General features: G+C 36.3%; 20 protein-coding genes and 1 long non-coding RNA gene across 23 annotated transcripts; 12 read left to right on the forward strand and 9 right to left on the reverse strand.

Annotated features, from left to right (window-relative positions):
* Positions 1-54,240: 54,240 nt before the first annotated feature.
* Positions 54,241-54,970, forward strand: LOC133848415 (uncharacterized). The gene is made up of 3 exons (XM_062283971.1): positions 54,241-54,433; positions 54,502-54,585; positions 54,638-54,970. Exons 1-3 carry the CDS (start codon positions 54,417-54,419, stop codon positions 54,858-54,860), a joined length of 324 nt encoding a protein of 107 aa, XP_062139955.1. The 5' UTR covers positions 54,241-54,416; the 3' UTR covers positions 54,861-54,970.
* A 15,257-nt stretch (positions 54,971-70,227) lies between these two features.
* LOC133849276 (uncharacterized) lies at positions 70,228-71,482 on the reverse strand. The gene has a single exon (XM_062285225.1). It carries the CDS (start codon positions 71,414-71,416, stop codon positions 70,325-70,327), a length of 1,092 nt encoding a protein of 363 aa, XP_062141209.1. The 5' UTR covers positions 71,417-71,482; the 3' UTR covers positions 70,228-70,324.
* A 9,113-nt stretch (positions 71,483-80,595) lies between these two features.
* On the reverse strand, positions 80,596-81,852 carry LOC133848457 (putative mediator of RNA polymerase II transcription subunit 26). The gene is made up of 2 exons (XM_062284021.1): positions 81,754-81,852; positions 80,596-81,664 (listed from the first exon to the last, which is right to left on the reverse strand). Exons 1-2 carry the CDS (start codon positions 81,815-81,817, stop codon positions 80,709-80,711), a joined length of 1,020 nt encoding a protein of 339 aa, XP_062140005.1. The 5' UTR covers positions 81,818-81,852; the 3' UTR covers positions 80,596-80,708.
* A 2,463-nt stretch (positions 81,853-84,315) lies between these two features.
* On the reverse strand, positions 84,316-85,160 carry LOC133848719 (uncharacterized). The gene has a single exon (XM_062284376.1). It carries the CDS (start codon positions 85,109-85,111, stop codon positions 84,431-84,433), a length of 681 nt encoding a protein of 226 aa, XP_062140360.1. The 5' UTR covers positions 85,112-85,160; the 3' UTR covers positions 84,316-84,430.
* Positions 85,161-99,458: 14,298 nt separating this feature from the next.
* Positions 99,459-100,505, forward strand: LOC133848849 (E3 ubiquitin-protein ligase KCMF1). Its single transcript, XM_062284549.1, has 2 exons — positions 99,459-99,610; positions 99,672-100,505. The coding sequence occupies exon 2, from the start codon at positions 99,676-99,678 to the stop codon at positions 100,411-100,413; it is 738 nt and encodes a 245-aa protein (XP_062140533.1). The 5' UTR covers positions 99,459-99,610; positions 99,672-99,675; the 3' UTR covers positions 100,414-100,505.
* Positions 100,506-153,044: 52,539 nt separating this feature from the next.
* On the forward strand, positions 153,045-157,116 carry LOC133847505 (uncharacterized transmembrane protein DDB_G0289901). Its single transcript, XM_062282608.1, has 2 exons — positions 153,045-153,402; positions 155,179-157,116. The coding sequence occupies exons 1-2, from the start codon at positions 153,339-153,341 to the stop codon at positions 157,002-157,004; spliced, it is 1,890 nt and encodes a 629-aa protein (XP_062138592.1). The 5' UTR covers positions 153,045-153,338; the 3' UTR covers positions 157,005-157,116.
* Positions 157,117-161,467: 4,351 nt separating this feature from the next.
* LOC133849157 (uncharacterized) lies at positions 161,468-162,491 on the reverse strand. Its single transcript, XM_062285063.1, is given in 3 exon segments — positions 161,468-162,166; positions 162,168-162,310; positions 162,371-162,491. Coding segments are annotated over 3 exon segments (810 nt in total). The 5' UTR covers positions 162,426-162,491; the 3' UTR covers positions 161,468-161,554.
* Positions 162,492-168,173: 5,682 nt separating this feature from the next.
* Positions 168,174-171,142, forward strand: LOC133848172 (uncharacterized). The gene is made up of 2 exons (XM_062283616.1): positions 168,174-168,565; positions 168,752-171,142. Exons 1-2 carry the CDS (start codon positions 168,343-168,345, stop codon positions 171,019-171,021), a joined length of 2,493 nt encoding a protein of 830 aa, XP_062139600.1. The 5' UTR covers positions 168,174-168,342; the 3' UTR covers positions 171,022-171,142.
* Positions 171,143-177,600: 6,458 nt separating this feature from the next.
* On the forward strand, positions 177,601-178,888 carry LOC133848629 (uncharacterized). Its single transcript, XM_062284265.1, has 2 exons — positions 177,601-177,825; positions 177,890-178,888. The coding sequence occupies exons 1-2, from the start codon at positions 177,762-177,764 to the stop codon at positions 178,801-178,803; spliced, it is 978 nt and encodes a 325-aa protein (XP_062140249.1). The 5' UTR covers positions 177,601-177,761; the 3' UTR covers positions 178,804-178,888.
* A 4,119-nt stretch (positions 178,889-183,007) lies between these two features.
* Positions 183,008-184,277, forward strand: LOC133849422 (ensconsin). The gene is made up of 2 exons (XM_062285500.1): positions 183,008-183,191; positions 183,263-184,277. The coding sequence occupies exons 1-2, from the start codon at positions 183,122-183,124 to the stop codon at positions 184,192-184,194; spliced, it is 1,002 nt and encodes a 333-aa protein (XP_062141484.1). The 5' UTR covers positions 183,008-183,121; the 3' UTR covers positions 184,195-184,277.
* A 1,316-nt stretch (positions 184,278-185,593) lies between these two features.
* LOC133849449 (probable serine/threonine-protein kinase irlA) lies at positions 185,594-186,471 on the forward strand. Its single transcript, XM_062285549.1, has 2 exons — positions 185,594-185,734; positions 185,803-186,471. Exons 1-2 carry the CDS (start codon positions 185,671-185,673, stop codon positions 186,456-186,458), a joined length of 720 nt encoding a protein of 239 aa, XP_062141533.1. The 5' UTR covers positions 185,594-185,670; the 3' UTR covers positions 186,459-186,471.
* A 1,809-nt stretch (positions 186,472-188,280) lies between these two features.
* LOC133849184 (translation initiation factor IF-2) lies at positions 188,281-189,286 on the forward strand. The gene is made up of 2 exons (XM_062285091.1): positions 188,281-188,446; positions 188,515-189,286. The coding sequence occupies exons 1-2, from the start codon at positions 188,386-188,388 to the stop codon at positions 189,231-189,233; spliced, it is 780 nt and encodes a 259-aa protein (XP_062141075.1). The 5' UTR covers positions 188,281-188,385; the 3' UTR covers positions 189,234-189,286.
* A 1,745-nt stretch (positions 189,287-191,031) lies between these two features.
* On the forward strand, positions 191,032-192,323 carry LOC133848492 (uncharacterized). Its single transcript, XM_062284088.1, has one exon. It carries the CDS (start codon positions 191,127-191,129, stop codon positions 192,153-192,155), a length of 1,029 nt encoding a protein of 342 aa, XP_062140072.1. The 5' UTR covers positions 191,032-191,126; the 3' UTR covers positions 192,156-192,323.
* Positions 192,324-192,493: 170 nt separating this feature from the next.
* LOC133847803 (uncharacterized) lies at positions 192,494-192,952 on the forward strand. The gene has a single exon (XM_062283034.1). The coding sequence runs from the start codon at positions 192,494-192,496 to the stop codon at positions 192,950-192,952; it is 459 nt and encodes a 152-aa protein (XP_062139018.1).
* A 1,916-nt stretch (positions 192,953-194,868) lies between these two features.
* Positions 194,869-195,894, forward strand: LOC133848493 (estradiol 17-beta-dehydrogenase 8). Its single transcript, XM_062284089.1, has 2 exons — positions 194,869-195,030; positions 195,098-195,894. The coding sequence occupies exons 1-2, from the start codon at positions 194,988-194,990 to the stop codon at positions 195,805-195,807; spliced, it is 753 nt and encodes a 250-aa protein (XP_062140073.1). The 5' UTR covers positions 194,869-194,987; the 3' UTR covers positions 195,808-195,894.
* A 4,993-nt stretch (positions 195,895-200,887) lies between these two features.
* On the reverse strand, positions 200,888-461,866 carry LOC133847504 (irregular chiasm C-roughest protein). 3 transcript variants are annotated; one of them, XM_062282606.1, is made up of 7 exons: positions 217,542-217,631; positions 206,106-206,708; positions 205,552-205,752; positions 204,788-205,060; positions 204,335-204,437; positions 203,726-204,274; positions 200,888-203,632 (listed from the first exon to the last, which is right to left on the reverse strand). In XM_062282606.1, exons 2-7 carry the CDS (start codon positions 206,685-206,687, stop codon positions 202,896-202,898), a joined length of 2,445 nt encoding a protein of 814 aa, XP_062138590.1. In that variant the 5' UTR covers positions 206,688-206,708; positions 217,542-217,631; the 3' UTR covers positions 200,888-202,895. The 3 variants fall into 3 exon arrangements, 1 of the variants encoding a protein (XP_062138590.1); XR_009895168.1 differs by lacking the exons at positions 200,888-203,632; positions 203,726-204,274; positions 204,335-204,437; ... (1 more) ...; positions 205,552-205,752; positions 217,542-217,631 and adding exons at positions 238,033-238,203; positions 265,370-265,411; positions 459,485-461,866 and having other exon boundaries at positions 206,647-206,708; XR_009895169.1 differs by lacking the exons at positions 200,888-203,632; positions 203,726-204,274; positions 204,335-204,437; ... (2 more) ...; positions 206,106-206,708; positions 217,542-217,631 and adding exons at positions 458,082-458,264; positions 459,485-461,866.
* On the forward strand, positions 340,033-340,938 carry LOC133849196 (serine protease SP24D-like). The gene is made up of 2 exons (XM_062285104.1): positions 340,033-340,307; positions 340,375-340,938. Exons 1-2 carry the CDS (start codon positions 340,066-340,068, stop codon positions 340,898-340,900), a joined length of 768 nt encoding a protein of 255 aa, XP_062141088.1. The 5' UTR covers positions 340,033-340,065; the 3' UTR covers positions 340,901-340,938.
* On the reverse strand, positions 347,796-348,585 carry LOC133849218 (uncharacterized). The gene is made up of 3 exons (XR_009895344.1): positions 348,465-348,585; positions 348,141-348,400; positions 347,796-348,057 (listed from the first exon to the last, which is right to left on the reverse strand). It is a non-coding gene; the product is annotated as an uncharacterized LOC133849218 (long non-coding RNA).
* LOC133849158 (uncharacterized) lies at positions 418,151-419,026 on the reverse strand. Its single transcript, XM_062285064.1, has one exon. It carries the CDS (start codon positions 418,902-418,904, stop codon positions 418,203-418,205), a length of 702 nt encoding a protein of 233 aa, XP_062141048.1. The 5' UTR covers positions 418,905-419,026; the 3' UTR covers positions 418,151-418,202.
* Positions 421,397-422,297, reverse strand: LOC133848144 (serine protease SP24D-like). The gene is made up of 2 exons (XM_062283569.1): positions 422,008-422,297; positions 421,397-421,940 (listed from the first exon to the last, which is right to left on the reverse strand). Exons 1-2 carry the CDS (start codon positions 422,247-422,249, stop codon positions 421,415-421,417), a joined length of 768 nt encoding a protein of 255 aa, XP_062139553.1. The 5' UTR covers positions 422,250-422,297; the 3' UTR covers positions 421,397-421,414.
* LOC133847804 (serine protease SP24D-like) lies at positions 421,415-440,695 on the reverse strand. Its single transcript, XM_062283035.1, has 3 exons — positions 440,623-440,695; positions 422,008-422,287; positions 421,415-421,940 (listed from the first exon to the last, which is right to left on the reverse strand). The coding sequence occupies exons 1-3, from the start codon at positions 440,693-440,695 to the stop codon at positions 421,415-421,417; spliced, it is 879 nt and encodes a 292-aa protein (XP_062139019.1).
* Positions 461,867-470,291: the final 8,425 nt, after the last annotated feature.

Genomic DNA, 470,291 nt, shown 5'->3' on the forward strand with positions numbered 1-470,291 from the left:
GGTATTTTTTCTTAGAAATTTTTTAAATTATGTTATTTTAAAATTAATATCGCAATGTTTTGCTGGGTTTCTTACTAATTTTCTCAAACCTAACATATACATTATATACATACATATGTGCAACAAAAATTGTGTAAACTGCCGCAGAAGAAAAGAATATTTGATGTAATAAATACAAAATATTTGACAGCACATCAAATAATCGCTGTTTATTAAGCTTTGCCAAGTCCCCGTGTTGCTAATTATATGAATTAAGTATAATATCAAGTGTTTCCTTGCCTTGCCTTTTGCCCCACATAAGTATAATAAATAGTTGTTTGCTGAGCAACAGTTTGGTTATTTACTGGCTTAAAGTATAACATTTGCTTTCCGCCTGCCCCGTTCACACACAATTTGAATTCAAATGCAAAGTGCTCAATTTGCTGGACTTTGTTGCATGTGGCATGAATGATGTCTGCAGAGCAGGAGAACAGCAACAAAATGCTGCTTAAGATTTTTATGTTGTGAATTCTTTGTTCATTTCCATTTTGCAGTTTTGTTGCCTGTTTTTGCTGCTTTGCTGCTTTGCTGCGATTTTCTGGCATTTTACACTAAAAGTTAATTATTTTTATGATCGGAAGTTTCGTTGACTTCAATTAGAACAAGTGGCCCTCGCTCCAAACTCGGACTCCGACTCCGACTCCAACTCCGACTCCAGCTCTGACTTCGACTCTGTGCCGTAAATGTTGCCTGCTTGGTGTCCGTCATTAGGCGTTGGAGTTGGAGGCGTCCAATGCTGAGCCAGGTGAGCTCTCGGGCTCCTTGGGTCTGGGTTGGCCATTATGGCCAACCTTCATATTTGTTTTGCTTGCCACATTGTTGTTGCTGTTGCTACTGCTAAAGTTGTTGCTTTGGCTGTTGGTCAAAGGCTTTTTATTAGTTTTTCGTTTATTCGCCAGCTGCTTTAACTTTTCCGGTGTGTGGCAGGCACTTTGCCACTTCACAACCCCTGCCCTCCCCTCCCCTTCCCTCTCCGCTCATCCACCCGAACTTGGCTTGTGTAATTTCTTTATATTTGTGGCTTTTATTACAGTCAACCCAACGTCCTGCCGCCTTGTTGCTGCCATGTTGTTTGCTTAGTTGTGTTGTTGGTTTTGCTAATTTTTATTTATGTTCTTAAATGTTCCCTGCCGTGCCAACGGGCCACGCATTTTTATTAATTTTATTTCAGTGTGATTATTGTGATTAGTTCGTTGGTCACCGCCCAGGCGACGCCTTCTCCTCAACTCAACTCAACTCAACTCAGCTCAACTCAGCTCGACTCACTCCCATTTTCCATCTCCATTTTCTTCTGGCTGAACACCTTCTTTTTGTAACTGTAACTGTTTCTGCTTTTCCGCTTTTCTGCCTTTCTGCTTTTCTGGCTTTCTGCCTTTCATTCATTCTCACTCGCTTTCTCTCTCTCTCTCTCTCTCTCTCCCTTTCCCTCTCCCTCTCTGCGCTCCCTCTTGCTCACTTGTTGGTTTATTTATTCGGGCGACGACTTCACCAAAGTCATTTTCATAAATTTCGGCACAAGTTTTCCTCTTTTTTTCTACTGCTGTTGCTTTCGTTTCTTTTTTTCGCTGCTTTGTTCTAAGGAAATTGGCGTCCATAAAACAGACGACGCTTAATTAAGAGAAATTTGTTGAAAAGCAGTCAATGGTCAACCCAATGTCCAAGCCGATATGCGATATACTCTAACTTTGCCATAAAAAGGGTTTAACTTCCTTCCTTAACTCATTTACAATTTTAATATAAATATTCTTAATTTTGTGCTTCATTACATATGTTTTATACTTTCGCTTTTCGATTTATTCTGCCATAAGTCTTTTAATATTTTTACAATTTCTCCTTGATTATCTTGCCCAATGATTTGAAATATTCTTCAACTTGTATTTTGTTTAATTTCAGTTTTCGATTTCTTCAATCTTAATTTTTTTGTTAATATTTTTAAAAACTCTTCCTGGACTTTTTTACCTATAATTAAATATTAATATATTTTTAATTTTTTTTTAACAACAAATATTTTAATTTTTCTGACATTTTGTTTAATTTCAGATTTTTTTTTTTATTTTTGGTTCAGATTTTTGTAATTATTTAAACAAAGTGTGTTTTTTCAAATAATTTTGTGCGATATATTCTTAATTTTTCTGCAAATTTCTCTGACATTTCTTTTATTTTCAGTTTTTCGAAATTTTTCATTGTTTTTTTTTTAATAATTTTATAATTTTTCATTGACTCTTTCGCCTATGATTTTTATTAATATACTCTATGGTAAAAAATATATTAATAAATATCATATCTTTCACATTTTCTTCAAATTTACATTTTCATTTTTTTTGCTTTAGTTTTCTGTTATTATTTTTACAACTATTCTTTTTCAAATCATCGTGATTAATATGTTCTTCATTTTACACATCTTTCACATATCTCTGACATTTCTTTTAATTTCAGTCTTTCGATTTTTTTCTGTCGCCACTCTTTATTGTACCTTTCGTAAGCTTCACACTCTGCTCTACATAGGCAGCACCTGTTGCGGTGGCAAAATGCTGCAAATTGCTACGAGAAATAGCTTAATAAATAAATAATGACAGAAAACCCTTCGCTGCCATTGGGATTTGGTGTCGGCATTTTCGGTCTACACTAGGACTTGTTAATTTGAACAACTTCGCAGCCGAAGAAGTCGAGACAGTTCGTCAGACATTCAGGCACTTAATCACAGTCAGTCAGTCAATCAGTGAGTCAGTCAGCTATGCAGTTTGTTAAGCAGTTGAGCAATCAGTCAGCGATTCAATTAGTTAGTTATTCACTCACTTATTTGTCACTTTCTCTGTTCAGTTTGCTACGCATTCATTAGTTCTTCGAAATTTTAAAGTTGCAATACAACTTTTAGGCGCTTCTTATGGGCCACGCGCTTCTGCGTTAAGTGACACATACGGCCTGAAGAAGAAATTTTGTTTTAAATATTTTTATTAAAATTACTACTAAGTCTTGGAATTGAAGAAATATACGTTGAAACTCAGCTCAAAACATGTAGCATACTTTTCAGCAATGAAAAAAGAAGCCTTATTTGATATCTCTAAGCGTATTCAAACTCTTTAAAAAAAGAATTGGGAAAATGAAATTAACTAATTGAAAATCAGAAAAAGTAATTTAGTTTCAATATTTTATTAAACTTGTAACTCAATCTAGATCCAAAGGATTATGCATATGTTGAAATAGCAATGACAAAATATCATTAGATATCCTTGCGCAATTCTTTTCTGTTTGAAATAGACACATCTGAAATTAACTAATTGAATACCAGAAAAAGCATTTTTGTTTGACATATTTTCCTTATTTTGCAAGTCAATTGAGAAGCGGAAGAAATAGATGTTGAAATTCAGTGCAAAAATGTGTAGCATACTTTTCAGCGTTACCAGAAAGATTCTCATTTAAGCTCAGCTTAAATGTTCGATTTGTGTATGCCCATCTCTTTCTCTCTCTTTCTCTCTCTCTCTCTCTCTCTCTCTCTCTCTCTCTCTCTCTCTCTATACATATCTCTCGCTCTCTCTGTCTTTCTCTCTCTCACTCATCCTCTGTTCAGTTACTTACACATTCATTAGTTCTTCAAAATTTTAAAGTTGCAATACAACTTTTAGTCGCTTCTTCTGCAATCTCACACACACACACACACGACGACGAGTAAGCTATGAAGCCCATTTTGAAAAGTAAATCGCCTCAATTTCCACCTATCAACATGTCTGCCATCTGGCAGACCCTTGCCCCTTGCCCCTTACTCCCCAACTACTTCGTTGCCTTCTGCCTGTCCAGAATTGCGTGCACGCGTGTGTGTGTGTGTTTGTGTGTGTGTGGGCTGCTCTGAGTGGGCTCTTCAGCCGCACAACACTTCCGGTTGCCACTTGTGAGCGAAAAGCCTTTCAGCCTTTGAGTGTTTGTTGTGGCAATACCTTGGCAGGCGCATTCGGCGCAGTCAGAACACTCGGGACAGCAGGACATCAAAACTCATCTAGCATATTAAGTTTGCTCTGAGAAGCAAGACTAATGCATACCCTAAGCTCTGGGAATAAACAAATGAGTGCGTTAAGTGGTAAATAATTTAAACTTATTTCAACTGTATGTCTTACGTTTATTTTCCAACACACTCCAAGTCGAACATGCCTGCTTTGTGATCATAATGAGTCCAGGGTAGAAGAGTAACACAAAAAATAACATGACGCTTGCAACATGTTTCTGTCTTCCGCTCTAATCGCATGCTCGTGGCTCCGACTAATGCTAACCACATAGTGCAACCAAGCACTAACAACAATAAACTAGAAAGACACACACACATACACACTCACACCCCGCTCGCACAATGCCCCACATGGTTGCAAGTGCATACAGAGAGATTGCACTGTTTGCTTTGACGTCTGTTGCTGCAACAAATTCAACACTGAACTGAACTGAAACTGGACTTGCCAGAGGGTAAGGGAAATATGCTTGCTTTGGCCATTGGGCCATTTACTTGGCTATTTACCACTTGGTTTAACTGTTTAGAATGCATCTCAGCTGCCGTTGCTGCCGTTGCTGCTGAGAGAGATCAACTCTCGGAACTCTACCGCGATTCACCCAGCAAACTCCCGGAGTTCTTCAAAACCCGAGTTCAAATATCAAAAATAATCCTCGACCTCCTTCTCGTTCAGCACTTCACACCCTGCTCTATCCATTATGTGTGTGTGAGTGTGTGTGTGGTCTCAAGTCGAAACATAAGTTTGTGAAGTAAAGATGCACAGATTTGTGTCCATATGGCTGAATCTGCTTTTCGGGCTGCCGCTTAAGTAATTTCCACAGTGCAAGGCTTAATCGCCGAAAGCCTTAAGCTCTTGGTCCCATGGTCTATGTCCCCTACTCTCCCGCTCTCTCTCTCCTCTCCCTCTCTGGTGTCCCCATTGCAAAAGTGCCCTTGTGTCCACAATTTGTGTGGCCCAGTGACCGCCGGTCTTCGTGGTGCCAAAGCCAGACGACATCCAATGCCAGTTACTGAGACGATTTGGCAAACAGTTTTCGAAACGGATTTCCTGGCCCTAGACCATATTCATTATGTGCTGACATTAGGCACGCACTCTCAATGTTCTCCTCCTCCTTCTCTAGCACACACCACACTACATACACTCTCTCTCTCTCTCTCTCTCTCTTTCTCTTCCCATAACCATTACCGTCAGCATCCGCATCCGCACACTAGCTCAATCTGAGGCGAAAGGCGAAGCTCAGTTCTCTTCAGCATAGCACAAATGATGTGCTCTTAGGATTTGACATAATCGATTGCATTGAATACTCCTCCACCTTCGCCCCCACTTCTGCCTCCTTCTTATCTTTCTCCTCTTGTTGCTGTCTTTCGATCAAGCACCTTTCGTGTCAGCCTAACCAAAATCCCATACCGTTTTCCCACTCATTTTGACGCCATTGACAATGCTCTAACATGAATGCAGTCACATTTATTTAGAGTAGAAATTCAATAAATCCAAATTTACGTTATTTTTTGCTTATCTAAAATATATTATCTAACAAGTTATACAGACTTTATAAATATGTTAGCTACTCATTAAGCTTTAATGATTATTAAATTAAAGATAAATTTTCATAATAACTTCAGCGCAGGTTTTTTTTATAGCTTATGCAATACTTAAAAAATTATTATACATAATTTTATTTTTCAACTTGAATTCTCTTCTTTTCTTTTAATTTGGCAGAGCATTGAAATCTCGTTTCATCTCGCAACTGATTTTCTATCGCATTCTGTATCTTCTGCTTCATCTTAGTCTTATTTTTTTGGCGCCCTTTTTTGCCTATCGTTCATTTTGTTTGCTGTGCGCTTCGTTTTTATTGTGGGCTTAAGCGTTTTTATGGCCAATTTGACGAATGACCCCCTTAAATGGGTTAAGCGGGAATAAGCCCGAGGCGACCAGCTAAACAACCGAATAACCTAACGCACGTTTCAACTCTCTCTTCTCTTGCTTTCTTCTTGTCTTTCACCACGTATGCATGTGTGTCCTTTCTTTCTGCGTATGTGTTCGTGTGTGTGTGTGTTGGAGCATTAGACGACCGATAAGCGTCGTGTGGACCGCCTGCCTGCCTGCCTGCCTGTGCCTAATTTATTCGCTTGTATCGCTCATAAATAAACCAAAATTGGGCGAGCGACAGAAACTTGAACTTGACTTATTGAATTTGCAAGGCAGAGACTTCTTCAATTGCGTTGAGGGTCCTGTTGCCATTCCTATTCCTATTTATCCCACTTCTCTGTCTGGCAATGTTCCCCCTTTCACAACAAATCAATTTGCTGGTAACGCACAAATACCGTGGCAACTTTTTCAATGCGCTACACAAATAATTACTGAAGTTAGCTGACGATTTTGTACTACAGAAATGGAAAACTTTTTTTTTAAATAAATAGAAATAAAAACTGAAGTTAACTTGTTGAATAAGCAACGAAGAATTTGTTGTTTATTAAGCTAGTTGAATTGCCAAATATATTCAATTCAGATGTGAAGACAATAAAGTTCAATTAATAAAATATAGCATACTTTTCAGCACTTATACATACATCTGACACTCTTTTTAAAATAAGTAGTTAAAAACGAAATTAACATATTGAATACTAGAAAAAGTATTTCTGTTTTAAATATTTGATTCAACTTGTACGTCAATCTAAAACCTATGAAATAAAAGTTGAAATTCAGTGCAAAAAAAAAAACATCATTTGATATCTTTGCACAATTTAATTCTCTTTGCACTCTTTGTAATATAAATAAACACTTCTGAAGTTAACTAATTAAATACTAGGTAAAGTTTTGTTTGTTTAAAATATTTTATTAAACTTGCAACTCAATCTAGGAACTGAAAAATTAGTTAAAATTCAGGCAAAAAATGTGTAGCATACTTTTCAGCGCTGCCAGAAAGATCTTTTTCATCTTAGCTTAAATGTTCGATCTGGGTATACCCGCCGTTGACAGCTTTGATTGCAGGGTATGTGTACACCCAAAGCTGCATAATCATTGCGCCCATGGCCAGTGGGCGGGGCTGCTAGCGTTGAGGGGCCGCCTCTAATGCGCGTCTAATGGCGCAAATAAATTTCAACTAAGGAATTTTTATAGAGAGAGTCATAAAACCAAATGGCTGCCAATGGTTGACTCTGCTTCCCCTCGCTCTCCCTTCCACTCTTCCTCTTTCTCTCTCTCTCTCTCTGTCTCTTTTCGCAGTGTTCTTGTGTCGCACTGTTGCAAGTCTGTCGCTGCCCATCTATGAGTCTGTCCTTCTGTCTCTCTGTCCGTTTGTCTGTGCGCCAATGTATGTACGTGTGTGTCTATGTGTGTGTGTGTGTCCTTGTAACGTTAATAGCCTTAATTGAGCGTCTGTTTTTACGCCTGCCACGCCCATTTATTTGTTTATTAGCGCCCGTCAACCGTCTGCCTTTTGGCACACAGCATAAAAAACGTCACCGTGGAATTTTCATTTGGCTTTTGGGATAATAAAAACCCAAAACGTGAATCGTGAGAACCTCAATTACACACAGGTGTGCTAAATGTGGGCGTGGCTCACGTGATGCTGCCCTCTCGCTCTCCCCTCCTAATTTTTCCTCACAGCTTCGCTGTGTTTTCTATTTTTTTAATGCCCCATTGAGATGCCATGATGCAACTGACAATTTTCCGGGCACCTCGAAGTCACATTTAGTTTTTCCACCGTCGCGACGATAAATTCCATTTTCAGCGCTTTTAACGATCATTTCCCAACCATTTCGACCTTAAGCTTAATGAGTTGTCGCCAAAGGTATGTGAAGAGAGAGAGAGAAACAGAATGAGAGAGTTGCTGCCAATGTCCCTAATGATGCAAACCTAAGAACACGCTTTCCCCTTGCCTGGAAAGAGGGGAGCGGGTATCTTATGACACTTCTAATTGCTGTCAAGTGCTAAGAGAACTCACAATTGAGAGAAAGTTTTTTTAAACTCCAGCGAATTACAAAGCAGTCAAAATAGCGAAATACTTCCCATAAAACGAAATTAACTCTAGTATATTATATATGAAATTATTCATGTCGTACTATAAAAACAAGAAATATTTGAAATTATTAAGTACAAATTTTAATTGCCTCTTCTCAAATAATTTAAAAATTAAAATTAGCAAATAGAAGCATAATTTGCAATGCAAGAAGTAAGAGAGCTACACTCAAGTGTACTCCACTATGAGAAACCCATTGTGAATAAAAGCAAAACTGTGTGGTATTAATTTTAAAATACACCAAATTAATATACCACAAAATACTACAAAAATACCATACGTATAATGATTAACTGCTACACTCAAAATATAATAAACTGTACAAAATATACCAGATTGGCGTTTTACTCATCCAAAATTTGTTCTTCAATGACTTCGACATTCGAATTTTCAGGAATCATAAAAACAATAATTATATTATGGGACGGGTAAAAAAAACCAACTATTACTAACTAACTATTAATCTTTATATGCCATAAATCACACTTTATTTAAGGCCAAATATTATATCTTAAAGCAATAAAAGTAACTAAATATTTGCAAACAATTTTGTTAATACTGAAAACAGAAAAATTTCACCTTTAATATAATTTTGCATACACAATTTGTAATTTTAAATACTATAAAAAATTTAAGCACGAAATGTTAGTTTTTATAAATTCAGTTATTACACATTTTAATTGTTGCTAGCTTAAATAATATAAATAAATACATTTGTGAATATATTTGTTATTTTAATAATATAATATAAATATTAAACCTAAAACAAATATAGAACAATCATTGAGAACTGTTTACTTGCCACTTAAAGCATAATGTAGCATAAAAAATGAGGCAAAAAGCTTTCGAATCTGACAATTTTAAATATCATGGATTATAATTTAATTGAATTTAATTTTATTTATTCAAAATTAACACATATGACATTAGGTTTAGAATATATAATTCTGTCGAAGTAAATTAAAATTATTATTAAATTTGAAATCGTGTTTAAAGTATATACATTAAATTTAATTATTAATAAATAAATAGTGTGAAATTTATTAGAAGTTGACTTTACTCTTTGTAATTAGTTCAACAGTTTTTCTCTCTTCTGTCTGTCTTTCTTCATTTTCAAATAGATCGCAAATACTTTAAAATATTCAATTAGTTGACCTATTTAACTACAAGATAGTAAACGAAATACGAACGGAATTCGATTGAAGTGAAATGCTGTTAAAAGTTAAAAGACGCAATTGACAATAAATGTGCAAAATGAAAATAATGAAATTAGGCAAATGAATGAATGAATGAACTGTGAGAGGCAGCAAACGCTGTACTACGCCCTGAAGGTTGCCAAACTTAATTGAAATTTACAAATAAATGAAATAACGAGATAGCATCGGAAAATGTAATTAAATTTTTGAGAAATGGCCAAAAAGTTGAGAAGCGAAATCAATCTTCTCGCTGCAGTTTAAAGTTGCAATTTTCCTCTGCTTGTGTGCGTGTGTGTATATATATATATATATATATATATGTGTGTGTGTGTGTGGCGTGTTGAAGAAACAGTGGCAAAGTGTTTGGTAAATCCATTAAAATTTTTAAATGCAACGTTGGCACTTTTTTCTACTAATTTCGCAACGTGCTGTTCACACGCCACCAAATGCAAGTGTGTGCGAAAGTGTGTGTGTGTGAGTGGATGTGTGTGTGCTGGCAGTCAGGTATGACGACGACGACGCCGCTGGAGTCCGGCGCAGCAGCAATTTGCTAGTGAGTCAAATGGATTTGACCTTAGCCACAAAGACGACAAGCGGTGGGAGGGAGAGAGAGAGAGAGAGAGGAGGAAGAGATGTAGACAAAGCACATGAACTGGCCAGGAACCAGCAGCCAAGCTGCACTAATGCTTAAGCTGATTTTAGCAGACACACACTGGCAGAGCGAGAGAGGGAGAGAGAGGTGGAGAAAGAGACAGAGACAGAGACAGAGCGAACAGACTTCATTTGCAGGCATAAGCAAGAAGAAAGGTTTGGAGTAATCGAGGAGGAGGACGAAGAGGAAGAGAGTGAGCAGCAGGTGACACTGGGCAAGTGTCACGTAATGCAGCGCGGCAAGCGCATTAACACATTTACACACACACTGACTGAGATAGAGATAGAGAGCTAGAGAGAGAGAGAGGGAAAAACAATAACAACAAATATGTATGGGGGCAACAAAATCTTTGCAACTTTCTTTTACGCCAAAAGCAGCAAATTTCATTTAACACCCAAAGCTCCAGACAACGAGAAAAAGCAGCAGCGTAAAACAGAAAGATAGAGAGGGGGAGGGAATGGAAGAGAGAGAAGGGGACAGCTATGTACAGTGAGTGCGAAAAGTGCATGGCCGCGAAATTAAAAAGGTCATTTGGTTGCACTTTGGGCATACCTCTTTTTAGCTATGTGTGCAACTTGGTCAATGGGCAGAGCACAAAAGCGAAAGAGACAGCAACAGACAGAGGCAGAGAGGCAGAAAGAGAGAGAGAGAGAGAGAGAGAGAGAGAAGGTGTTAGGAATGAGGTGCAAATAAAATAAGTCTGCAGCTGGCAACGCGGCATTTGGCGCCGCTCCAAATGAGCAGCAATCCAACGGCGCGTGCCGAGCGCGAACAACTTTCGATGCGACGGTGCGAAGGGGGGGAGTAAAGGGAGTGGTGAGAGTGGAATTGAAGAGAAGCTTGGCAGAGAACTGTGTAACACTGGCCAAAGATGTGCCTGACATTGTTGCCGCACAACAAAAGGCAACTAAAGTCAGCTGCCTGAAAGTATGCACCGAAATTTGTAACACATCGAACAACTAATTCACAGACGCATTATATAACTTTGAAGACGTTTTATATTGTGCAAAATCTTCACTTAATAAATAAACAAAAAATATAAAAAGATTGGATTAAAGTTGGGTCTGCACGTGTTTTCTGTTGTATGGAGACAACAAGTCGGGTGAATTCTATTAAAGAATTGACGATTATTTCTTAAAATTCTAGGTCGTAACAATAATTGCTTATTTCTGATTTTTCTTCTATCTTTCGAATTATTTTCTATTTTGTTATTTAATGTGAGATGCATTTTATAATCTTATATTTGAGTGGATTTCATTATCATTATCTATAAATAACCCCTTATTAAACTATGTATTTGTAGCCTTGTTGACTTAAACATCTATAATATGTATGTTGTTTCTACTATACTCGTATATTGCTTGTGCTGCTTCTTAATTGCTTTATGAATCGTAATCTTTTCTTATTTCTTAATGAAAGATTCATACAAACAAATAATATTAACAAAGCATCGACAGAACAGCCTCCCAGACTTATTAAATGAATTCCCATTTAGTTTCATATTTGTAAATATTATTTTACTTAAAGTTACTGTTGGCTTATTTGAAATATACAAATTTCATTATATACCTATAAGTAAAAAATGTAAGTTAAGTAAGAAGCAATCTGTATGACTAATTTCTATTGCAATTTATTACATTTATTGTATTATATTCGCATTAAATTGAATAAAACGATTGCGGAATTGAGAATACGCCACACAGCTAGCTAATAACGTAATTAATTTCTGTACTTGTGTTTTTTCCTCAGTGCATAGGAAAAGCTAAAAAAAAGGGTCTAAAGTAGCTTATCGGCCTGCTGGCTGGAAGAAGTCGGGACTGCGCAACTCTTGGAGACCGATAAGAGAATCGCAATGTTATTAAACTAATTGAAAGACGATAGGCAGTCCCAGCTGTGGCTTTTCTTCCCCATTGCCTGGCTGGGTCCTTGGCTGGCGCCTGGCTAAATGCTGGCTTATCCTTATCGCTGCTACGACAGCGAACAGTCCGAGCACCAACAACAACAACAACAGGGATAAGTGGAGAAGGAACAACAAATGGTAGACATGCAAATTGCGAAGCTTGTGGCACATTTGCATTCAGCGGCAATGCGTTGACTTTTGCCGGACAAAGGCAAATGAAAAGCAAACAATTTTCCAGATGGTAAACAAAAATTAGCGAAAAAACCAGCGACAATTGTTAAGCTGATGGGCTCAGCAATATCTTCCCTCTGCTGCTCTTTAAGGACGAAAAGGGTTTCGCAAAAGGGATCGAAGCAAATTACGTTAAACAAATTCGACAAATAAAAAAAAAAGGAAAAACAAGTTAAACTCAAGATCCACTCGTATTAGTTGAATTTAATGAATAGATCATAGCTAAAGTTAACATTGCTAACATCCGTGTTCTTAGCTGCACTTTCGCTGCAATTTCGTCCGTGTTTGGTTTTCAGCTACTTGAGTTTGTTTTCCTTTTTTTGTAAGGGTAAAACACACTTAGTTAGTTCGCACTAAATTGAATTGCTACTCAAGGTAAAGTCAATGGCTTCCGCTTTCACACACTTTATAGTTCATTTTCTTATTTTTATTTCCTTTTTTCTATATATATGTATCTTGCTCTCTTTTTTGCGCCTTACTTCTAGCCCAAGTGTTGCTTTTGCCGCTCGTTGACTTTCTTTACACACACACACCCAAACACACACACACACACGCACAAATATCATAATTTATTTGCGTATGTGTGAGCTAAGCAAAAGTGTTAAGTTGGCAACACGAAAAATTGTGCGCGCCGCAAGATTTTGGTTTTCCACATTTCGCTTCCCTTTCGCTTGCACCCAGTTGCCACCACCTCCCTTCCACTCCACATACTTACACACACACCAACAAAAAATGAAGCAAAATGCCACAAACAGGACAGAAGGCGGGGTCGTCGAAGGATGTGTGTAGTGTAGTGCGTGGCCAAGACGCACAGTGAGGCGACAACATTTTAAAATGTAAACAGCCCAGACAAATATGTAAAGTTAAGCTAAACCAAAATATGAAATCGAAGCAAGCACGAACGGGAAGTGGACGGTAGATGAAGTGCAGACTACAAAGAATTTCCAGCAATGGAACTGGAAGCGGAGCTGTGGAAAAAGGACTGCATATAATAAAAAATTGAAAAGAGACTGAAAAGAACTGGAGTGGGAGTTTTTAAAATAGAATTCGTGTAATGTAAATGAAAAGAAATTATGATTTGAATTTGGTTTGAATAGCAAAATTAGAAATGCAAAAAGATCTAAGAAGTTAATTGAATATAAAGGTGACTCTGAATAAACAACTGAAAATAAATCATAAATACAATCAGCTCGAGATCGTGTTGGAATACTCACTGGAAAGGAAAGTGCAAAAGGAATACGATTTGTAATTATATAGGTAATTGCAATGGAACTAAGTTTGGAAAGACAATTGAAAGCTGAGTTAGAAATTAAACAAGATGCAACCTTTTCTATTCGTTTCTTCAAACGATGAAATTGGAATAGAAAGACTTGAAAAAAAATGGAAGTACATTAAAATATGTAATAGGAAATGTAAGTGACATTGAAAAGCCATTGGAAGCAAAAGTGCAATTTAAATAATAAATGGAAAAAATTGAGACAACTAAAATGGAATGGTAACTAAAAAAAGAATTCAATTTATATCTGCTAGTGGAAATGAAAGAAGATCTAAAGAAGTAATTGCAAATGAAAGTTAACGCGTGAATGTGTGAAATATTAAATTTTCAAAAAGGTTAGAAATGCAGCAACACATAGAAATATTTCATGAGATAAGCAAGTGAAATAGCAACTGAAAAGTCTTTGATTGAATTACAATTACAATATTTACAAGCTAGAAACAGTAATGAACTAATGCTCGTAATGCTGAATGACTTTTAAAAATGGAAATCTGTTTGATGCGGATCTTAATGAACTAAGTTGAGTGTGTAATTCATTAGCATTCGCTTGACAAATGGAACTGAGGCCAGTGTGCGAAGGAGAAGGCGTTGGGGGGTTGGGGCTTGGATTGCGGCATAAGTGGATTACCGTATTAAGTTTTTATTATTAGTCTAACTGGCGATGGCGTCGTTGACTTTGGGCAACTCTCGACAAGGACGAGGACGTCAAAGCTCTTGACAGTTAACAAGTGTACTATGAGCGTCTGTCTGAGTGAGAGTGTGCGAGTGTGTGAGTATGTGTGTATGTGTGTGTGTGTGTGTGTGTGGAAACTTAAGCTTCTTACAGCTGCAAATTAAGTGAAAATAAGAAAATTAGCTTAAAATATTTGCTGCGGCCCCTTCAATTTCATTTGCCAGCTGAGCCTTTCGACCGAACCCCGGAATCGGATTACGCTTGTTGTGCACGAGTGTGTGTGTGTATGTTGTCGTGTGGTGTGGTTATAGTGAGTGCCAGTTAATAATTAGATATGACAGGCTGTGTAGTCAACGACATTGAGATCGCAATGCCAATCTGCAAATACTCAACTGGAGAGCCATTAAAATTTTTGGTTGGCGACGCTGAGCGCAAAATTCTCAAGACGTTCATTTGGTGGCAGGACGCCAGGCATAACTTTCATTTATGAGGCCGCCCCAGTTCGCATATTATGCGATGTACTCTCTCTCTCTCTCTTCCTTTCCGCTCTCTCTCTCTTTCTCTCTTTCTCTCTCTTTCTCTCTCGTCTTGTCGCGCTGCATGTGCATAAAGTTTATGAGGCACTGGCGATTGCAAAACTTTTCAACAATGGCGACAAAAGTTTCGCTTCCTGCGCAGCTGCCCCCCTTTCCCCACCCGCTGGAGATGCTGCTTGTCGCCATCATCATCGTGGGGAGGAGGGCAACAACAGTGCGTTTAACTAATGACAAATTGCAATCAAAGTTGAGTGCGAGTAATGTCAAGTGCAGTCCAACTTCAGGAACATCGATTCGCCGTATAATTCCCAAGCACTTCTAGCCAGCTGTGACAAGTCTCTCTCTCTCCCTCTCTCCCTCTCACTTTTCGTAGCTGCTTTTGTGGCCAGCTACTGTCATATGTCTTAGCTCAATTTCTATATATATAATATATGTATGTATGTATTATATGTGTGCTGTGTGTGGCGCTTCAAAGGACAACAGCAATGCAGAGCAAAGTTAAGTGGCATGCAGACATTGAGGCAGCAGCAGCAGCAGCCGCATTCTAGAGCTCGAGTTTTTGTCACTGACCATAAGCAAACACGCACACACAATCAAACACATCAAGGGCAAGGGAGACGTAGGCTTAAAGTTGTCAACTAAGCTGCTAAGTTGTCGACCAAGTGGCCTTCATGCCTCTCCATGCCTCCCCTTCCCTCGACTCGCCTCGTCTCGTTTGCGACATTGTCATTTGTTTGCAGCTACTCTATTAGCCACATTTTAATTCAGTTACTTAAGTTTAGTGTGAACACAACAATTTCATACTTGACGAGACCCACACACACACACACATACACACACATACAGTGACTAACTGGACAGAGACAGAGACAACTCGAGGCACATGCGGCGTATGCGCAATGCCCCAAAAACTGCTGCTGCAATTTGAAAATTTGCTTCTCTTTGTCTCTGCGTCTGTGTCTGTGTCTGTCTGTCAGTCAGTTGCCGCATTGACCTCACATTGTCACAGCTAAAGGACCACGCCCAGTCGGCAACCGCCCCCATCTTACCTCCTACTGTTGCTACAGCTGCTGCGGTCAAAGGTAAAAAGTTTTGTCAAATTGAAAATGTTTACTGCTTCGTACTTTGCAGCAACTTGCTGGCCAGAGGATGAGTTCAAAAGCTGGCAGTCACTCGTTCGAGCGGCAAAAACATCTTAAATTAGATACATTTTATCGCTACACATGAGCTGCTCACACAGCTGGAGAAGCTGTGCAAAGTTTTGGAGAGATATTTATTACAGGACACTTCATGTGCAGCAGCAGCAACAACAACAGCATCCACCAGCAAAAGGGCATTTATTGTCAAGGCCTCACTCCCTTTCTGTGTGTGCGTTTGTGTGTGTGTGTGTGTGTGTGGCATGTCAACAGGCATTTAATTTGATTTTAAATCTCACTCCATCGCAGACGGCTTTCTTACCAATTCTCGCCAATTTCTCGCCCTTTTTTTCAGCTACTTATACAACAAGTAAAGAAGCTACAGTCGAGCACACTCGAAGATACCCGATATCAAATTTGAATAAAAATGCGTTTTTTTCTTATTATTTCAAATTAAAAGAGTATATTTGGTATATCGATATAGATTTACATTCAAAATATACCATACAGCATAAACACAAAAATATACCGTATATTGATATACTATTACATTCAAAATATACCACTGGGTATAAAATATGCCACATTATCTTCTAAATCAAATATCACTCAATTGAATAAAATACACAAAAAAAAATATACCAAAAATTATATTTGGTATATTGATATACTATTATATTCAAAATATAGCATAGAGCATAAAATATACAAAACTTTGCGCGCCATTCTATATATATAGCAATATCTCTCAAAGTCTCTGAGATTTCATACTTGACGTTGTTTAAGAATATATTATATAATATATACTTTTCGGGATCGAAAATAACTCATTCTTCCTGTTACTTATGTAACATTACATTACCCACAGGCACAAAATTATAATACCCTTCTTCCCTATGAGTATTGGGTATGAAAAGCAGTTCATATTATATCATCAGCCGCCATTTTGTTTCCTTTTGTTGATCAGTCAATCAATACTTGTTACATTTCCTCATCACAAGTCACATGTCTGTCCATCCATCCAACTGAAGGCGTCATTATGCGACCTCAAGCATGCATGCGTCAAGTCCACGTTTATTGTCACATCTTCGTTGGTCACAAACACCGCAAGGACTCTAAGGACAAATTTACAAAATATATGGAGGGTACTTTCATACACTAGCTTATAAAGCTATTTACAGATATTTTATTTCATGTCGTACTTATTTACCGTTTGCTTTCTATAAAAAAAAGAGTAATATAAATTACACAATTTATGTAAGTTATTTATTTGTTTTGTTAGTTACACAATTTACTTTTTTTTTTAATTGGTGTAATAATTATTGAAATTTCTAGTTATGTTGAAGACATTTTAAATATTTATTTGATACTTTGTTTTTGTATTTTTACACAATTAAGTGTGCTTATTTTACAGATATTGCTCATTACTTTAGGAGCATTTTCTTTAATCTAGTCTATTATATTCTACTTATCAAAGTTATATGAAATAGCTTCAATGATTTAATTTCTAATAGTTAAATTGTTTCAACATTCCTAATACTTTATTACTGCCATAAATCCATTTCGTATTTTTATTAAGCTTTGAGGTGATCTGTTGCTTTATTTAATGATAATACATTATTTATCTATTTAATTATTAATATATATATATTTAACGTATTTTCATGATTATTTTAACGATTTAATTTCTAATACATACTTAGCTTACACTGATTAAATTATTGGACCTTATCTGTAACTTGCACTTAAATAAAGTTTGCATCTTTTAATTAGGATAATTCAAAGCTAACTTTACTTATCTAAATTCCAATGTTTCTCTACCATTATTTGATTTCACTGATTCTTATTATTTTCCCGGAGTTATGTAGGATATCGACTCGTTGCGTTTGTTTGCATTGCAGCAACAGCAAATCGTTGTTGTGAATCACGTTGCTGCTGCTTTTCAGCATCAGCATTAAAAGGCCCTGGCCTCGAGCTATTTAAATGGCATTTTCAGTGAGCAGCGTAAAGAGAGCGAGAGAAGGAATGGAGGAAGGGGAGAGGAGAGAGAAGAGAGAGACCACATATGTGCACACATGTATCACATCAACGTCAACTGGCAAAACCAAAATCAGCAACATAAGTTCCAAGCGCTGTCGTCAGCGTCCTCGTTCTCCTTCTCGTCCTTATCGTCCTCGTCGTCGTTGTCCTGTTCAGCATCATGGGCGTCAATCAAATGCAGAAGTTTAACTGCAATTGCCAATGCTATTGAAAATTGAACATAAGTATATGTAGCATATATAGCTAGTGTGTGAAGTGTGCGTGTGTTGGACTAAGAAAGTAAGGTAAAGAAATTGGCGCTCGGCGCAGCATCCAAATGAATAGCAAGGACGCAAATGAATCTCTCATTCAGCATGGATATGCAAATTGAAGTGTGCAGCGCCAAGCCAAGCAAAAATGAAATCAAGCGACGTCTGCGTCTAACTGTTGCGAAATTTCGCGCGTTTCGATGCGGCGCTGCTGCCACACCTGACAGACAGACAGACGGACAGACAGACGGACAGAGACTGACGGCACTTAAGCGGAACTTTTCAAGTGGCAAGCTGCATGTCGCTTGCTGCTTGCTGCTTGTTGCCTGAAACAAAACAACGCGCGCGCATTGTCAGCAGAAAACTTCATCGACACGTGTGTACAATGAGTGCTGCTGCTGCTGCTGAGCCAGAGGTGCACTATAAAAATGGAAAAATTATATAGCGTGCTTCTAGGCGCACAGCTGTGGGGCATGCAACGCCACAAACTCATCAGCAGCAACGACAGCAGCAGCAGCAGCAACGAAACAACAATCTCAAAAACGTCGCCTGCACGTACTCTTAAGTCATATATTATCATAGTCGAGGAACGAACAAGCTGAAGAGATCATGGACAGAGGGCGGGGGAATGCGGTCGGTTTGCTTGATTGAGGCAAGTGGCAAGTTGAAAAGATTATGCTGAAAGGTAAATGAAACTGCTGCTGCCACAGCACAAATAATAATCCGAGGCTGATGATGAAACTCACATGCCCTCGCTATCTATCAAAATACGACTTTCATTTTAGCCATCACATTTTTTCTTCTTCTCTCCTATCTGAGGGAAACTTGAGATGCAGTCTCTCAAAATAATATTTCATTGGGGATATTTGTAAATGAGTTGCTTCTGAATGAAATTGGTATTTTGTACAACAAACAAATTTTAATAAACAATATCAAAAGTACGCTTCAAGTTGTGAAAAAAAAAAAATAGCAAAGATTGCTAAAGAGACATAAATAAATAATCAATTCAAAAAATAATTCATAGTTAGGACAAAAAAAAAAAACAATATAAAAATATAAATAAATACTCTGACATTGATGTATGATAAATAAAATAAAATTATAAAAATTATATGTATAAAAAGAAGTCGTAAAAATTGAATTTATGTTATAATAAATATAATAGTAATATTAATTTCAAGTCTCTTGTATTACTATAAGAAATGACACAAAACTATTTCTGCAAAAAATTACAATCAAAATTATTATTTTTATTATTATTATTTTGAATTTAATGTTAAATATCTTTTACAAAAGTTAATTAATGTTTTCTCCATTTATTTAATAAATGTGTAAGCAAAATATTTGCCATAAATTTGCCAATAAAAAACAACATTTCAATATTTTTGTCTTCTGTAGATTTTATTTTATGTTTATTTATATTTATTTTATGTCTCATAATTACTTTCTGAAGTGTAATAAAATAAGGAAATATTAACGCTTTCGATTTACTCAATTAATTAATAAGATAAAATAACCATAATAATAGATTTTAAAATAAATGTAAACCATCTTATACTAAAATAAGTTTCCCACCCCATACTTTTAGTTATAAATGGTAAGTATCTAAAACTAAAATAAATCCTGTTCCGAACAAAGTAATTTAAATGAATTTTTATTTAACATAATTGCTATTTAATAATTTTAGAAAATAATGTTAAGTATTCAACAATAATATAAAATTACAAAGAAATATGTTACTTCAAAAATAATTCCTGACTTAATTTCTATAAATAATTATCAAAGCTTTGATGTTGTCTTTCATAATACAAAATACTTTAGTATATGCATAATTTTGTTTTGCGAAATGAAACCCATTAAGATTCTATTTATAATAGGCGCTGTCTTCCACAGCTTAGCTGTTGAGCTCAGCTCAGCTCAGCTGAGTTTAGTTGAGTTCAGTTCAGTTCAGCTTTTTGTATGGACTCGATGAGTCGACGTCGTCGTCGTCGTCGTGAGTGCTTCGAGCAAGCGAGCAAGAGACTGTTTTGTGTTGTGTGAAAGTTGTAAGCCAGGCTAATGTATTCACACTTAATGTTGTGACAAGGCGCTGTGACCTCGCTTCTGCACCCACACAATAAAAACTGCACACACCTGAAGAGCACACACACACACACACACATACACAGATGCAGACGGCGCGGTTGGCGCGAAAGAGAAAGTTAAATTAAAAATGTCAAATTGCATACATTTAGGAGCTAATGAAATAAGTTAAGCGACAACAACAACAACGAGCAGCGCGTTAAGCACACTACACAACACTGCACACACACACACACACACACACACACACACACACACACACACACACACACACATACACACACATGCACTCACACACTAGCTCTCTTTCTCCCTCTCTGTCTTTCGCTCTTTGGTTGGCTGGCTGCGAGTTTCGTTTGCATTGCAATTTGAATTAATTTGACTTTTTTATGAACTTTAAGTGTGCCAACGTCAGCAGCATTTGCCAGATGTTCTCATTGTTGTTGTTGTTGTTACTAGTTGTTGTTAGTTGGCTGTTGGTTCTGTTGGGTGGCTGTGTCATGCTGTGTGTTATTCATTTAGTTGGTATTCAGCTTGTGGCAAGTAATACGCCAACTGCCAACTATGCATGTGAATGAGCTTGTTGAGTAATGTTAATCAAAAGGCCCGAAGGCACTAGAGAAAGAGTGAGAGAGAGGGAGAGAGAGACAGAGATGGGGAGCAAGGGAAAGGGAAGGGGAAAGAGAAGATGCTGTCAGATCGACGGGAATTATGCTTAGCACAAAACTTATGCAAGAAGCAGCTTATTGAACTAGAGCCACGCTTCACAATAGACGATAAACGTGCCTATCACGTCATCTCATAATGTTCTCACGCTCTCTCTCCCCCACATTCTATCTGTCTCTTTCGCTAAGCAGCAACATCAACATTGATAACATTCAGCCATCCAACGCTCAACTATCTATCCAACTATGTCTATCTATCTAAGTATAACAATCTGTCTATCAATCTTTCCATCTATGTATCTAGATGATGACGTTGTGTGGTCAACAAAATATCTGCTATGCTGCATGCATGCACCTCACATACAATATAAGTATATAACATCAAATCATATATATATATATGTACACATATATTCGTCTTGAGACATGGTTTTGGTTTTCTTGCAAGCTGTCATTGATGACATTCGCCTTCGATTGGCGTTGATTGTTGTTGACTTTGATTTTTGCAATCTGCTTTCGATTTATTTCTTATACTATACACACATATGTATATATATCATATATATACTAGATATATATGCAGTTGTTTCTTCCAGGTCACTGACACTTCTTCGACCACTGGCGAAAGTGTCGCTCTGCCCACACATTTGCCACACGTTGCTCGCAAATTCTAATTTAGTTCATTGCCTCAGATCTGCTCTGTGTCTGTCTCTGTGTGCTCCTTCTGCTGTTGTTGTTGTGGTTGGTGTTGCTGTTGCATGAAATTTGAGTAAATATCACCAAATATATTGACACATGCGGGTTGCCCCTCTATATGCCCTATATACGTATATACTTGTATGTCTGTCTGATGTGGCAGGCGACAGGCGTCACTGAGCGTTGCCGATTGCACATTTAGCATTTTGTCAGCACCCGCATTTCGTCAATGCCTCAACGTTCGCGTTCGAATGTTTCTCATTATTTTCATACCCTACAAAATATGGTGCACTCAGCGAGTCCATCGGATGTGGAGCAAACTTGAGTGCAATACAATTTCTGAATTAAAGTTAAGTTCGTTTGAAAATACAAATTTTCTTTGAATTGAATTGAAATCATAATTTTGGCATTTAATTGTTCGTCGGACATTTTGAATTTCTTAAATAAACATACTAGAAAAATACATAAATTCCAAAAATAAAACTACTTTATTTAACTTTATTTTCATAATACTTTTACCTCTTTTTATTTACCAAGTTGAAATTAATTTACAAAAAGAATGATGATGATTTATGAATTATTTGATTGCCCGAAAATCACATCTTGATATGGAATTTCTTAAATAAATTGGAAATAATTTAATAAGTTATTGAACTGAATAAGTCTTATACTATACAACATAATTTCGATTATTCACAACAAGTTCTTTGATGTGATTTTTAGGAATACATTTTATACGAGAAAAGGCTTTTCATTTAAATCATAATTTTAATATTCTATTTTCGGTTGAACATAAAATAAGCAAATTTAAGTTCCTTTAAAAAGCTCACAGCTCAATTAGTTTTCCACAACTTCATTTTTATAATTTAAAATACTTTGTTTTATGTGTTTTCTGAATAAAGTTTCACCTTTATTCACTTATATTTTGTGCACTTAACTTTTTTTTATATAATAAGCAGCTTATTATTTTAATGATAAGTTTTAATATGTCTCTCTTCTCTCCTGTAAAATAAATTAATTAATTAAATTAATTTTAGGCTTTTTCAATAAGCTCTAATTTATTTTAGCTTTAATTTTGATTTTATTTATTTCATAATTTTATTTCATAAAATAAATGTAAATGTAAATAAATGAAATTTATTTTTTATGTAACGAACACGAATAAATGAAATTACAATTATTATTTATTATTTCCTTTATTTGTTCTCTTTTATTATGTTCATAGAGTTTAGGTTGTAATTCTTCTATAGTTTAATTCACTTTCTCTTTATATTTATTTTTTTTTCTACTTTTCTTATATTTGTTACCAATTCAATTAAGCTTAAATGCATTCTTTTAGCTACAATCTGATCTTCTATGCTTCATGCGCAATGTTAAATTAAAGCTTCTTCTTATCGAGTATAAAGTTATGGATACTTTAAAGTCTACACATTTCATTAAGTCTGTTTCTTTTATTGTTTTCAATTACTTCTACACCTTAATGTGCTTTTGAAATTTATGAATGAGATATGAATTCACTTCTTTATTGGAAATTTCTTCTTTCTCTCGCACTTTCATTTTTCGTATTTCTTTACCTATTTTTTCTGCTTAGCTTAGTTTTCTCTTTTCTTGTTAAGGTTTATCTTGCTGTAATTAAGTTTCTTTTTAGCTTTGATGGCTAGAGAGTATCATAGGGTCGTGCAATATTTTGCATCTCTCTGTTTTCGAGTTTTTCATGACAGCTTTTCATAAATCTTGCCACATGGAAACGTTTACAATATGCAAACGATGCGAGCCTTTGCCAAATGTTGTTGTTATTCTAGCCATCGATGTTGTTGTTGTTGTTGTTAACGTTGTTGTTGTTGACATTGTTGTTGTTGGCTTCCAGCATAAGCAGGTCAAGAGCTTTTGGCTGCCGGCGCTTGGTAAAATTTAGCATTGAGATGTCAATCATCTGACAAATGCTAAACCAAATTTGAATTCGGTCTAGAGTAGGAGAACAGTGGGATAGGAAGGGAAGGGAAGGGAAGGGAAGGGAAGGGGGCCAGAAAGACTGGCAGCTAAATCTGGACATGGGTGTGCGTGTGTGTGTATGGCCAGTGTTAATATAAAACGCAATCAAAATCAAATCAAATGAAAATTATTTTGAGTTGTTTTGTGTGCTGACAACTTCATTATGTTTGCATTGCTTTGGCCGTATTCACAGTGTTTGTCCAGCAATATGACCAATACTCACACACACACGGACACGGACACGCACACCACACACACACACACATACACAGAGAGGGAGAGAGAGAAATGACCAAAGCAACCAGCTGGCCGCACATTAAAAGCTACCAGACCAGCCGCAAATAGAACTAATTTGATGTGTGAACAACAGCTATGAAAAGAGACGAGTTCCCACCTCCTCCCATGATTGAGAGGGGGTGGAGAGGGGAAGGGACTGCGTTGTGGTAGAGAGGAAAGGCAGGAAGGCAAAGCTCTCTGCTCCTTTAACATCAACAAGACGCAAAGCGCAACTACAATTTGATTGGCAGGCGGGGAGCGAATCGACGAATGATAAGCCAAACTTGAGTATGTGTGCAAGTGTGTATGTGTGTGTGTTATGATTTTGTGATATATGCCGCATTAATTCAATTTGATAAGAGCAGGCAGAGACAGCTTGATGCCAGCAGAATTTCATTGGAATTTCGATAAACTCGAAAATCTGTTGTCCTCCGCCTCCGATGATAGCCCAGAGAACCCAGAGAGAGAGACGGAGAGAGAGAGAGAGAGAGAGAGAGAGCGAGAGACAATATGGCCAATTCGCAGGCAATAACAAACAGCAACAACAACAATTGCACAATGCTGGCTGACTGTGTAGTGATTAAAGAACTCAAATGTAATTGAGTAAGTCTCCATTCACACAATGAATTCAATATTAAATGTGCGAGAGACAAAATGAATGACACTGAATGTGTGCGAGTGTGTGATAAATTGAATTGAACAGAACGGAGCAGAACAAAAAGAATATACATACATACATACATATATCTGGCAAATGGCAAATGAAGTGAACAAAAGGGCGCATAAATGTTGCTCTGTTTCTAAGCAAATGAACTGCACTGTTTGTGTTTCTTCCGAGATATATGCGTGTATTGTATATAGATTGTTGTATTGTGGAATTTTGGCAATGTCTCGGTTTGTTTCGCCAGTAAACAAGGCATCTGAATGAGTTATCCTTACGCTCATTACATTTGGATTAACATGTTAATAATCTGACTGGACGTATGTGTGTCTCTTCTGTATCACCACAAAATGGCCGCACACACACACACACACATACATATACACAAACATCACTGTCAGATCGATGAGGGCAGATAGCAAGGCGAGTGTTATAATTGTATGTTTGACAATCTTCATAACTGTCAATTAAATTGGCATTGGCATGCCGAAGTCGAATGCTCGCCTCAGCCTAATGTAATTGTTTAACGCACTGCTGCGCATTATTATAAACAAATGGGCAGCACACACTTACAGACACACACACACACACACATACACAGTCAAGCATATGTCCAGCTGGACATGCAACATGATTGCCCCGATTTTATTGACTGCATTGTGATTATGGACGTGTCTCTGCCTCTTCCTCTCTCTCTCTCGCTCTCTCTCTATCTCTCTCTCTCTCTCTGTCTCTCTCACTCATGCTCAGACAATTTGCATATGTGCGAGCGAAGAGCTGCCGTTTTGATTTATAGACCATTGCTCATAGAACCGGCGAGCCAAATCAATTTGTAGGACATTCGAGCGGAACTACTACGACTACGAATATGTTACGTATACGAATCGTATGACACTGTCTAAGCACGATAGATAGATGGAAGGTATCCTGAAGCCTGACTGCCTCCCCGCCTGCCAGCCTGCATTTGTAATACTCGCAAATCTCGCAAACTAAAATGTGAAATGTTAAATCTGAAATTCAAATGGTCTTAGAAGAGAGTCGCCTCAACTCACATAGGTATTTACAATACACTCTGTGACAGCTGACAGCTGATGGGTGATGGGTGATGGGTGAAGGCGAATTTGCTGAGCAGACAGACATTTAAATCTATTAGACACCCGCAAACCCAAAGGAGCTCAAGTAGTTATCGTTATGTTATGTTGTGTTATGTTATGTGTGCCAAGCGAATGCATAAATAAACCTAAAACAATCTTTGAGAATTCATATCCAGATATGCAACATTAATAAGGCAACGTATATCGCATATCGATTGCTAGCATAAATAATTATTGCATTTATTAATGAGATTGACATTTGACTTTGGTTAATTCTCAATTCGATTCTTACTATATTCAGTTGCGTAATGCAAAATAACAACACTCTTTGGATAACAAATATTTTACAAAAAAGGAGTTTAAAATTTAAATTAAAATTAGGAGATAACTATTTTATAGATAAAGAATTAGGACAACTTTCCTTATACAATATGTCAAATTAATGTTCAAAAAAATACTATAATAAACCGAAGGCAATATTTGTATTTGTGTTCATAATACAAACAAAGAGGTATGGTATTCTCTAAATATACCAAATTAATGTACCTAAATATACCGAAATATACTGAAATATGTATTATTATATTTATAATAAATTGTTCTTTAAATATACCAAAAAATATTCAAATATAGCGAATACAATATGTGGTATATAAATATACTATTACATTCATTAATTCCTTAGTATTAAAATAATGTTTACAATATTTATCACAAGAACAATTAGTTCGACCATCAAACAAAAAAGTAAACATACAAATTTGTGACTTTTTTAATTTGGTTTTAGTTTTACAAAACTATCGAAAGTTTGTGCAATTGCAATGCAGCGACGTTCGTCGTTTATCAATGTCTTAGATGCGAGGGAAGGACAGCAGGAAGGCAGCTTGAGGAGATGCCCAAAAGGTGACAGTGCAACATTTGGCAAGCAATCTGGGTAGAAATGAAGGCGCCACTGTCACCGACAAAGATAGAGAGAGGCAGAGAGGGAGATAGAGATAGAGAGAGGCGTAGACAGGAAGTACTGCCTAACGGCTAAATGGCATTTCATTTTGGGCAAATGCAATCCACAAATGAATGTTGGGCATTGAGCGAAAGCAGGCAAAACAAAAACGAAAAAATAAAGGAGCAGGATTAAAGGGAAAAGTAAAGCAAAGGCGAAAGCATAATGCATAATTACAACAATACGCAGGACGCTGCCCAAGGACGATGAGCACCGAAATGAAGCGTGCCCAACTGGCTGACTAGCTAGCCGCAGTAGCAGCAGAATGTCAGAGAAAGATAGCGAAAGGCAAGGAGGGAAAATAAAGAACAGGAGCAAGAGCAAGAGCAAGAGGAGAAGGAGGAGGAGGTGGAGGTGGGGGAGTGGCCATGGTGACCGTCACCAGGGTCTGGCAACTTTATCAGGACATCCGCTTTCAGCGATTTTTAATTGCTATTGTTACAGTTTATTGTTTTATTATGGAGGCCAAGTGAATGAATGGCCAGAAACCCAGACTGCGACAGAGACAAAGACAGCTATAGAGAAAGAGAGGGAGGGTAGAGGAAGAGGAAGAGAGATAGAGCCAGCAAAGCATGTTGGAAAAATTTCATTTATTTTCTTTTGGCCTTACCGAGTTTTTGTTTAAAATAAATAAGCAAACAATTAGCGCATTTAAATCTAGTTGGAATCCTGCCAGCTGCTTCTACACACACACATACACATATATTCCAGCATAATTCAACTTAAATATGCAGCTGTGTGTGTGTGTGTGTGTGTGTGTGTGTGTGTGTGTGTTATATCATTTCCATTACTTCAAAGCCCATTGAGTGGGGCTTAGTCCTTTGTTCAAGCAAAGGACTCTTAGGCATCCCGTCACAAATGACAGCAACAAATTGATATGCACTTCTGCTGCCGCCCCTCGTCTATTATTTGCAAGTGTGTGTGTGATGGTGTGCGTAAGTGTGTGTGTGTGTATGTGTGTGTATTGTGAGTGTGAAGTGGCTTGTTAGTACCAACTAGTTACATGTGTAGTCTGTGGTCAACACTGTCGCCGTTCATACATATATCCAGTCAAGAGTCCCCAAAAAAAAAAAAAAAAACGCGTAAGAGTTTTACTATGAACATTAGAAGAACTTGCAAATATCCTAACCGATTGAAGCTCAACACATATGTTATGCTAACAATTCGCAGCTATAATTAGTATAGAAATTTAGGCTAATATATTTTATTATAGTAATCAAAGAAAAGGCACCTAAAAAATAATTTATAGATTTATAGAAATCCAAGTATATAACTAAAAAAAAAATAATAATATAAAAACATAAATAAATATAAAGTAATATATAAAGATGAAAAGTAGTATAAGAATAGAATTCAATTAAAAAATATAATATAAGAAATTTTTAAACAATTAACATGAGTGAATATATTTTGTGCACTTGCATTTTATGAAATATATAAATAAATAAATACATTTGGCAATTAATATGAGAAAATAGTCAATTGCTTAAAATAAGACATTTGAACTACGGAAATTAAAAGCTATTTTATAAAAAAATAACTTCTTGATTGTTTAAATAATTGAAACAAATATTGATAAATTTGTAATTAAAATATTTATAAAATGCATTCAATGTAAATAAGGAAAAGAAAAAAATGAAGTCTGTATTATGAATATTTAAGTTTATATGTACTATATATCAAAAGTTATTTTATTATTTGATTGATTTGATCCGGAAAAGTAATGTAATAAAAATATTTAATAAATTTCCACAAAACCCCTAAAAAGATGCTGCTACTTCTATGTAGATCTTCTAGATATTTATGTGTAGTAAATAAAGTAAACTTAAAGATATAACTTACAAAATTAAGAATAGCATCACTTTTTTTATATTTTTTGTTTATTCGATAACTTTTGGTTAAGGTGGATAATGTTTCTTTTGAAAATACTTTGGTTAATTATATATCAATACTGAAATTGGATTTTTATCTAATTTTTTTTTTCATAATTATTTCTAAGCGGGAAATTTGGGGAAAATGTTTAATTTTATAGTTGTTTCTATACACCTATATAAGAGAAAGAAAAAGTATATAAAGTATTCCTTTAAAGATATATGTAAGTTTACAAGAAAAATGAATTTGTGTACTGTTAATATCTCATATATATATTTAATAAATAGAGTAAGCTATAATAAAATAATTTTCGAATTAGGTGAATACGTAAACAAATTATTTGTAGGTTGTAGACATTTTGAGAGGCGTTACAGACATCAGTAGTTATGCAAATATGCTGCAAGGATAGAGTATCGTAGACGCAGTCATATATTCGGAGTTGTGATGTGCACTGTATGTGTGTGTGTGTGTGTTCGTAAATATACATACATATATATAAATAAAAATATGCTTAACAAATATAGTGAAATGAAACAGCAAAGTGCACTTCAAAGGCTGTGGTAACAACGGGCGAGAGCCATAAGAGCCGAAAACATAAGCATAAGTGCCTGCTACAACAGAGGAGGGGAGAGACAGAGACAGAGACACACAGAGAGATAGAGAGAGAGAGAGAGAGAGAGGGGCGGGTGAGTGAGAGAGGATGATGCCAAGTGTGGCACTACAATAATCATAAAAGCGCAAAACAACAACAGACAACATCAGCACCTCGAACAACAACAATAACAGAGGAGCAAATGGCAACAAATGCCTGAGCAGAGGATTTGGAGTTGTCGCAGTCCAAGTACGCTATCTCTCTCACACTCGCACAGACATGCACACACACACACGTGTGCGCCATTTTGTGGCTTCACCTGGTACAGCATCTCATGTTCCCCCTCGGCTTCGCTTACTTACTGCTCGGGCGGCTGCAATGCAAAAGCGGAAATAATGTATTAATCCTGTTGAGGCCATATTTTTATTGCCATTGCGCCTCGCTGTACTTAGCCAAGACACCAACACCAACAGCAACAGCAACACCCAACTCCGACTCCGACTCCAACTCCGAGTCCCATTCCTACTCCGGCTTCAGCTTTGGATCTGCGGGCAATAAACCATCTTGACAAATGTGTGTGAATCAGCTTCGCGTGTGAGAGCATTAACAGTTATTCTATCTAGATGATAAAACAAATTCTTATTACTTTTTTATACCACCAGCATCCGCCTGGGAATAAGCTACCAGCTACCAGCAACGAGTCTCCCATTCGCAGCGTGTACAATTTTCACTCAAATAAAATATTTAAAATAACAAAATATGTATATGAACTAGAGACACTTTAGCTAATCAACGTAATGCATTCGAACAGCTTATAAACGACTTAAATTTAATATAGTTTTATATATATAATTACGAAATAGAACACTCTCACTTAATTAACAACACAAGAAAGAACGTAATTTAATATATTTTAAGAGAATATAGTTACCTGAAAATCCCGAAAAGAATCACTCCATTATAATTAACAACAAAATAAAGATAAGTTAAAATATAATTCGTTTGTGAATTATTTTTTTTTTTTTTTTTGGTATTTTCCTCAAATGTGTTATTGCGTTTACATTACATTTAATATTATATAATATTATCATTAAATAGAATAACACTTTCAAAACTAAATTAGTTTGTCACATTGTTATGATTTAAATTGAAATTTTCTATTTTTTTTTTCTTATCAATAAGAAATTTAAATAAAGCAAAAAGAATTCACTCTTATGTTCCTCTCCGGTACTTGAAAATATGCAAAGAAAAAAATCAAGAAAAATTCTTTTTTGCCTCACTTAATCGTTCTTTATTTTATGAAGCAGTTAAAGACGCTAAGCTAAGACAAAAGTGTAAATAAAGCTGTTTGTGGAGCTATCAATAAAGCTTTATAGTAAGTAAAGATCCAATTTATTACACGCTACTAATAAATTAAAATGCTTACAAGCATTTCTTTGTAATATCTCAGTTTTGCAGCACACAAACACTTTTTCACACATAACACATAATTATGTTGCCTCTCCGCACAAAGAGTATTAAATTCAACATCACAGGCGAAGGGAAACTCTTCATCATTTCCCTTCTGTTTTTTTCCAAGTTGTTTTCTTCTTTTTTTTTGGTTGCCTTAATGCAGTTCAGTGGCATAACGTATGCGGGTTAGTAAATATCAGAGTGGATTTCAAAAGCATAAGTATATATGCATATACATATGTGTGTGCCAAGGATCAGTACCTACAAAACGCCCTAAAGCAAATGGCAACTGCGATGGCAACAGCTTAAGCCCCATGCAATAAAACTTAATATGTTTTGTATTTAAATTTATGAAAAAGCAGCAAAAGGAACAATGGCTGCTTAAGCCGGCAACATGCGCATAATTGTCGCCAGCGTTGACAGACTCTCACTGCTCTGTTGTTGCCCTCAGTCTGTGTCTCTTTCTCTCTTTCTCTCTTTTTCTCTCTGTTTCACCTTCTCTGTCTGGACTGTCTGTGTGCTGGTCAGTAAAGGCAGCGCAATGAACAGTGGGTTAAAAACAACATTTACACTAATTATAAAAAATAATACTTACATAGGAAAAGTAATAAAAGACAAATGATATAAATAGATAAAATATATCTTGTAAACCATTCATTTTGAGTAGCAAACACTCGCTTCTATCACTCAATTGAAACCACTGTGCAGTGACAGCAATTGCAACCAACAGGGCGTATACGCAATAATAATTACGCGTTGTGTCGTATTTTGCTTGCTCTCGAAGCAGCGATATATTTATGAGGGCGCCTTAAAGGCTTTAAAGTCTCAGAGGATAACCGAGAGAAAATTTAGTATATGGAAAGCAGCATGAAATGATTGTAAATAATTATATGAGTAGAGTTCAAAGTAAATTCTTATTTCTTTCACTTTCTAAATATTCCCATTCCCCTTTAATAAGCATTCATCGTTCTCCTTTTGACCATTGACCTTGCTCAAGTGCGCACTTTCGGAACACTGTTGGAGAGCAGCAGCACCAGCAGCCTTTGACAAAACGTTGATAATACCTTTGGCTTCTATTACTCGGCAACACAGCTTGTGTTGTAAAAATTGCAAATGCAATGTGCGACAGGTCAGGACATGTCAGGATATGCAGACTCGTAAGCGGATGCATTCAATGAAATTCGATATGGCAATGCAATTGTATAGAGCGAGAGGCAGAGAAAGAGAGAGAGAGAGAGAGAGAGAGAGAGGGAGAGAGAGAGTGAGTGAGAGCGGAGATACTTGTATATAGAATTTGAGCTAACTGCTGTCAGCGATTTCATTTTTTGCTTGGCTCGGCAAAGGCAACCAACAACACGATACTCAAAGTAATAAATTTAAATTGAATGAGACCCGCAGAAATGCCTTTGAGTATGCAGAAAAAAATAAATAAACAAAATACACACGACAACCACTTAAGCTCTAAATCTTTTCACTTTAAAATTGGCTTTGGCTAACACCAAGTCAAAGTCTAATATGTCAACAAATGTTATAGTGTTATTAAATGATCCAATTACTGATAGACTTTAAATCTACATAACTTTAATTTCTCATCTTCTATGAGTCAAATGATGCCTAAGTTCTAGACAGCATGAGGAATTTCGGAACCTACTTCGACCATTGATATTGGGCAGAATTGTGAACATAAAATGTTTAGATTGGGGAACGATTTTTATCCTACAAAATGTTGATAAACTTTTTTGGATAAAAACCATTTTATTTTGTCATCTCTTTGCACTCAAATTATTCTTAAGTTCAGTTACCTTAGATGCCTTATGTTCTATAACAGCAAGTGGAATTGTTGACCCCTCTGAAGTTATTGATATTCGACAGAATTGTGAACATAAAATCTATAAATTGGGGAACCGATTTCTATATACATAAAAGAAACGAAAGAGTGAAATGTTGTTGGTTTGGTCCACTTCCTGTGAATTATGTGCTGCAGTTTTTGCTTTAACTTTTAATGCAATGCCATTTGGCTGTGTCAGTCGTGAGATTTTATTTTGAAACAAATCAATTTAGTTAATGGGATACGAACAAAAGTCCAGTCAATCAATGACAGACATCGCGACAAGCGACAAAGCTAAACAAAATGGTTGGCATCATATTTATATATGCGAACTTTTCCAGCCAAGCTCTCAATATATAGTACAATATACCGGAGAATACTCATATTTGGAGATATAGCAATGCAATTCAATGCAACTCGCGCTGTCGTTGTCTCTGCTTTTGCTGTTTATACCCGGTACTCGTAGGGTAGAAGGTGATTATAGATGTGCGCCTACAGTACCGTATGAACTGGTAGATCTCAGAGACTCTAAGAGAAAGAGCCCTAAAAAATCGGTATATTTTGAATGTAGTAGTATGTTGATATACCAAATATACCATTCGGTATATATCAATATCTAAGATATATTTTGAAAATAATAGTATATCCTTATAGCAAATACACTCGTTGGTATATTTTCGTATTTATTTTTTTGGGATATTAATATGGGTTTGTTTAACAATAATACCGCACTGTTTTTCTTTTATTGAATATATAAAACCTTCGGCATATTTAGTATTTTGTTGGTATATTATTCAATTGTGTTCTAGTTGCTTTGGGAAAGGATCTGACATATTTTACATATTGTGGTATATTTTGAATGTGATTGTATATCCTCATACGAAATATATTTTTTGTATATTTTTGGTTTTTCGGTATATTCTAGTAATGTGGTATTGATATAATCTCTGGTATGTTTCTAATGTAATAATATATTCATATACCAAATATACTTTTCGATATGGTTTAGTATTTTTTCTATATATTAATTTTGTAACTTTTAATAATACAAATAAACTGCTTTGAGACTTCGGTATATTTTTGTTTTTATATTGAAAAATATACCAATTTTTATAATAATACCGCACTGTTTTGCTTTTATTAAAAATATGTAGCCGGTATCTGACAGTCGAGCACACTCAACTGTACTTTTCTTACTTGTTTTGTTTTTGTCACGGTCTCTATCAGCAGAACATATAGATAAATAAATGGATATGGCATATGGTTGATACAGACACCCGTTTAGTGGGCTGCGGGTGGCGGTTGAACATTTATTTGCTTGCATTCGACGAGAACTTGTATTGAAAAACTATCTGTGTATATGTGTATGTGTGTGTGTGTGTGTGTGTATGGACTCTAATGCTGCCACACTTGGCGCTCAATATTTATGTTTGGCAATATTTATTCCCTTTCGACTGCGTGTTCTTGACTGTTTACAGCTGGAAAAATCACAAAATTAGAACAAAACTTTAAAGCATAAATCAAATGTGTGTCTTTTCGCAAAGTTAATTAACATCCTGTGAATCCTTTATGGTGTCATTTAAAAAAAAAAAAAAAAACAAAAATAGAATGCAAATCCTTCTTTTACTCGCATATGAGTGAATTATACCCAAATTATACCCAAGTATTATCTTGCATCTACTATTTACAGCTCTCACTCAACTCACAGTCTCAACGTTTCTTTCTACTTGTCACATTTCATTAATTAGCTTCACACACACATGTCCATTTCCTTTCACACAGTTTGCTTGTAAACACTGAGCTATAAAAGTTCATTTCCGTTTGGCAAAAAAAAGAACCGAAGACTAAGGCACAAGAGTAAAAAAAAAGAGCGAACACAAAAGATGGCAGACCAACATATGTGTGTGTGAGAGAGTATATTAATATGTGTGTGTGTGTGTGTGTGTGTGTGTGTGTGAGGATGTGAGGGTGTGTGTGTGTAGATGCTGCACTGCTCTGTGCTTAGTTAGTTAGCTGCCCTCTTGACCGCACAGGAATAGAGATGCCATATAACTGCAGTTGCAAGAACTGCCTTGAATTGTGGACACCGAAGAAGCGGAGGTAAAAAGAGGGGTTGGTGGAATGCAGAGGGAGGGGAGGGGAAGGGATGTGGTTGCAACTGGCTGTCTGGTCATTTGGTTGTTGGTCGTGGGCAGCGCTCGGTTCGTTGCTTGTGCAAAATATTTAAAAATTCTTTTGTTCTAGTTCGCATTCAGAGTTATTTTTCTCTCTTGCTCTGTCTCTTGATCTTGTTCTTGGCGCATTTTCATTTAGTTTGCATTATGTTTTAAATTGCCGCACTTGGAGCAGGTCACCCACACACACACACGCACACAAACGCAAAGAGATATAGAAAAAGCCAAGCAGACAGGCAAACGTAATGAGCTTCAGCAGAACGTGTTGCGCTTTGTCCTTATCATTTTTTGCCTCCTCCGTTGATATTGTTTTCTATTCCTCCTCTTTTTTGGCGTGCGGTTAAGAGGGAGACAAAGTGGCATGCCACGCATGACCAGCCACCTACGACACATGGAGACAGACAGCGTGGAGCACTTTCATTTGCTTGCCAAGGATTTTAAAGTGTTGTGTCTGTCGGTCGGTCGGTGTCCGTCCTTTTGCCCGTCCTCACTTACACATATACATAAGTCGCCAGAATCCTCTCAGAGAGCAGCCAGCTTATGTCAACATGCGTGTAAACGTACTGGCAAGCATATCATCAAATAAACAAACAATAACTTGAACGGAAAATCCCAGAGTGGATTAAGGGAGCGAAATAAATTTCTATACAAGTGCATGAACTTAGAAAAGCTGACTCGGCAAGGGGCGCAAAAGCAAGGGCTGCCTAAACCAAACAGAAACTCGAAACTAACAGAGGTACGAGACACAGCTTCAAGCCGTTCGAATTGAGAGGGAGCGACACTGAGACAGAGACGGAGACGGAGGCAGAGGCAGAGACGTAGATAGAGAGGGAAAACTTTATGCGAGCAACATCAATTTGAGTTCAACAAATGTGTCTTGCATGTCATATATGTAATTAAAGATGCGTTTGTCATTGGACAAAAAAAGGAAAGAAATGCAAAAGGAAGTCATAATTAAGATTGCAAAGATAAGCACAATACGAGACGCAAAGAATGCAAAGTTTGAGTTATATTACTTTGCATATATTACGCATACGCTATGAAATTATGATATCGACTCAGTAATTAAGCCAGCATAATTTATTATATTATCTTATTTTGCTCATACACCAGCAATTTTATTAAACACTTCTAATTCTATTATTTTGAATGTGTTTAGCTTTTGATTTTATAAATTTAAATTTATGTATTAATTAAATCTTCGCTCAATAATGTTTTTTAGAAATTGTCATTTTTATATTATTCATATTTCATATTATGCAGAACAATTTTAAGTCAGTGTCAATTTAATTAATGCTTACTTGTGCCGATATTACGTATACGTAACATATAAGCAAGAAATACTTGCCTAGTTTGGATAGTTGATGCTTTAACAATTTAATTCAGAAATTGTATTTGTTCTAAATAAACTATATTTTTCGTTATTGATTTAGAATAAGTACAATTGTTTTACCAGCACTACGTATACATAACGCAAGAAATACTTGCCAAGTTAAATATAGTTAATACAATAAATTTAAATTTTTTTCTAAATTAACAATATTTTAATGATTTAAATTAGTTACAAAAACTCTAACCAAAACGTTGCCAATATGATGTATACGTAACGTATACCTAAGATATACTCGACTAGCTTGTGTGGTTGCGACTTACAAATTTTAATACGGAAGCTAAACTCTTATTTTTATACAATAAGTACAAAAACTCTAACTGCAATTTTATTAATCCATTTGCCGATATTACGTATACATAACGTATACGCAAAACAATTTTTGGATAGCTTGGTGTTGGTTAATACTTAAATATTTCAAATCATGAAGTCTACTTTTTTCTTCATAAACTATATTTTATTGATTTAGAATGAGTACAGAATAATATTGTCAAAACATATATTTACTTACATATATTGAGTATACGTAACACACTTAAATACTTAAAAACATTAATACGGAAATGTGACTTTTTTCTTACTTAACTATATTTTATGTATTTAGAATATTAAAAAAAAATATACCTAATATTTTCTTAATATATTTGCCTATGTTACGTATACGTAATGTATACTCAAGAAATTCTTACACAGCTTTTGGGGTTGATGGCTAAATACTTAATACAATAAATTTAGATTTATTCTAAGTAAAGAAACGTTAAAAACAATTTTGTCAATATTACGTATACGTAAATTATACGATAGAAATTCTTGCCTACATACAAAAATTGCACTTTTTTAGAGAAACTTTTAATGTACAAGCAAATACAGAAACTCTATTTACGATTTTGTTAATCTATTAATATCCGATACTTCTAATGTATAAAATGTAGATTTGATTTAGATTTTTGTTGGTCATATCTATACACAAATTGTTTATCTATGCCTATGCCCACACATTTCAATAGATGGCGAACAAAGAAGTGCGATTGAAATTGTAAAAGAACTTTCGTATAAATCTCAAGGCATTATTGATAGTAGAGAAGTCTTTGCTCAGCTTGACTCGGCTTTACTCAGCTGCGCTTTCCCACACACAAACAATATACGTGTATGTGTGTTAGTACTCTATATAGTCTTCACACACACACACATACACATTTAACGTAGCGGAAGTCATAAACAATTTTTATGTTTTCACATTTCAAGTGAAATTCATTTCGCGTTTTTGTTATGGCTGCTGCGCTTTATGGATTTCATCTTTAGCTACTGCTGCTGTTGCTGTTGCTGCTGTGTTGCTGCTGCTTTTTCTTACATGACCACAATATATGGCCATCCATGGGCCATATAACTGCTTCTGAGTATCTGGCAGAGAAGAGATGTGCGTGTCTCAGTGTGTGTCGTGTGTCGTGTGTGTGTGTGTGAGTGTTGTGTTCGTTGTAGCTGCAACAAAGTATGAACATGCCGCTGAGCGCAGCTCTGGTCGACTTCAAAATTGAATTTAATTGAGAGTCGAGTTGAGGCGAGTCGAGTCGAGTCGAGTTTGCCAAGGCGTGGCAAGCCGCCTTGAGTGGCTGTCACTGGCAAAAGCGACTCCTGACTTCCGTATTCCCCATGGCGAGCGAGACTTTTTGTCTGCCAAGATGTCTGACTGAGTGAAGGCGAGCTATAAATTAAAATCGCTTTTGCATTATTGATCAGCCAACTCCTCCCCTCGCCCCGTGTCACCTTTCGCTTTGTGTCTGCTGCTGGCAGGTGTCGTTGGTCAGCTGCCACACAAGGGGGGAAGGGAAAAAGTGGCTGATGAGCAAATTGCATTTAAGCCAAATGAAAAAGTGCTTAGCGCTCGTTGCGTCAACTTTTGCCTTGTGGCAAGTTGTTGTTGCCACGCTCCTCGCCTCACTCACTTGCAAGTAGCTTAAAATTAACAATTTACCACTTTTTTGCGCTCCCAAGCAGATTTGCTGCTGCTGCTCTTGCTGTTGCTGCTGTTGCTGTTGCTGCCACACACACTTTCTGCCACTCTGCCACAGTGCCACACTGCCGCAGCACCAATTCGCGCTGCAAGTGGCAACCACTTAAGGTTAGAGCATAATTTTTGCGTCCCAAATTGATGGCCGTAATGAGCTTAAATGGCTCATGACACATATTCGCCGTTGCGATGGCGTTGCACGAACCCAACCAACCAGCCAGCGACCCCAGCCAACCCGACTTCTCCCCTACCTCCCTCCCTCCCTTCTACCCTTACTGCCGCTCTTCCTTTTCCGACTCTCCACCTTTACCCAGACCATTTGCCTACAGTTTTTTTTCGTATTTTTTTCGGAGATTGGCTGCTGATACTTATTGTTGTTGTTGCTGCTGCTGTTGCTTCTCTTTTTTTTCCTTGCTGCCCCTTGTAGTCCGTTTAATACGTAACACCAACTGCCACCTGCCACCTGCCGCCCAAACCGCTTTACACCTTCAGCATTTGCCATTTAAAGCTCACATTTTTTATCGCCTTCTTTTTGCTGGCTCAGCATTTGAGCGGCATTAATTTGAATACTCTACAGCTGGTAGAGCACCACGAAATTGTCGCCTTGTTTAGTTCTTTGCGATTTATTTCGAATAAATATATTTACGTCAAATATCATTTTAGTTGTTCGATGAATTCCTTTCACATTTTTTAGTTTCGAATAAATATATTTATTACCTTAAATATAAATTAGCTTTCAGTGAAATTCTTTCACATTTTTGAGCTAAATTCATAAAAATTTATTTATAAAATATCTATATATGTATATTTATTGCCGATGAATTCATTTTACATTTTTCTATTTAAGCTTAATAACTTTCTTAATTTAATTTGATTGTCATTCATTTATTTATGTTCTGAAATATATATTATTTATTTAAAGAAAATATAAGTTAATTACTTAAAACTAAATCGACGTTGTGATGGATTTTTGGAAAACGGATATTGGCAATCAAATAATTATAATACATTTATTTATTTGCTATAACAAAAGTTTGATTATTTCAATGAAAGTTATACCATTTATTTTTAGTTGAAATTCATTCAAACAAATTTTGTTTGTCATAAATATATAATAATAAATAAAATTTTGTTGCCACAAAAGTAATTTCAATTTTATTGAATTCATTTAAACTTAAAGACTTAAAAATTTTCTTGCACCAACAATTTTGTTAATTTACCTAAACTAATTTAAAATTAATTTGAACTTAATTTGTAGTAATTTTATTTGCTAAATACAATTTTGAAGTTGAATTAACATCAACTTGATTTGTATTTATTTTATCAAATCATTTAATGTAACTTTAATATAATTATGATAAATATTCGAAATATATCTTAATATGTGTTATGCAATCTAATGCATTTGATTTAACTTTAAATAACATTTTTATTTATTTATTATTACTTGTTTATTTTATAAATTATTTATTTTTTTTTATTTTATATTCTGTGTATTTATTATAATTGTAGCTTAGAATTGAATTCTGCATAAATTTGTTAAGATTTTTGTTGTTAATCTATATTTTAAATTAAGTATTCAAATCGATTCAATTGCATTGCGTTAAATGAATTTGTGAAATTCAATTTATAATTGTATATCATGAAACATGATTATAAAGATTTCTTTTAAGTTATTCCGCTGAAAGTAACACAGAATATAACGATACTTTTCCAGTGTTGCAAAGCGTCGCACACATTCAGCATGCTTTCCACAATTTACAGCTTCAATTCAGTTTTGTTGCTTTGCGCTGCGCTGCGTTGCGTCGGTTGCGTTGGCTACGATAAGATGCCGCCGTTGCTTTCCTGCTGCTGCCTGCCTTAATTTTCTTTCGGTTCCGTTTCACGCTGAACACACAGATAGAGACAATTGCTGGCACACTCACACACATACACATACATAGATATTTGCGTCTAATTGGTTTTGGTTGCGTTCGATTTGAAATTCGATTAAAAGCCGCGCGTCACGATTACCAAGTCCTGTTCCTATTCCCCGAGCCAATTACATTGCCAGTGTGTTGCGATAGACGTCGACAGACGGACAGACAGAGAGAGGGAAGGACAATGCGTCTTATGGAGCGCCGAAATGAGAAACAAGTCAAGCCAGGATTGTGGAAAATTGCGGATAGAACAACACACGAGACTCGACGAAGCATCCTTGCTGCTGCGTATCATCATCTTCTGACACAACAAGCTGCATTTTAAGGTTAATTGTCGTGCAGGATGCAGAAGCCAGCCGCGCATCTTTTGGGGCTAGCCGGCTATTAAGAGGACTTTGGGTGCCATCGTCAACGCCATCGCCATCGTCGTTGCCGGCAGCTCAATACCTGGCGCATTATTTCGATTTTATTGCAAGGACTACGGCCACTTGCGGTCATCCACGGCCGCATCGTTGCCGTAATCAATTGCGTGCGGCTATTTTGGGCACGCCATGGTCAGCAAACAGCAGCAACATCGAGAGCGAGGGCAACGAAAAGGTGGGAAAAGAGGAAGAGAGCGAACGAAGGACATTGTAATGACGATGACATCGTCGCAGCTTTGCAACAGCCAGGTGCCACCACCCGCTGCTGCGGCCTTTAATGAAACATTCAGCGATGCAAATTGCAATAAGCTGCCACAAAACAGCGACAACAGCGGACAACAAGAGCGGAACACAAGAAGAAACCAGAAACGAGACAGGAGAAAGGAGAAAGGAGAAAGGAGAAAGAAGACCGAGGAGCAACAGCTACAACAACATGAACGCAGTTAAGTGAAGTGAAATACACGAATACAGGTTTCCACAGGCTTCAAGGATAATGCGAAACAGCGTCAAGAACACTTGCGCCATGTCTGTGCAATTAAAGGAAATGCACATAAATATTGAGCACAAATATTGATAGGTAAATCAGGTTTATTCCATTAGTATTTATGGCATTTCGAGCAATGTTCTCTTGATCCCACTGATAACGCTTAAGAAGACTTCAACTTTTATTGCTTATACGATATCAATAATTTCAAGCAATTTTCCGGATTTTTTCTGTTAATACAAAATACTGAAATGCATAAAAAATAAGCATTAAATTTTAAAAAAGAATCTACGTTTGCAAAAACTAAGTTCAAAACAATCAAGTAACGTTAAAAATCAAGTAACTTTAACATTATAAGTTTTATTTAATATAGAAAACAATAATTTTGTACAACAAATTTTCAACTAATGGAAAAGATGTCGAAAATTTGCTGGCAGTCTTAATTGCTTAGGGTAATACTAATCTAATATAAATATATCAAATGTGTACGTAATATATTTTTAGTATTTTTGTGGTATATAATAATGAAGTATATTTTATAATTAATACCGCACTCGACATACATGCTTTAATTTATTGTAGTACTATATCAATATACCAAATATAGCTTTTCGTATATTTTTAATATTAGTAAATTATATTTGTATATTTTATAATTAATACCGCACTGCTTTGCTTTTATTCACAATAAGTAGCGGGTTTCCCACAGTCGAGCACACTCGACTATAGTTTTCCTCCTTGTTAACACAAACAAAGTACAACAACAACAAAGTATTCAGTAATTTGCATATGGATTATTATTATCTGATTAGTGTTTAATATAATAAGATTAAAATGTAAACTTGCATAAAAAAAAATATTAAACTGTTTTGCTAAGTATTATTATATTAAAATCCTTTATAGTTACACGTTAAAAGAAACATTTCAGTGCTGCAAATTTGCATTGAATTGATTGAAATGTATTTTATGGCAATAGTGAAGGAATGCTTTTGGATTTAATGATATGCCTTCATTTGGCAAGAGAATTCCCTTCTAATTAGTGTCGTAGAACTGCAATCAAAGTGAAACGCAGGTGAATGCATTCACGAATAGGAATATGAATGCTAGCAACTGCTAAACGACGCGTCGTCGTTCTCCTTGTGACAGACGTTTTAATTAAATTTATAAAAAGACAACATATGTGAAGCACACACAGATACTCCTTCTCTATCCCTCTCTCTCTCTCTCTCTGCCTTCCTCTCTCTCTCTCACACACATACACTTTTAGAGTGAGGTTGATGACAATGCAACGAGGTGACGGCGATTAAGCGGTAATAAATCAGCCAATGGCAATAGGTTGACGGCAACATGAAGGTGAAGTGTGAGCTCCTGCTGCTGCTGAACAAGATGACAGCGACGCGGAACGCTTTGGAATGGAACTCAGCGTAACGAAACGAAACGAAACGGAAACGATGCGATGCGTTGCGTTGCGTTGTTGCCGATGGCAAAAGTTGCACTCGCATAAATTAATCAATGGCGTTGCCGTTGCCCTTGTTGTTGCTGTTGCCGTTGCCGCTGCTCGTAATCGTAACAAATTGTTATTAATTTTCTTGCCATTTTTGCTCATAATTAAAATGGCATACATGTGTGTGTGTGTGTGTGCGTGTGTAAGTGTCGCTTAAACGATTGCAATTCAAAGCAATCAATGCGTAAGCAACGCCATAAACTGCGCAAGGGGAGCAAGCTCACAGCGCGTCGATGGCAACTTAATGCCGGAAATGTGTGTGCCACACACACACAGGTACACTCACACACACGTAAACTCACACACACACACGTTGTGGCATGTAATTAAGATCGATTATATGCCTCCCTGGGCTGCAGTCAAACTTGCTTAAATCATTTAGAGAGTGAGCTCTAAAAATAATAATAAACCCAAGGACAATCACAGATTTTTATTAACTGACTTCCTGTGATACACATCCAGACAGAGAGAAAGAGACAGCAAGGATATGTGAATGTATTTATAGCTATGTTATATAGTAGCAAGCTCTATGACAATGACAAGCGACAGCCTGAATGCCCTTGTTCTACTCGGCCGATCACAATTAATTATTTACAATTTATATACAATTTTAGTTACAGTTGAACTGGTTAAAGTTAGTTCACTTTTAAAATAGATATTTCATTAATAATGTACTTTTTATTTTAAATTGAAATTATTAAAGTTTTTTCAATTTAAAATTTGTATTTTATTACTTACATATTATTTACAATTTAAATAACTGTTGAACTGGTTACAGTTATTTTAATTGTAAATAGATATTTTATTAGGAATTTACATTTTATTAATCATTTTTCATACAAGTTTAGCTTGCCAGCTAAACTGCTTAAAGTTATTTATATTTCAACATGAATATTTCAATGAATAAGGTGGATTGGTTGCTTTTTGATTTATATTATGATGTTTTAGTTTTAACTTCCGCAACATTCAGAAATCAAGAACAAGAAAATAACAATGTGACTAGACTTTATTTTGTTGGTTAATCAAGTGGTGTTATTTAAAAGCAAAATAATATAAAAATATGATCAGACTTTGATTCCTTAAAAATGCTTATTTGATATTGTATAATAGAACTATTTGTAAATGTGACCAGATTTGCTTTATTTTCGTTAATCAAATGGTGCTCTACAAAGGCAAAAGCTGCTGTGAAACTCACACGGATTGGTTGTTTTATGATTTAAACTTTGATGTTTTCATGTTTTCTTCAGCAATACTTTGCCATAATCAGAAATCAAGAACCAAAGAGAGGGATTATAAAAATGTAACAATAAACCTGGTCTAAAAAGGTTAGCTATATTTAAAGTTAATGCTAACACTATTCCTAAAGCAATGAAAATTGTGTAGATATAAAAATGTCACCTGACTTCGATTCATTAAAAAATGTTTATTTTGTAAGTGTGAGAAAAACTTCAATTAATTATGTTTGTTAATCAAAATGTGTTATTTAAAAGCAGCGACAAAGTTAATGGCAAAACAATGAGCTCTTTTGCTTTGTTGTGGGTTAGAGTATAAACAATTGCTAGTTCTATGCGGCAGTTGCCACATGAGACTTGCCAGCTGCGCGTCTTTCTCTCACACACACACACACACACTATGTGATGTGTGTATTGGTGATTGTGGGGTGTGTGTGTGTGTGTGTGTGTGGCGGTTGCAAACGTAACGACCATCATTTGTTGCAAAATGATGTATAATTTAATACCCGCAAAGCCAACTCCCAAATGGCAGTTGGTTCGCTTTGTACGTACGTACGAATGTGTGTGTTTGTGTGTGTGTGTCGGTGTTGACCTCCAAAACAAGCCAAAGCCAAGCAAAGTCAACGCTGCTGCTGCTCCCACACTTATCCACACAGCAAACACACACACACACACAGAGAGAGAGAGAGAGAGAGAGCATACACTCCACAGCCACAAGCCCGCATCCGGCATCTCTGAGCCTGCTTCTTCTGATTTCTGCCTTCCGCCTTCGACTCGCATCTCCATCTCCTTCTCCATCTCCATGTGCTGCTCCAACTGTCGCCCTCGACTGCGCGCCATGGACCCGGCCACGGACCACTAACGCGTCCCCAATGGCCAGCCAACAAAAACGGAGCCATGTGAGCGCGAACAGCGAAGAGTGAACAGAGCAGAGCAGAGCAGTGCAGAGAGTGAGTGTATAAAAAAGCGTCGTAACATGAACAACAACAAAAAGCTAAAAAAAACAAAAAAAAACAACGAAAGAAAGAACTTGGAGTACTCGTGCATTTAGTAGGAAGCCGTCGACGTTGTCGCTCTTTGTTTGTCTGCCGCTGCCGCTGTCGCTGCCACTGCCACTGCCACACTGCGGGGTTTTAGCTGTAAGCGAGATAGAGAAAGAGAGAGTGAGAGTGAGTGAGAGAAAGAGAGAGCTAGGGCTTGTTGAGGGGGCACAAGCCCGGCGGTTGTTTAACTCGAGTGCTGCACATAATTCATGTGTCCACTTGCAATTTTTCGTAGCCTCTTGTTGTTGTTGCTGTTGCTGTTGTTGCTGCTGCTGTGGGGCGACATTGTTATGCTGGCCATGTTGTAAAAACGCCAAAAACAAAAGCGTTGCCCAAAAGCAAACGCAAAGCTCGTGCCTCAACATCCTCGACACCTCGCAGCTCACAACTCGCACCTTGCCGAGCGGCGGCGGCGGCGGCGTCGCGTCGAGAAACGTGGCACAAAACGTGCGAGTTTATATGCCACTATTAATGCGAGTGTGTGCGTGTGTTGTGTGCGTGTGTGTGTGTGTGTGCGAATGTCACACAAAATAGATTACTCAGTGTCGCGGCACTCTATCACATTTTGAAGCAGTGTCCGTAGTTGCTGCTGCTTCTTGCTCCACTTGCAAGGTGGATGGACAAAGGCAAAGCGAGACGCACGCATTGCGCCCCAAGATGCCGCACGTTGCATGCAACAAGACCAGCAACAGCAGCAGCAAATGATTCTCGTATTAGCGAAGTCGTGCATCGAAGATGCACTGACCAAAACAGAACAGAACAGAACAGACGAGCCAAGCTGTTGCCTCTGCATGCTGTGTGTGGCAGCCACGTGAGTCAGCGTTGCACCAATCCATGTGGCATGTGTCATGTGACGCTACACACGAATATCTCTCTCGTTTTTTCTTTCTTTTTTCACTTTAGTTAACTCTCAGCACAGCAATGCAACAATGCAAATAAAAGCTAAACTCGGTTCGAATTTTATTTAAAGTTGAAACTCAAAACCGAACGAAATCCGAAACGCAGCTTATGTAATTCCATTGAAGTTTTATACCCGCTACCCATAGGGTAGAAGGGTATTATAACTTTGTGCCGGCAGGAAATGTATGTAACAGGTTGAAGGAGGCATCTCCGACCCTATAAAGTATATATATTCTTGATCAGCGTCAACAGCCGAGACGATATAGCCATGTCCGTCTGTCCGTCTGTGTGTCTGTCCGTCCGTCCGTATGAAACACTGGATCTCAGAGACTATAAGAGATAGAGCTATAATTTTTTTTCGACAGCATTTGTTATGTTTGCACGCAGATCAAGTTTGTTTCAAATTTTTGCCACGCCCACTTCCGCCCCCGCAAATCAAAAAAATCAAATAACAAGCGTAATTGTAAAGCTAGAGTTACGAATTTTGGTATATACAATAACTACTATAGTAGTTATGATTCCTGAACATTTGGTTGCGATCAGATAAAAATTGTCGAAGTTATTAAAGAAATTCTTTTGTATGGGCAAAACCGCCTACTTATAGTACTGGGGGTCTTAGTTACTTTGTCTGACAATCTGGTATATTGTGCCGTCTATGGTATATTTTGAATGCGGTACTATATCGATATACCACATATACCATTTGGTATATTTTTTAGTATTTTTGTAGTATATTTGGTATATTTTGAGAAATATACCGCAAAATATATTGCTTTTATTCAAAATGGGTAGCGGGTATCTCACAGTCGAGTACACTCGACTGTAGCTTTATTACTTGTTTTTTATAAAAATGAGTTACTTAAATATTTCGATTCGAGAAATCAATATTTAGTTAACAAACATTACTTATTGTTGAAATTTTGAAGGAAATTTAAAAGATAAATTTTATAGCTATTGCATTATAAGTTATATAAGAACTTTATAATAATGTCATATTTAAATAAGTTATAAACGTTTTTTAATGGTAAAAAACATTTAAATAATCTATTTTGTAGTCGATCAAATCCGAAATAATAATAAAAGTTAAACGTATTTTCAAATCAATATAGGAAATTGTTGTTCTTCTACTTCTACTCGGAAAATTAAAACGAATCACAAAAGAAAAGCTACAAAAGAAATTCTTGATTAATAAAAAACTATCGTGTTGTAGTCAATAAGAAATCGCATGTGTGAAATTCGGTACTTTGGGTTTTATCTATCTTAAAGCCCGTGTATTAAAGCACGTCCTAAGTATTGCCAATATAATAATAAAAGGAGGATACTACAATTCTAGAACTGAAGCGCGTGATTTAAAGGATCGTCAAAGTGCCGACTTGAAGTCAGCCAATCAGCAATATACATATGTACAATGGATCACATCTTATTTCAAATAGCACAAACCGACAACATTAAATCATTATACTGGGCAAACTAAGAGATATAAATATGCTTGCATTAATCCGATTTAGGAAATTGGAAAGTTGCAATGCAGGCACCTGAAGTCGAGAATCCAATCCAATTCCAAATACAATTAATATTATAAAACAATAATCAATTGTTTATTTATTTTTTTGGTTTTTCTATTTCATCAGTTAATTAAGTACAATAAATTTGTTTCATCCGCTATATATATCGCTAATGAATGTTATTATGCAGACAATAAAATTGTGTAATTATAGTACAAGCGTATAGCTTAAACTTAAAGAATAGAAGAGTACAAATAAATATTTACTTTGTTTCTTATTATACGTTTAAAATTAGTAGTAAATTGAAATTTAGACGCTTTTATTAAAAGTATGCAAAAAGAGATGCTGTGGCTAGAGCTTTAAAACAATCGATGGTACTATCGATTCTATGAATGTTTCTTAAATTTGCTACCACTATCGATAGTTTTTATTATATCTGTGCATTGAGAACAACGTGTAAGTAAAATTGGTTTTGTGTGGCATTATTTTAATTTTATTAAATTTTTGATCACATGTAGGGAAGTTTACATTACCTTGTATTGGTATTTGAAAACATCGATGTTTACTTTCAAAAACATCAATGGTCCCAAACGTCGATTGTTTTCCAGTTCTAGCTGCGAAAATATCAAAGTCTGTTCACTGTATTATTTAGCTGAAAGTTTGTTTTTAATTATATTTCAAAATGATCGCGTTTATTAAAAAGATTTGAATTAACATACAAGTGCTCACATCACATTCGATGGTTACCCAACACTGGCACTAATCACGTGACACGTACTCAAACTATCAGTGCAACCCTGCGTCGGATTTAACGCAAACAAACAAACAACATGCATATTTACATGCAAGTGCATGTGTGGGTTGGTAAGGGGGACGGAATGAAAGAAAAAAAAGAGTAGAGTAAGATGATGGAATAGCTTAAATAAAACATAAGAGTTAACATATTTCCCCCAATGCGAATAATTTTCCAGCTGCTGGCAATTCGGTAATCTTTTGTCGTACTCATCGCTATGCAGCAGAGTTGCCCATCTACATAATTTAAGAGCTTCCTTTGCAATTGCTGCGCGACCCAACGACGTCCATGGGGCCGTAGTCGTGCTTGTATTTGTAGATGTAGTTGTAGTTGTAGTTCGTATTCGTTGTTGTCCAGTTGCCCGGAGTAGTCGGTGCCTGACAAACCGCCAAATGGACAAACGCGAACATAAATAAATTTCATTGCGAATGGCAACGCGTGTGTGTGTGTGTGTGTGGGTGGAGGAGGAGAAGGATGAAGATGAGAGGAAGGAGGAACTACCATCAAGGTTGGGACTTGCGACTCTGATTATACTCGCTTTCCCTTCGGCCAGGCACTATCGACTGTCAGCAGCGCGACGACCAAAACAGTTGAGTGACAGTAAAGTGCATTTTCACACATGTCACACAAGCGTACACAGCCCCACACTCCCCATCCCCCTTCCCCTTTAGACCATACACCACCAACACCATCACTTTGGCTCTGTGGGAAGCATAATTTATGGCTTGGCGTTTATGGCTTTATAGCATGCGTTTGTCCATCCTCGTGCACAGCCATCGTCTCGCTGTCTACTAATAGGCGTCTCCATTTGCAGCCAACAACACTTTCTCTCTACTCTTCAGCTACCATGTTAGCACCTCTTTCAACACCGCACCGCAACGCAACGAAAGGCAACGCACCGCAGCGCCAGGCCAATCAATAATATTTTTATATAGTGTCGCGCTTTGTCTAAAACTCTTGCTATAATATTTTCGACTGCTGACTTTTAAGCCATTATTCTTCTCTTCTCTCATCGCTTTTTTGTTTTTGTTGTTTTTTCTGCTCTTTTCTTTACTTCTTTTTTTTAGGACAATTTATGGCTCTCAACTCTGTGTGTGTGTGTGTGTGTGTGTGTGTGTGTGTGTGTGTGTGTGTGTTGTCCGTGACGTATGCACTTGCAAACCGGGATGAGTTCCACATGAGAAATTAAGCTGAGCTGAGCTTCGCTTCGCTTCGCTGAAAGATCTGCGCTGAAGGCAACGAGAGCTTATTACCTTTCAGCTAGCCTTTAACATAGATTCGTTCAAGTTATTATTTAAAGATTAGTTATAATTAAAATTAATACTAACTATTGGTAAAGCAATGGCAGCGAAGGCCTTCAGCTCGTTCAAGTTAATTCAATAGATTAATATTTACTTTATCAGCTTTGGAATCATATTTTGAAATTGAAATCAATCTTAGTTCAAATTTATTGACTATGAGTAATTACAGTTTATTTCTTGAATAATAATACATCAGCTCTTTCAATACCTAAATTGAATTAAGCTAATTATTTGAATAATATTCTATTAAGCGATAAAAACAGTTGCTATTTAATAAGATTCAAATATTTAAAAGTGAAATGTGAGTCGAAGGCCTCAGCAGTCAGCACTCATTTTTATTTTCTTTTAATACTTGATTTAATATAATGAATAAATAAAAGTAGAATGTGTCAATCCTTTGAGTGTGTGTAACTACAATTAGGCAGTGTCAAATACACTTTTGTAATATAATATATAGCCCCTTTTTATTCTTAATCCCTTATACTTTTGTGAAACGAAATCAGATGCTATTCTATAACAGTCCACTATAGATATACAAATTAGACTTGGTGTAAGTGTAACTACAATTAAACAATGTCATTTCTGGTTTATATATTTATTTACAATTTAAAAAAGGCATCCTTGATACGTATTTTAGTTCTTAAACATGATCAACATGATATACTTTTGTGAATTAGAAAGAGTTGCTGTTTGAATTTTATGTAACTAAATCTTTTCAGTGTCGATTACTTTTATTTATTTAGAATTAAGAATGACCTCTTTACAATTAATAATAATCTTTTTTAATCCTTAATTCATAGATCAAGATAAATTAATATACATTTGCGAAATTAAATCGGATGCTATTAAATAACAGTCAAATTTTACAATCGAAATGAGACTTTGCGTAAAAATGTTGTTTTAGTGTAACTAAAATTTTGGGTCATTGTCATTTCATATTTACAAATTTATTTATTAACAATGTCAATTAAGTCTTTCTTATATACAGATTTATTTATCAACAACAATACAAAAAACCAAAAAAAAATACATCGTTTTCTTACTACTGCCTTTTGGTCAAGATTTCCTTAAATCAAAATAAGTCTTGACAGTGTAAGTCAATCTTTTCTTGTTTATCAATGTACATATTTACAATTAACAATAAAACAAAATAACACATCAACATACTCAAAACTTATTATCAATAGTCACTTAAGTAAAGAATTTAGAAATTGAAAAATATCCAAGCCTTGAAAATTGCCAATTGAAGTGTAATTTCAAATAATACATCTTTTAGTTAACATATAAACGATAAGTGTCATTATTAAGTGCAAATTACAATGACAAATTAACAGATACTGAATGCTCTAATGATCGATAAATGAATAATAAATCAGCAATAAATACAAATTTGTGAATTTGTCGAACGTTGTGCTAAACAAATGAAAAGGAAGCGACAAAACGACTTGCTCACATGTGAGCCAAACACTTCGTATAACATGAATGATTGTGTGAAAAGTAGAGTTGGAAAATAAAAAAAAAAATGGAAAATCCTAAAAGAAAAAAAATCGTCAACAAACTGCCTTTGAAATTATACGAACAGTCAATTATCTAGTCAATCAGATGATAAATGGAACTTGCACACAGTTGACCTCTGCAGCCCCGCCGTTTAAATCCATTCAACAGAACAGAGAGAGAGGACAGAATCATCGGCAGCAAAGGGACAAAATGGAGACGAAAGTCTCGTCACATTAGGCGTTCGCCTTTCAATGCTGTTTGAGAACGGTTCAGCGCAGGGATTTTGCGATATGGGTTTCGATATATGCATGGCATGGATTTAGATTTGTATTTGTATTTTTATGTGGGGGTTCAAGTTTTTCATCTTCTTTTTGTGGTACGATGCTCGTTTACCCTTTTTAAGTGCCAAATTACCTTTGTGCCTGGGACGCAGCTCTCAAACTCCGGTGGAGTGTGTGGATGGAGGGGGGAGAGTTTGTCGGGAGGGAGCCACTGTTGCATCATTTGCTTGATTAATTGCTGAGCCGATGGCTGCTCTGGTCACGTGTCATGTGTCAGACTAATGCTAATGGCGACACACACACACACATATGAACTGTTTCTCCTCCTCCTCTTCCTACTTTGTATAGATCCTTTACAGACATGTGCATAGATTTTTGCGCTAAATTAATGTTGACATTTATAATAAATTTACAAATTGAAAATGAACATTTGCATTAAATGCGACTCGTTGGCGTCGCCTGTCAAACCTATGCAAAATTGAAAACTGTCAACCGGTGACACTTCCTCTCCCCTTCCGCTTTCACCCCAACAAACAGTTCCCTCTCCAAGCGAGCGACGGTGCCAAAAACATGGACCATAAAGGCTCATCGAACTGGAAAATTATTTGGTCATTATGTCAGTTTAGTGGGAGAGAGCGAATGAAGTGAACCAATCCAAAAACTGCCAGCACGCATTGTAAAATTAATTAAATTTCCAAATTGTTTCATCTGCTGTTGCTGTTACTCATTGCTGGTTGCTGGTTGGTGTCGGTGGCGTTGGCGTTGGCTGCTGATTCGCCACTGTCATTAAACATTTATGCATATTGCATTTTCAATTGCAATTTTGAACAATTCACAAGTGAAAATATATACAATCGAAATGAGATACGAACTAAGCTCTTTAAATCGATCATTTTCCACCAAATAAAATGTTGCCAAACAATTTCCTATTATATACATTTAGTATACATACATATATATAATATGTATTTATATTTATATATGTGTTTGTATGTTGGCAAGAGCTCGACAGTGTCCACGCTCGATTGGCCGGCGGCCAATGGCAACTTCCGCTTCCGTTCACAAATTTTCACAGCATTGACGACAATTGGCATGCAGCCGAGCCGACGACGACGACCGGCCACATCTGCCGCGCTCCTCCTCCTCCTCCTCCAGCTGCTGCTGCTGCTGTTGCTGATGAACTGAGCATGGAAATCTGCCATCTACAGTGGATCACAGCTTATTTTAACCAGCTCCAACCGACAACTTTAAGTCATTATACTGACCCAACTAAGGGCGATTTAATATAATAATGTGATTTAATATAAAACATATTATTTCATCAAGCGACTCACTTTTAATCCACATTGAAAAGCTGTCACCAAGAACTCTGGCCAAAGGTTGTAGAAATTCCGCTGGCTGGCAACGAAGGAAGTAAAATGTCTCCCAGAGCTAAGACACGTACTTACATAGATGCACATTACTTAGCCCCAAAATAGCTATACGGTTTTTATATTTGGGGATTGCATCCAGGTACTGCAAAATCCGTTGCCACGGCGAATAACGCGAATACGTGAGAGAATCCACATTATATCGTGATCTAAAGCTGCACTCTGTAGAAAAGCAGATTGGCAGACACTTGACAAGTTGATAAACCATCAAAGTAGACTAGAGAATAATCGATAGCACTATCGATGGTTGGGCACTGTCGAGGCACAATCGATAGCAGCCCAACTCAGCAATTAAGAAACAAACAAATGGATATGGATCGCTTTTTTTTTTAATTGTTATGTTTACATAAGTATTTTGATCTATAATGAATGTACGTAACACATAGTGCGTCAAGTACAGACAAGCTGGAGTGCGATTGCACCAGCACAGACTTTGAAAAAGATTCTGTACCAGAGTTCAACACTACTTTACATGGTCAGTTGATAAATGCCTTGATTGCGACCAAGAGTAGAAGATAAGCGGCAATACGCCAAAAATTTGAAAGTCAGCTGATATTATCGGCGACAATCGATGGCACTGTTATCGAATATCGATGGCGACCACTATCGATAGTTTACCGCCAGTTCAATACATCTCCAGTATAATGATTTAAAGTTGTCGATTAATGCTGATTGGAATAAACTGTGATCCACTGTACATTTGTATAGTATGCACACATGAAAAGTATCTCGAGGTTAGCCTCAAGCCGCTGCCGTTCGGCTTTTAGAGCGATCGCTTTGCGAGTGGGAGGGAGGCGTTGCGTGTCAATGCTTTCAGTGCATTACCAACGGCGGCGAGCAACACATTTCAATTTTCCACATGGGAAATGCTGCTCGCCGAACCAATTTATGATATCCGCTAAAGTGGCAAAAAACCAGGAGAAGAGCAGCAGACAAAAATTAGCGTTTCGCACAGCCCAGTTGGTCCGAACGGTGTGGGCGTGGCAGCCAAACGTTGACAGAGCATAATAAACCAACAAAAAACAACGGAATTAAACAGCAAGAGAAAGAACAACAGAAAAAGTATATGAAATTGGAAAATTGGCACTACGGATATCGGAAGTATATCAAAACATCGATGTATCGATATTTTTAAACAGCAAATATTATCAATTATATATTTTTTCAAAATCCAACAACCTTAATTGGCACTGGACGAAAACACAAAGGCTTGAATTAGGAATGAGCAAAAATAAGTAAACAGAACAGTATGCAACCCTGTTGGTTAATGCAGCCCTGCTCTACTGAAACGATATTGTTATTAGAATGATATTTAAATGCATTTCTAGCATTTATTCTCTCGCCTGTCAACCTGCATCGCATTTCGTAAGTGTAAAAAAATGTGGAATAATATTTATATCGCATGTCGGCATCCATTATGTTCGGCTCGTGTCGATGTGGCCACCTTTTCACATTCCTCCCTCTGACCAATCAGTGTTGGGTAAAAAAAAATCGAAAAAAAATTGGCATAAATAAGTTGCAAATAAAGCGGGGGGCGTATTGGTAATAATTTTAAAATTTATGTTTATTTACAATTACAGTTTATTTGCCTGCACACACACACACACACACATGCACGCACACTCGCACAGTCGGGCAAATAAACAAACAAACAAACAAACAGACAGACAGACAGACAGACAAACACAAACATATACAAGTGCCACGCCTTAGCTCTGCCCAAAAGGGCATTATTTTTTTATATTTTTTCTTCATTAACTTGATTACTCAAAGAAATTGCATTTAATTGAATTTCAGCATTTTTCAACACTACTTGCAAGCTATCGATACATTTTAAACGTAACTTTATTATCGATTAAGTTATAGATTATGCTAGTTTAATAACTCACTTTTTTAATGGTTTCTATTAATCAAATAGTCTTTAAGATACATAACAGCATAAAATAAATAACAGCATCCGATTGATTGACAGTGTTGTAAAGTACACAAGGTCGAAGCTTGCTTATTGACAGTTTTCTTCAGTATAGATTAATGCATACATTAAAAATGTAGCTTTATTATCTATTTAGTTATAGATTAAATAAAATTGGCTTGTTGAATGGCTCTTTTTCTAAATTCAACAGTTTTCAAACTGCAGCTGATCACTAAAAACTGGATACGATTGTTTGGCAGTGTTGTAAAGTGCACAAAGCTTTCAAGTTGTTTCCTCTCTAATTGTTTGACAATTCTCGTTGGTAAAGTTTTCATCTGATGAACACGTGAATTGAGCGACGCAAATTTAATCTTATTTAATTTTATTTAATTTGTTTGTGTTACTTTGCCGTGATTTTTAGGCTTCCTCTCACAAATAGTTTCTACTTTGCGAATTGAATTGAACAAAATGGATAATTTTTGCGGGTCAGTCACAATAAAATATAAAAATTATCAAAGAAAAAAAATATTTAAAATGACTTTTCAACACACAGATTTTGCGGCTTGCAATTGGATCCAGTGTCGATGCTTTGCAACTCATGTGATATTTATGACGATTTGAATAATTATCTTATAGAGTAAGTTATGTACTAAAAATTATTCTATTGGTATTTAATGCTCGTTGATTAGCTCGTCTATGGACAACTACTCTGACGTCGAAGACTCTTCTGATACGCTGACCGAAGTTGCCTTAGAATCTCTGGCTAACGGTGGATTTGTACCGTCCGACGATGATTTGGAAGTTGATGAAGACAATACTCAATTTAATATTCTCTTCAATATGTGCGTATTGGAAGCTCTTATGGTTATATTCGACCAGGAGGTATCAAATGATGATAACATGAACAATTAAACTTGAATGCGAAAATTTTTGATCATTTTCTCTTCTGTTTGCTGTCTTCTTGTGTGTGCGTGTCCTGGTTATACAAATGTTTATTAATTATATTTATAAACAAGCGGCAATTGCGCACCATTTGTGCGCTTTTATTTATTTATGCTATTAAACATTTCACGCGCTTGCACGCTGCAGAGGAGGACAACATTAATTCAGCTTTGCATTTAACAATTTTATTATTGAATTTTAATTAATTCAACAAATAACGAGCAAAAAAATGTCAAAAACAAATTCAACACTCACGCACACACATGCACATAAATATTACCAACACACACACACAAATTGTTCGCTGCACTTGACTACAAACATTTTTTTGGCAGACAACGAACTCGAACTCACACAACATAAATATGTAATGCACTATAAACAAAGCCGCTCATTGACAATTGGCCAATTGGCAGCTTTGGAGGGATGCATAACGTAAGCTTTTTGGCCGTTGTCAGTTTAACATATTTCCAGAATTTATCAAAATCAAATACATATAATACATATGCGAATCAATAGTTGTTATTAATGATGCAAAACAAAGCCTTAAAACAATATGTTTAGCTTTGATTGCAATTTTGCAATTACTAAATTTAAAACAAAAAAGAAATGGAGTTTAATTGTTGGTAAATACTTGAGTATTTATTTTGTTCATATTAATATTTATAATTGCACATTGCCATAGCATTTGTTTATTCAATCCTACAAATAATATTCTCAGGAATTTAATTGCTTGTAAATACTTAAACATATTATTTATTCATTATTTTTCTTCTTTAGTTAATTGACTAGCGAAAATATTGTGATTATCTCTACTTATTGTAAATACGTATAAATAGATATTTATTTATTATTTATTTATTTCATTTAATCTTGCGATTATCTTTAAACTTTTCTTTTTTTAAATATTCTCTGGAATTTAATTGCTTACTTTTTTGATTGATTGGATTATAATGTTGTGATTATCTTTACTCATATTTTGAAATTGTATTCTCTGGAATTTAATTGTAAATATGTAATTATACATATTGTTATTTATTTATTTTACATTGCAGTACTTTTTGAAATATACATTTTAAAAATTTTCCTGTAATTTAAATATACATTTTTATATATTTCGCTTATTCTCTAGTTGTCAAATATTTCGGTAATCGAAGTATTATAAGCCGCTTAAATTTGATTTTTTTCGGTTTATTGATTTAAAGCGTGTTTATGTTTTTTTTTCTTTGCAATAATTTAAGCAATTTGCAATGTGATTAATGAAGAATCATACGCATAAATTGTTGCTGCAGCCGAGCTATGAATATGCTTCACAAAGTGCTTTTTGTGGGCGGCCAAGCGGCTCGATACAATTGATATGCTTGCTGCTGGATGGGCTTTGCCACGCCCATAAATTGCCATTATTCTGTGTGGGCTGTGCTGTGCTGTGGAATTATAAAAAACAAAGACAAAAATCATAAAAAAAAATGAATGAACGTAAAGTGAGCGACGGCAGATGATGCAATATGTGTGTGAGTATGAGTGCGAATGCGAATGCGAGTGTGTGTGTGTGTGTGGGGAATGAAGAGCTGTAATTGATATTTGCTTTATGTGCGCACACAACGAAATTGAAACTGTAAACATATTTTAACATATGCTCAGATATTCGCAAATGTGTGTAAGTACATATTTACGTGTCTCTCTGGATGTGCATATATCTACATATACATACATACATATGTATATGTATGTATTTACTTTTATGACTGCTGTCCAACTGGAGCGCCTGCTGCGACTCAAGTATTTCGGAATCAATATATTAATTAGTGCAAAAGTGAAATAATGCGTTTTAAAAATAAAACAGGCAACAACAGCGTGCAAGCATTTTTGATTTCGAAATGCAATCGACGTGTTCAAAAGTGAAAAATGAAAAGTTTGTTAACACAAAAGCACAGCAAACAGCAAATGCAAAAAACAAAAGTAACAATGCTATAGTTGCGTGTGATCGACTGTGAGATACCCGTTACCCATTTGGAACAGTGCGGTATTCATTTTTATTATATACTGCAAAAAATACTGGAATATACCAAAGCTAATATTTGGTATATCGATAAAGTAGTGCAGTACTATGTTGAAAATATGTTAAAAAATATACCACAATAATACTAAAATATACTAAGGGCAATATTTGGTATATCGATGAAGTAGTGTGATATTAATCTTAAAGTATACTTAATTAATTTACCACAAAATACTTAAATATAGCATAAGAGATATTTGGTATATCGATCATTATTAAAATATATCGAATATTTCACCGCATAAAATACTAAATATACCAAAGGTCATATTTGATGTATCGATTAAGTAGTGCGGTATTATTCTTAAAATATATCATATAAAATACCGCTTACACTAAAATATACCAAATACCACATTTGGTATATCAATAAAGTAGTACATTTAAAATATACCGTTGAGTAGCTGGCTATAAAATACAGCGCTTGTCAAAGAAGCTGGAGGAGGTGGTCGGACATGCCGGAGTGCGCTCTGATTTATTTGGATGTGTTCTGCATTTCAATATCGCTACAAAAATATTCAGTGCAATTAATTTGCGTTTAATTTTGAAGCGTGGCAAATTTTTAAAACTGTCCATGGGACGACATCGCAGGCATTTTTGAGGTCAGCTGAAAAGTATGCTGCACTTTTTTTTAATTGCAGACCGTCAAAGCTGGGCACTGCGCGCAATGCTTTGTTGCGCCTTGCGGGAGGGGAAGGGAAATGAGATGAAGGTTGGTGGGGGGAGCTAGAGGGGAGCAGTTAACAAGGTGGCCATGCTCAGATGCTGCCGCTGCTGCAGATGCCCGCAGCAATGCGCACAGCTGCTGATTTTGCCTTGAAACGTGAATAATGTTGAAATTTAATTATACATAATTCAAGCACAATTCCAAACGGTAAATCTGCACAGCAGAGCTGCAAGCGCACGACTGAATGAGCCAGCCAACCAGCCAGGCAGCCACACAGAATTAGCGCTGCGAACAACAACGCCACCACCAACAACAACAACAACAACAACAGCAGCAAGAACAACAGCAACATAAGCACCAGTTGCAATAGCAACAGCAGCAGCAACTCGCCCGTCATTTTGCTCACACGCTCTAATTAGTTAAGCGAAGCGTGGGCAGCGAACGGCTTTTGGTGGGCGTGGACGTGGGCGTGGGCGGTGTGTGTGTGAGGGTGTGCAATGTGGCAGCGCGGTTGCATCTTTTGTTAGAGCAGCGCACTCCAGTCCAATGCAACGTGTTGTCGGGGCAACAAACGCGATGAGCGCGGTAAAAATTTTTATGCTATTTTCCTTTTATTTGCACAATAAACGTGACAACAGCAACAACAACAGCAACAGCAAATTACCTTGGGCGATTGCTCGACAAACAGATATGCTGTAGGCTAATGGTACACACAGTCACATTTCTAGTTGGCATCGCATTCGCCATCAGGTATTTGCTCAATGCTTGCACCATTCTTTTGTACGCGCACACAGTTTGCTGATATACCCCGTTCGACTTGAGGGTATTAAATAGCAGAACATAGCACTCGATTTCCCAACGACTGTCCAGCTCAGTTATATTTCAAAACTATGGCAATGCCGGGGCTGTTGGCGATGCCGAGCTTGGTGCTTGCAGCTCCTGATTCTGCCTGATATTCTCCTTTATTATTGTTGTTGTTGCTGTTGCTGCTTGTGTTGGTGTTGGTGTCGAGTCCGAGGGTGTTGGGGTGTGCGCAATGGACATCTGCGTATCTGTGAAAATGTATCTGCATCTTTGCAACGGTAATTAAATTGCAGCTGCCTTTGTTGCTGCTGCTGCCGCTGCGCATGAATCAAGCGCCCTGCCTAAAAGTAGGCAACGCATTTTTTCCCTCTCTGCCTACTGCCTGCAGCTGTAACACTCCGTATCTCTCTCTGTCTCTGTGTGTGTGTGTGTGAATGCCAGACGAAGCTGCAGTTTTTGACAATGTAAATCGAATTTGTAGTGGCCAATTTCACACAGAGTTGAGAGACAAGCGATAGAGCGAGATATGAAAAGAGACAGAGACAGACAGAGAGAGACTGCGAAAGTGAATGGATTAAATGGCTTTAGTAGCTGGCAGCTTAACGCTAGAGTGCGTATGCATTTCTGAAAACTCATAACATTAAGAAAGCATGAATGAAAGCAAAAAACAAAAACAAGAAATGCTGAATGCATTTGCTTAATTTTTGATTGATTTCACATTTGTAGCTTTTTGGTTATGTTTCAAATTAGCATTCTACCATCAGCATATCAGTTTATTAAGAAAAATATATAATATTGAAAAGATAACACAGTTAATAGAGGTTTTTTAATAATGAGATAAATCTATATTTTGCTTATGTTCGTTGACCCAATTTGTTCTCGGAATTTTAGCAAAATGTGTCCTTAACATCAGCGACAGGATATAAAAGAAATATTGATATTGCCGGTAACTAATTTGGGGGTAAAAAAATGGCATTAGGATCTTAGCCGCAAAAGATCTGTCAAGGACTGGAAAACCTACATACGTTTACTGTTATTATTGTAAACTAACTGGAATTAAATGTATTTTATATGCAATGCAACTTAATTTAAAAACATATTATTGAATATTGACATTTATTTACTAGCATCGTTTCGTAAGATTAATTGAATGATTTCCAAGCGATCTGCATATAATTACAAACCTATTTAAAACATGGCGAACAAGAACATTTTTATGACATCGTTGCCATAAATGCTTCAGAACATATCTTAATGTGATGTGAATTTAACATATCAATTAGTTCGGTAGTTTTTTTTTTTCTTCTATCCATAAAGTCGGAGCCACCGCGAATGAATGAAAAGCGCTAAGTCGGCAAATGAAATACCAGGCGAGCATAAATCAGCAGCAAGCTGAAGTCAAGTCTAAAAGTATGCAATACAAATTTGACGTAAGAAAAAGGTATAATATGTACATCTCATGTAGTATACTTTTAGGATCAATTTATCAATTGTATTGAGGCGGACTTTCTGCAATTATGTTTGCTTCCAATTTATGTTCGCCTGGTATTTTGCCAGTGTACTTCGAACTTTTTAAGCGTTGATTGAGGCCATTAATAATAGCAACCGAAATCGAGTGGAGTAACTAATTATCTGGCGATTCCACTGGCTGCTCATTTATGATCGCCTGGTATTTGGATTACTTTTGATTCGCGATTTAATTACTTCGCATGTCTGCTTTACCTTCCAAACTGAAATAAGTCAATCGTATTTAAACCTTAGATGATCCCATGTGTCTTAGATCTTGATCAATAAATTTGTTAGTTACGATATGTATCTTATAATCTCCAAGAATCTAGCAGAAATTAATAAATTTCGGCAAGCGACAGCGATAGCGTAGTACTATCGATTGGAATTCAGAGACTTTAAAGCATTCCTATAAAATCCGTTTTTGCATTTACCAAAAAAGAAGTCATGTGCATTTGCTTAAGCGTCAATTTCCCAATGCCCGCAAAAGTATGCTATGCAAAATGCTTTGTGAGTGTGTGAAATACTGTTGAAAACCGATTTGTAAAATTCCTTACTGCATTTAGTGCGAGCATATGAAAATTGTTGCCGAACATTTCTAGTGTTTATCTTTGGCGAATTGCCCTTGAGATTTACACTAATGGACCGTCCACTTTCCTCTCCATCTCCCTCTCCCTCTCCACCACTCTTCCAGTCTCTCTCGCAATGATTTCCTCAGATATTCTCTGTTCCGTTGGACAGCTGCCAAATCAGTCAGCTCAATTGCCTAAGCTAGCAAAAGTGCAGCATAATTTGAATATGCATTGGAAGCATTGGATAATTATCATCATTAGGATGCAGAGCTTGGAATGTGGCAAAGTTTCAATGATGCCAAGCGATATTATTGAAAACATGTACTACATTGCTTTGAAAGCAATCACAAGCAGAGACTGAGCCGAACAGAAATGAATAAAATTATTTGAACAAGCTGGCAAAGCTGGCGAGCGACCCCCCGACTGCGACTGCGATTGCGACTGCGACTGCGATTGCAGTGGGTCACAAAAAGGAATAACAATGTGAGAGCAACAACAACTGGCAAACAATGTAATTGCGAGGGAGGAGAGAAGAAGAACAAGCGAAGAGGGGGCTGTGTGACCAGAGAAGATGATTTTGTGGGTCAGGCTGGTAGCCACAGCTACTTAGAATCGCCGCAAGCTGTTGACAGCAGTTGGCCAAACGGCAAAACCAGCAGCTGACTGCAGTCTGTGGCAGTGTGGCCCAAGCTGTGGCTGTGGCTGTGAATGTGAATGTGGCTGTGGCAGAAGAGACTGTGGCAGCGGAGGCTGTGACAAGGACAGTCTTTTGCTAGACTTGCAACTTTGGCTCTGGCTGACTTGATCGGGTTGTAAACCAACGAGTGTTAAGCATTTTAATTGCTGGCATTAATTTAGACATGGATGAAACACTTGATGATGCCGTTGCTCGTTCGTTTCTCTTGTTACTGCCGTTGCTGTTTGTTGTTACAGTTGTTGTTCGACTTTGTCCATTGTTGTTATTGCTCTTTGTCAATTCACCTGCAAGCAATTTGGCATCGAAATACAGAAAGTGAGAACGAGAAAGGCGTAATCAAAAGTGCCTGGGCATAATAAATAATTGCTTTATGCATTTATAAAGCTGCCGGCTTAATGCTGGACACACACGCACACACAGACAAAGCTACTCTCGGACAGCTCGACAAATGCCAAAGCGGACAGCCAGACTAGGCTCTGGCAGACAGATGACTACCTCGACAGCTGCAGCTCTACAGCTCGACAGCTTTCGACTGAAAGTCTGTTAGTTGCAACAGCATTTGTCTCATTTTGTTGGCATTTAATTAAAACACATGCAATTTATATATGAAAACACAACAGACACAGCCGAGCGTATACTTTTCGCCGTCACTGTGGCAAATTGCAAAGCCCGTTGCAGAAATAAGAGAGAAAGGACATCGAGGCGTCGACTTTCGTCACTCGACACTCGATATACTCAGTGTCCGCATGAGTAACTGCTGCCGTCATCATATTAGAACGCAATTATGCAATTGCTTTTGTATTGTCAGCACAACAACAACAACAAGAACAACGGCTCACAGCTCATTTCAGGGCCGGTTGCATTTCTCCTGCATAATTTATAATACCTACTTATGTGCGAATACCGAGTATATGTAATAAAACATCTACTATGTACATACGATAATTTACATGCACATTGTCAAAATGTGTTCTGCCACGCCCACGCCTACGCCCACTAGGCCAATGCCATTTATTACGCATACGACCTGTTGTCTGTGCATTTCAGTTTTATTTCGCATTAAATGCTAATTTCCTTGCCACCAAAACATGCAATAGATGGCGCCAGACGCAAATGCGCAGCCTAAAAGCAGGCAACACTTTTGGCCCAACACAATGCACTTTTACCCCCAAAGCAAAAAAAAAACATATAGTAAAAAGCAAAACTCAAGTTGCACGGAGTTAGGAACTTCGGCCAGTCTTAGCGCATAAATGTTGAGTTGTGCTTTTGCAGTTGTTGTTGCCCGCCCCTCTGCAAGTGACGTTCGTCGCTTCACGTCGCTCTTCAACTCTTACCTCGACGCCCCAAAATGCTTTTACAAAAACTTAGAATCGGCAGGTTCTGTCGTCCTTGTGCTGCTCCCCCCAGTTTATTCCCCTCCGCTCTTGTTCATGTCCTCTTAGTCGTCGTCGTCGTCGTCGTCGTCTTTGTGCAACTTGACAAACTAAAAATGAAAAAAGTTTCCTATGCCGTCGTGTTGCAAGCGGCGCCTTTTTCAATATCCTTTTGCCAGTTTTACCGCAGCCCAAACGAAGCAGGAAGCCAAACCGACGGCGTTGGCGATGGCTCGACATATTGATTTTGTTTGGTCGCTCTCTATATGAGGGTGTGTGTATATGAGTGTGTGTGTGTGTGAGTGAGTGTGCCTTAGAGAAAGAGAGACACTAAAATTTAAGCCAGCCCAGGAAATGTCGATGCCGATGCCGATGCTGGCTGGCTGGCTGCCTGGCTGGCAGTTAAGTCAAGTCAAGGTGAGTCTGCGATTCAATGGCGCACTCACAGAAGATTAAGCTGTAGGGGCCAAACAAACTAAAAACCATCGACCAAGAGACCAAGAGATGCAGATGTAGCAACGCCGCCACAGCTCAAAGCAGAAAGCAAAAAGCAAACATTCATTGAGCCACCAAAAAGGTGGCTGAATAGAAAACGGGGCCAATATTCAATGGGTTGAACGGATGGAAATTCATGCAATTTAAATGCAACTCTTATTTTAACATAATTTATTTATTTCACTTTCATAATTTATGCACAGCTCTAGAGAAATTGGTGTAAATGAATTTATCATTATTTATCTTTGCGCTTTATTTATGTTGAAAGTCACTTTTTTTGCGATGTTTATGCTATCAGCTGAACAAAAAAACATGTTATTAAACTTCTTGAGTTTATTGGCCCATTCATCAGCTCGAAGAATTCTGTCTTCACAGAATTGTGTACATTGATAGCAGATCTTTCAAATGTTTTTGATCATTTCGTCTGTGATTGCTCAATAGAAATCCAAATCCAGAAAAAAGAAAGAAATTCGCTGTTGTGTTGACTTTTTGACCTCTGCGTTTCTTATGCGTATGTTTTTCGGGGTCATGCTGTGGGCAGTGGCATGAAACCGGTTTCTGGCAACGCTTTATTGCTTCGTCGCGACGCTGATCAGTTCTGGCAAAAGCATTAATTTTGTCTCATGACAGGGCCCAAGACAAGACGCAACGAGAACGATAGAGGAGCGGGTTTAATTCTCCCCCTCTGGAGCTGTTTTGTTTGCCGTCTCGCCATGCCCATTTATGCGTAATTTGCCAATTTACACAAATTCTTTTGGCCTTATTGAATAAGCGAGCCGAACCAAAACGCAACCTTTTGCGTGTCTTAGCCAGTCCTGTTTTTTTTTTTTTGTTGTTGTTCGTTTTTCTTCGCTTTTTTGGGGCGTCAACCGCTGCGTTTACGTTTACATTTTACGTATACGTTTAAGTTTCGGTTTACGGCAACGGGGGCAACGAGAGAACGGGAAATGGGGAATGGGAACGGCTACGGTTACGGGTTCATGAGCGCGCCAGACATCCTTGAACTTGTGTTGGCCAGGATATCATGTTCGCATATTTTGTCTGCGTTTTATTTATATAAATTTTGTACGCCAAGTCGTTCGTTGACTTGACTTGCCCAGTGCCTCAACTTCCTCGCCATCGTCATCGCCTTCGTCTTCACCTTCATCTGTAATTCGCGCGCCAAGATAGCGATATCCTTGCCCCGACACCATCGACGGCATGAGAGTTATCAATTGTTTTCGGAGACACCGTCAAAGGATTTGCTAAGGCGTATCCCTCGACCTCGAGTCTCGAGTTAAGTTCGCGAATTAAAACCGAATTTAAGTGAGCTTCTTTCTTGAATGTTGTGTGGGTTACAGTCAGCTCACAGTTTCTTGTGCAAAGGCTGCTTTAAAGACCTTTGAAATTCTAGAGCACATACAGTGAATGCTCGCTAAAAAGCTAAATAACTGCGCATTTCAAACAGAAAAACAAGCATATCAAGTAATCCAATTAGGCGTGTTGGAAATGTTTTATTATATTTCAAGTATTGTGTATATATTTTTATGATTAATTTTCTATAATTCTTAAAGAACTTTTTTGTTGCATTATTATTGTAAATTTCTTACACATATTGTACAGTTTTTATAGCACTTTTCTGCAGCTAAAAATATATTTATTTATGCTTAAATATTTCCTTATAATAGTGTCATTTATAGTTGTTTTGTTTACATATTTAGTTAAGGCAAGTCAAAGTGGCTCTAAAAATGTTTTATAATATTTTAAGAATTAAACAATATTTGCTGCATTATATTCTACAACTTTTTTGTTTAATTTTCTATGATTTTCAAAGAATCTTGTTGCATAATTATTTAACATTTTTATATATTTTCTATATAATTTGTTTACTTTTCTATGTTCGCCATATAATTCTGCATCATTTATTTATGCTAATGCCTAAACTATTGTTCTTTCCAATTTGTATATAGAAATTCAACATTTTTGTTGCATTTTTGAGCATTTATTTACTTGTATGCATTTTATTTAGTTATTTGTTTTATTTCACAGTTCTTTAATTTTCATATATTATATATACATATATATGTTTTGTATTTCCGTAATGTAGACTTTATTTAATATCTCAATTTTGTTGTTTTCTTTATTGTGATTTTGCATTTGTTTACTCTTTAGATATTCTTTATATTATTCTTTTAGGCCACCATCAAAAAAAAAAAAATACACTAAAAAAAAATAAAGTAAAATAAATAATGATGTTTGTCATCGTGTGCTGTGATTAGTATCTCGAATGGCGTCGCCGCCAGATATTTGGCATCGACCGTTCATGCCGCATGTCCAACACGCTCTGCTGTTCGAGCAGCGTCGCAGCAGCCTCCGCTTCAGTCTCAGCTAAAGCTAAAGCTTCAGCCATGGCTTCGGCCTCCGCTTCAGCTTCTGCTTCAGCTTCAGCTTCAGCTTCGATTCTCGCAATTGGTTCTTCTTCGGCTAGTTCAAATAGTTGTTGCTGTTGCTGCCACATTTCACGCTGCTGTCGCTTGTTCACGTGTCGATGACGCGTCTTCTTTTTATTCCTCGGCTGCTGCCCTCCCGCTCCCCGCACTTGAATGTTGCCCCCCGCATTGCGGTTTCTGTTGCGATTTCTGTTTCTCGGCCGCTGACGACGTCGTCGTTGTCGCTGTACGCCTCCATCAATGCCATCGCTGAGCATTAGACTCGTCGGCATTGTGGGCACCGGCTGCTCCTCAATGCTCCGCCACCTGCCCCTGGTCCCCAATCCCCTGGTGGTGTTCGTTGTGGTTGTTGTTGTCGTCGTCGTCGTTGGAAAGTAGTTGGTGGGCGGTGAGATGACAATGATGTTGTCCTGCGGCGGTTGTTGTGGCTGTTGGAACAAGTTGCGCCACAGCATGAATTTCTTAAACAGATCACGACCGCTGCCCACATCAGCGTCCGCGCTGCGTCCCATCGCAGACGGCAGGCGATAGCCTGAAAAACGGAGAGAGCGGGAGAAAAGAGTTAATTGAAGTAATTGAGCTGCAGATTGAATGAGTTGCCTGCTCACCAGCACCAACAGTTCGACGCGCCGAGACGTGCAACAGGGGCAGCAACAGGAGGAGCAGCCGCAGCAGCAGCAGCAGCAGCTGCCGGCCAGCCATGTTTGTTGACATCTTCTGGGTGTATGTTGAGTCTTGGCTGCGCTGGCTTTTATAGTCAAAAGCGTTGCAATTAAAAAGTTTCACCCCGCCATAAACTAATTGCGGGCTTGCGTGCGTGGGGCATCATTAAAAGAAGAAGAAGAGGGAGAAGAAGAAGCTTCTAGCTGCAACGCATGCTGCGGGGCACGTAAATCAAACACACAGAGTATCTACGAGATACTCTCTCGCTCTATCGGATACTTTTGGCGCAAGTGAAAGTTGTGTGTAGGCACAGTAAATCAAATCTAATAAACTCGACAATAAACATGCGCACATAAATCTCGGCAGGCGGCACGAACGAAAAACTGGCAAATCAAGTTGCAGGCCAACACAATAACAACAAAACCAACTACATACGTCTGTGCGTATCTGTGAGATACAATACTTATGGCTGGCTAAAGCAACAGCTCGAGCGTGTTGTATAAATAAATAAACGAATTTATGTTTTCAGAGTCCAGCTTCTGTTCTCGCTCCGGCTCCTGCTCCTGTTCCGTCTGCTTCCAGTTTGAGTTTCAGTTTCGGTTTCGGTTTCAGTGTCTATCTTTGAGGTTGGCCGAGTACTTATACGCATATACCATGAATCTAGATACATTTATTCAGTGTGTGTGTGTGTGGCATATTTTTTTATGCACATATTTATATTACATGACCAGTTTTGCGGCCACATCCTTCACATCCTTCGCATCCTTGGCATCCTTAGCATCCTTGGCACATATCCATATGCGGTCGAGATAGTGTCAGTGCGTGAGTCGCCCAGGCAAATAACTTTAACATAATTCACTTAAATCTTTTTGGTTTAATCTTGAAAAGTGTTTCACACACACACACACACACACGCATACACATTAAGTGCTTCATTCGCACTGTCAGACAGACAAAAGGAGAGGAGAGGGGAAGAAGTGACAGTCAAGCACAATGTGAAGCAAACATTCCACAGCACTTACTTACTTACTTACTTACTTACGCACATGCACTGTCCTCTAAATGTATCTGTATCTGTATCTCTGACTGTATCTGTATCTCTGCAGCTGTACATTCGGCTCCTTCTTCTTCTGCCCCTTCTTCGCTCTCTCCCTCTGCTGTATGCGCAAATGTTGCTTCAACTTTGGCGCCCAAGTCAAAATGTTTTCTTGTAATTTCCCAAAGTGTTGTGTCAATAGTCTCCAATACTTCATATTCCCCAACTTAACTGACTTCGCTTCTGTCTTCTGTCTTCTATCTCTCCTAAACCAACCAAACACACAAGCAGATTACTTAAACAAAACAAATGTTAGCTAAATTATAGAAGCCATCACATAATGGATTTTCCAATTCGAAGTTTTTATGAAGCAACTTGAAGCAAATTTACTTTCGCTTATACATATATCAAATGTATTTAATAAACGAAATATGAGCATCCATTACAGTTTAAACAATCGATAACAATGAAAATTTAAGTTTTGTTTAAGAAAAAAACATGATTAAAAAGAATATAAATTGAGGTGAATAATGTGACTTGACAAAGAGAAAAAGTACAATTTTCATTCTACAAATTAAATTTCCATAAATAAAAACTAAATATAAATAAAAATGTATTTAATAGAGAAAATATGTGCATCAAGGTGGAAAGTAAAAGTTTGATTACTAATAAATTGACATAAATATAATTATAAATAAAATTTTTAAAAAATATTCATTCAAATATACAAATTTTCATAGCAAGAAACTAATAAGAAACTAATCAATTTAATCCATAGCAAAGAAATACTTAAAGTTAATAATTCAACTTGACAGAGTTAAAAATAAATGAAGTCGCCATAAATATAAAGTAAATTAAAATATAATTATATTTATAAAGAAAACACACAGGCGCATCATTTATTTATTTAGATTTATATAGCAAGAAAATTAATGCATAAATAATGCAATCGATAACAAAGAAATTAAACTTATGCTAATACAAATAAATAAAAAAGAAATTAAAGTAATTACTTTGACTTGTGAAAAGGTGAAAAGTAAAAGTTGCTTCCTTCAAATTAAATTGCCATAAACTATGCTATGCATATAGAAAGGAATATAAATTATGTCTGTATTTATGTTCGGCCATGTGGAAAGCGTCTTTTATAATTTAATTGTGAACTTTACATTGCCTATCGAAGATGTTGTTGTTGTTGTTGTTGTTGTTATTAGTGGTTGTTATTGTTGTTGTTGTTGTTATTGTTGCGGCTGTTGGGCTAAAATCCAATTATAAAATTTCTTATTAACTGAAAAGCTTCTTATATTTATTTAATTTGTTATTGCGTGCGGCTCCATTCGCCGCTGTTCTTTATGCTCAGCTTGATGTTGTGAGTAGTTTTCCTGTTAAATGCGATGCCAATTATAAATGCTGTTTTTGTTGACACACACACTCACTGAGAAAGGTTCTTTGAGTACTCGAGTTGTATCTTCTAAAAGGTTACAGGTTTGGGTACACCAATAGTTATTTGACTAACTGACTCGATTCCATTCGATCTAATATAATTTCAACTTAATTTGCAATCGCATTCTTATTAGGATTATGCACTCTGTTCTATTCTCTATTCTTTGTTCTCTAACTGAATTGAATTGTTTGCCAAGCACATTCACATATATGTATGTGGGGAGCAAAAATCATTATTGCATTATTAGTTCTTTGATTGATGGACACTGGCTAACCGGACGTATGCTTAATATTTGCTACGATTCATTTACATGCATCTGCAATTGCAGCTAATAATTTCTCAATTATAAACTCAAGTTTGCCTTGGCATTTAGCATATGCCAATGGGCAAAATTTACTGCATTAAACTGTGGTTTCCTGAATATCCTTCTGTTAAGTTGATGCTGTAATTCTCTTTATTTATGGCAGGGTATCTGCTGATCGATATGATTTGTAAACTTATTTATAATCGAACTACAATTTAAGTGAAGGCTGCTCACTCGAGTTCGCTCATTTCGTGTGCATGAAATGAATGAAAACCCAACTTCGAATATCTATTTTACTGCCAATAATTTTGCAGAGGAATTGCGTTAACAAATTGAAGACTAACATATTTCATTGAATTGATTTATCTATTTTTTAACACAAAGTTTAAATTCCAAAAGAATTTCAGATAACTAAAATTATGTCTGTTTTTATATTAACTGTATTTAGATTTAAGCAACAGCAACTTAAAACTTTTACAAATAATACTAAGCAAGTAAGAAAGCTTAAGTCGAGTGTGCTCGACTGTGAGATACTCGTTACCCATTTTGTCAAAGATCAGAACAATGCGGTATTATTCTGCTAAGATTATTATCTGATTGCAAATCTAGTTTTAAAATTACGCATGTTATTAAATTTTTATCGATTAGAGGGGGCGGAGGAGGGCGTGGTAAACTTTTGAAACAAACTTAATAGAGATATACTTTTCATTAAAAAAATTTAGAATTTGAAGCTTAATAAATATTTAAATTCAGTTCCATTCATAAATTTTATTCAAAATTAGCTGCAATAAATTGCTGGAATAAAAGTAAGGTGAAAAGACGTTTGCGTACTTGTTTTGTGAATTTAATTTGCATTAATTAACTGAATAATATTTCATCCATACTCAAAAAATGATTTGTTTAATATATTTTCTAATGATTTCATGAACTTCCTTTGTTTAATTTAATAAAGAATGAGCTGCATTAAATTGCTGGCATAAAAGTAAATAGTAAAAAAAAGAATATTCCATAGATGTTTTGTGAATTTTAAAGTTACTTAGAAGTATTTGTATATATGATAAAAATATTTTTATTTAAAAAGCTCAACTAATTTTTGTATTAACTTCCTTTTATAATTATATAATGTAATATAAGAAAATGATCTGTAAATTTGATGAAATTAAAGTAAAACGAAAAGAACGATTGCATGTTTGTTTTGTGAATTTAAAATTGAATATATTTTTGCAAATAAGTTAGAATAAATAAAAAAAAAAAATGTTGATCATAAATTGCGGAATTAAATTAATTACATTATGACATTAGCATCTAAAGGGTTTTGGATTACGTATCCAGCTAGAGGGTCAATCGTGGTCAGCTCAGTTTGCAGTTTGCAGTTTCGTAGCTTCTTCTTAAACCACTTGGACGCGGCGCAAGTTCTTGGCGAAGGTCAGGACGGGCAACTGACGCAAGTTCTGGCCAAAGAGCTGCAGGCGATTGGGGAACGTGGCCTTCTCGTTGGCAACAGCAGCAGCGGCAGCTGGAGCAGCGGACTCTTCGGCAGCATCGTCAGCGAGCTCGGCATCGTTGTCCACCACAGATTCCAGAGGATTGACGGCAGCAGCAGCGGCTTCTTCGCTCTCGCGAATGGGCAAAGTGGAGAAGGTGGAGGAGAAGGTGAAGGGGCTGGACAATGAGCCGACGGAGGTGAAACCAACAGTGGGTTCAGCAACATTGTTGGCGTTGCCATCGATCAGCTGACGGAACATGCGCAGATTCATGGGCACATAGCCGACGGCATTGTTGCCCAGACTGATGGGCACCAAAGGCACCTGATTGCCGGCATAGCCCAGGCTGCTGGGATCGATCAGGCCATAGGAGAGGCCACCGAAGGGCGACACCTGACGATTCTGATAGTACGACAGAGGCAACAGCTGAGGAGCCAAACGGGTTGTGGTTGTCGTCGATGGCGTCGTTGTCGTTGAGGCGGGCGTCACAGTGACGGTGTTATTGATCACGTTGGTGATCGCAGTCCCGTTACCATTTCCAGGTGCCTGAGGGCGCAGGCCGAAGAAGACGCGTGCCTCATTCTGGGGCACTTGCAAACGCAATTGCTGTGCGGGTTCCGCCTGGGCGTTCAGCTGCAGCAGATGCCTCACCTGTCCGACGCTCAGTTCACCGCCCGACAACAGATCGAACACCTTGTACTCGGGCTCCGAAGCCACCTGAACGGGCACGGGCACGGGGAGAGCCACAGGCAAGGGCTCCGGGTGAGGTTTGACCAGGGACTTCGAGGAGGTCTCGTAGAATTCGTCGTTGGTCTCGTAGGTGGCATGACGCAGTGGCAAGCCAAGGCGAGCCAGTTCACCGGCGATGCCTGCGCTGCTTGTGGCAGTGGCTGTTGTCTGCACTCGACGCTGACGCTCCACATTGGCTGCGAATGCAGTTTGGCCGCAGATCAGCAACAGGACTGCCATCGTTGTCATCGCCTGCATCTTGAACATCTTTGCTTTTGGGGAAGTTTCTGAACTGAAAGTGTTTGCTGAATTGTAGTCGAATGACTAGTTGAAGCGTTGTGCTCTGTATGCTCTACTTGGGCTGCAGACTGTGCTTATATACCCGCCAAAAAATCGAAGTGTTGCTCCGACTTCGCTAATGAGTCTCATTTATTCGCGACGCTCTTATCGCTACCGCTTATCAGAAGTTTTGAGAGTTCGCGAGTTTGGGGCAAGAAGAACAACGGTTTTCATCGCGATAGCAGCGCCATTTGAGCTCATTAATCTCCGCGCTGGCTTCTTTTCTTTTATGCTTTGTTTTTTTTTTTTTTTTTTTGGCCAACTTGATCTTAAGTTCACTCCCCAATAAAAAAAAGAGAATAAGGGAATGACTGCTAATTACCCAAAGCTATACATTTTACCGCTGATGTCCTGCTGCAACTCACCTGCCAAATTATTGCCAGCTTATTGGTTAAATGACTTATTAATCAGCAGTTCATGGAATTCTCATCTGTCACTCTAACTCGCTCTTTCTCTTCCCCTCTCTTACTTTCCTTGTCACTGTTTTGTCAGTTTGGCCTGAATCGCCAGCGAATTTGTGTTTGTTGTTTTGCTACATTTTCATTTTGCCAAGACAAATATAAGTACGTCTATTTTGTTGCACTACAGCGCAAGCAAATACGATTTCCAGAGTGATCAGCATATATACATACTACCTCCCTCTCTTTCTGTATCTTTCTCTGTCTCTTTTCAAGTCTGACCGACAATTTTGTTATGCCATTTTCATGCAAGAGCTAACGGATTGAGGTCTTGTGCGGTTAGTTTTCCTCTATCCATAGCAATCCAACTCTCTCTTTCTCCTCCCGCCTCCCGCCTCCACCCTTTTGCCCCCCGTCCCTATCCACCCCTCCACCATCTGTCTGTTTGTCTTGGCCCAATGTGTCAAAGTCAACTTGGTAAAAAGTTTGCTTTTTATTATTTCGTTGCCTTCATCGTCGGCATCGTTGGCACTTTTTGAACTTGCCACTTGCCGCTGCTCTACTCCTTCACTCCTTCGCCTGCTCCTTCTCCGTCTCCTACCAGGGCTGCAGTGCGGCAGGGCGGCAGCATAAGCGAAAATATTATAACATAGCATACTTTCGGGCGCCGCGAAAAAATATGTACGAAAACAGTGCTCACTGAAAATTGGGCAACGACTATACCAAAAAAAAAAGAACAAAATCCAAGATGCCAAAAAGAAGCGTGCATTTTATGGGGTATGTATGACTTTCAGATACCGCGTTAAAGTTTTCTTAAACCAAATGAACAAAAGCGTGGATAGCAAAATAACATATAAATTCTTATTCACTTTATGTGCATCTGCAGGGTAGTTTCAACTTTGATATACCCTATAATTTGCAACTGCTCATGTGGCAGCAGAAACGCGCGAGAGCGGGAAAAGGGGAGCGAAAAAAATGCTTTGCCATAATGCGATTTTACCATCGTTGTCGACTGCACTTACAAACCGCTGCCCCGCGACCATGCCCACTACTTCTCCTTACCTCCCTCCCCCTCCCCCTCCCCACCCCCTCTCTTCCTCGACAAGCAAGAACATTGCCAACTGCATTGCACTTTGCGCGCGCGTTTCTTTTCACTTGCCAAACAGTTTTTTGTCGCAATAAAAATTTAAGTCGATTTTATGGGCACAAAAAGCAAGTTGAGAGCCGAAGTCTTCGAGTCCTCGCAGTCCTGAAGTTCTCACTCCCTCTGTATGTGTGTGTGTGTCTGTGTGTAGTCCTGGTGCCTTTTGGAGTCTTTCTTGAGTCGCAGCGTCAACTCTGAAATGCAAAGTGAAGGCAAAGAATTACAATTCTTTGGCAAAAAAGTTTCATTTCTCTGGCGATTTTGTTGTCTCAACTTGGCATTCATATGGCGGCGGTAGACGGGGACCGGGGGGAAAGCGAGGGGGAGGACTGTAAGTAGATCGGGAGACGGGGTCGTCAAAAATTGAGAAGGTTTATTTAAATTTCAACTTGTTTCGAAAACGTTTAAAAAGTTTCCGTTACTAACTGACTGCTGATAACACAAAGTATCGCCCATGCTCATACCAAATCCCCCGTCGCCCCCGCCCCCGCCTCCGCTGTCTCCACTCCCTCGCCCTTCGAACGCTTAACGCTTCCGGCCAAGTTGAAAGAACTGGCAAAAGTTGACTCGCCTTGGCCCCAGCGACGCGTCGCCTGCTATAAACTCAACAAAATAAAATAAAATACAAAAAATAAAATACACAAAAAATAAAGGGGGCGGCATGAATCGAGTTGGAGTTGGGGGCGTGACAAAATTAGCACAAAATATTTTATACATTTTATTTTTATATATTTTTATTTTAATTTTATTTGATTGGAGTGTGAGGCAGCAGGCAGAAGGCAGTTGGGCTCGTTAAGAGCCACGTCAAAACAGGAACCCGCCTCAAACTCTGCTTCGTCCTGGGCTTGGGATTGGACTAAAATAAGACTTTGCCTCTGCTCAAAATAGACACGATATGTCAGACGGCAGCTTGACACATGTGTGTGTGTGTGCGTGTGTGGATGTGTGTGTGTGTGTGTGTGTGGTGGCAACTCGAGTCAATCCAGAGACCAGAACTTCGGCATCGGCTTCGAATTCAGATTGGGATTCGAATTGTGACTGTGACGTCGCCACCTTGGCGGTGGAGACAAACAGAGAGGGAAGGAGAGGGAGAACTGAGTGCGACAGACAGACAGTTGGTAGTCTGTCTCGTACTCTGGAAATTGTGAATGAACCGGATTCCTGACAATATTGATTTGTGCATTTTTAACGAGTTGCTGTCAGAATTCTTGTATTTTTATTTTTAATTTGATGTTACACGAGGAAATGTCGTGTGTTTTTTTTTTTTTGACTCTGCAATTGTCACAACTAACTGCGAGAAATGAAGAACAGCTTGAGCATCGAAAGTTTACAGGGTATAAGACTTGATGGGAAAAGAAAAATGGTTTGGGAACCATTTTTTTTTTTAATTTTACAAAATTTGAGGTTTCCATTAATGTTTATTCTTTCTTCTAACTATTCAAATAAGATAATCGAACACCGAAGTCTTACATAGATTTGAAATTGTCTATAGAACTATGGATTACCATTATTCTGTGTTTTTTTTTATTTTTTTTTATATTAAGTAACTATGTATTTTATCGATAGTAAAAAAGACAATTTTAAATAAAAGCAAAATAGTGTGGTATTAATTTTAAAATATACCAAATTAATGTTTCGCAAAAATACTAAACAAAAATACACATATACTAAAGACTATATTTGGTATATTTTGATATAGTGCTTCATTCAAAATATACCATTGCAAGATATATCATATTTTTAGTGTGCTTTTTTCCCCAGACCTTATAACACTTACTATTTTCATCTTAACGTAGCCCGAGAATCATAAAGACTGGCAATATCGTCTCGGCTCTGATCCAGAGTATACATATATACTTTATAGGGTCGGATATGCCACCTTCTGCCCTATTTTGTATAGAATACATACTCTTCTGTATATTAAATTTTAGTTCCCATTTGAATTTTTAAACAGACAAAATCATTTATGCGTTTCCAAATATAAAAACACCTGACAAAATCAAGTAAAAACATTCGACAGATAAATATTGCAATAAAAGAGAATTAATATAATTTGTATAATTATAATATATATTTTATATTATATTTGCAAAATATAAATTGCAAACAAAACTAATATGCAACTAAATTACTTTAAATCAATCCGTTAATTTCTACACAATACACAACACTAAAAGTTATCTGTGCTGTGCTACTCAGCACTTTAATAAAGCAAACATCACATTCTACTCAGCACTGAAAATTAGTAATTATGACACACTACACAGCACTTAAAACAAAGAAGTATCGATAACAGAATGAATAAGAAAGCGTCGCTCGTGTGTGATCGAAGCTGCGGAAACGTGATGAAATGAGAGTGAATGAATGAAGTTGTAAAAATATAAAATAACCAGAGAAAATTCACCTTCTACGCTAGAAATAAATCTGTAGCAGTGAAATGTGATTATGTTATCAATCGAGAGATACAACAAGTCAAAGTGACGAGGATCATTTGAACCCAACTATTGCTGTCCAAAATCCATTTGGAATGTTTGTAACTACGCAAAACTAAAAAGTTATTTATAGAGAGTTCTGATAGTATTTGAATTTCAGTGACAACAACGTGCGCAATGCAGCTGTGTGTTAAGTTCTCTTTGGGTTTTGACCTGCCAGATGGATGTCTAATATGATGCTGGGTCAACTGAAGATGGATCAGGAGATGGCGATGGATGGGATGGATGGAGAGAAGTGGGTCCTTCTAAGCAAGGAGGTGCCTCGTCATTACCCTGACCATGTGCCGCTCATTAGCAGCCACTTTGGGCTTGACACATTCACAGACGGGGCCACGATGTTGGACGATGATGAGAGGATGAAAGAACTGCAAATGGAAATGACAAAGACGAGGCTAAAGACGACGACGACGACGACGAGATGACGATGACAAAGACAAAGAAGACGACCAGCTAGATGAGGACGAAGATGTGGCCTGTCGTCGACGTCCGGCGAAGTGAGTTGCAACTAATTTCAGTTTAATTTGTGTCAGTTTTTGTCTTAGCGCCGCTTTTCTTTTCACACTTTTGCCGGGCATCGCATCGCGAGCGTCGCGTCGTCGTCGTCGTCGTCGTCGTTGTTACTTATTATCCTTTGGCTTCAACGTGCGACGTGTAAATGCTGCTAATGACGTCGTCGCCAGGACACAAAAGGCTCTCTCTCAGTGCTCTCGGTGCATGGAGGAGGCCTCAGTCGTAGCAGCAGCAACAGCAAGAGCGCGGCCTTTAATGACTTCCTTCTTTAATTTAGCGAATTTATTATTTTAATTTGCGCGCTTTTCGTTTTTCGCGGCAAATTCGCTGGGGCGAAATATTTGGTTTCGATTTCGATTTCATAATTAGGGCCCACGTTGAAGTCATTTCTCTGTTGCCAAGGGGCAAGGACAAGCCCTTAAACCATCCTCCATCCAGTTTCTCCATCCCCAACTTTGTCTCCATTTACATAGCGCTCGCTCTCTTTCTCTCTCTGTCACTCGTGTTTCGCATTTTGCATCTCATTCATCAGGCACATAAACCGCTGGCATCCCATGATGTTAATGCGCTTATTTTCATGTTAATTACCAACAGACAAGGCGGCTTCATCAAGCGCAAAGGCGCAAGCAAACATAGTTTCAACTGGCAGCAAGGACACTCCCAACTCTTGGACCACCCGCTGCTGTCCACAGCGGACTGGACTGACTATCCATTTCCACTTGAGTCGAGTTGAGTCGAGTCGCCTGCGGGCTTAGCGACCTGGGTTTGCCTCAGATTTTTGGCAGGCGATTTAAATAATTGACAGATTTTCGCGTTTTCAGCAAACGCCGTCGGGCGCCTTTTGTTTATATTGTTGCGCGTTGCTCCATCTTGTTCCCCCCTTTTAGGAGGGGTCAATGGGGTCGTTTTCTAGCTTCGACTTCAATTTCAACTTCATCGTCATCGTCATCGACATCGTCATCTTCATCTCCATTTTCATCTTCGTCTTTTGCGTTTTCTACTTTAGGCATTTGCTTTGTTCGGCTGCGACATTAAACTGTTTTATCTTTATGCGATTATGTCTGCTATCTCTCTCTCTCTATCTCTCTCTCTGTCACTCTGTCTCTCTCTTTCGCTTGCCCTAATATGTGTGCGATGCCAACGAACTCTTTGCCCAAAGGATTTGTGTTTGACAAAGCTAAATGCTGGGCGCGCTCTCAGTCACGTATTCTACTCTACTCCACTACACAACTTCCTCCCCCACCACCTGCTCTTCATTCCCTCCCTCACTCTCTCTCTCTCGCTCGCTCTGGGTGACCCCCATTCAATATTGGTTTATTGGCCAGTTGAGCTTTTCACAGCAATTTCAGTCGTTTAGCCCCAAAAGCATTTAACGGTTACAGTTATTGATACACCTGCTGCATCGTCGAGCGTCGTCCGTCGCTCGCTTCACAACTTCAGTCACAGCCATAATCACGCTTCTCTCCTCAATTCGCATTGCATACTTTTAGGATCATTCAGTAAAACTCACATACACTGTACTACAATTAGAATATGTTCTTTGTTTTGGAGTACTGAAAAAACTTTGCTGACTGCTTATGATAGAGATTTGTGTTTTCTTAATTGTTCACTGGTCTGCTGCTTCGCTTATTTTATAAAATTTAATTCCTATTGTTTTGTATTTTTTCTTTTGTTTATAATGTAAAAAATCCGTACAAATAAATATGTAATACTTATTTCTATTATGATTCTTAAAATTGAAATTTGTTCTACACTTTTTGTGCTCTGCACATTATTTAATTTGGCATATATACAACAATTACCATATAACTACATACTTTATATGTTTCGTTAGTATTTTAATACCTAAACATTACACATTTATATCTTTTTATATATTACATTTATAAATTATTTTGCTTTCTCATTGTTTAGTAGTAGATTAATAACACATGGTTAGACGAACTTTGACACCCAGTCTGAAGATTTGTGATAGTAGTGTTATCAATTAAATTTTTAATAAAATCTGTATTTTGACTTCATTAATTTGTACTGAACTTTTTTCGATGAAATGTACGTACCTATTTCTATACAGAAACTTACAACATTACTTAAATATTAGTTGATTAATGTTGAAATCTTATAATATTAGTGTGCTTAGTTTTTTCACATAATAATATATTCATTCAAACCAATTATAATAGTAGTTTTCAAGCTTAAACTTGCAGGTCGTAAGCACTGCTTTTTTAAATAACACATCTGTATACAGAGTAGAGCAATTTATTTTAAACTGATAAAACACACTATATATGTATTTAACATACTTAAATATTTATATATTATAATTTACCATATTATAATTAACAAGAAAAAACTGTAATACTTTATATGCACTGAAGAATATAATCTTTTATGCATACTAAAGTTAATTGTGCACTAAATTGTCATGTTAATATAAGCATTGATGTATTGTGGTAGTACGTTGGTTACTTTGATATTTGTTGCTGTAAAGCAAGTGTCGCACATTGCTTTAACAATTCACTTTTAACATATGCAGTTTATCCCAGGGCCGCACTCAATCAGAGTTTTATTGCCATGGCAGCTAAATCAGAGGGAAGTGAAGTCTTTTGATTGGCCGATGGATGCATCGCGATTCGCGATGGTGGCATCTAGGGCAGTTACTTAGCCATAGATGGCCAAGTCCGACTTGCATTCGAATTTGCATATGTGCATTTTATGGCGAAGCAAGTAAGCAACAACAGCAGCAACAACGACTCGTCACTCGTAACTTCAGCTTCAGCTTGAGCTTGAGGTCGTCGTCAGTGGCACATTCGAGTGGCTGCAGCTGCAGGTGGCGACTGCGTCTGCTGCTGTTGGTGTTGGTGTTGATATTGGTGTTGGTGTTGCTGCAGTCAGCGATAAAAGTCGCGCAAACAACAACAGCAAATGACACACTCGGCGAGGCAAGCAACGAGAGAGATAGACAGAAAGAAATACAGCGAGAGAGAGAGAAAGAGAGACAGAAGAGAACAGAGGCGACGACAATGAGCTCTAGCCTCGACGTGCAAAAACAATGAGGTGATAAACTTGCAGGCTCAACGCACAGCAACAACTGCAGCGACAACAACAATGTGAACAACAACAGCAACAACAATCATGAGCACAACAGCAACAAGAACAACAGCAACGACGTCAACGTGGCGCACATTTTGATGGTTCCTTGGAGAGGCGAAGTCGCAACGAAGACAGAAGTGCAGCAGCAGTTTTCTGCCCAGAATCAGGGCAAGCAGCAGCAGCAGGCTGCGGAGGAGGAATAGGGGCGGAGAGGTGAGCGGGGTGGTGTGCTCTGTGTGGGTATTCGTGTGCATGCAAACAACAAAGGAAAATCAGCAGGCGACTTGCACTTGTTGTTCTTGTTGTTGTTCTTCTCCCCGTTTTTGTTGTTGCTGCTTTACAAGTTTCCATGTTGCCCCCTGACGCAACGCATACTGTACAAGTGTGTGTGTGTGTGTGTGTGTGTGCGTGTATAAGTATTTCTTTTTTCTGCTCTTTAACGTGTTTCAAAAGAAGAAAGTTGGTTGACTTTTGAATGACTTTCTTGTGCGCTTCTCTCGCTGCTGGGGCTCACTCTGCCTGCCTTCTCCTCTCCCTTCTCCTACTTCTTGTTGTTGCTGTCCATGCTGCTGCTGCTGTTGTATTTTGTATTTGTTTTATGTGTTAAGTGCGCTGGGCCCAAGCGCGCAAATTTCTCAGCTTCCTCTTGTTCTTACGTGTAACTGACGCTGAAGCTGATGCTGACATCGCAGCCCAAATGCCATAACCCGCAACCCGCACATAACTTCCCCATCCCCATTTCCTCCCTGTCCCTAGAGCGAGCTTCCCTCGCAAATTTGTTGAACAAAAAGTCGAGTCAACTAGAGTTGAGTCGAGTCGAAAATCTAGTTACAATTAATGTGACAAACTGAGTCAAAAAAGGACTCTCAAGTCGTGACATCCAGTTGCACAAGGGAGTACGCAACAAAGGAGGAAGATATATCGAGATGTAGATATATAGGATACAGCTAGAGATATATATGGATACATAGAACATAGATATATAGATAGATATAGATATAGATATAGATATAGATTTAGATTCAGATTTAGATTTAGATATAGATATAGATACATAGACATAAATATATGCAGATGCAGATATAGATAAAGTGATAAAGATGAAAAATTGCTTTCGAGTTGCATACAGTTGACCAACTTACATTAAATTTTATATACATATACATGTATATGTAATAATATACTTCAATATATTATTTTCTAGAAGATCTTTCTTATAAAGTAATCTTTCATCAATAACTTAATTTCTTATATAATCGTATGCCATTCAAAAATGTTGCATACAATATATTAAAAACATTTGTTTAATCTTGTTTTATGATATTCCTAATCGTTTCTTCATTATTTTAATTACTTCAGCTTCTGTGAATGATGAATTCCCTGATTCCCCCGGACAAAGTGTATACTCAATTCCAGTTGCAGTTGCAATTGGAGATGGAAATGAAGATGAGATTCGAAGTGTTTTTTGGTAAACATTTTATTGAATTCGTTTGTCTTTGAGGCTGCTTAAGTGAAAGGAGGGTCAGACGTGGAGCAACTTAGGGTTAAGTGGCAACTCTGACTTCTAAGACTCTGACTGCAATTTAGACATCTTCATCCTCGCGAATGCGACGCTTCTGTGGCTGCTGCTGTGGCTGCTGGAGACGACGACGCTGTGGCTGTTGGCGACGACGACGTTGTTGCTGCTGCTGTTGGCGGCGACGTTGCTGCTGACGGCGACGCTGCTGCTGTTGCCTGTTGGCCGGACGACGCTGTCCATTGCCACGACGCTGGGCGTTGGGACGACGACGCACCACACGACGATTCCCATTGCCGTTGCCATTGCGAACAGCATTTCCGTTGCCGCTGCCATTGCGGATGCGGATGCGACGACGCACGCCATTGCGGTTGCCATTGACGCGACGACGCTGCTGCTGGGCATTGGCTGGACGACGACGACGACGACGCTGCTGCTGATTGCCCTGCTGACGTGGCGTGTTGCCCGTTGTGTTGTTGCTCACCTCCTGCTGCTGCTGCTGCTGTTGCTGCTCATCGCTGGCTTGTTGCATCTCGTTGGCTGGCTGCTCGACAGCAGCAGCTGGTTGCTGCTCCTCGATGGGTTTCTTCAGGGACTGCACCTCACCGATCTGCACGTTGGTCACCTCATCGCAGGGCACATCGCTGTAGATGACAACGTTGCCGTAGTTGCAAACGATCTGCTGCTCGGCGGGCTGATCCGCTTGACGTGGCTCAATGTGTCCGATGCCGCGCTTGTCTTCGATCTCATAGATGTTGCCCGACTTGGTGATGAAACCCGTCACCTGCAACGGCTTCGCATCCTTCACCTGCACCGATGACTTCAGCTGCTGCTGCTGCTGTTGTGCTGCCTCGACTTGTGGCTGCGCCTCAACGGCAACGGGCACCAAATGCTTCTGCTTCATTGGCGGCGCATTGATGATCATCAGCGGCTTCGTTGGCTTCGTGTCGAACTTTGGTGCGCTCGTTGGCTTCACCGTCGAGCTGATCAATGGCGCCGCAGTTGGACGCAGTTCATCGCGTGCTGCAGAGTAAAAGGGAGTAAAAGAGTTGTGGAATGCGATTTAGTTGACTTCCGTTTCGAGGGGTGGAAGGAGGATCAAAAAAATTTACCGCTCACCAGTGAGAGGCCACCGACCGAAAGGGCCAGGACCAGCAGCAAAGACGATAACTTCATTGTGTTGCTGATGTGTGTTGTGTTCTCAAACTGAGTCGGGAATCTGGCCGGCCTGCCACTTATATTAACTTGCTCGACTCACATCGATTTCAGCGTATAAATCATTAGCTTCTAACGGCATACATTTTTTTTTTCTCACTCATTTTTTTTGCTGATTCTTGAGGCTTGTGCATAATTAGCCACAGTTCGGGCCGCAGCTTCAAAGTTCAAAGCACGTCTCTAATGCCGGGTCTCGACCCATTTACAGACGACGGACAACGGACATCTTCCTGAGCCGCGCAAAAAGAAAAAGAAAAGAGAACAGCAAGAAGAACTGCAAATAAGCATACAAAACTCTGTTTTTTTTGTTGTTGGCTTTCTATGAGTTCAATGCCTGAACTCTGGCTTCATTATCATTTTTGCTTATTAACAAATTTCTTCCCCTCTATTTTGGTTTCGCATATGCAAATGATTTTTTTTTTTTGTTTCTCTCTTGAACGATCAACCAACAATCGACGCTCAACTCTCTATGCTTGTGGCCAAAACGTGGACCGTGAAATGTTTATGCGTCGCATACCAAATTGAATTGACCTGGCCCAGACACTTGGGCTACAACAACAACAGCATAACACGAAAAAATTAATTCAAACATTCAACTAATTTCGTTGATCTATGTACATAGACATTTGGATCTGTTTTAAAGCCGCCAATCATTAATATTTACCAAAGACTTAAGCATCGAAATAAATAAACAAAATAAAGACGTGAGTTCTGAGTAAAACGTTTTCATCCATTATGATTGTTTGTGAAACCTGTTTTTGGAAATATTCCAATTGCACAATTAACAAATTATTATAGAATTTATCATGAATTCATGATCGAAACTAATAACACAGTGTGTGTGTGTGTGTGTGTGTGTATTTGTATGTGTTATTAGACAGGTCAATTTGTTCGTTTTTTTTTGTTATTATACATTACTAACAAATTATTTCAAATTATTTGTACATTTTTTTTCTATATAGAATAATAACTCATGTGGCTGGCTCACAGTGTGTCAGAGAATACTGCGCACAGCTTGATTGTGGGCTTGGCACTCCATTAAGTTTCGACTAACAAAACCTGTTTATGTTTTACAGCAAAAGAAAACGAATTAATTCCAATGAACATTGACTATGATTTTATCTACGTGTTGTTTTTTTTTCGAGTTTTTGTGTAGCTTATCATTTTAACATAGTAAGTTCTTCAGCTTTTTCAGATTTTTCTTTTGAATTAAAAGCATTTTCTAACCAAATTCAAATCTTGTTTAACAGTTAAGTAAAAGTAAAGGCTGCATTTCAAGTTTGTCCATTTATATTTTCTTTTCGACTAATTTGAAATCAAATTTATTAGTGCTTTAAATGGAACGGAATACAAATTAATGTTTATAGTAAATGATTTTTATTTTAGTAGTTTACAAAAGACAACTGTTAGATTTCTTAGAGAAATAAATACATATTTTCATATATATATATACTTTTGTAATTAGACACATTTTGTTATGTTTTTATATATTTTAGATATGGGTAATTCTCTGACAGAGTTTGTCACGTGTGACGTTATTTACAGTAAAAAAAATACAAAGTGAAACAATTTTCAGAATAAGTCTATAGATCTGGGTCATCAATATTTTTAGAGATATTGAAGAGCTATCAGATTCATTTTTAATCAAAATAAAAATAGGGTTTTGTTTAAATTTTTCCCATATATACTTGTAGTACGGAGTGGAAAAATATCTATAAACACAAATACGATTGCAGCTTAATGTGAATTCGTAAGTAACAGCAAATAAATAAAATGTATTTTAGTTTGAGGAATATTCATAAGTGTGGAGGCAAATAAGCGTGAAAATATATTATTCACAGCATTTGCTTATATTTAAAAAGATATAAATATATTTACAATAAAATATATAAAAAAAAAAATATGTAAGCTCGTTAAGAGTAAGTAAGAACGATAATATGTATATTTTTCACATTATTTGTTTGTTAATATTATTAAGATATATTTATGCCACTACAATATAATAAATAAGTTTTAAAAACGAAAACACATTTGTTCAACTTGTTAATGTATTTTATATTTATAATGTTCCTAGAGAAAGTAAGCGAAATATTATATTATATATTCCCATCATTGGTTTGCTTGCCTATTTATTTACAAAACATTTATAAATGTGATTTCTTCTAATACTTATTTTTTCGTAAATTATTTACATATATCTTTCTTCCTAGATTATTTATTGAATCTGCAGTTGTTGATTCAGATGCATATCCATTAATCCAACCAGAGAACCGAATATAGAAATTGTTTATTTACCGCGCAAATAACAAATTTGTAGAGAAATTACAAATTGACGACTGATTTGCGCTTTCAATTATTGCGGGAGTATAAATTCAGTGTTGATGTTTGACTTATGAATTAGCAAAGCGATCAACATTCGCTCGCTCGCTTAGCACTCAATTGGGTCAGCGACCAATTTGTGATACTTCAATTTTGCTACTCTGTATTGTTGTTTATTCATAATTTAATAATAAAAAAAATGGTTTACACAAGGAAAAAAAAAAGAAAAGAAAATAGAACTGAGTTTAGTTTGGCTTAATTTTTCTTTTGGCTCTCGCTCTGACGCGCATTGTAAGCACGGAAGCTGTCGGCCAACTCCTTGAGGTCCTGATCTCCCTTGCGCTCCTGTTGCTGCTTCTTCAGGCGCTTGCACATCTTCTTCAGCTTCTTGCGCTCCTTCTTCTGCGACTTGTGCTCCGAGCTGTCGTCATCCTCCTCCGACGATGAGCTGTCCCGCTTCTTGCGGTGACGCAGCTGCTCGCACTTCTGCAGCAACTGTTGCAGCTCGGCATCAGACGAAGACGAAGTCGAAGCGGAAGCCGGTGTAGTGCTCGATGCTTGGCTCTCTTTGCTCGCCGCTGTGGTGGAAGCTGGAGTAGTGCTGGGAGTAGTGCTGGGGGTAGTAGCGGGAGTAGTATTCGGAGTAGTGCTGGGGGTAGTGCTCGGAGTAGTGCTGCTTTCAGCGGTGTCAGGTGCAGCTGTAGTTGTTGTGCTGCTTGTTGTCGAGTCAGCTGCTTGGGTGCTTGGTGCAACTGTCGTTGTTGTTGTCGTTGTTGTTGTTGAGCTGCTGCTGCTGCTGCTGCTGTCCTCAGTCTTCTGCTCGGGACTAGCTGTGGTGGATGTGGTTGTTGTGGCATCTGCACTCTGTGGATATGCCTGGCCCATCCAGCAGCAGCTGGCGAGCATTAAACAGACGATGAGAGTTGCCTTACGCATTGCGCTGCTGTTGTTAACGATGCTTCAATCAGCACTGAGCCTCGACTCGTGTCTATTGCATTTATTTATAGAGACACCTAGAGGCCGGCACCGGCAGCGACAACTCCCCCTTCCCCTTCTCACGCACACACACACACACACACACAACTAACTACTATCGGCTAACCAGTTTTACATAAATTCAAAGTTCGGGGATTTTTTTCTCAGCATGTTTGTGCGCTACGCAGTAAATGATGGCGTATCAAATGCGTAGAACATTGTGCCTATATTTGTAACTCATTTAATTATTTGAAAATAACAAAAAATATAAAAAGAAAAAATAAGTTAAACAAATTAAATAATAAATCAAAAGATGTATAAATGAAACAAAATAAATATTAAATAAAAAAATGAATAAATAAAACAAAATAAATAATAATTCTTAAACTTGTATACCACTATTCAAATTCGTAGAAACTGATACAGAAAACAAGAAAAATCTTTGATAATAATTTAAATTCGCAAATTAAAAAAAATACAATTTCAAAAGAATTAAAAAATTTAAATACTAAACTGACATTCAAATCAAAGCATAATAATATTAGAGTTTGATTATGAATTGATTTTTCATTAATTTATGTAGGTAAGTTTTCAATTCGATACAACAAAAGTTAATAATAGTAAAGTTAAGTAAGAAATAAAAAAATATTTTTGTTGTTTTTTTAATCCGGAACTTCATAACAATCAACTTTATTGATATATTTATCAGATGTATCTCATTTATTTCTATTTATAAGAGAGAAGTTGGCTAGAGAATTGAAATAAATAACAAAAAAAAATATATATATATATGTATATGTATATATTAATATAATAAAATGTAAGTATTCTATTCATTGAAATTTCGTTGAGAAAAATTGGCTTAAATAAAAACTTATTCAAATTATATTATATAATTCAACACATAGAAAAATGACTTTGATAATAATGAAAAATAGCATATCATTGACGATTTTTTAATGTATTTTTTTATTTAATAAAGAAAGTTTAGCTGCTATATTTAACGACATAATTAAAAGTCTATTGAAAGTTGTAAAACTTTACATTAGTATAAAAAATATAGCTAGTGGACAAAAGTAAATAATAAAAAATATATTAAAAAATATTCATAGCCATAAAACATAAAAAAAATACATTTCTAATACAATTAAAGCATAAACACTAGAGAAAAAATAACTGATGTATTTTAATAAAGAAATAAAACGACCATTCGAAGAATTCAAAATGAATAATACATTAAAAAAAAAAAAATGCACGGGTTTTAAGATTTCTTGATGCATTTTATTTATATAAAGTTAGAAGGAAAAATATCTGATATATTTAAATAAATAATTAAGTATATTGGCCATTAAAAAATTGCATTTAAATTAAAAAAAGGTGAAAATTCTATTTTTATTTTTTAAAATTCAAAAAGTCACTTTTCTATATTTTGAATTAAAGACTTAATCAGCTACTTAACATTTTGTAGATACATTTTTAAGATGCAAAATGAAAATAAATCAAGAATAAACTGTATCTCTGTATAACATTGTTTATTATTGCATTCGATTGAGCAAACTCGAAGCACTGGAGTCGAGAATCTTGTTGTTACATTGCCACTTGTCGCACATGCCGCACTTTTGTAGCTGAGAGAGTCGCAGTGATTTGTTTTGTGACGACGACAACAACGACGACGAGAGTAAGCTCTCCTCTAGTATTTACATTGATATTTTCAACGCCGTGTTATTTGTATCGTTCAACGTGTTTGTTTGTTTTTTGTTTGTGCTCGTTATTAACGCTTCGACCATGCGCTAGACTTTTACTCCATTGATTTGTTGTTGGCCTCCAGAGTTGGATGAGTTGTGTGGTTCGGTTTGGTTTGGAAACTAAATGACGACAGCACGTTTCATGCTTTTCCAATTTATATTTGCCAAACATTTAAATACTCGCATTACTCGAAGCATCTTTTTTTCCCCTTGATCTAGTCGAAGGCGAAAAACGTATTCCGATTCCGATTTCGATTCCGGTGTCTGTATTCGAGATACCCTACTTTGATTGAGTGTTTCTGTATGGGGTATACGCGATTTCGTGTTCAATCACAATCAATGCTTTTTGCTGTGTTATTGTCTTTGGCATTTTGCGGCTCATTTTCATTGGCGCTAATTGTTTATCAATTACAATTGTTAATTGTTTAATGCGGCATTGCAAAGTGATGCGGCATTAATGTGAATTGCAACATTTTTACCATTCTCCCTCCGCCTTCCCCTCCTCATAATAACCAATTGGATTGTCATCCGCCTATCTCGAAATCCCATAGATAATTATTCGTTTTAAAACTTCTCTCGCTCTTTCAGTGTGTACAAGTAATTGAATAAAAAGCGAAAACACACAAATAATTAAAAAACAAAAAAAAAGAGCGTGGAGTGAAAGAAAATTAAAATAAGTGAAATACAGCAAAAAATAGTGAGTAGCGTACGTGTAGAAAGGCGAACTGCAAAAAGCACATCAGACTACTCGGAATCCTGATCCAGTTGGATAGGATTGTGTTTGTTTCTCTCTGTGTGTGTGTGTGCGAGAGGAGGGTGGAAGGGTGAAGAAGTGGAAGGTGGGAGTAGCCCTTAGCCATTCGGTGAGTGCAACAATTTTAATGAAACAGAGAGAATATGTTAATTGCGTGTGAAACCGCTGCGTCGAGTTGCCACTCGTCGAGAGCGAGTCGCCTTTATTTATTATTATAACTCCACCTGCCCCTCGCATTAAGAGCGTTGTACTCACTCCATATACATACATATATATGTTTGTATGTTCTGGCATCCCTTCTTATTTTTTTTTTTGTGTTTTTTGCTTATTTATTTTATGCATTTACCCAGCACAAATAATGCAGCAAAAGGTACGCAAGCTGTGAGCTGCTTTGACTGCGATCCAAGAGAGAGATGCGAGCGCATAGCTTTCAGTTGGATGCGAAAATAAATGTAAATCTTTGGTTTCCTCAGCTGTGAGTACTTAAATTATGCTAATTAGATAAATGAAATGTGCGAACATCATCCCATTCACAATGACGCACTACTGACTGCTGACTAACTCCACACACACACACACAATTTTTCTTCCTTTGCCTTACATAAATATATTAAGTATACGCCACCGTTGAAATAACTTATCAAAGAGTGAGTTGGTCAGTGATTGATTTAATTTCACAACGCACAAAAATATGAATCACATAATAATATTGTTGCTAAAGAAGTGGCAGAAAATTTATAAAGTTCACTTTTTATACTATTTGGTATATTTTAAGAATAACGGATAGCGGGTATCTCACAGTCGCTCACACTTCATTGTAGCTTTCTTACTTGTTGATACTCGTATTGTAAAATAAAACAATTGTTTTTCATTTCTTTGCTTGACAATGCAAACACAAACGTTACAGATTTATATGAAACATTATTGCGCATATGTTTAAATATGTATATGTATATGAAATATTGAGACTCAACTTGCTCGCTTGCAATTGCTTAATTTTGCATTATCTAGCGTAATTCAAAAAAAAATTTGTCCAACAAAATTGCACATATTAGTGAATCAATTTCTTATCTTATTACGTTTATATTGCCAATTAAAAAAGCAATAAAATTCAGTTACTTTTGGAATGAAAATACTTTTGTCAAGCAATGCAAAAAAAAACACATATAAATATATGATTATGCAGATTAAGTATACGCCACCAATTAAATATTAAGGCTTAACTTCTGGGCTTGAGATTGATTAATTTTATTAGTTCCAAAAATATAAATCAAAATATTCCTAATCCCCATTCCATTGCAAAAATAAAACATATTTAGTTACTTATCGAATTCCTGTGTTTGTCAATGCAAAGCCAAATATTTTATAGTGCAAATAAATAAGCAAAACATTTTAAGCCGCACAAATGTATAAATATATAAGAAATATTAAGACAAGCCTTGTTGACATGCAAATGATTAATTTTGTATTACTTACCATCTATTATAATCCTAAGAATTATAGAAAAATATTCAATTTTAATTTTAATGGCAAAATTAAATTATAATCGGTTACTTTTGAAATTTTGGTGTTTTGCAACGCAAAAGAAAACTTTCGATATTGCACATATAAATATATGAAGTAAAACACTTACTATAGGTAGATTAAGTATACGCCACCAGTGAAATATTAAGCTTCGACTTGATGGCTTGGAATTGATTTAATTTTCTACCAACAGCTGCTAACATTATGCAAAATATATAAATCAAAATAGTTTCACAAATTATTGCAAAATATTCCTTATCTTTTCCCCTTTTTTGGATACTCATATTCAATTATGTACTTTAAAAATGTCTGTATTAACAATGCAAAAGAAAACATTTGCAATTGATTAATTTTGCATTATCTATCATCTTTTATACTCCCAAAAAATATAAATCAAAATATATGAAGAAAAACACATATTAAAAGTAGATTAAGTATACGCCACCAGTGAAATATGAAGCTTCGACTTATTGGCTTGCAATTGATTAATTTTGCATTAAGTAGTAGTAGAAATAATTACAAAATATTCCTTATAATTTCCACATTTTTAAAGACTTCAATTGGCAAACTAAAATCGTGTTCGGTTACTTTTGGAATTTTGTGTGTTTGACAATGGAAAAGAAAACATTTGATATTGTGTTTTGAGATTATTAAAAGCAATTACGCAGATATTTGCATGTTGTAGCATGAGCTTATTTGTTATGAGAATGAAACAATCATAATGAAAGCAAAACAATGAAAAAATGATGATCCAGAGTTTTCTTCAATACGAAGTCTAATAACGAAAGAGTCGAGTAACATATATAAACATTTTGTAGTTGTCAATAATTGGCAGCAAGCAAACTGAAACTTGATCCAATATGTTGTATTGTATTTATTTAGCATTTTTGCTAAGTTTTCTGTTTCTGTTTTTTTTTTTTTGTATTTGAAGAGGCTTCTTTGCGTTTGCGATTGGAAGAGGATTTATGTTAAGCGAAATGCAAAACGCTTCCGGGCAAGTTCATCTCTTGGCTTAATCCAAATTATCATCATAAGCGCTACACTAATGAGCACGAACTCAACAGAAACAGCGAACTGCTGACAACTGACAAACTGACAGACTGACAGACTGATGACTGTTGGTAGTTGGTTCTTCGCTCTGGGTTTATGCTTTTGTTGCCGCTGTGGTCGATGTTGGTTGACATCGCAAGACAAAGTTGGCCGCCATTTGAAGTGGCCTCTAGAATTTGCTGGCAAGTGCATTTTCATCGGCATCATTATAATCATTATAATCCCAGCCATAAACTACGACAATTTTCGGTCTCGCAAATGCTTGATGTTGCGCATACGACGCGTGTGACGTCCACAGTCAAAGGCAGCGAGCAGCTGAATGTCCTGATTATGCCTGGCCATGATCTAAAAACGGTGAACAAGAGCTGAGCCGAAGCCTGAGTTTAGCACTGAATGTAAAGCGCAGACGCCGAGCAGCGAACAGAGCAGAGCAGCAGGCAGCAAGAAGCGGGCAGCGCAGTCGACGACGACGTCGAATGTCTGCAATGGCAAAGACAGCGTCTGAGAACAGTTTAACAGCGACGCAACAGTGACGCCAGAGCCAAGTGGGAACAGTTCTAACAGGCAGCGAGAGAGACAGCGAGGAAGTGAGAGAGTCGACTTCTTTTTGGGTTTTTTTTTTTTTTGCTATTTTGACTCGTTGTTATGTTTTCGTTTTTGGTTTATTTAGCACTCGTGCCTTGCGCTGCTCGAGCTTTTTATGCCGCATGTATTTTTGTTGTTGTTGTTGTTGGTATTTGCAGCATTTTCGCTTTGATGCGTGTGGCATGTTTAACGGCACTTGATGATGCCAGCAACAACTACAGGAACAACAAGAACAAGAACACCAGCAAACGATTGCTGCTTAACAACAAGAACAACAACAACAATTCCCGCTGTGATTTGTGCGTCGCGTTCAACGTCTTCGACTGCATCGTCTTCGTCTTCGTCTTCATTCGATTTCTCTTCCTCCATTTCAGGTGCCGCATCTAAATGCACTTGCACCACGCATTTCAATTGCACAACGTTCGTTGCACTTCATTAAACTCAACATCGACATCGGCTGCCAGCGCTCTTAGCGCTGACTACCTGCCAACAATCCAACCATCCAGCCATCCAGCCAACCAACCTTCTTGTCGACGCGTCGAAGTGCGCCACGTGACCTTCACACACACACTGACACACACACACATACTATACACCCACACATGAAGTGTGGGCGAGAGTTTGGAGCCATCACGTAGCCGTCACGTAGGCAGCGGAATTAAAGAAAATCAAACGAATGAATTTGCTGCCATCGCCCCAAGATCGAATTAAATTATTAGAACCATAATGAGCAGCACTTTAAACTGCAATAAATACTATGCATACATATATTAAGAGAAATTAAATGAAATTAATGAAAATTTAATATTTAATTCATAACAAATTCTACATTAGAAATTTTTAGTAGCCCAAATTAAAAAACTGAATTTATGCTAATGTTTAAAGCAATAAACATTTTACAAGTAAATTCGAAATTTATATAATTTTATACAACCTATAGAGAAATGTTTATAACAATAAACAGTTTTCTGTAGTCAAAATTTGTAAACTAAACAGAACGAAATAAAATTGATATTTCCTTTTTACAAATAAAAGAAAAATGTATGCAATAATGTTTATAAGCGAAAATTTAGAAAACTTCAAAATTGTATTTATATTACTATTAAGAGAAATAAAAAGTTTGAAGTTGCTTAAAAACTTAAATGAAAAAAAAATGAAAGTGGTTTTTTATATTTTACAATTTATAGAGAAATATTTATAATACAAAAACAAGTAAGAAAGATACAGTCAAATCTGCTCGACTGTGTTCAGTGTTGTTCAAAAACTAACAAAAAGTGAATACAAATTAAATAGAAATGTTTACAATACTGAAATTACAAGAAGTTTTCATTAGTCAAAAATTCACAAATTCAAATTTACTTTTACAAATATTGAGACAAATAAACACTTTAAAGTTGCACATTTTGTTGAAGTCAAAACTAAAAATGAAATAATGAAAAAATTGTGCTTAAAAGTGTAAGAAATTTTAAGTTTCGGAAAAATGAAATTGTTAAGTTTTAACTTGAATTAAAAAAGAAATTGAGAAGCATGCGGTTGAATCGCAGTAAAAAAAACACAAGCAGTAAAAACAAAAAGAATAAAGAAAGCTAGAAGAAGAAAATGATTAGGTAATGTAATTTCGCAACCCGTTGGATCTGAACTCTTCTCTGTATGTGTTTGTGTGTGTGTGTGTGTGTGTGTGTGTGTTTGTGGTTGTGATTCAGGTCTTGGTTTTGGTTTTTCTGCGCTGCAGCGTCGCTGGCAGCTCTCCCCGCTCTTTGCTGGCCATCAAAAGCAAATGTCCATTTCAGCTGTCCATTGTTTTGTCACTTAAAAACACTTCACCTGGCAGCGTCTGCCACAGAGAATCTGAATCAAAATAGGAAAAAAAAGTGCTGTGAAAAAATAGAAGCACACGTATAAACAAAACACAATAATGAGAGAGAAAACAAAGAGAGAGAGAGAGGAAAAAAAATGTACCCATGCCAACGGCTGTCTAATACATGCTGAACAACTCTCATGCTATACTCCGAGAGATGTGTTGGCATTTTCCAGTTATTTGCCCCAGCATACTTATAGGCAGTTGACAAAAGCAACTCGACTGTGTTCAGCAGCAATCTGTGACTTTAAGCACTGAGAGAGCTGTCACTTATTTTTGGGGCTAGAGCTAAACAGCTAAAAATGGAGGTGAATTGAATTGAGCTGAGCTCGAGCTCAAGCTTGAGAGTTTAGTTTGAAAAGTAATCGAATGTTATAATTTCCATTAAACTGATTTCCCACGAGAAATGCAAGGCAAACACACACAGCCAAACTGAAACCAGACCAAACTGAACTGAACTGAACTGAACTGAACTGAAGTGTGGACCAACAAACGTTGCAATCTTGATGAGTGTGTGAGTGTGCCGCCTGAAGCTGTTGCTGTTGCTGTTGCTATAGCTGTGGCTGTGGCTGTGGCTACAAGAGGTAGGGCCCCATGTCACACACTAATGTACTGCGAGCCAGCTCAAAGGAATCGCATTGGCTAGCCAAACAGCCAGCCATTCGATGGTTCAGCCAGGCATTTCAGTTAATGGCGACATGCATAAAAAAAGAAAACCCCGCTGCCCGAGAGCAACAAACAGCGAAATTTCTCCATGGACATATGGATCTGAGTCTCAACTCAACTCGACTCGACTCGACTCCACTCACATTGGGCACCCTCTTTGGGTTCGTCTCTCTCTCTTGCAAATGAAATATAAATTAAATTAAATTCCAAAAGAGCAAGACGTTTGCCCAGCACATACATAAATCAACAGCTCAAAGTGCAGGCCAAATGTCAGGCATTGCATCGATATTGCCACAGCCAATTCCAATTGCTTCTTGCTTGTTGCTCTTCATGTTGCTGCACACACCCCTCTCACATACTTGCCACACACATTACATTGCATACTTTTGTGGCAGAGTCAGCAGCTGCGATCAGCTGCGGTCACAGAATGCTGCTCCCCACGGAGCTGTCTTCAGTCACTCGACTCGCAGCGCTTTAAGAAAGCTCTCAAAAAAGAACTAGCTCAAGTAATGGAAGTGGTTTTCTATTAAGCTGCATTTGAAATTAATGTATATTGCAATTATATTCACCTACACAGAGACAAAAATATCTAAATTGAATAATAGAAGAAGTTGTTATTACTTCAACTTCTTCTACTTAAATCTACTCAACTCTTAATTTAAGATTTTTTCTTCAAATAATCTTGGTTCTATTTTCACATGATATAATCTTGACTGACGTTCATCTTAATTTAAGCACGATTTTTCTATTTTTTTTTTTGTATTCGTATTTATTTATCATTTCTGCAACTATTTTGTTTTATTTGTTCGGATTCTTGACAATCTTGGTGAAATAATAATAAAAATATTCTAAGAGCTTTACTTTGTGGAGCTAGGAAACAAAGAAACAATTAAATACTTTAAATATTATAATAATGTATCACTTTTAGTTTGAAGAGCTAGGAAACAAATAAATAAATAAATGTCAAATATTTTGTTGTATACATTCATTAATTAAATGCCAAAAAATAATATTGCGATTTGTGATATTTATTTCAAAATGTTAAATATAATTAAAATTAACACTAAGATTTCGATTTATTACTTCATTTCTTTTACAATACAATCGATTATTAATTATCAACCTTTATTTTAATTTAAATAAAATCAATTTTAAGCGTAGTAAAAATTAATTGAATATGAATTGAATGTAATAATAATACATTTACATTTACATTTAATAATACATTTTGTAAGTAATTATTTTATTGATTTTAGTAATATTTTGAAACTTTTTCGTGTGTTAAAACGTTGTGTGTATTTTTGAGTTTTTTTTTGTAAATACTTGATTCTTTAAAAATTGCATATTCTGTTTTCCTTGCATTTTTATTAATAAAATCTGATTTTCTTTTCTTCAAACTCATAAACTTTTACAATTTTCTCATATCATTGTAATAAGGAATATTATTATTAAAAATAATAATAATTTTTTTATAAGGTATTTTAATTATTAATGAAACATAGAAAATAATAATTAATAAAGTGCTGTGAATTAGCAATAATAATGGATTTACTTTTTATATGTTTTATATCATATGTATATTCAAATTGATGTACAATCAAACGAAGTTAAATTTGTAAACTTTTTATTCGAGTATCGATACAATCGCCAGAGAATGTGTAAAAAAAAAATACTAGAAAGCTTTGTAGAGAGAATCGCTGCCATTGAGTCTGTGTTTCAGTTCCGTCAGTCGATCGCTATCGAGTATTTTCGCAAATAATAGAGAGAAGCGAGCTGCAAAGTAAGTGCAACGAACAGCCGCGATTCGAGTTACTCTATTTGTTGTTTCGGAATATGAGGAATAGAGTCGGTAGATGGAGTTTTTATTTCGGCAGCCATTAAGTCGCAGGTTGCAAGTTGCAAGTAGAAGCATTTCGAGAGCTCAGCTTAATGCTGACCACCAGTTGGAGGTAAAGTGCGCTCTAAGCTGCTTTCGACGTGCATGAATGAGATTGAGTGCGGAGAGTGAAGAGAGTGAAGAGCGGAGCATTGCATAGAAGGCAGCTGCTGGGTAAATTGTCACCTGTGTCTTATGCAAATCAAAGCAAGCCAACTAATAGTAACAGGTAGCAGCAGCAGGCAAAACAACAAGCTACCAAGTCCAACCAGTCGCCAGCCAGCCAACTAATACAAACAGCAGCGAAAACGACAACGACAACGACAACGAACAAACAACTGGCAATAATTTCCACATTTCCGTTACAAATAAAAACCTATTCACTTTGCTAATATGGCCGCAGCGATTCATCCGGTGCTGGCTGCGTTTTGGCTGCAGGTGCTTCAAAACTTTCCGCACGCAATGCAATAATTTGCCCAGCACTTTTGGTAAACTCAACGGTCAACAATGCCCTACACTCTGGGGTATATCGACTAGTCAGAGAAGTTTGAGCAGCTTTCAGAAGGGAAGAGGATAGAATTTAACAACATATACTATATTAATTGAATTCAGATCTTGAGCTTTATATATGAATTTAAGTAATCAGTAAATACAACAAAAACATATAATAATAATAATAATCAAAATGATTACCAAATTAACCAAATATGTCAAGAAATTAGAAATTTAATCATGGCAAAATAAATATTTATATAAATAATATACAGAAATTAAAAATTTGATAAAAACTTAACTTAATATAAGTTTGCATAATCAGTAAATACAAAAAATAAAGAAATAATTAATAAATTAACTGTTAAATATTGAAAGAAATTCGAAAGTTATTCAATTTTCAAATTTGAAAAATGCTGTAAAACTGTAATATATAAATATTGCTCCAGACAAAATAAATATTAATCGAAAATAGGAAAAAATAGAAACTTTACATTACATGAATATTAACAATTGGTGAATGAAATATAACTCAATTTCCAATTTAATAATTGCATCCAAATATTTCAATATAAAGGAATGTTTTAAAAAGAGTAAAAGTAATGAATGTCATAAAATAATAAATCATATTTAAAACAATCTCATAAATAAATAACATATTTATTCTTTTGAAATTTTGATGAACACTAACAAGCTTTTTACATTTTGCTGATGCTTAATAAAAAGTATAAAAACTAATACTTTACTAGGCAAATTAATTAACAAACTATTTCCAAAAATATGTTATTGAGAAATCACTTACTTAAATTTATGACTTTCTAAAAACTATTCCAATTGCTGCTATTAACTATTTAACACATTCAAAAGACTTAAATCACAATTATTATAAATTTTATTTAATAAAGCATATCAAGTAATCTATCCAATTTTTAGCTAACTGCTCAATATAAAATGTGAAGAGAGCTTTTTCCTAAATTGTAATCAAGTTAAATATAACTGAGATAGATAATATATTTTTATTGAAAGGGAATTTTTTGAATAAGTTGCTTAGAGCAACTTTGATTAATTTATTTATATTTCTAGGTTTCACTTTTTTTGTTTATAAATTTATGGCTATTGATTATTTACATTTTTATGCAATTATTTACAATTTGATATCAGTTGCTGCTGCTGTGGATCAAATTGCAAATGGGAATTGTAGTGCATGCGACTTGGCGACTTGTGGGCCAATTGGAAAATTGTTTCCTTTCGGCTTGCCCCCTATCTATGCCATTTGTTTATATGTCAGTTAGTCAGTCAGTCAGTTGAAACAGTTGGACAGCTGAATAGTTGGACAGAGGGGTTGGGGGGTTGATGTTGGTTGGCTGCATTTGCAAGTCGTTAAATGCTTTTGTTCGTCATTGTCGTAGCACACTCACTTGCAACTGCAACACACTTTTGTTGCAACAGCAATGTTGCTGGTTGCTGGTTGCTGTTGTTGTTGCTGTTTGTTTCGTGTCGCTGGCATTGTCAATGCTTCGACTTCCTTCCGCTTTGACTAACAAATTTGCGTCGTGCATGCAGGCCAGGCAAACATAATCATCATTATTGCTGCAATCAGCATATTTGGCAGGCTTAAAGCACTACTCTCCTCTCCCTATCCCCTAGCTCTGGCTCTGACTCTGGCTGTTTGCGTCCTGCAGCTATACTTATATTCTGTTCATGCTGCGAACGGGCCCCGAACAATAATAGTAAAAGAAAAGCCGAGCAAAAAATCAAAATAAAGCACGGAAGTATTGTAAATTTTATGCCTCTCTCGCTGCCGTTGGCTACACTTACAACGACGACGACGACGACGAAGAATGAGCTCTGAGCTCTGGAAGCTCTAGTGGCTTGCCATGGCTGTGGTTATGCTTAATATCCGTCATTAAAATTGTTGTGTTTGTGCTGCAACGTGTGCACTGTGGTCGGCACTTTTCTGTGCTGCACACAGTACGTTGCACGATGCAGTGGCAAGTGGCAAGTGGCAAGTGGCACAGTGCGTGGGTGCAACATCGACTACACACAGCTTAGGCGCATCCTGGTTGAGCCAACTTGAACCTTCGTCTCTTTCTCTCGCTCTCGCTCACTCTCTCTCTCTCTCTCTCTTTCTCGCTCTCTACACTTCAATTGACTCCCAGACACACTCACTGTGTTGTCGTATGCAAATATATTACTTTGGCTTAGGCCAGCAAGGCAGCCAGCAAGTCGGTGCATTGCACGATAAGAATCCATTGCACAAAAATTAATTAGTCAATTTGCATGAAATTTATGTACAAAGCGCGAACAAACGAAACGAATTTTGATGTATTATGCACACATAAGGGAGACATGCCGATATACCTCTCTTTCCCTCTCTCTCTCAAGTCCCTCTTTGTGGCAGCCAATAAAGATTTCAGTCAACTTTCCAAAGGCGACAAGCATTTGCAGCAAGTTTAAAGATGCAGGATAATAGAAATATTTCAAGCGAAGCTATTCATCAAATATTTACAGAGAATTTTAAATCAATGCATAACTTTATTATAAATCCAAAAAGATGCCATCACAAATAGAATTTTTAAATTATAATTACTCTTTAAATATGAAAGTAATAAATTAATTCGCTCTTATTGAATTAAGTGTTGGATAGTGTTAGATATGCATCTGGCAAGCTTACAAATGTTCATCTGCCAACACTGTCAATACGTATCGATAGTTCGATATACTTGAATAGAAAATTTCAAATCAAAAATATATTGCACTTAAGAAAATTAGCTTAGAATATGACGACAATATTCTTGGAATAGGATTTGAGTACATCTCTTTCTATAAATAATTTGTCTGGTGATTGTTTTAGTCGTGTGGCCATGAATTTTATGTTTTCATTAAAAACTTTTTTAACCGTTCCGTGCCCACAAAGTTTTCTAAAAATGGTCACACTTAAATTGATGGAGCTTGCGAAATATATAATTATGTATGTTGTTTCGCACTCCATTTCATTCATCTGGGATCAGAGTTTCAGTCTTTATATTAAAACAAAGGTAAACACTAAATAAAATTATTAAAGGAATTATTCAGCACTAGAACGCTTTAAAGCGAAAAGAGAGTCGAGCTTACTGTCTCTCTCTCACTCTCAACAAACATGCAGATTTTGCATTGCTGACATTGATCTTTGAAAGAGAGCAAAAGACAAAGAGAGAAAGAGAGGGCGCGCATCTTTCGTTTGCTTAAATTCAATTAATTGCATTAAGAAAAACTGTTGATTAATATGCAAATTTTTAATTATTGTGACCATACATATTTGGTTTTTTTTTACCATTTCCGTGACAAATTTAGGTACAATTAGGTTGTCAAGGCGGTCACTCTAAAATTTTTAGAGTCGAGCTCTCTCTCTTTCACACCAAATACGCAGTTTTTCTTGTTGACATGGATGTATGAAAGAGATCAAAAAGCAACTCTCAGCTAAGAAGGCAATAGTTAAATAGAGAAAGTGTGATCGTGAATTAAATTTAAAAAAAACTGCTGCTAAGTATTAAATAACATTTTTGTATATAAAATAGAAATATAAAAGCGAACAAAAGCGAAAAAAAAAGTGTGCACCCTGTGACTCCTGCCAGTGTTGAACAACAGCATTTGGTATTAAGTGCATTTAGTATTTCTTGTAATTTCATGTAGAGTTGCATTCAGCCATGATACAATTATATATATATTATACATATATACATATATATATATCTATAATTGTATCATGCATTTGACAGCATTGATTCAAGTTGAGGTTAAACAGCATTCAGAAGAGTTCACATTGCTTTTGCTGACAATTCTAACAAAAAGAAGTTCAGACTAGAACTGCAACGACAAAAAATATTACATTTCAGAAAGGAATAAAACAAATCACAACGAAAAACACAAGGTGAGTAAAAAAGAAAAAAGTGAATTAATAGTGAATTGACTTTTGCACATTGCACACACAGCAAAATGACAACGTCGTGGAATGTGACATGCGATGGCTGCGAATTGATCAACATGATTCACCATCGCTACAAGTGCTTGCGCTGCGACAACTATGATCTGTGTAGCCTGTGCTTCGAGAACAAGGTGGAGACCGATGCCCACCGCAACACACATCCATTCCAATGTCTGTTGGATCGCGAGGCGCGTGAAATGTACTTTGATGGCGAACGCATGCCCGAGATGAGCGCCGATAGCTTCACGTGCCCCTTTTGCGGCAAGATGGGACACTCGGCCCGGGAGCTGGTGAAGCATGTGCAGTCACAGCATCGCGGCGATAGCACTCTTGTCATCTGTCCGCTGTGCGCCGCGATGCCATCGCCGCAAACGATGCGCATGAGCAATCTGGTCAATCACGTTTCACTCATGCATGGCACAATCAGAGTCCCTGGCAGTAGCATTGGCATCGGCGGTGGCGTTGGCGGTGGCGGTGGCTTTGGCAGTGGCGGTGTCGCTGCCTGGGCTGCAGGCAGAACTGTTGGCAGCCCGGCGTCAACCGGCAGCTTTTCGTTCTCCCCCATGGCTCAACATCAACATCATCATCACCATCATCAGTCACATTCACATTCACATACGCATTCACGTGGCCATTCCCGTCAGCATGTCTATGCTCGAGCTCAAGCTTCGGCTTACCCACGCTACTATGAGCGTGTTCCTTCTGAGATAGAAATCGTGGATTTGGATGAATTATTATCCGAAACATAAATGAAATGGCGAAGCATCTGAAACATCATATCATATCTTTGATCTTTGTTACTATTCGTTAACGGCTAAATAAAAATACGAAATTAACCCGACTTGGAAGATGTTTCTTTGGTTATTAAAAGTTTTCGGATCTTTATTGCAGTCTATTTCAGTTCAATTTAAATTAATTTTTTATTTATATTTGAAATGTAAATTCAAATTTACACTTTTTTTTAGGTAATTTAGAGCTTTTGGATCTTTATTGCAGTCTATTTCAGTATGTAAGTTGAAATTTACAGTCTTTAATGGTAATTAAAAGTTTTCGGATCCTATTTCAGTTCAATTTAAATTAATTATTTATATTTGAAATGTAAGTCTTCTTTTTAACAGACTTTGAAGCAGCGTCATTATTTATTTTATTTCTTTTATTGTTTATTATACCCGCTACCCATAGTGTAGAAGGGTATTATAACTGTGGACCAGCAGGAAATGTATGAAACAGGCGGAAGGAGGAATCTCATAGCATCTTCTAGCATTTGTCATACGGAAACAGTTGGTATTTATAGTTGAGGTTAGTTGTTTTTTACAATGGGGTTTTCAACAACATTAGCAGTTGCTCTTTTTATGCCGATAATCGATAAGGATGTAAGCATAGTAGGGGCAACGATCTTTTCCTTTCACTTTTTCTATGCTCCACTGCAAACTAATTACAAAAGTAAGCGTCGCATTCGGCAAAACTTTGAAATGCGCTTTCGTTGCCTCTCGCTCGCACTCGCACTCGCACAGATGGTGGCCAGCAACTCAGTTGCCCGTTCACTCTCAAAATCGTTTGCTGTCGCTCTGTCCGTCCCTGTCGCACTTGTGGGCCTCGCCTAAAAGTATGCTGTGTTCCATGTTCCCAGTTCCATGGGAGTGAAGTGTCTCCGTTGCTGTAATCGGCTTAGAGGTGAAACCTTTTGTCATTATAAAAGGATTTCAAGCTTGACAAAATTTCCATTTGTTGCGATTTGGCCCCAACACACACACACACACACACACATACAGTAAGGGTGAGGGAATGTGCGTGTGTGTGTGTGTGTGTGTGCTGCTGCTTAGTTAACTTTTAGCTGGCAGCGTCACCGGGTCTTTGATTTTGTTCAAAGAAATTAAGATTCAAAAACCGATAGCATGTTTTGTTGCCAGCCAGGCCCAATTATAAAGCGGGTCCTGTTCCTAGCCCCCTCTCCTCCTCCCCCTCAGTCTTGGCAGGTAAACTGAACTGCGTCTGTCAGTGGGTTGAAACATTTGAGATAAATTGCCAATCGAACTAGATAAAATCAGCTGTGTAAATAGTGGAAAGGCGCAGATAGGCCACGTCTCCTGCCTGTTGTTTCTGCGAAGCTAAAGCCTAAACCTGAACCACATCATCTCGAATCAAATCAAATCAAATCACAACGAAACAAAACACGAAAAAACAAAACAAAACCAAACAATAGAGAAGCAGAAGCAAAACAAAGGCATGCCGGGACACAACCTGCCCCACGCTTTGATCTGTGCGCTGCATGGCTGCGTGGCTGGCTGTCTGGCTGGCTGCCTCATGCCTCATGCCTCATGCCACTTGCCACATGCCGCACGACTGTTTGGCTGATGGGTTACCGAGATATTCCTGCTCCTGTTCGTACTCTGCTCCATCCAGACATTCCTGGCCATGGACATGAACATTGGACATCTACATGAGTTGGAACGTTGGAGATGCGGCTGCCTGGGACGCAGCTGCCTGCAGGTCGTTATGGCTAATGAGTATTACGAGCCATCGAGACGGCCAAGTACTCGCTCGCTACTCACACACACACACAACACACACACACATATACAACACACTAAAGGGGTTGATCCTTGAGCTGGATGCGTGCGCAAACTGCAAATCGCTTCCATTTTAAATAAAAATGGAGTGTCGTGACACGAGTTCGTTTTGTCAGCTATGAACCCACACTTTGTATGAACTGCACCAGCTTGTGCGCCACGTGAGTGGCGTGACACGAAAGTCGTGAGTGAAACCAAAGTTACCTCGTTTTACGATTCTTACTTACTTTACTTTACTTTTACTTTTACTTTACTTTTACTTTTTACTTTTACTTTACTTTACTTTACTTTACTTTTTACTTTTACTTTTTTTTGCGTTGAACTTTATTTGTAATTTCTTATGCATTAATATATATATATGTATATGTTATTTATTTATTTATGTATTGTATATTAATGTAGCCTATTGGTGAAATTTCATTCGCATTACTTTCAAGGATATTTAGTTTTTATTTTATTTCGCAGTTATATTTTATTTATTAATTTTTATATACTTTGCATCTAGCACTCCCTTCTTTTAGTTATTATATTATCTGGCATAATAATTAACATGGAAATAATTATAATATTTTCTTATAATTTACTTTACTTTTAATTTTATTATTACATATTTTTTTAATATATGTATATATTCTTACTCATTTTCGTATTTATATTTTATATGTATTCTCTATTTATTTATAATATCATTGATTTTTAATTTTATGATATTCATAATTATATATTTTTTAAATTTATATATGTATTTTTTATTTTTATGTATTTTATTTATTTTTATTTTTTTGCATTTACATAATTATATATTTAAAGATTTTTATTGTACCTCTTTTTAAACTTATTTACTTAGCTTTATTTTATATTTAGGGGTTTATTTGATTGTATTTTTGTTTTAATATTTATGAGTTTAGGTTGTTATTTAAGACGTATTTATTATTATTATTGGTTTTATTCATTTTATTTGTATTTAATTATTCTATAAATAAATTTACACACATTTATTTATTTTTGTGTATGTCTCTTTTATTTATTAAATTAATAATTGGTTTTGTGATGTGCTATTTGTTTATTTTTATTTTGTTGCTATATTTGTTATTCTTTTAATTTATGTTTGTCTTCGTTTATTACAATTGTAGCTTGAAATACAAGCAAATTTAGTCTATCGCTTATTTGACTATTTCCCAATTTGTAATTTAGCGATTAAAATTGAATTAGTCGAGACAACTCGATGCAATTGAAGCTGCAATATCTTTAATCCTCATTCCACGTCGTGACTCACGATTTTGAAGTCACGCGCCCATCCCTAATGAAGCCTTTGCGCTCCTTGCTCACGCCGTTGCCATTTTGCAACGCTACGCATTGATATGACAATAAAAACGAACGACTTTGGTTTTTGGATTTTGCGACTTTGCCTTTCTATCTAGCCACTCTTCAGTCGTGTATCTCACTCTCCCATCCCCTCACCACTTTCCTCTCCACCCCTTCTCTGCTCCTGCTTGGAGTTAGGTTCGTCCCGGTCTCGTTTTTTTTTTTTTTTTTTTGTTTTTGGGCTGCCCACAAGCCGGGGAACGCTTGCACAATTTTTAATCATGGCGAGGCGAGGACTTGACTGCCAGCTGCTGATCCCTGCTGCTTCCTCGACATTGGACAGGGACATTGTTTGCGCCAGCGACACGTAAACATGCATGGTTCCTCATCCTCCTCCTTCTGCTCCTCTTTGCAGTCTGCTGCTGTGGCTCCAAGTCTCGGCTTAGGCGATAGGCATTCGAGAGTGGAGTGGAGAGGAGTGGAGCGGAGAGAAAGAGCAGCCTGACCGGTTTATATTGTTGCCGTTTCTCTATGGCTTTTAGTCCTTTATCTTGTTTCTAACTCATTGGATCGCAAAAACGGTCTCGTGTTCACCTTAATTGGGGTAAACATAAGTTCTGATTGCCCGCCAGGGCGGCCGCTTTTGTATCGCCACGACTCCAACTTCAGCTTCAGCTTCAGCTTGAGCCTTTTGGACGCATACCAAAGAGTTTTTCACTGCGACCTCCGACGACACTTTTCTCCCCACTGCTCTCTCGTTCATTCTTTTTGCACTCGCTTGATGTTTTTTTTTTTGTTTTCTCATCCAGTCTTTGTGTCTTTTTAGTTGTACTTTGCTTGGGCGGCGGACAGAGAAGCCCAATGGCTAAAATAGCAATCCCAAAAGTCGAAAGTCGAAGACGACAACGCTGCTAACATATCCAATTAGATGACAGTCAAGTCCAAAAAAAAGGGTAGAGAGGCAAATCGCCCCGCTCTCCGTTCCGCCTCCCGTCACCCTCAAGTCGAAGTAGTGAGAAGCGCATATAGAGGCGCCATTGTTGGCGGCGCACACAGATCACAAAAGCGAGATAAAAATTGTTGAACGTGTAATTTTTATTTATTGCATACAATTTTTAGAACAAATGACAGACAAAAGGTTTCCACAGCGCCCCAAAAACTGGGCGACGCTCAAAAGGGGGGCAACAAAAGGCGAGAGAGGGAGCGGAAGCGACAAAAGGGATTGCAAAGCGGAAATTTCATTGCCTACATTTGAGCGCGCTCGCGCCACGTAATGTATGCATTTGCCTCTCTCTCTCTCTCTCTCTCGCTCTCGCTGTTTCATTCTCTTGCCAGCTCTTTTTGGTGTCTGCGAGTGTCTGTATGAAAATTAAATTTTCTACTTCAAAAGCTAAGCGACGCATGGACGGATAGACAGGCAGACGGACAGACAGACGGACGGACAGACAGACAGACGGACGGACAGGCGGAAACAGCAGCCACAGACCGCATGACCCAAACTCAACAAAAAAAGTCTGCCAGACCAAACTCCGTTCAGCAACCGAATTGAAAAAGCGTTTAGGCTATTGTGTTAGTGTGTGTGCAAGTGTGTGTGTGTGTGTGTTAGAAGGGGGGACAACTAAATGATGGGGAAACTATAAAAATTTACATAACAATAATAAAAGCAAAGGCAAAAACGACGCAAAGCCAAAGAAACGAAAGACATTTATTCATTTCTGTTTTGAAATTAGCATAAAAGTAAAACTCACAAGCATACACACACACACACACACACACACACATACACACACACAAGCACATACAGGGTTTTTGTGTATTGAAATCCGTGAGGAAAAAAGAGAAAGAGATTTGGCTACGCACAATCAAAGCCTCAAAGCTTTGGCGTTGCCTCGTTTGATAAGCGTGAAAAACGTGCAAATTTTAATAAAAGCAAATGAGCCGCAAAATCATACAAAGCAACAACAACAACAATAACAAGAAGATGAAGAAGAAGAAGCAGCAACAGCCGGAGCATAAGCAACAACAACAACAACAATGACAAGGAGGAAGAGACAAATCAGAGAATATGGATGCCACAGTTTTTGTCTCTTAATGTCTTAACTTTGTCACGATGATTGCACGCACACACAAACACCCACACACCCACATACACACATACACACACACTCCTACACAATTTTCCGCACATACTACGAGACAATGCGGTTTGGCGTTGTACATTTTTTGAGTAGCTTAACTTACCCTCAATCAGCAGCAAAAGTTAACAGAATAACAACAAGTAGTAAAGGTTTATATATTTATATGTGTGTGTGTGTGTTTATGTGTAGGTGTGTGTCATAATGCCAGTTGTCATATCATTAACTAATTATCTTTAACTATTTATCTAAATCGACTTCTATATGCGCACAGTTAACGATCCGCATTTATGCACAATTTAAACTAAAGTCAAAATTCGGTAAGCTCAGCTAAGTTTATAGTCAAGTTTGCGCGACTGTAAGATACCGGCTACACCTTTGTTAATAAAACCATATTTTACAAATCCTCCAAAAATAAACAACTAGAAAAATATATTACTAGAATATACCTACGGCTATATTTTGTATATTGAGCAAAAGAGTGATGCATTAATTTTAAAATATAACTAATTAATATTCCTCAAAAATACTTAAAATACAATATAAGAAAAGGCTTCATTTGATATATTGGTATAGTGAAAAATATACCATAGAGTGTAAAATATACCATATTCTCAGCCAAAGCAATGAAGACCCCTTTTTACCCAACCAAAAATATAATATTTCATAAATAACTTCTACAGTTTTTATCTAATCGTAACCTAAGGAATTGGGAATTAGTTTCAAATTTATGCTTGCTATTCGATTTTTGTCGATTTGCGTTGCAAAAATTTTAAACAAACTTGATCAGTAAGCTATCGAAAGTGAATTATATCTCTGTCTTATATAATCTCTGAGATCAAGGTTATTATACGGACAGACAGACTGACAAACGGACATGGATATATCATCTCATTAGTTCACGTTGATCAAAAATATATATACTTTAAGGGGTCGGAGATGCCTCCTTCTACCCTTTACACTCATTTCATGAAGGCACAATATAATACCCTTCTACCCTATGAGTAGCGGGTGTAAAAAACATTTTTGTTGATAAATGTTTGATTGACCGTCAATAGGTTAAATGTTCATATCCATAAGTTCAGCACACACAAACAAATAGCTTTGAAATGCATTTGAATTCGATTTGATTTCATCAAAATAATTTTTGTTTTTATAGTTTCAAATAGAATTTGTTTGGCCATGGAATAAAAATGAAATACATATGTTAATAAAAAGTAACTGAATATATAAAACAATTATGCTTTATAAATATTCAATTGGAGATTTAGGTTATCGAATAGTTTTTAAGAACAAATAATCTTTTTTTTAGAGTCAACAATTTACTTTTATATACTGCCACTCAATAAATAAGAAGCACGTGAACTTTTACTTTTAAATTTTGCTAAACAAAATTTTAGCAGTGCGCGTGATGATTTTGATCGTAAGTGTTTTACATAATTCCTGATTTGATTTCATATAGAGGCACAGAAAAGAAACATGGGGTTTTTTCGTTTACTAAAATTTACAAAATATATATAAATATTAAATGAAACCAACAAATATATGTAAATGTAAAATAATATAAAATACATTTTTTAAACGGGTCCCAACAAAATAAATACATTTTATGTATAATATTTTAGTATTTTATATCTAAGAGATATATATTTACATTGCTCTAATCAATACTTAAATATTTTAAACTGCTTAAACTCTTAAATGAAATTACAAGAAATTTGGACTGTATAGTTTTAAAATAAATAATTGTTATATATATTGAAATAGTACTTTAGTAAATAAATATCATCTCGTTAATTTCTCCAATTGAATCTTAACATAACATAATCTTATCTATATTTGGTATATATATTTTTTGTACTTTAAAAGCATTTTTGCCACAGAAATACCCATATATAAAATAAATATAAAATGCTTCGAAGTGAAAATGATATTAGTAAATATGGAAATAGTTGTGAATTGTTTTAAATTGTAATTATGTATAATAAATAAGTTGTAAAAATAATAATTAGAACATAAATAAATTTGGACTATGTAGCTTAAATTAAATTAACAAATACTGAAAGTGATAAGTGAATAAAACCCATTCAGAGCATATAGTTGTATTACAGCTTTTGAATGTTTACAGTTACATTTCAGACAATAAAAAATAAATATTAAAATTGTCTTTATAAATATATAATATAGTTCTGAAAAATGTAGAATTGTGAATATAATAAAAAATATTAAAATTGTAATCAGAAACAGATTCGCAGTTTAGTACGTTGTGAAGATGAAATGTAAAGTCGGTCTATTCCTTGCATTGTCTAGATCCCCTTTTTCCCCTCTTCCCCCATTGTGTACCTTATTCCCCTGCTCAGCCTTTAGACCTTTGCAATTTGCATGCCTTGCGGCCGCTGCCCCAAGCTTCTCTCTCTCTCTCCCTCTCTGGCTGTATCTCTGTCTTGGTCTCTGGTTGCGCCTGCTGTCTCTCTTCCCTCAGTTGTCCAATAAATTGTCATGGTCTGTGTTTGTTGTTCTTGTTGTTGTCGCTTCGTTTGCCCTTAAACAGCTCTCCCGGCAGCTGTCGCGCTTAGTGTCCTGTTTGAAAATATGTTGCATGTGTTTTTATTTTTCATTTTCATTTTCATTTTGTTGCTGTTGCCGCTGTTGTTGTTGCTGCTGCTGTTGCCTTTTCCAGCTGCTGCCGCTGGCCACGATGTCAAGGGCATGAACTAACCCGAAATAAGGCGAGGCCCAGGGCAACTTTCGGTGGACACACACGCACCTTTTTTTTGTTGCTCTTCGCTGCTCCTCTTCTTGTCGTTGTTGTTGTTGTTGTTGTTGTTAACCCGCATGTTGAAGTGGAAATTCTGGGGTCGCAGTCTTTGCCTCCGCGCGTCTGTGTGTGTATGTGTGTGTGTGTGAGTGCTTTGCGGCAAGTTGTTAAATGGCACTGACACTAGCCTCTGCTTTGCTCCCCCCCCTTTGCCATTTATAAATATTTATATGTGCTATGCTGTATGTGTGCGTGCGTGTGTGTGTGTGTGTGCGTGCGTGTGTGTGTGTGTGTGTGTGTTAGTACACAGTTTTTTATGCCAGCTGTCCTTCAGCTCATAATCCTTTTTTATTGCAAATGACCACGCTAACTCGATGCTCCACACACCGGTTAAGGTGAGTTAGTTCAACGCGTTGTTAGAGAGAGAGAGAGAGGGCGGAAGGCTGAAGGCTAAGGGTTAGGGTGTGCCACCTGTTAGGATAGAGAGAGAGGGAGAGCGCGAGAGAGAGGGAAGCGGGTCAGCCGCTCGTCCGTCAGCTCATAAGGCTCATCAACAAGTTCATTTTACGGTCAATTCATTAAAAAAGTTTTTCACTTTTTTCGACCATTTTTATTACAATATTTAGTTTGTCACATCAACGACATGTGCGTGTGTGTTAGTGTGTGTATGTGTGCGGGTGTGTGCGGGTGTGTATGACCCTCATTTGCTGACATTTAGTGGCAGTTTTCAACAACAATGTCAACGTCCATGCGTCATGCTAAACACTTTTGTTTGCCTCAAAAATATTATTTTTTCTCTCACTCGCTCTCTCTCTCTCTTTTGCTCTCTCGATTGTTGCCGCTCCTAGCCTCGTTTCGTTTCGTTTCATTTTTTTTTTTTTTTTGTATTTTTGTATTTTTTCCTTTTATTTATTTATTTAATTTACGCTTGTCCTCTTATTTTTCTTTCTTGTTGTTGTTGTTATATTTTATTTTATTTGTTTTGTTTGCTGTGTTGGCTTTAATTTTATGATTATTGTTCTTTTTTCTCTTTCACTAACCTCCTCCTCCCCCCCAACCGCCTCTAATAATACTTCTCAACCCAACCCTAACCGCGGTCCGTTCATTTGTATTTGGTGTGTTATTTTTTTTCGACTCTGGTTTTTGGGCTCTTTTGTTCATTTCTTAAGTGGCGCTTTATAATGTTGACAGTTTTATTGGGGCGCAAAATGTTGGTCATTTCGGGGACACTGAATGTGCCCCAAACAGGGCATGGCTCCCTTGGCATTGGCATTGGCATTGCCATTGGAATTGGAATTGCCATTCGAATTGGCATTGGATGGTTAAAGCCCTGTTGTTGTTGTTGTTGTTGTACAAATAATAAGGTTAATCAACTTGCAAGTACTCACATTATCACATAATTGGTTTCACTTTAAATGCTAACGATTCACTTCAAATATATTCAATTTGCTTATTAAAATATTAATAGTATATGTTCGTTTAATTTATTTTGTATCTGTTTGTTTTCTTTTTCCAATTACTTTCATTATTTTGTATCAATAAAGATTACATTTAAAGTTTTTGCTGCCAAATACTTTACGTTACTTTAAAAACTGGCGATTGACTTCAAACATATTTAATTTGGTTGTGAAAATATTAATGTAGTACGCTTTACGATCTCTCGGCTATTCTACCAAGTCTCTCTCTAGCTTTCTTAATTGACTGACTTGTCCTTTTAATTAATTTACTATTAACTAACAATAAAGGTTATATTTATTTTTATTAAAGTTAAACTATTGTATGACAAAGAGGAAAATATATTTAATTTCCTGATTAACATTAATATATTTTACCCATGTGACTTTTTGTTTCTTCTCTTTGATTAGTTTACTCTTACATAACAGGAAAGCATATATTTATTTGGTGCGTCAAAGAAATGTTACAATAAAAATGAAAAGAATTTTAGCACTTTTATGATCAATAATCACATTTAATAGTTAATAATTTTTAATACAATTTCCGATTGACCAAATTAATGATTTTACTGCCAAATAGTTTACTTGACTTTAATATCTGTTGAATTACTTTGGCTTTTTAAATTCTTTAGGTATGAAAGTTTATATTTATTTTGGTTTTAATAAAAATGAGTCATTAGAAATAATAATTAGAAGAAGACACTCATTTTGATACCCATTTAATTTCGAGACACATTAAACATATTTAATTCAATTTGTGATTGTGATTGCTTAATTCAATTTGTGATTGACCAATAAAAAGATCTTGCTGCTCATTAATTTCCTTTTTTAAAACCCTTATTAATACATTAATTTATTATCGATTAATCTTTTTTTTGTGATCTTTTCAATTAGATTAATTTGCTATTAATAAAAATGCTTTATTAAAAATGCAAATCAGATGAAGGCATTTTTATGACCAACAAGTCTGCAGGCATAAATCTTTTTACAATTTGCAATAAAAATACAATTATGTGATTAACCAATTAAATGCGATGTCTTCACGACTGACAATAAACCAAATCAATCGCAAAGCATTTCATGCTTGCTTGCGCAGAAAAGTATGCTATAAAAAGTTGGTGTCGCGATGCCTTGCAAATGAATTTACGGATAAACATGTGCACTAATTGTATGTTATCCAATATTTACGGAAATTAGAGCCCCAAAATGCATAATGTAAATACAAATATGAAGAGAGAAAATTGCTCGTTTTGTGCATATTTCATAAACTTGCTTTGCTCTGCAGTTAAGTTATTAGAAATATGAGGCACAGATTCGCATCGAAATCAATAAATGGTGAATGGCATCTTAAGGGTAAGCAAGAGACAGACTGAAGCATTATCCGGTCTCATTGCAGTTAAAAGATAAATGCCTGGACAGAGCTCTGCAGTTGCTTAAAACTTTACACACAGATCGGGTAGCAAAAAGGCACAGCATGAGGTCCAACCATCGCGACGGTACAACTTCATTCATGCAACACTTGCACCTGCACGAAGCAAAGCACAACTTTAACAAGCAACTAATGTGCAGTATAGTGGGGGCGGAAGGCGTGTCAACTATCATATGTACAAGATATATATATACGATATACATGTACACTGCAAAAAAAAGGACAGTTTCATTAAAATTTTTGTGTTTTTTAATTTTATCGATATACCAAATATGGCCTTCGGTATATTTTAGAATTTTTGTGCTACATTATTTTGCAATTTGTGGTATATTTTGAATGAATGAATATTTTGAAAACTATGTCAATATTTCAAATATAGCATTTGGTATAATTTTAGTATTTTGCGGTTCATTATTTGGTATATTTTTAGAATAATACCGAATTGCTGTGCTTCATTTTACTTTGAACAGTGTGGTATATACTTAAAATAGAATATCTGTATACTAAAAATAGCCGTGAGTATATTTTAGTATTTTTTGCAGTAAAACAATATTATACTCTGTGGTATATTCTGAATGCGATACTTTATCAATATTTCAAATATAGCGTTTGGTATAATTTTAGTATTTTTTGCGGTACATTCGGTATTTGGTATCTTATTGGCAAGCACATTCATTTGTGGCCTTCTTACTTATAGTATTTTCTCTTATTTATATTAACTTGGTCTTATATCAAATGTTCTTGAAATCAAGTTGTGTTTTCTAACTTCACAAATTTCATGTTCTTGATGCAGTATTTTGTAGAAAATGCTTAGCACTGAAACCGAAATCTTCATCTTAAAATAATTTTGTTCAGTGTATTTGTTAGTATATGCGCAAATAGCCAAACTTGCAGTCAGAGTAGTTATTGCTGCTGTTGCTGCTGCTGCTGCTGTTGTTTCTGGTCGTGCGTGCAAGCGCATTTTCGGTCTGTGCAATAACTTTTTGCCATACATCACCGCAGCGTTGTAAAATGTTGTTGAATATTTTTCTATTATTGAGGCAGAGCACTATGCATGACTTTGCTTTGCTGCCTTTGCTGCCTTTACTGGCTTGCCTTGCGCCTTGTGGCACAATCAAACATCGTAGCTGGCTTCATTTTTGTTTTTTTTATTTTGATTTGCAGTCGACTCGCACAATTTTCTTTTTAATTTTACAAAATGCCTGCTGCCTGACTGCCGACGTCAACGTCGCTGTCGCTGTCGACGCCTGCCGGATGTTTAGTGCAACTGGCTTTTCCCTCCCCCCGCGCCCCCTTCAATAAAACTTTCGCATGGAACTTGGTCGTGCTTGCCGCTTCTTTCCCTTTTTCCCTCGCCCTTCACAAGCGCAGCTTCGTCGTTCAACTTCAACTTGAACTTTTTGTCGGAGTTGTCGTGTATTATTATTATTTTTATTTATTTTTTTTTTCGCCGCTGTTGCTGCGCAAATTTGTTGTTCCCAACAAAGTGGCGGGAAGATGGCAGTTCATGTTTTTTTTTATAGACTTTAAGATATCCATTAGAAGTCAAGTCTAGAAAAATGCTTAATACACCAAGTTGAATAATATTGCATATTTATTTAAAGATCATAAAAACAACACACACAAAAAACAACGTTTTAAATTACAAATATTTTTCATAAAGTTCGGAATGAAAATAGTGAACAAAACATTAAAAAAATTATATTTTTACCTTATTCTTATGTTGAAGTACAGAAATTATAAATATTAAATATCCAAACTATTTTATTTACTTGTCCAAGCATTAACATGAAGACGTCACAGTTAGCTTAAAAACATATCTTAAAGTTATTTATAGATTATTAAATCTACTGAAATATAAAATCACAAAATGCATTTCATGCACAAAATATAAACCATAAATATTGTTCAATAAATATTCTACAAAATAGTAAAGTTAATCACATAGATAAGCAAATATTGTTACCTATAAAAAATAAACGTCAGTTCAATAAAAGAATTCACACGAGTCGCTGTAACCTTGTATAACTTTTTATTCTGTTACCGTGTTGAAAAATAGATTTTTTAGATTTTATTTAGAGAAATTTTTCAAAACTAATTACACATTAAATACTTTTTTTTTCTCAAATATGAATATATACATATATACATCATTTATTGATTATTATTTATTTTTGTAATTTAAATGTTACACAAATCTAAAATAGTATATTATAAATAGGTAAATATGTAAATAATGTAAGCCAGTTTTAATTTTAATACTCTGTTTTATGTTAGTGTATTGTAAATTGCTTTTAAAATACATTTCAAATAAAATTAATATACCAAAAATTTATTTTTAATAAAAAAACTAAAAATAAAACTATTATTGTATATATTTTTTTATTAAAAACAATTGTAATTACACATAAAAATTACAACGAAATTATTAATTTTGTTCTAAAACGATTTTCACAAATAATTAATTAATTCATTAAATACCACATTTTTTGTGTTGAACATATATAAATTTTTATTTAAATATATAAGAAAACTACAATCGAGTGCTCGACTGTGTACAGTATTATTCTTATAATATACCGACTAAGTATTAAAATACTAAAATATACCGAAGACTATATTTGGTATATAATTGTAGCAGTACTTTTTAAATATACCAAATAAATCATATACCAAAATATAAAAATCAAGATACCCATTAATTGATTTAACGAAACTTTTACAACTCTGAGCAGAATGTATTTTTGAATTATTCCTTGCAAGCGGATAACGTTGGGAATTGAGTCGCTAGCAACAAAATAAGCACAATGCATTTTATGACTTTGCCGTGTTGCAACACATATTTTATTAGTTCAATTTTTATGAGGAGAAAGTTGCAGTCAAGAGTCCGGTTAATAAGCCGAAATTTGCGAGCAAATCAGTTAAGATTGAAGCACTTGAGAGAAAGAGCTGACCAAATGATTGAGTGCGAATCCTTTGCTGCCGGACAGCTGAAAGGAAAGATTTCTCGTAGTAACTTTTGCTAGCGACTAATCATCGACATGTGCCCAAAGCAAGTAGGAATGAAAGAAAGAAAAGTTTGCGTTACTTTGCACAAAAATTCACTTTGCTTTCGGCGTGCCACCTGCGTGCCACACGCAACTGGAGGCGAACAGAAATATTATGCCTGTCATTAATTTTGTGCAGTTTTGCAGCGAGGATAACTTTGTAAGTCTCGCGCTTTCTCTCTCTCTCTGTCTGAGTTCGCTTAGCGTAATAATTACGAAAAAAAACCTGAAGACATCAGAGCTCAGAGCACAGGAATCAGCACTCAATCCTCTCTCCTCAGTCTTTTCTCCTCTGCTTCCTTCCTTTACTTTGGCTTTGCCTCCAACGACGTCTGTGAACTGTCACTTGAGTGGGCTCATTGCTGTCGCCAACTTTGTGGCATTGCACGACGAGTGATAAGAGGGAGAGAGTGAGAGAGAGGGTGGAGGGAAGAGAGATGCCAAAATCAAACATGGATGGTAATTATAAGCAGGACGCCTGATGCCTGTCGCCATCAATGTTCAGGATGCTGGCCAACAGAGAATCTCATTTGTTTACCGATGCCTTTGATGACGTTTCTCTCGTTCTCACTAGGAGGCGACTTACCAACTGATTGACTGACTGACTGCTTGACTGACTGACTGACTGATGCCTTGACTGACGACTCTGTAGTTGATTAATGAGTAACGCGTCGACCGGCTATCGATTCATTTGTTTTGCGGTTTGACGTAATGTGATAAAAGCGAGTGACAAACCCAAAAAAAGAGAAAAAAAAACAAAGACAACAAACTGAATATAAAAACAGAGACAACGATAACGACAATGACAACAGAAAGCAGACGACGAACCATCAAGGCAGATACAAAAAACCAGACGTATAAACACTTATTGCTCCCACTGTGTGTGTGTGTGTGTGTGTATATCACAAGAATATATCGCTACTTCGCCCCAAACACACACATATTTATTGCCCTCCCTCCCTCTCTCCTTCTCCTCCTCATCTTCATCCGATGACGACAATTATCGGCTTGCTATCTGTCTTGCAGTCTCAGGGGAACACTTGAGAAACACCAAAGCCAAATTCGCGTAAAATAATATTAAGCTCCAATGGGTCAGCGCACTTTGAATATCTTTAATGCTAAGTATGAAGAAATAAGTAATAAGAAATATTATACTATACTATATAAATATTATAGTACACAAATATGTCAAAGAACCAGCGTCATCCACAAGAAAGTCGACTCCGGCAGTCGCTTGCTCCTTGTTCAGTATTCAGATTCTTTGCAGCTTTCATAATTATCACTTCTCTTTTATTGAGCACGCCACACTTCAATCGAGAGAGAGCGATAAGAGAAGAGTGACCAGACCTAGCAATGCTTACGAAGCCACAGTTTTCAACTGCTTTAGTGATACAGTTCCAATGATGTAAGGTGCTTACACCAAAACTGCATCACACGAACAGCTGATTGGAAGTGAAAGAGTAAACAAACTGAGGCAGGAAAAAAATCAACCAAAAATTAGCACTGAGGGCATTCAAAAAGTATAAGTAAATATAAATTTTGTTTATTATTACTTCTTTCTGTTAACTACAACCTTCCACCGCATCCTATGTGTAAGAGAGGGACATTGATCATGCGACAACGATTCGAAAAACGTGGCCGTATTTCGATTAATATTATATATTGGTAAACTTATCGAAAAAAGTGCGATAACTATGGAAATCAGCTGATTGTTCCACTTGCAAATTTTGTCGCCTTCAAATTAGCTCCAAATGCTTTTCAATTCTTAAAAACAAAAAGCCAAAGTAAAAAAAATGAAAGTTTAAGATCAAAAAGGAAAGAGGATGTCCTAATTTGTATAGAACTTGTATTAAATTTATTGATTGTTTAAACAGAGATATTCAAAGCCAGAACCCATGCAAAGTTGAAAATGAAATCGCAAAGATTAAAACAAAAAGCAATTGCGGCCAAGTTGGGGCGCATTCATCAGGAGAAGGAGGAGGGAAGCGAAAAGATCAAGTCTGTGTAGTTTGTTAGCATGACTTCAAGATGAGAGCACTCATTGCACTCAACTAAGTTTAAGTGTATCCAGTGAACGAGTTGTTGTTGTTGTTGTTGTTGTTGCTGTGACTGTATCTGATAGCTGCAACTGTCTGAAATCCAGTATCAAGAGGCAAAGGCAATGTGTAATGTCCTTGCTTGTAGTCGTTGTTTACCACCTGCCGAGCTCTGTTGTTGTTCTGTTTTGCTGTTCTTATGGCGTTCTCATCGTCGTCGCATTTCAACGTTCAACGTTTTGCCGCAGGCCAAAGTAGTATGTGTATTTGCCTTGGCAACTTCACGCTGAGGTTTCGTTTTAATAAGTTTAACAAGTTTCTTGGCATAATTTGCGGCCAGGACTTGACGGCAAAGAGCCGCGCGCGTGAAACGAAAACAAAACGAAATAAAACCAAAAACCCAAACCCCAAAGCAAACGCAACGCGCAACGAAACCAAGCAAAATGTGTTGCATAGGCCAAGACACAAGGACCAACAGCAGGACCAAGCCAAGAGGCAAAACCAAACTAACTGCAACAGCAGCAACAACAGCAGAGTGCAAACAGTTGCCTCATCTCTGCCTCTTGTTGGCCAAAGCAACATCTTCGGCAACAGGTTCTCCTCGGTCTTGGCTAAGAACATTCACATGGCAAGCTCACGTTGCCACAAACGTTGTCGTTGTCGCTGCTGCTGCTGCTTCTGGTGTTGATGCTGCTGCTGCCGCTGCTTCTGCCATTGTTGCTACTGCTGGTTGCCCCCGCCTTGCCTTGCCTCGCCTCGTGCCACACTCTTTGATATACGATACGAATGCTGGCAGAGACGCACAGTGGGACTGAAAAAGCAGTCAACAAGGTTGCATTCAATTTTCAGAGTTCCTTTGGTGGCAACTTAAATAAAAGAACTTCAAATTCTAGCCTTACTTAGGCATGGTATAAAATATATAATTAAAAACTTTATAATATTGTATTCCAAAAAATAATTTGATTTCTCCAAGTTGTGTTTATTTGGACCAGTTCAAATTGGTCTGTGGTCTTATATTATCAAATTAATTAACGTTCACTAGTGACATATTCATATTGAAATCACAAAATAACATAAAATTTACTTTTTAAAAACTATTTTTCAATGTTGTAAAATCAATTTAATTCGATGGTTAAGCCGTTTGTTTAAGTGGATTTTTTTTAGCTGAATAATTGATGTTGTGTTGCTATTTATTATTTGCTGATGTATAATTTAAATGCATTAACTATTTTAAAGGATATTTTAGAATAAATTGCAACTAATTAATTCGTTAAGTGCAGTGCATTATAAAAGTATTGTACAAGAACTAAATCTATTTTAAACCTAAAAGGAAAATATTGCAAATGATGTAGATTAATTCTTAATATTAAATAAGTATTTTTGTAGGCTTAATTTAAATTATTTAATAGCTCATTATTTACTCTCTGATGTACAAAGAGCATCGTAATAACTTAACTTTACACATGAAATCGTAAAATAACCAGAACAAAAATTATTTTTCACTATTCTTTTTTGTGTAAGAAAATTTAGATTTTTTGTTGTGTTCACATAGCCGATTGTTTTAGTAGAATTTTCAAATGATTTAAAATTAAAAATTACTTAGATTTGCAAATATTTTGTACAATTTTTTTAAAGAGTCTCAAATACTATAAATTTAAATGTATTCCTTATTATTTGATACTCTGTCACCAAATTAAAGATTTTTAAACAAATGTATACTACAAATACAATTTCAGAGTTTAACGTAGAATTTGATTGAGAGCAACACAAAAATAACAATAAGTGTTTCACAATTAAAATGTACACATTTTTAGAGATTTTAAAATAAATGTTCATTGCAAATTACGTTGGAGAGCTTAACAAGTTATACATTAGAATGGAACACAATAAGAACAATGAGAATTTAACAAAATTTCTAAATCGTATAACAATAAAACAAGAAATTACAATTTAATTTTTAAAACATATTTTCACCTTAGGAAATCATGCGAATTACAGCTTTTGAATAATCTCATTGCAATCAACTATCGATTTAAATTATCGTTTAAATTGTCAGCCACATAATACAAATAATAAAACTTTAACAATTACAATTTACAGATGGAAGAACAAGATAAAAGGAGCATAGAATATAATACTTAAAATATTTTTTACACTCTCTTCATATTTATCAAATAATCGAAATTCCATTACCTATTGATTTTACAGTCGATTTAAAGATTTCGAATCTTGGATTTAATATTAGTTATTAGTCAACGCTTTGTCCACTGTGGCAAACGTTGCTGTTTTCTAATTTCAGAGCACGGAACTGCTGAGAAAATTCCACGCAGCAACATACTTTTGTTCTTATCAGCCCAGCAGCTCTTTGAAGTTGCCCCGCCCATCTAATGCGCCTCCCCTTCTCCTTCCCGCTCCGAATACAAACCACTGTCGCTGCCTCCGCTGCCGCTGCCGTCGCGCCATAATTCAATTAAATTGGCAGAGCGCAGAGCAGCCCAGAGAACATTGGCAGAAGACTTTAATACTTTAAGAGGCGCGCCGAATTTGCCACAAAAGTTGTGTCAGCCCAGGGCCGAAAATACAGATTGCCAAGTTTTTGTCTGTAGAACACACAGAGAGAGAGAGAGAGAGAGAGAGAGAAATGAGAATGTCAGGTGGCAGATACGAGTTACCAGTTACCGGTAACCGGCGACGGTAACAGCAACAGTTGCTGTGGAGGAGCGAGGAGCTGCTCAAATTTACATGCAAACAATGACATGCATAAACAAGTAACGAACGTTGATAACGACGACGCCAGTGTGAAGCAGACGATAGAGGGATGTAGAGGGGAGGAGAGGGGAGAGACGGGAATCGTTCATTGTCCAGACATAGATAGAGAGATAGACGAACGGGAAGGACGGGGAGCAGACGGTCATCACGTTTATGCTTATGGCCATAGATCTGCTTGGACACATCAACAACATTGCGCTTATCGGACGTCGGGCTGCCTTCTCCCTCCTCCTTCTGTTGCTCCTTCTCCTGCTCCCTTTCGGCCTGTAATGTTGCGACGCTTTTGGGCGCACAGATTAGTTGGGATGACTGATGGCAATGCCAACAGTAACAGTCACAGTCACAGTCACCCTCAGAGATGATGCCAGCCAGACAGCAATGCAGCATGTGCAACACACGCGATACGATGCGTTGCATTGACTGCTTCTAGTCCAGCTGAGCACAACAACAATACGAACAACAACAACAAAGCAGACCAGCAGACTATGAGATAATGGCGCAGTTAATCGCCATGTGAGTAAGCCCAGAAATTGCAATGGGAATCTATGAGAACGCAGCACAACGAAGCGAATATCGTTTAACCAAAAAAATGTCACTAGACGGAGCTGCCACCTAGCTGTTACTTTGGAGCTTTCTGGCAACGCTGCAATACTTCTTGAACTGCCAACTTGGTAATTGTGAGCTGACAACGTGAAATAAGAATAAGTAATAATAAACACCGAAAATAAGTCAATAAACGAAAGATTTAAACAAAATAGTAAATATTTAAATTCAAGTAAGAAATAAATAAAAGGAGTGAATATTTAAATTGGGCTTCTCAAAAATACGTAATAATACAAATACAATTAATATATCTAATGCTAAATTGCTTATGGCTTAATTTGCAAATAAAAAGAATAAACTAAAAACAAAATTACAATAAGCAAAATTAATCATCTTACCTGAAAGCTCTGTACTGATGTTGGATTGAAATAAATTGTGTTTATTTAATTTTTAATCGATTACATGAATTAATTATGTATTACTTTGATAATTTAGATAGTTTCTTGCTTTTAAATAAAAAAAATAAATATGATAACTCATATAAATTGTCGTAAACTAAGTTCTGCTGAAGCTTAAATGAAAATTTGAAATATAGAAATTCTTGTCACTGCATAAAGATTGAAACATGTAATGTTAAGGTAATCTCTCGGTTGAGCCCCTAAATGTAATCTTGGTTATACAATAGCTTTTGATTATTTAATTAGTTTGATTAAGCTTATATGAAACTGCTTTCTGCTGAAGGCTGATTTCGTTAGGACTGACGACTTTTACTTTACTAATGATTTACTTCACACGAAGGTTGTTAAATTTCTTGCAACTACTACTGAAAATTGATGATACCGATAGTTTCGTGCCTATCGACTTGCTAATGATACCGATAAGCTTTCACCGCGGTTACATACTTTAATTTGAAAAATGCAATCTAAAAATTGTTGCTGGTGATAATTTGTGTAATGCTTAAATTAATTTCATAAATTTAAGTTAAGGATAAAGTATTCTTTTTATATGCTATTTTCACATTAATTCGTCTAGTAATGAAGCATTGAAACTTTCTGGCAACGCTGGTTTGTTTAGCACTGCCAGCTACAATATATAATGAAAATATAAATATGAGCAATTAAAATAAATAAAAGTATACAAATATGTACTTGTAACTGTAAAAAGATAAACGTAAATAAAAATAAAAATATAAATTGAAATGAATAATAAACTAATATCTGACGATCAAATGTTGAGTTATGAACTTTTGAATTAAGAAATTCTTGTTTTCTTCTGGCATTTTTTAAACGGATTACTTGAAGTTATTATGAGGAGATAAATCGATACAAGTTTTGCTATCTAGAGATTGATCTTTGATTAAAAACTTATATCTACAAAGGCAAAAGAGTGAAGGTTGGAGTTTGAGTCAGAGTCAAATGTCTGACAGCTGACAATCGAAAATGCAATCAGAAATGCTCAAAGCGCTGCATGACTTGCCGAAAATAGTAGACGACGCGTTTTACCAGTGTTGGGCAACGACAAAGTGTGTGATGGAAAACCACAATGTGCTGTGAAAATTTAAATATGCGAATTGCATACTTTTAGGCGAATATGCAAACAATGTGTGTGTGTGTGTGTGTGTGTGTGTGTGTGTGTGTGTGTTTTTTTTATTTCGACTTTGCTCTACTATTACTAATGTTAATATGATAACGAGATACATGATATAACTAAATTATGATGGGTAAAGGGCAGTGCGATCTCCTGTGGTACGGCCGTAAAGCATTGCTTCACAAGAGACATAGCGCCACCTATTCCATCGACTCTCTCCTGGCTCTCTCCATGCTTCTTTGGGTCTGCATCACAGTTGACACAAACTCACAAATCGCAACCCAGTTGTCCACTGATTGCAGCATAAGCGGGACCAAATTTCCCACCGCAATCGATACGCCCAGTGCCCTTTCCAAGTCGTTGCGTAGTGATCCATATAGCTTGCAGGCGAAGATAGTATGCTCAGCATCCTCCAGTGTTCCACACTCAGAGCAGTTGCCAGAAGCTTCATGACCAAATCGGTGCAGATAGCTTCTGAAGCATCCATGGCCACTTAGAACCTGAGTCAAGTGGAAGTTGACTTGGCCGTGCTTCCTGCTGGTCCATTCCCCGATGTTCGGGATAAGCCGATGCGTCCAACGGCCTTTTGGAGACATATCCCAACGTCGCTGCCACCTCTCTAGGCATTCTTGCCGTCCTGCTGTCCGAACGGTTCGCGTTTCGGCGTTGCTGTGGTGCCGGGATCGCAGCTGCCGATAGGTAGCAGCTCGCTCTCTGGCCATTTCCACAAACGGAGGTACACCAGCGATGACGAACGCTGCGTCCTCAGAGATTGTGCGGAATCCACTAATGATGCGGATGGCACTCTTCCTGAACGCTGCCTCCAGCCCTTGGCAGTAGCTTCTGGTGTCCAATGCTCGAACCCATACTGGTGCCGCGAACAGTGCGATGGATCGCATGGCACCCGCGATTAGCGATCGTCGCAATTGTTTTGGGCCTCCAACATTCGCCATGAGCCTTGACAGTAGCCGGTTCATGCCTGCAGCTTTATTGCTCGTCGCTTCCAGGTGCTCTCGAAAGCTGAGCCTTGTATCGATCCAAACTCCCAGATACTTGATCGCTCTTTTGGACGAAATAGTTGTACAGCCAACCGAAATTTGCGCTACCTCTACATGTTTTCTGCTGCTTATCAGCACGGCTTCAGTTTTATGCGGCGCAAGTGCCAGCCCAACTGAGCCAAGCCACTGCTGGATGGTCGCAATTGCTTGGTTGCACACACTCTCGGCCTGCATCAGCTCCTTCCTCACGACAAGGACAGCGATGTCGTCTGCGAAGCCAACCATGTGCGTGCCCGGGGGGAGGGTTAGTCTCAGGATGCCATCATACATGGCATTCCACAGAAGAGGGCCCAAGACCGAGCCTTGTGGGACACCTGCCGTCACGACGTACTCCTCTGTACCAGCGCTTGTCTCGTACAATAGCCGCCTGCAGGATAGGTAGCTACGCACGATTTCCAGAAGATATCTCGGCACTTGGAACGCTGCCAGAGCCTTGAGAATGCAGTCCCAACGAGCCGAGTTAAAGGCATTCTTGATGTCCAGCGTGACCATCAAGCAATACTCCTTGGCTCCTCCCTTCCATCTGCTGCCCGCTATGGCGTGTGAGGCGATCTCCACAACTCTAGTCGCTGCGTCGACTGTCGATCTGGCCTTGCGAAAGCCAAATTGATTTGGCGATAGGTCCCTCCTGCGGCAATAGCGCGCTCCAGCCGGGTGCATACGATTTTCTCCAGCATTTTTCCCGCATTGTCAATGAGGCAGATTGGCCGATATGCAGCAGGTTCGCCCGGATTCTTGCCTGGTTTAGGAGCAGAACCAGTCTCTGCGATTTCCAGATATCTGGAAAGACAGCCTCCTGTAGACACCTGTTGAACATATCAACGAAGATTTCCGGCCTCAGAGCACAGGCGAGCCGAAGAGCTCTCAGTGGAATGCCATCCGGCCCAGGCGCCTTTCCCAGCTTCATGCTTCCAGCGATAGTACTTATCTCGGCACTGGTAACCAACTCAATTGCCGCGCTGTTATTGGATGTGGCGACATCAAGATTTCGCACCGTCTCACCAGCTGTAGTCGGAAACAGCTCACGGACAACGCAGTGCATCACATCATCCGGTGGCATAGACGCTTTGTGTGCCGAGATCTTTTTAGTGACCAGTTGGTACGCCTTCCCCCATGGGTCGCTCTCCAAAGTCTCACAAAGCTCGATGAAGCATTTGCGTTTGCTCGCCTTGATGGCATGTTTCAGAGCTTTCCGCCTCTCTTTGTATTCGCGCTGCCATGATGTGTAGGACGGTCTGCCTCGCGATCGCTGATAGCATCTTCTCACGCGGTTGCATTCCCGCCTGGCGGTGGCGATATCCTCATTCCACCAGTACACTGGCAGATGGTGGTGGGTGGAAGATCTTCTGGGGGGCATCGAGTCTTTGCATGCTTGCGCTAACGCATGCAATGCTATCGTAGCCATCTGCTCGGCGCTTCCTGCCGCTTCCATACACTGGATGCGAGCGCTGAAGCGCAGCACGTCCATCTTATCCGCGTTGAAGTTAACCCATCTTGATGGGTCACCTGTATTGCTGGGGCGCCGCCCGCCAACTTCGCACAGAATAGCACGGTGGTCGCTAGCTGTGTAGCCATCGCTCAAGCGCCAACGTGCCGAAGGCGACAGCGCGCTGCACACATAAGTCAGGTCGACTATGGACCCCACGCCAGCTCTACAGAAAGTCTGTTGCGTGCCCTCGTTCAAGAGGATTAGATCCAGCATTTGGAACGTTTCCGTCACAATCGAGCCTCTCGCATTTGTGCAGGGACTACCCCATTCCATTGCCCATGCATTGAAGTCGCCGCCGACAATTAATGGGGAGCGGCCTATAGCATCTGCTGCGAGTTCATCCAGAATGCGCCCGTACTCCTCCAGAGACAGACTGGGGCCAGATACACGCTATAGACCCATGTACCGCCGATTTTTGCTCGCACAAATCCACGTGCAGCATGCTCGTGTCCGAACTGCAACGGTGATTTGCCGCACACCCAGATTGCTGCCTTACCCGTAGTATCCGCTGCCCAGACTGAGCCTGTTACCGCTCTGTACGGTTCGCTTAGGATAGCTACGTCAGCGCTATCATCTCGCACTGCTTGCTGAAGAAGGTCATGCGCAGCTGCACAGTGATTTAGGTTGAGCTGGACTAATTGCATGAGTGTGCTTTCGTTGCGCTCTTTGCTGCCAATGGACAATTGCGACTACCAGCCTGGTGGTTTAGCTGTTTGCCTCCATTTGCGCTGCAAATGTAGCAATTCGCTGCGTTGGTGCACGATGCCACTTTGTGACCAGGTACTCCACATCTTATACAGCAGTTACTCCTGTCAATGAGATTCTTGCATCTGCTGGCTATGTGCCCGATCTCAAGGCATTTGTAGCACCTCGTCCTCTGCTCTTGCTCCACAATTCTGCAGCGAGACCACCCAACCTTGAGTTTGCCCAACTCAAGGATTTTGGAGCCCATAGTGGTGGCACCTGAAGAATTGCTACCTGCGTGCCTGCGTATCCCGCTCTCAGGCTCTTCAGCTGGCACACATCGATAGGGACGCCCGCTTGCGCATGCACTGCTGCCAACACTTCCTCCTGTCGCGTGAGTTCGTCCAAGTCACGAATAGCAATTGTAGTTCGCTGGGTAATGCTGCGCACCTCTGCGCAATCCCTAGCACGTTCTCGATTGCGTCCTTCAGTTTGGAAGTACTGTCCAGCCCAGAGCCGCCGAGCTCCAACAGAAGATCTCCCTTGGCAGTTCTTCGAGCTGTGATCACGCTATCAGCGACATTTTGCAGCTTCCCATCCTGCCGTCTGGTAACCATAGAAAGCACGTCACTATAGCTCATCTCTCCTTTTGCACTGACCACCAGTGCGTCAGGCCGTGGCTTGGTAGTGGTCCTCTTCCTCCCCGTGCTTTTCGACTCCACAGTAGTCCACTCGGCGTGAGTTACTGTTTTATTTCGCTTGGGTGGAGTCTTCCTCGGCTCCGCCTCGGTATCCCTCTGCCTCTTGGGTGTTGCCGACGGCTTGATGCCGATTGCCGCTGACACGACTGCTCTTGGGGCCGCTTTATCCAATGCTCCTTCAGTGGCTGTGTCTGTGGTGACTGTGACGCTTGCCTCTTTACACAGCTCTGTTGCGGCTCGATGCAATTTCTGCATTCTTGCCAACTTGCTCCTCATCTTTTCGTTGATGTGCCTCTGCGAGGCAAACTGCTCAGAAAGGCCGTCCAGCTCCGTGCCCAAGCGCTCCAACAGGTCTTTAAGCGACCTCTTCTCGCTGGCTGGGCCAGCAACAGGCACAATACGTGTGGCCGCCATATCGGGATCCGGCAACACAACGACCGCCGCCGACGAGCTGCTTGCTGGTTCCTCGCTCCTGCTCCTGTTGTCACCCGTTTGGTTATGACATGCATTTTCTTCTATGCTGCTGCCACACGGGAACTTAGGTCTCCTGTTAACTGCTGCTGCTGCTGGTGGTGGTGGTGGTGTGCGCTGCATCGCCGACCCACTCTTTTTCGGCCAGACCACTTAATAAATTAAGTGTTGGACTTTTCCGATCTTGGTGGATTCGAACCGTGGATCGCTGAAGAGTCCGCGCCTCTATGCACTGCACCACTGCAGCTGCACTCTTTCAGCGGAGCTTATTGCGTATGTTAATTAGCAGCTCCTGAAAGTATGCAGCTATTTTTTGCACTTTTTGAGCTTTGCGCTGTGCTTTTTAAGCTTTGCGCTGGGCTTCTAGTTGGCCTACTGGCAACGCCAGAACGCCCAGTCTGGCTGAGCAGCTGATGATAGCGCAGCCCTCGTCGTCAGCTGATCGTGGGCGTACGATTGTTATTGTATACCAGTAGTTGTGGTCAATTGTACTGGAACCAACAACAATTTCCCTCGCTGCCGTCAATTCTGCCAATGCGTCTCCTGGTGACACGGCTGCCTCCGACGTCCAGCAGCAGGTGCCCCGACCGACCGTGAGTACACAAGGATTGAGCACAGCTCGAACTCACTCGTAGTCACTTTTTTTTTGATTTTTCTACTTATTTTAGCGAATTCCAGAGCGATCAAAAGGAGCGACTTCAAAACGCGACCGGCTTGTGGAAAATTCGCACACTGTGTGTCTGTGTGTGTGTGTGTGTGTGTGTGTGTGTGTGTGTGTGTGTGTGTGTGTGTGTGTGTGTGTGTGCGGTTGTTGTTGGTGCGGTGGTGCAACGTTGTTGCTGGGCATAACGCAATGTTTTTCACATTAGACGTGCCTCTCTGCTAGTTCTTGTTGTTGTTTTCAAATCAATTGGCAAACAGAACAACAAAAGCGCAAACACAAACAGCCCACTTTCGCTGTCTCCCTCACACACTCCACATCCGTCTCTCTCACTCTGTGTGTGTGTGGAAGAGTTGTAGTGCTTTGGCGGCATTTACTTGGTGCAGTAACATAAATTACCACAGCGGCGACCGCAAGCGGCGACCAGCAACTGCAACTGCAACAACAACGATTGGGGCAACATAATAAACGGGCGCTGCACGTTCTGCCAGGTTTTGTGCTGTGTGCTGTGCTGTGCTGTGCTGTGCTGTGCTGTGCTGTGCCCAGAGTACTGCCGTGGGGCCATGGACAAACGGGAACCGCAGACGATGCCCGGCCGCGACCATTGCAACGTTTGTGGCTTACAAATTATTTACTTAATTGCCAACGAAATGTGTCTAATGAGCCAAATTGCAATGCCAATGAACGCTGGCGGTGCAAAGCGGCCAACAGCATGGCAATCTCATCTCGCAGCACGTGAATGGGAACGTGAATCTGAATGCGAACGCTTCCTCTTCCTCTTCATCTTTTTTTTTAAGGGTCAGCTAAACGTGACTTTAAGAGCAGCCAATGCGTCGCGACATTTGCTCAACTTGGGTCAACACAAGCAACACAAAACAGGGTCAAAAAGGAGGAGTTGGCCTATTTTGTTGTTCAGCTTGATCAAAATGAATGACTGAACAGGCAGATGGCGCTAGTTACAGCTTAAGCTGTCGAGCCAATCTCAACTCAAGCAGCACTTAAACGTTAGATGGTGCATGTCAAACTGATAAAAATGAAAGGCTGAAGCCATTGGCACCACTAACCATTTAAATTTTATATACAAAATTAAATGCATGTGAAGAATTTGCTCAAAATTAAAGACAGCGACAGCAATTGGAAATGTAGTCAGTAGCTTAACGCTAGATGGCGCTAGCTGCAGTTTGATCAAAATAAAAACTTAAACTGTAAACGCCGCGTCCGCTTGACAATAGATGGCGCCAGCAATATTTTGAGAATCAAAACATTTCCTATAAACTAAATACTAAATATGAAAATGAATGATTTTCTATATTTTTGAACTACATCATATAAATATAATAAGCAGAATTAAAAATTAAAGACTGAAGCGCTTAGCGCTGCAGCAATTTTGAATGAAGCCGGTTACTTAACACTAGATGGCGCTAGGTCCTGTTACCATATTTGACCCATTAAAAATAATCCTTTTAAAGTTAATATTAAATATTATGACGGATTTTGGGCATCTTAAATTTAATTTAGAAGCTAATATTCTCCATTAATATACATATTAATATATTATATTATTATATCATCAGTTGCTTCTAAAATAATATCTTTATTTAATATATTTATTCTAAAGAACAAAACGTACGAACGTACTCTACAAACATTTTAATCAAATTTCGCTTACAATTTAAATATTCAATATTTAAATATATGGTTATGTTAATATGCTCTAAAATTTAATTTCAAGCTGTATATAAAAAAAGTAAATATTTAAATGATTGTTTCGCAATAACTAAGATTTAAGTCTTATTATTAACAATGCTCTCAATGTTGCCATTCACTGCTTGAATTATTAACTTATGATTAATATTATTTGTTATGAATTGGAGTATATAAAAGTTGAATAAATTATAAAAAAATTAACCTTAAAAATGCAGCAATTCATTTTAAACCCTTGCAAACTCTGCTTAACGATGGCAGCTAGACATGAGAGTGAATGAAATATGTGGAAGTAGAGTGGGAGCGGGACAGGGAGTGGAAGAGAGAGAGAGAAGGACATAGAGAGAGAGTATTTGAAGTGCGTTGTAAACAGAATGTTGGCAAAGGTTTTCTTGTTGTTTGTGCCCAGCTGGAAATAATTTCCGGTAGACAATGGAATGGAATTGGATGACGGAGGATGACGTTGAAATTGGCGTGTTTGCATATGTCGCAAATGGGTTGAGCGCGAAGTGAGGGGCGGCGTTGTGGGTGCAGTGGGCGTGGCAATAGTGAACATTAGCTAAAACTCAAGTGAGCCGCAACGAATTGAAACGAAACGAATCGACTCGAATCGAATCGAATTCAATGGAATCGAATTTCCAGCCAAGCGAACACCTCTCATACATGTGTGTGTGTGTGTGTGAGTGCATGTGTGTATTAGTGTGTGTGTCTATGATGGGGGCGCAGCATTTTGCGGCGTGTTTGTGCAGTGACAGCAACAGCGACAAAGTTGATTTATCAGTTTGCTGGCCATTAATCATCACAGCGACAAGTTGGACAGCCAACGGACCAGCTGGGGTCAACAATGTTGTTGCTCTTCTCGTTCTCGTTGGTATTGGTATTGGTGTTGGTGTTGTTGTTGGTAACACGCTCTGGGCACGGGACAGACGACGACGATGGCCCAGGCTATACATTGGATATATGTACATATACATACTATATAGAGAAAGAGAGAGAGGGAGAGAGTGGATAACGCGACATTGCAGGACTGTGGGCCAGAAATGTCGCTTACGCTTCAGCGCGCCAGGCAATTTCTTTATTGTTGTTTTGGCCCAGATAAAACTGTGAGAGAAGGGCCAACGCTTAGCCCTCCCCCCGCTTCCTCCCACCATCCGCCTAATAACCCACAAGGACGACAATGTGCGAGGAGAATGTGTCTAGTGGCAAGTGGCTTTACGTCAGGGCTGATACCTTGCGATCCCAGCAGCCCATTCACTGGACGCCACCTGGATTCGATTTGTTTTGCATTAGGAACGATTACACCACCTTTCACTCCCCCTCCCCCTCCCCTTCGTCACCACCCACCATGCAACCAAAAAAGAAAAAAAAAAGAAGAAGGAAAATGAAAATGAAAAGAATTCTTGGCTGCATTTCAATTCACAGCACATAAACCGACAAATCGCCGTTGGTGAAAGTTTTTGCGGAGTTTCGCCCCTCCGCCATCTCTTCTCTAGTCTCGGCACTAGTCACGCTCCTTCGGTGTTCAGCGATTTATCTGGGCAGCGCAGGTGACACGCAGTGCAAAATGTGCAAAATTGCCGGCCATATATATTGGCCCAGTCATTAGAGCAACGGCAACGGCAACGGCAACGGCAGTTGGGGCGATAAATGTTAAACGGCCAAATCGATGGCAACACATGCGATGTCGACGTGGCAGCCACGCCAGCCAGCCAGCCAAGCAGCAGCAGCAGCAGCAACGGGACTAGAACTGAAACTAGTAGATGTAGGAAGTAGAAACAGAGCAGCTGAAGCAGGTGGAAGGTAAAAGTGGCAGCTCAACCAGCAGCAGGAGTCACAGACATGGCTACCAAACACCACGGAGAATTGTGTCTTTAAAGGCTTCGGAGTTGTCCAAAAGTTTGTTAAGGGATTTCTATGAACTGCACTTTGCAATCATTTCATATGTTTAATGGATCCGCTTATGGATTGAATTATATGAATAGATGTAAATTTACATTCGATCAATCGTCTTTCGTCAAACCGAATCTTCTTTTGCCATAGTAAGTTATCAAATTATTTATTAAATACAAGAAATTAATATTAATATTAATATTAATATATTAATTAATATTTGTTAACAACTCTTCACTTAAATCTTCATACATACATATGTATATAATAATACCTGCTATCCATAGGGTAGAAGGGTATTATATCTTTGTGTAACAGGCAGTCTCTATAAAGTATATATGTAAGTATATTTTTGATCAGCGTCAACAAACGATCAAGCCATGCCCGTCTGTATAAACACCTAGATCTCAGAGACTATAGGAGATAGAGACATAATTTGAATTCAACACCATATCTTATGTTTTTACGCAAATTAAGTTTGTTGTTGTTTAATTGATAAATATAGAATAGCAATGATGGTAGTTAGATGGTAGCTATAAGTTAGCTTGATGCTAGCTAAATGTTAGCTGGAAGTTAGCTAGATGTTAGCTAAAAGTTAGCTAGATGTTAGCTAGATGCTAGCTAGATTTTAGCTAGATGGTAGCTAGATTTTAGTTAGATGGTATCTAGATTTTAGCTAGATATTATCCAGATGTTAGCTAGATGTTAGCTAGATTTTAGCTAGATGGTAGCTAGATTTTAGTTAGATGGTATCTAGATTTTAGCTAGATGTTAGCTAGATATTAGCTAGATGTTAGCTAGATTTTAGCTAGATGGTAGCTATAAGTTAGTTAGATGTTAACCAAATGTTAGCTAATTGTTAGCTAGATTTTAGTTAGATGGTATCTAGATTTTAGCTAGAAGTTAGCTAGATTTTAACCAGATGTCAGCTAGATGTTAGCTAGATGTTAGCTAGATGGTAGCTAGATATTAGCTAGATGTTAGATAGATTTTAGCTAGATGGTAGCTAGATTTTAGTTAGATGGTATCTAGATTTTAGCTAGATATTATCCAGATGTTAGCTAGATGTTAGCTAGATGTTAGCCAGAAGTTAGCTAGATGGTAGTTATATGTTAGGTAGATATTAGCTAGATGTTAGCCAGAAGTTAGCTAGATGCTAGGTAAATGTTAGCAAGACGTTAGTTAACATAGATGTTCGCTAGATGTTGGCTAGATTTTAGCTATATGGTAGCTAGATTTTAGCTAGATGGTAGCTAGAAGTTAGTTAGATGTTAACCAAATGTTAGCTAATTGTTAGCTAGATTTTAGTTAGGTGTTAGCTAGATATTAGCTAGATGTTAGCTAGATATTAGCCAGATGTTAGCTAGATTTTAGCTGGATGGTAGCTAGATTTTAGTTAGATGGTAGCTGGATGTTGGCTTGATTTTATCTAGATGTTAGCTAGATGGTAGTTATATGTTAGGTAGATATTAGCTAAATGTTAGCCAGAAGTTAGCTAGATGCTAGCTAAATGTTAGCAAGATGCTAGTTAACATAGATGTTCGCTAGATTTTAGCTATATGGTATCTAGATTTTAGCTAGATGGTAGCTAGATGATGGCTTGATTTTACCTAGATGTTAGCTAAATGGTAGCTAAAAGTTAGCTAGATATTAGCTAGATGTTAGCCAGAAGTTATCTAGATGCTAGCTAAATGTTAGCAAGATGCCAGTTAACATAGATGTTCGCTAGATGTTGGCCATATTTTAGCTAGATTTTAGCTAGATGGTAGCTAGAAGTTAGTTAGATGTTAGCTAGAAGGTGATTGTCTAGATTAAAACAAGTAAGATAGCTATGAAGAGCTTTTCCAGAATGTCAGGGTATAATAAGTAGTATTCACCAATTTTGGGGAACAGTGCGTATACTTTATATGCCGCCTAGACAAAATTACATAGCAGTACACTTTTGTTCAATCGAAGCTATTTGAAGTGTGATTAATCAATGTTTCGGCACTCTTGAGGTTTCGATTAATAGCATTGGGTCTGGTGTTTGTGTTGTGTCTGGCCATATAAATAGAACATATGGCATTTGTTTATCGCCATCTATTTGGTCAGGTATGAGACTGTTTGTCGCGACTTCGTCGACTGACGAACACAAGCTGAAGAGAGAGGATGAAGTGAGAATATAAGCAGATATAGAAACAAATATATCAACAGATATGTGTAGGAGAAGGATTGGCAGGAATTTCAGCTAATGGTCTAATCAATATACTTAGCTCAATTTGTGCGCTTTATGTTCTTCACTTCAATTTCAGGGGTTTCGGCACAAGTCGAAGGGTTTAAAGCTGATCAGCTGATCCGCTTCAGCGAGCTCTTAATTTACGCAGATCCTTGTCAAATCTTTGCTAACAATTTTCGAGCCCACAGCAGATTGTTGTTGTTGTTGTTCTATTTTCTATTCGCAAGTCCCTTTTTGACCCTACTTTTATTTTGTATTTGTTTTGTTTCTGTTGTTGTTGTTGTTTTTTTGATGATGCCGGAAGCTTTGGTCAAGCTAAGCCGCTTAAATTTGCTGGCCGCGTCAAATTGCTGCCATCAACGCAGCTTTGGCGCCCAGCTCCCCGCCCCTCCACCGTCTGAGCTCTCGCTCTCGCTCTCGCTCTCGTCCTGGACTTAGATGTCAATTGAGGCGCCCAAGCCTTGGCACTCTAGTTGACAGCACTCCTTCTTCCCTCCTTCACATCCCCTGCTTCCCACCGAATGTGATCACACAAAAACCCAATTAAAAAGTTTGCATTTTTATGCTCCGTCCAATGGACGACACTAAAAATTGCTACAAAATAACGAGATTTTCACAGGCAGATTGGCAGCAGCAGCGCACAAACGAGATAGAGAAAGAGAGAGAAAGAGAGAGAAAAAGAGGGGGGGGGAGCATAAGAAAATGATAGCGTAGAAGTGAAAAGCGTGCGGAAAACTGTTTGTCAAATAATTTTTCACAGCATTTGCCGAGACAGGAAAAACGCCGGCCGAAGAAATGCTGCAGGAAAATGCTGATACGGCAAGTCAAAGGCCGCACAAAAGTGGGCGGAGTTGGGGGGGGGGGCGTGTGTCGGTGGTCGAACAAAAATATAAATACGGTACGGAGACGCAAAAATGCGACGCGTAAATGGAAATGTGACATTTACGCGTTTTGCGAGCTTAGATCGAGTTAATACCACGGCACGTAGTGACTGCTTTTCCTTGTTTTTTTTTTCGTTGCTGGGGCGGAATTGAGGGCAAATTGTGAGGGAGTTATGAGTGATGAAGTAAGGTGGGTGGACGGGGAAGAGCAATTAGATAGACTGCGTAACACCGAGGCAGACAGAGAGAGAGAACTCACTCAAAACAGAGTCCAGAGAGGCGAAGTCGAGAGTTGGCAGCTGTCGCATCAGTAGCGAAAACATTTTGCAAGTTACTTTTCGAATTTTAATTATTTCTTCATTCCTCATCCCCCCCCCCCCTTGTCCTTGTCGGTGCGTGTGTCTCTCTCGCTCTCTGTATTTTATTTTACATTTTAATTAAAACGCAATTTGCACTTACTTAGAAAATCATTTCGTTTCGCTGCGTATTTATCTTTTGGCTTTTGGTTTTAGCTTTGAGCTTATTTCTGCTTCTCCTTCTGCTTCTCAAACACTTCTCTGTTCCTCTTCCTCTCTCTGTCCGTCTGTCCATCCGTCTGCTGACCAGTTATCAACGCCAGTTGCCTGTTGCCAGATGTCAGCCAGCAGTCTATCATTACCACAAAAACGAGACTCAACTAGATGAAATATCAAAGTCTAAACAAGCAAAAACACATCGCTAGCAGCTTCTCAACTGCAAAGTACTCTGCATATCAAATTTTCCTTTTCTTTCTATCTCTCGCTCTTCAAATAATCTGTCTGCCAAGTGCCAAGTTCATTTTCCCCCTTATTTAAATTATGCTGCAAAAAAAAGTTCACTTTACAACTCAAAACTCTTTTTAGGAGTATTGTTTTTTACATTACTTTAACTATGTAAAATAAGTTCGAATTATTATTACATCTCTTTCACTACATTATTATTTCATTATTATATATCATTATAAAAATCAACATTATTAAATTATATTATTTGTTCTAAAAAATAAATGCAAATTCAAAATATGAAATCAAATATAATACTATATATGAATCTGATTTTCCTCAATGGATTAAATGTAATATAAACTAGAAAGATTAGCATTAAAATAAATTTAAAACGACTGAGATCTAAATACCGCATTATTATAAAACATTTTACAGTTTCATTTAATATATTCCATACATTTCTCGAATATCCTTAGTTTTAATTTATACAATCTTTATTTACTTTGTATTTATTATGTGCTGCTGACATAATTAATTTTCTGTTTATTATTTCTGATTTGTTTAAGTTGCCCAGTTAGGTAACAGTGCACCTATCTTTGTTATCATTTCGTTATTATTTTAATAAAAAAAAATGTAATATAATATATTAGATAAAATATAATACGAAAACTTAAAAACTAATTTGTTTATTTATAATTTATTATATAATTTTATAATTACGATATCGTATTGAATTACTCAGCAAAAAAAATATATATATAGTGCCAAAAGTAAAATCGAGACTTAATATTTTACGTTTGATCAAAATCTATTTACCAAATTAGCTCCAATTATTATCATTATATTTGTAGATTTTAAAACACATTATTTTATTAAGAAGTAAGAAGTATAAATGTAATGTGATTATGTTAATGGAATTCAATAATTTGCAGTTCATTTCAAATTACAATTTATTGCCAAACTAATCGAATATGAAGACAAGAAATTGTTAAACACTTATGTATATAAAAAATACAAAATAGATCTGAGTAGAATAAATTATATTATTTTGTATTTCTTTTAAATAAAATAATAGTCATTATTATTATTATTATTATTATTATTATTATTATTATTATTATTATTATTATTATTATTATTATTATTATTATTATTATTATTATTATTATTATTATTATTATTATTATTATTATTATTATTATTATTATTATTTGTGTTCCTCTACATGGCAGTGCTTGAAATGTTTCCAGAGTATTCAGGAAGGGAGCAAAATTGAAATTAGTTTGTGGACGGGGCTGCAGGCAACTGGCATTAGTCACAAAATAATCACAAAAGCCAACAAATTTAATCGACACAACTTTGCAGCTATTCGAAAACTCAATATACATATACTCGCATTCCCTTTGCGTTCGCGCTTCCCCCTTCCCTCTTTCCCCTTTCCCTTCCTCTTTGCGCGCTCTTCGACTCAGCCAGGCAACTCTATCAATACGACCCTTGCCTGTAGGCCAGACCTAATTGTTCGTTTGCCAAAAATTATGACAATGGCCAAATGGCCAAATAGCCAAAATGGCAATGTGCGACGTGCGACGTGCAACGGGGCGTATGGTGAATGGCGAATGGCGAATGGCGAATGGCGAACGCTTGTTGCCCATTGCTGAATAATTAATATTGAGCAAGTGGCGGCGGGAAAAGCATCAACAATATACTGTCGAGCCTGGGGATTGACTGAAGAGAGAACCAAAGAGAGAGAGAGACAGAGATAGGGAGACAAAGAGAGGGCGAAGGGGGTGTTTGTCTGGGTTGTTTAGTTGTTTTGGCTGTTTGGCTGTTTAGTTGTCCGGTTGTTTGGTTGTTTGGTTGTTCCAATGTCGCACTGAGCATAATAAAATATATTTTATCATTGATCTCCTCTCACTCTCCACGCAGCGAGCGAAACGAGCACAGTGCAAACATAAACACAGGCTAAAGGCAAACACGGCCAAACGTACAAAATGCCCAAATTATTAGCAGTGAAAGCGTGAAAGGAGAGCGCGATGGAGATGACGGGCAGGGAATGAAAGGACAGCAAGAAAGAAAGAGAGAGAGAGAGAGAGAGAGAGAGAGAGAGAGAAAGAGAGGGAAATTAGGAAAGTAGAAAATATAATATCAAAGACTAGACTAGACCGAACTAATAAGTGCCTCATTGCTAACAAATTAACACTTAAGGTATAAGAAAAGCTTTTGATTAAGATGAAATATCAATTTATAATTTTAATAATAATAATTTATAATCAAGTGGTAATAGTAATACAAAAAATACATTTTATTCATAATTAGCTCATAGTTGTGTTGAGGCATGGTTTATTTTTTATATTGTTAAGGTACTTTAAATATGCTCTACAAATGATTAATAAAAACATTAAAAACAACAGAAACAACTAGTATTAAAAATAAACAAATGTATTTAATTTGTCAATAAAAGCACAAATAATAGAACAGAACAAAAATCATAAAGATATGTGTACGTGATTTAATAAAAATTATTCTTTATTGACAGTGTTTATATCGCATATTGAAGCAATGTTATATTCATATATGATATCTTTATAAAAATTTGTATTGTTCTTATTTTTTGTATAAAGTATTCCAAATATTGTAAAATAAGTGAATCAATTTTATTGATTGAAACACTTTAAATATGTAAATTTCATTTATTTATTAAGTGTACTAAATATAGCTAAAGGATTGAATGTTTTTTTTATAGAGTAATAATTTACATATGTAGATATATAAGTGTATAAATATTATATTATTTTCTAAATATATAAATTTTGTACTTTTTGTACTTTACTATACATTTTGTAGTTAATATTTATAATTATAAAAGCTGACTTTAATGTTACTTTATTTTAAATGAATTTTGAATTTCTGCAGCTTAACAACTTTAATTTTAAAGAGGTAAATAAAGAGCGAGAAACAAATAGAATAAAACTGTTATGATCCTTTAAAATCGTGGCAAATAATTGGAATATTTTTCACACCTTTCGGTTACCCCAAAAGCCGCATGATTTTGGGATCAGTTTTTCTTTGCGCCACCCGCTGGGTAGCGAGGGCGGTAGGGGGGGAAGGGAAGAGGAGTAGTCAAACAATTTAATTAAAATATGCATGTCTGTGCCCCACGTGGATTGAGTGGTTGAGGTAGATACTTGGTGGTAGCTTTGCTGCTCACTGCACAACAACAACAACAACAACGACAACAATAACTAGCGACAACAACAACTACCAGCAACAGCAGCAGCAGCGACAGCAACAATAACAAACAACAACAATTGTCGTCGTCAGCAGTTGACAAAAGTGGGCAAAGATGCCAAATTGAAACATTTGCACTGACAGTTGCCCACAGCCCATAACAACGGCAGCCCCTGCAGTCCCCCTTTCCCCCTTTCCGACCATCTTCCTCACTCTCTCTCTCCCTCTCTCTCTTCCTCATTCTCTGCTCGTCCCTTTCGCCATCACCTTCCCGCCAGCCACTGTCACCGCTGTGAGCGTCAGAGGCGATGTTGATGTTGTCATTGCCATAAAACTTCTTGCCACTTGCTCTACATTCTGAGTTGTTTCTCTCTGCTCCTCTCCTCCTCCTCTCTCTCCCTCTAGCACTCTCGCTTATCACCCCTCTCCACTCATTCGCCGTCCCCCGCGCTTGCCCCCCAATCACTCATTCTTTTTCGCTATCTCTCGCCGGTTTGTTTTTGCGTTTTTAATTTCGCTTTGTGACAATTTTTTGCAATTGTCAACTGTCTCGCGCCCCCCTTTTGTCATACTCTACCGCACTCGCTCTCTCGCTCACACTGCTTACGCTGTCCTTCGCCCCTTTCGCGGCATCCTCGCGCCTTTTCTGCATTTCTTTTTCGCGCTGCCATTTGATAAGTTTGACAGCGGCTACTCTACATCTTTGTCTGCCTGTCTCCTCCACTTGTCGCTTCTGTACTCTTCTCTTCACCATCACAACACATTATATATCTCTGTCGCACTCGCACTCGCTATCGTTTTTGCTGTCTCAATTTCGGCGTCTTTGTCGTTGTTGTTTTTGTTGTTTTTTTTCGTTTTCTGTGTGCAAATAAGCAGCGTCAGGGCGTCAAACTGAAAATAAATGAGCCAAAACGTGCAGAGTGAAGCTGCGGGTTGCAGAACAGTGAAGAACTGGAGTGGGAGCTAAGAGAATGAAGAAACGTTGTTTTTGGGGTAGAGGATGGGGCGGAGGGCGGAATAACAAGCAATAGATGGCTGGACAGCTGGTTGAACGGTGAGTTGGTGGTCGGGTGGGGAGGGGAGGAATGAAAGGGGAGAGTGGGATATTGTTGCTGAAGTGAAAACAAATTAACTATCTCACGCTGAGTTTTTATGCTGCAGTTGTCCTCGCTGTCACCGAGAGACAAACAAAGCAGAACGTCGACGTCGACGTCAACAGCGCGCGGCGGCAGCAAAAATACCGTTTCTAGGCACAGGCACAAACACTTCAAGGCAACATTGTTGTTGTTGTCGTTGTTTTTATTGTTACTTCGCCAATACTCTCACCGTAAGCTGAGCTCTTTCCATATGCTGACCACACTCAGCATTCTTGCCCTCTCTCTCTCTCTCTCTCTCTCTCTCACTCTCTTGTGTTGCAACAGCTGCTCTGCTCGATTTTATTTATGTGCTGCATAAATTCCAAGCAATTTGGCTCACAAGTCGTCATCACCTGTAACTGAAGCATTCATTTGATTTTTATGGCATATTTTTCAGCGTAATGTGATTTAAGGTTTGCTCGAGAAAATTACCATTTTGTTTTTACTTCAACTAATTATTATGATTTATATTCGATTACAGCAAGCGAGGCCAGCAATTTTCATCATAATTGCAAAATTATCTTCACCTAAAAAAAAATAATTATAAATCATTGCGTAGGGAAATTTAATAGAATTTCATTTAATAGAAATCAAATTGATATCAGGCATCAAATCATATTATTGTGACTATTTTTAATTTCGATTAATATTTTATGTTACATCTAAGTTAATAAAATTTGAAATAAGAAAAAAATAAATTTAAAACATAAATATACGTTTTTTATATTATATAATATTTAAAAAAAAATGATCTAAATAAGTAACAATTTATATTAAAGTGGTTTTCATTTCGATAAGGAATAATCTATATTTTTTTTTATTTACTGCACACATATTTTCAAAGTTTAGTTTCTTTTGCTTAAGAGAATTTAAACGTATTATTGAGGCTATTAAAGACTTGTTATTATAATGTCTATTTTAAGTATATATTTGTAATACTTGATATATTTAAGTTAATAAAATCAAATTTAGTAAAAGCTTTAGATCTTTACCCTGTGATAAACGAAAGTTTTGCATTTGGCTAAAACTGTCAAATATTAATATTTAAAATAAATAAAACACAACTTAATATTCTTAATATAATATATTATAATTTTTTAGTACAAACAATTAAAATATAGATTCTTTCAAACAATTGTATTCCAAATTTAAACAAAATATATTTTTTTCAACGCTTTTTTAAATTTCTCGTTTTTATTATTATTATTATTTTTTTTTTTTGGTTTGAATGTAATCTGTTTTAGTATACTCATTATATTTGATTTACTTAATTAAGTTGCCATGTGAAAATCTCTATATAAAGTGTTCAAATATGATAATATAACTCAATAAAGCATACAAAAGTGCAACAATTGCAGTAAATTATGAATATACGCATTACGATTATATTTTTCGCATAGAGTATTTAAAATTCGTCATACTGCATCCGTGGTCCATATTCACTTTCATTTTGTTGTCTTTGGCAATTCGCTTCATTCGCTGCTGCTGCTGCTGCTGTTGTCGTCGATTGTTGTCATCTTCTTTGGCTTTTATTTGTGTAACAATTTCGCTTTATGGGACACATTGTCTATGTGTCTGTGTGTCGGTGTCAGTGTCGGTGTCGGTGTCTGTGTCTTGGTGTTGACGTTGGTCAACAACTTGCGTCTTGGTGCTTGAGCTGCAGTTACAGCTACAGCTACAACTACAGTTGCACCTGTTGATGAGAAGAGCAGCAGAGTTAAAAAAAGACATTTTGATGTACGCATTTGAATGTTAATTCCATCAAAGCCACACTCTGAGTTGACAATAATAAAATATTAAGTATCGAATCCAACTTCGAAATACAACAACTAAACATCTGTACATTCTTGCTCCTTATTCTGCTGCCCACACTCATCCGCTTTCGCATTCCTTCTCTTCCCCATTCCCCATTCACATTTCTATTCGCAGTCTCGACGTTGACTCGCTAAGCCAGTTGGCAGCAGTAACCATAACTTAGAAACGCAAACAAGCTGAATTTGCTGACGAGCCAAGCTGTTAGCAGGGGATGTTGATGAAGCAGGCAACTACGGAGGGGCGAGAAGAGAGGAGAGAGGAGAGAAGAGAGAAGAACCTCCTCGTTTGCTTGCTTGCTTCCTTGCTGGCTGCTCCTTTGGCTTGCACTATGCTTGGGCTGTTACATTTCAATTGAAAGGATTTACATTTTGTTGTTATGTTTCAGCATTTTTGTTTTACAGTTAGGGTCGCACCCCCAACAACAACAACGAGAACAACTTGAACAGTGACATGATGAACCCAAGAGCAGCGAAGCGTTGCTATATAGCGAATATATTATAATGCCACGCACGAATCAGACGCAGACCGAGAGACACGTCATAATTGTGTGTTACAACTTGCGAGTGTATTCACTCTCACACTCACTTCTATTTTTTGTTGCCGTTGCAGTGATTGTGGATGTCACATTGTGAATAATGCGAATAACACATTCACATTCACTCGCCCTCTCTTGGCAGCTGCATATGTTTTGGTGATTGGTGACAGCATTCATGAGTGTTTACGCTTTGCATACATCATTCAATTGCTTCGTCACGATTTACGAGTTAATCGATGTTCAAAATCTAAACATTTATGAGTGCAATCATGAATACAATCACGCCAAGCAATGAATTCCCTTTAATTTGCAGCTATCAAAAAGTGATAACTATTTTATTAGTCATGTTTTATTTTTGAATAATGTTGCTTAATTAGTTTTTATGGCAATTCTTGCGAATGGATATGAATGTATTCATGAGTCCACTAATCCAAGTTAATTAATTGAGCATAATACTTTTGATTCTCATTTCTATATATTCAAAAGTCGCAAACACACAAATAATTACCTAAAGCTGAAATAAAAATTAGGTATAATAATTAATTAGCATTGCATCAAAATGATAATAATAGGAAAACATCGTAAGCAATGTTCTAACAACGTCTTCTGCCTTATTCATGATTATTTTTAAAGCAATTTTTTCTGCTAGATGCAATCAACTAGCAGCCTCTTTTGATAGACGCTTCTGTGTCTCTCTCTCTCTCTCTCTCGCCTTCTTCTTACATTCTTAGCTTGCTTAGTAGCAACGCCTTTTGTTGAACACAATCAAAAATTGAATTCCTTTCTGTTATACGCCTATTCAAGCAATGTCTTCTTTTATACTAAACAACTAGTAGCAACTTCTTCCGTTAGATAAAGTCAAAGCTAGCATTCCCTTTTGTTACATTTTTGTTTCTATTTGCATACGAACAGTCTTCTGTTATACTTTGCAACCGAAACGAACTTACTATTCTCAGCATTCTATTACGTTTATGTGAGCAACTTCTGCTACTTTACTTTTGAATACTTCTGCTTAGCACCGCTTTCAGTTATACTCAACCTGAACTAACAACCTCTTCTGTTATACATTTGCAACTCCTTTCGAGCAACGTTTTCTGTTATACGTTGGATCAACTAGCAACTGCAGCCGCTGTACTACATAGTAGCAACGTCTTCTGTTATACTTTCGGCATTCGCTTGCAATTGCTTCAGCTTAATAGCAGCCTCTTCTATTTCACTTAGCACTCGCTGTACTGGCATCCCTTTCTGTCATGCGTTTGTTTGCTGTTCTTTTATATACCTCTGCTTAGTAGCAACTTCTTCCGCTAGACGAACTAGAATCCTCTTCTGCTAGACCTTTGCTTCGCTTTGTTTTCTGCTTTGCTTTTAGCATTATATGTAGCAACTCCTTCCACTTGACTTGGAGTACATCCATCTGCTTTACTCGATCATTTGCATTGGCATCCCTTTCTGTCATGCGTTTGTTTGCTGTTCTTTTATATACCTCTGCTTAGTAGCAACTTCTTCCGCTAGACAAACTAGCATCCTTTTCCGCTAGACCTTTGCTTCGCATTGTTTTCAGCTTTGCTTTTAGCATTACCATATGTAGCAACTCCTTCCACTTGACTTGGAGTACATCCATCTGCTTTACTCGATCATTCGCATTGGCATCCCTTTCTATCATGCGTTTGTTTGGGTAACGCCTGTTGCTGTTCTTTTATATACATCTGCTTAGTAGCAACTTCTTCCGCTAGACAAACTAGCATCCTTTTCCGCTAGACCTTTGCTTCGCTTTGTTTGTAGTAAATTCATCTGCTTTACTCGATCATTTGCATTTGTAGTGTTTGTTCAGCTTAACTTACAACTTTTTGTGCTTTAAGTAATTAATTGAAGCTCTCATATATTCTTGGGCAGTATTAGAATGATATAATAAAATATATTATATTATAATAAATATATTAAAATGCAATATACATTCTTTATTACAATAACATAGAGTAAATTCTTGACATAATTTAATTAATAATAATAATTTGTGTATTTGTTTTTATTTTGGAGTATACTTTAAATAAATTCAATTATTTAAAGGAAAAATCCGTGAAATTTATAAATAATACCTTAAAATTATAATTAATTTTTTTTACTTGATTTTCGTTGATTTGGAAGGATAATAAAATTATAGTATAGCGTAAGTTAATATTTCTAATAGCGAGTCAAGTTCAATTTGTTATATTTTAAATATACAAAAAATATATTAGATTATTATTATTAAATGTACATATCACTATTCGAATTAGAAGTTTTAAAAATAAATATAAATAAATATTTTTAAGGTGAAAAAAGTAAGAACAAATGCTTTTGAAATTAATTGAATTGTAACTCAATTTTTTACTATGTTTAATGAAATTTTGTAATTAAAATAAACCGAAATTATTAAAAAGTACTTTTAACAGGAGAAAGATTCTGTACACTAAAAAACACCTGTTTTTAAATAAAGAACATTCTTCTTAAGAAAACACTTCAGGAACAAATTCTTAAAATTAAGAAAATTATTCTACAAAACCTCAAATTTTCAAAATAAAATCACAAAATTCTAGATTTAGGTTACAAAATTCTGTAATTCATTAAAATTACTATAATGTTTTTTTTATCGAGTTGTCGCGAATCATTCTTAATTTGAGTCTAAGAGAAGAGATCTTGGGTTCAAATACTGAGCGAATGGATGATAAATATTTTATAAGTAAAAAAGCAAAGACTTCAAAACATACTATTGAATAATTAAATAAGCGCCAAATGAATCATTAAATTGCAAAATATAATAAATAAATAAAAGTAGTAAAACAAAATAAAATAATAAAATCGAGTATAACTTTTTTTTGATTTTATGATAAGATTTTTGATCTTGAAACTATAAGATTTGTTCTTCATGTTAATGAGAACTTTATGGAACTTAATACAAGACTTATGATGTTCTTTAAATCAAGATGTGTTTTTTTTTCTATCATTATGACGTACTTTGGAGACCAAAGTTCTTAATAACTAAGACTAAAATCTGAATTATGGAACCTTTTTTTCTGTATAAATAAAATGATAAACAATAATAGAGAATAATTAATAGTAATAATATACGAAATACAATTTGAATGAATTTTCATGTTAAACAAATTTACAGAACAAGAAAGTGCGCTTGATTCACACAGTATTCAAACAGTATTCACACACTGTGCAATTTGTTTCACGAGTGTGTATATAGCTTTAATTCATATTTATTCATTCTGAGCGTGAATTATGATGCCCCGCATATATCACGTAGAGTTTAACTGCAAACAATCTACACTTCTGCACCGCAGAGTGTGAGTGTGTGAGTGTACTCACTCCCTATTCACTTGGGTATTCAAACGACCGTCGTGCTTAACGACCTTTTAATTGTCTTGTGTCTTGTGTGGGCGCCGTTCTCTCTATGTTGTTGTTGTTGTTGTTCTACCTGGGTTGCATTCAGTTAACTGCTGGCGCCACCTAGCGTTCGTTGGCGCCCAACAACAACACAACACAAGAAAAAAGAGTTGACAAAATTGTCGAATATTCACCACAAGTTGCGGACGCATTTTCGGGTGCTGCGGGTTGCGGAAGGGGGCGAGAGGGGTGGGGAATTTGAAGTCGTCTTTTTAGCCAGAAATAAACTCATTTTAAATACTTTTGCCAACAATTTGTCATAATTTGGCTCATTTCGTTGGCAACACACGACGAGGCGGCTTTTGTCACTGTTGCCACTGAGCTGAGCTCAGCTCAATGGTCGGATGGGGAAGGGAAAGGGGAAGGGGATGGTTAAGAGAGAGGGGGAGGATTGTGGCAAAAGTTTTGCATGGCATCGCATGTGGTGGGGGGCGTGGCAATGGCAAGTTTTTGTTGTTGCTGCATTTTTGCATTGTGTGTGTGTTAAGTTCTTAAGCGCTGCCAAAAAACTTGAATTGAGGCAGGCAAAACGCTTAAAAAGTGCCGCCTATGCAGTTATACCTTCAACGGGGTGTCGAAGGGTGAAAAGTGGTGGGGGAGTGTTGTTGCTACTTTATTACGTGCACAAACATGAAACATGAAGGCAGTCGACTTGCAACTCCAACTCCAACTTTAATGCCACAGCTTTTTTGTTTGCATAATTTTCTATGGCGAAGCAACAAATGAGAGAGAGAGATGGGGAGGGGGAGAGGGAGAGGGAGGGAGGGATTCGAGATAGAGCTAGCTAGTTGGGCTTTTGTTGCAACGTATTGAACCGTTGTGGAGTCCGCTGCAGACACAATTGCATAAGACTCCAACTCCAACTCCGACTATGACTCCAGCGATGAGATGCCTTTGGTGCTGAACAAAAGGCTGCAGCACAATGTGCCACAAGGAGCAGGTGGCATGTGGCACATATGTGTGTGCGAGGAAAGAGGAGTGCCACACAGAGAGACAGAGAGAGAGAGAGAGAGACAACAATGGCTGCCTGACAAGCGACTCATGTCTGCCCAAAAATTACATTTAAGTTGCTAAAATTACAATACAAAATTGAAATATCTTATTTCAACATGCAGTTGAAGCAATTTTTCATGCGTATTAAACTGAGTGAAGACGTGCAGCAAGGGGCGAAAGTGGAGAAAGGAGCGGGGCACGGGGCTAGACGTGCAGTGTGCAGGGAGTTGCAATTACAGGGAACCAGAGGCAGACACAGAAGAAGAACCCCAAAGGCAGCGACAGACAGACAGATAGCGAAGCCACAAAAAGGCAAGAGTGTGTGTGTGTGTGTGTGTGTGATAGTGTGTGAGGCAAGTTATAAGGGGTGAAGAGGAGGAGAGGGGAGGCAGAGCGACAGGCAGCTAACGAGCCGCATGCCAGGCAACGAGGCAGCAGACAAAACTTTACAAAATTTATCAACGAGTTGAGTTCTTCGAGTGTGTTTGTATGTGTGTGTGTGTGCTAGTGTGTGTGCGTTTGCATTTATGAAAATGTAATAATAACAAAAGACGCAATGCAGACGCGGCAAGCAAGCAAGCAGCAGCAGCAAACTCAAAACAAACACATGCAGCAACGAGACGGAGCCAAGCCGAAAAACTATTGTCTTTGCGGTATGTTGGTGGGGCAAGAAAAAGCGTCGACGGAGATGTGCAACATAAGTATTTGCAGATTGCCAAGCATATGGCTGACTGCATGTCGAATGTAGCTACATGCAACTGCAACGCCAACTCCAACTCCAACTGCAAAGTGCAAGTTGCAAGTTGCAACAGCAAATTTACGAGTTAAAAAATTTGTCAAAACAAATTATCATCAAATGCTCATCACGAAAATGGCAAACAATACAAAAGTATCTCACAGATACACACACACACAGACAGTTACAAGATACATTTGCAGATGCAGATACCGAATTGACAGACGCCAATGAAGTGCCAAAGCAAACAAAAAGCAACAAAACGCGAATTGTTTCACTTAACTTAATAGCATGTGGGGAAAGGCAAACGATCTATTGTCTGGGGCAAAACAATAAACAATAAACAATGCAACATGCAACATGCAACACGACGAAAAAGTGGCAACAACAATGGCAAACAGTTGTCTGCAGCCACAACAAAGCTGAATTCCAAATAAAAATTGATGCTCTTAGCAGATGATTCAGCGAGATGAAATCTTTGTCTAACAGCATTAATTAGCATTTCTATAAAGGGAGAAAAAATACAATTTATAAACTAGAATCTTAAGTTGAGCAACTTTTCTTGATCGAGCAATTATTAAAAACTTAACTTGAATTGTATATTTTCTTTTGTAGATTAATAAGAATTTTTTAATGCGCAAATCTGTTTTTTATCTAAGAAATACCAGATTTAATGTGTTTATTAAACACATTTTTATTATATTATGACCTTTTTAGCTTTATACGTAAACATTTAAAAGAAACAGAATTTAATTGCAGTTATTCATAACGCGAAGAAAATTTCGTTCTAAAAACTGGAATCTTAAGTTGAGGAACTTTTCTTGAAGCAAGAATTTCAAATTGAAAAATTATTTGAAACAAGATTTAAATCGTAAATTTTTCTTTTAGATTAATATCGATATTCACGAAACGTTTAATCTAGAAATCTATATAAATGCTCGAATTTAATATGTTTATTTGGGGAAATAACTTCTGACCTTAAACGTAGCTAAGACTGTGGAACTGACAATTTTACACGTAGTGAAAAACAATGAACTTAGGAACTTTTCGACCTTTATAAAGCCTTCTTTAAGCAGGAATTTCAAATGAAAAATTACTTGAAAAAAAACTTTTATTGTCATTTAAAGAAAATTACTTTGGGATGAAACTACTTCAAAAATTGTAAATCTTAAAAAAAAAAATCTCAAATTTCACTTACAAATATATATAAATGTCTTTATTAATTAACTTTGAAAATATTTTTACTTTAATTGTAACAACTGGAAATTCATATCTTAGAAGTAATATGTATACTAAGTTTATTGACTTTACTATTTGTATTATTTGAGAATTAATATAAAGCGTTGAATTATTTTATGAATTTAGACAAACATTTTACATCGTGATTATGTGTAAAAATCACTATGTTTATTGCTATATTGATGTGAGATCAGACAACTAATGACAACTATTTACAATTATTGAAAATATTGTCAACATTTTTTGCTATTTCATTTCCAGTTAATTACAGCGAAAGTCTATAAAAAATAAAAAACAACAACTTGACCAAAAATATAAAATGTGACATTTAAATTCTTGCTTGTCATTGACAGATTTCAGATTATTTTTAATGTAGGTCAGAGCTTTGCTTCGCATTTAAATATAAATAGTTAACATTTAAGCAGATAGCTTAGAATAGAATTCGATTATCGATTATCTGTAAAACACACATATTATTTTGCAACAGCATTTTGTTTTGTTTCTTTGCTTTCTTTTCATGCCATTTTATTTGACAGCAAATTCGAAACATACAAAATAAAAAATATTGAAATAATTATTAATTGATTAGACTTGGCAATTCAATTTTGCGCTGACCCTGAGAGAAGACAGTAGAGAAACCGAAAGCAAAATAAGTAAACAAGTGAAAAATGATTGACTGTGAAATACTTGTTAAACACTTTAGGAGAATTCTCAAATAATGCGTTGTAATAAAGACATAAATTAACGATAATAAATAGAATAAAAAAAATTATAAAACAAAAAATTAAGAAAACAAATGAAATCTATTTAATAAATATGAAAACGAGCAAACATAAAATAAGAAAAATAAGTTAGATAAACTTAGATAAACTTATTTAAATTAAATAAGATGAATAAAACTACGAAAATAATTAAATCCATAAAATAGGGAAAATAAATAACACAAAATAAATAAAATTATACATCAAAATAATAAAACAAAAATGTAAATAAAATAAAGAAAATAAATGAGATATGACATAAAATAAATAAAGTAGGAAAAAAAATATATAAGATAAATAAAAAAAATTAAATAAAATACACAAAAAAATAAAAGAAATAAAATAAATAAAAAAAGTAAAATTAAAATTAGAAAAAATACTCCAAAATTAAATAAATAACTAGAGTTAAACAAAATATTAATGAAAGAAATAATGGAAAAATTAAATAATAAAATATATGTAAGTAAAGCAAGTAAAGTATGAAAATATTAAAAAAATATTAATATCAAAATAAAATGAAATATTTTTAGTCTTTTAGCTAAATTTTCCTTATTTGCCTTCCAATCGGTTGGCAACAAGTTTTAATATATTTTAAGCATCAGGTATACAATATGAATATTATGATGAACATTTTTTCTACTTGATAGTATTCTAAAATGTCTTTGGGTATTAAATTAATGTATACAGGCTTAAAACATGTGTTAAGATGACCAAAAAAAATCCCGATTAAATTCTCTTCGCCAAACATGAATATTTAAATGCCCAAAGCAGCGAAGCAGCATCGTGGGGGCGTGACAAAAAAGACTGTCATAAAAAAATATGAATTTATGATGAAGCTGAAATCATATGTAAATAGAAACGAGAAGATCGCCACACACAAAAAAAAAAGAAAGAAAACAAATAAAATCCAAATCGATAATTCTATTGTTTGGCGACTCAAGTTGCCAATCGAGTTGTCAAAAAGTGTTTTGGGAATCACCTGGCCGCAGTCGCAGTCGCAGTCGCTGTCTCTGCTGACGTCGCTGCCGCAGTCAACGTCGCTTCCGCCAAACGCTTGTGGCGAGTCGCCAAAGCGAATAAAACTTCAATTAGCAGCGCAAATCAAAGTCTGAGCCGTGTTAATGCTGCCAGACAACGGGCAACAAAATAAAACCAAAAACTCGAAACTGAAACCGAAACAGAATCAAAAAAAAAAACGAAAAAGAAAACAAGTACGAAAGCTACAGTCGAGTGTGCTCGACTGCGAGATACCCGATACACATTTTGAATAAATTTATAATATATATCTAAATATATATTTTGAATATAAGGCTATATTTTTTGGTATATTTTACGAATAATACCGCAAAACAGTGCGGTCTACCAGATATTGCCTTTGGCTTATGTCAGTATTTTTGGTATGTTCTACAATAACACCTCTAAACAATGTAGAATACTGTTAGCCTTTTAGTATATTATGTTGATATATTTTTAGAATAATACCATAAAACAATACAGTATATTTCAGTATTTTTGCGTTATAATATTTTGGTATATTTTTTGAATAATACCGCAAAACAGTGCGGTATACCAGATATTGCCTTTGGCCTTTATTAGTATTCTTGGTATATTTATTTGGTATATTTTTAGAATAACACCGATAAACAGTGAAGAATATTGTTAGTATTTTGGTATATTTTGTTGATATATTTTAAGAATAATACCATAAAACAATATGGTATATTTCATTGATTTTGCGTTATATTATTTTGGTATATTTGATAAATAATAACGTAAATCAGTCTAACACATTTCAGCATTCTGTGTTATATTAATTTGGTATATTTTAAGAAGAATATAAACGGCGTGATATATTTTTGCATTTTGTGGTATATTTATTTGGTATATTTTAAGATTAATACCACAAAACTGAGTTGTATTATATTGAAAATATACCAAAATAATATACCACAAAGATATTAATATATACCAAAGGCTATATTTGGTATATTGATATAACACTACATTCAAAATGTACCAAAAATTACTAAACTTTCCAGATTATTCAAAGCAGTTTTTTGATATTTTTGTGCTTTTTACACACATTTTCAGTGGACACAAAGTCGTAATACCCTTCTTCTTCTTCTAAGCAACGGGTATAAACAGAAACAGCAACAGAACCAGAATCAAAATCAGAAACCAAAAACCAAAAACCGAGCAGCAGTTCAAGTGGCGTCTCCTCCGCCTTCGCCCCCGCCCCCAATACCAAGCCAATGCCTTGCTTAACTTGTCCCGAATAGAAAAACAACAATAACAACAACAACATGGAACATAGAAAAACACAAAGTTGGAGGAAACAAATACAAAAAAAAAAAGTTAAAGCCGCGTGTCCAGCGACGTTGCGGGCATTAAATTGATAGAAGAGAAGCGAGAAGCGAGCGATGGCAACATAAACAACAACAGCAAAATTGTTGCTACTAGCTAATGGTTGATTGCTGCTGGCTGGAGAGAGAGGGAGGGGGAACACAAGAGGTGGAGAGGGGGAAGCGGGGGCTGCTGCTGTTGGCTGCACATTGCTGCGATTTTTTGCCTTTGATAGAAAAACAATTTTTCTACTCCATTTCACGCGTTCAAGGCAGCCAGCCAAAATTTGGGCGCCAGCGTGGAGGGGCGCGGCAGGGCTTAGCATAGCACTGAGCTGTCTCTGAGGTGAGGAGGGGAGGAAGAGAGGGCGGGGGCGGGAAGCAGTCTCGAAGCGCTCGTCAGCGTAAAGATGCCGCTAGAGCGATAAACGTTAGAAATGAAATAACAATAAAAAACAATTTTTTATATATCGAACTCCGCTCCGCTTCGCTCTCTGTCTCTCCCACTCACTCCTCTCTATCTCCGTCTCGCTCTCGCACTTCGATTGGCGAAAGTTTAGCGTTGTATGTGACCCAAATTTATTGTTGTTGTTGTTGTTGTTGCTGTTCACGTTCAGTGACTTTTCCTTTTGCAATGGAGTTTTTAGTAGTTTTCTAGTTGCGATTTGCAAATTGCGCACAAAACCCAAAAAAAAATCTAGAAATATTGATAGATCATAATCTCTCTCTCTCTCTCTCTCTCCATCTCTAGTTCAAAACAGTCTTCAGCATTGTTCGCAAACAATTTCGAGTATCGCTAACAACTTTGGTCAACAAGACGAGTTTGACAATTTAATGACTAACTCGAATAATGAATATTATATATTCAAGTTTTTCATTTGCTTAAAGCGCGGCTTCGACTGACCTACAGTGAGTACATTGACGTCAAGCTGAGGAGGGGCAAACCAAATCGAAAGACCCTGAATCTCTCTCGAAAACAACAAACCAGACAACTACCTGGTTGGCGGTTCGTTCTAAGGTCAAGATTCTCCATGATTTTCAATTTGCAATAGACGATGAGCAACTGGAAACATTTAATGGAACTTCTCGATATTTTATTTTCATATTTTACTAACATGATAATGAGTAATTTGCTGAAGGAAATATTTATGGGGGGAATTTTGTATTTGTCCCTTATGAACTACAGTTAATGGGAAAATAAATATTTAGTGTTGTTTCGGGGCTGGAGAAATCCCAGATTTTCATAAAGTAGTTGCAAAATTATTATTACAGTTATTACTATATTTATTAATGTTGATTTCCATGAATACAAACCTTTTATACCCGATACCCATAGGTGAGAAGGGTATTATACTTTCGTGCCTGCTGAAAGTGAATGTAACAGGCAGCAGCAGGAATCTTCGACGAATATAATCTTGAAAAATTATTTATTATTTATTTACATGTTAATTATTATACAGAATAATATAATAACTAAAAGAGAGGGAGTGCTAGCAACTAAGGCCATCGACTCGTAATCTTGAAAAAAAATAATGATAAAACGCCCAAAGCTATCTGGTCTTAGTTGATTTGGGTGATCTGATATGTTTAGTACTGTTTGGTATATTTAAAATATAGTACTATTTTAATATACTATATATTCGTATATTAATTTGGTATACTTTGAGACTCTTCTGACTCTTCTCATTTATGAAATATATTGTTTTGTCTAATATTTATATTTTTATTATGAAATATTATTATTAAATTAAATAAGATTTATGTATATTTGAGCGAAAAAGACGGAACTATTTTAAGAAAGCAATTTTCTGTTTACTTAAAAATATAAATTATTTTCGATTACATTAAATATATGATTATTATTATAACACTTATGTATATGAGCAAAATAGAGAAATGAACATTTTAATAACACTTTTGTAAAATACAAAACTTAGTATATTACTTTACTTTTAATATTAAATTTGTTGTAGAAAGAAATTTTCTTAAAATTCAGAAATTTAGCAACTTAAACATAATATTTACGTATTCCATTTACACAATAAAAGAAAAGTTAGTTCATTTTATGAATTTGCTTTATTTCTTAGCATTATGTTTTAATTTGTTATAATTTAATCTAATTTTTTGTGCGAGAAATGAATGTCATAATCATAGAATTGTTTGCAGCCTCTTTTTATAAGTTTTTACCAAAAACTCTTTAAAGTTATCATAAGATTAACATATGTTTGTATAGCAAAACGGTTATTTCCTTTCACAAAACTATATGAAATTAAATAAAACTAAAGTCATTTAATTCAAAATCAATTGAATAGAATATTTTAGTTTGTTATATTAGAAATTTTGTAAATAGAATATTATTATTTACATAAATATTGTGAATTTCATGTTCATTAAATAAGCATAAAGTTTTTTTTCTGCTATTACAAACTGATCTCGTTCTTTTGTCAGCGATCGAGCGGAATAATAAAATTAGCATTGGACATTAAAACTAAATTGATTTGCTTTCTTCAGTTATTTTTGAAAGGCAATTTGAATTCAATTTCGCTTTGAAATCAGTGATTTAAATGTATTCCCTTTCTCTGGATTTTTGTCTAGCTGCCTGTTGGCAGTTGTGAATTCTGTTTCGATATCTGGTTTTAACATCAAACAAACCAATGACAACAAAAATAACAAACGAAAAAAATTCCCCGTTGGAAGCCTGAGCCTAACAAAGAAGTTATATGATCATCAAATTGATAATGTCGCCGATTTTTTTATGGAAACGTAGACGTTGTTATTGTTATTTCGTTAATGTTAGAAAACAAGTTAGACGAGAATTCGCAGGCCGCAAACGAAGAAACAAACAAAACCTGTACGAAATTCAATTTCTTCTTCTCGAAATAAATAAACAAAAAGAACTGAATAAAATACTTAATAATTATCGACGTCGACGTCGCTGCTGCAGTCGGCGTCGCCGTCGCTTCAACTCAGAAGCTAATCAATAAAGCGGCGTTAATTATTGTTTGGTTTAAAGCTTGATTACAACAGCAGCGAGGGCTTTAGAACGCCACCGAGCGCTTAACGCAAAGCACACGCGCGTGTTCAACGCAAAAAAAAACCAAAAAAGAAGAGCAAAAACAAAAAGTGGACAACACCAAAAACGGGAAAAAAAAGAGAAGACGAGCCAACAAAACAGCGGACGATAAAAGTCGCCAGCGGCCAAAAACGCGCTCATTGCGTGCGCTGTTTTCGCAACGTTAACGGTAGCGGTAACGGTAAAATATCAGCGATACTGAGATACAACGGATATTGTAGATACACAGATACGCAGATACAAAGATACACAGGATGAGGATGCGACACGCATTTGCTGGATTAATTGTGTGCTGGCTGGCAGTTTGTCAACCACAAGGTAAATATTTTTATATGCCCCAACAATAGCAACACACAGACACACACACACACGCACACTGGCTAGATAGGATAATGAGACACACACAAACACACACACACACACACATCGCGCACTTTTAGGCCTTTGATATTACAGCAATAATTGTAAAATTATCGCTGGATTTTGCGCCTACGTGCAACGCATATTGACAAAATTCCAAAATGGACAACTGCAGTGACAACAAAAAGCGCAGCAGCCGTGCAAAAAGGATAATGATGCCACAGCCGCAAGGACACACAAAGCTCTTTCTCTCTTTCTCAGTCACAATCGCACATTTAACCGTCGCTCAAAAGAGTCAAGTGTTATTACACGCACATCATTTGTTTCCGTTTCCGTTTCCGGTCGAACATTGTGAATGCGCTGTGCATCAACTGCAAAAATAGCTTCAGCTGAAGTCCTTTTCAAAATGTATCACAATTTATGCTGAACATTTTAATGCCGTTTCTCAGACTTAATCACAAAAAGTCTTATTTGCAATTCAGTTTTATTTCTTTACTTTTTTTCTGGTATTTCAAATTCTAAAAATTCTAATGCAAATATTTCAATTTTTATTTATTTTAAACTTCAAAAGCGCTCGTTGAGAAATCGTTTCAAATATTTTATCATTTTTTATTTCAAAGTCCAAAAATGTTGCTCAAAAATGGTTTCAAATTATTTTAATTTTTTTTCATATTAAAAATTAAAAAAAAATTGATGTTAAATTCTGCAACTCTTCTTCAAGTTATTGTTAAAAATATTGGTTGCTAATATTTTATTTTATTTAAAATTAAATAACACTTTCGTTATTGATGATTGAAGGAATTATTCTTTTTATGATTTCTAAAATCTCTTTGAAATTTATGTTAAAAATCCAATAATTCTTATTTAAGTTGATGGATTTTAACAACAAACAGTCGCAATTATTTAATTTTTGTTTATTTAAAATGAAAAAACTTTTCCTAAAATTAATATTAAAAAGTGCCTGCCATTATTTTGATTGTGTTTTAAGTACAAAATCTTTCAACAAAGTTGATGTTTCTTTTAATCAAAAACAACTTTCCTTAAAGTTGATGTCAAAAAGTGACTGCAATTAATTTATGTTGTGCATTTTATAAATTATTTTATATAGATATTACAAACAGTTGATCTTACATAAATATTTATTTTTGTGTATTTTATAAATTTAAATGTATTTTGTTGTTTTTTTTTTTAATGTGCTTAATTTTGTGAGAGTGTTCAAAAAAAGCGTATTTCAGTTCATTTTTAAATACGTTTTCTATTTGTCTCACGGCAGCAGCTAAAAAGTTTAGTAAAAAAACGCAAAAAATGATAATAATGAAAATGTGAAAAAGACGCGGCAAAACTTAAGGCAGCAAAATAATATTACAAAAATAATAATAATGCTAAAGAGCAGAGCGCACAATTTAATGATATTCAAATTAGAAACAGTCGAAAAAAAACACAGAGAACAAAAAAAAAATAAATAAAGAAACAAATAAGGAAAAGAAGCGAGTGATGCGACATGGAACAAGTTTGAGGAGTTCCACAAGCCAGTTGCTGTTGCTGTTGTTGCTGTTGCTGTTGCTGCTGTGGGGAGATTATAAATGCATGAAGCTCTCTGATATGTTTACCTTTAATATCGCGCAACAAACAACAAAGTTTCCAGCCAGCTGGGCGAAAACTTTTCCATTTACCTTTCGTTCTCTCTGTCTAACGTTCTCCCTCTCTCTCCCCTGTCTCTCTTTCGCCGACTAGTTGAGGCACAATTCTTTGGCAATCCGTACTATGGACCACAACAGGGCTTCGGACCACAACAACAGGGCTTCGGACAGCGTGGACCACGTCAGGGTTCCGTCTCGAAGGCCAACACCAACTCGTATGAACGTCAGGTGGACTTTGGCAACAACGTTGAGTATACGCAGGGTGTCTCCAACTCCCGTGCCGTAACCCGTCAGAACGGACAGCGTGTGGTTGCCGACAGTCAGGCGGCGACCCGCGACTTCGATCTCGGCGGCCTTCAGCTGGGCAACACGCTAACACGCACACGCACCAATGCGAATGGCGCCGTCTCCGGGGGCATTGCGGATCAGTTCCGCATCGGCAACTTGGGTCTGGGCGCATCGCTCTCCCCCGATAATCTGCGTCAGGGCTTTGGGCTGCAGCGTGGCGCCGATGGCGATGTGCGTCTGGGTCTCGGACTCTTGAGCCTTGATCTCGACAACAATGTACAGAACAGCAACTCGCTGGGACAGGCGCAGGTCAATGCTCAGGGACGAGGTTCGCGCGTCGGCTCGAACAGCAACTCAAACACGAACACGCAACAGTTTGGAGGCGTGCGTGTTAGCGACACGGTGTCCAACTCGAATGCCTATGGACGCACACGCAACGGTCAGACATCGGCGAATGCCGGCGGCTTCGGTGGCAATGCAGCGACTCAAGGTTCAACCTTTGGCGGCTTTGGCGGCTTTGGCGGCTTCCGTCGTCGTCGTACTCCACAACCTCAGCCTCAGCAGCAGCGTGTTGTCTATCAACGTCAGCGTCTGTCGCGCCCCAAGCGTCGTGCGCAATTCGTGCCCTTCGGCTATCCTCAACAGAACTTCGGAGGCTTCGGCGGCGGCGGCTTTGGCGGCTTTGGCGGTCAGTACACGGAGCGTCCACGTCGTCAGTTTGAACGACCTGGCGGCTTTGGCGGTTTCGGCGGCGGCGGCGGTGGTTTCGGTGGCGAGTTTGGTGGCGGTGGCGGCGGCTTTGGCGGTGGTGGCTTTGGCGGCTTCGAAGGTGGCTACGAGCAGCCCAATTTCAACCAGCAGAAGGGACACAAGAAGCAGCAACATGGACACGTGCAGTCGACGGGCAATGCCAACGCCCAGGGCGGACCCGGTTTCAATCAGCAGGCGGCGAGCAACAATTTCGCCAATCAGAATGCGGATGGCTCACAGAATTCGGGCAGCAGCAGCATTGGCTCCAATCTGGCTCAGGATGGCAGCAGCGGTCAGGTGAGCTCGGCGAACACCAATCAACAGAATGGCCCCAATTCGCAGACGAATGGCGCTCAGTCGCAAGCGCTGAACTTCCGCCCCGGAGAGCAACAGGCGAGCAGCTCGAATGCCAACACACAGCACACAATCGTCGGCAATCGCGAAACAATTGGCTCGAACAGCGGCTCGACGGCAACCAACAACAATGCCGATGGCAGCTCCACGAACACCGCCAACACCGATACACAGGTGGTGCGCGATGGCAACCAACAGTCGATCACCTCGGGGGCAAACAGTCAGTCCATCTTCCAGGGCAACCAGGGACAGGGCAATTCAGCCGCCAACACCGCAGCGAACATTAGTTCACAACGCGGTCCCAACGGCTCCGTGACGAACTCCGCTAGCAGCAGTGCCACCGCAACGGCCACGAATGGTCAGTCGGCGAATGCCGATGCCAATGCCAATGCCGGCGGACAGGGCAATGGAGCTGGTGCCAATGCGGGCGCCAATGGCGGACAGTTCGGTGGACAGTTCGGTGGTGGCGCCAATTCCAATTCCAATGTCTTTGGCGGATTCGGTGGGTTCGGTGGCTGGGGCCGATAAATTCACTGTTCACTGTTCGTTCTCCACTGTTAACTGTTCAGTGTTAACGGACAACTGTTAACGGCACACTGTTAGCAGACAACTGTTAACTACTCTCAACTGTACTGTTAAGACTACACTGTTAATGTTGTAATGTTAACACTCCACTGTAAACTGTTAACTATTTGATCCGAACAGCATTCTTAAGAAAGTCAATGTTAACTGCTCACTGTTAACTACTCTCAAATGTTAACTGTTTGCTGTTCACTGTTAACGGATTTCTGTTAACAATGTGCTGTTAGCCCTTCACTGTTAATACTCTACTGTTAACCGCACTAAAATGCACTCAAGCTATTTTTTTTTATACTCGTCACCCGAACTCTACTTTAATTATTTTATTTTTTTTTTTTAACGACAACGAATCACTTTAAGCACATGAATAAAATGCATTTGTTAATTTTAATTTTGATGTTGCACTGTTTTTATTTAATGTTTGTGTTTTTTTGTTTCGAAATATTTTGGATATTCACAATGTTACACTTTACATGCATTTGATCTTTTTCCATATGAAACACACCTTCTGTTGAAGTATTTAGAAAAGAATAAGTTGCTGCCAAATTTAGGTTTATATTAATTGAATATTTTTAGATTTTTTATAGAAAAATTGTTAAATATTAGCTTTAGACAGAAGTCGTACGTTACTTTACAGATATTTTCTCACATCACTTATTAACTTAAGCAAATTTTATAAAGGGTTCGAATTTTAAATTTAATTTGCAGAAAACACTAATTCAGCTCAGTTATTGCGTGTAGTAATTGTTAAGTATTAGTTATTTAATTGCTCAACCCTTAAGTTAAGCCACTATGAATTGAATAGCTGAATTAAATAGTTAGTTATTAGCTGTCTAATTTATTTATTCTGCCCATAAATCTATGACTAGTTATCTAATTTATCTTTTCAATCCTCTGACAACTGTGCTTTTATCTAGATGAACTAATCTATCATCAAATGGAACCAGTTCGAACATGATCTGATCTTTTGGCTTATGATATATAACCTTCCAGCAGTCGAAATAAGATGTTAACTAATTGTTTCAGATAGTATTTTTAAAGAATTAATACTAATGCATCAATTTATCAAATAGATGTTTTCGTAAATAGCATCATTTATTTTTCAGGCGAATTCACTTATTATTATTCACTTATTTATTGACGTAGTTAAAAGCAATTACAATTTCAAGATATTTTAATTTAAATTTTTTAGTTGTCATCACTTTATCAGAAGAATAAATCAGTGCTGGAAACAAAATACTGTCATGTTACCAACAAAAAAAGGTGTTGTTAGCTTAATATTGATTTTATAAGGTCTAGACGGTCCAATGTTTTTATCGTATAAATCTTAATTCGTGGAAGAGCCAAAATTTTTGTAGAACAAGATAACAAGATAAGGCAACAAGAATATGGGCACTAGAGGGTTAAGTAGTATTTAGATTTCTACAAAAATGTACGTAGACAATTAGCACATTATTAAAGAACGCATTCATCGATCTTCCACTCTCTTCACAAAAGTTGTTAAGCACAATTCAAGTCACAGCAAAATGTAGCCCTGGCAGCACAAAAACTGTTGCATACTTTCAGGCAGCAGCATTGAAACTGCGCTGATTCTCTCTCTCTATCTCTCTCTCTTTCGCTCTCCTTTGGTTCAATCTTTTCCACAGTGCGCTATCGAATGCAGCAACAGGTGCATCTGCAGCGCTGGCGTCCCAGATCGTCGAACCTCAGCGCCGACTTGGAGGAGCTGCACTTCAATCGAACGTCGCGATTGGAGGACTTGCAACCGCGTGTGAACACATCAATCGAGTCATTCGGTGAATTTGATGCCGGACAGCGACAGGGAAGAACGATTAGCCTGATCACCGACTGGATAAGCAGCCTGTTTAGCTCCTGCGTCTCGCCGTGCACACTCGAAGCGTATCAGGACAATAAATGCTGTGAAACCTTCGTGGTTGGACCTCCGCCCAACGCCTGCTGTGGCGGTGTTGGAGTTGGTGTTGGTGTTGCTGTTGGTCCACCCGGTCCGCCTGGTCCACCCGGACCACCTGGACCAGCACCGCTCCCTCCTCCCCCTCCACCACCACCTCCGCCACCGCCACCGCCAGCTCGCTATCCGCCACCATATCCGCTGCCGGGTCCAATGCTACCCCCCAAAAATACCCCGATTATGATGATGGCGGTGCCCATTAACTGCTGCACCGTCTGCACCTACACCTACTATGGCCCGCCACCCTGTGGTCGCTTCAACACCAACAACAATAGCAACAACAACAGCAACAACAACAAGCGGGTCACCGTCTACATTCCGCCACCTTACTACGGCCGTTAACTTTTCCCCTCTTTCACCGCTTCCACCTAGCATTAAGACAGCACATAGATCATAGGCAACTACATATGCTTCTCCTCTTCACCCTCCTCTTCACTCTGTCTCACTCTCTCTCTCTCTCTGTCTCTTTCCCTTGCTGTTTGTTTGCATAATCTCTGAGCGCGCATTGTGTCTGTTTCTGGGTCTCGTGCTGTCAAAAAATGCGCCAAACAAGACAACAACAGACAGACAGACACACAGTCAGCGGGGTGTAAAGTCCAGGCTCAGTGCTTTCTTCCTTCGCCCTTGGCAGCCACACACACACACACACACGCACACATATGGACAGCTTCGGCTTTGGTTGCGGCAATGAAGTTATTGTGCCTCTACAAAGTGCTAGCGCCTAGACAATGTGCTCTACTCGTATAGAGTATCCCTTAGGAATTATTCCCCACAAAATGCTTCTGCATGGATTAATATCAAATCTCCTTTTTCCACAACCATCTCTTACAGTTTTATATAGATTAGTAACATTAGAAATCGTAAATCGTTTTTTTTTTTTTTTTTTTTTATGTTCTAAAATATTACGTATACGTATTTTGGATTGTAAATTTCAGCTCAAGTAAATAAAAAATGTATACATATAAAAAAATACGTATTATATAAATATTATTGTAAATATTATATATAAAGAATATAAGAATATTAATATTTACAACTTTTTAAACTAAATGGAAAGAAAATAATTTAAATTTTATAATCTTTGCTTTTATTAAATGGAGATTTTAGCAACTTTCTCTGTTTATGATAGAATATATAAATTCGTTAATATTTTGTTTTTCGAACTAATTTGTTCGCTTTTACAATAAAATCTTGAAACAGAAAAATAGTTTCAAAATCATTCTTAGTTCTAATTAAAGTGTGTCTATTAAAAGTGAACAATAAATTTATGATTTTCGAAAAATTAAATAATACTTTAAATTAGAGACATTTATTTAATGCTTTTTTTCCTTCCTATAGCTAAGCAACTTTTCTAATTTCGAATTTCTAAATTTAGTAGTACAAATCCTTAGTTTTAAAAATTTGTATTTAACAGAAATACTCTAAATATTTTATTATTATTTTTTTTCATTAGTTTTATATGTCTTTATTCTCTTGCTATAGTTATGCAGCTTTTCTAATTTATGATTGCTAAATTTGATTGTGCAAACCTTTGGTTTTTATAAGAAATATTCTTATTCTTTAAATTTCACAACGATTCTATTTCAATTCAGCTGCGTGCAACTGTTTAAATTTGTTTGACTTTTTCCGCAAAGTATGCAACATTTTCTTGAAGCAACATTTGATAAAAGGCCGACAACGAAATAGATTTAGTTAACATTGATGCATTTTTCTGTTGTTGTTGTTGTTGCGGTTGGGGGATAGAGAAATCGCAGATCGTTGTGAATGCTTTTTGCTGAGCTGCTTTTGTTGTTTGCCATTTTAGCGATATTCGCTGCTTTGTTGTGCTTTTTTGTTAAGCACACAAAATGCGACCAGTCGCCGCCTTTGTGCAAGCATGTGAGTGTATGATGTGTGTGTGTGTGTGTGTGATGTATGTGTGTATGTAGCTGTCCGCTTTGTGTGCACGTAAGGACAGTGAAAATTTATAACAAGCGGGTCCCAAGCACACACAGGTCTCTGACAGAGTCGCTAGATGTCTGGCCGCCAACGACGACGACGACAACACAACACGGCACAACAGAGAACAGAGGAAAGAACACGACAGCGCAGCACAGCACAGCATAGCACAGCACAGAATGGGAACAGGAAGGGAGCATGGGAGGGGAGAGAAAGAAGGGCACAGGATACGTCACGTCAGCGGCACAACAAAGCTGATAACTGCAGGCACTGCGCCAACGCCGTCGACGTAGTCGTCAGATTGTGATAAGCGCGGCTTGAATACAACAGAGCGAAAGTGGAGGAAGAGTGAACGAAGTGGAGGAAATAAGTATGTGTGTGTGTGTGTGTGTGGAGCCAACCCCCCCCAAGAGAGACGGAAGCAGCGCCCAACACATCGCGCGCCTTTGTCATTTCTCATAATGTTAATTTATATTCAGTTCAGTCTAAGCAAATAGCACACAAAAAAAAATAAAAAGTAAGAACACAGATTGAAGCAGCAGTAGAGTATGTGTGTGTGTGTGTGTGTGTCAAAGTTCGTCATAGCCTTGGCTTAGTGGTAGAATTGCTGAAGGTGGCGACGACGCGCTGGCGTGGCAGCCACAAAGCGACGCTCACCAAACACCTCTTGGCCTGGGGCAGCGTCATCTGTGGCCGAGTAGAGCAGAAGGGGAATCTCCTCAACGCTCGTCTGCTGCAGCTGCGCAGAGTTGCGGACACCGGAACGGACCAGCTCGCCAGCGGAGAGACGACGCGTGGAGGCAGCAATTGGAGCTGGAGCTGGAGCTGCGCCACCTTCTAGCAGCTGAGTGTCATCGTTCTCGTTCTGCTGCAGTGGCTCATCCTCGAGCTGGGGCACAACAATCGCATTGCCAACGCTGGCCGCATTCTCATCACCCTCGACGCCATCGCCGCCGCTGATCGAGCTGGCCTGCAGCAGTGCCTCGATGTTCTCAATGTTCGAGAGTCCATTGATCTGCAGCTGATCGTGCAGTTCGCTGGGAATGGCGATCGCCTGGACATCCTTGTGGCCAGAGATGCCGTTGGGTGTGGGAATGAATTGCACGTTCTCGGGTATCTGATCTGTGGGATAGACGGGCACCAATTCAGCTTCGTTGTCGTTCTTCGACTTGAGCAGAATCAGCGAGATCGGCACGATCTTTTTTGAACTTCAGCAGCACCAGTTTCTTGATGGCCACAGCACCGGGAAAGACGCGACTCTGTTGCACATGTGGCTTAGCCACAAGAGCACGCTGTTGCTGTTGCTGGTAGCGATGACTCCTGGAACGATGGCCGGACACATGACGAGCTAAGCGGAGCACAAGTTAACAAAAGAATACTGGAGAAAGTGATAAGAAGGGAGACTCACCATCGATGAGGGCGAACAGCGCGAGGGCGACAAACAGCAGAGTGAACAATTTCATTTTTGCAGCTCTAATTTGAATTCGTTGGCAAACTCCTCGCTTATTGTGTTATTTGTTGTGTCGCTGGGCGAGAGCGTCTATTAAATGGTTCAGCATTTGCCCTGGCAAACACATTTTATACGGCATAGAACGCCAGACAGCCATGGCTGAAAAGAAATAAGAAAAAAAAAGAACTTGAGAGATACATTTGTATCTTTCACTCGACGGAAATCATAAAATGACAAAAGCGAACAAAAAATTAAGCACACAAAATTAGCGCCAAGAACTAAATGCAGAAACGTGGAGTCTGTCTCCCCTCTCTCTCTCTGTCTGTTCGTATCTTTCACCCATTTTAGAGTTCTGTCTGACTATTAAACTATGCAAATGAAAAGCCAAATCTCCTCGCCTCTGATTTATGCTGTGACTTCATATGATCGAACTGGATTACTTCGTGTGTGTTACCCTGCAATCCCTGCGAGTCGTTGACCGGCTGCTGCATTGCCTTAGCCTCAAAAATCAACTTCAGAACTTACAAAAAATTGTCACTTGATAGCGAAGTCGAAGGCGTTCAATTTGCATTTGAGGTCGTCGCCATCGGAAAGTTACCAATTTGTTAGCGTTCTTCGGTTTTGGGTCAAAAGTGAGATTCCCGCACATCTTTTTTCTCGTTTCGCGTAGTATTTATCATTGTCCGCCGTCTGGACGATCCACCGATCCACCGATCCCAATCTCCATGTCAAAGTTCAGCCCACATAGTTGATATATTTTATTATTCTTTTGCTCTTTTTTGGCATATTCGTTGGGAATCACAAACCACATTCAGCTATTATGATGTGTCGAGTTTGTGCCTAAGATCTTGTTTCATCACATTTTCAGTTAGTCAGTAAAGTTAATGCTCTTATATTTCCATTCCTAAAAAGAATCCATTTCTTGTTTGCATTTGTTCTTTAATTTCTATTCTGCCAAAGCTAACTTAAGCAGATTAGCAGTTGTTATTCCAAAATACTGAAGAAATCTTAAGAATGCGAATGCTCTACGTATGAAATTAAAATGATTTATTGACTTAAAAAAAGCTGAAGATAAATGATCCAAAAATAAATTTAAAGAATAGAAAAGTGTTTTGATAATAAATTATACGAAAAGTAGAAAAACGATCAATACTTATTAACAATACATTGTTTACATAGTATTATAAATATTTTTAATTTGCATATCCTTTCAATGCATGAACAATTTTTGAATAGATTTTTCTCTTATTGTTCTATTATTTTTATTTATTTTTTTTTTATTAAAGTTCGATAAATTATTTTATCAAATTTATTTATTTTTTTTCATGTATATACTCTATATATATATATACTCTATATATGTATATATAAATTTATTTTATTTTTTGTTTAGAAATGTAAACAATATTTATAAAAAAAAACTTAATAGAATAACAATAATGAAATAAATCAAAATATAATTAATTTTGATATAAATAATGCATTTTATTTTAATTTTTAGTTAATAGTAGAAATTTGCATCAACTTTGACAGATTAAGTTATTTATATTTACGCATGATCAAAGCATTTTTTAAAAGTTTTTATTTATATATATATAATATAATACTAAATAATAAAAGTATAATTAACGTAGTCAATTTAATTTTATTTAAATTAATAATTCATATAACAAATACTTGAATTTGCATTTTTGTAATTTTGTGTAAAAATCCATTTATATTTTAATTTGAATTATAATTGAATAGAATATAAATAATTTATGATTACAGCATAGTTATACAATAAGAAAAAAAATGTTGCTTTAAATGTTAAATTTAATTTAAATTTATAATTATTATTATAAATACTATTAGTTGTAAAAAATATATATTCTTATTCATTTTAAAACACACTGATTACTTATTACTATCTGCTATTTAAAAAAAAAAATAAATAAGAAAATTAATAATAAATCAAATACTTAGAAATAAAAAAGAAGCAATTAGTAGAATAATTAGAAATTATAAATTATGCTATCAAATATTATAACTTATATATAAGAATCTATTTATATTTATGAGTGATTTTTTAATATGAATTATTATTTTAATTTTCTCCTGCTATTTATGAATAAATGTATCGCAAATTGAATAGGCAAATAAATATGAAATAAAACAAGAAAAATAAATAATAAATGAATGAATAATTAAATAAATTAAAAAGAATCAATTTCGCTATATATATGCGATGTTATTTAAATGAATGTTTTTGCATGTTTTGTGAGCACAGTTTAGCTAACGTTACTCCAAACTATGTCGCTCTTGGAATGTCTTTCTATAACGTCTCGCGACATAAATAAACAGATATTTATAAACATCGGCGGCAGTTATGAATAGTATCTGCATGGAACAATGGCAAGAAAAGTCTATTGATGCGCCATTGAATTGAATTCATAGTCCGCTAAGAAATGAATAGTTACTAGTCATTAATTATCTGATTGATCCGAAGTGATCTACGATCTACCATCCACGATGGGGCAAGCTAAGCTGCCACCCAGTTGCCCGTGTGGAACAGATCGTTTCGTCTGGCGGCTGCTCCTGCTTTCACCTTCCAGGCTTCCACATGGGGGCAACTTCGCTTGTTCGCTTGCTACCAGCTGCGATTTATTTGTGTTTATGTGCTAATCTATTTTGTTTTGGCCTCTGTTATTAGGGGCCGCTGCTGCTTTCAAAGAGCCACGTCAATAATTAACGTTACGTTTTTTTTTATACCCGCTACCCATAGGGTAGAAGGGTATTATAACTTTGTGCATGCAGGAAATGTGCGTAACAGGAAAAAGTAGGCATCTCTGACCGAATAATGTATATATTCTGACAGCGACAACAATCGAGACGATACAGCCAAGTCCGTCTTTCTCTCTGTCCATCCATATAAAGACTTAGATTTCAGGAACTATAAGAGTGAAGATATAATTATTTTTCGACATTACTAGTTATGTTGTCCACAGATCAAGTTTGTTTACACATTTTGCCATCCGCCCCCGAAAATCTGGAAAAATCGAATAACAAACGTAATTTTAAAGTTAGAGACGAATTTTTGTATAGACAATAATAACATATATTAGTATTTATGGTTCCTTAATATTTGATTGCAATTGAATGAAAATTATTAAAGTTGAAATAATTTTGTATGGCAATAGCGCTGACTGCAATATTTGCATAGCTGCTTTGACTGTGAATCTGGTATATTTTGATCTCTTTAGTATATTTCGCTAAAATATACCGAAAGACATATTTTGTATATTACTTCATCGATGTACCAAATATGGCATATGGTATATTTTAATATTTTGCGGTATATTGTCTGGTATATTTTAAAAATAATACTGCACTGCAATCTAATCTAATGTACTTTTGCTGAAAATCTGGCATATTTTGATTTCTGTAACATTTCAACGATATTCCATATATGGCCTTCGGTATATCTTTAGTATTTTTCGTATATTATTTCGGTGTACTTTGAAATTAATACCTCACTGTTTTACTTTTATTCAATATGGATGCCGGGTATCTCACAGTCGAGCACACTGGACTACAGCTTTCTTACTTGTTTTTTTTTTGTTTTTGGCTTGGCTACCGTTCGACGTTGTTTTGGGGAGTGAGAATCTTCACATCTGCATTCAAAATACTTGTGGCCTATTATGAGCGACATAAACCAATTTTTTAATAACCAAATTATGCAAAAGAAAACTGTGAACTGTGAGCAGCAGCAGCAACAACGAGGCAATGGACGCAATATGTTCATTAACTGAGTTGGGCTAAGCCCAAGTCTTGGGTTTGGTCTTGTGTCTTGTGTCTTGGACCTGGCATTGCAAAAAGTGCCTGCCTTATGCTAATGGAAATCCATAAAAAGAACACATAAATACTCATTAGTAACTTGCCAATGTGTGTGTGTGTGTGTGTATGTGTATTTGTCTCGTACCGAACTCTTGAAGAAAGTTGCTGCCCGGATTGTCGCCAGCCAGGTCAACAACGTGACGGGGTCAAAGTGTTAGAAAGTTATTGGAAAGTTTTGTATTTTATTTTGGTTCTTTGCTATTTCATATTCTTCGAATTTGGCGTTACCTAAAACAAAGCAAAATCTGGAACAAACGATTATCATCATGATCATCATCTCATCACCCCATTTCCATTTCCATTTGAAATGCCTTTGCGATGAAATAATAAACTTGTTCCCATTGCGAAGATTGCCAAGATTTTCAATTAGTCAACCAATTTCTAATGCTTGCGGGCTTTACTAGAAAATAAAAAAAACAGTTTTATTAAACGATGGACATTTGCATTTAATTATTTTTTAATCGAATGAAAAGAATTATCAAATTTAAAACAATATTAATTAACACCAAATTGGAAATGGTTCAAAAAGTGAAACTTTTGTTTTACTTCATTCAGCAGAATTGTGTTGGAAATCTTTCTGATCTTGAGTAAATTTTTTGAGTCAATGAAAAACGTTAATAGTATAAATTTATATATAAGTCAAATATACAAAGAAATAATAATAAAAAAGAAGCATAATTTCATCAAGAAATGTGCGAAGTTTTCTTAGGTAATTGAATAAATAATATTGAACATTTATTTTTATACATTTTGGTATACTTTAAATTTTAATGTAACTATGCAAAAAAATGTATTTATTAATTAAATGTAGTACAGTGTTCTTCACTAAAAATTTATAATATACCAAAAATTATAATTACTTAATACTAAAATAATGAAATATTAAATTCGTTATTCAATTACTTAAGAAAACTAATGTTCAACCCAAATACAATAAAAAAAAAACAAAAATGTTAATTAAATATATATTCTTTTTAACCCAGGTATATTTTAATATATTTGTGCTTTATAATTCATTATAATAGATCAATGGAAAGAAAACAATTTGTTTCATATTAAGTACAGTCTTTAGAAATATAACAATTGAACAATAAAAAACTATAAAAATATGCTAATAAACATATATAATATTTGTCTTGGAAAATTGGACTTTTATTATTAAACATATCAGGCTAAAGTCAATAAAATACAAATAGTGCTTAAACTATATGTTTCTATCATTAATATATTTAAAATTAAATAGACTATTCAATCTTTGATTATTTTCTATTATTAATTTTTTGAAATTACTTGTAATCCATATTTATTATAGTTCATTTATATATTTTGTGTAAGGTGTTTGCATATTGAACCAGCTCAATTTGCATAAGAACGATTTCTATAAAATCGAAATTCTGATTAGAAGTCAAGCGAATTCTGTTGAACTGAACTGGTTTTGTTGAGCATTAGATCGAAGGGATAAGCTGCAGCTTCTGGCAAAAGTAATTCCTAGAAGATGTCTCAGCATATCTCCGAACTAGTTCCAGTTCAGCGGAGGTCACAAGCTGACCCGCGACCTCTCGACACACGCCACAGTGATTTAATTGAGCAAGCAGATCGCCGGCAGCAGAGATGAGCAGCATCAGCAGCAGCAGCAGCAGCAGTGATCAAAGCATCAAAGCAGCAACAGCAACCGTAAGCGATGTTTAGATGTTGCTCTCGCTCTCTCGCGTTTATGCTTCGTTGATTTGCCGGCCGGCAAAACGTGTTGTGTGCTCACTGTTGCTCTCGCTCTCTCGCATTCGCTCTCCGCTGCTGTCGCGCGTCGCGGCTCTCTTCGCCAAATTGTAGCTGGTACATAAAAAGCTCGGGTCGCCGCGCACGCTCAAACAGTTGGCCAAACGAGACGTCTGTCTGTGGACGAGCGAAGCGAACGGAGACGCAAAGTGCAAACAACAATAACAACAACAACAACAAAAACGAGAACTTTTCCGAGTGTGTGTGTGTGTGAGTGAGCAAAAGAGTGTGATTGTGTGTGTGTGTGTGTGTGTGAGTGTTAATTCCATTACACAGACATGGCCAAATCAATGGCACTATGCCTGACCCTGGCTCTCGTCCTGGCTGCAACGCTTGTTAACGCCGAGGTCAAGGCCGCCGTCGCCGTCAAGGTCGCAGCCCCCGCAGCCGCAGCCGCCGCAGCTCCCGCTGTCGTCGCCCCCGTTGTGGCCAAGGAGCTGCCACAAGTGGCTGCCATGGAACAGTCAACGGAATCACCCATTGCCGACATGGCGCTGATTGGTAGGCAATCTTCAGCAACACGTCCCAAAACCGAGACTAAAGTCTAATGTGTGTTTTTTTTCGCTCTTCCCAAACCTTCCCCTTCCCCACGTTTTTTTTCATGTGCTCTTTTTTTTTGCTGTGCGATCCGTTACTGTGTGTGTCTGTGCTAACGTGTGTGTTTACGTGTACTCGGCTGGCTTGCAGAGGATGCCCCCATGGTGCCCAAGACGCCCACCGAGAAGCCACCGCTAGTGGCAGCGGCCGCCAAGGCAGCCAGCCCAGAGCCCAGCTCGGAGCCGCAGGCTGATGAGAAATCCGCTCAACCGCATACAGTTGCCGACTTCATCATCCATCCGCTGATCGCGTTCAAGCCCCGTCAGGCGGCACTCGATGAGCTCCAGGCTCAGGGCAAACAGGCAACGCCAGCCGGCTCGGGTAGCACCACTTCCACATCGCCCGGCACTTGGCTGTTTGGCATGAATCCTGGCCAGGGTTTGGGTTCGTCTTTCTCAACGCTGGCTGGCTCTGTGTCCGGCTGGTTCAACGATCGCATCGCTGGCGCTGCTCAACAGCTGCCCAGTCTTCCCAGCTTGCAGAGTTTGACGGAAGTCCCGGTCCGTGAGACGACCACCACAACTACCACCACCGTCCGTCCCGACATCGTGGTGCGTGTCCAGCAGCGTCCCAACAGAAGGCGTGGCAATGGAAATGGCAACGGCAATGGCAGCTTGAATGGCAATGGCAATGGCAACGGTAATCGCAATGGCAACCGCAACGGCAACGGCAACCGCAATGGCAACCGCATTGGCAATGGCAACGGAAATCGTGGCCAACGTCCAAATCGCTTCAACAATCGCCTCGATTCCCTGGAGTCGGATGAGTACGACGATGATTACTACAATGGCAATCGTTTCGACGAGGAGTTCGATGATGATGAACAGGACGAGGAGGAGATTGTGCCCAACAACGATGAGGATCAATCGCTCGAGCAGGCTGACGATGAGGAGGACGAGCAACTGTCCGTTGAACAGCAGCCATTGAAGCGTCGTCGCGTTACCCAAGCTCAGACAGTACTGCGCCGCAGACCACAATCTCAATCCCAATTGCAATCGCACTCGCAGCGTCGTCAGCACCCACAGCAGACACGACGTGGACCCCAGCCGTTGGCTGTGCTGCAGCAGGCCGAGGAGGAGGACGACGAAGAGGAGGCCGATGATGCCGAACAGCAGCCGGAACAGGAGGTCGACGATGACGAGGAAGAGGCAGAGGAAAGTGATGAGAACTTCACGCCCGTCATCTACTCGCAATCCTCCCGCAAGTCCCAGGGACAAGCGGGTTTCATTCAGAACAGCCAACAGAACCTGATCAATCAGCTGCGTCGCTTCACCTTCGGTCAGACACCCGGCGAACTGGGCAACAAGTTGCGCAAGTCCTCCAGCCAGTCGCAGAGCAATCAGAGTCCGACGCGCAACGGCGGCCGTCGTCCCCAGCAGGCAACGCTGCTGGTGAACCGCAACGGTCAGACCGTGTATGTGGCACCCGAGCTGCTCGAGCTGACACCCGGCTATCCCTATGGCTATGCGCCCGCTCCCGTTAAGAAGCAACAATCGCAGCGTGTGCCCGCCAGTCCCTATCCTCAGCCACCTTTGACGGTGCCCGTGCGTCGCAAGGGACGTCCCACCCAATACATTACCATACCCTGGAGCCAGCTGGGTCTGACGCCACCTGATCGCCAGACTGTCGTCTCACTCACCGAGGGCATTCAATCTCAACCGCTTATTCTCAACATTCCCGAGAGCGCCATCACCACGCTGCCCGTGCGTGGTGCCGCCGCCGGCTCCAATGCCCAGAAGAAAAAGAAGCGTCCCACACTGACTGCCTCGGCTGTGCCTCTGCTAGCCGATGCCTCGCTCATGGACATCTTCCAGCCACCCCAGATCCCACCATCGCGCACCGGCGCCAGCTCAAGCTCCAGTTCTACATCCAGCGGAGCTGTGACTAAGCCCAAGCCTAAGCCAGTGTTGATTGCCGCCAAGCCCGTGCAAGCTGGCGGTCTGCTGCCCACACGCATTCGCCCCGGCACCATTGTGGAGAAAGCTCCCGCCGTGGAAAGCACCGAGAAGCAGCCACAAGCGGCAGCTACACAAACCGAACAGCAACCCATGAAGGAGACAAGCGAGGCCATGGAAACGGCTGCTGTGGCTCCAGCTGCCGCCAATGTGGAGCAGCCAATGGAGACGCCAGCGTCTGGTCAGACACAGCCCGAGCAGGAGTACATCATTGTCGGTGAGGACAATGAGCCGGGACTGTCGCGTCATGTGCAGCCCGTCTATGGCGATGCTCGCTATGTATCGTATGGCGATTTTCATCCCTACTTCGATCTGATCCATCAGAATCGTCGCTTTGCCCTGCGCAAGGTGGGACGCGCCCTCCAAGAGGATGGCGAAGCGTCCGCGCCCATTGTCGCAGTCTAGTTGTAAAAATGCGAGAGCTTAAACTGAGAATTGAGTAAACATGAAACAAAGAAAACCGAAACATATACAAAAAAATAACCCAAAAATGATTTTCAATCCAAAAATAGTGCGAAACACAAAACCCACGAAAAGAATAAACTTTTTTTTACATTTTTTTTCTGTTGTTGTTGTGTGTGTGTGTGTGTGTGTGCGTATCGAGATACGACCCCAAGACCGAAAAAAACCCAGTAAAAAAGCTGTTAACCCCTTGTGAACTCGAAAGAAGAGAGAAGAAAGACAACAGCATCTTTCGACGGTATATTAATAATACCGAAAAAAAACATATTTTCTTTTTTTGTGTGCCGTTTTTTTTTAATGTGTTATTCATGAATATTATTCATAATTAATGCCGACTAGCGTCGATCGTCGAGCACATTGACCCGAGACCGAACAAAAAAGACTCTTGCATATTAATGAGGCTCGTGCGCTTTGACCGATTTTAGCGTTGGCCAAAACAATTCAGAAGAAAGTCACAGTTCGGGTCATGTTTATTAATGTAGATTGGCCAGAAAGATGCGAAGATAGAGAATCTCAATATAATTCTGACTCGGCATAATTCGTGGAACTAGTTCTTTGAATCACTTAACGGTAGTTTTCACACATGAATGCCAACATGAATGAACTGATTATAGCTGTCAGCTTGCGGCTCACAGGAGCTGTACTTATTTCCATAGCAGGCAGCTTTTAAGCTACAGGATCACAGTCGCATAGCAAGCAGCTGTCTGATGTAGAACGCAATCGTAATGTATCAATTAGCTTTTGCAAGAGATAAACGAGCGGAAATTGAAAATCGTTTTGCGCCTATTAACAAAGATATCATATTCAACCCAAAAAAACAAAATTGAAAATAAAATAAAAAATAAAAGGCACAGTTTTAGGGGCCGGCGAATCACTTTCCACTTAGAGTCGCGTCTCAGGTTCAACCTAAGCACATACACACACACACACGCACACGTACAACAACAATAATTTAGCACCTGGAGGCAACACCACCAGAGAAGCATTCAATCACATTGGGGCACCCACTCGTCGTCGCATGCCGCACAATAATAGCTAAAACTGGAACGAGATGCTGCTGCTGCTGCTGCTGCCAACCGCCACTCGACTTGGAGCTTGAAGCTTGGACTTCTCTTGACTTTGGAAATGGGGCCTCGGGGCAGACATCTGCCTTGTCGCTCTGTGTGATGAGAATTTTGCATAATCATTGCGAAGTGCGGCAAAATGGTTAGAGCAATCAATGGGACAGTATTGGGCCGAGATGCGAGCGCACTTCACATTGGCACATTCGAACAGAAGACGCCCGTTGACAACATCATTCGTCACGGACACAGTTCAAGTTTTCGATGGATATGGTATATGGTAGATGAATGCTGCTTGGATAGTTCAAATTGTTGGATGTGGATATGCATGATAGCCTGGCTTTAGTTTGCTTTAGCATTTGCGTTTGAGTTCGGACCGATGACAACTATGCCCTCCGGCCACATTCTTCCACGACAATTAATTATGCGCCAATGTGCGAGCGATGAGGTGAATGATCAGTTAAGTGGCAGCAAGTGGCAAGTCAGGCAGTCGATATCTGCTCAAAAGAGGCCCATTCGATTAACTGTAAATATTATAGAAATTCATAATTCAAATTAATTTGCTTTATTTTGCATCTGCTTAAAGTTCAACTCTTGGCCTCACATCACAAGTCGAATTTGCCGCACAACCTGCTAAGCCAAAATTAGTTGCCTGGCTCCATAGCTAATTTCCATTATATACAGCAACCAACAACACATCAACAACAATAACAACAGATGGAACATAAATGTGAAAGAAAAAGAAAGAACTCCAGAGCTCAGAGCTCAGCACAAAAACCAACAATAACAGTAACAACAATAGCAACAACAAGAAAAACTAAAAACTTGGCCCATTGTTTGGGCCCATTTCGTTTTGTTTGTTTGGTGCGTTGAACTTTCAACTTGGCCAAAGCCTCTCAACATCAAGTCCACGCCGACATCGAAGTTTAAGTCTTTATTCCGATTTCTCTGTCGAGTTGAATCAATTTATTAGACTCGACTGCTCTCTGTCCATACATAGATGGACATGGGGATTGTGATGATTCTGGGGCTTGGCTTAGACTCTGCTTCTGCTTGTTTCAGCTTTCAAAATTGGCCTTTTGCTTGCCCATTTCCATACATTCTTATTACCATTCACGGCATGTGTTTTGCAGTTCGTTTTGACATTTGACACCGTTGAACTTTTGCCCGCCAGACAACTGAGTGGGGAGCCGCAGCTGCGGCAAATTTTTATGCTAATTTCTTTTAGAAATTTTTCGCAGTTTTCTTCAACATTTTTTTTTTGCTGTGTGGTTTTGTTCTTCTACTTAAACATCGCTGTTGTTATGCGGATTTCGTTACTGTCAACCGAAAAACCGACTTAAATGATATCTGGCCCTCATTTTGGTTGGAGGTAATGCAGAAATCGTGATTTCTTAAATGATTCCACATAATAAATATATGCACATATTTTTACCATACTTTTTGCTTTATTCACATTCTTTCGAGGCTCTCAGGAATTTACTTTTTCAATAAATTTTGCAGTACATCTCAAAGGAATATTTGCGAAGCAGACAAAAGGAGTTCAAGTTGCTCAAGTGCCAAATTATTTATACATGAAATATGTTCAATTATTTTTTGTGATGCTAAGAAAACAAAATTGATTTATGTTGGTTTTTTCTTAATGTAAGGAATGACAACAAATAAATTTCAAATTAAAACTAATTGCATAAATGTTCGACATGAGTTAGAAAGATTTTTCGAGTTTGATTAAAATTATCTATAAGCAAATTGGTTTAATCTCAGCTGCTACTACTGAAAAAGAATAAAGATTTGCGCTAACAATCTTCAATCTTAACAAATCGTTTTTTCTCAGCTTTTTCTGTTGTGCTTCACAAATTAAAAACGACACTTTCAGAAATAGCTTTATCTTAACTGTAGTTTAATCTCTTAAAATATTTACAAGAGCTCTATAACAAATATTAAATATCTAGTAATTTATGACGATGGTTGAGCTAAAGGAATATGTTGATTTTGTTGTCACTGTAAATGGAATCGATGTTAATATTAATTCTATTTAAGATGTATAGAATAAATGGAATTGATATTGATATTAAATCTATCCATTTTCTATTTCATCACAATAATTTGTTAGTAAATTAAATTTATGCAACAAATCTATAGACACGTATAAATTCAAAGATATGGAATTCAGTCTGCTTTGTAACGATGACATGACAAATCTAGTCATAGATATCATTTAATAAAAAGGTGCCAAGCTTTGTGAAACTTTATTGTTGAAATGTGTGAAAGAATCATAAAATATGTCAACTAATAAATATATATTTTTAACAATTTCACACTTTGCATTCCTTTTCTAGAGATTAAAGGCATAAGTATTTAATTTAATTTTTCAGGAATCATAAAATACAATAGTTATTGTTGTATTTAGCTTCAAAATTACGCTTGTTACGGCAATGAACAACTTTGAACTAGAGGCACAGAGTGATAATACCTTTCTTCCCTATGTGTAGCTGGTATAATAAATCAAAGGACAAAACTTGCTTACAATTAACTTAGGCTTATCAGCAATTCATGTTGCTATACGAATGAAGCAGTTAACTTGAAAGAATTTCCTAGTATTTTTACAGCTAAAGCACAAATTTGGACTGCTCAACGGTTTCTTATCGATGTCAGGAACTTCAACAATATCTGTATGTTGCTGCAGAATTTAAACGTGAAGCGGGCCATGATGAAGCAACAACTATATTAACTTTATAGACTTGTTATTAACTATCCAAGAAGTGTTATAAAATAAACTACCAAGAACTATTACCTTTTATTGCAAGAATTGTAATATAATTAAACTTATATGATTAAAATTTCGAAGACATTGTCAAATTAATGCAAATAATGCAAAATAAAATAAAATTTAAAGTAGTCGAAAAGATGACAATAAATATTAGATGCGTAATGTATAAATTGAGATACTTTTCTTAGTAGAGTATACTTAAGAGTAGTGTAAAATATGTAACTTAATGATAATATTTGAGAATAAAACGAAATCACAACAATAATACTATACAAAATGTTTGAATTTGATATTGCGATGGTCAAAATTAAAAAAATTGTAAGCCATTTTAAACTTTCAGTAAACAATATTAAAGTCATAAAATATATTTATTTTTTTGTATTTATTTCTTTCGAGTCCTAGAAAGTTTTCTCAAGAATGTGTTATCCACTTAACCGATGATTTATAAGATTTTGAAACTCGTGGAATACCATTTTAATTAATAATAATCTGAGCTCAACTATTGTGCGAATTTCTTACTCAATTTTAAGCTTCTATTTCTGTACGCTCCCACAATAAATTATAATAATAGTAATTTATGATGTGCAGGTACACAGAGAGAATAGACGTTGTGAAAATCATTCATAAAATGACTGATGAAGGTTAACCAAGAATTTGAATACCAATATGAAGACCAACAAGATAGAAATATTCTATATTGATCATTCTTGAAATAAGATAGTTTTAAGATCATGCAAAGATATAAAATATTGTGAATTTAAGAAAATATAATAAAAAAGAAATTTGAATTGAGAACTTCAACATTTTTTGAAGATAATTTTCTCTCTGTGTGCGCAATTTATTTTTTGGTTTGCGCCTCTTCAGCTATCGAATTAAATGTGGAGCCGCATTTTGATGTCTTTGCGAGGAGCGAAGACTCGTTACAATGTTGTGATTATGAAGTGCTCTTCACATGGCATACTTTCTCAGAGCGAATTGCTTTAACCCCAGACGGCTGTGGTTTCGATCTTTCCAACCAGCTTCAGCATTATTTATCAGCCCGAATACGCCCCAGCATAAGCGTCTAGCATGGACGACATAAATCTTTTAACATTGGTAAAGTTCTGTTTCTATACCCTGTATTTATTGAACTGAGGATTGATTCACTGCAGATTTTTCTTAAGTCATTTGCTCTCAGATAAGTAAAGAAAATGTATTAGACAATAAATATATAAAAAGTTGATTTATTCGTTAAGAATTTTACAATTTGTTTATTAACTTTGATAAAAAATAATGAACGCATTTTTAAATTTCTTTAAACTTTAAAAATATTTTATATTTTTACTTGATTATAGTTTCCTTAGCTAACAAAATAATGAGTTAAGATTTTGTTTCTTATTCAAAGAATAAATAATAATCTTCGATCGTTTTACCGAGCATCTGCCAGATAATCAATAAAGAGTGTTGTTCCAGTGAAGTGCACAAAAAATTATACAACAAAAATATGGATAGTAAGTAATTAATGATTTTCATTTTTATTCATTATTTTATCGTAATTTTATTTATTACTTTCTTAAAATTTATTCACAATATTAATACTTAATATGAATTTAATCATGAACATATTTACTACTTAAAAAGGATACTTACATAAAATATGATTAAATATTTTTGACCCTAACAAAATCTTTTCTATCATTGCTTAAATTTGTTTAGCTAACAAAATATTGAGTTTAATTTTTGTTTCCTATTCAAATCATAAACAATGAACTTCAATCGTTTACAGAGCATCTATGAGCCCATCAGTAAAGAGTCTCGTTTGCCATAGGCTTATGTGTGTACGATATGTAGATGAAGAGATGAATTTGCTCTTCAGTGAGTTCGAAAGTCACGAGCAGCAGCGTGCGAAAGAAACACTTTGCAAATGGGCACAAATCGTGGCCATCATGGTCCAGTAGTAGTAGCAGATCAGAACAGATCAGACGAGATCAGAACAGAGCTGAGCTGAGCTGAGCTGAGATGGGGCCACACACTTGAGTGGCGAGTATATGACCAAGCGATCGGACCGTGGCCCAAACAGTTGCCATGCGTCGCTGGGCCAGTTTGGCACTAAGCAATAGGCACTCGGGACTTTTAGGTCTTAGAACTTTGGCGAACTTGGGCAATTTTTTGTGGTTGTGGTTGTGGTTGTGTGATTGTGGTCCAAGTTCATCGTTTTGATTGTTTTGTCATTAGCATGACGAGGTTGCCCGTGGGTTCGTCGATTGAATCTCTCTTTGGCTTTTCTTCGGCTGCTCAATTTCAACTTGTTTGTTTCGTTAGACGCTTTTGTTCCTGACGCGCACGCGGTCAGTGACCTGCCTCGTTGACCATTTGTCCATCTTTTTTTTCGGCACTTGAATTTATGCCGACTCGCGAGATTGGAAATGGATGCCGTTCAGAACGTTTCTCTGTTTGCTGTTTGCTGATTGCTGTTTGCCATGTTGCCAGCATTCTATTGGGCGTAATTATGTCAATCTCTAGAGCTAACGCTTGTGTTGTGTGTCTCTCTCTCTCGTGTCGATCGTTAGAATGATTCTTTAGTCGACTTCTTATTTTCTTTTCTATTATTATTATTTTTTTTGTTCTCCATAATTTTTTTTGTGCGTTGTTTGTTTTGTCTTCGGACTGAGGCGATCGGCGAGTGGCGAGTCGAGAACTTTTTGCATAAAAACGTAGCAGCAGCAGATGAATCTGTACAGTTCTGTTGGACTTTGCTTACAATTAAGTAGAAGCAAATAGGCAGACAGAGGCACTCCCAAACACACACACAAAAAAACAAAATAAATACGATAACAAATCACTCCCAAATCAAAACAGGATCAGCTATCAGAATGTCCAAGCTCAGCGCTTTATTCGTGCTCAGCTGCCTGCTGGCCTTTGCCTTGGCTGTGCCGGGTAAGTTTCACATTTGCCTCGCACTCGCTTCAGATTTGCAATTGCAATTGCTTTTTGATTACAGAGCCACGCCAGCTGCGTCAACAGCAGCAACAGCTGCGTCAGCAATTGCAGCACTTGCAACATCCGTATCTCTTCTTGAGCGTGCCACGTGGACGCGCCAATGCTGGCGCCGTGGTTCAAGGCTTTGAGATTGTCGAAGAGCCCGAAGATGACATCGACCATCTTGGCAACGATGATGATGATGATGAAGACGATGACGCTGCTGTGCAGCATGACGATGACGATGAAGAAGACGATGATGAGGACGAACACGAAGCGCACTTGCAACGTGGCTTGAGCTTGGCACGCAATGGTCAGCTGGTGCTGCTTAAGAACGATGCCGAACAGGACGATGACGACGATGACGAACAGGACGATGACGAACAGGACAACGCTGCCCCACAGCTGCCTTTGGTCCTAGCCAAACCAGGTCTGGCTCGCAAGTCCGTCGCTGGCGCTGCCAAGGCTCAGCCGCTGCTGAAGAACGCCAAGCCCACGCAAATGATGGTGGCCAGAGATCAGGCCGGTGCCATCATGGTGCCCGATGGCATCGTCGAGATCGAGGGTCAGAGCATTGTCGATGAGAAGACGGGCAAGGCAGCGTTGCTCGTGCCACGTGCCGCACTCGATGCCATTCCCGATGGCGCCGTTGTGGCGCTCATGGAGCGCAGCAGCGCCACCGATGCCTTGGCCGCCGTCGGCGAGGAGCGCGCCAATCGTGTGATTGTGCGTCGCCGCAAGAACGCCGGCCGTCGCAACGTTGTGCGTCGTCGTCGCGGCGGTCGCCGTCCGGTGCAGCGTCGTCGCCGTGGCGGACAGCGTCGTCGTGGTGGCAACAACAGGCGTCGCAATGTCCGTGTCGTGCGTCCCAATGGCAATCGCAGACGCGGCAACGTCCAGCGTCGTCGCGGTGGTCAGGTCATGTTCCAGGGTTAAGCAGCAATCAGCAAGCAGAAAATCGCCGGGAGCAAACCATACTTCTAGTATTATAGTTAAGCGATACAACAGACACAAAATGTGACAATTGAAACGGAATCGAAAATAAATATGAATGTGATACGAAAATATTAAAACTGCAGCTTTTACTTTTTTATTTCTAGTTCTTGGTAATATTATTCTATATTCTGTACTCTATTCGTTGCTATATTTTCTTATTTTGTTTATTTGGATTTATTGCCTATTTTTATTTTTATGTATTTACTTATATTATTATTTCTTATATTTTCTTTTTTATACATATTTTTTTAACATTGTTCTTTGTTATATTTTCTTCTTTTATTAATTTTAATTAGAAAATATAACATTTCTCTTTATTATATATTTTTTAATAATGTTTTCTTTTCATAATTAATAATGTTATTAGTTTTCATTGATAAATCCTTATATTTATAGTTCGTTTGCTTTCTTTATGTATTATTCTATATATTTTTACTTACATTTAGCAACATTTTTTTTACATATTTAAGTTAATTTCATTTTCAATTATTTTATTTAAATCTCTACATTTATAGTCTTTAACTTACATTTTCTTACTTCACATTTGATATTACTTAAAATGTTTTTATGCCTTTTCTTTCCTTTATCCTTTGTTTGTTGCTTTTATTCCTTATTTTTAAATTCATTTTATTTTAAAGCATTTCATTGATTAATCCCCATATGAATACCTTCATATTCTATATTCTTTTTATACCTCTTATATTACATACAATATTCTCTTGCCTTATCTTTGCATTAGCTAACATTTTGTGCCATTCAGCAAATTATTTCTTTTTTTTTTGTGTAATTAATGTCTCTAGATTATTAAAAACTTTGCTAAGCATTTCATTGACTCAGCAGCTTAATATAACCGATCTTATTTATATTCTAGTCATAACGGACATTCCTTTCATCTGTTATGAAACGATGTTCATTAGTTTTTTTCTTCTATTTTAATTTGATCTCATCTTTGCTTTGACTTGCTATACAAATCTGTTCTTGTCGAAGCTTCCTTTTGCAGTTCTTTCGACAAAATGATCTTAACTGGTTTCTGTTTTATCAGTTTCTTTTTTTCTTAGCAGACTAACAACTGTGTTGATCAGCTTGACCCAAATCTTGAACCGGCAGACAGCACACGCTGCGTATGCGCAATATGCTTGAGCATCGAAAATAGAAAAATTACTTTAGCTTTTTTTTTTGATTTTGTTTTTTTGGCTTTTGTTCTCGTAACCAAGTGAATGAATGGCAATCACTTTGATTTAATGGGCTACTCGCATCACGACTAATGCGTGCAAATCAATAACTGCCCGGCAAAATGTAAAAGGAAACCTTTATGTGAAACTTGAATTTCTTTTCGAATGTCTGATTTGATATCGAAAATATTTTGCATGTGATTTTCCATCCATTCATATCATTAGCGTTACTATTATTATTTAAATGACTGAAAAAATACTGAATTAACATTATTCTTAAAACAATAGAAATATTTACAAATGAAATCATTTACATAGATACTAATTAATATCATTTAAGTAATACCAAACAATAAACAGAAATTATATTATGGTACTTTCATTTAGTAATCAGCAAAATATTCATTTTATTTATAATGTCTGAATTGATATCGAAAATATTTCGCATTTATATGCCAGATGTCAATTACTGTAAATAAAATTCTTTTATATTATTAGCGTAACTATTATTATTTAAATGACCAGAAAAATGCAGAATCATCATTACTCTTAAATCTATAGAAATATTTAGAAATTCAATCCAACGAAAAAAAGAATAAAAAAGCAAAAGCAACAGAAATACTTAGAAATTTATTCAATAAAATATATTATTTTACTATTAATTTTATTTGTTATAGAATCAATTCTATGACAAAGTGAAGATGAATTTTAAGTGGGACTTTAGCTTCCAATTTCTTTTTAATGTCCGATATATCATTAAATGCATTTTATTTATGGAAGAAATAAAATATTTACGAACTTATTCAAAATAATTAATAAAAATTAAAAATGTAAAAAAACCATACATTGCAAAATTTAAATTTGGTACTTTTATTTAGTAATCTGTAAAATATGAATTTTATTTCTGATTTCTGATTTGATATGCGTAATTAAAATCATTTGAAAATGAGATTTTAGAAGTTAACAACATTTTTAACATAAATAAAGCTCTAATTAATACGATTAATTGCTTAAGATATATAAATAAAATAAAAGAAATTCTTTATTTCTTCAATTCGTCATTAATTTAATATTATTTTTTAAGTTTTTATTGGTATCTAATTTCAAATTTATAAAACAATGTTTAAAAACCATTAAATTAATTATATTTTTTAGTTAGTTTAGTTACATCATTAACATGTACGAGAAAAACGCAAATGAATATAATATAAAATGTATTTCTGTTAATAATGAAAACACAATATAAGCTTTTTGAGCTTACTACATTATTTTGAAATAAATTCAAGCAATAATAATTGATTTAAACTTGCAGAATCGAATGAAATTGCGATAATTTAGAAACTTTTAGAGAACATTCTCAGAGAAGTATCAAAAGTAATGAAATACTAATACTATACGACACTTTGGCAAGTTGACTAAACTAAAGAAAAATTTGAACTAAGAAAAACAGAAATAAAAGATATCTAACAATGAAATTGAATCTCGGTTATTTGCTTTAAGAAAATGGTGGTCAAGACATGTACGGCAAGGAAAATAGTCGATCTCTTAAAAAATCTTATGTGTGGTAGAAAGAACTTGAATTTTTAATAAATAAAGAGCTATAAATTTACTGCAGCAGTTTCACTTGACAGTGGACAAACTTTAATTTCCTTAAGAGCACAATAATTTGAAGAATTTTGTATTACCGCTACCCAAACGGTAGAAAGTTTTTATAGCTTAGAGACTACAGGAAATTTGTGTAACAATTCCTTATATCCTTATATCCTTATAAAATTAATACATTTTTAATGTAATAGTAAATCATCAATATACTAAAATTGTTGTATGTATATTTTAGTATTTTTCGGTATATTTTTAAAGTAATAATATATCGATATACCCAAATTTTAGTATTTGTATAATTTGTGTATATATTCAGTATATTTGTAGCATAATACCGCACTATTTGGATTTTACTGAAAATGTAGCTGCTGCTTGCTTACTTATCATTTATTTATATTTTGAATATAATAGCATATCCATATATGTACAAATTATATTGTTCGGTATATTTTACTATATTTATAATTATGCATATTTGAAGAAAAAGACTGCTCTGTTTTGCTTTTACTTAAATTGGGTAGCGAGCACATTCGACTTTATCTTTATTACCAATTTTTACATTAGTATGCATTCCTAATATTATTATTGTAGTTTTTTGCAAGATTAGTTAAAATTGTTGTCTGGAGTGCATTAAGCACTTGCAGATTAGTTAAGATACCCGATGTGAATGTAGTAGCTGTTTAACTGATTTGGATGCCAATTAACTACAAAACTGTGAAACAGTCTTGGTCTGGAGAAAAGGCCTATGGAGTAAAAGAAACTGTAGATTGTGTGGTAAAAAAATAAAAATAAATCGACTAGAAAACTCTCTAAATTGCTTCCCACCTGGGGGCGAGTGTTGTTCTTGTTCTTGTCGCTGTTGTTGTTGCTTCATGGTTCAATCGCAGGTTCAGTTTGGCGTCTTTTTGGCACAGTTGCGAGCCGAGTTCAAGAACTAATGCCGATAATCAATCATTAGAGGCAATATGGTGAGTGAATGAATGAGTAAGAGAGACAGTGAGAGAGTACTAAAGAAGTAGCGACTATAGAACTATAGTTTGTAGCGTGTTCTGTAATTTTTGGCATTAGCATAATATTTAAGACGAATGCCAAAAATTCTACTAGCTCTTCACTTTGACCTGCCCGCGGCGTTGATGAGATTAATCACACTATCGAGCGAAATGTATTGTGTGTGTGTATATGGCCAAGAAAGCTGTTCGAGAAGGGTCAGAGAGGAGTGGCGAGGGGAGGAGGGGGATTTTAGTGTGGGGTCAAGCGAGTGTGACAGTAATCCATCAACCATCCTGAGCAGAAGCTGCCGCCGCTGAGCGATGTTGAAGTTGATGGGTATATAATCTGCGGGCTCCCAACTGTTGTCAGTCAGTGGCGAGTGCAAGCTCAGAGCCAACAAGTGCCCATCAAGTGTCTTTGATCGCTCATTCAGCACCCCCCAAAAAAGGAGTCAGTGTTAGTTCATCTTCCCTTCATCATCCTCCACCTCAACCATGCAGTGCCTGCCACAATTGATATTGGCGCTGGCGCTTTGCGCTGTGCTCGCTCCATCCGATACCCAAGGTAAGCAGAGTTAAGCAAAAGCATCAGGAAACATATTAGCAACTAACTTAACCCAAAACATCACTTGACAGCCAATGGCAAAGCCCATGGATCATCCGGCTATCGCTTGGGCCTGCGACCCGTTGGTCGTGGCGAGAATGTCTATCCCGAGGGTCGATTCACCTCGTCGATCGTGAACAAGTTCAGCTCGCTGAAGGGCACCACGACAACGACGACAGTGGCAACCGACACCACATCGCCCACGACAACCACGGGCACATCGACAACCACTGATACACCGACATCGGACACCACATCGCCCACGACAAGCTCGCCATCGTCATCGACCACAACGGGCAGAAGTTTCGGACCTGGCGGCGAACTTGCCGCCGACGATGATGCCGATGATGAGGAACAGCATTCGCTGTACAATGCTCGTGCCTACGACGATGATGACGATGATGATGATGATGATGAGCCCATCCAAGATGATGGCGACAACGATGTCGACAGCGACGATGATGATGATGACGACGAAGAGGGCTTCTACATGGTCGCTGGCAATGCTGCTGCTGGCACAGCTGCCCAACCGGCTGCCGCCGCCGTTGCCGTCAGTGATTCGCATCCCAGCCTGGTGCGTCGGCCCACCGAACAGCAGTGGCGTCAATTCCAGCTGGAGCAGCGCAATCGTCGCCGCATGAATCGCCTCCAGCGTGAGCACAATCAGCGCATTCGTGAGCTGCTGCGTCGCCAGCGCGTCTCGCAGCGTCGCAACACGCAGCGCCTGCAACGCGTCCAGCAGAACAATCGCCGCAACAGCCGCCGTCGCAATCGCCGCAACAAGACTCGCTCCAAGAACCAGCGTCTCCGTCGTCGCCGCAACAACCGTGAGCGTCGTCGTCGCCAAAAGTCGCAGCGTCAGCGTCGCCGCCAACGCCTCAACCAGCGTCGTCGCCTCCGCCAGCTGCTGCGTCGCCGTCGTCGTGGACGTGGCCGCAGCCTGCGCCGTGTGCTCGTTGCCTAAATGATGCCGACCACTTTAGTGATTGATCCCGATTCTCGATTCTATTCCGCATGTATTCAGCAAAAATGCAACGGCTGCCAAGAGCCACAAAAATAAATTCTTTTTTTTTCCCAATTGAAACTTTTTTTTTTTTTCTTCGTTGTTAATGCGATTGAAGAAGAGGAATCTATATTCCATACTATGGTTAGTTATTAGGACTTCAACTTTGCTGAGTTTTAAGAGAACTTCTTAAGCTTCCAACGCTTTTTGGGCATATTTTCCTAAGGAGATCCTTATTAATTTTAAGGAAATACCTTACATTACTGCTCATTTAAAAAAAGTTTATTTTTAATATTTGTTTTAGTCCTTACACTTTCTCTTTAGACTTCAACTTTAGTTGCATTAGCTACTTTCTTTTTATACTACTTCTTTATACTCCAAAATAGTATTTATGAATAATATTGCAATCTTGGAGAACTTCCTTAAAAGAAAGCATGTGTCGCTTTTTCAGTCAAAGGAAATTGTTTTCTATTCATTATTAGACTCTATCAAAAAGAATTCAACACTACTAAGTCTGATTTTTGTGTTGATCTGCAAAGTTGAATATTTCTGTCTCAAACTATTTTTATTTTCTTACAGGATACAAGTATGTCGTATTACTTGCTTTGCAGAATGAATGAGGAAATCATCTAAAACTCTCTCAATGATTTATGCACTCTCAAAGTTAACTCTTCGTATTATAAATTCCTTTACTTTAGCTTTCATTTATTTAACCTTTTCAACTTCCACTTTACAGCAATTGAATGAAATCTCTGCAATTGTTAGATCAATTTTTTTGGGCATCCAAAATGCCTTTGTGGTTCATTGACATGGCATACACTTTCGCCCTTTGGATGCTAGTTTGGGGAACTCTAGCGACTTGAACTTGTGGCTAGAACAAATGCCAAGCTGGCGAGATATGAATATGCTAATGCTCATCATCATCGATTGATAGCAACACAGAGATATAGCATATTGCCCAGTATGCAAATGCCTACTGTCTAAGCCAGAAACACGCCAGCGAAGAGAGTTTTGTGATCAAGTATATATATGTATATATTTATATTGTGTCTTCTTTTTTGGGGAGAGGTTACGCAGGTTGTTGTGCCCGGGTCAACGTTGATTATTTATGGGATTATGCTAAATGGTTTACAACGCGAGTTGCGAGAGAAGACTGCGAATTTCTTTTGATGTTGTCAAGTTCTCGGGTTTGCTCTGCTTCACTAAAAATGTCGCTCTTTCGCGTTGTTGTTGTTGTTGTTGATAGTGGCTTGTAACCCTTTTGTAAGCTTGTAGGCCTACGAACTAACTAACTAACGAAATGCCTTGTAGGCATATAAATATGCCAGCCATTGGCGTTGTAAGTCAGTCAAGCAGCGATCCGCATCCAATAGAGATTCGCACATAAAAGCAAAGCAGAGTTCAAGCACTTTCCTCATAACAATCCAAATCAAGGACATGCATATGCTCAAGAGTTTACTCATCGTTGCCTGCCTGGCAGCCGTTGCACTGCAGGTGAATGGTAAGTAACCCAAAGCCAAAGCCAATCAAATCTGCTCCTCAATTACAATTTTCGCATTTGCAAAACAGCCAAGCCACAGCAGGGCAAGCGATCGGGCCAGTATCAGGTGCTGAAACGTTATCAGCAGGAGGATGTTGAGCTGCCCGCCGAGGGACGCATTAGTCCCACCAAGTTGGCTGCTATCATCAGCGCCTTGAGTGGCAACAGCAGCGGCTCCGGCTCCGGCAACACCTCGCCAACAACAACAACTTCCACCGTCTCCCCTACAACGCCAAGCACCTCGACTGGTACTTCCACAACGACCACAACACCATCGGCAACCTCGCCAACTACTACAACGCCAACTGGTCGCAATGTCAACGATGTCGATGACAATGAGAACGACGATGATGATCAGGAATATGATCTGCAGTACAATGATAACAACGATTACCACGGTTATGCCGCCGCCGGTGCCGCCAGCAAGCGTAGCCAGGAAGATGCTCTCATTCGCCAGCGTCGCCAGTTCAGACGCCAACAGAAGGTTCAGCGTCAACGTCAGCGCAAGAATGCCCAGCGTCGTCGTCGCCAGCGCAAGCAGCAGCAGCAGCGTCGCCGTCAGCGCAAGCAGCAGCAGCAGCGCCGTCGCAACCGCATCCAGAACATCCGTCGCATCAACCGCTTCCGCAAGAACGCCAACAGGAACAGGTCTCCCAACCGTCGCGTCAACCGCATTATGGTCTAAGTGACAGACAGCTTGAGGCAATCCCACAAAATATGGTTGTAATTGGTTTCGACATCGAATAAAATGATTCACAATATAAACTCTTTGATTTTTTATTTTCGATCGATTAGCCAGCAAAAAAATACTTAGCTGAAGCTACCAAAAATAATTTTCAATGAATAGCTGAATATCTTTATTTTCCAGAATACAAATATTAATATTGATAAATGGTAAAAAAGTAAAAAAGTCTTCCTAGAAGTATTTTATCACATCATTTCGCTTTTCCTAAATGAGTATTTCATTTTATTTCTTTACATATCTTTGGTTACATTTTTTATCACACATTTCTTATCGAAATATTTTTCTTGTTGCATTATTTCCTAAAAGAAAAGTATTTTTTTTTTTTATTTGATCACAAATTGCTGATCGAAAATTGATATCGAAAATTTTAATGTGTAGTCTTTGTAATTGCTAACTTCTTTTGTCATGTTTAATACAACATTGAAGCTCAACTAATTTAACATTGAAAAATGCTACTTAACAACAATAACATTTAAATAAATAACATATAAGAAAGATATTTCGGAAGAAAGGGCTCCAGTGTGAGATACCTATTACCAGTTTTCAGTAAGCAAATACTAAATATTTTTAAAAAAATACTAACGAATATTACAGCATATATCTGGTATATCGAGATGCTATTACATTCAAAATAATCTAAAGCGTACACAATATATATTGTAAATACCCAACCGGAATTATTATAAAAATATACCAAATATTTCGAGAGAAAAACACTAAAGTATGGCAAAATACACAATATACATATATAACTTTGCGGCGTTATACTAAAAATATACCGAACACATATAGAATATATTTCGCAAAATACTAAATTGTTATTTTCTGTATTTGGTATATACTATTTCATTAAAAATATATTAAAAAGTACAAAATATACCGAAGGCTATATTTGGTATATCGATATGCTATTACATTCAAAAAACTCTAGAGAGTACACAATATGTTCTTTTTTAGACACGTAGAGTTGATAGGCATGCAACCTAATGTGAACTTAAGTTACAGAGATGAATCACAATATTTTTGTGGATTAATTATCGAAAGAAAGGAGAATGCTGTTGAAAAGATGATAACTCCGTCTTTCCAAAGAAAAATACTTTTTGTGAATTAAAGAATATTAATAAAATAAATGTTCAATGCAATGATTTCATTGGCAATTAAACTTTCATCGACATAAAGAAATCTTTACAATTACATCCAATTAAAATAACTAGAAATTGTGCAAAGAAAATGTACTATTAAATAAACAAACCCCAGCTTTTATTGCTTATTAAGTATAAATAAAATAAAAATTAAAAAAAAAGGAAAGCTTTCAATCAAAGAGGAAGTAATCTAGACAGTTTCACCTTCGACATGACATAAAAATAAAGTCTAATATTGGTTGGGATTTTTAAAGGAGAGAATCGAATTGATCAATGATATATGGCCGAGGTGGTGCTGTGCTGTGCTGAATAGCGAGTGCGAGATGTGAGTGTGTGATCTCAGCTGCGAACTTTGTCGCTGGGTCAATCTAGTTCATTCGCAAAAAGCCGCAAAGCGCTTTGTGGCTAAAACGTTGTCGCCAAAAACTACACAAAATGAAACAAGAACAAATTCGTAGCAATTTATGCGAAAATGTGCAAATCTTTTTTTGTTCCTATGATTTTTGCGAAAAAATGATAATGAGAATTATTAGCAACGGGACTGGACTAGTTGTTGTTGATATGGAGCGGGTATATAACCCTCGGCAGGTCGCTGACAAAGGCACAGTCAACCAGCGATATTCCCTAAGGCAAGCAGCAGCAGTAGCAGCAGCAGAGGCCCTCCAACAAACCAAAATAAAAAAGGATACTAAAGAGTTTGCGAAGTTTTCAATTTAGATATTACCATGAGATTCTTGGCTTGTGCAGTGCTGTTGCTTTCAGCAGCAGTTTTGGCTAATGCAGCAGGTGAGTTTATGAATTCCTCCTGCCGATGACGATCCTCCAATGATCCTCCATCAATTGATTAATTGCAGTTGGACGCAACGAAGAGCAAGAGGCTGGAGCTCAGCAAAGGTACCGAGTGTTCAAGAAGAACGAAGTGGCAAACGGCAATGTTGAGGGTCGATCCCTCACAAATCTGTTGTCCCTCAAGGGCTGCTCAAGTCAATCATCATCGCCCACCACCACCACGACAACAATTACGGGAACACCGACCACAACAACGGGAACTTCGGTCACAACAACAACACCATCAGTAACTACTTCTCCCACTACGACATCATCATCAAACCGCTCATCGGCTCGTGATCTGAATAACATCGATGACGACGAGTCCGATGACGATGAGGAGAACGATGATGAGCTCGATGGCCTCTATCAGAATGACAACCAGCACGATATCGTTATCTACGATGCCGCCAGCTTCGGTGCCAGCCATCGTGGCTACAATCGCCCCAACAGCAACCGCAACAGCAACAACAACAACGCCGCCGATAACACCAGACAGGTAGACTACGAGCTGCTGCGTCGCCAGGAGGAACAGAACAAACTGTTGCGTCAACGCATCACATATCTGCGCCGCCAGAACGTCCAGAACCGTCGTCGTGCCCAGCGCAATCGTCGTGCCCAACGTCGTCGCCAGCAGCAGAAACGTCGCCAATTGATCCGCAAGAATCGCAGCAACAACCGTCGTCGCATCAGTCGCCGCAATCGCCGCAACAACCGTCGTCGCAACAACCGTCGCCGCAACTAGATCCTAGTGCGAAATATCGATCACAATTCAATGTATGACATCTTGCAAATAAATCGAATCTAATCAACAATTATGTTTTTTTATGTCTACTTACTTACTGCTGCTTTACAAGTTCATCCTAGTAAAAAACAGTCCTTATCTTTTTCTATTTCTTCAGCATTCTCTTAACTTTAAACTTTGCTCTTTGAGTCGTCTCATTGTGCATAGAATTATTCACTAATTTGAAATACACTAATTCCATGAATATTCAACAGCTGCGCTGAAGTCTTTCGCTCTTTCATTTCTTTCATTTCATCTTAAAACATAATGTGGAAAAATTCCACAAAATATGTGCCAGCTTTAAGAATGTTACCTTTCGCTCTAAGCATCCTGACCATAAATATTAAGTGTAAATATTTAAATATTATTACATTTCCTTTAAGTCCTTTTCCTTATGAAATTATCTTAGCAAATTATTATGATCAAAGAAACTTCTCTGATTTGGTTTGCTTAATTTTTCAATATGTAACTATAATTCGTAAGATTGTTAAATACATACAAAACTCCATCTTAAGGCTTGATTTGTTTTGTATCTGTTTATTAATTATTTTGTTATTTGCTTGCATCCCAAATACTTTTTAATGATTGAGATTGGAATAAAAATCATTAGTTGTTATGATAAATCGAGAATGTTCTGTAGTTTTTACTTTAAAGTAAGAAATCTTAAATATTTAGAACGAAGTTTTCAATATTTTCTTCTCTCTTTGTAATATCTCCTAATTTATGTTTTTATTTCTCTGTGCAACTCAAGATGTTACAGCAAATGGTCGTGAAAATTGTTTCGAAACTCGTGCCATTATTCATAGAAGTTTCAGTTTCCCTTTTAAAATCTTCACTTAAATATAACTAGTATCGAAAAAATAAGACAAAAACAGTTGGAGTCCAATCACGAGTTTAGGAATGGGTTGAGTTGTCAAATTGGATTAGGCCTACTTGAATATCGCGTCAATTGGGTCACCTTTGACCCGCTTGTTTAATTGCGAGTAGAAACTCAATATCAATGGCCTGGCAACTGAATGGGTTTTCACTTTTTTACCAACTAGCATCCCAGAGGCGATGGCTATGCTGAATGCTGTATGCTGTATGCGTGGACTTGGATTTGCACTCGACAATGAGTGAGAGCCGTGATGACAAACGTGAATAGTTGAATGCTGCCAAGGACAAGGGAAGAGCGGAGGGGGGAAATGGAGGGAAGAAGCTGGTTAATGGTATCCAAAAGGGGAGGGAGATATCAGGCAGGTATCATGGCCAAGTGCGCGAAACACGGCGTGCGTAGAAAGCACAGCGAAAAGCAGCCAGCGACAGCGGCTCAATATTTGAACGATTGAGCGATTGAATGAACGCTTGAACGCTTGACTGGACTGAAGAGGAGAGGGGAGGGAAGGGGCATGGAATGGCAGAGGAGAGAAGATGATAAGCAGAACGAGCGAGGCGAGGCGGACCACGATGACGGTGAAGAACGTTTTCGCCTCGAAGCGTTTTTACATTTTTTTGTTAAAGGTCTAAAAATTGAATTGAATTGAATTGAATTCAATTGTGAATTGTAAATCGGTAGGCATGATGCGAGTGTGTGTGAGTATGCCTTGTGTACATATCGTCACACTCTCAGTCCCTAGGCCATTTACAGTTAGAATTGGAATTTAGGTACTGTGAAGTGACCAGTTGACCATTTTGCATATGGGTCTTGAGCGCAAGTGCTGTTGCGGGTATAAAAGGCTCACAATTTCGACGATAATGTATCAAACATTGATTACCAATCAGTGTGAGCACACCACAACATCTGGGACTATCCAATTGCCATTATCGAGGAAAAGTTCTCCGCATCGCGAGTAGTTTCATTCAAAGCAATTCAGGATGAAGTCTCCACTATCCTTCGCTCATCTGCTGCTCGTCGGCAGCCTGCTTGTCAGCCTAACGCTCGCCGAACGGCCATCGCATGTGCTCAAGGTCCGCCGCAGTGGCTACATCAATGAGCCCTCTGCTGCCCTGGCACGCTCCAATGATGCTGCTGCCGCTGCCGCCTTCGAGTTGGCCGGAGATCAGGATAAACTGAGCGTAGTGCCAGCTGGTGCTTCGGCCGCTGTTGCTGCAGGTGCAGCTGGTTCAGTGGGCGCTGCCAACGGTGGCAACAATAAGAAAGATGCATCCAGTGGCCGTCTCTTTCTGAAGAAGTTCCTCATGTTCAAGAACATGTTCGGCAGCAGCAGTCAACCGGTGATCCCCATCATTATCACAAATCCTGGCACAACATCCACAGCGCCCACATCACCCACTGTCACAGTGACCTCAACTGGCACGATACCTTCGGCAACGGGCACAGTGACAGCAACACCCTCATCCCCGACGAGCACTTCACCCACCAGTCCCACCTCCACATCGACCGCTCGTCAGTATGGCGCTGATGATCAGGACGATGAGCTGGCCAACGATGATGGCGCTGACGATGGCAGCGACGGCGCCGCTGCTGGTGGCATTGCGATGGCTGCCAACGCTGAGCTCCTCGATGAGCAGGCCATGCAGGCGGCTTTGGCGGCCGGTGCCCAGGAGTACGAGGTGTTCACCAACGGCGATCAGGCGGACGAGAGCAAGGCCAGCCAGAGCAATCGCATCAATTTGCGTCGCAAGGGCGGACGTCGCGGTCAGGGACAGATGCTCAGTGTGCGCATTCCGCCACGCTATCGTCGCTACTTCAAGAACGGCCAGAAGGTGATGCTCAACACAAAGAGCCGACCCAACAAGCGTCGTGTGGTGAGGAAGCGTGTCCAGAACAAGAACAAGCGCATCAACAATCGTCGTCGCGGTGGCAAGAACAAGAACAAGAAGGGCAAGGGCAAGGGCAAGAACAAGAACAAGAACAAGCGTACACGCATTCCAGTTGCCTAAGCGTTGCGTTGGCAAAATTTCGCCACCCACTTGAACGATCAACGATCGCTGAGATCACACAACAGCAAACACACAAACAACAACAACCACAACAACATTTTTTTTTTCTAATTTATTGTAGCTAATCTTATTGAATTGAAGCCACACTCTTTTTTTTTGGGCAAAACAAGCAGATGAATAAATGAAATCTTTCGAATAGTACTTGACCCATATTATTTATTTTTGACTGCTGATCACTTCAAAACGTGATCATGATGCGGCGCAAAAAAGCGCCTCGGGTGCCATCTTCACTATTTAAGCGAGCCATTTTCAGTTATTGTCGATCACATGAGTACACAATGAGCTGTTCTACACTTTACTGCCTGTCTGTGGCCATATTCTTGCTGCTGGATTTGAATCCAAGCTTGGCCGCCTGTGGCGATCGCCCGCTGAAGCAGTTGCGTCTTCGCAGCAGTACATCGAATGGCGAGGAATCCGAATCCGATCAGCAGCTGCCACCGATTGATCTCAGTCATCTGAGTGAACAGCAGCTGCAGCAGCTCATGCAACAGCTGAATGTTGCCGATCAATTCGATGAGGATAATCGTGGCAGCAGTCGGCCATGGAAGAAGGTTCAACGCATCATCCGGCGACAGCTAGTTCGTGTTCCCAAGCGATATCTCAAGAAGTTGCTGCGACAATTTGGACTTGCCCGCAGCGTCAGCGTTCGCAGTGGAGTGATTCAGCTGCTGCCACAGCCAGAGGTGCCTGATGTGGAGCCACAGCCACAACTCTACTATTTAATACCATTGGAGTGAAAATGATATCAATAATAAACGTGTTCTATAAAACTAAACTGAAATATTGTGAATTTTCTAAACATGTTGCTAGGATGGAAAATGCTTAATGTCCGAAAACTTAGTACAGAATGCAAAAATCTTCAATTTCAAGAATAGATACAGAAGTGCAAGTAATGTTCTTTGACAGGATACTTTTTCTATGCAAAGAGTTGTTGTGAGTAGACATAATTGTAATTGCTATTATTGATATTGTCATTAAAGTAGATATAGGTTTTGTTGTTGTACGCCAGTTGAAGCTGCCAAAAATGGCTAAAAGTCGCACTTATGCTGATAAGTGATCAGCAAAAAAAGGAACAACAGCCCACAGGATGCGCGTTACACTTAAATTGGACCGAATTTGCTTATTTATCGCTTTCTTCTTAAATTTGCTCCAAATTGACGCCACTCCAAAAATTTGAAATTTGTATAGCATACTTATAAATTTGCGAATCAGATTAATTTTGAATTGAATTTCTTTATTCCGCTTGCTACTGACTTATGATCACCTGGTATTTCAAATCCTGACTTGACAATTTTTATCCTCTTGCGGTTGCTTCAAGTGGCTGCTACTCAAAATATCTACGAATGACTACAAAGTGCCAAATCATAAGGCAAAGTACCAGGCGAACATAAATCAGTAGCAAGCGGAAATAAACAAATTCATTTAACAATTAACCAGTGATTAGTAAGAGTTGAATTATTCAACACATCCTAAAAGTATGCTACATAAGCGAAACCTGTTAAAACCCACATTAAATGTGTGACCCTAAAAGTATGCCATAAAAGTTTTCTCAATAAAATGGTTAGCAATTTAATTATTTCATGACCCTGAAAGTATGCAACACAAGTTAAATATGCCAAAAACGTCATTCAATGAAGGGAATAGTTTTATTTCGGCGCTCCTAAAAGTATGCAACATGAAAATTTAAAATGCATTTAAAGTGCATTTGCTTACTACTGATTTATGTTCGCCTGGTATTTTGGTTGCTGACTTGGCACATTTTTATCGTTCATGGCAACTTAGAGTGGGCAGCAACAACAATAACTAAGATCACCTGAAGTGCTTTTCACTTATGTTGGCCTACTACATTGGCACTTTTTAAACGTCATAGATAAAAAAAGGGCATATAGTATATGATTTAGGAAATTATCCGTTAGGTTATGGCTGAGGTATAAGTTAATTTGCTTAAATAGATTTCTTGCTTACTCAATTTAATAAATCGAATGTTAGATGAATTTAATAAAAGTTATGTATATTTAAAATCTGGTGATTTCAGGTAAAATTGTACAAAGATGATAGGGGACAAGTTCCGGAGGATCAAGGAAAAATCAAGAATTACAAAGAATGTCCACGATCGGACAGCAAGATCTTTAATATAGTTTTTGTGGACATTGACTGCTATTGTCGTAAAAGTATATCGAGTTATCGACGTTCAAATGCCAAGAACGGCTAAAAGTTCTAAATTAAAAAACGGCCAAATCGTAATCATATCATATCATATCATATCATATAAAATTGTATGTTACATTAGTGCAATGTAAAAACCCCACATTACAATTCAATACGTAACCCTGAAAGTATGCAATGAACGTTTTTCCAATAAAAATTCATTACTTTGCAATATTTAAAATATTCTATTTCTGCATACTTTTAGAGAGCGCTGGAAAGCTTTCAATAATCAAACATTTCAGATATTTATTTGCAGATGTTGAATTTAGTAGATACCTCACAATTCTAAATCAAAACAAAATTAAAGAGAGTCAGTTTTACTAATTTTGCTTTCAATACAAATAAAGCGATTGATAAATCTGCTCCTCACATATGATATATAAAATATTAATTATTTTGCGCATTTTCGCGGCTTCCACCTTTGGTCACACTGCTCAAAAGCTGCGCAGCTGGTGGCGTGTTGTTTATGTTGTTTTCTTTTGGCAATCATCATCGTTGCTGGTTCGTCGCCGCTTGCGCTGATTAGATTTTAGATCCCCACTCACACACAGATAGAGAGCTATAATGGCAAGTGGATTACTCGCTGGCAAGGTGGCATTTGTAACAGGTGCGTGTTTGTGGTTTGATTTTATCACTCCGTAACCTTTGACCCTCCCTCTAATTTGATGTTACAGGTGCCGGCTCGGGCATTGGTCGTGCCACCTGTCGGATTCTGGCACGTGATGGCGCTCAGGTGATTGCTGCCGATCGCAATCTGCAGGCAGCACAAGAGACAGCCTCGCAGTTGGGCGGCGCTGATCGTGCGGCTGCCCTTGAAGTGGACGTCTCATCGCTGACAAGTGTGAAGAATGCGGTGACCGCAGCGTTGACGAAATTCAAGCAGGCGCCGAGCATTGTGATCAATTCGGCGGGCATCACCCGCGATGGGTATTTGCTGAAGATGCCGGAGCACGACTACGACGATGTGTACAGTGTGAATCTGAAGGGAACGTTTATGGTGACGCAACAGTTTGCCAAGGCAATGATCGATCAACAGCTGAAAGACTGCAGCATTGTGAACATGTCCAGCATTGTGGCACGCATGAACAACATTGGGCAGGCGAACTATGCGGCCACCAAGGCGGGCGTCATCTCCTTCACCGAGGTGGCCTCCAAGGAGTTTGGCAAATTTGGCATTCGTGTCAATTGCATCCTCCCCGGCTACATTGACACGCCCATGGTTGCCGTGGTGCCCGACAGCATTAAGCAACAGGTGGTACAACGCTGTCCGCTTGGCCGCTTGGGTCAGCCCGAGGAGATCGCCGAGGTGATCGCTTTCCTTGCCTCCCAGAAGTCGGCCTATGTCAATGGCGCGGCCATCGAAGTCACCGGCGGCCTCAAATAGTTGTTTGCTTGGCCAAAGCTTCCCCCCCTCAAAGTGCTTCTTATCGCCATACAGTTGTGCATTTATTTGTTGTAGTTCTATAATTAAAGAATTTATGTTTTTTTGGTTTTGTGTAATCAAAATGATAACTTGAATGTTGCTAGCGTCGTTCGATCGTCGATTACCAGTGTGCGTGCGCCATCTATGGGTTGGCTGCGTAACTAATGCGAGCTTTGCAAAGCACTTGAATATTTTTTGTCGTTCTTTTTATCACTTTGTTAAGCTAATGAATGTGATAGACAAATTTTGGATTTTTGGTCTTCTAATTTTTACGCCACGCTAACAAACGCTAATAATTTGTATTATATTTCGATCATTTTCAAATACGTATACTTAATTTTTTTTGCGTTTCGCTAAGCAATTGATGAGATCGTATACTTAATTTGATGCAAACCTAATATTTGTTTTGAATAGCAATTCAAGTCTACACTTGCAATGTATTTATTAAATAATTATTATTGATTATAGCTGATCCAGAAAATTTCTGTTGAATGAAAATCATGAAATTGTTCTCCTAGATTTTTTATTCTAAAAGTATGTTTGTTAATTTTTTTAATCCGTATCATTAACATGTTACTGAATTATGTGCGATATTCATATAAAAATGTATCCAAAGAATATGTTTGAAATTAAATCGTATTATGCTGAAATCTTGTCATTAGAAATAGATAATCAAAATAAGACTAGAGAAATTATATTATAAAACATATATATATAAAATGATAAAAACTTATTTGTATAAATAGAAAACAACAATTAAAATTTCGATGGCTTAAAAGTTGTTTGCTTCAGAATAATTGGGTAAAATTAGAAAACTTTTGCCATTGCATTGTTTATTTTACAATAAACTTAACCCTCTAATGCCACTTTTCACAATAACGCAATGTATGTAAATGAGTGCCTCAAGGCACTCTTGGGGCTTAGAGGGTTAAAGCTATTGAGGTGTATTAAAACCTTACAACCTTTGCCAGAATATTTTCATATCTTGTAGGTTAAATATTTAATATTTTTTATTGCAATATATATCCATATTCGCTAAAATATTTAACTACATGTTGTAAAAAGGCTTCACAATTAAATAAAAACTACTCGTATGTATTTTATCATACTACCCAAAATGAAAGAAATAGTTGTGTAATTTAAAAACTACTGTCCGAAGCTGTTGTAACTAAATTTTTGATTCGAAATAGTGTTTACAATAGTATTTTTCAATCGTAAACGTTCATATATAAAATTGGAATATTTAATAGAATTCAATTGAAATTGCAGTAAATGCTTAATAAGGGGAGTTTTTTTTATTGTTTTTGTTATGCTGTAGAATACTCACTTGATTGGCTTAACGTGACTATCGATAACAATTGCAGCTGGAACTGAAGATGGGCCCACGCTTGTGGCCATTCCGGCTGACAATGTTGTCCCAATGCGGCCACAAAGGGCCACAACCGAGGGGGAAGGGAAGGGGAATGGGAAGTATGGCTATTTGGTGGTTTGGGTGGTGCGGTGGGGTTACTACCAAAGTGTACAATATTAATATATTTCACAATTCCCCAGCTGCTAATTAACTTGGCCGCACCAAACAGCGCAAAGAGGGTGAGAGAGAGGGAGGAGGGAGAAGGGGAGAGAGAGGGGACAAAAGCGAGCGAGCGACTGACGACAAACGACCAGCACATATGTATGAGACACACACGCACACACACACTCAGCTGGCGGGTTTTTGTTTGGGCAACACATTTGGGTGGGTTACGCTTGTGGTCGTGCGTGCAATTTAAATAATGAAGACATTTTATTAATTCAAGAAATTCAACTCGCCTCTGCCTCGAATATGAGCAGCACTCACCCACACACACACACACACTCGCACATACACACACACAGTAGCAATTACACAGCAACGGGTCGCCAGGACATTAAGCAACATCACCCCGAGCCCAAAGTTTCGGTTATGGCTCCCCTCTCTCACTCTCTCTCTCTCTCTCTAACTCGCTCTCTCTTTCTGCCTCTCCCCCTTGCCAACCCCTGCCCACCACTGTGTATGTGTGCTACGTTTTGCCCATTTCGTTTTTAGTGCATAGTGAAAAACAAAACATTTCCTAATCATATGGCCAAAGTCACAACCCTCCTCGAACACGGCCAATGGGATGGGGGACCTGCTGCTGCTGCTACTGCCCCCACCCCTCACTATAGCGTTAACAATTAACAACGCAACGCACTGCGACACTGAGGGTGGCGGAAGAGGAGGGGGAAGGGGGAAGGGTCGGAGGGAGAACTACAATGAGAGTGAGCCACTTGAGTCATAAAACAGAGAGCAATGCGACCCACTGACGACCCCAATCAACTCACACCACAATGCATTGGCATTCCACACACACTCACACACACACACACACACACATGCACACTCGACAGTCGACACTCACTCAACCCATTTTGAAGGCCCAGGCACTCGCCATATCTCATGTTAATGAAATCGTAACTCTTCGTGCGACTTGTGTCCGTTTTTTGCGTCTGTCTGTTTTCTTTCTGCGCTGCGTTCTGTTGCCAATGACGTGCGTCAGGCGTCTCCCTACAGCTACAACTCCAATGTGTGTAGGAGCTATACTATACTACGAGATCCGCACTGCAGCCGCCAATTGTTCATAAACAACAAAAAAACACAGAAAACAGAATGGGGAAGGGGAAAAGGGGAACGGGTGGCAGTGGGTGGCAGTTTAACGAAGCACTGCTCTAAAGAAATTTGCTCAGCACGTGAGCAAACCTACGAAATGAAGCAACAAAATTGCACTGCACTCGGGCATGCTCGACTTCGAGATGCCCTGTGTTCAACAGAGCACACAAAAGTGTTCGGTCTACTTACTGATAAGCGACTATTTCACTAAATGTTTGATTGACTCAATGATTGATTGACAAACAAATTTGCAAAGTAAAATACGCTTTACCTAATCAGCTGACGGCTTGATTAGTAATCTATTTATAATAAAAAAAGGAGCATGCAGTCGTTGTTAAGTAAAGATCAATTGATTAATAACCAATTGATGGATACTTTAAATTTAACTGATTGATCAACTTCAGCATTCATTAACTTGTTGATTGAGTGGCTAGGGAACTTAATGTTTGATTGACTAACTTAGAAGTTGATTGACAAACTAATTGGTTATTTAAAATAACTTTTATTGCCTGATTGATAGACTGATTGAAAAATATAAATAGTATTATTTATTTAGGAAAAATAAATGATTGACAGATGATTTACTGACAATAGATTTAATAACCAATTTATTGAAAAGTGTTATGATTCAAATTGTACTTCAAAATCTACTTGACTAAGTAACTCGCTGATTGACCTCTGATTTCATATTAGATTGAGTGATTTAAGAGTTGATTGAGTTGATAACTGACTAACTAAATCAAATATATTGGGCTGGCAGATTGATCAAATGATTTACTTTTGATTGAGCGTCTAATGAACTAAATATATGATTGACTAACTTCATGATTGATTCATAACTAACTACATTGCTGCCAATTAAACTAATTACTTGATTGAGTGTTTGACTGGCTGACTTACTGATTGAGTGACTGATTGACTATTGATTGAGTAGTTGAAGGATGTTTCATAACTGATACATAAAAGATACTATAATTTCGTATAGATAATACGTTGATAGTTTATAGTTTTCGTATAGTTATTACTTGATCGATTTCTAAGATTCACAAGCTACCCCTTTGCCTGTACTTCGCTTAATGCAGGGTATGAAGTAGCAAAAGTAAATTCAATGTATGCTGGAATTGCTGGCAGTTGTCAGCAAAACTGCAGCTTATCGTAGTACAGCGAAGGCGAAGCGCCAAGTGCCGTGTGGCAAGTGGCAAAAGGGAAGTGGGAAGCATGTGCTAGGTTGTAGGCTCTGTGGATATTGCCACGGCTGATCCGTTAGCGACGCAGGCTGGGAGTGCGGGGTGGCAAGTGGTAACCTGCAACTTACGATAGTTTCGTTGCCACAACAATGTCATGCCAATTAACACAGTAAACCGCAATTGCAACTTCCGACGACTAAGTGCACGTAGTGTAGTTATAACCAACCCCACTTGCCACTTGCCACTTGCTGCTTGCGTGTATGCGTGTGTTTGGTGACAGGTTGCGAGCCAGAGAGAGAGAGAGAGAGAGCTGCTGACGGGTCTGCCTGCTCGAGGGTCGTTTGTGACAAAGGCAACTAATTTAGTTTAATGTGCGTCGTGCGCGACGCCGCAACATTTTCTTCTTGCGGATCATGCGGCAGCCAGAATCAGAGCTCCAGCTCCAGCACAGCTCTATATGTGCATATGTGTGTGTGTGTTTGTGTGTGTGTGTGTGTGTGTGTGTGTGTGTGTGTGTGTGTGTGTGTGTGTGTGTGTGTGTGTGTGTGTGTGTGTGTGTGACCCTTACGCACTCATTAAGCATTTTTAGTCGAGCTTAGCGAGCCGTTTGTTTGCATTGTCAACTCGCCTCAATCCTCAATCCTTCCTCGCTTCCAGTTTGCCCCTGTCAACGGCCTTTATTTCATTTCATTCCGTACACTGCTTACCATAAATTTACTCACCCACACACACACACACACACACACACAGACACATATATGCCTGCTTTTTGGGTGGCACTTTTTAATTCCCGTGCCTGTGTCTGTGTTTGTTTGATTTTTAGCTTTTACAGCTGACAGTTCTCTGACGTGATGTGACACCACACACACACACACACGCACACACCATCTAACCCCCCATATAGGAACCCCCAACCCTCCCTTTAGCAACCCTCCGCCACAATCACAAATGTTACACCGCTTTATTTGACTTTCGAGGCCAGCTGCGTTGCCAGCTAATGATGAGCCAGCTGCACTTTGAAGTTGCTACACACAAAAAAAAAAAGAAAGAAAAACAAAAATAAATACAAAAAATAAAACTCCACGTTTTTTTTTTGCAATACATTTTTATTCGTTTTTTTTTTTGTTGTTCTTCGTTTTTATTTTATATGTATATATAAGTAATTGTTTATTTGCTGTAATTTGCCTGCTTGTTTCTTTTTGTTTTCGTTTTTTTTTTTGTATACATAAAACATTTGTTCATTTCGCTTAATTACTGACAAAAAATATCGACAGCTAAAAATGTAGCAATTTTAATGCAATTCACGTCGCTTAATTGCTAAATAGGCGCACAGACAAAAATGCACAATGAAAATTGAAACAATAAACATTAAAATGAAGTGATGTGTTTTTTTTTTCTTCCGTTTTTTTCTTTTTTTTTTTCTGTTTTTGTTATGAAATGCGCTTGATTCATATATCAAAATATATATAGCTAACGACGAAGGGATTCTATATTATCAGTTAGACGACAAAAAAAAATTACTATTCTAATTGTATATATATATAATATGTATATATAACTATAGACTATATACTCTATGTATGTTAATGGCGTACTACAGCTAGGATAAATGTATATTAATTATCGTTATACACTTAGAAGTACACTTAGCACAATTGAACTTATGAGTTGTTGTATTTATTTAATGCATTCTCAATCGATAATTTCGATGTAAACTTTTTCATTTTTCTCTTTGTTTTGCTGAGCTTTAAATGTGGGCGTGTCATAAGTTAAGGCGACTGTTAAAAAGGAGTTTTAAGTATTTTTTAGCTACGACAATCGAGTATTGAAATACGCTTCCATTTTGTCTACACTCTAGAGAACAAAAAAAAACCACTTAAGCTACGACGATGATGAAAAAAATTATATATATGTATTGAAGAAGAACATTCTTCGGCTTAAATACTATCAGGTACTTTGGCATAATTTTCTTAAGCAATGCACATACAATATGCACATACGTTTTGTTTTTTTTTTTTTGCAAGCACATTTAATAAATATCTTGATTTTTTTCAATATTTTTAAATCTATAAATAATTTTTTTTTTTTGTATTTTTTGCTTTTTGCGCACCTTTTGCTGCTTCATTGTGAGAGAGAGGGAGCTAGAGTTAGATGATAATCTGTTTCATTTTGTTTAGGGGGAGAGATATGTTTAATCTAGTTGTAAACGCTTTAAGATATGCTCTCAACAGTTGAAAGTTAAGTTGATAATGTATTTTTGTGTGCACAAAGCGAACAATCAGGCTACGCAAAAGTTTCATTTTCTTTTTTTCCATTGTATATTTTTATTTAATTGTAATTAACTTGTCTATCAATTGGTGTTTGTATTTTTTTATGTCGGTTTTCGTAATAAATAATCTTTGTAAGGCTTTTCTTTTTTTGTTTTTGTTTTGTTGTTTTCTTTTGTTTTCTTAACATGCAGCAAGTTTCTAAGGACTTGTAAATGCGCAACATCCTAGCTTAATAGTCTATTAACCTTACGTGCTAGCGAAAAAAATTGAATTTGTCACGCTAAAGCTAAAGCAGTCGCAGCAACTTGCGCAACTGACGATGAAACACCACAAAAAAAAAAAAAAAAAAAAAAATCCAATTAAAATACGTAATATTATAATGTGAAATACTAAGTATATGTATGTATGTATGTAATGTATGTGTGTAGTCAGTGTAGCTATCTGTACTACAATTAGTGGTTAGCCTAGTTAACGTGTATGTGCTGCCTAATCAGACCTGGCATGAGCTCTCTTCTTCTTCTTCCTATTCCTTTTCCTCTTCCTCTTCCTCTTCCACTTCCACTTTTCGGTTTTCACTTCTCCGTTCTAAGCTAATGCGAATTTTTGGTTGCTAAAAAAATCATCGTTTGCTAGGTTTTGCCTTGCCTCAGCACTTACCGCCTGCTCTTCCTCTTCCTTCTTGCTCGCCTCACCATGCAACGGTACTTTTGGCGCCCAACGACTGTGGCTGTGGCGCCCACTTGAATATGCTTTATTTATTTAGTTGTATTTTCTCTTATTTTTGTTTGTTGTTGTTGTTGTTGCCTTTGAGATCAGTCTTACGAGTGTGCTGGCTGGAGAGTTTGGCTTTTTAAGGGAAGTTGCAGTTGCAGTTGCAGTTGCGTCTGCAGCGACGACCTAACAAACGTCATACCATCTCACCTCCACTTAAACCGCCGTTGGCGGTGGCAGCAGCGATGAGTTCGATGTGCGCAAGTAAGGATTGCCATAGATGGCGCTGTAACGCGGATCCACACTCAAGGCCATCGAGCTGGGCACAACCACATGGGTGGTTGTTGCCGTGCTCTGATTGCTGCAGCTGCCATTTGGCGACGAACTCACCACCGATGCCGTTGTCGACTGCAGACTGGGCAGTCCGTTCTCCTGTCGTATCTCCCTTGCCCCGATAATGCTGCCGGTCAAACTTCCTCCGCTGCTGTTGGTCAGAAAAGTCATCGGCACACTCTGCACTGTCGACTGTTGTTGCTGCTGCTGCTGTTGTTGCTGCTGCTGCTGCTGTTGCTGGTGATGTTGTTGCTGCTGTTGCAATTGCAGCTGATTCTGATGATTGTTCTGCAGTATGGTGGAGCTGCCATTGGATTTGGTCGAGCAAGAGGTCAAGTACTGTGGCGGTGGACTGTAGTGTGTACTGTAGTCGCCATAGGGCACATAACCCCCCGAGATGTCCACCTTGAGATCACTGTAGTTGGAGGTGCGATCGCCCGCCTCGAGTTTGCAACTGACGCCGCCGTTCTTGGTGATCTGATGCTCGCTAATGACATCGGCTGGCGGCAGCTTGGTGCGTTTCTTGCACTTGAAATAGATCAGTATGATGATGGTCAACACCATGAGAATGGCCACCGCCGAAATACCGCCCACAATGGTCATCAACAGCGAAACGCTCTCTGTTAACACCGAGGGTGAAAAGTAAGCAAAGTAAAGATGCAAAGATTAGCATAGGGAAGACAACTCAACAAACGCCTTACTCTTCTACTTACTCTTTGCCTGCAGTTGTATCTCGGCCACATCGTTGCCATAGTCATTGACCACGGTGCAATTGTATTTGCCATAGTGATACGCCTGACTGTCGCGTATGATCAGGGTGCTCTTCACACCGCCCGGCACCGCATCCACCAGTATCGAATAGTCATGTCCCGACTCCGAGCTAATCTCCTGGCCATTGAACGTCCACGAGACATGGCGGGCACGCGGCACACTGCTGGCAATGCAATCGATACGCGCCGTATCCCCAATCAAACCGTATTGTGTACGCTGTGAACTGATGCTCGGTGAACCCTTGAGGTAGACATAGGCATCCGCTGAGATCTCGGCATAGCCGGGCACATTGGCCTTGCAGTAATAACGTCCGGCTGTCTCGTTGCTCACGCTGAAGGTCAGATTGGAGCTGGTGCCGACCACTCGATCGCTGGGATGTTGTATCCACACAATCTCCGGCTGGGGATTGCTGTCCACCTCACAGTTCAAGGAGACAACGCTGCCCACATCGGCCTCCATGGATTGCGGACGCTGCTTGAAACTGGGCGCATCTGGATGCGGAGTTTGGGGTTAGCTCTGAAAGTTGCTTCAGAAGTTGATTCAATACTTACAGCTAATGTCCAGTGTTTCGCTATCCTCGCTCTTGCCCACTGAATTCTGCACTTCGCATTTGACAATTGCATCATGGAATTTGCGCGTTACATTGCGTATGACCTGAGAGCGAAAGAGATAGAGGGGAAAACTTAAAAGATTGGCGCAAATTGTGGGAACGTTAGCGCTTTCCGGCCAACTGGCGCAACTGGTTCTGTGAGAGATCGAGTCTAGTGTGGCTAGAGTTGTAATTGGCATGACAAAATCGCTGTGGCCAGCATTATTATACAACACAGCAAAGCACAACACAAGCAAGTTGTGCTCTAATTATGCCCCGCTCGCTGATGGAATGTGGACGTGGCCAGTGCAGTGCAGCAATCATGTTCCACCAACCACAATTGCATAACATCATCGAGTCGAAGAGAAATGGTCGAGATAGTGATAGAGAGAGGAGGAGGGGGAGGAACACTTACCATCTCAGTTTTTTGACCGTTTATAATTGGCTCGTCGTTGATGTACCAACGATAACGAACATCGCTCGGATTGGCATCGGCCCGGCACTCAAGTCGCACCTGTGCATGCTCCACAATACGCTGAACGACGCCAGTTCCCAACGGGTGAGTGAGTCCATTCCCATTCCCATTCCCATTCCCATTGCCAACGCCATTGCCATTGGCATTGCCATGACCGCTTCCGCTTGCCGTTGTCCCAATGACATTCACCTTGACTTTGGGCGCATATTTAACCTGTTGTCGAATGCAAAAGATTAAGAAATCAGTTTACTAATTACAACATTTGAGTGCCACACGCAGCTGAGACATCATCACAACCAGGCCCAGGCCCATTGACAGGGCTTAACACTGGAGACTGACAGGCTGAACAGCCTGTCGCTGTAAGTCCCCGGCTTCTTTCACTTAACTCTCGGACATTGCCTTATGCTTCATGTTTCGCTATGAATTAGCCCATCACTGTCAAGAGCTATCCCCACAAAACAAAAAAAGAAAGAAACACCCCTGACCTACGCAATCGTGCTGAATTTGTGGGAAATGGAATGGGGATGAACATCCCCCAGGAATATTGATAGTGCAGCTCAAGCGTTGACTGTGACGCGTCAGCGCATAGATAGCTAAAGCCGAACGATGCTAAAATTGCAATGGTGACCAGCACTCTCGAAAGTTGGCTGAAGAGGGGAAAGGTGGACGGTGGACGGTGGACGGATGATTTTATTGTCTCTTACCTCGACACGTATTTTGGCAGAGCGATAGGTGCGGTCGGCCGTGTTCTGTGCCTGGCACGTAAAGTTCGTGTTGTGGTGCTCCTTTTTGGGCGTGAGCCGCAGCAGCGATTTGGCCGTATAGCGTCGCAGATCGGGCAGCGGTATGACTGTGTACTCAATGTTATCCGTTAGAACGTTGCCTAGGCCATCAATCCATGTAATCTGCAGAGACATGGGCGAGAGAGAGAGAGAGAGATGTTGAGGAATGGCATGGAATTTTTGGTGGGCTAACTCAATTGGGGAGCAAAACCAAGTTAGGTAGTTAGTCCCACAGTCAGTTAGTCAGTTAGTCGCAGTCAGTCAGGTGGTCAGTTAGTCATCGTCTGGCTGACATCCATTGTTTGTTTGATTAGTTTCGAGCGCAGCTCGTGTGAAAGTGCTGCTCTCTCCATACACACACACAGGCTGCGGTTTGATTGTTAGCCAGGTTCCCCCTCGAAATGGGTTTCGTTTCGGGATACTCGTGTCTGTCGGTTTAAAATTGTCTACATTGGCTTTTGGGCTTGCACACTCACCTCGGCTGCGGGTTTGCCGCCAATCGAAACGCACTCAATCTCCACCTTGCGATCCTCGGTGGCATATATGACATCGCCCTGTGTGATTTTCGGTGCCTCTGGCGGCACCAGAACTGTGAGCCCAGCGAATGTGGAGCGTATGGCCGGTTGGCCTTCCGGGCCAGGACTAACCTGGCATTGATATTTCGCATCATCGTCGAGCATCACCGGATAAATGTCCAACGAATAGTCGCCTTCCTCATCGCTGCCGACCATCGCATAGCGTTCGAAACCACTCAGATCCCGGGATGTGCCGAGCCCAAAGTCATCCTTGGTCCATTGCAGAGTGCCCTGTTTGTTGATGACGCGACAGGGGAGTGTCACACGGGCACCGACCACAGCAGTCTGGTCTTGTGGCTCCATTGCAAATCTCTGGTTTTGATAGCTCGTGTACAGCGACGAGGGCGAGCAGCTGGCCGTGTCCACAGACCATGTCAACAATACCAGCAGCGCCTTCATCATCAGTGTCATCGTCATCGTCATCGTCATCGTCATCGTTGTCGTTGTCGCCATCGTTGTTGTCTCTTTTCGCTTCGTTGTCATGCTGTGTGTTGTTATTGTGGGCTGCAAAGAAGCACATGAGATGGAAAGAGATGGAGACATTAGTCAAGTGTTGGAGGAATTTCAATGCACGCCCTAAAAGTATGCAACGCTTAATTTGTTTGCCCTGAGTTTCGTTCAATTACAGTTACTCAACGAAGCCCGACGACACCGAAGCGTAGTTCAAATCGCAAAACGGAATATTTTTTCATGATTTGCTTTTTGCATTTTGCATTTTGTTGTACAAATTCGTGAACAACTGCCTCAGGGTCTTTTAAAGTATTATTATTACGTTTATTGTTTATTGTTGTTTATTGTTTATGTTCGCCGTATTGCTGCTTGGGCCGGGTCCATGTTTTTATTTTGTTTTATTTATGTTGTTTCTATGCTTTCGGCGCGCTTGAAAGTGCAGACAGTCTCGTACGTGCGCGAAAAACAACAACAACAATATCAACAACAAGAAAAACAAAAGGGAATTACATTCAAATTAGCCAGTCCCCAAAAAAAAAAAAAAATAAATAAAAAAAAAATAACAGCGACAACGAAAAAAGTGTCTGCGGAGTCTTAAGTGCGAGGCGGCCTAGAGCTTTACGACAACCGAAATATGTTTGTGTATTTATGCATGTACACACACAAGTAACACACTCATACACACACACACACACATATGGACATGTGGAAACACGTGTATGTAGCCATAAAGCGGAATGTGTAAGAATGTAGCCAGCAATTCGTAAAATGTGAAAAATGTGCGCGTCGCGTCATAAGTAAAAAAAACCTAAAAAAAATGAAGCGAAATATGATATGTTGCCCCATAAAAAAAAAACTGGGAAAAGGGTTGCCAGACACTGCTTAGGCAGGGAGGGAGGGAAGGCAACCCTGTAAGTATTACTTTTATTAAAGAGAAACAAAACTTGCTCCATTTAGTAAATAGAATTATTATCGAATAGCGCGACGTTTGCTCAACAAATTAATTACCACTATGTTATATTGTGGAAATGAAAAACTCTATCGCTAATTTGAATATCGATTAACGAGACAACCCTGCTGTCAATTATTGGCCGCATTATTAAACAGTTCAGTTTGGTTTGGCTCGACAAGGTCAACTCAATATTTTTGTGTAATTTATTGATGGATTAAACACCAAAACTTTTTGATTGTCATATCGTTTACGCGAGCAATTAGCAGTCTACTGCTGCTACTGTTGGCAACCCTAGCGTAATTAAACGGCTATTGACCTAGACTTGCAAGTTTTCCGTGCTGCTACTCTGCAAAATTATTGATTTTCTGCATACATATATCGATTAAGTTGCGAGCAGCACAGCCAACAACAAAGCATTGAACTCAAAGGAATATTATAATAGAAGATAACTATTGTAACGTTGTGTGGGCGCAGGTTTTAGGAACTTATAAGGAAAAGCAGGTGGCTACACAGAGAGAAATCTAGGTTAAATACTCTGCATAAATCTTGATAATTTCTTGATATCGAAATTCTTTAATTTGGAGTTACAATTTTATAAAATTCTTATTTATTTTACTGCGTATTTATTTTAAGAATCCAAGCCGAAAATATTTGAATTTATTAAGTACAATTTTTCCCCCCATGTAATTCCCAACTCTAGACGGCTTGGCTAGTTCCCACACACATCTATCATATGTTCGTTCAAGGACATTGAGAGTACAAAGGATTCGCTGAAGTATTCGCGTAACCAAGGCACTAATGATTTTGCAAGTCGCCTTCATTTATTTTATACCTGCAGTGATATCTATCGATTAGTAAACTGAGTTATGACTGTGTGTGTGTGTGTGTGTGTATAGCTATCTATTAGCACAATCTGACCAATCAGCCGCAGGGCTGCATATTCCCACCGTGCCCCTCCCTCGCACCCATCAACTTCTGTTGGCTCCAATTCCGATAGTTCTTCTCCTCTTCCCCTCTTCGCACCTGTCAGCGGTTGGTTGGCTTGTCGTCAGCTGCGCCCTCTGCATGGATTTTCTCACGCATTTTTGTTCACATATTCATATGCTCCACACACACACACACACACACACTTGCACACACACACTTGCACACACACAGACATACATGTGTAGTAAGTAGTTCGCTTCCGCCACTTGGCGTCTATTGCTTTTCAACTAATTTTGTTTTCTTGTAGTTCGCGGCTGTTATTTGTTTTTATTGCATTTATACGGAAATTGGCGCTCCCCGAAACACACAGTTGGGAGCGGGGGGGAAAATTATAGCAAAGCATAAAAAAAAGGTGAAAAGAAGCAGAGAAATCCATAAAACCGAACAGAACTCCAAAACGCACTACTCCAAAAAACGAAATAAACGACGACGAAGACAAATAAAATACGACAAAGACGCAGACGTAGACGAAATAAAGATTACCGCGTTTGCTTCCGTTAGACTTCACCAAAAGAAAAGAGAAACAGAGATAGCTGAAGAGCGAGAGAACGCATGCAGCTCTGCTGAAGACCCGAAGACCTGGAAATTACAAAAAATTAGAGCCATGCCATGCCATGCCATGCATTGGGGAACTTTTTTGGGTTGCGAGACCATCGCGATCATCGCTAATTAAAAGTGATTATAGACACGCTCGTTTATCGCCCCATCCACACCACACGTACACAACTATTTCATCTCCTCTCCTCTACTCTCCTCTCCTCTCCGTCTCGTATCTTTTCGTTGTAACTTTTATCTTAATGCTGGTAATTGTCGGACAGCAAAAGATTTCACTTTCAACTCGATTTGATAAACAATGCGTTGTCATTTGATATAAAAATTGTAGAGCTTGCGATTGAACTTAAAAACGTGAGATCATTTGTGGCAATATTTAGACAGCAACTCAGTCGAAATTGTCCTTTTTTTTGGAATAAACCGATATTTACTTTGCTGATGAAGAAATTAGCTTAACGTTGACTTCCCCAGTTAATAAAAGATTACAAAAATTAACTTCTACATTTATACTTTTTTTTCGTATTTTGTTAATGAAGAAATTGGCTTCTAAGAATATCAAGAATTATGTGATTTGCCTAAAAATATGATTGAAGTGTAGTTAGTTATTTGATTTGCAAGTTTTCTTCAAATAAATAACTAAATCAACTCTAAAATCAATTATACTTTTTCATATTCTGCTGATGAAGAAATTATTTTAAAAACCAAAAATTCAAATCTCACTTTTTGTGCAATTTTTCGTCAAATAAATATCTAAATGATATTTGTCTACTGCTGATAAAGAAATCAGCTTCCCTATTTAGCTAATATTTACAATTGTAATTTATAAATGTAAAAGTAAATAAATTCTACTCATTCATGCTCATATCATTCCCAACTTAATGAAATATCTAGCTTAAGAAGCTTGTTTTTTTATGAATTAATTTGATATGCAATTTATAAATAAGAAACTAAATAATTTATAGACGATCTTTTTTGTTGTTTCCACTTAGCATAGAAAGCTGTTTGTAGCTTTGAAAATGGTTTCACATCAATCTTGAGCAAATGTTGCGAAAGTTCTTTAATCGAATTGTAATGATATTTTCAACGCTCTCACGAATCAATATGCAGTCGATATGTATTCAAAGATTTTCGAATCAAGCTGTTTGATTTACCAATCTCTGTCTCTATCTATTTGTTGATCTATTTGTGGTGCTGTCTCGCTCTTTTGCTGTTTGACGGATTTGCAAAGCATGGGACTTGGGCAGTTTAGCTTGATACCAAAATGCCAATCACTTGGCAAAACAAAAACATTTCCGTTCGAAACGTTTTCCGCTCTAGTTTTCAATTTTCGCTGCCGCATGTTGCTGCCGCTTGCCGTTGCAAGTTGCCAGAGAGTTGCCCCAACTGGCAGCAAAAGATACAGTAATTATTTTCAGGCGACGCTTATCACACATAAATCTTTAGCTGGTCTCTGGTCAACCAATCGATACAGCAACAGCAGCATCGATGAGGGCAGCAAGGAAGATGACGAAGCAGTGGCGAGGAAAGTGAGGGGAGGAAAGTGTGGGGAGCAAACAGCCAAAGCAGCAGCAGTTGAGAAGGAAGGCAGCTTGTTTTGTCAGCGTCACTTCCCTGCCAATGGGCTTCCTTTACAGGCAGCTGCTGCTGCTGTTGCTGTTGCTGCTGTTGCAAGTGTTGCTGCTGGGGCTGGAGCGAGTGGCCAGTGGTCGCAAGATGTTGCAGCTGCAGCAGGCGGCATGCAGCAGGCAGCATGCGTGTGCAGCATCCTTTACGCAGCATGCCAAGCATCTTTGCGATATTTATAGTCGGGCAATGTGCTGCAAACTGCAAACTGCAAACTGGGGAACAGGTGCTGCGGCAACGCCCGACTTGCAACTGCTGCAACTTGCAACTTGCAACAACAACAACAACAACAACAACAACAACATAACCGACCGCACATACAACAACCAAAGTCCAGCGCCAAGCCAAGAGTCTGCAATGAAGTTATTTTTGTGATGAATGTGAGCTTGGTGGACTCATCGCCCATCGCCCATTTGTGCCCCATGCTAATTATTTTGCTTTGCTGCCCCGGTCGAACCAGTTTCTTGAGCCAAACCCCAACTTGAGTCCCCAAACAACAAACTAAAAGCGACTGAAGCGAATGCTGCTCTCAGAGACTGGCATTATTATCATCTTTTAGTTATTAGATGCAAGCTGCTGCAGCGGATGTTCAGCTTCCTTTAGCTCACAACACACACACACACACACATACACAACTGGCAACGCTCTGCGAGAGTTTTGTCATTTACAGTTCGGCTTTGAGTTTTGGCCTCATTGGGGAGCTGCCATGTAGCAGACGAGGCAAATGACCAAACTAAACGAGCCGACCATCCAACTGACTGCTTGCGACCAGCCTCTCTCATAAATCAATAAAAAGCCCACCTGGTTCAAATAACTTTTGAAAAATTTATATTGAACCGCAGCCGCTTTTGCAGCCGCTTGCCTTTGGCTTCGACTTTGCTTCTTGACTTGAGTTGGGCCACTTTCTACGTCAAAGATTTAATGGCCCACATTGCAGCTGCAAAAAAAGCAAACACCAGCAGCTGATACAAGAAGTGCACAACTCCCACAAAATATCAGCAGAAGACAGCTTAAAGTTATGGGTGATGTAGCAGTTAGCAATTGTAAGTGATGCCCGTAATCAAAGCTGATTGTCGCGCATATCCTGCAGCTTAGGTCAGGCTTCGTAGTCAATTGATATTAATAGAAGCGAAAGTAGAAGGGAAAGAGGAGACAGAGAGAGAGAGAGGGAGACGGAGAGTGCATAGTAAAAGAAAGAGAAAGAGAAAGAGAGAGAGAGAAGCTCTATTGAAAGGTTGTATTTTACTCTGTTTATTTAATGCAAGTAATTTTGAATAGCTTTAAGAAAATGTTTGAAAAACATAATATATATATAATATAGTATGATTAAATACCAAATGTTTTTGCATATTAACTTTATTTCAGTCATCAATACAACAATAAATAACCTAAAACCAAGAGTTTATAAGCAGAAGACAGACAGTGATGTAGCAGCCAGCAATTGCAAGTGATGGCCGTAATAATAGCTGCAGCTTTTGTCAGGCTTAACAGACAAGTGAGGTTAATTGAAGTGAAAGTGGGAGAGAGACAGAGTGTGTGTGTGTGTGTGAGGGAGAGAGAGAGAGAGAGAGAGAACGAGATGCAGATAACAAAAGAGAACGATGGCAAAATCAAGACAAATCAGGCTCAATCTTAAATGGGACATTAACTAGCAGTTAAAGTGTCAACTGTACCTAAAGTCAATGTCGATGGCTTCCTCACACACACACACACGCACGCACACACATACACGCACAGAGTTGGAGACACGCACACATGCACTGAGGCACAGCAATGGCCCTCGGGGACCGGTTAACCCTTTGCAAAAAGGGGCTACTTAAAGGACTTTTGCTGACAAAATGAAAATGGCAACTGCAAAAAGAGAAAGCCAAAGCAGCAAGAAGAAGACACAACACAACAAGAAAACGAAGAAGAAGAAGAAACAGCATAAAGAGAGAGGAAGCAATAGCAACAGCTATGGCAGCAAATAAAGGTAAAGGATATTGGCCAGCTTGAAGTTAGGCAGAGATTAGGACAATTAAAAAAAAAAGGGAATGCTTAACAATTAAAATCAATTTGTGTGTCCCATATGCATGTGTGTGTGTGTGTGTGTGTGTGTGTGTGTGTGTGTGTGTGTGTGTGTGTGTGTGTGTGTGTGTGAAAGCTGCACTTTGTTGTCAATTTGTTTGCCTGAGCAAATCAAGTAAAAGGCTGCTGGGACCAAGTGCCAAAGTCAAAGAAAAACCAACAAATCCTGTTGCCAGACATATTCACAAGAGAATAAGACATAAAGAGAGGGAGAAAGAAAGAGGGCAGGGAGGTGGAGAGATTGCCACACAACAGTCCAGTGTCAATAAAAAGTCGAGGCAAACTGGCAAAAAATAAACTTAAATCGCCTATTAATGGCCACGCAGACCTCAGCAACTACCCCAACCCCCCAAAAGAGTTTTCCCTCTCACACACAGACACGAAAAGAGAGAGATAGGGAGAGATCCTTTCAAGTTTTGTGTGGACTATCTACAAAGTCAGCAAAAGTTAAGTTGCGTCCTGCGCGCAGGAAATTCGAGATAAAAAGGGCTACTCACTTGTTTATGTATATGCCATGTTGTATGGAGGGACAGGAGTCGGGAAGGGAAGGAGGAGGGACAAGTGAGTGAAGTGAAGTGAAGTGAGTGAAGTGAGGTCCTGCCGCCTGGCATTTGCCAGCTTATCGTTTTGACATTTAATCAGTTCACTTTGCAGTTCTTTTTCTGCTGCTCGCTCGGAAATTGAGGCAAAGTTTTTCGGCGCTGTTAAGCGAGTGAGGAGCACGCGAACCGGGGGACGAAGCGGAAGGTCGCTAAACTTGTGTTTGACCGCGCATAATTAAAGCATCTTGACAGTTCGACGGGCACATGGGAGGGGGAGAGATAGACCCCTCAGGCTCATTAGCATAATTCTAACATAATTCCCTCGACATGCTACACAACAACAAGAGCAACAACAACAACAAAAAATTATGAAACAAAATCATGTGTATATGTGGCCCCCTTTGCTACGATGATCTGCGCATCTTCATCTCCCTCTCTGCCTCAGTCCCTCTCTCCATCTTCATTCCCTTCGCTTAACAAGCAGAAAATCAGAAGAAGTCCAAGACGAACAAAAAAAAAACAGAATGAAAAAAAACAAGCAACTTGACAGCGACAGACGAGAAAACTGGACGACGAGCGAACGAAAGTTGCTCGGCCACATCGAAACAGAATTTCAATCAGTAAATTGAACACCTGAACTTAACTGATTTCGTGCTGTGGGTCTCACTCACTCGCTATATAGCCATGGGTCTCAATCTGGGTTTGGCCAAAAAAAAAACAACCGAGGGAGAAGCAGCGTGCGAAGGCGAAATTGAGAAAAGAAGATGTTGCCGCCGCAACGACGACGACGACGACGACCAAGAAGAAGAAGATGAAGAGCAACAACAGTAGCAACAGGCAACACAGGCAACAAGGGGCGCAGCAGGAAATTAAGACAGGTAAAGAAGCAGGGACTCTGTGGAGAGAAGGGGGAAAGCAGAGCGGAATGAAGCTGAGCTGATATCCCTGCCCAAAAGTGACACGCAAACCAGCTTGAAGTCATCATGCCAACTGTCGACCACAGCAACGGCAACAGCAACAGCAACCGCATCAACTTCGATTTCGATTTCGTAGCTCCAACTGCAAAATGCTGTCAAAAATCTTTGAAAGAAAATGCATGTTTATGGTTTTGTATTACAACAGCGAGCCGATCTCAAGACGCTTGATTTTTTTTTGTATAACTTTAAGCCTTATTAACATATTTTATGCTGCCTTCCCCTCCCTCTCTACAATCCCCTTCTCCTTCATTCTCTATTCCATTCAAGCTCGCCCACACACAACCGACACACGACACACAACAAATAAAAATATATAGTGAAGAGAAAAAAAAAGCAACAGCAACGGGGTTTTTAAGCCACACTTTTGCCATAAGACACAAGACATTGGGGACGTGGAAAGGCCGTGTGGGCTGGCCCAAAAGATCGATCCGTACCAACAACAACAACACCAACAACAACAGCAACAACAGCAACAACAGCAACAAAGAGCCATTGAGTCTATGTTGAAATTTGTTGTTGTGAAATGACCACAAAACCCATGTAAAAAATAAACATGAAACTGGATTCTATGCAGAGTTGCTTCTGCTAAAAAAAATATCTACAAATTCTGGCAGAAATTTGACGAAATCTGAATACACTTTATAAATGAGCCTTTAATTATTATACCCCTGAATACACTTTATAAATGAGCCTTTAATTATGATACCCGCTACTTTTAGGGAATAGAAGGGTATTATAAATTTGTGTCAGCAGAAGAAGGCAAAAATCGAATAAGAAACGTAATTTGGAAGCTAGAGAGAGAGAGAGAGAATTTTGGTACTGCTTTAACGATATACCAAATATGGATTTCGGTATATTTTAGTACTTTTTTCGGTATATTATTTTGTACTCTATGGTATATTTTCAATGCAGTACTATATCAATACATATAACAAATATAGCACTTGGCAAAATGTTACTATTTTTGCGGTATATTCTAATACCGCATTGTTTTGCTTTTACTCAAAATGGGTAGCGGGTATCCCACAGTTGAGCACATTTGACTGTAGGTTTCTCATTTCTTTTATTTACATTTTATTTTTCTAATATTTTGTATGTTTATTTTCCAAACTTGTCAAAATATGCACAAATTTCGATTTTTTTGTAAGCTTAAATAAAATTTATCGGTTCTAATCTCTAAAAAAAAGGATCAAGATATGCAGCAGTTGTTGTAAGCAACTTGTGGTAAATTTGTCAAATTTGTCAGATCAAACATATTTCCTCTTACTCTCTTCAGCGCTTAATAACGCATTGCTGCAGATGAATTAAACTAACTAACTATCGATTCAACTGAAAGCATTTTTATTTGTAAGATTAAAATGTTTCATTTGATGACATTAAATTCTTAAATTTTAATTTGAAATCGTTTCATTTCGATGACACTAAATTCTTAAATTTTAATTTGAAATCGTTTCATTTCGATGACACTAAATTCTATTAAGACCCTTTTGAGAGTTTTGTCATTTAAGTTGAAATTGAAATAGCATTAAATTGCACTTAAAGTCGAAGAGTTTTATTTTAAGGCGATTCTCTTTGTGCAGCCACAACTTGCAACAATTAAGCGGCAAGTTCTGTTCTCCACACACACACACACACACACACTCACACACGAACAAATATATATATATAATTTATATATAGTTTGTTGAAGTAACCTACTTTTGTGCTGACAACAAGTTTTTTGGTAATAAGAAGAAGTTCGACAACAGCAGCTTCTGGACTTTTTGACCAGGCCAGCTGATGACATTGTTGAATGCCGCCTCTTCTCTCGTCGTCTTCGTCGAGGCAAGTCGAGTCATCTCTTTTTATTATTTGTCGATGGTGCCACAGTTGTGTGCAGCTAATTGAGTTATATATGCGAGAGCTATACAATATACAATATACAATATATATCGAAAGTCGTCGTCGCCACATGACACAGCGTAAAGTGCAACCAAATGGTGCACAGGTGAACGTGGAAAAAACTATTAAAAAACAAAATCGAGAAAGAGAAATACAAATACAAATCAATTCAATAAATTTAGATTGAGAGTCTTTTCTATACAGGTTTCGGGCTTGGGTTTTTCGGTTTTTTTTTTCGATTTTTGGTTTTGGTTTTGGTTTTCGGTCGCGTTGTGGGGCCTTTGCTTCAGCTTCAACTCCAGCTCTCCAACACCAACTCCAACTCCAACTGGCTGGCTGGCTTAGTTAGTGCAGCGAGTTTTGAGCTAACGAATCGAATCAAAACGTGTTGGAAAAGAGCATAATAATGAACTGCCAGACGACATAGACAAAGAGTTTGCGACCCACTCACAGAGCAGCGTTCGAGTTTTTCTTTATGGTTTTCCATTTCGTTTGTGGTCGGTCCAGTTGCAGCTCAAGTGAAGCCATGTCTGTCTCTCTAAGTGTGTGTGTGTGTGTGTGTGTGCTGAGTGTGGGCGTGTGTTTGCCAGCGCCATAGCATACGACACCTTCAACATCGCCATCGACATCGCCATCGACATCGACATCGTGGTCCGACTAAATCCGATTATAACTAATTATTATGAACGCCAAACTGGAGGCAAGTTTTGCCAGAGTTGTCAGCATGTTCAACGCTTTAGTTGCTCTGTCTCTCTCTCTCTCTCTGTCTCTCTCCCACTCTGTCTATCTCTGTTTCTCACTTGCCCAAGCAACTTGCAGCTTCAGTTCGAAACGTTTTCAAATGCTGCCAAGGGCTTGGCGTGGGCAGTTGTCATTGTTGTTGTTGTCGTTGTTGCCTCAGTTCAGTTGCAAATGTCAAAGAAAACTTGGCTGCTACATAATGCATGTGGCATGGCAGCAACCACAGCAGCAGCAGCAGCAGCAGCAGCAGCCTTGATTAACTATTTTTAAATCAAACATTTTTTATAGTTGATTTCGATTTCAATTTAGTGCTTTTAAAGCGACAATTTTGAAAGTTGGCAAGTGAAAAGTTGCGCGTTAACTTAATCTGGCAAACGCCACATTTATGCTAGACAAACGCAGTTGGTTGTTTTGTGTGCACACGCTGCGTATACGTAATATGCACAGTTTATTACACATTTAGCGATGCTTAATTTTTGGCCTTTTGTGCAATAATCATGAAAGCGAGTTTATATATATTATTTATGTGTGTACTTGCACAAGTATTTTTGTCAAATAGACTTACCGTTGCCCCCTCCTCAAGGCTCTGTGTTGCTGTTGTTGTTGTTGCTGCTGTTGTTGTTGGCAGTGGACTTTGCTCTGTGGCTTTGACGCAACTTCAAGCAGGAAGGAAAATAAAAAAACACACGCTGCAAGAAAAATATGTATATAAAAGTCAGCTTATTAATTTAAGGTTCTCTTGTGTACATATTAATTGTTGTTATTGTGCGATATTGTTGTTGTTCTTGTTGTTGTTGTTGTTGTGTTGTTGTTCTTGCTGCTGCTTGGCCATAAACACGCACGAGTCGTGTTAGGTCGCGCCGGCTTCCGCATTTGGCCAGCAAGGTCTTTGGCTCTCTCACTCTCTCTCTCTCTCTCTCTTCCAACAGGATTGTGAGGCATTGTATATCACAAAAATGTTTATTAGACTTAGGCGGAATGGTTCTGCTATATATGTATACTATATAGAGTATATAGCGCCGGTAGAGCACGCGTTTTTCGCATAAAATCGACATTTTTATGCAGTTCTCATAATTACGAGAGCGTGGAATGAGGAACGGGGGACGGAGACGGGAACGGGAAAGGAGAATGGGCAAAACTCTTGTCTAGCTGCTTGTAACTGTTTTTGTTTATTATGGCCCATAATTGTTGCAATTTTTATATGCTTGTATATCGAAAATTGATTATGGACCGGGGGTAAACAATTTGATTACAACTCTCTCTCTCTCTCTCTCTCTCTCTCTCTCTAATTAAATCACATTTAATTTATAAGTTGCTTCGCTCTTTAGTTTGACGCAGCTGGCCAAGAAAATTCTTCAAAGCCAAACTGTGTGTTGTTGTCGGTCAAAGTCTCGGAGTTTTTGCTCAAATTCCATACATATGAAATAGTTTTTCCAGCTCAGAAAATTCTTGTTTTATGCTGCTAATGCAAGTTTTTAATTGAATTACGCAAGTCGTAGACAAAATGGAGACAATATGCAGCCCAAGCATGAGACACAGACAAACAATAAGGCACAGAGGAAGAGAGAGAGAGAGAATGGGAGAGACAGAGAGAGGTAGAGTTGGAGTCATTGTCACAGACACAGACAGATGAACAGACCGAGAGACAGAGAGACATACAGACAGACAGACAGACAGATAGACAGACAGATAGATAGATGGATGGATGGAGAGACGTTCTGTGAGGAGGACAAACAATTGAAATATTTGTAAAATTTCTGCATGCCATTTTATGGCATTGTTCTATTGTTATTGTTGCCATTGTTGTGTGTAGCTTTTTAGATGCTCATCAATGCCATTTAGTAGGCTCTGACAGACTTTGCAGTCAGTTGGGAATGTATAGACCTTTAAATTCAGAAGATATACTCAATTTTGAAAGTAGAGAACTTACATATATTTAAACTCTATTAAATAAAGCATATGAAATGTTGTAAACTATGCACATTTAAGCTAAGCTGTCATTTTAATAGAATTTTGCAAATCAATTACAATAGAAAATATGTAAGGAACATTTTGAAGTAATTCAGATAAAAAAAAGAAATTAAAGCTTCGTAATTGCTTAATATTATAAAGAATAGGCATTAACTGACAGCGTATTAGTATACAAAAAAATGAAATTTGTATTGCACACTAAAGTTTAATTTCATAACAAGAAGATATGTTGACGATATTCATGATATAATAATAAACTTGCTTGCAGTACTAAATCGCTCTGACTCAACTCATTGCAATAAGAAATTGTCTTCGTTATTTCAATAAAATAATTAAAGTAATATTAAATTACTAGACAATACTATAAATAGAAATAAACAAATCCCCATTTTTGAGTTCGTATTAGATAAAGAATATATGTAAACAGCAAGCTTAAATTTAGTGCAGAAATGATTTTCAACAATGGAAGTTCAAAAGTATATTATTATTATTATTATTATTATATAACATATGTGTATATACACTAATAATTTTCATTAAGGCATCATTATTATCATCATTATATGTGATGTTTACAAAAATGCACTAATAGTTTCTAATTCGTAGCATATCTTGCTGCTTATCTGCCAGATTACAGGGTATTTTTGGAACGTTCATAGCGTTTGCATTGCTGTGTCTTGTTTGCCAGGCATACACGATACAAATTGAAAAATTGACATATTTGTGGGAGGCGATGGCAGAGGAGGGGGAGGAGGAGGAGGAGAGAGCCTGCCTATAAGTAACCACAGATAGGGTTGTGCTCTACCAAACCCGCTTCCTGTCCACCTGCCCCCCCTTCCCCTCTCTCCCACCACCTGGCCTGTCCTGGCTCGTGTCCTGGGCTGCCCTGACTTGACTTGGGCTGCCGGGGCGCACTCGTTTAACCGATTGCATTTGATAAACAGCAGGCCATGATTCATGAGCCAGGGCTCTATTATCCTTTTGCATGCGCCCAGCCTAACGAAAATGCATGTGGCAAGCGAGTGAGAGTGTGTGTGTTTGTGTGTGTGTGTGTGTGTGTGTGTGTGCAGATGGTGGCATAAAAGTGAAATATATGCGACGTATTCATAAGAAAACATGCGATGCAATAAAAGAAAAAAAAACATAACATAACAACAACAACAACGAGAACAAGAACAGGAGCAGTGGAAAATAATATAAAAAAAGAAAAATGAAAATAAAAATAAAAAATACTATATACAAGGTACAAAACGTGTGGCACGAAACCGAAGCAAACCAAATGGAACCCAAACGTTGCTGAATGAATCAGTCGCGTTGAGTCGAGTTCCTGTCTCTCTGTCTGTCTGTGAGTGGGGGCGGGGCGGAGGGGTTGGAGGAGTGAAAAACGCACTCCAGGACATGGCCACGAGACAACAGACAACAGAGACAAACAGACAGCTACAAAATGGATGAACGTGGCAACAAGCGTTAAGTGGTTGCCTGTTGTCCTCGTTGTACTTTGAAATGTTTTACAAATTCAACAGAAAATTGTATTAAAAAAAAAAAACAAGAAGCAAAAACAGCGATAAAGGAATAACTGAAAGCAGGCCAAAGGAAGAAAAACGAGCATCGAAATAGCCGAAACTGATTGAGAGAATCGAATGATATATGTATATAGTATATTTTTTTGGAGGGTGAACTTTCTCTGTCAGTTGTGTTCTTGTGTGTGTGTGTATGTACAACCCTCTCTGATCGTCGCTCTAGTTTTGCGAGACTCTCTCTCTCTCTGTCTTTCGGTCTCCGCGGGGGTGTTAAGAGGGCCACAAAAGTTGCCCCCGGTCAGCTGGGCAATGCGCTAATTTACCACGCAGCGGGGCGGACAATTTTCCCAAAAATGAAATCAAACAGAACCCAACAACAGAAACGAAACAAAACAATAACAAACAACATAAAATAGGCATAGCAAATGAGACAAAAGCCGCGAGCAGAACAGAGAGTGCATGAGTCATTCGTAGTCGGAATTCTAATTCTAAGCAGTAGACGAGGGTCGATTGTCGATTGCGTGGGCTTTTGCAGCTTGCCACAGGGTTGTGCTTGCCTCCTCCTTCTTTTCCTTTTTGTTTTCTGCTGGGGGGGTTGTGCAACTCACCCATTGTAGTGGAATGAAAGGCGGCAAAGATAAAGAACAGCTGGAACTGTATGGCGAGTTGGTGGCATCCCAGCCAAGTCTCTGGAGCAATGAGTCATGCATCAAACAGATGTGACAGCCAACACACTACTGTCGCTCTTCTTTTTCTTCTTCCTCTTCTTCTGCTGCGGACACCCCCTTTTTTAGCTCCTTCCATAATTGCTATGAAAGCGCTTTTTATTTGCAACTACAATAAACTCATCGAGTAGATACTCGAAGCTCAGAGCGAGATTAGCTAGAGTCAACTAGAAATCAAGTTTAGGGTTTAGCTTTGACTTTCTTAGCGACTTTCAGCTAGTGTCATTTTATTATAAAGATTTCATATTTATTTATTTTTTCTTCCTTTTTTGCTATTACAATAAACTAATCGAGTAGACACTTGAAGCTTAGAGCAACAAGAAATCAAGTTTAGGGTTTAGCTTCGACTTTCTTAGCTACTTTCAGCTAGTGTCATTTTATTACAAATTCACTTTTCTATTTATTTAGTGCTTTAATTGCAACTATGATTCAATAATCTGATGCTTGAAATTAACTTTATTATTCAGCTTTAGCTTTGTCCTCTTTAGCCACTTTCAGCTGGTATCATTTTATTAGAAATATTTGATTATTTATTTACTGCTTTTTATTTAAAATTACAATGAACTCATCGAGTTGACTCTTGAAGCTTAGAAGCTAGAGTAGCTGAAGTCAGCTAGAAATCATGTTCAAAGTTTAACTTTGACTTCTTTAGCCATTTTAAGCTAGTGTCATTTTATTTTAAATACTAGGTATATAAGTTACAATCAAAATATATAAATAATTAATCCAATAAATTATTTATGTATTATAAGTGTTGCTTAGCATTGAATGCCAACTTATAAACTTAATATTTTTATTTTATTTCAAGTAATTGAACTTGCAGCTAGTGTCATTTTATTATAAATACTTCCTAACTTAGATATTTGTGCAAGTTTTTAGGTACTTAGAGATTCTATTCTAAAATAATAAAAGCTTGTTTACTCTTTCGTATTTTATTTTATTGAATTAAGTGCCGCTTTCTCTCTCTAAACTTTATTTGTTAAATTTTGAGTTGAATTTTTATCGATTCATTATTTTATTTAATTTCTCAAAGCAGCTGCCGCTTTTAGCTAGTTTTATGTGCAATTACTCTTTCAACTTGCAGCTAGTGTCATTGATTGTCAGCTTAATTAGTCGACTTTAAAAGCACATTCATCAGAAGCTGCTTTTTCCATTGCTCTCATGGCTCGGCTTTTAAGCCTTTCGAGTCAGCTTTGGGAGTCGCACTTTTCAGAAGACTTCAATTGCCGCCGCACTCTCAGGCTTAAGAGCCACTTTCAGCTAGTGGCATTGAGAGACTTAAGTAAGCAGAGCTTTCATTTGAAATGGGGATACTAAAGCAAAGCAAAGTTTAGTTGCGCCACACACACAATCAGTGGCAAATCATAATTGATAAGTATTTTGGCGCAGCGAGTTATCTAAATTGTATTTTCCCCTTTTATGAAAGTCCAGCAAGAGGCAGAGATAGTCGACGATAGATATAGAGAGAGAGAGAGAGAGAGAGAGAGAGAGAGAGAGAGAGGGGGCGCTTGCAATTATCTGCTGTGGGAAATATTCTTTTGGCATAGAAGTTGTGTGCGGCGGCAATTTGCCGCAAATATTTGCCAGTGTCTTCGCATATCTTGTGGCTCTCTCTCTGTGTGTGTGTGTGTATTACCCGGCTCAAAGTTGAGGCTTATCTAAATGCCATTTGGTATTTGGTTAGAGGGTACAGTTGATACAGCTGGCTGCAGTCTAGAATCTAGATGTGTGTGTGTGGCAACATTCTTTGCGGTCAGTTGCAAGTCGCGACTAGTTGAGTTTCAGTTCAAGTTAAGTTGAGTTGATAAAAACGAAGGAGCTGCAAATCCACTTGGGCCAAATGTAAATATTAAATTTGCGCATAAAAATAATGTGGCAAAAAAAAAAAAGAAAAACACAGATAGATACAAAGAAATGCTAAATGGAAATGGAAATGGAGCTCCACCGACTTCAAGCTGAGCAAAAGTATATATTGAAATATTGAAAGCCACAAGACAAGACAGGACAAGACAAGACTCAAAGTAGGAAGCGAGCCAAACCAATCGTGGGCTACACAACTAGAAGATGAAGAGTGAGTTTTTTTCGGCCATAAAAAGCTTTGGGCTTGGGCATGGACTATGAAGTGCTAGTCAAAGGTCCTGGCGCAATTGACGCGCCGGCAACGGCAACGGCAACAGCAAAAAAAGGAAAAAAAGAGAAGGAAAAAATGAAAATGGAAGACGACTCCATAATAATTTTATGCGCTTCCAAAAAACTTCCGCTCAGTCATAGCGTTGTGTTTCCGGCAAGGAGCGCCACAGCAAGACATGCCACACACACACACACACACATAGAAAGAGACATACACACACACACACACACACACACACACATGGCAGCAAATTGCCATAGAATTTTTGCTTTACTTGGCCCGTCAAGCTTTTCCTTTATGTGCGCCTTCGTCGCTAGCTTGATTTTTGCCTGCGTCTTGGGGAGTTGAGGGAGCATATTATATGGAGAGCGGAAAGCGGAGAGAGGAGAGTGGAGGAGAATGGAGAGTCGAGTGGAGTGCAGAAGAAGAAGGAAGGCCAAGGGTAAGCCAAGGGGTAGAAGCAACTGGCAACTGGGAACACAGAGGGCATGGCTTGACTGCCTGACTGCCTGACTGACTGACTGACTGAATGGTTGGGTGAATGAGCGAATGAATGAATGAATGTTCAACTGTCACTTCCGTTTGCCAAGCCACCCACACACCACACCACACCACACCACACCACACCACACGCATTCAAGAGAACGACATATCAGCATACATACTTGCTGACGAGCTGAAGCAGCAGCAGCCGAAGGACGAGGCGTCAACATTGTAGTTGTAGCTGGCTGCTCTTGTTATTGTTGCGCGTGCGGACAGCAAGAGTGAGAGAGGAGAGGGGAGAGTGGGGGACAACGAGTAATGACATATTCAAACGCAGCGCGAAGTTGTCGACGGGCAAAGGCAAAGGCAAAGGCGTCAACCTACCGCCGCCCACTAAACGTCTGTGTAAGCAAAAGAAATAAAGACCCCAAGCAGCAAGAGGAGTAGAAAAAAGAAGGAGAGAACGCAAGAGAGACGGGGGAGAAGACGTAGGGAAGCGTTGCCAGACATTTTGACAAAGCTGGCGACAAGGACGTACACTTGTAATAACATAAAAAGGATATTGTAAAACATTTTCATAAGTTCTGTCGCAGACATTGCGCGAGCAGCGACAACAACTTTGGGAGATGGGTAATGGCAACTACTACCTAAACACTCACTCACACACATGTGTGTGTGTGTGTGGGTGTGCGAGTGTGCGTGTGTGTTTACATGCTAGCATAATAGTTGTGTGTACGCGCACATTGATCACTTGAGCCACCTGACAGGAAGTTCCTAATATCCTGTCAAATTTTACAAGGTACTCTCAACAAACTTTGCTCTCTCTCTCTCTCTCCATTTATTTCTTACTCTAATATGCATAATAGGTAATAAATGAAATAAAACAAATGTACAAGAGGTATAGAAAACGATCAATAGATTTCAATTTTGGAGACCATAGAGAACTCAATTCATATTGGTTATTAAAATAAAATGAATTAAATCAAATGATGAGTTATATTAGAGCCAAGCTAAATGAAGGTATGGAAAATTATCAATATTAATGATGTAAAGATCTTGTTGTAGTTCACTTTAGGTTATATTGAAAAACAAAATTGAGATTGATTGTTGGAGAACAATAAATTAAGAAGAGTTTTAGAATTTTAGCAAGAATAGGAAAATTCAAAGCAAGAAAAAATTGATCAAACACACAGAAGTCAAAAGATGTTGAGATAAATGAATACATATGAAAATATGTTCAATAAAATAAAAGGTATAAACTTTATAAGAAAGAGAACAGGAATACAATACAATATTTTGAAATTCTTGTGGTATAATAAAAGCATTAGTAAAAAACATTATTAAAGTAAATTTTCGTAACCATCAAAGGTGAAAAAAGTTTGATACTAAATATATTTAATTTGAATTCTCTATTGAATATGAATAAAACTAAGCAGATATCAGTAGACATATTGTTAAATACATTTTATATTTTTTTGACAAATATAAAAATATTCCATGTCTGATTAAATTGCATATTTATTGTCATTAAAAAAAGACAAACACAAAAAAAAGATCTTTAACAATTAAGATTTATAAAAAACACTGAAAAATAAAAATTTGAAAAAATACTTCGAAACATAAAAGCTTTACAACATAAGCAACCCATAACTCAAAATGATTTGCACAACTTTAACTATAACTAAAGAGACTATTTCAAGTGAATAGTAAAGTTGTTGCTTGTTGTTGGACTCAAATTGCAAATGAAACTGAAACTGAAAGGAATATTCAATTAAGCGAAAAAAGGGAGTGCATAAATTATGAGAAAAGCTGATAAACAAACTGAGGGTTGCTAGCAGAACAGAACAGAACAGAACAGAAAAAGTGAACAATAAGTGCAATAAGTTTGGCAAAAAACCAGAAGAAACCAAAGTCAGAATGACGTAAACTAAAGTAAAGGAAAGTGGGGGAAGAGTAATGTAGTGAACTTCCTTTGGCACACTTTGAAGTGAAAGTCAAATTCAATCGAATTCAATTACTAGTTTCACTTTGCCGCCAGAGTTGCCACCATTTGCGCACATGCACACATTGGTTGCTGCCCCAAAATCCCGGCAACCAATAAGCCAAATTTTATGAGCCACATTTGGCTTTCCATTTGCCATTTTTGGACTAATTTGACAGCAGCGTCGTCGTCGCCTGGGTTTCTATTTTTTTTTTTTTCGTGGGTGTGCAATTCATTCATGTGCCAACCCTCAACTGAATGCGAGAGACTACCCTAAAGAGCACACACACACATGTAAATTCATATAGAGCTGCCAGCTGGCAACCCTCAAGATAGTCAAAAAAAACCGGGGCACACTTCAACTTGAATGTGCTCTGGTTCAACTTTTCCATCAATGACTATTAATTGGGGTTCTGTTTGCTGCAACGAATTGCTGAGCGAAGCTGAGGGGAGGGGAGGCGGGGGCGGGGACGGACGTTTCAGTTGCATTAAGGCGGCGCCATTAAAGCTCATCAGAAATGCAGTCCAGAGACCCCCTCCTCCTCCTCCTCACATGGCTGGCGGGCAAAAGCCCCCCACAAAAAAAAAATAGATGAAGAAAAAAACGAAAACAAAAATATTGCTGCAGCACTTTAAAAGTGCCGCTCATAGAGTCTCATTCTCATTTTCATTTTCGTTTGCCTTGTTGTCCATTTTCATTTCCATTTCCAAAGTGTTTCCCTCCCCACTCCCCCACTCCCCTCCTCTCTGACTGGGGGTCGTCTAATGATGATAGCTTGACAAATATTTATTGCTTAAGCATTTGAGTGCAAATATTTTAATTAGTCTGGCGACAAGAGCTCAGCTCAGCTCAACACGCTCGTAAAAGAATATATATATATCTATATCTATCTATCTATATATACCATATACATTCTGCTGTGTGGCAAGATGCTGTACTGTGCCCCACGCTCTCTGAATTGAGACTTAATGAACTGCAAAGCGGCTTTCAATTGCCTCCAATTAACCAAATTAACAATGGACATCGTCTCTGTCGTTGTGCCTACTTAAAGATATACTTATATACGACGAGTAGCTTATTGAAGCAGCTGCATAAATCTGAGAGAAAGACAGAGAGAGAGAGAGAGAGAGAGAAACCTGCAGCAGTTGTCAGAAAAATGCTGCAAGACACCGACACTGACAGGCGCACAGTGCAACATAATTTGTGGCATGCAAAGAGCTAACAAAGCGACAGGATGGCTCATAAAAGCAGTTAAAAAAACAAAAAACAAAAAACAACAAGCAGCAAGAAACTTTCGACATGCTGACGACGAGGACGCGTCAAAACGATCGAACGAATGTTGCCACAGCGTATCGAAGGTTCCGCCGCCTGCCACTGCAACTGCCACTGCTACACAGAAAGAAAAAAGGATTGAAAATCAAGATTTTGGTCGAGAAAGAAAGTGTCAAGAATATGCAAAATCTTAATGTTGAAAAATACTTCTTCACAAAAGTTCTTATTTATAAAAGGAAAGCAACTCATAGATCAAAAAAAACTTATTGCAATACAAGGTCAACAAGATCTTATTATAAGATCGAAAAATTATTAATTATATTTTAGAGTTTTTTTTTGGACTATTAATTTATTATATAAGGCACAAGTTCTTATTTGTAAGAGGAAATAATCTTATAGTTTAAGACCAAAAACATGTTATACAACAAAAATCGTATTATAAGATCAACACAATCTTATAAGATCAAAAATGTACTCATTATATATCTTATTGTTTTGTTTTCATGCTTATTTATGTATGATTTTTTGTATTATTTAATTAGATCATTGGATTTAGTTTGTTCTCAACCGAGAAATATGGTTAAGTTTAACTCTACTTACTAAATACCTATCATAGATTGGCACAGCATTTGAGCCCAGGACCTTCTTTCTTATAGAGCAATGAATAATGGATCACGAGAACTCTACTAACTGAGCTGTGAACTTGAGCTAACATATATTACAACTTTATAGGAATTTCGATGGATTACTGAATCTTATAACTTAAATTTAGTATTTTTGATCTCATTTTGAGAATGTGACATTTTCAAGACAGATATTCTTGCTTTTAAGAATTTGTTCTTAAAGTGATCTTATTTAAAGAATACACTTTTGAAGACGCATGTTCATGATTTTAGAAATCGTGTCGTTTTTTTTTGCAGTGTAGTGCCACATAAAACCAGTAGTTGTATGTTGTTGTTGTGTGGCACAATCAATACACAAGAAGCAAGTACAGCTGCTCACAATAAACACAGTAAGAGAGTAACTTGAGCATGTTGCACTTCCGCCGGCTGTCGTTGCCAGACATTTTAGCAATTTGCAACGCCAGCCAAATTGGGCCAAATTATGAGGAGCAACAAAACTTTGCTGCTCTGCAGGTGTGGCAACAAGCAACGCGGCGGCGAGCGAGGCAACGTTCAAGGGGGCAACAAGCAACACCGTGGGGCAATGCCAGCAGCCATTCTACAACAACAACAACAACTATGGAAAAAAAAATAACACAGATTCATTTGCCATTGCCAAGAATTAATCGATCCAACAACAACCACAACGAATGCTTAAACAATGATAATCGTTTTATTTCTATTTCTGTTTCTATTTCTATTTCTCTTTTTTATTTATGTTTTTGTTTTTTTTTTTTTTGGTTTTCTTAGTCATAAATCATTTGAAGAGCGCAAGGGGGAAGACTACATAAGAAAAAAACAGAGAACATTAAATAAAATGGAAAAAAGAACAAAAAACTAATAAGATTTAGTCACTTGTGTGACAGTCGAGAAATACAATTGAAACTGACAGAATTTAGTCTTTGCATCTTTCATCTTATGTGATTGAAGCATTCAATCAAATAATCTATCTCAATGATCTGATTGCTGAGATCTTTATGGCTATTTTATGGCAATGTTTGATTAGCTTTTTTTTTTTGCTTTTCGCTTACGCATCGAAAACTTGGCAAATCTATTGTAAAATCAGCAGTTTAGCTGTTTATTTTGTTTAAGATTTATAGAGCTCCAAATTCTTTAGAATTTATTGTGTGTGTTTTGTAATGCTAAAAATGAAGATCGTTTTGTTTTCTGAATAAACTGTGCTGGCGATGAGCTGATAATTTATTTGCTCCGTGCTTCAAGATAACTAAAAGAAGTTCTAACAGTACGTGTGAGATTTATTGAAAAGTTGAAGAAGTTTTTTTTAGCTTTAAATAAAGGCAGAATTTTTCATGATTGTTTTGTGATTTTCGCTGATGTATTATGAAAGCAAACAAAATGTAGTTGAATTGAAGTAAAGATAACTGAAAACAGTTCTAACAGTAGAAAGAAGATTAAGATTTTAAAATTTAAATAAATAGTCCGAAAATCAGTTGAAAAATAAGTAACAAAATTACTAACATAACCATTTTGGAGTACATTTGTAATTGGGTTTTGAATATAGTATATTTGGCAGAATATAATATATAATATTATCATTTTACTTGTATATGTAGCATATATAATATATTTCCACTATATACAAATTTATGAATTTAGTGCATAGCTCATATATAGTATATTACCATTAAATAGAATATTGCCACTATATAGTATATTGTCAGTATATTTTATTACCAATACACATAGTTCATAGTTAGTATATATAGTTTTTAACTAGTTTATAGAAAATTGAGACTATACAGTATATTTCTAGTATATGGTATATTATTAATATATAGTATATTGTCATTTTTCGGTATGTTGTCAGTATATTTAGTATATTTTCAGTAATATTTATTATATAATTGGCAATATACCGAATAATGACAATAGAAAATTGAGACTATACAGTATATTTCTATTATATGGTATATTATTAATATATAGTATATTGCCAGTATATTTAGTATATTTTCAGTAATATTTATTATATAATTGGCAATATACCCTAGCCAATATATAGTAGATTGTCAGCATATAGTATATTATCAGTATATATTGAATATTGCCAGCAGAAGTTGTTAATTAATTTAGCCAAACACATTTAATTTACTTTTATGTTCTGTGGCCTACTTCACATCAAATGGCCCTGGACTCCCTCCCAGCCACAGAATCGCAAAGTATCTGGGCAAAAGGTGCAAAGGCGTTTGCTAGTTTCCATCGAAATGTCAGCGACAACTTGAGGGCATAAAGCGCCCACTCGCTGCCTGACTGACTGACTGACTGAGTGACTGAGTAACTGACTGAGTGACTGACTGACTGAGTGACGAATTGGCAAAGTGACAAAGCTGGTCAAATGCAAAAGCAACTTTTTGGCAGCAACTGTTTTTTTGTTTCCTTTCGTTTCGTGGGTAAACAAAAGCGCCTAGCATAAAAGGTCAAAGTGTAACACCTCGGGGCGAGTGTTACAATTTTTAGATGGGAGGAGGCGCATATAAATCGGGCTTAACGTACATAAATCGCAGATTGGAAATGCAAGCACCCCCACCATTTGTCCCACTTGCCTCTTGTAATATTCACGCACTTGTTAAGCAACATTATTCAGTTTTTTTTTTTTGGTTTTTTTGGTTTTGTTTTGGTTTTGCGAGCGAAGCCAACGAAAAAATATGCGCGAAAAAAATGACAATAAACAGTGGCCAGTGCATTTTTCGAGGATAGAAAAGTGTGTGGCAGTGGCAGTTGCAATGCAGGGGGCAAGGGAAAGTAAAAGTGGCAAATGCTGTGGCTGGGCCGTGGACAGGCCAAAAGCGGTTTATGGTTTTTGCTGTACTCACATTTTCAGCTGCTGCTGTTGCTGCTTCTTTTGTTGTTGCTGTTGTTGTCGCTTCTTGTTGTTGCTACTGCTGCTGCTGCTGTCGCTTGTTGCAAGCTCAAATGTCACGCAAAAAAAATAAATAAACAGCAACGAGAATTTCACTGGCGTTTTTCTTTCGACTGCCGCTGTTGGTTGCTATTTTCTATTTGGATTTTCAATATTATTATTTTCCTTCTTTTTTTTTGTTGTTGTTGTTGTCGTTTTGTGTTTTGGCACTTTCAATGTTGCACGTTGCAACTGCGGTTGCTGCGGCGCCAACGATTGCACTTCATAATAGTAATAATAATAACTCCCAAGATATCCGCAATCATCACACACAGATATCACACTGGTAATCCAAACCGCAGTTGGCTTTTCAATTTCGTTTTTCTTTTTTCTTTTCTTTTAATATTTCTTCTTATTAATTTATTTTTTTTTGTTACTTTTTCAACACTCGAAAAAAAATCAAAAATTTACGCATACCAAAAAAAAAAACAGTATTAGAACATTTTTAAACGCACGCTGTTGTTGTGTTTTGACTTGGTAATGTTTTCATTTGGTTTTTTACGAGTTTTTCGACTGAAGACTTCGACTTCGAGTTGGATTTCGGGTTTCGGGCACAAAAAAATCCGCCGACACGAAACGCACGCCACGAGCTAACGAAACGCAATGCGAGCAGCAGGTGAGGGTGCAGATAGAGCTACAGTTCGAGCTGAAGCTGAAGCCGAACGAACATGCTCATCGAACTCGAACATGTTCGAACGTGTTGCGCGCTGCTGCTGCTGTTGCTGCTATCGCTGTTAATGTTGTGAGCCGCTGTTAAGAGAGCGTGTATGCGACGTTCTGTCAATGGGATGGGATGAATGAATGGATGGGGACATTATTTATTGCGGAGCCGAATCATTTGCTCGATTAACAGTGCTTATAAAAAGTACTTTCAACCTATATCCATCGATTAGCAGTCTGCAAGGAAAACAAAATTGATTGTGCTATGAATTAATCGTAATGCATTCTCGAATATTAAAGTTGATGAAATCGATTCAGCTATTGGATGGGGGTTAATTAGCAGAAATTAGCTAATATGTGTGGCATTTATATAATCGATATCTATCGTGCAATGTCATCATATCAATAGCGTCATCGATGGATAGCAAAAAAAATGTGATTATAATCGTTTTAACAAAATTGCAATACTAATTGTTAAAGACACTTATAGAGCAGTTGTCCGTATATATAAATGATATTATTACTAAGAAGTATTGTGCATATTAAATAATATAATTACAAATCTCTAAAATTATATACAAACTCGATCTATAATAAAAGTTGATGGTAGAGTATACATTGAGTACAAAAATATTACATATTACTCGACAAAATGAAAATAAATTTCATTAAAATTAAATTTTGAGCTTAATTTGTTTCAAATTAAATTTAAATTGTTATATTTTTGCTTAATAAAATTCATTAGATGTAAAAAATAAGATTCTTTATGTATTTTATTTTAGGGACTTCAATTTAACTCAGAAATAAATCTGTATCATATTTAATATTCTCGACTTTATGAAAATGCCATTCAAATATTTAATTATTTTCTGTGTTAGAAATAATTTTCAAAGTTGCTTTAAAGATGAATTGTATTAAAGTTAAATGAATGTAAAACTAATTATTATTTTTATTTTTTAATTTTAATACGAATTATCGATGATAGTAAATTTTTCATATTAACACACTTGTTTTGTATTCAAATTTTTAATTTTGTTTCATTTGCTTGGTTCACTTTAAATGTATTTTATTGTATTTTTTCTATTTATAAAGATATATATTTATTTTATTTTTATTTTGCTTGCAAATTCTAATTAAACTTTTGGCACACTTTCATTGCTTAATCAATTCTTTAATGAACTTTTAAAGCTCCAAAGCTCTACAACTTATTTGCTCAAAAAGCATTTAATAAACTTGAATTTTCAACAGTATTTTTGCTTCATACTTTATTTTTTGCTCAACTTTCCGCTTGTCGCACTGTTTTTATGTGGCTTTGACATTTTCGGGGTCATCCAAGCTGACTGTAATGATGCAAACTCGCTTTGAGTGTGCTTCAAATTTGCCCAGACTGCACCCAAGAGCTCTACCCCCCTTCCCCTCCCACCAACCTCCCCCCTTTCTACTATATGTATACAAAATAGAGTTGAGCTGCATTATCGGGTAAATCGCTTGTCTGGCAGCTTGACCGGCTTAACCTGGCTGTGAAACGCATATGCTTAGCTATCATAAGCTGGCTCAAGAGACGAACTCATTAGCGGGAAATGCTGTTGCCAGTTGTGAGTTTATCATTAAAATGATTGCATCGAGAGATACAATTTGCTTTGCTTTGCTTTGACTGCAAACTTAATTGTGGAGTGCAACTGTTGCCCCCCAAAAACAAAAACAAAAACAAAAACAAAAGAGAGCAGTAAAATAGCCAAAGAATTCGCATGCGCCTGAGGTCAATGCTGTCATGACACTCAGCCGGAATCGGAATTGAAGACCTTCCTCTTGGTGATTTTTTTTTGTTTTGCAGCAATCACAAAGTCACAGCTGTTGCACCCACAACTTGAACAAGAAGAAGAAGAAGATGAAGGCGATGGATAGAAAATTTGGACATGGCAATCAGTGCTGGCAACATCTTGCTTGAGCGGCTCGACCCGACCTGAACGCCAGCCTCTTAAGCATATGGTGTGATCGTGTCTGGCACAGGTTTTGCCAAAAAAACCAAACTCAGATGGTAGAGAGGGGAAAAGAGAGGAGACTGAGAAAGCATTGAGCACTGTGGGAGCCGCTTTTGCCTCGTCTTCATCGTCGTCGTCGTCGTCGTCGTGTTGCAAGCACAACGTGTTAATCAGTTGTCTGCATGATGCGCCGATTCTGAGATCAACAATAATTGAATCGATACACAACACAGCACAGCAGAGTACAGCACACAATAATAAAGGGAAAGGGGCAAAGACATTTTCCGAAATCAACAGAGAACGAACAAGAAGTAGAAGAATGTTTATTTTAACTTTTTTTTTTCTTTTTCTTCTGTGTGTGTGTTGAAAATTTATGGCACGACGCATTGAGCGCAATTTAAACTACGCGTGTGAGTGCGAGGTGTGAGCGGGAGAGCGACAGAGTGGGAGAGGGAGAGGAAGAGGGAGTGTAGAGCTAGCGGGTGGGGTGCACCCAAAAAAATCGGTACTTGCAACCCCGCCGTATTGGTTGCCACAGCATCTCTCTGCATCTCTCTGACGCTGGAGCCAAAGTGATGAAGTGTCCGCCACATAGCGTTCTTTCCAATTTTCTTTTCTACTATTTTCGTTTTATTTTCGAGGTTTCTTCTGCCGCTGCTGTTGCTGTGGCTGTGGCTGCTGCTGGGTAATTGTCGTGTAATTTATGGTCCACGCATGGGAATATCAATGTTTTCTGGTCTAAATTTACGCAGACATAGTTAGATAGTCAGCGCGTTGATAAAACCGACAAACAGAAAGAGAGAGAGACGGAGCAAGGCAAATAGAGAGGGAAAGAGAACAGAGAGAGGGAGATAGGGAGAAAAGAAGGACAGCGTGGAGGCGGCGATAGCAGCACCAGTTTTTGATACTTTCTTGTTATGATTATCACAATTGTTTATAAACAATAATGCTCACTCTTTGCTAGCTGTCGGTTTAGCCCGCTTTGTCGTAGGGTAGGTCACAATTGCAGTTCACAATAGCACATCATAAATATGTGTGCATTGATAGCAGCATTTCTCCAGCTAACGAGCTCCACGATACAGCTAAGAGTTATGAAGATCAAAGTTCCATTACAGATAGAGATAGACCAAAAATCATAGATCATCATTTTAATGGTATTTGTTACAATATTTTAATAGAATTTTAAAAACATTAAAAAAATAAAACACTAAAATTTAATGCATTTTTTTGTAATTTCAATACGGTGGAATTGGAAATAATAAATAATTGAGATTTGGTGTTAAAATAATACTAAAATATGGTATATTTTAGTATTTTAAAGAAAGGAATAGAATGTTGAAAACATAAAAAAATAAGGCACCTCAATTAAATGTATTTTTTTTTTGTAATTTCAATACGGTGGAAATGGATAAATAAATACTAACATAAAATGTTAAAAGCATATTATATTAAAAGTTGAATTTTATTAAAAATTGCAATGTTAAAATTAACTAATCTTAAAATTCCTTGAGTTATTCTAGAACAACAAATAATTGAGAGTCAGTGATAAAATAATACTATAATATGGTATAGGAGAAGTATAGGGATTTTATTTATTTAGTATTTAATACAATATTTAATAGAAAAGAGAAAACTGGCTGCTGGACTTCGACTTCGACTTGAATTATAAGGATTTTAAATTCTTTAGATTCCTTGAAATATTATTAAAAATGCAAAAAATTTCTGAGCTAATTAAAGTTCTTTTTTATTTTATGAAGTAAACAAGGCAACAAAATTCAAGTATTAGTCAAATTATTAAATATATAAATTACAAATTTCTTTGTTTCACTGAATTTTTGTAAAGTTCTATTGCCAGGAAATTTGTTTTTTTGTTATTATATATCCTTTAATTTTATTATATTTCATTTTTAGCTAATTCCTTTGATCTGTTTCTTTTCAAGCTCATCACTATTCCAAGCATTAAGTTAATTCTATTTCATTTTCAGCTAATTCCTTTCATTTACTTCTTTTTGAGCTCATCACTTTTCCATGTATTCCCCCCTTTGAGTTGACTTTAATTCCTTGGCCTTTTATCTGAGTGTTTTTCTGCGCGCAATTTCTTTCATATTCGTACTTCTGCGAATTTCACATAATCTTTGGTTTCCGTTATTGCGACTAATTTAGATACACGATGAAACGACAGTTTCAAGACACTCCACTCCGGCCTCCGTCTATTGGGGTGTTTCGTTTCGTTTCTAAGTTTAAACCGAAACTCTCGATGCTCTCTTGAGTCTCTTGACTCCCTTTGGCAATAAGACATTCCTTTCTTTCGACTTTGTACCGCGAGTTGAGTGCAAACTATTTTTAAATATCGTCTGTGTATATTTATTTGATATGCGCCTCTTTTTCTTATTGTCGCTTTTTTCCCCCTCATCGCGTGTGTGGTTCACGTGGGGCGCTTTAATGAATGCAATGTCATCAAATCAAATCAAATGAAATCAAATGTAATCCTTGCATTCGCCCACGTCCATGTCCACTTTCACGTCCACGTCCAATTTTTGTTGACAAGTTTTTTGGGATAACAAGAGTCAATGTCAAAGGCGCAACTTTAGTCTCCCAGGCGGATGCAACGTTTGCTAAAAATATCAGAGACACATTTTGTTTTTTCTTTTTTTTTGTGGGGTGGCGCAACGCACACCCAATTTTACTCAGTCTCCGACACATTCGCGTTCCCATTTCGTATTTCCATTTCGCATTTCGCATTTCGCATTTTCAAGTTGCAGTTTGCAATTGCCGGACAGCTGTATTTCATTCAGAGACGGCAGCGGTTGGCATTTGGCACGCTTCATCCTCAGCACCAGCAGCAACAACAACAACAACAGCAACAACAGACGACGACGTCAAATGAGTTGTGGCAAATTCAAGGGCGTGCGGCCCATTTCATGCCACAAAAGAAGGCAAGACGCCGCCGCCGCCGCCTATCTAAAACCATTGCAATTCCCTTGCACTATTTTCTCTGACTACGTCCGGCGTATCTCGTTACGTTACCCTGTAAAGTCAGAAAAGGGAACTTTACTTCAACTAAGAATTGCCTCTTCGGTAGCCTATACACTAAAAAAAAAAGGTTTTAAAATTAAGATGTTGGTCTTAGAAATGCGTCATGAACATGACAACCTTCAAGTTAGAAAAACCATCTTGATTAACATGCAATATAAGAGGAAAAGTATCTTATAGTTTGAAGACCAAAAACCATATTATAAAATCAACAAAATTTTACATAATATTTTATTATTTTCTTATAACATTTATTTATTTAATTGGCTCAGTTTTATGCTAATCTCTCTACTTATGCAAAACTTATCACACAACATTTGAACCCAAAATCTCCTCTGCAAACAAAGAATGTGTTGAGCTATGAACGAAAATGAAAAACCGAAAAGCTACATAAAAACTTTATAGAAAATTCGGTGGATTACTGAATTTCAGTTTTGAATTTTCGAATTCTAAAATTTTTGGTCTTCTTTTGAGAATTTTGAATTTTAAAGTTTAAGATTCTTAGTTTTAAGCATTTATTCTTAAGTTGGTCTTATATTAAAAACACAATTTGTATTAGAAATTAGTCTTTTTTTCAGTGTAAGAATTGCTTTTGATTTACAGGGTATCTGTGGCAGCATGCAGTTCATTATTGGTGGCCGTCAGTCAGTCATTCAGCCGCCCTGACGCGATGAAGAAAAATCATCATCAAGAGCGTCGCTTTTTATGTGTGTTTACTGTGAAATTTATTTTTAATTTAAACGACGCGCAGTTGCCGCTGTTGCTGTGGCAGACCCGGAGACAGGGAGACATGGAGAAGCAGAGAAGGAGAGAAGCTGAAGGAAAACATTTAAACAGGATGCAGGCAGCCAGCAGCCAACAGCCAACAGCCGGCAATCCGACCCGATCCGTTTCGATCCCCAGTACCCATGACAAACACACACACAGAGAGAGAGAGAGCATCCCCCTTCAGTGTGTGTGTGTGTGTCGCTGTTGCTGCTGCTGCTGCCCCACAGAGTTGCATCCCCTGTTTGGCGACCAAGTCGAGCCAAGTCATGCAGTCGAGCTGAAATTGCTTAAAAATTGCCAGACAGTGCAAATATGTTCCGGGGGACGCAATGGCCCCGGGGCTAACGTAGCTGGAATTGCAATTGGAGTTGGAGGTTGGCTGCTGGATACTGGATGTTGGCTGCTAGCTGCTGGCTGCTGGCTGCTGCATGTTAAAGTTGGCGGCACATTTTGGGGGCTGCCACTGCTGTGTGGCTGTGGCAGCAATGTCGAGGCTGCCGCTGGTTGCCATCCCATTTCGTTGTCGTTGTTGCCTGTGACAGCAGCGGCAGCAACAAATAGTTTGCAGCACGACGACGACGACGAAAAAAACAACACAAGTATCGCACAAAGATCAACTTGCCTCTTTGCCGCATGCCCCAATGCTGCTGCTGCTGGCTGGCTGGATGGGACGACGACATGGGGCCAGCTGTCAGTCGGGGCGCATTAAAATGCAAAAGCATTTCATTTGCCGCCGCCTCGCAGACAAAATTCAAAATCAGCAAATTACGTGCCAGCAGAATGGCGGCCATGTAACTAACACTTGCAACAACATTTGCAACACTTGCAACTGCAACAGCAACAGCAACAACAACTGCAACAACAACAACAATGAAACCACGTTGCAGAGTCCTTTTCATTGCCATTGGCAATGACAACCTGCCTCTCTCGCCTCCCTTCTCACTCACCATCTCTCTTTTATCCTGCTTGCTCTTCTTGTTGCTGGAGCCGCTTAAGACGACATGTAATTATCGTTTGGCAAAAAGGGAATTTGCAGCGTGAATGTCGCCAACGTTGCCAACGATGAGCCACTGAAAATATTGTGATTACATCACTCGTCGCCAAGTCACAGTGAACAGCTGGAAGGAAATAACGGTGAAGAGTTAGGAAGTGAATAAAAAACTATAGTATAGAAAGATACTTGAACAAACTAAGAAAATTTATATTAGAAAAATCTTAAGATTTCATAATTTGTTATTATTTAATACTAAAACGTAAACATTTACAATTTGCCTTTTATTTTTATGCTAATTATTTCGGAAGCAAATTTTTCTTTGGTTGCTCAATTATCGACATCACAAATGCGCTTTGCGCAAAAATCATTTAACACTTCTCTGAATGAGCCATGTGAGATGTCATAAGATGCTTCAGCAGTATTGTTCTTTAGATGATTACAAAACTTTATAAATAGTTTTAGGACATTACGATTGACTTTAAAAAAGTTATCGCAATAAAAGTTATTATGTTGTATGAATATTTTTGTTGTATGGTTGAATTTTTATTAAATTTGGTACATACAGGAAATTTGTTTGCGATCTGATAAAAATTGTAAAAGCTCTTTTAATACAACTTTTGAGTCGAGTCTTAATTGATTTGTGTGACAATCTGGTATGTTTTGCACTCTATGGTATATTTTTAATGTATTACTGTACCAATATACCGAAAATAGTAATGGTATATTCTAATATTTTGTGGTATATTGTCGGTATTTTCGTCATATTTTGCTATTTCTGTGGAATATGACTTTTTTATGGATAACTGTAGCTTTCTTACTTGTACTGTTTATGTTTAACTAAAATCAAAAATTTTTGTTATAATTTTTATGGCATTTTACTTAATTATTTTATTCTCACATTTTGACCATCTTATCGGTTATAATGCTATAGCCAGGCCATATGAGGTTGCAGTTTTAAAGGGCTCACATTGTTCGGAATAATGGAGGAAGTTCTTTTAATCGACATTAACAATTTTTGCAGTCATCTCCAGAGGAAATTCTTGCAGCTTTTTTGTTAATGTGTGAAAATCCAGGATGAATTTCTTCGCAATTTTAGTATAAACTGTGACTTCCTTTCACTGTGAATAGAGTTAGAGCAGTGCTCAGCGCTGTGGCTCCTTGGCTGTGCACATCCAAGACCCATTTCCATTTCCAGTTACAGTTAGAGCTCCACTTCCACATCCACATCCACTTGGACGTTGAGCTTGAGCTTGAGTTTGACTTCCACTTCCCCTTTCCAGTGAGTTTGGCATTGGCGCTGCCCAATTGGCAATCGGCAGCAGTTAATGAAGTCAGCTCCATTCCTAGTGCTTCCCCCACAGCCATGTGGCAAGTAAGGTGAGTGTGGAACGTGTTGATGGCTTCGATGGAGTCAGATGGAGGCAGAGTTTTGGGTGGATGTTTTTTGTCGCTGTCGATGGTGAGTGCGAGTACGTGTTGGTATTTTGCACTCACTGAAGTTTATTTAAATTTTGTGAAGCCGCCTTGCCAAGCTGTCCCGCTGTTCTTCTAGCATGTCTCTCACACACACACACACACACATAGTCTTTGTCCGTCTCCATTGTCTCTGCTGTCCGTTCATTCACCATTCGCCATCCGATTACTTTCGCTGTCTAAATAATTTCGCAAAACGGTTTCGGGTTATTTGAGCTGCGCTTTGGGGCTGCCTCAAGGTGAATGGCAAATGGCAATGGCAGGCGAACGGTAATTACTTAAAAAGCAGCCAATGCCTCCACCTCTGCCTCTGTATCTGTCTCTGCCTCTGCCCCTGCTCCCGTCTCTGCCACTGCCACTGCCACATGCCCCCCACGGCCCCTTGTCACGCGTCACAATCTAACTCAAACCTTTAGACTTCGACTCGGACTCTGCCTCCGTTCCCGTCTCCGTCTCCGTCTCTGCCTTTGCCTCTGACTCGTGACTTGTGAGCTGTAACGGGTAACTGTGACTGTGACTGCGACTGCGACTCCTTGCGTGTGCGTGTGACTCCGGTTTATAGCACGTTTGGGAGTTTAGTCCAAGTTTCTGTCTGTGGAGTGCAGAGGGGGTGTTGATGCACAGTGAGGCAAGTAATTAGGTAATACGATTTTCTAAATTTAAATTGAATATGCCCAAGTTATCTAATTATAAAAGGAACACAAAAATGAAATTAGCGTTTGTTTAGAAACAAAATATACGCATTTTTGGCAACTTTTTTAATATTCCAGTAAAATATTAAAAGGAAAACGAAAGTGACTTCATTTTTAAGTAAATGGAGTTTTACAAATTTAAGTATTAAGCATTTTCAATAAAAACCATTTTCTAAAACATGTCAAAATTATACCGTGAAAATACTTAAATATACCAAAGCATACCGAAAAATATACCACAAATAAAAGTATTCTAAAGGATATAGAAACGAACCAAAAATATACCACAAAATGCTTAAAAATATACCAAACGCTATTTAGTTATGCTATATTCAAAATATACCACAAAGTATACCAAATTGGCAGCCAAAGCAACTAAGATTTGATTTCAATTGACGTTTCTTGCCATAAAAAAGTATTTCTTAAAAAAATACTATAATTTTTATCAAATTTTACATGCAGTTTGCATGCAAGAAAGCAACAGTCGACTGTGTAACACCTGCTATCTATTTTCAATAAAACCACGCTCTAAAATATGGTAAATTTATTATTATATGGTTTCAAAAATACTATAATATACCAAAGGCTATAGTTGGTATATCGATGTAGTACATTAAAAATTTTAAATAAAACATAATTAAGTTAACTTAATATAGTTTTAGTAAATCTCGATATTTCTATAGATAGCTTAAAAAAGTAATTTCGATATTCATATTCAATGGCAAATCGCGTGAAAATGCAAATGATGCTTGGCCCCACTGTGCGTTGGGTCTGTGCACTTGCGCGGCTGCCGCCCATTTGAACAAAAGTGAAATGTAAGTAATTAAAATTGCCAACATTCAACATTTCGTCTCGTAATTTGAAACTTGCAACTGGAAACTCGTAAAACTCTCTCATATATGCCCAGACATAGAGACAATCCGACAATTGTGGGCGATAGTTAAACAACTGAAACTGGACTGAGTGATGGAGTTAAGTGTGTATGAAACAGGAGTGAGAAGACACTAAGAGTGTGTGTGTGCGTGTGTGAGTGTGTGTGTGCTTGTGTGATTATTGATTAGGCCCAACAACATGCATTGGCAGCTGTTTTCATTAACGCATTTCCTTACCTCTCTCTCTCTCTCTCTCGCTCACTGTCAACAATTTCTCGATGCTTGTTACGAGGTTCGCACGCCTCTAAAAAAAAACGAAAAACGAAAGAAAAAAAAAAACAGATTTCAAACCCGAAGCAGCATCTCATTCATTTCATTGTTTGGTTCAGCTACGAATCTGACTCCCAACTCCAACTCCAATTCGAAGTCTATAGCTATAGCTATAGCCCATCTCTATATTATGTGTATTATTTTTGGCTGTTTGTTTTTTCTGGCAAACGGGCAGAGGAGAGGCTGCAAAAACGCCGAAAAGGCACGTAGCTCATTGCCGTAGACGATGGCAAACGGAGCCGTGGCCATGGCACTTTACCACGTTGCCTGCCACTTTGCTTTCATTTCATTTCATTTCGTTTCATTTCGTTTCGTTTCGATTTTCCATTTCTTTATGGAAAATTGCTGATAATCACACAGAGCAGCAGCAGCAGCAGCAGCAGCAGACCCTGTCATGCCCCAAGTGCGAAGCACTTGCCACAGATCACTCGATTTATACTTATTTTTGAAGGCACCCAGAGTGGGAGATGATTGTAGCTGGCTGGAGTGAGGGGACGGGAGGGAGCTGCGTCTGTTTTCTTCTCTTCTTCGAAGCTATGAGAGAAGAAGGAGACGACACAACTCAGGCTAAGTGGATTCAAAAAAGGGAGGCCAGGCAGCAGCTAACGAAAGTGATTTGAAAGTGGCAATGGATGGCAGCGAGTGTGAAGATTACAATTGCAGCAGCAGAAGCAGCAGCAGCAGCAACAGCAACAGCAGCAACCAGCAACCCAGAGCACAGCTGCAACCAAAATCTCGAAACTGAAATCGAACACAGCAAGATGCAAATTTCAAATGAATTGAGCAAGCACAAAGTTCGTCAAGGAAATGCAAGCGGAATGAATGAATTTGAATGTGGATGTGAATTTGAGTAGCACACGAATCGATTACAAGTGAGTTAAAGCAATTAATTTTGCCAGCAGCCAACAAATATGATGGCAGCAACAATGTGCGTTAATTTAAATAAATATGACTATTTTAATTGCATATTTCATTAATCAATGCAAGTAAATTAAATGACGAATTATAAAGGGAGGAGTGGAAATAATATTTATTACAATTACTAACAAATCTTTGACTTGAGCAGAAATGAAAGGAAAATGTGGACATAACATTGCTACAATTATTGAAATTGCAATTAAAATACTAAACAAAGATTTGACTTGGGGATATTAACTGAAATTGAAGCGAGGCATTTCCAATTGTTGACTTGAGAATATTAATCGAATTTAAGGGAAAAGTGGATTATTACAACTAATATTAATATATTTATGTATATTATAAACAAATATTTGACTTGAGGATATCAACCGAAATTAAAGCGAAGCATTTTTATACCCTGGTATATTTTGTAATCTATGGTATATTTTGAATGTACGTACCACATCAATATACCAAATAAAGTCTTTGGTATATTTTGCGGTATATTTGTAGAATATGGTTTCATTGAAAATAAAACGAAATTAAAGAGAAATGTGGATTATTTTTACTAATACTAATGTGGTATATTTTTTAATCTATGGCATATTTCGAATGCAATACTATAGAAATATACCAAGTATATATTTTTATATACTTTAGTATTATTGTGGTATATTTTTGGTATATTTGTATTTTTTTTTTTTTTTGCAAATCTTCCAGTCGAGCAGACTTGACTTCTGTATAATAATAATACAATTATTAAAATTGCAATCAAAATAATGATAGGAATTAAAGCGAAGCATCCCTAATCAATAAAGAAAAACAAATTGATAGTCAGATCATTATTATGATGCCGACATTAACGACATGTTAACAGAAGTACTAAGCATAAAAATCAAAATTTAATTGAATACAAAGCAATTTGGCAGCACTCACTTAAGTGCAGAGTTTCTCTCTCATTTGTGAGCACTCAAAAATAGTGTCTTCACTTTTGGCTCTTGGACAGTTAGTTTTGCCGAGATGCAGCAGAAGCAGCAGCAGGAATATTAAATGAAATGCGATGCAAGTTCGCTCTCTGAAATGCATTTGGCAGTGCTTTGTGTTGAGCAGTAGTAAAGTGCTTTCAATCAGTGGGATAATCTTGGGAGTTGCACTAAATGAACACAGCGAAAGAGAAAGCGAGAGAGAGAGAGAGAGAGAGAGGGAGAGAGAGTAAACAATTGTCAAGCAAGTGAGTTGACTCTAAGAAATGCATTTGGATTCGTGTTTGTTTAACCAAAAATGAATCCTGACTGCAGTCAAAAGCATGTTAAATAAATGAAACTGTCATTGCCGATGGGCTGGGCATCAAAGAGGAGGACCTGGAGTAGGGGGAAGGGGAAGGGGAAGGGGGAAGGGAAGTGGGGAGTACTCAAGTTGAGATGACACAACGATGACTTCGACGCCAGAGTTGATGATGATGATGATGATGTTGCTCTTACTCTCGCTGATGACTTTGAATGAGTCAACTCAAGATGTTCGTTGTCTTGAGACAGAGAGCGAGAGATGGCGTCTATATATATACATACATACATATATATTGAGAATACATCGAGCTGAAAAATCAGTTGTGTCCTCCCTTGTCCCTACTTCAACTCTTGGAATTGTGAGTTTGCCGCTTTATCATTGACGCTCTGTAAGTGTAATTATCACAAGCTGCCAGCCAAGGCATTATCATTATGACTATGACTGACTGATAAAAATAATGTATGAGCAGCAGTTCATTTCTTCTCCCCCTTCCCCTCTCCCTCTCTGTGTATCGTCTGTTACTCTCCTGCTGACAAACGCTTTGGGGGAGCCTTGCGACAAAAGCGCTTTATGTTGTCCCCATCTTAACTTAAGCTCCAATCGCTTCATCGTCGTCTTTCGTCTGTCGTCTGTCGCCATCAACCTCGTCAACGTCTTGCCAAGCAGCATCGCATCAACTGCAGTTCCCTAGTCCAACCCGAAACTCTATCTTCATTCAGACATTATATTCATTGAATTGCTTCATGCTCGAAAATTTATTGTTATTATTAGGCGAGGGAACTGCGGGAGGGTTTCCACCACTCTCCATGCACTCTCTTCAAGCTATTTTCATTTGGCTGCTGTTTTTTTTTCTTTTCTTCTTCTTTCAGTTCGTTTTTTTGTGATTTTATATTCGTATTGGAGTTCGGGTTCGAGTTCGGGTTGAGTTGAAATTTATGTGAAAATTCATAATTGGATTATGGCATTTTCAGCTCTTGTCGCGGTCGTTGGCGTCGCCTTAACCCATACTTTGAGGGGGTCTCTGTCTCTCTTTCTCTCGCTGTTCCTCTCTCTCGCTCTCTCTCCCTCTATCTGACAGTTTTGGTGACAATGAACTTGAAAAGAAAAAAAAAATGTATATGGAAAAAGAAACCAAAGCAAAAGTCTTGGCTACTTGGCGGTTTTTAAGTTTTTGCTTATTTTATTCTTGCTTTTTTGTTCTCTGCTTGGCATCATCAATTAAACTCTCAAGTCCTTGAATTGTTGGCCAGTGTCAAGGACAAGCACAGAGCCACAGTATTTTCATAAATTTGACAAAGTTTTGTGCATTGAAGCTCATTGCCAAGCCGAAACTTAAGATGCAATCTTGAAGCGTAAATAGTAAGAAATTCAAAAGTATTTCAAATTAAAACAAAAGTTTTGTACAATATATGAAAAATGATTGCAAATAATAGACATTTTATTTCAAACATGATTCTTTCCTGATAATAGTCAATAAAAATAGAAAACATTAAATATATACCTTAAAAATCAATTGCTTTGAATTTGTAGAATAATATGTGAAAATTTGGATTACAAAAACAAGAAACATTAACCATAAATTCAATTGTAAAAGTGGAGTATTTGGAAATTATGTAATAAAATGTATGAACGCAATATAAAAAATATTTAAAATTATGAAACATTGATAACCCTTAAGAAAATTGTCAATTAGTAAACGAATCTTGAAGCTAAAAATGTTTTAAAGAATACTAAAAAAAAACACCAAAATGTTGAATATATTAAAACATATTTTCAAAGGTTAGAATTCAAAGAATAAAATGTATTTCAGTAAATTTGACATTTCCAAATAATACATATAAAATATTCCTTTGAAATGTGGCAAATGTTTAACCAAATTTTGAGAAACACCAAATTCTATCTGAAATCAGGAAAGAACGGAATTGTATTCGTTATTTCAATAAAATAATAATATTAATTAATGTGCAATCACAGAAGGAAAGACAATAAATAGTTGGGCCAATAAATAGTCTTTGATTTGAGGTGATGAAGGTTATCAGTTGGCCAAAAGCAAACACAAACACAAACAAACGAACGGGACAAAAAAGTGCTTTAATAATCCGCAATCTTGTCGCATTGCATTCGACTAAGTGAAGCGAACTCGATTCGCTGGGAAAATCGTTCAGTTTTATAGATGAAATATGCATGTATTTAAATGCGTTACAATAAATTTTTGATTTATTTGCGACGCCATTGACTGAATTTTAAATTACGGCGATTTATTTCAGATTTTTATATTGTATACAGTATATACTGAATGTATGTATATAGATAGATAGATAGATGGATAGATAAAGTATATATACATATATAGATAGATAGATAGTATATAGAGAACAGAAAAGAACAGGCAAACAACTTTAGCATTGGTAACATAAACAACGCGAACGACAACAACAAATCAGCTGGCATGCAAATTGAGTGCGGGATATGGATGTGAATCTGAATCTGAATGTGATTGTGAATCTAAATCTGAATGTGAATGTGAATGTCGATGTGGCTCTTAGGATAGCTTTTTTTGGGGTTTTTGTACGAATACATCTAGAAATAACAAACTCGGCTTTTTACGGCACAATTTTTGCACCTTTTGTTTGCATGCGGTTGACGGCTGACTATAGATTATATAGTATATTTTATATACTATATATGTATAGAAATATGCTATATATGTGATTGGGTGTGTGGGTGTGTTTTATGATTGCCGCTTTGCAGTTATTTTAGATGTCCTTTTACGTTTGCCGTTGTCATTGCTGTTGCTGTTGTGGCTTTGTTTTCCTGCAAAATTGCCAAATGAAAAATTGGAAAGCATTTTTCACAGCTTCGTCGCACTTTTGTTTTCATTTGATTTAATTCGTTGCAATTCAATTTATTTGTTGTTGTTGTTGCGAGGCAACTAACTAAAACACTCGCAACAAAAATGTGTTTAATGAAAGCCCACTTCAAAAATTGGCGCCTGCACAATGTGGCATAACTTGACAAACTAAAAAGCAAAAAAAAAACAAAAAATACACTTTTTATACCAATTTATAATACTGCTCTTCTGCTCCCCTCCCCCTCTCGCCTATGGCAAACCATGAAATTGCTAAAGTTGCGGCTGGCTGGTAACTTAATTAAGTCGACTCATGTTAGCCTAAGCGCAGCTTTTACTTTGGCCTGGGAAATTGCGCTCTGCGGTGTCTTTAACAAAAATGAAAAGCGAACCTCTGCAGAGAGCCCCTCTGAACTCGAGCCAAGCGACAAAGCCAAAACAAGTATAAACGCCAACAAATTATCAAAAAGCAAAAACAACGCGAGGCGATAGGAAAAAAAGTATTAAATAGTAAAAAACACTGAGCAAGAGGGAAGAAAAGTCTTGCAACTAAAAATAGTGGAGGCTGGTAATTATGCCGTTTGTTGTGCATACTTAGTTACTGGGCTCGCTTCGCTTTGTTGTTGCTGTTCACATGACTTTCAAGTGCTCTGGAGGTGGCTTTGACTCGACACTCGCCAATCCAATCCAGTACTATGTTATATATATTTTTAATCGTATATCTACTTATCGATTTAACTATCTGCATAATTAAATGGCGGTATATCCAATCTAACTGCAGCGAATTTTTCATCCAGTTTTATACCCTCAAATATACGTAGGTAACAAGCAGAAGGAGGCATCTTCGAACTTATTAAGTATATATATTTTCGATCAGCGTTAACAGCCGAGACAATATTGAAATGTCCGTCTCTCTGTCTGTCCATCTGTTTATATAAACACCAAGATCACATAAGAGATTGAGCTAGAATTTTGTTTCGACAACACAACTCAAGTTTGTTTCAAATCATCGCCACGCCCACTTCCGTTTCCACAAATAATAATACCCTTCTACCCTATAGGTAGCGGGTATAAAAATAGTTGTATTAAATTACTGCAGGTGGATTTGCCTGCCGAACTTGTAAATCAACTAGAGAATTGCCTCCGACTATTGTAAAAATTTGTCCGAAATATGTGCAGCATATTTAACTGATGCATTTATATTTGCAGTATTGTCTTACAACCACTTATATCAAACAAATATCTTTGTGTATTCATTATATAAATTAATTATTTCATTATTAATCACCATCATTCATCACAGATCACATATTGTCTTAAAATAAATGCTCAATCAGTTGGCCATTTCATTTTGTCGCCAGTTATGTGTTCATCGATTGAATTAACTTTTTATAAGTATTGCTTTATTTGTTGTTAATCTTATAAACTAAACTAATGCATAGCCTTCTTCTATCGCTTAATAAATAAATCATATTTATTTCGTTTATCTAACTATATTTAAATAAATCAAGAATTGATTATATGCTAGTATAATCTAAGCACTTTCTACTTAAATCTGTATATATCTTTGAAGCAAAAATCATAATGTGTGGCGTTTATGATTTCCATATTTTTCCAACTAAAATCACTTAGCCAGAACTCAGAACTCAGAACTCAACTAGTCGCTCTTCTTTCATCGCCTCGCCGCATTTCTTGGCTCCTTCCGGTATGACAATTTCTGTCTAAATATAGGACCCTCCCCTGGCAACTTTGTAAGCGGAGCTTGTGTCTCATAAATCATCACCGAATCTGAGAGTTACTTCGACGAGCATCTCAAGTGAGAAGAACTATATTCCAAAAATAGCACAGCAAATAGTTGAAAATTTCAGAAAATCCCCGAAAAAAATGAAAATGAAAATCTGTGTCTGTTGAGTAATTCAAACGAAATGTCGCCTGGGAATTGGTTTTTGACGAACATTAAAGATCATCTAATGAGCATCATTAGTATGTGGAAATCCAGCACACAGATGGAAGAATACATACATATGTATATGTAGAATACACATGTATGTAGCTGTTCTTGTTGTTGTTCTCTCATCAACCACAAGCACGACCTGTGGCTGAGATAAGATTTGGAGTTAGAAGTTAGGAGGAGTGTTCTTCTTCCAGCTGTGCTTGTGTCGTAGGTAGTCTGTGATCTGTGTGTGTGTGTGTGTTTCTGCTAATGAAGTGGAAAGGTTGTGCGTGATCGTGCGAGCTAAAAAGGACAACAATCTTTTCCCTGCCTGCTGTCTGTCTGTCCGTCTGTCTGTCCGTCCGTCTGTCCGTCTGTCTGTCTGTCCGTCAGTTCGACAAATTTTGTTCGTTTTTCGGTAATTTTTACGATCTTGTCTGTCTGTTTTTGGGGACTCACAACCAGCTGGCAAGTATCCCAGACGCCAGTCGCGAGACCCCAAAGCCAGTTCCCAACTCACAGACCTTTGCTGACTTTGATCGAAAGTGTTGCCTTTTCGAAAAAGAGAAGAAAAAAAAACTGGGGGGAATATGTCAATTTGGAAGTCCGATTTTGAATGATGATCAATGCCGTGTGGTTTAATCTGTGCGAGAATCAAATATTTTTGTTTTATTTTTTTATTTTTGAATGTGGGGGCGGGTTTACTGAACTCCAAATGAGCATTTCATGTCGAACTCTTCCTCCTTTTCTCTCTCTCTCTCTCTCTCTCTGTCTCTCTCTCTGTCTCTCTTTGAGTTGCCGCTGTTTCAGTTTTGAGTTTTTATGTGCGCCCATTTCTGTTCTGTTTAGTTTATTGTTTCCCTGTCATTGGGTCACTTTCGGGTTTAGTTCCCAATTCTATCCTGACATTTTCATTTGTCCCATGGTTTACCTAACACACTTTTTCTGTGTGTTGTCGTAATTAAATAAAATTTATAATAATTTCTTATGCACAGTCTTCTGCCCCTTTATACCATATATATATATGTATATAGTTTTTTGTTTTTATTTGTTTTTTCTTTTCTGCCGGAGTGAAAGAGAGATTTTTTTCTCACACAGCGTCGCGTCTCGGGGGGGCTATTAAATAGCATGTCCAGTGCCCCGTTTGTAGTTCTTATATTATTATTATTATTATTATTATTATTGCTGTTGTTGTTACAACACACACTCACACACACAGAGTTATTCATTCTGGTTTTTTTTTTGTGTCATTTTCGTATTGCGTGCGTTAACTGAAACAACAACAACAACAACTAAACGCACAATAAACACCTCAGTCTTAGCCATCGTCGTCTTTTTGTCTCTGTCGCATTCTTCGTCTCTTTATTTTCATCTCTCTCTCTCTCCCTCTCTGCCTCGCTCTCTGCTGTGGCAGCTTCCGCCTCAGTTAAAAATAATGACAATTGAAACTTGGACACTCACGTAGTATTCATGAAAGGAAATCCAAAAGATTACATGCACTCATTATGCCAACCATTATCTATAACTTGAATTGTACGTTACAACCTCGTCTCTCGTCTCTCGACTCTTTGACACGAACGCAGACTGCAAATACCGCTAGGCATACAAATATATTTTGTAGACAAATAGTTGGCAGAAATCTGTATGAGAATTTCTTTAAAATATTTGAATTTAATTTAACTTTTCGAATTTATTTATTTATATTGCAATTTAATTTTTGAATACTATTTATTTTCTTTGAATAAAACCAAGTAAGAGAGGTATCCGCAAAAAAGCAAAACAGTGCGGTATTATTCTTAAAATATTCCAAATTAATGTAGTACTGAAATATACCAAAGTTTATAATTGGTTTATTGATTTAGTACTACTACTGTAGTGCAGAATATACCAGAATGTCAGTCAAAGCAACTATACAAAAGTAATAACTTTAACTTCATCAGTTTGTATCTGATCGCAACCGAACTTTCAATCATAAAAACTATGGATATTTTTGTATGTACCCAAAAATTTGTGCTATTAGCTTCAAAACTACGCTTGGAATTGTTTTTTATTGATTTCTTTCTTTTAAAGTCTTTGAGATCTAGGTGTTCATGCAGATAGACGGACAGACAGACAGACGGACATGCCTAGATCTTCTTGGTTGTTGACGCTGATCAAGAATATATATACTTTATAGGGTCGGAGATTTCTCCATAAATTTCCTGGAGGCACAAAGTTATAATACTCTTCTACTTTTTGGGTAGCGAGTATAAAAATATCAATCAAAAATGTTGAATGTAGATTAATGCCTGCTATTGGCTTATAGTGTACACTGTATCATACAATCTTTTTCAATTTCATGTTTCAAAACAAACAGAAACGGAGAAATTATCTATAAAGAAATTACAGCGTTTAATTAGTTGATATAAATATTTGCGTTAATAGTGCTTAAAAATTACTTCCAATGCATTGGAATGCAAAGATTTTATATAAATATTAACTATATTCGCATTTGCTTTCATTATATACAAAATATTTTAAGGAATTTGAGCTTGAGTTGTATAGTTTTAATTTGAACTTATTTCCTTATAAATTGTACTAATTTGTATTTGGTTTGCTGAGAAATGACATAATGATATACGAATTTATGCGTCTATATTCAGTTCAGCGCTAATTCAGTTGCAACTAGAACAATACGTAAATAGATCAACTGAAAGTGGAAAGTTAATTGAGTAGATGATTCAGCAGAAGTGCTCTAAATAAATTGTATTCAAATTCTAGACATAAACTTCACGTATTTATGCGCAAGTTCTGCCGCTGACTTTTTCTTTTTTTTTTTTTTTTTAGTTATGTTTTACTATATTCTCTTTGTGTGTGGCAGCTGCCGCTGGCTGCTGCAGTTGTGTGTGTGTGTGTGTGTGTGTGTTGTTGGGGCCCTTTGGGGGGCAACAGGTAAATCGCTGGGGCCGCTCACAATGGGGTTTCTCAGTCAATTGGCAACCTTGTGCCGCTTGAGAATTGTTACAATCTTTGCCGCCTGGGGTGAGTATGCCAGAGAAGAGAGTGGAGAAAGGGGGAAATGAGGAAGCGGCTGCAAAAATTTGTGCATAATTTGTAGGCCAGGAAAAGTAGCGCAGAGCCAAAAGAGAGAAAGAGAGAGAGAGAGAGAGGTGACTGAGTTGGCGATTTAAATGCAGTAAAGTGATAATAACCTTGGCCAGAGTTGCAGTTGCGGGAAAAGATGTCAGTGGCATGTGGGAAAATGCTGAAAGCAGCGACATCAACTCTCTCTCTCTCTCTCTCTCTCTCTGTCTTTGTCTCTGTCTCTTTCTCTGTCTCTTCGATGCGGCTAATTGCAGGCGCGGATTTTACCATCGCTGTGGTGTCAATTAAATGCACTTAGTAGGTGCAACAACGACGACGCAACAACGAGACTTTGTGCCACATGTGCGTCGCAGCTGCCACACATCATTGTGTGTTGTCTTCTCTGTTCTCTGTTTTTTGTCTGCTGTCTGTTGTCTGCTTTGGCTTTGCCTCTCAAAGGTCAGTCAGCGAACAAGTGCAACAGCAACAGCAGCAGCAGCAGCAGGAGGCATGCCGCACATTTCAGTTTTGCCACATTATGTTGTCTCTAGCGACAATTTGTAATGCGATTAATCCGCCTGATTAACTTTGGCTTTATCTAAGCTGCGGCCGCATTGCAACCAAGGCCAGTTCAACGTTGCAAGCGGCACATTGTGAAGTGTTTCTATCTTTAAGTTTGCTCGCATTTAAAACGTTTTTCAGCTGTGTTTGCACCACTGTGCCGTGTCGTAACTAGTTCAAAAGGCTGGACAGCTGCTGTTGTTGCTGCTGTTGCTGAGAGTTGCAGCGCTTGCAGCAGCACGCACTCCCCTTTCCCTTCCCCTTCCCCATTCCCATTCCCTTTCTCACTGTCTGTGTCTGTGAAATGTGCTGCATTTCCGGTGGCTGAGAGACTGAGTTACGCAGCCAGCAGCCAGCAGGGATTTTCTCGACAACCAAACAATATAAAGGCTGTGCGTGTTCTATGCGTATGCGTGTGCGGTTCATTCATCTCCAGAGAGAATGCAGAGAGAGAAAAGGAGAAGACTGAGACGGAGACTGCGACTGAGATGAGCCGGTGCCCAGTTGGACGTGTCTTTTGGCTTGCAATTGATTTCTTTGAATTTTTCGCTCGTTTGTTTTGTGCACATTTTATTTATCTAGTTTTGTGTGAAGTCATTTTGTACCTGCTTCTGCTTCTGCGTTCGCTCCTCGCTCCTCGCTCCCCCGTGGCTTTAAAATATTTTTGTATCACTTGTCTTCTCTCTGCCGCTGACTTCAACTCTGTCTCTGTCTCAGTCGCTGCCTCTGCCTCGGACTTCCTGTGAAGCAACGTTGGCTGACGACGATGATGATGCCGCCGTCGTCGTCGTCGTCGCCGCTGTCAGATCCTGTGAAAATTACACACACTAAAGTGTAATTAACAAACAGAAATGAGGCTGCCGTTCGGGGATTAGACGTGCCAGCATCTTTAGCATCTCTGGCGTACTTGTATCTGTATCTCTAGCTTTGTATTTGTATCTGTATCTCAGCTATGTGGCTGTGGCATGTCATTCGCTCTTTCCCACACGACGGCAACAATCATAATTTGTTAGTTCTATAATTTGTGTACGAGCCGAGCCCAGTCAAGTCCTTAAGGGGGGCGTGGCACATATGCGTGCGACCTTGACACGGCAATTAACGCGTCACACACACACACACACAAACACACACACACATTAGTTCTCAATCTCAGACCTAGTTTATTAACGAGTCGCCAGTTGCCAGTTTCTAGTTCCCGACTCTCTACCTGGCTTCACAGGCTCTCATTATAACAACACACGTCGGTCTCTACACAAATATAATAATAATAATAATGACCATCATAATAATAATACATAATAACTGCAGTGGCAAATCAAAGCACTTCAAGCCGACAAAACCAACTCGTTAATTGTTCAAATGAACCCGCAGATTTTGCCATCTATTAAAACTATCTGTAAAGTAAAATTGAAAAAAACTATTCAATATGTAAACAAATTCTTGAATCTTAAAATTTATTTCGAAAGATTTCCATTAAAAAACAAGTGATTCATCAAACAGAAAAAGTATTTGACTATGTAAAATTTTGCGTTCAATTAAAACTATCTCGAAACATATTTAGAATTGTTAAGATTCAATACCTAATATTACTATGTAACTTCGTATGCAAACAAAAAAAGAATATACAAATAAAATAGGATATATTAACTATGAAAACTAATTCTGCAAATGAAGATGCAAATTTTGCCATCTATTAAAACTATCTGAAAACATATTTAGAAATGCTAATAACTGTATAGTAAAATAGAAAAGAACTGTGTAACTATGAAATCTTAAAATTTATTTCGAAAGAAAGTGAATCATCAAACAGAAGAAACAGTTAATATTTCACTATGTAAGAGAGTTCTACAAAAATTATGCAAATTTTGCGTTCAATTAAAACTATCTCGAAACATATTTAGAAATTTTAAGATTCAATGCCTGAATAGTAAAAAAGAAAATAACTATGAAAACAAATTCTTTAAATCTTAAAGTTTATTCGAAAGAGTAGCATTCAAAAAGAGAATATTCAAATAAAATACGATTTATTAACTATGAAAACGAATTCTGCAAATGAAGATACAAATTTTGCCATCTGGAAACATATTTAGAAATGCTAATAACTGTATAGTAAAATAGAAGGAACTGTGTAACTATGTAAACAAATTCTTAAAATCTTAAAATTCATTCAGAAATTTGTACATTGAAGTAAAGAAAGAAACATTAAACCATGAAAACGAATTACGCAAATTAAGATGCAAATTTCAAAAAAAAAGATTAGTATTCTGGTGGTACTTCAACAATATTAATGTACATTACAGAAAAATCTCAATTAGATTAGAAACCTTTTTCAATAAAGAAAATAAATGAAATAAAAGAGCAAATATTAATTTGAAAGTAACCTTTAAATATTTATTCAATATTCAATCACTTCAGTTTGGTGTTAATATTTTTTTCATTCACAAACAGTATTGAATTTGCAGTTAAAACAGTCAGCATAGGTCTGAGAAGGAGATCAAAGATTCAACCACATTTTGCAGCCATAATCATATGCATTGCTCTGGCTGCAGATTAAATAGATTTATGTGGCAACAATTTTCGAACAAGTTCCAGAATATATCAATTACAATAGTCGCATTCGTTTTTTGAATTCCAAAATGAATTTTGACCCCATATTTCGATTTGCATAAAGCAAAATACATTGAACCATTATATTGCTGGTGATATCAATAGAACTTTTGCACACGGCATTAGAGTCAACTCATAAATTTACCCATATAAACAGAGAGAGAGAGAGAGAGAGAGAAAGGGGGAAAGGGAGATAAATAAGAGAGGGAGAGAGAGAGAGAGAGCTGCATTCGCCTCTAATGGACACCGCATAAATATGCACAATAAATTACATTTTTCGCTGCAATATTTGGTACTTCACATGGTAATCAAATATTTCACTGGATAATTAAACGCCCATGCGTTCTGGTCAATTGATAATTACGGTGACCAAATAGCTGACCAAAAGTTGGCTACGCTTTAGTTACAGATGCATAACCATATTTTTCACTTTTTAATTAATGCCAACTTTTGATAACATTTTGTAGTTTAAATTATTTTGTAATATGCATTTTTGTTGTAATATTTTTTTGTGCTGTAGTATTAGAGAGCATCTAAAACCCGTTTTTCTTTATTTATTTATTTTAAGAGCACAATATTCTTATATCAACTGAGCAGAAAGTATGCACACTTTTCACATGATCAAGGTCAATATTATCCTATTACCTGAGCAGAAAATATCAAGTCCATGAATGCCTTTCTTTACAACTTTCACTTCTCACATGCCACACATCTAAGGCTCAATAAAAGTAGGGGAATTTTTAATAAATTGATACCTAATATGAGACGTGGTGGAATATGTTATTAACATAATGAAATTGATTAAAAAATATTGAAAATTGTATCGAACATATACTTTATTCTAATCTATTCTGAGTTTTTGAAACAAGTCTCGTTTAAGAATTTTGTTTTATCTATCGATTCCATTCATTTTGGTGCACTCAATAATGCATTAAGGCAGCCCAGGGTGTTGTGCAGTCGAGCAGACTCGTCTCGTGTCTATTGGAGCGATCATTTTTCGTAGCAACATTCAATCAGTTTCGCATTACTCCGACGACGATTCGGTTACCTGTCGCCGTCGCCGTCGCCATCGTCGGCGTCACGTGCGCTGCAATTAGTTGGCGGTTGGACGGACAAAGTTAAGGACACGGCGTTGGCGACAGGTCAACCAGGGAGTGAGAGAGTGAGCAAGTGATAGAGGGAGAAAGAGAAGGAGGGAGTGAGAGAGCGCGAGTGCGCGACAGACAACCATTTGCAATGCTTCAATGGGCAGCCCGACAAGTGCAAAGGGTCGCCGTCGTTGTCGCCGTCGCTGTTCACGTTATTGCTGTTGTTGTTTTGCATAATTTGTGCTTATCACACCAGATACACACTCGTACACACACACACACACACACACACATAGATATAGTGGGACGCCTACGAAAAAAAAAAAAAAGAAATTAGTAAGAAAGCTACACAACAGTTATGACTGCAATAGACCCTTTTAGTATTTATTGAAGCGTATGAGTTAAATACATTTATGCAATTCAAATACTTTCTTTATTAACAATACTAAATTTGTTAGAGCATTATTTATTAAAAAAAAAAACAAAAATGGTTAGCTTTAGTATTAACTGTAAGAGACCCTTTAATTTTTATATATGCACTGAGTTGGTGCATTGAAATGGAGCATTGAATTCACATAATAATAATATTGAGTTATAATGCAATGTTGCAGTTATTTAAAAATTTGTTATGTAATTACGAAATTAATTAGCAAAAGTTTTGGCTGAAGTAAACTGTCCACTTTTTATTAAAGTGTAGCATTAAATATATGAATGTACATACATATTTACGTATTTATATTAATTACTTAATTTTCTTAAATTTTTTTTTTTTATTAAATTTTAAAATTTTGTATATCATTCATTACTAGTAACTAAGTTAAAACTGACATTTTATATAAAAAGTATACTGAAAATCAAAAATTGAAGCAACATTGTTAGCGATATGCCTTAAGGACCCTTTTTTTTGAAAAGTAAAGGGTCTAGGGGAAGGAAAAAAAAAGTAAAAATGTTCGAACTTTGAAGTGATTTCAGCGACAACTTTCGCTTAACGCTGACTCAGTGTCTCCAGTTGTGACTACGATATCCGTTTATATATGTATATTTTTGTGGATATTCGTGATTTCGTTGCTCGGTATTTTTGGCATTTGGCATTTGGTGTTTTACTCCCTCTCTCAGCCAGCTCGATAGTATTTGGTATTCGGGGTGCATAGTCGGTTTAGTCGCGTGCCCCGTCGCGTTTTCTTTTTGTATTTTTTGTTCATGTTTTGTTTTGCCTCGCAGGTGCACTGATTACGCGCGCCCGGCTGACTCATATACACATCGACATCGAGTAGTGTATATTCCAACCCCGATTCCTGAGCATTCCTTGGCCAGGTGCCCTTCCAGACCATCAACAGACCCGGTTACGGTCCGGAGCATTTGTCAACGTCATGTCGCGGTGTGGGCGGCTCTCAACTCTCAACTCTCGACTCTCAACGCTCGACACTCGACTCGGTCGTCTCTGCGTTTCTAAGGATTTCTTTTCTTTCTTTTCGATTCTATTTTGTTGCTGCCCCCCAAACGCTGAGAGTGTGTGTGTGTGTTTGTGTTTGTTTTGTGTTGCGCTTGCTGCCTTTTTCTGCATCATTCGCTTCCGGTGGCCGACGACGACAACGGTGACGGCGACGTCAACGTGACTCACTTATGACCCAGCCAACGACGACGACGACGACGACGACGTCGACGGCTTCAGCTTCAAATGGGGGAAACCCTTTTACGGTTCTTTTCTTTTCTCTACTTTTGACTATTTTTAGTTGAGCATGTTTGAGGCGTTTGGACGGGGTTGCTGCTCTATAATGCCAAATGCTAATTGGCCACGCCCACACTGTGAAGCGACGACGACGATGTCGCCCCTCTTCTTGCATCCTACATCCTACATCCTTCATCCTACATCCTACTACTTTCCCATTTCCCTTCTATTACCTGTAAGCAAGAAACGGTGCTCAGCAGCAGAGTCTGGGCCGTCAGGCACTTGAAAGTTCGAGCACATGTCACATGGGTTGTTGCACCCCATCCACAAGCGACAAACCCAAACGCAAATGACACTGCGCTGCCCAAGTGGAGTCAAGAAGCTTGTAGATTAGACAAACGAGATTAGCCATTCCACATGAATTCCAACTCTTGCCTGAACTCTTTACTACAAATAACTAACCTATTGCATACAGAAGTCAATCATTTTTTTTTGTTTAAGCAATTTTTGTTTAAATACAAAAAAAAAAAGAATTTTATTACTGCAAGTGCATTTCAATTATCTAAAATAACATATTTCTTATCATATATAAAATGCGTCTTTAATTTGAAATGACATTTAGGTTGTTTAGTAATTATAGTATATCATAATAATTTAAATTTTCATTATGTAACATAAATATAACTTGAAATGTTGGAAATAATATTAATTAACTCTTATTAAAGAAATTCAAATTGTTTTTAATAAATTCTATACAATGTGGTTCATAAGTAAATAAAAATTCGTATTCTATACATAATTTTAAGCTCATTTTACTCAGTTCTAAAAACTTAATTTAAATTGTTTAATGATCAAACGAATTTTACGGGACAAAAATTTTAAATGTTTGTGCAAAAGCAAATTAAAGTTCTTATTATAAAAATATAATAATTAAAACTAAAAAGAAATGGAATCAATTTTATGCTAAATTTACGAATGAAAACATAACAGCAAAAAAATGCTTTAAATATAGCTTTATTCACTTTCGCTAAAGAAATTCCTATAATACACGTTTCTAATCATAGTAACGAGAGATTACAGTAAAATGTAAAAAACAACTGCATTTCATCCGAAGTTAATAAAAGAAAAAAATGAAAGAAGTTTAAGTTAAAGATTTAATTAAACAAAAAGAAGTTAATGCATTTCGTTCAAAATTAATAAAAGAACAGATTTCTTCAATCTAAGTTATGTAAAGGCTAAAGTGATTTTAGATACTAATAATAATTTATAGTATTTATTTTAGTTGCTAAATTATGATCCATTCAGCTATGAATTGATTAAGTTTCTCTCGATCAATCTTCTTTAAAATTTTGATTTGAAATAAAAAGTTCACTAAACAATGTAATATTTATCAATACTTGATTAGCTGCAAAGCATAATTAGATGGCAAAAATTTGGTGTGTGTGTGTGCGTGTGTGTGTGTGTGTTGACTGTAGGAGAGTGTAATCAGAGAAGCTTGAGGAAAAGAAAAGTCAGGGGAGGTCAGGGCAGAACAGGGCAGGGCAGGGCATGGCTGTGGGGCAGGTTTGTTAGCCGTGAGTCGTGGAGGATGTTGCAAGGATGTGGCTGCCACAGTCACTGTGCTGTGCTAGCTCCGCTTTGGAGCTGAACACTCTCAGAAAAATGCAAAGCACGCTTGATTTAGCGTCATTAAAGGGGTCGCTTGCAGTGGGCGTGTAGGCGGGGCGGAGGAGGCGAAGCGAATTGCTCTAGACAGGCTGTTAGCTGTCGGCTTGTCGGCGGTGGAGGCTCTGTGTGTGTGTGTGTGTGTGTGTGTGTGTGTGTGTGTGTGTGTGTGTGTGTGTGTGTGTGTGGCGGTGGCACGCCTTCACAATCTATACATACACAAACAGACACATATTTGCCTGGCGGTGGCATTTTAATTGGCAGCCAGAATGATGACAACAGCAGCAACAACAACCGCAACGACAACGCCATCAGCCTCAACGTCAGCTTCGGTTTCAGAGCTAAAGCATCAGCATCAGCATCAGCGACAGCGACAGCTTCAGCGGCGTCAGCATTCTATTTGGGCCAAAGACGGAAGCATATCCTTGTCGCATGTCTGCTCATAATAGGCGCATACCGTTGCATGCATCCTGGCTGCAGACTCCTTGCAACTCCTTCTCCTTCTCCGTCTCCTTCTGCTCCTGCTGCTGTAGCTGTAGTACGGGCCGTAGTATTTACCGCAGGCTCCCGGCGCAATGAATGAAATGTGAGTTCATTCATAAAGTAAATCAGAGTTGAGGCAAGAAGCCAGTTGCAAGAGAGATAAGTTCTCAATGAAATGGATTAGTCAGCACAAGGGGTGCAACAGCCACAGCAACAGCAACAGCAACAGCAACTGGAACACAAAAGCCCAGCCAAGCAGGAAGTTGTTGTTGGGCATCAAGCAGGACTCAGAATTCAGGACTTGGCACGCATTACTTGTAAGAGTTGAGCTGGGAGGAGCGGAAGATCTTTCTCTCTCTCTCTCTCTCTCTCTATCTCTGAATTCAGGACTCATTAGCGTTGGCTGGCCAAGGTGCTAGACGAAGTTGTCACTTACTCTGGGGTACTGAGGGTGTTGTGTGCTTGTCGCTTTGTTTGTCTGCTTCATCTACGACAACAGCAGCAACAGCAACAGCAGCCAGCAACAACATTAAATTCATTCTATTTGCCAGCAGCATTTGTATGCAGAGTTGTGAAAGAAATGAAGAGGAGAGTAGAGGAGAGGAGAGCAGTGAAAAAAAAATATATAAAAATGTTGTACACTCTATTGACAGTTCACTGCACGACACTTGACTGTTTGAGTTGGCATTCAAAACAACACCAACACGCACACACACACACATACACACGCACACTCACACACAGAGTCACAGCTACAGCTGCTGAGAGCAACACTTTTAAGCAAACAAAAAAACACAAACACAAACGCAAACACAAACATTGGCTCCAACGGACACAGCGCATACTTTCTTCAGCCGCAGTCAACGTGCGGAGCGGAGCGACTGCAAGAGGCTTGAGTTGCAGTTGCAGTTACTGTTGCAAGTTGCAAGCAACCAGCAGCCAGCAGCCAACAACAGCAGCAGCAGCAGCAGCCAGCGACAACACGTCGCTTTTAACAATGCAAGTTAATTAAAGCGCAATTAAACAGAGTCCACGTCAAAGCAATGAGCTCAGCTGTACTCGTAAATTCATGCACTGAGCGAAAAGTCGAGGCACAACACGAAAACAACAATTCGTAATTAATAAGTAATAAATAAACGTGGTATGGTAAGTATGGTAAATAAAAATTGCGACCAACTAAAAATGATGAAAATGATGAGTTAGCTATTAGTGAACACTATTTTAAACTGATCACAAATGACTCAAAATTAATTAAAGAAGTGGAAAAATTATTCTAAATTACTACAAAAAAAAAAAAAATTATAATAAATATTTAATAAACAAAATAAATAAAAACTGGCACACTTTTTAATATTATCAAATGGACATTGAGAATGAGATTGGCATTTTACCAAATTTTAGAAATTAAAAGATCGTTTAAGAAAACTAATCGAGATTTTGTAGAATTAGATGTCAGTATGATTTGCGGTCTGAATGTAGCCTTTATTATTTCTACGCATATGATCGTTTATAGAACGGTCATAACCAAAGATTTCAAAGGAAAACAATGCTTTAAAATACATAAGGCTATATTTGGTATATTGCTAACTATAAATTTTCATATATACCAAAGAGTACAAAAGAGTTGCGGTATTATTCTTAAAATATATCTAAAAAAAAATATACCAAAAATATTCAAATATTTCGAAGGCTATATATGGTATATTAATATGCTAGCACTATACAAATGTTTCATAGAATACAATATATGCCAAGATTGTCAATCAAATCAGCTGTGTTCCAATTGAATTAACCGAGTTTTGCAATATAAAATAATTTTTTAAAAATCTAAAATTTGTATCAAATTTGTAACAATTAAAATTTGAATCATAAAGATTGTAGTATTTATGATAGTAAATAATAATGATATACAAATAAGGGACAGACTAACATGCTGTGATTTCAAAGCTTTCAAAGATTTCAAGGCTTCATATCTATTGGAGTAATTAATATAAATACTTTATAGTACTATCAAGATTAATAGTATTGTTATAACACTTGCATTAATAGGGGAAATGGTATATTAGTTAAGAACACAATGTAAATCAATTACAGTTCTATATTGTTATATGCATATTCCTTTTTATAATGCTACGACACAAATTAATCTACGAACAACGCAGTAATAAAATGGGTAAATCAGATTCTATTCAATAGTCAACAACAAATCATTAACTGAATACTTAAAATAATACTCAAACACATATTAATATAATAACAGTAATAAATGAATAAATACACATTAATAAAGTGCTTTTAATACTTAGCTCTGTTCACAAACACAGTAAATCACTTTCAATTCTTAAGTCATAATACAGACTATTAATAATAGACTCAATGCAAATCTTATAACAATAAAAACGCCAATGGTTATGACACGCTTAACGTCAATATGAAAGCTCATTTTATTCTACATAGATGCTAATGCTAATCCAATTGCAAATAAAAAAGAATCAATGCCAGAGCACTTGCAATGATCTTGAAATGGTAACGATACAATAATGGTATTCATTGACTTCTCTCTCTCTCTCTCTCTGGGGGCGATTAGTCTTGATCACTTTTAGCACCTGGCTCCAAGAAAAGGAATTTATGAGTCGCGCACTCGCAGCTGATCGAGTTGCGCGTTGCAAGTTGTGCGTTGCAAGTGGCGAATGAGATTAGCATATTAGGCATACAAACCAGCGAATAGTGCAACTCTCCACAGTCTGTGATTGCAAACTGGGCATCTGGAGTCAAACATTAGCAGCAATTTATCAAATGGCGGCCAACTGACTCTACGATGAGGCTGCGATGGCTTCGCTGGCGTGCCGCAGATTGTTGGCCACGTTTTCCAGCTGGCAGCCAAAGACAAGTTGAAGCTGCCGATGCTGCTGCTGCTGCTGCTGGTGCTGTTGACCACAGCATTTGACCAGTGAGAGAGAGCAAGAAGCGGGAGATTTCTGGCTCAAGTTTTCTGCATAGTCGGGCAATAGTTTGCATGCAAAAAACTTTTTCAGCTGCTTGTAATTATTTATAGCACCTCGAAGAGGAAGCCTCTCCCTCTGCCTCCCTCTGCATTCTATAATTGTTAAGAGTTGCTTTGATTTTGTTGCCAACACAACAAAACAAAAAAATTGCTTGCATATAAATGTGGCAAGACCAATGTTGTGCATTCTGTGGCAGGGCTCGAGAGGAGGCAGCTTGGTCGGTCAGCCAACAACAAACAAAAGTTTTTCGACAAAAACTTTGCACAACAGAATGCGAAACAAACACAACATAAAAATAAAAGCAAAGAGCAAAGAATACCAAAAAAAAAGAACACAAAAAAAAACGCAGCCGGAAATAAATTCTAATCTTTTCGGAAGACGCTTTTCTTTCTACTTTTGCTGCCTATAAAAAGGGGGGGAGGTGGTTGTTGCAGGAGGCAGGACAGGTGCATGCGTCATCCGTTGAAAGGTTAAAGTATGCGCCACAAAGTTGTAAATAATTTCGGGTTTGGCTTTTGGCTCAACTAAAACTTGCCCAGCAACCTGAGCAAATATCAAACGTGCATCGAAGATGTGGACACAACAAAAAAAAACTCAGCTTTTTTTGGGGAGTGGAAGCAGCCATGCCACATGCCACGCCTCCAGCCTCCCCCCCCGCAGCCACTGTGGCAATTAGTGGCTTTGACTTGTATCTGACTCTCAGCCTCAGACTCTCAGTCTCTCAGTCTCGCGTCTCCCATTTGGCTCTGCCTCTTGCATCTGCATGTTGTAACTGTAGCTAGAACACTGTTTGCTGTATTTAGAGCTCGAACTCAAAGCTGGAAGCTGGATTTTAGCTGCATGCGGCTTTTAGCTGTAGCTGTAGCTGTAGCTGGTGTGCCTTGACAGGAGGCGCACAAAAATTAGTGGGCCAATCTGCTGTTGCCGCTGTTGCTGCTGCTGCTGTTGCAAAGCCGAAATGCAAGCGAAGCCTCAGAGACCGCAGAACAGAAATTGAGGTTGGGTTGGTCGCTCGTTCGTTCGTTCGTTCGCTCGCTTGGACGTGGCGCCGCAACGTGCCACACTGTGCCGCGCACCGTGGCAGTTGCAACTCTGCCAGAGCCGTAAACCAGTTTTGGCGCCAAAAGCCGACAAACTTTCAATTTCGAAACGCCGCAGCCAACGAGCAAAAAGGTTAAATGTGACTCTAGCAGGCGACCAGCAACAGCAACAGCAGCAACAACCACAACAAGAACAAGGCAGAAAGCGACAGTGAAGTGTGCTCGACTGTGAGATACCTGCTATCCAATCTCTAATATTCTAAAATATACCTAAAAATATATGGAGAAAATACTTAAATATACCAAAGGGTATATTTAGTATATTAATATACTATTGCATTCAAAAGATACTATAGAGAACAACATAATTGCGGTATTATTCCTAAAATATACCAAAAGAATATACCGAAATTATTTGGTATATTAATATACTATCACATTTAATAGATACAACAGAGTACAAAATGATTGAGATATTATTCCAAAAATATACAAAACATATACTAAAATATACTGAAGGCTTTATATGGTATATTAATATACTACAACATTCAAAAAGGTACCAGAGAATGATACATAATTGCAGTATTATTCTTAAAATATACCAATTTAATATACAAAAATACTAACATATACCGAAAGCTATATTTGGTATATAAATATACAATTGTAATCAAAATATAACATAATGTACAACATAATTGTGGTCATGTTCTAAAAATATACCAAGTTAACACACCAAAAAATCTGGCATATACCGAAGGCTACATTTGGTATATCAATATACTGTTACAATCAAAAAATAACAAGTATAAGAATATGTGCCAAGTTGTCAGATAAAGTAGGACGGACAAACCTAAATCATTTCAGCTGCTTGCGCTGATCAAGAATATATACATTCGAATGTAGATATATATGTATATCGAATGCATTCTATGGGTCGAAGATGCATCCCTCTCTGCCTATTACATACATTTCCTGCAGTCACAAAGTTATAATACCCGCTTACCTTATGGGCAGAGGGTATAACAATAGCAGCAGCAGCAGCCACAACAACTACAAACTGCATCAGCAGCAGCAACAGCAGCAGCAGCTACAGTTACAGACTCGTTCAACTGCAGCTTGAGACAATGGGGCAAGGCATTTGCCAAGCTAATGCTAGGCAGGCCAAGAGGGGGGAGTAAAGAGGGGAGGCAACTCAGTTGGTTGGGGTTTGGCAGGCCTGACAAGCCACTGATAAGCCCGCGTGTGCGAAAATTCGAAATAGGTTTTTGGGTTCGGCTTCTCTTTTTTTTTTTGTTTTTTTTTTGTGGCTGCGTTTTCGGTTTCAACTGCCCCTCCTATACTTCTGTTTCTTCTTCTTCTACTACTTCTCGCTGTCGCTTTCTGTTTGCGGTCGGTCTTCTGATAAAAATTTTCATTTTTTTCCATGTATTTTTTTTTCTTTCTGTTTTTGGTTTTCTCATTTTTGCATAAGCATAACAAATGATGTAAGCGTAAAGCACAAGACAGGCAGCGCCCGCCATGAGATAAGACTCTGGTTTTGTGCAGCAGCAGCAACAGCAGGAGCGTCAAGGTGGAAGACAAATTGTCTGCACAACCAATTGATGTGGCAGATACCATAAAGGCAGTCAACAGTCAGTAGTCTATAGCCAACCCACAACAACTCAAAAAAAAAAAAAAAAACTAAATGAAATGTATAATTCACATTTGCAAAAATCAAGCAAAACAAATCCTTCAAAAAATTTCGGCCGCTTTCATAATCATAACTTACAATTCTGTGCGATGAAGATTGTTCAAGTTACGGTGCTGAAATCTGTAAATAAATAAAGTAATTTTTATAAGTTTTTTAATAAAAATATCAATAATAATATAATAGTAATTACGATTCAATACATTAATAAAGGGCTCAAGTGTTTAATGCATGAAAATAAAGGAAATAATTAAAATGTTTAAGTATTTAAAACTCTAATATTAAAAGAATAATGAAAGTTTTCTTATATTGAAATACTAAAATAAAGAGTTCAAGTATTTCAAACAATCAACAATTTCAAAAGAACTTATATTTAAACATTGAATGTTTACAACTAGAAATTTAATAGAATAATTATACTGTTTCTTTACTTAAATATTTTTAAAAAGAGTTCAAAAGCTAAAAGCATTAACAGTTAAATTGTTCTAATATTTACGATAAGTCTTAATTCTTTAAATACTTTAATAAAGAGCTTCAGTATTTTAAATTAGAGACAATAAAAACAAATTAAGTTCAAGTATAACTATAAATTCGGTAAGTAAAAAGAGTTCAAGTATTTAAATTCAGGAATTGAAAGAACAATTTACTTGTTTTTTATTTAAATACTTAAATTAGATGCTCAAGAATAATATAAACAAATAACAATTTCACTGTACTTATATTGATAAATAAAGAGGACAAGTAATGAAAAGTAGAAAGAAATTAAGTTCTTCCCTTTTTTAAAATTTTACTCAAGAGTGCAAGTTCAAACTAGAATTGTTCCTTCACTTAAATACTTTAAGAAAATACTAAGGGAACTGAAGCATTAAAGTATAATTTAATTTAAATTAAGAGTTCATGTTTGAAAAATTATGGATTAAAATAACAATTTACCTTTTCCTTTAAAATCAAGTACGAAAAATTCTTTAATTGTTAAGCTTAGAGATTTGATGAAGTCCAATGAATTAAATTATATATTTGAAATTATTTAATAAACTCAAATTAAGTCGAATGAATGCATTAGAAGATGTTTAAGATAAAAACAATAAAATTGTCTAAATATTTGCTCAAAGATTTGATTAAGTAAAATTAATTGATTTCGATTTAAAGTTATTTAATAAATACAAATAAAGTTGTATGCATTATTCAATTTAAGAATGTTAAAAGATGTTTAAAAACAAAATAAACAATAAAAATGGCAAAAGTATAAAACCAAATAAAGTAAATGAAAATCGTTTTGCTTTTGGAGACGCTTAAAATCGCGCGATTTGCTCAATGACTTAACTAAGTAAAATTAATTGATTTCTAAATAAAATCATTCAAACAAATACAAATAAAATTCAAGGTATGCACTAAGCGATGTTTAAAATACCTACAATAAAATGGACAAAACTTAAAAGCCGAATAAAGCAAAATGAAAATCGTCATTCGATTTGGAAGCGTTTAAAATCGCGCGAGAAACGCGCGCGTGCGCATCCGGCAAAAAAAAAACTGAGCGACAATTTGTTATGTTACCAATTGTTGGGGCAGATGGCGACAAAAGCAAAATAGAAATAAAAAAAAAATAGGAAAACAAAGACGAACAGTTGAAATTAGTCAACGTTCGAATTTGGCAAACAGATCGTAAATCATTTGCAATACACTCGGCACATTTTCAGTATTTTTTTTTTTGGTGGATGGGATGCAAATGGTCTGTGATTTGTGCCCCTCCACAATAACCCAAAAAGAAACCCCAAAATCTGAGATTTGAAATCCAAGTTAGAGAGAGGGAGTGAAGAGGTGTTAAAGCATCATCATCATCATCATTTTGGTTGCTTGCCTTCTTCATCTTTTTGGTTTTTCTCGTGTGATAATCAAAAAGAAGACACATATTTTATGGCCACGCCAAGCGATGATAATTTCGTAGTTGCTGTTGTTGTTGTTGTTGTGGCTGCTGTGAAATATTTAAAGCTCATATTTAACACATATTTTATATGGCACTTTAAGATGACTTTAAGATATATTTTAGTGTACCATTTAAAGTAGCACAGCAATTTGTTACAGACCAACTCGCACGTCACATGGCTCTAGAGTGTTTGTGTGTGTCTGTGTGTGTGTTTATTTACAATATGTGGGAATCTTCTGGCATGCCAAGGTGTTACACACGCAGACACGCAGACAGACAGCCAGACAGACAGACAGACATTGCATTTCATTGTTTGGCATCGAATTTAATCAGGATAGATTGAAACTTTTGACTTTAAGCAACACTAAATAAATGCAATTTTAATTCAATGCCATCTCAACAGCAAGTGCTCAGATACAATTGTATCTGAAGCACACACATACTATAAGATTATCATCAAAAGTATTTATTCAAGCATTGTATTTGCAACTGCAAATCTGTGCCTCGTGTTTGATGATTTAATAGTCGAGTGTATTCTTGATTTTGCATTAAAGTCGCAGGGGTATCGCTAGTTGTGTGTGTGTGTTTGTATCTCAAGGTGTGAATCGATAGTTGATATGTAGTTGAGTGCATCTCAAAAAGATAGTTTACACTTGTTTCGTCGCTTCACTTTTGATCTCACATAGAGCCACATTTCTTTAGCTGATTACTGATCACACTCAAGTATCTTCTCAGCCTTTGATTGGCCTCAACTTATGCGGCGAATGTCGCGTAGCGTTTTCTAATTTGTGCGCGCTGCTTTAATTACATCAGAGTTCTTTTAAGTATTTACTTTGCTTTAGCTGCTAAACTGTGCGAACATTTCTCCATCTCTCTCTCTCTCTCTCTCTGTTCAACAATTGAATAACTTGAACTCGTTTTGCAGTATTTGACTTTAGAGTTCTGTTCGCATTGGCCGCACCTTTTGGCCAGCCATCAACTTTATAAGCTTCGCCTAGACAAAGAGACCGAAAGGGGGAGAGAAAGAGATGCCATGGACCTTGGGAAGCTGGAGTTTTTTGTTTGAGTGGCAGTCGCAGTTCGCAAAGGAAGTGCACAATTAATCTGGAGCTTAATTAGAATGCAAGTGAAGTGTCTGCGCGGACTTGTCTTTGGCTTCAAAAAAAACTTTTGATGTGGCCAACGCAACAAAAAAACGAAACGAAACGAACGCGAAAAGTTTTCCTTTGTCTAAGCTGCAATTGTCGCTTGTCCTGTGTGTCATGTCCTTTGCAACGCAATTGACAGCAAATGAGTGCAAGTGGTGACAAGTGTCGTACAACGTTTTGTTGCACAACATTTCGACAAAACGCAAATCAACAAGAAGAAGTGCTTTGCTGCAACTGCTGCAGCAACGTTTCGATGGCAAACCAAATATTGAGTTTCATAAATGTGTGCAATACCCTTCCAATTTCAATTTCTACCAAAGGGGTATGCTAAATACCTGTATATATACTTTTAAGCAGGGTATTTTGCAGTTGTTAAAAATCTTTTTCATTGTAATACAAGATCACAGCAGCTGCTCTGATGCGTGTCTGCCAAATGAAGTTGCGAATGCAAATTGTGCGATTATGTGAACAACTAGCAACAACAATAACAAAACAGACAGAGAGGGAGAGAGAGGGAGAGTGACTACAAACAACAACAATAATCATGCTGAAAGTGGTGGAAATAAAAACAAAATTAAGATTCACATAGTTATTTCTATTACACTGCTGCTTGTCTAAGTTTAGTTCGGTTTAGTTTTCAGTTTATTTAGCTGTGTGTGGAAAGTCGAACAACAACAGCAACTACAACAATAAAGCAGCCAAGTGCTGCTGCTGCTGCTGCTGCACTGTGGGCGGATTTGCTGTGCTTCGCTGTGTGAGAAAGTGAAAGTGCAACAGGGCGAATGAGCAATGCGTACACACACAGAGTGAAGTAACGAGGCAGCAAAGCACAGTTCCGCAAACAATGCGCAAGCATAGAACTCTGCGGCAAAGAAAAGCAAACGGAGCAAGCCAAGTGCACAGCCAAAAAGTGAGAAGGTGCTAAGCAAGTCAAGGAGCCAAGTGGGGTTGGGTTGGGTTAGGTTGCCTCTAACAAAGCTAATCAACTGCATTTTACGAGCACATTTTCAGATGCAAAAGTGATGCAAGTTTTGAATAATAATGATACAAATTAATCAAATTAAACTATTCAAACATTGAGTTAAATAAAAGACTCATGTTCATCTCAATTCCAAGAAGAATAATACCAACTTAATTCTGTAAAATTATCACACTAAATAAAGACTTCCATTTCTATACCAACATACTATCCATTGAAACATTCAAGCCCATAAGTTTAAACGAAACCAGAGATCTATGCAATCAGAGTTGAGTTAGAAATTTTACATTATTTATATTATTAGTCAACTGTAATTCATAATATAATACTAAAGCTGAATTCTAATAATACTGAAATATATCTCTCAATACTAATAATATTAAATGTATTTAATAATACTACATCTTAATGCTAACTCTATTTAATAATACTAAATCTTAATACTAATAAAACTGAAATGTAATTCATAATGCTAAAGCTTAATTCTAATAATACTTATTTCATAAAACCAAAGCCTTTCCTAACCTTGATTACTTATATATTTATTAAAATTTTAGCAAATGAGCAACCTTTTGAAATATATTACAAAACTAATAATATCATGAAAATCAAATTTAAAAAAAAATATATGTATGTATATTCTTTAATGATAAAAAGCGCAAATTGGAAATTATTAATAAGATGTAGAAGTAAGGCAATGATTACAATTATGAAGCTTTGGTTTATAATAATGATGTTAATTAAATAACTTCAAATATTTTAAAGATTAGCAAACACTTTCTTTGATGTCACTTTGTTTAGTTGCATGTCTATTGAGTCATGTTGATTAACATGTAACATGATTATAAATAATAATTAAAATATAAATTCTTTAATGAAATTTAACAAAAGTGTGAGTTAGAAAGTTTAAATAAATTTATTATAATGATAAAAATTCATTATTTTATTTTTATTTGTATTAAATCTAGTATTAAATATTAAATTTAATTACACAGTCAAGAAAGTGCTGTCCGCTGGTGTTTTTTTTAATAATGTTTACAAATGAGAAATAGTTTGAATAACTTTATTTAATAACAAACACTTTTATTTAACAATAAGAAAAAAACGCAATTACGAATTAGAAATTTAATTAGATCATATATGTTCTTAATGTTATCCATTTTATTTCTATTTATTTTTGTGTAAAACATTACGTTAAACCCACATTTGAACAAAGGCATTTTTATTTCGGCATTGACAACCATATATAGAGTCGGCTGGCAATATGCTAGACATAAATCAGCGAGAGTGCGAAAATCTTGTGTGATTAAAAAATACGAGTACAACACACATTCATGATGCGAACGTATTTTCGGTTTGAGGGCGCAAACAAATCACAAATAACAAATCAGAAATCACAAACACAAATCAGAGAGTGAGAGAGAGAGACGCTGCGAAAAAATGCGATTCGATTTATAATGAATTAATTGATTTTCTTTATCAAATTGCTTGAAGATTATTTATGACGGTATTCAATTCGAAAAGCCCAGCATCAACATAAAGCAAACTCAATGACATACATTTGACCAAAAACGGCAGCAAAATGCGAAGCAACATTTCGGGGGCGCCTACAACTCCAACCGAAAACCGAAAACCAATATCCAAAACAAAACCACAAAAAAAAAAAGAAGAAAAAAATCGAAAATAAAATTGAAACAACAAATAAAAGTGCAGTTGAATTTCTGTTTCTGTTTTGTTTGCCATAAAAATCAGGTAGTAAATAAGCAGAATAACAAACCCGACAGCAGCAGCAACAAATTTAAATTATATGCGCAAAAGAATATATAAAAATCATATTAAAAAATACGAAGACAAAAAAAAAAAAACAACCATACCGAAGAAACTTCGAAAAAAAACACACACAAAAATTAAATAAATTTGAAGAAAACAACCAAAATAAAGACAGAGATATGAAAACGGCAGACGTAGACTTGATTAAAGTTGAAGCTGGCGACACAATAAAATGTGCTTATAATTTTGTATTCATATTAAGCATTTTGAACAGCTTGAACATTGAAAAGACCAACAACAACAACAACAACAACAACGAGAACGATAACCACAACGAACAACCGCAAATAGTGGACACGAGGTTTCAAAAAGTTGGTCAACATCAAGCAGAATAAACGGACTGAAGTTGAAAGAGACACAGAGTTGCGTATACTCTTTAAGAAGTAAGTTAATTCAGGTAAATTATAAGAGAAATTAATTATATATTATTTTATTTTTGTAGGAATTAAAAAATATTTTTATTTTTATTTTAGAAATATCTTTCCAAACAGAGCTGCCAACTTGCTATTTTGATATTTCAAATTATCTCGAAATTCACAGTACAACTTCGGAAAAAGTTAAGGGAAAGATAAGACACACAGACGAAAAAGGGCACTTTAACTATTAAATTATATTCATAACACTAGATAACACCTTAACTTACAGATGAGAAAGTATTAACTTTTTAAAATATTGCTGTTCCAGCCTTCGAAATAGAGCTGCCAACTTGCTATTTAGGCGCTACCAATCTTCAACCAAAATCACCCTAAAATTCGCATCTTAAATTATATAAATATAAATTAATTGCAAGATGAAACCTTAGCAAGCCATTATTTTATAAATATTGCTGTTCTACCTTTTCAAAAAGTGCTGCCAACTTGCTATTTAAGTATATTTAGGCTCAAATCACCTCAAAATTCACAGCTTACCTTAGGTTAAGTTAAAGTTAAGTGCAACATAAAATCTTAGCATGCAGATGAGAAAGTACACCTTAATCGCATTTCTCCCTTTTTTTTTTGTTTTTGTTTCAAGCTAGCGATAAAAATTTGTCTGTGCCAATTTGTAGAGGCGAACAGCAGAAGCAGAAGCGTCAGCAGCAACAGCATATGGGGCACACGAACTGAATGATATTGTTATTGGATTCATCTGTGATTTGTATAGGGCATTATTATATATAGAGAGAAACTCGTTTCGAATCGAATTTTAGCTGTGCGTTTGCTCGTTTTATGCTTTTGTTATTGTTATTAGCATTTTTCTCTGTCATTTGCTGTTGTTTGTGTTTTTTTTTTCCTTCGTTGCTGTTGCTGCTACTTGTTGTTGTTCTTGTTGTTGTCGTTGTTGTTGTTATTATTGCAATAAAATAAAAACAAATCCAAAGTTATAGCCAAGAGTTGTGGGGCAGGTTTTTATCTCGTCGCCGTCGCCGTCGCCGTTGAAGACGCAACGCCCACGCGACCAACATTTTTTCATGTCTCGCGCATTTTGTTGGCTGCTGTCGTTGCGCATACGCCGCGTGGTCCATGGCACCGACACCGACACAGCACAGCGTCGCCTTTTGATTTGGCTGCCCGATTTCAAATCATAAAGACGCACAAAACCCGTTGCTCGCACACACACACACACACACACACACACACACACACACACACACACACACACACACACACACACACACACACACAATATAATATAATACAAAGTGAAAAAAACAAATACAAAAAGAAAAAAAATTCAAAGTGTTACATGACAATTCGTGCAGGTGTCATTGAGACTTGCGAATGATTTGGCGCCAGTTTATGGCATTAAATGACTGTCAAACAGCACGCACAACAACAACAACAACAACAACAACAATAACAAGAACTTGAACAACAACAACAACAACCGCAACAACTACAATAGCTTAAGCAGTCTAACAATTTTGTATCTTACTTGGAATTATGTTAAAGCAAATCTTGACAATTTACGATTACTAATAAATAAAATAAAAAAACAGGCGAATAGAAAATGAAGATATCTAAAAGTATTTTCGAAGAAATAGTTTCAAAATATTTCTGAGACTTTGTTTGCGTTTTTTCATGACATTCGGAATGTTTGCTTAAAAGTATTTTTCATAAATCATTTTCTAATTATTTATTTGTTAAAGGTTTTTTTATTTGCCGTTCAATTTCAATCCTTTTTTAATTTTTATATATAATATTAAATTATATATTAATTAGTTTGGTTAAGTTGATAGATTTGTTGATTAATTTTGTATCTTGAATTTGTTTTGTATGTCATGAATTGACTGAAAGTAAAATATGTGAATTAGAAATGGTTTGAAATTACTTCATCATACATAATTTTCTTAATATATATACACATCTTAATATAATACGCAGCTATTTGCTCAAGTTTGTTAATCCGGTGTTTAGTATTGTAATTTTTACCTTTTTATAAATGTATATCTAATTGATTGAACATTGCAGTTTCAGTTGAAGTTAGTTCAAGGCTTAACAAAAAACATAGAACTTAGATTTGAAAATATTTAAAAACGTTTTGTTATATAAATTAATTTATTTTTCTCTTGTTTATAACTGTTTGTATCTCACAGTCGAGCACACTCGTCCATAGATTTCTTACTTGTTGAAAATATAAAAGTATATGTCATAAATCATTTTCATTATTGTTATTATTCTATGCAGTTATTTGCTCTAGTTTGTTAATCCGTTAAATGTGTTCCAAATTTATTGTTTAATTTTGTATCTTCACCTTTTATACATATTCAATTGATAGACAGTTGAAGTTTGAGTTCAAGTTTAGACTTGCCAAGAAACGAAAACGCAAAAAAAAAAACAGAAGAAACAATGTTGAAAATTCAGTTTCGCGATAGTCTTTGAGTCTCGCAGTTTGCTCATCATCAAATGCTTTGAGCCTTGAGATGTATTCAATTTTATGTTGTAGGGCAATTTGTTTGTTCTTTTTCGTTGGCTTTGCGCTTTCAGGTCAAAACTTTGGCACATCGTAAATTATATTCAGTGGAAGTAACAGCAACGGCGAAACCCAAAAACAACTGCAGTGAAACTTGGCGCCTCAAACAAAAACTCGTAAATTTTCATAATTGCATTTGGGGCGGGGGCGGGGTAGGAGGGGCAACACACGTGAGCGAGAGCGAGAGCGAGAAGGGGACATGGAGAGATGGACTGACGCGATGCGCACATCTCTCGCTCGCAATGGATATCGCTTTAAGGGTCGCCGCCGGATTACACTAAACACATTTCCGCCGCAGTCGAAGCCGCAGCAGTCGGGACAGGGGCAGGGACAGGGACCGAGACTGGGGCCAACGTGTCGTATGAGTAATGTCTCAGTGCAAAACTTGCGCCGGATGTGTAATCATTTTATCATATTACCCGTACCCGAGTCGTCGTCGTCGTCGGGGTCGAGAGACCCTCTACACTACTCTCTGGCCATTACCACTACACACACACACACACATATATAGACTGGGCCAAGCTCGCCTCTCGGCCAGTTGGGGGGAGGAGCGGAGGCGAGGTTGGGGCAGAGGCGCTGCTGAGGGACAGTTGGGGGCCAGCGGGCCACGTTTCGCTCGTTAAGTTCGTCATCATCGTCAGTGTCGACAGCGTCGTCGACGTCGTCGCAAATTCAATTAAATTAAATACATGGCAACGGCAACAAGAGAGTGTATAAAGTCTGTCTGTGTCTGTCTGTGTCTGTCTGTGTGTGTGTGTGTGTGTTAGCAAAGGGTATGCGGGAGCGCAGGGGAGAAGGTGGGAGGTGGGTAAGGGGCAACGACTATGTGAAAATTTTCGCACAGCAAACTAACAACCAAGCGAGAGCCCACTTGTCTTGGGTCTTGCATTTAAATTTCCGCTGAATTGCCGCTGCCTGCTGCCTGCCGAGCTGCTCTGCCTTGCCTGCTTATAAATCTTAATTAATTAAAGTACACACAACAATGAGCAAAATAAAACAACAACAACAACAGGCAGCCGAAGTTGACACACTCTAAAAAAAATTAAAGGTTAACAATATATTTGAATAAATATTGTACTAAAGAGCAGCTCAAAAATTTAAAATGAAATAAAATATAAAAATTCGAACTATTTACTAGAATAAATATTGTGTAAAAAGTACAAAAAGTAGCTCAAAAAGTGGAGAACGTATAATAAAATATAAAAGTGTTAACAATATATTTGAATAAATATTAAAAGCAGCTCAAAAATTGAAAATTAAAGTAAAATAAAATATAAACAATAAATGGTAATTGAATCTAATGGCATAGCGAACAGACTCGGTTTGGTATGAAAACAGAAAGAACATGGAAGAAAACTGCAGTCGAGTGTGTTCGACTCCAAGATACTTGGTATCCATTTCGAAAAAAGTCAAAACAGTGCGGTATTAATTCTAAAATATACCAATTTAATATGTCTGAAAATATATTAAATGCTATATTAATATAATACTACATTCAAAATATACCACAGGGTGCAAAATATACCAGATTGTCAGCCAACTGATTCTAATGGGGCGTTTTTCCCCTCACTAAAGTATGTCTTAAAGAACTTATAAAATTTTTATCTGATCGCTAAAAAATGTTCAGATATCACAAAGACTATAGTTATTATTGTATATACAAAAATTCCAGCTTTAAAATAACGCTTGTTACTCGAGTTTTGTCTATTTGCGGGGGCAGAAGTGGGCGTGGTAAAATGTTAAAACAAACTTGAGCTGCGTGCAAAAATAACAAGTGCTGTCGAAGAAAATTATAGTTTTATCTCTTATAGTTTCTGAGATAAAGGTGTTCATACGGACAGACGGACAGACGGACAGACAGACATGGCTATATCGTCTCGGCTGTTGACGCTGATCAGGAATATTTGTATATTATAGGGTTGGCCTCCTTATGCCTGAGAATGTGTGTTACATTTCCCGCCAGCACAAAGATATGATACCCTTCTACCCTATGAGTAGCGGGTATAAAAACAATGCTGGACCTGACTCGAATTCCCGTTCTCTCTGGAGTTCTTCTCACTGTCTGTTTCTGTCAACACAACAACAGCAAGAACATCAGCAATGCGTGAGTCGCAGCATTGTCATCTTCATCATCTCCATCACCATCACCATCATCATCATCATCGTTTCGCAGCTTCTGCGACACAGCTTCTTTTTATTGTTTAGCCCATCGGCTGATCATCAAACGGCTGAAGAACAGTTAGCAGCAGCATTTCTTTCTGCCGGCCTTTCTGGACTTTCAGCTAAGCCGCGTCCATCTAATCGAAATGATTTTGCTTAATTCATCTTAATTAGAAGCGCTCAAACGGATGGGGCAAAGTTTGCTGACCGTTTCAGCTTCTGCTTCTGCTTTCTGCTCTCAGCTTCTGCCCACTTTGCCGCTTGCTGCTGCCGTTCAAAAGAGTAAATATAAATAAAAAATGAAATTATTTAAGAGCGTATCATTCGCCTGGCTATTTATTTTAATTTTAATTTGCGCTTTTTGCGCTTTTCATAATACACAGCAGCAAAGTGCCGTTAGTTTTTGTTAGTCTTCCCAACTTTGTCTTCCCTCTTCTCCCCGCTCCGCATCGGCGCAAAAACTCTCAAGAAAGATGAAAGATGAAGCAACAGCTAAGCTTCCCTCTCACGTCCCCAATCTAAACGCACTTAAACAAACCGGAAAATAACTTTAATTTCTTGCTTAATCTAATCTAATAAACGAGCTTGATTGAGACGTTCCAATTTAGAAGTTTTTTTTTTGCCTGGCCTGCGAAGCCATGTTGAATATTCTAATTATGAATAAGCTTCACGTTATTTCAATGATTTTTAGTGGGATTTTAATTAACTTTTATTACTATTATGTAAATATGTAGAGGAAAAAATGCTAACGATTTGCTATGGCTGCGAATTATTGGTCGACTCATCAAGAGAAGCCATAAATTTAGAATTCAGTCAGTGTAAAAAAATTCTTTACATACGAGAAATGTTTGTGGTTTAATTTGAATTGCCTAGCAGTAAATGCTTTCAATGTAAAATCGAAATTATGTTAACAACAAATATTTTTAACAATTACAAATTTCTTATTTCATTCTAATGTTTTGATATGTCAAATAGAATTTTTTAAAAATTGGCATCTAATTTATTTCTATAATATTTATTTAAAAAATTCTATTATATGCTTACTAACTGAAATTATTTCTTACAATTGGAGGACATTTGATAAATTCTTTGGTGAAAAATGTCATTGAAACATTTTTAAAAATAAGTGAAGTATATTTTTGTAAGTATAGTTAACTATACTTACTTTCCATCCAATGTTATGTTCCTATTATATAGGTTACACTTTCAATTATGGTTCTTCAACTTTACTAAGTTTCTGGCTAAGCTAGTGAATTTTCAAAAAACAACTAGTTAATGGGATAAATAGTTTCAATTATATTCTGACTAACGTTAATTATCTAAAATAATTGAGTTTTTATTTACAAATTTTAAGCGTTATAAGTAAACTGTGAATGGAACAAAATATTATACAAATAAATAATGGATTTTATTAAATTAATGTTCAAATACTTTCCGCTTAAATAATTAAGTATATCGATTTTATATTTTTCAAATTTAGAATTTAAAATCATAGATTGGGTGAAATGCTTCTCTAATTTCTTAATCAGATGAAGTTTTAATCAAATCGTATGTATTTGCTGTTGAAGGAATGTTACTCTCACGTGAAGTTAATTAAATTATAATAAATAATGTCTGCACAGTCGATTTAACCACTTCATTTAGTTCAGTATAGTCCCTGTTTTGTATATTCAAAATTTACAAATAAAACAACATTAGCCTCAAGGCAAAAAATAATATTCGAAAATCACAAATAAAACAACATTAGCCTTCGGGCTATAAGGAATAAAATAATATGCTAAATCGCGAATATTATTTAAATGATATTCAAACACTTGCCACCTGCGGGTGAAATGGTGTATGTTTAGCTGTCGAAGTAATTTCATCGAAGTCTAATATCAATTGGCATTGGTTTGGTTTGCTTTGAGCTTGAGTGTGCTAAAAATATGTAGTTGAAAGATTAAACGGAAATTTATTCAATTGGCAAATCGACGCGAGCATTTTGTCCTGCGGTCTTTTCGAGCAGAGAAATATATAATTTTGCAGAGCTCCCCGATTTTCGCCACTCGCAACTTGCTGCTAAAAAGCAAATGCAACAGCGATGATTAAGATGATGATGATGGGAATGCCAACAGTGATGGGAGGGGAAAGGGGGAGAAAGGGGTTCGCCACTGCTGACGTTAACGTTGTCAGCGGCAACAAGTGTTGCACTTAATTTGCATGCAACATGCGACAGCTTACCGCTCTCACTACGCATTCGGCGACACCCTCGATTGTATGTGTGTGTGTGTGTGTGTGTGTGTGTGTGTCTGTGTGTGTGTGTTGTTGCCCCTCTTCAGCTGTCATCTACTTCTTGGGCACCTTGGCAGCAGCAGCACTGAGAAGTAAACTCCCCCTAGCAAGAAAAGATTTGCATACAATCAAAGTGAAACGAAATTGATTTGCCACTTTGCTGTTGCTGTTGCTGTTGCCGTCGCTGTTGCCGGTTTCAATTTAGCAAATGGCATCGCTCGGCTGCTCAATTATTAATTTTTGTCGCGTGCCGCCAACGCCACGGCAACTGATGTCGAAGCTGGCAAAAGACTTGCGAGAGAAGAAAAAGAAAAGGAAAAAGAGCCGCCGCTGTGTTGAACTTGAAAAATGATTGCGCATAATTGAAATCGAAATGAAGCGCAGCTTTTTTGTTAATGTCAGACGTCAGTGGAAGCCGACGCTTCAAACCATAGTCGAAGACACACACAGCAGACACACACACACACAAGAGTCTAAACGGCTGAATCGGCCACAGTTCACAATCCTGCCCAGCAACCCAGCAACAAGAGCCGCATTTGCAACACCAACACCAACACCAACAGCGGCAGCGGCAGCAGCAGCTGCTGCCACGCCAATTTGACTCGTTAGATACCCAGTGCGCAATGTGGCAAACAAGTTGTTTGCTTAGGGCGAAATAAATCAGAGAGTTGACTTTAATAAGGCGAATGAAAGGCATAACTCGCTTAGCGGTCATTTCATTTGCACTTAGTGACCACACTTTGAAGCACTTTTTTTACTTAACAAACAATTCCAAAAATAATATTTAATAATGCGAAATAAACGCATAACTCGCTTAGCGGCCACTTAATGTACACTTAGTGGCCACACTAGGTAACACTTTCTTTACTCAATGAACAATCGTAAGAAAATAGTATACAATACTTTAATAATTAAAAGCAATGTATACTGATTAGACGTCACTTAGCTAATTTGCACTTAACTGCATACATTTGTCGCTTCCCGCACTTTGCTCTATTTCATTTATACAGAGCGGACCCTTGTAATGGTCACACAAAATAATAAACAGAGTTAAGTTTGTTTCACATAACATATTTGCACTTAACTACGTAATATTGTTTTAGCTATACTTTGGTGTACATAAATTGCACTTAGCGGTCACTTTTTTTTCGCTTAATAGGTACTCTCAAAAAATAAATACATGAAAACAAGTGCTGAATATACAGATGTTAGCTTTTTCTGCGCTTAAGAAATTTGCAGTTAACTGCTCATTTCTTGGAGTGTTAAGTTTAGGCTGTTAAGTGAGAAACGGTGCGGCAATTTTTAAAGAAGAATATGAACTGAATATGTTGATTATTTCTTGCACTTAGCTGCCTATTTTTTGAGGACGTAACTTGAGGACGTTAAGCGAGATAAATAATGAATATAAACTTTGTCTCTTGATTATTGCTTGCTCTTCATTATCAAATTTGCGCTTAACTGCCTATTTTTTTGGAGACGTAAGCGGAGGCCGTTATGTGAGAAGCGCTGCGGCAATTGAAATTTCAAGCTGTCAATCAATTACAGGGTAACTGACCTGCCATGCCTGAGACTTTAGGCAAGTTTCTACTCATTTTTATGATAAATGTGGGCGTTCAAGTTGCGACTTTTGGCAGCAGCACCTGTGCGTGTGGGCGTATAGCTCGCTAGGTGGCGCCACCTGCTCGCGCGTTTAGGATATGTTTGGTGAGAGCGGAGTGGAGGGGAGTGAGAGAGCAGGTGGTTGTCATGTTAGCAACCTCTAGTTAAGTATGTCAACTTTGTTGCCCCACTCAATTTGTTAGATTTGTTAGACACGACGAGGGCCAAAAATAACGCGCACGCATTATTATCGATTGCCTAAGGATTTCGACTATATCTGTCCGTCTGTCTGTCTGTCCCTATGCCTGTCTGTCTGCTGCCTGCCACAACGAATGATAGTCGAAATAGACGATATATCTATGAATAGTCACAGCAGAAACAACAACAACAATAACAACAACAAACCAGAAGGCCCCATAATTATAATAAATATTTCAAAACACCAAAATAAAAAAAAGCACAGAAGAAAACCCAAAACGCCAAAGAAAAAGCACCAACAAATTTTTGTTGCTGGACAAGCGTGAGAATTTTACGTTTGGGTTTCTCAAACGCTTTGCAATTATATAATTAATTATTTAATTCAAAAGAAAATTGTCTGTGGCATGCAACCGATAGACAGGCAACGACCAGTCAGCTCCGGATGGTGGCTCAACACGCGGCCGGACAGACAGACAGACGGTCGAGAGCGATCGAGAGAGAAAGAGATAGAGAGAGACAGAGAGGCGAAGAGACATATCGGGCAAAGGGTGTCCTGGGTTAAGTCCAGCAGACTGTGTCGTGTCTGTCGATTTCGGTGCGGAAAATGGCATTAGGCGATTCGATTGTCAGCGCTAAGAGAAAATTAACAAAAGGAATTTCCAATAGAATTCGCTGTGAGCTTAAGGAAATTGTTGCATAACTTTAAAGGCAAACGATGGCCAAACAATTGAATTCAAAGCGAAACTCAAAAGCAACAATCAAAAGTGCGCGAAAAGAATTTCGTTTCCTTTAAAGATAAAAATGCTGATTAAATGGAAGCAAATTTATAAATATTATTTTTATACTTGTTGAATATGCATCTGTCAACCCAACTAGATCTGGGCATAATAGCAATAAGTATCGATACCATCCTTTTGAAGTTAGAATCTGTTTTAATTTAAGTTTTTCAGTAAATAAAGTTATTGATCTATGAAAGAAGCTTATTTGAAAGAATATAAGTTGCTGCATACAATTCATATTTATATTTTATTGTTTTCAAAAATAAATTTATTATTCTTTTCATTAATTTCTGAAGAATGAAGAAGTAAAGGTTTCAAAAAGCGACTAAAGAATTACTTCAAGTTTTTTTTGTCATTTAATTCATGCTATATTAAAACATAAAACTGCAGAGTGAAATTTTCTCTTCAGCTAAGAAATACACTTTATATATATTTTCTTATAATTAAATATGTATTCGACTAAGTAAGTTGTCTTTTATATGAAAGAATGCAAACTAACTTAATACTTTAAAATACTGCACTGCATATTATTATCCACTATTATTATTTACATTAGTAAATAAATTAAATTTAAAATTTGTACGTAATAATAATGAATAAACATTTTTTTGTTTGAAATTTTGAGGCAGTGTAGAATATGAAAGTATTTATTGTCAATTTGTTATTTCTTTTGAATTTAAATAATGCGCTACAAGTTATAAGTCTTAAGATACTTTAACATAGTAAAATATAAAATACATTTTTCTTTTTCCTGATTTAAGTATACAAAACGTAAACTTCAACTATCTGAAGGCCTCTTTACCTATTATTATTGATTACCATGTAATTTCAACTATTATAATAAGCTTATCAATAACGAAGTATAACTTAAGCACTTCTTAGGAATGCTTATCGGAATTTCGCAAAATGTAAGCAGCATTTTCAACTAGATTTATGCAAAAGTGGATTTGCAATATTTGCAAAAGAAGCTGTTAATAAAATTAAATGAATAAAAAGGAAATCGAACGGACAAAGCATAAACAAAATGATCAATGAGCCAAGTTGTATACAAGTTATTATGGCCATTATGCTGAATGCTCTGCTGTGCATATTTATGGAAATAATGGAAGCTAGAGTGGAAAGAGGAAGCATGTACTATAGTCTCTGGTTAGTTAGTCAGCGGGTGGCGGTTGAGGGGATGGTGGTGGTGGTGTTGGCTTGGGTTCCGTTTGGTCGTGGTCATGGTGGGCAGCTGACCACGATGGGTAATGCATTTGCAAAAGCCACACGAAATAACCGCATGAAATCACATAAATTAAAATAACTCTATTAACCTGAACAAATTTATATATTTTGACCAGAAGCATTTTTTTTGCTCGTTTTTTTTTTTTTTTGCACAGCAACAAAAGTTGGACACACACTATAACACACACACAACGGGACAGGTCATACACAACACTCTGGCTGTGACAATAACGACAAAGCGAAAGAGAAATACAGAGAGACAGTAAGTAGAGAGAGAAAGCGAGACAGAACGCTAGAGAGGGGGAGAGATTTGCTTTGTATTTTTGGTAAAGCAAGCGAAAATTTATTATCCTTGACTCCCGCTGCTGTTTGCTACTGCTGCTGCCATTGCTTTGACCCCCAACCCCCCGCTGCTCGCCAATTGTTCAGCAGTTCGTTGTTGTTCCGGTGCCCCGTTAACTATGCGCCATTTAAGCACCTGCTGTGCAGGCCCCAAAGCTCTCACATCCGCTTCGTCCTTCTCTCTCTCTCGCTCTCGCTCTTACACTCTTCTGCCCATCAAATCAGCCACCATACCATATATATATATGTGTCCATACATCATTGCGCCGCAAAATGTTTATGGGTAAAACTCTCTGGACTAGTCGACTAGTCCTCTTCCTTCTGCCCGCCTTTTAGCTATTCGTATGTACCACACATATCCATACACACACACCCATACACACACACACACATAAACGTTGCACGTTCGAAGCTCGCAACGAGCTTTTAATAGTTCTGTGCGCCAGTCGTCGTTGTAATGCTTTATTTATTTTTAATCATAGAACAAATACGAGATGCCACCCGGCAAAATATGGCCCGTCATTTGTTCGACGATATGTGCAAACAATTGGCGCATTAAAGCCACAAAAAAATCGCGCACACAAAAGCAAAAATATGTTAAGTTTAACCCAAATTTTATAGATTGGCAGCGTATTAAATTGAAATTGAAATTGAAATTAAATATGCTATGCCAATAACTTAACTACAGCTGTGAAATTTTAAAGTAAAAGCAGCACTAAAAAAATTGCACTAAAAAAACAGCTTAATCATATCGCTATCGTTAAAATATACTGAAACAAGAAAAAAACACCTAGACATAAAAAATTCATTATACCAAAAATTAATACATAATACCTAATGATATATTTTGTATACCGTAATTTATATGGTTGGCATTCTACATTTTGAATGTAGTATATTAATATACAAAAATATGCATATTGGTGTATTTCAGTATTTTTTGGCATAACTTTTTAGTAAATAATGACAATAATACCGCACTCTTTTTCATGGCGTGCTTTATTTTGTATTATATTATATTTTAGTATATTTTCGGTAAAACTATTTAGTATATTATGACAATAAAACCGCACGCTTTTTCACGGCTTGATATATTTTGAATGTAGTATATCATCATACCAAATATGCATTTCGGCATATTTCTAGTATATTTTCGGTATATTATTTTCTTATATTTTAACAAAAATATCACACGCTTTCTCATGGCTTGATATATTTTGAATGCTGTATATCGTTATACCAAATATGTATTTCGGCATATTTATAGTATATTTTCGGTATATTAATTGATTATATTTCAACAAAAATGTCACACACTTTTCCACGAAGTTCACACTCCACTTCTTAGTTTTTTTGTAGAAAATCGCAGCCGTATGCAAAAGTCAAATTAATTACTGCACTGATTTGACAGCATTCGATGCAGTTGCTTGACATTAACTCATTTCGATTATACAGAGCTACAGCCATTGGCTATGTAAAGTTGAAAATAGATGAAAAAAGCTGCTGCTAGGCTTTCCACTCCTTTCATTTCCGCCTCTAATATTACGACGACGAGTGGTAGCTGATTTTCTGGTAGTAATATTAGACCAATGAGCTTAAAATTGAGCCGCGGGCTCTGCTGTCGTCTATTCAACTGGTTGACGGCTTCACTTCTTGATGGAATGGAATAGAATGGAATGACTAACTGGCTAACTGGCCCGTTTGATTGAGGGGCATTTGGTACTGGTTCTCTTCAACTTTGTTTGCCATACGGATTGGGCGATTGGGGATTGAGTTTGAGTTAGTTAAGGGCCGCAAGCGTTTGACTCTCGCTTAGAATTGTCGTTGCTGTTGTTGATGTTGTTGATGTTGTTGTTCTTGTTTTTGGTTGTTCTTATGTCATGTAATCATTATTAGTCTGTTTGTTGTTGGTGTTGTATTTAAATAGCCATTTGATAGCAGCTACAGCAGCAACAGCAGACAGAGCAACTGCTCATCACCATAGTAATCATCAGAGACTCGAGACAACTCGCAACTCGACGTCGGACTCGTTCATTATTTCAAGTCAATTAATCAATCATTTTCGTAAATGCTTGAAATGCTCTTTAACATTTATTTTTTGACCACAATTCGTTGTTGGCTGCTTGGCAAGGGGGGAGGAGGAGGAGGCATGAAAGGCCGCAGCCCTGCAGCGAAAATTATGTCAAGTTTTTGGCTCTGCTGCTGTTAAATAGGGAAATGAAAATGAAAATCAACCAAGCAGCCAAGCAGTGATGACAAGGCTAACGAAAAACACAGGCAAGCAGCCAGCAGCCAGAAGCAAGCAGCAAACGGCAAATGGCAAAACGGCAATTGGCAAAGTCGTCGGCAAAGAGTTGAAAAAGCTGAGGAAAAGTTATTGAAATTAAATGAAAAACAGTCGTTAAACTAAGTCAAATATATACTAAATTATTTAACTGACGGAATGAATAATTATGTGAATCAGCCAAAGAAACCGAAGCAAAACCAAAAGGAAATAAATTGCGCAACAAAACAAAAACCAAAACCAAAATGAAAATGAAATAAAAACGAACCCAAAATAAGAAAAGATGAAAATTATGCTGAGATTCAAATACGATAAAATTCTAAATTGAGTGTGAAATTGACAAAATTTGATATGCTAAATTGAAAGAAGGTGAAAATCATCTCAACAACAAACCACAAAATCAAGCTTTTATTGAAGCTCAAATGGCATATTAAATTTGAAAATAAATAAATAATTAGGGTAAAAGTAAAAAATTTGCCTAAGACGGCATTTAATACAAACAACAAAATTAATGCATTGCATAGTGTAATAATAAATTATGGAAAGTAAATGAATTGCAAAACATAAAATGCCATGCAAAAATTTCACCTATATTAATAAATAGCAAATAGCGTAGCGAAACGATAAGAAAATGCATGTTGTTGACTTAAATAAATCGAGTGTTGAATACTTAATGCTCAAGACAAATTTGTAGATTTATTAGTTGACTTTTAAATTGAGAACAAACTAATTAAAATTGTGACTCGCTTACGGGAGCTGAAATTATTTTTATGCATATTAAAAATCAAGAAAATGCATGCATAAATAAATCTAAATTTATTAGCTCAAATATAGCTATAATGATTTGTTTACACACAAAATGTTAAAGACGTGTAAATTGCAGTGTTGCTTTTCTATGCCAGCAAAAACGAAAGAAAGCAAGTGTGCTCGACTCTAAGATACCCGCTATATATTTTCAATAACACCAAATTTTACGAATATAGCAAAAATATACAGTAGAAAAATACTTAAATATAATTGGTATACTAATATATTATAGTTATAAATTTAAAATATACAATGAAGTGCCTAATATTCTAGCAGATTAGTATACCAAAGGCTACATTTGATTTGTAGTACTAAATAAAAACTATATATACTATAGTGCAAAATATACCAGCAAAACAGGTCGGTATTATTTTAAAATATACCGAAAAATAATAAAATATACTGAGGACTATAATATTAATCAATATATACCTCTATTATATATACCTATATTTATTGATATATTATTAATATTGCCAAATATAGTCCTCGGTACGGTTTAAAATACACCACAGAGTACAAAATATACCACATTGTAAGGTAACTGGCAACTAAGACCCGTAGTAAATAAGCCTTTTTCCCATAAAAAAGTATTTCTTAAATAACTTCGACCATTTTTATTTTGATTGCAAATAAATACTATAAATAAAGACGGACATGACATCACCTTGCCTGTTATCACTGATCAAGAATATATATACTAGAGACTATATATCCGACTCTATAGTCTCTAGTATATATATTCTTGCCTTCATCTGCCTGTTAAATATATTTATAAATAGCACAAAGTTAAAATACACTTCTACCCTATGTGCAGCAGGTATAAAAAAAAGAGCAAGAAGAACCTTTGCATGAGGCATACCTCTAATCAGACTAGAGCACTTTTTTACACTTGCTGCTCGGCAGCCATTTTTGCACCTTAATGTTGCTTCCGTATCCGCTTCGCCTTCGCCATCTGCAGCTGAGACTGACGCTTGCGACTTGCGAATGCGCTGCAAGTAATTGGACGCTTTCTAATTAAGCGAATGTGCAATCTTTTGCCACGCCTACAACGCCCTCAGCGTATGTGGAAAACGTTAATGGCATTTGCGGGCCAATTTTTGGGAAAGTTGGCGGCGGCGGCAACTCGCTAATCATTTCAAAATTGCTCGCTGTTAGTTTCAAGTGTTTGCCAACAGAAGAGTTGAAGTTGGAGATGAAATACATATGCATGTACATATATATATATATGTATATATATACAGATCTGTGTATAATGCCATGCGTATATCAAAGCTAAGAAACACAGACAACAACATTTAATCACAACTTCCTGTGAGCAGTTATATTTCGTTTCTTCTTTTGGCTTTTATAAGCATATTTGTTTTCAGCGTTGTCTTTTCAACTTTTTGATTTGCTGGCCAAGCTGGGCGTGGGAAAAAGCTTAAGGCGTTTGGGTGTGCTTCACTGTGTGCGAGTATGTGTGTGTGTGTGTATATTAACTACTACTACGACTAGCCACAACGTCACCAAGGGGAACAGATTATGTACGAGCACACACAAAGCATACACAAAAAAGATGAAAAAAGAGACAAAAGCCAAAGCCAAACAAAACTAGCGCCAAATGAGCCAAAGATCCGCACAGTTTTATGGGCCAAGGCAAGGCTCTGACTAAGCTTAATTTTTATACCCGCTACCCAAAGGCTAGAAGGGTGTTATAACTTTGTGCCCCCGTCAAATGTATGTAACAGACAGAAGGAGGTATCTACGATTCTATAAAGTAAATATATTCTTCTTGATCAAGGCGAGACGATATGGTCCTCTCCGTCTGTCCGTCCGTCTGTATGAACACCTAGATCTTATAGATATAGAGCTATAATTTATATAATTCGAATGCAATTGTTATGTTTGGATTTCCGCCCTTTAAAAAAGAAGCCAGATTTTTAGTATATTCAAGAATAATTATAGTTTCTATTATTCTTGAAAATCTAGTATTTTTTCTACTCTTGGTATATTTTAAATATGACACTATAACACTATACCAAATATAACAGTATTTATTTTTTTTAGTATTTTTGTGGTATATTTATTTGGTATAATTTAAAATGAGTACTGCATTGTTTAGCACAATGGGTAACGGGTATTTCACAGCCGAGCACACTCGACTGTAGCTTTCTTACTTGTATTTTTTCAGTTGGAATTTCCGTCATTGAATATTCATTCTGTGCAAAAAACTATGGGTTTTCTTTTGATTATAACGATTCTATCATATGAGAGACGTTGGGTGTGAGAATCACTTCGATTGATTCTCATGCCATTCGCTCATTCAATAAATTCAATTCGATTCGAGTCTTCGACTCTGACTTCGACTTCGATTTCGAATTGGAGTCTCACACGTGGCCATGGCCATAAATTATGATTTAAATATTATCATGCTTGTAGTTTGCTTATCTTTTAATGAGAAATTTCACAAAAAGACAATCGAAATGGAGCTACACCATATACTACTAACATATATGTTATGTATATATATATCTCAAGCGTATCGGTGGCATTTAAATAGATTTCATTTACATATTTGCCCGGCATTTGTAATCTGAGTGCCCCACATAAATCGCTGTCGACGCAAAGCCGATAACCAAGCAGCGAGAGACTGAAGACTGAAGACTTAAGACTGAATGTTCAAGGCTCTATTTAGATCTGAGAAAACTGTGGGGGAAGGGGTAAAATCGTACGTAGATAATGCCATTTTATTAAAGGCTGATTGATGATACACTTAAACCTAATCGCGAATGGAGTTTATCATCATTGTAATTGCCACTGAGTAACTTGGGGGGAGGGAGACTCAACAAATTGACAGCAAATTAATGCGAAATTGTCAAATTGTCGACATGGCAACATGGTAAGTGAAGATCAGGTCTCCGCTCTGTTATTGTTTATGCAGATATATACCACATACAAGTATGTGAGATACACCTACTGAACAAACTGAAACACACTCAATCGACACACGAACTTGTTCTGCGCACGCGTTTAACACGCGCGCTAATTTTTCGCGTTAATTATGCGACGACGAGTTAAGCGGGGCCCCCGAAAACAATATCGAAATCATATCAATATTCAAATTAGTTCCCCGCGGCGCTAAACCAACCAACGAACCAACGAACCATCGAACCAACCACAATCCTCGTCTCAAGTCCAACTCAATAGCCAAGTGGTTGGCCGTTTTTGGCCATGCGTTTTGTTTTGATTGCTCGGCCTTTTTGTATACCAAATTTATGGGCTTTGTGAGCTCTTTAGTTTTGTATTCCGACACAACACACACAACACACACAAAACATCAGCAACTACAATAAGCTTGCTTATGCTTCTTAGCGTATTTGGGAGCATCGAATCCCATAGTCACTGCGATTATAAGACTGCAGATCAGATGATGAGTTGTTGTTTGCAACACCGACTTTTAGATACCCAGATACCCATAAAAATACTCGATAATAAATAGAAATTTAATAAATTTAACATTCTGATTTAATGAGAATGAAAGTATTAATGTTTAAATCGAAAATCGAAGATTGTTGAGCGATCTTTCCGCGATTGTCCCCCGATTGTCCTACGATCATTCCGTTATTGTTGGGCGATCATTCCGTGATTGTCCAGCGATTGTTACGCGATTGTTCTGCGATTTTTCTGTGATTGTCCCTAGATCATTCCGGGTTCATCGGTCGATTATTGGGCCATGTTCTGTGTGCGATTTTTCCGCGATTATTGCAAGATCCTTTCGAGATTGCTACGCGATGGTTAAACGTTAATTGTGCGATTGTTATGCGATTATTTTGCGATTATCTGGCGACTCTTGTCTAATGCGATTGTTGAGCGATTGTCGATCTTCTTTCACGATCATTTCGCAATTCTTGCGCTACTGCCGCGATTATTGCTAAGTCCTTTCGCGATTGTTGCGCGACAATACATGAAAATGTTTCAAATATTCCAAATTATTATTATACTACTTTTCTTACAAAAAAAAAAACTAAAACCAAAAAATAAAAACAGCAAATTCTTCTCATCACTAGATTTTTATGTAATTTCTCAAAAATTATAATCATTTAAGCACAATAAAATGTTCACACTTTTGTTCGAGTTCTGACAACTTCAATTGAGAGTCTCGGTTGTCCATCAAGTTTGCTGTCTGCTGTTAATCAACAAATAATCTCGATTTGTTCGCCTGCAGCTGTTGTTGTTGGTGTTGTTGTTATTCATTATTCGATTCAATTTTGACTTGTTGGCTTTAAGTGAGCTTTGCAGCTAATAGCCACAATAAGCAGCAGCTTTTCCAGCTCTTATCTCAGCAACCATTCACAGTGCCTCATCGTAGTATGAGAATATATCTCTGCTTTCCATATAAAACTTGAATATTTTTGCCAAACATATTTCATATTTCCGCATTCAATTGCTCTGCATTGTGCACATTTTTATTTACGATATTCGCACACAAACACACACTACCTAATCTGTGCTTAAGCTTAGGCCAGCGATTTAAATTGGTGTGAGTTGAATGGATAGACAGAGAGGGAGAGAGAGAGAGAGAGACGGAGGGGCAGCTCTTCTTGGGGGGTTTGAGCGGATTTTGTGCATGTCGCTTGTCGGCTTTAAACGTCAACTGAACTCTTCTAAGAGGGTGGCTACTGTATTTGTAGTTGTAGTTGTAGCTGTTGTTGTTGTTGTTGTTGTTTGCTGCTGTTATTGTGTTGGCCAAAAAGTGTTGGTTAATAAATTGTTGGCTAAGCGGCGATTCTATTTTTGCCGCTTTTCAAATTTTATTTATTTGTTTGTTTTTCAACAACAATTTTGCTTGTTGTGTTCTGTTCTGTTGTGTTGTGTTGTATTCTGCTGTGCGATTGTTGTCGCTGTTTAATGTTCATTAAACACTTCCGCCTTTGATGGCCATGATGTTGTTGACGTTGTCGTAATGATGAGCATAATCATCAAGTTGATGCTGCTCAGGCTGAACATTGATGAGAGAGCACAAATACATCAAAGCCACTGACAAATTTATCACAAAGCTCGCAAGCAAACCCGTAAACAAAAAATCAACATTATACGAAGAAATTTACCATACAAATGCAGCTTAAACGATTTCGGTAATACTCTAACTCGAAAAGCTGATTTATCGCATAAGAATGGGATAACAATATTTTGTTTGTGAAATCAAATATTACTTAAAAAATCGAACTTTAAATAACAAATAACTATGGCAAGTTTTATGTTTAAAAAAACATTTTATTCGATAACGAATTTTGAAATACGGTTACAGATTTTATTTTAATCATTTAGGTGTATGTTTAACAAGAAATGTTAGTTATATTGTTAATTCAAATGAACTTACAGAAGTATATTAACGTTCTTCGTAGTATTCTATGATCTTTGGCAAAAAGTTTTTACTTTTTTTTTTTAGAAGTATATCTATGTTCTTTGTAGTATTTTATCCTATTTTTAACAAGTTTGTTTTCCTTTTTGAAAAAATGTTTAAACTTGTTTTAACAATGTTAAGTTTTTATTTTGAACATTTACAGACAATATTAACAACTTCATAAACATAAACATATGCTATGTATGATTGATTATATTGTACATACTTGAAAACAGTCTTTCAAATAACATAACTCAAAATAACAACTGCAAGCTCAACATGTTAAAAACATTAAAAATGAAACTTCCTATCTGATATTTTGAACAATTTATCATTATAGCCACAGTTTTTATTATGTTATATATGCATAAGTTTTACCAAATACCTAAATATATTGTGGTAAGAAAATCGAATTGTATTGCAAACAAAAATCGTGTATCTAAAATTTATATCGGAATAAAACTTACTATATGATAACTTAAACTGACTTGCAGAAATTGCCAGAAAATACTAAACATTTGAACACTTTTTTGAATACTCTTGCAGTCAATAAAATTATGTTGTTATTACTACAATCTCTTTTATTTTCTTCTTTAACATATTGTTACTAATAAGAAACGCATAAAATACAAGTTCTATAATTGAACTACATAAAGAAGTTCAAATGGCCAAGCTTCATTACATTGTCAACAGACTCGCCGCAGCTTGTGGCAAACAAATGTAGTACGTAGATGTGCTGACAGACAACAGACAACACAGACAAACAGCAAAAGCCAATGCCAAAAGCTGAAGGAACGCGAAATGAGCGGGGTTAATACAGGGCGTGGCAGGGTGGGAGGGGAGGCATGTAGTAAAGAGAGAGGGAGAGAGAGAGCTAATGGAGCCAACGGACTGGCAATTGGGCATAAATTTCTGGCACAATTACAACGCAATCAACTTAATTACATTGAATAATTAGAGATGAAGCTGTTGCTGCTGCTGCTGGTTGCTGTGCAACGCGTGGGGAGGGGGCGCAGACAAGTGGACAGAGTCAAAGGAAAGACGTCGCTGTGGCGCCACATAAAAATGTTCAGCTGTTGCATGTGGTGTCGATCTCCAAAAGGATCAAGCGAAGCAAAGAATGTGAGCATTTGTGCCAAAAACAGAGACGTGTGGGAGGAAAGCTATGCAAAAAGGGGAGAGGAGAAGGGCAACAGTCAAATCACACAAAAGCTGGCAGACAAAGAAAGATCAATGAAAGGCAATGAGCTGATGAATGAATTTAGCCAGGGACAGCAAGCGAGAGTGAAAGAGTTGGCAATTGTGTGTGTGTGTGTGTGGGTGCGCTTCAAAATTGAAATGAGGGAAATCTCATTGTTGCTGGAGTTGAATGAATAAGCATGCAAATTAAAAGGCAACCTCGAGCACAATGCGAAAACACACAACAATAGTGTAAACAAGTCATTTAACTAATAACGAGGTACCCCAAAAATACAGAGAAAAAAAAAAGAAAGAAAGAAGCGTCTCCTCGCTTCCTGTGCGCCTTTTGAAATCGGAATTACTGATTAAAATTATGCTCGTCTAAGGGGTAAATTGAACACAAGCAACACACACACACAACTGAAGGAACAATCAACAGCATTGCCACTCACTTAAACTAATTAATGTTGAACAAAATCCCCTTATTTGTGCACAGTTCGATTCGAAACTAATGTGGCATTTAACCAATATTTAATTTCATTTTAAACACACTGTATACTATGATATATAGTATATTCTCTCCTTTTGTTTATCGGCCTTTGAAATGTCGACCATTTAATGCGCACATAATTCGAATATCAATTTAAATTAATAGCTGCAAAATGTAAACATAAATTAATTCCAACGAATGCAAGTTGCCACTAATATATATAATATGCATGTTTAGAGACTGATTGCACATTAGTTGAAGCTTTATGCTAACACTGGATATTATTTCATTCATTTATTTGTATTACCAATAGGCTTCCATCTAATAGCTGCAAAGCAATCACCAAATATGAAACAGAAATTACCAAGTTAATAGCTTAACTAAAGTCGTATACTTAATTCATTCAATTTATTAGATATTTCATTTAAATCCTTATGGACTGCAGTCTGAGTTCTTTGAAGATACAAAAATGACGATGAGTATAAAATGATAATGCATTTCCCATCATTTTGTAACTGACTTTCAAAAGCTATACACAACCTGGTATACTTCGAATGAAGTACTATATTCATATTAGAGGTGGGGAGGGCCTGTATTTTAAGGCCCGGGCCCGCACGAAAACAAACTCTTTTTTGAGAGGCCCGGCCCGGCCGAACACGAAACTTTTTCACTAAGGCCCGGCCCGGCCCGGCACGAAACTTATTTACACATATAAGGAAATTCAAAAGACATGTAATTTATATATACATATATATATTTATTAAGGTGAATATTGTTATGTATTTAATGAAAAACAAATTAATTCATATTTTTATTTAAAAATAAAATTTTTTTCTACATTTTTGCTTTTTAGCCTAGTGCGTTTTTCATTTAAACCATGGCCCACAGATTTGGTAATTTCACAATAGGCCGCCAATTTTTAATAAGTGGTGTGCAAACAAGTAAAATATTGTATAACCAAATCGATAGTAGCATCGATAAGCAATTAAAATGCGATAAATGGCGGTTCTTATTCGATCAAATCAAAATTGTTTTCACTACTACTTCGGGCTTTTACGGGCCTATTTCGGGTTTTTACGGGCCGGGCCTTTTTTCTAAGGCCCGGGCCCGCACGAAGCCCGTACGAATCTTAATTATAAGGCCCGGGCCCGCCCGAACCCGCTCCGGGCCTGTGTAAGCCCGCGGGCCACGAAAAAAAAGCCCGGCCCGTGCCCACCTCTAATTCATATACAAAATATAGCATTTGGTATATTAAAATGTTAAACAAAACAAGCAAAATAAATATAGCACTTGGTATTAAATAAAACAATTCAAATTTACTGCTTTCTCCATTTTGAATATTAATATACCAAATGTTGTATATGATATATTAATATACCAAATGTAGAAACCCAAATATATCAATTGGTATATTTAAATCCCAAATAACGCAAATCAAGTATGTTAATATGTATGTTAATATACCATATATAACATTTGGTATTATATATTTATACACCAAATAAATCATTTAATATATTTTTATTTATATATGTAGTAGATTACATTGTCATGACTCTTGACAGAAGCATTCTTAATACTAATTTTATATTGTTCAAAATATATAATTCTATACATATTTTAGGAATGTAAATTTAAATACGGATTACATATTAAAATTTTCTGTTCAATGAAGTTTTGGAAATACTATAACGGAATAAAATTTCTTTCAATAATTCGTATAAGCTATGTAACTAAAGTTTTCCATTTAATTCATTCAATTTATGAGATATCTCATTCCAATCCCCATTCGAATGTTGACCGAGTTCTTTCATAAGATACAGGAATAAAGTTATGAAAAGAATTCCAACTCCTCTGATCCAATGAGGTGCGTAATCCGTGCCAGAAACACGGCGCGTGGGCAATCCATAGATGACTTCATAGAAGCCCATCTCAGAACTCAGAACTTTAAGATGAACAAAGAGAAGAACCTTATAGTTTTTCTTTTTATATTTTTTCTATTCGGGTTTTTTAGTGGATCATTTGTCAAATGCATTCCATTTGTGGATTATTTGACAGTTTTTATGCAGCACTGTGTGGCGGACTCTGAGGCAGTCATAAATTGGCCGTAAAACTCAGCGCGACAACTCTATTCATATTTCTATGACAGTTTAAGATGTCTGTGGACGGGCGCGTATTATAAAACATTTGGAGGTCCAAGCAGGTGCCATAAAACGGGCCCCAGAGACGGATGTGCTCTGCTGTGGTGTGCTGTGTTGAGCTGAGCTGAGCTGAGCTGAGCAATGCCAACGTCTTTTTATTTTATAGTATTTTGGGGCTAACCTGGAAATGTTAACGGATTTCAAAATGGGCGGCAATGGGTCGTAAAGTCTTTTGGGCATAAAGTTATTAAATAGCATCTTGAAGACAGACAGATAGAGATTTAGATAGATAGAGGGATAGAGATAGAGATAAAAAAAACTAAGTTAAGATACATCATTTGATGCACACAGATTCGACAATTTGCAGCTAGATGAATAAATGAAAAGCCGTCTCAAAAATATTTCCGTTTTAATTGGACAGCCTTTGTGTGTGCCATAAAGTTTACGAGAACCGAGACAGCGAACCGGTTCAGCGTGCGCACCAAATTGGGCAACGGCAACGGCAACAGTCGAGGCGCCACCAACTGTTGTTGTTGTTGTTGTTCAACTGGTCAACTACTCAACTCAACTCTGGCTGCTTAACTATTCAGGCCAAAGTTTTGTCTGTTTTTTTGCAGTGGCAACAATGTTCTCTGGCCGGTTCTTGGTTCTCATGACAGCAGACCAAAGTTGGTAGCCAGAGATTAGCTGTAACCAGAGACGCGCCAACATGCGACTAATAGAACTATTACACATTATCGAAGTGCAGTCAGCTGAAGGAGGCAGAGGAGAAGGAGGAGATGTCTCTCTGTCTCTATCTCTCTCTGTCTCTTTTGAGCGTAGGCCGTTTAACGTTCCCATGGTGCCACTCCTGCCCCGCTTCATTCCATCTCTCATCAGCTCTCAGGTGTGGCTCAGAGAGTCTTTGTAGCCTGCGCGTGTTGAAAATTGTTAAGCACTCAACTGGAAAGTTGTCTACAGATTTATGGCCAGAGCAATGGAGCTGCTGCTGCTGCTGCTGCTGTTGTTGTTGTTGTGTTTTGTTGCAAGTCTCCTCATATTTGGCCACTTGTCTGCAACTAACTGGGCCGTGCACAGGTGTCTTTGTGGCAAAAGCAAAAACGATAAAAAAAAACAACAGCAACAAAACAAAAACACATAGGAAAACATAGAAAAATGGAGAAAAACATCACATCTAGCGGCCGCTACAAATTATTGTGAGAAATTTCAGAGCTGTATGGGAGTTTTTGGCTCTGTCAGCGAATCTGTTGCGAGACCTGATTGATTGGCGGCTTTTTTTACAACAGCAGCAGCAGCAGCAGCGAGGTGCTTTAACAATTGGCAATCGATTCAGAGACTATCTAATAATGCTTGTACATACCGGGAAATATTTAATTATGCAGTATCATTTTAACTGGTTTCGTCTAAAAGGTAGTGTTTTTAGCAAAGACTTATGAAGTATGACGTACTTCGTAATTATTTAAGGCAGCTGTGCGATTTATTAAGTAATTCAACTTATTTTTACTTTAATTCGAATTTAATTTAATTTTAATCATTAAAAAAGTATTAAGTAAGAATAAAAGTGCGAATTGTAAAATGTTACTTTGAAATATACAATTTTATGTTTTTATTTTTATATAATTCTTCATAATAAAATTCAAATTGAAATTTACAATTTTGCCATTCACTTTTACTTACACAAATTAAATATACATTTTAATTCAATTCCAAAAACAAATCGTTATCTGAAAATAATTTTCATTGAAAAATTGTTGAAGCACTAAATTCGGAAAAAAAACACAGAGATTTAGATTTTTTGACTTGAATTCTCGATTTGAATACGTATGTATGTAATAATTTGTTGCTAGCAATTTTTATGCATTACATAGAAAAAAATATGTTATTTAGATTTACTTTTGGGATAAGAAAATCGTAACTTAAAATTTGGCAAATATATCTGTGAAAAGTGAAATGATTGAATCCTATAATTAAATAGAATAATATCTTATATTAATCTTTTCAAATTATAGAATACAAATTGTAAATTATAAATTATAAAGTAATGAAACTCTATAATAATATTCTATACTATGTAACCAATTTAAATTATAGACTGCAAATTATAAATTACGAAGTAAAACAACTTTGAAATTTTCATTTAAACTAATAAATTTTAATTTATAGAATACAATTTTTAAACTGTAAAAAAATGAAACTTTTAAATAATATCTTAAAGTAACCAATTTAAATCCTTCGTTATAAAATACTATGATGAGGTTTACTCAATACCTTTGGATTATGGTTAAATGTTAAATTGTACAAAAGTGATTTAAACTTATATAATATTAAAACTGGTTGTAAATCCAGTTGGCATCGCATATCCCTGCGCAAATATTACCTGTGCCTATTTATAGGGCTCGCATGTGGTAGCATTTAAGCTATCGAATAACAGATATCGATAACGCCGCGGTTGATAATACTGGCTGTGCTTACCACATGCAATATGCCACTTCCAGTGCCACTTACTAGCTTCTTCTTCTTCGATTTCTGCTGCTGCTGTTGCTGCTGCTGCTGTCATCATTCTTATGCTCTTCTTGGAAAGGAATGAATCTACTGTCTACTGTCGCCCCCCTCTCCACGTCTCTGCAAACGTGGGGCAACTCATTGAGTGTCTTTCGGTTTGGCATTTTTAGGGCTACATGCGAGAGAGAGACATGCCGCAAAAACCGCAAGAAATCAATTCCAAGAAATTGTTTGTCTTCCGCTGCCGCGACGCTACGCGAGGAAGCTTGTTGCATAGTCTCCCGATTTCGACATAAGTATGGTAGTTATAATAAGCATATTGAAAATGAATCGTCGCATTTGATACGCTTCAGTTTCTGTCTTGGTCATTTTTTTAAAGTCTGTCTTTGATTCCGATGCCAATTCCGCTGACGATTTCGCTGTCTAGTTGTGTGAGTTGTGTGTTGTGTGTGCGTCCGCTATCGAGAGGCGGCATCATTATTGATGGTTTATTAACACGGCATGAGGTGTTGACTGCTGTCCCATTTAGGGCATCGCTACCCCACACTCTCCTCTTGCCACTTGCCACTTACCACTTGCCACTCGAATGCGACTAAAGGCGTGTTGCGAGTTCGCTGCAATTTTGCGCGCTTGTTTTTTAGTTTTTTATTTGGGTTAATTTATCGGCTATATACAGCAGAGGAAAATAATAAAAAGCTACGCTCGAGTGTGCTCGACTGCGAGACACCCGCGCTACCTACTTTTATGAAAAGCACCAAATTAATATACCAAAAATACTAAAATATACCAAAGGTTATATTTGTTAAATTGGTAGATTGATATAAACTATGTTATATTCATATTCTATATTTGGTATATCAATATTTGGTATGTTGATATATAATATATTTTGAATAGCGGTATATATCAGTATATAATACATCAAAACAGGTAAGAAAGCTACAGTTGAGTGCACTCAACCCATTTTAAATGAAAGTAAAACAGTGCGGTATTATTCTCAAAAAATACTGAAATTAAATACCAAAAATCGAAGGATATATTTGGTATATCGATATACTGTATTTGGTATATCGATGCTATATATGTGATATGTCGATATTTACTATTATTCTTAAAATAGACCAAATAATATACTAAAAGTAATAAAATATACCGAAGGTTATTGATATGCTATATAGATGAATACTATATTTTTAAATATACAATATTTGGTATATCAATATACTGTATTTGGTTGTCAATATATACTATTCTGAAAAAAATTATATCTTTTTGAGATCAAGGTGTTGATACGGATTATGGCTATGACGCTTATGCTTTGACGATGATCAAGATTAAATATACTCCTTCAGCATATATCATATATTTGCTAGTGGCACAAAGTTATAATACTCTTTTACCCGCTATGAGTAGCGGGTATGAAAAGTATGATAATAAAACAAAAATTAAGTGGCGAAAGGAAGTGAAAAGCGATGCTGGACAAGCGAACTCATCATGACGCTGTCTTTCCCTCCTCTCTCTCTCGCTCTCACTCGTTTTTTGAAGTTATCACTATCTTTTACCGTCTAACGGTCTGTCGAGAAATGAAACCAAAAACGAAGACATTTGTAAGGTGCGGAAACACGAGGCGTGACATCAGCCATTGATGACCTGATGACCATCAACCATCAACCATCAACTGTTTGTTGACACGACGATAATGATGACGGCGAATCTCATCAGTTGCTTCATGTGCTGCATTTGATTGCTTCGGTATACTTAGTAGAACTTGTACTATGTAAGTTTCGTTTTTGGCAAATTTATGCACTAAATTATGCTAATCATTTAACAAATTGCAAACATATTTGCTTAGTCACTTGCGGTTTTCAATTAAAATGGTTCAACTAGAGACACACACACACACACACACACACACACACACACACACCAACACACACAGGATGCCTGAGCAGCTTCTGGCTACTGCCAAGCGCAAACTAATTAAAAACAAGCGCTTGGCCACTTGAGCAGCATGTAAAATAATTTCCAGGCCATTTTCACATACACACACACACACACACACACACGTACATGTGCATATACACTCTGACACACCTTCCATACGGAGGTAGGCTATGGCACAAGTGACTGCGGTCCCAGGAAGCTATTTATAATTACCGTATGCGGATTCAGTTGCCCCAAAACTTTTACTCAGCGCCTGAAATCTAATTTGCAAAACCAGTCACATTACCCTTTCACTTGCCTGCCCCTCCCCCTCCCATTCACCTGCTTATCACCCACCTATCCACTGTAAATTCTCGTCCACACTTGCATCGAATAGGTCCCAAAAATGTAAGCTATAGACACATTGCTCATACGTCAGGTGAACCGCATTTAGTTTTCAAAATATCTAATTAAATGCCTCTACACATTGGATGTGGAAATTATTTTGAGTTGACTACTGTCTAAAGCTGCGACTAACTATTTGTTAGTTCCCAAATTATCAGAATAGTTAAGCACACTAATTGCACATTATACTTGATCACACAACATAAAACTTTTATATGAAAATCAATATAATAGTTTTGCTATAAATATTTCTTAGTGTTATCCAATAATTACTGCATTATTCAGAAAGTGAATAAATCAGATAATCAAAAAAATTATTTCAGAATTAAAAATTGTTTTTACGATTGACATTCAATTCTTGAACCATTATTTTTTGGCGTTTTATAATTGTATACAAATTTTTCGTTTTAATTATGAAAATATAACATATCTTCAAGATCTTAATCTTTAAGATATTAGACATTTTTCGTTTTAATTATGAAAATATGTTTTCAATACATTAATCTTTTTTTATCTTATGGTGTAAAAATATATATTATTATTAAGTTAATATTTGTTAACAATTTGAATACTTTCCTCAAACAATTTTGTTTACAATAGAAATTTTATTTAATTGGTAACGATTTAAATAATCAAATTATCTTTAAGAATTATTTCAATAGGGATTGAAAAGATAACAAATCTCCAAAATTTAAATTCAAAGAAGAAATGTTTATTTTGCAAATGAAAATTTAGTAAAGTAATTAGAATAAAATCAAATGAAACAAAATAAAAAAAATAAAATACAATAAAATAGAATAAATAAAATAATTATAATAAATAAAATAAATAAAAGAAAATAAAAAGAAGTAACACAAATAAAATTAAATAAAATTTAATTTAATAAATTAAATAAAAAATGAATATTAAAGTAATAACAAATAAAATAAATTAAAGAAAGAAAATAAAATAAAACAAATGGAATTCTTATATACAGAAATTACCCCGCCTTTTTTTCTCTCAGTGCATTTTTGCCTAAAATGTTTGCGGATTGTGATATGCGAGTAATTTGAATAAATGATTATTGCTGGAGTTGCTGACGAATGTTGAGCTGCCAAAAGTCAAGACGTCATTGCATCACCCCATCAACTGTTCAGCTGTTGAACTGCTTAGCTGGTCAACTGGTTGTCAGTCCAGACCAGGAAGCGAGCAGAAGAGTAGAGAGAAGAGAGCGGAGAGAAGAGAGAAGAGAGCAGAGAGTTGCAGCCCTGCAGCGTATTTGTGGTCTGTCTGGTCGACTAGCTAAATACTGCATTTATTTTTATGAATAAACCCCAAGCAACAACAAGAAGAGCGACTTGTATCCGCAGTTGAACTCGACTCGGAGCTAAGTCAAATCTAGATGAGTCTCAGAGGCTGCAAGGTGTGAGGTTCGTACGAGGCTAGGACAATGGCAATAGACGTGGCCCACCCACTCGACACACAGCTTGAAGTGTTGGCAGCGACGATGACTTCCTGTTTATCTCTCCCTCTCTCTATCTTTCTCAGTGTTGTCTGGACTGCCTGCATTCTCCCCTCCCCTTCCCTCTTAGATGGCAAGTGGCGTCCGTGCATGCTGAAGCATCCACTTTGGTGCCATTCACATGGTGCCCAGGAGTAGGTAAAGTAGAGAGGCTGAAGGCAGAAGCAGCATTCTCTCTCTCATTGCTAACGTCGCTGTGGTTAGCCGTGTTATATTCCAAGCCTCAAGATGCAGCTGCACCGCAGACTCAACAACCAGAACAACCTAAGCTTGAACCCTTGGTTGAAATACCTTAGCACCACACACACACACAAACACACACACACACACTCGCACACACTCGCACACACTTGGCATTTAATGGGCTGCTTTATTTATTTTTAATAAATTTTAATGCTGAAATTGAAGAAGAACTTGGTTGCTGTCGCTATTGTGTTTTGTGGGGTTTCTTCGCCGCAAAATTATAATTTTTATGCCACATACTCAAAGATAAGATTACAAATAATTCATAATTGGGTTCATACTAAACACACACAAGCAGCAAACAGAAGCATAGTCTGAAGTAGAAACAGAGTCGCTGTTGCTGTTGTTGGAGGCAGCTTCTATGGCAAAAACCCAACACCAAACGGCAATCTGGCAGCCGGAAGCACTATCCATTGTTGTTATTGTTGCTGTTGTTGTTGTTGTTCATGGCTTTAGAAAGTGCGCCATGGGATCTGGCAAGTCAAAGACTCAATTATTAATTTGAGCAGCAGCAGCAGCAGCAACAACAACAACATCAACAACAAAAGCTTTAAAAACTCTGCGTGATTTCATAAAAAAAAATACATATAAAAGTTATGAAAAAAATACTTAGTAGAGAAATGCAGCAACTTTGCGGTCTTTTATTTATATTGCCTAGCACATTTATGCTTATGCATAATATATTGTTGTTTGTTGCCACTTAAATACAACAAAATTGTTGACACACCATTGAGATAAGTCAAGAGACGTAATTGGAGTGGACTCTTAAGCCAAATTTTATATTTCAGCTGCAGCTTGGGAAACATTTCACTCAACATACCTTCAAATTTTTGATGCCAACATTACACGCAATAATTATAACGTTTGTTGCGAATTCTATAAAAAAAAGGAAAAGTAAATTATACATATTGTATATGATTGCATAAATATCAACGTTAACGAAATTATTGTTAAATTTGAGTAATTAAAATATTGCAAAAACAAGAAGAGATGATACAGTCGAGTGAACTTGATTATGAGATACCCATTATTTTATATAAAAGGTAAATTGTGCGGTATTATGCTGCACATATACAAAATTAATATAAATAAAATGCTTTATTTGGTATATGGATATACTATTTTTTTTTTGTATATTAGATTGCTATTATTGTACCAAAAATAATATTCCTAAAATACTAAAATATATCATTATTTTATACTGTACATATAACAAAATATACTATTATTTGGTATATTCGATGGATATTATTCTTTATATATACCAAATATAAATAAATATATAATATAAATATTTAGTATATTTATATACCATATTTTTAGTGTATTCGTTTGATATTAATTTTCAGATATATCAAATTAGTATACGGAAAAATACTAAAATATATCGGTATAAAATATATTTGGTATATTGATATACTATAACGTTTAAAATATACCATGAATACAAAATATACCAGATATACATTTCATTTCTTAAATAATTTATAGTTTATAATTTATTTATCATATCGCAACATATTTTAATTTCGTATATTCCGAAAAGAAACCATCTCTAACTTATTATTGCTATGTTTAAATAAATATTAAACTGGATATAATTAAAATACTAACAAAAATATACTAAATTTTTGGCCAATAAGTTAAAATGATAAAAATCCACAATAATGTTTAGCCTTACAATAAATCAATATTACTTTTGATAAAACTTTTATAAATAAAATAAAAGGAAACATTTTTAAAATTGATATATAAAATAAAATGTAATTAAATATGAAACAAATAAGTGTGGATAATTAAGCATTTTTCGAATACTAAAAGTGTGGAATACAATCCAACTTTTGACAATAATTAAAATGTTAAAAAACAATTCAAATCGTTTGCTCTTATTGCAATTGCTTTAAGCACGCGTTTGTCGAAATGAAAAATTCTATTAAAAAAATGGATACGTTTCTGTGCTTATATGATCTATATGTGTATATAACATTTATAGTATATTTGTTTGTACATGCGTAATTATTGTTATTGGCGTTCAGCCTAATTGGGGTGACCATATGCGTCCATCAAAGCAGTCTCTGTGTGTGTGTGCGTGTATGTGTTTTTGTGGTGTTTATGTACTTGACTCTGAGTCAATATGCATATGAGCGAGTAAATTTTAAAGTCCGAAATAATAAAGATACACACACACACACTCAAAGCACACACACACACTCACATACATACACACACACACACTCACACATTCTGTGGCAGCTGCGCCGAGAAGTGTGCTAGTAAAATTGTTGCTTCTTTTGCATAAATATGAATAAATTAAAATCAGAATCAACATTTTTGATATGCGCGCACACACAGTTTGCTGGACAAGAGGACAACGGGCAGTGGGCAGCGAAGAGCGGAGAGCGGGGAGCGGGCAGCTGTTGGTTGGGGGGATTCATTTCGTTGGCGTTTCAGCTGCCGGACACGGGCTTGAATCCGGACATGGAGTTGTAGCCGAAGCTGAAGCTGAAGCTGCAGCTGGGTCACTGGCAAAAGCGGATCGACTGATGAAGGGGTCAGTGAATGGCCACGAAGAGTGAGAAGAAGGGGGTGTGAAGAGGGGAACGCAGCACTTTTTGTGGCCAGCAATTAAAAATTGCGCGCTGTTGCACATTTAATTATTGGGAATCGGCTTTCAGGTAATCATTGTTAATGGCAACAACGCTGCATTTAATCTTAACGGTAATGTTGTTGCTGTTGCTCTTGCTGTTATTATTATTATAATACTTTTTTCGCGCTGCTGCCAAGCAAAGCCAGCGAGCGCATCGCCTTAAAGTTGGCAAAAACAAAAAGGACGAACAGAATTTCGCATATAGTTGAACCGGCGTTAAGCCTGCAAGGCTGCAAATTTCGCACCAGCATAAATACAAATTATCCAGCAGAACTGCTTTTTTCGATTAAATGCAATGCCATTAAGCATAAAAATTAAACAAATTCGAAATTCTTAACGCCACAGAAGCAAAAGCAAAGCCAAGTTGAGAGAGAGTGAAGAGCGTTTAACATGTTGCTTTCAAAAAGGGCATTTTAAAATATTTATGCTTTAAAATTGCATAAACCAAACGAGAGAGAGAGAGAAAGGGAGAGCAACAGCAGCGAGTGTGCAACGCTGGCGTTTACGTGGCGTATGCGTAATATGATGAAAAATTGAGTAATGCATGCAAAAAATATAAAAAAAAAAATGAGTCAGCTACACAAGTTTTATGGAATTTTCATTTAACTTCAATAAAAATAAATATGCATGAAAATGAAATTACGTTAGTCAGCAAAGCGAAAACACAAACAACTAAAGGAGAGAGAGAGAGAGAGAGACATAAGATATTAAATGACATTATTGCTTGGGATTTTCATTAGCTATCCGTTTCGGTTGAGCCACATATTTCAACTAATGCTAATTGAAACGGGGTTGGGACTTGTCATAAATTTTAATTGATTTTCTAATGAGAGAAAGGCAAATCTAGAGAGAAAGAGAGAGAGAGAGTTACTTGAAAGCATCAATATCAAAGGCGACAGAGCGGCAAATGCCAATAAGCAGGCAATTATAGGTCATTCAGCATGATTGCCTGCATAATTGAAACCGAATCGAAGCCGAACCCCAAAAAGCCCAAACCCACAGTCGATGACCTCTCAACTACAGAGTATTTGGCACACAACTCATAGAATATGACTGACAGTCTTCACCCCTCTTCTCTCTATCTTCATCTCTCTCGATTGATTAAAATGCCAAATATTTGTCAAAGCCGCAAAACTAAAGTGGCAAATGAGCTTTGGACATTGACGTAGTCATCAAATAAGGATTCTTTTTCGGCCAGGCATATTTTTCATTACATTTTTTTTTTTTTTGTATCTGTTAGCATCATTAATGTGGATGGATGGAGAGGCAAGTCTTTTAAGGGTGCATTCAATACTTTTTTTGCCATCAGCATAAGCAGCAAAAAGCCTTTCGACAACCAACCACAACAACATCAACAATAAAGAACAAAAAAAAAAATGAGAGAAGAATATAAATTCATAATAATAATAAAAATGAAAACCTTAAAAACTGCACACGATGCATAACAACAACAACAACAACGAGAAGTATAAGAATAAGGCATCGCTATGGCAACCTCGATAAAAGTAAGCAAAGGAAGCAGAGAGAGAGAGAGAGAGAGAGAGAGAGAGTGAGAGAAGGAAGACAAAGCTGCAAAGACGCCTTTTGCTTGGTTGGATTAAAGTATCAGGCTGGATATTTAAAACCTCTTGAGCCACAGCAAGCAACAAAATGGGGGCAGAGGCGGAGGCAGAGGCCGAGGCAGAGGAAAGAGCCTGACTCGAGGAGGCACAAAAAACCAAACTGAAACCAACTGAAAAATTAAACAACAACCAAGAAAACGACAACAACAACAACAACAACGACGTCGACGACGACGACGACGATGAAGCGGTCTTCAAAAAGAACAAGGCGAAAGTATAATGTTGCACTGCCTGCTGCAAGTAGCAGAGGGGAGCGCGGAGTGTGGGGAATAGGGTTGCTTAAAGCTGTGGCAGAAGGGCGAAAGGAAGAAAGGGCAAGGGGAAGGGGAAGGGGAAGGAGCGGTCGTGGCATCAATGTGACGTTGAGGTTGTGGTCTCTGTCTCTCTTCCTCCCTCATCGGCTGCACTCGACCGCTATCTTCGCCCTCGCTCTGGCTCTGGCTCTGGCTCTTGCCCCACCCCACCCCCCTCTGCATGCCACCGTGTGGCAGGTAAATGCCAGTGGCTGGAACGACCCTGACCAGTTTTCCATCAGCGCAGCGCAGCGGCGGCTGCAAAAATATTTTTAATAACGGGTTGGCGCATGAATAACTGCGAAATATGAGAGTCCTGCCATGTCCTTGGTCATGTCTCCCCCTCCACAGTCTCAACAGCAGCAGCAGCAACAGCAGCAGCAACCTCAGCAACATTCGCGTCAACATCAGCGTCTTTGACCATTAAGATATTGCATTGGCCATTCGACTCTCCATTGCAATCATAGCAAAGCTCGAAAGATTCGCAAAAAAAATCAAAAACCATTTACATAATGCGAGCCTGCAAAACCGGTTCGTTGGCTGCTGCTCCACGTGTGCTCCAACCCTTCGCGACAAGGGTGCAATCGGGCAATAAGCAAATCTTAACTTGAAAATCATTTCACATACTCTCAACTGCGTTGTTTGTCAGCTGCAAGAAAAGCTTTGCCATCGATTGAATTCTTAAGAAGAGTTAAAAGATTTTGTTAGAAATAATTTATTACATTTTCTTTTAGATTTTAGATTTATTTAAAAGATGAACCAATAAAGCAAACAAGTTGCATATAAACATATTCTAGGGAAAACTCATTCACATCCAACGTCATACTTATATCAAAAGGACGTAAATCTTTTAAACAGAAATGCTTATTAACTGAATTTGGGCTTAACTTATTTAGCAATTAATTTATTATTTTCAGTTTTATGCATTTTTTTCATTCCTTCCTAAAAAAAAACAATCAACAGAAAAAATTTTCGAATAGTATTTGCTGATTTTAAAAATATTTAATCAATTAACTAAAATCATTTCTATTTGGAATTAAACTAAATAGAAATGAAATTAGTGATAATTTGTGAAAAAATAAATATATGTATGTACTAAAAATAATTTATTAAGAAATCACCTTATTTTAATATTATGAAGTTACAAAAGTTTTTAGGAGAACGTTTTTTTTGAAAGCTGCTAAAAAGCATTTACTGGAAGCCAAGTTAATAATAATACTGCTAAAAAGTATCCACAACATCTATAATTTATATAAAATTAGTAAATTAATAAGTTAATTATTAGAAATAAAAAAAAATGTGTAAATTAATTAATTAAAATAATGCTTTAATATTTAGAAATTTGATTCTAGGCCTTGTTCATTTAATACCAATGCATTTTTTTTTTGCGTAATTACTCGTAAGTTGCTTATTACATTTACATTGTGAGCAAAAGTTGCTTAATTTTGTGGTGTTTGCAAAGCTTTTCAAATAACTTCAACTATTCTATTCTCTTTCTCCCTTTATCTCTCTCTTTTTGTTGTTTTTTCTCTCTCCTTTTCTCTCTTTCTCACTCTGTCTTTATTTGTCCTTATCTTTCTCTGCCTATCACTTTCCCTCTCTCCTTCCCACACTAATTTTTTGAAAGCTTTCATACTTAAAATCTTACTACATTTTCATTTTTTCATTGCCATTTTAAGTTCATTGCACTATTTTATATATAATAGATTTATTTACCTATTTGCGTTAATTTCTAGAATAAAACTTAGTATTTTACATTATTTGTACTGCATTATGAAAGATCAATTTTTATTCTTCTTAGTACTTACAGCTAAAAACAAACTTCAAAGTTAGCAGTTTTTAAATATTTATGCAGATCGCTTTCATTTTCGAAATGCAATTAGTTTGTGAAGCGTATTTGCGAATTCGTTTTCAGGTTGCATAAATCAGTTTTTGTCGTTATTTGTATGCATTGACTTAATCACCACATGACGCGGCATCTCGTCATCGTCATCGTCATCAACATCTCCCAACCACAATTTCAATCCCGATTCCAACTCCATCTCGAACTCCAATCTTCAACGTACTCTTCGTCATCGTTGTCACCCTTCATCTTGCCATCCCGAGCTGTGTTTGTGTGTGTGTGTGTGTGTGTGTGTGTGTGTGTGTGTGTGTGTGTGTGTGTGTATTTGAGGAGCTTGAATGCGTGCCGCTTATCAATGGAAAGTGCTGACGACAACGCAGCCCGAGGCTCGAGGCTCGAGAGTCAGGACCCCATTGACGCTGCTGCAACCATCGATGAGGGGGAATCAGAGTGGAGAGTGGGAGAGAGAGAGGGGAAGGATGAGAGAGGAGGCTGCTGGCGAGAGCCTGTTTATAGTTTACCAGCAACTAAATTAAAATTATTTCAACTTGACTGACGTTCGGTGCGAAGCTTGCAATAACGGAGCCTGCTGCCACAGACAGAGATGCAGAGAGAGAGAGAGAGAGAGAGAGAGAGAGAGAGAGAGAGAGAGAGAGAGTCTCTGGCATTACCCTATGCCTGATGCCAGGGCCATTAAAACGAGTTCGCCGAGCAGCTGTCGAGGGACGAAGGCAGCGTTTTGATTGCACTTGACGATGCTGTTGTTACTGTTACTCTTGTTATTGTTGTTGTTGTAGTCATTGTCGTTCGACAGTATCAAATTATAAATACTTATGAAGGACCCAACCGGTCCAGCTGCTCCACCAAAGTGTCCTAAGCAATACGAAACGAATACAAAAACACAACACAAAACGCAAAAATAAAGGGGAGTAAATAATAATAACAATAACAAGAGCTATTGCTCTATGGTACTAGTAACAAACAATCGTAGTAGAAACAACACGCAACACACAAAAATATATAAACAAAGCGAAGCGTGTCGCTGGGGCAATTCCAAGCGACACATTGTGGAGACCAAAAGTGTAAAGTCAAACAATTAAAAACTCAATTAGCGCCATATTGAAAAGCTGCCAATCATTTGGCCAACAAACACACACACAGATAGAGAGACACCTACATATGTGTGTGTTTAGTACTTGTTTGTTCACATTGTGCGCCGCAAATTGGTCAAAAGTACAAAAATATCAAAGATTGGCACTGCACAACAACAACAGCAACAACAGCTACAACAACAAAACAAACCCAAAAAACAAAAACGAGTATCGAAAGCGAGAGCAAAAAAAAAACCAAAAACTGTCGAAAACAACAAAAACCAAATCAAACACAAAAGGCAAAGGCAAATGGCAAACCTCACAAATAGAGCGTGAAATTGACAACAACAAAAAAAAAATGACAAAAAGAAAATAAAATAAAGTAAAAAAAAAACAAAGAAACAAAGAAACAAACCAACTGCAGTAAATGCAAAATAGCAAACAATTTTTTGGGGCCGCACATGAATTTCAACTGCATAGATACAAATGTATCTGCATGTGTCGATGGCTGACTTGGACTGTATGTGTGTGTGTGTAAGTGTGTGTAACTATGCCAAGTCAATGGCTGTGCAGCCGGAAGGAAACGAAGGATAGAGCATATGGCGAAGGCATATGGAAGCACACACAACGAATTAAAACAGTGTCTGTGTGTGTGTGTGTATAGAAAAGCAACACACAAAGAGAGAAAAAACAAAAGGAGGCACAAACAAAAAACGCTGCACAAAACCATAAATGAGCTGTAAAATACCAGCAAACAAAAAATGGAGCTGCAAACGACTTGAAAGAAAACGAGCTCAGCCCCCAAACCAAAAAAAAAACCAAAACAGAGACTGGCAAATGTTTTAGGTAAGTGATCAAAGGACCCAAAGAGGAGACAGCAAGAAGTGTAAAGCAAAAGATACATTTTAAGCAAATTACAAATTTAAGAATTCGTTACAGGTGAACACAAATGCTTTTATTAAACATCTTTTATTGTAATTAACTGAAAGTTAAATACATAAACTAAGCATGAAAGCTACAGTCGAGTGTACTCGATTAGTAAAAGTAAAACAGCAATTATACTAAAAATATACCAAATGAATCCATCCCAAAAATACTTAAATATACCCAAGGCTTTATTTCGAGTATTAATATACTATTCTGTTTAAAATATACCGTAAATATACCATATTGTTAGCTTTAGTCATAGCTAATAAAACAGTGCAGCATTATTTTAATAATATACCAAATTAATGTATAAAAAATACTAAAATGTACCATGGGCTACGTATAGTATATTATATATATATAGTATTTTAAAAGTATATCTTATTAATATATCATAAAACCTTAAAATACTTATCATGAAGGTTATATTTAGTATATCGATATACTATTATGGCCAAAATATACCGGATTTACAAACATGGTAATTAAAACTTGTTTGCATTCATGCATTTTTATTGTAAAATTGTATCAAATTAATATATCAAAGAAAAAATACTAAAATATACCGAAGGTTGTATTTAGTATATTAATATACTATTATGTTTAAAATGTATATATAATATTTTATACTCAGTAGTAGTATAACATATACTAGCAACTAACACCCGATTGTAGCATCAGTTTTATTAATTTTTCGTCGATTTTAAATTTAAAAGTAAATGCTAAATTCAGAAATACAATTTATTAGATACATAGACATTTTTTTTGGAACTAAGTAGAACTAAGTAAAATTAATATTCTTTCTTACTAAACTAAACATTTACAACATTTTAAATATTAAAGCAAATGTCAACAATGAAAAAATTGATGTGAAAAATAAAAAGCAAGTCATTTAATATACTTTAAAGCATATTGCTTTCTGCTTGCATTGCTATAACGCTAAATTTCAACTCTAACTCCGACTTAGAGTAGCTTATTGAATTCCAGAAATTGTCCGGAAATTCCAAAGAAATCGTTGACATTTCATAAAGGCATTTTATAGAAGTGCTCAGAGAACTCAAATCCTGCTCAGCTCTCAACTCCTTGGCTCCTCATTCTTCTTAGCTCTTCTCATCTCATTTTATTCCTGATGCTGTTTGTGCTGTCTCATCATTATCCAAGAGGCAGAAGCAGGAGCAAAACATTTTCCATATTCTATGCTCAGTTAGATGGGCTAATCAAGAAGAACGAACATTGCTGGCAGTGACAACTTTCTGTCTAGACTGGGCCACGCCCAATGCCGTTGCCGTTGAGGGGAGTGAAGTGAGAGATTGTGGCAGACGTCAGCAGAAAAGCGGAAAGGCAGCCGAATGCAATTATGAAAATTCATTTGATTTGTGTTTATGATTTTGCCCCAACGTCCGTTGAGTGTTTAAAATTTAATTTGCCCACAATGTTGACGACTATCAAAAGGTACAAGTCGCCACCGAGAGACAGAGAGAGAGAGAGAGAAGAGGGAGGGAGGGAGAAAGAGAGAGAGAGGATGTGTTTTGCGGTCGCGACACTCAACACTTTGACAGCGAAAAAAGCGCAAATCATGCGGCTAAAGATCTTCAGCAATCGGTAGCAGCCAACAATCGCAACTGCCAACTGCCACTTGCCACTTGGCACTTGCAACGTGGTGGCAAAGCCATCGCAAGCCCATTGGCACCCCATGCATATGAGCACGCAACTGTTGCACAGTTGCACGGTTGCAATCGCCAATCGTATTTTGCTTTTGCTCAACTCATTGCCTCGTAATTAGTGGAAATTACTTGTGCCGCTTCCCCCAAAATGCAACAGCAACAGCGGCAACAGCGGCAACGACAACGACAACAACTAAAGCGTCAACAAAAAAATTGATGGAAAAAAAAGCGTAGAGGAAAAAAAAACATAATATGAAATCCACAAGTGTTGCTGTTGCTGCTGCTGCTGCTGCAGTTGAGAGTCGTCGCTTGTAATTACCGCAGCGATCACCGAACAACCAACAACCAGCAACCAACAACAAACAACGTACAACAACGAACACTGATCAACTTCCAGCTCTGCTCTCTGTGTGCTGTGCTTGCCACAGGTGCGTGGCACAAAAAAGGCGACAAGTGGCCGACACATGCAACAAGCTGAATCACGAATGCCCTGCCACATGGGGCAACACGCTAATTGTGGCAGGCAAAACATTTGCACCAAGTTTATAATTCAATACAGAAATTTAGTTCTGGTTGTTTTTATTATATTTAAAATATTTATTTTGTTTATTGTATTGAATTCATTTATTTCATTTATTTTATTTATTTGTTCTTATAATTCAAATTATTCTTTTGTTTTTAATGGGTTATTAATTTATTTTTTGATACAAATTTAGTTCAGGATTTTCATTTTTCGTTTTTATTTATTATACGCATTTAGTTCAGTTTTATTCGTTATTTTATTTATTATAGTTTATTAATTTATTTTCTTTTTTATTTGTCTTATTTTTTATAAAAATGCAGTTTGGGCTTTTCGTAAATTTATTTAATTTAATAAAAATATTTATTTTATTTATTATATTTAATTATTTTATATGTATATTTATTAATTATACAAACTAAGTTTAGGGGTTTCATACAGTTTTTTTATTTATTTATTAAATTTGTATTTTACTTATTTATTATTTATTAAAAATATATATTTTCCCTATTTTTTGTATATTCGTTTTAATTTTTTTTAAATTATTGAGTTTAATTCTTTAACTTAGGTTTTATAGAATTTATGTATTTTTGCATACAATTTATAAAAAAATATAATTTATTTGTTTTATTAGGTTAGCTATTTCACTTAGTTTGTTATATTATTTATATGATTTGATTTATTCATTTTAATTATTTTACATTTTTCGTTAATTTTTTTCTGACATTTTTCTGTTAATTTTTTTAATTTTGCTTTTCTTATTTATTTTATTTATTCAATTTACTTTATATTATTTAATTTCCATTATTTTTTCTAAATTTTCTTTTATTATATTAATTTATTATTTCTTTTATTTTTAGTAATATTTTAGAATTCTTTTAAATTATTATTTTTTGTCAATATATAATAATATTAATGTATTTGACGTTAACTTTTTAATGTTTTATATTATTTTTAATAGCTTAAGATTTGTTGTAATATTTAAACTTAATAATCAACCTTCAACTTCATACATAATTAAATATATTTAATACATAGAATAGAATAGAATAGATCTATTCTATATAGATTAGGAATGGAAGCATTATTTGAAATAAAACAAACCCCTTAACAATTAATAGTGCTATAAAAAAGTAGTTGCTATATTAACTTGGTAAATATGCAAATATTAAAATACGATTTTGTATTCAATTAATACCCTCATGCTGGTAATTCATATTCAGAAATTCCGCAATTACGTTTTTCACAAAACTAAAAAAAAAAACAGAGCCTCGTCAAAAATGTCGGTATTAACATTAACAACGCAAAACAACAAACAAAAAAATGCAGTTTCATAAAAACTGCAGATAAAAAATTAAGATGAACGCAAAAACACAAAACAAAACAAAAACAGAACGAAATATGAATATTTCGAAACGCTTCTTTTTAGTGTTGTGTTGTGTGTTGTGTGTTGTCGTAAATTTAACGGCGATTCCCATAAAAGAGAATTGACAATCTTTGAGCTTGAGTTTTGCTGTTGCTGTTGCTGTTGCAGTTTTGTGGTGAACCGCATTACAAACTTATTATACTCTTTCACTCTCTCAGGCTATGAGAGCAGCAGCTTAAATAATAATAATAAAAATACAAAAAAAACAAGAAAAGAAAAGAAAAAGCAAGAGAGAGAAAAAAACTCAACTCTGGACATGACACGGCAATTTGTGTCGCCGGCGACGGCTTGCAAAATTAATTTGTGTCCGCTGTTATTATAAACTTTTTCTGTTGTCGTTGCTGTTATTGCTGTTTGTTGTCGTTGTTGAAGTTGTTGTGGTTGTTGCTGTTGTTGTTGCTGTTATCGTTGCGGTGGTAGTTGTCGTTGTCTTTATTGAATTAAGCGTTTTTGTAACTCGATTTCAATTTGTGTCAAAAAGCCGAACGCAAATCGCAAAAAGCCAGCGGCAAGGTAAACTCAGCCATCGACTGTTTGTCTTCTTCCTTCCCCTTCCAGCTGCTCAAAAAAAGAAAACACTTCCCTTTCCCCTCTACTCTACTCTGCTCTGCACTTCACTAACTGACCGATTTCATGTTTTTCGGACCCTGGTCCATTGTGTGGGCGCATGGGGCGTATGCTTGTTGTTTGTTTACTGCCGCTGACGTCGATGGCGTCTCATTTGCACTTGACATTGACGACGCGTTGCTGCTGCTGTTGCTATTGCGGTGGCTGTGTCTCGCATCAACACTTTATGCTTCATTTGATTCCGCACAGTTGGCCAGAGAGACGTCTCAGCGTCTGTAGGCAGTCAGCCGTAGCCAGCTCCAGCTTCAGCTTCCAGCTTCATCGGCTGCTGCTGTTCAATCAATTGGAAAAGTAAACAACTAAGGCGGCTGGCAAGGCAGCTGCGATGATGATGATGATGATGATGCGAGCTGCAAGTATATCAAATGTTTACTCCAAGTGGCCAGCAAATAGCTTTGGCCATCGTCGTGTTAACCCTTTTGCATAGCAGCTGCCACAATCTCTCTCTCTCTCGGTCTCTCTCTTGGTGAACTTTTCTTTGTCTTTTGTCCACTTTTTTCTCCATTTTCATTCCATTCTAGTTTGTGCGTCTTTGACAAAGTTTTTCGCCCTGTTGCAAGTTGCAAGAGTTGTTAAACTGCAAATTCTTCTGCCCTCTGGCTAATTAATTAACTTAAGAACACTAATGTTCTAGTTAGATCTCTGCTCAGGTCGGCTCCTTAAGTCCTTCCTCCCTCCTCCTTTCCTTGCAAACAATGAATATTACATGCAAGTTCATTTACTTTCAGTTCAATTACATTTTACAACAACTTTTTGGTTTCGTTCGCCGTTTCCTTTGCCTTACAGCCTGTAATTATTTAGCACAACACTTGCTTGCATTTGTGTTATACTGACCAATTGAACTGGTTCAATTTGCTTTTACTTTTCACATAACTTAACAACTCACAAACAAAAAAAGAAGGCAAAACTAGACCCATTTCCCATTTCCCATTGCAAAATGCAAATGCTTTATTAAAATTACATAATACTCAAGTCTTTTGCATAATTTTGCCTGTCTTTTATTTTTCTATAGACCTTTCGAAAAGGTATTTCATCAAAAAAAGAGAAAAAACAGAAATGCTGTAAGTGCAATTTTATTGCTATTTAATTTTAGCTCTTATAAATATGAAATTTTAATAAATGCAATTTTATTATTACGTTTAAATTTTTAAGTAACATAAAGGCTTTCTTTTCATGCCTAAATACTACAATAAATAATTCGAAATATAAGTTCATTAACATGTCTTTTATAAATCTTCAATTAAATTAAACCAAATTATATTCGTGTTTATTGCATTTGTAGTACGGCAAATATTTTAAATAGCTTTAAATTGTTTATCTTAACATCGTTTAAGTACTTTCATTCAATTCAGCAGTTTTAAGTAACTTATTTATTTAAACAGAAATATATATGAATACTTTAAACATTTTTATTAACCCTGTAAACTTAAAATGTTTAGAATAGTATAGTTGTAAATAAATGGACATAAAATATAAAATATTTTATTTCGCAATGTGTGTGGGATAACTTTAATAAAGGAAATTCGAGCAGTAGATATATTTAATTAAGTTATTTGAATATAAAATATATTTTATTTAGCCATATTTTAAAATAAATGTGAAATAAAAATAGATAGCCACTAGTTAATACATTGATTTAAAAATTTTGAAATGATTTCAGAAACAAAAATTATGTGAAATATATTTTTTATGTAACCATACTTGAGTTTAATCAAAACCAGTAAGAAAATTAAGTTTGCTCGACTATGAAATATCAGCTTCCCACTTCTGAATAAGAACAAAACGGTAAATACTAAGAAATATCAAATGAATTTTAGTATAAACATTTGAGAGTTGGTGTTAACAAAAAAGAAGTACAGTATTTAATGTAAAAACTAAAGAAAAGAATATAAATATGTATATTATAATATAAATATGTAAATTACGTATTATTCTTTTAATAAAAATAATGTATTTATTCGAATATTTGTTTAAAATTGTATACATATAGTATTTCTATGTTCTATGTAAAGTAAAAATACTTTACAAAAACTGTTAGATATAACTTTATACTAGCTTTAGAAATACGCTTAACACTTGCATCAGTAAACATGCTTTAAGCATTTCCTGTCGCTTCGTTTGCAGTGCTAAATGTGTAAATATAGAATGATATTTTTATACATTTCAGCATACTATATACTTGCTTGCATAATTCGATATATTTTATAATGAAAAGTAGAAAATTATCATATCAAACGCTCTCTCAGATTCGTCAAGTTTCCATTAGGTTTTCGTATGCAAATCATTTGCTTCCATCTGAGTCCTTTTTCGCTCGCTTACTGTCTGCCCATAAATATATGTATGTGTGTGTATGTGTGTGTATGTGTGTGTGTGTGTGTGTACATTTTGGGCAGTCTGCGTGCTGCGCTGCCATTTGCAATCGAGGCAGCGCCAATCAATTAGCCAAATTGTGCATAAATTTGCGACGCTTATCAATGTCAATATTATCATTATAAGAATAACTGCCGTCGCCGTTGTTGTTGTTGTTGTTGTTGTTGCTGTTGTTGTGGGGGCGTGTCTGGGGGCTGGCTGGCTCCACCAAATTAACACATATTTCACTTTATAGCCTAGAAATATTATTCGCCCTGCAGCCCCCCCCACACCGTTTACTCTATCGATGGAGGAGGTTTCATCTTCGAGTCGTTTTGCTCGTTTTGCGGGCTAATACAATAAATTGCAATATCGATAAAATACACGAACGTCACGCGTCGCTCACGGTCGAGACCTGTATATAGAGTATGTATATATATGTATATATATATGCCTCCCTCTCAGCTACCCTCCTTCAATCAGTGTCTCAAACGTTGTGTTGTTCAATTTTTGTCAACCAGACCTGAGCACCGCCCTCGCTTCACTCATTAGATCGGCCTCATTTTATGGCTGGGCGTTGAAGTGGGCGTGCCAGAATCCAAAAGACTTAGACATGAACTTCTGGGAGTTGAAGGGGGGATCTGAGCTACACTTGGGGTCTTAGTTAGTGGTTGCTCTTGGCTCTTGGCTTCGACTCTCGCTGTCTTTGTCTCTCTCTCTCTCTGTCTCTGTCTCTGCCTCTGTCTTTGGCCCTGTCTGCGCAAATGGCGCAGCAAATTGAATTTCGTTTATTGATTATCCTGGCATTTTATTTTCGCTTTTTTTTTTTTGCTGTTGTGTGTTGCTCTTGGCTGCTGCTGTAGCAACTGTGTGGCTACAATTTATGCAATTTATGGGCCAACAGATGTTAAATTAACTTTGCTCCCCCCCCACCCCTCTAAATAGATTCGCTGAGCGCCAAGAAATATGAATCATATCATTAATGGGGAGACCAATCAGTAAACCAAATTGTCACTTTGCCAGGATTTTTGCCACACTCACTTGCCTGGACTCAATATCAACTCGATTTGGATTCGTTTCGTTTTGTTTCGTTTTCGTTTCGAAAAGTGCCTCTTACATATTTAACTAGCTAGAAAATATACACAGAAACGAACACACACACAAAACTAGTGGGCAAGTTGATCCGTTTTGGGCCAAGATACACTCAACTCGGCTCACACAGTAAATACTGAGAAAGAGACTCAAAGCGAGGAGGAGGAGGAGGAGGAGGAGGAGGAGGAGAGGCAACTGTAGTTGCCTCGCACCATTCCAATTGAGGGACTATTATAAAACCAGGGCACGTAGCCGTTGTCAATCATTATGACAACTTAACGTACACACACACACACACACACACTCCTAGAGAGTAACTAACATGTGTGTGTGTGTGTGAGCGTGTGCCCAGACTGAAATAAAAAAAAAGCCCATGCCAAGAGCAAAAAGTGAAAGACATACAAAAAAATAAAGACAGAAAGAGTGAGGTAGACACAAGGGGAGCGGGAAGCGGGGAGCGGGGAGTCAGCTAGCCACACGCATACATTTTAATATAATAATGATAAAGATAAATTACAATACCGAACGAACCCAGTCGAACCCAAGCCAAGTAGCTGATGTGCATAAATTAAAAAACCAACACAACGCAACACAAAAATAAATAACAAATAACAAAAGAGAATTCGATTCGATTTAAATAAAGTGCAGGTGAACTGCGTGTCTTTCTCCATATTTCTCCATTTCTCTACTCCCAACTCTCTGTCTGTCTTTCTAGCTTATAGCTTAACAGACACTACAACATAAAACATATTGGATATCACTCATCATAAAATAATTGAGAGCTAAACAAAAGTTGTAATAAAATCTATTTTGATTTAGTTTTTTTTTGTAGGGAGGCTTTAAGAGCTTTGTTAGTTACTAAGGGTTTGAGTTAAATTGATTTAATGCATAATAAATGCAATACAACACAGTAATTTAGAAATAAAAACGAAATCAAATGTATCGATTTTTTCTAAGTATCAATAAAGAATTACTTTTGCAAATTCTGAATTTAACATGTTAAAGTTACTCGAATAAAAATAAATGAGTACGGTATTCTTAAAAAACTATACCATATTAATTTATGAAGACAACTAAATTATACCGAAGACTATATTTGGTATATCGATATACTACATTTTCAAAATGTACCAAAAAGATATAACAAATTGCAAACCAACACAAATTAATACATAAAAATACTATATTTGATATATCAATACACCATTTATTCGAAATATACCGTACCAGTTAAAAATATACCAAATTATCTACCAAAATGAATTTGTTTATAAAAAAATATTTTATTTGGTATAAATATAAACTCAAAATATACCATAAAAGTTTAAAATACACTAAATTGTCAACCAAAGCAAATTAATGTATCAAAAATAATATATATTTGGTATATTGATATACTATATATTCAAATATACCATAAATGTTAATAATTTACCAAATTGTTATCCAAAGTCAATTAATATATCAAAAATACTATATTAGGTATATCGATTTGTTATACTATATTTTTAAAATATACCACAATAGATTAAAATATACCAAATTGTCAATAAAAGTAAACTAAGACCCGTTTTCTTCAAATATGAAATGAATAGCTTCATTAATCTCGACATCAACGCTGACCAAGAATATAAAATTGTAATATATTGATTTATAAAAAGCTTAAAATGCATTAAAATTGCACTATTTCATTATTATTAATTTATATGAAATACACTATTAAATTCTTAACATTTAAAAAACAGCCAACATCATTAAATATATTTGGTAACAAAAATGCTGGAGTTGAGTAAAACTTTGAAGCGTAGGCTGAAATATTTTCATAATAACTTTTCATTTAACAAATAACAAAAGTGCAATGAACCGGTTTCAAAATATGACAAAAGACACTAGAGACTATCGAGGGGGGGGGTTGGAATAACTTAAAGTAAAGTCGAGAGCGAGAGCATCAGTCAAAAAATTAACAAAACGACGCCCACACACATGCGATGGCTTAGCAATGGGCGAGAGAAGGGGAAAATATGGGAGGGGCAGGGGAGGGGAAGGGGAGCGTCTGTAACTGTGACTGCGACTAATAAGTGAAGCAGTGCTCAGCAGAAAAGGTAGAGGAGGAGGAGGAGGAGGATGAGGGGAAGAAGGGAAGAAGAGCTGCTCATTTCGTTTTTGGTAAAAGTAAAGTTTTATCTCTGAAAATAAATAAAAAATAAAAAGAGAAGAGAAGGAGACGACTTCTCATTTAAATGCAGGAGAAACGTGGCACAGAGACACACACACACACACACAAACACACACACACACACACTGAAAAATCGAATATGAAATTTAGTTGAGCCAAAGCATTTGACAGCCAAAGTTTTTGGATTCACATTTAGATGCTAATGGAGCTGGGGACACTGAGCGCTGCAAAAAGGTTAGGAGAAGGGGTAAGAAGAGGTGGGTGAACGGATAAGGGGGGAGGAGGGCGGAGAGTGCAGCTCAAATGTAGCGCACGCTGACTGCATAATTGATAAAGCAGAGCGTCAGAGCGTCCTGAGGGAAGGCCACAATGATGTGAGGCAGCTAGTTAGAGAGAGAGAGAGAGAGAGAGAGAGAAAGAGAGAGTGAGAATAGAAAGATGACGATTATAGAGTTATCGCAAAGGTGCGAGCGAGACAAGTTGATGGGAAATCGCAACAAATGCAGATAACCTTGTTAAGATGCCAATTACGAAAATTAACTTGGCCCTTGCAACAAATTTATTGATTTTGCATTGAAATTGAAGCTGAAACCAAACGACAGCGGTGAAACAGTGAAGTAGAGAAAAGCGAAGAGCGAGAGAGAGAGAGATAGATAGATATATGAAAAGCGAGTGAGAGAAAAAGAGGAAAGATGTATGTACATATAGCTAGAAACAGAGAGCGAGAGAGATTGAGTTGAATGCAAAGCCAAAGCCAAAGACGCGACGATGAACGACGAATGGCAAAATGGGAAAATGGGAAATTCAAGTAGGTGGAGCGAAGGAGGGGCGAAGAGGCATGCAAAGTGAATGCGTCGCCTGGCCCTCATTGCTCAATTGGCAAATGTGTTGCAACTGCAGCAAAAAGTGGCAAGAAACGTAACAAGCGTAAGAAAAACTTTTGCACCAAAGGCAAAACCAATGAGGGAAAAACCAATGCACAAGCAATAGAGAGACACGAAGAAGGGGGAGAGACGAAATGAGGCGAGACGAGACGAGACGAGGCGAGAGAGACAGTTCAGCGAGCGGAAGCAGCGACGCAGTCAGAGACAGTTTGAAATAATTACATTGAGCTGAGACTTGCAACGCGAGGAAGGTTGCAAGTAAGTAGATGATTGCAGGCAATGCAAAATACAACACAAAAAAAAAAACAGAAAAAGAAACAGTGGCAAAAGGACGGGGCAGGCCAGCGATTTACCGTTAAGGGAATGTGGCAACAACAAATAGCACTTTAACGCGATGCAAAAATCGAACAAACGTTGCAAGTATTGAGTGCAACAGCAACAGCAGCGACTGCGACTTCAATGTAGCAAAAGTACAAATAATTTCATTATAATGTTGTCTTAGGGGGACAGGTTGAGACACAGAGAAAGAGCGTGGGGACAAAACTGACAAAGCACTCTATAAATAGTTTGCTGAATGAAAAGGGGACGCAACAAGGGCCCAAGGAAGAGAAGGGAAGGGAAAGGGAAGGGAGACAAGAACTAGGCAGGGCTAGACACACAGTGTCAGTTGCAGCAAAACAGCAGTGACGACAGCAGCGATGCGTATTAATTGCGACAGCAGTTCGTCAGCATTCCACAGGAGACAAAACCCCAGGCAAGGAGTGTGACAAGAGCGGTGTGGAGAGGGGGGAGAGGGGGGGGGGCTGAGGGAGAGATGGCCGGTAGTAGCAACATAATTAAAACTGCCAACATGGCGCGTGATCAGCGGCAGCGATAAGCGGAGACGACGAAGCTGAGGCTGAAGCTGGAAGATCTAGTTGGGAGACATTGAGAACTAGTGACAAGCGATCGATGGGAAAAGCGCACACAAACAGAAAGAACAGAAAGAGATAGAGAGAGAGACTGAGTTCGTTATAAAGAATAAGTTACGAAAGTCCAACTTAATGAATATGTAATACTTATTATGTATATCTACAAGTGAGATAAATGAGACATCATTTTGCAAACCGAAGATGCTGCTAGACAGAGAGCAAACGATACAGATCTTCAGATCTTCAACGAGATGCTAGAGAGTGAGATACAGATAGAGAGATACATATATAGTGAAGTAGATCATTCGCTGTGATAGATCACTTTAAGCATACATTAACGCTCTTATGGCATCGTTTATGTTCACGTTTTGCGTAAAGTCAACTAAGAAAAGGCGTTTCACTCACTAAATGCCAAAAGCTGCATTCATTATCAGCTCAAGTACTCTTTTTTTTTAACTTTGCGCCATTGATCAAAATGCGAGCATGAGGCGCGAAAACTTTTAGTAAAAGGAATAAGCTTATAGATTATATTGATCAAATTAAGCACATCCGCTTAGTACTTATTGTTAAACTGCTCCGCAATGAAAATAATGGAGGCGTTCAGCAAATTAAGTTGAGGAATTCAAAATTGAAATAGTTATGTAAGTATACAAAAAGATTATTATTATTATTATTATTGTTATTATTATATTATTATTATTATTATTATTATTATTATTATTATTATTATTATTATTATTATTATTATTATTATTATTATTATTATTATTATTATTATTATTATTATTATTATTATTATTATTATTATTATTATTATTATTATTATTATTATTATTATTATTATTATTATTATTATTATTATTATTATTATTATTATTATTATTATTATTATTATTATTATTATTATTATTATTATTATTATTATTATTATTATTATTATTATTATTATTATTATTATTATTATAATTTTAACTTCTCTTCTAAGATATATTTTTAAAATATTCTTTTCTTTCGCATTTCCTTTTATTTTTTCATATTAATACATTATTCAGCTACATTCTACCACTCATCCTTTTAAGCTTTCTCTTAAGTAACTTTTAATAGTCATACCATTTCTAACTAAAGTCGAGTACTTTTTCAGACCTCTCTCTATCCTTCCAACTATTTTTTTGAGTTACAATTTTTTTGTTATCTTTACAGCTATTTCCAAATATTTATTTGAGTTAGAATCTTTTGCAAAGTTTTCTTTACAGCTTTTTACTTTAACTGTTTTTCTCGAGCTTCGATTTCTGAGCTCCTCCATTGATCAACAAAACGAACGACAATTGATAGAAGAAGTAACATAGGAGTCTCAAATTCCCTTGATTAGTGGAAATGACGTTCGAAATTGGATCAACGTTTGCGTTTGCGTTTGCGTTTTGTGATGGGGAGCAGCAATGAGGCATGCGGAAATCAGAGAGCCGCCTGGTTGCAACTTGAACAGCACTCGAGCACTTGAGAGATCTCGAGCAGCTGCAGAGTGCGTTTCGATGCATAGTTAATTGCACCTGTCGCCTCCTCCTACGATCGGGCAAAGCGAGCGAGCGAGCTTGGCAGCTGCTACTTTTGCTCGAGAACTCTGGACTCGAGAACTGCAACTGGCGCTATACGCGCGTCCATATTTGGCATCGAGTCGCAGGCGAGTCGCAGACGAGGGCAAAGTGTTGGCTCTGATTGAAGACGAAGTCACAAAACCGGGCACAGCAGTGAAGAGAAGAGAAGAGAGCTGAATAAGCTGCGTCTGATTATGAGGCCAGCAATTTAGCCAGAGAGTCTCCGCTGCTCTCAAGCTGGGCATCAATAATAACAAGCAACGGCAGCCACTCGTCGGTGGTCCACGGGACAAAAGCGAAACAACAACAACAACAACAACAGGCAGCAGGCCTGCGGCGAGTGTTGCTTAGAGATCGGCAGGCACTAGGCAAACTTGCAACCAGTTGTAACAAGCTGCGCTGTGGCAGCAGCAGCAGCAGCAGCAGCAGCAGCGGCAACTTCGAGTGGCAAGCTGGCAACTGGAAGCTGAAAGTCGTCGACGAGCCCTCGCGGTGCGCGTGGCCATCGCGTCTCTTGGCGTTTTATGACTTTGTTTGGCAGCAACTGCCGCGCGCTCTGTCTGCTGCCTGTTGCTGTGGCTGCTGTGGCTTAGAAAACAGGTGCACTTCACATCAAAAGACCTGGCCACAGTCAAACACTCGAAACACTTAATCAAGGCGTTGTCGTTTGCCACACTGATGCCACAACAATTTTTAGCCCTGTAGAAAGTACAACGGAGCATGGGAATTCTCGATATGATAAAAACTACTAAAGAACAAGGCTTTAATTAAGCATTTTAGAATAATCCTTAAGTAGTAACAATTTAAAATAATATGACACAAGCTGCTAAAAAAAACAAAGTATTTTAAAAGAATCCTAAATTAGTGTTACAGCCAAAAGTATTATGAAAAAGTATACTAAAAAACAAGGCTTTAAATAAGCATTTTAAAATAATCCTAAAGTTGTATAACAATCTAAACTAACATGACAAAAAGTGCTAAAGAACAAGACTGTTATTAAGCATTTTAGAAGAATCCTAAATTAGTATTACAATGTAAAGGGAAAATCTCATTTTTAATGATCCTACATTACGATTTTTCAGTTTCATAATTTAAGTGAAAATTTTCGTTACGTGGAAGATCAATATTTCAAATCACATTTTTGAGCAAAAAACTCAAATAATATAAAATACAATCAGTTAAGCTTTTTTATTTTTTCTTTTAATTTTAAAAACAAGCATTAATAAAACAAAATCAACAAGATATATATACTTTATCGCTGAAGCATTAGTAAATGTAAGTTTTCGCAAATTTAAAAATGAATAGATGCGATAAATTACTTTAATTTACATTATTTCATTTATATTACTCTGAAATTCGTGAAACTTAAGTGAAATATATAAATAAATAAATAAATTAAAATAAAATAAAAGGTAAGATACAACAAAACTGAATAAAGAATTAATGCTTATAACAAAAATCTACAACAATTCATAAAGAATTTTACTATTAATGTATAAAATTAATATAACCTAAAGAGATTTTTTTTATTTAGTTGTCCAACAAGTTCATATTGTGTTTGCACCACTGTGCAGTGGCTCACAGTGTTGTGGTCGTCTTGGCATTCACGTCTAATTACCGGGAAGTCAAATGCAGTCAACATATTGCGCTTTGATTTGCGCTGGCAGCAACATGCAGCAGGCATCGGGGAGCAACGGAGGCAGGAGGCAAGTGCAACGTGCAACAGGCTTCTGTGGCAGCTTCAGAGGCTTTTTGCGTCTGAGGCGCAACGTCAGACCTACTCAACTGGGGTCTGTCTTCGTGGCCATAGTTATAGTTTACTCGCCTGCCACACGATGGGAAAATGTGCGTCTTGCATCTTGTCTGTGGCAAGTGGTAGCCAAAGTGTGGAAACACGGGCAATTCTTTCTGCCCAGCCAAACAAAAGCAACAACAATAAGAACAACAACAGCGAATGTTTTGCAACTGGCAACTTGCAACTTGCAACAGCATCTGCCCCAGGTTGGGCCTGGTCAGTCATAAATCAGGCTCATTTTAATGACGCAAACGAAATGCATCTGGAAACGTGTTTCGCTCGCTGCCCACTTGGCCCACAGTTTTGCCTGTCGCTGGCAATTTGATGCTCTCCATGCACTTGCTCCACAAAAGGCTGCCCAGCTCCAGCTCCTCCAGCTCCAGCTTCTTGCAACAACAGCTTACAACTCACAACTCACAACTTGCAACTTGCCGAGCAGCAATTAGAGTATCAATCATAGGGGCATTAACAATTGAAAAATTGTCTTTGAAAAATTGAACAGCAATTAGAATATGCAATTGCAATTGCAATCCGCAATTGATTGTGCTTGCAAATTTACTAAGAAGCATCGAATGCGGCAGACAGCAAATAATTACGCTCAATTAATATGTCTCAGGGTTTTCGCATTTTTTAACCGCCAATAATGCTTATTTTTATTTACTTTTAATAAACTAAATTGCAGACATTGATTTCAGCTATGAAACCGTCATTATCCATTTTGAGCAGTCATTTGAAATTGATCAATGCAGAGAAATTGCAAAATGCAGAGAATATTTTAGCCAATGCTTACGCTTAACATACGCTTAAGTTCTCTTTTCACTTAAGAGAAGTAATTGTCAAACTCAGTTTGAGCGCATGCTCAAAATGCTTAGAGTCAATGACAAAGAGAAAGCTAAGACACATTTCGATTGCTGTTGCCAAGTGACGTCCTACGATGCCGAACAAGTATTCGGCTCATCACTCGTGCTCACTTCATAGCTAAAGCAGAATACACGCACTAAAATATGTATGTATGGAATGTGTTTGTAATTACTCACCCTCTTTAATTTGCTCTGCAGAATTTCATATGTATGTATGTACATATACATATGTACCTACACATATACATTTTAAATGATTTCACTGCATTCTAATACTTTCACAATTCTAATCACCAAAAATAAATGAAAAAAAAAAAACACACACGCACATACGCCAATTTTTAAGGCACTCTCATATCAATTATTATTTGCACATTTTCACACTAACATGTAATCACCAAAAAATTAAAAAACACACACACACGCGCCAAAATTATTTGATTTCTACGCAAAACAAGCAAAGAAGGATTTAGAAAACGCGGGACTCACTAACACCAACACAATTATGAACATGCGGCAGCCGTGTGTTAGAGCGAGACGACAAGAGACGCCACTTACTTTTTGCACTTTCACAGAAAAAAAAAGAAAAAAAATCACTTTACACTAGCTAGTAGCACACATGTAATCGAATAATAAAAACCGAATTGGATCGAATGAGCAATTTAAACACAATATGCACCACAAATTGACGAGTAATCGACCTTAAATTAATTAACTAAGCCGATGACGCGAATTTAAATTCAATTGTTACACCGCTCGTATTCATTGTTGGCTCGTCTACCACAAACTGATATTTGTGGGCACTAATATTGCTCCTCATTCCCAAACTGCCAGGAGCTTTTGCAAGTGGGAGAAAAAAGGGAACAAATGCTGCAAGTTGGACAATCAGGAGAGAAATGTCCCATTATAACAAGGACTATTGTTTAAGAGCTAGTAAAAGCGAGAGCGAGAAAACGTTCTCTGATCGTTTCTAACGCACGGAATTTCTTGGTGGGATCTTGTTGTTGCTTTATGTCCTAAATTAAAAGAAATATTTCTTAAAGAATTATTCAAGACTTTTTAAATCAATATAAATGTCCTATTAGATTTGTTCAATATTATAAAACTTATTATATAATCATGAAAATGTAATTTTCCCAATTAAGATTGTAATTATAACTGTTTGTGTTTAAATGAACAAAAATGCAAATTTGTTTTTAGAACCACAAATCTTCATTCGCAACTTCCAAAATATTACTGATGCTACTGAAAACTTTTGTCTATGAAATGTGAATAAAATGGCAAATTTCAAGATAGAAAACAATTTGTTTCCTATAACAGTTTACTAGCTGAATAGTTTCAATCATAAAATTGATAAACCAATATCACCAATCTCTTAAACCAGAAGTCAATGGTATTGAAATGTGACCATAAAAACTTTTAAAATGTAGCCAAAAAGATATGGATCAAAAAGCACAGTGGATTTTCTGCGAATATGTTAGGATGAGAGTATTGACCTGTTATGAATAGAGACAGATCTGGGCCTTTGTTTAACGATTTGTCACATTTGGCCATTAGACTGCGCCCCAAATACAGTTATAGCCAATTTGAAGACGGTCAACAGATTTGGCTACTCTTATTATACAAACGAGATGAATAGATTGATTCATTGGCCAAAATGCGACAGAAAAAATCAATTGACTGTAGAAGACCTGTTCACATTCGTAATTATTAGGAATAAAATATATGTATATAATCATTTCAAGAAAAAAGTTCACCATGTGTAATGAAATAAGTTTAATTTAGTTTAAAAGCAAAAAATAAAACAAATCCTGGAAATATTCATGTTAATTTACTCTCATTAACTCAATCGCTTTTTTAAGTTTAAGGAATTAGTTTTAGAAAAGGATAACAAGCCTCATCAAAAAATACTTTTTGGTATGTTAAACACGATCAGCAAACGTTTGCATCTCCAATCGTCTAGCACGCACTCACTTGCACTCATACACAAAAATTGTCCTAGGCATAATGGGACAGGATTTGATCCCTTTTTCCCACAATGTGTGGAATTGTAAAAGCTCCTTGCAGCTTGGACGTGAGGAGCAATATTATTCCCCACAAATATCAGTTTGCGTCAGACGAGCCAACAATGAATACGAGCGGTGTAACAATTGCATTTAAATTCGCGTTCAACTTAGTTAATTAACTTAAGATCGATTCATCGTTAATATGTAGTTTATATTGTGTTTAAGTTGCTTTTTCGGTCCAATTCGGCTTTTATTATTCGATTACAAGTTAAAGTGCATTTTATTCTTTTTTTCACTGAAAATGCAAAAAGTGGAGTAGCGTCTCTTGTCATCTCGCTCTAGCACACGGCTGCTGCTGCAACTTGCTAATTGTGTTGGTGTTAGTGAGTCCCGCGTTTTCTAATTCCTTCTTTGCTTGTTTTGCATAGTCAAATAAATTTGTGTGTGAATGTGTTTTTTTCCAGTGCTTATAAGTGCTTAATAAATATTTGAGTCTGCCATGCAAATCGGAGAATGGGTGTGGGTTTTTTTATTATTTATTTTTTGTGATTACAAGTGTGAATGTATTAGAATTCAGTGCAATCATTTAAAATGTAGATATGTATATATGTACAAATGTAAATCTGCAGAGCAAATTAACGAGGGTGAGTAATTACAAACACATTCCATACATACATATTTTAGTGCGCGCATTTTTCTTTAGCTATGAAGTATGTACGAGTGAAAAGCCGAATACTTGTTCGGATCGTAGGTAGTCACTCGGCAACAGCATTCGAAATTTGGCTTAGCTTTCTCTTTTTAAGCAATTTAAGCATGCGCTCAAATAGAGTTTGGCTCCTGCAATTATTTCTCTTAAATAGAAAGAGAGCTCAAGCGTAGGCAGTAGCTTAAATATTTACTGCATAATCTCGCTTAACAATGAAATATCTTCCTATTGTCTTAAATTATAGACTAAAGATTTATGTGTGCATTGAAATGTGAAAAAGTCTTTTGAGGTTGTCGAAATCATAATAATAATTCTTTAAATAATGTCTATTTCTGATAAATCATAATTCGAAATATACATTTATATAAATATTGTCTATTTCTGATTATGATTTTGACAAACTCAACAGACTTTTATTTCACATTTTCGAAACGGGAACAGGTCTCGAAACTATGCAATCTTAATAGGAGTGACAATGCTGATTGAGTGATAGACTAAAACGGCTGCTAATTGATTTAAAGACACATTTCAACGGTCTCAGCGACATTACATTAAGCTTATAAGGTGTTTACTAAGTCCAAAAAATAAAAGAGAGAAATATATAAAAAAAAAAAAACAACAGAGTTGAAACACTTTTATGGCCGCTTAGAACGCAAATTTTATGCTAAATTTATGCAAGTCGATGGCCAAATCGATGGCTAGAATTTAGATGCGCATAGATTTTCCCAAGCAGCTTATGACAAAATCATCGACTGGACAAAGTTCTGGACTGAGATTCAGATTGTCTATATGAGTGGTGGATAAACGAATATCTAAGTAAAAGGAATTGATGAGGAGAGGGAAGGGGGAAGGGAGACGGGGGAAACCAACTGAAACTGTTGTTAAAACTCTCTGAGCATTTTTAACGACCATTTTTTATTATTTTTATTATATGTATTTGTTGCTGTTAATTTTGATGATTTGACGTTGTAAGACTGTGAAGGAAAAGAAGAAACATTCAAATGCAATAAAAATCGAAACGAATTTGAATAGAAATGACCAAAAACAAACAATGTACATAAAGCGTTCAGACTCGAACAAAATGCCCCAAAAACAATGCGACAGTTCTTTGTGCTGCGAGCGACAACCTTTTCATTTCATTTCATTTCTTTTCTATTTTATTTAATTTTAATTCACGATTCTATTCCAAGATTTTCGATATACCCTGTAAGTGTTAAAGAGAAGAGTATATTATTTATGTTAGAAAAGGAATTCTTAAGAAAATTTACTTTAAAGTGCATTATAGCGTATCTTTAATGCATTTACTTCGGTTGGACTACATTTTTATTATTTTATTTTATTTGTGATTTCTGTTCGACTTTGGGCAACTTCGTTGATCGAATGTGTGACACATTTGTATGCAATCAACTAAAGTATAAGATTTAATTAATTTCTTAAGCCTCATGTTAAATTTTTTTGATACCCTACAAATCGCTGACTATTGTATTTGTTTATAACCTTTTGCTAGTGCTTTGTTCTGGCGACATTAATTGCTGTAATAACAATGTACAATAATTATTTTGAGCGTATTTAGAAAACCTTTTAATAGTACATTATTATTGTATCGAATGCGATTTAAAAATAATTACAACAAAAATATATAAACAAAATTTTGAATTTTATTTGTAATTAATTTCTTTTTAATTTCGTTTTATAATGGTCTTAATACGCTTAATTTGAATTCATTATTCGATTTAAATTTTAACTAGTTGGATAATACAAAATTTTGAAAACTGTTTAATTGAATTTAATAAACATTTTTTCATAATTTTTTAATTCATTTAGTTTTTTAGTTTAAGTCATAGTTGATTTTTGATCTTTGGATCTTTGGTATATTTTGAATGTTGTACTACAATATATAAATTTACCAAATACAGTTTTAAGTATATATTTAGTATTTTTGTGGTATATCAATTCGGTATATTTTAAATATGTTCTGTTTTAATTCATAATGATAACTTACTTATTTTAATTAGATAGTTTTTAGTATATATTTAGTATTTTTGTGGTATATCAATTTGGTATATTTTAAATATGTTCTGTTTTTATTCATAATGATAACTTGCATACTTATTATAATAAGATAGTTTTTAGTATATATTTAGTATTTTTGTGGTATATCAATTTGGTATATTTTAAATATGTTCTGTTTTTATTCATAATGATAACTTGCATACTTATTATAATAAGATAGTTTAAATATTACAATAATACGTTTGAAAATCATAAAATTATTCTTATTTATTTCCAATTTAATTCTTCATTCGGTTTTGAACGGTTTTAAAAGTATTTCCTATAAAGAGCATTAATAGTTCGTTGTGTTTGGCTGACTTCTAATTTCCTATGGGCTTTTTCCGTCTTCTACTCTCCGTTTAATTTGCATGCAAATAGAGATACGGGGTCAAGTCCCCGGGTCTGACAGCCCTTCGGTGACAGCTTCTTCATATTGTTGCTGTTGTTGTTACTAGAGTTGTTGTTGTTGTCATTGGAGGTGTTTGTTTTATTTTGACATCTTTCGGCTGGACGGCTGTTAGCTTTCGCCGTTAATTAAGGTTTATGGACAAATTATGCCCACAAATTGGCAATTAAAATTAGAACGCGCATATAAATTCAAGAGCACCCATCTCGTTGTTGTTATTGCTGGCATTGCCATTGTTGCTGTTGTAGTTGTTGTTGTTGTTGTTGTTGTTTTCATTACGCTGACAAAATGTTGTCACTTGACTGGTTTCTCATTCTGTTGCACAACAACAAACAAAAACAAAAAAAAAACTGCATGTCGTTGATAAGATTAAACTTGTTTCCATCGCGTGTTGACCGGCTTGGTCTAATGTGGGCGTACTTGTCCCCAACACTGGCAACTAGTATTTGATCGAAATCAACATCAACATCAACATCACAGCAGCGAAATCAAAATCAAAATCGAAATCAAAAGCAATTGAATTAACACAAATGAGATAACAATAATATTAGCTGATTGCTTGACCTTGATAATGTTTATTTTTAAAATTCAACTTTATCAAGTTTCATATTTCGAAATATGCACGTTGATAAGAAAGCCATAAAAACTTGCCAAAGAGAAGGCTAAGCAGCTTCCAATTTGTTTTTAAATTGCTGCCAAGCGCCAAATGCAGATTAAAATGCAAAATGCAAAGTGAAAGGAGCAATGCCATTGGAATTCATGCATGATTTCTACTGGAAAAGTCATCACATTGGACTAAAATGCTTAAACTTTATAACAAATAAGTTTAATTGTGTTCTTAGCTCTTCAAATAAGCAATTGAAACAAGTTTTTATTTAAGATTTATAAGCAATTCTTATATTAAATATACATATATATAATAAGTTTATAAATGTGTCCATATATTTCAAATTTCTTTAAATGGAAAGAAACACAAAATTGCTTAAGCTATATTATAAATAAAAAAATAAAAATTGTAAATGCCATTTAAATCCCTGTAATAAGTTTTTCTTATATCAAATTGCCACAAATTAGTTGCACTTTCCGCTCTAAATAGCTTTTACACACTCGCATGCTTTGAAAGTTGTTGCGTCGTTTTATTAAGCACAAAACAAAGTATTAAGTGCGTTTAAGCAGAATCAAAAAAAAGATCAAAATGAATCTAATCCCAATCAAAACGTATCCGCAACTCGGCGATATTCCAATTAATATTTTACTACAAGCGGACGGCGAAGAGTTGCGTAGCGAAAACTCGTTCCATCAAAAGCTGTTTAAAACACTCGACGAAGCTTCTAGTTTTGATGTAACCCAAACTGTAATATCAGCTCAGGCTCTTTGGTCATAACATAACTTGTTCCATTACATTTTCAATGGGATTTCTTGGCTCTTGTTTTCGTTTTTTTTGTTACTAGTCTTGATATAGGAATTGTTTATCGAAGTGCCGGCTACCGAGAGAAAAAAAAGAAGAAGAAGAGAGACTATTGCTCTATTCGGGCGCAACATAATCTATAAGTCATACCATTTCTTATAGAGGGGACCCAAGAACAGAGTTTTTTTTTTGTTACTCTTGTGGCCAGCCTGTCTCCAGCACCTGCTACAAATGCGCTGTCAATAATTACAACGAAAATGCGTCTCTCGCTCAGTCTCACTGTCTCTGTCTCTGTCGCACACTCGCTTGTTGCCCATTTGCCACAATCATTTACACTAAATCACTTAGGTGTACAAGTGTCTGTGCCACCCTAAGAACCTCGGCCCAAGCCGAGGCCGTTGGAGTTGGCTCGTAAACATTTACGCATATTGCAAATAAGCAACAACCCATAACAACAACTAGTTGTGCAAGATGATGATGATGATGTTGTTCCAGAGCAGAGCAGAGAAGAAGCGAAGAAGAGAAGAAGCGAAGCTAGTCCTGGCATCGAGGGGTCCACTAATTCACTTTGCTGCTCGCTGATTGGCGGAGAGCCGCCAGGTGGTCGCGAGTCTAACGCATCGTTGTTTAATCTGAGATTCCTCCTCCTTTTCCTCCTCCTCATCATCATTCAGCTCCTCTTGCAGTAACATGTTTTGCACTCTCTCGCTCTCTCTGTCTGTCTCTCTCTCTTTCTATCTTTGCCCTCCTTGATCGACGATAGTCAAACCACAGCAGCATCCTGCCTCAAACTCTCCGCGTTGTGCGGCGTTTCAAAGCTGCTTGACTGCTCCACTTTGACGGCGGCCGTTCGTCCGCTCGTCCCAATCCATCCATCTCTCGCTGCTGCTGCTACACTGAAAAAAATCAAGTAAGAAAGCTGCAGTTGAGGCTTTAATGAAAGCAACACAAGACGGTATTACTCCAAAAATATACTAAATTGAATATATTGCAAAATACTTAAATACCGAATCGTATATTTGGTATATCGATATAGTACTACATTAAAAATACATATATCATAAAGTGCAAAATATACCTGATTGTCAGTATATTATTACAATATACCGAAGACTACAATTGGTATATCTGTATGCTCAAAAATATATCAAATTGAAAATATTGAAAAATACTTAAATACCGAACCTTATATTTGGTATATCGATGTAGTACTACATTAAAAATGCGTATATCATTAAGTGCAAAATATACCATATTATCAGTTTATTATTACAATATACCGAAGACTACAATTGGTATATCCTTTATGCTATTATATTCAAAATATTTCATAGAGTGCAAAATATACCAGAAGGAATTTTTGTAAAAATAGCGATAGCAGGAAAATCTGGAGTTATGAATACGTATCTTGATTTCGAAGAGCATTTAATAAAAGTTAAAGTTCTTATTCATAAGAGAAAACATCGTATATTACCTTAAATCTTTTTATAAGCTTAAAAAAGATTAATCTGTTATATAATACATCATTTTTTTCTGAATACGCGAAATTAATTAGCATTTAATTCTTCATACAGTTGCACTTATTTGTTGAAAGCTTTACTTTCGCAATAATTTTTGTCGAATTGCGCAGCATTTCAACCCAGGACCTCATTAAACTCGAAAAAAACATTTTTATTTTGATTTATTTATTAATAAGTGTAAAATCCGGTCACCAGAACCTTAAGAACGCATGGAAGCAACTTAACTAAATCCAAACACAGCGCTATGACCAGTTATAGTTTCGAAAATGCTGATAACTAAATAAAAACTTTATAGGAATTTCGATTGATTCAAAAATTTGTTAACCAAAATCTAGTATTCTAAGTCTGATTTTGGCAACTTGGCAATTTGTAATATAATGCTTTTAATACTTATATTATATTTGGCTTTTTGTTTTAAAACTCTTTTATTTTAAGATCAATGTTCTTGAGTTTCTTTTAGTGTAGGCATAAACTGGTTCAGTCTCTAGCATAACGAGCTTTGCTTTTCGGTTTGATTTTTTGCGCACAGGTGGCTCCTTGCTGCTGCTGTTGTTGTTGTTGTTGTTGTTATTATTGTCGTTGTTGTTGTTGTTGTTGTTATTGCTGAGCGAGCGATCGCGCGTAATAAGCCGCGAAAACATTGTTCAGCTACGAGGAGACGCGGTTCAGTTGAGGTGTATCGTAGCTGTATCGAAACCGGTTCTTAAGCGGCACCTTGATTTTGCAGCAAGGATGCCGATCACAGTCACAGATAAGTTCAGTGTTCAGTATTCCCCCTCTTTCAGTTTTCTGTAGGCAAATTATGCGGAGCAACCTGGGACACAGTTGTTGATGCTGTGTTCTTGATGTTGATGTGTTTTTTTGTTTCCCTCTTTCTTTTTGCTTTTCTCTGCTCTTCGTTGTTGGGGAGAACGCAGCTGGCTGGCAAACGGGAAAATAAACTATAGAGCGCGAGAGGGGAGAAGGGAGAGGAGAAGGGGCAGCAGTCAACACTTTCGCAAGCCCGCTCGCCGATATAAACATTTGGCCATTAATCATTGGCCGCCTGCAACAAGAGTTTGCTGCACTTTGCCAATCTCATTATGCCACTTAATTGAAATGTCATATAGAGGGCCACAGCAAAATCGTGTGGCCAAGGTGTTGAGGATCCGAATGGGGGAAGGGAGATGCAGATGCAGATGCAGATGCAGAAGGCGGCACAGGAAAGTCGTTTTGCCTATTACAAAGCAGCTAGTGTGATCAAATGTCTAGCATTAGGCATAAATATAAATTGCCAGCCAGCCATAATGAGTCAAGGCCCAGCGTTTAAGCAATTGTGTAAAACAAAAGCGAGTTTATTTATGTTTCTTATAGTCTTGGATTTAAATTCCTATGTATATAAATGCATGACAATTGAGTGGAATTCATTGAGTTTCCTTTTATATTTCTCTACCAATTACTTGCATATAGTTTAAAGTATTTATAAATTATATAAAATAATGTATTCATTATTACTTTCTATTCGATGTAACCCATTTATCAAAGTAATACAAATGAAATTAAAATCAAAACTAAATAGAAACAACGGCATTTACTTAATGACTGTTGAACTTTATATTTGTACTTATAGTAAATATTAAATGTTATAGTAAAATTTGAGATTATTTAATTTAAATTTAAATATGATTAATTGAATTGTATTTACAATATTTAAATTTTTTATAAATTATATTATATTTAATTCTTGTTTTTGTATTGAAAATTAGAAGTAAAATGAAAGCTTGCAAGCATATTCCCGTTTTCACAATATTCAAGTTAATGTTATTTTACATTTTCTTGAAGCTTTCATAAATAATTCCCTCAGAATGCAATCCATAAAATTGAAGAACAAATAATTCAAGAGTCGTTGCTTGCAATAATATTTTGAGAAATATTGTATTAGATCGACGTCAGTAGCAATTGAGTCAATTTGCATTATGAATTCGATTAGAAGACAAAGTTATAGAGACAATGTGATGTAAATGGTATTGCATTAGAGTATATGCTTATGTGTGTGTGTTATAGTATTTTTGATAAGTAGATGACATTGTCTGAGTGCGTTCCCATAATCGAATCGCATGGAATCGAATCGAATCGAGGCGAATCGAAGGGAGTTGAACTTTCTGCTGTTGGCCATAACCTTAGATTGATGCAGATAGCATGTTGTCATAACCATAGACTGTAATATTTGCCTTTGCCGATTGCCGCATCACTGCACAAGCAATTTAAAGTACCACACACACACACACACACACACACACACACACACACACACACACACACACACACACATACGCATACGCATACATGTGTAAAAGTTGATGTCCTTATTTGTGCAACGACATCCGCATCCGCAGCTTGAACGTCGCATTTCGTTAGCCTTTGACTGCAGCTCTAAAACTGCTGCTGCATGCCACACACAAACCGCAGCATGCAGCAGCATGCAGCAGCAGCGGCAGCAACGCAAACAATTTGACAAGCCACCGAAAGCGAGCGAGACGGTCACAAGAAAAAGAGAAAGGGATAGAGACAGTGAAATAGAAAGACGTTGGCCCTGCGTCTTAGCCTCAAAGATAGTTGAGCTTAACCCTTGGTTGGCCCCTGGGTGGCAACCGTGGCAGCGCGACAAGTGGCAAAAACCTTTTGACAACTGCAACGCAGCCGACAGCAAAATGCGATGACATTTTAATCGACAACCCAAAAAACATGAAAAAAAAAACAACAACAACAACAAAAACGAGGCCAACTCCAAACATTGCAACTGCATCTGCAGCAGCTCCTGTTCATGCAACTGCTTCTTATTATACCCGGACCCCATAGCGTAGAAAGCTATTGTAATGTTGTGCTATAGTACTTATGATTCCTACAATTAAAAAATTTGGTTATAATAACATACAAATTGTAAAATATATTTAAAAAATATCATTTGTATAGTAAGAAACGCCTCTCTTAGTTGCTTTGTTAGACAATCTAGTATATAGCTTGTACCAAATATAGCATTTGGTATATTTTGGTGGTTTAATACCTTTCTGTAGGAAAGTGTATGTACGAGGCAGAAGAAGACATCTCCGATAACTATCCATGTCCATCTGTCCGTCCTTCCGAATGAACATTTAGATCCCAAAGCCTATGTATTATAGTTAGTAATATAATTTTTTGGTAGACAATCTGGCATATTTTGTTCCTGATAGTATATTTTGAATGTTAAAGTATATCAACATACCAAATATGGTCTGTAGTATATTTCAGTATTTTGTGGTATATGTATTTTTTGAGAGTGAGTAGAGAGCATCTCGCAGTCGAATAGTCGGAAATATTTAGTAATTTCGAGGAATATTTTTAGTATATTTTTACTATAATATTTTTTACTCGATGCCATATCAATATACAAAATATGGTTTGTGGTATATTTCAGTATATGTATTTCAGTATATTATTTTTATTGACAATGGTATATTTTCTACATTATACCATATTTTGAATATTGTACTATATCAATAATCAAAATCCAGCCTTCAGTATATTTAGCAATTTCGGTATATTTATACTAGCATATTTACACTCTATGGTATATTTTCAAAGCATAAGTATGTTTTTATACCAAATACAATCTTCGGTATATTTTAGTATTTTTCAGAACATTTGGTATATTTTCACTAAGATTTATACTAGCATATTTTTACTCGACGGTATATTTTAAATGCAAAAGTATGCCTCTATACCAAATATAGTGTTCGGTTTATTTAAGTATTTTTTTTAGTATATTTTTGCAGTATCTTTTGCTTTTACTGAGAATGGGTACCGGGTATATCACGGTCGAGCTACACTGTACTGTAGATTTCTTACCTTCTTTATTTTTTGCTTTTGTTCTGGCTGCAAGAGTTCAGCGCTCTGTGCCTCAACAGTTGTCTGAAGCGTTACTTTTTTTTTGCATGTTTCTTTTTTTCGGTTACATTGGCGACCACAGCCACAGCGTCCTTTACTCGTCACCAAGACCAAGCGCTGGCTGATAATGATCATTATCAGTCGCTCTCGCTATCGTCATCATGGCGTTGTGCAGCATCAGTGCCTCGTCAAAACGTCTATCGGTGTAATCAAGCGTTAAGTGATTCTGCGGAAGCGCATCGACGGGGCCCCCAAACTCAAACTCAAACTCGCAGACTCCGACTCCGACTCCGACTCAAGGTTTAAGCTGTTGTGAAAAGGGGGGCACACAAAGGGTCGACTGCAACTTGACTGATTTCACTGAGCGGCAGCTGCGACTGCGACTGCGGCACAAGGCAGCAACACTTTTTGCCTTACCCCTTTTTTTTTAGTAGTAGTAGTGGTATGTCGCCTCTTTTTACAGACGAACAGGTAACGCTAAATGTGAATGCGAATGCGAATGCGAGTACGAGTATGAATGCGAATGCCAATATATGAATGCATTGCTGACATGCGAATGTACAAACAAAAGATACGAATTGTATCTGCGCCATAGTCAAAGCATTTGGCTAATATAACGAAAAAAAATGATTGCAATAAATTGTGCAGCAAAAGACAATAAATTATATTAAATTCAAAAGTAAATATGCAACATATTTGCTCGGTTTCAAATTAAAATTGCCATAAACATGATAAAGAGTTTTTAATAATGAAATTATTGGCACACAAAAAAACGGCTTATACTCGTATAGTATTAAGCTGCACATTTTTTTATGGTTCTTATTAAATTTATTTTAATATTTAATATTTAAAGATATTTCTTTTTTAAGTAGTTAATTTACAATTATTGTTCTACTTACTTAACCTAAGCTCGGAAACTATTAAAAGAAATACAAATTTCAATTGTTTTTAAAGATACATTTACACTTTCGCTTTTTGGTTCTTATATATAATGAAAACCAAAACCAGACATTTAAAAACAGAAAACTCAAAAATAAACATGCTATAAATATTTGCAACGATATATTTACTCTTTTCAATATTAAAATTGTAAAATACTCGATGAAGAGTTTTTAATAATCGAGAACATAAAAACCAGGCTCATATTAATATGTTTTTTTAATACATTTTTAAGTGAGATTTTATTTATATTGAAATCATTTACAAAAGAGTGCATTTAAAAATGTGTTTAATATTTAAAAAGAATTATTTTTTTAATGTAGGGATTTTGGTTAATTCTTTAAGTTTAAGCTTAATAAATATTTGTGTAAGTATGTAAATTAGTAAGTTTCTGAAATCAAAAAGAAGAAAAAATAGTAGTCCTATTGTAAAAACGTTAAGGATTACCTAAAAATACTTAATTAAAAAAAGAAAAACTTTTCACTTTAGATTTTCCTTTTTCTAAAACGAAAAGCCGAATCTGACCATAAACAATACTATATTCAAAAATAAATATGCTAAAAATATATATTTTTAAAAAAAATTATAGCAATGAGAAAACATTGACCTACAATTTATAGTATATTTAATATTTTTCAAATCAGAACTCAAATTTAATGAAGTTCAATTTAAATTTGGGTTTTGCGCTTGTTATAAATTGACTATTAAAGTTTGAGATTTTTCTCTTAAAAAACTTTGTTTTTCTATAAAATCGCTACAACGAAGGGTATTATAATTTAGTGCCGGCAGGAAATTTATATTCTTCTTAACAAGCGTCATCAGTAATTAAGATCGCCAATAATTGGGTAAGATTTGATATGTTTCTTTCGTGTAATTCCGAAGAACTGATATTTAGAGATAATTCCTAACTTAACAATCTCAGTAGCTAATCACAAATCAAATCAGATTAGTTTATTACACAATAATGGGCGAGTCCCTCGCGATAATGACGTTTTTTAGGCACATGCCGCAGATAAATATAATTTCTTTCGGCACGGGGCAATTCCCAATCCATTGACTTCTTGATGGATCATAAATAATATCCTCTAATCGTGAGAAACCCAGTGTAATCGGAACAACTGACCAGCCCAATGCTAAAAAGTTGATAAGATATCTCTAAGCGAATCGCGATTCATATAAAAAGCTGTGTCAACCAACGATTAGACATCACTTACAGTCTGCAAAGTAACTGGACATAATCCTAAAGCATTCAACATGATGAAGAGCCTTCTGATTGCCTGCTTGGCCATTGCTTTGGCCTCTGCTGCTCCTCATAGCTCCCAGCTGGATGGTCGCATTGTGGGCGGATTGGATGCCGTTGAAGGACAATTCCCTCATCAGGTGTCCTTGCGTCAGCTTACCTCGCACATCTGCGGCGGCAGCATCATTGCACCCCAGATCATTCTTACTGCAGCTCATTGCGTCACCAGCGAAGCTTCCGACGGCTCCCTGAAGGTGTAAGTGATACACTGAGAGTTAATCAGAGTTCATCAATTCATTTCTCAACCATTATTCCCTTTGTAGTACCTCGGCCAAGCAGCTGAGCATTCGTGCCGGAACCGTGGATCGCAGCAGCGGCGGCGTTGTCGTCAACGTGGCCAAGGTGATTGTCCATGAGAGCTATGGGAACTTCTTGAACGATGTCGCACTCCTGGTGCTCGACCAGCCCCTCACCTACTCCGCCGTGATCAAGGCCATTCCTCTGGCCAGCGTTGATACCGCAGTTGGCAGCGAGGTTGTCATCTCTGGCTGGGGTCGTCTCACCACTGGCGGAGCCTCGCCCCGCCTGCTGCAGTACAACACGCTTAGCTCGCTGTCGAAGAATCAGTGCATCAGCTCCACCTTCATGTTCACCAGTAGTTTGATCTGTTTGGCCCACACCGCCGGCAACGGTGCTTGCAACGGCGACTCTGGTGGCCCGGCTATCCAGAATGGTCAACTCGTTGGCATTGCTGGCTTTGTGATTGGCGGCTGTGGCTCCACAAATCCCGATGGCTATGCCAAGGTCTTCTATCATCGCGATTGGATTGTCAAGAATGCCAATTTGTAAGATGGCAGCTATCAACTATTAAATTAACAAGCGAGTAATTCAAGTGATTCTTCATCTTTTGTGGGAGGGAAGGCGAGTGAATCTTGAAAGGGGAGAGAATCTTCTACTGAGAGACACTTAACATAATACAAAAGAAAAGGAGACGGGAGAAACTCTGAAATATCAGTTGATGCTGGTGAGCTTCACAAAGATAGCCAAGCTTGCTTTTGGGTACTTTTGATTAACTGATGCTCAACTGTTACCACCATTTCTCAACAGTTGAGCAGAAATGCAATGTAATAATTTCTGGATATTGATTTGAGGATGAAAAAAGTCATTGCCAAAAATTTTGATCTATTCGCTTCATTTGTTGTGTGTGTGTTCGACTAGGCGCCGGACCGAGATATTAGTGAAGGCGGACTGGCTAAGTGGGCGTGGTCAGACAGGCGAGCTTCACTTACATTGACGAGAGCTTGCTTAGGGTACTTTTGATCAACAGTTGATCAACCGTTGTGACTGTTACTAAACAGTTAAGCATAGCTGCAAGAGATTGCAATGCATTCCTAGAGGAAGCTGGTGGCAGTTGATTAAAGTGCCCAAAAAAGTCATTGCCAAAAATTTTGATCTATTCGCTTCATTTGTTGTGTGTGTGTTCAACTAGGCGCCGGACCGAGATAATAGTGAAGGTTAATATCTTAAGGGGGCGTGGTCGGGCGTAAGGGCTTCACAAAGATTGCCAAGCTTGCTTTTGGTTACTTTTGATTAACTGATGCTCAACTGTTGCCACTATTGCTCAACAGTTGAGCAGAAATACAATGTAATAATTTCTGGATATTGATTTGAGGATGAAAAAAGTCATTGCCAAAAATTTTGATGTATGTCTTTCATATGTTGTTTGTGTGTTTGACTAGACGTCGGACCGAGATATTAGTGAAGGCGGACTGGCTAAGTGGGCGTGGTCAGACAGGCGAGCTTCACTTATATTGACGAGCGCTTGCTTAGGGTACTTTTGATCAACAGTTGCGAAACAGTTGTGCAGAAGTGCAAGATTTTTGGGAGACCTTGCTCATCTGATAGTTGATTTAAAAGTCAGTTACAAAAAATAGCATCAGCAGGGATGAGGAACGTGTAGTAGTGTAAATTTATACCAATTATAGCATTCAGTATATTCTAGTATTTTGTCTATTTATAAATTGAGTACATTTTAAGAACAGTGCCCTACGTTATGGTAAATTTTAAGAATAATACAGCATGTAATACTATATTTTCATACCTTTAGACCTTGGTATTTTTTAGTATTTCGTCTGTATATTAATATGGTATATTTAAATAATAATACCGCTATCTTTTGCATTTCTTGAACAGGGGTGGCGAATATCTCACAGTCCAGCACACTCGACTGTAGCTTTCTTGTTTTCTGTAGAAAAATGAAACTAGAAAATAGAAATCATTAAATTAAAAAAAAAATATTTATGCCGAAAATACTTACAGTATAGGTAAATTGTTTCCAAAAATAAGTTCATTTCAGATTGTCTTTAAAAGCTTATATGTATTTTCTTAAATGAATTCATAATTCAATTGTTTGTATTTAAAGATTTAGAAAATTATTTGTTGTTTGATTTTTTTACCTACAGAGAAGGGAATGATTTCTAATTACATTACAGCAAATATTGCCTGGGACATTTGGCACGTGGGGACGTTTTGTAAAGAGCATCATGCGTAGGTTATAGGTCATCATTAGTTAATGGGCCTAATAACATAATGCGTATATGTCAAAGTCACAACTTTGACTAGCATTCAAATCCATATCGAAATCAAGTAGGGCATTACTATTAGGCCATAAGCCAAGCGCAAATAGAAAGTCAAATTCAATTAGGAATTTGCTTGAGTTGTTGGCAAGCAACCCAAAAAGCAACCCACCATCGGGCTATTAACCCCACTCCAAAGTGAAAGAACAATATGCGGTAATCAAAGCAATTACAGTTTAAGCAACAACACTAACAACAAATAAGTGCTGGTTAACTGGCCAAGTTGGCGACTTGGCTACGAAAACGGTCATCAACTATGCAAATTACTTGGATATTTTTCACTTACTGTGGGTTGGGTGGGGTTGGAGAGGGGGGAATGGTGGAAAGGTGGAAAGGGGAGTCAGTTTAATGGGCTTCGGTGGTGCAACGTGCACCACAAATTAGCTGGGCACAAAACTATGAGATACTTTTTATTCAGCCAATAAATACATTAGCAAATCAACAATAGAAAACATGAACGAAAGCAAAAAAAAAACACATTATTATTTAAGGAATAATAATAATGGCGTTGAAAATCATTATTGTCATAATCGATACATCGATTGTTTTTCGGTGTTCATCCTTCGAGTTTTGCTCTGCTTTTGCCAACTGCCAATCGCATCCTTTTCTTGAGCTTCAAGCTTCGAATTTTGGTTTTGCTTCGAATTCACAGGAAATTTTGTGGCCATTGCATATTTATGCGGATTGCCATCGAAGTGAATATCACACAGCAGCAGGAAGAAGGAAGGAGGTAGAAGTGAAGCAGGTAGAAGGGGAAGAGTTTACCTTTCTAACATGTCAATGTAGTTGTAGTTGCTGTTGTTGTTGTCGCTCTCTTATGTTTACCTTTGTCAGGCAACAATTCGATTTTATAGTCCTTCGCTTGCTACGCTTCAATTTCTGTTTATTTTTTTGCTCTCCGTGACAGGATATTGCGACTTTGAGTTGACTTTGGTGACGGCGCAGCAAATGCAAAGCGAATTGATGTCAATATGGCAAAAAAAATATATAAAAATATTACATTTATATTACGACGAAATAGTTGGAAAGTTACATTTTCAAATGTAACTTTATTTACCTTTAAATTGTAAAATTAAGTTAAATAATTTCTCTCATACATTTTTATATACATTGATTTCTATATTTAGTTTATTTCTAGTTATATTAAGTTCAAATATTAAAACTTCACAATAAAATTGAATAATTAAAAGGATTTCCCTATTCAATTATTTTCATTTATATTTTTTTCAACATAAAATCTTAAATTCTTTCAAAATAGTTGTAATTAGAAATGTAAACAGTTATTTTGCTACATTTACTTGAAGCCATTAAACTTTAATCTTTTACTTACTTTTTTAAAATTTAAAAAATATCTTTAGTTGTTTTTAGGTAAGGAAATTAAACTACACAATTAAGTGGAATAAAGGAGCGACTGTTGTATTTAATTTTTTTGGTTTATGGTTTTATGGAGTTCAATTTAATACTGAATTCATAAATTAGTACAGCTAAAACTCGATTACAACAATTTAACAATTTGTTCTGAAAATTACGTATTCACTACACACTTAAAATGTTTTACTATTGCCGTAAATATAACCAACATTTTGTATTTAAATACTTTAAACAGATTTATAACAGATATTTTAGTAAAGAAATATATGTAAATGAAAAATTTGTAGAGTTTAATGTCGATGAACAAAGGGTATGTTAGAATTCTACTCCTTGCATTAAAATTTAAATTACTCTGCTAATTTTTTCACTAAATTGTGATGCAGGTCAAGAACTTTTAAATAAAGTTGTTTTTTCAATTATTTTGCTTGGAATTTTGTTGGTGATAAATTGATAAATTTTTTTTTTTTTGATAAATTCTAAATAAATGCAGCAAAAATTGGATTGAATCGATATCAATACTTTAGTGTATTATTCATTTGATTGTAATGCTTTTCACGACAATTGACTTTTGGTGTTTGGTCAAGTGAATACAATAAATATATGAATATATGTATATATATATTGATCTAGTATATATATTAAGGGTATGTTTAAGCATTTGTGTATATAACGAGTGCATAAATATATTTCATTTATGCTCAAAGCAAATTGCCGCTGCCAAAAGCTGCCAAAAACCAATTGCAATTTTCCATGCGCCGCATGCATAAATAATACACACACAAACACACACACACACACACGCACATACGAGGACTGCAAATAAAACAAAATTACGCATACGCCGTGTGTGCTGTTGGCCGGAAAAAGGGGAACGCAAAAGGCTGAGGCAAAGATGGCGAAGCAGGAGGCAAAGAAGTAAGAGGAAGAGAGAGAGGGAAAGAACTCTGAGCTCTGGTGACATCGAAATGGCAATGCCATTGCCATGATACTCAGTTTTGTTTAATAATTTATGTATATGCCTTGGCAGAGCAGAGCAGAGAGTGAGAGAGAGAGAGAGAGAGGGAGAGAGCAGAAAGAGAGAAAGAGCAGCGCACATTGGTTACATATGTTTCATTTGCGCGTCTGTTTGTGTAATTTACAGTTACACAAAACCGCAAATAAAGTTGCCAACATTACGATCCACAATAAGAACGGAGGGTGGTTAGGGGGGAAGGGAGGGTGCGGCAACAGCGGGTGGAGTAACAAACAGCAGCTACTCCATCAAGTGAACAGCAGCAACAAGAAGACAAAACGCTGAAAAGTCAAAAAGGGTTTAAAAAGAGCAACTCTACTCTTACTTGTGTGTGTTAGTGTGTGTGTGTATGTGTGTGTGTGGTTGGGGGGACAGCAAGGGGTTAAGTGAGGGGTTGAGGCACATTATGACAATAACATGTCGCCGCAGTTGAAGTTGAATTTGAAGTGGCAAACGAGTTCGTGCCCAAGGAAACTTACCTCGTATTCTTACAATTGTTTCCCGTAAATGTTGCACACACACTACTTTTCCCCTTCACCATTCCCCACGTTGTCGCAAAATGCCCGCGAAGCAATTGCAAAGTAATTGAAAGCACTCGCCAAAAAAAAGAGAAGCAAAAAATGAGGAGAGAGGAAGAGGAAGAGGAAAAAGCCAACGCTTAGTTCAAGTTTCTTCACTTATTGATTTTGCAAAGCGCAGTCAAAGTCGGAATTCTAGTTGGAGTTGTGGCTTCAATGGGTTAATAATACCGCTAGTTGTGCGATAATATCAAGCGATGTGCACACTCTCTTCTTCTTCTCCTTCTGCCATCAACAATCAATTGCAACGCGCAGAATATTTAAGCCAATGATGTTACCAAATCGCTTGAAAATCATTTTTGATTGAAATTTGAAATAAATAATTGTTCAAATACATTAGTTTTAGGATTTTAATTTCTATTTTATTCTATTAAATTGTTTTCTTGGAGATATTTTGTATCGTTATTGTATAAATAATAATTTAATTATTATTAAACATTCATTTTAATAGTAGTAAAATTGTATTTATATTATATTAAGTTACAAGTCAAAAAATAAAAAATAAATATTGATGGAATTTGTTTATTCAGTTATATATCGTATTACATTTTAAGATTTGTAGCAAAATATACCAAAGCCTATATTTAGTATATACCACTACATTTAAAATATATGTACCATACAAAATGAACTATGTCATTAAAGCATATAAAATGAATACAGTTAAAAATACCAAAATACTTTTATATTGAGAATTATAATTCTACTGACATTAAAAACATTCTTAATTGTAATTTTTAAAAATTATAATTATTTTTATTATTATTACGTTGTTTTTAAGTTATAATTAATTTATTTTTGGTGTGTGTTAAAAACTTTAAAGAAACTATTATTCTCATTCAAGGTTTGTAATTAAAATATACCATAAACTATATTTGGTATATACCACTACATTAAAAATATACCCTAGATTCAAATATGCCATAGTCTCACTTTTTAATAGTCTCATTTTTAAATTAATAATTAATTTTATTAACAATTTTGTTATTCTATATTTAACTCGCATATAAAAAATATTGTTTCGATTTCGATTTCGATTTTTAATTAAATTGATATACATGCCATTTTTAGATCATTTTATTCTTATTCAATATTTTGCATATTACGATTAATTTACAAATTTCTTAGTATTGTTTTAATACATTTTATTAAAATTACAGCACACATTTCTTTGTTATTCTTAAAATTCAAATTTTACACTATTGTGATAAAAATATATAAATATAATAAATATAAAAATTAAAGTCATCTATTGCTTTGATCAATGACGAGCGTAAATACAATTCGTTGTTATTAAATGCATTCAAGTCAAATTGTTTTTTGGGTCTGAGTAATTTCTCAGCCCTGAAACGTCTCTTCCTTAGGAATTTGATTGTGCAGGGTATCAAAATTAAAGCATAATTAACGCAAAATAGTTGGCAAAGTGTAATTCTGGTATTTCCCCTCTCGACAATTGCCAGCTTTTATCCAAAAACTGTTGTTGTTTGCCGCCAGACTATGGCACAACTCAGAACTGAAGCTAAACTCTCTCAAGCTAATCAAAACTTTGAATTCAATAGAAAAATCCGATGCAGCAAACGGGGTGAGGGGGGCAAAGCTAGAGGCAAGCAGTTGTTGTGGCAGTCGAGTTGGTTGCATGCACCGGGTGTCGACTGCTTGTTGTGGTTACTTTAAGCGAAAGAGATAGATAACGACACAGAGTGTAAGAGCAGGAGAGAGAAAGAGAGAGAGAGAGAGAGAGCCCGAGAGTGGGAGCGAGCACAAAAGACATAAACATTTTCAATAGATTTCCGCTAACAAGATAAATAGTTTGAGCCAAGTTGGCAGCGCACTTAAGGATACAAAGCAACTGAAAAGCAGCAGACGCTTCCAATCGCCACGGCAACAACAAGCAGAAAACACAGAGAATGGGAGAGAGAGAGAGAGAAGGAGAGTGAAAGAGAGAGAGAGAGGGAGATACTGGCATGCTATAGGGGAAAATGGGGCCTCGGTTTGCTGCTTGCCTATTATTGATATCAAATTGGCAAGTGGCTTGCCGGTCCTCCCTCTCTCTCTCTCCTCTCCCTCTTACTCTTATAATTTCGCTTTCAGACACATGAAATGAAATACAACAAAAAGAAAAAGCGAAAAATAACACACATACCACATGTATGCCAGTTATAAAGGTTATAAAGCTTTAGGTGCTCATATTAAATATCCTGCTTAAATATCCTCATACTGTTTCCTATTGATTTTGCTGTCTCTTTTCGATTTCCTCACTCTCTCTCTCTCAGTTCGCAGCATTTTCATTTCCTATTGCAATGATTTGCCCTTTTTTTTCTCGCCCGGCTATTTATTCTGCCTCGTCGAAATCGGCCGTGTAACAGAAGAAAAAAATAATAATAATACGGAAGAGAGTAAAAAGTGCGCCTTGCCATCATCATGAAGAAATTTGTAATAAAAATTCAGCAGCAAATGAGAAAAGTACACACACACTTTGACTGAACGCATACCTGTGCTATATCACCCCTCTCCCTCTCTCTCACTCTGTCCATCTCTCTCTCTCTCTCTCTTCATCATCCTTGCACTGTTGCTCTATTTGTGTTTGGAACAGACAACGTGTCAGTTACCATTATACGCGCAAAAAACTATGCCATTGCCTTTGTCTATCTTTGGCATTTCTTTTTCCCTTTTTCTTTTTTCTTTTTTTTTTTTTTTGCCATCCGTCTTCTTCTCATTTTTCGCATTGACTCATCCCACGTTCGCATTTCCTCTGAAATAGCGTATATTTAATAGCAGATTGAGTAGTTTTCAAAGCAGCAAGCAGCAAAAGAAACCTTCGTTCGAATCGCTCAGGAAGTTGGCGTCGCTCAGTATATAGGATTTTCCAGCTGAATGGCTTCAAGTACATCCGTCATAAGCCCGAGGAGCATCCAATGCACTCTCTCAAAGGCAACCTTCAATTGCAGCCGCGTGTCAAAATTGTATTAAAAAAGAGAAAGAAAAACAAAAAAAACGAGTAAGAAAGCTGCCGTTGAGGGTTGTTGGCTATGAGAGGTATTTTTAATAAGAACAAAACATTTCGAAAGTATTATCGTTAAAATATGCCAAATTAATATACCAAAAACTATATTTGGTATAACATAACATTCAAAACCAATATTTGGTATATCGATATACGAAACATTCGAGATTTGTCATATAAAACAAAAAAGCAAACTACCCTTAAGGTACACAATATACTGAAAAATACAAAAAAAATATACCAAATGCAATACTTCGTATATCGATATATTCAAGATTGAAAATTTGCTATATAAAACAATAAAGTAAACTGCAATAAATATACCGACACAGTATATGTCCTTAAAATATACAATACTGAAATATACTAAATTATACCGAAACCAATATTTGCCATATCCATATACACAATATATTCGAAATTGTTAATTTGCAAAATATAAAACAAGTATAAAAACTACAATGAATATACCGACAAAATACTAAAATATACCAAATGTGGTATATTATTATGTCATAGTATCATAATAATATACCACATTTGGTATATCAATATAACAATACTGTAAAACACAAAAAAGATTTCATGACATACAAAACTGAATAACTTCTAAGCTTTTTATCTGATCAGCTGTTACAAACATTTCCGGTAATCACAAAGTTTAAACAAAAAGAATGAAGAATATTTAGAAATGAATTTCGATTTGTTTTATCGCTGCATTTCGATTAGCAATCTAATATATCATTAATATTAGTATTCATTTTATCGCAGTTCCTTCGACAACAATTTTTTTTCCGAGCGAGTGTGAAATTGTAATTGGCCAGATAACGGTTAACTGTAATTTAACCATTGCTGCAAGCGTTTGAACCGCACAATCAGCAGCCATAAATGAAAATAAAGCTTCAAATTACAGAAAAACATTGCCACATATTTATTTAATTTTCATCGTTGTTGCAGCTGCACCAAACTACACACAAGTGATGCAGCGGGTATATGTGTGTGTGTGTGTGTGTGTGTCTGTGTGTGTGTGGGTGTATCTGTGTGTGTGGGTGTGGATGTGGATGTGGGGAATTCTAGCTAATGTCCTTAAATTAGCGAGACTGGTCAAAAACTGTGTGTGTGTGTGGCCGCCAAAACAGGAAATGAAAAGCGACGTCAAAGGCAGCTAGCTTCATTCTTTTTTTTTTCATTGTTCTGCGGCTTCATAAAAAACTACACATAACTAGCATATAGGAAATGGAACTGGTCATGAGTCAGCCGCATTCCCACACTTCAAAGCGCAGAGTTGAGGGCTACAAATCAACACGTAGCCATAAAAAGCGCTAGAAGAGCTTGTCGCTGCCCCATTCCCTAGCTATAAATAGCTACCCGAAGAAGAAAAAAGCAAACTATATAGTACAAAAATATATATAGTAGTAGTAGTAGTAGTAGTAGTAGTAGTAGAAGGGCATAAACCCTTTTTAGCCATCGAGTCAAGTTTGTTTTTGTGTGCCTGGCGCAACGAAATGTTTTATAGACAAAGTCGTAATGTCCTCTCGACACTGAGAGAAAAATCCAACTTCAACGATACGGAAATTTGTTGGTTAAAATAAGAAATTTTATATTTCAGAACGTTTCTAAAATTAATGATTTAAAAATATTCATAGAATTGTTAGAATTGTTTTAAGAAACCTATGTTCTTAAGCTATGTAGATAAGAAATTCGAAAATCAATTATTGTCTATATTTTTTTATATTTAATATTTGCTACTTAAACATGTTTATACAACTGAAATTAAATTTTTTGTTTTTAGCATTACTTAAAATTTATATTTCTTTCAATCTTAGAATCAGTCGTATTTATTTTAAGCATAATTAAGCTTATTTAAATAAACGCACAAAATAAACTTCATTTAAAAAACGACATTTTTATCATAAGAAATTTGACAAAGAAGCAAAAAAGCAAAATTTTAAATGCAACATTTTTGACTTGAAAAATTTGAAAATTTACAAAAACCGTTTAAGAGACAGAAAAATGTAAAATCAATACGATTTTGCAAAAAGAATTTAATTTGTTGAAATTTAACCATTATTTGACCATTTACAATTTCACACACATTCATTCAGAAAGTGTTGTAAAAAAAAAGAACTGCGATAATTTTAATATTAACATTATTGATAAATGACAACAACAAATCGAAATAAGACAACTAGAAATTTTTTTCTAAATATTATTTTTATGCACACTAGAAACAAATATTTAAACTTAGTGATTTAAAGAAATGTTTGTAACACAGGCGATCAGAAATGAAAAAAAAAACCTTTGTATCAAAGTGTTTTGTTCTACAGTAAATTTTGATTGAATTAATTTATCGACATACCAAATACAGTTTATGGTATATTTAAGTATTTTGTCGGTATATTTATTGTGATTTTGTTAATGGTTTTTTTTTTATTTCGAAATTTATAATTTCCAATATTTTGTATTATTTTGTATATCGATAAACCAAATGTTACTTTTGGTATATTTTAGTATTTTTAAGTATATTATATACTTTAACGAAATATACTTCTTCGGTATATACATTATGGTTTTCTTACATGTTTTATACGGCAAATTTGTCAACCTTGAATATTTTATATTATACGGTATATCTGGAATGAATTGTTCTGCGTTTTTTTTTTTTCTGAGTGTGATATTATCCTTGCACTCGTTGTGCTAGACGTCAACGTAAACACGGAAATAGCCAAACTGGCTACAGTTTGCATTGCGAGCAGCTTATCGAGCCGGGGTCCAAGTAAAAGCTTAGCCATGTTGACAATTATGAGATGGTTGGAGACTAGGGAGGAGGCGTAGGAGGAGAAGGAGGAGAAGGAGGAGGCAAAAGGCGACTTCTAATGATGAAACAAAGCGTCAGGCAGACAGCAAGAGTAACAAATGCGAGGCACAATGCTGACAGCTCTTCGAGTGTATATAAGAAGAGCGTGAGCAACTGTGAGTATAAAAATAAATAAAAGCGGAAGCGGACATAAAAAAAACATGTGGCAGCCTTTTACACCACACAGTGGCCAGCTCTTTCCTTTCCCTTTCCCTTTCTCTTTCCCTTTCCCATTCACTTTCCCGCTTCCCCTTCTCTTCAACCCTTTGCACTTGTATCTTGGCCACGCACGCAAAATGTGTTGCCTGCTTTTTGGTGTTAGTCCTTTTTTCTTTTCTTTTTTTTTGGGGGGGAGGGGGGCATGCAAAGCTCTTCTAATATGTATGGAGCAACGCCTGTTTTCTCCTTCTTCTTTCCTTTACTTCTTCTGCTTATCCTCTTGCCCACACTCCATGCAGCTCTTTCTAATATGCTGCTGAAAGCGCGCCAGCGAGACAAATATTAATAAAATATACAACTATTAGTCATTGGCTAGCTGCCTGTGTGTCTCTGTATGTTGTTGTGTGTGTGTGTTGGAGCTTGTATTTTTAATATGAGAGACAAAATAAATATTCATAAAATGGCGGCCAAAGCCAACAACGACAACTTTGCCGGACGCTGTTCTAGCAAACAAATTCGCACTGAAATCGCCAAGATTATAAAGCTAGAATTTCACTTACTTTTTGGAGTTTCTATGGAAGAGTATTGCGGTAAAGAAATTTGCTACAATTTCGCACTGAAATCGCCAAGTTTATAAAGCTAGAATTTCACTTACTTTTGAAGTTTTTGTAGAAGCGTATTCCTGTCAACAAAAGCTCTACAATTTCGCACTGAAATCGTCAAGTTTAGAAACCGAGAATTTCACTTTTTGGAGTTTTTGTGGAAGAGCATTGCAGTAAAGAAATTTGCTACAATTTTGCACTGAAATCGCCAAGTTTAGTTTATAAAGCGAGAATTTCACTTACTTTTTGAAGTTTTTGTAAAAGCGCATTTCCGTCAACAAAATCGCTACAATTTTACACTGAAATCGTCAAGTTTAAAAAGTGAGAATTTCACTTACTTTTTGGAGTTTTTATAGAAGCGCATTCCCGCAAACGAATTCGCCACAATTTCGCAAATGAAATCGCTTTGTTAATAATGCGAAAATGTCGTTCGCTTGACGTTTTGTGGAAGAAAAACGTGTTTTGTTGGCACACTTTTGCGTCATTGCGCCTTGCTGTGCTTATCCCCGTTTTCGAGAGTCGTCTTCACCCTCCTCCCCCTCCTCCCCTCCACCCACACACACTGGGCGGCGACTCGACTAACAATAAGACTGACGAATGTTGCGCCATAAAAATAAATACCTGCTGACATTTTTCATTGTAAATATTTTGTAGCTGCTGACGCGCGGCCAAGTGACTTGAATGTGGGCGTATATATGGGGGCGGGGGCTGCTAGTGTAGGCGAGGGTGTGTCATCCCTCCCCCTCCCCCTCTCTCTGCCACTCTTCCTTTCTCTGTGTGTGCGTGAAAAAGGTTTTCACTCTTTTTGTCTCGTCATGGCACGCACAACATACGAAGACACTATGAAAATTGTCGACGAAGGGCTGTTGAAGGAGTTCGAAGAAGTGTTGGGGTGATTGGCAAGGGTTGGGGAGAGGGGAGAGGGGAGGGGACAGGAGCCAGGGCGAGGTTAGACAAATGGACGTCGCAATAAACGCGCTTGTGTTTCCATTTCAAGGGTGTGTGCGCTGCTGATCAACGAGTATCATGTCCGTCTATCTGTCTCTTTATCATCATCATCATCATCATCGTCCACATCGTGATTATCAACGTTATCATCATTATCGTATTGCCCACGTCCTGGCCGACAGTCATTATGGCCAACACCAAACACAAACACACACAGAGACCATGATATGTGGGCGCTGGCCTTTAGGTCTTAACTTCTGTTACAGCCGGGCATTTATCAAAGCCCAAGCGCTGCTTTTGCCCAGTTCAAAAGGTCAGCTAACCAGCATTAAGTCAACTTCCATTCAAGATAAACAATTTCTGCAAACTACTGAGAACAGAGCTGCAATTTTCAAGCAAATAATTGGAAGTAGGCGAGCATTTAATGTAATACACAAATAACTAAAAACATTTATGAGTCTATTGTAAAAAGTCTTCCGTTTAAATAATGCTTTGTCTGTTTAATATACAAATGTTTTAACATGTTGTAAATACTTTTATCTTTGCAAAATTCTTATATTATATTACTTTCATTACTTTTCTTTAATTTAATTTATTTTTAGGGAAACAATGCCACATTTAACTCTACTCTTTTGTTCCTATTTGCTTAGGCTGACAATCTGGTATATATTGTACCCTATGATATAATTTGAGTGTAGTGCAATATAAATATATAGACTGGTATATTTTTGTATTTTTTCGGTATATTTTTTGTTATGTTTATAGAATATGTTATCAGGTATCTCAGAGTCGAGAACACTTGACAGTAGGTTTCTTATTTGTTTATTGTTGTAAAGGTTATTTTACTATTATTGAATGAAAATTTGTTATAATCATAATAATAATTATATTATAATAATATTACATAATTATAATAATAATACATTAATATTTAAAAGTAAGATTTTAACAGACAAATTTCTTTTTATATTATTTACTGTATTTAAATTTATATCTGCAAGACAAGTCTACAATTATTTATTTGACTATTTTATCATAACTAATTAAAGTATACTTTAAAAGCTATATATTTAATACTGTCATCATTTTGGCACTCTGTAAACATTGTTTTACTTTGCTAAGCATCTTGTAAATGTTTTCCATATTAACATAAGAGTTTCAACGACTTTTTACTGCATTGCTTTGGCTGTTGTAATAGCGCTATTTGGTTTCGATTACACGAAATAAAGAGCCAAATGAAACTATTAATAATTGAACTAAAAACTAATGCGACTAACAGATACGCTATAAAAATAAAATTCACAAAATTTCTCCATAAAAAATTTAAAACTAATAAATACAATACTAATTTATAAGTAATTTTAATAAAATACTTGATTAATATTTCAATGAATAAATAAATTTCGTTTTTTTTTTAATGAACTCATTAACTATTCTAATTGTAATGCGATTCGAGTTTTTCAGAATTTACAACTAAAATGTAAACGCATAAATCAGGTCAATATGCTCGTATATCAAAGCGACCTTCACAAAGTAAATTCATTTAATTAAAGACAAATTTATTGCTGATGGACTCGGTTTATTTTGTTTTTGTTGTTTTTTTTTGCGCGCTCTCTGTATTTTATTGGGTAGTTAGGGTATAGCTATGGCAATATCGAGTGGCGCCCACATCGTTCGTTCATTCGTCGCATAAATTAATGAGTCTTTAAACATTTTTTAACTGCGCGCATTGCATAACAAAAAAAAAACAAGTAAGAAAGCTACAGTCAAGTGTGCTCGACTGTGAGATACCCGCTACCCATTTTGAATAAAAGCAAAATATTGCGGAACTTTTCTTTAAATATAATATACTACAAAAATACTAAAAATATTGGAAATATACTAAATGGTATATTTGGTACATTAATAAGATATTACATTCTGTAAAGAGTGTAAAATATACCAGATTGTCAGACGTTTAGACGTTTTTGTCCATGCAAAAGTATTTTGTTTAATAACTTCGACAATTTTTATCTTATCGCTGTCAAATTTTCAGAAATAGCAAAGACTATAAATATTATTGTATATACCAAAATATCCGACTCTAGCTTTAAAATTGCGCTTGTTATTCGATTTTTGTCGATTTGCGGGGGTTGATGTAGGCGTGGCAAAAATTTGAAACAAACTTGATCTGCGTGCAAACACAACAAATGCTATCGAAAAACATTTAGAGCTCTATCTCTTATAGTCTCTGAGATCTAGGTGTTCATATGGACAGACGGACAGACAGACAGACGGACAGACGGACATGCCTGTTGACGCTGATCAAAAATATATATATATTATTTCCTACTGGCACAAAATTATAATCCCCTTCTACTCCATAGGTAGCGGGTATAAAAAAGACGAAAAAGAAAAATGTAAATAAATAATTGTTTATATAAAATATTTATTGCTATGCAGCATGCAATTAAAAGCACCACCAACGAAAATTCAAATTCAAATTTTTGTATAAAAATTCAATTGATTTATGTGACGATGGTCATAAAGCAGACGCCCTCCATTATAACCGTTATCCGAAGCAATTGTTGTTGTTGTTGTTGTTTGTTGATGTTGTATTTTTTCCCTCAATTTTTTTTCTATTAAATATAATGACTTTTAAATGAGACGCGTGCCGCGGTTGCTTCATGAAAAGGCGGTGGCTAAAGCGGTGGCGGCAACGTTGGCTAATGAAGCCATCAAAGCGTTGCCAAAAAATATTTCAGTAAATTATTATTAATAATGGCAGCAACAATTAAAGCTCGTCAACAGATAAAACTGGGTGTGTTTGTGTGTGTGTGTGTGTGTGTGTGTTAATATGCGGGCCGAATTCGTTTATTGAGTGTTTTTGGCGTTCTGCTGCCGTTTTGAATTATTAAAACTATTTAAAACGCGCACGCGCTTTTCAATTAAAACAATTAATCTGCAAACTATTTGAATAATACCCAAAAATAATTAATCGAGCTGACTTAAAACCGTGAGAGTTCATGACGAACAGCAAATGCGCTGTTTAAAAAACTCATTTTCAACTATCAAATGCTTTGTTAGCAAATGAAATGAATTAATCATCAAATTCTAAACTTACATTTTTCGTGATTTATTATTCATTATTTTACAATTTTTTTAAATACTTTTCTTTTGAATATTTTACAACTTTATTTACAAAGTTTAGCAATTTATTTATTTAATTTCATCAACAAAATTTTGCAGCCAATTTTAAACAAAATGCACTGAACTTGAAATTTTATTTCACTATTATTTCACCAATAAGGAAGCTACACCAAAAATAAATGAAAAGTGTTTTCTTTTCTTAACTAAAAAAATAACATTTAAATAAATTTGAATCTAAATTAAAAACTAATAAAAAATCAAAATTCAATAATTTTTAATTTTATATTAATAATTTAAATGAAAAATGAAACTTTTGAATTTTTGATTAACTACAAATTAGAAACAGATAGGTAATTGAAAAAGAAAACAGTGACTTTTATAACTACATTTTTGCCAACAATTTAATATGAAAAATTAAACTAAAACTAAATGATTAATTATGTTTAGAAATAATTTAGTTTCTAGCAACAATTTTATCAATAATTAAAAACAAAAATTAAAATTATATTTTACTTTAATAAGGAATTCAATTTTAAATTTCATTAAATTTTCGAGTGTCAAATGAAATCCTTGCTTTGACAATCTGGAAATTTTACACTCTATGGTATATACCAAATATGGTCTTCGGTATATTTTTAGTAGTTTTGCGGTATATTTTAAAATAATACCGCACAGTCTTGTCGTTTTTTTATCTCACATTCAACTTTAGCTTTCTTACTTCGTTTTTGTAACCTCTTTCCATTTTCAAAATAAAATAAAATGCATATTACCCAAATAAGAGGCTGCTTAAAATAATGGATATACTCTTTGCTATTATTATGAAAATGCACAATACAATGTTTGGTTTGTTAAATGATGTGTTTTGCAATCTGATGCATTCGCAAATTTAATGCAAACTATGCAAACCAAATAATATGAAATCAATGTAAATAAATTACACTTGAAATAGAAAAATAGAAAACTAATTCATTTTGTTAATAGTTTTGTTAAATGATGTTAGCTTCGAAGTATGAAGAAGCCGGATTCATAACGCACTCGAATAAACTGCTAATAAATATTAAGTAAAGCCCCCCTGTGAAGTGGGAAGTGGGGAGTGTGAAGTGTGGGGGGGGGGCGCAAATGCCGTTGGTTTAATTACAAAACTGGGCCTCATTACGCCCTCAAGGCTCTGGCTGTGTTGAAAGGAAGCTTTTGCAATTTGCATGTAACCGTTTTTTTAAGACCAAGGCCCGTGAGGAGCCATTATCAATTTCATTGGCACACAAGAAGAAAAGGTGGTAAGAAAAAAAACCAACACGGAAAAGAAAAGGAAAGGAAAAAAAACTCGTGAGGTGGAAAGCATACAACAAAATATACGAGTATAACGATTTAATTAAAAAGTTACATTAAATGTAAGTTTTTTTTTTGTTCTTTTTTTGTTTCGCTTCTTGCTGTTGTTTTGCATTATTTTGTTGTACGTACGTACGTACGTTGTTGTTGTAGTTGTTGTTGTGTTTTAAATGAAAAGTACCTCAACAAAAATCCAGGCGCAATCACTTCGTGTCCAACTCCCCAATGGGTTGACTCGACAGAGTCTAAACTGTGAGCTGAACCAAACCAAAACGAAGCAGAGAGCTCTGTGAGCTGTGGCTGTGAGCTATATATCCATATCCCTGCTCATTAAGTCATCGTTGAGTCGAGTTATTCAATGGCTCTGCCAGCCGACGACCTTTTGATGGGTAGCTAAGGGGCGCATCGAGGTCGCATCGCATTTTATTTTCATAATTTAATGTGCGCGCCTTTTGTTTTTGGCGGTGCCCAAAACACTCGACAGCAACAGCAACAGCAGCAGCAGCAGGCGGCAAAATGCGCGGAAAATCTGTGCTGCCAAAAAACGCAAAAAAAACTGTGCAAACAAAACAAAGCAAAAAAAAAAAATGGGGAATTGGGGGAAATGTGCGAAATGTGGCGTATGCGTGGCAGCCACAGAAACATCTCCACCACCCCCTTCCCACCCCACCAAAATTCCGCCCACATATTGTCCCGTTGAACTTTCACTTGTGCCCAGAGCCTCAAGCAACAGAAATGAGCAGAGAAAAAAAAAACAAAAAAAAAATTAAGCAACGGCTGCAAAATGAGCGCCAAAACGTTTAGCGAGTTGTTTACGAGGCTGCCATTTTGTTTTGCCTGCTTGCTTGCTCTTGTTTTTCTCCACATTTTTCCCCGTTTTTCCTGGTTTTTTTTTTTTTTTTTTGTCAGTGATCCGACATCTGTTGAGTGCTATATGAAAAGAGCGGCAACGAAAAGCAAAAAAAAAACACAGCAAAAGGAAACTTTCGCATCAGCAGCCGACCGACGAGCAACCCAATTTCCAATTGAACTTTAGCCCAACAACTCCCACTTCAGAGTGGTGTAATAAAGCAGCTACAGCAGTCGGCAATAAGGCTTACGAAATTAACTAAGTGTGCGAGTTATGCAGCCAAAGATACACATCAGATACACCAGATACAGATACTGAGTCACAGCTGCAGAGAAAGAGGTACAAAAATCCAGATACAGCTAACGAGAAAATGAGGCTTGAAATGTTCAATGATGCTGAGATATGTAGATATATATTGAAACATTTATCTTAGAATATAATTCTCTGCTTATCTAACATATTAATATATCTATCTGTTGTTCCATATAAATATTTGCATACTTATATGACTATCTACTATCTGTAGTCTCTATTTATGTCTTTAAAACTTTTTCAGTAATTGCAGTTTAAGCATGAGGTACAAAAATCCAGATACAGATAAAGAGAAAATGAGACTTGCTGAGATATGTAGATATATATTGAAACATTTATCTTAGAATATACATATTTCTCTGCTTATCTAACATATTAATTTATCGATCAGTTGTACCATATAATTATTTATATACTTATGTTACTATCTACTATCTGTAGTATCTACTTATTTCTTTATCTGTTTATCAAATAGATAGAAAAATGCAGATACAGATAAAGAGAAAATGAGGCCTGAAGTGTTTAACGATGCGGAGATATAAAGATACCTATCGAAACATTTGTCTTAGAATATAATTCTCTACTTATCTAACATATTAATTTATAATATCTATTAGTTTTTCCATATAATTATGTATCTAGCTATTAGACTATCTACTATCTGTACTATATGTATATTTATTTGTCTGTTTGTCAAACTTTTTCAGTAATTGCAGATTAAGCATGAGGTACAAAAACGCAGATACAGATAAAGAGAAAACGTGGTCTTAAGTGCTCAATGAGGCAGAGATATGTAGAAAAATACATATCGAAACATTTATCTTAAAATAATTTAATATATTTTTCTAGATAGATAGTAGGTAGTAACATAAGTAGATATATTCTTGTATAGACTGGCAGATAAATCAATAATAAATAATCTACTTATGTTACCACCTACTATCTGTCTTAAGTATCCATTTCTTAGCCTTTTTCTATAACTTTTAAAACAATTGCAGATGCAGCATTAGGTTCAAATATGTTTATTCATATGAGATGCAATAATATATAGACACATAGAACCTCTATCTTGCTATCGATGTAATTATCTCACAACCTATTTGTCGAACTCTTCTTAATTTCTTTTATATGATTGTCTACTTATTTATGTATCCATTGATATTTATATGCTCGATTACCATTTACACATACAATTATATATATTTATATATCTTTCTACTTATCCGTCTGTCCATCTATTTATTTATGTTATTGTTTATAAATAGAAAATCAGATCCAGAAAGAGCTAAAAAATTGAGCTATAGATTTATACAAAAATATAATAAAGTACTGTTCAACAAATATTTATCTGTTATCTATTTTTCACACATCTAAAAATCTGCATTAATGTACTTTATGTCTATTCTTTTAAATATTTTCAGATAGATTTAATATTTCCAGATTAATATTTAGACATCTAGCTTCTCATACGTATGTACATTTATCTACCTATCTATATACTATTATCTAATAATCAATATTTCTATCTATAGCTACTTTACATATACACAATTTAGACATACAACTTCTTGAACATTTATCTACCTAACTATATAAACAGATCTATCTATCAATTTATCTATCTATAGCTACTTATTTACACAATTTGAACATATAACTTAGTATACATCTATCTATTTATCTATATTATATTATCTGTCTATAAATTTATCTATCTATAGCTACTTTTATACACATTTTAGGCGTATAGCTTCTTCTACATTTACCTACTTATATTTATGCACTTATCTATTAATCAATTTATCTATCTCTAGCTACTTATATATACAATTTGGACATATAATTTCATCTGCATTTATTTATTTATCTATATACTATTATCTATCTATAAATTTGACTATCTATAGCTACTTTTATACTTATATTAGACATATGGCTTCTTACACATTTATCTACTTAACTTTTTACACTTATCTACTAATAAATTTATCTATCTTTAACTTTATCTGCATTTATCTACTTACCTATATAAACTTAACTATCCATCTATTTATCTATCTATAACCACTGCTTTTATGGATAATGCTGTTATCAATTTATCTATTTCCATTTATCTATCTATCTATGCACGCATCTAAGTTAGATTTATCTATTTATTGGGTTTAAATTTGTTCAGCGCTGCTGTAGGATGCTGCAGGATGGAATTCAAGTACCTAGCGACTACTATGTTTGGGCTTTAAGTGTGCTGTCCGAATCGATTAATGTGGTTAGAGATGCTTATGCTAATTGCACGATAAGCCGCTGGCGACGTTAGCATACATACGTATATATATTTTGGCTTACGGGGCGTATACATTATCGAGAAACAGCGGCAAGATAAGCGAGCCTCCCGGCTCCACGAGCCAAACACACTCCACAACAACAAAAAAGCAAAAAAAAAGCAAAGCAACGCAAGAAAAAAAAAGTAGAAATGGAAAATCCTATTTTGTTGTTGTTGAGCTTTTGGCGTTTATTAGATTCCTTCAGAGTTGCGGCGACAAAAGAATTTAAAATTCCAATAAATCTGCCAGCTTCAATAAGTGGCGGGCAGCAAAAACGCTTCTTTTTTTGAGGGGGTGTAAGGGGGGGTAACACATTAAAAGCCTTGCAACAACAAGCAAGTGAATAACTGACTGACTTAGCAGCTGAAGCGCAGTTTTGTGTGGATTGGAGTCCAGTTAGTCTGGTGGTTGCTTGTTTCTCTCTAACCAGGGTCATAAAAAATGCGAACGCATTTCGATTCACCCCCTCCTCCCCCCTGGGCATCCCTTCAGCTTCAGCTTGAGGCCTTGCTGACAATACACAAATTTGATTGGCGCCACCCTAATGTGATTTCTACCCGGAACTCTGAAGTTTGACAACAAACATTTTGCTTGGCAATTTATATGCTTTATAATTTTTATTGGTTTTATCTTGGCTAAATCGATTTTAGGCCAAGCTGTCTGACTGTCTGACTGACTGTCTGGCACAGTAGGTAAGTTGATGACGACCCCTCTCTGCCCCTTCTCTCTCTCTCTCTCTGTATCCCATTTTATCCCATTTAGTGTCAGCACCCCCCCTGCTGTGAAGTACAGAGGCCAAAGTCCCTTACAATTTCACTCTTTCTCGCTGTCTGCATTTTCGCATTTCGCATTTCGCATTTCAACTGGTCGCGGGCAACGACAACGACAACGACAACGAGGCCATTTGTTAGCCATTTTCAGTGCTGAGGGCCGTAAAATAGAATTTATTATTTGAATTATAACACGACGCGCGTTTGCCCGCAGCAGCCTTTTCTCCCCTTTCCCCCTCCCTTTGGTCACCCCCTTTTCCATTTTGAAAATGGCTTAGAAAACTCGCTCGCTCTCTCTCTCTCTCTCTCTCTCTCTGGCTCTGGCATTTTTGGCGGTCAGGGTCCGGCTTTTGTCCAAGTCCCCGTTTTTTTTTTTGAGCACTGCCAAGTTTTCCTGCGACAGTTTTTTAATTAAAGCGTCGCCCAGTCAGAACACAAAATGAACTGCAACCTGCTCCGACAATCAGATATATACTCTATATAGTATAGTATGTGTGTTGTTCTCCGCCTTCCGCCTCACTCCGCCCCCCGCAAGCAAAAGTGCCACAAGTTATAATATTCTTTTGCAAAAAATGTGTCTTTCTTTCTCCGCTTTTTGCTTTCGCTTTGACTTTCAACAGTTTAGATTAAAAAATATTTGGAATATTCTAAAACTTTATTAACTTTACTTTTATTTATCTTATTTTTATTAACTTGGATAAGATTGCGATATGAAATGCCTTTTAAAATGAACTGCTTTTATCCCTCCTTAACGTACGTCCATTTATTTATATATACAGAGAAATAAATCTTGGTTGAAAAAATCTTGATTTAAGATTTTAAAGATAAGATTTTTAGGTTAAGGCAATCTAATTTTATGTAGATTTTCGATCTTGATTTAATAAAAAAAAAATGTTTTGGTTAAATTTTAACATACAAACAATGTTGATTCAATATTTTAATTTTGTATTTTTTATTCACGTTTTTTTCTTTTATTTATTTATTTTTGCTTTTTGGTAGTCATTGTAGTTGTCTAACAATTTGGTTTATTTTTTTGTTTAACCCTTTTTTCACTTTGATATGATTTTATATGAAATGCATTTCGAAAAATATTTGAACATTTTATTCCAAATTTAAAGATGATTAGTTGTTTTAATCCTGAACCGTTAATCTTATTGATTTTTAAGTTCCATTTGTGATTTATTGTACTTTTTGAACAACGTATACTATATTATATATATTTGGTTTATTTCTTTTTCCAAACCTCTTTATAATTTGAATATTTCATAATTGATAAAACACAGTGATTCATTTCAAAATGAAATAAGAAAAAAATCGGAAAAATTTTGGAAAATGAAAAAATGCAAAAATCTGAAAAATTTTGGAAAATGAAAAAATGCAAACTTCTGAAAAATTTTGGAAAATGAAAAAATATAATATTTCGGAAAATTTTGGAAAATGAAAAAATGTAAGAATCGGAATAAATTTTGGAAAATGTAAAAAATTAAATTAAATTGTCAATTCTTAAATTGTCAAGCGCTTTAGTAGCCCCTTAAGATAAGTTACATGATCTTGATTATTTATATTTTATTATTTTCAAAACACTTTTTTTTAATATGATTATCTTAAATGCTAAAGCGAATTTTATCTTTATATTAAATATAAAACTCTTAAAAAGTTGTGTGTGTTTGTGATTCATTTCTGAAACACTTTTTTGTAGATATAAATATCTCATAAAGCGGAAGTAATGTTATAAGATATACTACGCACCATTTCTATGTAAAACATCTTTTATTTTATATGTTACGAATTCTTTATATACTAATATTCATAATTTCGATATTAGATCAATTTGATCTTTATCCAAGTGCAAAACGCTCATCGAACTGTTTTGCAACATGCTCGACTTGAGTTTAACAGTGCAGCTCTTAACAGCGCGCTGTTAACTTAACAGGCATTGGTTCGAACATGTTTGCAACGTGTTCGCTGGCAACTGTGTTGAGTTGTTGTTGTTGGCACTTAAAGGGAAGAAGGTTTTAGGTAGGTAACTAGGCATGAGAGCGGGAGGGAGGCAGCATGTATTTACATAATTGTACTTTAAAATTGGAAAATTAATATTTGGCCAACGGCTTTTTGGGCAAAACTGTTCGATCGAGCGGTCCTTTTGTGTTGCCAAGGCAAACAAAACAAAACAAAACAAAACAATTAATTTCCAGCAAATGCCAATGTATTAAGCACTAATTTAGCGCTTTGTGACACAGCAGCAGCAACAATGGCTAATATGCTAAAAACCAAAATAAAAATTGGGGCGACGCGAGCAACAAAAATGAAAAATTAAATGTGGGAGAAATAAAACAATATTTTTCATAATGAGAAAATTGCATTTGGTATGCGTTGAGCGAAATTAAATTTGTAACTAAGCAAATGCTGCATATTTGATAGGGTTCTCTCTACCCCCGACCCCCCTGAGCCACCCTCCACCACTCACTGTTGGCCCTTTTTAAGTGCCCCGACTCCTGCCTATTGATGCCACTGTGCATGTGTACACTAATTAAATATACACACACACACATACACACACACACACACACACACACACACACACACATATGAGGCTAGTTGGAGGTGTGTGCGGAGCAGACTTTCAACCAGCCAGCAAATGCAAACACAAAGCATCTCTCTCTGTCTTGCTCTCTCTCTCTCTCTCTGCCTCTGTCTCTGTCACACTCTCGCTTACCCGGATTTAGCAGACGGCAACAACGAAAACGAAAACTGCCATAGTCCAAAGTAAATTTCTTGCTAATTAAAATCCAAATATTAATTTTAAAATGCAGCAGCAGAATGTTGCACACACACACACACACACACACACACACGTACATACGTTGCACAGGTGAGTCAGCCACACAGCACACAACTGGACCCCATTGATGGCCACAAAATTTCACTTGGCAAGGCAAACAACACACAGAAGCTCTCCGCTTGACACTCTGAGCACACTTTAACTTCAATCGCTGGAAATCAGGAACCGAAGCTGAAGCTGAAGCTGGAGAGTTGCCTCTGGGGAGGAGGAGAGCAAGCAAGCTAAGCATATGTAGTATATATGTATGTGTGTATGTGTGTGTGTATATGGTACACAACTACATACAAAAGATGTTCAAACATTTGGGTATTCAGAGCTGAAGTTCAACACGAGCTCAACGCTCAACGTTGCTAAAAGCATCTTTCGCTGGACCCTTTAAAAAACAGCTAAAATGGGCAAAGCACAGAAAACATAAAAAAAACATGCAACATTAACAATGAAAAGCAAAGAGACAAAGGAAAAAAAGTATATACAAGCAATCTGAGTAGATATCTGTGAAAGGAATTCCTTAAAAATTAAAAAACAGAAAAAAACAAATTTATAAAATTAAAGAAACTGAAGCAATACTTTTAAATGAAGTGAATAACTCTCTATTAAACATTTTAAGAGATATAACATTGTGAAAAAGGAACTATAAAAAATTCAGATTCAGATTTTTTCATTTGGTTCAATTCAAATTTATAAAAATAAATAAAATATTTGAAAATTAAACAAATTTCTAAAATAACACTTTTGAAATCAATCAAAAACCATTTTTAAGGAAGCAATCTGTATAGATATCTGTGAGATACATTATGGATAAATAACTATATATAAGAAGTTCTTTAAAATTCAAAAACAAAATTCAAATTTATAAATAAAAAGAGTAAAATAAGTGAAAATTAAACATGATTTGAAATGAAAAAAGTTGTTTTTTTAAATGGAAAGGAAGCAATCTATGTAGATAGTTGTGATATAACATTATGAACATCGGAACATCCAGCAAAAACTTGAAAAATTAAAAAATAAAATTATGAAATTCAAATTTAGAAAATATTTAAGTAAATTGATGAAAGTAATGTAACTTTTTTTAAGATAACAAGCGATGTATTGTAAATGTGTGATATAATATTATAAATAAGGAATCCTAAGGATTGTTTTAGAACTCAACATGATTGAAATGTTAATAATAATAAATACACATATGAGTTCTACCATCACAGTTCAATTGAAAAGAGTTTTAAAGAAAGTTACGAAGCAAACCACCAGATATATATATTGATCGATATATCTTACAACGCAGCTGAGATAAAGATTTTCAATTAAAGAAGAAACAGATTAAAGAAAAATCAACAGATTACTCCATATGTTACACTTTTAAAGTAATAAACTAATCGAAAACCTATTTAATATGCACAATGAATAAGAGTATTGTATAATTTCTTTAATATAGAAACAATTACGCGACTTCATGCTGTCAACTTGCTCGACTGCATTTATGTATGTGATGCGAGAATTACAAACACAACAAGTCTATGGACAAGTGTCAAACACAAGCAAGAGCAACACAAACAACAACAACAACAACAACGGCAACCTTAAGAGCCCAAAGATTCAATTCAAGCATGTTTGTTCGAACCAACGAGCCGCAGACAAGCCCGCAAGCAAACGCAAGCAAGCATGTGTGCTGCATATGATCAAACACAAGGCGCGCTCGCTCTCTGTGGTTCTCTCACAACTCCGCTCTCTGATATGATTTGGTTCGCTCTCTGAGAGAACAACGGGATCGAACGCTGCGAGACTTTGGTGACGTTTTTTTTGACAACTAAACAACAACTGCATAATATGCATGATTGTGTGTGTGTGTGTGCAGTGGGAGAGTCTGCTTTTGGGTGTGTGAGAGAATTTTATGTTTATGCTAAAAGATTTACAATTTGTGCGTGCCGAAAATGTTAATGAATTTGGTTATGCTTTTATACCCGAATGACTGTGTGTGTGTCAGTGTGTTTTTGTGTGTGTTGGTCTTGTGGTTCTTTGGACATTGTCGTGGCCATCATTTGATTTGCTGTAAATTACGAGTATATTTAAACAGTAGATATAAACACATAAATACACACGCGCTTGTTTTTTTTTCTCTTTCGTTTGTTGGGTGATGGAAAGGGGGAGGGAGAGTTGTGGTAGAGTGAGGTGTTCTTGGCGTTTATGGAAATTATGAACGCTGCCAAAGCGACGCCAATTGCTTGACCCAAATTAAAACATTGCGCTCGCTTATTGTTGTTGTTAATTGTAGAACAAACAACAACTGTAGAACAACAAACAACAACATTTGCCATGGGAACCAACTATCTATGTGTGTGCGTATGTGTGTGTGTTTATACATACATATGTAGCTAATGGGACTACCAACGAAATCCGATTCACAAACTAAATCAGTTTGCAGTCTCTTTGCCAGCAAATCAATGGCAATATTTCAAAATGTCAGGTAGACCCGGGCACAGGTGTGAGCCACAAAACTTGAACAACGAGCGTGGCGAGTCAGCTTGTAGCTTTGCCAGCTAGCATCCACATCAGCAACAACAACAACAACACCAGCAACAACAACAACAACAACAACATCGACAACGACAGCAGCAGCTGCTCCATAAAACCCATTATACCCAATCATCATCAGGCAACAGCGCTCTGCAGAGCAACAGTGTCCCGCTCTCAAAATCAGGATCTGCGGACCCCAAACACTCACAAAAATACACTGCAAGAAAATCAGAGCAGCACGTTTTTTATTTTGAAATAATTTCAATGTACAAAAAGTTGCAATATCTAGAAAAGTTTTAAGATTAAAATAATTGAGCAAAAAACAAACTAAAAAAATAATAAAATAAATCAAAATTACCATAAATCATTTTAATTTCTGAAAATGTTCTATTTTCCCACAATTTTTATTTTTTTTTATTACAAAATTGAAATGTCAGATCATAATGTGACATTTTTAGACAATTTCTTTATTCAAAATAAAATATATATAGATATATAACTAAAAGAATTACTAGAATTATTAATAAACACCTATAATTTTTAAAAATATACGATTTCTCCAAATAAATGCGAAATAGAATCGCATATTATATTATATTGTCTTATTTCAAAATACGTTATATTTCATTTATTGTCTTAATTTATAAAAAATAAGTAAAGCAATATATACAAAAAATATATTCAGTCTACTTTAAAAAACTGTTTAAACTGTTTTAATATGAATAAAATTTCAAATAATTCTAACCTTAGTCTATAGAAACTCAATAAAGTTAGCCTTAATAGGATAAGGAATTTTTCAAATGGACTGGGGAAACTACAAATTTTAATAAGAGTTCATTGATATATATGTAATTGAGATCAGACTCTAAAGCAAATATTTTCAAGTATTCGGAAGACGTTTAAAGGAAGATACAAAAAATGAAACCTTCAATACGAAATTGAGGTCGGCAATGCTAAATTCGTATACAAGAACGTGTTTCAAACGGAGAACTTTATTTCTGACTTGTTGAAAAATTAACATAAATTGTAATAAATTAATAATGTACAAACGATTCATATGCCAAGAAATTTTTAAATATAAATGCAAATATGTTTGCGTATGCACGTAAATAAATGGCCAAATAAATATGTAAATCCATATATAAATAACATGTCAATAGAATCATGAATATGCATATGAAATTTCGAAATCTATTAGAAATAAATAAACTGATCAAGAGCAGTCATAGCAGAGTATTCGAATGGCATAAAAAATTGCCTAATTTTGATTATAATTAAGCCTACATAGCTGAATTTAATAAAAGTAATTAATTAGAATGATGTCTATGAGTTGATAGGCTATTTTTGGGATGAGTATAAATCACATTGATTCGATTATTTCCTTAAATTTGGTTAGTTTAAATATAACATGAAAATATTAAATATAGAATATAATAGAGTAATGGGGATTATTATTATTACAGAAAATATTTATTAAGTTAAAAAAAAGTAACGATGCGTCAACGAAAAATTTAACACACTTTCTTAGTACATCTAATTATTATGTTAAAAAAATAATTAACGAAAACTTTTAAACATTCTTTGAGATATTATTCTAGATCTCAAATATAATACAGATTTTAAGGGACTATTGGAGAGTATTATTAATTTAGCCCAGTTCTATAGCTTAAAATATATATTATGTTAAAAAAAAAGTAATAGATTACATTATTATATTTTATTATATCTATTATTATTATAATTTCTAGTAAATAATTCGAGTATTATTAATTAAGTTGAGTTCTATAGTAAAAATAACTAAGTATGAACGAAATTTTTAACACTGAATTTATTGTGTTCGAAAAAATTATATAATTATTATTATAATTTCATATATTTATGTTTTCTTATTTTCAGACTCTATAATTTTATAGCAATTTTATACTAGGAACTTTATGAGTACTAATAATGCATTTTTTCAATATGCACCTCATTTTTTTGACCAGTGTAGTTTGGGGAACTTGCATTTTATGCAAAGAAATCACTTTTCATATATGTATATATGTATATAGTATGAGAGTGAACGAGTTGAGTATCGGGTCCGAATAATAGTGCGAGGGGAGATTGGCGCATAACTGGTTTCCCAGAGTAATAGCGATGAGTACGTGGTCCAAGTGTCTGCATGTGTGTGTGTGTGTGTGTGTGTGTGTGTGTGTTTAGTTACTACTCGTACCTCGTACATCGGTTGCAAGTGGACGCGATAGGGGCGCATTTTTGCTGCAAGCCATACAAATACACAAATGCATGCGAGAAGTTGTTGCGGTGCTTCAATTTGCTGCCGCAAAACTTGCCAGCGACAACATCAACATGCAACCCCAGAGTTGTCTTGTGGTTTCGCTCTCTGTATGTGTGTGTGTGTGTGATTTGTATCGTTTACAGGTTGCAGGCAAACCAAGCAACAACAAAAAAGTTGTCTCTGCCTGGATGTGGGCAACAATTATGCTGCAATACAACGCTTGCAAAAGTTCAAAGTTTAATAAGAAATCACACCCAAAACTCACACCACACAGACACACCGACACACACACACACACACACACACACGCGCACGCAATGCAGACAGTAGCCAATATTGAGCACACTCGCTGTCTCGCTTTTGCACGCCCTCTTCACACACTCCCACACTCACTGTTCGTCTCCTCCGCTCCTCGCGTTGTCCCGTTTGCACTTGCGCACGCCATTCGCATGACATGCGCGTGCGCAAAGTTCGCTGTCGTTGTCGTTATCGTTGTTGTTGTTGTTGCTTTTTTTTTGCGCTTCTTTCTTTCTCGTTTCAGTTTTTTTCGTTGGGTTGTTGTTGTTGTTTTGTTTTCGGTGCGCGAAAAACGGCAGCCAACTGCCCACACGTCACGTGTGTTCTTCTTCTTCTCCTTTTTCTTGTTGTTGTTGCTATTGCAATGAAGACATCGCTGCTGCTGCTGCCGCTGCTTCAGCTTTCATTCATGTCTACCTGTGACTCGGAGTCGAGGAACCCAACTTTGGAGTGGCAACGCACGCGCTTTCTGGTTTCCTCTTGCCTCTCGTTTCTTCCCTGCTGCTTCTTCTGATGATATGTGTGGCATATGTGCTATCTTGTAGATAGATAGCAAACAAAACCTCAGCGAGTATCTTTATGCCTTTTCGACTGCATTTTAATTGCATTGATTGCTGCGCCAGACTGGCGTCTTCTCTGATATTTATATTTATTATAACATCACTCTCAGCTCACCTGATTACCGTATATTTATGTTACTAGCTCAATTTGCAATAATTATTTTTAGGCGCAGTCCTTTTTTTAATCAGTGAAATGCTTCTCAATTGTTTCATCAGCTTGTTCATTTTTTATATATTTTTATTCATTTTATAAATTCATTTTTTTGTTTCTCAACTTAATCTCAACTTCTCAACTATTTTATCAGCTTGTTACATTTTTATTAATTTGTATTAATTTTATAAATTAATTTTTTGGATGATCGGATTACATCGCAATTCGATGTATGTTATTTAGGGTATTTTTGGGTAATATTTTAAATATTAAACTTGGAAAATTGCGATTTAAATAACATATATGTATGTATGGTATAGTTTAATTCATTGATTATGTATTTTGCATGACAATATTTAATACACTTTTAGTTATTTTGTTATTGCACTTTTAACATTAACATTTTATTTTTCGACCAACTAATCAAAAAGTATTTAGTAATTTCTTTCGGATCATGATCTATCGTTGGGTTAGATATTCTATATTTACTTTGTAGAACTAAGATATATAATTAAGTAGAAAAATGTACAATTTTATATATGTTTTGTCATATATTTTTATTTTACTATTTACCTAACTTATGTTTGTTCATATATACTTTGGGAAACTGTATTTAAATATAAAAAAACTTCACAGTTTTCTATGCTTCGTGATATATTTTTATTATATTACTATTACTAAACATAAACTTGCTTATTTTCCCATTTTTGTTCTTAATAATCTTCTTATATTATATTTTCTTCAGCGATTTACGAATTATATTTAAATTAAGAAATCTCCACAGTTTACTAATATTTGGTACATTTTCATTTATTTTCCCTTTATCATTCTAACATTGCGTTAATTCAATTATTTTACTATATAATTACATCACAGTTCGAATACGTTCTGGTTAGTTTTTGTTTAACATTTTCTCTAGTGATTAGAGATGAAATCTTTAGTTGGTGACACTTTACAGTTTTATATGAAGAACTTCAATTAATTTTCTATTTAAATATTGTATGAAACACTTTTTCTGAAAATTAAATAAGAATATTTATAAATTCTGTATGTGTTTATTTCTTTATTTTACAAAATTTCACAAAATACAAGATACAATTAAAAATTAAGTTAATTTAATTTATTTATTAATTACTTTTTATTTCTACAATTCACAATAATAAAAAGAATCTTTTTGATATTTTGTTTTATATAGTTTCTTAAGTTTGAAATCAAGCAGAAAAAACTCCCCAGTATAAAATACTTCCAAATAAAACTCTGTCCACATATTCAATAAAAAATATTCCTCTAATCGTCTAAACAGAACTCGACACATTAATATAAATTTTGAAATAAATACTATAGCTATGTAAATATTTGATGAAACATCTTTTCGAACCATTTAATGCTCGTTAAGCATATTTAACAATGTTTGATCTGTGTTTATCCCATTCCGCGTTCTGCGAAGATTCTATGAACTGAGGAACAAGAAGACTAACAAAAAAAAAGAGCCTTGAAATTTGAAATGTAAATAAGCTTTAATCATATGTAGAACAAGTTTATTTTTTTTTCTCGATTTTTTTGTTTTGTGGATTTCCCCGCTGAACAAAATGAATGAACATGATTTAGTTAAAATTTGCTCTTGGAAATGAAAGCAATATTTTTTTCACATTTTTTTTTTGTTGTGTGTGGAATTTCTTGTTGTTGCCTTTCGAATTGGAATTAGTTAACATCCATTAACAATCGAGCACAATCAATTAGAGCTGTCTTCTAGAGTCTTGTAAAAGAAAAAAAAAAAAACATACAAACATAATGCACATTATTCACATTCCAGCTGGGATTCCACCAACTGATCATCATCGAGTGTCGAGTCGAGTTGAGTCGAGTGTTGTAAAAAGCATAACCACAACTAAAACACATGTAATCTTGGCGCACAGATTGTAATGCTTGTTAAAAGTAGTTGTTGTTTGTTATCATGTTTGCTGTTGTTCAACTTTCACTTGGCCATTTTGGTGGTCAACAATGACTGTAGACTGTAGTTGTTGTTGTTGTTGTTGCTAGCTAAAAAGTCTTTGGCAAGGCAAAAAAAAACACAAAAAAACAGCAAACACTCGAAATACTAAAAATCACAAATCGGAATGCAAAGAGGTTGCTGTCGTCGTCGTCGTCGTCGTCGTGGGTGTTGTTGGCGCATGTGGCATGCTGTGTCATGTGGCATGTGGCATGCGGCATATGGAGTGTGTGATGTGATGTGGCTGACTTTATGAAGCTCGCGAGAGAAGGAGAACGAGAGCAATGGCACTCCATTAGACCAAAATGTGTTAAAACCAAATACATACAATTTGGAGCCCACAAGAGTCACAAGGACAATGGAGGCGACAACGCCAAACGCCCAACGACAACGGCGACTGACGACAGACAACAAATGACAACAGCCCAGGAAACCAGCAACAACAACAACAACGAACAACGAACAACAACAACATCGACATGAGCTAGAACAACGCAATTTTACGAGCACTTGCGTCATAAAAATTGCTGTAACAACAACAAAAACGCATTTGGGGCACTCTCGCCGACTCCTCGCTACATACCCGTAGCTTCCCTCTCTTTGTACGCCCCCCTCTTGGCATTGCCTTAGCGCTTGCTTGTCCCGCTTCTCTGAGGCTGCAACTCCAAAGCCAAAAGGCAACAGCGGCGTCGGCGTCGGCTTCGGCGTCGGCTTCGGCGGCGTCTCTTTTTTTATGTCAAAGTCAAAGGCCAAAAGGCGCACGCATAAAAATACCAAATGCTCAGATAGCTGACAATAGTGCGAGGGTTGCCACCACAGTTTATTCTTCTTTCCTACATTTCATTTTCAAATCAGCATCAATAATAAGTTTTTTCTTTCATAATCATTATTTTCTACTGTTTTTTTAATTATTATAATTACAATTTTGTATGGCTTTTTTTATTTAAAAATTAATTTAATTATTTTATGAATTATGCAATGTTTTATTTATATTTTTTCTTAAATGTTGTGGATTTAAATTCATAAAGTTTTGTTTTTACAGACTCAAAAGTAAATATATTAGAAAAGAAAGTTACCCATAAAAATTACCTATTAAAAAAGTAAAAAGTGTCATTAAATAATACTAAATTTGATTTGGCTTAAAATTATTTCTATACGCAACTTTTTACTTGGTTATTTGTTTTTATTATACCATTTTTACGGGCTACTTTATTTTATAATATATTTGCCATATTTTATTTACAAAATAATACAAATTAATTTCTAAAATGTATTTTTTTTATCAATTATTAATAGATTTGACTATTTTATTTACTATGAGGCTTTATAAAAGGGCTTCGGATTTAAAAGCTTATGAAATCTACATATTACCTTTTTACATGTTTTTTATTTGGCAACTAAACAAAATTGATTTATGTATTCGTATAAAATGAAGTTTGTACTTATTTTATACATTAAAAACAAAAAAAAATTGTTTAATAACGTAAATTGTTATAGGACTATTATCTATATATTTCGTATATTCATATTCATTCAATGCAGTATATAATTTAATTTATACATATATAAAAATCATTTCCACATTTTAATTAAATACATTAATAATAAATAAATAATAATAAAATATGTATAATAATTGAACATCAAATTTAAATATATTATAAAAAATCTATTATTTAAAATACTTTAACATTTAAATTGGTATTAAAAAATGTGTAAAATTCCACTACTTTGTGATCCACCCTCGCTCGATAAATGTATGTTAGGTGTATGTGTGTGTGTGTGTGTGTGCGTTTGGTTTATAAGACAGCGAAGTCAATCAGAAAACACAAATTCGATTAAGTTGTTTAAAAACAATTTTTATTTATTACCTACGCATTTTATTTGTTGTCGCTCTTGTCGCTGCCTTTGTCGCTGCGGTTTGTTATCAACAAAACCCAAAAGACTGCCACGCCCCCTCGTTCCTCCCTCCACACAGAGAGAGAAGGCCGGAGGATGAATAAAGTGAGTGAAACACATTCTCCTACCTTTTGTCGAGTCTCAGTCTGAGTCTCAGTCCGAGTCTCACATAAAGTCACCCAAATAAAAAAAAAGAAATGTGTCCGAATCGATGCGGAAATGCGCCTTCCTCCCGGGGTCGCATTCATTTCGAAATTAGTCCGAGCGCCTGTCAGTTGATAAAAAGCTGTGATAATTAGGATCGAAATGGAAATGGAAATGGAATGCAATACCGATGCCGTTTGTTGAGGGTCGTCAGTAACCCGGGTAGCTAATTTATATGACGGTTCTCGCGCTCTCTCTCTCTCTTTTTCCCCTTCCCCATATCTCCCTCTGTCCCTCTCTTACTATTCTTTGTGACCATTCCTTGTGCCTACTTAGCATTAGCATATCAATTTGCCCTAGAAAATCCCAAAGAAAACAACAAAACAAAAGCCCGCAAATGACCAGCAAAAGAAAGCCAAATATGTCATTCAATTCACTAACATGACAGCCGCAAGGGACGGGGACGGGGGCGGGGAATGTGGTGTAGTCAAACAAGCAGAGGGGTGAGGAGGAGAGGGGCCAGCAAACACCTCGCAGACGGCATAGAAAATTGAATTTGAAACACACGTTCGTTTGGTAGCCGACGAACATTTTATAGAAGTTGCATTTTATGTTGGTAAGGGGAGGGTGGGTAACTACCCCCTACGCTCGCCCCCCTCCTCGTTGACGTTGCGAACATGTCTCTAATATCCTAATTGATTGGCCAAACATATGTATAGAGAGAAATGTTGTTGCAAGCAGTCGATGTTGGTGTTGCAAATGGCCAAAGCGTTAGCAAATTTTATGCGTTTCATTCTCTATTTTCAGTTTTTATACCCGCTACCCAGTAGGGTAGAAGGGTATTATAAATTTGTGGCGGCAGAAAATGTATGTAACGGGCAGAAGGAGGCATCTGTGACTCTATTAAGTATGTATATTCGTGAGCAGCGTCAACTGTCGAGATGATTAACCCATGTCTGTCTGTCTGTCTGTCTGTCCGTCCATGTGAATACATACATAGATCTCAGAGACTATAAAAGATAAAGCTCTAAATGTTTTTCTATAGCATTTGTTATGCTTGCAAGGTAGATCAAGTATGCTTCAAATTTTTGACACGCCCACTTCCGCCCCCGAAAATCGACGGCAATCGAATAACAATCGCAGTTTTTAAGCGAGAGCTGAGATTCTGGATACTGACTTTAATAACTAACTTATTTATAAGTCCTAAAAACTTGGTTAAGTTGAGTTAGAAGTTGAAGAATTTATTTAAGATATTCGGTTCTTAGTTGCTTTGGCTGACAATCTGGTATATTATGCACTCAATGGTATATTTTGAATGCGATACTACAACAATATAACAAAGGCTATACTTGGTTGTGATACAATAATAATATACCAAAGGCTACACTTAGTTGTGATATATTCATATAGTACGACATTCAAAATATACCATTGAGTGCAAAATATACCATATTGTCAGTATAAAATATAGCCTTTGGTATATTTTTTATTATTTTTGCCGTCTATTTCAAAATTAAGACCGCATTATTTTGCTTTAATTCAAAATGGGTAGCGAGTATCTCATAGTCGAGCACTCTCGAGTGTAGTTTTCTTACTTGTTCTGTATGTATGTCTGGCTTAAGCAACTGAGCTCAGAGTCAGGGAGCGGGGCGAGGGCGAGGGTGAGGGTGAGGAACTGTAAATTGAGGGTGAGAGCACATATTGTATTATGGCAGAGAGGTAACATAACAACAGCAGAAGATACTTATTTATGGTTGGATAAATGAACACTGCACACAGAAATAGAAACAGGAATAGAAATAGAAATAGAAATAGAATCAGAAACAGAAATAGAAACAGAAACAGCAACTCTGAAATTGAAATACTAACTGATTTAGTAGCCAAAGAGATTTGTCTATGTGTACGTGAGTGTGTGTGAGTGTGTGTGTGAGTGTGTTTTATACTTTGTTTAAACTAGAAAATTGAAATGGAAACGTTAGTCAAATATAGCACGTAATAATATGCAAAAAGTCAACGCAATAATTATTAAATATGAAATAAGAGCGCAACACAGCAACACAAACACATCTAATAATATTCGCATAATACTTTGTGTTCCATTTGGATAATCTGCGCACATATCAAACAAAAATGCAGTGCAAAATGGAAAACAAACATGGCCCATACATAATACGCAGAGAGTTAAGGAAATAATTAGAAGTACGAAAACTAAACATTATTTTGTTAGTTACTCATTTCAGCAGCTGTTGCATTGCGAACTTTTACAATTTTCATTTAGCAAAAAGAATATTTTAAATGCGTTATGGAAATGTACCAAAAAATAACTATAATACAAAATATTGATATTACGAGAAATGTAAAATTATTTGAATGAAAGAAACTATCGATGAAAAGTAATGAAGAGTTTTATACACACTGACTAAGCAACAACATAACAAAATAACAACAAAATTACATATACATATACACAAAAAAATAACTACTTCTCATTGAACAAGCAAATGTATAGAGCCGAGTAGTCTTACGAATATTCAACATTTTCTAGCTTGTAACTAAATGAAAGAACGTGATTGATGCCATCTAATAAAAAAGTCATAAAATAGAAGATGTTAAATATAATTTAAGCTTAATTGGAAGCAACTATTTAAATATATTTTTAATTGAATACTTTCCTCAAATAAACAACATAAATAAAATTGTATATAATAAGTAAAATTATTAGTTATTTTTGTAAAAAAATAGACAAAAAATATACAATTAAAGCTAAAAAAATTTTACTTTTCTTAAATATGAGCTGGCAAATATGTGATTTAATTTAACTCTTAATAGAAATTATAAAAGAAAAATTATTTATTGTTAAGATGTAGTGCAGACTAAATTTACAGCAGCATTTAAAATATATTTTTCTTTAAATACTTTTTTTGATCAAATAGAGTGAAATTAAAAGAAGTGTATTTAAAAATATCTACATAAAATAAAAATATATAATTCACAATATTTAAACCACTAAAAATGATTATTTATTAAAATAAGTTTAAGTTTACTTATTGTTAAAAAATTAAAAAAAAAAACCAGCTATTTTGATTTATTTTGTAAGGTTCACTAAACACTTAAAAACAGCAACTACAACTACTTAAATATATTTTTATTGAATATACCAAAATTATAATTACTACTTTTTGCTACCACTTTTCGAAGAATTACTTCCTAAAGTGTTTATTTGGAAACAAATTAGAGCAAAGCATTATGATTGTAGACAGAAGATATTAAGCCAATTCATCATCAAATTATGAATTATAAAGTAACCAAAGGCAAAAATGAAAGTTACTCCAGTTTGTCGATAGTTAGTTGATTTCCTTCTTTTGTTAGCAAGATCTACTTTTAATTGCCGCAAAACCCGAGGTAGAGAACCTGAACTACACAAATGCTAATGCCCTTAGGCTAATACCTTAACTTTGATGGCCTTTTGGACAACCCTATTTATCGGCTAACAGATTTCTGCAGAAGGGAAATGGCGTCTAGCCGAAAAAAAATCACCCACGAGGCAGAAATGAATAGAAATGGGATGACGTTACATTTATCACGGCGAGAGTGTGCCACACACACACACAGACACAACAATACAACACTCAGCTGGACAGACGCTGTTGCAGATCACGAACACGTCCGGCACTAAGTGAGCCATACGAGACAACAACAACAACAACAGCAACAAAGACGAGAGTAATAAGTGTGAGCGGGAATATCATTAGTCGGAGTATATCATTGGAATACGGTTAAGGAATCGGAACGGAATGAACGCAACGGAAGTCAAGGCTGTGGCCCTTATCCTGTTGCGGCTGAATGACTCGGGCAGAACAGAACAGGACAGCACAGCACAGGACAGGACAGGACAACCGAACACAACTGATTGCCATCATCGGTAGCATTGGCAATCCCAATGTAAATGCCAAGGCACTTTTCTGTTGAGTCATCGAAGATGAAATTCTAACGAAAATGGCAACAACAACAGCAGGACACGAATGCAGGCAGAGCTGAGAAGAGCGGAGCAAACAAGACGTCTTAGATATCCTGTAAAGTAGTGAAAGTGTTTAACAAGAAGGTGAAGATGTTGTACGAAGTGGTCATCAATAATAGTTTCAATATTTAACGCAAAATTGTAAATTATATAATTTAAATTAAATTTACTATTTTAGCAAAAAAAATATACTGAAGTAATAGCGAAATGTGTGAATAATATTTAAAATATATATATACATTTATTTAATTTGGAAAGCTATTTAGCTTAATTTTGCTAAATTCATTATTTTGCTTAATTCATTATTAACTCACTTATGTTATATATGACAGTAATATAAATATATTTAAGGGAATTCAAATTTACATAGATTATTAATTTTGCAAAGAATATATAACATACATATGTATTTATATTATATTAAATTATATTTATATTTATATATATTCATTTTAAAAATTACTAATCTATATAAACTTTAATTCCCATTGTCGATATTTGGTTCATACAATAATAACTAGAGTATTTATAACTTATGATTACTATAAATTTATGTGTGATCAGATGAACATGATCAAAGTTATGTAAGTTGTAATTTTAAACGGCATGAAACTGCTACTGCTATCGGGTGTTAATTTCTTTGGTTGACAATCTGGTATATTTTGTACACTATGGTATATTTTGCTAGTTATAGTATATAGTTATGGTTTAGTATTTTGCCAGTTTATTAATGTAGTAATATATCAAATAACGCATTCGGTATATTTTTAGTATAATTTTGTATATTAATTCGGTATATTTTTTTATTAACCGTCGAGTGTGCTCGACTTATATTTTCTTTCTCACTTGTTTTTTTTCTTTTATTAAAATTTAATATTTTAATTTTAATTTATTATTAACTATGTATCGTATTTAGAATGATTATCATATATTTTATTGATTTTTAATTATTTATTTTGTTATTTACTTCATTTCATGTATTTATTTCATAACCATATTAATGTGGCAACAATATTTCAGATGTGTGCTTATGTCAAACCCAAATTAAATGAGTAGTTGAGTATACCCTCTTGCTACACACAACTGTTTGCAGGGTATAACAGGGAAAGAAAAAGGTTCAACGGAAATTTCAACTGCGCGTTTCATTCGAATGTCGGCTACTTAACAGCGAATGCGAATCATTTTAAATTGTGATTCATGCAATTCCCGTGTCCGACTCTTCCACAAAGCAAAGCACGAAGCAAAAAAAAAAAAAAAAATGAAGAGAAATACATACATATATAATAAAAAGGGACACAACACAGCCGAATTCGGTAATCAAAACAAGAAAAGGTCACACATGGATCACGGGTCCACTCGAGCCTAATGATGAGCACAGAAACAGAAGCAGAGAGAGAGAGAGAGAGAAAGAAAGACGAACAACGCGTCAGCAGACAGTTGGCTGGGGACAATCAAAGTCGAGTAAGAGAAATTGCGTACTTTGCTCTAATAAATGGGACCCCAACAGAATGGGTGCAAAAACAGAAGGGACCAACAAAATACAAAAAAAAAAACACAAGAAAAGAAAAGAAACAATATATATAAATAAAATGAAATAAAATAAGAGCCACGACCTCTGATTATTAATGGGCGCCGTGAAGGCTTTTTGCAATGGCAATTATAAACATTTGTCCAAGCTTGAGCATTGAGCTCAACGCTTGTTATAATTAAATGCTTTGGCCATGTCACACTCGCAAAACAACAGTATAATAATAATATTATTATAAAAAACTAAGCGTACACAAAAAGGGGGAAAAAACAACTACGACAACAAGTTGCAGTTCAAGCTTCAATTCATATATTTCTTATTATTGGCCCCAGGCGTCGTGTTTCTTACAGGTTTTTTTTTTTCAAGCCAGATTCGCCAGTGTTGCCACCGTTGTTGCAGCTGCGCCAAGCGCAGTTTCATTTCAATCATTTTAACCACTGACTGACCACGACTCAAGTCAAATCAAACACAACTCACAACTCGAACTCGAACTCGACAACTGGGACTGACCTTTTGCATTAATTGTTGGCGCGTACTCGCAAGTCAATGCCAATACATATCATAGCTCACTAACTGACCCAGGAGCGATTTCATATTCCATTTACTACAAGTATGTAAATGCTTCTACTACTACCACAAGCCACAGCTCGCATCGTTTTCGTTACGATTCGATTCGATTTGAATTTTTCTGTTGCTCTTTTTATACCCGTTATCTGTAGTGAAGAAGGGTATTATAGATTTACGATATATATCTTGATCAGCATCAAAAGTCAACTCGATATAGGTATGTTCGCCTGTTCTAATGAGCACCTAAATAGATAAAAATTGTAAAAGATATTTGAGAATTAATTGAATATGCTTTGTTTGAGTATATGGTATATTTTGTACTGGATGGTATTTTAAGGTAATTGTATAAACATATACCAAAAATTTAACATTTTCAGTATTTTTTCAGTATATTACAATCTGGTATATTATGTGCTTTATAGTATATTTTTAATGTAATAGTAGATTCATATACCACAGCTCTCCGTATATCTTAGTACTATTTCGACGTATTGTAATCCGATATATTTCGCACTTTATGGTATATTTTTAATGTAATAGTATATGCTTGTAAGAAATATAGCCATCACTATATATTTGAGTATTTTTTTTTTAGGAAGATTGCACTATTTTGTATATTTTGTTTTTATGGTATATTTTTTATGCAATAGTATATTCACATACCACATATATCCCTATGTATAATTTAGTATATTTTCGGTATATTACACTCTGGTATATTTTGTACTTAGCGGTATATTTGTAATGTAAAATTAAAACATATACCAAATATACCCTTTCGTATATTTTAGTATTTTTTTGGTATGCTTTGTCATATCTTTTAAATTATACCAAACTATTTGGCTTTTATTCAAAATGTGTAACAGGTATCTCAAAGTCGAGCTCACTCGACTGTAGCTATCTTACTCGTTTTTTTATTTTGTGTTGGAAGTTTCAGTTTGAGTTTTGATTTCGTTACGTGTCTGTCATGTGGGCGTTGGGGTTTTTCTTGTCTTGTTTTTCAGCTGCGCTGCAGATACGTAATTTTTCATTTGGCAAAAACGATATTCGAAATGCCAGAGGCGTCGTTTGATGTTTCACCTCTTCCCCGTTTTTGGGGTCAGCAAGACGATGTTTTATTTCCACAAATTAGCAGAGACACAAAACTCATAAGTTTGACTGGAGTTTTTCAACTCTTTGTGAAATCTCATTTGGTTGTAAATTGTAATTTTTTAGGCGTAGGCTGCAGCAACTGTTGGGATGATATAGACTAAGGTATGATATATTTAAGTAAAATATTTCGATATTAAAATAAAATATCAAGAATATTAATAACGATATTCTCAGTTTTAAATAATAAATAAAAGTATGTACTAAAAATCATAGAAATTATCAAATAAATAATTTTTCTTTATTAAATAAAAGCCGTCAAAGCGCTTTCGAGATAAAAGTAATACATAGTAATTAGTCTAAAATACTAAATTATTTCTTGTTTACTCAATGTCTAAAATAAAATATTTTTTGAAGAATTATTATAAAGTATTGAAAAAATATTATTGTATAATAAAAAATTTTAAAATTTAAAGTTAAGAAAAAAGACTTTCATGTATAGAACATGGGTTATATTTTGAAGAATTGTTTCCTATTTTTAAATCAATATAATATTGTGTCTTTTGCACATTGTTTCACATTTGTTTTTTTAAACAATTTTCACTTTTGATGTATCTTACTTCAGAGTATGTCGTCTTAGAATTGTATTTGTGTGTTAATCGTTTTTCTAATTACATTCTTTCTATATATACATTATTAAAAAATATTTGAAACTATTAAATATGTTCAAAATACTTTGAGTTTGCTTAAATCATTCACATATAATAGCAATTTATTTATCTCATTCAAAGCTTATAAAATTTGGAATATTTATTTAGTTTATTTAATAGCATTACTTTGACTGCATTTAGGATTTTTTTGAATAATATATTTATTTACATTTTATATTTATTTATTTCTTTATTAGTATTATAGTATATATACAATACTATTTTCAATAAATATGTTAAGATTGTGTTGTACATTGTAAGAAATTCAATTCAATTAATATACTAAGACTGTATTTTACATTCTAACAAACATTCTAGTTGTTGCTTTGATTGTGTTTTATAAAATCTGATGCTACTTCATAGATTTATCTCTCTTGTTTCCCACTTATTTCCAATTCCCTACATTCTCCCTTTTTATTGTTATAAGCCAAACTCATTCCGCACGCCTCTGTGGCAAATGTGAAATATAATTTTGTTGATATGCATTCGCTGTCGCCATCGCCATCGTCGGCAGTTGGCAGTCGGTGTCGCCTATTGGCATTACATGGAGAGCAATAGTGTGGCTATCTATTGGGCGAGTGTCTCGACTGTCTGGCATTTGTTTAGGCGTTTCGATTTTTATGTTAAACTAAAGTGAAAAATTAACATAAATTACGAGAAAACTTATGGCGCACGATTGAGTCGCGAGTCCGACAATCGACTGACCAAATGCAAAATGAACAACGCAACAACTGAGTAGAATGGGGAGACGGGGAAGGGGGAGGGGCAACTGACGCCAGTGGTCAATGAGAGAGGGAGGGGAGGGGCGCCAGCTTGTTTTTGGGACGCCAACAAATCGCTGAATAATAATGGAACAGCTAAATGGCACCAATAAGCTTCTGATTTGTGTGAAGTTTTGCTCGCATTTTCAGCGCTTATGTAAATTGATATTAATAATAATAAATAATGATGTTGCTTTTTGCCGCAGCCAACGGACAGCAGCAGCAGCACAAATCCGACATCAGCTGCCAAGTCTTTGTCAAGCGCAACCTTCGTTGGAATGGGGGGAAAGGGAAAAGATATTGAGGCATTGGCTGGTCATTTAATTTGAAATGATTTTTACTTCATAGGGCAAGTTAATTTCACGTTTTTTCTCATTGCAAAAACAAAAACGAAGAAGAACGAAGGAAAGAAAAAAAACATAGTAGACAACAAGTTCTTTACTCGTTTTCTCTTTCTGCTCTGGGTAAATCGAGTTGAGTTTGCTTTAGCAATTTCCAAGTTGCTTCATTTAATTTGTTGCACCCAAAGTTTTAGCTGCGGCGTCTGATTTTCATGCCACGTCGAGTTCTTGCTTCTTGCTGGCTGCTTCTTGCTGGCTGCTTCTTGCTGGCTGCCCCACTGATTGTGTGTAGAATATCAATTACTTATGCTAAACACCTGCTGCATCGGAATGTCTGCCGGGCAACGAGCAGCGCTGATTCTAAACCGGGCCTAAATAGTCACTACTCCAAGCACTCCAATACACGCACAGTCACACATACAATTGCATGAGCACACACTCGCTCACACATATACACGTACTTATGCTAGTCGAGGTTTGTGCCTTAAGTCTTTCGTTTTATTCCCCTCTTCGCTTATTTTTTTCGTCGTTCATACGTCGCTTTGCCCAGCACAACTATTTTAATGACCTTGCCACAGAGTCCATCGACTTTTGAATGCAGCACGAACGCAATTAAGATTTTATAAGTTACATCAATATTGTGTGGAATGGTTGAAGAGTAACTCTTATATATATATATATTTTTTTTTATTCTAAATTAGTTATGAAAATAATACAAAACAACTGTACCAATTATAACTCCTTAAATAATGTAGATATTACAAATTAAAAATATAATTACTTTACTATCTGTCTTTGATATTAAAGTTAAATAAGTGTATTAAGCTGATATTACTTTATGAAAACAATCAATGCATATTTATGTTTTCCACAATATTAAACACACCGAAAACTTAAATAATGAATTTGTAATAAAACTAGAAATTTTAGTATACAAAAAGATTTCATTTTTTTCTAAATCAATTTTATTTGATCCAAAATAAATTTAAATTTTCTTTATATAAGGATAAATACTTAAACTAAAGATTTTGAATGAAATCAACAATTTATATATTACTCGTGAAAATTTAAATGTAATATTTATTATTGTTCACATTAAGATCTACCTGATATTTTTCAAATAAAATGAACAATATTGATAATTATTTATTTAGTGACATTAATTTCCTCCTTAAATTGTAATTAATTTTTATGTTTTCATTTTGTGATTATCTAAATTTATTTATAATGTTTTTTAAATAGAAACCATTGTTTTTAATAATATGTATTTCAACTTTTTAATATAAATTGAACAAATTTTATTTAATTTGGATGTTGCCTTAACTTTGAATTTTCCAAGTATATATCACATTTCAATTGAGATAATTTTTTTTCTACTTTGTATCTTAGAATCTTTTTAAAGTGCAGTTAAAGAGAATATATTTTTATCTTGACTCAACTTTGCATTCTATAATTAATTTAGTTTATTTACATATTAACTTATTCATTGTATTTTGTTATATTTTTGAAGTGCATTTGCAGTTCGTCAAGTTTTTGGTAACATTTTAAGAATGGATCTCGCATGTGATGGGATGCTTCTTTGGTTTTGCTTTTTTCTCGTTTTATGTTTGCTCATTCAACTGGCATCAACACGCCGTTTCGTGTAACGCAGTTCAACGCAGTCGCAGTCGCAGTTGCAGTCGCAGTCGCAGCATTAAAGTCCCCAACCAGAGCATCAGGTGTAAGTGCCGGCTGCAGGTTTTGGATTTGAGGTCCAGTTTTGAGTTCGAGTTGAGTTTGAGTTGAGTTCCCCCCTTTGCCTAAAGTTCCGACCAGATCTCTCAGCTTTGATCGCATTCAGTCTGCGGCTGCTGTCCGTAATGATTTAGTTTTTTTTTTTGTTGTTGTGCTTTTTTTTCGTTTTATGATGCTGTTTCTCCCTTTTGAATTTTTGTGTGTTTGTCTTGTATGTTCAATTTTATATGGAAAAATACGGCTGATGCTGTCGAGTCTTATTGGCTTTGGGTATATTTTGAATATGGTACGAGTACTAAATGAATATACCAAATACAGTCTTTTGTATATATCACTAATTTTACTGTATATTATTTGGCATTTTTAATAATGGTACAGTAATCTCTATACTATATTTTCAATGTATTAATACCAAATATACCAACAGATATATTTCAGTATATTTTCGGTATATTAAATTGGTACATTTTAAGAACGACACTCTCCTCTATAGTATATTTTGAGTGCATTACTATATTGATAACAACTATGTCCTTATATTCCAGTATTATCCAGTATAATAATACGGTATATTATTAGGAATTATACAGTGCTATATAGTATTTAATGAACTACTATATTCATATACCAAATGTAGCCTTTGGTATATTACAGTATTACATAAAAATACAATACTAGATAGTGTATATTGATATACCAAGTATATCATTTGGTATCTTTTAACATTTTTCGGTATATTCATTTAGTATGTTTTATGAACAATGCAGTACTCTTAAATATATTTAATGAGATATATTGATATACCAAATATAGCTTATTGGTATAGTAATTTGGTATATTTTAAGAACAATACCACACTCAAAAGTATATTTTTAACTAAGACATATAACTTTTGATATAATTTAGTATTTGTTGGTCAATTAGTTGGGTATATTTAAAAAATTATACTGCACTGTGTTGGGTAGCAGGTATCACACTGTCGAGCACACTCGACTTACTTGTTTTTTTTTTAGTGGACACTCACTCAGGCAGTTAACGTAGCTGGCTGTGCTTATGAGGTCGATTTTTCTTTCACTTCAGATGCTTGCCATCTGCCATAAATGGCTCGTATCATTTGCAGTGTTTTGTACTGTGCAAGACTTGTTACAATTAATTAACTAGCGCATCAATTAAACGTTTCTTGCTGCAACTGCTGGCCAAGTTAGCAGCAGGCGCCGCAGACGCTCCCAAATCCCAAGGGAATACAAACAGCAAACAGGAAACTGAGCCAGTGAACCATGCTCAGTATTGGACATAATCCACAAACCGATAAAAACTCAATTAATGGGCGATCATAAAAGCGGCAGCCGCATTCACAACATTCACTTTGCACGCTCCGCTGATGGGCGTGGCATTTTAAGCCAGGTGTTAGGCTCGGCTTGCCAAATCGTGCTGCGTTTAAATACTTTTCTAGCTGGCATCTGTGCTTTAAAGACTTTTCTGCACCGATAAACAATTTGTTTTTACTACTAACTGCATGGCAAAAAAGGAATAGATGGAAAAAACGAATCGTTTGATGGGAATTTCAAATGCTACAGATGCTTAACACCAAATACACAAATAAACTTGGCTAAGTCGCTGTCTGCCGATTAAAATCTGAAGCCAGACTTTTAATTGCCATCTGCAAATCTGTCAAAAATAATTCCTATTATTTATCATTTTTCGATTGAGATACCAAATATGAAGTGCAGAGCTTTAAGTTAGATGACAAGTTGCAGATAAAAATAAATCTGAGAATGCAATAAATTATTATAAATTTACTATAATTGTAAATTACTGTAATTAAATTTTATAGTGAGATAACAATCTGCTTTAATTTGTTACAATTAGTAACTTCATTTAAAATCCAGAAGAAGCGGATTAAAATTATTATTCAATTGCATTACAATATAATTTTGTTTGTTTATATTATATTAATTTATTTTTGGTAAAAAATGATTTTTAAGTGAGATTAAAAAGAAAGGAATTTAAATAGATACAAATATTAGTATTTCTAGATTCTATGCTTATAATAAATTCATTTATTACTCGTTATTAAATTACTTTTTAAGTGCAAATACTTATAAAGGTTTTTATATGTTTATTATCATTTATTCATTGGTCAGTTAATTTACAAGTGCGAAAAATAGTGTTAGGTTCAACTTGTTCAGTTATTTAATCAAAGCGTGCTGTAAATTATTTCATCTATTTATTTAGAGTTTATTTATTTTAGTATTTCTTATTAGCATCAGGCATAACATTTGCATTTTTGACATACATAGAAGCTATAGATAGGATTAAATTGAAACTGAATAAAGTTGACATACAAAATATAAATATATTTGCACTAGGTAAATAATAAAATATATTTTTATAAACAAAAAATAAAACAAACCCTCTTAGCGAATCGAAATATAGTTTTAATTTCAAGTACAAATTAATACACATAATTCCACTAGTCAAATAATGAAATATATATTATAGAAAACAAATTGTCAAATAAAAAAACTGTAGAGAAAAAAAAACATAGCTTATTTAAATAAAGTTTTAACTTGAAGTGAAAATAAATAAAAATTTGTTCTATAGAAAAATATAAGAATATATAATAATAAACAAATTTTCTGATGAAAAAATTACTTACTTTAAACTAGAGAAAACAAAAAGTAGAGCTAATCTAAATATAGTTTTAATTTCCAGTAGAAATCCATCTTTAATGGAGACCCAATTGCGCTCAAGTGTCTCGTTATCTGAGCGAGTTGCATCTCTTTTTTTGGTGTAAGTAATTCATCTGATTCTCATGGCCATTAGCATTAGTATAGAGAACTCATGTCTGGCCATTAAAATAACAAAAGTAACCAACTAATTGGAGAAAATGCCAAGTGAAAAACACTCATCAAATGTAATTCCAACTAAATGACGACGTAATTGTGACTCCCAGAAGTAGAAGTAGAAGTAGAAGAAGAAGAAGAAGCAGTCACAAATGAAGATGAAAACTTTTCAGAGTTTGGAAAATTTAATGTGATTCGGATTCGGATTTGTTTTCAGTGTTTTCTGTTTTGAGACAAACAAATGGAATAAAGTTCTCACAATTAAAATGAGCTTAAATTAAAAAGTACTTTTACAGTTTCACACTCACGTGAAGGGCAAGGGGAAGGGGAAGTTGAGGGGGGTATTGGTGGCAAGTTAAAACTGTAACTGGGTGAGTGGAGCGCGCACAAAGTTGCGGACGTGCAAGCCAAGTAAATGACTTATAATTGATATTCTAAAAACGGATAAGCATCGGGGGCCCTGAAGTTGAGGCCAGGTTGAAGTCGATTGGAGTCGATTGCCCCAACGCTGGGGCATCATCATCATTATCATTATCATTATAATGAAATGGCCAAGAGTCGATGGCGATGGCGATGGCTACGCTGTGGCACATTCCGCGCTTGCAAATTGTTGTTGTTGCTGCCGCCGCGCTACCGTGCGCCGTGTGGCAGTCTTTGTTGTTTGGTAATTGCCACAGCAGCAATAGGCAAACAGAGCCGCCAACAACAATGCCGCCGCAACAAGATGTGGCAACAGCGGCAACTCAATCTGCAATGCGCCCACGGAGTTGCGGAGTTGCCACTGCCACTGCCACAGACAGTTGCCACACTGCAAGAAATAAATGTTCTAAAATTAGGATTTTGATCTTAGTATTTAGAAATAACATGGATATTTGTAGTTAGGAAACTTATTGTGATTTCAAGAACAATTCCAAGTAAGAAAGCTACAGTCTCATAATATAATAATACTGCAAAAATACTTAAATATACCCAAGTATAAATATATACTGAATTCACAAAAATATCCTTTTACCCTATTGGTAGCGGGTATAAGAATCTTTTATTTTTAACAACTTATCTTATTATACATAATTGAAAAAAATGTAATTATTTTTTATTGTTTTATTTGTACTATTTATTTTTTTACCATTTTATTATTATTTTTATTTAATTGCATTTAATTATTCAGTTTCACTTTTATGTTGATCACTCTACTCAAAAAAAAAACTTAGCATCGCAATGACGGCTGAATCTAATTTCAGAATTAGGTATACATTAAATTAAATCTTAAAGCTCAAGATCAAATCTTTTGATTTTAGAAACGTTTTTCTTTTGTTGGCAACTAGATCTAGATTATTTACATAGTATGGTAGTTTTTTAGATTATTGATTTAATAATTTTATCTTAAAGTGGTTTCATTTTGAGTTCAATAGATTTTAGAAATATTTTATTCTGACAACTAAATAAATAGGCAAAAGATAAATGAGTTTAAAATTAATTTCGATTGAATAAAAGAATTTTGAAACCTAAATCTAATATTTTTAGTAATCAACATCAGGTGTTTTAAGTCTTATTTAAAGAAACTGTTGTTTTTCAGATAAATAGTCTCAATTTGATTAATTTGATCATAAAGTGGTCTTATTTTTAGATCAATGATTTTTGATATTAAAAACTTTAAAGTATTTCGATTGATTAGAGAATTCTCGAATCTAAATCTAGTAGCTTGGATTTAATTTTTTATATCTCTAAATCTTAAAAATAAGATTCATTTGTTTCTTTCTTTCTTTCTAATTTTCAATAATTTTAAGAACTCTATTCCTAAGATGGATATTCATGGTTTATATAAATTGGTTTGGTTTTTTTTTCAGTGTAGTTACCAGTTGCTGCAGTGACCAATTGAAAATTAGCATGTCCACAGCGCACACTGGATGCCACGAGTTGTATGCAAACGAGCATTGCGTGCACATCGTCAGCTTGCAGGATTCTCTCTCTCTCTCTCTCTCTCTAGCTCTCTCTCTCTTTCTCTTGCTATGTATGCCGCACCTGTCACGCGTTGTTGCAACTTGCAACTGCGATGCAACTGCAACGCGACTTGTCTTTATTGTTGTCAATTTGGTGCTGATTGTTGGCTGCCTGATTTTGCTCTTGCAACTCTTGCCATTCTTGCAACGCAGCTTGACAGTGTGTTGGGTGTGTTGTGTGTTGTGTGCTGGGCGGATTTGCAACAGTTTTTGGTCGCGCCACAAGCATAAACCTAGCAGGCACAGGCTGCGAGGCGAATTTACACCGAACTCCTCCAAATTGCCGCTTGCGAGTTTCGTGCGCCAGTGCAAATAACCAATTTACCTTGCCACAATCCACTGCTGAGTTGCCGAGTTGCTGAGCTGCTGCATGTTGCAACCTATTCGTCCAGTTGCCACACGTCAATGCTCGAGAGTTATTCGCCGCTTCAGTTGATTATTCTGGCGCCTCTGACTGGCAAATTAAATTTGTAAAAGACCACAAATTTCATGAAGATTCTTCTTCTAATGGTGGCTGCAAATTCAATGCCACAAGGCATTCAAAGACGTCTTCGAAGCAGGCAACAAGCGTTAAACATTTTACGACATCAATGCAACAAGTTCATTGCCATTTGCAGCAGAAATGTGGCATTTACAAAGCTGCAGCAGCAAATAATTAAAAAAAAGAGATAATATGTAATATTTTGTATAAAATAAAACAAAGAAAATGAAAATATAGAGTATGTAATATTTAAAATATTTTTAAGTATTTTAAAAAACTGATAAAAATGAGTTTGAGCTAAGCAAGTTTGATCAGCAATTTAAACTTTTTATTAAAATTGTTCATGTTGATATTTTGAAAAGTTCTTTAAGATATAAAATTATACGGCAAACAAACAACACTTGCTTTGGTTGACAATCTAGTATATATTTTGTATTCTATAGTATATTTAAAATGTAATAGTATTTTGATATACCAAATAAAATACTTGGTGTATTTTTACTGACAATCTTTGGTTGGACTATCTAGTAAACACATTGAATATTTTTAATGTAGTATTTCGAGAAACCAAATATAACATTTGGTATATTTTAGCATTTTGCAGTAATTTTTTATATTCTAAGAATAATACCAACTTAATATATATGTTTATATAGTATATTAATATATAATACATAGTATTGTAAGAATTTTCACATAATATGATTTATTGTTAGTATTTTTTTATTTGTTAAGGTATAACTTGTCAAGCTGCCAATAAGGTAGCAGAACACTTGTTAAATAATAAAACATACAAATTTTTAAGAAAAAAAAAAAAAGAATAATACCACAATTTTTTATTTATTTTATATTGATTTATTTATTTCATTTATTTATTATTTTTGCAACTTAGACTTAGTTTCTTTAGTTGACAATCTAAAACATACTTTGTGTACAAACATGTAATAATATTTCGCCAGAACAAATATTGCATTTAGTGCATTAGTATTTTGGTATATTAATTTGGTATATTTTACAAATAAAACTGCACTATTTTACTTATATTGCAAATGGCTAGCAGCTATTTAACAGTCGAGCACATATTTTATTAATGTTTTTATAAATTATTTATTATTTTTGTAAACTAGAATTTTGTTCTAAGATGCAAACTGCAAGCCATATGATCTGAGCTGTTATAAAGCCTTTGAAACATTGAAATTCAATTCAATTTTATTTTATATTTCATTTATTTTTAATTTACCAAGTGAATACAAAATATTTTTCCAGCACAACATAATGCTATACTACAATTGTTTATTGGAATACAATTTCTATCTGCTGAGCAAGTATCATTATTTAACATCACTCTGCGCGAAGTTCTACAAGTTGACACTTTGGCGTTGTGCGATATTATCGCAACTGTAATTAGCCCAGTTTGTCTGGCTGGCCAAAAGAAGTTCCTCAATGTTCTACAAAGACCTTGGACAGACTGACGCAATTTTCTCCCAGCTAGCGCATTGTTGTACAATGGAGTTAAGAGCTCCCAAAAAACACAAAAAAAAAATAGTTAGTTAAGTCGCTTTCAAATTGCAAATACTTCAGTTCCCAGGGCAGGAAAATAGCGAACTCGCCGTCATTTGTTTTCTTATTCTCTAACTGGCCTTTGTTGTTGTCTCATTTTTTTTGTTTTTTTGTTTTTTTGGTTTTTCGGAATCTGGCGATAATCTGATTGGAGTTGACTCGCTGTCAAGCGACCCCTGAAAGGGGTTCGAGGGGGGTGGGGCAGGTGGAGCTGAAGGTGCTTATTGGGGTCTAGGACGGAAGCGTCGAGCTCTCAGCTCAACTACTAACTGAAACTGCCTCTCGACTGCCGCTATAATTAATAATGATTTCAATTTGCATTTGCCCACCTGCAATTTAAGACGTTTGCGCAAGCGCCAAGCGACTTTTAACGTTAACTTCTCAATCTTTCTGTCTCACTCTCACTCTCTCTGTCTTTGTCTTTGTCGCTGCGGCAGCTGTAAGAGCATTTCGCAAATTTAGATACAGCTCTATAATTTGCCACAAGAGTTGCTGTTGCTGCTTTGATGCCATGTGATGAGGCCAGCAGTCGACTCTCGAGACTCTCGAGACTCTCGACTTCGTTCCCGATCTCCTCGATTGGGAACTTTTGCAGTTACGCAAGCGTTTAGGCCACTGTTAATCAGCTGTTGGCAAATCAACGCCAATCAAACGTGCCTGCAAACCATTTGACTACCAGCTAACAAACAACAACAACAACAACAACAATCAAGAAAGCCGCAGGCAAGTTTGATGGCCTAAGAGATACTCTGTAAATCAATGTTTTAATTGTTAAATAAAGATAGAGGAAACACTTTTATTATAAGCTTTCAATAAATCTTATATTAATATCAAGTTATGAAATTACAATAATTCAACGATATGTTTATTAAATATTTATCGAAATAAATTGGTAAAGTAAACATCTATAGAAAACGCTCTCAAATTTGAAATTTTATAAAATTTGTGTAAAATTCTTTGATTTTTAGGGTCTTTATGTTTTTAACTATTTGGGAGTATTAATTTATTTTTTTCTTTTTATACTTACATATTTTTTAATTAGTTTAGTGATATATTCTATTGTCTGCATTTTGAATTTTCGTATAAAAGTTGAATTATAAAATATTTTCATATATTTCATTTTTAACACAACCTTATCAATTTTATGAAGTACCGAAATTTAATTCGTTCTCTAAAGGTTTAGCAAAAATAAAAAAAATTAGCAATACATTTTTTAATCATTATTTGCTTTGAAAATCAATGTTTGGAAATTGTTTCTACGCGAAATTCTTATTAAGAAAGAAAGAAAATGATTAATGTAAAATAAAGTTATTATATTAACTTTATTTAGTTCAAGAAAAAATGTAACCAAATAATGTGAAGCAATAATAATTTATCTAAGTTTATTATAACATAATTATAGTTTTTTCTTGTTTCTCATTAGTGGAGATCTCCAAAATAATGTAATTTAGTTACTCTTGAAGTATTTTTAGTCTTGATCTGTATGTCAGAAAACATATATACATTTAAAAGACTTTATTTTTATTTTTTTCAGCTTTAAGAGAATTTTGACATAATTTCTAAGCTTGTACTGTAATAAGTAAAAATTAATTGAATATACAATTTTTTGGGCTAGAATAAAATAGATCTAAGCTAATAACATTTTCAAGTGATTCTTACGCTTTACAAAATAAATTATATTCTTGCCCATAAAAGCGAAAAATGTTCAGTACCTTTTATTTCCAAACTGTTCAAAAGTGAATGCAAATTAAATACTTTATTTACTGTGACCAGCATATCAACCCTTTCCATTGTGGACTACAGGGTATAACCGAGTCAACTGACAAAGAAAGCAGCTTGCAGATATTTAAATTGTTTGCCAACCAACGAATTGTATCAATCGACAGCAGTTGGTTGACTGCCTAACGGACAGCGGCAGTGACAGGCACTAGAAAACAGTGTTGTAAAGCGCCGCTGACAAATGTGTGCAACAGAGAGAGAGAGAGAGAGAGAGAGAGAGAGAGAAGAGCTGAGAAATATGCTGCAATTAAGCGTGATATTTTAGCTGGCAAACATGCAACAGTTGTTTTTAGCCAACTTCCAACTTTACGGCAACGTCCCTGAAACTTGGAGGCTGTGCATATTCATATTCATGAGTGTCGCCAGCGTCGAGTGTGTGTGTGTGTGGGTGTGTGTGTGTCGAGTGTGCAGTTCGCACACATAACTTATGTTTAGCTTCAAGAACCGGCAACAGCAACAACAGCAATTTATGTGCGTCCTCTCGGAACGAAATTGAAGCCAGACACACACTCTCTCTATCTATCTCTTTCTCTTTCTCTCTCTCTCGCTCTCTCTCTCTCTCTCTTTCTCTATTGCCTTGCTCTTGCGTCTCTTTTCAATATTTTTAAAGCTACGCATTTTGGGCGCCCATCAAATTCACTCATGATGGATTCTACCACTACAACTGATTACTTTTGTATACCACCCCCCATCCCCCTCTCCACTCCACCATCACCCTTCTCTCTCACTCTGTTCGACTGCCATTGGAATTGGCATTTTCATTTTCCAAGTGACTGCCAGCTCTTGCTAGCAACTAGTTCTCTTCTTTTTTTTTTTTTTGGTTTGTGCTCAACAACTTGGACACTTTTCCGACATGCTTTTCACAAATATCCACTTCATATTTCACGTGCAAATACGTCACCGAAAAAAACACAACTATATTTCTTTTGCTTTATGCATTTGCTGCATTAAAACAACAAAATTCTTTGGTATAAAACTACTGCAATACACAAGAGATCATCTCAGAGTTTTGCATATTTTCATATTTTTCACCAATTGATGCCAAACTTTGCACTTCAAAGTTTATAGAAAATTTCAGGTACCGCAAATTGTAATTATGACTTCTACATAAGCAAATATCCAAAAAAAAAATACAATATTATATTTTTTATAGGGAACTTATAAACATAATAAACTTTTATTTAAATATTAAATAAATTGAATTAAATTTTAATAATAAAAATAATATATACATATATGTTACTAGTTTAATTTCCTTATTTTTCTTGTAAAAGAATTGTTAATAGAAATCTATTAAATTATAATTATACCGAGTCGAAGATTCCTGGACTAAAATAAATTGTTGTATTCCAGGCGAGATTTAATATAATAAACAATTAAATTATGTAGTTATAGGCTTTTATTATCTCTCATTTGATATTCATATTTTTGTTATAACAATCAATTTATATTTTCAATTTTAATATTTGTTTTTCACAATAGTAATTTTAGTTCAAAATAATTTCAATTATTTTTTGTTTGTTCATTTATGTTATAAAATTCATCTTAAATATAATTTTTATTTTTTGGTTATAAAAATCAACTGAAATTTCATTTAATATAATTATTTTTGTTTATTATTTTTTCGTTTATTTGTCTTAAAAATTTCAACTTAAATTTTAAATTTTTTAATTTTTAATGAACTCAGGCTTACATTTTGTTTGCGGTTTTAATATTATACAAGTGAACTTTAAGTTTTATTTCTAATAAAATAAATGATTATTATTACTTGATTTATACAACAATCAATAAAAATTATTTTCACTTCGTTTTAAATAATTTTAAGTTCGATTTTAATTGATCAATTTTTAATGAATTAACTTAATCAACTTTGATTTGTAATTTTGTTTAGAGAACTTCAACATTCTTTAATTACTGATTGCTTAAAGATTTTTGAATATGAATTTTATCTTTATCTTTTTATTTTTTTTTTAATATTATAATACTTAACTTTAATTTTTATTTTGAATAATTAATTATTTAATTCTTATAATATAATAATTCTATTTATTTCTTTTCGTTTAGAAGAATTTTAAATGTTTTTGTTAATATTTCTATTAAATTTAATAATTTATAATCACGATCATTACTTCTTTGAGTATTTTTTTAAAAAAAAGTTTAAAATGTTATTGTTTATATTTGCAATAAATGTAATAATTTATTATCACAATCTTTACTTTTTTGAGTCTTTTCTGATAAACGTTTTAAATGTTATTTTGTTTACCTTTTATTTTTTTAGATTTTCAATATTTGCATTCAATTTCATTATTAATAAGCCTGGTTTGTATTTCATTAAGTCTTAATTCCCATTTATTGTATACATACTCGTATAACGATTTTTATAAATTCCCCATGACTTATGCGGAATTCAATCAACAATTTTCTGCAGCGAGTTGATCACAGCAAAGAACAAAAAAATACAATAAATAAAAAAGAATGTGCATCGGTTTTTGCTTTTTGGTTAAGCCGGGCATATTACAACGACGATTTTGATGTGAAAAACATTCTATTTTGAAGTGGATTCTGTGCGGCTTTATTGTCAAAGTCTATTAAGCCATGGCTAATGAAAACATGTTGCCTTTTGCCGAGCCAAACAAAACGACAAACGACGGACAGTCGGCAGTCGACAGTCGACAGGCGACAAGCGACAGGCAACATGAAACGAGGAGAGAGTAAAGTAAAAAGCAAAAGCAAAAGGCAAAAGCTTGGCGCACGCGGCGTATGCGCAACATGGCAAACGGCAAACATGACAAAGAACTTTGCAACAGAATACGGCAAACTAACAAATACCAATAAAAAGAAAACTGACAGCAGAGTGGCCAGATAGCTAAAGGAGAGTGGGCAGTGGGGAGGGGGAGGAACTGATGTTGAGGTCCAGCAATTTCTATTGTATTTAGCAAAAAAAAATAAAGAAAAGAAAAAGAGAAAGAGAAAAAAACTAAGCAGCAAATGCTGCCTTGTAACCAGTGACAACGACAGAGGGAAGGGTGGAGGGGGGGAGGCTGAAGTTGAGGTGGCAATGGGGGCGTGTTGCTTAGTGCCCAAAAATTGGCAAAATTTGCAAAACTTGCGCAACGAAATCAACAGCAACAACAACAACAAAGTGTACTATAACAAGAAGAGGTTTGCTAAAACTGGGCCAGCGAGAGGGGAGAGCGAAAAGGTGGGAGAGGGGGACGGGTGCCCGGTCAACAAAACTGATGTCAGGACAAGAAACACAAAACTAAATGGAGCGCACTTTGGGTGCGCACTCGAGTTGCGAGTTGCGAGTTGAGGGTGGCGCCATCTAGCGTCTGATAGCGGCTTGGGGGGGAGGAGTAAATATGACAAATGCTTGCGGAACACACAGCGAACGCAATGAGCGGTGTGGTGTGGTGGGGGTAGAAGCGGGGAAGAGGCAAAGTGGGAAGCAATGTGCAGCAAGCAAACAAACAAATAAACTGCAAATGGATGCAGTTGTGGTAAAGAGAGAGAAACAGAGAGAGAGAGAGAGAGAGGAAAGGCTGTTTGAAAGAACAGAGAGAGGGAGAGGGAGAGAGGGGAACTTACAGTTGTTGCGGCTGCCAAAGGCAAACCACGCCCCCCTCCCCACCGCTCTTACCACAAAGCCAGCCAGCGGGCGGCTGGACAATGGCACAAAGTAATTAATTTCAATTTGTAAAGTTCAGCAAAAGGCAAAAGCGCGTTCTCCTAACTCCCCCCTCCCTACCGCCCTCCCTCCCTCCGCTCAGCGTAGTTTTGCAGACGTGTGACAAGCTGAAATAATTGCACCGCATGCAGATAAGCGGCGGCGACGGAGGCAACACCAAAGCAGCTGCCACAACAGCAGAGCAGCTAGACAACTTAATGTGCAACAAGAGAACCTTGAAGAGACTTCCCCTTCCCTCCCCTCCCCCCACGAAGTCACATCTCTCAAGTTGATTTCAATATTTCACCCAAAAGCATTTTACAGTTGCCGTTTTTCCAGACTCTCTCTTTCTAACACTTGTTGTCTCTTTCGTTTTGGGCTTCGACTTCGGTTTCGGTTTCAGTTTCGGTTTCGCTTTGAATTTGTTCTCGTTGCGACCTCGTTGGGGCAAAACATAAAAAACAACAATGCAATAAATTAATGCAACATAAATTTACGGCCTACTGCAGTGCTGCAGTGCAACAGCAACAACAACAACAACAGCAACAACAGCAATAAGAATAACAACAACATGAACATTTGCTCGAATTCCCAATAGAAATTCCGATTTAATATGACCTCCAATGTTTCACTAAGCTCCACAATGAAAAAGTACTCTGCATATAAACTAAAAATATACGCTCTAAATTTAAGATTTATAATTCAAAATATTCTAATTGTATAATTGTTATTATTATTATTATTTTATTGAATTTACAAATTCAATTCCTTATTGCAATCAGATGAGCCAGAGAGAAGACTAATATTCTTTTATTATAATCGAATAACATGAAAAATCTTTAAATCGATAAATACAACATAATAATTATGAAAAACTATTTAACTTTCATGTTAACATACAATTTTCTTAAATTTCTCATCACATCATTTACTTAATTTCCTTTACAGAACATTCCCATTATTCCTCTTCTGACTTTTAAGGTCAATGCGAATTTCAGCTCGCAATTTGCTTCTAACTAATTAGTTAGTTGTAATCATTTGTTGTACACAATATTTATTACAACGTTTTGCTGTTAATGTCAATGATTAAAGCAATAAACCACAGCATCTTCATGGAGATAATAATTTTGTAATTCTGCTTAAATAATGTGCTAGCAAATTTGTGCAAACTCCAGTAATAAACTTATTATTTATCTAAATAGTTAACATATACAAAAAGCCTTTATGTACATATTTTCATATTTTTCAATTTCCTCAATCCTTAAACTAAACTCAGAATTAATCATAATCTGTATTATTTGTTATATTAGCCACGCAGATCAAGTTTATTTTAAATTTTTTTCACGCTAGCTTCTGCCTCTGTAAATTAAAAATAAATCGAAAAACAAAGGAAATTTTAATGTTTCGATGCTACTTACAATAATAACTATAATTTTAATGAATTCTAAAATTTTTATTAATTTTCATTTAATTTTTTATTTTTTTGGTATAATTTAGGAATAATACCGCATCGTTTTTTTGCATTTATTTAAAATGCTCTTCGGGTATTTCACAGTCGAGCACACTTGATTGTAGCCTTCTTTTTTGTTTAAAGTTCAATATTTATTTCAGTTGTTGTATTATTAAGCTAAGTTTGTTAAAAATTCCAAAATTGTTTATGTGTTTAAGCAGCAATAATATTATATTTAATAGATAAGGCATTTCTCATTTTTAACTTCGTTTTTTTAGGATCAAAGATGTTTAAAAAATACGATTGTAAATGTATTGTTCGATTTTTGAGTTTGTCCTTTTTAATATGTTCTTCAGTTTAGTCCACTGTTCACCATTTTAGTAGTCTCAAACTATCATATAGTATAAGTGTTATATATATTTACAACCCCAACAAGTTCATAAAGCTCCGAAATTTGATTCGATCTTGAAATGGTTAAATATCTTTTTTAATTGTAGCACATAGAAATTAATATTCATTGAAGCTTCAAAGTATATGCAATTTTCAAGCTAATAATGTTTTCTTTTTCCATTTTTTTGTATTATATATTTCATATATTTTAAGTCTAAAATTGAATACTTGTTTTATTTACATAACTATGAATAAATGAAAGATTTATCAAAGTTGTTAAAAGGAGATTTGTAAGATCGCAGTAATTCCAATAAATATTATTGGCTAATGAAATACAATTTTCATAAGTTATTCAAAATATCGTTGATGTCAGCAAATCATTTATTAGTAACAATTGATCGTCATAAATTGGATCTAAGTCTTGCTGCCTCGAATTTGAATTTTCTCTCTGTCTGATAATATTCCTACTTCTTTGTTGTTACCCATTTCAATTGCGTTTTTTCTTGTATTTTTTTTGGTAAAGAGTCCATAAAAAGATGTGAGACACAGAAATGCTGCAACAACAACAACAATGACAGAGTGGAGCGCCTGTGAATTATGTGGAAGTGCTGTAGGCAATGTTTTATGAGGCATGCAACAACACCCGCTATTTGCCTCTCATTCTCATTCTCACTCTCACACTGTCTCTCTTCTTTGTCTTCTTCTTTGTGTGCAGCACGTGTGTCATAATTTACAGCACAACAGTTGCAGTCAGCTTGTGGCAAAAAGGATCTGGATTTTAAAGAAGCAGATGCTGATTAGATTTGTGTTTTTGCTGTTGTCCTTCTTCATGCTACTTAAAAGTCTTGATTGTTTATACCCGCTACCCAGAAGGGTAGAAGGGTATTATAACTTTGTGCCGGCTGGAAATGTATGTAACAGGTAGAAGGCGGCATCTCCGACCCTATAAAGTATATATATATATTCTTGATCAGCGTCAACAGCCGAGACGATCTAGCTAATGTCCGTCTGTCCATCTGTCCGTCTGTCCGTCCGTCCGTATGAACACCCAGATCTCAGAGACTATAAGAGATAGAGCTATAATTTTTTTCGACAGCATTTTTTATGTTTGCACGCAGATAAAGTTTGTTTCAAATTTTTGCCACGCCCACTTCCGCCCCCGCAAATCAAAAAAATCGAATAACAAGTGTAATTTTAAAGCTAGAGCTATGAATTTTGGTATATACAATAATTACTGTAGTAGTTACGATTCATGAAAATTTGCGATCAGATCAAAATTGTCGAAGTTATTAAAGAAATACTTTTGTATGGGCAAAAACGCCTACTTACTAGGGGTCTGAGTTGCTTTGGCCGACAATCTGGCACATTGTGCCGTTTATGGTATATTTTGAATGGTGTACTATATCGATATAGTACCAAACATACCATTTGGTATATTTTTAGTATTTTTTTAGTATTTTCGGTATATTTTGAAAATGATACCGCAACATTTTGCCTTTATTAAAAATGAGGAGCGGGTATCTCACAGTCGAGCACACTCGACTGTAACATTCTTACTTGTTGCTGTTGTCCTTCTTCATGCTACTTAAAAGTCTTGATTGTTTTTTTTTTCAGAGTTGTTTTCACTCTGTAATTTGCAGACTGCTGAAATGCATTTTCGAGAAAGCGGAAATTAAGTTGCAAGAAGTTTTCTACGAAATTCCCTGAGTCAATACAACCGCTAATTAAAAATGCATTCGTCTTGAATCGGTTCGATAAACTGGGCAACAATCTCCGACAGCTTCTGTTTAGGTAGTGTGTTTTACCCTTGCTCTTCATCTCGCATAAATCTTTATTATCACAAGAAAACGACAAACGACAATGATATACCACAACGAAGAGAGAGAGAGAGCAACGAAGATAAATATGGGTGCACGAAATTAAGAAATAAATAAATATACAACCAATAAAGCTGTAGACATTAAGCAGTTCCCCAGTATAGTAGTATAGTTATATGTTATGTTTCAGCTTCAGCTTTAGATGAAGTGAAACTTAATTAGCTGCGGGTCAAGCTAAGAGAGAGACAGAGAAAGAGAGAGAGAGGGAGAGAGAGACAGAGAAAGAGACAGAGTGAGGTAGCGACGTAGGTTACATTTATGAGTTGATGGTCGCATCCTTCGTAACGTATCTAATGAACTGCACACACGAACAGCTAAAGATAGAGAGAGAAAGAGAGAGAGAGTGAGTGAGCGACAGAGACAGCTAGTGAATGTGGCTGCTTTCAGTGCCTTTCATTAGCATGCGGACTAATTGTAGCCTCGGCTTGATGGGCATTTTCTTTTTGCTGCTGCTGCTGCTGCTGATTTGATTGGATTTGGCCTCCGATCTGAGAGCCTAGTTCTCAGTTCTCGATGCCCAACAAAACAATCAGAACTTGGCAGCAGCTGCTAATGAAGTCATCTTATCAGCGTGTTGCATACAAATGCATCGTCGCCGTCGCCGTCGCCGTCGCCGTTGTTGTTGTGTTTGTCAATTTCCGCTTTTGATTTATGCCTCAATTCCAACGACAATCGGCATACGGCATGCAACATGCAACAAGCAACATGCAGCATACTTTATGCGACGACAATGAGGCCAGGCCAGTTGGCAATTGCGTAACCGTTGATGAAACTAACTGCTGCAATCGATAAGCGATAAAACTCAATTGGTTCTCTCAACGTCTGATAATGATGTATGTATAGCTGTCGTGTATATTCTATGCTCAAATAACATTGCAATTAATTCATTTGTGTTTTATGCCCGGTAATTGCAATCAGCTGATATGGTGTGCAATCTTAGCATTAATTATCCGTTTGCCATACAAAAGCATAGATTGATTGTATCAATCAAGCTTGAGCTGGCTTGCGATTATTTTTTAGTAATTTGAAAGACGCTCAAAATCGATTCTCTACTAAAATTACGTATAATAGATCATGTCAAAATCTATTGTAATTTCGCCAATGATTGAGTAGTTGATTGAATAAAGTTTTTAGCAATTACTGAGAATTTAATTAAGTAGTTGATTGAGTAAAGTTATTCACAATTACTGCTCAGAAGTTGTTGAAAACTAAAATAATGTTTTCTTCTGATAATAATTGTACTACTAAAATGACGCAAAATTAAATGATTGATTGAGTGGTTGATTGAGTGAAGTTTTTTCCTTTTACTGCTTAGTATTTAGTGAGTATACTATAATGTGTTTTCTGATAATGATTGTTCTACTGGAATAACGCATAAAGCGTCCAAATCGAATGATTGAGAAGTTGATTGAGCAATTACTGAGAATTTGATTGAATTGTTTATTGAGAAAAGTTATTCGTATTCAGAATTTCTTGCATTCGAAAATAATGTCTTTTATGATAATGATTGCACTACTAAAATAACACATTTTAGATACTGTCAATTTCAAATGATTGAGTGGTTGATTGATTAAAGTCTTTCCAAATTACTGCTGAGTATTCAATGAATGCAGAAATAAGGTTTTTATTCACCGATTGTGGACTTGATTGAGTAACTAAGTTACATTTAATTTTTATGACATTTCATAGATAACAGATTCGTATGTATTATGTTTGCTGACATGATTGATATGAAAATTTATCGATATTTGCTTCATATTGAAGAAAGATGATGAATCAATTTAATATGTATAATGCAATTGATAATTTTTCACTTGATTGACTTGCATGAAATTAAATGATTGAGTTCAACAACTAAATCAAATGCTTGCTATCTGAAGCTTATTGAATAATTCATATAATTCTTTAATGCTAATTGCTTATCATGACTGACTTGCTTAAGAAAACAGAGCAAAAACTATTTCAAATCATTCGTTGGATTTGATTAGTAGAGATTTTGCAAATGATTGATGTAGTATTGACTGAAGATTTGGTATAATTGGTGCTGTAAATTGTAATAGTCTTAAATAAATATAAAAATAATGATTGTAATCACTGATTTTAGACATGATTGAAGCACTTTTTTTAAAAGTTGTAGCGATTTGATTGACTGAGTTTCTATAATAACGTTTTGGGATTGTTTTCATGATTTACTTACTTACTTAAAAGGGTTTTCAAGATATTTACTTGTAGACGATTAGATTAAAAAAGATTATGCAAATGATTGATCAGTTGATTGACTGAATATTTATAAGAGCTGCAGATATACATTTGTAATAGTTTGTATTCACTGAGTCACTTAATAAATTGCCAAAGATCTTTGATTGATATAATGATTGACATGAAAATTCAACAAATATGTTAAATGAAATGCTGCTGCTGATTGATGAGTTTCTATAACAATACTACATCACTGATTGTTTGCCCTGATTGACTTGATGAATGAGTTGAATGCTTAAGCTTAGGCAAATGTTAACTTGTTAAGTTTTTGAAGACATCAATCAGGCACTTGAAGATGTTTTGCCCGAAAGAATGCCGGAAACGAATCCATTTTACATGGAAGCGGCAATCGGAAGCATCATCACAATTACTCAACATTGCCAAAAAATTGTTGGTATTTTCATGTATGTATGTATATCTTTTGTTTCATCTGCTTTCTGCTTTGCAACGTTTTGGGTTTTTTGTTGGGTACTATTTGCAATGCAGCTTTATCAGATCTTTTGCCTCTGGTTTTTGCCTGGCAGATGAAACAAGCGAAGCAAAGACAACAATTAACACAGTAAAACACTTGGCTACCTTCATCAAAAGTGGCTTCCAGCACAGCAAAAGAAACAGAAACAGAGACGACAACAACAGCAGCAGCAGCAGCCAAAAGAAGTGAACAACATGCGGGTAACTATTGAGGAGGGAGAGGGAGAACAAGAGAGAGAGAGAGGGAGAGAGGGAGAGATGAAACCAAAGATTCGCAACAAAAATCTGCTCAATCACTTTTCACTTAACCCAAACACAAGAACTTCAAGTTGATGTACGAGCGGAGAGCGGTGTGGGGAGAGGGGAGGATGGAGGAGAAGGAGACACGAGCATAGACCAAAGTATGATAAGGGGTATAACGGGAAGAAGAGCAAGAGGGGGGCTTGGCATACAAAGACATGGCATATTGGTCAGAGGGGGGTGTAAGTAAGTGAGCCCGATTGCGAAGAGAGTGGGGAGAGGAGAATGTGTAAAAGTGATGTGTGGGCTTTTGAACACCAAAAATACAAGAGAACAAACAACAACAACAGCAACTGCAGAGGAATAACGGGATGGGGGAAGAATGATGTGAGAAGGGGAGAAGGGGGGGTGGCGAAAAAAGCAAAAGCAAACTTTACTTGGATGATGATGATATGCAAAAAGGCCAAGCCGGGAGCAAAGAGCACTAGCTGAAAGATTTAGGCAAAGGGAAAGCTGCTGCCAAAACAGCAACAACACATGTGCACACTCACACACATATCTGTGTGTGTGTGTGTGTGTGTGTGTGTATAAACATATTGCTTGATATTTCATTCCTACTCAAAAAATGAATAAAAACGAAAACGTTGCTACGTCAGCAGCAGCAGCAGCAACAACAACAACAACAACAACAACAACAACAACAACAGCTTTGAAGGCAGCACTTGACCCAAAAGAGAGTGAGACGTGAAGTTAGAGTGAGAGGGACAAGGTGAAGAGGGGAAGAAGAAGCATTGCTTGGACCAAAACATAGATTTTGCAACCAACGAAGTCAACAAGGAGTTATTCTCTGGACTGATAAGTGATTGGTCCAAAACGTGACAGGCGAGGACATATCGCTAAACTATCGCACGACTATCGGCTTAAGGGATTGCTGAAAGGAAATAGGAGGCAGACATACATATTGTCATTAAGCGGATATAGTCGTAAACTATTTTGTAAAATGAAATATATTTTTTGCAAAGGGAGTTTTGCTTGGAATCCTTAGTTTCTTTCAACCAAGTTGTTCATTATTATGCGCTTTATAAAATAATTAGCAATTCAATAATAATAATTAAAATAATAAATCAATTATTGAAAGTCTTTCTTTTCATTAATTGAACTAAATTGATATGTTATAATCTTATAGGTTTTGTTTTAATTGGCATCAAAATTTGAATTTTTGGGGTTGATCTACAGCACTTCTATAAGCATTTAATAAAAACAAATTAAAGATTATGTAATTTCGTTAAGTTTAGAAATAATTAAAATAATAATTAGGCTTAGATGCAACATAACTATTTTTTTTTTTGGTATAATTTAATAATATTAAATTATTGTAATTTTATGTTATTAAGTAGTTTTTCTATCTTCTATTTTTTTGGCCGCAACAGTCACTAGCATCAAAGGGAAACTTTCTTTATATGGGGATTTACAAATTTTAGAGTAAAAATATTACTTAAGTCTACAAAAAAAATAATCTATCTAATATATTTTTATATTTATATTATATTGCAGACCATTGTTGTAATGTTGCACTTAAATATGTCTCCAAAAAATATTTCCCCTGGTTGCTTGTGACTATTGCAATACTCTGATCACATTCCCCATTAAGAAAGTTTCTCCTATTAGACTAATAAATATAATTAAATATTGTAATTTTTTGTTTCTATTAATTTTTTTGTATATTTTCTATTTATATTTTATTGTATTGACTAGATTATTTATAAATTTGTTAGGTTGTCTTATGTTATATGTTGTTGTTGCACTTAAATATGTTTGTTAGCCCTCTATAAAGAAAGTGTTCCTTGCAGTACTCTGGACAGATTCCCTATTAAGAAACTTTCCCTTTGTTGTTCGTGACTATTGTAGCAGTCTGGTCACACTAATTTATATTTATTTATTGACTTATGTAATACTATTACACTTAAATATGTAAACCCTCTATAAAGAAAGTTTATCTTTGTTGCTTAACTCTGGTCACACTATTTTCTATTTCATAACTAGTCTATAAATTTGTATTGTTGACTTATGTAATATTGCTTAATATGTCAACTTTCTATAAAGTAAGTTTCCCCTTGTTGTTTGTGACTATTGCAGCAGTCTGGTCACACTATTTCCTATTTATTTATTGACTTATGTAATATTATTACACTTAAATATGTCAACCCTCTATAAAGAAAGTTTCTCTTTGTTGCTTATTGAACTCTGGTCACACTATTTTCTATTTAATAACTAGTCTATAAATTTGTATTGTTTCTATAAAGTAAATTTCCCCTTGTTGTTCGTGACTATTGCAGCAGTCTGGTCACACTATCTTCTTTTTAGAAAGTGTCTATCTATAAAGAAAGATTCCCTTTATTGGAGCACTTTCGTCAGATTCCCTATTAAGAAACTTTCCCTTTGTTGTTTGTGACTATTGCAGCAGTCTGGTCACACTATTTTATATTTATTTATCGACTTATGTAATATTATTACATTTAAATATGTCAACCCTCTATAAAGAAAGTGTCTCTTTGTTGCTTATTGAACTCTGGTCACACTATTTTCTATTTAATAACTAGCTTATTAATAAATTTATTTTGTTGACTTATGTAATATTGCTAAATATGTGAACCTTCTATAAAGTAAGTTTCCCCTTGTTGCTTGTGACTTTTGCAACACTCTGGTCACACTGTTGAGCCAGCTGTTGCCGTCTGATAAGCAAAGATATTTGGGCCAGGCTTAAATGTTCATTAAAGCTGTAAGTGAAACTGCAGAAGAAAGCTATGTGTGTGTGTGTGTGTGTATGTTGCCTGTTTCGCATTGTCTGGAGAGCTGGATCCAAATGACGAGGCAGCTTTTTTGTCGAGGCTGCGCTGCAATTTGTTATGTTGTTAGGAGGCGCCTATGCAGTCTCGAGTGAGTCTGAGTCTGAGTCTGCAGGTGTGCGTGTGTGTGTGTTTTTGTGGGCGGTGAATAGGTGGGCGTAGACTTATTGGCAGTTTCAATGTGTCAGCAGCAGGTGCCGCTTGCCCCACCCCCCTTCCACCACTGTCCCCTTCCAGGCTTCTTTTGTTGATGATGAAAGTGCGTCAAATGGTTTTTTGATTTGCTGTTTACGTAACTGAGCCAACTTCAGACCTCTCTCTCACTCTCACTCTCTCTCTCTCTCTCTCTTTTTCTCTCTTGCTTGTCTGCCCCTTCTGCTGTGCTGACTGCCTCTGCCTAATTGTGTATGCGTGTGCAGTACTCGAGCCTTGCGTAAATTTAACAAGTTGCCACTTGAGGCAAGCTAGGTCAGGCCAGGCCAAGACAAACCTACAACAAGCAGCAGCAACAGCAACAGCAACAGCAAACAAAAAAAATACACTACGCCTGCCAAAAGGCAGTCAAAAGTCTCTCTTTCTCTCTCTCTAGTCAGGATTAATTTGATTTAGATGTTGAACTGCCTCTCTCACTCTCACTCTCTCTCCCTTTCTCTTTCTCTTCCTGAACTTCACACACTTGTCATACACTTTAGCCCAGACCATTTGCACTCTTTAGCTCACTTACAGGGTATCAAAGTGTACGTGCAACGCAACAGCATCCTTGTTTCTGTGGCAAAATTCTTAAGAACTTCTTTAATGACATTTGCCACACACGCGTCGTCGGACACACTGAAGTGTGACTGTTCTTCTTTCTTCTTTCAAATTGCACTTTAATCGTTCACTTACGTAATTTCAATGTTTTCTTTAATAATTTGAAGTAGTGAAATTTTGAATTTAAGCTTCGAATTTCAAATAGTAATTCGGTAATAAGAGCTACGCAAATGTTCCATACCATAAAAAAGTATCATAAAATAATATATCATAACATTCCTAGTAAATAAATCTTGTTTGAAAAAAATTATAATATACTTTTAACTAAGGTGCGACGACCTAAGCATAAATTTAGAATAAAATGTCACAATTTTCAACTTTATTTATTTAAAAAAATGAAATTTTATTTTACACTTTAATACATAACCCAATTTAACAAATTTTGTAATAAAATATATCTTGTATAAAAAAAAGTAAAAATACTTTTCAGTAATGTACAATTTTGACTTTAATTAACTAATCCAATTTATATATTATACACTTCTTTTAGATGCATATTGTGTAACATTATTTATATTATACATATAAATTTTGTATAAAAAAAAAACAATAATTTTAAGTAATATGAAATTTCAACATAAATATAGAGTAACAATTGAATTATTTTTGTTTTTGTTTGTTGACTGAAAAATACTAAATTATTATTAGATATTCTTGGTATATTATCGGGATGGAAAATTGTATAACAATATTAAAATGTTTAATTTTTGCTGTAGAAAGGCGCTTACACAATTGGAAAATAAGTGCTATTAAAAACTAGAGTTGCAGTCTTAGTATATTAAAATACTAAATATGATAATAAAACAGTGACGTTTAATTCCCATCAACATTTTCCTTATACAATTTGCTTGATAATAAAAAATTATTTAATATAATATAATATTTTATAACAATATTGATATTTCAATAAGTTGCTATTGCTAAAGTTGTATTTCTTAGTATATTAAAATACTAACACTAATACTAAGAATTGGCAATTCAACAATTTCTTTAGCTTGTTTGATAGTGAAAAGTTCTCGAGTAGGGTATTGACTTGTCGACTTGAATTTGAACACAAAATTTGGCAGCTTGATTTGTGTAGCTGTTGCTGCTTCATTTTTCTTTTCTTTTTTAGGGCGGGAGAGGGAAATGGTGGAGGGTGTGGAAAGGGAGAGGAAGAGGGAGACGGAGGTGGCAGCAAACAAAGTTGCCACGTTGCCGTTGACAGCTCAAAAAACACTTAAAACGCTGATTTACGTCACGTCTTAGACAGGCGCTCTTACCACCCGGAGGGTTAGTATGGAGTTCCCCCTCTCCCACCTTTCAACCTCCCTTTCACCCTCTCCCCACCACATCCACATGCTTGATCATTACAACGCACAAATTTTTGGGCGCATTGGCAAATTGACTTGGCTGACTGCAGGCTGAATGAATGACTGACTGACTGAATGACTGACTGACTGAATGACAGACTGACTGACTGGTTGGCTGGTTGGCTGGTGAAATGCCTGCATGACGTGGCTACAAATCGATGAGGTGCCAAACTTCCTCCCCCCAATTAGCACGGATGTGAAACCCTCAAGCCTTTCACAACAGAAGAGAAACAGAGAAGCAGCAATTGCTTCTCAACTCATCTCATCTCAGTTTTTCTGCTCTTTTTCGTTTTTCGTTGTTGTTTTTTTTTCTCTCATTCTCTCTCTCTCTCTATTTCATTCGATTTAATTTTGTTGTTGCTATTCTTGTTGTTGTTTCTTTTTCACTTTGACAGCTGCAAATTAATTAGATTTAATTATTTTCTGCCGCTGCTCGCTTCGTTCATTGATTGCGCCTAATTAACTGTACTTGAAGTTGGCGCACGCCTCAAAATTCAATCATCCATCAAGGCCATGGTGTTATGTGGGACACGGGCACAGGATCCAACTCATTTCCCCCTCCCCATCCATGCTTAGACAATGTGTTGCAATTATGTAAGGCATCGGCAACAGCATCAATCAATTAATTTCTTCTTATCAGTGCATTGTTTTGCTATTTCACCTTATTCACACAGCTGGTGTGAGGTATTTTCGACGACTGTGAAAGGGGTGTGAAAGAGTTCAACGCTTTTACATCAGAGATGAATCAGTATCTATTACAATTTTAGCTAATGGCTTCGATATCCCCACAATTAAGGACTTTACAAAAAAAAAGCATTTAAACATTTTGTGCTAAACTTTGTATTGCATATTTTTGTCGTATTTTAATAAGGAAAATATAATATGTAAAACTTAGCTGTAATAAAAATAAGTAAAAAAGCTATAGTCGAGGGTGAAAGTCAAACTAGTTCGTTATTATTCTTAAATTATACAAAATAATATACCACTAGAATACTAAAATACAGCAAGGATATATTGACACATTTCAAATATACCATAAAGTACAAAATATACCAGATTCTCAGCCAAAACTTCAAAGAAAATATAATATGTAAAACTTGGTTAAAAGCTGTAATAAAAATAAGTAAAAAAGCTATAGTCGAGAGTGAAATACAAACTAGTTCGGTATTATTCTTAAATTATACAAAATAATATACCACTAGAATACTAAAATACAGCAAGGATATATTGACACATTTCAAATATACCATATATTACAAATATACCAGATTTTCAGCCAAAACTTCAAAGACCTGTAGTAAGTAGGCGTTTTTTCTCTTACAGAAGAATTTCTATAGTAACTTCTACCTGATCGCAATGAAAATTTCAGGACTCATAAGTGTTATGGTATATACCAAAATTGGAGTCTAGCTTTCAAATTGTTATTATTTGATTAGTTTCATACAGCAAATATATTATTTTAATCAAGAAATTTTAATGTGAAAAGCTCAAAGAAAACCTGCAATATATGTATATATTTTATTTTATTTGTATGATATTTAGAAATTTCGAATTTCCGAAATAAGTTCAAATAGAATCTTATAAATTTAGGAATTAAATTTATAAGATAAGATTTATGCCACTTACATTTAAATAAAAAATTTTAAATTTAAAATTAAACACTCAGCTTTTAAGATTATTTCAAGGGAATTTATAAATAAAAATGGAACAACTTTTTTATTCGAGTATTTAAAAATACATTTCACAGGCTCAGAATGTAAGTGTAAAAAACCTGTTTTGTTATTTTATTGATGATTTATGTATATGAAATGTAGAATTCAATTTATAGTAAGAAAAAAATACTATAATATACAGTACTATACTATATGTTATGATATATTAATATTTTATAAACCAAAGTAACTTGAATTGAAGCAGTGCTAAAAATCAAATGTGAAACTTTTTCCAAAAATATTTAAATTAATTGTAAAAGATTGAGAATATAAGCCAGGGACGTTCAATGAATGCGTGTGTGTGAATGCTCCACATAAGAGTATAAATAAATGTGGGGTACATGTGTCTACTCTGTGTACATATATCTTGATTTTAGTAATTAACTTTAAAAGTCATTTATCAATCAATCAGCAAGAATGTGTCAAGCCAAAGAGTCACAGCTAACAAACAACACAAAAAACCGACAAAACAAACAAGCCAAAGAGGCAAAATCTGAATGGACGCTGCGGGTCAACAACAAACACAACAACAACAACAACAACAACAAAATAGTGGCATCAACAACAACAGTAACAACAAGAGCAATAGCGAAAACAGCAACAATTGTAACAACAACAACAGCAACATGTCTCCACAATTCGATTCAAGTCGAGAGTCAAGTCAAGTCGACAAGTGTGCTAAAAAAAACAAAAATCGAAAAAAAAGCAGAAAACAGCAAACAGCAAACAAACATTCACGACAAGGTCGCAATAGCAATCGCAATCGCATTCGCATTCACATTCGCACTCACATTCACACTCTGCATTTGAGTTGGAATCGAAATCGGAATCGCAATAGGAATTGGAATTGGAATAGGAATCGCAGTCAGAGTCAGACTCGGAATCGGAATCGGAATCGAAGTCGGAGGCCGCAAAGCCGAAAATTGGCTTACAATTGGCTTGTGAAGCGGCCAAGCGGCGACTAAGTAAATCAAACGTCAAGTGGCCACAAAAAAAAAAAGAGCAGCGACATACAAAAAAAAAAGAAACATGTCGCTGATAATAATCTTGGTTGACACACTGCAAATATACCCTCTTATTGGCGAATCCAAAAGAGTCAATTATTATTTTATAAATGAGAAAATTGTTACAAGGCAAGTGTTTAAAAAAACAGTTAGAAAACTTCTAGCAAGTTTAGCTACACATTTTCAATACCAGCAAAATAGTGTGTTATTAAACTAAAATACAACCAATTTTTGGTGTATTGTATCTATTAGTACATTCATAATATACCATAAAGCACAAAATACACCAAATTGTTAACCAAAACAAAAAAGACCCTTCTCGCATTTTTAACTATGTAAATTCAAAACTACAAAATATACCACAAATCATAAAATATACCACATAAATAATGACGTAATATTTTATATAAATTCATAACAATTAAAAATTTCATTTCCAAATAAAAGCGTTTCAAGTTAAAGTTCTACATCTCAAATTAAAACTTTTGAAAGAAGTTTAAGAAATACAATATATTATATTTGAAATAATATTTATACCGTTTTGACATCAGTAAAATTTTCTAGTATTTTACATGAATCTCAAAAAAAAAAAATATATAACTTTTAAATATATAATTTCGTAAATAATACAGATTGAAGCAAAAGTGTATTTTTCAATATTTTTGAAACGAAGTGGAAAATACAATTTTGTAAAAATAAGGAACAATGTATTTTCAATATTAGTTAAAATATTATATTATATGAATATTAAAAATTGTATTTTTGAAATAATATTAATAATTTCTTAAACACGCAATGTCTAAAATTGAATAATATGGTTTCAAGTAAAAGAGAATTTTAATATTAAAGTTCTGCTCGTGAAATTTGGAGAATCGAGCTAGAAATACAGTCTATTAAACGTGGCTTTAATAATAATGGCCAGTTAGCCGCCGCTGACCGAAATGACCAAAAAGCTGGTAGCTGGCAACAACAACAACAACAACAACAACAACAAAGCGAAAGCCAAAGCCAAAGCAAACTCGTCACGGCAATTAAAAACAACGTTAGCCGAACCGAACTCGAAACTTCAACTGAAACTGAAATGCGAGAGCCTAAAATGAAAAATAAATAAATGATAGCAAAAAAAACAAAAACAAAACCGAGATGCAGATAAAAAATGATCGAATAACGCAAAATGTTTGCAGTTTTTGGCATTTTTGGCAATTGGACATACATATTTCGCAAATGTTTTTGGCCCAGAAAATGTTTCGTGTGCGGCGCTTGCCTGATAAATGACAAAGGCGTCCATTTATTAAACTAAACTACAATTATGGTTTGCTGACCGCACGCTGACCACACAGCTCAGTGGAGTGGATGAAGTTGGCATCCAAAATCCAAAATACGAAATACGAAAAGTGCTATTGGAATTGAGGAATGTGAAGTCGGGAGTTGAAGTCGAGAGTCTCTGGCTTTGGCATTCTGCATGCCAAATGCGAGCATTAACTGCCATTAGTTGTGGGTTCGAAAGACTGCTGCTGATGCTGATGATGATGATGGGGCATGCGGCTCAAACTTTTCCACTTTGCAACTATTTCAAAAGTAAAGCCGAAACTTGACTCGCCTCTCGCCATTCGTCCCAGTTTCCCATTTCTCAGTTCTCAGTTTCCCACTCCGTATTTGTCAACGCATTTCTGACGTCGATTTCCAATGCGATTCATGTCTGCTGACCCACTGACTTCCCTCCCCCTTTTCCCTTCTTTGGCCACCACATCACTTCACCATCCCCTTCGGGGCACTTGCTGCTGCAGCAGGCCTTGATGCTGCCTCACTGCCTCACTGACTGCCTCACTGACTGCCTCACTGCCTGACTGCTGCATGATTTATGATTTTGCCAAAAGTATTTCTGTGGCTAAAAGCCTCGAGCGGGCCAGCGTTCAAAGTTGTCTGCTCAAATCATTTTAATTGAAAATTACACATGAGCGAAGTCGGAAAAACGTATGAAATAATGAAAAGCACAGGTTCACAACGACACAACCATTGCTCTCTAAATTTATTATAAATACACATTTAAACCTAATGAAATATAAATATTGTTAAACAATCTTATTATTAGTTTAACAAATGAATGAATTCCATTCGAAATATTTATATTCAAATTCAATAAGAATTTCAATAAAAGTCTTTAAGCTAATGAACTTGATTTTGATTTATTTTCTTTTGCCACACAAGAACTTTTATAATCATCATAATAATAACAAATTTAATGGCTTAAAAAGATCTACAATTTCTTAGAATAAAGAAAACATTTTGTTTTATTCAAATTAACGAATTTTATCTTTTACTAATCTATAAAATTACACTAAAGAGTAATAAAAAAAATGTATACTTAACAATTCAATATTAATAGTTGAATTAATAATTTCTGGGTTTTCTTTGTAGGTAAATTATAATAATGAAAATAATTGAAATATGCATATAATAATAATATTTTAAAATGCAGTCTAAGTTAACTATACAATTATAAATATATATATAAATATATAAATATTTATAAATAGTATTGAAACATTTATTAAAACTTGAAAATTACTTTGCCCTTTACGAAAATGTTAATTATTCAGTAATTTCACTGTATTATTCAGTAATAATTGAGTTACAAAATTTCTTTATCAAAGTTGACTTAAACATTAAACATAATAGGAATATTTAAGTCGAAGGCCTTTGCAGCCAGTGCTTTAGAGTTTCCGTTAGTGTCCATTTACATTATATCTAAAACTTTTAAATAAATAAATAAATAGGGATCTTAACAACAGTGGTTAGTAGAAAAATGTAAAGTAAGTGTATGGCAAATATATCTATATTTTATTTTTGGTCTTTCTAACACAGAGGAGTTTTTTTTTAACTTTTTCTTTGATATACAATTTAAATCTTTATATATTTTATTAATTTGTTGTTTTGTTAATTTAATTTACTTAAGCAAAAATGACCAAAGTGGAGGAGTAATCTGTTTTTGCTAATACGGTCATTCATATTATATATCTATTCATATTATAGAATCAAAATTATATATAAAATGATATATTTTATCTTTCTTGAGAAACTTTAGATTAAAATCGGTTCGTAATCACTTTTAAAATTTCGTTGCCAGTTATTATCAAAACGTATTCTAAATAGTAAATGAATAAAACACAAAATAATATCAGAAAAGTCGAAGGCCTTGGAAAAATGTAAGCTATTGTTAATTTGAATTATAACTAACCTTTTTTTATACATCAAATATAGTTCAAAAGAAGGTATTCAATTCGTCGTTGTGAACATCTATGTGTGCGTTGGTGTGTGTGCTGTGTGTGTGTGTGTGTGTGTGTGTGTGTGTGTGTGTGTGTGTGTGTGTGTGTGTGTGTGTGTGTGTGTGTGTGTGTGTGTGTGTGTGTGTGTGTGTGTGTGTGTGTGTGTGTGTGTGTGTGTGTGTGTGGGAGAGTTTTCCGTGGGCCAAAGCTTATGGCCTGCAGCTGGGCAAGTTTCTGGTTGCTGGTCTTGACTTTGTCTAGGGTGTGAGTCGCTCTTTCTCTCTCTCTCTCTCTCTCTCTCTCTCTCTCTCTACATCTCTCTCTCTTTCTCTATCTGGTCTCTGGACTCTGGTTGCGTCTGTGACTGGCGCTGCTTTTGGTCCTGGTTCTGGTTCTGTTTCTGTTTCTGTTTCTGGTGTGCCTTGTGCCTAGTGGCTGGTGGCTGGTGCTGGGCACGTTCGCCTAGCTACCGGAAATGTCCATTCACTTGCATATTAACAAAGTTCCGCACAGGCAGCGACGTCGACGACGCTCTGGACACAGTCGCTGCTTGCATATACTTGGCAGTACTTAATAAACTCCCGGGACTACTCCCACACACACACACGCACACACACAGAGAGAGAAGAAGAAAGAAAGAGAGTGGGAAAGCATTCGTTTGAAAGTTGCTCGTACATCATCATATGAAGACGGCGCTGCAAGTCACAGAGTGGCCTTTCCACATAGCATACAACTGTGCGACCGCCCATGGCGTTGTGGTCGGTCCTCTCTCTCTCTCTCTCTCTCTCTCTCTCTCTAGCTTGCTAGCTAGCTCAACTTAACTGAAACAGGAAAGTATTTCGAAGGCACCGGAAGCCGGAAGCAAGCAATAATTCAAATGAATTTCAAATCAAATCATTACAAAACATTTACAAAGTATGCGCAGCACGCTGCACAGAAACCGCAGGAATCCAAAAACCCACATACATACAGTTCGCATATAGTTTTGAGAGCTGCCCACCTCCCACCTCCCCCTCTAAACAAAAGCACACCCACCTGAACTTGAAGCCACACACACAGCCTTGAGCTACACAACTATAACTTTGAACTGCAGCCAGAAGGGATGGAGGAGAACGAATAGGAGCTGGTGAGGGGGGAGAAGTAGGAGACGCTGTTGGCTGGTGGCAGCTGGACGCCAAAGCACAGTCAGTGATTAATTTCTATTATTATGACACTGATTAGGGCCACTTACAGGCTCATTACAGTCATTGCCACACACACACACACACACACACACACACACAATAACATACACACACACACAGTTGCGAGTACATTTATCAAGTCATTGGCGCACCACATGCAGCGGCCGTTTGTCTTGCACTTGACCAGCACCACTTCCCCACACACTACTTTCTTCTCCCCTCCATCCCTACCTAAGTCATAGCACCTAAATCAACAGGCCAAACGGTTGCCAGTTAACAGTCCAGCAGTCGAGTAGAGTCGAGTCCTGTGCCCCGTGCAACAGCGCGGCACGTGCCCCAAAAGGTGTCAATGCCATTACACTTAACGTATTACAGCAAACACTTAGCTGCGATGCAAATCGCAGACGACTTCTCAATGCTCTACGAAGTAAATATTACAAAATAATCCAAAAGAGAAAAAGTAAAAAGTAAAATTACAAAATAATACAATAGAGAAAAAGTAAATATCACAAAATAATACAAATGGAGAAAAAGTGTTGTTCAATTTATAAATTCAAAAATCGTTTATTTTAATTTAAGCAAGTACATAAATATTGCTAAATAATACCAATTAAGGGAAAAGTGTAATTAAATTTTGAAACATAAAAAAAGAGTATCACAATTTACAAAACTATTTATAATATTACTTAATTATGCCAGTCAACTAAAAAGTGTAAAGTTATTTAATTTACGAGTAGAGTTTATCACAGCCAAAGACTTCTACTTTTTGGGTGAAAAAATTACCTTTTATCGATGATAATTTTATTTTAATATTAATTTCCTTAAAATACAGAACAACATTTCTTGTATTTATTTATTAAATGTCGACTATGTGCAGCTAACCTTAAAGTAAAAATAGAGCTAATTAAGTTATTTAACAATTTAATAAATAAAATCTCTAAAGTTGTAGTAATATGTATATAAGAAATAATAAATCTAAATTAAAGCAAGTAAGAAAGCTACAGTCGAGCGTGCTGGACTTTGAGTTACCGGTACCCATATTCAATAAGATCATATTTCATAAAAATACTAATACTAACATATTCCGTACTACATTCTAAATATATCATAGAGTACACAATATATCAGATTCTCATTAAAAGCAATTAAAACCCTATTGAAGTAGGCGAATAACTACCTAAATTTAGAGTCAAGTAGAATATTCATATACTTACTTATACATATACTTATACATATATATACATACTTACTTAAATATAATGATTTTTCTTCAAGAAATTATTAAACATTTACTCAAAGCTATCGAAAATAAATAAGATCATTTTTGTTACAATAATGCTGTAAAGATACACACATGTATTATAAATAATTATGTACGATGGTTGAATATAGTTGTCTAAGAATTTCTTATTTTGAATGCATTATTTCGGATAAGCATTTAAAAAATAGAATAGGCTAACTCTAAACTCTAACATTCAATTCACAATCATATGTTACTTCAACGATCAAAAAACTTTGCCAGTATATTTTTAATTTCATTGAATTTATTGATAAAAGTTCATTGAATAAATAAATAAATAAATTTTCACATTAAAAAAAAGTGTTGCTCTTCAAAAAAAAAAGTTAGCTTAACTAAAAAGTCGAGTCGAGTCGTGTTTGCGATCAACCGCGTTGGGGACGCACAACGACAACCTGAGGACGCTTGTTGCCATTCTTGCCATTCTTGCCCTTCTTGTTGCCCTTGCGACGACGCCGTTGTCCGCCATTCTGAACACGGCGGCGACGTTGCACGACACCGCGACGATTGTTGTTGCCACCACCGACAACGCCCTGACGCTGAGCAACCGCCTGTCCAATGATCTGGGGCAGCAAATTGTTGATCGGCGTCGAGCCGTAGATGGCCTGATTGAGAGCAGCCTGCGTGTTGCTGTTGCTGCTGCTGCTGCCGGTGCTACTCGAAGTGGTTGTGGGACTGGTACTGGTGCCACCACCGAGACTCACATAGATGGCATTGCTGTTGGAAGTGCCTGTGCCGGTGTCAGTGCCAGTGCCGGTCGAGAGGAGTCCCAGACCGGTGCCAGAGCTTGAGCTTGAGCTCGATGGACGCAGTTGCTCAAGCATATCCTGTTTGTTGGTGATATACTGATTCAACGCAGCATTCAAGCTGCTGCTGCCGCTGCTGGTCGAACTGCTGCTTGAGCTGCTGCTCAGCGCTGAAGCCAAGAATCGCAGTTGTCCATTCTGATTGCCCTCCTTCACATAGATGCCAGCCAAACGGGATCTATCTGGATCAACAGTCTTTGCTGCCGTTGTCGTTGAAATTATTGTTGCAAGCAACAGGCAAATCTGAGCACAGCGTTTCATTCTGAATGATGATGGCGGATGACTGTTGATTTGGCCCAACTTTTGCTGGGCTTTTATAGTTGGCAGCCTTGCGGAATGATAGGCAAAAGTTCAAATCACACGCGCTTCACGCTTTCTTCGCTCTTATTGATTCTATGCCGAATTATTGCACACACATACACAAAATTGTCGAATATCATTGCCAGATTTTATAATACCCGCTACCTATAGAATAGAAGGGTGGTTGAAGTAGGCATCTATATAATCTTGATTATCGTAAAAAGCAAATACGATATCACTATGTTCATGGTATATACCAAATATAGACTTCGGTCAGTATTTCAGTATTTTCATTGGTATATTAACAGGCAGAAGAAGGCACCTCCGACTTGATAAAAATAACAGATACGATATAAGTATGTTCATGGTATATACTAAACATAGTATTCGGTATATTTTAGTAGTTTATTGGTATATTAACAGGCAAAAGAAGGCACCTCTGATTTCATAAAGTAACAGATACGATATAATTATGTTCATGGTATATACTAAATATAGTATTCAGTATATTTTAGTATTTTTTGGTATATTAACAGGTTAAAGAAGGCACCTCTAACTTCATAACATAACATGTTCATGACATATACCAAATATAGCTTTCAGTATATTTCAGTATTTTTCTGTATATATGTCAATGGTATATTTTAAATGTAATAGTATATTGATATACCAAATGTAGTAATCGGTACATTTTAGTTTTCTTTTTATGCTTTAAATGTAATAAAATATTAATATACTAAGTACATTCGGTACATTTTAGTATTTTCTTTGTATATTTTAAACGTTATAGTATATTACTATACCACATATAACATTCATTAGATTTTCATTATTTTTCGGTATATTATTTCGGTATATTTTAAGTATATAGTTTTATTGAAAATTGGTATCAGGTATCTCAAAGTCGATCACACTCGACTGTAGATTCCTAACGTGCTATTTATTAGAAAGCCGCGCACGCCCTGCAGCCAATTCATTTGCCTTTTGCTGCGCAACCGTGTCAAGTATTTAATCTTCACGCATTGTTTGCCCAAGATCAACACACACGACGACGACGAGATCATCAAACCCATAAGAGATCGAACTCAAAATTGAACTCGGTGCGGCAATCGGCCGCTTTTCAAGTGCCACATTACAATAATGAAAATGAAACCTATGGCACGATGATAATGAAAATGTGAAAGAGTTCACTTCGGGCTTGAAGCGAAACAGTTTACTGGCCAGTAGAAACTGGTATTTCAAAGAATATTCTGCAATTATAATCTCGCTTCCATCACTCATTACATTATCTTCAATCTCTCATTATTTGCATATTTGGGGGACTTACGCTTTTGTTAAACTTTTTTGCTGATATACTCAAACTATCAGCACTTCAAATAATTACAAAGAAATGATATCGATTGACTTATTTTCGAACAGTCAAATAATGGATTTGATTTCATTATTTTCTTTTTTTAAATCACATGCAATATTTATCTTATATTTCAGCATCAACTTTAGAATTTTTGCAGACATCTCCGACCCCATAAGTATATATATTCTTGATCAGCGTCAACAGCCGAGACGATATAGCCAAGTCCGTCTGTCTGTCCATCAGCGCTAAAAGTTTGTTTCAAATTTCCGATCCCGCAAATCGACAAAAATCGAAAACAAAGAGTAACATTGAAGCTTGAGCGATTTACAACAATAGTTTACTAGTGCCTTTTAACTAGGAGTCTGAGTTGCTTTGGCTGACAGTCTGGTATATTTTGCACTCTATGGTATATTTTGATTGTATGTAATACTATATCAATATACCGAGTATCTCACAGACGAACACACTCAAATGTAGCTTTCTTGTTTTTAAATTCTGGTCGATTTTTTATAGCATTACTCAAAATTTTCTAATAACGATTTTAACAAATTCTTGGCAATGACTTTGTTAGGTACATACTTGATTAAAATATTAGCAGCTTGCCCTCGCGAATATGTTGCACCTCTGCACAACTGTTTCGCAACTGTTGTTTAAAAGTACCCTAAGCAATCGCTCGTCAATATAAGTGAAGCTCGCCTGTCTGACCACGCCCACTTAGCCAGTCCGCCTTCACTAATATCTCGGTCCGGCGTCTAGTCAAACACACACACAAGAAATGAAAGACATACATCAAAATTTTTGGCAATGACTTTTTTCATCCTCAAATCAATATCCAGAAATGTAATGCCTTGCATTTCTGCACAACTGTTGAGCAATAGTGGCAACAGTTGAGCATCAGTTAATCAAAAGTACCCAAAAGCAAGCTTGGCTGTCTTTGTGAAGCTCGCCTCCATCAACTGATATATCAGAGTCTCTCCCGTCTCCTTTTCTTTTGTATTAAGTGTCTCTCAGTAGGAGATTCTCTCCCCTTTCAAGATTCACTCGCCTTCCCTCCCACAAAAAATGAAGAAGCACTTGAATTACTCGCTTGTTAATTTAATAGTTGATAGCTGTCATCTTACAAATTGGCATTCTTGACAATCCAATCGCGATGATAGAAGACCTTGGCATAGCCATCGGGATTTGTGGAGCCACAGCCGCCAATCACAAAGCCAGCAATGCCAACGAGTTGACCATTCTGGATAGCCGGGCCACCAGAGTCGCCGTTGCAAGCACCGTTGCCGGCGGTGTGGGCCAAACAGATCAAACTACTGGTGAACATGAAGGTGGAGCTGATGCACTGATTCTTCGACAGCGAGCTAAGCGTGTTGTACTGCAGCAGGCGGGGCGAGGCTCCGCCAGTGGTGAGATGACCCCAGCCAGAGATGACAACCTCGCTGCCAACTGCGGTATCAACGCTGGCCAGAGGAATGGCCTTGATCACGGCGGAGTAGGTGAGGGGCTGGTCGAGCACCAGGAGTGCGACATCGTTCAAGAAGTTCCCATAGCTCTCATGGACAATGACCTTGGCCACGTTGACGACAACGCCGCCGCTGCTGCGATCCACGGTTCCGGCACGAATGCTCAGCTGCTTGGCCGAGGTACTACAAAGGGAATAATGGTTGAGAAATCAATTGATGAACTCCGATTAACTCTCAGGGTATCACTTACACCTTCAGTGAGCCGTCGGAAGCTTCGCTGGTGACGCAATGAGCTGCAGTAAGAATGATCTGGGGTGCAATGATGCTGCCGCCGCAGATGTGCGAGGTAAGCTGACGCAAGGACACCTGATGAGGGAATTGTCCTTCAACGGCATCCAATCCGCCCACAATGCGACCATCCAGCTGGGAGCTATGAGGAGCAGCAGAGGCCAAAGCAATGGCCAAGCAGGCAATCAGAAGGCTCTTCATCATGTTGAATGCTTTAGGATTATGTCCAGTTACTTTGCAGACTGAAAGTGATGTCAATTCGTTGGGTAGTACAGCTTTTTATATGAATCGCGATTCGCTTAGAGATATCTTATCAGCTCTTTAGCATTGGGCTGGTCAGTTGTTCCGATTGGATTGGTGGCGATTACTCTGGGTTTCTCACGATTAGAGGATATTATTTATGATCCATCAAGAAGTCAATGGATTGGGAATTGCCCCGTGCCGAAAGTAATTATATTTATCTGCGGCATGTGCCTATAAAACGTCATTATCGCGAGGGACTCGCCCACTATTGTGCAATAAACTAATCTGATTTGATTTGTGAATAGCTACTGAGATTGTTAAGTTAGGAATTATCTCTAAATATGAGTTCTTGGGAATTACATGTACTCATAAAAGAAAAAGATCAAATCAAATGTTGATAAATTCTTGACGACTTTTAAATGACAAAGGTGTATATTTGTTAAAAATAGTATTGTATAGAAACATTTCCAGGGTTTAAAACCCTTTCGATATGCAAATAGAGAAGCATTTTAATACAATATGTTATATGTAAGATCAACTGTTTACGCAAATATAACTAAGGCCTTTATTAATTTTTTTATGACAAATACTTTTTGCATATTTATATGTCAATCTAAAATTTCATTTGTATATTTTATTAACTGTTTTCCTAGTCTATAATATAAATAAATTGCAAATTATTATTAAGAATGTATTAAAAACAAAAGTTTGTACTGATATGAAATAAAATTAAACTCATTTTTTAATTTTTTACATGTTATTTAACACCATCAAAACATTAAATATATTAATGCTAAGTTGTTCGATTCAATTTATATAACTCTTGCACGAATAGAAATTATAATTTAGAAGAAATTATAAATTAGCTCAAAGACACTTTAGATATTTTTTAATTAATTAATTTTAAAAGTTAGTAGGTATCAAACAAAAATTTTACTTGATTTAATATTTTATAGTAATATGTATTACGTAATTTTTAACAATTAAAAATACATATTTGTAATCCAAAATTGAGTCTTATTTTTCTTTTTTTTTTTTTTTTTATACCTCTAAACTTTCCAAAGGTATCAACAAAATTAAATATATGTAGAAATTCATTTCATTTTAATATTTTATTAAAAATGCTAAATAATTAAACACAAATATTTTTACTCAAATGACACTTAAGATATTTAATTGTAAATTATGACTACAAAATTTGCGGTTTATTTCGATTTTGTACATGCATATATTTGAAACATCATATAAATATACTTATTTTTAGTCCGACAACACTTACGATATTTAATTACATATTTGTAATAACAAATTGTGGTTTAATTTTTATTCCATATATTTTTTTATAATGAAACATAAATATTTTGCTATCAATGACATTTAAGATACTTAAAATCAAATAAAATAATTTGTTAACCATTAAAACTTGTTATAAATAACGCCAAAATAATGCTAATTAATTATACATAAATACAGTTGAGATATTTAATTACTTAATTTAAATAGTTTCGTCTATAGCTTTGTTTTTTATTTTTGTGTAGATTCCACTGCAAATATACAGCTAGCTACTAACTCTTTTAGTTTGCAAACTTAATTTAACACGTGGGCTGAAAAGTCCCGGGCCTTACACATAGATTGTGCTAGTTTTATTACAGTCACCTTTTTTTTCAGTTAATACAATCCTTCAGAAGACAGCTGCTAAAATTTCATGATATTCTATTCATTAGTTTGTAAGTTATTGAGCCAAAAGTGACACTACTTTTTCTATTTTCACAACAATGGATCAAATGCAATTTTGTCTTCTAATCTTACAATGCTTCTTGATGGGAAAAAAATACCTTTCAAGCAAAGCTTTAGCTTGAAAAGTGTTATGGGGACTCCTCTCAATCAGAAACAACAATTAAACGTTGGTTTGCTGACTTTAAACGTGGTCGTAGAGACACCGATGATGCAAAACCCAGTGGACGTCCAATTGGGGAGGTCACACCAGAAAACATAAAAAAAATCCACAAAATCGTTTTGAATGATCGAAAATTAAATTTGCGTCAGTTAGCTAACATCGTAAAGATATCAAAAGAACAAGTTGGCTTAATATTGCATGAGCATTTGACTATGAGAAAATCTCTTCAAAATGGCTGCCGCGTTTGCTCACTTTTGACCAACAACAAGAATGTGTTCATGATTCAATGACAGTGACAAAACTACAGGAATTGAACTTCGAATTGCTCCCACATCCACTAATTCGCCAGATTAGGCTCCCAGAGACTTCTGGAGGTTAACAGTCCTGGAAAAATGCTCGCCGATAAAATATTTCGCACGATTGAAGAGGTTATCACTGAAATTAAAGCCTATTTTGAGGCAAAAAATAAATCGTTCTAAAAAAAATTTATATTGAAATGTTACAGCGGCTCTGGAATGATTGCGATGCTCTTGATAAAGATTAAGTTGATGAGTAACGCCAATTTTGATCCAAAAAAAGCAAGTTTTCTTTGTTAGGCCCGGGACTTTTCAGCCCATGTGTTAAGAACGAATGTTGAATGTTGAATGTTGAATGTTGAAATAGTCAAGTAGATTACGACACACAGAGTTGTTCTTCTTGTTGGGCTCTGGAATTTTGGGGAGTTTTGCTGTTGCTGCTTTTGAGAATGCTTTTGCTTTGCTTGCGGCTAATAAAGTTTTTTTTCTGTCTCTCTCTCTCTCCCTCTCTCTCTCTCTCTCTTGCTTGCTCAGCTTCTCAGTCGCAGTTTCCGTCTCCGTCTCAGCTTATGGGCAACCGGAGTATGCACATTTAATGAAATTGCTCGCGCCTGTTAAAGACAACTACTTACAATTTTCAGCAGGTCTTGGCCCACTGTGCGCAGAAAAGGAAGGAGTGTGCGAGTGTGTGCGAGTGTGTGCGAGTGTGTGTGTAGCCCGCGGGGGCGTGTGTGCGCCTAAGTTGGGCGTAAACGACAGTTGCCGACTGCCTGGCGGAGGCTGTTGAAATAAATTTCACTTACGCCAACGCAACACACACACACACACACACACACACACAAGCACACACATGTGTGCGGTGCGTCGTTTACTTGGCAATGCAATTACAGCCGCTAACCGCGCGTGAAAATAGCAACACAGCAATAACAACAACAACACCAACAACACCAACAACAACAGCAACAGCAGGAAAAGCAACTCAGCAACAGCGACAGCAACAATAAGCATAACAACAACAGACGGCCGTAATTGTAATTGCAACAACAACAGCAACAGGAACAACAACGACAGCCATGACAACAGCAGCAACAACACAGCGACAGCAACTCGGCAAGAACAACGACAACCACGACAATAACAACAACAACAACATCAGAAGCTACAACAGCAGCAACAACATTAGAAGCTACAACAACAGCAGCAACAACAACAGAAACAACAACAGCAGCAGCAACAACAACAATAACAGCAACAACAACAACAATAACAGCAATAGCAACAACAACATCATCAGCAACCAGTGGCAGCAACAACAGCAGCAACAACAACAGCAGCAACAACGGCAGCAATAGCAACAATAGCAACAACAGCAGCAACAACAACAGCAGCAACAACAACACCAACAACACTAACAACATCAACAAAAACAACAACAACAACCAAAACAAAAACAGAAGCTAAAATTGTAATATCAACAGCAACAACAACAACAACCACGGCAGCAACAACTGCTACATCAGCAGCAACCAGCGACAGTTATGACAGCAACAGCAACAACAGCAGAAGCCAAGTGACAGCAACACCGGAGCAACAGCAACAGCCACAACCGTAACACAGCAACAACTACCACGACAACAACAACAGCAGCAACAACAACATAAACAAAAATTAAAGCAACAGCAGCAACAACCAAAAAGACAGCAACAGCGACGGCAACAACATCAATAAAAACAAAAGCAACAACAGCAACCAAACGACAGCAACACGGCAGCAACACCAACAGCCACAACAACAAAAATAGATAGTACAACAACAACAACAACTGACAGTCGTAATTGTAATTGCAACAACAACAACAACAACAACAATCGGCTGCTTTTCGTTGCCGTCAACGTTGCATCGCACTGAGCGGCTTAAAGCAACGCAATGACAATTAACCACAGGCGACGAAACAGCAACAACAACAACAACAAGGGAAAGAGAAGGTGGAAAAGAAGAACAGAAGAGAGAGCGGGAGGGAAGGAGTGAAGCAAACGAAGACGCCGCCCAGCGCCATATCAATGACAACGACAGCGACAAAACGGTTGAGGAAAAGCGGAAAATGCGGGCAACGCGCAGCAGGCAAAACCAGCAACAGCAACAACAGCAACAGCAACAACAGCAACGGGAGCAACAACAACGTGAGCAACAGCAGCCTTCAGCTTTACGCATATTAACAGGCTGAAAATTTTTAGCAGACAACGCGCAGAGAGAGAGGGAGAAAAGGAGAGTGAGAAAGGCAGCCGAGGAGGTAGTGAGAAAACGTTAAACGAAAACCGCACGCACTTCATTTTCACGTGCACACGCGTTTGGCTGGCTTGGCGAAAATGCGTTCCATGCGGGGCAATAGAATGACAGTCAAAGTTTTTGTGCCTGCCGTTACCTCAACAGCAGCATCCCCTAGACAACATGCCAGCCAACCCCCCTTCCCCTTCCAAACTTATGGCAACCGCACTTGATATTGCCCCAATGCAACGGCAACAGCAACGGCAACGACAACAGCAACGGCAACGACAGCAGCGACAAAACAAAAAGCTGTTTTTGGCCAAATGGGAAAATTGCAAGGAATTTTAAGTGAAATTCCATGACATTTTAATGGGGTTGCGATTGGGGCACACTCAAGTGCAGACGCAAAATGGTTAAAGCACAGTCACATGGCACGATGTGGCACGGGGCACGGGGCACGGGGCACACAACGAATGAGGCATGTCCATGCGGCCCAAATGCCAGTTGCTCTTCTTCTTCTTCTTCTTCTTCTTCTTCTTCTGCTCTTTATCTAGCTGTCTGTCTTTCTTCTCCATCTGTCAGCTGGTCACACGCAGCAAATACTTTAACCAACACAGATATATAGAAGTAGCATATCTGTAGAATACTATATATCTGCGTCGATGAAACATTCGCATTGGACTCTCAGCAAATGAGTCAAGTGAAGAGCTCTTGACAAGCAAAAGTGTGCGAGAGCACTTCAGCAGCAGCCAAACCAAGAAATTGCTTAAAGTCGAAAGTGTTTATAGAATTGAAAGAGAAAATAATATTCTATGGAGACAGTGGAAGTAAATATGGAACAGAAAAAAATGAAATATAATAATTCATATCATCATATTCGCAAAATGAAAGAGAAACAAGTAAGAAAGCTGAATTACCAGGTGAATGAAAGCAAAACAGTGCGGTATTCATTTTAAAATATACCAATGTGATATACAGCAAAATACTAAAAAATATACCAAAGTGATATACAGCAAAACACTAAAAAAATATACCACATGCTAGCTTTGGTATATTGATAAAGACCAACTTGTTATGCAGCAAAATACCAAAAATATACCGCAGTCTATCTTTGGTATATTGATATAATACTACATTCAAAATATACCAGATTGTCGTCCAAAGCAAACTAAGACCAATAGTAAGTAAGCCCTTTTTCCCATATACAATTATTTCTTAACTTACTTTTACTACTTTTATCTGATTGCTACCAAATTTACAGGAATCGTAAAAAAAATTTGTTCTTAATGTATAAACTAAAAATATAGCTTCAAATTTACCCTTGTTATTCGTTTTTTTCTGATTTTCGAGGGCGGAAATGGGAGTGGTCAAAATTGAAAACATACTTGATCTGCCTTTGAACATAACACAAGCTGTCCAAAAAAATGATTGTTCTATCTCCTATAGGCTATGAGATCCAATGCTTCATGCGGACAGACGGACAGACAGACAGACAGATAGACAGACAGACATGGCTAGATCGTCTCGGCTGTTGAAGCTGATAAAGAATATATATATTTTATGGGGTCAAAGATACTCCTCCTTTGAAGAATATAAAAAATGCAACAACTAAAAATTTTTGTTCTTTTTTTTAATTACTAAAAATATGTAGCTTACAAATATTATTATTATTTAGTATTTAACAACTTTGCGCAATTTAATGCTTGCTTATAGACCGACAACGTTGAAGCCAAGATAATGCCAGAAATTTGTCAAAACTATTGAAACTATTTTTTGAGTTTCTTATAAAAATTACTTATTGTACAGTCATTGTACAATCTTTGTGAATAATATGATAACCTTATAAGATATTTACTTTATTTTATATAAACAAAAAAAAATATCAAATTAGAATATATATATAATAATATATACAACGACTTTGCGTAGTTTAAAGCTAACTGATAAAATGATAACGATTTATCGTTGGTATTTTGAATTACTTAAACAAAAAAAGAAAAGCAAACAACCGCATTCGAAATGTGACCGCAAAATAAATAATACAAAATAAAAATTGATTGCACGGATTTTAATTATTTATCACCACATAAAATAGATTAAGAAAAATAGTTGAAATAATAATGGAGACAAAAGTTGAGAATGTCACTTGACTCGAATTTAAATAAATTCGTTGTATGCATGAATTTGATGCATAACATCATTAAAAGGAAGAAGAATATATTCAATATAAAAATCGTTCAAAATTGAAAATTAAATTAAAAATATCAATAAAATCAATATAAATATCGATAACTAATACTGCACATAATAATCAATATATGTATATCTTGGCGAACCAATTCGACCAATAAAATTAAATATAATATTAAAATGAAAATACTTCTTCGTATCAATAATTAAATTAAAAATAAAAACATAATACATAAAAATTATACGTTCATTATTTACGTTTCTTTTATTAAGTAATCTAAGTATGAGAAAAAAAAATGGAAATGAAAAACATTTTTAATATCATTAAAAATCTAGCTTAAATGCAACAAAAAGTTTCTTCTTAATTTCAAATTGAACTTGAAAGAAGGAAAATAAAAAAATAACTTGAATAAGGATTTTATTAATACTATTTTGGATTACACATACAATTTTGTTTTTGTTAATATTTAAAAATTAACTTGAAATTCAAAAGTAAATGTATTAAAATTTAAGATTATTCCTTATATTAATATGATTTAAATAATATCCTGAAACTATGATTAAAATACTTTTTTTGTTGATATATACATAATATAAAAATTAGCTTGAGGATATAAAAGTATGTAAATGAAAATTTAAGATTATTATTCTTATAAATTATCCTGAAACTAAGATTAAAATACTTTTAAGAGAACACAAATTTCTCCTTAAGATTAAAATACTTTTAAGAGAACACAAATTTCTCCTTAAACAACTACCACAAAATATTCCAAACACATTTTCTCCAGAACTTTCAAATACTCTCGAAAAGCTACCTCAAAAAAAAGAGAAGAAAAAGAAAATCCCGCCAGCTGTCTTTAATGTCTCAACAGTATCAATTCTAGCGATGCAAGAAGTACTTGAATGCTGTTCGAATGTAATGTAAAATTAAATAAATACGGCAAATAGATGAGGAAGAATTCCAATAATTCTGATGTCCAAGAAAATGCCAAGCGTCAATGTACCACAAAATACCAAGAAAAGTCGAAGATCCTAAAGACGAGAATTTAACAGTTTTTTTAAAGAGCTTCAAATCGAGTGTGTGTGTGTGTGTGTGTGAATATCTTTGACAATAATTGTCAACGTGGCACGTGATATCAATGCATTAACGGAAGTGTTTTTCCTTGGTCCGGGGAAAGCCAAAAATAGCCACGGAAATGTTACAATCTATGCTTAGAGATCAATAATCGCTCCCCTATGCAGAGGGAGAGCAGAAACAGAGGGAGGGGGGAAGGAAGGGGAGGGCGGCAGGTAAGCCCCGAAACATTGAAAAATGTTGCAAGCCAAAGTCATAAAAAGGCCGCATTCCAGCCAGGGGAAAGGAGGGAGAAGAAAACTCTGTGCCACTCACTCGACTCATCAAATGACAAACAGACGCAGCAAATAAATAACGAGAAGTGGGTGACGAGGAGGAGAGAGGGGGAGAGCGAGAGAGGGAATCGAGGTAGACTGAGGGGTCTTAGCTTACCACTTAAGTCGAAGTCGCTTCGGCATTCGGCATTCGGCAGCCCGGCGGGCGACAAATTAACACACAGGAAGCGAGAGAAGAAGATCTATTTAAAGCGAGCAGACACAGACACATTTTGTTTTGGGGGGGAAACGAAACTCCCTCAAACAACAACGAAAAAAAGAGGGTGGCAAAAGCGATCTGCGATCTGCGATCTGTGCTGCGATCTACGCTGCATGTCGCACCTTTATTAATTGCAGTCGACGATGATGCAGACGCGGCTGCCTAGACGAGCATTTGACATGTTTAATGCGAAAAAAAAAACCAAGGGAGAAGCACCAACCGAAGAGGGAGCTATTTTTGGTGTTGGAGACATTGACATAGGCTGCAACAGACAGAGTGCGAGAGAGAGAGTGAGAGAGAGAGAGAGAAATTCTTTTCTTCATCTATTTAGGGGGCGCCTGGCAACAATTCCCCGATTCAGCTACACATCCAGAGATCCAGACAGAGCAAGGAGAGTAGAGCAGAAGAGAGAAGCAGACAGCTGACGCCACACAGGGCACAAGTCCAAAGTCCCGGGGACAAAGTCTTTGCGTCTTTTGCGATCGTGTAATGAAAGCAAATAATGCCAAGCACAGATGCAGTTACAGATACAGATCCAGATCAGTGTTGTCAATTATAGCAGAGGACCAAAAAATGCCAAAAAAAAAATAATTGTAATTTAAAAAGCAAATAATGACAAGCCCAGATACAGATACAGATACAGATTCAGAAACAGACCAACTCTTGGTGGCCATTTATAGCAGGGAAGGTCAAAAAATAGCCAAAATAATTGTATTAATAATTAAGCTTGACATTTAAAAATTAATACATATTACATAAAAATTATACCAAAGAACGAACCTATAATTTTTATGTAATATGTATGTATGTAATATATATGTATATTGTACATCTACAATTGATGAACAAAAATATAAAAATTTATTATTTAAAACTAAATTACAATTATTCTTTCTTTTTACTATTTCTTCATTACTTCAACCTCATTGGAACTTAAGTACTTTCCATTGTACCAATCTGTATATGATACTTATTTAGGAGGTCATACTCAAAACAGCATTTTTCTTTTCGATGCAAGTTGGTCACATCTTTTTTAATGCAGTGCTTAAATTGGCGATCCTTTAAACAAGCATAGCGAATTTTTTTTGTATACATTTCAGTCATATTTTCGCAAACGATCAAAGTACAAAAACAAACGCATCAGCATTGCGATCGCGAAACGATGTTGAGAAAATGCCCAAATACTACAAATGGTAAATAGTATTTTAGTATAGTATTTTTTTGGTGTGTTTGTATCGATAGCGGAACACCAAGTCTCTATAGCCAATATACGATGTCCGAAATTTGCTAGATTATTAAGTTTTAAATAAATAAATATAATCACTTACTACGAATTATTTAGAATAACTAAAATTAGCAAATTATTGATGTGAAATAGCCAAAAAAATAGCCAGGTTAATGCTAAATTGACTGGTTTTAAGTTTAATCTGGCTAGAAAATAGCCAAGTTGGCAACACTGATACAGATTCAGATACAGCTACAAATACATCTGCAAATACTTGTCTGGGGTGATCTTCGTCTTCGTCTGCATCTTTGTCTGGGTGATTGCACTTCGACTTGGCTGGATCAAAAATGAACATTTCTTTCTTTCTTTCTTTCGGGTTGTCCGGATGAATTCGTTGCATGCGTTGGATGTGGCTGCTTACGCATTAGCAACAGCAACTGCAATAACAACAACACAGCATTAGCAACAGCATTTCATTGTCTGTCTAACAGTTGACATAAGTACATACTACATGCATCTCATGGCATCTCATAGATCTCGCTGCATTATCTTTAGCTTATTCGCATGACGCATTCCCAACACGTTGCAGCATGTTTTCTTTTTCGTATTGTCGCTAATTCATATTTACTCTAGCGACATGATTATGAAGTTAATTACGCATAACTACAATTTGAAACGAAATTATTTCAAATATTTTAGAAACGATTTTTGAAAGGTTATGACAATGAAACTAATTACAACCTAAAAATTGTACAACACTATAAGAAAATATTTCCAATATTGAATGAATCGATGTAAAGGATTTTGGTGAAATTCTCTCTATCCTTAGTCAATATTATTATTTAAAATTAAATTTAATGCAGTATCTTTTTATGAACATTTTTAAAAATATTCTTTAGAAGGATATTATAACTTTGTACCGGCAGGAAATGTATGTAACACGTAGAAGGAGGCATCTCCGACCCTATAAAGTATATATATTCTTGACCAGCGTCAACAGCCGAGACGATATAGCCATGTCCGTCTGTCCGTCCGTCCGTATAAAACACTGGATCTCAGAGACTATAAGAGATAGAGCTATAATTTTTTTACAGCATTTGTTATGTTTGCACGCAGATCAAGTTTGTTTCAAATTTTTGCCACGCCCACTTCCGCCCCTGCAAATCAAAAAAATCGAATAACAAGCGTAATTTTTAAACTAGTTTCGAATTTTGGTATATACAACAATAACTGTAGTAGTTATGATTCCTGAAAATTTGGTTGCGATCAGATAAAATTTGTGGAAGTTATTAAAGTAATACTTTTGTATGGCCAAAAACGCCTACTTACCAGGGGTCTGAGTTGCTTTGGCCGACAATCTGGTACATTGTGCCGCCTATGGTATATTTTGAATGGTGTACTACATCGATATACCAAACATACCATTTGATATATTCTTAGTATTTTCGGTATATTTTGCAAATGATATATAATATTTTATTTTATTAAATTTTATTAAATATTTTGCCTTTATTAAAAATGGGTAGCGGGTATCTCACTTTCTTACTTGTTTTTTTTTTCAAGCCTTTTTAGAATTAATAATCAAATAATAGTATATTATATATATTTTTTATTAGAATTTATCAACTATGTTTTCATTAGGTGAACAAAATGATTAACATAGTTTGTAAATACCACGAAATTATTATCAATATTGTAGTATCGTAAAGATTTTAGGCACTTATTCATTTTGTCTAACAATTACACTAAATTTAATGCTTATTTGATTTGAATTTTATATTCATAAACGAACAAAAAAATATAAATACCAATTGAGCAATTAACTCCGCAGCGGAATCAATAAATGTTACATTCAAAATTTTTTAAAAATTCTGCAAATAATTCTTAAGATAAATACGTAGAAATAAAATCAATTTCAAAATATTATAGTATTTTATAAATATTATTTTATTGGTAGCTCATTAGCTACCAAAATAATTGTAGTCTCTTATTTATTGTACTCCATAACACAATCAGAAATAATAAATTGTTGACTGAGTACCAATAATGTAAATATATAATAATAATATACAATATAATATTTATTAAATTTTAAAGCTTAGTAAACTATAAATAAAATATAAATATAAATGTTATATTAAGTTTTATTGTAATTATATATTATGTATTTTATTCTTATCTCAGCAATATACTTGATTCTTATTTTTATCATATATTTACTTAATTTTAGTTGTTATATTTTTGTTTATTTTATTATTGACAACAAATATTATAAGTTTTATATTTCAAATAGTTTTAATAAATAGTAATTCAATGGTAATAGTTAATAATGAATCTAGAAAATGTGTTTCTTAATCTTTTTCATCAATCATTGAATGCTTTTTAAACTGCTCTTCACACTGATTACAGCTACAAAAGAGTGTGGAAGAGAGAGTTGCTTATCAGAGAGTTTATTTGGCGCTTCTTATCATTCAACACCTGATAAAGAAAACGCATTGCAATCGCTCTTTGTGCACTGTGAACACTTCAAACATTAATCGTTCATTAATTTCGAATGCAATGCATTTGACAGTTGCAACTGAGAGAGAGAAAGAGAAGAAAAGAGTGCTTGCCACTTGTGGCAAATTGCAATTGAGATGACTTATGTTTTATATTTTGTTGGGACATTTTTGGGACGCACCCAAAACGTTTTCAAGTGGCATCATAATTTAGCCAAGTTTATGGGCGAAACCCAAACATCCAAAACATGAAAATCAAATTTCCCTAGCAAGTTTTTCCATTCGTTTCGTTTCGTTTTGTTTCTTCATGCGAAGCACAAACACTTTTTGGCAATTAGTGGAACTCTCTCCAAGTGTGTGTGTGTGTGTGTGTCATCCATTTTTGGCCATTTGTTGATTGAATGAGAGGCGAGTAGGATGCACTTGAGGGCGTGACCAGGACCAAACCGAGACCGAGACCGAGACCAGTGTCCACTTGAGTGGGCGCCAAAGTAAGAAATGAGATGAGATGAGGATGAGGGACGAGGGACGAGAGAAAATGCGAGTTTTATGTAAATCTCTCAAGTGGCCATTCTAGTCCTGGCCACTTATCCTTTAAGTTGCACACGTTAAGTGCCCTCTCCTTATATCCTTATCCCAAATGAGTCGCATTCGCACTTGACTTTCCATTTAATTCTCCAAAAAAAAATACGATTTCAAATTTTCCTCATATTTTCCACTCTTGGTTTTTTCAGCTCACATTACCAAAAGGCGGTTCGGGACCAAAAAAAACCCAAAAAAGGATAATGACAGGAGTTGCCGACTAGAGGAGACAGCAGATTTGTCGTTTCGATTTCAATGCTGCATATGATTTTCGGAATAATTCTTTGACTTGTTTTTTGTTGCTATTGTTGTTGTTGTTGTTGTTGTTGTGTGCTTGTAATTTGAGCTGCAACTTTGCTTCGTCCTCTGCCCATGGGCCTCGAATTTCCTTTGAATCCGGCGCCGCTTCTCGTCTCCTTTCCTCTCCTCTCCTCTCCACTCCACTCGTCTCGTCTCATCTCGTCTCATCCAACTGTCAGACAGTCAGTCAGTCAGTCAATTGGTCGCTCAACTGTTTATTTGTTTGTTTTGTCAACATTTTTCTATTTTATTTCATTTTTTTTTGTTTTTTTTGTTTTTGAAGTTGTCTTCGGTTACGGCACAGTTTTTTCCATTGAAAGTTTCCGTTGTGTTTTTATATGGAAAGTCTCTATTTATATCCGAAGTAGTGATATAGGAAATGCAACTCAATCAAATGCGCTTAGCAACTCTGCTTGTGTGGCTTTTCTCACACATTTTTCACGCTAAAACCAAGTCCGAGACTTTAACTCGGACTCTTTGCCACACATACAAGGGCAGCACTTGAACTCTTCGCTCTTTCAGCTCTTTCGACTCTTTTGACTCTTTCTTCTTTTTCGCTCTTCTTCGTTTCGTTGCGTTACGTTGCGTTGCGTTACGTTGTGTGTGGCTCGCTTTATTGGCTTAGCGCACCCGCTGGGCGGCTCTTCATTTGTCATGGGCTGCATCCGTTGCGCTGTGGTTGCCTCTCTTCTCCTCCTCCTGCTCTCTTATTGTTTTTGTTGCGTAATGAATTTGTTTTACCAGAGAAGAATTGAGCCGAACAAAAAAACTACCGTGTCTCAGTTTTCATTTCATTTCGTTTCGTTTTTGATATTTATTTTTCATTTAATTTTGTTATATTGCTGTTGTTGTTGCTTTGTGTGTCTGCCAACAGAGACGCTGCATGTGGCGGGGCGTCGTTTTCATTTGGATTTTCATTAATGTGAGCCGTGGAAACTAAAGAGGGCGCGTAATTGATTTGTGTCTCATGCATTGCAAGTAAACAAATTGCGGCGCGTCTCTGTAGCATCTGTTGCTCTTGCTCTTGCTCTTGGTGGAGAGACGACTCTTGCGGTGACTTTGCAAAGACATTTCAATAGTCTATCAATTACACAAAAATGAAAGCATAAACGAATCATTTGCATTTACGCTACTGTAGAGTTTGTGGAGAGTAATACGTTTAAAAGCGTGCTGTGTAGTGGAGACTTTTCCAGACTTATTTTACTCTTTTACTTTAATTTGCAAAATCATTTATTGGGCACAAATAATAAAAACTAAACATATTAAAAATATATTATTTTAATAAACATATAGTACGTTCATATGTTATATGCAAAAAGTTTGTATACTACAATAATTCATGCACTTGCTCTCTTTAGCTCAATTATTGAGTTTGATGTGTTATATCAAGCAGCTTTGCTTCTTACACAACAACAAAACGCAAGAAACAATAACACCAACTCACACTAAGAAATTTTAAATTGAGGTGCGTGTGTTAGACACGATCAGCACACAACGTTTGCATCAACAAAAGTCTAGCGCGCACTCGCTTGCACTTTCACCAATTTACGAAATGTCCTTGTCATAATGGGACATTACTGTCATAATTGCCCAATTTACAGGATTTTTTCTACACACAAACATACCCACACACGAACGGAGCTTTCCTTGCAGTTTAGGCATGGGGAAGAATATTATTTCCCAATAAATATCAGTATACGGCAGAGGGCAAATGAGCGGCGTAACATTTGCATTTAAATTCGCGACTACGGCTTAATTAATTAGCTAACGATCAATTAATCATTAAAATGTGTTTCACTATATACATATTGTGCCTAAATTGCTAGCTCGGTTCAATTTAGTTTTTATTATTCGATTACATGTATGCTTGCTAAGGTTAAAGTGATTTTTTATTTTTTTTTTTTTCTGTGAAAGTGCAAAAAGTGAAGTGGCGTCTGTTTTCGTCTCGCTTTCCCACGTGACTCCTGCTGCAAGTTGGTAGCTGTGTTGGTATTAGTGTGTCGCGTTTCTATGTTATTCTCTGTTTTGCATACATATTTGCATAGCAGTGAAATATAAGTATAAGAGTCAGTCTTATAAATTTGTGTGTTTAGCATAAAAGTAAATGTGTGCAAATAAATATAAGAGTCCATCTTATAAATTAGTGTGTGTGTGTTTTTTTTGTGATTATAAGTAAGACAACTGAAATGGATATATGAAATTCTGCTACGTGGGTGAGTAATTACAACAACAGCTATACATACATAATTAAGAATATTTTTGTGTGCGTATTTTGTAAGTAAAATTGCTTTTGCATTTATTACGAAGCGTGCACGAAGAGCCGACTATATGTCCGGCATGGTAGGATTTCACTAGGCAACGATAATTTGCCTTAGCTTTCTCTTTGCCATTGGCTCGCAAGCAATTTAAGCATGCGCTCGAAATTTGCTTTGGCGTATGTAATTATTTCTCTTAAATAGAAAGAGTATTTAAGCGTAGGCGGCAGCGCCTTAAATAAGCTCTGCAGCAACACTTTGATACTTTGGTTGAGTGACTTTTGGATTGTGTGCTCTTCGTGCAGAATGAAATTAGCAGAGAGAGTGGGGTCATAAACATCACTCATAACTCGCCATCGGCGAGTGGGCGTGGCACTTGCGGAGTGATCGCTCAGGCACTAAGCAAAGTCATTTGCAAAATGTGATTTTGGCGCTGCTTTTGACACATTTGAAGAGAGCTTTGAATTGATCATTATCAGGGGGCGAGTCGACGACATCGCCGACGCCATTAGCAAACGCCCTCAAAAAACACAAAAAGCACAAACAAAATGAAACTAAAATTAAAAACAAAAAGTAAATAGCTCGAAACGATGATCAGAGAGTAGAAGATGGTGGGCAGCTAATTTGGAGCACGGATTTTGGTCATTTGGGGTCTTCATTGTTTCCATTTTGTTTGCTAGCTTCAATTCTTTTGCCTTGTGTGCAAATTAAGTTTTATTAATTTAATTTTTTAACGAGCTGTGATCGGAGCCAAGATTTATGCCGCAAAATGCCAAATGTTGATAATGATGATGATGATGATGACGATGTTGGCGTCTTTTCGGTGTCTGCCCCAAAATTTATTGAGACATTTTTCTTCTTGATTTCTACTACGGCTCTCGTCCGGCACCTCTTTAATTTCGAATTTCGAATTTGGTTCGTAGAAGGCATTGTAATGATCGCTGATGAGGTGTTTATGAGCATGCTCAGGCATTTTGCATTAGTCATGCCCATTGTGGCGTCGCCTCCATGGGGGCGTTCACTCTGCCGTCGCTGCTGTTGCCGCTTTCCGCTTTCCGCTTGCCGCTGTCGGCATTTTCTTTGTTTTTCGTTACGTTGTTTTTTTTTGGTTTTTATTCACTGCTTCTTTGTATTCCACTGTTCACTGTTTTTGGCTATGCCTATCTATGGCAGTCATTAGAGAGACAGGGAAACCGCTTTGATTTGCTACGCCTCGGGCCAAATGAAATCGAAAACATGCAACTAAAAATAGTTAACCCATTGCCAATGGTAAACAGCTAACTAATGTCTAACTAGGCTGCCACAAATCTCTAAACAGCTGAAGAGCTCTGCTTGCCACACTCTTTAAGAGACACTCAAAGTAATTACATTTCTAAATTTAGTTGTACTTAGAAATAACACTACTTGTTTTCATATACGATTATATTATAATATGTTACAGTTTCTGAAATGTAATAAAACTTAAATTGCAACGTTATATTTAGCCATTTATTTTCATATTTGTTTGGAAAACTTTTCTTAGGTGCACCATTTTTATATTTCAAAATTTTATTATTGTGAAAGTCTAAAATTTATGTATTTATTTATTTTCTTTTATATTACTGTATTAATTTATTTATGTCTAGGTTCCATTCTATTCAAAAGTAATACCAAAATAGCACAGTTTTGTACATTATATATTGCAAATCTATGTATCATAATACAAATGTGACACACGAATAAAATGTTATGAAATGAAATTTGGAATTAAGATTATATTATGTTAAAATCAAGAAATAAACTTTCTTGAAGCAAGATTTTAATCTTAAGATAAAATATTTTAAATCTTTAAAGCAAATTTCTTGATTTAAGATTATTATTTTATTTCAAAAGTTTTCTAAAAACCGATATAGTCTTAAATTAAGATTTGCAATCTTCTTTTCAATGTAGATTTTTCTCTCTCTCTCTCTCTCTCTCTCTCTATGTACATACATAATACTTGCTAACGGAATTATTTGACTGAACATTTGATGTGCGAGCTCAGCAAGGAAAGTGTTTTGAAATCCTTAGAATTGCATAAAAAGTGAAATAAATGTAACTTTTCATTTTTCACCAAAAATAAAAAAGTTTAACATTACTGAAAATTTTGTACAAATGTTTTTATTTTTTATTTATATGAGTCTGAATTTTTAATGATTTTTAATTATAACTGACAATTCAATTATATCTCAAAATGATATATAAATTTGATATTTTAATGTTTTATAATTATATCTAAGAATTCAATTAGAACAATTATGAAGCCAAATGTTAGTTTTAAAGTATTTTTGATATTGTTTGCTTAGATCTCAGTCAAGAGTTGTTATGCTGTATATGTTATTATTAAGAGATTTTCTTTATAAGTCTGTAAATATTCCAATCAAATATTTATACCAAAAACTGATTTCAATTGAGTTTGCTTATGATAAATGTTTGTGCATAATGAAACCAGTTTAAAATGTTGTTTAGCTATTAATTGGTAAAAAGTATAAAATGAACTAATTTAAAGTAGTTTGCTTTGGAAATGCCAGCAAAATAATACAGGTATATTTATCAACTAGCTGGCTGATTGATGAAATCATTATAAAATACCTTCAACTGAAATGGATCATTCATTGATCAATGAAATGATTGAAGGCTGTTCACTCTCTCATAATTACAGGGTATCGCGAGCAGTGTTGATGTACCCGGTTGTAAAGGGCCTTTAACCTCGTTTTTGCCAAGTGCAAATATAAAGCACTTATCACGGCTCCAAAATGAGGGGGATGAGGAGAGCAGCAGAGCACTCTTTTATTATTATTGTGTGGCATTGCATTTGCCGCGGTGAGCGGAAATCAAACAATGCTATTAGGCTAATAATTGCTGGTCGTTATTGTTGTAATTGTGTTAGCCATTGGGCTTGGGGGTTGTTGCTCGGTTTACCCACTTGCCCATAGCCGGAGTAAACACACACACACACAGAGAGAGAGAGAGAGACCAACAAAATGTATTAATTAAGCTATTTATCTAAACTAATGCGAGCATTTAGTGGCCAAGACAGAAGCAAATTGCACTCATTAGCTGCCCAACTGGCAACTGGCAACTGGCAAACGTTCAACTCTACAGTTTTCCCCTCTTTTGATTCGATGATGAGACCCAATCGCTTTTCTCCAAGCCCTACGATGAGATAATTGCGTTGGATAAGTAAATGCCTCCTCACCAACCAACTGACTGCCTTGGCTGCCTCTGTCCAGAGCTTTGTAGAGCAGGTCCATCGGCTCTATCGACTTCATCTTGTCTGCGCGTTTGTCTGTCCCCCTTTTTGGGTCCATGTCTTTGCACTTGACTGTGATGGAATGTTACAAGCCAATTGTAGAAATCGTCACTTCAATGCGATGTCGATCGACATCGACATCGACCCAAACGCTGCGCTACGTCATCATTAAAAGCTTCCCAGACAGCAGTCGAAATGGAACCCAGACGAAGAAGCAGATTATCGTCTGCCGCATCATTAGCTTGATTATGATTATCAATGAGCACATCGGACAACGCTACGTGCCACATAAAATACACGAAAAAAATAAGGAAATACCAATATACATCACAAAAGAACAACGATAGGCTTTTAGCGAATGCCGAAAGTTCATGTCCATGCTTATAATCCGATGACACTAGCTGAAATCGATAGTTGAGCGATAGTTGAGCGATAGTTGAGCGATAGTTGAGCGATAGTTGAGCGATAGTTGAGCGATAGTTGAGCGATAGTTGAGCGATAGTTGAGCGATAGTTGAGCGATAGTTGTGAATACATAACACACAAGGTATGAATTAAAGATTGAAAGTTTAACTATTTCAACACTCATTTCACCATCTACTACTTCAATTATTGAGTTAAAAAAAAAGGAGATAGTTAAGTGCATAATAAAAAATTTAATGATTAAAGAATAACTCCTTAACGAATTTGATCGTAAATAAGATTATTCTTTTAAAGTTACTTTCACTAATGAAAGTTCAATTAATTACCATTCAATTCAATTTTACATTATTTAAGCAAAAGTTGTTTAAAAAACTGTTTAAATCCTCATATAGTATTCACATGTTTATCTGAAATACCTAAAATATTTTCTTAATTACTTATAAAAAAACTGCAGCGAATATAAAAATAATACGCATAAAAGATGGAGAACAGCTCGTTGATAACAACTTTACAAGCTAAAATTTATTTAACATTCTGTAAGTTAAACTTGTACTTTTGAGGTTAAGAAAAATGAGTTAAAAAAGACCACATTTAATGCTGCTGCATATTGTGTTCATATCTTCAACTAAAAGGTTTTCAATTCAATTAGTTTTGGGTCTTTACAATTTTGAACTCGAATTTCAAAACTCCTTTTCTGCTCATTTCAAAAAGTTGCAAAAAGTGTAATTGAATTATAAACAATAAAAATTCAAATTTAACACGAGCTGACTGGATAAATACAAATAATTAAGTTGCCAAAGAAAAAAGATACGAAATAATATGGGTTTATTTATTAATACAAATATATTTATCGATTTTTTTAAGCAAGTAAATATAAAAAAAAATTAAGTACGACTAAGGTATTCCCGCTACCCATTTTTAATAAGCAAAACAGTGCGGAATTAATTTGAAAATATACTAAATTAAAATACCACAAAAATACTAAAAATACACCATGTCCATATACCACAAAAATACTAAAAATACACCAAAATAATATTTCGTAAAAATAATACTATAATTATAATAAAGGCTAGGCTATATTTAGTATATTTATATAGTATATACATACATACATACATTCAAAAACTACCATTGAGTACAAAATATACCAGATTGTCAGCCAAAGACTCAGGTATTCCTGCTACTCATTTTTAATAAGCAAAACAATGCGGTGCTTATCTGAAAATATACTAAATTAAAATACCATAAAATACTAAAAATATAACAAGTTAATATACCACAAAAATACTAAAAATACACCAAAATAATATATCGTAAAATACTATAATTATAACAGATGCTATATTTGGTATATTTATATAGTATATGCATTCAAAATATACCACAGAGTACAAAATATACCAGATTGTCAGCCAAAGCAACTAAGACTCGACATTTGTAAAAATACAAAAAAAAAATATATGTTGCATATGTTTGGCAATTACAAAAGTTGCATTGTTAACAACATGAATGTGCGACAAAGTGTAGTTAATGTATAAATAGTTAAACTGCGCTATTTGTGTGTGTTTCGATTTCGAATTTGAAACGCTTTTCAGCCAGTGTCATTTTGGTGTTTCGATAGTCATTAGGCTGCATCCCATGATTCCAATTAGTTATTGCACCTTTTCGATGCTGCTTTTGAAAAGTTCATTAAAAACAGCTTCAGTTTTTTCCTTTTTTTTGGTTTTTTTGTTCGTTTCGTTTGTTTTCCCTTTGGTTTTCTTTGCTTGGCTCTTTCTGATTTCAAAGATCTTGTCGATCGATAAAAGGCAGTCGCGCGTCTCTGTCAGCGTGACAAATTGCTGCTGTTCTCGTTGTTGCTGTTGTTGCACGGATGCTCGCTAATGAATATGATTAGCATAATGAGAGTTGTGTGTGGGGTGGGGCAAGGGCGATTGGATGCAAGTGGCAAGCGAGAGACTTTGCTTTATTTATTTCTGCTGTCGCCGTTGCCGGTTGTTGGTTGCCGGTTGTTGGTTGTTGGTTGTTGGTTTTTGTTGTGTTCATTTTAATGTTGGGTCGCACTCCTGCACTTACACGTAATCATAATCGTAATAAAAGGCCGCATATGCTCTCGTGTGGCAAGCGAAATGTGCTCGTATATTAACATGCCGCCGAACCCCCGAACTGAAAAGCCCTCTCTCCACCGCTCCACCGCTCCACCAGCTCTCTCCGCTTCCATGTTGTACTCAAAGCCAAAGCCAAAGCCAAACAACATTATCATCAAGAACCTCACACCGAGAGACCGACAAAAAGCGAAAGCAAAAGCAAAAAAACAAGGACAATATGACAACACGACAAGGACAATAAAGAGTCAGAAAAACTGTCAGCGGGCACGATGTTTGACAGATGGACTAGCACACAGAGCACAGGACACAGGACTCTCTGTTCAGTCCACGAACTGAGCTCATCTAATTTTCTGGTATTTGTTCTCGTGAAAAGCCACACACAGAAAGCGGGAGAGATAACAACTGGACAGCGTAGTTTTCGAATCCGATTTAAGTGAATGGAGTGCGAATCCTGTGACCGCAATATGAATCAAGTTTTAATGCATTAAAGAGCATCAGAGTACAACGAAGAAATTCCCTCAAAATTCATGTTTAATGCTTGCACAGGAAGTGAACAACATTTGAATAGAGAGCGATTCATATTTAGAGTTCAGTAATTATTGGGTATTATGGTGTGATTTTGTGATCCCCCAAACAACCGGAAATCACATTAAGTTTAGCCTCGAGCACCCAGAAATAAATAAAACATCATCTTAAGATCAGATCATAAAATTTTGAATGCCCCCAAAAAAAATAAAACAAAAGCAAAAGGAAGTTGAAAGCATAAAAAAAGATAAAAACGGAGACAAAAATGCATCATTAAATCATTGTCTGACAGCATAATTTATTCAGTTTTAATCAGGCAAGACACTTTTACTTCACTGCAAAGCAATTAAAATCAAATTAGAATGCAACATCAATCTCAAAATTGTGATGCTATTAAAAATAGAGCAATTATCAGCAATCAAATAAAATATAATATATATAATGTGAACTGTGATGAGATGTGAAAATTAATTAACTAATCGCAGTCTTTATTAATTATGAATATTGCATTTTAGAAATACATAATTAGTATAAATATTCAATTTTAATATTATAATTTTAATTTATATTGAACATACATGTAAAGTATTTTTATTGAATGTAAATTAATTGTTTATTATAAATCGTGATAACTTGAATGAGTGAATAATACTACGCATAATATTTTATAACTACGACTTTTTTGCAGCAACGACTTAACACTTCCGCGACTTTTCAAGGAGTGAAGTGTGTTCGCAACTCTTGTTCTTCTTCGTATTTAACAGAGTGCATGAGCTGCCGGATCGCTAAACTTATTATTAACAGAAGTGACCTGTTTACATTCGGCCCTCCTGATCTTCTTCATCTGTCCCAGATGACAGTAACTCCTCGTTGTCCGTCACAAACCTCCAGAGCTTCATATTGTCGCAACTAGAAGCAGTGATATTAGGCCCTTCAACATCAGCTGCCTTACGAACGTCATATCGCCCATTTCCCTTCGCCTTTGTTATCTCGTATGGACCAAGATACTCGCTTGCCAGCTTGCGTCCGGCGACAAATTGCGTTCTCTTTATGGCGACCAGATCTCCAACTTTATATGTCTGCTCTAGCCGGCGCTTCTTGTCGAAATTGCGTTTGTAGACCTGCTGTGTCTGCTCTATATTTCGTCTCGCCTCCTCACGTTGCTTTTGACGCTCATTGTTGAATTGACAGACCATCTCCTCCTCTAACATCTGCAGTAACAGATCTTCGGATTGATTATGCATTTTGCGCCAAAAGTACTTCAAACGGAGACATCTTTAAAGATGCATGTACATGTGAGTTGATGGCTTTCTGAACTGCGGCGACGTGCTTGAACCACTTGTCTGGCTCACTTGTTGACAGTTTTGATATGATCGACAAAATTGTTCGGTTAACCCGTTCAACCTGTCCGTTACCTCTTGCCACGCCTGTCGTCGTCTTTACGTGGTCTACCTTCATCTCGTCAAGGAATTGTTGAAATCCATCCGATGTGAATGCTGCTCCTCTGTCCGTAATAATACGCTGGGGCAGCCCGAACACATTGGACCATTCGTTCAACCTCTTCACAACTTCCTCATGGCCCGTCGACTTGGTTGGAAACAGCCATACGAACTTGCTGAATCCATCTACTGCCGCCAAAATGTACTTATATTGCTTAGCAGATGCATCCATGGGACCTAAATGATCCAGATGTAATGTGTGTAAGGGAGCATCGCCTTTGTCGATCGTGTTTAGAAAACCCTCTTGTTTTCCCAATTTCTTGCTGTGGATTATACATTTTATGCAATTAGAGATCAAATTAATTGTCTTACTCTCCACATGTGGGATCCAGAATTGCTGCTGGATAGCATGCATCGTCTTTTGTGTCGAAAAATGACCAACTTCGTGTGCTGTTTGAATAACCTCCCGCTCCAGTGACCTTGGAACAGCTAGTAATTCGCTTCCATTAACATTTTTGAAAAGGTCGCCTTTCAGCTTAAATTCTTTATAAGGTCGTTCTTTAACGATTTCTATGATCGCCTTCATAAAATCGTCTTGTTGTTGCGCTTTCCTTATGCGAGCTGTCAGTTCGGTCGTTACCACCATACAGGAATTTGGGAAACGACTAAGAAAGTCTACATGCTGCATTCTATTCCCAGGGCGGTGTTCTGTTTCAAAACTGAAATCCTGCAAGTACAATATCCATTGCCCAACTTCTCGTGGAACCTCCTGTTTTTTTGTTGTAGCCTTAAATGCGGCGCAGTCCGTCAGCAGCTTAAAGTTAACACCCAGCAAGTAGGGTCTAAACTTTTGATGGCTAAATAGGCTGCTTTGACCTCTAAGTAATAGCTGTGTCTTTTGATTCGGCGTCCGTCGTTTTCTTACTCCAATAGTAAATCGGGTGCATCTTGCCCTCGAACAACTGCAGTAATACAGCTCCAAAACCGTCTTTAGAGGCATCAGTGTAGAGCTCGGTCGGGGCATCTCTTGAGTAAATATGCAATACCGGTTCCTTCGTCAGTATATCCTTCAACTGCTGCATTGCCTGTAGTTCTGCCGTACCAATATGGAAATCTGCTCCCTTCTTTAAAAGATCAGTTAACGGGCGTGCAATGTGAGCATATCCGCGAACGAATTTTCTGAAGAAACCTGTTAATCCCAGAAATGACTGTACTGCTTTGATATTCTTCGGCGTGTTGAAATGGCTGACTGCTACAGTTTTCTCCTTTCCCGGCCAAATTTTACCAGCCTCAATGGTGTGGCCCAGAAAATTGATTTTATTTTGCATAAAGCTGCACTTCTTCCATTTAATTTTTAAGCCATACTGCGCTGCTGTCTCCAAAACTCGTCTGGTCTTCTGCAAGCATACCTCAGGCGACTCGGCGTATATGATTATATCATCCATGTACAGCTGCATGTCTCCAGAGTTTATAAGGTTCTGGAATACAAACTGAACAAACCTTATGAAAGCAGCTGGCGAATTTTTAAAACCAAACGGCGTTTTATTAAATTCGTAAAGCCCTTCACGTGTAACGAAAGCTGTCATCCATTTGCTTTCTTCTTGAATTGGCACGTGGAAATAGCCATTCTCCAAATCCATTATCGTATACCAACGTGCAGCCTGCAAACTCTCAAGCACTTCCTCCATCAGTGGCACCGGAAAACAATCCATCAGTACCATGTTGTTAAGTTTTCTGTAGTCGACGCATACTCGCAGTGTGCCGTCCTTCTTTTAACAACAACTACTCTGCTTGCAACATTTGACGACGATTTGCGTACGACTCCATGATCAATCCACTCTTCTACTTGTTTCTGTACAGCGGCAGCTTCATCTGGTGATAACCGAGCAGGTGGATGGCGAAACGGCTTAACCACTCCATCTGGCACTATCTTTAGCTCGACAGGACACTGTTTAACAACTTGCGGCGGGTTCTCGTAGGTGTCCTCTATCAACTGCTCGATAGGCTTTCGATATTTTGGCGAAACTGTAAAGAAGACTCTTCGCAAATATTATATACGTCATACTCATCATTATGCATCGAGCTTCCTTCCATATTCAAAAAAGTATATCCTCGTTTGTCAGCCACCATGCGAAATTTATTGATGAAATCGTGCCCTAGCAGTACATCGTATTCCATTTCATTGCTAGGCACAACAATAAAATTTTGGTCAGTTGACAGCCGATCGACCACTACTTGCGCGTTGAAACATCCAGTTGGTTGTGTCGTGGCATTGCCCAATCCACGCAATACTGAGGCAGTCTTAGTAAGCTCTACGTTCTTCATTTGATCTACGATATTTGCCTTTATCAACGTCACATCCGACCCTGTGTCCACCAGACAGTCTACTTCAAGATTGTTGACTTTTATCTTTTTGGTGCGGCTGTTCTCGTTTATAACTTTATTAACTTTTTCAACTTTTGTAGGACAATTACGCGAAATATGACCCTCTCGATTGCAACTAAAGCATTTTGTGCTGGCATTGCAATCCTTTCTTTTATGCTCTGTCGAACAGCAATTATAGCAATGCTCTTTTTTTCCAGCTGACGTCATTTGCTTGTTGTTAAAATTCGTTTTCTGTTGCTCACTCTCCTTTTCATTCACATTCAGCTTATCGTAAATCTCAAACTCTTCTTTCAATGACTTAAGTGACTTACATCGCAACATACTGCACTTATATTCATTTTAATATCGAGTCCATTTACTATGTGATTAATTACAGCAATATCTTCAATGTCACCAAGCGCAGCTATCTTCCTCATTTGCAACATGTACTCGTGCATTGACTCATCTTTCTTCTTCTTTCTATCCTGCAGCTTCTTGTGTAAATCTGCACTATTGACACTGCATGCAAACTCTTCGATCACACTACGTTTCAGTTCTTCGTAACCGCACACATCTTCAGACTCAGGAATAGCTTGGCTGTTCCAACCATCTTACCTCTGGCTTGAACATATTTCTGTTTTTCTGAAAGCTCGTAGGCATCCGCATTTCTTTCGAAAATTTCAAACCACTTTTTAACTGGTATCGATTTTCCATCGTAATCGGCCACAACTTTTTCAAACTTATCGGCTGCAATCTTAATCTGGCCACTTTGTTTTCGTCAACTTCTATTTTCAAACTTAACAGCTGCAGCATTTGGTCAACTTTCTCAGATACACTGCTGGTCACTCTTTTTCATTTTCCTCTTCCATTTCGTTCTCTACCACAAGTTCTAATTTCGACGTCACCTCTTCTTCTGCTTCTTTGTGTTGTACATTCGTTTTCTTTGCCGGCGTTTTTTGTTTTCTTTACTGGCGTATTCAGTGTAGCCATTGTGTATGTATCCCGCAACGCAGAAACGCAATTACGCAGATGATCACCAAAATTGAATTGAATTTTTTTTGCAACTTCCACTGTAGTACTACTGCTTATTGGATTCGGACCTTTCAACTTATTTTGAAATAAGGGCTTCAACTTACAAGACCCTATTTCACAACTTTGCAACTGTTCCGTCTATCCGTATTTTCAGCAACAACTTTCAATTTTTCACACACAAGACTCACGACCGGTTGAGCCCCCAAATGTAAAGTATTTTTATTGAATGTAAATTAATTGTTTATTATAAATCGTGATAACTTGAATGAGTGAATAATACTACGCATAATATTTTATAACTACGACTTTTTTGCAGCAACGACTTAACACTTCCGCGACTTTTCAAGGAGTGAAGTGTGTTCGCAACTCTTGTTCTTCTTCGTATTTAACAGAGTGCATGAGCTGCCGGATCGCTAAACTTATTATTAACAGAAGTGACCTGTTTACATACATATATAAATATTTTCAATTTTAATACATTTTATTTGTGAATAAAATAAACTAGTTGAAATCTTTATTGCTTATGTATTGCATTTTATAAATATTTCAATTTTATTTTTTCAAATGTTATTGTTTATTAATATTAAATGTATTTCGTAATTATTATAAATATGTTTTGAATGAAGAAAAACGCCTTCATTAAAATAATGCAGTATATTTAGTACTCTATGGTATATTTTGAATGTAGTACTACATCAATGTACCAAGCCTTAAGTATATTTTTAGTATATTTGCGGTATATTAGTTTGGTATATTTAAAGAATTAGTTTAGTATTTTTGTGGTATATCAAATTGATATATTGAATGAAATTTTTTAGTATTTTTGTGGTGTTTACTGTTATTTACAAGTAGCTTTCCTACTTGTTATTATATACGTATTTTAATTATTATATTATTTCATTTTGTACATTTTCATAAACTTAATTTATAAATAATATGATATATATGTACAGTCTGTAAATATTAATTATTATTAATAAAAGCTCAAATTTTCAAACCATTTTATAGTTTATTAGATTCGAGTATCTTGAATATACTAAATATGTAGGCGCAAATAATTTATTTTTTATTTTATCTTATCGATTATAATTTGAGCTTGTATTAAAAATGTGTAAATAATTATTGCTTTACTTTTTTTTTTAGCGTATCAATATTAAATATGTGTTTTAATAATGAATTTTATTATTCCTACTTTACTTTATATTGAAAATAAATAATATAAAAATAAAAGTTCATTTGAATAAATATAATAACGTAAATTTGTAGTTTAAAATATGTAAATAATTTCTATATTAATAAATTTTAAGTAGTTTTAATGTTTTAATTTTAATGTTTAAGATGAAAAAATAAGTATATATAACTTTTATTATACTAAATATATTTTGAATGTTTAAAATGGCGTAAACTTTAAGTTTACAAATAAATATATAACTTTAACTATTTAAAATGTATTTATAATGTTAAATATGGAGTAATTTATGAATATCTATTTGTTATATAGTTCTTATATTATAATATCATTATAGATAGGTAATGCATATAATTTGCTCAATAATAAATTGAATATTTAAGTGCTTAAGCTGCTCAATTTAATGGGTGCAGTTACGTTCGACGTTGCAACATTGCCGCAGGTCATGTGAGCCACTAAAAAAAGAAGAAGAAGAAGAAGAAGAAGGAGGAGGACGCAAGCTTGGCAGGCTTCAAAATTGCCTCAACTATTGGTAATAGGCTATTCCATTGGCTAAGACAGCTCTTGGCTTGAAGAGAGATCAGCTTGCTGTTGTCTCTAATGACAGCTTACGCGAGTTGCCGCGAATGGATCACAGAAGCGTCCCGTCCCGTGACCAATTTGAACGCGTGTCTGTGTGTGTGTGTGTGTGCGGCGCCACATGGTTGCTGCCACACGACCCACGAGGAAAGTCTTTAGTTGGTGGCATAGACTGAATGTCGCTCGAGTTGCGCTGCTCGTTGTGTGTGAGAGAGTGCCACACTAATAACGGTCATATCGAAATTTGTAGCGCCTTTTATCGCCTTGGCAAACTTGGCAAAGTTAGTCACTTGCCACTTGCCACTTGCCACTTGCCCCAAACACACACACACAACACAGTGCTTGGGCGCTGGCTGCTTCACGTAATTTTTCATAAACATAAAAGTTTGCCTCACGTGTAACGCTGCCGCTGGCGTTTGGCTGCCATCGAGTGGGTGGCGCTTATGGGTTTCTAAGTGTATAAGTGTAAGTGTGTGTGTCTGTGTGTGTGTGTGTAGCAGAAGCAACCACAGATTGTGTTGCCCTGCATATTGTATTTGTATTTTGTGATTTTAATGCGGCATTTTGTGGCAAGGTGCACATGTGTGTGCGTATGTCCCCTCTCCCTCTCCCCCTCCCTCTAACTCTCTCACTCTATCTCTCTGGGTGTGTGTTGTGTTCTCGACATTAGCAGCCAACGCAAAAACATTTTATGACATAATTTTGTTGTTGTTTCACAAAAGGTGAGCGAGTTTTTTTTTTCTCTTCTTTTTTTGTTGCCTCCACTGGCAAAAGACAATCTGCATATGTGTGTATGAGTGTGTGTGTGTGTGTGGAGACCACGAACTCTGGCATCGATGACCCAGCTACCCACTTACCTCCCCCCTTCCCCATTACTTGCACACGGATTTACATACTCGTACTTACAACGCAAGAACCTGTCTCCCTTTCTCCTGTCTCCCTTTCTCCCTTTCTCCCATTCCTTTCATTTTTTTTTTGGCTCATGCGCCAGCATATTGTGCGTTCCTCTGTGAATTGTAATTACAGGCATGTAACCTAATGACACGCCCCGTGCGCCCACGTACACCAAACAAAGCAACATGTTCCCATTCTCATTTCCCACATTTCCATGCGACTCTCTCTGCTCTCTGCTTCTGGAGTAAGTGGCAAATGTTGTAAAAGAAAGCACATAAAACAACAACAACGACAAAGCTACATCTTTCTTCCTCTTCCTCCTCTTCTTCTTTTGGTTTTTTGCATTATCACATATTTAATACGATGACGGTTTTCATGCCCTAGAGCGTGCCTTTTTCTATTAGCGCACTGATTAATAAACGAAAGTAAATCTTAACTTTACTTAATCCGATTCGCAATTTGGTTTGACTCCAATTTGCGTAAATCGCGAGATGTTTAACAAGTTTGGGGGAGAAATGTTCGAATATTAAAAAACTTTAGTATTGAATATGATCTTGAGTTCCTATGTCTTAATTCTTTTCAATTATCATGAAAAATATTATATTGGAAAATTTCGAAATCTTTTTAAACTTGACTTCTTTTTTAAATAAGTGATTCAAACTTATGAAAACATGGCTTACGCATCGATATCTCGCTTAACTTAAATGAAGTGACATAATTTTTAAATGTTTTCCTTACAATTGCTTTAATCACTGTTGTTTAGGTAAGTTAAGAGATAAAGGGACTATGATATGTTGACTTCTTCCATAAAGTATATTAACTAGTTTATTTCAAATTTTGTGAAAATATCTACTACATTTCAGTAAAAACAAATTGCGATAATTGAGTTTGCAAAATGAATTAAATTATAAGAAACACTAATTTTATTATGGCCTACAATTTTATATATATTGTATAGTATAAATAGTGTAAAGAAAAACAATGTTAAGTAAAGTTCAAATAACATTTATGGGCCAGCAACTTACTTTGTCAGCTTTAGTTTAGCATATCTGCACATTTCGAATCATTTTTTGTCTTATATGAATCACATTTGTTGAACAATCAACATACGAGCAATAAGTGATCTTAAAACAATAATTTATACACTGCATATTTCAAAATCCTTTCCAAATTACAACTTGAATCAAGAGTCAAAATTTGTGTTAAATTCACAACATACAAATCAAACATATTATATATATAATAATAATAATAATAATAATAATAATAATAATAATAATAATAATAATAATAATAATAATAATAATAATAATAATAATAATAATAATAATAATAATAATAATAATAATAATAATAATAATAATAATAATAATAATAATAATAATATTATATTATTATATTATCCTATAAGAAAGTAAAAAAAATGAAATGAAAAAGTAAAGGAAAGAAATAAAATGTTAAAGAATGATCCGATTGATTGAAGGATTTTGTAGTTCAAAAAGTATTTTAGAGACAGATTTAATTTAACAACTTAATCCGGAATGCATATGGAGAATTGTCTGTCAATAATATCTTATCAATCAATATCAATCTTATAGCTCTAATTAAAGTGTTAATCAAGAGCTAAAAAATTAATTTTCACTCCAAATAAAAACAAAGTTTTGGTATAAGTTTTTCTTCTTTTTTAAGATAATTGCAAAAATGAACGAATTTGTAGGCAAATCAAAATATTAGACGAATTTACATATTTTATCGCAAACCAGAAATAGTTCCTAAAATTAATCTTAGCTCTAAATATAGTGCTAATGCAGAGCTATAAGTAAAACCTTTACTTATATTTAAAATTGTTTTAGTTTATATATTTTTTTTACCCTTAAAACAGTGTCGAGGCAAATTCCGTCAGAGAATCTAAAATCTAAGCTAAAATGAAGATTAAAATACTTGATATTTGATCTAAAATTTTGGCTAAAATTAAGATTAACATACTTGATATTTATCTAGAATCAGGGAAATTTAATGACAATATGTATATCAAAATGAATACCCAAAAACAGTTTTATGATGTTACTGTTTTTTTTTTTTTCTTGTATTTTGTTTTTTAATCAATTTTGCAGAGGCCCAAAGGCAATGAACAAACTCACAGAGTCGCGTTGTTTTATTTGAAGTGGGTTTTTATGTGCATGTGTGTGTGTGTGAGTGTGTGTGTGACGAAAATGGCGGCGAATGTCACTAGGAATAATAGGATGAAACTCAAGATGATGTTGGGATAATTAAAAAACCCAAAATTAGTTTAGATGGGCGTCTCATCTTGTTAATAAAGACTATGACTGGCATTAATAAACGCATCATTATATGTTCACACACAGACACACACACACACACACATGAGAGGAGCAAGCTCATTAACAGCTCGTGTGTGCTTAAGTGTCTCTATGTGTGCGTGTGTGTGTATGTGTGTGTGTGCTTATTTGTGTCATTGTGTGTGGGTGCGAAAAACGCCTCACTCACTTGTGCCAATTGCAGGTGTAATATTTCAATGCTAAGGTGTGTGTGTGTGCGTATGTGTGTGTGTGTGTGCGTTGTGTGCTTGCAAATTTATATTTGTGCTTAGCTTAGTGGCTGGCAAGAACAACAATAAGAGCAACAGCAACAGCAACAGCAACGAGCTGAAGCTGAAGTTGGCAACTGATGCCGCTTTGGCGCTGCAATAAATAGCCGAGTCGAGTTATGGCTGCTGATGTTGCTGTTGTTGCCTTTGCCTTCACCGTACACACAGCAGTCGGTGGGTGTATTATCTTTGGAATTTATTACCAACAAATGTTATTTCTAGAACGTTAGACACACCGAGCTAGCTGCCAGCCAGCCAGCCAGCCGGCTTGTGTGCTTCCCCCCTTTTGTTGCTCTCTCGCCGTTTCTCGTTTGGCGTCTCATCAACGCCTTCATTAGGCAGGCGCCAAATGGCTTACCTCTCGGCTCCCCCATCCCTCCAGCCAGGGAAGTACAAAAAAAAAACATCATTAAATTTACGAGACTTTCCTAGAACATAATACAAAAGGAGCCAGCCTCAAGGAGCTGTTGTGCCTTGTAACAGGACCCAAACAGATGGTAAAGGCCAGCGCGATTAGTTTAAAATAAGAAAGAGAGAGAGAGAGAGAGAGACAGAGAGAGAGAGAGAGTGGGAGTGGGAGTGAGAGACGCCTCCAAATGCATCCACAAATCGTAAACAACAATCTCGGGATTATCGAGCTCAAGTTTAACACAATCTCAACACACTTTTGCAACTTTACAACGGATCCGAATAAAACTTGCATTAATTAGCTTCCATTTCATTTTTTTTTTCGTTGGCAATAAAATGATCTGTGAAACGAGACGAAAATAAACACAGAACAACAAATTAAATCAGCTTGAAAGTAAAACATTTTGTTTCGAGTAATTTGATAGATTTTGTTTTTCATTTTCCATTTTGGTTAAAGAATGCAAATAATTTTTGCTTGAGCAAATGTTAAATATAAATGTCAAAAAATGAAACATATTCGCAATGATTGAATCAAGAAGATGGCAAATTTTACATTTCCTTCTCTGTGTGTATGTTTATTTGTTATTCCTTCAGTTTATAAATGTTGCATGTACAGACATACATATCTTTTTTCTTTTTTTTTGTTGTGTTGTCTTATTGTTTTCGTTTTTCTCATTTTTAATGGTCTTCCCATAAAGTTTCTTTATTTGATTTCATGACAATTGTCTGGCAAAACGATCAAAATAAAATAATAAAATGCAAGTAAATGAATTGAAATGCAAATAAAATTTTATTAACTCGCCCCAGCACTGTGGTTACCACACAATTTTGCCATTTCCAAGAGCTGTCATGCTTCTGCTTCTCCTTTTCCTCTTCTAAATGCTATATAGTGTAGATATATATATATATATATATATTATATGAGCAAGGGAGCCCACCACCCTTCGACTTCGACTTCAACTTCGAGGCGGTGGCGGTGGCGGTGGCGATGGCGGTGGTTTAGGGTGCGTTAAATGTTAACACGAAACACGAAGCGAAGCGGCAAAAAGTTTTCGTGCCCAAAACGGAAAGCCATTAGGGCGAAGGCGTCATAAAAAATGTTTAATTCATTTAATGAATTTTCATTAAGACAACAAAAAGCAAATAAAGCGAAACAGATAAAATCAGATAACAGATATTTATGTGTATCTCTCTCCGTATGTATTATATTATGCCACATAATTAAACCGAGCCATCGGGCGAGAGCATCTTCTGCAATATAAACCAAACCAAGCAAAACAAACAACAACAACATCAACAACAAAAAGAAAAAACAGGTGAGGCAATTTTACGATCTGCGATGTGTCGATTAAATAAAACTAAAACAGCACGATATGCTGACCAAAGTTTTTGACAATTAGGCACGTTTAAAATGTTCCAAGACTTAAAGCATTTCTAACAAGTAAGAGAGCTTAAGTGGAAGAATGATCGACTATGAGATACCCGATACCCGATACATATTCTCAATAACAGCAAAACAATACGGTATTATTTTTCAAATATACCAAAATAATATACTGAAAAAGCTGAAGTATATACCGAAGGCTTGACGGTGAAACAACCGCTACCCATTTTTGAATAAGAACAGCAAAAGAGTGGGGTATTACTCTTAAAGTATACCAAAATAATATACTAAAGAAATATACTGAGGTATACTGAATGGTTGACTGTAAGATACCCGCTACGCGTTTTCAATAAAATCAACCGAATGCAGTAGTACTTTTAAATAAAACCAAATTAATATACCTAAATAAATATTAAAATAATTACCGAAGGCTAGACTGTGAAATACTTGCTACGCATTTTCAATAAAATCAAAATCGTGCGGTATATTACTGAAAATTGATCAAATTAATGTACTAAAAACCAAAACAATATACTAAATAAATACTAAAGCATACCAAAGGGTTGAATGTGAGATACCCGTTACGCATTTTTGATAAAAGTAAAGCCGAGTGTTATTATACTTCAAATATACCAAATAAATATACTGAAAAAATTCTGAAGTATACCGAAGGGTTGAATGTGAGACACCAGCTACCCATTTTCAACAAAACAAGCAAAGCGGTGAGGTATTTTACATCAAATATACCAAAATAATATACTGAAAAAATATTGGTGTATACTGCTGAATCGTTGACTGTGAGATACCCGTTACGCATTTTCAGTAATTCTAAAACCATGTATTATTCTACTTAAAATATATCAAATTAATATACTAAAAATACAAAAATATACTGAATAAGTTTAACTGTCAGAAATGGTTAGCCCATTTTGAACAACAACAACAACATTGTAAAACCATGTACATTAAACCGAAAAATACTAAAATATACCAAAGGCACACAATTATATTACCCACAATGCGTAGCAGGTATAAAAATGTACATATTTTCTTATATCTAGCAGCTGCTTCACCAGCCGCCACACCATATGCTTTTTATATAGGGAACTATTTTTGCACATTCGACTTTGGGGGGAGTATTAAAAAACTGGCATACGAGGAAATGCTAAATCAGCTGGACTTATAAACCAACTCGTACTTAAACATAATCCATATAATTGGACTATGCCAGATGTCTGTAATATCCTGTAGACACTGTCGTCGACGCCGTTTTTATCGCTTCCACTTAAAAAATAAAAACACACACACACAAAACAACAAGGAAAAAATAGAGTCGCGCTCTTCTCAGCGCTTCTCATGACAGCAAATTTCGCACCCCATCTCTGTCGCTCTCCCCCGGTTAATGGACACGTTTGTGCTTTAAATAGATTCTTGCAACTCTAGGGAGCAAGCGCAAGCGGTTTTATTTGAATTGCTGCATAGCTGCATAGCTGCATTGCTGCTGCAACATTGCGCCCCCAACGAGTTTCCGGCCTTGTGCTGTGCGGATTGGCACGCGCTGTTTCTTCCCTTCCCTTTTTATACCCGCTACCCATAGGGTAGAAGGGTATTATAACTTTGTGCCGGCAGGAAATGTATGTAACAGGTAGAAGGAGGCATCTCCGACCCTATAAAGTATATATATTCTTGATCAGCGTCAACAGCCGAGACGATCTAGCCATGTCCGTCTGTCCGTCTGTGTGTCTGTGTGTCTGTCCGTATGAACACCTAGATCTCAGAGACTATAAGAGATAGAGCTATAATTTTTTTTCGACAGCATTTGTTATGTTTGCACGCAGATCAAGTTTGTTTCAAATTTTTGCCACGCCCACTTCCGCCCCCGCAAATTAAAAAAATCGAATAACAAGCGTAATTTTAAAGCTAGAATTGCGAATTTTGGTATATACAATATTTACTATAGTAGTTATGATTCCTGAAAATTTGGTTGCGATCAGATAAAAATTGTCGAAGGTATTAAAGAAATACTTTTGTATGGGCAAAAACGCCTACTTACTAGGGGTCTGAGTTGCTTTGGCTGACAATCTGGTATATTGTGCCGTCTATGGTATATTTTGAATGCGGTACTATATCGATATACCACATATACCATTTGGTATATTTTTTAGTATTTTTGCAGTATATTTGGTATATTTTGAGAAAATACCGCAAAATATGTTTCTTTTATTCAAAATGGGTAGCGGGTATCTCACAGTCGAGTACACTCGACTGTAGCTTTCTTACTTGTTTTATTTTGCAGTTGCTGCTGCTTCCGCTCCGCTTCTTCAGCTTCAGTTACAGCTTTGGCCGCTCTCGTTGTTGTTTATTTATTTATTGTGTTGTTGTTGTTGCTTTTTGTATAGTATTAAATTTATTCATAATTTTATATTTTGTTTTTGTTTTGTTGTAGCGCATTTGCCACTGGAATTCACTTGAAGTGCAGCTCGCTCAATTTCCTGGAACGATTTGCTGGCCGTTGCGCATTAAGCGTAGCTTCTTCTCCACAGCTCTGTGGCAGCTTAAGACCTTATGCTGATGACTTTAAGGGCTGGCCCTGACAAATATTGACGCCGCAATTCAAATGCTTGACAAAAAGGCTGAGAGAAACAACAACAACAAAGCAACAACAACAACAACAACAACGAATAATAAAGAAAATAGTGGTGGAATGAAAATCAGGAAGAGAAGAGAAATAATAAAGGAAAAGCTAAATGCCAGGCAAAGGCAAATAGTCGCAGCGCAAAGTGTGCAACAGTAGAAAGCGAGAAAGCTGGAATAACAAAACGGCAAAAAGGAAAGCAAAGTAGGAAATTATGATATCATCTTTATGACGCCATTATGGTTTTAGCTCGTGTGTGTATGTGTGTTACTGTTACTCTGTGTGTGTGTGTGTGTGTCTCCCTTCTTGTCAACTCTGCTTGGATGACTAAGAGCGCCCCTTGCTTCGCCTCAACCCCAACGCTGTCATGGCGAGCTGTTGTAAATGTCAAAGACCGGAAAAAGCAACACACTTTCATGCACACACACACACACACATGCATATGCATACACACACACACACACACACGTAGTCTGGAGATGACGAAGAATGCAACAGTTTTGAGCGGCGCCATGTCAACAACTGTCCTCAGTCTGTCCAAGTGAATGTCTGAGATTCAGGCATCTCGAATCCATCGCTTAAGCAGTTCTCTCCTCTCTCTCTCTCGCTTTTCCCCCCTTTGTGGGTGGCACTTTTCCACTTCCATTTTTGGCAGCGGAAATCACTCGCATTTTGCTTTGTTTGACTATGGTATGTATTTCGGAACGTCACATAACCTATAGACTTGACTATACAACTCGAATTTCTAACTATGATTATCTTTTTTCATATTGAGCATTATTTGTTGAAAACTTTTGATGATTGAGAAAGAGATTTCCCTTTATTTTTTATTGTTTAATGTGCATAATTTAGAAACCTCTCTTTTAACTACCAGCTTATCATGTTTAGGAAAGAGATTTTCCATCTTTTTTTTATGTGTATTAAAATGTTTACTTTACTCCCTGAGATAATTCGATTTTTTTATTTTTTTATATATTGTGAAGACTTTTCACGTTGACAATTTTCTTTATTTTTGTAATGTGTATTAATTTGAAACCTTAATAAATAAATAGACTTTAGTTTAATTAGAAGACTTTTGATGTTTAATTTTCATTTGTTTTGTAATTTGTATTAATTTGAAACCTTAACCTTAATTCATGTGTTCTGTTATCAAAATATTCGTGTCGATGGCCTCATCAGCTAGCACTCCCATCTTTTAGTTATTATATTATTACTCACATTTATGGAACATCATTTGAACTTCTAGCTGTTATTGATTTATATTTTGAATGTGTTTTTCGATCACAAAGTTTACTTTTACAGTAAGTTCTTCACAATATTACAATTTTTTTCTCTTTTCAGTACAAAGTTCTGTTTAGGATATCAGCTGCATTTCATAAGTCCAAAGGGAAACTGTGTAATTCTTTTAACTCTTGTGTTGAAATATTTCATTCTTCTTTTGTATTTTAATCCTTTCTAATCGTCAATTTAATATTTGAGGCCCAAACAGAAATTTTTTCCATTGTCATATTTACAATATTTATATTAAAACTGATCTGATAAATTTTATATTCTTCTTTTGTATTTTTATCCATTCTGCTATATTCTTTAATTTCTAAAATCAAAATTTCCTCAATAATAAAATACATTCCATTTGAATTTTAAGAGTTGTGCTAAAGTCATTTTTAATATTTACTTTGAAACTGATCTAAAAATGTTATATTTCTCCTTTGTATTTTAATCCATTTGGTATTTTCTATATTAAACCTTTTCTGTTTTGTATTCTGTATTTATAATAGTTTTACATATTATCCATCTCAATGTTTAAAGTCCAATAAGCAAACTTTTACTTTGTCATTTTTTTAATATTAACTTTGAAAGTGATCTGAAAAATGTAATATTTATCTTTTGTATTTTGATCAATGTGGTATTTTCTATAATCAACCTTTTCTTTTATGTATTTTGCTTTTGCAATTCTCAAACATATGTTTTTGGGTAAATTTTATAATCCTCCACATTCATTGAACTCCCAGTTGATTACAATATATGTTCGAAATTCAAAACTCTGAAAGTATTAGACTCAGAAGATAGAAAATAAACTTCATAACTGTTAGAAATGGTATCATAACCATCATCAAAGCAATGAACCATATCAATTTGTTATCATATTCAGAGATTATGTGCATGCGAAGTGAATCATAAATTGAACGCCACAATTCGTCAGTAAATTCTAAATCGATTTCGGTTTGTGTCGCTATTGTCAACTGAACGTTCTCCACCAGCTGTTTGGGTTCTTGATTAGCTTCACTCATTGCAGTAGATGTGACTGCTATTGCTAAGGATGGTTCTGGGGAATTATATGTCTGCAGCTCCTGGGAAACAGGTTCCGCAATTTGTTCTCGCAATACTTTTGAGTCCTCGGCACAGTCTCCATAGGGAAGCGAGTTCTTTGTAGAGCCTTGAGAAGTTATATTTTCTTTTGCACAAGTCCCATAAGGAATGGAGTTCCTTGTGAGAGAATTCTTTGCAGGTATGTTCCAGCCATAAGAAAATTGCGAGTTCTGTGCAGAATCACGACTTGCAAACGAGTCCTGCGGCTGGTCCTGAGCATAACAAGGAACAATGCGCTGTTTGGGTTCTTGATTAGCTTCACTCATTGCATTAGATGTGACTGCTATTGCTAGGGATGGTCCTGGGGAATTATATTTCTGCAGCTCCTGGGAAACAGGTTCCGCAATTTGTTCTCGCATTATAGTTGTGCAATAGCCACTAGAAGCTTTCGAGTCCTTGGCACAGTCTCCATAGGGAAGCGAGTTCTTTGTAGAGCCTTGAGAAGTTATATTTTCTTTTGCACAAGTCCCATAAGGAATGGAGTTCCTTGTGAGAGAATTCTTTGCAGGTATGTTCCAGCCATAAGAAAATTGCGAGATCTGTGCAGAATCACGAGTTGCAAACGAGTCCTGCGGCTGGTCCTGAGCATAACAAGGAGCAATGCGCGATTCCTTCTGAATATTTTCGAATCTTGGTGATCGCCGCTCGGCGATATTCGAATCCAGATCGCGTTCCCATGGTGCAACAGGCTGTGACTCGGTCCGAAAAGTATACGAGTAATATGCTTGATTGGATTGTTCGTGCGGTATGCGTTCATCTCTGCGACGATATAATTGCACCATATCGACGTCGCGGCTATATCGCGATTCTGCGCTTCTATCGCGAGTTGTGCTCCTTGGGGAATGACGACATTCGCCAGCTGGCTCATGCTTATAATCCCTTTGCGATAGTATATCACGTACAGATTCACGATTGATCACAGGTTCTTGATTCGTATTTGGAAGATTCTTCAAAGATTCACCACTATTTGGAGGCTGCAATGTTGGATCCAATGGACGTGGAGGTTGCTGGTCATTCGATGATTCTGTTGACGATGAACTCGATTCACTCGATGATATCTCTTGTTGGTGATTTCCCTCGATAGAATCCATTATTCGATTGTTTTTTCCTTCTCTTCAAGCAGCTTAAATACTTATTGAAAATAAGTTTCTAGAAAATAATTTAGATATTTGATAATTTAGCAGTCAGTTGTCGACTGAAACTGTGCTCGAAGTGAAATATAGTTAAGTTTATAATATGACAGCAATTTCAACGTATATTGATTGAATGAATATTTGCTTTTAACTGAGTTTTATTTGAATAATTGCTTCTTAGCATTTTAAAGTGACTTTGAGTTTGAGTAAAAAGCTTGTATTCTAAAAACGTTTTAAAATCAAAAAACAATTATTGACTCATGCTAAACTGTTCTTAAAATGTAATCCATGTATAAATTCAAGGTCAGAATTCTACAATAATTAAGGAAAATATTCTCATTTCAATATTGAAAAATATGATAAATTTATACAAACAACGAAAAGTTTCAATTTAAGTTATTATAAAAATTTTCTTAAAATGTAATCCATGAATAAATTCAAGATCAGAAGTCAACAAAATTTGATAAAAAATATTCTTATTTCAGGATTGAAATACATAATAAATTTGTACACAATATCTTACATAAATATAGACATTAATTTAATAATTTCCAAGATTCATAATTCTCGTTTGTAGAAGTTATTACAGAAATACTTTTGTATGACAAATAAGTAAGAAAACTACAGTGTTCTCGATTATAAGATACCTACCACTACACATTTTTAAGATTATTCTGAAAATATACCTTATAAATATTCCGCACAAAATACTGAATTATTCAGAAATATATATTTGGTATATTGATATAGTACTATATTTAAAATATACCGTGAAGTACTAAAATATACCATATTATTGGTATATATCAAAATACCAATTCTAACATTTGGTATATTTTTAGTATTTTTGTGGTATATTTACTTACTGAAATATTCAGAAATATATATTTGGTATATTGATATAGTACTATATTTAAAATATACCACGAAGTACTAAAATATACCATAGTATTGGTATATATCAAAATACCAACTATAACCTTTGGTATATTTTTAGTATATTCGTGGTATATTTACTTACTGAATTATTCAGAAATATATATTTGGTATATTTATATAGTACTATATTTAATATATACCATGAAGTACTAAAATATACCATAGTATTGGTATATATCAAAATACCAATTATAACCTTTGGTATATTTTTAGTATTTTTGTGGTATACTTACTTGGTGTATTTTCTTGGCTGTAGCTTTCTTCCTTCTTTCGTTAAAAATGAAAAGAGCCAAGCTCATTATTTTGATTCCTGTTTTTAGAATGTCGCTCAACTTCTCTCAGTGTATATTTCATTAGATCGAGACTTCCATTAACTTTCGTATGCAATTCTACACATATGACATACATATATTTAGTTAGTGTTTTCATAACATAACTAAATTAAGATTTAATCTTCAAATATATAACTAAAAAATAAAAACACTTAGTTCGAGTTTTTCTGTGCAACAACAACTTTTAATTTATCGTGCACATAAAGTGAACTTGACTTTGTTCGGTTGCTGTTTTAATGGCTGCACAAGGAATCTAGCTAAAAATGCATTTGAAATGAATCATTTATGTGAAATGCACAGAGAGGGTGAGGGGAAAATGTTGGCAAATTGATATGAATAAGCGATTATTTAGTTAGATTTGGATTCACTAAAGTATAAAATGTATTTGCACAGCATGTATGTATGTATTCAGTATATATGCAGAGCATAATTAAATCAGCAGTTGCATGAGTACGAAATTTTGTGCACCGCTGTCTGCTCTTAGCTGCAAGCTTTTGGTGCAGAAAATTATCTGCCACAAATGGGTTAAATGGCAAAGAAACTCAAGATGGAAGATGGAAGATGGAGATGAAACTGTAGCTGAATATATTTGTATATATGTATACGTAAATGTTACATATGTGGCAAGTAAAGCGGCAACACACACACTCAAGCGAATTGAAATGCAATTGAAACATTGCAAATGGCATTTGTGTTGCAGTTGCAAGTGCAGCAGTTGTGTAAGGGAGACAACATCGTGCATCGTGCATCGTGTGCCCCAACTCGCATTTTTGTCCAGCACTCCAACTGTGATAAATATAATTAAAATTCCACTGGAAAATTCGCAAATAATGCGATTTTCCAATTAATGAAAATACCAATGATGACAATAACAACGGTCAACACTTCGTGCCGCATCATGCGTGCCACATTTGATTCAGTTATTTCTGGCACTTTGCATGTCGTCGTTGTCGTTGTCGTTGTCGTTGTTCATCATAATTTTTCGCGATATTCACAGTGCAATTCATCGATAATTTAATTGTTTATTTTTGTGCGAAACTCCTTCGAGACGTGCCGCAAATTCTTGGTGGCAAAGTGAGCTCGACTGTAAAATGCCCTAAATATATGAGGATTGCTCAAAAAAATTATAAAGATTTTATGTTTGAGAAAAAATATTTATTTCATAATTGAATTTCATTTCAATTTTGATTTTTATGTGTAAAACACGACAACAACTTCGGATAATTCTTGAATATTATTAAAAAATTGCATTTCATTTAAATTTTGATTTTAATGTTTAAAACTCGAAAACAATTATTATTTTAAAATACTTCATAAAATATGGATAAACCTCTTCGTATTATTGCATATTTGCACTGCAAGTTAAAAAAAAAACAAAATAATAATAATAATTGTATCATTGAATTTAAATTTAAGCTTAACATAAATTTTATTAATCTTTAAGTTTTTTTTAAAATTTTGTGAAACATTCAAACTGCAAATATTTCTGTGATTTAATTTCAATTCTTGCGATTGCTCTGAAAAAAAGTCTATTTAAAACAAAATTAGTTTTACTTTATTTCATTTTCAAGTTTTCAATAGAAAATTGGTTATCATATTAGCAATTAATTTATAATTTAATTTTAAAATTCTTTTGTATTATTTCACTACAAAAATTTCCAAATCTGTGAAAAATATAAATTGAAAATATTTGTAAGGAAATGCATAAAGTTTAGTTAAACTTTAATTTATATTTCATTAAACAGCTCTTAAAATTGAAAATGGGATATTCAATTTATAAATTTTGAAATCCTTGTATAATTAAAACGAATATAATTTATATTTCATTGATATGCTGAAACATTTTTTTCTAGTTTTCATAATTTCATTACACTTCTAAACACTTTTCCATTTCCCGTCCTTCTACCACGGGTTTAAGAATATAAATTGACAATATTTGTATAACTCAAATTTTCATTTTAACGAATGCTTTAAAAATATGTAGAAAGTCTAGTTATTCTTTAATCATTCCTAATCTATAAATTGGAAATACTTGGGCAATTAAAACGTTATTAACATTATCTTTAATTGATATATTTGTATATTTTTTCAAGTTTTCATAGAATAAGTTTGCAAACACTTTTCCATATGCTCAAGAATGTGCAAACATTGTGAACAAATTGCTTTAAAGAGAACAACAAAAATAAAGCAGAACCAACTAAAACAATTTTAGAATTTTATGCAAACATTTCGTGGAATTTTCTTAGTCTATATAGCAAACACAGTAGGCTGTGTTATTTTGTTCTCTTTCTTTTTTCGAACGTTTCTGTTTTTTTTTTTTTTTGCACAGAGCACTTTTCATTTAATTTTCATTGTGGGAATTTGTGTTGTAAGCTGAGTCGCGCCGCTGGCAGTGTTGAATGTCTAATTAAACGTGAAAAGCCTTGACCTTTTGAGTTTGAACACGAGAAGCACAAGAGAAATAGACAGAGACAGAGACAGAGACAGTTACAGAGAGAGAGAGAGAGAGAATAGCAAAACGAAAGACAGCGGGAACGAGTGTGAAAAGTGTTGTAAAGAAGCAAAGAGAGAGAGAGAGAAGTCAAGCCATAAATATTCGGCAAGTGGCAAGTGGCAAACGGCGACGGCAAATCGAAGACAGGAAGTGAAATATTTGCGTTGACAACGCTCGCAATATGTTTTTACATGTGTTCGGAGGGTACGTGCAACGTGCTGTGGCAAACATCAGTTGTTGTTCTTCATGTTCTTCTCGTTGTTCTTGTTGTTATTGTTGTTATTGTTTCAAATGGCGCGCGAGAACGCAATTTCATTTGTCTCTGAATGTTCTCAGCGATGCTCACAACAATGACAACGACAATGATGTTGATGTTGATGTTGATGTTGATGTGACTCTGATGATGATAATGAGGTTCTTCGACTCTCCCTCTCCCTCTTTCTCTCTCTGTCTCTCTCTCTCTCTCTACTCCCTCAACTAACAGCAGCAGGAGTATTACAGCTGGAGTGTGAATCATTTCCGTTTGAATTTGGTTCATTGCATGATTTTCACATTAAAACGCGAGAATTGCGAATTGTGTTTGTGGAGGAGCTGCTGCTGCTGTTCTCCCTCATTCGATGGGTTCCTTTCCTATCGAGTTGACTCCTGAACTGAGTTGAGTTGAGCTGAGCTTCGCTTCACTGACTGCAAAAGTCCGACTGTCTGTCCGACTGTCTCTCCGTCTATCTGTCTGTCCGTCTGTCCGTCTGTCTATCTGTCTGTCCGTCTGTCTGTCTGTCTCTGCAGTCGCTGGTCGCCTCTTCTGCTTCATTGTGTTTTCTTTAACTTATTTTCAAGCGCAATTATTGACGTGTGCCCCCTTCAGCAATAATAACAATGACAGCAGCAACAACAATGAACTTGTATGATGATGATGATGTTGCTGCTGCTGCTGCTGCTGCGTATTGATATTTTAGCCTTATTTCGTTTGCACTACTTTAGCAACATTTATTTGGAAATGCTTTGCGCTCGAACGGCTCGAACAGCTTTATAATTGGCCTCGCACTGCGGAAACGGAAGCGCTCATCAAGCCTCTTGAACAACAACACACACACACACACACTCACACATACGCACAGAAACTCCCTCACACATTCGCTTCACGTGTATTATCCAAATGAAACTGAAACTGGGCCGGAGTCGGAGTCGGAGTCGGGGTCAGAGGGGTTGGAGGGGTCAGAGGGTGGGGTGGGGTCGAGTTAGGTCGGGGCCATGGCTAAATAAAAGTATCAACGCCGAAACTCAATTTGAAACAACAACAAAGCCAAATTGCTTTCCATATACAAATACAAATGCAAACACACACACACACACCCACACACACAGATGTGCATAAATACACGCATAAGCAGAACAATAAACAACACCATTAAACAACAACAACAGCAACCGACAACTATAATATTTAAAATTTTCTATTGAAATAAACAAAAACAACAAAAAAAAAAATGAAAACGCGCAGCACACTTGAAAACAACAAGAACAACAACAACAACAACAACAAAAAAGGAATAAGTTAAAAAAGAACAAGAAAAAACGGAAGTGCAAAGCGTTTCCGATTTGTTCCTCTTTTTTTTTTGGTTCTTTTCTGAAAAAATTTAGCTAACGATTTGACGTGCGGCACAGTGGGCAATAAACAAAAAATACACACCAAAAATTACAGGAAATTTATGATAATTTTATATTCATTTAAAAGTTTTCATTGTATTCGTCAACGAATTTACTTATTAGCTTTAAATAGATAGATTGTATATCAATAAAAAATATATAAAAAAAAATGTAAAAGTGTTTATGCAATTTTCAAATTACACAAATGAATATTGAAATATTTAAATTTAGTAATATAAAGTACAAAATATAAATATAAAATGCAAAAAACAAAAACTTTAAAAATATATAATTTATTATAATCCTTAAATTTATTATTTATACATATGTTAGCTAAATATCTATAAAATAGGGAGCTTTATTATTGATAAATAATAAATAAATGATTCAAATAAATTGCTAACTTTGTAAAATATTCATTTTTCACATGTTTCATTTGTTAATTTTTATTTTTTTTTATTTAAATTTTAATAAACTTCAAAAATAAAAAAAATTCAAATATAGCTTAAAAAAATATTGAGAAATTTATTATTGAAAATATTTGCATTTAATAAATTTTATAACGAAAATAACTTTTCTTTAAAAAAAAAACTATTAAATTTATTGCTAACAAAATAAATATTGATTTTATATTATACATTTTTTTGGTTAATTTTCTTAAAAAATATATATTATTATAAAACACAATATAAAAAATATTTGATAATTTATTATTGAATACATATGTATAATATAATTTAAAATAAAAGAATTTCAATTTATTCCTATAGTTATAACTAAACAAAATATTGATTTAATTTTTTTAGTTTTTTTTTTTTAATATATATACAAAAATAATCAAGTAACATATTTAATAATTTATTATTCAAAAATTGAATAACCCAAATATATTACTAACTAAAGAAAATGTGAATTACTATAGAACGTTCAAATAAAAATAAAAATCAACTAATAAAATATTGTATATATATTTACTATATGTCAATAAAATTGGTAACCAGATATAATGAAATATTTTGTACATCTGTGAAATTAAATTAAATTAAAATATACAAAATTATCAAATAAAAATATAGTTGACAATATTTCATATTTGACAATATTTCATATTTTACTGCAATTGAAATAAATTTCATACTAAATTATAAATATTTCCACTTTCAGTGTGTCACATTTGAATTTGTTCAATTTGTTACCACTGTGCTGTCGCTCTTCAGCGGCGCTTGCACCGTCAGCTGTCAACGATGCTTGGAAGCCGCAAACAGCAACAGAAAAAACAACAACAACAACAACACCGACAACAACTGAGAACAACTGCAATCATAACACCACTAAAGAGGCAGAACATAAACAAAGACAACAACCAGCAAGCAGCGACAGCAACTGAAACTCTGACTGCAACTGCAACTGCAACTGCAACTGCAACAACCCAAAGAAGTTGAAGAAGTCGAAGCCACAAGAGCAGCGCCAGAAGCGGCGACGCCGTCTCATAAAATGCTCATATGACCGAAAAGATAGCACACCCGAATTGATCGACACCGAGATACCCTGTTTTTCTGCTTGAAGCTGAGATTTCTTTATACAAAATCGTAAATAATAATTGAATAGACTCTTATAAACAACGAGTTGTGTTAAAGTTTTGAGGACAATAAGGGATCCCTTAAAAAATATATGAAATATATAAATGATATGAATATAATATAATATAATATAATATAATATAATATAATATAATATAATATAATATAATATAATATAATATAATATAATATAATATAATATAATATAATATAATATAATATAATATAATATAATATAATATAATATAATATAATATAATATAATATAATATAATATAATATAATATAATATGTGGATCGTTGTTTTCCATGGAAATTTTTGACTCAAAATTTCTATTACTTAAGAATCCCCTAAAAGCAATAAATAAATTTAATCACTTAGAACGAGGGCGTTGAGAATTACATGATTTATTTATTTATTTTTTTAATTATTTTGGTTTTATTTTTATAATATTTTTTGTAGTTTTGAATTATATTCTAAATCAAGCGCAGCTGAGTAGACTTTTAAGATGATAGAAAAACTTTCAAATTTGCCGAAAAGTTCACGTTGCTTCTTTAGATTTGAATATTTTGTGTAAATAGCAAGTAAATAGTAATAATAATAGGTACATTATTTGCATTATTTTCACTCTATGAGTGTACTATGATATCTCACATACATATATCATTAAAGAAATTACATTTTTAGTTGTTGATAAGGAATTTTTATTATTATTTTTGATTTATTTTTATTCCATGAATTCGATATTATTCTATTGATAATCTGTAAATATCATATCGTATCATATCTGATAAATATCATACCCCAAACATTTTTATTATTTTTCATTTATTTTTATTCCATGAATTCGATATTATGCTATTGATAATCTGTAAGTATTATATCGTATCACATCTGATAATTTCTTGTAAATATCATACCCTAAACATTTTTATTTTTTATTATTATTTTTGATTTATTTTTATTCCATGAATTCGATATTATGCTATTGATAATCTGTAAATATAATATCATATCATATCTGATAATTTCTTGTAAACATCATACCCCAAACATGCAATTCACCGTACTGGGTATCAATTGTTCAAAATTCAACACAACAATTTCTTCGTGTGTTTTTGAAGTGCAGCAATTAGAGCACACGCTAACGATCTGCCTCTCACTAACATGCTTGCTCTCTCACTTACTCTCACTCTCTCTATCTCTTTCGCTCTCTCTCGGTGCTTACGGGTGGATCAGTAGCGCCCACCCAGCAATTTGCTGTGCCACATTTTGAAGGAGTCATGGGCCATGCCGTTGGCTTTAGCGCTTCCGTTTTGTGACAGCGTGCGGAAACAACTCCACGCAACGTTGTCATCATCAACTGTCGGGGAGCATCTTCATCTCTCTCTCTCTCTCTCTCTCTCTCTCTCTCTCTCTCTCTCTCTCTCTCTCTCTCTCTGTCTCTCTCTATCTCTCTCGCTCTCTCTGCTTAGCTGGCTTATCGTTTTGGCTCATTGGCATTTGAAGCGTCTCGTATTTCCGCCGAC

The sequence above is a fragment of the Drosophila sulfurigaster genome, chromosome X, assembly GCF_023558435.1.
Source record: "Drosophila sulfurigaster albostrigata strain 15112-1811.04 chromosome X, ASM2355843v2, whole genome shotgun sequence".
Classification (NCBI taxonomy): Eukaryota; Metazoa; Arthropoda; class Insecta; order Diptera; family Drosophilidae; genus Drosophila; species Drosophila sulfurigaster.

Coding starts and splice junctions, on each gene's coding strand:
- LOC133848415 (XM_062283971.1), top strand. Junction 54,586..54,637: donor TTGAATAATTATCTTATAGA/GTAAGTTATGTA, acceptor CTCGTTGATTAG/CTCGTCTATGGACAACTACT.
- LOC133849276 (XM_062285225.1), bottom strand. CDS start 71,416: ATGTTCAAGATGCAGGCGATGACAACGATGGCAGTCCTGTTGCTGATC.
- LOC133848457 (XM_062284021.1), bottom strand. CDS start 81,817: ATGAAGTTATCGTCTTTGCTGCTGGTCCTGGCCCTTTCGGTCGGTGGC. Junction 81,665..81,753: donor TGGCCTCTCACTGGTGAGCG/GTAAATTTTTTT, acceptor TTTACTCTGCAG/CACGCGATGAACTGCGTCCA.
- LOC133848719 (XM_062284376.1), bottom strand. CDS start 85,111: ATGCGTAAGGCAACTCTCATCGTCTGTTTAATGCTCGCCAGCTGCTGC.
- LOC133848849 (XM_062284549.1), top strand. CDS start 99,676: ATGACAACGTCGTGGAATGTGACATGCGATGGCTGCGAATTGATCAAC.
- LOC133847505 (XM_062282608.1), top strand. CDS start 153,339: ATGAGGATGCGACACGCATTTGCTGGATTAATTGTGTGCTGGCTGGCA. Junction 153,403..155,178: donor GGCAGTTTGTCAACCACAAG/GTAAATATTTTT, acceptor TTCGCCGACTAG/TTGAGGCACAATTCTTTGGC.
- LOC133848172 (XM_062283616.1), top strand. CDS start 168,343: ATGGCCAAATCAATGGCACTATGCCTGACCCTGGCTCTCGTCCTGGCT. Junction 168,566..168,751: donor TGCCGACATGGCGCTGATTG/GTAGGCAATCTT, acceptor GCTGGCTTGCAG/AGGATGCCCCCATGGTGCCC.
- LOC133848629 (XM_062284265.1), top strand. CDS start 177,762: ATGTCCAAGCTCAGCGCTTTATTCGTGCTCAGCTGCCTGCTGGCCTTT. Junction 177,826..177,889: donor CTTTGCCTTGGCTGTGCCGG/GTAAGTTTCACA, acceptor TTTTGATTACAG/AGCCACGCCAGCTGCGTCAA.
- LOC133849422 (XM_062285500.1), top strand. CDS start 183,122: ATGCAGTGCCTGCCACAATTGATATTGGCGCTGGCGCTTTGCGCTGTG. Junction 183,192..183,262: donor CGCTCCATCCGATACCCAAG/GTAAGCAGAGTT, acceptor ATCACTTGACAG/CCAATGGCAAAGCCCATGGA.
- LOC133849449 (XM_062285549.1), top strand. CDS start 185,671: ATGCATATGCTCAAGAGTTTACTCATCGTTGCCTGCCTGGCAGCCGTT. Junction 185,735..185,802: donor CGTTGCACTGCAGGTGAATG/GTAAGTAACCCA, acceptor TTTGCAAAACAG/CCAAGCCACAGCAGGGCAAG.
- LOC133849184 (XM_062285091.1), top strand. CDS start 188,386: ATGAGATTCTTGGCTTGTGCAGTGCTGTTGCTTTCAGCAGCAGTTTTG. Junction 188,447..188,514: donor AGTTTTGGCTAATGCAGCAG/GTGAGTTTATGA, acceptor GATTAATTGCAG/TTGGACGCAACGAAGAGCAA.
- LOC133848492 (XM_062284088.1), top strand. CDS start 191,127: ATGAAGTCTCCACTATCCTTCGCTCATCTGCTGCTCGTCGGCAGCCTG.
- LOC133847803 (XM_062283034.1), top strand. CDS start 192,494: ATGAGCTGTTCTACACTTTACTGCCTGTCTGTGGCCATATTCTTGCTG.
- LOC133848493 (XM_062284089.1), top strand. CDS start 194,988: ATGGCAAGTGGATTACTCGCTGGCAAGGTGGCATTTGTAACAG. Junction 195,031..195,097: donor CAAGGTGGCATTTGTAACAG/GTGCGTGTTTGT, acceptor TTGATGTTACAG/GTGCCGGCTCGGGCATTGGT.
- LOC133847504 (XM_062282606.1), bottom strand. CDS start 206,687: ATGACAACGAAGCGAAAAGAGACAACAACGATGGCGACAACGACAACG. Junction 204,275..204,334: donor CGAAACACTGGACATTAGCT/GTAAGTATTGAA, acceptor CTCCGCATCCAG/ATGCGCCCAGTTTCAAGCAG. Junction 203,633..203,725: donor GATACAACTGCAGGCAAAGA/GTAAGTAGAAGA, acceptor CGGTGTTAACAG/AGAGCGTTTCGCTGTTGATG.
- LOC133849196 (XM_062285104.1), top strand. CDS start 340,066: ATGATGAAGAGCCTTCTGATTGCCTGCTTGGCCATTGCTTTGGCCTCT. Junction 340,308..340,374: donor TCCGACGGCTCCCTGAAGGT/GTAAGTGATACA, acceptor TTCCCTTTGTAG/TACCTCGGCCAAGCAGCTGA.
- LOC133849158 (XM_062285064.1), bottom strand. CDS start 418,904: ATGAAACGCTGTGCTCAGATTTGCCTGTTGCTTGCAACAATAATTTCA.
- LOC133848144 (XM_062283569.1), bottom strand. CDS start 422,249: ATGATGAAGAGCCTTCTGATTGCCTGCTTGGCCATTGCTTTGGCCTCT. Junction 421,941..422,007: donor TCCGACGGCTCACTGAAGGT/GTAAGTGATACC, acceptor TTCCCTTTGTAG/TACCTCGGCCAAGCAGCTGA.
- LOC133847804 (XM_062283035.1), bottom strand. CDS start 440,695: ATGAAGTCGATAGAGCCGATGGACCTGCTCTACAAAGCTCTGGACAGA. Junction 422,288..440,622: donor CCAAGGCAGTCAGTTGGTTG/GTGAGGAGGCAT, acceptor CATCACTTTCAG/TCTGCAAAGTAACTGGACAT. Junction 421,941..422,007: donor TCCGACGGCTCACTGAAGGT/GTAAGTGATACC, acceptor TTCCCTTTGTAG/TACCTCGGCCAAGCAGCTGA.